Source organism: Tiliqua scincoides, chromosome 8 (genome assembly GCF_035046505.1).
Source record: "Tiliqua scincoides isolate rTilSci1 chromosome 8, rTilSci1.hap2, whole genome shotgun sequence".
Lineage (NCBI taxonomy): Eukaryota > Metazoa > Chordata > Lepidosauria > Squamata > Scincidae > Tiliqua > Tiliqua scincoides.
Window position 1 is genome coordinate 2,364,433 of NC_089828.1, and position 525,960 is coordinate 2,890,392.

General features: G+C 46.9%; 1 protein-coding gene, 1 non-coding gene and 5 pseudogenes across 6 annotated transcripts; 6 read left to right on the forward strand and 1 right to left on the reverse strand.

Moving 5' to 3' along the window:
• Nucleotides 1–56,135: 56,135 nt before the first annotated feature.
• On the reverse strand, nt 56,136–475,635 carry AGBL1 (AGBL carboxypeptidase 1). Of its 5 annotated transcripts, XR_010794779.1 has the most exons (24): nt 472,069–472,832; nt 448,927–448,990; nt 444,178–444,324; nt 442,159–442,290; nt 439,666–439,759; nt 403,240–403,277; nt 388,514–388,722; nt 383,506–383,671; nt 378,669–378,742; nt 377,596–377,712; nt 376,517–377,112; nt 374,591–374,674; nt 372,427–372,513; nt 371,365–371,513; nt 368,216–368,303; nt 356,035–356,179; nt 352,513–352,666; nt 312,941–313,121; nt 262,590–262,719; nt 256,055–256,186; nt 250,240–250,416; nt 187,878–188,041; nt 176,798–176,887; nt 176,379–176,610 (listed from the first exon to the last, which is right to left on the reverse strand). XR_010794779.1 is itself a non-coding variant. In XM_066634750.1 (23 exons), exons 1-23 carry the CDS (start codon nt 475,284–475,286, stop codon nt 61,236–61,238), a joined length of 3,327 nt encoding a protein of 1,108 aa, XP_066490847.1. In that variant the 5' UTR covers nt 475,287–475,635; the 3' UTR covers nt 56,136–61,235. The 5 variants fall into 5 exon arrangements, 4 of the variants coding, with proteins under 4 accessions (XP_066490847.1, XP_066490845.1, XP_066490844.1 ...); XM_066634750.1 differs by lacking the exons at nt 176,379–176,610; nt 176,798–176,887; nt 472,069–472,832 and adding exons at nt 56,136–61,383; nt 475,236–475,635; XM_066634748.1 differs by lacking the exons at nt 176,379–176,610; nt 176,798–176,887 and adding an exon at nt 56,136–61,377 and having other exon boundaries at nt 472,069–472,831.
• On the forward strand, nt 238,840–238,959 carry LOC136659769 (5S ribosomal RNA; annotated as a pseudogene).
• LOC136659674 (5S ribosomal RNA) lies at nt 343,789–343,907 on the forward strand (annotated as a pseudogene).
• LOC136659587 (U6 spliceosomal RNA) lies at nt 396,633–396,739 on the forward strand. Its single transcript, XR_010794856.1, has one exon. It is a non-coding gene; the product is annotated as a U6 spliceosomal RNA (small nuclear RNA).
• On the forward strand, nt 452,950–453,072 carry LOC136659792 (5S ribosomal RNA; annotated as a pseudogene).
• Nucleotides 475,636–513,840: 38,205 nt separating the features above from the next.
• LOC136659529 (5S ribosomal RNA) lies at nt 513,841–513,958 on the forward strand (annotated as a pseudogene).
• Nucleotides 513,959–523,648: 9,690 nt separating this feature from the next.
• LOC136659733 (5S ribosomal RNA) lies at nt 523,649–523,768 on the forward strand (annotated as a pseudogene).
• The last annotated feature ends 2,192 nt before the right edge of the window (nt 523,769–525,960 follow it).

Consider the following 525,960-nt stretch of genomic DNA (forward strand, 5'->3'; position numbering starts at 1 on the left):
AAGCAGCATTGACTTAGAACGCCAAAGCCAACATACTCAAATGTAAAAATATTGCATTTGGACCACTTCTAATTTTGATTTAAGGACTTTCCCAAGACTTGTGGGGAGGGGCGGGGGATGAGGATGTATCGTTACCAAACACCATGAGTTCACTGTAATATTGGCCAAGAGCATCATACTGGGACAAAAAAAAAAAAAGGGATTTGGTTGACTACCTGCCAATACATCTGGCAAAGTTGCTCATTATATATCTTGTAGGAAGACATTATAAATGCTAGACAACAATCTAGTCAACACTGGAGCAATAGATTTTATTTGGCACGTCATAAATCCACAAGAAAAAAAAATATCAGTCTGCGTTCCTTGCCCAAAGATACAATCCAATTTGTTTAACCTGGACATCAAAGCAGTCTTTGGAGGAGATTTCTGTGTTTCTCAAGCCATCACTCACCGGCCCTTTTCTCACTTAACTCACCCAAGTGAGATGGTGAGCTCCGATAACCCTTCAGTTTGCAGGATTGCCAAAGGTTGGAGAAACAATCAGATCCTCCCAGGACAGTGTCACTCCTGGAGACGGGCTGCCAAATTAGGGCTTGAAGCTTGAAAGCAAAACTAAAAGCAGAGGCGGATCTTGCTTCTTTCATTGTTACCAGCAGGAACATGCTGGCCAATGCAGTACATCTATGGTTCTCAACCTGGGGTACGTGCACCCCCAGGGGTGCCTGTCAGGACCTTGAGGGGTACAAAAAAATGAATGGAACAGTGGCAGAAAAAGGTAGCTCAGAATGTTTTGTGGGGCTGGCAATGCAGGAAGGAAGGCGGCTAGCTAACTGCAAAAGCCCCACCAACTGCTAGTTTATGGTCAACAAATTGTGTATTGTCAGATATGGACCAGTAGTTGAAAACATATAAATTTGACATAACAGCAATTATATTAATAACCAACATTCTGCAATTGATGGAAATGGGATGCCAAAAAGTTGGGAACCACTGCAATAGATGACCAAATACCCTTTCCCCCTTCCCTTTTCATTTAAACTAGGAATAGTCAACTGGAGCCTGCAGGGTCTAATCCAGACCTTCTGAAACTTCTGATCTGGTCCTAAATGTAATATTTAAGTTCAATGACTCTCTTGACCACTTTGGGGCGGCCACTTAGAGAAATTTAAGGATCTCAGCTTCAGCCCCATCAGCTCCTGACACCCTTATTTAGGGACAAAAATATAACATATGGCTTCCCAATGCAGAGATTTAATTCAGGTTGTCCATCACCACTACTCTATTCTCTTCCATGCTTCCTCTTCCACTCTGTTCTTGCTTTTGAAATCCAGAGAGTGGGGAAAGTAGCAGCAGAGACTGGCAGACCACCAGATAAAGAGAGGGTCATTTGGTGCCTTGTCTAGGAAGTCACAGGTTGACCCTGGCCCAAAAGACATATGGGCTGATGAATTCAAAGCAGTAAGAAGGGGCTGACTTAGGAGAAGGACCATTGGAGCTGGAGGGCTTCATCTCATCACGTTCGAGCAGAACAAAAAAGCCATAGGATTTGGCAGTCACCCTGAAGAGCTTGGCTGCTGCTACACAACCTTCTGCTGCTACAGAGAGGAGGTCTCTCTCACACACACTCCCATTGTACATATTCTAGGGAAAACAGACACCAGATCAAAAGGGTCTGCTTAAAGATAGTACATATGTCAGCTCCAGGGGATTTCAAATATTTATACTCTGCTACATTTTACATCTTTATGGGTTCTAGGAATGCTGTGTTTGGAATCTTACAGTAACAGTCACTGTCTGACAAGATTCCTGGTCTTGTAAAGTTAACAGCAGCAGAATTTCAATCCAAATGTCCGCACTGTCCTTTAGAACATGTGTTTCTTTCCTCTCCCCTGCATACAGAAGGGGAGGAATAATTCTCACTCTGAATTGGGATTTAGAAGAAACCAGCCTTGGCCATGACATCTGATTCCACCAAATCTGCTTATTCCAGCCACACTTTTAGAATAAGCCTGGATCAGAATCCAAATCTGAAATGCATGATCTCTGAACCAGCTCATGATTTACTTGGGTAGCAGGATTCCTCTACCCTTAATAGATCTGTGCCCTTTCTGTCCATTGTGATCATTTTTTCACATTGACTATTAAAAACATTGCCAAGCCTAATGTTGTTCAACTTTAGATCCAGCTTTGGATCCAAAAGAGATAAAAGAGATTCTTAATAAGAGATAAAAGAGATTTGGATAAAAGAGATTCTTAATAAGATTAGCAACATTTCGGAGGGGGGGCAATGTTATGTTACAGGACATAGGACATTCCTATGTTACAGGAAGACGAAGATATTCTTCACTCTTCTGTGTAATTTATATATCAAGCCTTCTGCTTTCCAGCTGATTAACAACATGAGTGAATTAATATTTCAAGAACGCACTGGGGAGCCATTCACGAGGCAATCTGAACTTTGCAGAATTGACTTTGGCAGTGTGGAACCTTGGTTTGATGTGTCTCAAGAATGGCTCTCTTATGGGTGCGCAATCTAGAGAAGGAGATGCACATCTATATCTATGCATACTGCTTGCAGCCTAGAGTTTTCGGCTCATAATTATTTCAGTGGGTGTCAACTTCCATTAGATCTGATTCTGGCCATGTTAGGTCTATTCCCTTCTCCTTCACCACTTACTACCTTTCACAAAATAGCAATTAAAACTGACATGGGGTTTTTTATAGTGTTGAAAACTTTGGTGGTGCAGATGGTTCTTTCTTAGCTTGATGTTGACGTCATCAATTACTGACGTTTTAATTATTTACCTGCCAAGGAGATAACATTAGCAACAGGGTTGTTCTCAAACAAGGTCAACAAAGTCTTGCCGGTACAACTCCCTGCATGATGGAAGTCATGGCTGAGAAAACTCTTTAATTCGGTCCATCTAGAGCAGTGTTTCTCAAACTGTGGGTCGGGACCCACCGTGAGCCAATTTCAGGTGGATCCCCGTTCATTTCAATATTTTATTTCTAATAGATTGGACTTGATGCTACCACGGGATGTTACTGCATCTGGGGAAATGTTACAGACCTGTACTTTTAAACAAGCTACTATATTCTTTTAACCATGATAGTCAATGGGACTTACTCCTGGGTAAGTGTGAGTGGGATTGCAGCCTAGGATTGTGAAAAAAATTTTCCTGCTTGATGAGGTCACATCCGGTCATGACATCTACTTCTGGTGGGTCCTGACAGATTCTCACTAAAAAGTGGGTCCCGGTGCTAAATGTGTGAGAACCACTGATCTAGAGAACAATGCATGCTGGGTAGGAAGCATCTGCTTCGATCAATCACACAGGCATTAACTCATCATATTGATGATTTAAGCTGCACTTGCAACTTAAGGAGCATCTTAAACAGCACTGAGCAGCATCTTCTGCCCCTTGCACTTGGGCTTCCGGGTCCTGAACTTGGTCTCAAGAATCTTGAACTGGGAGCATAAACAAAGAGCAGGTTTGGACCCAGGTACAGCCAGCTACAGCCCCAATCTGGCCCTGACACCTGTTCTGCTCTCAGCTGTTTGTGAGGTATTTGTTCCAGTGTCTACAGGGTGTTAGAACTTACCTTGCTGCCAGTTCAGGAAGCAGTCAAAGAAAACCTCACACCCCAACCAGCTAAATGCTTTTGTTCACATCAAAAAGCACCATGCCTCTTTCTGTGCAAAGCCTTGCTCAAAGGGCTCGGATGAGAGATACTCTGGGTAGACTAACACATTCAGTACATGTTAGACTTTCAAGATGGCAATTTGAAATGAAACAGATGGCATCGTGTACATTCCAGCAACGTACTGGTCACGTCCTGCCCTGGGGGAAAAATATTGTCATTGTCACACATAATATGTGCACATTTCTTTCCATATGCTACATGCTGGAGGAATTTTTGAAACACCTGAAAGTACAGCAAAGTCGGCAATGTTTAAATTATATTGCAGAATGTTGTATATTATTATTTAAAGGGGGAACATGCCGCGGGAAATCCATGGAGGCCTTGAACATTCCTCTAATTTAAAATAAATAGTAAGAAGATAACAGCCCAAATCTAACATGAGCTGGAACATGCAGGCCAAGTGGCCTGTACTGTATGCAGCGCAGGTTAGAAGGTGGCTGGAGGGCAACTTGAGGTCTTCTGAGGCATGGGGAGGCCATGTGTGGCCTGCCAGAGCCTTCTGACAGGCACATCTAAGAACATAAGAAGAGCCCCACTGGATCAGGCCAAACGCCCATCTAGTCCAGCTTCCTGTATCTCATAGTGGCCCACCAAATACCACAGGGAGCACACAAGACACAACCTGCGTCCTGGTGCCCTCCCCTGCATCTGGCATTCTGAGGTAGCCTACTTCTAAAATCAGGAGCTTGCACATACCTACCATGACTTGTAACTCGTGACGGACTTTTTCTCCAGAAATTTGTCCAATCCCCTCTTAAAGGCATTTAGGTGAGATGCCATCACTACCTCCTGTGGCAAGGAGTTCCACAGACTAATTACACACTGGGTAAAGAAATATTTTCTTTTGTCCGTCCTAACTCTCCCAACACTCAATTTTAGTGGATATCCCCTGGTTCTAGTGTCATGTGAGAATGAAAAGAGCATCTCTCTATTCACTCTAGTGAAAAACTGGGAAGTGCCTTTCAGAAGGCTCCAGCAGGCCTTCTGATGCACCTGGAGGCTGTGTGATACCTCCTGTACCTACCTCTAACCAGAAGACACTTCAGGTTGCAGCTGCAGGTGCTCTGGGGGTTATGCCCCCCCCTGCAGATTTGATTATCCATGGATATCAGCATCAACAGTGGGTACAGGGACAGATCCCCATGATACTAAGGCTTGACTGTATAAGATTTTGCTGAACGTATCACTGTTATATAGCTTCTTTTTTTGTTTTTTAAAGGCAGGATGGGTCCATGGGTGGAAAAGATCCACCTTTAAATAAAAGATGAAAGAAAGAAAGTCATTTTGCAATCTTGAGCATAAGCTCCCCACTTTGGAAAAATGAAAGGTTGCTCCTCCGTCTTTCTATTTGTCTTCGGTAGTCCTGGAATCATCTGCTTTCATGAAAAAAGACCCCCAGGAGACCCAGGCAGGCTTATGAGGATTGACAGCAGGTGAAATACCAGATGGGAAAATGTTGAATAATAAATGAGCCTATATTTTAAAATCTGATGGAGGAAAATATTAAATGTTAATAGGGATAACAGAGATTCGGCTCCCCAGCTTTCCCCCACCGGAACCTCTGCCTCTGTTCGCATTTTGGGTTTTTATCACATCAGGTCTTGGTGGAAAGCAGCATCTCAAAAATGTTTGCTAAGAGAAAGAGCAGATTGATGTCATCCAGCTTTGGAAGTAGAGGGTGGATTGTGGTTTTGAAGATAAAATTTAATTTTTTTTTTAACAATCTGAGCCAAAATCCCTTTGCAGCTCAGCTCATAAATAAACGTGGGCCATTAGGAATGGCCCTGCCTCTTTCCCTGAAATTTGTCTTTAAGCAGGGTGACCAGATGCCCTCTTTTTCCAGGACATGTCCTCTTTTTCAGGGCACAATCCTAACCAGGTCCTAACTCAGAAGTCTTCTTTTGTTCACTGGGGCTTACTCTCAGGAAAGTGTGGTTAGGATTGCAGCCTTAGCCTCTTTTTTAGTCTTCTTTTTTAGTGTCCTGGAACAGAACTTAGTCCTCCTTTTCCCGGTGATCAGGCTCCTGCAGGCAGCACATAACCTTCTTGCAATTAATAAATTGTATGTAATTATATGTAATATAATTTTAAATTCAATAAGTAATATAGTGTTTAAATTAACCGCATGAAATCAATATACGAGTGTTTTTAGCTTTTACGTATTTTGTCATGTCCTACATTTTGGAGTGCCTTGTCCTCTTTTGCAGTTACAACATCTGGTCACCCTGCTTGAAGGAGAAGCAATGGGTTGGTGGTGGTGGGGGGGAGCATATCCTCAACCCCTAATTAAAATTTAAAATTTAATATATAAAATTTAACAAGATGTTAGTGTTGCAAAGATTCCTGGGAACGTTCATTTCTTGGTTTTTGTGAACATCTATAATAAGCCCTGCAAACTGGCATTCCCAGAATTCTTTATGATGGGAACTTCCTATTTCAGGCTTAACAGGGTAGCTTTTTGAACACCCAAATCTAGATTACTGCTGCTCTAAAGTATGTTTTGAGGAAAGGGGGCCCCCAAGGCAGGGGAGAAAGAAGAACTAGCTGCCAGGAAGGCTGGAAACTGGGGAGTTGGACAAGCATTTGGAAGGGACCATTCTTTTTGGAACTACAGAAAACATTCCAAGTTTTCCCAAAAATTATCGTTTGAAGCAGCCCGATCTGCAAGAATTGTCATGCAGAGCCCTTCAAGGAACCTTACCGCCTGCTGACATTTGCAACACAGACAGCTATTAAATGCAGTGTCTGTGGTACAAAATTTCCCTCTCATTCATCATGTTCCACCAGAGACAGCTCTATGCAAATATGTAGTGCCTGGTGGCCCTCAAAGAGGAGAACAGAATTCATTCCAAATGTGTTGTTTTGAAAGAAGACAAGATTCCCCTCCCCTCCGCACACATGCATAAGAAGAGACCGGCTGAATCTGACCAAAGGCCCATCTAGTCCAGCTTCCTGTATCTCACAGTGGCCCACCATATATCTCTGGGAGTACACAAGACAGCAAGAGACCTGCATCCTGGTGCCTGATGCCCTTGAATCTGGCATTCTGAGGTAGCCTGCTTCTAAAATCAGGAGGTTGCTCATACCCATTATGGCTTGTAATCGCTGATGAACTTTTCCTCCAGAAATTTGTCCAATCCCCTTTTAATGGCATCCAGGCCAGATGCCATCACCGCATCCTGTGGCAAGGAGTTCCACAAACTAATTACAAAGTGGGTAAAGATTCTTTTGTTTGTCCTAATTCTCCCAATGCTCAGTTTTCGTGGATGTCCCCATGTTCTGGTGTTGTGTGAGAGGGAAAAGAACATCCTCCGATCCACTTTATATGTATGCGTGCACTTTGGAGATAGGAAGGGCCCAGTCAGGAACCAAAGAGCACCATCCGACGGGCAAGCACTCCCTGACAGCACATCTATGCAACTGGTTGTCACCAGGAAATACAGTCTGATGTCATCACTGAAGGACTGTTCGTATTCCAGACGGCAGTCTCCCACTTACAGGATGAAATTGTTTGCAGTTTAAACATTGCCAGTCAAGGACATTAATTGCTGTGGGTTAAATTAAATGAGATGGCACAAGTACTGAGTCTCCAGGCCTACAGGAAACTACCCTCCTTCCTTCATAATGATAATAATAATAATGAAAAGAACCCTTGTTGGGACAGATTAATCGGCAACGATCCAAGTTCAAACCGGGTTCAAATTCTAAAATGTTCCAGTCAGCTCTGGGTATTGCAGACACCGCGCTGACATTTGCAAAAGCATCCTCTGGGTTTCGGTGCATTTTAAACTGCTGTCGGTGTGTATAAAGCATGCATGTGGCATCTCAGCTCATTCTCCTTCTCCAGGCCAAATGGAGATGAGGTCTTGCACATCTTTCAGGTAGTGCAGTCTGAAACAAAAGCCTGAAACCCTGAGAAAGGCCAGAAGCCATCTTAGCTTCCCGAACACGGCATACATCTGAAGTCAGAAACTTGGATCATTTCATTTACTACATTGAATGAGTTCAGCTCTCCAGGGTTTCAGATAGGGATCTTTTCCCATACTATGGATTGAAGCATGGATTGAATCCATTACGGGTTACAAGCCATGATGTGCATGTACAACCTCCTGCTTTTAGAAATGGGCTATGTCAGAATGCCAGATGCAAGGGAGGGCTCCAGGATGAGGTCTCTTGTTATCTGGTGTGCTCCCTGGGGCATTTGGTGGGCCACTGTGAGATACAGGAAGCTGGACTAGATGGGCCTATGGCCTGATCCAGTGGGGCTGTTCTGATGTTCTTATCTTCTACATGCTGTACCAGTGAGGTACAGCCGCATCTGTTGGTTCTGTTGGTTCTGTGCAAAACACATGCTAGTTGGGGTGTATGATGTCCTAAAATCCAGAGGTTGGTCCAGCCAGACTCTCCTTTCCCAGGTTCAGAGGGTAGTCAAGGAGAGCCAGGCCATAATATATGTTGAAAAGAATAAGAACACAACCTCAGAAGCATTGTTGGGCCAGCACAAGTAAGGCATTTTTACACCAGCATGGGAGTTGGGAGACCAAAACTAGTCCCATTGCACTGGTGGAAAGGTGAGTCGAGTCAGGCCAGCATGGGGGTTGGGGGTTGGGGGAGGGCATAGTGGGGGTGTTATGGGGCAGGGAATGGGTTTTAAAAGGGAATTGGACAGGCTTGCCCTAGAACCTGCCCCAATGAATTTCTGTTGCTGTTCAGGAATCCCCAGGCTGACCGGGAGGGGGGTTAGGATCCAGCCTAAGTGCTGAATCATGGTCCTGCCCCCTACCAGACCCAGTCATCCCCCACTGGCCTGCCTGCTGCCCACCCTCCTGCCTGCCCCATATTGCATTGGCAACCTTCAGTCTCGAAAGACTCTGGTATCGCGCTCTGAAAGGTGGTTCTGGCACAGCGTCTAGTGTGGCTGAAAAGGCCAATCCGGGAGTGACAATCCCTTCCACACCGGGAGCAAGTGTAGTCTGTTCCTGGTCTGTCTCCCTGCTATGGGCCTTCCTTCTTTGCCTCTTTGCCTCAGACTGTTGGCAAAGTGTCTCTGAGCTATATTCCAGAGAAAATGTAGTCACCGAAGAAGCACTGAACAACATTGAGTGCCTGCCTGTGCTGGAAGAGCTTGACAGTGAACCAACCCTAGAAGAACTTCACGTGGCCCTGGACTCCCTTGCCTTTGGCAAGGCACCTGGAAAAGACAGCATCCCTGCTGAAGTCCTAAAATGCTGCAAAGAGATCATCGTCACTGAGCTGCATGAAATCCTCTGTCTCTGCTGGAGAGAAGGTGGAGTACCTCAAGACATGAGGGATGCAAACATCATCACGCTGTACAAGAACAAAGGTGACAGGGATGACTGCAACAACTACCGCGGCATCTCTCTCCTTAGCGTTGTAGGAAAGCTGTTTGCCCGAGTTGTACTAAAGAGGCTCCAGGTACTTGCAGAGAGCGTCTATCCAGAATCGCAGTGTGGATTCCGAGCCAACAGGTCCACCACTGATATGGTATTCTCCCTTAGACAACTGCAGGAGAAATGCAGGGAACAACGACAGCCACTCTTTATAGCCTTCATAGATCTCACAAAGGCTTTCGACCTGGTCAGCAGAGACGGCCTCTTCAAGATTCTCCCCAAGATTGGATGTCCACCCAGGCTCCTCAGCATCATCAGATCTTTCCACAAGGACATGAAGTGCACTGTTGTCTTCGATGGCTCCACATCAGACCCTTTTGACATCCGAAGCGGAGTGAAGCAGGGCTGTGTTCTTGCACCAACCTTGTTTGGGATTTTCTTCGCTGTCCTGCTGAAGCAGGCCTTTGGAACTGCAACAGAAGGCATCTATCTCCGGACCAGATCAGACGGAAAGCTCTTCAACCTCTCCACACTGAGAGCAAAATCCAAAGTCCAGCTGAAATGTCTGCGTGACTTCCTCTTTGCCGACGATGCAGCTGTCACTACCCACTCTGCCAAAGATCTCCAGCAGCTCATGGATCGTTTTAGCAAGGCCTGCCAAGATTTTGGACTGACAATCAGCCTGAAGAAAACACAGGTCATGGTTCAGGATGTGGACTCACCTCCCTGCATTACAATCTCTGAGCATGAACTGGAGGTTGTCCATGACTTTGTGTACCTTGGCTCAACGATCTCCGACACTCTTTCTCTCAATACCGAGCTAAACAAGCGCATCGGTAAAGCAGCTACCACGTTTTCCAGACTCACAAAGAGAGTCTGGTCCAACAAGAAGCTGACGGAACATACCAAGATCCAGGTCTACAGAGCTTGCGTCCTGAGTACACTTCTGTACTGCAGCGAGTCATGGACTCTTCGCTCACAACAGGAGAGGAAACTGAGCGCTTTCCACATGCGCTGCCTCCGACGCATCCTCGGCATCACCTGGCAGGACAAAGTTCCAAACAACACAGTCCTGGAACGTGCTGGAATCCCTAGCATGTATTCACTGCTGAAACAGAGACGCCTGCATTGGCTTGGTCATGTCGTGAGAATGGATGATGGCCGGATCCCAAAGGATCTCCTCTATGGAGAACTCGTGCAAGGAAAGCGCCCTACTGGTAGACCACAGCTGCGATACAAGGACATCTGCAAGAGGGATCTGAAGGCCTTAGCGATGGACCTCAACAAGTGGGAAACCCTGGCCTCTGAGCGGCCCGCTTGGAGGCAGGCTGTGCAGCATGGCCTTTCCCAGTTTGAAGAGACACTTGGCCAACAGACTGAGGCTAAGAGGCAAAGAAGGAAGGCCCGTAGCCAGGGAGACAGACCAGGGACAGACTGCACTTGCTCCCAGTGTGGAAGGGATTGTCACTCCCGGATTGGCCTTTTCAGCCACACTAGACGCTGTGCCAGAACCACCTTTCAGAGCGCGATACCAGAGTCTTTCGAGACTGAAGGTTGCCAATACAATATGGGGCAGGCAGGAGGGTGGGCAGCAGGCAGGCCAGTGGGGGATGACTGGGTCTGGTAGGGGGCAGGACCATGATTCAGCACTTAGGCTGGATCCTAACCCCCCTCCCGGTCAGCCTGGGGATTCCTGAACAGCAACAGAAATTCATTGGGGCAGGTTCTAGGGCAAGCCTGTCCAATTCCCTTTCCACCAGTGAAATCCAAAGTGCATTGCCATTTCTGGGGGTTATGTTCCCACTCCCAAAGCAGTTTAAGACAGGATTTGGCCCCCGGACAGTAGTTTGGAGACTCCTTCCATAACCTGTTCTAGGCACAGCTAATAGGGAATAACAAATGAGAGTCTGCAGCTCTCAGGCTTTACTAACAAGACAGACAGGTCAGCTGATTCACCTGAACTCCAGGCCTCACTGAGTGGGCAGACAGGAAAATTGTGAAAACTCATGTACTACTCATAATTAAAATGATTTTCCAAAATGCCAACTGCTACATCTTGATTACCTGAGATGTTCACAAACCTCACATTTGCTGTGGCATAGAGGCGGTAGAAAGAGAAAGAGGTTGATGAGTATGGCCATCAGATCTGTTGGGAGAAAGCAGTGGCTTAACCGTGCAAGCTGTTGCACAGTTAACTCTGCCACCAGTGTGCAACAGTGAATCAAATCGGTGTTCAAGTAATTATAATGTGATAATAATTGGGGTCTGTGCTGTGACAATCACAAATTCAAGCATGCAACACCAGTGTGCGAAAGACTGAAGGGGGGAAAAAATCCAGCAAACGTAAAGGAACATGTTTTTGCACAGAAGTGAGCACTGTTTTCCACGGGGAGTTCTTTCATTCCCTTCCTGTGAGATATGCCAGGCCATAGCTCAGTAGCAGAGCACATGCTTTGCGTGCAAAAGACCTCCAGCTGAATCTCCAGCTAAAGGATCTCAAGTGGCAGAAGTGGGAAAGGTCTCAGCCTGAGACGTGGGAGAGCCAGCACCAATCAGAGCGAACAGCGCTGGGCCAGTGCGCTGACTCCCTGTGTATTGCCTTTGGGTGACCTTGCAGTCTCCTGTCTGAACACTTGCAAGAAGAGGGTCAAGCCACATGCAACACTAGAAGCATGATCAGAAACACTGGGTCTTTTAAAATTTTACATTAGCAACACCAGAAAGTGTGGTGGGGGGCTGATCTGAGTCAGATCTCTGTCGCACACAAAGAGAAGGTGTATCTTGCACTTTCCCCTTAGACCAGGGTAACATAACAGCACCTGTTCAACCTGCCCACCCCACCTCCCCATTGCTACTGCACCTTGCTTGAGGACTTGAAAAGGAGGAAGGGAGGCAAGCAATTTTCAGTGGACTAGGAGACCATTTCAATCTGTGGCTTTTATGTCAACCTAGTTTCAGTGGAGTATTTCTAATTACGACATTTTTGCTGTTGTATGATATGAATTTTGGTGAAATTTCCTATGAAATAATTAAGAGGATAGAGTGAAACAGGAAATGGAGGAGAGGGGAGTGGTGGAGAGGCACTCTAGGCCAACACTCTCTTCTCTTCCACTTCCTCTTCAGCTCCATCAGATCTCATCAGCATTTTCAAATTCAGCATGCTAGGAGGAGGAGCACCAGGTAACTGGCTGCGTCAGCAGCTGGCCTGCACAGTGGGACAGGGCAGTATTTGGCAGTCCACATCAGATGCTGGAAGATCTTGAACCGTTTTTGCACAATGGACGGCAAATGTCATAGGGTGGAGGGCAGGGGCCCAGGCTATAAGAATGGAGGTGTTCCTAGAATGTTTCCTATTTTCATCTGTGCTTTCAGATGTTGGCATGTATTACAACAGAAGCAGAGTGAGAGACAGTAGGCAAATCAGTGGCATAGCTAAGGGGGTGCAGGGGATAGCCGTTGTACTGGGCATCAAACTTTAGGGGGGCAACAAGCTGAGCTTGACACTAGTGACCAAAATTGTGAAAATCTTGATATGAATGAATAATACCATCATGTTATATATCATTTGAAAGGTAATTTAATGGAGAGTGCAATGAAACAAACGGCACTGGAATATCTGTTTTCTATCAAAAGTTATGGCCAATTAACCAGCAAATGAAAACACAACTGCCTTGTGGAACAAAAAGTGGATTTGCTTAACTCCAAACTGACCTATGAGATGGTTTGTTCTGAGTGCCAATGAGATGTTATTATGATACAGCATGGAACCAATAATGTTTTATTTATTTACTTGTAATTAAATTTGATTTTGTCGTGCGGGGGGGCTACAAAATCTTCTTGGTTGCAGATAGTTGCCTTAGCTGTGCCACGAACTGGGAGGAGGCAGCAGAGCAACTGGGTGGTGAGCTGCTGGGGGGAGGAGGTGGGTTCCTCCCAATTTTCACTTTTTAAAAAATCTGGGTGTGATGTCATTTCCAGTCGTGACATCACTTCTGGGGCAACATTTTGAGCTTGGCACATGGCTACACGATCATTAGCTACGCCACTGAGGCAAATGATATCCAGTGAATTCTTCTTAAAGGACCAACATCATGCTATTTCTGTACTGTACTCAATTGGTCCCAGAAGCCTTGGGATTCCAGGAACGAAGTTCTCTGATACCGAAACACCAAGCAGCACCATTGAAATGGGCATGAGATAATTACCGGCCACATATTTCTCATGGTTCAACCACCAAACAATCTGATAGATATCTTGCTTGAGACTCCCTAAAACCGTAATGTACTGGAGTGCTGTTAATAATTATTTGGCATTAATTTGTCATGCAGTCATTATCCTATTAAATCTAAATTAAACCCTTCATTCGCACACTTCAGTTAAAGTGTGAACATAACAATTAAAGACAAAAAAAAGGAGGGGGGGGGGAAGGATAATTTCTCTCAGTGCTTCCAATCAAAAGATCAGGTTTTTTGTCAAGGTTTTCTGAGAAGAGAAGGAGTGTAGGGGTGGAAGCAATTAATTGTATTTATATGTTAAGAAAAAGAACTTAAAGCCTTACGCAGTCAGTAAAATAGAAGGGTGTGTGACAAAGACAAGGGAAAGAGGAGTTGTTTGGGGGCATTCACATGTCTAGAGATGAAAATGACACAGTACAGGGAGAATTAAGGGGTGTCTCCATTTCTAAGGAAGAGATGCAAATGGAGTGTATGAGATAATCATGCTCTTGCTCCAATTGGAACCATGCACACATCCATGCACACAGCCCTAACTAGGGTGGAGCCTGAGTGGCACATGCCCCAAGCACTAAGCCAGGGGGGCACATGACTGTCCCCTCAGGCTCCTTCCTCGTTACAGATGAGGCATTGACTTCCACAGGAGAAGGAATGGAGGGCGTGAAGCCACTGCAGCAAGTGCCCCTACTCTGGGAGAACCCGGACATCACTTCCGTGGGTGCTGGGGCAATAGCTTATGCCTCTGTCCATGGCATCAAGTCATGCTTGTCAGGAGCATCCCAAGAAGCTTGAAGGGCCCACTGCTGACCTTGGAGACCACTTTGTTCAATGGTGGGGAAAGGACTCTTAGTTGAGAGAGTTGCTCCGTTGTTGTCTCCTGTCTCCCAAACTGTCTGTCATGGAAGAGCCCACCATGATCCTCAAGGGGACCATGTGCTTTGTCAGTGTGGATAATGGTGTGGGTTAGGCTTGGGCTTTTAAATTAGATAAGAACACTTCAGATACAGCTTTGACCAATTGCTAGATATGCAACTGTGGGTGCAGTCCTAACCAACTTTCCAGCACTGAGGTCAGGGCGATGCAGCTCTGAGGTAAGGGAACAAACATTCCTTTACCTTGAGGAGGCCTCTGTGACTGCCCCCCAACTGCAGGATGCAGCACATGCCCCATTGGCACAGCTATGTCAGTACTAGAAAGTTGGTTAGGATTTGGGCCTGTGTTTTCTGGAGAGTTCGACAGTTGGTCCATCTAGCTAAGTATGGTGTAAATTGACTGGCCACTGCACTCCAGGGTTTTGGGGGTGGGGGTTGCCCGGGACCTTCTGGGTGCTGAGTTTGTGCTCTGCCACTGAACAATAGTCCCATTGTTTTCAACCCATTCCCTGTCTTGCACTTTCACTCCGGGGTGTTGGGGGGAGGCAACGTGTATCCTACGCATTTTGCTTCCATTCTCTCAAAACATAGCAATAAGAAGAAGAATCTTAAGAGTGGTTTGGTCTCCGGCAGTGGCAGGCTCCATTCAGTACAAGGAGCCATGGAAAGGTCTTCTATGGCTGGAGGCAAAATGTCTCCCTAACCTTTTTTTTCCAAGCCAGAGCATGGCACGTACCTCAAAGCACGCTGGTTGACAAACTGCCTAAGGACCTCTGTAAACTATGTTGCTGTTTTGTGACCTCTTTGAGACTACAAGGCCAGTTTGGCATATTGCAGCAGAGGACCCATTTGTTTTAACTGCTTCATGTCTCATGTAAGAAGAAGCAGATGCAGTGGTGTACCCAGAGGGGGGCAGCAGCTGCGCTGGAGGGGAGAGGCTGGGGAGTTTGAGGTTGGGTGGGATGCTGAATAGCTCATTAGCAGCAAAGTGTATTGATCGATTCAAAATATCGATATGCCTCTTTTTGGTTCCAACAAAGGACTCAACAAGCTGGTTCATGACAAGCATAAAAATACCACCAAACCCAAGGCAAGCGAATCAATAAAAACTTGTCAGTAAAACAAACTATAAGAAAATAAAGGAGCAGGAGGGAAAGAGGACGTGTCACTGAAGCAACGAAAGGTCTGATGGAACAAAAAGTTTTCACTTCCCTTTTCAAAACTGCCTTCTGGGGAGGGACTTCCAATGTCAGCCGCCACTGAGGAAGCCCTGTTCTACATCCCCCACATCCCCACAGCCAACCACATCCTAGCCAACCGGGTTTCAGTTCAGGAGAGAACATGATCAAATGATAAAGACAGTGTGCCGGCAGGCTCATGTGGCAAAAGGTGGCAAGAAACCCAGAATCCAAACCAGGTAGGAGAAACCTTAAGGTCCTTCTTCTAAAGAGCTTGAGAGTTACAGCCTCTCTCCATGGCCTGTAACTCCAGGCTTGGAATGTGGCAACTCTCTGGGAGCAATATCCGTAGTTACCTACATTCTCTCCTGTTCCCTCCAACTTCCTGGCAGGACAAAGTTCCAAACAACACAGTCCTGGAACGTGCTGGAATCCCTAGCATGTATGCACTACTGAAACAGAGATGCCTGCATTGGCTCGGTCATGTCGTGAGAATGGATGATGGCCGGATCCCAAAGGATCTCCTCTATGGAGAACTCATGCAAGGAAAGCGCCCTGCAGGTAGACCACAGCTGCGATACAAGGACATCTGCAAGAGGGATCTGAAGGCCTTAGGAGTGGACCTCAGCAAGTGGGAAACCCTGGCCTCTGAGTGGCCCGCTTGGAGGCAGGCTATGCAACATGGCCTTTCCCAGTTTGAAGAGACACTTGACCAACAGTCTGAGGCAAAGAGGCAAAGAAGGAAGGCCCATAGCCAGGGAGACAGACCAGGGACAGACTGCACTTGCTCCCGGTGTGGAAGGGATTGTCACTCCCGAATCGGCCTTTTCAGCCACACTAGACGCTGTTCCAGAACCACCTTTCAGAGCACGATACCAGAGTCTTTCGAGACTGAAGGTTGCCAATTACTGTTCCCTCCAACTTCCGAAGACCTGTGACCCCAGCAGAAGCCTCCAAATAGCAGGAAATCAAGGCTATACAAATCAAGAGGCTAATAAAGTGACAGATTCCCCCAAACCCCCTATAAGCCCACATTTCGTATGCCGGATCACGACTCGCGTGCGTTTAGCTCAGCGCTGCCTGCAGTCCCGTGGCTAGAAAGGCCGCTGTGATTATATTTGCGGAGTGGAAGCACATGCGAGGAAAGCTATGTGTAGAGAGGCGATATAAATGGTATCGGTTTTGAGAACAGTAGCGATAATGAGAAAGTAGACAGGAAATTATTACCCCCTCCCCCCAAAAAAAAGAAATCCCTGACCGCATGAGAACACTGGAGCAGCGAGAGAAGGAGGATTAGAATGGGAAATAAGACTAATTTAGATAGCTAATTATTATCAAATAGGTTTTGCGCCAACCCCCAAAGCAACCTGCCTGCCATTAGAAGGGCACCCTGTGGTTCTGCTCAAGAAAGAGGGATTAACAGACTTTGCTCGGAACACAGAGGCAGCAGCGAAAGGAATTGCACTGCCCTTTAGCACTAATGATCTCCCTGCAGTCAGATGCTTTTCTCATCATCAGTCCTTTTGTATTGCTCTGAACCCAAATTGGAAAACAATAGCGGTATGTTCCCCTCACTTATTCTATTTAGACACTTTACAAAAACTTCCTAACCTGGATTAGAGTTGCCTTCTTTTATCCTGGGAAATTCTGGGCCATCTTCACTTTGCGATTCCAACCAATCAGGGATCCTGCAACAAATACAATTTCTCAGGGCCCTGTAGCCAATCAGATTTGGCTGTAGGTCACACAGGGCAACAACACGGTTAGACGTGTCATTGAAATATCGTCTATATCAAAGTTCACATCGTGTGGCTTACAATATTGTGGGATTTCTCGCCCCCTCCCCCAAAAAATGTAAGCATGAAGCTCTCATAAGAACATAAGAACAGCCCCACTGGATCATAAGAATAGCCCCACTGGCCCATCTAGTCCAGCTTCCTGTATCTCACAGCGGCCCACCAAATGCCCCAGGGAGCACACCAGATAACAAGAGACCTGCAAGGCTTCCTGGGAATTGTAGTTAAGAACATAAGAACAGCCCCACTGGATCAGGCCATAGGCCCATCTAGTCCAGCTTCCTGTATCTCACAGCAGCCCACCAGATACCCCAGGGAGCACACCAGATAACAAGAGACCTGCATCCTGGTGCCCTCCCTTGTATCTGGCATTCTGATGTAACCCATTTCTAAAATCAGGGGACGTAATCTTTCATGAAGGTGTCATAACCATTACACTCCAGCTTGGACTGCCTGGACGCCTTTGCACTGACTCAAAGAACAGCTTTCATTTGTCTCTCACACGTGGTTGCTTTCTGGTCTTGTTTACGGGGCAGCCAGCATGCGAATTGAACTGCATCTCTCTCCAGGGGGTCCACTCCACTCCTTGGCAAATTGCAAGCAGGAGGAGAAAGGCTGAAAGATTTTTTCTCGACTTTCAGTATCCCATGGAGAGTACGGGGTTATTTGCTGCCATGGTTCTGAACCGACAGCTGATAAAATTTCTATTATGGCACTTCAATAATTGGACCAAAGTTGGACGCTCTCTATCACCCACCTTTTTCAACCACTTACTATGAGCTTTTTCCAGTCGCTAGAAGATTTTTCCCTCTTTGTCTCTGTCTCGCTCTGTCATCTTGCCTGTAAACTTCTAGGTCAACCGCAGGTCAGAAACTGATGAAGATGAAATGAGCAGATGAGACCTTGCTGGCTTTGGTCTTAGCAGATGGTTGCTGGATAAATGGGATTAAAATACTTTAATTCGTCACCTCTAGAGTATTGCTGTTCTCTCTGCCAGGAACTCTCGGTGGAGGTATTACTGCTATTATGACTGCTTGGTTAGTCATCTTCTGCGTCTCTCTTTTCCATGTCATCTCCTGTTGTTTGTTTAACGAAGAAGTAGGCCAATGCTGGTGTGAACTGGCTCTCATAAATTCTCCCATGAAAATGCTAGTGGAATATCCACCAGAGATTTTCTGAATATTTTCCAGTTTTGTTTTTTTTCCTCCCTGCCCATTCTCCAAGAGGATAGCAGTAGCAGATCAGATCTGGCCACAGGCAGTCATGCCCGAGTCGCTTCCATCCTGGTCCACTGGCGTCCCAGTATACAGTCTGAGGACACGGAACAGCTACTGAAGCTAAGTAGGTTTTGTTCTGATCAGTGACTGGAAGGGAAACAGCTTGAGAACCCTATGTAAACTGCCTTGAGTTCCATATTGGCACCTATGGAGGTTGGGGCGGGGTGGCAGCAAGAAACAGGGCCTTCTCGGACGTGGCACAAACCCTATGGAACTTCCTGCCTCTTGATTTAGGAACTGCTCCTTCCTTATAGACCATCCAGTGGGGCCTGAAGACATTTCTTTTTAGACAAGCCTTTTGACTTTTCAACTTTTTCCAAATGAGGACATCTGGCTTTTATGGGTTGGTCCCTTTTATAAGGTATTCATTACTGCCCTTGCATTTTTATTGTAGTGATGTTCTTGTTGTAGTTTGTTTTTAGGTCATTTTAATGTTTTATAAATTATTATATTGTAATTTCTAATTGTGTTTTTATTCTTTTTGTACTTTTCTTTGAATTGTTCTAAGCTGCCTTGGGTGCCCTTAGGCTTCCAAACTATGAGCTGTGGCTCCCCCAAGGAGCCACGGAAACCAGACAGCCACAGGATCCTCATGAAAAACCTGCTACCCTAAACAATTTATAGCAGGGGTGTCCAAAGTTTTTGGCAGGAGGGCCACATCAGCTCTCTGACACTGTGTCGGGGGCCGGGGGAAAAAAGGAATTAATTTACATTTAAAATTTGAATAGATTTGCATAAGTTTACATAAATGAATATATTAAAGATGAACTTATATGAATGAATGAAGGTCTTGCAATAGCTCAAGGCCTATAAAAGGCCTTGCACAAAGCAAGGCCAGCCTTTCCTTCACTGCCACTGCTGCATCACAGATGTGAAACAGCAAGTAGTGGAGGGAGCCCTCGTCCCACAGCTCACATGAGAGGTCAAACAGTCGCCCTCACACTGAGAGAAGTTGCGTTGGACCAGTGCGGGCTTCAACAAATCTCCAGAGGGCCAGAGGCTCATTGCAGACTGGGGACTCCCTGAGGGCTGCATTGAGAGGCCTTGAGGGCCACAAGTGGCCCCCAGGCCGGGGTTTGGGCACCCCTGATTTATAGGATTGTAACTCTAATGGGGAGCCCCAGCCAATGCCCCTGTAGGTCAAGGGAGCCACTAGTTGACAAAGTTTGGGAATAACTGCCTTAAAGTGAGAAAGGCAGGATAAAAATATGGTGAATATGAATATGGTGAATATGAATGAATGAAAAATGAATCAATCAATATGAAAGAAAAGTAGGAATCAAGCAGCTAAATACATCATGTGATCCAGGTGGGGTTACCTGTCAAGACAGTGTAGAAACTTCAGTTGTTCAAGAATGCTTACTGGTGATGGTACACTGAAGCTATTACGTTTATGTAACTCTTTGTCTTATCTGCTGGAACTCAAGGCAATGTATACAAGGTTCCCAAGCACTTTATAGCATCTGTACTGGTTACCAGTTTGTTTCTAGGCTCAATTTAAAGTGTTGGTTTGGAACTTCAAAGCATTTTAATGGCCTGGGGCCGGAATATCTGAAGAATCACTCCTATCCATATGAATGCCAAACTCTTGAGCTAATCTACTAAGGGCCAAATCCTATCCAATTTTCCAGCACCGGTGCAGCTGCAATGCACCCCCAAGGTAAGGCAACAAGTATTCCCATACCTTAAGGAGACCTCTGTGATTGCCTCCCCATTGCAGGATGCAGTGCATGCCCCGTTGACATGGCTTGGACAACAGGATAGGATTGGACTCTAAGGCCCTGCTCTGGGCTACATCACCATCTAAGGTGCAGTGGGTGGAAGGGCACCAGTCACATACAAGAGTCTCCTGCTCTGCATGAAATTACACATCAAATGATATATAACATGATAGTATTATTCAAAAATATCAAGATTTTTTTAAAAATTGGCTAGTAGTGGTTTCACCCACCCCCCACCCGGTGCGGCCCACACCCCCTTAGCAACACCACTGCCACCCGTCACTAACCCTAGGCACTGCATCACACTGCCACTCTGCTGCAAGAACAGCTGGCTACCCAAACTCACCTTTCAGTGTTTCTAGGTTGACTAGTCATCGCCAATGAGCCTGAAACTGGTACAATGCTGAAGCCTGAGCTGCTTCTCTTTGCAAATGGAAAGCTTGAAATAATTCTTGAAATTATATTCTCTAATAGCGATAATAGAGAAACAGGACATATATATATATATATATATATATATATATATATATATATATATATATATATATATATATATATATATATATATTTTCTAAAAAAATATGTTGCAGTGACACAGGGGCATGGAAAGATAATTGGTTAATAGAAAAGAGCCATCCCTAGTTGAAACTCCATTGGCTTGCCCCAGAATGCACTTAATCTTTGCATTATTAAAGCTCTTACGAAGAGGGAGAAAAATAGTCTCAAGTGCTTATTATTGTGCAGGCTATTAATAAGCATGGTGGGAGTCAAGATGCTTTGCCTTGAAAACAAGTCTGGAGCTTGGGCTTAGACAGACGTGGGAAAATGTGGACGTCTCATAAGGGTGGGATTGGATGTCGTATTTTTGACACTTGAATCTATTCCATGAAGAGAAAAACGCACACTCAGGGCTGTATGTGCTCTGACCTACAAAAAATACAGACATCCTGGGTACCCAGAGGAACATGCAACATGCATATGGAACAGCCTTCTGATTCTGACTACTGGTCTATCTAGGGGAGCATTTTTCAACATACCACTCACCGTGTACCTCTTTGCGTATGTTGGCCCATCACATATACCACTGGAAGTAACTGGCAATGGTGTCTTTGCAAGTTATGTCCAGGTTGGCCTGCAACCAACTGGCCTGCAAGACTGGGACATGCTGCAACAAACACTGATAAGAGGCTCAGAGAGGGTGGGGGCGTTTCTCTGGTGCACAAAAACAGCATTGCTCGAACTCGGCCCACCAATCTGAAATTCCTACCATTGTTCAGTGCATCGTGTCCTGATCTTGCTGCTGTCTGGGGCATGGAGCGCATACTTCCGGACACCATCTTGCATACCGTTAGTGAAACATGTACCAATGGTTGAGAAACACTGAACTAGGCTCAGAATTGCCTACACTAGCTCCCCAGGATTTCAGACAGGAGCTTTTATAGATAGGAAAGGCCAACAGGAACGGAACTTGGCATCTTCTGAATATGTTTTACTACTGAGCTGAATGTGTTTTACTACTGAGTCTAGTCCCAAACCATGGTTCTTTAGAGATCAGGTCTTTTTCTTGGAGGTCTTCAAGACAGGTTCTTGGAGATGTCAGAGAAGGAATCTGAGACCTTCTGCATGCAAAGCAAATTCTCTCCAAATGAGCTACGACCCCTCTCCTGTGTAGTGGTTGGAATGTTGAACTTGGAGCAGTGAAGCTTAGTTCAAATGCCTTCTCATCCAGGAAGCTTGTTAGGTATCCAGTAGCCCATCACCCCTGACACTGACAAAGCAATCCGAACTGAACTCTAAGCTGGCTCAGGCCTCCCTGCGCCGGCTCTGAGTGTCATAAATGTGCCATAAGACATGTTTGCGCCTACTTGAGAGCCAGCAGCGTAGGCACCAAGAAATGTGGCAGGCTGCCAGCACTGGATCCATTCCTCACTCCTGCCGGCACAGGTGAGTTCATGCTGGGTGGTTCGAGAAGGTAGTGGGAGGGCATGTTGGAGGTGGCATTTTGGGGAAGAGGAAGGATGAAACAGAAGGTTGAATGGGCCTGGGAGGGGGTGGGATCGGTGGGGGTCTCCTTCACTATATCCTAACCCGCATCCCCAGCCTGGGCAGCCCTACATGGACTTCCTACATTTGCACCAGCTGAATGCCTGGCACGGATCCAAGAAGCCCCATAGGGGTGGCTGAAGCTTTACCTGGGATAAGGGGAAAAAAATCCCCTTACCCGAGATAACCTTCAGCCACCTCCTAAGCTGCATAGGATTCAGTGCAGGTCATGTGGCCTGGCTTTTCTTTTCATGTGCCCAAAGCTATGTTTTGAACGTGGCAGAAAAGGTAAGGCGTCCAAGATACGGTGTCACCGACACAAATGCTTCCCATATATCTCAAACAGCAAGGAAAGCAGCTCGACTCTGAAAGATTTCATAAGAGACTGACTCCTTCTTCCCCCCTTCCCGATACTGCCACATATATTAAACGTAGGTGTGCAATGCATTTTATGCCGTGTACATTATTTCAAATATATAGAGAAACTTTCCACCAACCAATCCTGGTTTATGGGATGTGCTCGCTGGATTAATGCGCTTGGTAAGAGACTCAAGGATGACAGATTTGTGGTGAAAGTCCTGGAGGTGACTGTGCTTAAGTCTAGATAACATCCTCAGATGCCTTTGTAGCACATCATTTTTCTTTTTGCTTTGCTACGTCTGGTAGCCAATTGATGCATTATTTGTTTGTTTATTTAGGATTCCCCGTCTTTTCGTAGTGGAATGAAAAACAAAATCACTATTTTATTTCCTGGCAAGAACATAACCTCAGACCAAACCTCCATCTAGTACAGCATCCTGCATCCCACAGCAGAGGCGTAACTAGAAGTCCTGGCTTCTGGGGCAGTGACATCACAACATCACATGACATTTTGATGTCATTTCCAGGGACTCCCCAGAAGAGGAGGTGCTTACAGCTTCACGTCCCCCCTCTGTGTAGCGCCCAGGGCAAGTGCCCCTCAGGCTGTATCCTAGTTATTCCTCTGCCCAGAGGTCTCAACTTGGGACCCAAGAAGAGCATTGAAGGCTGTTGCATCCCAGCAAGTGAGTAGACTGATCATGGAAGCAGAGGCTTTCCCCAAGGTAACAGTATGAGTATCCTTTACCTTGAGGAAGCCTCTGGGGCTACACCCCCCTCCCCGTTGGCACAGCTGCAAAGGTAGAGGTGGGATTTAATTAGAATTGGGACGTTAATTCTCGTTACCACTTAATTGCTGCCCCCTCCCCCAAACTGAAGTAGGACCTGGGCATTTATAGTCACACGCTTCTGAGATCTTAGAGGCCACATGATTTGCACTGGCTTTGGAATTCTTGCAGTGCAAATGATTCAGTTAAATGCCAAACCAGAAATTCTATTGCATGTAGTGCTTAGCTTATCATGACTGTGTTTGTAAAACACTCAGTTCATAGATTGTCCTGGATCTGTGGCAGACAGATCAGCAGCAGTCAGCAGCAGGACACCATTAGATGACCCAGTGGCACAGAGGGAGTAGCATGGTGGACTCCAAGTGCCCAGGCTAAAGAAGAACTGAAGATCTGAGAGCTGTATTCAAGTTAGGAACATAGTGTTGACACCTTCTCTCAAGGACATGGAAGGTCCTGGTCCTCCAGGCAGGAGGTCTGGTCTAGAGGGTAGAGCCTCCGTTAGCCCGAAGATAACATCAGAAGGTCGCCAGTTCGAGGACACCGGCAGCTCCCTGAACGGCTGAGAATGGCGAGACCTTGAAGCTCAGCTGAGAGATTCCACCTGCTCTTGGTGTGAGCAAGAAGCGTCTTGGCTGCCCTCCATGTGAGAGATGGAGCTACTTGCCAGCCTGCGTGGGAGAACTGGAGGCCAGAAGTGAGACCAAGCCAGGAAGATCCATTCTGAAATGTTGTTGGTTCTTGAAAGAGAGAACCTCCACGATTGTAAAAATCCCCTTGAGGGATTTAGAAACGCCTGCCTATGTAAACTGCATTGAATAAAGTCAGAGGAGTAATCCAATGACCAGAAAGGCGGTATATAAATACCTAGTTGTTTAATATTATTATTATTATTATTATTATTATTATTATTATTATTATTATTATTATTATTATTATTATTATTATTATTGGCTCCCGGTGTGGAAGGGATTGTCACTCCCGGATTGGCCTTTTCAGCCACACTAGACGCTGTGCCAGAACCACCTTTCAGAGCGCGATACCATAGTCTTTCGAGACTGAAGGTTGCCAATATTATTATTATTCTAGACCTTGGTGATCCTGGCCTTGCACAAACTGCCTACAGTTTCCTATTCTAACCCGCAGCAGCCTGGTGGGGCCAAGACAGGGAACCCACCTTGAGGACTGACCTTCTCCACTGCCAGAGCTGGGTTTCTGCCCCAAAGCTTGCAAACCAAGCTGTGTTTCTCACACCACCTAGGAAGCACTTTGACCACCACCTCAGAAATTTGACCACCAGAGTATGCATTTGGACACTGACCAGGCCCTACGGAGGCCAGCTTTAAAGTGGTGGAGCCCATGGGAAGTGGGCTGTTTTGGGACACTCCCTCAAGAGACCCCTGACACAGAGTGATCCAGGCGCCACAGAGAAGCCATGTTGTTTCTGTGCCCGATACTAGGTTTTTAGTATGATCCAATTGTGAAGAATGTTTGTAACCCAATTGGAGATCCTTTTGGGACTATAAACAAGGACATTTTGTAAATGGATAAGCGAATGCTGCTGCCCTGAACCTCCACCTCAGGACGAGATACAAAGCCATGATAAACATGGAAGAGAAACCTCCTCTTCGTCTTCGAACGCCGGTTCTGCAACCTTGCCGGGTTTTTCCTCGAGACATGACATGTTTCTCAACAGCTCTGCTGCAGTGTTGGCTGGCAACAGCACGTTAAACTGTTTGTTAGGAATGGCATGGGAGGCTTGCACGAATTCTCCCCCAGGAGATAAGGAACCCACAGCAATATCAGCAGGAAAAAAAATACCAACAGTGAGCAGCCCAGACAGCCGGGGTAATGAATGCAAACCATGTTAAAGGAGCTGCCAAGGCTGAAGCACAACCAAACATAAGAGCATTTTCATTGTTCATGTAAGAAATAAATGATGGCACTCGGAATGGAGATCAAGATTCCCGTTTACGCTCCCTGTAGCTCTTTTTCATCCAAGGCAGAGTCAAAGTGACACATTTGCCTTTTGTGTTGAATGCAAGTGTGTGTTTCAGGGGTAGGGGGCTCTTCTTGCTCTCCCATCAATGGTCCTGTCATGTCGGCTGCTGAAGAAGCTGCATTTCCCCCATCCCAAAGGGTCAGAAAGGTGTCGAAGGGATCTATGGCAGACATTACCCCAGATCCAAAGGAAGAACCAGAAGACAAGGACAAAAACCTAATCTTTATTCAAGTCTTTATTCCAGAACCAGAACCAGGGGACAGCCACTAAAACTGAGTGTTGGGAGAGTTAGGACAGAGAAAAGACAATATTTCTTTACTCAGTGTGTAGTTAGTCTGTGGAACCCCTTGCCACAGGATGCGGTGATGGCCTCTGGCCTAGATGCCTTTAATAGGGGCTTGGACAAATTTCAGGAGGAAAAATCCATCACAGGTTACAAGCCATGATGTGTACGTGCAACCTCCTGATTTTAGAAATGGGCTATGTCAGATGCAAGGGAGGGCACCAGAGTGAGGTCTCTTGTTGTTTGGTGTGCTCCCTGGGGCATTTGGTGGGGCACTGTGAGATACAGAAAGATGGACTAGATGGGGCTATGACCTGATCCAGTGTGGCTGCTCTTATGTTCTTATGAACATGGGGCAGCCAGTCACTATTTCTCTGCTTCACCTACCTCACAAGGTTGTTGTGAGGAAAAAAGAAGGGAAGGAATCATGAACACAGCCCTGAGTTCCTTCGAGGAAGGGTGGCATAAAAAATGTGAAAATAATAAATAATAATAGTTTGTTTCTTAAGAATAACTGCATTTATTAGAAAGCACTGCAGGAAGGAGGAGGGTTAAGAGAAGCTAATGATGTACAAGGGTAAAACAGTTGACAATTTAGAATTCCACTTGTTGTCATTTATATAATGCTGATAAGATACTGAAACATTGGATTTGTTCTGGTTTAGAGGAAGAAAAAATGGGCTTATGCTACAAGAAGAATCAGGGAAATGGATTTGCTAGCAAACGCACAATCCTTTTCAAAGGGGCAAATATTTACCATTTAATGATCACCCGTCTGGGGCAGAGCAAAAGCGCTTGGCTGCGAAGGAACAAAGCCGTTTTAATTTGGTTCTTAGTCACATCCTTTTCTTGAGCTGATAAAACAAAAAATGCATAAAGAAAAAGGTCTAATTGGGTAAACCAATCTCCGTGATTCAGCTATCAAGACAATAACACTTTTGAAAAGACTCTTCTCTATTGATTAAAATTAATAATAGTGACATAACAGCAACGGCTTATGCTCATAGAGTTCAGGGTGTTTTATAAAGAATGAGAAGAGAGCAGGGCCGGCCCAAGACCCCCTGATGCCCGATTCCAAATGCCCCTATGATGTGCCAACCTCTGCTTCTCCCACTCACTAATGTTGCTCAACACTCTTATCCCCTCCCCCTCTATTCCCTTCTTTTTCCAGTCTGGGGAGTGGAAAGAGGAGCTGTGGAGACCAGTAGGTAGATAAAGATGGGTACTCCCCCCCCAATCTTCTGCCTGAGGCAATTGTCTCAGTTGGCCTCATGGATGGACTGACTCTCCAAAAGAGATTCCTATCTCTATGGGCTCCCAAGACACAAGAGGAATAGCAAAAGAAGGGAATGGTTAGGGAGGCAAGAAGACTTGAGGCAGGGTACATAGGTGAAGAGTATGTGGTTATTTCAGTGGAATATAATTAGGGATAGAAACGAGCAGGTGGCATCAAAGCCTTCATGGAAGAGCTGGGCTTTGCTGAGGAATTGGAAGGGAGGAAAAGAAGCTGCATGGCAGAGGCATTCTGCAATGCCGTGCCAATAATCAGTGTTTGGAATATGGGCAGCCCACTCCTATGCCAGCTAGCGCCGGCGGAACGGGCATGTGTGCTGTCGCAAACATGCCGTAAAGCAGCATGTGGCAGCAGAGAGGTCTGCAACACTGGTGGCAAGGTCTGTGTCAGCCTGTCGCTATCACTCAGAGCAGAGCAGGTAGGCTCTTGGCTGGGTGACGGGGGGCAGGGGGATGGCAGTACAGGGGGAGGCATTATGGGGTGTTGGAAGAGCAGAGAGGGGACCGGGCAGGCTTGGGAAGCAATAGTGAGAGAGGCCACAGCTACCATTACATACTACCCCTCCCGGACACCCCTCTCACAAACCCAAAAGCCTGAGACGGGGCAGCCTGGTTTTGCTGCAGTGATATTGCCGGCGTGGATCCAAGTAGCCCCATAAAGGCTTCTGGGGGCTTTCCCTGGGGTAAAGGGATGAATATTGTCCTTCCCTGGGGAGACTGCCAGCTACCTCTATTCCCATGCTGGATGCAACAGAGGTTACACCGGCCCCGCTGGATCACAGGCCAGAACTGGGCCGTAAGGGTCTTATTGAGCAAACTCTCTTGGCTCAATTTGGAATTGGCTCAGCAAGCTAAATTATTTCCATGCACCACCACCCCCCTGCCCTAAATCTGGTTACAAAATGTAGAAGCCAGATTGCAATTGCATCTTCCTCTCCCCCAGGCCCCCAAATCAAGTTAAGTAGGGAAAGATATGCAATGTTTTGGAGTAGCAGAACCAACTACTCAAGACAACTCACCCCTCCACCTGGTGACAGGGGAAATTCTACTTCTCCAGCTTGTTTCAGTGAATTTCTTAATGCAGGGAACACGAAGTCAGATACTTCTTTTTGACTTGCCTCTGATCACCCGTATCTTATTTTCCCTCTCTGTACTTTGTCCAGTTGCCTTTCCATCAACTTTTTCCTATATTTTAAAAGAATCCTGCCTGCCTTGTCGAGACAAGCCCTAAGTGCTACTACTTGCTTGCTTCCCACTGCTCCGCTTGCACCAGTGTTATCGGTGCTCTCTGAAGCACGACACACAGAGAATCTACACTGCATTCTCTCCACCAACCCAGAGCGCTTACAGGCTTAGACTTGACTTGCTTCAACAGTCAAACTGGATCAATTTCTTACAGACCTTTGGTCACCTTGTCAGAGAGTTTCCTCACATTTAATGTTATGTCTCTGTTGGGTATTCCATGTTATTCCCCAGCCATCCCTGAGTTTATGTGCTCCACGACCTAAACCTTTAGTGATAGGTGATGACCAATTTATTGCACAGCCCAGCCAACTTTGAGGCAGTCCATTTGCTTGGTAAAGGTGTGTAACCAGGAGAAGCTGCCCTTGCACCATTATCAGAAAAATACAGTACGGGTACTCCCCACATCCATGGATCTGGTATTCACTGATTCAATTATCCACTGTTCTCCATGGTCCCCTGTGCCCCCAATTTTTCTTTTGGGCCCCTTTTGGAGTACAAAGCTTTTTTTTTGGTCCCCTTTTGGGGTATGAAGTCTTTGGGGGGTGTCCCATTCCCTTCTGTATTGGATCATAGTTTCATAGAACCCTAGGATCAAAATTTCAACAAATGATGACATATAAAACTGTGTAGGCTTACACAAAATTTGAATGCTAGTCTTCACACAATATACGCAAACATTTTCTGAGATTCTAGGAAATTTCTAGCTCCCCTTCTCCTCTACTTTCCATACTCCTTGGCCCCCTTTTTGACCCTGGGCCCTGCACTCCTTTCTCATGGGCCCTGTGAGATCAGAAAATGTAAGATTCCAGGAAATTTTGGGGTCCCCTCCTTTGGCTCCTGGCCCCCCTTTTGATCCTAGGCCTGGTTACAATTTATCCCCAGCACCCCTTCTCATGGGTCCTGTTACCACCTCCTCCCAACTCCTGTCTGCCCCTCTGCCTGCCCTGATCCACCCATGATCCTTCCCTGATCTACCCCCTCTGCCCTCTTATGGGTTTCTAACCTGTGCAGGGCCTCTGCGACTTTGCAGCCTGCCCCCTGAAGAATGGCAGAACAACTGCTCTGGCCTTATGAGATCCACCAGCACAAGGCCCAGGTAGGATTGGGCCCCAAATCACACAAGAAAAAAATAGAGCTGACACAGCAGCAAGTGAAGAAATAGCCGCAAATAAGACCATGAAGATTCTCAAACCTTTCTGTCCCTCCTCTGACCCACATATCAAAATCAGAGCACCCCAGACACAGTTCTGCAGACCACATTACACTTGCATTTTCCAGTATTAGCTCCATATTATTATTATTATTATTATTATTATTATTATTATTATTATTATTATTAACAGTACTTATATACTGCTTTTCAACAAGAGTTCACAAAGCGATTTACAGAGAGAATCAAATAGCTAATGGCTCCCTGTCCCAAAAGGGCTCACAATCTAAAAAGATGTGAAATAACACCAGCAGACAACCACTGGAAAGACACTGCTGGGGTGAGGAGGGCCAGTTACTCTCCTCCTGCTAAATAAAAGAAGAGCGCCCACTTGAAAAAGTGCCTCTGATCCAGTTAGCAAGGGCTCCGTGTAGTGAGAGTAGGACTTTATGAAGCATCTCTTTGAATAAGCCTGCTTTGCTTGTGACAGGCCACACTCAATGCCACCCTCCAGTCACGGCCGCAGGCAGTCCAGGGGCTCGATGCACCTCCTGTTTTTGCTGCCTGCTTGGGACTGCAGAAAGAAGGAGGCTGTCGGGCACCTGGGAAGCCAGAATCCAAGGCTGGTGTGCCGCATTCAGTTTGATGAGCTACAACAGGGGTGCTCAAACTTTCAACTTTAGGGATGCTGGACCTTTAACAAGTGTATAGAAGAGAGAATTGCAGCAGGTGCAACTTGTCATCCCACAGATGACAAGCTGCACCTGCTGAAATTCTCTCTTCTATACACTTGTTAAAGGTCCAGCATCCCTAAAGTTGAAAGTCTGAGCACCCCTGAGCTACAAGATATGCATGCTTGCGCAGAACCAAATGTTTACATGTGGGTATTGACCCTCTCCCCACTCTGTGCTGTGCCATCTCTGTGCTCTTGCAAACTGTCATTTCATTCACGACTCAGAGACTTCTTTCTTTGAACTCTGTGCGTTGAGCTCAGTCTTCTATTGGGCTCAGGTAATTAGCGCTCTGATTATCTCTTTGCACCACTCATCAGCATTGGTGCAATTTCACATTATCAGGCTCCTCTCCAACAAATGCTGGGCCCGGCCAGTTACTCCTCTGAGGCTGGTTCACGAAAGGAGTGGGCGAGTGTTGGCACGTTCCCCTTGCCAGGTGTGCCTTCCTTTTCTTCCCAACCTCTCCTTAATGCTCATCGGCACATAGGAGATAATGAACCGTCTGAACGGGAGGAGATTCCCTTGCCTTATCTTTCCAAACCGGGGAAGGAAGCCTCGATGGCCATTCCTTTTGCTACTCCCATTCTCAATTTTTCCGTTCTGAGCATGGATCATTATAATTAAAAGGCAAACAAATGGACAACAGCCCAAACAAGCCAAGAAGAGCCAGATAAAATATTCAATAATATAATTATTATTATAATCTTAATATCTTAATAAGAAAAGAAAAACACCAAAACCCTATGAGCAACTATATTACCTAAAATTAAGCAATTTTGCTCCAACGGAAAGGGGGAATTAAAAGATGGATTTTGAATGCAAAATGGCAACAAAGGCTTCATGATCAATTAACAAACAAAAAAGGCCGTTATCTGTGGTTATCCTTGTAGAAAGAAGTGCCCTAAAGAGAGATCGTTAAGTAGGAGGCGGGAGGGAGAGGTAAGCAAACAAATCAACAAGGCTGGGAGAAGAGGACGGAATGACTGGCAAGAGTGAGAGACTTTAGGGAACACAGAACTCTAATTAGAGAAGTCGGCCATGCATTTGGTTATCGGTCCCCCAACGGTGAATGGAGATAAGGCAAAGGACTATATGTCCTTCTGGTACAGCGTATGACCAAACTGCATCTGATTAGGCCACAGAACAATCAGGTAAACTCAGAGGAAGGTAAGTCAGTTCTCTGTAGCAAATTTGCATATCTGCAAGGGGCAGAATTGCCCGCTGCCTTATGTTTGCTGTGATGCTGTTCTTGGTTATCTGTGATCTAACCCATCTGCAGCCTTCCAAAGGTCTCTGCGGCTTCCTGAAGGCTGCAGAGATGTTCAAAATGGCATCCATAGACCAGTTTGAAAAGAGTGGTGGCAGACCAGTGAGGGATGCGGAGGAGGTGGTGGAGGTGGAACTTTGAGCACTGAATCAAGCCTGAGGTAGGTGTATGGCTAGTTGGTGTACCTGCACAGGGTCAGTGCTAGCTGGTGTGCTTCTGTTGTCCCACAGTGATCATCCCACAGCCAGGAGGGTCCTGGCATGATCTCCTTTTGCATTCACAGAAGGAACTGAGATTACGGCCCATTATGTGCAAGCTACTTTCAGCACCAGTAAGGCGCATAACAAAGGTTAATCTGTAGCCCACATACTTTCTCTTTTGGATAGCCTCTCTGCTGTATTTTCGTTATGTACTCCTAGACACAGAGAGAGAAATGTTTTGAGCACCGACAAATTGGAAAGAACTCAAAGAAGAGCATCAAGAATGAGTTACAGATGCCGAGGAGGATGACTTATGAAGAAAGATTAAAATAACTAAATACGCCAAGCTTGGCAGGAAAATGATGGAGGGTAGAGGGATGATAAACGTCTCCAGTTATCTCAAAGGTGTTATGCGCCAAGAACGTAAAATGCTATGGTGAAGAAATAAGTAGCTAGGCGGTGGAAACGAGAAAGGTGGTGGTGGTGGGGAAGAAACACGTTAAAGTAAGAAGAAAATTCAGCCTGACAATGAAATACACTTTCTGGAATAGTCTCCCACAGGGAGCGGGCAGAGCTGCCATTGGTAGGGATGCTGAAGGCAAGATAGCAGGTCATGAAATTAGCTGCACTCTGTTATCAGGGATTCAGCAGCACATATTCAGGCAGTAGTATGTCCAGCCGGGGTTGCATGTTTATGTTTGTTGTCTCTATTAACATAATGACCATGCCCTCTCCAGTCCATCCATTGTGCCCACCTTTGCCCCCTGCAGCCTATAAGCCAGCCATTTTCAAATGGTGTGCCGCGGCACACACCACAAAAGGTCCGCAGGTGTTCTGTGGGAGCACAGCTGTTGAAAACCACTGAGAAGCTCTTCTGGGTTCTGCGGCTCTGTTTCTAGGGTGTCTATAATAACAAACTGTCCCTCTGCCAGCAGAGTGAGAGGAACAGACAATTAATTACTACGGAGAATTGCCCTAGAAATAGCTGCAGTAGCCAGAAGAGTCTCCTGGAAGCTGAACGTGACATTCCAAGAGGTGAAGACCACAGAGAAGACCTAAGTGTGGAGAAAATGTTGAAAATCACTGTTATTAGCTCTTTGTGTGTAGCGTAACCATTGGGTGAGGGGATGCATTAGGCCTAGAATGGCCTAAAATCCCCCCCCCCCATTTTATGGCCCCATTTGCTGGTTGCAAATGTGTTGGAGAGTTTCAGGATTTCAGGGTAGGATTAAATTTGCAGGGAGGTGCAAAATGGTTGTCTCCCCCCCCCAAGCCCATATCAGAGCCACACCTCAACATCCTGCATTGTTGTTCTGAAAGCTTTAGAGGAATACAGCAGCCACCAATGAGCAGATGTTGGTTGGCCTCTAGTGTCCGTGCTGAATTTCACCCTCTCCCAAAAACAGTGAGTTTCAGGTTCAAACCCCCAATTAGATTCAAATTCCCAATTTAATCCCTGGAATTCAACCCAAAAGTGATTGCTGGGGACTTTTTTTTTTGGCTCAGACTCGTCCACCATCAAGCATATCTCCATAGTCCTATCTTCTGCCGCTGCTGTTTTTGCCACGTCCCGAATCCCGTCAGCATGAACATCTCACTCTATCATACCCAATAATGCCTTCTTGGATGAAACCCCAGGGGAGGAAGTCCCCCTAATAAAATGGCCCATTAACCCGAGTTGAGAACAGCAGTGACATTCGTTTGTCAGCCAGATTTCCATCTGGGGCCCACTGACTAATAAACAGGTTGTTAACTTCGGGTAACAACTAATTTCTCAAAGATCCACAGTTAACGCTCAGGCCTCCAGACACAGCAGCTGGGTGGCTGGCTTTCCCATTAGGAGCTGAGCTGAACCGAGTCCACTGTCGAAGGGAGAGGAGGTGGTGCTGAGCCGGGAGAAGCATTTTTGGTGTGATTAAGGGGAAAAGCTGTTCCTCTTCTGCCCTATTAAAATGCATTTCATGCTGCTTTCATGAGAGACAATTATGCTGGTTTGAATATGCATGGAACTGAAGTGGCAGGGGTGATTCACACTTGCCTGTGCTGTTTCCAGTTTGCCCCCCCCTCCCCAAATGGGCCTTTTTCTACCAGCTTTTTAATTTTTCTTTCTGCCAGTGGCAGGGGAGTAACTGTTGGGGAAGGGAAGAGCTTCATCACCTGTTTGAGGCTTCCTGGAGGCAGCTGGGGGGGGGGGGCGCTGTGGGAAACAGGATGCTGGACTTAATGGATCTTTGGCCTGATCCAGCAGGACTTTTCGTGCATAGGCAATCAAGGTGAATCTTGGGTCATTCATTAGTTGCCCCTGAACTCTTTTTACAAGGGTTGGTAGTTTTATGACCTTACCAGGCCCTGACGCAGCAGCCTCAAGTTTCTAGATGCTCCCAGCCGTGTATCAGGGCTAGTGGTGCCTGGGGCAAGGTGATGCAGGGATGCGCCAACCTGACCCACCTACATCATCATGTCGCCCCCATGCCTGTGCAGTACACTGCCCTCTGGAAATGGCTCCGTTTCGGAACCAAACTGACACTCGGGAGGGAGGGTGGACTCAACACTGAGGCACGAGCACCGCCCCATTGAGAAGCCAGGAACCACAAGGAGTGCTGCAGATGGGGGGGCATGCAGTGGTGCCACTCACTACCCTGTAAGTCTGTGCCTTGCACACCCCCCAAGTGACACCAAGAGCAGATGTGCTGGCATGCCACACCCTAGATACACCCCTGGCTGCCCCCCACATGGCACCCCAATGCTGCTAGATAGTGTTGGCAACCTTCAGTCTCGAAAGACTATGGTATCGCGCTCTGAAAGGTGGTTCTGGAACAGCGTCTAGTGTGGCTGAAAAGGCCGATTTGGGAGTGACAATCCCTTCCACACCGGGAGCAAGTGCAGTCTGTCCCTGGTCTGTCTCCCTGGCTGTGGGCCTTCCTTCTTTGCCTCTTAGCCTCAGACTGTTGGCCAAGTGTCTCTTCAAACTGGGAAAGGCCATGCTGCACAGCCTGCCTCCAAGCGGGCCGCTCAGAGGCCAGGGTTTCCCACCTGTTGAGGTCCACTCCTAAGGCCTTCAGATCCCTCTTGCAGATGTCCTTGTATCGCAGCTGTGGTCTACCTGTAGGGCGCTTTCCTTGCACGAGTTCTCCATAGAGGAGATCCTTTGGGATCCGGCCATGATCCATTCTCACGACATGACTGAGCCAACGCAGGCGTCTCTGTTTCAGCAGTGCATACATGCTAGGGATTCCAGCACTAGTGATGCTGCTGGAAGCCTGCAGCTAAATAATGGGCTGGCTAGTTCTTGTCAATACGGAAAGTCCAACCCCTTCCATATTTTTGATCCTTGTTATTTTTTATCCTTGCTGTCGTCATCACCCCCCCCCCCCATAAAACTGTTGCCAGGTCACCAGGCTCCATCGACAATAGTAGGTGTCTTATTTTTAGGGCTGCAGTGATGCCCCATCTACAAATTTGCCACCCCATTTGCAGAACGGGGAAGAGGATAGCCATTCATTCATTTTTCAAGGGAGCCCATTTTTTCCCCAGGAAGCTTAGGGGCTGACAGACTGTCAACAAGAGCCTTTTCTTCACATTGTTCCGTGAAAGCTTTTGCTTTATTTTATTTTTTTTTAAGCCAGGGAGTTCTTCTCTGTGGCCACTTTTTGACGGCTGCCATGTTTTAAATGGAGAATAGATGTTGGAATGATGGTTCGTCATGATGTGGTTTCATCCTAGGGGCTGTTAGGGTGGGGGGAAATGGCAATCACCACACAGCTACCACCAAGTGACAGTTGCACCATGAGATTGCTGACAGCCCATTATAGAATCACATTATGTAAAGAGTCTGGGTTATGCTAAAGATAACCCATATTTCCAGGAGATGTTCTTTCTTTCAAAACTTGACAGCTCCATGGAATATAATCATGTCGCTTCATTTTTTTTAGACCTCCCCCATAGAACCCTACAGAATCTGCTGATTCTGGGCAAAATCACGCTAAGCTAATATTATCCCCATTATCCCCCCATGTGGCAATTTGTCTTTTCAAATAAACTAGAAGTGAAACCCTCCCTAGTCCCTTAAAAGTGTAAAGCCTCTTTGAGAAAATGCAGAGTAGCAGGTGTGGAAGTCATGATTTATTACAGACAGCTCCTTATTTTCTAGTAACAAAAAAATTCCTGTTTTGGGGTTTCTCGCGGTGTGTGCTAACCAAACTTTTTCGAATTCCATAAAAGTTGGTTAGACTGAGCTTGCAAAAACAACAGAGGAGAAGGCACCAAAAGGAGAGATAGATAGATAGATAGATAGATAGATAGATAGAGAGAGAGAGAGAGAGAGAGAGAGAGAGAGAGAGAGAGAGAATGACTTAAATCACCTATGGGGACATATATTGATCAACTGCCACCAGCCCTGTTGAGAAATAGTTCTCACACACACTGAACTGTTTTATCCTAGCTAGATCCAAAATGGTTTTTTAGGATATCCAAAACAGTGTTTCAGATATCTGAGTCCCACATCCTTCAAAGCTTAAAAGCAGGACCGGCTCATCTCTGAGGCCAACTGAAACCGTCTCCTCAGGCAGCAGACTGGTGGGGCAAGTATCTGTGTCCACCTACTGTCCTCTACTGCTTCTCCTCCTTCTATTCCCTGAACTGGAGAAGGAAGAGGTTAACAGAGAGGAAGTGTGTGAGTGTGTGTGTGTGTGTGGGGGGGGGGAGTGCTGGACTAGAGCACTGGGGAGTAGGAGGATCAGAAACTGGGGCTATGGGGGCAGCATTTGGAACACTAGTTCAAGCATCAGGAGGCCTTGCACTAGTCCTCCTTAGACGCTCAGGAGAGCACCATTTTATCATCACAACACCATTTTATCCACCATTTGATCATTACAACGACGCCAGTGAGGTGGATTAGTGGTTGGTGCAAGGTCAGTCCCGGAGCTTTAGGGATGAGTGGAGGTTTGAACCTTAAGCCCAGTACTGTAACTCTCAAGGGCCAATGGCAAATATTCTCCTGCTTGGACTGAAGCCTGTTTTAGCCCAAGTGCTGTCACCCCGAGTGCTAATCACTCTGCAGAATTTCATGCTGTTTTCTGTCTCTAAGTTGCGTCGCCAGAGGCGTGGCAAGTACTGCAGGTGCCGCAATGCGCCATGTAAGCTCGTCATTGGAGCCATTCCAGGCAGCAATGGCAATGCGCAGGCGCTCATGAGCAGTCGCTGCTCAGCATGTTGCCATTGCTGCCTTTAATGGCTCTGATCGCGAGTGGGAGGACCTCTGGGTGAGTGGGAGGGCCACATTGCATGTTGTGTCACCAGCTCCCTCCCCTGGCTAACCCCCCCTCTCTCTTCCCCCCCCCCCCAAAAAAAAATAAAATAAAATTCCTTCCTTGAAGCTCAACTTTTCAGCAAAAGAGGCAACAGGACACCTGCCCCTCTAGGGAACTCATCAAACGGTGACAGAAATCACCGCTCCATTGTCAGTGGCATTGCCCGACTCCCAACATAGACTGCCACATTCTCCTCCCCTGCGCTAAGAGCAAAGGTGAGCTCAGCAGCCAACTGTTTCCACATCCCTTTTCAGAAGGCGGCCTTTTGTGAGCGTGGTATTAGGAGAGGATTTAAAATCCCATCGCCGCAGAAAGGAAATAAACGTTGCCGTGAGGTGCCCTTTAGGAGCGATTTGACCAGCAGGAGTTGAAAACATCACCCAGAAACGCTGCGTACAGCTATAATCCCATTTGCTTTCATTTTTTATTGCCACTAACATGGTGAACCTTATGAGCAATGTGGGGAGGGGGGGTGATATGCAAGGCAGTGCATGATGGGAAGAATGAGTCCAAATTTCCTTGCCTGAAGTTCTGATGTAGGAACCGGAGGGATATGGAGAACAAATGCAGCTCACCCCACCCAGAATGAACAGATGGCAAAACCCCAAAAGAGGTCAAGGTGCCCCAAAATGTAGGACATCCAAGAAAAACATACGACGTGACCAAAGCTAAAAACACTCGTATATTGATTTCATGTGGTTAATTTAAACACTACATTATTATTAAATTTAAAACCATATTGCAAATAATTAATTACAAGAAGGTTATGAGCTACCTGCTCCCAGGAAAAAGGAGGACATTTAAACTCTTTTCCAGGACACAAGGTTAAAAAGAGGTTAAAAAAGAGTCAGCATGGCTTCTGTAAGGGTAACTCTTGCCTCAAGAACCTTAAAGAATTCTTTGAAAAGGTCAACAGGTCAACAGCCATGTGGATGTGGGAGAACCCATGGACATTATATATCTGGACTTTCAGAAGGCGTTCGACACGGTCCCTCACCAAAGGCTACTGAAAAAACTTCACAGTCAGGGAATTAAGAGGACAGGTCCTCTCGTGGATTGAGAACTGGTTGAAGGCCAGGAAGCAGAGAGTGGGTGTCAATGGGCAATTTTCACAATGGAGAGAAGTGAAAAGCGGTGTGCCCCAAGGATCTGTCCTGGGACTGGTGCCTTTCAAGCTCTTCATAAATGACCTGGAGACGGGTGAGCAGTGAGGTGGCAAAGTTTGCAGATGACACCAAACTTTTCCAAGTGGTGAAGACCAGAAGTGATTGTGAGGAGCTCCAGAAGGATCTCTCCGGACTGGGAGAATGGGCAACAAAATGGCAGATGCGCTTCAATGTCAGTAAGTGTAAAGTCATGCACATTGGGGTAAAAAATCAAAACTTTAGATATAGGCTGATGGGTTCTGAGCTGTCTGTGACAGATCAGGAGAGAGATCTTGGGGTGGTGGTGGACAGGTCGATGAAAGTGTCGACTCAATGTGCGGCGGCAGTGAAGAAGGCCAATTCTATGCTAGGGATCATTAGAAAAGGTATTGAGAACAAAACGGCTAATATTATAATGCCGTTGCACAAATCAATGGTAAGGCCACACCTGGAGTATTGTGTCGCCGCATCTCAAAAAAGACATAGTGGAAATGGAAAAGGTACAAAAGAGAGCGACTAAGATGATTACGGGGCTGGGGCACCTTCCTTATGAGGAAAGGCTACGGCGTTTGGGCCTCTTCAGCCTAGAAAAGAGACGCCTGAGGGGGGACATGATTGAGACATACAAAATTATGCAGGGGATGGACAGAGTGGATAGGGAGATGCTCTTTACGCTCTCACATAACACCAGAACCAGGGGACATCCACTCAAATTGAGTGTTGGGAGAGTTAGAACAGGCAAAAGAAAATATTTCTTTACTCAGCGTGTGGTTGGTCTGTGGAACTCCTTGCCACAGGATGTGGTGATGGCCTTTAAAAGGGGACGCCTTTAAAAGGGGATTGGACAAGTTTCTGGAGGAAAAATCCATTACGGGGTATAAGCCATGATGTGTATGTGCAACCTCCTGATTTTAGAAATGGGCTATGTATCAGAGTGCCAGATGCAAGGGAGGGCACCAGGATGAGGTCTCTTATTATCAGGTGTGCTCCCTGGGGCATTTGGTGGGCCGCTGTGAGATCCAGGAAGCTGGACTAGATGGGCTTATGGCCTGATCCAGTGGGGCTGTTCTGATGTTCTTAACTACAATTCCCAGGAAGCCTTGCAGGTCTCTTGTTATCTGGTGTGCTCCCTGGGGCATTTGGTGGGCCGCTGTGAGATCCAGGAAGCTGGACTAGATGGGCTTATGGCCTGATCCAGTGGGGCTGTTCTGATGTTCTTAACTACAATTCCCAGGAAGCCTTGCAGGTCTCTTGTTATCTGGTGTGCTCCCTGGGGCATTTGGTGGGCTGCTGTGAGATACAGGAAGCTGGACTAGATGGGCTTATGGCCTGATCCAGTGGGGCTGTTCTTATGTTCTTATGTTATGTTCTCGGATGTGCCCTGGAAAAAGAGGACGTCTTGTCACCCTGACCCCACCTCGTAAAAGAAATTTATTTCAGCATATAAGTCCTGCTTTTCATTTAAAGTCCACAAAGTGGCTTATGCAACAAAGAAGATACCTTCACAATTAAAACTATTTAAGCAGACAAAACACAATTTAAACAACTCTTATTTAAAAAAAAGATCACATTTACAACAGAAATGTGGCTAAGTCAAAGGTAAGGTTAGTTTTGCCATAAAAGGTAGAAGAAAATTAAACCTCTGTGTAAATCTGTTAAATCAATAAATATGGTCAAAGGGAAGTCAGTTTACTCTCCCTAAGGAGGGAAGTATAGAGGTGTGTTACCACCACTGAGAAGGCCTTGTCCTTTGTTGCTGCCAATCAAATTTTCCTAATTCAGGGGGGGGAGGGGAGGGTCAAACTTATTTCATATAGTGGACCGAATAGCATTCATTGTACCTGCTGAGGGTCAGAAGTGATGTCATTAAACAGGAAGTGACATCATTAAGCAGATGATGATGAGATACAAGCACTTTTTGTTCTTGCATAGAAAGACTGCTGGCACTGCTGGCCTCCTTGGCGTTCCGGCAGAGATTGCCGGCAGGGCTTTCCCCTGACAGCCGGCAACAGGGACGTTGCTGCCAGCTGATTGTCTGTCTGTCTGTCTGTCTGTCTGTCTGTCAGGGGGGTGGGACGGAAGAGTTCCAACTCCATAGCTGCAAATGACAGAAGAGAAAATGTGCAAATCTTGATCATATTGTCAAGATATGGGAGAACCCAATTATCATGCTGGCAGAGCCCAATCATCACAGGAGCTGCCCTTTCAGCAGTGTTGCTTCTGCTACAGTGTCACTTTGCTGTTCAGTACCTGAGAGGTGGTCTGCAAAGTGACACCTCGGTAGAAGTGGCACTGCTGAAAGGGCAGCCGGCATGATGATTGGGTTCTCCCAGCACCCTCAGCAGCGTCTCCCACTCCTCCTGCCCTGTAGTGGTCCTGAACCCACTTCCTGGGTTACTGACCTCAACTCCTTTTCAAAGAGACAGGAGGAAAGACTGGATTGGGGGGGGGGTGCTCAGTGCCTTCATAACGAACAACCAACAACCAACATGGGTTATCAATAATTCCCCACTTTATTAACAATAATATAATCCCCCCACATTCATAACCTATAAAAAGGCCATTTAGACAAATACCAGACAAGCATATTAACATTCACAGGTTTCAAACCATTCTCTTAGCTATGGCAATGATGATGCTTCTTCCTCTTTTCCCCTTTTCTTTATACTCCAACTAATCAACTACCCACACCCCTCCCTTCAATAATCCCAGCCTTACACCAGCTGAGCATAATAACCACAACTTCACAAACCCAGTCAAGATCTTAAAGGGCCAGTACATTACATGCCTCCTTCGTCCTCTCACTCCAAGACCCTCGGCAGAAGTGGCACTGCTGAAAGGGCAGTTCTGGGAGAGCCAAATTACCATGGGGGAGGGCAGGCAGATAGAACTTTTGAGGGCCACATCCAGCCCACAGGCCTTATGGTTGACAGCCCTGTCCTAAATGCTGGACTAGAGAGTAGGGCCTCCACACGGGCTTTAAGGGTGGGCAGGTTTATAAGACATCAAGCAGTCTTGCAGGTCGGGCTTGATTCTTTCTTGCCTTCCTGGTCAGTTAACACTGTAGAGAGGAAGCCTCTTGCACAGCACTAAGCTGGGATAGGGTCATGTGATCAGACCAGCATGCCCCCCCAAGCTTCCCTGGCAGACTTGCTCTCTGCTTTGATCAGCAAAGAGGCTTAGCTTGTAGCTGTTTGTTGCGCCAGCCTTTCTCTTGCCGCCACTGTGCCTAAATCAGTATTTATTCATGCTGCTCCTGCTACAGTTTTTCTGCCAATTATTTAGTGACAGCAGCAAGATGGACACATTTGTTTATTCATCCGGCCCGCTCAGGGATTCTATACCTTCACAACCACATCCAGCGTGGAAACTGCTGCACGTGTTGGTTTGCCACTGAAGGTCCCTTCTGTGCCAAGGCAGTCATAATGCTTAGGATAGAGGTGGATTAACTTGTTGCATGCCACTGCAGGAACTCAAAATGCAAGTCAAAGGGTTCACTGTAGATTTCAGTTGGTGTGGGTGAGATAGATAGATAGATAGATAGATAGATAGATAGATAGATAGATAGATAGATAGATAGATAGATAGATGAGTCAATGGTCTGTAGATTCATAATGAATCTACAAATGTAAATGCCAGTCAGGCCTTTCTGGCTTCTGAAAATTAACCAACAACAACAACAAAATCACAGATCTTTCAAAGATGTTGAACAGGGCAGATAATTGGGTAACAGCGGACAAAGTTGATGAGCCAAAAAAAAATACTTAAAGGCGCATAGCCTGCAGGCCTCATTAAGGACAACAAAAAAGTGGTGTCCTTACAAGTTAATTAAAGGTAATTACTTCTTTTTTTGAAAAGGTACTACAGAGCAGCAGTCTCAGAAGCAGACCTGCAGAAAAACTCCTATTCACAAAGGGTTTTCAGCCTGCTTTCATTAGGCTAACTAACTTTCCAACTGAGCCTATTCAAAAGGTACCTTTTGCCACCAAAACAAATTTGGTGTGATGTGAAATTTTGAGGTACATTTTGAGGGAAATAACATTGCTATATCAGTGGGTTTGTATGTGATTTGTATACAACCCACAGGAAATATTCATGCAGGTTCTGAGTCAGGCTGTGCTATAGGTCATATAGGTGAGATGTATAAAATTATGCAGGGGATGGATAGAGTGGAGAGAGGGATGCTCTTTTCTTTCTGTTATGACACCAAAACCAGAAGACACCTGTGAGATACAGGAAGCTGGACGAGATGGGCCTTTGGCTTGATCCAGTGGGGCTCTTCTTACGTTCTTATGTCTATTTCCTTCTTCACATATGCCCTTCTGCGGGACTGAATCTGGAGACCAAGATAAGGTAAAACTCAAAGAAGTGGGTGAAATTGATAATGTTTGGGACAATTTTCCAAGAGTAAAATTTCAAGCTCGATTTAAAATTGTGCTGCTTGGAAGAAATCTCAGAATTTTGGGGATGAAAAGCAATTTTCGTAAGATGGGGGACAGAGGTATTTCGGTGTGGTAGATTGTGTATGCCCACATCACCAGCTCTCTTGGGCTCATTTTGTCACTTGTGTTGTGGACTGAGTGCCCCCACATCACTAAGCACAGAAGGCATTTTTAAAAACACAGAGGGCTTTTGTATGTTTAAATTGTTGTTTACACTGCTTTGTCAAGACATGAGCATCACACCTTTCCATTCAACACCCAAGGCAGCTCGTAACAGAACTAGTACAAAGATCTAAAGTTAACACAGTATTAAACCAGTTACAAAGGGAGCAGATATATAACTTCTTCAAGGAAGAAGAAGAAGTAACTTCTTTACTCAGCATGTGGTTGGTCTGTGGAACTCCTTGCCACAGGATGTGGTGATGGCATCTGGCCTGCACACCTTTAAAAGGGGATTAGACAAATTTCTGGAGGAAAAATCCATTACAGGTTACAAGCAATGGTGTGTATGTGCAACCTCTTGATTTTAATGATATTGGTATTGGCAACCTTCAGTCTCGAAGCAAGTGCAGTCTGTCCCTGGTCTGTCTCCCTGGCTATGGGCCTTCCTTCTTTGCCTCTTTGCCTCAGACTGCTGGCAAAGTGTCTCTTCAAACTGGGAAAGGCCATGCTGCACAGCCTGCCTCCAAGCGGACTGCTCAGAGGCCAGTGTTTCCCACTTGTTGAGTTCCATCCCTAAGGCCTTCAGATCCCTCTTGCAGATGTCCTTGTATCGCAGCTGTGGTCTACCTGTAGGGCGCTTTCCTTGCACAAGTTCTCCATAGAGCAGATCCTCTGGGATCCGGCCATCATCCATACTCACGACATGACCGACCCAACGCAGGCGTCTCTGTTTCAGCAGTGCATACATGCTAGGGATTCCAGCACGTTCCAGGACTGTGTTGTTAGGAACTTTGTCCTGCCAGGTGATGCCGAGAATGCGTCGGAGGCAGCGCATGTGGAAAGCATTCAGTTTCCTCTCCTGTTGTGAGCGGAGAGTCCATGACTCGCTGCAGTACAGAAGTGTACTCAGGACAAAAGCTCTGTAGACCTGGATCTTGGTATGTTCTGTCAGCTTCTTGTTGGACCAGACTCTCTTTGTGAGTCTGGAAAATGTGGTAGCTGTTTTACCGATGCGTTTGTTTAGCTCAGTATCGAGAGAAAGAGTGTCGGAGATCGTTGAGCCAAGGTACACAAAGTCATGGACAACCTCCAGTTCATGCGCAGAGATTGTAATGCAGGGAGGTGATTTTAATGGGCTATGTCAGAATACCAGATGCAGGCGAGGGCACCAGGATGCAGGTCTCTTGTTATCTAGTGTGCTCCCTGGGGCATTTGGTGGGCCGCTGTGAGATACAGGAAGCTGGACTAGATGGGCCTATGGCCTGATCCAGTGGGGCTGTTCTTATATTCTTAAGGACTTGTGATATACCATTTTTCCTTTCCCTTATTTTATCTTCATGACAACCCTGATGAGATAGCTAACAGCCTGATCCTGTTCAGACACTGCACCAACGTCAGTTCCTGAATTACCACTCTGACAGTGCAATCCTATGCATGTCTTTTCAGAAGTAAGCTCACAGAGTTCAATGGGACTTACTTTCCGGTCAGTGTGCATAGGACTGCAGCCTGAGTCATTCTTATCCATCCTTTCATCAATCAGGACATTCTGCCTTAAAGACACTGAGGATTCATGCAAGACATGGATCCATCAGAAGCCCTTTCTCCTTGGAGATGACAAAGACATCTTTGCCTCTGCCATCATTGGAGATGGCAAGACTCCGACATCCTTCAGGTTTCTCCATTTGAGCACAAAGGGTTGTGTTGCTTGGAACCAAATGGAACAGAATCAGAACAAGGGTGGCATCACAGCAAAGAAAGGTGAAGTCTTTTATCTCTCTCCCTTTGTGAAATGTACTGCCTGTTCGCTGTTCGCTGCTCTTTGTACAATGGTGTGAGGTTGCTAAGCAACTGTTCTAGTGGTCCTCCAGCAGGCGGCCCGTTAACTACTTCACAACAATGGGGCTGACGGAGACAAGTGCTGGCTAATAGGAAGCACAACAGCTTCATTTGGGTTGCTTTCCTTCTCTGCCCTCCAGTTGGAGAGGGCACTGTTTTGATCCTTCAGATTAAATTCCAGGCCCCCATTATTCTCCAACAATGCCCTTGAAACATGCCGTAAAAGAGGTGTGCTGTGATTTCATTCTCCAGGGGTGACTGGGTTTCATTATTTAGCTCTCCACAGGAGCCTGTCTGAATCACTGGACAAGAGAGTAGGGTTTGAGAGTAGGGTATGAGAATATGAAGGCTTGGCTCTATTGATTTTAAAACATTTTATCCCACCTTCCCTCTCTGAACAAGGGGTTCCCAAGATGGATTAAAGCTCAGTAAAAAAAGACAAGAGATAAAATATAATGTAAAAAATTCTAAAGACAAAAATCTCCAGCAGGCATCACCAGCTAAAGTATACCGAAACAGGAAAAGCAAGATGTAACAGTGTTCGGCTACCACTGGAAGGCAGGAGTGAAGGAGCCCATCTCAGCTCAAGCAGGAGGGAGTTCCACAGGGGTGGTGCCACCACAGAGCAGGTCCTGTCTCACATCCCTGCCATCCAAACCAGTAGATCTTGGTGGGTAGACCAACACATATGGGAGGGGGTTCTACACGCACCCTTATCCCAAGTCAAATAGAGCTTTAAAGACTGTCACTAGAACTTTTCTGTACAGCATTGGTCTGGGACCATTGCAGAAAACTCCAGGTTCAATTCCCACCACCTGTGAGTTATGGATGGAAAAGACCCATCTCTGAAATCCTGGAGAGATCCGGCCAATCAGTGGACACAATACAGATCTGGATGGACCAATGATTGGACCCACTTTAAGGCAGCTTTATAGGCTGCCTTAAACCTTTTTCTTAACTATGTTTTTAAACTACTCGTATATTTTTCAACTAACAGGAAGTGACATCGCTCGCATTGCTCACATGCTGCTATTTCAATTCATTAACAAATGACAACATGGTGTTGAGTCATTGACAAATCATTAGAACTCAAATGTATGGAGGCCGCCATGTTTAACAGCCTTGAGCTTGAAGGAAGCGTGGCGAGCATGCTAGAAGTTGAAAAACATATGGAACTAGAGCTGGGTAGGGCTGGTCAAGAAACCCATGAATGCTGAGAGCCACTGCTGGTCAGCATAGCTTGTATTGAGCCAGATGGAACGATGGTCTGACCAATGGCGTCACTAGAGGGGTGCGGGGGGTGCAGACCACACTGGATGACGAGCACAGGGGGGTGACACCACTACTCACCAAAATTTTTAAAATCTTGATATTTTTGAATAATACCATCATGTTATATATCATTTGATATGTAATTTCATGCAGAATGCAGTGAATCAAATGGAGTTGCAATATCTCTATTCTGTCAAGTTATAGCCTAAAAAACAGCAGGGTGAGGCAATGGTAGATCACCAACCCCACCATGGCATGAGAGAAGGTCCATCGTGGGGATGATGTGCTAGCCTCCCGCATCGGGTGACACAAACCTTAGTGAAGCCACTGGCCCTGCGACCTCCAGATAGGGCTGGCCAAGAAACCCATGAAGTCTGAGAGCTACTGCTGGTCAGTGTAGCTTATATAGAGCTAGGTGGAACTCTGGTTTGACTCAGCTGAAGGCAGCTACATAAATGAAGGCCTCGTAGCAGAGCAGTCTGGCAGCTGCTTTGCAAGCAGAAGATTCAGTGGCGTAGCTAGAGGGGGTGCAAAGCACTACGTTTTGCAGGGAGCCTCACCTCAGTGTGCAAGCGGCCCCTCCCCTTCAGAGCCATGCCAGGCAGTGGGAGCAAAACGGAGGCATTCACCTCCGAATGGCTCCAAACGGAAGGGGCCACTTGCCCATTGGGGTGAGGCTCCCTGCAAATCTTAGTGCTTTGCACCCCCTCTAGCTACGCCACTGAGAAGATCCCATGTTTGTGGCATTTTCAGGTAGGTCTGGGAAAGCTCCAGTTTTTGCAGGCAATACCGGGCAAGGCGGATGCGTGGGCTGGCTCGGTGGAAGGGAGTTTCATTTGTCATATATAGACTGTCCCTGAGTCAACCAGCACCCATTAGAGGAGGCAGCCAGAGATTTCTAAGCATGACTTAGCTGGCAATTAGAGGGAGCCAACAATAGCACACGAAAAAGCAGGGCTGTTATGACTCAATTTGTTTTAGAAACCAGGCACCCCCCCCTTTTTTTTTTCCCCTGCAGAGCCACAAGGCTTAACATTTAAATGTGCCTTTTAATGCCATTGTTCATTTTCCTCCTCACTGCTGCCGCTGCCCATGTGACAGCCAGGTTAGAAGGCTCCCGGAGTTCAAAGCGTTCTCTCCACATCAGTGAATTTAGAAAGTACAAAGATGCTCTTGAGGTACAGAAAAGGGTGAGGCAGCCAACTGGCGCTAAAGCCATCGGTTCACTTCGGTCTCCAGGAGGCTGTTGGTATTTGATCTGGCTCTAGCCAAACCTTTTGAACTCTTTGCTCTGAATCAAAGGTCCAAAGCCATCTATAGGACGGGGTGAAACCTTTGGAAAGGAGGACACCTAATAGAATGATGCACAGGGCTGTGTGTATGTGCAGTGACACAGGAGCAAAGGCATGTACGTCTTGGAAAAGCGACCAAAAATTTAAGGAGCTCCAAAATCTAGGGGTGTCAGACTGTTTATGGTAACCACCAACCACGATCATGTGACTTTTTCCCTATTGCTTTTGAGATTGATATTTCAACATGGATTGCTAGACTTCAATTCTTTGGATTTGTTTGTCATTGCAAACCATCTTGGGCAGTGATTTTCAACCTTTTTCATCTCATGGCACACTAGCAAGGCACTAAAATGATCAAGGCACACCATCGGGTTTTTTTTGACAATTGACAAGGCACAATGTGAGCCAATGGTGGGGGGGGGGGCTCACATCTCCCAATGGCCCTACTAATAAATGACCCTCTCCCAAATTCCCATGGCACACCTGGGGACCATTTGTGGCACACCAATGTGCCACGGCACAGTGATTGATAATGGCTGATCTTGGGAGACAGAGGGCGCAATCCTAACCAACTTTCCAGCACTGACATAGCTGTGTCAATGTAAAGTGCACTGCATCCTGCAGTGAGGAGGCAGTCAAGGGGGCCTCCTCAAGCTAAAGGCATGTTTGTAACCTTTCCATGGGGCTGCATTGCAGCTAGGGCAGTGCTGGAAAGTTGGTTAGGATTGCACCCAGAATGACTCATAGGCAGCCAATACATACGATAGATAGATAGATAGATAGATAGATAGATAGATAGATAGATAGATAGATAGATAGATAGATAGATAGATAGATAGATAGATAGATAGATAGATAGATAGATAGATAGAATGCAGAATAACAGCCCAAAGCTGTCTAACCGCTCCCCATATAGCTACACCACTAAACAGCGGCAGACCTAGCACTGGCCAAACAGGGCAAATACCCCGGGCTCTGAGCCCATCTGACTCTAGGACCGCGCAGGAAGCCTTACCCCCGACATGATCGGAAATTGTAGTGGTTTTCCAGAAGTACAGTTTAAGACCTCAGGGAAGCCTCAAAATGCTTCCCAAGTCAGTCCTGGAATCGTGCAAGGCTTTGTCGTGCTCAGTGAGTATGGGGGGCAGCATTGCGCGGAGGGGGGTGGCATCATGGACCTTTGCCCCGGGGCGTATTGAGGGCAGGTCGGTCACAGCCACTGAATCGTGAACTGCATCCAGGAGGAAATCCTGGAGGTCTTTTCTAGGGAAGGGAGTATTTGCTCCCTCCCCTGGGGGAAAGCCCTCACTGCCCCGTTAGGTCTTCTCAGACTTTTCCTCACAGTTTTTCTGGCACAGGTCTGAGCGGACCCAGGTAGGCAGATCAAGGCCGTAAAAGGGAATAGTATATTGGTATTTCTGCTGCTGTCAATACTGCTTCTCCATCCCAGTCCTGCCCCATTCCTCCCCCCACTTCCACCCTTCCACCCACTGCCCTCCCCCTGCACCAACTTGAATTGTGGGGTCCAGTACCCCTGGAAAAGTGGGCAAACATTAATAATGCTTTGCTTTTAGTCTTTTACACATCTCCATGCTCTGTCTGTTCCTTAGCTTTAAAACCCATTTTTGCCCAACCCACATGTGTACACATTTGGTTCTTGTTGCGTACATGCAACATTGGGCAGAAATGGCTTACAGCCCAATCCTATCCACGCTTTCCTGGGAGTAAGCCCCATTGACTCTAATGGGGTTTACTTCTGAGTAGACATGCATAGAATTGGGCTGTGAATGAGATCAATTCTCATGACCCCACCCCTTTGTACAATTTTATAAACTGCAGTGACTACTCTGAGTGCGCTGGGGTTATTTTACTCCAAATGTGTTGACTAGAAATTGCAATGAACTTGTGTCCAGTTGGTTTCATTTTCATATGTAAAAAAAAAAATTTAAAAAGCACTATTATTGACTCCATTATTTCTGCTGCTGTTTTACTAATGTAATGTCAAAGAGAAATACTGAATGAGTCATTGGATGTATACTTACGGTATTTTATGATTATTATTTTTTTTTGGGGGGGTACCTTGCTCAGAGTGACCCACACAGGTTGTTAATGGTTTGCTTTGGGGTACATTTGATTCCCAACACTCCTTGTTAAACAAACTGCAGGATTCTTGGTGGAAAATGTGGATTATTTGGATGTAGATTTATGATTTTATTTTCCTGAAGAATACTCAGAGCCCTGATTACAGAGAGTCATATTCTAGAATTAAATCCCAAGCTGCAAAATCATTGTTTAGATTTTCTAGATCCTGTAGCCAGCCTGATTCTTTCTGTTAGATTCTATCCCTGGTGTTTTCTTATTCTCTTTCCCTCCCTCCTTTTCTCTTCTTATCTGTAAAGCTACAAATGGGGGGGGAGGAGAGACAGAAAAAGCAGCAGCTTCAACATGAACCGAAATAAACCATAGATCTTCCAGAATTTATCTGAGAATGTGAACCTCTAGAGGGGAACCTGAAGCCCTGAGATCATCAGCGATATAGACTTTTAACAGCACACCAGGTATTTCACACCAGTGTAACTGAAAGGGGGAAAAAATGCAGTTCTGCTTCTTTGGATTTGAGATTTATTGCACAACTGATGAAAGAGTTCTCCCGCTGAACCAGGTCTGGGAATAGGGAGGGCATAGACCAGACCTCTGGTTTTTATTTAAAATATGTTTATATATGGCTTTTCCAAACAAAAACTGCACAAAGTAGTTCACAACCAACTTATGAAGCAATGGTCAGTAAGGGCCCTGCCCCCATTGCAACCCAGGGTGCAGATCCACGACATGCTGTCCTGTCCCCCGTATCATGCAAACCCCCCCCCCCCAGGATACTTACCGAAACTCATGATGCTTGCCACCACTCAAAAAACCTTTGGAGGCTTCTCACATGACATCAAACAATATCTCCAGTTTCCTGAAATGGGGACTAGCAGCTCATCCATGAATTTGTTTCACTTCCTTTTAAAGTCAACTAAACTTGTGGCCATCACCACACCCCAGGGGTGACAATTATGTAGATGAATTATGTACTGCCTACCAGTATGCGTCGGTTACCCATGGGCATACATTCCACGAAGCCTGTCATTAACCAATGGTGTCGTTAATTGAACAGATATGCACATTGGGGCAAAAAATCAAAACTTCACATATAGGCTGATGGGTTCTGAGCTGTCTGTGACAGACAAGAACATAAGAACAGCCCCACTGGATCAGGCCATAGGCCCATCTAGTCCAGCTTCCTGTATTCCACAGTGGCCCACCAAATGCCCCAGGGAGCACACCAGATAACAAGAGACCTCATCCTGGTGCCCTCCCTTGCATCTGGCATTCTGAAATAACCCATTTCTAAAATCAGGAGGTTGTGCATACACATCATGGCCTGTACCCCATATTGGATTTTTCCTCCAGAAACTTGTCCAATCCACTTTTAAAGGCATCCAGGCCAGACGCCATCACCACATCCTGTGGCAAGGAGTTCCACAGACCAACCACACGCTGAATAAAGAAATATTTTCTTTTGTCTGTCCTAACCCACCCAACACTCAATTTTAGTGGATGTCCCCTGGTTCTGGTATTATGTGAGAGTGTAAAGAGCATCTCCCTATCCACTCTGTCCATCCCCTGCATAATTTTGTATGTCTCAATCATGTCCCCCCTCAGGCGTCTCTTTTCTAGGCTGAAGAGGCCCAAATGCCGTAGCCTTTCCTCATAAGGAAGGTGCCCCAGCCCCGTAATCATCTTAGTCGCTCTCTTTTGCACCTTTTCCATTTCCACTATGTCTTTTTTGAGATGCAGCGACCAGAACTGGACACAGTACTCCAGGTGTGGCCTTACCATAGATTTGTACAACGGCATTATAATACTAGCCGTTTTGTTCTCAATACCCTTCCTAATGATCCCAAGCATAGAATTGGCCTTCTTCACTGCCGCCGCACATTGGGTCGACACTTTCATCGACCTGTCCACCACCACCCCAAGATCTCTCTCCTGATCTGTCACAGACAGCTCAGAACCCATCAGCCTATATCTAAAGTTTTGATTTTTTGCCCCAATGTGCATGACTTTACACTTACTGACATTGAAGCGCATCTGCCATTTTGCTGCCCATTCTGCCAGTCTGGAGAGATCCTTCTGGAGCTCCTCACAATCACTTCTGGTCTTCACCACACGGAAAAGTTTGGTGTCGTCTGCAAACTTTGCCACCTCACTGCTCAACCCTGTCTCCAGGTCATTTATGAAGAGGTTGAAAAGCACCGGTCCCAGGACAGATCCTTGGGGCACACCGCTTTTCACCTCTCTCCATTGTGAGAATTGCCCATTGACACCCACTCTCTGCTTCCTGGCCTCCAACCAGTTCTCGAGGAGGCCTGATCAATCAGATCAGGAGAGAGATCTTGGGGTGGTGGTGGACAGGTCGATGAAAGTGTCAACCCAGTGTGCGGCGGCAGTAAAGAAGGCCAATTCTATGCTTGGGATCATTAGAAAAGGTATTGAGAACAAAATGGCTAGTAACAAAAAGACGGGTTACAAGCCATGATGTGTATGTGCAACCTCCTGATTTTAGAAATGGGTTATGTCAGAATGCCAGATGCAAGGGAGGGCACCAGAATGAGTTCTCTTGTTATCTGGTGTGCTCCCTGGGGCATTTGGTGGGCTGCTGTGAGATGCAGGAAGCTGGACTGGATGGGTCTATGGCCTGATCCAGTGGGGCTGTTCTTATGTTCTTATATTTATGAACCTGGGAGCCTCCTCCTCACCAAGAGCGCTCCAAAACCACCCCTCAACTGCCCGCACACCTGAAAAGCTGCTCTCAGTTCTCAACTTGCTGACTGCTCCACTGTGCACCCTACAGGATTGGCTGCTCCCCCAGTCAGAAATAGCCCCAACAGGCATGCCACAGGGTCAACTGATGGGCCAGCAACAAGCCAGAACATGGCCGGCTCCAGAGTGCTATTGATGGGCTCCAGAGAGGTTCTCGGGCTGGCAAACTACTGACCACTGATGGACCATCATAAATGTGGTTCATTGCTAGTTGGAACATTGGTAAGCCATACACACCTGTACTTCCTTTGGTCTGCCCTGAATTTCCTGTTGCTCAGTTTCATTGGAAGGATGACCCTAGTTCCCGGGTCAAGTGTAATGAGAGAATGAGAATTCTCTTTCTCTCCACTAAGTATGGTGTCATAAATCTCTCTCATGTCCTCATCCCCCAAGTTCCTTCTTTGCTAAATTAAGAAACCCCAAATGTGTTAGCCTCGCAAGGCAGTCTCCTTACTTCACCCGAACTTCAAGAGGAGCAAAGTCTGGGACCAGTGAGGGATATGCATGAAAAAGGCTCTCTGCTGGTTAATGCCTCTCTTACCTGTCCTGCCTGCTAAAGCAATGACCTTTTCCATCTTTAAAAAACTCTGGCTGATGAGAGACTGACACAAGAAGAACTGACTTTTAAAAATTATACTTTGCTATTAAGCTGAAGCACAAAACCATCTCACAGACAGTTAACGGAGTCAATATGCACCGTTAAATTGATGAGCGACCCATCTACTCTGTCTTTAAATGGAACAGCTCCGCAGTTCCTTGCACGGGAGTCATTCCCCCCCCCCCCCGTCGCTGCCGCCTGCCGCACCTTTCATCTGAAATTCTGAAAGCATCAATTTGCACCCATGAAATTAGGAATGTCCCCACGCACCAGGCAGGGAGCACCGCACGGCAAAGCAAGGGAGGAACTTGTCTCAGGGATGCTGTATAGTCATTCAGAGCCCTGTAGGCAGCTCTTTTGGCAGCTAGATGATGGGAAGAGGTGATATCCTCATTGTCACTTCTAAATAATCTACTGTTCTGTCTCTGTCACTCTCTAATACAGTCACACACTCACACTCCATCTACCTTCGGCAGTATGTTCCTCTGAGATTAATATGCACCCAAACAGAGTACCTGGGGTTAAACTAGACATGACATGAGATGTCTATTTTTCAAACTTTGTTGTTCAAAAAACTGCAGAGGGAACTGTGGGGTGGGCCAACCCCAGTTCTTTCCCAGCAAAGCTTTTCTGCCCCAGACATCAGTGCACAGGTGGTAAGAAGATGTTGTGACTACCTTATTTCTCTGCATCTGGTGTCTGGCGACAGGAGTATCTGACTCACACTCATAAGTCCTTCCTCAACCCTGTAGTCATCAAGAGACAAAAATGTGCATGTGTGAACCAGCACTTTGGTTTTGGGTTTTTTTTGTTTATTACGGTTTTATCTCACATTCGTCATGGAACGCAGGGTGACATACACAGGAATCCCAAATGGTCTAGTTCAGTGTTTCTCAAACTGTGGGTTGGGGCCCACTAGGTGGGTCCCCATTCATTTCAATATTTTATTTTTAATATATATTAGACTTAATGCTACCATGATATATGACTGCATTTGGGGAAATGTTATAGACCTGTACTTTTGACAAACTACTATGTATATTCTTTTAACAATGATAGTAAAGGAAACTTACTCCTGGGTAAGTGTGGGTAGGATTGTAGCCTAGGATAGTTAAAAATTTTCCTGCTGGATGGTGTCACTTCCAGTCATGACATCACTTCCAGTGGGTCCCGACAGATTCTCATTCTGTCCCAGTGGGTCCCGGTGATAAATGTGTGAGAACCACTGGTCTAGTTAGTACCTAGGATATGATCAGCTCTAGACCCTGCCAAGTGGCTGCATTTAAAGGGCCTTTAAATCATGCCCAGGGTCTACACTGAAGGACTCAAACTGTGGCTTTGAGAGCAGTGCAGAATGGACAGCATCTTCAGGTGCAGCTTCTCCAGCACCTTGAGAATAGACACTGTGCCTACCAGAATTCTACTCCTCCCCCTTAATGACAGAAGGCAGAAGGATCTCAATTCTGCAGGGTGGGTAGCCACCCTGGTGCAGAGGAGAAACGTCCCATTTCACAGGAAAAAGTGTCCCAGCAGAATTCCACATGCAAACAGATAAACAAGCCTGGAGTTAATCTCAAATTGTTTTGCACTCTGTTTTATTAAAGTCAATGCATTTCCGTTGCTCGAGTTCTGCTTAATTACCATGACTCAGGGAGAATGTTAATGTCTTGAGATGCTAAGGAGGACCAGCGGCTGAGGCCCTCTCCTGACCTCTAGAGGCCAGACGGGTGAAGGAGCGCCCGTCTGCATTCTGCTCAAAGGCTGGGGCTGTGCACAAAAGAGAGGATGAGTATGGGGGGAATTCTCTGGATGCCATTTCCTGCCATTCCCCACCTGTAAAGTGACTCAGTGGAGCAGAGGACAGAGATCCTCTGCGTTCTACAGTTGCGTAAAAAAGGCAAGTGCTGCCCATGCCTTCTTGCTATGGGCATAGCCGCCCTGGATCCCTTTGGGGAGAAGGGCGGGATATAAATAAAGTTTATTATTTTTTTATCCTTCCGGTGCTTCTTTGCCAGGTACGAAGGGTAACCTGTGTCTCTGGCTGATTCAGCAGCATCTGTGACAACAGGAATGGTGCGCAACAGTAGCATAGCTAGAGGGGGTGCAAGCCAACAATTGACCTGCCATAGACGAGACGAGGCAAAAGCCCCAGGCGCTGGCCACGAGGAGCCTGTGGAAGCCTCTCTGAGGTTCCTGACGGGGGCGGAAACTGTGCTTCCGGTTTTCCGGAAGGTTTTCCCAACGAAGGTGGAGGTCGCGCGAGGCTCTGTGAGTGGGGGGGGCAGCTTTTCAAGTGAGGGGGGCGGCAACAGCCTGTGGGGGGGTACCATTGCAGAGCTTTGCCCCGGGTGTGGGGCTGGGGAGGTCCACTGCTGTGCAAGCACTAAGTTTTGCAGGGAGCCTCACCATGCAGTACAAGCGGCCCCTCTCCGTCCCCTTCGGAGTCATCCTGGGCCACTAGAGCAAAACAGAGGCGCATGCACTAAAGTGTAAGCATAGGGTTTGCAGGGAGCTTCAGTGCACTGTGCAACTGGCCCCTCCCCTTTGGAGCCGTTCCAGGCCAATTGAGCAAAATGGAGGCATACGCACTAAAGTGTAAGCATAAGTTTTGTTGGATCCTCACCACGCCATAGAAGCAACCCCTCCCCCTTTGGAGCCATTCTGGGACGCTAGAGCAAAATGGAGGCCGGTGCCTCTGTCTTGCTCTAGCGGTCCTGAATGGCTCCAAAGGGGAGGGGGAGGGGCTGCTTGCACGGCATGGTAAGGTTCCTTGCAAAACTTAGTGCTTTACACCCCCTCTAGCTATGCTACTGGTCAGCCATAGACCATGTTGCAGGAAGCCAAGCCTTTTGAAAATCTTCCATATTTCAGGGTAGAGCATAAGAACATTGAAAAACAATGGCAGTGTCAGTGTATAACAACCCTATCCCCCCCCCCCACTACTAAACTAGGGGTGTGTGAAATACATACACCAGCATCTCCAAAACAGGATGGCTGGAGCCTGGGAAAGGTCTTAGGAGACCACCGTCCATCAGACGAAGTAACCTTTAGCCAGGTGGACCAACAATCTGATTCAATATCTGTTCCCTGGTGAAGTCCAACCTGACTTTGAGCTTCAGTGTGGGTGAAATTTGATAGAAAAGCTGACCAATTTTTCAGGCTAGAAATAGCACACTTGGGGAAGCAGAAATATTGTCCTCAAAATGTAGTCAGAATTGATCCTGTGAAATGTCATTGTTTCAATGGAACATTTTCACATAGCTACTGACTCTTTCTCCTTCCTATATACTGGGCTGACTCAAGACCTCCTGATGCCTGAGGCATCCCCCACCTACCTGAAACCTCTGCTCTCCAATGTTCTAGCTCAGCATTCCCCTCCCCTCTACATTTCCTCTTTGACTCTATCTCCCTCCTCTTTTTCCAATCCAGGGAGTGAAAGGAGAAGGAGGAGCAAGAAGGCACACAAAGAAGAGACACCCCCCCCCCCCCACACACACACCCCATCCCAATCTGCTGAAGATGCGACAGCTTCAGTTGGCCTCATGGATGAGCCCTGTTAGGTCGCATGTCTAATTCCTGCCTATCCGGGATCATGCAATGATCAGGATGATGTCACCTTGCAATGCAGCCAATCAGATTCTGGCAATGTGACGATGTCATTGTCAGTGAGGGCAAACTGAGTTAATTTGGAGAGTGTGGGCAAGAGAAAGGGGAGGCACATATTTGAAAAATACACCTTTTAATAAATCAATACATATGAAGAACATAAGAACAGCCCCACTGGATCAGGCCATAGGCCCATCTAGTCCAGCTTCCTATATCTCACAGCGGCCCACCAAATGCCCCAGGGAGCACACCAGATCACAAGAGACCTGCAAGGCTTCCTGGGAATTGTAGTTAAGAACATAAGAACAGCCCCACTGGATCAGGCCATAGGCCCATCTAGTCCAGCTTCCTGTATCTCACAGCGGCCCACCAAATGCCCCAGGGAGCACACCAGATAGCAAGAGACCTGCATCCTGGTGTCCTCCCTTGCATCTGGCATTCTGACATAGCCCATTTCTAAAATCAGGAGGTTGCACATACACATCACGGCTTCTAACCCGTAATGGATTTTTCCTCCAGAAACTTGTCCAATCCCCTTTTAAAGGCATCCAGGCCAGATGCCGTCACCACATCCTGCATCAAGGAGTTCCACAGACCGACCACACGCTGAGTAAAGAAATATTTTCTTTTGTCTGTCCTAACCCTCCCAATGCTCAATTTTAATGGATGTCCCCTGGTTGTTTCAAGCCATGCCAGCAAGCCATAAAGAAAAAGAGGTAGAGTATTTTTGACACTGCCAAAATATGACCCCCAAATGGTATACATTTGACACAGTTTTGCTGAGCATGATAATCGCTTTTCAGCAAATGTGCAGTGACTGAGCATAAACGTAATCCAGGCTTGGTGAAAAAACTGCATAGTAATGAATAGCCCTCCCCCCCCCCAACTGAACTTCTCTCCCATTTTGCTGCTGTGCAAGAAATCTGCCTGACAAGAAAGATTATATAATAAATGACACTTTAACGTCTCCTATTATATACCGTGCAGGGCTCAAAGATCTTCCTTTGACCTGAGAAACATCAGAAGGCCACAAGGCATGGCCGCTGCCTATGGAACTGCTGGACTGTCACATACTTTGCACATCTTTTTTATTATTTTATTACATTTTCATGACACAGAGGGGGGAAAAGTCAATTCCATTTACTGCAAACCCTGGAGGAGGGATGGAGTCCTCTTTGGTGAATTCTAAAATATGACAGCAAAGGCCAAGGACTGCGAAACTACTAATGCTTTCCTGAGTATCACCTCAAGGATGATTCTTTTAATGGATGGAGGTTTACTATAACGGACTAACATTCATGTCTGTCACCTGTTTGAAATAGGGTCCTGCCTCGGAAATATCACCTGTTGCACGTAAACCTGTCTGGCTTCCTCTGAAGAGGAAGTTGCTCAGATGGTAGTAACTTTGAAATTTGCTTCAATTTTCACTTTGTGCAACATTCTGGTGTGCATCCCATATTGGAAACCCCCTGACAAATGGCACCTGTCTTGCTGAAGCTCATGTAGTTTTCCTTGAGTGTACTCAGAAGTTTTTCTCTTGGGAGGAACCCAGAAATTCCTTTTTTTTTCCTGAAAAATTGGTGTGTTTTGCAGAACTTGCTAGTTGGTTTCTGGCCCCAGTTCAAGATATTTGTTCTTACTTTTAAATCCTTAAATGGTTTGTGTCCGGATTTTCTACACGCATATAACTGCCTTGCCCTGCCCTGCCCAACATTTGAAATCTGATGAGACCCTAGGACTAGATTTTCCTTTTATGGGGGGCAGATGGGGAGGTTAGCCTAGTCTTCACTGGGAGTGGGGCTTTTCTGCCACAGCCAAGCCTGAGGAAGGGGGATGGGAGGGCAAAATCCTCAGGACCCAGGCTTTCAGGGGGCTTGGGCCATGACAAAATACCGTATTTTTCGCTCCATAAGATGCACTTTTTCCCCCAAAAAAGTAGGGGGAAAAGTGTGTGCGTCTTATGGAGCGAATACTGCAAAAAAGAGTGCATGTTGGGGACCTTAATGAAGGGGGGATCTTCATGCCAGTTTATGATCCCATTCACCCTAATAAGGGGGGGATGGTTCAAATGTTATTCTGTTATAGTTTATTAAATATTTTATTACACTATTTGGTTCAGAATATTTTTTTTCCTGTTCTCCTCCTAAAAATAGGTGCGTCTTATGGTCAGGTGCGTCTTATGGAGCGAAAAATACGGTAAATATACAGTACAAAGCAAGTTTAGGAAGGGGGCCTAATCATGCATCTTACCACAGGCCCAATGCCAACTCTCAGCCCCAATGCTACTTAATGCTCTTCCAACACAGGTACGTCCAGCCTCCCCTTTGGTGGTCAAGTCAAAATGCTCACGTTTCAAAAGGCCTTTGTAACTTGACTGTGGTCCTGCCTTCCCCGAGACTGATTCCTGTAATGCTGATTTCTTGTTACTTTGGTGGTGCTTTTATTTTTTTTTTTTTTAAGTTTGGTTTATTGCATCATTCCGCTGGTGTTTACAGTTGAGTTTAACTCCGTTAAACCGCTATATTTTTCATGAATAATGGTCTATAAATATTTTTAAAGTAATAATAAAGAGCGCAAGGCTTACATTACATTAGCCAGAGTCGGCGGGGGGGGGGGGGGAGAAAATCACAGGGTGGTTTGCTCTACATGTTACACTCTAAGAACATAAGAGGAGCCCTGCTGGATCAGGCCAAGGGCCCATCTAGTCCAGCTTCCTGTATCTCACAGCAGCCCAGCAAATGCCCCAGGGAGCATACAAGACAACAGACACAACCTGCATCCTGGTGCCCTCCCCTGCATCTGGCAATCAGAGGCAGCTTACCTCTAAGACCAAGAGCTTACACATACCTACTATGACTTGTAACCCGTGATGAACTTTTCCTCCAGAAATTTGTCCAATCCCCTCTTAAAGGCACCCAGGCAAGTTGCCATCACTACTTCCTGTGGCAAGGAGTTCCACAAACCAATTACATGCTGGGTAAGGAAATATTAGCTTCCTTCTGCCCTAACTCTCCTAACACTCAACTTTCATGGATGTCCCCTGATTCTGGTGTTATGCGAGAGGGAAAAGAGCATCTCTCTATCCACTCTGTCCATCCCCTGCATGATTTTGTATGTCTCGATCATGACCCCCCTCAGGCGCCTCTATTCCATATACTGTGCAGGGCCCAAAGATCTTTCTTTGACCTGGGAAACATCAGAAGGCCACAAGGCACAGCGGGTGCCTGTGAGAATCTATGTGAAGTTAACACTCTCTGTGGAAGAGGCACTCCGTGCCGGTGCAATCTTAGGTCCGATCGCGCCACAGGCCTCTGGGAAGCACATCTGGAAGTCCCTTTGAATTTCATTCACTATCAGATGGAGTGCAGGCCCCCTGAGAAATACCATGGGTTGTTCTTAAAATTCCCGTAACTTTGCATGAAATTTCTACAGACAATTCACCCGCCAAATTAACCTCGGGCAACACTGATTGGCTGGCAGCCCTGTGGTGGTTTGTTTCCTGCCTTGCCAATGATTAAGGTTTGGATTCCAAACAATCAATAACATGCCCGTGACCAAATGTCTGAGCATTGGACGTGCAACACGCCTCCCGCAAGAGTCTGATAACAAAGTACAGAAACACTTCAAGAGGCAACTCTCGTTTCTCACTCAGGCGATCTGCCAAGGCAAGAACATGTCGCAATGTGAAGCTGTGGCTTAGAATCCTCCGACAGCTTAAATAATAGCCTTATGTCTGATTTAAGAATGATTCACTCGCAGCGGCAGCAGAGCTGCAGGAGGTATGGCGCAGTAAGTACCAGGGACGTGCGGTGTGGGGGCAGCAGGTGAGGTAGAACTGCCCCATCATAGTCCGTGGAAAAGCACCACAGCCACCCCACTCGCTTACAGCGAGAAAGCAGGTGTAAGGAGAGCTTCTTTGGGAGCCAGCAGGCAGGGCAACTGTGTGCTTTTCTATGGACAATGATGGGACAGTTTTGCCTCACCTGCGACCTCCGCATTGCATGTCCCTGGTAAGTTCCCCGCACCGCACCACATGTCCCCCTCACCGCACGTCCCCAGGCACCACAAGGAGTTATGAAAGTGGTCCTTCAAACTCACCTTCAGAGCCATTTTGGGCAGTGATGGCAGTGAAGGGGTGCTTGTGTGTTACCATCACTGCCCAGAATGGGCTCCGATGGCGAGTGGGAGGGGCTGCATACATGGCACATGACTGCACCATCAGTAGCTACGCCACTGACTCTTGGGATCTTGATTGGGCCCAACCTCACAGGGAGTGGCACATGTTTGCCAGGCCAGGGAACCTACAGCCTCAAGACAACCTGTTCATCATTTACCCCATGTGTCAGAATTCAAACCTGTGGATGCTCTGAGCCTGAGGGATTCTGGGAAGGGATTCAGTTTGGCAGCTTTGGCCAAAGGGGGGGGGCATTCATGGAACAAGCCCCACTAGCAAGGTATCATCTAGCCTCAACAGCATTTGGCCAAAGGGGAGTTCGGTGATTCTCCCTGTCCTTCTTAAAAGCTTCCAGGTGTCAGGGTTGCTTGCTGGTTTGAGCCATTTGGGAGCTGGACTCTGCTACTGACTCCCCTGGCTGGTCTGATCCCTTGCGGCCCTTCACCCTGACCTCACATTTCCCAGCTTGACTAGAACTGGGTCCAACAGCACATTGTTTTGCTGCTTTAGGTAAGAATCACAAGTGGGCCAGAGGAAAAATGATGGCCATGCTGGCTACTTGCAAGAGGTACTTCATAAGCCAATTACCCATAATCACCCACAAAATCATAGCCAGGAGAAAAATTTTAAAAAGGGAGAAAACCAAGGGCAATCAAGCAGAAAATATTGCGCAAGAATAGAGAGAAAGGGGTCTCTTCATTGCAAGGCATCACTCCCTCCTTTGATGGAATCTTCTCCTTTAGATAGCAATATAAACACCAAAGAAAGTCTGGGTTTTGGGGGGTGGGAAATGCAACTGGGGCAACACGCCTGGGATTGGAGCTGTCACCAGCAAAGAAGCAGACACCAGCAATGACCCCGTTGGCTTCCTGCTTGGGAATTCAGAAGTCACGGGACTGAGCTCAGTTCTGTTGAAGACCCCGAGGGGTGTGGACAGCAGCAGGCGAGACTCACGACCAGCGGCTGGCTGGAGATGTAAAAGTCCTTCGTGAGTCTGGGGGCCACACGCCTGCCCTGTGTTGACCTCTGCTTTTCCCTGCCCTCATTCGAGGCTGGAGGGACACTCCTGGATTTCTTTGTCCAACTCGGTGAAATCTCCTTCCTGCTCAGAGCAGCTGTCAGTGTTATAATCGACTTCATCCCCGTGGGGAAGCTCGTCATCTGTCTCGAGGCTGCTGTTGCTACTGCTCCTACCAGAAGCAGGAGAGAGAGAGAGAGAGAGAGAGAGAGAGAGAGAGAGAGAGAGAGAGTTGAATAGTGGCAGTAGAAAGAGGGTTTCTGAACAGAAGATGAGGTCTTGAGAACAGGAGCACACACGGTGGCTTATTCCAGACTCGGTGGGAAAGCCATAGGTGGCCAAAGTTTAAATTTGAAAGCTTTTATTCCTCCCACAAACCTGAAGACCAATAAGGGCCTGATCCTATCCAACTTTCCAGCAGCAACACAGCTCCACTGCAGCCCCGAGGTAAGGGAACAGACATTGCCTTAACTTGAGGAGGCCTCTGTAACTGCCCTCCCCTCCCCCACTGCAGGATGCAGAACACATCCCATTGGCACTGCTGCATCAGTGCTGGAAAGTTGAACAGGATTAGGACCTAACTTATATTATCAAAGGTATGTGTTATGGGGGGGGGGGAGAGACACAGACAGAGACAGAGAAAGAGAGGTAGGAGCTATATCATGGGCAGTTCAAATAAAAAATCTGGTTAGCTCATCAGTACATATGGAGCAGTGGTGTCACTAGGGTTTACGTCACCTGGGGCAGGAGGCCAGTGGGTCACCCCCATGATGGACCTCCTCCCATGCAGTGGGCGGGGCAACGCCCCAGGCAGTGGGCATAGTGATGTACCATTGCCCCACCCCCGCTGGTTTCTTGGCTAGAACATTTGAGAGAACAGATATTTCAATGTGGTTTGTTTCATTGCATTCTGCATGAACATAAGAACATAAGAACAGCCCCACTGGATCAGGCCATAGGCCCATCTAGTCCAGCTTCCTGTATCTCACAGCGGCCCACCAAATGCCCCAGGGAGCACACCAGATAACAAGAGACCTCGTCCTGGTGCTCTCCCCTACATCTGGCATTCTGACTTAACCCATTCCTAAAATCAGGAGGTTGCGCATACACATCATGGCTTGTACCCCATAATGGATTTTTCCTCCAGAAACTCGTCCAATCCCCTTTTAAAGGCGTCTAGGCTAGACGCCAGCACCACATCCTGTGGCAAGGAGTTCCACAGACTGACCACGCGCTGAGTAAAGAAATATTTTCTTTTGTCTGTCCTAACCCGCCCAACACTCAATTTTAGTGGATGTCCCCTGGTTCTGGTATTATGCGAGAGTGTAAAGAGCATCTCCCTATCCACTCTGTCCATCCCCTGCATAATTTTGTATGTCTCAATCATGTCCCCCCTCAAGCGTCTCTTTTCTAGGCTGAAGAGGCCCAAACGCCGTAGCCTTTCCTCATAAGGAAGGTGCCCCAGCCCCGTAATCAGCTTAGTCGCTCTCTTTTGCACCTTTTCCATTTCCACTATGTCTTTTTTGAGATGCGGCGACCAGAACTGGACACAATACTCCAGGTGTGGCCTTACCATCGATTTGTACAACGGCATTATAATATTAGCCGTTTTGTTCTCAATACCCTTCCTAATGATCCCAAGCATAGAATTGGCCTTCTTCACTGCCGCCGCACATTGGGTCGACACTTTCATCGACCTGTCCACCACCACCCCAAGATCTCTCTCCTGATCTGTCACAGACAGCTCAGAACCCATCAGCCTATATCTAAAGTTTTGATTTTTTGCCCCAATGTGCATGACTTTACACTTACTGACATTGAAGCGCATCTGCCATTTTGCTGCCCATTCTGCCAGTCTGGAGAGATCCTTCTGGAGCTCCTCACAATCACTTCTGGTCTTTACCACTCGGAAAAGTTTGGTGTCGTCTGCAAACTTAGCCACTTCACTGCTCAACCCTGTCTCCAGGTCATTTATGAAGAGGTTGAAAAGCACCGGTCCCAGGACAGATCCTTGGGGCACACCGCTTTTCACCTCTCTCCATTGTGAAAATTGCCCATTGACACCCACTCTCTGCTTCCTGGCCTCCAACCAGTTCCTGGCCTCCAACCAGTTCTCAATCCACGAGAGGACCTGTCCTCTAATTCCCTGACTGTGGAGTTTTTTCAGTAGCCTTTGGTGAGGGACCGTGTCAAATGCCTTCTGAAAGTCCAGATATATAATGTCCACGGGTTCTCCCGCATCCACATGCCTGTTGAAATTACATCCACATGAAATTACACATCAAATGATATATAACATAGTGGTCTTATTCAAAAGTACCAAGATTTTAAATTTTTTTTTGCCAGTAGTTGTGTCAGTCCCCCCATGGGTGTCACGTAGTGTGGCCCACCCCCCACCCCCAGCGATGCCACGGATACAGAGACAAGTCTAATCCCTGCAGTGCCGTGCCACAGGATACTAAATGACTGGCTGGTCTTCCAGATGCTTTCCTCTTTGTCAAATGCCATTGTTCATTTAGATTTTTATCTCAGCCAGACTGCTTTCCTCCATGCCACTGACTGAGCATGTGGGAGGAGACACATGAAAAGAGGGCTAGCTCAGGGGTTCCCAAATGTCTTACCTCGGCAGCCCAGTGATGGATCTGGGGCCCACCAATGCCAGGACACTGGTGGTCGACCCGGAGATTGCTTCTGGGCCACATGTTTTCCCAGCATCCTTGGCAACATCAACACACTTTGGGAAATGCAGTGCTATGTGGCCAAGGATGTGGAGAGTGTGCACATGCAATCCGGAAGTGACCTCCAGACTGTCCACCATTTTCCCCTGCATTGTCCTGACCTCAGTGGGCCCATGACCCACCAAAAATTGAGTCATGACCTACCTGGGAAATGCTGATCTAACTTGTTGGCATCCTTCAGTCTCGGAAGACTATGGTATCGTGCTCTGAATGGTGGTTCTGGAACAGAGTGTCCTCTCCAGTGCGCGAAGCCTGGGTAAAGTAGGTATGGAGGATAGGCTGTCACCCATGCAGCAAATCCCCCCTCTCCACATCGCTGAAATGGTCCAATGGAAAGGCAGAGGCCAATACGGTTGGTTCCAGCGGCATCGCAGGAGTTGCCAGAACGTGACTGTGTTCAGCCATGAACTGCCTCAGGGACTCCGGCTCTGGATTTTGCCTCGAGGTTGACTCCTGAAGCCTTTTCCATAACTGGATGTAGCCACAAGGCAGTAGAGGTTTGGGATCAGAGTTTTCCTTCTCTCAGATGAGCTGCCTTCCCAGGCTGAGGAGTCCCATCTACCCGGTGGCTGTTTAGTCGCCTCTTAGGACAAGTGCAGCCAAACTGAGGGCCTATTCTTATCCCCAGCTCCCAGGGGATTGATCTAACTAGTTTCTGCCTTTCCAGCATTAGGTCTTTGGGGCAGCTTACAACCTTCTTTGGAACAAATTGAATGCAGCCTCACCAGAGGCAGGTTTCCACATGTAGACCCTTCACCCCAGGACAAAGGAAATAGACTCCCTCACCCTACACCTGATGCCCACTCATGATCTGATGGTCTCAGGAGTAGTAAAAGAGCAAGCCCTCCTTGGACGCATCCACCTGCCCAACTTCAGGAGCACAGCAGATTGCAACCTACAGGAGGGCAGGGCAGTTCTTGCTACGCGGTTCTTCCTCCTGCCTATAGTGTACTCTGTGGGAGTCCTACCCTCACCTGAACTTCAGGAGAATCTCCCCAAGCTGCAAGCCAAAGTTAATAAGCACTCAGTTATTAATCCAGGTCTCTGAGGTGATATGAGCAAAGGAGGGAGCATGTGCAGTTGAAATGCTCAATCCAGGCAAGCAGGCACACACAGGTTGATTGGCCTGTTCACCCAAAGCCCATTGTCCCATAACCTCCATCTCATGCAGTCTATGGGAGTCTCAGCAGCAATTTGCAACTTTATGATGTGATAAATACAATTCCTTTGTTTTGATTTTTAATTTGCATATTTATTGAGAGATGAGTTGATCTTAATTAGTTCTGCTTTGTATGTGTGTGTACTTATTTGTTTATTTGCTTCTGTTCTTGAAAGGCTGCTTTGTGTGTGCAGGAATTGCAAGTTCTTGCTGACATACCGAAAACAAGAGACAAGACAGACCCATAGGGGGTTTCATTTATTCTGATGTCAATTTGTTTTAAAAGGTGCTCCCTTTTTTATGTTAAATGCTGGTGTAAACATTCCATTCAGGGTGTGTGCTTAGCCTCTGATGCGATTTGCCCATATGAATTAGAGGGGGGAAAGCTTATATGTACCCCCACATCAAAAAAATACAACACTGTGGGGCAATGGGTCCCAAACCTTTAGCACCGGGACCCACATTTTAGAACAACAATATGTCGGGACCCGCCGGAAGTGATGTCATTAACCTGAAAGTGATGTCATGGCCAGAAGTGACATCATCCATTTAAGCTTCAAACCTAAGCTGGAATCAGCCAAAGTTCCCATTACACAGCATGCTTGTGCTGTTATTTTGCATAGCTCAGAATGCAAACATCAGAAGGCAGATTTGGATCCTTCTCCAACCACTTAGCCCTCCCCCCTTTTTAGTATCTTCCCACCTATTCAGGGCAAAGTGCCAGGCCTCTCTCCCACTGGGAGCCTGCAGTGTCCAGCAGTTCTGCACCCTATATTTCCAGCTCTGTATTTTCAATGGTGGCTGAGCTAGGTACTACATGACCCACCTGAAATTGGTTCATGACCCACCAGGTGGATCCCGAACCATTGTTTGAGACTGCTGTAGTGTACAACCTCACCAGATACACATTTATTATCCAAATATGTTTGGATTTCTGCACCCAGTTCTACACCTTACTGGGGGCTTTGTCCCTTCATTACCCAGCACACAATCTCTTCTGTCTCTGGATCTTGTGCGAGGGATTTCTCAACCAAACTGACAATTTAGTTCCTTCACAGAATCTGCATAGCTTTCTTTCTTTCTTTCTTTCTTTCTTTCTTTCTTTCTTTCTTTCTTTCTTTCTTTCTTTCTTTCTTTCTTTCTTTCTTTCTCTGCTGATGGCTTTCCCTAGATGAGTTATAATACGCATGAAATTCCATGACATCACAGTAATCCATCCAATGGCTGCTCCTCTCAGAAGCAGGGCAGGCACAGCCCACTGACATACATTCCCAGCCTAGGATTGAGGCAAAGCTTTGCCCAGTGTACTAGTTTACTGTCCGCCATGCAGCTTTTAATGGAACAATTAAGAGCTCTCCCCCGATTCTGTTTGCTATGATTACCCAATGACAAACCTCTTTTTCGAATTCCCATTTTTCCCTCATTCTGTTCAGCTGTAATTCATCATTAGGACTTGTACTAATTAGTTTTTCACGAGTTCCAAGGGTAATTGCAGCCTGTAATGTTCATAATTGATTTAGCCAGATTAAAAAAATGGACGCCTGATGGAGGCCAGTGGAGTTCTATCACGTATAAGTGAAAGGAAGCCATGCCAGACACTTGATCTGGGTTAGCTAGATGGGGAATGCAATTGTCCAGGGAACCAGGAGGGCTATTTTCTGATCACAGGAAGCATTGGGAGGGAGGAAGGGGCACACACATCTCGACAAGTAGCCCACCCCATTGCTAGGAAGTTACTAGATGGAAGTGCAGTTTACACATATCCAGAGTGTTTCTCTTTGCTGACATAAGAACATAAGAACATAAGAACAGCCCCACTGGATCAGGCCATAGGCCCATCTAGTCCAGCTTCCTGTATCTCACAGCGGCCCACCAAATGCCCCAGGGAGCACACCAGATAACAAGAGACCTCATTCTGGTGCCCTCCCCTACATCTGGCATTCTGACTTAACCCATTCCTAAAATCAGGAGGTTGCGCATACACATCATGGCTTGTACCCCATAATGGATTTTTCCTCCAGAAACTCGTCCAATCCCCTTTTAAAGGCGTCTAGGCTAGACGCCAGCACCACATCCTGTGGCAAGGAGTTCCACAGACCGACCACGCGCTGAGTAAAGAAATATTTTCTTTTGTCTGTCCTAACCCGCCCAACACTCAATTTTAGTGGATGTCCCCTGGTTCTGGTATTATGTGAGAGTGTAAAGAGCATCTCCCTATCCACTCTGTCCATCCCCTGCATAATTTTGTATGTCTCAATCATGTCCCCCCTCAAGCGTCTCTTTTCTAGGCTGAAGAGGCCCAAACGCCGTAGCCTTTCCTCATAAGGAAGGTGCCCCAGCCCCATAATCATCTTAGTCGCTCTCTTTTGCACCTTTTCCATTTCCACTATGTCTTTTTTGAGATGCGGCGACCAGAACTGGACACAATACTCCAGGTGTGGCCTTACCATCGATTTGTACAACGGCATTATAATACTAACCGTTTTGTTCTCAATACCCTTCCTAATGATCCCAAGCATAGAATTGGCCTTCTTCACTGCTGCCGCACATTGGGTCGACACTTTCATCGATCTGTCCACCACCACCCCAAGATCTCTCTCCTGATCTGTCACAGACAGCTCAGAACCCATCAGCCTATATCTAAAGTTTTGATTTTTTGCCCCAATGTGCATGACTTTACACTTACTGACATTGAAGCGCATCTGCCATTTTGCTGCCCATTCTGCCAGTCTGGAGAGATCCTTCTGGAGCTCCTCACAATCACTTCTGGTCTTTACCACTCGGAAAAGTTTGGTGTCGTCTGCAAACTTAGCCACTTCACTGCTCAACCCTGTCTCCAGGTCATTTATGAAGAGGTTGAAAAGCACCGGTCCCAGGACAGATCCTTGGGGCACACCGCTTTTCACCTCTCTCCATTGTGAAAATTGCCCATTGACACCCACTCTCTGCTTCCTGGCCTCCAACCAGTTCTCAATCCAGGAGAGGACCTGTCCTCTAATTCCCTGACTGTGGAGTTTTTTTCAGTAGCCTTTGGTGAGGGACCGTGTCAAACGCCTTCTGAAAGTCCAGATATATAATGTCCATGGGTTCTCCCGCATCCACATGCCTGTTGACCTTTTCAAAGAACTCTATAAGGTTCGTGAGGCAAGACTTACCCTTACAGAAGCCATGCATACAGAAGACATCAAACAACAGGCCCTTCTTATCCATGGGCTTGACATCTATGGATACGAGCATCCATGGGTGCTGTGTCCCAGCTTAGAGGGCCTCCCAGACGTGACCAGAAGTAGCTTCTGGTCATGTCCAGGAGGTGTTCTGAAGCCAGGGAAGGCCTCAGCCTCAGAAGGCTTCTCAAACGTGACCGGAAGTCATGGGCACAAACTGAAGTGACTTCCAGTCATGTCTGGGAGCTGAATCGGAGGCCCAAGGAGCCCCATTGTGCGGGCTGCAGGCTATCACCAGCTCCGGAATGGACTGGAAGTGCAATTGTGCACCGGGCTGCCTTAATGGATCACTTCACACTTGTGGAATTCAGTATCCATGGGGAGGGTGGAACGGTGGCTCTGGTGGCCACCAATCCCCTGCAGATACCGAGAGACTACAGTATATAGCCCAGTATAGTTAGTAGTTAGCCCAGGAGCTTCTTTTTATTTAGGATGGGAGCTTTAATGAGATATATGCCATTATTTCTCTTCCAGAAATTAGTAAGTGCTCCACTCGCCCTTCCAAAATCAATCATTGTGCCCTTTCCCCCCTTCTTTGCCCCTAATATGTGTGTGTGTGTTTTCTGATGATCTCCCTTCTCCTGGGCTAAACTTTGTTGGTTTGTTGATGGAAAACTTTTTGCCACCCTGTTCAACTATAAGGTCTGTAGAAAATGCAATGCCAATCATATTGATCATGTACTCATATTTGACAACTGTTGCTGCCTGGCAGTACACCCTAGAAGGAGATCTTTTCCACGGTTTCACCATAAGCCACTACTTCTGCCAGGAATAGCAGGAACACCAGAGCGCCAGGGAGAAGCTTTAACACCACGTCCTTCCAGCATCTCTTTTAACAGCCCTCAAGATCTTTGGGTGCCCGAGGCAGGTGTCAAATGCTTTGTTTTTTTCCAGTCTGCTGCTGCCAGTCAAATAGGCTGCAGAAGCTCCTTGCATCTGGCAGGTCTTCACTGGTTTGAGTTGCTGGAAGAGTGAAAGCTTTGTGTACTACTGTCAGTAAAATGTGGAAGACAGAGAACAGACGAGGGGAGGAAAGAGTGCAACAGAAACAGAGTAAAGGTAGACTGAAGATAAAAAAAACAGTAAACACAGAGGAACTGAGAAGCGGGGAGCGCTTTGGGGTAAACAAAGAAAAGGGTGACATTGGTCTCAGAGAGACCTGTGGGTTGGGGAGAAAGATGAGAGTGCAGATTAATCTGTGGATAAACAGAAGAGCAGGATGCAATTGAAACAGGACAGTGGAGATCTGAGATAATGCAGAGAGAGAGAGAGAGAGAGAGAGAGAGAGAGAGAGAGAGAGAGAGAGAACTAATGTGCTACAGAATGCAGAGAAAGAAAAGAGAGGGCTATGGAGCCCACAGAGAAAAAATGAGGTTGGTACACTGGTTAGAGTGTCAGAGTAGAATTGATGAGACCTGAGTTCAAAGCTGCCACCTCCCCAGCCTATGATGAAGCTCTCTGATGACTTTGGTCTAATCACTAGTCTCAATCTAGCCTACCTCATAAGGTTGTTGTGAGGATTAAAGAGAGGAGGGCAGCCACACTGCCTGAGTTTGATGGAGGAAAGAGTGAGATCAATTAATGGAATAAATTCATCAAAAAGGGACTGCTGAATTAACTACAGGCAGCTCCCTATACCCGCAGATTCCATATCCGCTGTTTCAATTATCCGTGGGTAAGCCATGGATAACCGCTCCCCCCACGCACAATAACACTGTTAAAAAAGTTACCGAGGATGAAGTGTATCTTGCTTTAACAGATCACTGTGAGCATTTAAGCTTACGGCATGACAAAATCAGGCTGGTGGCAGCCGGATATTTGATTAAACCAGTGCTAACACTAAACTGGAAATGGTTAACTTCCACTTCCTGTTTAGCGCTATTGCTAGTTTAATCAAGTATTCAGGTTGCTGGCAGCCTGTTCACATTTCACCGTAAGCTTAAATGCTTATAGGGATCTGGTATAGCAAGATTCACTTCACCCCCTGTAAGTTTTTTAATGATGTTAATGCAAGGGGGGCACTATTGGAACAGGTGTCCCGCATACCCATGATTTCTGTATCCACATGGGGGGGGGGGTGTCTGTGGAATGGATTCCCTGTGGATAAGGGGGGCATGCCTAAGGAAAATAGTATTTTAGCACACACCCCCCCCAAAAAAAGTTGCAGTTGGACCGTAAATGATTGGAAAAGCAAGGCACATAGTTCAACTGCTATATCTAATTTATTTGATGTGTTGTAAATGAGGAACTAACTTTTTTCCCCACATGTTCTGGGAAGGCAGTGTTGTTAAAATAAAAATGTGAATATATTATTAACCAAAAACGGAGATTGCTGGGGAATGAGTTGAAAAGAAAACACTGAATTAAAAATGGAGGAAAGGGAGAAATAAATGTGTTTCCACAGTTTCCATAGCAATGCAGCCCCCTTGAGTTAATCCAAATGGAAAAGTGGCCCTCCAAGTGATTTAAGCTAGGCACCCCAGTTGATGAGTCACGGTCTGGGATAAGTGCAGAGCAGCATCCGTAACCCAAAGAAGACTCTGCCTCTAGATTTCATGGCACATGCTTTCATACACTAGGGCAGCAATGTAATTGGAGCCTTTTCTTTCCAACGGGGAAGAATGAGCAACAGCGCAATGAAGAGCGGCACAGAAGCTCGCTTTCCTCTCTCTCTCTCTCTCTCTCTCTGCTTTGTGGCTGCCTTGCATCTGTTCCAGTCCATTTGTTTTATTAATCCTTGCTTGGCCTAAAGCAGTCAAAGGGATGGAACAAGATGCACTGTTAGCATTGGGCTGAAACAGAGAGGGTTCCTTTTTCTTTTCCCCCATAAGGACAAAAATTAACGGTTGTGTGTGTGAGATTGAACCCGGAGCCGCTGGCCTCTCTCCAGCTCTCCTTGGCTCCTCTGGGTTTAAAAACCTGCTCAGAGGCAAGAGGGCAGAACGTGACGATGTCTTGCTCTGCTGTGTTAGCATGCTCGCCGCAGCTTCCCTTCCCTGGTGATGGCAGCTTCCATTTGGTTTCTGCAAGAGGAGTGGCAACACTGCAAAACCGTAACAGTGACCAGAAAGACCAGGATCACTTTGTCCCACTCTTCCATCCCATTCAGCTTTCCAAGCAAGGATTCTCAATGGAATAATTGCAGCTCAGCCTTGCTCAAAAGTGTTTTATCCAGCCCTTCCAGATGGCACAAACTGGTATCTTAAAAAACTCTTCTGGATGAATGGTGCACAATTAACATGGACCTACTCCCTTAATCTGCAGTCTGGCAACCAAACCTGAAATTGAACATTGATCTCATCACATTGCAAATCCCTAATTCTTTGTAAGTCATTCATATTATCCTCATCCATTATGTCAGAATTTGGAGTTGTGCAAATATATTTATATCAGCCAAACTTGGCAGCCTTTTCTCTGTTGCCCAGTTATGGCAAAGGAAAAAGGTTGGAATGTTCCAAAGTTTCAGACTCTTAAACAGTTTTAAAACAGTTGGAAAAACATTCTATTTTTTTTTTTTTTAAGCAACAGCTTAAAAGTCAAACCTTTAAAAGGGAGCTGGCTACAATTTGCTGCTTGTCACTGTGAAATCTTAGAACCAATTTCTCATTAACGAACTTCTGTCTATCTGAAAACTTTGATGGCACACCTTATGTCATTTGTTGTTTGTATAATAGCGGGGGGGGGGAAGAGAGAATGTTTTGTTTCATAGGAAAGCTCTGAGTAATTAGCTGGTTTTTGCCAAATGGATACCCCTCACATACACGGCTCCAACAAAGAGTCAGCAAGAGTCAATTTCTAGGGCTTCTGGTGGCATCACTGGTTGGGCCTGCTTGGGCACCTGGCAGGAGATCAGAAGATGTAAGATCCCAGGAAAATTCTGGCCTTCCTCCTTTGGCTCCTGGGCCCCCTGGGAACAATTTATCCCCTGCAGCCCCCCTCTCATGGGCCCTGCCTCTCTCTTTCCCCACTCCTTCATCCGTTCCCTCCTAGCTTGCTGCCATAGCTATGCTAGATGCCAGAGCAGGGGTGGAGAGAGAGAGAGAGAGAGAGAGAGAGAGCCTCTTGTGGCAAGAGTTGTGGCAGCAGCTGTATGTGGTGCTGCTGAACAGCTGTGATGGGCTATTCAACTGAGGGAGAGGAAATTCCTTGGCTAATTTGAAGTTGATTTTAGGTGAACCTGTGGCAGGCGGGAGGGACCAGCTCATTGCTCAAAAGAGTCACTGCAATCATGCAGCTTCCTTGATTTCAAAGCAGAACATCAGCAAAAGGCAGGAGAGACAGTCAGAAAAAAAAAGTGGCAGTCCCCGGGAGTCATCAAAGCTCCTGTGCTTCTTCTAAAATTAATTTCAACCAGCTTTGCTAATGTGCCTTACATTTCTAGGAGTTCTGTGCTCTGCTTCACAAGGGACCTCAGAGTTCTGATTAGCATGAGAGGCATGGATCACAACTCAGCTTGGTAGGGCTAAAAGGATCTTCTCCCTTTGCTTGTTTGACCCAGCATACTTCAACACAACTTGCAACTCAAGCTTGGAGCAGCCATGCACTATGATCTACCAGATACTAGCAGATCCCTCTGTTGGCACCTCAGGCAGGTAACAGAAAAGGACCCAGGCACAAGACCCCCCTGACTCACTTGAATTAGACACACCCCTTTATCTTCCCATGCAAATGTTCAGATTTCCCCTGAGAAATGTACGTCACATGTCATTTTTTTGAAATGTTCATGCCCACAGAAAGCAGGCTTCAGTACGCTCTGGTGGGCCATCATAAGAAAACCGTGCACAATAGCAATTTAGAATGCTCAAAGCAAGAGTGTTTTAATCTTCGCCTTCTGCATGGCATCACACAGAGACAATTCTTCTACACAAGAACCATTGACAGGGGAATTGTGATAATTTTTTTTACTCCAAAGTCAGATCTATGAGTACGGGTTCATTTACTTCCTGTGTATTACTTTTTCAGTTGGATGAATCTCTGCTCTTAGTGTTCTTTGCCCCCTGCTGTTTCAGAGAGATTACAATGCTTTCTCAATGCTCAATGCTTTCTCAATACAATGCTGGAGGTTGTCCATGACTTTGTGTACATTGTCTCAACGATCTCCGACACTCTTTCTCTCGATACCGAGCTAAACAAGCACATCGGTAAAGCAGCTACAACGTTTTCCAGACTCACAAAGAGAGTCTGGTCCAACAAGAAGCTGACGGAACATACCAAGATCCAGGTCTACAGAGCTTGCGTCCTGAGTACACTTCTGTACTGCAGCGAGTCATGGACTCTTCGCTCACAACAGGAGAGGAAACTGAACGCTTTCCACATGCGCTGCCTCCGACGCATTCTCGGCCTCACCTGGCAAGACAAAGTTCCAAACAACACAGTCCTCGAACGTGCTGGAATCCCTAGCATGTATGCACTGCTGAAACAGAGACGCTTGCGTTGGCTCGGTCATGTTGTGAGAATGGATGATGGCCGGATCCCAAAGGATCTCCTCTATGGAGAACTTGTGCAAGGAAAGTGCCCTACAGGTAGACCACAGCTGCGATACAAGGACATCTGCAAGAGGGATCTGAAGGCCTTAGGAGTGGACCTCAACAAGTGGGAAACCCTGGCCTCTGAGCGGCCTGCTTGGAGGCAGGCTGTGCAGCATGGCCTCTCCCAGTTTGAAGAGACACTTGGCCAACAGTCTGAGGCTAAGAGGCAAAGAAGGAAGGCCCATAGCCAGGGAGACAGACCAGGGACAGACTGCACTTGCTCCTAGTGTGGAAGGGATTGTCATTCCCGAATTGGCCTTTTCAGCCACACTAGATGCTGTTCCAGAACCACCTTTCAGAGCGCGATACCATAGTCTTTCGAGACTGAAGGTTGCCAACAACAATGCTTTCTCAGTGACAAGGACTAGAAACTTGTCCTTTTTAAAAATGAAACCTGAGATTCTCAGGAAGCAAAATTCCAGGCGTTTTCTGTGCACTCAAAGAAAATACAAAGCTGCCCTGTCTTGAGCCCGGCAGCTGGTCAACCTAGTGCAAAATTGATATCAGGGACTGATAGCAACCCTGTAAAGTTTCAGAAGAAGTCTTTCCTAACTGTGCCTGGAAATGAAGCCAGAAAGTGCTGTACCACTGAGCTACAGCCTGTGCATTTGATTGCAATCTGAGCAAATTGAAATTTAATAATACAATGTTTATTACCACTTTTCAACACATATTATAATACCCCTAGCTATACAAATCTATGATATGGATTAGTGCTTATCATTGCACCTCACTGGAAAAAGAGAGAGGGTAACCAAAGTGATCTGAGATCTGGAGCACCTTTTTTAAGGCTTTAACATTTGGGTTTTTTTAGTGTGGGGAAAAAAGATATTGGGGGGGGGGACATGACTGAGATGTATAAAATTATGCATGCTGTGGAGAGACTGAGTAGAGAAAAGTCTCTCTGTCTCTGTCTCTCTCACTCTCACTCACTCACACACACCGCCGCCGCCGCCACCACTTTAGAACCAGAGGTCATCCAAGCAGCTCTCTAGGTTTCAGAAGGATTGTTCCCAGTCCTAATCTCGAGATGACAGGAATGGACCTTCATGGGCAAGGCACGGTCTCTGCCCCTGCTATCCAAGCCTGAGATCTGTCTTCCTGGCAGCTCAAATCCTATGCAATCTAATACTGAGTCTAAAAAGCAGACCCTGCTGTGGAAAAGATGATTTAATGGGATAGGCCTAAGAAAAGTTACCTGTCGGTATTGTGGATGGCAGGATAAATGCTGCTGCCATCCTTCTGACATGTGGTTTATTCCCCACCTCTAAAGCAGCGGTTCATATACCTCCAGTGTATTACTTTTTCACCTGGACAGCTACTTGATCTTAGAGGGTTTTGCTACCTGCTGCTCAGAGATGTATGAAGTTTTCAAACAAAGTTTCAGGCTTAAGTTAACACCTGAAATATAGATTTCTCCAGTCGCCCTGGCAGTGTTGCTTGATAGGTTGCTTTGTGAGATAAGCTGATAACCCACCTGGCCCAAGAGATGCTTCCTTTTGCTTGATAACTGAACCAACTATATCAGGGCATCATTAAATCTGACACTGCGTATCTGCGGAGTGACCTTGCAGTGAAAGAAAAAGCCTTTCGTAAACCTGGGAAGAGTCCACTGCTATCTGATTTTGTTTCAAAGCCAGGGATATCCTCTGTTCTTCCATCAAAGAAAGCCCAGATCTAGATATTTATTCCCTGTCCACAAGTCACCCCTGAGCAGGTGCCCTTGGCTAAGACCGCAAGACAGAGAGAGAAGAACTCACATGCCACAAACGTGAAATTTGTCTTCTGAAGTGGACCACTAGGGTTGCTGGTATGCTACAATTAGGGAAGTGGTCGTAGCACATGATTCACAGCGCAATCCTATCTTGCGCTGGAACAGGCAGGCCAGGGGGCCTGTGCTGTACCCAGTGCAAGATCAGGGCCCAAAGTGGCTCAGCTGGAGGTAAGGGGAAACTCTTCCCTTTACCCCTGGGTAAGCCACTACAGCCCCAATGGCTCTCCTCAGACTTGTGCCACCTCCAGAGGTGGCATAAGTCAGAGGAGAGCAGAGCGGCTTGAAGTCGCTCTGCACTGCGCAGGGACAGGGGCTAGGATTCTGCATAAGAGCAAGGTTCCAGCCCCACCTCCCACCCTCCCCCTGCCTTCCCCCTGCGCCAGAACGTCTCCCTCCTGCCCAACCAAGATGGCAGTACTTGAGGGAGCTGGTAAGAAGAGGCCACTGGGAACATTCTGCAGCACCCCAGTGAGTTCAGTAGGACTATTATTTAGGACCAGTCTCATATATAAATAACCTGTTTGTGCTTGTTTATGACAGTGAGGAAAGTATTTGGAGCTTTTTTAAATGTAGAGAGAATGGTAAAGAAGGGGGAAATGTATTTTATCTATTGCATTTTCACTGTGTTTGGAGCTGCCTTGGGCATCTTAGTTTTAAAGAGGAAAGGCAGGATATACATATTTTAAATAAGTAAATAAAACATGCTAGAGATGTATACAACTGTGAGTAAAGCAATAAGAAGAGCCTGCTGGATAAGACTTAAGGTCCATCTAGTCCAGCATCCAGTTTTCCACAGTAGGCAATCAGATGTTTTCCAGGAAACCCAGAATGGTTTGAAGAAATGAATAGATCATTTTCTTTTTCCAAATCTTTCTTATAACCTCGGATTTCAAGGCCACCCAGTGAAGCTGTCAATTGTCACTTTCAGGATAGACAAGACCACATTTCTTTGCACAAATGTGTAATTAATTTATAAGATTCTTTACCACAATATGTGGTAACAGCTTTTCTTAAGCCAAAAATAAAAAAAAAAATAAAAAAAATAAAAATCCATGGAGGATCACTAATGGTTATTAACCCTTTTAAATAAAAAGGATATTCATATGTATAATCACGCAGACCCCAAAATACCAACCAGACATCTCTAAGCTGTTACTCAATTTACCAACCTAAAGCAAAATTCAAGTCACGTTTGACTTCTCTAAGAACTCAGGTAAAGGCATTTTGTGTTTTTTTTAATAGATATGGTTGGCTAAATTTGGGGGTGGAGGAAGTATTGTACATCTTGTATATGTATTGTACATATTGTATATCCAGAAGGCATAGCTCTGGGTAGCCAGAGTTTGGACAATTGAGGGATGAGAGTCCTTCTGTTGGAGCCCCCTTCTGAAAACACTATATCTTCTCTCCATGCTTTCTTCTCCATGTGGATACCCCATTATGGAGGATGCAGGCAGATCAGTGGGATCAAGTGCACAGAGGGGGAAACCTAGTAACACATGCAGAACATATCTCATCACATATTGCTTCCCACACAACCCAAGGACCAAGGCCAGCAAGACCTAACATTGTTGCTCCTGAGCAACCTTGGCCTATCCCAACATTTCTTCATGATGACTTTGATCTAGCTGGGATTCGCCACACCCGGCAACTCAGGGTTTAGCCAATACCAAGCATGTGCAATAGACACATTATCTGTGGGCACAAGTTGGGCATTGCTCTCTTTAAAATCAAAGCTATTAATAGCATTGGGAAATGTCTCTTGAGAAAAGACACTCATAGCATGTCAGAACCTTCTAGACCAGCTCTCACCAAACTATGGCCCATGGGCTGGATCTGATGTTTGGCGAGAGCCCTTCCCCCCATTCCGCTGCCTTGTTTTCTACTTGATTGGGGCACAGGGCTGCTCTGGGCAGTTGCATCTGCCTGGACACCCTGCTGCAAAGCCTGCTGGGGCATTGGGCAATAGACACGACTGCCCGAGCAGGGGTGTCAAACATAAGGCCGGGGGGGGGCCAGATGTGGTGCGTTGAAGCTTTTTATCCAGCACTCAAGCTCTCAGCTGCTGAGCAGTGCTAAGGTGCGCATGGCTAAAAGCGTGGCCTGGATGATAATTGGTTTCTTCCACGTCTTGAAATATGATCAAGGTTTGCATATTTTCTCCTGCAAATGAGAATTTGCAGCTAGTGAGTTCCTAAGTGAGAAAAAAAGTGCTAATTTCTGATTATGGCCTGTTTACTGACTTCACTTCCTGACTCATGACATCTCCTCTGACCCTCAGCAGGGCAGGGCCTAGGAGGGGGGGGGTAAAGGGGGTAATTTGCCCAGGGTCAGAAAGGGGGCCCAGGAGCCAAAGGAGGGGGCCCAGAAAGTTCCTGGGACCGGACATTTTCCTATCTCACCGGAACTCGCTGCCAGTGCATAATGCTGGGGCACAACCACATGCATGCAATGAGTGTTAACTGTTGCTACAAGAGCCCAGGAAAGCATCCATGACCTTCCTTGTTGGCAACCTCCAGTCTCGAAAGACTCTGGTATCGCGCTCTGAATGGTGGTTCTGGAACAGCGTCTAGTGTGGCTGAAAAGGCTGATTCGGGAGTGACAATCCCTTCCACACCGGGAGCAAGTGCAGTCTGTCCCTGGTCTGTCTCCCTGGCTATGGGCCTTCCTTCTTTGCCTCAGACTGTTGGCCAAGTGTCTCTTCAAACTGGGAAAGGCCATGCTGCACAGCCTGCCTCCAAGCGGGCCGCTCCTTAACACAGTGTCAAATCTAGGAGGAAACTGGCCTGCTACATTAGCTCTTTGGCTTGTGATACCATAGCCATGAAGTATAGAAGCTCAGGGACCCCAGCTATGGAGCTACAGTGGCTGCAGAAGTTCATTTTGATCCATTCGAGTGTGAATCTAAATACAATGATGCTAATTTTCTGCAATCTATTTTCTATATTTCAAAAATTTTAGAGAGACTTGGGAGTGTGTTTGGCTTTTCCTATTACTTTTTCTAGCTGCCAATGCCACATGGTTGGGCAGACCTGGACTCTGTATCAAGAAGCCTAGTAGACCTGAGCTCCAAAGACTATTGTGGCTGTCAGCACTTTCTCCTACCCTATTTTGCCCACCCTCCCCTCCCGTTCTGCCTGCCCCACTGCCCCCCTTCCCCTTTGGGAAGGGGCCCAGAAGAAACTTTGTACCCCCTGCTAAAATTCCTCTCATAGACCCTGCAGCAGGCATCAAGAATGCTAGCTGGTTCGCTGTATGGAACGAGTTTGACACTCCTGGCCCAGAGTAACCCTGTGCCCGGATTGAGTGGAAATCAAAGCAGTAGCGTGGAGGAACTGGTTGGGACAGGGAGGGCTTTTTCAAAACGCAGTGATCTCCAGTTTGGAGACCTCTGTTCTAGATGAAACATCAGATGCTTAAAAAAAAAAGAATACACTTGGAGGAGGAAGGGGGAAGGAGGAGAAGGAAAGAACCTTTCTAATTTAACCTGAAGTTATTTTAATGACTTGCTCAGTATGTGGTGCTTAGATATCCACTAGAGACGTTTTCAACCTTCTGCAAATTCAAGGTAGTTTGTTGGCACCAACTTGGGTTTCTTCACCGTAACACGAGATGTCATTACCAAGTTTCATATTCAATTTACTATTGGAATCAATTAAATAGAGAGGTACATAATTTCTTCAGAGCTGTTTGGAAACTGGGCACCCCAGAGATGGCTGAACAGGGGGCTGAAATATCAGGGTACGCAAACCTGTTCCTTGGTTAACATTTTGTTCAGATGGAATGATTTATTAAACATATAGTTTAAGATAATGCCTTTCTAAAGAAGAAGGGAAATTGAAGGGCTCATGACTTCAGACTCCTTTGAAGGTTTAATTATGCTAAGAGTGGTCGCTGGAGGAGATACAGCAAGGTTAATGCGCTTTTCCTTTCATCTTCTGAAGTTCCATGATGTGACTGATGTGCAGGTCACAAATGGAATGAACCACAGATGCCCATCCTTTAGCCTGCCAAGAGGTCTTTGATAGACTTCACAGATTTTTCTTGATGTTACTGCAACTGGCTGTGAGCCTACCTTGCTCCAGAGAACTCATAGCTCTTGACACCATGAGTCTGTACAAACGTTGGGTCACTGACTACATCCAGAGAGTATGAATCAAGAAAGACTTGGATGTTTTGAGACACGCATGTCTGTTCAACAAACTCAACATACTGGCCAACGAGAATATTACCAGGGACTCTTAGTTATTAAGGTGTAGGACGGAAGCATGAAATAGCATAAATTTTTAAACCTAGTCAAAAATCTGAACCTGAAATGCCAAGTTGAGAGTTTAAGAGTCATTTATTTAATCTTGAGTCTTGCTCATGCATACTTAAGATGATATTTCTTAGTAAGATCACATCAAATTAAGGTTATCATTGTTTTTAGAACCACAAATCCAGTGACATCATTTTTTGACCGAGGTGTCTAGTATTTAGAGATGTTTCATCTGGTTGAATTTTCTCTTTTTGGGGGAGAGGGCAGTTTGTATTTTCTTGGTTGTCTTCTTTGTGGCTCTCCTTGAACCATCCAAGAACAAAAGATTTGCCCTGCTTGATCAAGGCTGACTGTTCATCTAGCCTAGGACTCTGTGTGCAGCACCAGCTAGTAGAATACTTCTGAGAAGTTCACAAGCAGGACATGAAGGCAAGAACCCTTCCCCATTCCGCACCCCAGCAGAATGGTATTGCATGCTGCCTCTGAACATGGAAGGTCTACTGAGGTATGGTGGCCAGTTGACTGTTCTCTCTTTTGCAAGAACAGTAGACTGGCTGCTGCTCCATCAGCCCAAGCCTTATGCTGCTGGATTGCAAGATGTCCCGAAAGTGTAAGTCCCAGATAGGATTGGGCTGCCAGACTCAACTAATGCCATCTAAGCCAGAGGCCAGCAGCACCCCTTGTGGCAATGAATTTCATAGTTAATGATACATTGGGTTCATTCATTCATTCGTCTGTCTTTAACTGACTGCCTACCAGAGTCACTGAGTGATTCCAGGCTCTAGGATGATGACAGAGGAATTACTTTCCCTCAATGAGCCATGGTGACTGGGCAAAGAGGCATGTTTTCAGGTGGACCTATTCTTAGATTTAGCAGAGGGACTAGCATTGTCCTTCACCCAGCACAGTGTCTTTTCTAGTGGCTGTTTGTAGGTGGTCTTCTGCATCTTTTTAGATCATGAGCCCTTTTGGGACAGGGAACCATTTAGTAATTTGATCTTGTCTGTAAACTGCTTTGTGAGCTTTTTTGTTGTTGTTGAAAAGCAGTACACAAATATTCTTAATAAATAATCATTAATGGTAATAACAATAAGTCCATAATTGTGCAAACCAGAATGTCCCATCCTTAGGACGTCATTAGGATGTCCTGTCTTAGGAGACCTTTATAAACAAAAGACTCTTCTTCTCCTCGCTGATGTGTTAGCCATTCCTTTTAGGTGGTGGTTCCCAAATTTCTTCGACTAACAGCTCTTTTGACCTACTGGGCCATTGGCTGGGGTTTCCCATTGGGGTTATAATCCTATATATCAGTGTTTCTCAAACTGTGGGTCGGGACCCACTAGGTGGATCATGAGCCAATTTCAGATGGGTCCCCATTCATTTCAACATTTTATTTTTAATATATTAGACTTGATGCTACCATGGGATGTGACTGCATTTGGGGATATGTTTCAGACCTGTACTTTTAACAAGCTACTGTGTATATTCTTTCAACAATGATAGTCAATGGGACTTACTCCTGGGTAAGTGTGGGTAGGGTTGTATCCTTGGATTGTTAAAAACATTTCTGTTTGATCATGTCCCTTCTGGTCATGACATCACTTCCGGTGGGTTCTGACAGATTTTGATTCTAAAAAGTGGGTCCCAGTGCTAAATGTGAGAACCACTGCTATATATTGTCTAGGGCGGTGGGTTTTTGGCAAGGATTCCATGGTTTCCCTGGCTGGTTCCTGTGGCTCTCTAGGGAGTCACGGCTCACAGTTTGGCAACCACTTCTTTTAGGGAAAATGCACCACCCCACAACCTTCCTGTTTGCCCTTTTCTGTACATGATTGACCTTCTGACTTACAGAACCTTTTCTTACCCCTTCCTTGGTGTCACGGTGTCTATCTGGAGAAGGCATGATACATCTAGATGTATCAGTGTACCGTTCCCTTTCAACACGCTACAAGCCAACTGGGCAATGAAAGCGGGCTGTTTTCAAGAGCATGGCTCTTCACGCCTGCTGTACGTGTCTTACAGATTCACTCGTACTTAGCAAGGGGCATCGTGCAACAGGCTTTCATTTTTTCCCCCTGAGAAGTAATGCATGTCATCCTCGTGACGCCGTCAGTGAGGAATCCATCAGGCCTGAAGAGCTGGTAACCTGCTGATAAATGGCTGTTTTCCCTGCTCCAGCTAACTTCTCTTAAATGTTTAACAGCACGATTAAACACAGGCCTATTGGCTGCTTGGTTATTTTTTTTCCCCTTTTCGATGAGGCACTGATGGTGTTCCTTGGAAATATGTGAGTGTTTGCCAAATATTCATAAATGGCAGGAAGAGTGGAAGGATCCATCTTCAGTATTTATTTATAGGATTTCTCTATCAACAGCATCTATCTCGGCACTGCTGACTGCAATGTAAGCTGAGGCTTTATCCATTTTCCCGTCGCTTCTATCTGTCTGGCAAGACCCTTCTCCCTGGAGCATCTATTCGCAGCATTTGCCTGTCTACCGAATCATCTTCGGTTTCCCAGCACTATCCATCTCTTTAATACTATCTATATATCCACACAATGTAACTTGTACATCTGTCCAAGAGTGTTTACTGTATCTTTCCGGTGCGATCTCTTTATCTCGTCTCGCAATCTCTCTGTTACATCCCAACTCAGCGGCGCAGCTGGGGATTCTGGGACTCTGGTCTTCCTTTTGTTCTTTGAGCGGAGATGGTTACCTCCTGAAGCTGCCAATTAATGTAGGTACTTTACAGGAAAGGTGAGCTGTGAGGAGTGAACTCTGAGAAGGCACAGATGCCGTAGGGTTCCAATCTCGGTTCCCAGCCTCGCCACTACTGCCTACTGTATACAACCTATTAGTGAATACGAAGGACAGTGGGAGAAAAATGCACTAATGAATGAAGCAAATTTGTCTCTAAAGGTGTCAAAAGGGTTGAAGGTCCATGAAACAAGCTTTGTGGAAGTTACTGATGCAGGAAGAGAATTTGAGAATGGGCAGAGAAGCTTGTAGTGGAACCTAAAATGACAAAGATGTGGTGCCCTTGCACCAAACAGCTGGGTGGAGGAATTAGCAAGCCCCCAAGATTATTTTATAGATTATAGTATTTTTTATACTATCTTTCTTGAAGACTCGTAGACTTGAGTCTCACAGACTCCAGGTGGTTTACATGGCTTGGAAAGAAAATGGGGTTTATGGTCAGCCTGCCTATGTAAACCAACTTGAGGGCCCCTTCATATCCAGCTTTCCAGCGCTGATGCAGCTAGGCCAATGGGGTGTATGCTTAATCCAGTGGTGGTGGGGAGTAGTCATCAAGGCCTCCCCAAGATAAGGGAATGTTATTCCCTTGTAGACCTGAGTCTCGTAGACTCAGGTCCCAATCCTATCCAACTTGCCAGCACTAATGCAGCCACAATGCAGCCCCAAGGTAAGGGAATGTGTGTTCTCTTAACTCAAGGCTACGTTGTGGCTGCATTGATACTGGAAAGTTGGATAGGACTGGGTCCTGAGTCTATGAGACTCAAGACTACAAGAAAGGCAGGATATAAATAATGCAACAAACAAATACAATAGGAACACCCCACAAAGAGATCACACAGTGCAACTCCATGATGGATATGTGCAACCTTCTGATTTTAGTAGTAGGCTACCTCAGAATGCCAGACGCAAGGGCATCAGGCACCAGGATGCAGGTCTCTTATTATCTTGTGTGCTACCAGTCCCGGAGGCATAAGAACATAAGAACATAAGAACAGCCCCACTGGATCAGGCCATAGGCCCATCTAGTCCAGCTTCCTGTATCTCACAGCGGCCCACCAAATGCCCCAGGGAGCACACCAGATAACAAGAGACCTCATCCTGTTGCCCTCCCCTGCATCTGGCATTCTGACATAACGCATTTCTAAAATCAGGAGGTTCCGCATACACATCATGGCTTGTAACCCATAATGGATTTTTCCTCCAGAAACTTGTCCAATCCCTTTTTAAAGGCATCTAGGCTAGACGCCAGCACCACATCCTGTGGCAAGGAGTTCCACAGACCGACCACACGCTGAGTAAAGAAATATTTTCTTCTGTCTGTCCTAACCCGCCCAACACTCAATTTTAGTGGATGTCCCCTGGTTCTGGTATTATGCGAAAGTGTAAAGAGCATCTCCCTATCCACTCTGTCCATTCCCTGCATAATTTTGTATGTCTCAATCATGTCCCCCCTCAAGCGTCTCTTTTCTAGGCTGAAGAGGCCCAAACGCTGTAGCCTTTCCTCATAAAGAAGGTGCCCCAGCCCCGTAATCATCTTAGTCGCTCTCTTTTGCACCTTTTCCATTTCCACTATGTCTTTTTTGAGATGCGGCGACCAGAACTGGACACAGTACTCCAGGTGTGGCCTTACCATCGATTTGTACAACGGTATTATAATATTAGCCGTTTTGTTCTCAATACCCTTCCTAATGATCCCAAGCATAGAACTGGCCTTCTTCACTGCCGCCGCACATTGGGTCGACACTTTCATCGACCTGTCCACCACCACCCCAAGATCTCTCTCCTGATCTGTCACAGACAGCTCAGAACCCATCAGCCTATATCTAAAGTTTTGATTTTTTGCCCCAATGTGCATGACTTTACACTTACTGACATTGAAGCGCATCTGCCATTTTGCTGCCCATTCTGCCAGTCTGGAGAGATCCTTCTGGAGCTCCTCACAATCACTTCTGGTCTTTACCACTCGGAAAAGTTTGGTGTCGTCTGCAAACTTTGCCATCTCACTGCTCAACCCTGTCTCCAGGTCATTTCTGAAGAGGTTGAAAAGCACCGGTCCCAGGACAGATCCTTGGGGCACACCGCTTTTCACCTCTCTCCATTGTGAAAATTGCCCATTGACACCCACTCTCTGCTTCCTGGCCTCCAACCAGTTCTCAATCCATGAGAGGACCTGTCCTCTAATTCCCTGACTGTGGAGTTTTTTCAGTAGCCTTTGGTGAGGGACCGTGTCATACGCCTTCTGAAAGTCCAGATATATAATGTCCACGGGTTCTCCCGCATCCACATGCCTGTTGCCCTTTTCAAAGAATTCTATAAGGTTCGTGAGGCAAGACTTACCCTTACAGAAGCCATGCTGACTCTCCCTCAGCAAGGCCTGTTCGTCTATGTGTTTTGAGATCCTATCTTTGATGAGGCATTCCACCATCTTACCCGGTATGGATGTTAGGCTGACCGGCCTATAGTTTCCCGGGTCCCCCCTCTTTCCCTTTTTAAAAATAGGCGTGACATTTGCTATCCTCCAATCTTCTGGCACCGTGGCCATTTTGAGGGACAAGTTGCATACCTTAGTCACGAGATCAGCAACTTCATTCTTCAATGAGGCAGGCATCTGGTGGGCCACTGTGAGATACAGGAAGCTGGACTAGAGAGACCTTGGCCTGATCCAGCAGTGCTCTATATTTAAGCCATTTCTGCCCAACGTTGCATATACGCAACATGGATCAAATGTGTACACCTGTGGGCTGGGGCAGAAATTGGTTAACTCATCTCTTTGGATGGTGCCATATATAGCTTAGACCCCAATCCTATTCTGGCCTTGTGCTGTGGGAACTAGCATCCTGGCACCACAAGGTCCATTACGGCAGCACAAAACCTGGATATTGGTGGCACCAGCACTAGATCTTATCCCCTCTTTCCCAAGCTGCCTCACTCCTTTTCTCTCCTCAGACATATGCCAGCAAAATGGCTACCATAGGTCCAAGGAGATCTACAGGTGATTGGGCAGCGTACTGGGGAGTAAGTATAAAATATTCTTCACCTCCTGCTATCTATTCAGTCCCCACCATCATTGGATGCAGGATGTGGTCTACCGGCGCTGCTACATCAGTGCCAATGTCGGGGGATAGGATTGGGCAGTTACTCAGCACCAACAATTTGGATTACAAGTTTGACATCGGTAGTCAACTTTATTCCCAATATCCCATTTTGAACTAATAAGGATCCATTCTTGTCAGCCTCTCCAGGATGGTAGCAAGGTGGGCAGGTCCAGATCTGGGTTTTCACCATTGCCAAGAAAAAAAAAGACTCAGACCTCATCCACCATTGCTGCAGCATTGACTCTTCCAGGATACCCCAAACCTTTCAAAGATGGAGCCAGCTCTTCCTTCTTCTGCAGTGCTTCTTGTTTGTTTTCAGCTTTGCTAGGGGATAAATTTGCATTGGGGGGGGGGGTACAGAGGAAGCAGAAGGAATTGGTGGTAACCATGTCTGATAAGGCAGTGATTAAATCAAGGTTTCACTCTAATTACACTGCATTTAAATAAACGGAGTCTAGTAAGTAATTGTAATTAAACCACAATTAAACGTGTATTTATATCACTATTTCCTCCACTGCACAGCTGTTTGGATGTACCTCCTGTTGCTGTCATTTACCTGCCTAAACCTCTCTAATCTAGTAAAGTGCCCGCAAAATGGGAAAGGATCCTTTACAAGACGTGGTGGGGTTAGGACAAGGATAGAGGGATACCCTGGTGACTTGTACCAGAGGCTGAACCAAAGGCACATATACCTGGGTATTTTTTAATGCAAAGACCAGAGAAGTGAGGCAGACTTTTCTTCAGCTACTTTAGGACTCCAGAATTTGAGGATAGTGCAGTTTTCTTTACCTAGTGTGGTAATGGTCAGAGGGTTGGATCTGGGGGTCAAAATGACTCCAAAACAATTGGGTGTCTCATCAAAGTGCTAGTGTTGTTTAATGGATAAAATAAAAATGTATTTAGGTGTTACTTCAGTCACCTGCTCTGGATTCCACATCAACTATGACTTCCATGTAAATGATCATGTGATGGGTTTGATGCCATCAATTATTTAGCATAGAAAAATACTGAGCAAAGGACAATGGTGCAGGCAGTGTTTATGACACTGAGGGCCCAACTTTCCAGTGCCACAATGCAATCCCAAAGTAAGGGAACAAACATTCCCTTATTTTGAGGAGGCCTCCATGACTGTCCCCCACCACAAGGTGCAGTGTGTACCCTGTTGGCAAGCTGCATTGGCACTGGAAAGTTGGATAGGATTGGGTCCTAAATGGTACTAAGGGGCCACACGGCAAATTGCATAGAGAGAGGACAGGCAGCTGGGAGACTGAGATCTCCTGGTAGATCTCAGGGTGATGTGCAGTAGTAGATCAATGAACCTTTCTGACTCCCAACAGTTTAATGCTAGTGAGTACAATTGCAATTCTATGGAGAACTCGTGCAAGGAAAGCGCCCTACAGGTAGACCACAGCTGCGATACAAGGACATCTGCAAGAGGGATCTGAAGGCCTTAGGAGTGGACCTCAACAGGTGGGAAACCCTGGCCTCTGAGCGGTCCGTGGTCCGTTGGAGGCAGGCTGTGCAACATGGCCTTTCCCAGTTTGAAGAGACACTTGGCCAACAGTCTGAGGCAAAGAGGCAAAGAAGGAAGGCCCATAGCCAGGGAGACAGACCAGGGGCAGACTGCACTTGCTCCCAGTGTGGAAGGGATTGTCACTCCCGAATTGGCCTTTTCAGCCACACTAGACGCTGTTCCAGAACCACCATTCAGAGCGCGATACCAGAGTCTTTCCAGACCAAAGGTTGCCAACAACAACAATTGCAATTTAAAATCCCTGTTCTGGCTGGCCTTGTGCTCCTCACATTTCTTTCAGCCTCCTGTGTTCCTCACTCGTCAAGCAGGCACATTAATTGGTTGCCTTTGATCAGGTCTCTGCATTGCTGACCAGTTGTAGAGCTTTGTGGTTGAGTCCCTGATCCATACAAGGTAGACTCGTATTTGTGTAAGCAGGACATCCACATCCCAGGGGGCACAGTAACCATCCCCCTGACTCACCATGTTGCACCTGGCCCCACCTTCTCACTAATGTTTTGTCCCCAGCTCTAGCTGGAGAACTGCATGATTCTAACAAACACAAAGTAGATTTGACAAGCTTGAAGTCTGCACACCTCCAGGGAAAGGGTGCACTTTAACAAAAGGCATGTGCTCGTAAGGACCAATGAAGGGTTGTGCAATTGAAATGGACGCAGTCAACATTTTGAGAAAGCTGCACAATGACTCAGAGCCCAGGCCAAGGCATACCTACTCAGAAGTAAGTCCTATTATAGTCAATGGGGCTTACTCCCAGGTAAGTGTGGATAGGATTGCAGCCTCAGTCCTTAGCAAAGAAAAAAAAAGCTTAAAAGAAACTGTTCAGCTTTATTTTAACATTTGGGCCATTTGGTAGCCATACAGGTGGGTCCTTTAGAGATTTGACTCAGTGGGGGTGCCGGAGGGCCCCACCTGACCTCCTGGATGCGGTCTTCCTATCACGCTTGTGGCTTCTCTGGGCCGCAGAACATCTCCAGACATGATCGGAAGTTGCTTCCGGTTGTGTCTGGAGATCCTATTGGACCCCACCTGCAGATACCATTATCCACGGGTTTTGGTATCCGTGGGTGATCCCCTGTGGATACCAAGATCCAACTCCATATAAGTTACACTAAACAAGAAATCTGTCCATGACTGTCCCCCACCACAAGGTGCAGTGTGTACCCTGTTGGCAAGCTGCATTGGCACTGGAAAGTTGGATAGGATTGGGTCCTAAATGGTACTAAGGGGCCACACGGCAAATTGCATAGAGAGAGGACAGGCAGCTGGGAGACTGAGATCTCCTGGTAGATCTCAGGGTGATGTGCAGTAGTAGATCAATGAACCTTTCTGACTCCCAACAGTTTAATGCTAGTGAGTACAATTGCAATTCTATGGAGAACTCGTGCAAGGAAAGCGCCCTACAGGTAGACCACAGCTGCGATACAAGGACATCTGCAAGAGGGATCTGAAGGCCTTAGGAGTGGACCTCAACAGGTGGGAAACCCTGGCCTCTGAGCGGTCCGTGGTCCGTTGGAGGCAGGCTGTGCAACATGGCCTTTCCCAGTTTGAAGAGACACTTGGCCAACAGTCTGAGGCAAAGAGGCAAAGAAGGAAGGCCCATAGCCAGGGAGACAGACCAGGGGCAGACTGCACTTGCTCCCAGTGTGGAAGGGATTGTCACTCCCGAATTGGCCTTTTCAGCCACACTAGACGCTGTTCCAGAACCACCATTCAGAGCGCGATACCAGAGTCTTTCCAGACCAAAGGTTGCCAACAACAACAATTGCAATTTAAAATCCCTGTTCTGGCTGGCCTTGTGCTCCTCACATTTCTTTCAGCCTCCTGTGTTCCTCACTCGTCAAGCAGGCACATTAATTGGTTGCCTTTGATCAGGTCTCTGCATTGCTGACCAGTTGTAGAGCTTTGTGGTTGAGTCCCTGATCCATACAAGGTAGACTCGTATTTGTGTAAGCAGGACATCCACATCCCAGGGGGCACAGTAACCATCCCCCTGACTCACCATGTTGCACCTGGCCCCACCTTCTCACTAATGTTTTGTCCCCAGCTCTAGCTGGAGAACTGCATGATTCTAACAAACACAAAGTAGATTTGACAAGCTTGAAGTCTGCACACCTCCAGGGAAAGGGTGCACTTTAACAAAAGGCATGTGCTCGTAAGGACCAATGAAGGGTTGTGCAATTGAAATGGACGCAGTCAACATTTTGAGAAAGCTGCACAATGACTCAGAGCCCAGGCCAAGGCATACCTACTCAGAAGTAAGTCCTATTATAGTCAATGGGGCTTACTCCCAGGTAAGTGTGGATAGGATTGCAGCCTCAGTCCTTAGCAAAGAAAAAAAAAGCTTAAAAGAAACTGTTCAGCTTTATTTTAACATTTGGGCCATTTGGTAGCCATACAGGTGGGTCCTTTAGAGATTTGACTCAGTGGGGGTGCCGGAGGGCCCCACCTGACCTCCTGGATGCGGTCTTCCTATCACGCTTGTGGCTTCTCTGGGCCGCAGAACATCTCCAGACATGATCGGAAGTTGCTTCCGGTTGTGTCTGGAGATCCTATTGGACCCCACCTGCAGATACCATTATCCACGGGTTTTGGTATCCGTGGGTGATCCCCTGTGGATACCAAGATCCAACTCCATATAAGTTACACTAAACAAGAAATCTGTCATTCCCAGTTCTAACTAGCAATAACCAGAAGCTGTGGGCAGTGTTTGAGGTTTCTAGGACTACCTAGTAAGAACTAGAAACTACTGTGCTTCTTGGGGAAGAAAAAAAAGAACATTGTTAAAATACTGAACCAGTTACCACTACACTACCAATAGCTGGAACTCAAAGAAGAGGATAAAATGAAGAAAGTATAAAGTGGAGGAAATACAATAGGGAGAGTACTGAAAACTAAAGACTTGTATTTTAAATCCTTGAAGGCAAAACTCAGGAGCATTCAGAACGTATATTTATTTCTGCATGAAGTGCTGCTGTGACATTTAGAACAACACAACAGTTTTTTTTTCTTTTTGCACAAGCACATCTTTGAAGAACAGTATTTTGTAATGGGGTATCTGATAAATCCTTGGTGTGACCCAATAGTGGTCTGTGTTGATGCAAGGGAGGGCACCAGTATGAGGTCTCTTGTTATCAGGTGTGCTCCCTGGGGCATTTGGTGGGCTGCTCTGAGATACGGGAAGCTGGACTAGATGGGCCTATGGCCTGATCCAGTGGGGCTGTTCTTATGTTCTTAACTACAATTCCCAGGAAGCCTTGCAGGTCTCTTGTTATCTGGTGTGCTCCCTGGGGCATTTGGTGGGCCGCTGTGAGATACGGGAAGCTGGACTAGATGGGCCCATGGCCTGATCCAGTGGGGCTGTTCTTATGTTCTTAACTACAATTCCCAGGAAGCCTTGCAGGTCTCTTGTTATCTGGTGTGCTCCCTGGGGCATTTGGTGGGCCGCTGTGAGATACAGGAAGCTGGACTAGATGGGCCTATGGCCTGATCCAGTGGGACTGTTCTTATGTTCTTAACTACAATTCCCAGGAGGCCTTGCAGGTCTCTTGTTGTCTGGTGTGCTCCCTGGGGCATTTGATGGGCCGCTGTGAGATACGGGAAGCTGGACTAGATGGGCCCATGGCCTGATCCAGTGGGGCTGTTCTTATGTTCTTAACTACAATTCCCAGGAAGCCTTGCAGGTCTCTTGTTATCTGGTGTGCTCCCTGGGGCATTTGGTGGGCCGCTGTGAGATACGGGAAGCTGGACTAGATGGGCCAATGGCCTGATCCAGTGGGGCTGTTCTTATGTTCTTAACTACAATTCCCAGGAAGCCTTGCAGGTCTCTTGTTATCTGGTGTGCTCCCTGGGGCATTTGGTGGGCCGCTGTGAGATACGGGAAGCTGGACTAGATGGGCCCATGGCCTGATCCAGTGGGGCTGTTCTTATGTTCTTAACTACAATTCCCAGGAAGACTTGCAGGTCTCTTGTTATCTGGTGTGCTCCCTGGGGCATTTGGTGGGCCGCTGTGAGATACGGGAAGCTGGACTAGATGGGCCTATGGCCTGATCCAGTGGGACTGTTCTTATGTTCTTAACTACAATTCCCAGGAGGCCTTGCAGGTCTCTTGTTGTCTGGTGTGCTCCCTGGGGCATTTGATGGGCCGCTGTGAGATACGGGAAGCTGGACTAGATGGGCCCATGGCCTGATCCAGTGGGGCTGTTCTTATGTTCTTAACTACAATTCCCAGGAAGACTTGCAGGTCTCTTGTTATCTGGTGTGCTCCCTGGGGCATTTGGTGGGCCGCTGTGAGATACGGGAAGCTGGACTAGATGGGCCTATGGCCTGATCCAGTGGGACTGTTCTTATGTTCTTATGCACATCAAAATGGTTCAATGTAGTAAAAATGGTAGTTCCTAGTTATCTGGTGTGCTCCCCGGGGCATTTGGTGCGCCGCTGTGAGATACGGGAAGCTGGACTAGATGGGCCCATGGCCTGATCCAGTGGGGCTGTTCTTATGTTCTTATGCACATCAAAATGGTTCAATGTAGTAAAAATGGTAGTTCCTAGTTCTTGCTTTAGTAGCCTCGGACGCCACCTGGAACGTCTATTTGTTTACTAGAAGGTATATGCTAGAACCAGTTCATACTGGTTCATGGCCCAATCCTATCTAGACCTTCTACTGATGGAACTCAAGTGGAATAAGGGCATCAGCATGACTGACTGGAGACTGTGTGCATGTCTCAGTGCTGGTGCCAGTAAGGTGGCAGTGGAGGTGGGACATAGGATGGAGAGGATCAGGGCAGGAATGCGGGCCAGCCAGGAGTATGCTGGGGGAGAACAGGGGGCAGATATCAGTAGCAGCAGCGCCACTGGTATCCTATGCTCCTGTCCTTACCTCAGCGTGCCCCCTTGGGCCCACCTGGACTTGTGCCAGCCAAAGAGATGGTGCGGATCTGAGTAGGATTATTGGGGACCATTTTGTGGAGGAGTAGGTAAGCAAAAAAATTATTTTACTTACCTCTCCATCATGCCATGGTCCCCAGCCAGCTCACAGCTTGCAAAGGAGTCTGACTATTTGCCACATATGTGACAGGCTGGCCGAGGACACACACACACACAGTGCAGTCCTTTCTCTGTTTTGGTGGAGATGACTGGTTCATTGCCAACTGTGGCATCACGGTCTCTGAACTGAGCGTCTGAATCAGTGGATCAATGTTAAGATTGCAAAGAGCAATTACACTGCAGATCACTGGGTACAGATGTTCCCGATTACCTCATGCCTGGCGAACACGAGAGAAGTCAGGACATGTTCTGATGGGCAGGTTTTGTAAAGTCTGTAAACAGAAAACATTTTGCCATTCACAGCAGCAGCACTAAACTCCTCTACAAGTTCATTTCAAGATTTGTCTTGCAGTGACGTTACTAGGGCAGTGAGGGGGTGCAGGCCACGCTGGGTGAAGCTCACAGGAGGGGGGGTGACAACTAGCCAAATTTTTTAAAATCTTGGTGTTTTTGAATAATGCCATCATGTTATATATCATTTGATGTGGAATTTCATGTGGAATTCAATGAAACAAACTGTGTTGAAATATCTCTATTCTATCAAATGTTATAGCAAAAAAAACAGTGAGGGTGGGGCAATGGTGCATCACCACGCCCACCACCCAGGTCACTGCCCCACCCACTGCATGGGAGGAGGCTCATCATGGGGATGACACGCTAGCCTCCCGCACCAGGTGACACAAACCCTAGAGGTGCCACAGTCGCCTTGATTTGGTGACGCAAACCCTACAGAAGAACAGCCCTGCTGGATCAGGCCATAGGCCCATCTAGTCCAGCTTCCTGCATCTCACAGCGGCCCACCAAATGCCTCAGGGAGCACACAAGAGAGCAAGAGACCTGCATCCTGGTGCCCTCCCTTGAACCCTAGTGATGCTGCAGTCGCCTTGCATTGTCAGTAAGGCAGACCTGAAATTTTGTCCCCATTTTTCACCATGCCATTCATGGACAGCAAAATGGAGAGGGGGAAGTTTGGGAGGGTTTTTTTTTTAGAGCAGGTGGATTCAAATTTGACGGACAGCAGCAGTGCGACTCCATACTGCTGGTGACTGCTATTGCCCCCACCCCTGCACCAGATGTCCCACAGGAGGATGCAACATCATTACCCCTGACCCCCCAAATAAGTCGCCAGGCCGAGGTTTCTTGGATTGAACTAGGGTCACTTTATTAACAACAACAACACAAACAGCAGCAGGGCTAGATGGGGCCAGGGGGCTAGCCCCCCAGTGTGCGGGGGCCTAAAATTGGGGGAAACGGACCTAGCCGTCTACCTCCCCCGGGGCTCAAGGGCGAACCAACTGACTCGGGCTGCCACCAGTCGATCAACTGGGTATAGCCTGTCTACGTCACCCCCCAAAGGGGGCAGGGGAGCCGGCCAGCTGGCTTCCTGGGCAAACCATGCAAGCGTAGCCAGACCAGTCAGGGGGGTTTGCCAGCCTACCTCTTCGAGCCGGCTAGGCATCATGTGGGTGGTTCTGGCTCGCCCCCCTTAACCTTGCTGCCCTGGATGGACACCGGGTTGCCCTACCTACCCCGCCCCGCTCGCATCATGCCAAGTGACCGAGGAAAGAGAACCTATCAAAACCACACCTCCCAACACAGCAGTCTGGGGTAGGCGAAAAAACCGACACCTACGGCCAATCAAGGTGCCAGCAAAAAATTCCTACCCGGCCCTGCGAGAGCGACCAGCTAATCTCAGACTGTGCAAAGGGAGGGCGGGTGGGGTTGCTGCTGCACCCCTGAGGGAGCTCCTGCGGGTGGGAATCGCCTGCGTGAGCTCAGCCCCCACCGCGCCAAACTGCGCGGACCAATGGGAGCCTGCCTCCTCAGCCTGCCCGCACGAGGTGGGGCGGGGCAATGGCCGATAGCGTGCACAGCGCTAATGGTCTTTCCATAGTATTTCTTATGATCAGGAAAAGATGCTGGCTAGCAGCCGCTGGGAGGAAGCCCATAGCCGTTGTTGCAAGAACAGGCAGTGGTAACAGTAGAAGGCAAAGGGACGCAGAATCATGTTTGTCGTTCACCTCCCCAAAATTTATCCAAGCGCTGTCCTTGAAGAGCTTCTGCATAATTAGAAATTGTGGGCTTGTCAACCTTGGGAGAATTAGGATAAACAAAAGGAAATATTTCTTTATCCATCAAGTAATTAATCTGTGGAACTCCTTGCTACAGGATGTGGTAATGGCACCTGGCCTAGATGGCTTTAAAAGGGAATTGGACAGATTTGTAGAGGAAAAGTTCATCACAGTTCACAAGCCATGATGGGGATATGCAACCTCCTGGTTTTAAAAGTAGGCTACCTCTGAATGCCAGGTGCAAGGGAATTGCGCTAGGATGCAGGTCTCTTGTTGTCTGGTGTGCTCCCTGGGGCATCTGTTGGGCTGCTGTGAGACACAGGAAGCTGGACTAGATGGGCCTTTGTCTCTTCTTGTGTTCTTATGTTTCATCCTCATATTTTTGCATGTGTTCCAGTATGTCACATTTAGTAGCAAAATAGAACTGTCTTGAGAATTGGGAGTTTGCTAAGCAACAAACATCCCACCAAACCCTAAGCAGCCTCAGGCTTTTGCAAGCCTCTTTGAGCATGAGGGCAGGCGTGCGGCCTGACCTGTCACAGACGCAAGTCTCTTCTGGCTGCACCTCTGTGGGCAGGGTACATCAAAGTGATCCTGTCACCGTGCAGCTCTCCAGCACTTCGCAAGCAGCCTGTTGCCCTCGGGCTGCAATTTGACTGTACTGCAAGAAAGCATGTGTTATCTCTGTAAGCCCTGAGCAAAGGATGGAAGGGGGGAGAGAAAAGCAGGAATTTTGCTTAATTCTAACTCACTCCAGAACTCTGGCAGCTTTGCACATGACTCACATGTGCTCACCAGGGTCGGCCACTGGAATTTTTTAGGACTCAGCCAAAGGCTCTCCATGGATTCTCCAATGTGGGGGGAACAGAGGTGTGTGAAACCACCACTACCCTCCCTAGCTCACCTTATTTCATGTGTTAGTTTGGCCCTGAGGCACTGGGTGGAAGGGAAGTTTCCACTGGGGTGTTGCCTGCCTATCCTCAAATTGGCACATAAAGCAACCCTGAAGCCAGGAGGGTCAGATGGTAGACATGAATGTGGCCCACACACAACATGAGAAGTAATAATAATAATAATAACAGTATTTATATACCGCTTTTCAACTAAATGTTCACAAAGCGGTTTACAGAGAATAATCAAATAACTAAATGGCTCCATGTCCCAAAAGGGCTCACAATCTAAAAAGATGCAAAAAGAATACCAGCAGACAGCCACTAAAACAGACACTGCTGGGGTGAGGTGGGCCAGTTACTCTCCCCCTGCTAAAAAAAAGGAGCACCCACTTGAAAAAGTGCCTCTTACCCAATTAGCAGGGATTGTATAGTGATAATTCACATTTGGAAAGACTGAGAAATTGAATGAAAGTTTCCAGGCTGGCAAAAAAAAACACCCATAAAGTTGACTTTTGGCCTTGCTTGGGGGGGGGGCATTGTGAGTTTGTAGAACTTGGGAAAATGACATCCAATCCTGTGCCACCCTACTGCCAACATTGCAGACTCAGCACCAGCGGTGGGTGTGGCAAACGTGCCTTGAGGTTTGCTTGTGCCACCTGATGAGTAGGCAGCACCAGCAGGGAGGCTTGTGCCACTCCGTTGATGCTATGGCAGGAGCCCTGATCAGGAGGTAAGCATCAAGCAGCGCGGGGCTTGGGGAGGGTGGAGGGGGGGCTTGGGGAGGCATTCTGGGTGGAGAGAGGGCAGAGAGAGGGAGGAAGGGGGTGGAATGGCCTGAGAGGGAGCTGGAACCAGCAGAGTGTTCCTCTGGCTGGCCTGCTAAAAGCGAGCAGAAAGTGCATTGTCAATCTCCTTGCTCCTTGTGCAGTTTCTTCAGATGTGGATATGCAGGATGTCTGGCTGGACTTGCAGGGACCATGCAAATGAAGGAGCTCTCTAACTGAACCCATGCACATACGCGCCAGAGAACACTGCCGTGAAAAAGCCCTGCACTTCCTCATTTGAAGAAACTATGCAAGGAGCAACATAAGCAGGTATTGACTTTTTTTTTTTAGTTGTGAAGAGGCCTGAGACCTGAGGCAGCATCAGGCAGAGTTCTGGCTTGTGCCACCCCTGCCTAATCCTCACTACCTGATACACAAAATCCTCCTAAAATAGTGGCTGGAATTGTACCATACCAGAGTTGGCACTGAAATGTCACCCAGACGCATATTTGAAAGTCCAGTTGAGGCTTCTTCCCAAAAAAAAAAAGACACCTGAGGATTTGCAAGCAAAACCAAATCATTCTGATGTGAGTGTAATTTCTTATAGGGGATTTACGCATCTCTGGAAACCCAGATTTGATGGCCTCAGAGGCTGCAGAGGATAGAATGTGAAGAATTCCCCTTTAATACATAGCTCTGTATAATGATGCTTGGTCATTGCCTACTTCTAGATATAGATGGCAATAAGTTTAAAAAAAAAAAACTGTAACAATTACAAAAAGTTGCAGTTTGGGATCTCCATTAACTGACAAGGCAGATCTCACAAGATCAGGTTGGTGGCTATCATATCCCAAGAAGGAGATTGAGGGCCCAATCCTATCCAATTTTCCAGCCCGGATGCAGCCACAATGCAGCCTCAGGGTAAGGGAACAAATGTTCCCATACCTTAAGGAGACCTCTGTGACTGCTGTGGGCAAGATGCAGTGCGTGTCCCATTAGCACAGTTGCACCGGCACTGGAAAATTGGATAGGATTGGGCTCTCAGAGCCCTGCTTTGTTGTTTTGTGTTAATACCCGACCAGGACCAGGCTAAGACAAGCTATTTGTGCAGAAAACAGAACAAGGAGGTGAATGAATGAGAAAATAAAGGGTACTTTGCCCAGTCTAGATGTTATCACTGGATCTTAAGACTTGATCAGGTTTTATGGGTTGTGGCATTAGTCAAGGCAGGGAGGTTTTTTCAGGAAAAAATAAAAGAAGGAATAATAACAATACAGGCCAACACACATTTTACTGAATTAAAAGTTAGACCTCTTCCTGGGTATATTTGGGGTGCTGATTCCAAAATTGGCATTGGTTTTGCCCTATCACATCTAGTTTCGGAGACACAACATAGCCTCATTACTGAATGGTTCCAGCATCTCGCTCCTGAGGAAGCTGCTTGAGCCATTCACTAAAGAGGCTATGCTGCCTCTCTGACATGAGACCTGATAGGGTAAAACTGATGCCATTTCTTAAATCAGTGCTCCAAATTCATATAAAACCACCATAAATTTTGAAAACAACAACAATTTTTCTGACCTGTGAATTCCTGAAACCTGTGTAATTCTTCATATTGTGCAGCAAATCGAGCAAAACAAGGTGGTCATTGCACTGTTCATAGAAGAATGAGACATTTTGCAAAATGCGTTGTGGCTAAGAAAATCACAAAAGTGAGGCTGACTAATTAAAAATGTTGAATGTGTATAGAGAGATGAGCAAGAGCATCACGTCCATTGGCCTCACCCCGGCTCTGCATTCAGCATAACCTATGAGAGCGCCAACATGTTCCTCTTGTGTTTCCTGCCATAAGAACATAAGAACATAAGAACAGCCCCACTGGATCAGGCCATAGGCCCATCTAGTCCAGCTTCCTGTATCTCACAGCGGCCCACCAAATGCCCCAGGGAGCACACCAGATAACAAGAGACCTCGTCCTGGTGCTCTCCCCTACATCTGGCATTCTGACTTAACCCATTCCTAAAATCAGGAGGTTGCGCATACACATCATGGCTTGTACCCCATAATGGATTTTTCCTCCAGAAACTCGTCCAATCCCCTTTTAAAGGCGTCTAGGCTAGACGCCAGCACCACATCCTGTGGCAAGGAGTTCCACAGACTGACCACGCGCTGAGTAAAGAAATATTTTCTTTTGTCTGTCCTAACCCGCCCAACACTCAATTTTAGTGGATGTCCCCTGGTTCTGGTATTATGTGAGAGTGTAAAGAGCATCTCCCTATCCACTCTGTCCATCCCCTGCATAATTTTGTATGTCTCAATCATGTCCCCCCTCAAGCGTCTCTTTTCTAGGCTGAAGAGGCCCAAACGCCGTAGCCTTTCCTCATAAGGAAGGTGCCCCAGCCCCGTAATCAGCTTAGTCGCTCTCTTTTGCACCTTCTCCATTTCCACTATGTCTTTTTTGAGATGCGGCGACCAGAACTGGACACAATACTCCAGGTGTGGCCTTACCATAGATTTGTACAACGGCATTATAATATTAGCCGTTTTGTTCTCAATACCCTTCCTAATGATCCCAAGCATAGAATTGGCCTTCTTCACTGCCGCCGCACATTGGGTCGACACTTTCATCGACCTGTCCACCACCACCCCAAGATCTCTCTCCTGATCTGTCACAGACAGCTCAGAACCCATCAGCCTATATCTAAAGTTTTGATTTTTTGCCCCAATGTGCATGACTTTACACTTACTGACATTGAAGCGCATCTGCCATTTTGCTGCCCATTCTGCCAGTCTGGAGAGATCCTTCTGGAGCTCCTCACAATCACTTCTGGTCTTTACCACTCGGAAAAGTTTGGTGTCGTCTGCAAACTTAGCCACTTCACTGCTCAACCCTGTCTCCAGGTCATTTATGAAGAGGTTGAAAAGCACCGGTCCCAGGACAGATCCTTGGGGCACACCGCTTTTCACCTCTCTCCATTGTGAAAATTGCCCATTGACACCCACTCTCTGCTTCCTGGCCTCCAACCAGTTCTCAATCCACGAGAGGACCTGTCCTCTAATTCCCTGACTGTGGAGTTTTTTCAGTAGCCTTTGGTGAGGGACCGTGTCAAATGCCTTCTGAAAGTCCAGATATATAATGTCCACGGGTTCTCCCGCATCCACATGCCTGTTGACCTTTTCAAAGAATTCTATAAGGTTCGTGAGGCAAGACTTACCCTTACAGAAGCCATGCTGACTCTCCCTCAGCAAGGCCTGTTCGTCTATGTGTTTTGAGATCCTATCTTTGATGAGGCATTCCACCATCTTACCCGGTATGGATGTTAGGCTGACCGGCCTATAGTTTCCCGGGTCCCCCCTCTTTCCCTTTTTAAAAATAGGCGTGACATTTGCTATCCTCCAATCTTCTGGTACCGTGGCTGTTTTGAGGGACAAGTTGCATACCTTAGTCAAGAGATCTGCAACTTCATTCTTCAATTCCTTAATAACCCTTGGGTGTATGCCATCAGGGCCTGGTGACTTATTGATCTTTAATTTATCAATGAGGTCTGAAACATCTTCTCTTTTAACCTCTATCTGACTTAACTCCTCGGTCAGGAGGGGCCGTTCGGGCAGCGGTATCTGCCCGAGGTCTTCTGCCGTGAAGACAGATGCAAAGAACTCATTTAATTTCTCTGCCATCTCTAAGTCTCCTTTTATCTCCCCTTTCCCTCCCTCACCATCCAGAGGGCCAACCGCTTCTCTGGCGGGTTTCCTGCTTCTAACATATTTGAAGAAGCTTTTATTATTCCCCTTAATGTTGCTGGCCATGCGTTCCTCATAGTCTCGCTTGGCCTCCCCTATCACCTTCTTACATTTCTTTTGCCACAGTTTATGTTCCTTTTTATTCTCTTCATTAGGGCAAGACTTCCATTTACGGAAGGAAGCTTCCTTGCCCTTCACAGCCTCTCTAACTTGGCTGGTTAGCCATGCGGGCACTCTCCTGGATTTAGTGGAACCCTTCTTTCTTTATCAAGGGGCTTGTTTGTGCATGCCCTCCCCAGCAGTATTGTCCAGGCACCTAGGAGAATGAGGCTGAGATGTGCACTTCAATGCGCATCTGGTGGGAAGATTTTCAAAACTCAACACCAGCATCTCCCCAAAGGGCAGAGTAGGGCACAGGGTTTTGCCAGCAGCAGGTGCCAAGACAGGGCCTGGTAAATAGGGAGCAGATGGGATGAAGCACACTGCCCAGGGCTTGGTGCTGATTTTCCCAACTGAGCGCTCAGTACTGCTAGCAAAAGGCACATAGAGCTCATATGTGTCCATAATGACTTGCTGTCAGGGAGATGCATGGTATCCTTTCAGCCACTGAGCACAAACAGATGAGGGTGACGCTGGTATTTCTCCAGTCCCTTAATTAGAGCTTTGACAGGGGAGGAAAGCAGAAGCATGCAAGTTTTTCATCATGGCTAATGGGAGGGGAAAGTTCATCTGTATTCAGACTTCCTGCTCTGGAAGCCTTGCACATCTGCCTCCTTTCTTTTTGTCTTCCCCATTCCAGCAGTTGCTTCTGTCTGTTCATTTCCTTGCACTACAACCAGTGGGATCAATGGGTGTGTGTGTGGGGGGAGGGTATGAACTGCACCAGGTGACATGCATAGCAGGGGTGACACCACTACTGGCCAAACTTTTTTACATCTTGGTATTTTCAAATAATGTCATTGTTATATATCATTCAATGCATAATTTCATGCAGAATGCAAATAAAACAAACCACGTTGAAATACCTCTATTCTATCAAAAGTTATAGTCAAAACACCAACAGGGGTGTGAGATGGTGCATCACCATAGCCACCACCTGGGGCCCCGCCCACTGAATGGGAGGAGGTCCATCATGGGGGCAGAGAAAACAATAGCAGAAAGGAACGGGGGGGGGGGAGAAATATGCTGGGGGGAATCTGCTTGCTACAATTTTGGAAACTGCTATTCTGGTGGTTGAGGCTGTTGGTGAAACCATTAGCATATTGCTGTTGTCTCTGAAAGTAACATAAGAACTGAACAAAAGTGGTCATCATTTTCACAATCCCTTGTTCTGCCCCCCCCCCCCCCACTGCAGTCTTGACTTGTCCAGCCCATTTTTATCTGCTCACAATAATTACAATCCATTCCTTCCTCATTTTCCTGCAGGTGTAGACCAGATCATGAAGGGACAACTGGTGGAGCAGAAGAGGACACAGACTTCTTAGTCCAAGCACACTGTGAGGCTTGGATAGGAAGAGCAAGAATTGTGTTACATGAGGATGGCAACTTCAGCAGGAAAAAGAAAGTGTGTGGAGGAGATCTGATCCATCTCCTTCCCACACGGTGCCCATAGGTGGTGGCACTTTTAATCTATCTTTGAAATAAATCAGGTAAAACATGTTATAGTCAAACAGAACATTTGATACTTCGCAGTTGGCCAGCTCTATTCACTTTTTACTTTCCTCTTTATTACCAGAACATTCTTTCTTAAAAGTTTCCTCTGTGTGGCTCATGGCTCCCTGCCTCCTTCAGGGTTTAGAGTTAGGCTAACCGCATAAAAGCCCTGCTGGATCAGACCATGGGGCTCTCTGTCCCAGCTTTGTGCTTACCATAGTGGCCAGTCAGATGACCCAGGGAAGCCCAAAAACAGGGCTTCAAGCCAAGAGTCCTCCTCTGCTGGTGGCTCCCAGCATCTTGTTTTCTGCTTCCAATCATGAAGGTTCCATTTATCTATCATAGCTCAGAATGATGGCTGTTCATAAGCTTTCCCAGAGTTGCACAAACATCTCCATGCTCAACTTGGATAATCGTGTGTGATTCGAGGAAGAATCACATCTATTTGTTCTTCTGGTATCATATCCGGCCAAAGTTACCCAAAATTCTTCAGACTGTGTTGCAGGTGTATTATATCACATAGCCAGTTGGAGTGTGGAAATGGGTGTGAGGAACACCATGTCATCATGAATGTAATAGGAAACACACCTATTGTGGGGAGGGGCTTTGTGAGTGTGCTATAACAATTTTTAGTTTCTTTTGGTGTGTAACAGGAGTCCTTCTGTCATCACCTCACTGCCTTTTATGCCTTGTGCACATGAGAATCTCGAGCAGACAAGAAGTTGGGTGTGAAGTCAGCATAGTTCCGGTTGAAGCAGGCAGCAGGACAGAAAGGAGACAGAGTTGGTGCAGGGTGATAGCGGCAGGACACGAGGCAAGTACTTGAGTAAGAAGACAACCCCCCTTCTCTCCAGAGCAGGTGCAAAACCAGCAAAACAATTCTGCACGTGCTCCAAACCAAACCTGAACATGCTCATAAGAACATAAGAAGAGCCCTGCTGGATCAGGTCAAAGGCCCATCTAGTCCAGCTTCCTGTATCTCACAGTGGCCCACCAAATGCCCCAGGGAGCACACAAGACAACAGGCACAGTCTGCATCCCGGTGCCCTCCCCTGATTCCCAGTGCCCTCCCCTGTGCTCAAATGGATCTGAGCTCTACTTCCAAGTAGAAGAGGGACAGTCTGGCTCAGACTGCATTAAAGGAATATACGAGCTTGAGGGAAGTCTGACAATCAAACACCAATTCTGCAATCCTCAAAACGCTTCGAAGTGTACCTTCCACAAATTTGTCTAACCCAGTGGTTCTCAAAATTTTCAGCACCAGGACCCACTTTTTAAAACAACACTCTGTCAGGACCCACCTAGGTTTACCAGACTTTTAGAAAAGACCTAGAAAGAAACAATATTTATTTATTTATTTATTTGTAATAATAACCAGAAAAAAACTCTCAGACATTTATTGCTCTATATTTACATGTGCTCGCAAACTTCAGGAGCTTAGCCCCTTGCAGGGCAGTTAGCAGCTATCTTGTAAATTGCAGGTGCTGAGCTCTTCTTAGGGTAGTTAGCAGCTGATTATTTGATTATTGAATAGTCTCAGGGCTTGCGGCCATCAGTTGTCTGATCTTTCCATCGCTTTTTGGCAACCCACCAAAAATCAGGTTGTGACCCTCCAGTCGAATCTCTTTTTCTAAACTCCTCTAGGCAAGCCTAGTTTCCCAAGTTTCCCAAGCATACATTTCTTAGGCATTGTGCAATGAAGTGCTGCCTTTGGCCTGAATCTACTGCTAGTCAATTTCACTGGGGTTGCCCCTGAGTTGCCACTTTCCTCCCGGTTCTCTCTATTTCACATGGCAGACAAATACCCAACAGTTACACTTTCCCCTACATGCAGAAGCAAGGATGGAGAGAAATGCTTCTATTGAATTTCTGGTGCTCTCATCAAGCAATGCACATAGACCAGCAGTAGTTGTTTGTATGCACGCATGTGGGGAGGGGCAGCGCACCCCATTTCTCTACTCAGTCTCTGCTCTGTGTCATTTAGAGAAACGTTTGTCCTCTATTGATGATTCATTTTGCAGTAACAATTCTATGGAAGACAAAGTAGAAGGTTTTAGTGCTCCACACCATTTGTCAGATACCATGGGACACTTCGTCACTGGGAAGTGCTTTCATTCCCACTCCACCATCCCCCTTTTCCCTTCCACCCTATGCCCGGTGCCAGCCCTGCAGCCTGACCCCTCAATGCCTGCAAATCACTTTAAGTGGGGGAGAGCTGAGCTTTGTGGTTGCATTCGAGGCATTTTTGTTTAAGCCGCTCGTGCTGTTCCAACATCTGTCACCCCCTCCACAACCGTACAATCAAACTGTCAGAGCTGAGTGAAGTTTTGCTGATCCAATCTGCTCCTTCTGCAGTTCCTTGTCAAAAACATCAGGATGTGGGGGATACAGTTCTGTGCTCTTTAAACAACCCGGCTGTATTTTTTCCCTTTAGGGAAGCTGTGATTGTTTGGTTGCTTTTGTTAAGATTGCAGAGAGCACTCTTTCTCTTGCAAAACATGCACAACTGGGGCTGCTATCATTAGGACATGCTACACATCCCTGATTCAGGCACTCTCACCCGAATCTTGCTTTTAAACGTCTTGTTTATTCCCTTCTTGATCTTGTAATGCTTGTCTGGAGCACAGGAATACGTAGAAGCCCTACTTGTTTGATAACACAATTGGAATATATTTCAAGGACTCCAGGTAATTTAAACAAGTGAATGACAGCGGGAGTAGGGAATGGGGTGAAAGGAGACAGTCTTTCCTTAAACATCTACAGGATTTTACTTTGTTTCTTGGTCACCAAATAAATGTTAGCTTCTGGATCCATCCTCACTCTAGAGAAGCTTTATGGCTCCGCCTGGTCAACCATAAGACATTGTTGGACCATACTGTTGACCCACGTCAGTGTTCTCCAACCTTGATGTCGGGACCCCAATAGGGTGACAAAGCCTAAATTATGGGGTTGTGGCAACTTATGGGAATTAAAAAAGGCTGGAGATCACAGGACTAGAGCACCACCTAAAGGGGGGAAGCCTCTAGTATACCCATTCAGGTATCAGGAGATGATGTCCTAGTCCTGCTCAGGATCCTAGCAACTAAGACCTAAAATGGCTTTCACTAGTGCCAGGCTTCATGGCAACTTTTTCTGCTCTCTAATAAGAATATTTGGTTATAGTGAACAATGCTGGGAAGGCATTACGGGGGCAAGGAGTGGGTGGTGACAGGGGAATGGAGTGAGCAGATAAGGTCCTGGGAAGGGTGCAGGATCTACGTTGGGTCCCCAGTTGCTTGCTTGATTTATTTATTTGGGTTGTGGTATGAAAAGACCACTGACCTACATGAACTGAGAATAGTTTTAGAGCACACTCAGTGCTCCCTTGTGTTTGCACTCCTCTTGGGTAGATCAGCAGTGGTTGGCAAACCAACTTTCAGGGAAACTTTCCTGCCATTACTGATGGACGCCTTAAGATAAGACCCCTTCTTCACTTCCAAGGATTTCCCTAGAACACATTGATAAGCACTGATCAAAACCATACCTGGTGAAAATTGATGGAAAATTGATGAAAACCACCATGGAAAAAAGCCTAAGAGATACAAGCAGCCAAATCCTATCCCCTCCCTTGGTCCTGATGCAGCCCCACTGAGAGAGTGTATGCTGCATTCAGCTGTGTGGGGGGGGGGGGAGCAATGACAGCCAGCAAGAGGTAAGTACAATTTTTTTTTCTTATTTCCCCAATAGGTTGCCTGTTCATCTATGGGACTCCTCAAAAATCTGCCCACCATTAGATGTTGCAGTAGTGCAACATTTGAAAATTGCTGTCAGTTGGATCCATACATCCTTATCACCAGATCATTGCCCCTGACCTCACCTGCTGACAGCTTCATGGTAAGGACCCACACAATGGACTCTGGCCTGTGTGGTTGTGAGACATTAAAGATCAGAGCAGCCACGTAAACATGGGAAACATCAAAAGAACAGCATTGATTCAGTCTAATTGGAGCTGAGGTATGTTGTCAGAAGCCCTTGGGATGAGAACTGGCTATGAGAGTGACTGCCCCATGTGGTGGGTTACCAGGCTGCCTTCCAGAATTCCTTTAAGAGTGATAAGATTCTAAGGTCAGAACTACCTTAGAATCCTTACCTCATGTCAGAACCTAAAGGGGAAGATCTATAACATCTTGTTGGGGGTGGAATCTTTCCTGGGCAACAGCTGTTTCCTGACTCAACTTCCTATTGGTTCTACAGCTCCTAGTTCTCTGCTCTGCCTATGGCCAGCCTTAGGGCAATTTGACCAATTTGGCCAAAATGGGCCCTGCACTTGGAGGGGCTCTGCACTGGAGCAATGAGTAGAGTGCTCACAGCTGGCATTTCACTCCGTAGCTGACAGCCTAGCATGGAATCTTCCATACCAAGGCATCACAAGGAGAGTGAGTGAGTGGAGCATTGCCACTGGACAGCCCTCTTGCCTGCCCACCCTGGGTCTGATGGGCTTAAAATTGGCCCCCCTGCAAGCAGTTGGTGATGATGCCCCGCAAAATTGTTTTGCATTAGATCCTGCAGCTCCTAAGGAGCTCTAGTTCTGCCCGTAGCTCAACTCTGAAAATAGGTTTGCTAAAAGGAGGGGAGGACCTGTTGTGAGTTGGTCAACTTTGGAGGACCTCACGCTCTACCGCAATTCCATAATTAACATTCCTTTTTTCAGGAACTGCCTACTCAGGGTGCCCAACGGACATACACAACCTCTCTTCGTACCAGCTTTTTTTATGAAGTGCTACAAAACCCAGGTGCCTTCACCATTCCCGAGGGGCTCCTTCACCTGCATTGAATTGAAAACCCCATTGCAGTCCTGCTGTTTGAGGAGAGAAACCCTTTAACTACGGTTGGAAAAAGTGTGAACAAAATCAAAGTCAGGCACGGAGCGGGAAGAACCCAGTCAGAGCGAGCGATTATGTGAACATGCTCTTCATTAGCAATAAAAAGGGCTCAGCTATGATTAAAACACACACACACACAAAACTCACACAGCTAACTACTACCATCAAGACACCGAAATGGAGGTGAGCGGCAGTTCCTTTTCAAAGACCCACCACCTAACTGACATCCCCTACATCTTTGTATCTGAATGAATTAAGAGGAGAAATGATTCCGTTTATGCTCCGTTAACAGCTGCATGTATTTTTAATCAATTTAGTCAGTGTGTCGCATCTTTTTCCCTTTTCTCCCCAGTGATCTTTAATAGGATCTTACACTGCCTTCTCTTAAAAGGAGGAACCTGAACCTTGCGGTGTAAAGCTCAGCGATGCCCCACTTCTCCACTGGCCCCACGGTTTATGTGGTTCATCTTCATCAAGGCTTCTAATTATAGTCCAACACCAATGGAACGTGTCCCCAAAATGCTCCCATGCCCTTTGCCTTGGCCAACAACAAAAAAAAATTCCCGCAGAGATGTAAATCCAAGCTTTGCAATGCTTTGATTCATTTAAAAGGGCTAAAATAACAGAACAGGGACCTATAAGAAGCTGTGTTAACATATTATTTTTTTCAATACTCTCCATCTCTGTTCCTGCCCCGAGAGAACTGTACCAAGGGCAAATTTTAGTAAATCTGACCCTGCCTTTCTCCATCAAGCATCCCAGCTGACCTCTGGGGTGAGGCATTCAAGGGGCCCAGCAAATCCCAGCTATAATATGAATCCCAAAGTTCACCCCTTTTTTCAGAGTCTGTTTTCCTTTCATCTTGGCCAACCAAGGATCATTGAATCCTGGTTAAAGATCTCATTTTTCAGCTCCGGGAGAAGGAAGAAAATGTCAACTGCCATTCTTTCATTTATACAACAGATGAAATCTAAGTCCAGGACAAAGAGGTAACCTGGTACTGCAGAAAGCTGGAGAACTTGACCAAAAAATGTCATTTTCTACCTGATTTTTCTGCTTGTATTCTGATTTTTATAAGCAAAATATGGGGTGTGGGGAGGAAAGTATCTCTACTATTTACAGCCCAATACCTTACATGTGGCTGCTGCTGATATATTTGGATTTCTATGGGAGGAAGATAGCCTGACTTCTAATCAGCACCCATCAGTGTGGTCTGTTTTCTGTTTTTCGGACACACAATTCTCTTGTTGCTTGCTACAGCCCGGAGTTGACACTAGCTTTTTTGCCTTAAAAATCTGAAATTGGAATAAAATTGGAGTGTTTATGTTCCAATCAAAATCTGAGAGCCTATAACCAAATGACACTGCTGAAGAATTTTTGAGAGGCAAAAGTTGCAACAAAACTAGCAAGATATATTGGATGACTGTGAATTCCTCCATTGCCCTACTCGCGTCCTATCCCCTTCTCTGTCTTCCTCCTTCACCTTTTATCCTGATACTGACAAGCAATTAATACCATTGGAGCTCAGTTGTGTGTGCAATACACCCTGAGTATCTTTGGATCTCCTCCTATTATACACTTACCTCTTCAATAAAGGGTGTATATATAGCTTCGTTCCTCTCATCATTATTAAGTGCCAATCCATTGTGGTGTGTCATGACCAATTACACTGAGGTCCCTGCACACAGTCAGATCCCCATGCACACATATTACGCATTTCCCAGAGCATGTTCAGTAACATCAGGATCACATAGGAAGAGGCAGGTCTTTTGCCACTTGGGGATTCAGTAGTTATAAACTACGCTCTGAGTTACGCTTGGAAATGGACAGTTAGGCAGGGAGATGGAGGTAAGGCAAGATTCACCTGCTCCAAGAACTGGTCCTGATAAGCGGTCTAGACCAGAGTTTTTCAACCAGTGGTTCTCATGCCACCAGTCATACCTGAGGTGGTGTCCAGTGGTATACGTGGGCAGTGGCGTCACTAGGGTTTGTGTCACACAGTGTGGGGGGCCTGTTCTTCACCTCTGATGGACCTCTTCCTATGCAGTGGGCATGGCAATGACCCAAGGGGTGGGAGTGGTGATGAACCACCATCGCGCCCCAGCTTGTTTTGGGGCTATAACTTTTGTTTGAACAGAGATATTTCAACACAGTTTTTTTATTGCATTCTGCATGAGCATCAAATGATACATAACATGATGATATTGTTCAAAAACACCAAGATTTTAAAAATGTTGGCCAGTAGTGGTGTCACCTCCCCCCCCCCACCCGGGGACATCACCCAGTGCAGCCCACACCCCCTATACCACCTACCAAGCCCACTGCATGTGGGACTACCACCATGTGGCAGCAATACCAGCAATGCAACACAAGGAACAGTGGTAGGAGACTGCAGGCGGAGCTCCAATGTGCATTATTTATAAGCTCAAAAAGGCCTCCCATCCACCCTCTTACCAGTGATTGTTGCATTGCACCTGGCCCCCCAATACAGAAGTAACTGGCGATGACATCATCACCAGTTACTTCCAATGGTACTTCCAAGAGGTGGACCATGCAAAGCGGTAGACAAACATTGAGAAATGCTGGTCTACGTTGAACTAGCAGCAGTTTCCAGATGATGTTCAAATGCAATCCAGCATCTTCCACAGCTCCCTTATGACTTGCATTCTGTGTGAGCCCACACAGTGTATCCCCTTTAACTGCTGCACCGGAGCCCTGCTGCGTTTTCAGATGGAAGGCAATAACGTCAGGTGTCACTGCTGGACTTCTGAGAACGCAGAGCTCCGAGAGCTTGGCTTCCTAGGGCTTTGAGTTGTGTGGCTAAGCCCTCTTGCAGCCTAAAGGGAACACATTGGTTTCCGTACATTAAAACCAAACCAAACACCTCCTGCTTCTGTAAATACAAAAGGCGCATTCTGGAAATATAAATAGTGGAAATGGATTCCAATATCATCTCTTCCAGTACATATTTCTGGTAATATGGAACACCCAAACTGGCAGAGAAATTTGGATGAGAATTTCAGCAGACTCCTGCAAACCTATCAGGTAAGCTTTCCATGCCCCAACATAGTACTGGAAGCCAACGAATGGAACCTGGGAATGGCGTATGCCTCGACAACTTGGTTCAGAGCATATGTTGGCACTAACCCCAAATCACAAAGGAGCAATGGAGGCATCTTATAAGCAATTGTGGGTGGCCAGTAGCTGACCGTTTGGACCTGGGAACGAAACAGCAGCTGCAGCAATGGATGGAATGCACAGCCCCACATGTTCTGTGAACATCTGGATCACTCGCTACTCACTGCCAAAATTGACTTTCCTTTTGCTGTCTGTTGTAAAATGGTATCCAAATGTGGCAGATAAGCAAGGTATTAAATACCTGTTAAATTATTTTCAGAGCGCTTCTGTCCTATGGGAATTCAGCGATTCAATCTCAAATGAGACACCCGTCATGTTCATGACTGCACACAAGGAATTGTAGCAGGAATGGGGAAGCGCAATATGGTACAAGCGCAAGACTTTTGTGTCAGGACCTGGGAGTTCAAAAATTATCATCAGATACAGGGCCACACATTATCAAGTCACTATTAAAAGAGGTTTAGACAAATTCACAAAGGATACATCTTGTCAATGGCTACTAGTGATGATGGCTATGTGCTATATTCTATGCGTGGCGTTGCGAGGGGTACAGGGGGTGTGGGCTGCACTGAGTGACGCACTTGTGGAAGGGTGACACCAAAATTGTGAAATCTTGGTATTTTGAAGAATATCAGCATGTTATGTATCATTCAATGTGTAATTCAGTGCTGAAGCCAATGAAACAAACCGCGTCAAAATTTCTCGATGCTATCAAAAGTTATAGTAAAAAAAACCCAAGAAGGGCGGGGCGATGGAGCATCATCACGCATTGCCCCGCCCACTGCATGGGAGAAGGTCCATCATGGGGGTGAAGCACTGAGCTTCCGCACCAGGTGATGCGAACCCTAGTGTGGCCACCGGTTAGAACCAGTTTCAACTGGGTACACAGTGAAGAGACAGGATATGAGGACATGCATTTTGTCTACTTATTTTGGGGTGATGGAAAGAGGAGATCAGGTAGGAAAGGGAAATTAGATCTGAGTTGGACAATTAGCCCCCCAAGTCCCCAGTGGCTAAATGAGATCTTTAAGAAAAAAATAAACCAGGAATTCCTTGAGGTCAAGCCAATTCAATTAGTTTCCACAGAATAACTGTCAAGACACCAGTACTAGGTGGAATAATGACCTGATTAAATCTGGTAATTGCAATTCAATGGGGGAAACCATTCATCACTGAGACGGCAACAATCCCCCTGTTCAAGAGCGCAGTGTGCGCTACCAATGGAAAGATGCAACTTGGTCCTTCAGGGAAAATTACGTTCCAGTTCTATACACATTTACTCAGAAGTAAGTCCTGCTATGTATCATGGGGCATGCTCCCTTGAACATGTGCATACAGTGCTATCTGGACCCTGAGCTGCTGGAACTCGTGCTCCAATAGTGCAAAGCCCTTCACCATGGAGAGAAATCTGAGCCGCCACTGCACACTTCCCAGTCACTGACGCAAATGGCTAGAGGCAGGGGGTGTGTCCCAGCGGCAACACAAAATCCCACCAGTGCCAGTAAGTTGGGGTCAGGGGTGGAGAGGGGGAGAACATAAGAACATAAGAACAGCCCCACTGGATCAGGCCAGAGGCCCATCTAGTCCAGCTTCCTGGATCTCACAGTGGCCCACCAAATGCCCCAGAGAGCACACCAGATAACAAGAGACCTCATCCTGGTGCCCTCCCTTGCATCTGGCATTCTGACATAGCCCTTTTCTAAAATCAGGAGGTTGTGCATAGACATCATGGCTTGTAACCCGTAATGGAGTTTTCCTCCAGAAACTTGTCCAATCCCCTTTTAAAGGCGTCCAGGCCAGATGCCATCACCACATCCTGTGGCAAGGAGTTCCACAGACCAAACACACACTGAGTAAAGAAATATTTTCTTTTGTCTGTTCTAACTCTCCCAACACTCAATTTTAGTGAATGTCCCCTGGTTCTGATGTTATGTGAGAGTGTAAAGAGCATCTCTCTATCCACTCTGTCCATCCCCTGCATAATTTTGTATGTCTCAATCATGTCCCCCCTCAGGCATCCCTTTTCTAGGCTGAACGCCGTAGCCTTTCCTCATAAGGAAGGTGCCTCTGCCCAGTAATTATCTTAGTCGCTCTCTTTTGTACCTTTTCCATTTCCACTATGTCCTTTTTGAGATGTGGCGACCAGAACTGGACACAATACTCCAGGTGTGGCCTTACCACAGATTTGTACAAAGGCATTATAATATTAGCCATTTTGTTCTCAATACCTTTTCTAATGATCCCAAGCATAGAATTGGCCTTCTTCACTGCCGCCGCACATTGGGTCGACACTTTCATCGACCTGTCCACCACCACCCCTAGATCTCTCTCCTGATCTGTCACAGACAGCTCAGAACCCATTAACCTATATGTGAAGTTTTGATTTGTTGCCCAAATGGGCATGACTTTACACTTACTTACATTGAAACTCATCTGCCATTTTGCTGCCCATTCTGCCAGTCTGGAGAGATCCTTCTGGAGCGCCTCACAATCACTTCTGGTCCTCACCACTCGGAAAATTTTGGTGTCATCTGCAAACTTTGCCACCTCACTGCTCACCCCTGTCTCCAGGTCATTTATGAAGAGGTTGAAAAGCACCGGTCCCAGGACAGATCCTTGGGGCACACCGCTTTTCACCTCTCTCCACTGTGAAAATTGCCCATTGACACCCACTCTCTGTTTCCTGGCCTTCAACCAGTTCTCAATCCACTAGAGGACCTGTCCTCTAATTCCCTGACTGTGGAGTTTTTTCAGTAGCCTTTGGTGAGGGACCATGTCGAACACCTTCTGAAAGGTTCAGAGGCATTCCAGGGTGGGCAGTGGGCAGGGAGAGGGCAGGAGGGAGTGAATCTCAGTGGGAGTCATTTGCACGAGGATCCTATCCCCGACTTTTTGACCCATGTTTTTCTTTTTGGTCCATTTTTAGGCCCCTTTCTCTCCTCTGACTTTTGTCAGCTTCAGAGCTGGTATGGATTTGAGGAGACCCATAGACCATCAGGAAGCCTACCCAGAGATAAGTAAAAATGTTTTTATGTACCTCTGGTTGGTCTTCTGGTACCTCCCTACCATTGGATGCGGCACATACTCCATCCGCGTGACTGCATCGTCGGCAATGGTGGAGAATAGGATTGGGCTCTTCGTTTCACCAGACCAATTATCCACAGGAATATTTGGGATGAAATAGGGGAGGAAGATTCAACCCCACTGTTTACAGATAACAATAGGGATTTCTTTCCTCCTATTGCCAGCTGTTGAGAAGCTGCCCTGAAGACATACCAGCAGAAATCTGCTAATTCAGTGATTCCCAGACTTTTTAGAGGTCACAGAGGCTGCTGCCTGATTTATAAATGCCAAGGGGTCTGGTCGTAATGGAGATTGGGCAACTGTGCTCCCCCTTCCCAAGTAGCAGCTTGTTTAACCCTTGATACACATAGCCTAATCTGCCCTGTCAGTTTCACAGACCACCAAATATTGGGTCATGTCATGACCCACTGATGGGTCCTGGAACCACAGTATGAGAACCACTGGTCCTTTTTGAATACTCATAGCATTTATATAGAGCTTCTGCGGTCTACAATATGCTCTCCACAGGTATTGTGATAGAATGGACTTTACCTCTTCAAACAGCAGGTGGTATAAAAACAGCAGCAGGTGTAAATAAGATACCATTTTTAAATACTCCTTTACACTACATCAAGTACATCAAGCAGTGAGCTGGACTACCACATTTCTCCATGGTGAACTTGTCTTTGATTTGCAGTAATTTTCTTTCCTTCTTTTTAATTTTCACAAGGGAGTATTCAAAAGTGGCACCTTACCTCTACGGCAGGGGTGTCCAAACTTTTTGGCAGGAGGGCCACATCATCTCTTTGACACTGTGTCAGAGGCCGGGGGAAAAAAAGAATTGGTTTACATTTCAAATTTGAATAAATTTACATAAATGAATATATTAGAGATGGAACTTATATGAATGCACGAAGGTCTTGCAATACCTCAAGGCCTATAAAAGGTCTTGCACAAAGCAAGGCCAGCCTTTCCTTTGTTGCTGCTGCTGCATCACAGATGTGAAACAGCAAGCAGTGGAGGAAGCCCTCATCCCACAGCTCATCCAAGAGGTCGAACAGTCACCAACACACTGAGAGCAGTTGCGTCAGGCCAGCATGGGGTCCAGCAAGTCTCCGGAGAGCCAGAAGCACAATGGAGACTGGGGGCTCCCCGTGGGCTGGATTGGGAGTCCCCGAGGCTGCATGTGGCCCCCGAGCCAGGTTTTGGGCACCCCTGCTCTATGGCAGGGGTCTCCAAACCCTGGCCCGGGGGCCAGATGCGGCCCACAGAGAGCCTCGGGCCCACGGCCAGCCTCTGATCCCCTCAGAGCCTCTGGCCAAGTTGACCAAACACAACTGGAGTTGTGCTTATGGGGTGGGGGAATGGGGGTCCATTTAAGTTGGGCTGTGTTGGTGCTTGGATAAATTCTGTGCATTTGACCCCCATTCATTCATTCATTTATTCATGCATCTAAGTCCCATCTCTAATGTATTTATTTAAATTTTATAGTTAATTTTTTTTTGGGGGGGGGGGTCCTCAACACTGTGCCAGATATTTGACGCAGCCCTTCGGTCGAAAAGTTTATAGACCCCTGCTCTATGGTATGAAGTGGTAGAGTTGATTCTATCACCTCAGGGCTGTACCACATCTTTGTGCTGCAAGGGTAGACCAGGCCTTAATCAAGTCTCACAAGTTGAATGTGCAACCTCAAAACATAATCAGTTCCCACAATCAATCAGGTGCCAGTCATCACCCATGTTGAGAAATCATGTGATGAGCGGGTTTGCTGTAGGCTTTACCATATAGAACGGGGGCCCTTCCTCAATGAATAGCACCTGCTTGCATGAAGAAGGTCTGAGGCTCAATTCTTGGCATCTCCAAGTAGAGCTGGGAGGGTATCTCTCAGAAACCCTGGTCAGCCTAAACCATGCTGGGCCAATGACAGTTTCATGGAAGGTACATTTATTTCATGCCTATTCACAATTGTACAAAGGAAGCAGGCCATTTTTGGAGGAAAAAAATGGGGAGGAACATTCATTCTTCTCAATAGCAGAGCAATCATTTGTGAATGCTACATCTGGGGCTTCTTAAGAGAACAAATGCAACAGGAGACCAATGTGCGCTTCATTTCGCTGCTGGTTGACTTCAGATTTCTTGACTTGGATTTTATTTTTTTTTAAATTAGTCTTAATACTGAAAGAAAAAAGGAAAGAAATATCACCTCCACAAGATCCTGCTTTAGATGTGGGAGACTAGAAGCCAGTGGCATAGCTAGAGAGGGTGCCAAGAACTAAGTCTTGAAGGGAGCCTCACTGTAGCATGCAAGGCCCCCCTCCCCCTCCTCTTCGGAGCCATTCCAGGCAATGGGAGCAAAATGTAGGTGTAGGGGAGGGGCCCCTTGCACACTTAGTGCTTTGCACCCCCTCTTGCTATGCCACTGCTCAAAGCCATTGCTACAGGTACTCTCTCTCTCTCTCTCTCTCTCTCTCTCTCTCTCTGCACAAACTAAGCAAAAAACAACTTACTGCAGGGCTTAGAGCCACTGATTTTTGTACTTCTGAAACACACATTTGAACTCTTATGAGACTCACAGAGCAACATTGCCAAATCTCCTGCCAAAGCTCCAAATTCCATCTCCAAATCTCCAAATTATTCAAGATGGAATAAGCCCAATACTGAATTAATGCAGTGTTTTCATGGGTTCCTTTTTACTTTTGTCTTAAAAAAAAAAATCTTCAGCATTCCATCTGTGGTTACCAATTCTTGGTTCTTTTGGGTGCAATTGCTTATGTTTGTCTTTATTTTTTTGCACTCTCATGATCTTCAGGGAAGTCTGCCAGCCAAAACATGACTTCTGCACTGGGGAGAGAAAAAAAATTCAACCTCGTAGAAAGGGCAAACAGAAATGGAGACTGACAAGGGCAAAGAAATGCGACTCAAGAGACAGAGAGATCTGGCGACCCCAGGACCTGGGTGGGGAGGGGGGGCATTGCAGAGGATCAAAAGATGCACCAGAGGGGAGATTCTTACTTGAAACAGGGAAAGTTCAAAATTATTCCTTTTTTTCAGGATTATATATATACTCAAGTGATGAGCCTGCAAAATGTCCCCAGTGATTCTTGAAACAGTGCGTAATTAGAAACTTTATGAAAATGGGACATGGGATCATTGTGAGGAAATTTGCCACCTGCTGTGTTGGAGACTAGCCACAGACAGAAAGAGCTAGGGGGCAGAAAACTGCAAGGGGGGAGGAGCGTTACATGCATGGAATGCACTTGTTTTATAGTGTAGCACATCTGCTGATCAGCATGGGAGAAAGAGTTTAAATCTTTCCAAATGGGTAGGCTTTGTAGCTGTTGTAACAGACTAGTTTACATGTTCTATATGCCTGTCACAATGCCCCCTTACCACCTTGTTGTTGGCAACCTTCAGTCTCGAAAGACTCTGGTATTGCGCTCTGAAAGGTGGTTCTGGAACAGCGTCTAGTGTGGCTGAAAAGGCTGATTCGGGAGTGACAATCCCTTCCACACTGGGAGCAAGTGCAGTCTGTCCCCTGGTCTGTCTCCCTGGCTATGGGCCTTCCTTCTTTGCCTCTTAGCCTCAGACTGTTGGCCAAGTGTCTCTTCAAACTGGGAAAGGCCATGCTGCACAGCCTGCCTCCAAGCAGGCTGCTCAGAGGCCAGGGTTTCCCACTTGTTGAGGTCCACTCCTAAGGCCTTCAGATCCCTCTTGCAGATGTCCTTGTATCGCAGATGTGGTCTACCTGTAGGGCGCTTTCCTTGCACAAGTTCTCCATAGAGGAGATCCTTTGGGATCCGGCCATCATCCATTCTCACAACATGACCGAGCCAATGCAGGCGTCTCTGTTTCAGCAGTGCATACATGCTAGGGATTCCAGCACGTTCCAGGACTGTGTTGTTAGGAACTTTGTCCTGCCAGGTGATGCCGAGAATGCGTTGGAGGCAGCGCATGTGGAAAGCGTTCAGTTTCCTCTCCTGTTGTGAGCGGAGAGTCCATGACTCGCTGCAGTACAGAAGTGTACTCAGGACGCAAGCTCTGTAGACCTGGATCTTGGTATGTTCCGTCAGCTTCTTGTTGGACCAGACTCTCTTTGTGAGTCTGGAAAACGTGGTAGCTGCTTTACCGACGCGTTTGTTTAGCTCGGTATCGAGAGAAAGAGTGTCGATCGTTGAGCCAAGGTACACAAAGTCATGGACAACCTCGGCTTCTTGTTGGACCAGACCACCACCGAATCATCATGTGTGAATAGGGCAGTGAAATTGGTAGGCTTGTTGCAAATGCATACAGAGATCAGAAACAGCAACTAGAGTTCTTGCAAAAATTTCACCTGAAGTAAAGTTTTGAAGAACATTCCTCCACAGGCAAAACATCTAGGGAATGTTTACAGGAAGGACAACTTTTATTCTTCCATACATCTCTTCATTGTTACAGCGTCCCACCTCAAATGTCATTCAAAGTTAATTTGGAGGTACTGCCTCCTCATGTGAAATGCCTTAGAGCAGTGGTTCTCAAACATTTAGCAATAGGACCCCCTTTTTAAAATGAGAATCTGTCAGGACCCACCGGAAGTGATCGGAAGTGACATCATCAAGCAGGAAAATTTTTAACAATCCTAGGCTGCAATCCTACCCACACTCGCCCAGGGGTAAGTCCCATTTACTATCATTGTTAAAAGAATATACATAGTAGCTAAAAGTACAGGCCTGTACTTGTTAAAAGTACAGGCCTGTAACATTTCCCCAAATGCAGTCACATCCCATGGTAGCATCAAATCAAATATATTAAAAATAAAATATTGAAATGAATGGGGACCCACCTGAAATTGGGTCCTGACCCACAGTTTGAGAAACACTGCCTTAGGGGCTTCTGAAGGAAGTCAAGAGTTTTGGTCAGATCAACTTGTTTTCTCAAAGGAGTATCACACATAGTAGTCATATCGTAGCCACAAAGCTCTTAGAGAGAACTCCCAGCCAACAACTTAGATCTCAAGGAACTTTATTCCTGTTGAGATTTCTCTCATGGCTTTTCCAAGTCAGGTACTCTTCCGGCTAGTAAACCTTTCCCCAAACTACATTGCCGCAACTTTTCCATTCTCTGCTTCAAGCTATTGGTCTTTGTCTTACCAAATTTTCAGGTTGTAAATAAAGCTCTTCTTTATTTGTGCTGCTACCTGGAAAAGGTTTATAGGCATTGATCATATCCCCACTGAGTCCTCTCTTTCTTGCAGTTCATAAATTTCACTCCCTTGGCTTGTTCCTCCTCACTCTGCTTTTCTTATCCCCCCCACAGGCACAGATGGATATATTTTTTTCTGCACCTTTTAGAAACTGTGAGGACCAGAACATATAAATACAAATCCAAGTGTTGCAAGTAAAATGGTAAAGTTGCTGTATCAATAGAATGATGGCAATATACACCAGTTTCAGGACTACGCCAGGATACATCAAATTATGTATTTTTTAATATAGTGTGCCAAAAATTTGAAGCAGTCTTTGAAGGCATATAAATCTCATGCTGATGTTGTTTTAAAAAACTCTGCCAGACTAAACTTATCCTCTTGCGGAAAATAAATACAGAGCCAAAATCAAGGACCTGGGAGGAATGAATGTCCATCTCCCCACTGGAATGTGTGTCTAACAGAGGTTACATTAATTATCATCATGTACTGATGCTGCAAATTTAGCCTTGCAAAAAAGGGTAAGGACATATCATCCATGGTGATTGCTTTACCTGCCAAAAATTCCACAATAGACCCTCCAGCATCTCAAAGGAGGCTGGGAAAGACTCTTGTCTGAAAGCTTGGAGAGTTTTTACCAACCAGTCAACAATGCTAAAGAAGATGGACAATATTTTTACTCAGTAAAAAAAGGTTCAAAAGATGAATAACTGGTGAAGTGCCAGACAAAATTGGCTCTTATTAAGGGAAGGCCTGATAGATCAATGAAAACGGTGATTGCCACCTGAAAATGGGTGGCAAAACTGGGTGGCCATTTTGGCTCTCCCCCAATTTGTTGTTGACTTCTTCTTAGCTGGTGTACAATTCTATCTGCCAGCTAACTCTTGTGACACTTAATATCTGAGTACTTCAGGGATGAAATTCCAAAGTATTTAGCATTTGACGTTGTCTGACAGCTGGCAACCATGAGATTTTATAATTGATCACTAATCCTATGCTGTTTTATAATTGATGTCTGTCACAACAATCATGAGAAGCTACAACATGTGCAAATGTCTTACATTTTGGGTTAAAAAAAATTCAAGAGGTTGAACTACTCAACTAATGTTGAGTATTTGTGACATACATTTTAGCTCCAGTGACCTCAGGTAGCACCATGGCTCGATCAGGCTGTGTGAATGGAGGGCAGTGAAGCTCTGAGGATTTCTCAAGAACCTTTCAAGAGAGTCAAGAAATGGCTACCACTTGACTGGTCTGAATTGGCTTGAGCCAAAAAACTTGGCTCATTTTTTCCCCCCCGTTTTAAAAGGCACTCAGTGGAGTTAAATCCTTTGCTCTCATCTAGAATGTTTACAGGATTTATTTCTACAGACTAGAGAACTATTTAATCTCCAAAGGAGATAAAGTTTAATTCTTTCTCAGATTTAATAACATCCACAAGCTGCTGAGTGTATGTTGAGTTATACATCTTTAGGATAAACCGATTCAACTTCTCAGATGGTTTGTGCATTGTCTGCGAAGGGTAGTGTTCAACTGCAGACAGAAGAAGTCAACTTACACATGAGGAGTACAGTCTCAGAGACTGGCACTCACAAAGGATCACAGTCCTGACAGAAGCACAGCCAAATTAGAGATATGCTAAAACTCACAGAAAGCTCACTACTCTTATTGGCTTCGTAAGCCAACTTTGGCATGGGAAAGGCGGTATATACATATTTATAATAAAGTAAAATGATGATGATGATGATGATGGTGATGGTGATGATGAAGATGATGAGTCATAGAATCATAGTATGAGAAGAAAATGGCTTCGTGTGCCAAAAAGGCTCATAGCCTTAAAAGTGAACCAAGGGAGACACCAGCAACAGTCACTGGGTGGGATACTTTTCTGGAATGGATGGGGAAAGCTGCTGTGAAGGAAGAGACCACTTCACCCCTTGAAAGTCTCCATATCATTAAGATGTAATTTAACAGGATATGGAACATCTGTCGCTGCTCTTATACTGAAACTTTTGAACCATTTAGCTCAGTTGTATCAACCACGATTGGCAGCGGTTCTCAAATTGAAGTGGGCAAGTCAACATGGGACTGAGGAAGAAGAGGCCCTCGTCATACAGAGACCCAGGAACAGGAAGAGAGGCAAGATGATGTGGTTGATTTTTGAAAATTGACTTTCATTTCCCATCCCTTCATAACAGCTTGTAGCCGTCTGGCCCTCTGTGCATTCTGTCTCCCAAGTTTTCAGAGTGAGGCTTTTCCCAGACCTACTTGGGGATCTCGGGAATTGAACCTGAGACCCTCTGCATTACAAAGCATGTGTTCTCCACGGTCCTGCAGCCCCTCCAACCTCAAACTGGGTGTTTGTAGTCCAATAGTCCAAATACATTACAAATACATTAATCACCTGGTCTCTGAAGGGGAACGGATTCATTAGGAATCCTTCACTGTTCTCTTTAAAGTGAAATAAAAATCTGAATGTTGTGCTGAGTACTGTTCATGCACAATATCTTGCTGTTAAGAATTTGTATTCTGTTTTTGCTTTCAGCCTTCACAGGCAACTAATATATATTTAATTAACAGAGGATTTTTTTTTTTTTTTGTTCCAGCCAGGCACTGATGATAACAAGAGCCCTAGTGCAGGCCATCGTGTGTCTTTGATCTTCTCACTTCCTTGCTTCTAAACCTTCTCCTTACAGCAATTTTGACCCAGAGAGAAACTTAAAAGCTTTGCCACTATCTTTCCTGGAAGAAAGAAATGAGCTTTGAAGCTAAGAAACGGTCAGCACGTGGGTCATCTGGAGAAGAATTAAACTGAAGAAGATAGATACAGTACCTCGTTTTCAAGCGACAGACTCTGGGCCAGCCAAGACATGACTTTAATCACATCCTTGGTTCTGGCATGGTTGTTTATTTCCCCCTTAATAGCATGGGCCTAATCTGGATCATGACCAGCTGTGGAAGAGGCTTTACCAGCCCAATCCTAGGGCTTCAGCACCAGCGTTATGCCCGCATCATCAGTGCTGGACGTCACAAACATGCCGTAAAGCACGTTTGCAGCACCCTTGGAGTAAGCTGCACCGGTGGGGAGGCCTGCACCACCCCATCAGTGCCACTAAAGCCCTGGCTGCGAAAAGATGAGCACCGGGCAATGTGGGGACATGAGAAGGGTGGCAGGAGGGTGGAAGGGGAAGAGGGACCAGCCTGGGTGGGGGGATCAGACTGGTGAAGGATCCAATGCCCCGTGTTGGGTTGAGAAGCCCAACACAGGGCTCCTCAGGTCTGCACCAGTGATTTAGCTGGTGTAAACTCAAGAAGCCCCATTGTGGAGGCTGGGGCATCACTCAGGGTAAGGGGACAAATGTCTCCTCCCGCTGAGGAGAACTTTGGAGGCTTCCCTGGCACAGCAGGATACAGCAGCAGCTATTTCGGCACCGCTGTAGCCCATGGTGCCAGGAAGCATCGGATTGGGCTGTAAGTCTACCCCCCACCCCAGTCATGAAATTCCAGTTTTAAATCATGATTGTCACACTTTTTATTATTTCTAACCCCACCTTTCAGGGGGAGCCAGCAGCTCGCAATGCATAAGGCTTGAGCATACTCATTAGAAAACTGGACAATAATATATTATTCTGCACCTTGAGACTCACCTCCCCTTTTTTTACTAAGCCAACTTCCTGCCTGTGGTGACCCTGGTCACTGAGAATCAAAATGGTGAAAAAAGTAGGTAGAACACTGAGAATCAAGTCCATTCCTATTTTCACAATCCTTTTCCTGGCTTCTGAGGTTCAGTTTGTTTCTTGATCAATCTGGGGTTTAGTGGATGGCTGGGGACATAAGAACATAAGAACAGCCCCACTGGATCAGGCCATAGGCCCATCTAGTCCAGCTTCCTGTATCTCACAGCGGCCCACCAACAAGTTTCTGTTCTTCATACTTAACCAATATCCCTTGTTGGATAAGTGGAGAATATGTTGGGAAGCGCATTACAAGTGCACCAGGATTTGCCTCTCAGAGCACATAATTCTCCTCCTCGACAGCTGCTGAGAGGCAGCTCCTTCCTTGGCAACCACTGCCCATCCTGGATTTGCTCGTCATGTGCTGAGGCCGTCAAGCGCACGCTTTCCCATGCGCCCCGACAGCAGCATGACTATGCTCAAATGCTCAAGCAGTTCCCAGGATCGTCGGTGCTGCCAAAAACAGTGAGTGTTCCAATTTACTTTCTGGCCCGCAGAATAATCAGATCAGTGATGAGGGATTACATTGTGAATAACCATAATCTGGTCCTTTTAACGAGACCTTCATCTGCATATACTGCCAGTTAGCCGGCATATCATAAGAGGATAATGACTTGGGTAGCTTTTAGCTTCTATACCGAAGCTTTATCTTTCTTTAGATCTCCAAAAGCAGACATGTTTTCCATCGTGCCGTTCATCTGAATATATCAAAGTACTTTGCAGACATAAATTATAATTAATTACTAGCTGGAGCATGTGAATAATTCACAAGCCGCAAGGAACTGAGAAGTTTTTCCCTATTTGCCCAATGTTTGCCCTTTCCCTCTTGCTTGTCCGCTTCTGTTCTTTTGTTTGTTCTTCTACGTAGTCCTGTTATGGCATGCTGCTCTATCAATTGTCATTGGCGTGCCTTTTCCTTGGAAGCTGGGAAGTAAAGATGAGGAGCAGTGGTGTAGCTAATGATCGTGTAGCCCGGTGCCAAGCTCAAAATGATGCCCTGGAAGTGACGTCACACCCGGGCTTTTAAAAAAGTGACAATGAGGGGGAAATCCACCTCTTCCCTGGAGCAGCTGGTCACCCACTTGCTCTGCCGTCTCCCCCCAGGTTGGCCCCATATTAACATCTTAGTTCCCATATTGACACCTTATTGGCTCTTGGAACAATCAGTCACATTGGTCAGTTCTGAGTTAAGAAAATTCAGTTTTTGTTACATAATGTAGTTGTGTTTTTAATTTCTGGTTATTTGGTTATAACTTTTGATAGAATAGAGATATTTTGATGTGGTTTATTTCATTGCGTTCTGCGTCAAATTCCACATCAAATAGTATATAACATAAAGGCATTATTCAAAAGAACAAGGTTTCACGATTTCGGCCACTAGTATCAAAATCAGGTTGTTGCCCCCCTAAAGCTTATTGCCTAGTGCAATTGTTACTCCCTGCACCCCCTTAGCTATGCCACTGATGAAGAGGTGTGACTAGGGGTGTATGTTGATCATCAGATGAATGAGAGTGTCTATGTTTGTTTGGTTCATCTGTGATGGGAACCTTGGGCTGGGTATTACTTGGCATACGCTAAAGTGCCCAATCCTATTCAACGTTTTCAGTGCCAATGCAGCCCCAAGATAAGGGCACAAATGTCCCTTTACCTTGAAGAGGCCTCTGTGACTGCCCCCCCCCCTTAGAAAACAGCATGCACCCTCTTGGCATAGTTGCATCAGTGCTGGAAACTTGGATAGAATTGGGCTCTAAGAGCTCAATCCAAAGCGCTCGCTGGGCCGGTGCAAGTCTGTTGCGCCAATACAGAAGGGTTTCATACTTGCCGTAAGGCAAGTCTGCGATGACTTAGGAGTCAGGGAGGCTGGTGTGAGAAAACGCACTGGCCTCCCCATGCCAGCTGGTGAAAGGTAAGGTTGTGCCAGCGTGGGAGGTGGTTGGGGAGGGTGGGGTGAGGGAGGGTGGAGGGCAGGCTGGTGGGTGAACCAAGCCCAGGAGGGGGGTGGGTGGGTGGAACTGGCCTCTTGCACTTGAGCCATACCCTAATCTCCCTCCAAAGCAGCCCAGTTTTGCACCTCCTCCCAGTGTTACACTGGGCTGCTCGGATCTGCACCAGATATTTAGCTGATGCAGATTTGAGTAGCCCCATTGAGGTGACAGCTATGTAACACAGGGTAAGGGGAAAAAAATCCCCTTGCCCCCATTTGCCTCCTACTCTGTGCTGGATACGGCACAGGCCAGTTGGCCTGCCTATTCCAGCGCAGGATCGGATGGGGCTGTAAGTCTTATACATGTATTTCCTTATGAGAGGATAGGAGGATGCAACACAGCACCCTCACAGTGGAGGGCAACAGGGCAAAACAGAATGGGGGACGGCTACACTCTGCTACTACTTTGCTGGCCAACAGCAGGGATACTCATGGAATTAGTTAAGGGAGGAGGGACTGTGGAGTTGGACCAAACAACCACCCCAATTTCTTGATTGCATCCACAGGATGAAAATGAGGAGTTCAGCTATTTTCGTGGATTGGGATAAAAGTCATGGTGCTCCAGCCAGTTGGTGACACCATTTTTCCTCCACTTTCATCAGATGCTTTGCCTAAGGAGGAAGCCCAGTTTTCACTTTAGGCAAACTTTCCAAGGTAGGGCACCAGGGAGGGCACTGTTTGCAAGGGAGGGCACCAGGATGCAGGGCTCTTGCTATCAGGTGTGCTCCCTGGGGCATTTGGTGGGCCGCTGTGAGATACAGGAAGCTGGACTAGATGGGCCTATGGCCTGATCCAGCGGGGCTCTTCTTATGCGCTGTGACAAGGGAGGGCACCAGGATGCAGGTCTCTTGTGGTCTTGGGTGTTCCCTGGGGCATCTGGTGGGCCACTGTGAGATACAGGAAGCTGGACTAGATGGGCCTATGGCCTGATCCAGTGGGGCTGTTCTTATGTTCTTAACTACAATTCCCAGGAGGCCTTGCAGGTCTCTTGTTATCTGCTGTGCTCCCTGGGGCATTTGGTGGGCCACTGTGAGATACAGGAAGCTGGACTAGATGGGCCTATGGCCAGATCCAGTGGGGCCGTTCTGATGTTCTTATGGTTTGTTCTTAATTTAATCCTTGCCTTAACTGCAGATTGCCATTGGTTGCTCAGGATGCTGATTTTCAGCTCTCCAGCGTTTCTCAAGGCTCTGCTCCTTAAAGAAAATCTGAAATTCACAGTCAAGTGTCCTCACCAGATTTATAACAATCACTCATTAGAAGAAAAGAAAGCAGCAACTGATGGCACCAAGCTCTGGGGAGAGGGAGACAGAGATTCCCCCCCCCCCTTCTGGGCCAGTTGCTGCTCTGATCAGATGGAAGACTCAACTCATAATCAGAGACATAACAGCCAAATGGAAGGATCAATTGGGAGCTATCAGCAATTAGTTCCGTTGTTATTGGCTGTTGCATTCGAGAGAGAGAAAATTGAAGTGGGCAAGTGCAACATGCGGCTGAGGAACAAGAGGCCCTTGTCGTACAGAGACCCAGGAATGGGAGGAGAGAGGCAGGATGATGCTGTTGATTTTTGAAAATTGCCTTTCACTTCCCATCCCGTCATAACAGCTTGTAGCCATCTGGTCCTCTGTGCATTCTGTCTCCCAAGACCATTATAGAACCATCTGGTTTGTGGAAAAAGCCAGGTGGCAACAGTAGACTTGCACATCTAGATTGATAAACGGAGTGTGAGGAACAGGGAAAGCTAGTGGGAGCAGGAGAATCTCAAGTGTGGTGGGTATGGGTTGGCCAATGGCATGTTTCACACTCTAGGGCAGTGTCCTTAGAATTAGCTTTTTCAGGATCTGGCAAAGCCATTGATGCTAAATTGTATAGACAAGGATAAGCTGGATAATTTGGGGTCAACAAAAGTCATTATGGTAAATTTCTTCTGTTCTTGTGGCTGATTCAGAACTATCCAGCAGGTGATAAGAACATAAGAACATAAGAACAGCCCCACTGGATCAGGCCATAGGCCCATCTAGTCCAGCTTCCTGTATCTCACAGCAGCCCACCAAATGCCCCAGGGAGCACACCAGATAACAAGAGACCTCATCCTGGTGCCCTCCCTTGCATCTGGCATTCTGACATAGCCCATTTCTAGAATCAGGAGGTTGCACATACACATCATGGCTTGTACCCCATAATGGATTTTTCCTCCAGAAACTTGTCCAATCCCCTTTTTAAGGCGTCCAGGCCAGATGCCGTCACCACATCCTGTAGCAAGGAGTTCCACAGACCAACCACATGCTGAGTAAAGAAATATTTTCTCTTGTCTGTTCTAACTCTCCCAATACTCAATTTTAGTGGCTGTCCCCTGGTTGTGGTATTATGTGAGAGTGTAAAGAGCATCTCCCTATCCACTCTGTCCATCCCCTGCATAATTTTGTATGTTTCAATCATGTTCCCCCCTCAGGCGCCTCTTTTCTAGGCTGAAGAGGCCCAAACGCCGTAGCCTTTCCTCGTAAGGATGGTGCCCCAGCCCCGTAATCATCTTAGTCGCTCTCTTTTGCACCTTTTCCATTTCCACTATGTCTTTTTTGAGATGTGGCGACCAGAACTGGACGCAATACTCCAGGTGTGGCCTTACCATAGATTTGTACAACGGCATTATAATATTAGCCGTTTTGTTCTCAATACCTTTCCTAATCTAAAATCAGCAGGAGATAAATCAGCAGGAGAGGACAGCTAAGGTCCGATGCCCTCTTTTTCTGTCACTGCCATCTTTATTTACTTCAGGTCAAAAAGCTCCCAAAATGTGCAGCCTGTTTTTGGTCATAGGTTCAAATGTGCCATGCAAGCAAGGTGCTCATGATGTTTCCCAAGAAACCAAAGCAGGACCAGGCTTCTCTCAAGCCAGCCAGTTGTGGGACAGGGTGATTGCTTTGGCAAACCAAAGTTGTGGCCTTCCTTGAGGCCTGTGGGATGACACCTCATGCTATCAGCCCTCTTCAAATGTCACAAGACTGGTCTGGGCCATGTTCCCCAGGCAGGAGCCCAGTGCCACATTCACGTGTCAGCACGAACGCAAATAAACAGTGAGTCAGGTAATAACAGGCCTGTCAGGATTTAAAAATATAATTGCTTACCTAATACCTTTGAGAACTGTACCACCATGGGATGAGGGGAAGCATTAAAGAAATCTGATCCCCCAGCTACAGTCTGAAGCAGTCCAGAATTTTGCTCCCTCAGTCTATCACCTTATTCTGCCTGCAGATCCGGTTTAAGTAAATGTGCATTAGTCATAACTATTGAAAGAACAGTAGCATATGGAGGATAAGAGATGGAGAGATGATTCTAAATTTACTACTTGTTTACACATACCTGACTACAAGACACTCACAGGACTCAACAGGTGTGAAGGTCATAGAGATATGGATTTATTTCCAGCACTTCTGCCCTGCATTCTCCCCAAATAAGCACACAAGCCTTTTGAACTTAAAGGGTCACTTTTCTGAAAACACATAATAAACCGCAGCAGGGCAACTAATAGGCAAAGTCCCCCAGACGTGTGGGTCCTAAACGGGGGAAATGGCTCTAGCTGTCTGCCTCCCCCAGGTGATCCGGATGATCAACAGGTGTACCACCCGAATCAAAACTAAAGTCAGTCAGAGACTGCCTAAGCCTATCATGGCCAACCTCGAAGGGTCCAGACAGCATGATTGCACTGGCTCCCTCAGGCCATGCCTCAAAGTAGACTTTGCTGGATCCAGTCGGGGTTCAGCCAACCAGCTCCACTGAGCCAGGAAAGCAATGTGCGAGTGGCTGTGGCTGGTCTCCTGACCATGGTGCCTGAGGATGGACACCAAATAGTCATGCCTTCCTACCGACCCACACTCTGCCTGCCTGTAGAGTGACTGAAAGGAAAGAGGACTTAAGAGGGGGAACCACCATTTGCAACAGTCTGGGGTAAGCAGAAACAAACAAACAAAACTGCCACCCAAGGGCCAATTGAGCGGACAGCAAAAAATTCCTACCAGACCTTAAACAAGCGATCAGCTCATCTCAGACTGAATGACGTGTGGGTGGGTGGCGGATCACCAGCCGGGTCCCAACTGGAAAGGCTAAACAAGTGTGTGCCTTGAAAGTGTGCTCACCCTGCCCCCTGGCTGAGCGACCCTCCAGTGGATGGCTCCCCAAAGCCCTGCCCCAGCATCCTGAAAAGGGTGGGGCAAAGGGTGAGGATGTGCAAGGGCACATCATCATCATCATCAAAGAAATAAAACTAAAGAGTAATAAATACAAAAGAGTTGATAGCAACCGGAGCACCTTCTCAGCAGGAGGCCTTTGTGGAGTGGGAAGTGTGGCTGACACACCCCTTTGGGAAGGGCTTATTCCATAACCTCCAATCAATCACAGGAAAGGCCCTTATCGAGGATATCCACAATTCACAGGTTGAGGGCACATGTAGAGGGGACCAACAGTAGCATAGCTTAGCCAACTGGGTCCAAAGGCACGACAATGCCCCCTCTGTGTCATTGCGTCACCTCTGTACACCTGCACTGTCACTCCCTTCCCACACATGTGTGGCCCTGGCCCTGAAAACAGCTGCATTTGGAGCCATACAGGAACAAGGGAGGGCAGGGGTCACCTCCAGTAGGAGGGGTCACCTCCCCCAGCAGTGATGGTGAAAAACTGCCACTCTGCCACAGGGGGACACTGTACCCCCCCCCGACCCCAGCTTATCTATGCCACTGATTGTGTTGCAGAATGAAAGGAACAGCTGGGCTTAGAAGGTGACCTCTGAGATAGTGTGGCTGCCAAGCTCTGAAGGATGGGTGTCTCTTGAAGCGAGAGGTTGGGAAACACCAGACTGGAGAAGGTTCACTTGCCTTCTAGAAAAAGCATTTGGCATCCCATGAAAATTCACAGGTGTTTTGACATGGGAGGAACCCGGAAGTTCACTGCCAAGAGTCCCTCTTCTCAAAATGTTGAGAATACTATTCATGCTACATGAAACTAAGCCTGATTAGTGCCTGCATGGATGACCACCTGGGAAGCCACTAGGTGTTCTATGATAGAAGAGCAGTGGAATATGAATGAAGAATTAGGCTTTGAAGAAGTGGCGAGGAAAGGAACGGGCTCTTTCTTTTTAAAAAGCCATGCATGGGATTCTCTAAGACCGCACTCTTCACCCTTGATGGGCTGTGCGTGCATTCTGCCTGCAGAGCCAACTTCTAAAAAAAATAAGGTGGGAAAGAGGCTGCTTGAAGGGAATGATAATCAGATAACCAGGGAAGGTGCAGTGCCAGCAACAGCACAAGGTGAGCATAGCTTTGTGCCCCAACCTCCTGCAACCTTATAAGAGGGGCTGTAGTGGAGGAAAGAGCACCTGCTTTGCACGTAAAGGGCTCCGGGAAGAGCATTTATAAATTCCTATCTGAAACCCTGGAAAGCTGCTGCCTGCCTGTGTCAGCAAAACTGAGCCAGACTGACCAACGGCCTGACTCAGTAAAAGGCAGCATCAGTGGCGTAGCTAGAGAGGGTGAAAAGCACTAAGTTTTGCAGGGAGCCTCACCTCAGCGTGCAAGCAGCCTCACTCCCTCCGCTTCAGAGCCATGCATATGCTCCCCCTGCCCAGAATAGATCCCTGCACAGCTTACACGCTGTGGTGAGGCTCCCTGCAAAACTTAGTGCTTTGTACCCCCTCTGGCTATGCCACTGTGAAGCATCCTGCATCTCCACCCCCTGGTGATTTTTTTTGTTTGTCCTTCACCTTCAACACAATCTGGAAAACAAAAGCACCTTGACAATCTGAACATTTCACATTTCTTAAGGAAGAAAGAAAAAAAGAAAGAAAACAAGAAAGAAAGGAAAACCCCAAGAGCCTTGTAATAAGAACCGACTTTTAAAATACGGCTTTCACTCTTTGCTGTATCCCAGATGCTTAGTGCTGTTGGTATTATCTGTTACCTTGAGGCAAGATTGCTTCGAGTTTTGGAATGCATTAGAGTTCATTTGAGACTTGGGGATCATCCTACAGGACAGAATAAAGACGAATGCTAAAGAGGAGGAGAAGGAGGACGTTATATCAAAGACAAAGATGGGTTATCGCTTTCCTTCATGCTTATGCACATATGCTGTCTTCCTCAGTCATAGACCTGTCTTTATTTATTTTATGTTTCACATTTTTGTACTGCCCTTCCTCCAAGCAGCTCAAGGTGGTGTCCATGGTTCCTGCTCCTTTTTTGTGCTTACAATAGCCCTGTGAGGAAGGTGAGGCTGAGAGAGATAGTCCAAGGTCACTAGGAAGCTTCATGGCTGAGTGGGGATTTGATATATGGGCAATTCCCTTGCAAAGGTGCTGGATACCAGATTCAGGAGTTTCCTAGGAGGAACGCAATGGGAGGATAAGGAACAGGTTGAGACCCATGATCATCTCCTGCGTGTCCTGCATGTCTGAGGTGCTGGGGAAAGGAAGACAGGAAGGCCTCCAAAGATATCAGGTCCACTTTAGTCCTGCACCTCCTCAAACCGCAGGGTCAGGAGCCCCTCCACACTGTCTCTCAGCCTAACATACCTTGCAGGGTTGTTGTGAGGATGAAAGGAGGGGTGCCACGCATGCCATCCTGAGTTCCTTGGAGAGCAACCTGATAAGAGCAGGATCAACATACACCCCCATTGCTGTGGGGAGGGTGCCACTGAAATCAGCACTTTGGAGGGAAATGAGACCTCCTGACAAATTGGGAAGGGGGGGTGGAAATGAGGTTGTGTGGCGGGAGAAGTAAATACACGATGAAAGCAACTCTTTGGGACTCAGCCTTCCAAGCTATAGTTGGCAACCTTCAGTCTCGAAAGACTCTGGTATCACACTCTGAATGGTGGTTCTGGCACAGCGCCTAGTGTGGCTGACAATCCCTTCCACACTGGGAGCAAGTGCAGTCTTTCCCTGGTCTGTCTCCCTGGCTATGGGCCTTCCTTCTTTGCCTCTTAGCCTCAGACTGTTGGCCAAGTGTCTCTTCAAACTGGGAAAGGCCATGCTGCACAGCCTGCCTCCAAGCGGGCCGCTCAGAGGCCAGGGTTTCCCACTTGTTGAGGTCCACTCCTAAGGCCTTCAGATCGCTCTTGCAGATGTCCTTGTATCGCAGCTGTGGTCTACCTGTAGGGCGCTTTCCTTGCCTTCCAAGCACCATCAAGGAAACGTGCAAGCAGATTTTCTGTGCATGAACACTGCTATGTGGAATGAGGTCATGGAAGGCTGGTTTCTCCACAGTTCTCACAGCAATGCAGGAACCCAATCTGGCCAGTTTCTCTCTTGAACCTGTCACCAACTCAGGTGGTTCTGTCTTTCCTCTGGCAAACCCCCTCCCCTGCTCCTAAACCACAACCACATAATACACAAAAGATTGTCTTCTGGTGTGGGAAAGACATGGCTGCCCCTTGCGAAGCGCTGTTCCGAGGCCTGGAGTCTAGACAGCTGCCTAGGGTGCCCTCGAGATAAGGCTGGCGTGGCGAAAGAGAGCCTGTAGGTCTTGGCTTTACTCAGCTGGAGATGTTTGGCTTCACAGCCCATGAATGATTTCACGGAGTTCAGGAAAGCACAACTGGAGATTTCCCTGTCCAGATAATAGCACCCGAGGGGATCATTTAGGGCAGTTTCATTAGCAAATCTACATAACCTCAGAGTACTTTGGCTGATTCCAGCTTGGTGTCTTTTTTTCCCCAGGAAAGGTTTCCTGCAAGCCTCTCAGTTGAGTCAGCTGGCTCTTGTCCACCTTCTCCCCACTGATTGCATCCACAGTCTGGGCGCTGCAAGTCAATGATAATTCATGTTGTGGCACACAGTTCTATGGGACTAGTGTGAGTTTAATCTTAGTGCCAGAGGATTTGCATAAACCTATAGCCATCAACCATACGGTCTGTCGAGTCATCTTAGAGAGCCCGTGTGGTGTAGTGTTTAGCATACTGGCGTCCAACTGTCTCAGTGAAGCCACGATGCTCACCCTTAGCTAGTTCATCACCTTTAGCCTAGCCTAACTCTCAGGCCTGTTGTGAGGATGGCAACGGCGGGGAGGGAAGAACCATGTATGCCCCCTTGAGCTACTTGGAGGAAGGGCAGGACATAAGAAAGAAGAGCCATGACTGCAAGAAGCAGCAGGGACTAGTCACGGACCCGTCAAGAGTAGAACCACCTAATCCCTCTAGATCATGGGTGTCCAAAGTTTTTGGCAGGAGGGCCACATCATCTCTCTGACACTGTGTTGGGGGCCGGGGGGAAAAATAATTAATTTATTTTATTTATTTTTATTTATTCACATTTTTATACCGCCCTTCCTCCAAAGAGCTCAGGGCGGTTTACACAGCTGCTCCTCCCCTCCTTCTTGTCCTCACAACAACCTTGTGAGGTAGGTGAGGCTGAGAGAAAGTGACTGGCCCAATGTCACCCAGGAAGCTTTGTGGCTGAGGGGAGATTTGAACCTGGGTCATCCAGGTCTAAGTCCACCTCCCAAACCACTACACCACCCTGGCTTTCACAACCCTAATTTACATTTAAACCCTAATTTACATTTAAAATTTGAATAAATTTACATAAGTTTACATAAATTGATATATTAAAGATGAACTTATATGAATGAATGAAGGTCTTGCAATAGCTCAAGACCTATAAAAGGCCTTGCACAAAGCAAGGCTGGCCTTTCTTTTGCTGCCACTAGTGCATCACAGATGTGAAACAACAAGCAGTGGAGGGAGCCCTCATCCCACAGGTCACGCAAGAGGTCAAACAGTTGCCCTCACGCTGAGAGCAGTTGTGTCAGGCCAGTGCGGGCTCCAACAAATCTCCGGAGGGCCAGAGGCTCATTGGAGACTGGGGGCTCCATGAGGGCCGCATTGAGAGTCCTTGAGGGCTGCAAGTGGCCCCAGGGCTGGGGTTTGGGCACCCCTGCTCTAGATCAGTGACTCAACCAGTGTAAAGCAGCATGTTTGTGTTCCATGAAAGATCAACAGGAGGGCTGCAGGAGTTCTACGTGGACTCCCCTCCTGGTTCTGTGGCTCTGTTTCTAGGATAAATGACTGTAGTAACGAACTGTCTGTCCCTCTTCCTCCTCCAGCAGAGCTGGAGAGCTAGGTAGCATGCTGGGGTGTGATGTGGTGCAGCTTGCTCAGTGATGCAGGTCTAGGGCCAGTGCACCCTAGAAGCAGCTTTCTGCCCCAATTGCCTCACAGCTTCCTAGTCATGGTGGGCCCAAGACCCACCACAGGCAACAAAGTGGGTCATGAAGACAAGACATTTGGGAACTCCTGAGTTAGAGAGATTAGGGCCATCAGGTATGACAGGCAGTGGAGGGGACAAAGAATGCCCCTCTCTCCACAATCCTGAAACTGCCTTCCCACACACCTGCCAGTAGAATCCGGGGCCACAAGCTCACTTGTCAAAAACAGCAAATGGAAGGAAAAACTGAAAATGTATCAGCTTAGAATCAAGGTTCACATGACTGAATACTCCTTCAGGAAAACATCTCTGCACCTAGAAAGCTAGCACATCAAGGGGAATGGTTCTAGACACTTGGTATGGTGCAGATTTCACATGCAAACTCTCATCTGCAGCCTGAAGCAGTACATTAAAAAAAAGGTTAGTTGCTTCTTGCAGGGAAGCTAAAGCTCCGTGCTGGGGTGATGGCCACATCCCCCAATACTGTTCCAAGTGCAGCATTTTACTTTGAATGTAAGATACTGGCTTCTTTGAAAGCTGAACTATCTATCTCAGTATTTATCTGTTCTGAGTCAGCTCACTAGGGTTTAAGACAAGGTTAAAGACAAGTCCTCCCTGGAGATGGCAAGGATTGGATCTAGGACATTCTGCAGGGGGCCTAGTACCAAGCAACAGAGTCAAGACTTCTCCAATAAGACTGAAGTACAGGCACTCTCTCATACAGGTGAAAGTACTCGTAAAAGCTGCCTTGGACATTTACTTTGGCATGGGAAAAAGGGGATAGAAATTTTTCAAATAAATAAAAATAAAAGGCTGACAAGGACAACCCTGAGTGGGAGAGGAGAGCTAAATCTTGACCCCATGAGAATCAAACCAGCTTTCACCTGCCTAGTCTTTTCTTCTGTGTCTCGGTCACGCCTGAGTGTGACGGAATGGAGAGAGCTGGTTTTGACATCCGGTTACATGACATGGCAGCTTCAAGAGCAGCACTGTTCTGAAACTCCGTCGACAGGCAGTTTCTGAACGCTAGAGCTGAGAAGAAAACCAGCATCGATCAGGCATGTATTTCATGCTGCACCCTAAAATAATCCCTCTCTATAGAAATGTCAAGGATGCATGGAACCAGTCAGCAGTTTGAGGCAAGATCAATTGAGTCCAAGCTTCACTGCTCATTCTGAAAATCCTCTATCTGGGTGCCCCTGTTTGCTTCAAGCGGTCAGTGCTTCCGGGGTTAATCTGTTAAATCCAAGAGGTTCAAGGGAAACCCTGGCAGGCTTGCAATTCTCTTTGCCTCCCATCTTTTTTTGTGTCTTGAAGGGTAAACAAGAGTAACCTAGATACAAGTTGCAGATCAACCCTGCTCAACTCCCAAGATTTCAGGTTCAAAGGCAATGCCTAGCTTTCCAGCCCAGCCTTCCACAAGGTTTTGTTTTATATCTGGAACACCTGGTTGCAAACCAGATACGCAGCAAATTACGTGTGTGTGTGTGTGTGTGTGTGTGTGTGTGTGTGTCCGTCCGTCCTACACCTGCTATGATTAAACTATGCTTAAGATTTCTTTGGACTTCCAGAAATTCAGATTATTCAATGGAAACAACACCTGCTTATTATGAAGTAAAGTCTTAATCCTTCGATGCTCATAAAAGTACCTTCAGTTAAGGGGGAGTGTCCTACCCCAAGAGCACTTTTTTCTGGCAAAAACTCAGAATTACTGACTTTACTACATTGTCCTTTTAAGATATTGTTACTGGCCACTTGGTGTATGATACTGCAATCAATCAATCAATCAATCAATAGGATTTCCATGAGTCAAAAGCTGGGTGCTCTTCCTCAGTTGTGTTTCTCAGGACAACTTATGCGTCTTTTATATGCATGTATCTGCTGTCTCCCAGCCAAACAACTTTGTGATTCCATCGCCAGCAGCCCATGAATCTCTTCCGGCACAAGAGCCCAATAAAATCAACCCTAGTGAAGGGCACAAATTTTGCTCAGAGAGGTCACAGCTTCAGAGAAAAAGTTTGCATTGCCGTTACATTGCTCTGCTCTATTACTGAGTAACTCACTCTCGGTCAGCCACCGCTGCTCCACCCAGGAGAGCATGCAGGCTCTCCTCTTAACTCACCCGTTGGTCTTATTCAGGTGCAGGTGGGGGTTGGAGACTGATTTGGGCTTTATCAGTCTTTGCGCACCTTGGTCGGTGGGAAGGCTGATCTTTATTTTAGCAAACCATTTAGAGGCAGGCGCGGGGAGAAATGGTGACATTTTCCACTAGCATCTCAGCTGGAGAGAATATTTTCTGGACTGCCTGGATAAAGCACTGCACAGTGTCGCTGTGGATTCGGGAACAGTTCGGCCATGCTGTTCTCAGTGGAGAGGAAAGAATGCTTGACTCTCTGTCCCTCATTATGCTATCCAAAGTAGCTACCCCTTCAGGTGCTTCCCAATGTTTTAAGCTGCTTCCATATTGAATATGCCATGTTGATCTTTGGCTCAGACCAGGGGAATTCACATTTTTTACATAGGCAAGTCATCGCAGTGTACACCTTATAGACTCCTGTCTCTTCCCCTGTCTCTTCTTCCCATTCTGCACCTGACTCTTTCCCCAGACTCCACCAAGTCTGCTCATCCCTGAAATAACCAGTAAAGTACAAGCCTCTCTGTAGAGCAGGGGTGGCCAACCTTTCAATTTTAGGGTTCCTGGACCCATATTGTGGGTAGCACAATTCTAGTAATTGTGTAGAAGAGGGAATTTCAGCGGCTGCAGCTTCTCATCTGCACCTGCTGAAATTCCCTCTTCTAGACAATTTTTAAAGGACCAGGAGCAGTAAAATTGAAAGGTTGGCCCCTCTCCTGTAGGGTATAATGCCCTGATACAGAGCACAATGCGGATAATACTAACTGTGGCAGACAGCGCACATATCCTAGGTTGGAATGTTTTAAAAAACTCTAAATATATACATCATGACTGGGATCACAGGAGTCCTGTGGAGGCAGAACTGAGAAAGGATCTAACGGGATTACTTGAAGGTATGCATACTTTGAAAAGAGGAGAAATAAAAGTAACTTCATATGGAGGGCATTGGAAGAAGGGAGTGAAAGGGGACATCAAGGAGAAACTTTCTCCTTGTAGAGACGTCGAAAGCCTGAGAGTCACACAGAAATTAGACAATATCACCACAATCTCTATGGGACACAGCTGTTTTCCTACATTTCTGGTTAATTATGCAAACTATTGAAGAAGCGTAACCCAGTTTCAAAACAGATTTTTTTTTTTTTTTAAGAAGAGATAGAACTGAAGACAAAATAATTTTGTGAATCCAAGCTGGAGCTCATTTCATTGTCATCAGTAGGACCAGGGGAGATGGTGTACCACAGCACTTGTTATGTGCAGGAAAGATGTCCCCAATGCCCTTAACTGATCAAATGTTTTGCCGCTGCCCTTCAGAGGAAGGAAACTGTTCCTGGGCAGGATTTCAAGAGAGACTAATATTTATTGCAATCAGCTCCATGGCTCCCTGGTCATTGAACTCACAGCTTGAGCAAATGAGATTTGTGTTGGAGGTTGACATCCTCCAACCATCTGCTTGAGGATGAGGTCAGAAGGCTCCCACCTCAGTCTGTGAGGACACCCCCTCCACAAGAAAGCTCTCTTGCCTTTTCAAAACTCTCTTTGTTCCTCTCACATTTCCTAATGTCTTGTCCAAATAGGATCCTCCAAAAACTGGCTCAAAAACTCATCAGTTCAGAGATGTGCACAAGCAACCCAAGACATTCTGTGCTAATCAAAATCATGTCTTTTATTTCCTTAGACATTTCACTCCCAAATGTGACTCAGCATTTTTCCTTCTTAGAGCAGTTTGGTGACTATTTCATACCTCCACTGTGGTTTTTCTGACTTATGAAGATGACCATATTATTGAAAAGGTTAGTTCACTGCATGAATGAGAGATGAAAGGCAAGAATGAGATTATGTGTCAGGAGCAGGATTTGAATACAGACCACCTCTTCACACCCGCACCCTGAAGAATGTCATTCTTGCAACTCATTCAAAAAATAATAATTAATGTGACATCCCTGAAATAGTAATTTACCAGGAACAAATACCAGAAAATAAGGGTATGGATGTAAACAAACAAACAAAAAAATGTTCATTTTCTAGCACCATTTCTTTCCTTACATCTCCGTACTGAGTATGTCTCAGTACTTTGCTGATACCTGAGCAAATCCTTTGTCATTCATTTCAGGAGCCATTCAGAGGGTCCCAATTAATTTTGGAATCCCCATTTCTTTTCATTTTCTGAATTTAAAATGTTATATTTGCTGTCGTCTTTGCTGCTGCTGTGTTTGGGGAAGGAACGCAACTTTGTGCCTCACAGCTCAATGCTATCCACACTTTCCTGGGAGTAAGCCCCATTGACTCTAATGGGACTTACCTCTGAGTAGACATGGCTAAGATTGGACTATCAAACAGGTACCATAGGTTACAAAAAAAAAAAAAAAATGAACCCCATTCCTCCATTCAATATCATGTTTGTTTTGGAATGCAGGAACACCACCCTGAATGGCTCTCATTCAATTTGGCCTCCATGCATTCTGTAAATGCATGTCTCCCTACTTGAAAACACAATATATAGTGAGAGTTGAGACTATCCCATGTCCTTCCTATATGCCTGTCCTTCCTATCAACCAGTTCCAATTTCTTTATTCTTTATGGAGGGTGGCCTGCAAAATCTGTTGCAAAGCTGAAACTCCTTCACCTTTAAGTGGGGGCATCCAATCTCCCTTTTGTGTCCATAGGAACCGAGAGGCCTGTGGCAGTCCACATTCTATTTTGGCATTTAGTGCAAGACCAAAACAAGGGAGATCCTTCTTCCCCTGTGGCCAAAAACCCTGCAGACCAGGGAACCTTGTAGTCACAGCTGATAAAAGCATGGGGCACGTGAGCTCCCAAAAACCTTTCGGCTTTGTGGACCTTCTCAGTTCACTGAGCACAAAAACGTCGGAGACCCAGCATGCAGACACAATCCACTCCATCTTTCTCTTGCTGACTTGACAAGCAAGACGCAGCTCCTGAAAGTGGAATTTCTGTGTTTGGGGCCCTGTAACTGCCTTTGCAGCAGATCTGTTTACAAAAGGCAAACTGTTTACCAGTTGAGGATCTTTGATTATGGAGGCTAGAAACCCTGAAGGGGCAGAAGCATGTCAGGTTCTCTTCTCCTTAAAAGCACTTCTTGTTTTCTGTCCAGGGAGCAGCCAACGTTCATTTAGAAGACACTCCTGTCTGCAGCTGTCACAGGCAGGAATAGTCACAGTCAGGGCTTTTTTTGTAATGGAACGCACGGGAACGGCGTTCCGGCACCTTTCCCCCCCCTCCTGGCCCCCACCTTTCCCCCTCCTCCTGGCCCCCACCTTTTTCCCCCCACCTCCTGGCCCCCACCTTTTTTCCCCTCCCTGCGCCACCCAGCACTGCTGGCTAAGGAGGGATTTGAACCTCCATCCTTGTGCTCCACAGCCCAGCACTCTCTCCTTTGGGCTATAGGAAAGCCTAGAGTTACAGTGTTCAGAACTAATACATAAGGTCCTGAGCCCAGCTGGTGGCCATCAGCGCCTCAAGTATTAGTTCCAAACACTTTGAGCCTAAGACTTCCAATGGCTCAGTTACTAAAGTGCTGGTCTGTGGAGCCAGAGGTTGGGGGTTCAAATCCCCGTAAGGAATAATTTTTTTTCAGGTGGGGAGGTAAATAAATAAATAAATAAAAGATTACACTTGTTAATCTTAAACTTGTTCTTGTAAGTGGGTTCCTGCACCTTTATTTTTTTTACAAGAAAAGCACTGCCCCTGCCTCACCGCACTCAGCTCTCGCCTGAGCCCAGCCAGCCTTTCCTCTCCCCGCGCTCTGTTTCCCCACGCTCAGCTACCAAGCCGGTGAGGGCGTGGGGACATGTGCTGAGGAGGAGGAGGAGGACGATGAGGGACAGCAAGCCAGGGAGACGGGTTGCAGCACCCAGGTACTGGCTTGGCAGAGGAGGGGGGGAAGGAAGCTGGCTGGTGCAGCCCCTGCACCTGAGACAGCCTAGGCATGTCTACTGAGAAGTAAGTCCCCTTGTGTTCAGTGGGGCTTACTCCCAGGAAAATGTGGATGGGATTGCAGCCCAAGCCTATGCAGGTCTACTCAGAAGCAAGTAATTCATTCATTTTTATAGTTATTAATATAAGGCTTGGCTGATCTAAATTAATTAAGCAAAAATTATTACTAATAATTTAGTAGCTTTGTAATGTCATCAACAGGAGATTTAGGTTTTTAACTATAAATGGGGAAGCTTAAGTGTCCTGGCTGCATTAGAACAACACTTAGGAAATATGTATTCCTCTGTGCAGTAGGTCAGATCATTGTTGTCTATTAATTTTTGGTTTTTTTAGACTATATTTAATAATCACTATTATTATAATGGGGAATGGGGACATAGTACACAGGGGAAAGGGGGGAACCACAAAAGATGGGTTAATGAATTGATTAAGTTATGAAGTTATGAATCAAAAATCATGTGGTCACACACCCTCTGTTGGTTCAAGATGAGTTGTAAAATAGATTATATTCCGGTATTATATAATTTATCTATTTTACAATTCATCTTTTGTGTTTATTCTTCTGCTCCCCCCTTGTGTGCTTATATTGCGCATTCATTGTTATCTGATCACATATTTCTCTTTTTTTTTTTTTGCACCAATCATGTTTCAATGTCTTGAGCCAGTAGAGGGTATGTGACCACATGATTTTTGATCCATAACTTGTTTATTAATCAATTAATTAACCCATCTTTTGTGCCCCCTCTCCCCTGTGTGCCAATTGATTTGGGTTCAAACAAATCTGTAGAGTGATGTAATGTAATCATTTTTTATATTTTGCCTTCATCAATTATTTTAACCAATATTTATTGGAGCCACACCGAACTGCTACACAAGAGCATCACTTCTCAGGGCCCTGGGCTGGGCCATTGCACTGTCAGAATCCTGGTTTAAATTATTTTCTGAGTGGCACATTTCCAGGGAAGCGAAGAAAGAATAAGAAGTTAGTGTCTGAATGTCAAACTGCCTAGTCAAGTCTTACCTAGTGTAACGTCCATGGCGGGCGGAGACCCCGCCCCTTGGTGTGCGACCGAGCGAGGGGAGCTTACCCTGTCGAGGCAAGTCGTTCGTCGGCGGAAAGAAGGAGGCAGACACGGCTGTTTTGCACAGACGGTTTAATCGCGTCAAACTCTTGACATTCATGGGGCCTGTTACGTCACAGGCCCCGTCGCCTTACACAGACTCGTGGCGTCGGCGCACAATAGGCTCTTTACCTGCTCCTTCCCGACCCCTTGAGGTTTCAGGCAGAGCTCTCCGGCTGGTGCCTGTCGGCCAGGGGTATGGGTTCCAGAGGGCTGCAGTGCTGTTGCCTGGGGTCAGCTTAGCTGTCCTTAGGAGGGCCCCCTGTACCTCCCGGCTTGCCCCTTGATCAGCTGGCCTCCAATGGAGGTAGTTGGTACCGGGTCCTTGGTTCTGCAACCTCACCTCTCCTGCTGTCACTAGGATCGGGGAGTTCCCAGTCCCCGGCCCCTCTCTCCAGGGCTGAGGTAAGCAAAGTTCCCTTCAGGGCCTGGGTCGTCGACATAAGGCTGGGGTGACTACCCCCTCTGGCCTTCCCTTCGACCCTGCTCCCAACTGGAGAGGAGTGACCTCTCTCTAGGCTGTCCAGTCTCTTTATGAAGCCAGCCTTGGGCTGGGCCAGCCCCACCCCTTCTGCCCAAGTGGCTGCTCCCAGGAGGCACTAGGTCCTACTCCCAGGGAGGTGTCTTGCCTGGGACCCCAGTCCTGACGGTGCTTAGGTCTTGCTCCCGAGGAGGCCCCTACCCTTGAGGAGACCCCTGCTCCTGAGGAATTCCAGGCCACCTGGGCTGGGCCTAGGTGACACCTAGTCAAGCAGAAAAAAGGGTTATGAACACTGGAAGCTGTCTTATACTGGTTCAGACATTGGTCCATCCAGTACAGGTCGGTCCTCCCTATCCATGGGTTCAGAACCCTTGGACTTGACTCAGTGCAGGTTAGGAGGGCCTAACTGTACCTTCGGACATGGCTGGAAGTGTCTTCTGGTTGTGTCAGGAGGGAGGGGTTCTGAGGTGGGGGGAAGCACTTCCAGTCAGGTTCAGAGGTCCTATGATGGCCGCAAACTTCATAGGGTTTTGGTATCTGCAGGGATCCAGGAACAGATCCTCTTTGGATACCAAAGGCCAACTATATTTTCATCACTGACTGGCAGCTGCACTTCAGGTATTCAGGCAAGAATCTTTCTCAGCCTTATTAGGAATTGATCTGGGACCTTCTGCATGCCAAACCAGCCACTGCACTATAGTTCCTCCCTGGATGATTGATGACTCAAATGGCTGCCATTTGCCCTTATTCTTAGCTATATATCTCATCCCTTTGTCTACAAGAGAGACACTCTCTTGGATGCTGATTGCCAACTGGTCGCGCAAGAGATAGAGCTAGGCCTGATGGGAGAGAAGCCACGGGCTCAAAGGAAGAATTCTAGAATCAGAGGAAAAGCCCATGAAATTCCTCGAAATTGACAGAATAAATCCCTCTTCCCAACTGATACAGCAAATGGCATTTTTGACACCATATTCGCATCCATTTGCAAAAAGTCCACACACAAAAATGTCAAAGGTCCCTGCAATAATTACCTATATAGTAGCTGCATCTGACAGGCTGAATAACCCCTAAAGCTGCAATTTGAAAAATTTCGTATGGTGCAACTCCAATTACCTGAATGCGGCAAATCCAAATTGCCTGAACATACATGGTCAGAAAGTCTAAAATTGCAGTATATCCCTCATGTAAACCTAGGTCAGTGATGCACACTCTGTAAACGAAACTCATTTTGCTCCAAATACCTGTTCAAATAAATAAAAAAATGTCCTATAGACCAATCAGAGATTGGACTGTCCTACTCTTCATCCCCAACTGCCTATGGAAACTGTAGTGCTATGTAGGGTTGAGAAGTTATAAGACACAAAATTGCTCTGAAATTAATTTGAAGTAACAGGATTAGATCCCTAAACTGCTCCTGGATTGCCTGGCCCAAGTAACACTAAGGTGCTCAGGCTAGATCGGTTTCAGCTGGACCTGGAATTGTGATGGCCAGTGAGCCGATGTGACATGGATCCACCAGACACTCAAAACTCTGGGCTACAAATCCAGGCCTTGACAAGCAATTCTAGGCCAATAGGAGCTGCATCAAAAGTTCAGATCAGCGTTCCTGTCCATTAAATGCGACTATTTTGGATAGATATCAGTAGAGTCTTGGGGAGTCTTGGGGAGACTGCAATTTAATATTGTGATGTGTATACATTTCAGATATAAACTACATACTACTGCATACTAGTACTGTCACTTTTATAACACATCATGGCTAGTTTGGTCCCACGGCTAACCTCAAGTGGAACAGACTTGCATGCAGTTCTGGGGAACAACCACTAAGGTCACTTCTCCACAACTGCTGCAACATGTTGCATAGATTATGTGCATAAGGAGGTTTCTTTCTAGTAAGCTTATGGATCCTGCAAAGACATTGGAGGCCCCTAAGGCATATAGGACTCTTGTTCTGTAGAACTTTATTGACAAAACCAGCATCTTGAATTGGACCTTAAAAATGATCAGTTCATGGAGACTATGAAGCAGTGGTGCAAAGGAACTATGCTCTAACCACACTCTAACCATGCTATGCACCAGCATTTAAGTGAAATCCTCTAGGACTGGGTCCTATGTACGAGTATCAACATTAGATTCAATATTAACTGTAGAGTAAAGTAAGGATTGTGTGTTCATGAAGTTACTTTCTATAGAATGAGGCTGTTGGTCCAAGTAGCTCAGTGATTTTCAACCTTTTGCATCTCACAGCACAAAGTACTGGAAAGGTGCTAAAACTGTCAAGGCACAACTGTCCAAATTCCCACGGCACACCTGCAGATCACAGTGGTTGAAAATGGCTGATCCAGCTCAATACTATCTATGGAGCTGACTGGTAGTAACTCTCCAAAGTTTCAGATGGGGGTCTCTGCCAGCCCAAACTGGAAGTACTGAGATTGAACTTGGAACTTTCTGTATGTTTTCTCCCACTGAACTACAATCCTCCCTAACCTGTTTCAAGCAGTTTAGAAAACTGTCTGATACAGAGGGACCACTGTTGCCGCTTCCTAATGTCCGTGCATTCTTGTGGAATCCTGTCTCACTGTTTTGCATACATTTTGCCACTGAGGTGAAAAACCTTTCTCTGATTCCCAACCTGCATTTAGATGACAACAGCAGATTGCACTCAGAGGGTAGCCTGGGATTTATGAAGCCATCTGTGAAGTTGTTGGGCTATTCCTTTCCAAATTGTAACAACAGCACGTGAGTCTTTGGCTCTGAGGAGGAAGGTCTTTCCATATGATCAGGTACATGTTTATCCTCCTACCGGAAGATTTCTGTTGCTGAGATAAAGGGGAATGTATAGAGGCAGATACTATAGGTGTTCACCTTACCCACATTTGTGTTGACATTCTTCATGCTCCATCTGTCCACATTTATGAGAGATGGTCGTTGTTTTCTGGTACCTGTTCCCATGAAACATGATCTCTGTACGCATATTGTTGAAATATTGGTGTCCAGGGACACCATTCATCAACCATGTGGGTGCTACCCTGGGTGGCCGGTTGACAGGTGAGTGCAGGCAGGGGAACTGTCCCAGTAAACTACTTGTGACTTGTGAGAGAGGCAGGCACAATGACTTTGTTGCCCAGGCAGTTCCTTTGAAAATGACAGCACATGCCTAAGTGTGCCTACTCAGAAGTAAGCCCCATTGTTTTCCATGGGGCTTATTCTCAGGAAAATGTGCCTGAGTTGTCATTGTTTACCACCACTCTACAGGCATTGCAACTGAAATGGGCCTTGGTAGGACAGCCATTTCAGAACTGCTAGAATGGAGTGACTTTCCAGAGGTAACACTGGCCAAATTTGGTCACTTGAGATCTGCTTCAGAGGGCCTCCTCTTTTGTCATTACTTTCAGAAGTGGAGTGATGTGAAATAGGATCTCCTTGGTGGTGGCAACCAGTGGTGGAATCCTGCCCCCTGGGGTAGCTACCTTGCCTTGATTGTACTATCCTTTTAGCAACAATAATTCTATTCTCCAGTGATTTCAATGGATGATTTTCCAGCTTTCATTCTGTAGCTCTTATTGTTTTGATTGCTGTGCTTTCTGCTGTTTGATGGTTACTATTTTATTGTTTTAATTAAGGCTTGCCTGAAATGCTCCTTCTAACTTGCATGGCCTGCTTTGCTGTGCATGACTGCAAGCCTTCATGAGAATAAACCTCTTGCTACTTAACATCCTGTTGTTTCTTAAAGGAAGATGCTGGCATTTCCCCATTCCAGAAAGAAAAAATCTACAGCATGACACAGCATTGTTCTGAAGGGGACATTTGGCAAAATATTTCCAAAAGAAGCTGGACAATCTTGCCCCCCTGCCCCTGTCAGCAAAATAAACAAGATAGATTTACCCCTTCTACCACCCTCAAACATTTTCCCAAAATGTGGTCAGAAGTCCTTGTTGGGGAACTGAAAGTTAAACATTCCTCTAGAACTGAACATAAGAAGAACATCAGAACAGCCCCACTTGATCAGGCCAAAGGCCCATCTAATCCAACTTCCTGTATCTCACAGTGGCCCACCAGATGCCTCAGGAAGCACACAAGACAACAAGAGACCTGCATCCTGGTGCCCTCCCTTGCATCTGGCATTGTGAGTTAGCCTACTTCTAAAATCAGGAGGTGGTACATACCCATCATGGCTTATAACCCGTAATGGACTTTTCCTCCAGAAATGTGACCAATCCCTTTTCAAAGGCATCTCGGCCAGATGCCATCACCACATCCTGTGGCAAAGGGTTCCACAGACTAATCACATGCTGGGTAAAGAAATATTTTCTTTTGTTTCTCCCAACTTTTCCAACACTCAATTTTAGTGGATGTCTCCTGGTTCTGGTATTGTGTGAGAAGGAAAAGAACATCCCTCTATTCACTCTGTTCATCCCCTGAATAATTTTATATGTAATCTGTCTTGAAAGTGTGGTCAAAAGACAGAGCAGACTCTGTTAGGGAAGAAATTTTGCTTAACCCAAGGTTGGGTTTGCATGAAGCAAACCTTACTCCAGGGGATAACCTCTTTGCTGAGCACACTTTTGTTGCAAAGAGAAGGTATAAAAGAGAGAAGTGACAGGGCAGAGGAAGAGGTGGATTCTACATCCTCCAGAAGTGCTTTGTTAAAGGTGGTGGGTGTTTCTCTCTCTTTCTACAGTTAGAAGTCATTGAAGAATGTTAATGGACTAGTGGCCAAGATGCAGTTGGGAATGACGGATGAACCGCAGTAAAATGAGTGTGTTTGCAGCTAATGATTTGTTACAAGTGCTGATTAAACACCATCCTTCCATCTCTTGCCATCTAATTCTACTCTCTGCTGATTTATGGGCAAACCCCCCCCCCAGCACTCCATGCCTGTAGTTTTATTAGCCGACTGCAATTTAGCAGACCAACTGGCTCTTCTCTCTGTGTCTCATTTTCTACTAATGAAGGGGGGAAGGTGGAAAAAAAATATTAATTGAATGCTTTTTAGATTTGCATTTGTTCTCCTAAAATTTGTATTTTTTTTTTTTAAATGAGGTTTAACTTTAAAACTTCTACAGGTATTGGCGAAGGAGAGTTCATGGAAGCTGTCAATTGAGATCTTGCAGGATGATGTGCTTGCTATGACAGCAAAAGGGAGTCTGTCTTTGCAGGCGTGGAAGACTATCCCACATTTGTCCTGCGAATGGGAATTGTCTGAATTGATTCCCTTTCCCACTAGAATTGCACATTTTTCATGCCACTGTTTCAGGTACATGGAAACAGCTTGAATTTTTTTCCTGCAGGCATTGATCTCTTTTTGGAGGTCCCCTGAATGGTGTGGAAATGCACCATTGGTAGAATATGGGTTAGTTTGCACCTGGAGCCCCCCTTCAAGAGGCGCCCAGGGCAGATATCCCCACTTCCTACACCCTAGATATGCCACTGCATCCAGTCCCTTCAACATGGCATATGCCAACACTGCCAATGAGATATGATTCTGTGGAAACATTTTGCTTGTCTGCTCCTTTGTCTCCCCGTAAGACAAATATACAAATAATGCAATTTCCCCCAGCCGTCACTGTGAAATGGAGAGCTTTTGAAACAGTCTCCAATTACAGAGCCTGGCTATCCCCCTCATTCTCTCCAGCTCTGAGTAAAATGAAATCTCAATGAGGAGGAGGAGGGAGAGTTAGTTGAACCACAACCACCACAACAACAACAACTGTCTTCAGTCAGTGCCTGATTTCTCACACATGTTGCAAGGATCTGTTAAACCCATTAGCGACTCTGAAACGAAAAAGTCACCTTGAAATAAATGGCTGCACAGTGTCTGGCCAATTACAATGTTTTCTCTGTATGGAGTCAGCATCTATTAAACGTTTGGGTCTGCTAATGGTGTGTTAATGGAGGAACAATCAGACAGGTCTCTCTCCACCACCAAAGAGGTCCCTGACTCATATCAGAGCACTGGAAGGGATATCACTAGGGTGTAGGCAAAGCTCCTATCTCTGCATTGCATTCCTGAGCTTTTTATGCTGGTCTCCAAGGTAGGAGACTTGCCTTGTGTGAGGGGTGGCAACAGCTACCTGGTGGTCTATTTCCACAGGTCTCTGCATGCAAGTATGAAGATCTGGCTTCCCCCATTGGAAACAACCAGAGGTAATTCTAAAAGTTGGTATTCATTCTGAATTTGGACAGGAAACAAATCTTGAATGCAAAATGGTTTCTCCTGAACTCTGTTCCCTTGAAGATCTTGTTCTTACTGACAACAGCTGAGACCGTTTCTGGACCGTAACACTTCAGACTGCAGTCGTACATGTGTGAATGTTCAGTCAAGGTGAATGTTCCTCCTTGTAGAAAACAACTAAGGAGGTGAGCTAGAAATTGCCTCCTTGAGAACTAGTTTTCTCTGTACAATCTCTTTTGTTTTATGGAGGAACATTCATTTCTGGGAGCTTCCACCTGCAGACTGAAGTGGGATAGTCCAGTAACAGGTTTGACTTTTTTTTCAGTTAAATAATAATAATAAACTTTATTTGTACCCCGCCCTTCTCCCTAAAAGGGACCCAGTTAGCAAGAACTAGGCTGGCCAAAGAACCTTCAAAAAGTGCCAAGCGAAAGTTAATTTCAGGGTTTCCCCTACAGTAAAACAGCCAAGAATTTCCAAGGAGAGCCAAACCATTATCTCCAACAGCTTGCAGAATGGGAGCACTCTGTAGCTGTGTGCACAGCAAGTCTTTTGCACGCAGAAGGGCTCAGGTTCCATCACCGGCAGCAGCTCCCGAGGGTCCTGGAGAAGACTCAGGCCCTGAAAAGTTGTTGCCAGTTACCAGAGGCAACTCAGATGCTCTGGATGATGGACCGGCAATGTGGCTTGGTGTCAGGCACTTCCTATGCACATGAAATTCCTCAGGGAGTTTCTGAACATCTCTCGGTCTAAGACGATGTGCCATTTGACACCTAGATATAAACTTTCTTAATGGAATTTCCTTCACCTCCCTCTTTGGAAACCTTTCGGCAGGGCCTTAAGACTTTTTTTTAATTCAAAGAGGCTTTAACTGCTGACATGTTGGGCTGGCACTTCTTTAATGAATGTGTTTTAAATTGGTGATCCACTGGGATCTGATTTGTTTTATCGTTTCAATTGTTTTAGGTTTTAATGTTTTAATATTGTTTTAATCTTTGAATGTATTGTGTGCTCCTTTTATGTGGTAAACTGCCTTGGGTGTTCCGTTGGGTGGTAGAAAGACAGGCTAAAAATTCATTTAACAACAACAACAGAATGCAAAAGCCAGTTGCTTAGCTAAGGAAGGAGCGGGGGGATACGTCACCCCAGGGACCCTGCTTGAGGGGGTGTCTTAGAGGCCTCTGAAAGGTACCTCTGGCTTTTGGAGGCTTCTAAGACATACCCTCAAGGCATGGTACCTTTTGAAGGCCTCTAAGATGTTGTATGGGAAGGGTGTTAAACTTTTTTGGAGGTGTTATGGGGATATGAGCGATGTTAAAAAATTTTGTGCCTATGGGTGCAGGTGCTTTAGCTATACCACTGGCAAAAGCTCCAGTGTTTGCACTGCCATCATAATAACACTTAGCACTTATGGTATATAAAGTTTAAAGTCCATCACATTCATCATCTTGTCTTCCTTACAGCCAGCATGTAAGCTGGGCCAGCATTACTTCAGATTGGGGGGGGGGGATTAATGTTGAGAAGGCTTTCCCAAAGACCGGGGTGGTCCCAAGTGAACCAGGGGTGAATCCACTGTTTGTGTTTTGGAGAAGGCCATGAGCACTACCTTAACTCCAGAGTCCAGGTCAACCAGGTGGGTCGACCTGGGCTCCTGGTTGAACTGGCCTCTCTGGCCAAGATTTTCTGGGCAGGTAGACCCACCTGGACTTGGATCAATCAGCTGGGTAGACCTGGGCTCCTATTTTGACTGCCCTCTGGAGCTGCCTCTTCCAGGCAGATAAGCCTGGGTTCCTGACCAGACTCTGAGCTGAGATCTGCCTGCCAGGTAGACCTGGGCTCCCATTCTGATTGCCCTCTAGAGCCACTTCTGCCAAGCTGGTAGACCTGAGCTCTGGCTGGGCATGATCTCACTGCTGACACCCTTTCCAGTGGGCATTTCCCTGACACCCAAGTTCGCTCCTCATCCTGGAAGGCACCCTTCTCCACTGGCATGACAGTTTGGGGGGGGGGGCACACACCCATTGCCCTCCCCCTGAATTTGCCTCTGTAGTGAACTCATAGTACAGGAAAGATCTGTTCCAAGGATTCACCCCAAAGATTCCTCTTAGAGTGCAATTCTATGCAAGTCGGAAGTAAGTCCCACTGAGTTCAATGTTTACATGTCAATGTCTATATGATTGCAGCCTTAGCCACTGCTCCACACTAGCTCAAGGTTCTCCCTCAGGTGAGTGCACATGGCTCCTCCAGCCCCCCCCCCCAAATGACTCCAGTTTTACCCAGTGAACTTGTGCCTTATTAGAGCTCATTTCAAAGGCACATCAGCTTTGCGCCGCCACTCCTTCATGCGGCACACAGACCGTCAAAGCCAGCCCTCGCTAGACTGTCGGAATGTAAAAGAGACACCACGGGGAGGCAGAGATTACAAACATTGATTGAACTGAAATCAAATACCATAGGCCCTGTGTAAACCATGGACTAGATTTATAGTTACAGTAACTGCATCATTACACCTAAGCATTGAGGACACCACGTGCAAGACTGCTGGCTCAATAAGAAATATTGATCGACAACTTTGCCGACACCTGTGATCTCAATGAATACCAGACGTGCCGTATTTCAGAGTGAGCGTTTTGCTCATGTTTGCAATCCACTGAGCTTATCTGTGCACGGAAATGTGTATGATGAAGACTTGGCTTGGAGATCTCACAGCAGAGTCTCACGGGCATGTGATGCAGCTCCCTTGTCAAAGCTAGGCAGGTCTGCGTCTGTCCAATGTCCTGATAGGAGTTCCTCCAGGGGACTTCACGTATGCTACCCTGAGTTTCATGATGGCGCAGGGTGGGGAGGGGGGAAATGCTGTGACTACTTCAGTGAGTGCTGGAGCTACCACAATGTCTAGAGTGAGCAACGGAAGAGGGGCACCACCTGATATTGGGTCCATTTAATGGTTCCCTAAGCTCAGGGGTTCCAAAAGTGTGTGTCACAATGCGTTAGGGCAATGTTTCTCAATCTGTGGGTCAGAATCCACTAGGTGGGGTCACAGGCCTATTTCAGGTGGGCCCCCATTCAGTATTTTATTATTAATATGTTAGGCTTGATGCTACCATGGCATGTGACTGCATTTGGGGAAATGTTACACATCTGTACTTTTAACAGGCTACTATGTATATGCTCACAACAATGATAGTAAATGGGACTTACTCCTGGGTAAGTGTGGGTAGGATTGCAGCTTAGGATTGTTAAACATTTTCCTGTTTGATGATAGCACTTCTGGTCATGACATCACTTCTGGTGGGTCCTGATAGATTCTCCTTCTAAAAAGTGGGTCCCGGTGCTAAATGTTTGAGAAACACTGCCTTAGGGCATTGCAGCACACTCATGGGGTATTGTGGGATTTCCCTGGTTCCCCCCCTACCTGTTTCCCTGAGTGTTGCCATCTTAGATCTTGCAAAACTTGAATCGTTACACCATGAATTACATCTTAAATCTCACATCTTGAATCTTTATCATTAGAATCTTGAATCATTAGAAAAGGTATTGAGAACAAAAATGGCTAATATTATAATGCTGTTGTACAAATCGATGGTAAGGCCACTCCTGGAGTATTGTGTCCAGTTCTGGTCACCGCATCTCAAAAAGGACATAGTGGAAATGGAAAAGGTGCAAAAGAGAGCGACTAAGATTATTATGGGGCTGGGGCACCTTCCTTACGAGGAAAGGCTACGGCATTTGGGCCTATTCAGCCTAGAAAAGAGACGCCTGAGGGGGGACATGATTGAGACATACAAAATTATGCAGGGGATGGACAGAGTGGATAGGGAGATGCTCTTTACGCTCTCACATAACACCAGGACCAGGGAACATCCGCTAAAATTGAGTGTTGGGAGAGTTAGAACAGACAAAAGAAAATATTTCTTTACTCAGTGTGTGGTTGGTCTGTGGAACTCCTTGCCACAGGATGTGGTGACAGCGTCTGGCCTGGACACCTTTAAGAGGGGATTGGACAAGTTTCTGGAGGAAAAATCCATTACGGGTTACAAGCCATGATGTGCATGTACAACCTTTTGATTTTAGAAATGGGCTATGTCAGAATGCCAGATGCAAGGGAGGACACCAGGATGAGGTCTCTTGTTATCTGGTGTGCTCCCTGGGGCATTTGGTGGGCTGCTGTGAGATACAGGAAGCTGGACTAGATGGGCCTATGGCCTGATCCAGTGGGGCTGTTCTTATGTACTTATGTTTTTACATCTTGACTCTCATTACATCTTGAATCTCACAAAATCTCATGAGATCCAGGATGGTGTTGTCCAAATCCCATGAGATTTTCTAAGATCCAAGATGGGTGGTGCCCAAATCTCACAAGATTTGGGTGCCATCATCTTGAATCTCACAAAATCTCATACAAGATTTAGGACCACCATCTTGGATCCTGTGAGATTTTGCTTGGGAACAACTGCCTTAGCCAATGATTGTCCAGACTGAGGCAGTAGTTCTCCAGGATTTCAGAAAGCCATTGCCTCTCCCTATATGGAGATGCCAGGGATTGAAACTCATGTCTATGCTCTCATCAGACTACATCTCCATCTCCAATCATCCTCTGTTTTGGAGCCTTCAAAGCTTGGTTGCTGTTGGTAATCAAAATAAAAACCCTTGGCTTGCCCTGGGTGACCCTTTTTATGTTCTTTATTTATATTTGTCAGGTCTATTCATTTGTGTTTATAACAACTCTGCCACTGATGATTTTTCTCCTCTATTTTGTTTTAAAGGAAAGAAAAGATGTAGCCTTGACTCTTCTTTCCTATTTTCTTTCCTATTTTATTCACAATTGTCCAGGGAAGTCTTTTGAAAAATTGGCACCTAAAGTTTAAAGCGAGATTCATAGAGTAGAAGACATGTTTGCCCAGAAGGTCACTCAGATGGACAGGGCCCTCTGCTGGTCAGTCGTGGCTGGAACAGGAGACCTGGGTATGCGGTGCTAGAGATGAAGATCAGATTGCCCAGTGTCTCGACTAATGTACTTCCTAGCTAGAACTTGAGACGTGTATAAGTCTCAGGATCAGGACAGTAATGCTGTGAGTGAAGCAGCAGTTTGGAGTTGCATCACACCTGACCAGTGGAGTCATTAGGGGGTGTGGGCCACACCAGGTGACGTGCACAGAGGGGGTGACGCTACTACTGGTCAAAAAATTTTAAATCTTGGTATTTCTGAATAATACAATCAAGTTATATATCATTCGATATGTAATTTCATGCAGAATACAATGAGACGAACCATGTCAAAATATCTCTATTCTATCAAAAGTTATCGCCAATAAACTGGGGGCAGGGTGATGGTACATCACCATGGCATTGCGCCACCCACTGCATGGAAGGAGGTTCATCACAGGGATGTCACGAACCAGTTGATGCAAACCCCAGTGACACCACTGACCCTGACTTCTAGGGTCTGCTACAGCATGTGCTTCAAGACTGACATTCACATGCTTTCTTATATATGTGACTGAGGGACCATTGATCATTGGCAATGGAGTACCCACCTTCTGGATTGGAGCAAGGATAAAAAACGTTGTTACTGAATTAAATGAAGTTTATTGGGAGGAGGATGACAACACATTATTTGCATTAACAGAAAAAGGGGAAAGCATGTGAAAAGTCAAATGTTGTTGAAATGGATTCAACAAACTCATGTCACTCTGGAGACTAAGAGAAGGAGGAAAATAGTGTCTCCAGAGGAAATTAGTAAGGGGATGCTAACTCTGTGACCCAGACCTATGTCTGCAGAACGCTGATTTCATGGGATTCCAAGTCTCGTATTTGTAAAGAAAATGCAAGCCCAAGGCTAGTGGGAGAGGGATAGAGGACCCTACAGAGGTCATGGAGAAACCAACAGAGCTGGAGAAACTGACCAAGCCTTGAAGACATAGCTGCGAATTGACATGGCAATTACAACTAAAATAGTGATGTTGGCTCTCAGATGAGCTATCTGCTAACCTAAATTCACAGTTCGGGAAGCTTCCAAGCTCTTGATTGAATTAGCTTGGTCAGAAATCTGCCTAATCAGAAGGATTATTTGGCCAGAAAGGCTCTCTTTTGTTTTGTTTGCCTCTGGGGTTGGGCCAGGCATTAGCAGAAAGCTGGCTTGCTGGCTGCGCAGGTCTCAGCCAAATCTCCGGTCCTGCTGGGGCAGACATATCTAAACACAACTTCTGGACTTCTGGCCATTTTGTTTACTTCCAACATAGAGCCAGCCTGGCCTCAAAATTGAGGTTTCTGGGCAATAGATCACTGCTGGCCTTGTATCCAGTGGTGATCCATTCATGTCCCAACCCTCTACTGGCATGAGGACTGGGGCATCTAGGGACAAGAATATAATAGCATTGGACAGATCCCGGCTATGGCAACAGTTGTCAACTGCATATCTGAACTGCTAATATAAGATATTCCAAAATCAAGTGAGAAATAGTCGTGTACAAGAACCTGTCTACAAGATAACCAGAATGGAGCTCCGCTGAATTATTGCAGAAGCAAAGATTGAACTGAATCCAAAGGTTTCTGCTCAGATGAAACGTCCACAAAATTTTGATGGAAGGGGCAAGTTTTGACTAGAGGAGATTTCTCAAGGGATCCATAAACCTTGACTGTCACCAAGGCTGTCACCTCCAAGGGTGTCACATCAATCTAGAAAACATCTATGCTTGGAGCCGATGAGAGTTACGATCAAATTTGGCCCAACCTGGAATTCAAAGTGACTTGGACACTTCCTGTTTGGGTGAAAGAGCTGAGAGATTTCTGGTGATTTTCAGAAGGTTTCTGGGCAACTCTCTCCCCCTGGTTTGTGAGACCCATCGCCAAGGTCACTCTTGCCTTGGTCTCTGAGCTGAACAAGACCTCCTTCCTGACATTAAAGATTGATGTCCTTGTACTCTGCAATTATTTTCTGACCCAGACTCCCTAAGAAAAGTCCCTTGATTTAACTATGCTGCGGTGATGATCCTCTCCCTGTGCCATGACCGCGAAGGTCAGGAGAAGGGAAATATTTCTGCCAACTCTGAGAGCACATTGGCTGCCAGCACTTCTTAATTTGCTGCCACTGTCAGAACACGAAGGAGCAGGGTCAGGAACAGAATATATAAGAATCCTTCTGAGACTGCTGAAAAGAGTCATGCTCTCTATAGTATACTATTGATGACTGCAGACCTCTTGCAGAGAATCGGTACCACAGCCCTATAGCTATATGACATAGGGTTTATATGGCACACCACCCACAGTGACTGGAGGAGGCATATCTCCCCAGTCCTGTGCTGGGATGAAGCACGAGGCAGACATCTGCAGCAGCATGCAGACTCAGAGGTCAGTGTACAGTGGGCCCTTGGTATCCATGGGGGATTGGTTCCATGACCCCCTGTGGATACCAAAATCTGTGGATAATTAATCTGCAAGGGGGCAGGGTCAAAGAGCTGCAGGGACTCACCTGGAGGTGCATCTTCAAAAGGTCTCCTGGATGTGACCTAGAAGTCATTTCCAGTTCACTACTGTGACTTCCAGTCACATCCAGGAGGTCCTCTGAGGTCGGGGAGTGGGAAGGCTTGTGGAGCGGGCCCCAGGCCTTCCCTGACCTCAGAACACCTCCCAGATGTGCCTGGAGGTCATGAACCAGAAGTGTGTTCTGGTCATCTCCAGGAGGCCCTCTGAAGCCACCCTGAGCTGCAGACTCAGCATCCGCAGATACTCAAATCTGTGAATACAAGACCATGGATAAGGAGGGCCCAGTGTAGTTTTAAAGATGATCACCATCCCTTCCCTACAGCATTTTGCTCAACAACAGCTCCACCCTCCCTTTCTTCCTGCAGTGGTGCAATGTAACATTGACCAAGAACCTTCTATAGTTGAGAGGAAATTGGGAAGGGAATTCTCTCCAATTGCCTGAAGTGACACGTTTTTCGCCTACTCCACACTGTTGGTGTGATTAGAGTGAAAGCATTTTCTTTGTCTGTGTTTTCCATTAGTCACTGTAATAAAAATTTCAAATTCCCACCTATTCCCCCCCCCCCCAATTTGGAATGTTCCTGGCAACCCAAAGGTTCACTGTTGACCTGCGCAGGAGGCCTTCTTCTGCCTGGGCTTCCTATCTATGGGTGGTGGCAACAAAGGCTTCCTTTGGGTTTGGGAGCTCGGTGATGCTGCTCAGATAGGTGTGGCACCTGTTTTGCCTGTTCCAGTCACAACCAGCAGGGTCACTGTGGCAGGAAAGGAATTTTAGGGTAGGTGATGCTGAGGTGGGAGCACCATCATAATGGGTTGCTGGCTACCAACCTCTCGCAGCCAACAGTGTAGAAAGCTCCTCAGAAATGTCTTCCTGAACCACCTTTGGTTTCCATTCAAAAACATTCCAGGTGTTTTTTTTTTTCAGGACATAGGAAGCTGGCTTCTATTGAGTCAAACCCTTGGTCCATCTAGCCCATCCTTGTCTACACTACCTGGTAGCACCTCTCCAGGATTTCATACAAGGATCTTCTCTAGCCCTACCTGGAGATGCTGTTAGGGATTGACCTGGGACTGTACACCAAGCAGGGGCTCTCTCACTAAGCTGTGACCCTATTTCTCCCTAGCAGCCTGTCTCTCCTCTAAAGAGCCCTGAACTTTGCTCCAAATGTCACTCTTGAAAAAATGGTGGTGCCAACTCTAGTCAAAAAGTAACTCATTAAACTAGGTGCAGCTTCAGGCCATGGCATCTCCGCTTGAAACTACAACAGTTGGACACAGACTCATTTCATGGGGCACATCCTGACTACAATGTAATTACAATCGAGAACAATTTATTCTTCTCTTCTCATTTGGAAATGGATTGTCCTGATGACTGACACAAAGCCACTGCTGTGCTCTACCCCAGATGCCTTCCATTCCGAGCAGCAAACCAGCCATGTCTCTTTGTATGGCCATGAATAAAGCCCTTGGGGTCCTTTGGGATGAAAGGAGCTATATAAATCTCAGTTATGGCTATTATTGCTTTTCCCTGCATTTATCCACAGAATAAATGGCCAGGTAAGTTGATTTTCAGGTTGCTTTTCATTATTTGTTGAACAAAGCTACCTGGAAGTGCTGGGCTATTACTTACCCCCAAATTTAATTTGGTGACTAATAGACTCTGGCATCTTGTGAAGGCAAGACTTTATAATCAACATTAAGGAGAGATGTATTTACAAGGTAAGGGCCAGGGGATATTGATGGGCACACTGGAGTAGCACAAACTTTTACGCTGGGTGGGGGGTATTGCAAGGTCATTGGAGCTCACCTGAATTCATGGATGTTTTCTGCATTTGCCCTACATGAACATTAGCTGGGCTCAGTACTCACTCATAAGAAGAATGTTTTGTGTGGTCCAACACCCCAAAGTGTCACCATTTTGGCTGCATCAGTGGCCAGCCAAATGCTCCTGGCAAGCTCACAAACAGGGCAGGAAGAGAATCTTTCTCTCCTGTTTGATGTCCCTGCTGGTGGTACTCAGAGATACACTGTCCCTGAACATTGAATTGGAGGAATTGCATCCAAAAGGCACCAGGGACTTTTGACGGGGAGGAATCGTTTCAAAACAATGGAATGGGGAGGAATTTGTGGATTTAAAGGACACACCCCAAGCTTCTGGATACATTCGCTCCAAGAATGAATTATCCCACAGCAGAGAAATCAGTTAGCGCAAGACCAATATGGTTTTAGGTGTTCATAGTTCACTTTCCAGAATCACAGTGATTGAAAGAGGGAGGACAGGAAGCCCCAATTAGCAGATTTCATTCAACTGACATGTGACTTGCTGGCATCTCAGAACTGTCAATCACACTGTCCCATGCCTGCTTTTCCTCTCCTCCCCCTAACCCAGTGGTCCCCAAACTGTGAGGCGTAACTCCAAAGGGATACTCACAGGGATGTCATGGGATGTCCCAGCATCCTATTCCTGGGCAAACTAGTGCAAGAGCTCATTAGCAAAGTGTGTGTTGCCACACAACCTTGTGTGATCCAAGATGGTGGTGCCTGGGAAGAGAATCTCGTGGAAAGAAGGGAGGGGTGACATTGGTAAGTTTCGAACCACTGCCCTAACTGCTTGAAAGTTGCCATTCACATACAGAAGAGAGGGTTGCAAGCAGCTTTCCTTTTGCTTGGAGTGCTTCAGAGGGGCCTCGCTAGGGCTCTCTCCAAAGCAGAACTCTGGTACAGTCCCTGGATGGGATCAGATTACTAGGTCATCAACATGGGGTTCTGCCAGACCGTGAATAGTCATCCTTTCCCATTAGTTTTATATCTGCTTCAGGCTAGTGTTGGCCTTGGAATTGGATACTTGAGGGCAAGTTCTGACTGCAGATATCACTGAGATGTTTATTTCTCAGCTTGGGAAAATTATCCTTTGGGTTCAGAATGCTCACCTCAAATACAAGGCAAGCTTTCTGACTTCCACGTGATACTCTTACTTGGAATTTAAGCTGAACTGGAAAGAAGTCCATTCATTCCCTGCTCACTTAGCCTCTGACACTTGAGGCTTCTAAGTAGACCCTGAGAAATGCAGTTTTCACGAGGACAATTTTAATGCTTGGTGGGTGGATGGAGCAGGGTAGGGGGGCAGCTTGGAAATCAGTTCGGATTAGCTCAGCAAATAGCTTGAGTAATTCAGAGCCAACACAAATAACTATCTCTAATTTTTACTTTTTAATTTGCACACATGTTCAAACACCCTGCTTACAAAACATGCATGCCTTGGACCAACTGAGGACTGAGCGTGGGTGGTTTAAATTGCTGCCACTGGAACCTGGCTTGATTCTGCTATTCACATTCCATTTTCTCTCATTCATTTTGTATAATAGAATTGATTCATGGGCCATTAATGATGTCACTAAATTTGTTTAGCTTTGTACCCATGTGACATCATCACGTGACAAACCTAGGACAAAGATGGAAGCACCAGCCAGGGCAAACAGAATTCAGAGTGGAAAATAGATTTGCAGAGTCTCTGTCTTTTCCAGGAGAAATTTCCCCTCCTATTGAAATGGCTCATTTCAACCCAATTATTTCAAGTGGAGAATAACTGGCAGAGTCCCAGGTTAAATCTGGAAGTATCTCCAAGATGTATACAGCCCAGATTGAGGTTTATATATGTCCATTTCCTGAATGCTGGTCCACTTATTTTTCATGGCTCCCTTGCTAGGTTCATGAGCAATCCCAAAATGTCCTGCATGTTCTCCAGAAATTAAAGATTAATCACCTGGATACTGCAGAGGGCAACTTGGGAGTATCATTGTAGGAAGTTCTCTGTATGAACACTGAACGCTAAAGCAGATTTATCTTGCTATTAGTCCCTCATTAGCTTTATGCATTCCTAGAGACACTATAAGCCTGAAATTATAGTTTATAATCTCATGTGCACACTGGTTTTTCCCTTCCACTCGAGGAAAAGTCTGGGAAATTACTCATTCCCCAGAAAGCACCAGGTATGTTTGCATGGTCTTTGAAACTATTTTGTACCGCACTGAAACTTGAAAGGATACAGCCAACTCTGGTTGGCTGACTTCTACTGTGTAGGAACAGGCATTTGCATCTCCAGGTATTGTGTATGGGTGGAGCTGGACTGGTTCAGGATACTATAAATCTGCTCCCTAGACAAGCCACTCAACTATGCTACAACAAGTGGGGATGTAGCTCTCAGTGGTGCATGTCAAAGATCCAAGGTTCAATCCCTACCACCCCAAAAGTACAGCTAAAAATGTGACTGGAGAGCTCTGGCCAACCAGTGTAGAGACAGTACTGAGCTAGGTGATGCCATTGTTTGATTTGGTGTGTATATTACTGGCAACCTTCAGTCTCGAAAGACTATGGTATTGCGCACTGAAAGGTGGTTCTGGCACAGCGTCTAGTGTGGCTGAAAAGGCCGATTCGGGAGTGACAATCCCTTCCACACCGGGAGCAAGTGCAGTCTGTCCCTGGTCTGTCTCCCTGGCTATGGGCCTTCCTTCTTTGCCTCAGACTGTTGGCCAAGTGTCTCTTCAAACTGGGAAAGGCCATGCTGCACAGCCTGCCTCCAGGCGGGCCACTCAGAGGCCAGGGAATAATTTGGTGTGTACAAAAGATAAAACACCTGAATAAAAGTATTAAAATGGCTAAAAATTGACAACGATGGAAGAGCAGATTTAAATGTAAAACAGCTATAGCGTGACATGAAAGTAGCAGCAAGAATAAAATAGGGGCCTCTAGAAAGTTCCTTCCTCCTCAAAAATCCTGCAAAACAAATAGGCCTTTAAACCTTGTGGAAGCCTTGTAACCAGGGGGCATGTCTTCTGGTAAGTGTTTCCAGAGACAGGGTGCCACAACCAAGAAGGCTGTGTGTCTTGCCACCATTGCCTTTGCAGACGGCAGTGGTCTCCTATGAAAGGCCCTCTCTGATGATCTGATGCTGATGTTGAGATGGACCAATGGTTTGACTCCATGTTGGACATGCTTATCAAGGTCCAGAAAACCGTAATGAATATTATCACCACTTTATGATGATGGGTAAAAGCCAAGATGGTTATCATAGCCTTTGCTATGAGGTTTATCTGATTTGTGGGGCAGTGGGGAAGTAATGGATAAAGGGCCCAATCCTATACAACTTTCCAGCACTGATGGAGCCTCGATGCAGCCCCAAGATAATGCAAAAAAATGTTCCCTTACTTTGAGGAGACCTCCATGACTGCCCTCACACCACAGGATGCAGCACACACCCCCATTGGCATGGCTGCATTGGTGCTGGAACGCTGGATAGGATAGGGCCCTAAATGAGCCAGCAATTGTAAATGAGAACTAACAAGCTAAGAACATCATAGAGTCTCTTGGAGACACCCAAGAACAAAGCACCGGCACCAGCTCGACCTGATTCTCTCCAGACGCTCCAGCCTTCCCAGCATCAAGATCACACGCAGTTATCACGGTGCTGCCTGCGACACTGACCACTCCCTGGTGTGCAGCAGAGTGAAACTGCAAGCAAAGAGACTGTATCACACGAAAAAGGAAGGAAGACCTTGCATTGATACCAGCAAGATCCGGGATCAGAGAAAAGTGGAGGAATTTGCACAAGCGCTTGAGGAATCTCTTCCAGGCCCGGCCGACGCAAACGCATCCAACAGATGGGAACATTTCAAGAATACCGTTTACAACACCGCCTTGTCCATATTCGGCAAGAGGACCAACAAGACAGCAGACTGGTTTGAAGCCCACTCTGAGGAGCTGACACCAGTCATTGAGGAAAAGAGGAGAGCTCAAGCAGCATACAAGGCCTGTCCCAGTGAGCGCAACCTGCAGGTCCTCCGAGCTGCTCGCAGCAAAGTCCAGCAGGCTGCCAGGAGATGTGCTAATGACTACTGGCTCCAGCTCTGTTCCCAGATACAGATAGCAGCTGACACCGGTAACATCAAGGGGATGTATGATGGTATCAAGCAGGCCCTATGTCCAACACAGAAGAAAATTGCCCTTCTGAAGTCTGCAGCAGGTGAGGTCATCCAGGAGCGGGTGCAGCAGATGGAACGCTGGGTGCAGCACTACTCTGAGCTATATTCCAGAGACAATGTAGTCACCGAAGAAGCGCTGAACAACATTGAGTGTCTGCCTGTGTTGGAGGAGCTTGACAGTGAACCAACCCTAGAAGAACTTCATGTGGCCCTGGACTCCCTTGCCTTTGGCAAGGCACCTGGAAAAGACAGCATCCCTGCTGAAGTCCTAAAGTGCTGCAAAGAGATCATCGTCACTGAGCTGCATGAAATCCTGTCTCTGCTGGAGATAAGGTGGAGTACCTCAAGACATGAGGGATGCAAACATCATCACGCTGTACAAGAACAAAGGTGACAGGGGTGACTGCAACAACTACTGTGGCATCTCTCTCCTTAGCGTTGTAGGAAAGTTGTTTGCCCGAGTTGTACTAAAGAGGCTCCAGGTACTTGCAGAGAGCGTCTATCCAGAATCGCAGTGTGGTTTCTGAGCCAACAGGTCCACCACTGATATGGTATTCTCCCTTAGACAACTGCAGGAGAAATACAGGGAACAACGACAGCCACTCTTTATAGCCTTCATAGATCTCACGAAGGCTTTCGACCTGGTCAGCAGGGACGGCCTCTTCAAGATTCTCCCCAAGATCGGATGTCCACCCAGGCTCCTCAGCATCATCAGATCCTTCCACAAGGACATGAAGGACACTGTTGTCTTTGATGGCTCCACATCAGACCCCTTTGACATCCGAAGTGGCGTGAAGCAGGGCTGTGTTCTTGCACCAACCTTGTTTGGGATTTTCTTCGCTGTCATGCTGAAGCAGGCCTTTGGAACTGCAACAGAAGGCATCTATCTCCGGACCAGATCAGACGGAAAGCTCTTCAACCTCTCCAGACTGAGAGCAAAGTCCAAAGTCCAGCTGAAATGTCTGTGTGACTTCCTCTTTGCCGACGATGCAGCTGTCACTACCCACTCTGCCAAAGATCTCCAGCAGCTCATGGATCGTTTTAGCAAGGCCTGCCAAGATTTTGGACTGACGATCAGCTTAAAGAAAACACAGGTCATGGTTCAGGATGTGGACTCACCTCCCTGCATTACAATCTCTGCGCATGAACTGGAGGTTGTCCATGACTTTGTGTACCTTGGCTCAACGATCTCCGACACTCTTTCTCTCGATACCGAGCTAAACAAACGCGTCGGTAAAGCAGCTACCACGTTTTCCAGACTCACAAAGAGTCTGGTCCAACAAGAAGCTGACAGAACATACCAAGATCCAGGTCTACAGACCTTGTGTCCTGAGTACACTTCTGTACTGCAGCGAGTCATGGACTCTCCGCTCACAACAGGAGAGGAAACTGAACGCTTTCCACATGCGCTGCCTCCGACGCATTCTCGGCATCACCTGGCAGGACAAAGTTCCTAACAACAGAGTCCTGGAACGTGCTGGAATCCCTAGCATGTATGCACTGCTGAAACAGAGACGCCTGTGTTGGCTCGGTCATGTCGTGAGAATGGATGATGGCTGGATCCCAAAGGATCTCCTCTATGGAGAACTCGTGCAAGGAAAGCGCCCTACAGGTAGACCACAGCTGCGATACAAGGACATCTGCAAGAGGGATCTGAAGGCCTTAGGAATGGACCTCAACAAGTGGGAAACCCTGGCCTCTGAGCAGCCTGCTTGGAGGCAGGCTGTGCAGCATGGCCTTTTCCAGTTTGAAGAGACACTTGGCCAACAGTCTGAGGCTAAGAGGCAAAGAAGGAAGGCCCATAGGCAGGGAGACAGACCAGGGACAGACTGCACTTGCTCCCAGTGTGGAAGGGATTGTCACTCCTGAATTGGCCTTTTCAGCCCCACTAGACGCTGTGCCAGAACCACCTTTCAGAGCGCGATACCATAGTCTTTCGAGACTGAAGGTTGCCAATATTATATTATATATTGGTGCTGGAACGTTAGATAGGATTGGGCCCTAAATGAGCCAGCAATTGTAAATGAGAACTAACAAGCTAAGAACATCAGAAGAGCCTCACTGGTTCAGGCCAAAGGCCCATCTTGTACAGCTTCCTGTATCTCACAGTGGCCCACCAGTTGCCTCAAAGAACACACAGGACAACAAGAGACTTGCATCCTGTTGCCACTCCACTCCCTTGCATCTGACTTTCTGAGTTAGCCTACTTTTAAAACCAGGAGGTTGTACATACCCATCACAGTTAACTTGTGATGGATTTTTCCTCCAGAAATTTGTCCTTTGAAAGGCATCTGGGCCAGGCACTATCAGCAGGTCATGTGGCAAGGAGTTGTACAGATTAATTACACACTGGGTAAGTAAGTAAGTAAGTAAGTAAGTAAGTAAATAAATAAATAAATAAATAAAGTTAAGACAAAACCTTTGATGATGTAACTATGTCTTATGGTCAAAACCATAAGGTTAAGGAGGTGAACCTGACATGGGGTGCTGTTTTTTTGATGCCATATTCATATGGATCACATAGTGTGCTTCTACCCCTAAGATCCCCCTAAGATACCCCTAAGATACCCCTAGCTCTGGGGTCCCCACCATCTCCATCCTACAGCAGAGAGTTCAGTTGCTGTCCATATATTGATTTCACATCTAGCATTACTGTTTGACAGGTTCATGAATTATTTTCCCTACCCCTTTTTGAAATTCACTTTCCAAGCTATAGATCTCTCCTCAAAGCAAACGGGAGCTGACTCTATCAAACATCCGGGGGAGAAGGGTTTTTTTTAAGAGTCTTATCTGGACTAACCAGCTTGGGAACATGGATGGTATCAGAAGCCTGTAAACCACCCCTTTAACTGTGGCACTAAATTCTGCGAGTATCCAACCCCTCTTTGTCATAGAGGTGACTAGAAACCTTTGAACAACAAAATGTCAAAGAGATATATATCCCTCCACTTTATGGGCTTGGATCAGAGAGACTCAGTGGAACTTGTTTGAACTTTTCCCTGCACATACCTGTCACATTGGGAAATCCAAATGGGTTAGAGTTAGACCAGACTGTGAGTACAAGTTACTCACAGGTTTTTGTAAACATTTCAGAAGTCTAAAAATGCCTCCCCTTTTCAGTGATTTTTCTGCACTCCTGGCAAAGAGAACTGTCTGTTCATTTACATGACTACTGTCTGGATAGCTCTTGCTTGCCTGCAGTCATGCTATCCTGAAGCCAGCTCAGACTGGTGATGTAACATTGTGATGTTGTCTTACTCACAGTGTGATTCCTAATTGGGAGGGATTATAGTGTCAATGAAAGATCAAGAACAGGGGTCTCTAAACTATTCAGCCTAAGGGCCACATCAAATATCCGGTATGATGTTGAGGGCCGGGAAAAAAAATTAATTATAAAATTTAAGTAGATACATTAGAGATGAAACTTAGATGAATGAATAAATGAATGAATGCGCTCAAATGTCCAGGATTTCTCCAATCACCAACACAGTCCAACTTAAATGGACCCCCATTCCCCCACCCTACAAGCACAGCTCCAGTTGTGTTTGGTCAACTGGGCCAGAGGCTCTCAAGAGATCAGAGGCTGGCCGCGGGCCAGATAGAGGCTCGCCACGGGCCGCATCTGGCCCCCGTGCCAGGGTTTGGAGACCCCTGGTGAAGAAAATCAAGCCAGGTTGGTGGGAAACAGCACCAAACAAAAGCAGAATGATTTTTATAATGTTTTATGCTGGCCTCTGTTTTATTCTTTATGATTTTTACCTTTTTAATCTTCATAAGATTATTGAAACCCTGTTGTTGGGGGAAAGGGGTGGGGTGTAAATCTTTCAAATAAATAATAAATGAATCAATTCACACAATTTCTGTGCTTTTCATACATTTGTACCCCACAAAAATTACTAGTTTCCACTCCGAAACCATTGAGAATGTTCAGCGCCACTCTCCCCAGTGCATTACCTAGTTATAGAGAAGGCAGGTAGAGCCTGCCATTTCACCCAGATGCATACTGCATCCACCCAGATTCAGTCTTCTGTACAATTATGAAAGGTATAGGAGTGCTATAAGTTCTTATTTCATCTTTTCATCTGACATGCAATGACCTCCTCCAGCAAATTTTTTCGTCTTCCTCCAAATCAGCTTGCAAAAGAACTAAGAACCTGCAAAGACCTCTGCTTTGTTGAGAGAGCCTGTTCCTATACAAACTGTGCCGCTTCTCTTGCCAGGGCGCTGGGCACTTGTGGAGAAGTCTGAATTAGTTCACTTCTTACCATGTATATTCATAGCACAATCCTATGCATGTCTACTCAGAAGGAAGTCCCATTGTGTTCAGTGGTGCTTGCTCCTAGGAAAGCATGTTTAGGATTACAGTCTTAGGGCCCAATTCTGAGCCTTGCGTGCTGGCTCACCACCAGCAAACCTTACCGCAGGCCCAGCGCCGGAATTAGCCTGGTATGAGCCTGTGCTGGGCCAGCTCCAGTGCTGGGCCCGTGATCAGCCACCCAGCGGCTTGCCTGAACCACTGAGCAGCAGAGAGGTGAGTGGGTGTGTGGGGGGTGTGGGGGATGCATGGAGGGGGCATTCCGGGGCAGGGGGGTGGCCCGACATGGGACTCCTTGATTCTATGTCTGTCCATTGCAGAACTACTTCCCTTACCCAGGAGCCACTGGCTGGTGTGTAAGATGCTGTAGCAAATTGGGCTCCCCGTTGCTTATACCCTTTTGAATTCATCCTTGTATCCATAAAAGGGATTTTTGAAAGAAATCTGGCTTTTGAAAGAAAGAAAGAAAGAAAGAAAGAAAGAAAGAAAGAAAGAAAGAAAGAAAGAAAGAAAGAAAGAAAGAAAGAAAGAAAGAAAGAAAGTTTGATTTTATAAATATTTAAGCCCTGCATCTGCTGACAGCTTTCTCACTTCTGCTCTATGGACCTTCAGCTTTGCCTCTCTTTGCATAACTGCCATGCATTTTCCCTTTGAACATGTTGATCTACCTAAGATCTGTGAAGAAAGTATTTTGCAATGGAGGCCTCGTCTAATTCAAAGCCCAAGGTACAATGGCCTCCTTTCACAGCGAGTTCCATGTCAATAAGATCAGAGTGAGAGGGAAATGCGAAGCTAAAGGAGTCCTCTGTGAGAGAGCTGTCTGGCTTGACTGCAGGCCCCCTTTCATAGGTTGCTTCCTGTTTTGATGGCTTTGTTATCCTGCCTTTCTGAGCAAAACTCTCCTTTCCAGCCAAGCCACTGAGAATGGCAACAATGCAGGAAATGGAGGCTTTTCTTTACCTTGTGTCCATTCTCATTACTTAATGCAGCCAATAGAACTTGGGAGCACTAAAGGACTGGCAAAGTTGAAGGACCAACAGGAAGTGCTTGTGATGTATGACCAAGTGGGGTATTCAATGTTTCATTCATTCCACTCCTTGCTTGGAAAGAGCATCTTCTCTGTGGTCCTTTCAAGGACAATGCCACCTCATGGATCACATGGTTTAGAGAGGGGGATTCCAACCAGGGCAGGCCTAGCTGTCCTTAACTGCTGCAAATGATATAGTTAGCAAGGCAATCCCACCCTCTCATAAGACAGTATGAGAAAAAAAGGAGTCAGCTTTAGAAGGAAGATGGAGACCTCAGTTCTGCACCAGAGAAATGGCAGCACAAGCTTCATTGGAGGCTCAGCGCTGGACTGTGTGTGTGTGGGAGAGGGGGGTTAATTCATACCTCTTATTGTTTTGCTCAAGTACAGGCATCCCCCCATATCTGCAGATCTGGTACCCACGGTTCTCCCCTGGTTCCATGACAGTCAGGCAGGCAGCCTGCATGCTAGAGGGACACAGCCAGAATATTAACAGGAAGCAAGAACTGTCCTGTTTCCTGTTAACATTTGGTTAGTCTCCTCCATGTAGCATGCAGGCCTCCAGCCTGAATGTTGCATTCCTCAGTTAAGCAAGAATTTGTTCCTCTGGTAACAGTGGCGTCACTAGGGTTCGCGTCAGCCGGTGCGGGATGCCAGCACGTCACCCCCTCATGCGGTGGGTGGGGCAAAACCCCAGGTGGTGGGCATGGTGATGTACCATCACTCCGCCCCACACTGGTCTTTGGGCTGTACCTTTTGATCAAACAAAGATAGAACACATTCTGCATGAAATTATGCATTGATTGATATGATGGTATTATTCCTCCAAACTGTGATTTTAGTGATTTTGGTCCCTAGTGATCTCTCTCTCTCTCTCTCTCTCTCTCTCTCTCTCTCTCTCTCTCACACACACACACACACACACACACACACACACACACACACACACACACACACAAACACCCAGGTATCAACTTAATAACACCTTATTGCAGCAGTTCTCAAACTTTGAGCGCTGGGATCCACTTTTTAGAATGACAATCTGTCCAAGACTCACCAGAAGTGATGTCATGGTAGAAGTGTCATCATCAGGCAAATTAAAATAAATAAGTAAAAATAATTAAAGTAAAACAAATACTTAAACAAGCAGAAGCCAGCCCTGCTTCACCAAGTGAATTTCCTCTGTAGCCTGCCTGCAATAACACCCCCCCTCCAAAACCAGTAAGATTTTCAGCCCTACCCAGTTGTCAGTTCAATTTAAGAACTTCTGTTTAAACCAGATCACTGTCAGGTTTTGCAAGTCTCAAAAAGGTTCACCTTATCAGCTGAAGCCTCTGTTTTGATACTTTTTAGTGGGGGGGGGGGCTGCTTTCTGGAGCACTTGTTGAACTCCAGTTCCATCAGATCAGGACCATTCTGGTAGCCTTGCACTCTCCTTCACATGATCTTTCACACCAGCCAAGGCACGTTTGCTTACTCATGAGTAAACGCGACCGTGAGGCTTAGTATCGTTTTCCATAGGGCTCAATACATTCATCTGCTTGGAGGCAGGGACTTCCTTCTCAGATGTTTTTGGGGGCTGCATTCATTGGATCAGGACCACTCTGGTGTCACTGGATTCCTCTCAGCCTGCCCTTTCCGACGGACTAAGGCAAGTTCACCTACTCATGAGTAAACACGTGATACGGCTCACTTTCACTTTCCATAGGGATCCATTTATTTATTGTTTTCCAGTTTTTGGCCATAACTTTTGATATAAAGGAGATATTTCACTCTGGTTCTTTGCATTGCATTCCGCTCGAAATTCTGCATCCAACGGTATATAATATGATGGAGTTACTCCTAACCACTGTGATTTTAGCGTGTCACCCCCCTGTGCGCGTCACCCTATGCGGCCCGCACTCCCTGCACCCCCTAGTGACACCACTGTCTGTTAAGAAAGAAAATGCATGCTTCCACTGCTAGTAAAGCAAAACAAAAGTAATAGGCACAGAGTGTTGTACTTTACACAGAGTTTCCCCCCATATCTTCTGTTTTCGTATTCGTGGGGTGGCCTGGAATTGAACCCCCACAAATACAGGTGGATACCTGTAGTGTTAAATAAAGTACATCCAGACTGGAAGGTCTCTCTATGGTCCACAAGATGAGGACCAAGCCAAAAGTTCTCAGGCAAATTAAGGAATGCACAGTTGGCCTTTTTGGGGAACCTTGTTGCCACTGTCACCAGTTTTGCAAAAGTGTCACCTGATCACCTTGGTAAACATAACTTTTACCCAGAATGCTCCAGTGAAGACCATTATGGACCCAATCCTATCCAAATTTCCAGTACCGGTGCAATCACAATGCAACCTTGTGATAAGGGAACAAATGTTTCCATACTTTGTGGAGGTCTCTGTGACTGCCCCACAGGCCCCATTAGCACGGCTGCATGGACACTGGAAAATTGGATAGAATTGGGCCCTATGCCATTCAGCATTGTTCACAGAGGGCATGCTAGTGGGGGACGGGAAGGCAGCTATTGGAAGGACTGCACATTGAGTTGCCCATCTCACTTCCATTCCCCCCCCCCAATGAAAAATATGCCCCCCTTTCCCCAGGGTTCCAGGACATAGTCTGAAGTTACATGATACAGTCAATTCGGTGGTGTTAAGCAGGTCTTGGTCTGGTCAGTGCCTTGGCTGGCATCTGAGAACAGCCCAAATCCAGGGGTAACGCTCACCTCCAGTGATGTCTCTTACTAGTTGTAAAATGTGTCTATTTAAAAAAACAAAAACAAAACAAAAAAACCAGAAATGTACATCTTGCTCATTTTGACACAACCAAGGTGGATAACAGTCTAAAACCACCAAAACATTTAAAGAATCCATAAACGTGCACAGTGTAAAACAGCAGCAGATAAACGGACCACAAAAAGGGTCTTTGCTTCATCATAGGGAGAACTGAGAATGAATGATGTCTTCTGCCTTGTTCAGTTTATGAGCTGCATACAACCCAAGTCTGTTTTTCTTGAAAAATGTTCTGAGGCCAGGAAAGTTTATTATCTTGGATTGGGGGGAGGGGGAGCTGGAAATCATAATTGAGATTTCTGCTTCAGTGCTACAAACACTGTTCCGCCCTCATTTGCATGGTTTCAAAAAAAACAAAACCTCCATCCATGGCTTGTCGCGAACACTTGCTTGTTCATAGAACGTGGCTGGAATCCACCCCTTTCTATCTATCCTAACTGCTAAGATCTGGGTCCATAATGGATGCTTTATAGAACACACAAAAACTCTGCCTTACAATCAGTCAGGCCAAAGGTCCTTCTAGCCCAGGACAGCCTACACTGAATGGACGCCTTTAAAAGGGGATTGGACAAGTTTCTGGAGGAAAAATCCATTAGAGGGTACAAGCCATGATGTGTATGTGCAACCTCCTGATTTTAGAAATGGGTTATGTCAGAATGCCAGATGCAAGGGAGGGCACCAGGATGCAGGTCTCTTGTTATCTGGTGTGCTCCCTGGGGCATTTGGTGGGCCGCTGTGAGATACAGGAAGCTGGACTAGATGGGCCTTTGCCCTGATCCAGTGGGGCTGTTCTTATGTTCTTATGGCAGTAGCTCCTCCAAATTTCAATTAAAAGCAATCTTTAATAACAAAAAAAGAAAACTGGAAGTGCCAATAATTAAACCCAGCACCCTGAGCACACAGGACATTTTTTAGAATTTATTTCTATTTTTCTGGCCTCCTGTGTGCTGCCTTTCCACCTCCTAAGAGACCTGCAAGGTGGCTCATATTTGGTTAAAAACACAGTTCATGTAGTTGAGTTTAAAAACCGCAGCAGGCAGTGGAGGTGATGGTGGGTCCTGACTTACTGGCTTTCCTTCTTCTCAAGCTCTACCACTGTACTATGGTCTCTTCTTCATGGTTCCTTCCCCATTGAATCGACTGATTCAAGAGACATTGTATGAGGTATACACTTGTATTCAGGGTCTAAGCAGGAGGAGAGATAGTGATATCCTGGACACCCAATCAAACCCTCAGGTTGCATATGTCCACTTCGTCCCCTACCCACCCTATCATTGCAGATGTCTCTAGCTTCAGTGACAAGCCACATTCAAGATCGGTTTGTCTCTGGTCTTTGTGGTCAGATGACTTTGTGACAGATGGGATGCCCCTTCAGGATCCATTGGTCTTGAACCAGAAAAGCATCAACTTGCATGCCTTATGGTCAGCACTGAGCGAGACCACTAGATGAGATGCAAAGTTCCTGCTGAAATTTGAGTCACACAGAATCCCCAAGGGAGTTGGGGACTATGCCTCAGACCAAGCTTTTGAGGATTTTAAGCTGTTCTGAATAGGATAAGACCAGCAAATATTCCCGGGGGAATCTGCACCTCCCTAAGTAGATAGTCTGTACCGTGCCCAAACCTTACTTTCCATAAAAAATAACATGTGGAACAACTGGGGGTTATCAAGCCTACAGAGACTTTTCCTCCCTCTTTCATAATACAACAGTCTGAGGTTATCTAGTGAAACGAACTGGCAGTAGGTTCAAGTCAAACAGAAGGACAAAAATCTAGTCCTTTAGATAGATCATAATAAAGTTAGGCAGTTCCACTGTCCCAAGATGAAGCGATGGCCAAATGGGGTTAGGCCTGCATTTCCCAAACTGTGGGTCGCAACACGATGCTCAAATGTCATGCCGCAGAGCATTCCTGGGAGCCTCCAAAGGCTGCTTCTGGGTCATGCTGGGCCAGCGACCCACTCCATTGGCCTCCCCAGGCCTCAGAATGCCTTGAGGAAGCAACCAGAAGTGAGTTCCAGTTTGCACCTGCTAAAAGGAAAACTGCAAGATTTGAGGTCAGTTTCATAAAGAGACTAGCTAGAAGAAAAGTCCCTTTGATTGTTTAAAAAACTGAACAAATCCAGCCGACATCCAGCAAGGGAATGTTTACCGTCTCCGGTTTGATGTTAGCTGTGCATTAAGGGCTCTGGTAAAAGTCCAGCAGAACTCAGCGTAATAACCAGGAGCCTATAAAGATCACTGGCACTCCTTGAGATTTGCCTCTGCTTATCTGTGGATGTCAGTTAATATCACCTACATTATTTTTTGCCCTAATCTCTTCCTTTGAGCAGAAGGTGGGGAAGACTTGGATTTCTCGGATATAAACAGAGCAGGGGAAGAACCAGCTGGTTCCCCCCTTTTTACAAGGACATGAAACAGAGAAGAGCCAAGAGGTGGTACGAAGAAGGCGAAAAGGTTCTGGAGTAAGAAGCATCCTTTTATTTTATTTTTTCCCCAAGAACCGAGTTGCCCAGCAACACTTTGAGGTGAATTTGGAGGTTCCAATTAGGAAAAATGTCCAAAGAATTTTGAAGGGAGCTAAATATTGCTGCACAAAATCAGTGGCATTTCTTCACCGCTAAGGTCATGTCTACATGTGCAATCGCATTAGGTGGTAGAAGGCCAAGGTGCTGGGATGGGCTGTGCCACTTCAGGTAGGAGAGAGCATATTTGAACATCCCTTTCTGCCAAAACTCCTTCCAAATAGCAAACTGACGCATCAGGGACAAAAGTTCTGCTGGTCTTAGCCCTCTCTCAAATGTTCTGATTTTCTACTTACAGGGAGTTTATATAGAGGGGCATTGAAAAATGAGATTTCCCCCTGTGCTATTTAAGTGGTACAGCCCATTCTACCATCTCAGCATGCCAGCACTTCATTCTTATCTACATAGGTAGACCCAGCCTGAATTTCACCTAAAGCAAACCTCAAGGAAGAATGGGAGGTCCCTACTTAGTCAAAAAATCAGAGGAATTTTGAAAGAAGCCAAAAGATACAGTAGAAGACTAGTAAAGTTTTTTAATTTTTCTGCACATCACTAGTACCCAAATAATTGTCAAGGCCAGTGAGCAGCTGTTTCAAGCATCCTTAGAGGAGGATTTTCCCACCCTCCTTAGAACTGGTTTCTGCCAGTGGCATAGCTAGAGGGGGTGAAAAGTGCTAAGTTTTGCAGCATACAAGTGGCCCCTCCCTCTCCCCTTTGGAGCCATTCCAGGGGGTGGGAACAAAACAGAGGCAGTCGTTGGCTCCATTCATCAGAACGGCTCTGAAGGGGAAGAGCCGCTTGCACACTGGGGTGAAGCTCCCTGCAAAACTTAGTGCTTTACACCCCCTCTAGCTATGCCACTGGCTCCTGCATTCCCTGTCTTGAATTTATTCTTTGCTTTGGTGACTCAGTGGCCTTACAATCACGCCGGCAACATCCCTGAAGGGTCTACAGAATGATATCCCAGAAAACTATTTGCCCGTCTTCCCGCTAATCTCTACCTCCCCTTTGGTAGAGAAGCTCTCAGGCTGCAATACATCTCCCACATTATGATTCAACTTCAACATGTGCTTTGCCCCAAGAAAGATACGAAACATGATTAGATACAAATGTGTGATGAGGATTAAAAAAAACACAAAGCGCAACCTGGGCTATGAAGGAGAGGAAACAAAAAGGACTGAAATCTGCTTTTGGCGTGACAGTCTTTTCATCTGTCACATTCCTGGGCTCTGTTTAAAACCCGTGGAAGTAGATGGAAATGTTTCACACTGGTTTCAACAGGCTGATGAAAAATGCTTCTTAATATTCACTCAGGCCTGTGTTTGAAACCACACCACCTTTTCATTTTTACTTTTTGAATCATTGGCAGTTGGAGCATCTTAGAGATGTTTAGAAGGCAAGAGCTCTAAAGAGCTCTAAAGCTCTAAATGTCTGGCAGGAATTAGATGGCAAGAGTTTAGAAGGACCTCGCACCATGCAAACCATGCCATAAGCCCATAAAATTGAATAGTCTGCCAAAATTTGCTTACTCCCTCCTCATACTGACTGGACCAAACTGGGCAGGTGAAGCAGAGGTAGAGGAGAAGGCCAGTGGAAGGAGAAAGGCTGGCCAATGTCCAGGATGGGGTGAAGCGATGATGCTGCAACACCCCCCCCATGTCATTGTACCACCCCCTGGCTTTCAGAGGGGCTCTGATTTGGAGCCATGTGGAGTCTAAGACAGGTGGGAGAACCATTCTTCACTGTGTTCACCACTCTGAGTACTTGGGCAGTGAGCACAGAGCACCCCCCCCCACACACACACACACACAGAACCTGGAAAAGCCCTAGAGCCCCATGGGGGGCCACCAGCTACCCTTCTCAAGCTACGCCACTAGATTGGAACACAGGGGTGATGACAATGGCAAGGATAGTAATGCTTCATTCAGGATGGCAGAGGCAAAGGCCCTGCCACCTTTGGGTCCAGCTCCACCCAATCCCAATCTATTGCTACCCGTCCCACTTCTAATTCTTCAAAGATAAGCAGAGGAGCACCAGTCAATCTGCTTGGTTTCTCAAGTGTCAAAAGAGTTTTTTGCACAGTTGTTTCTTCCTCGAATACGGCAAGGCTTCTTCAACGTATTAGCCCTCCTGTCCATGAGCATAAGCATACTGGGGATAGATGTGACCCAAAGGCTTTTGAAACTTTGGAAGGTTAATCAGCCTGAAGATTTTGGAGGTCAGGAGGTTCTGAGCGATGATGATAAGCAGCCTGGCGAACACTTGACTTTGCTCCAACAACGCAGAAAATCCAATATCTCACATCGTCCTAAGTGGCTGAGGGCACGGCTCAAAACATTTTCAGAGCAAAGCTTGATTGCCTTCATGCTGGGATCTATTGAAAAGCAAGAGGAGGCTGGAGAGCAGGGAGTCTTTTTCTTATACATGTGATCTTGTTTCCATGAGCATTCATCAAGAGTTTTGTTAGTTCATTAACAAGCCATTACTTTTGGAAAAAAATATACACATACAATAAAGAAACTGACTGAGACGCTTGCTGAGTCTTTCCATTGGTGGTTTGCTGTGGCTCAGAACCTACTACAGCTCAAGAATTTGCTCAGCAATTCTTGGGCAGAAATGGCTCCGGCCTCTGGAACCCCTGGAAAGGTCTGGATCACAAGCTAGCAATCCATTGACATGAGATGCCAGATCACAACCTGGACAGGGTGCTAAACAGCCATGGGTCTCTGCTTGGTGGGGGCTCAGCTGGTTCACCCATCGCTCCCCAAGAGTACCAGGACGGACTGCCCCCACTTGCTATGCTCCTGTCCTGTTGGCAACCTTCAGTCTCAAAAGACTATGGTATCGCACTCTGAATGGTGGTTCTGGAACAGCGTCTAGTGTGGCTGAAAAGGCCGATTTGGGAGTGACAATCCCTTCCACACCGGGAGCAAGTGCAGTCTGTCCCTGGTCTGTCTCCCTGGCTATGGGCCTTCCTTCTTTGCCTCTTAGCCTCAGACTGTTGGCAAAGTGTCTCTTCAAACTGGGAAAGGCCATGCTGCACAGCCTGCCTCCAAGCAGGCCGCTCAGAGGCCAGGGTTTCCCACTTGTTGAGGTCCACTCCTAAGGCCTTCAGATCCCTCTTGCAGATGTCCTTGTATCGCAGCTGTGGTCTACCTGTAGGGCACTTTCCTTGCACGAGTTCACCATAGAGGAGATCCTTTGGGATCTGGCCATCATCCATTCTCACGACATGGCCAAGCCAATGCAGGCGTCTCTGTTTCAGCAGTGCATACATGCTAGGGATTGCTATGCTACTGGTGAAGATAAAAGGGGGGGATTCTGCCTGTACACTGTCCTGAGCCCCTTTGGAGAAGGGAGGACACAAAGTGACACATGGATACATTCATGCGATATTGGGTAACAGCAGCCAATATGTTGAGGAGTGGCATAGTGGAGCAGTCTATCAGAGAATCTGGCATTTCACCAGAATACTCTCAAAGAGATTTAATGTAGCACAGTAGCTACAAGACAGAGTTATAAATCAGATCTTCCCTGGTTCAAGTGTTGCCTCTACCATGGAGGGGCTTATGGAAGCCCCTCTGTCTTAGCTTCCAAGCTCTAATTGAGAATTATAATATATATTATTTGACAGGCTGTTGTAAGGATTATATACAGGCAATGAGTATGAATGCTCTTGAAACCACCATACAAACCCTAAATGGTCTCATGTCGTTCCAGCCCACTGGGTGGAACTGCCCTGCCCCGGTTCTGACTATAGTCCTCTCTGGGAGTTGCTGTTCCTGAAATCAAAAGTTGGCAACACTAGAGGAGACAATGCTCTGGAAATTCTCCTTCTGAACTTTGGGACTACCTAATTTATGAGTTAAATCCTGGTCTTTTTTCCTCTTCTTTGAACCCATTTCATGATTAATTTAGTTCCACTGAATTTCCTTTACTGGCTGCGGAGCAGAAACACATTTCCTAGCCTATTAATCTGCACTCTGGACCCATTTAGAGAGGGCTAAATGAGGAAGAAACCATTTGAACACTTTGTTCGGAAACCAGGACACTTCTGGAATTGTAAAGCCGTCAAGGCCCTGGAAAGGGCTATAAAAATCATCAAGTCGAAAGCAGGGAGCAGGAGGGCTGGGCAGCCACAGATGCTGCATTATGTTCCAGAATTTCTTGCGAGCAACAGAAACAATCAAAAACAAAAAAAGAGAAGATCTTTGTGCATTTTATGCACATGGCAATGGGAGATTTTTGTGTCTGTGGCTGGAGGTTCTGCCATCCTTGAGCTTCATCACAGAACAGAAGGAAAGTCTTGACTAGTCCAGCATCCCACAGTGGCCCAGCAGCTGCCTGGGGGAAGCTCAGAAGCTGGTGAGAAGGCCATCCTTCCCTCCAGCTGTAGCTTCCATGTGGAAGAAAAGTGGAGTACAAAGGTGAATCGGGACCAATCCTAACCAACTTTCCAGCACTGATACAGCCACAATGCACCCCCAAGGTAAAGGAACAGATGTTCTGTTACCTTGATGAGACCTCCGTGACTGCCCCTCATGCAGGATGCAGCACATCACCTATTAGCATGGCTGCATCAATGGTGGAAAACTGGATACAACCAGGCCCTAATATATTACTTCCCATAGGCATATCCTTGAAAGCAGCCACAGTATTCTCTTTCCTTAAAATCCTTTCAGTTTTCTGGCCAGACAGAGACATCGGAATTCAGTTCAAAAGTCTGTTTGGCAGGAATTAGATGGCAACTCTTATCTCTACCGTTGGATACTCAGGACACTTAAAAAAAATAACATGAAATTTGAGACATGCAGCGCTCTTAAACTCAGAAATGTACAAATGTATGTGCTAGGACTGAGGCGAAATGCCAGCCTTAATTTTGCCACCTTGCTTCACAAATGGTGAACAAGACTGGGTGCCCTAGCATGAAGGCTGAGGCCTTTGCGTGCATGCTGGCACAGTGGAGAACATCTGCCAGAGCATGGCCTCACTGGGCCATGCAGGGGAGGGGGAAGTGTGGGGAGGGAGTGGAACAGGGTAGATATAGCAATGATGGGGGCAGGGTGGGTTGATTGGGCCTACCAGGTGGCAGAATTGGTGGTGTTGGCAAGCACTGTATCTTACCCCCCCCTTCCAGGTCTGATCTGCTGACATGGGTGCATGCGAACTTGCGCCAGCCATATGGCATGTGGCATGTGCAGGTCCAAACAGATCCCTTGCATGGGCTGGGGCTTTACGTGGGGCAAAGGGGCACATGTCCCCTTACCTCAGGGAGACCTCCTGCTTGCTAAGTTCCCCTGTGGGGTGAAGCATAGCCCATAGTGGCCCCATAGCATTGGTGCAGGGGAATTGCATTGAATTGGGCAGAAAATCTGATCTCAAAAGAGATTCTCTCTCTTAGGCTATCAGGACTCTCCCCTGCTAGCTATGCATTTGACAGTACTCAGCTCCACTAAGTAGTGCCATTTGTTTGTGTGCCCGCCTTTTCCAGTGTATACATCTCTTGGGATCAAAGAAGACAGAAGTTACATCTCCTCACTTGCTTCAGGCATAGGCCCCCCACCCACTCTGAGGGAAGTAATTTAATTTCAAAAAAAAAAAAAAAAAAACCATACCCCCCCCCCCCCACACACACACACGAATTCCAAAAAGCTGCAAGAGCCTTTGGTGTAATATCTACGGTAGGAGACCATTGTGAGAGATCAGCATCACAGAGCCTGGTACCGTCAAGGACATTTTTAATGATGGACCAAGGACAGAGCTGGCTGGCTGTTTATGAGATGAGTTGTTTAAACAGCTTTGAGTGACAGTCTCAGCATGCAAAAGCAGCATCTCATACAGACAACAGTCGTGGAAGGCAGGTGTGAAGATGCAAAGAAGAAAGCTTGTACCGATACTCTTCAACTTCTGAAGACTCGCAGTCTAACTTCAGCGACAGTTCGAAACATGGAAACCACTTTTAGCTTTTTTGGAAGCAGACACGGCTCTCTTCTTGTTCATCTCTCTAGGGTGACCAGATGCAAGAGAGACTGGCAGGGCGCCTGTAGTCATGGCACAGAAAATGACATTTTGGTAGATGCAGCTGTTGTGACATCATTAAAACAGCTGCGACAAAAACTTAACCATCAGGCATGTTTTTTGCACAGAGGTGGAAAAACGAACAAAGCAGGGGTCAAGGTGAAGTTCTCGAGGGAGGGAGGCAGGCAGGGGGTTTCATGATCTGAGTACCCTCTCACACATACCAGGTGAGCCTCAGTTCTTGGTGGGGTGCAGAGAATGGGCTCTCCAGCAGAACTGAACCTATTCGGACAGGTTCATCTGGGAGAAAAAGCTTCTATCAAAAGTCTTGGAGGTTCGTCTTCTGCTGCATCTGGTCATCCTCTTTTTCCCTTTTGAAAAGAAGGCTCCACATAAACATAAATGAGGGCCATGTGAACTACTTTAGATTGGGTTGGGACTCATGTGTGGATCCTCCTAACCCACCAACTGACCAGTGCTGGAACTTCAAAAACAAAACCTTTCCCATCCCTCACTGGCAATGCACAAAACTGCATCCAACTGTGTAGCTGAAGGAAGAGTCAAATAATGTGTTGGAATCAATACATTTTCCCCTATTGCCCTTATGCCATCCCTGAGGGTCAAATTAGACAAGATGGTTACCGCCTGCTTAGCAGTTGCATTCCTTGTCGCTTTTTGGCAGCCACACTGGAGCCTGATTCCATAAGTCACAAAGGGAGGCTGTCTTATACGATATCAGGCATTGATCCAACTAGCTCAGTAATGGTACAAATGGAATTTCCTTCTGAGAAAGCCTGGTGGGGGCCCCACATGATTGGGACTGTAGCAAAATAATTAGAGCCCTCCTCCCTCACAGTTCCAATCCAGATCAGATTCCAATCTAGTGGTTATTTACCACAACAGTTCAGCACACATTTAACACATCTTCTGTTTTAATGCTGAGCTCCTAAACCTCCACTACTGCTTCCTTCAAAGCCTTCTTTAAAACTCACTTTGCGTATGAAGCCGTAATGAAATGTTTCCGGGGGTTTAGTCCAGGGGTTCTTAACCTGTGAGGTCTGCATCCCCCACATGCAGTGGTGGGTGGGTGGGTGGGTGAAGAATGTCTAGAGGGTCTGGGAGCATCTGTGAGATGCTCCCAGAAACATTTTACCTTGATATACATTTTGTTTTACTAGACAAGGACAAAGTAAAAAAAAAAAAAATTGAATTTGTCAATTTTGTCAACAAAAGTCAATAACGTATTTTCTTTTTGACCACAACATTTACTGTTTTCAGCTTTTCATCTCCATTTACATTCTAAAACAGCAACATTCTCTCTCTCTCTCTCTCTCTCTCTCTCTCTCTCTCTCTCTCTGTGTGTGTGTGTGTGTGTGTGTGTGTGTGTGTGTGTGAGAGAGAGAGAGAGAGAGAGAGAGAGAGAGAGAGAGAGAGAGAGAGAGAGAGAATGCTGATCATGCAATGTAAGCAGCGGATTGGGACTTTGTTTGGCCCAACCAGGAACACGATTCTCCTCCCCTGAAAAAGGATTGGAGGGGGGGAGCTGGGAGCTGGGCAGGCCCAGAGGGTTCTTAAGGCAGCAGTGCCCAGCCCTCTTCCTCCTTTGCACGTGGGCACGGTGCTGACCTGACCTGACTCTCCTTTGCACGTGGGCACAGTGCTGACCTGACCCCAGCCACCTAGAACTTAGGACCAGGGCAACTTCTGAGGAGGCCTCTCCTGCACTGGATCTCACATGCCAGCGTGTTTGGTCTGTAAGGTGGGGATGGGCTCTGCCCAAGGAAGGATCAGGTGCAGTCCAGGCACACTTTCCTGGGAGTAAGCCCCGTTGAGCGCAGGGGACTTGCTTCTGAGTAGACGTGCCTGGAGGGTGCGCTCAGTCCCTGGACCCATGAGTGGACAGACAGACAGACAGACAGGCAGGCAGGCAGGCAGGCAGTTGAATGCAAGAATGATATGCTTTTGGCTTTACCAAAAACTGCTCCGTGGATTAGCACTCACTCACCATGATGGGAAGTGGCTTCTGTCTTAATTCTTGGAGACTGGGCTGTTGTAAAGTGTTCCCACCTTGAGCAACACGATCCCAGCCTTGCTTGTTATTATTTCAGCACCTGTTGGGCTAGATAGCAGCGAGCACCTCGATTCCATGCCCACAGTGCCAGCATTCTATTAACAAATTGCAGTGGACCTTCAGAGCCAGGGTCTAGGTGTTTTATTATGCAAATTGAGCCGGCAATCAGGACTGAGTAAAATAACACGTCCTACTCTTCCTTTCTACAAAATGAAGCGAAAGACAGGCGCACGGAGTCCGCAGCACCAAAGCTGTTATTCGCTGCCTGTCCTCGGTTCTAAAGAGCCACTTCATGGCTGTTCCACACATTATGGTTGTTAGGCGTACATCTAAGATTGTTTTGAAGTGCACACCCACAAAGGCAAAGCAACAAACAATGCTTTGCAAAAGTGTGCGGTACACAGGTGCAGTCATCAGAGAACTGGTTAGGGATGCTCTGCGATTTCTCCTTACCCGAATTTCTCCCCAGAGAACCTGCACTTCCTTATGAAGTGGAACGGATGCATTAGGAATCCTAATTGTTCCATTTTTAATTGCCAGCTGAGGCACTGCTGGGCAGGATCCATTTTGCACAGTACTGGTGGTGGTAAGTGCAAGTCCACATCAGTTGGACAACAGGGAAGAAATTCTTGGTGGTAAGGGCCTTTTCCTGTCATTATTCTTTTTCAAGTACCCCTAAAGGTCCTGGCAAGTTCCCCTAGGGATACATGTTCCCCAGGTTGGGAACCACTCTAGGCAAATTTCCACAGGCAGGGGGCTGAACTAGATGGTCTTGTGCGTCCCTTCCAACTCTATGATTCTATGACTAGAACATCATGTGCTTAAAACTCAAGGGACACTGGCCAGTTGCCTGCCAATAACCAGCAGTAAGCAGCTTTCTCAAAGCTGCCCCTAGTTTCCACCCCATTGCACTTTGTCTGCCCCCCTAAATCCACATCCTTCAGTGAGGATGAAACAATATGCGTGTTTTGGGTTAAACCTCGCCATCCCTCCAGCAGGCAGTGCCACCGATGGCGGGAGATTGACTGGCACTCCGTCTGCGGTTTGATCAGGCGCTCAGAGGTCAGGCTACTCCTAGGCTACTTCATAATCAAAAGCTACCCGTCAGATAATACATTTCTGCTGAAACCACGGGGCCTGGTTATTTGCAGCCCCCCGCTTACAGATCATTTCAATAACCTCGGTGAATTACATTAAACCATTGACAAGATGGCAGGACTTTTGAAGTCTCCAGCTTTGATGTCTTCTGCTTCTGTTTCCCCACTGCCCCTGCCCCCCACCCCTTCCTCAGATTTATTAGATGCTATTTGATAAATTAATTACCTTGGCGACAGCACAGACAATTTGAACCCCGCCTGGCACTCGAAGGCTTGGTCTGGCTTTTGATAACTATCTCAGGGGCCATGCAGCTCCTAGGCTATTTCGTAATAAAAAAAATGTCAATTGGATAATACGAAAATGAGCAAACAGAGGAAGGCAGAGACGGCTCGGGAAAGCATTAATGAAAAGCTGCTGAATTAAAATGGCCCACCTGTGGACGCCAACACAGAGTCCATCTGAATACCAAACATATTCATTACTGTCAGCACTGCTTGACTGAACTTCTAAAGAATACAGTGGGCCTGAGCTTGTGTAATCTGAAGGAAAGAATAGCACTGCCAGGAATATTGAGAAGAGCACAAATACAGATGGTAAAGGAAGGAAGGGGTTCCACAGTTTGAGGAACTCTTTAATTGATGGGGTTGCACGGACTCATCAACAAGAATATAAACCCATGGACCAATACCAGGAGAAACATCTGAGAATTTTTAGCCACATCAGTTTCCATGAGACAAGTGAAATTTCTCAAGGGTTTTCTACACACTCTTAAAAACAGGAGCAAAAAAATTCATCCGTCGTATTGGTACACTCTTTTGAGCCAGTCACCATGTCTTCTAAATTTTTTCCTAACCAGAAGATGCTAGAGCAGGGGTAAGCAAACTTTCGGCTTTAGGGATCCTGGACCTTTAACAGTTATGTAGGAGAGAGAATTTCAGCAGGTGAGATGATAAGCTGCACCTGCTGAAATTCCCTCCTCTATACAATTGTTAAAGGTTCACGAAACCTAATGTTGAAACTTTGCCCACCCCCGTGCTAGAGTGTTGGAAGGAATTCACAGATAGATCCACAAGCCTGGATTTTGGCACAAGCTTTTCTTGGAATTCCAGGACACTGAGATGGATTCCACCCTGGTTTATGGCTGAGTGGGTTCTTGGAACAGCATAATCATGAGTAAACTGAGAACTACAGTACCCATAAGTCAGTGTGACACTGACTAAATTACATGCACCTGAGGCATCCAGGAAAGCTGTGTGAGCTGTAATGCACATGACATTCAGGATAGAGACATTGTAAGCATTTTGCCAGGGGAGCTCAAAATATTGAACTGCCCTGCTTGCAGTGGCGTAGCCGGGGGGCGGTGGCATAGCTGGAGGGGGGCAGAGCAGCGTGGCTGGCAAGTGGCTCCTCCCTTCGGAGCCATTCCCAGCAGGGGGGGCTCCGAAGGGAGGGGCCGCTTGCCCGCCGCACTACTCCGCCCCCGTCCAGCTATGCCACCACCTGCTTGAGTACAGAACTGAGCTGAACTCAAATGGAAACACAGAATTTTGAACCTCTGCTAGCAAATTGGCCACATGCAAAGGTTTAAATGACAAAGAACCTTTGTGAAATTTGCAAGCTGCAGATGTTCGCAGGAGTTTGACCCTTCGTGGTCCATTCAAGTTTTCAGTGAGAGACTGAGCTGGTGATTGAGCAAAGGCTAGGACAATTGTGGATGTTCACTTGAAATAGGTACAAAATGTTGATGTCAAGCACTGGCATGCTGATGTATCCCTACTTCAGGCATAGCTGACCGGCAGCAGGAAAAAGAGCCTATTTTTCTTCCCCAGAATAATCTGTCTCCAAATGCCCCATAAATCAGTGGTTCTCACACATTTAGCTCCGCTTTTTAGAATGAGAATCTGTGGGGACCCACCAGAAGTGATGTCATGACTGGAAGTGACATCATCAAGCTGGAACATTTTTCACAATCCTAGGCTGCAATCCTACCCACACTTACCCAGGAGTAAATTCCATTTACTGTCATTGTTCAAAGAATATACATAGTAGCTTGTTAAAAGTACAGGTCTGTAACATTTCCCCAAAGCAGTCACATACCATGGGAGCATCAAGTCTAATATATTAAAAATAAAATACTGAAATGAATGGGGACACACCTGAAATTTGCTCACGGCCCACTTAGTGGGTCCCGACCCACAGTTTGAGAAACACTGCCATAAATCCAAGCCAAACTCAGCAAAAGAGCATCATCTTGGGAACAAAATGGCTTTATAGTCTCTGAAGTGCATGCAAAAACTCAGTGGAAGAAGAGCAGAAAAAGGAGAGGACAAATTTAAAAAGCCAAGCTCAGACAGGAAAAAGGGACTTTGTTTCTCTAGCACCTGCTGCAAGAGAGGAAGCAATCAGAATTGCCATCCCCTCATTGGTCATGACAAACGCGAAGTAACTCGGGGACTGTTGACTAGAACCTAATCGTTTTTCCAGCAAATGAGGCATGAAAGCTATTGTCAAAAACATGATGTCCGGAGTACATGTTGGTACTTTATCTTCCCAGCAGAAAGGATTCTTGAAGGTGTGAGGTGATTGCGGGGAGTGGGGAGAGTCTGCAAACGAAACAGAGAAGACTTGGGAATTATAGTATCTTTAAGGCAACGTCGTGCCAAAGATGAGCTAAGAAACCCCACCATCACACACTTCACAACCACGTTCATGGGGTGTGAAAAAGGGCACTCCACTTGGAAATTTTTGGAGAGTCACAAACAGCAGGGCAGTATTCACCCCCCTTAGTGGCAGCACAGGCTGCACTTTCCACTCCTACTGTGCACTCCTTACCCAACGTAGTAAGAGCAGTTGCCTGCCCTCACTTTGATTTGGCTTCAGATGTCATCACATAGCCAAATCTCGTTGGGTAGGCGGCCTTGTCATGGAGCCAAATCAGAGTGATCACCAAAAACGTTGCCCTTCATCTCATTTGACTTCATGACAGTTCAACACAGTCAATGTGTCTTGGTTTCAGAATGAGAGAGAGAGAGAGAGAGAGAGAGAGAGAGAGAGAGAGAGAGAGAATGGCAGCCAGCAGGAATAGGCAAGGTTGTCACTGACACCAGAAGAATGAAACCATAGCAAAAAGATGAAAACCATGAGCATGGGTTCTTTTCATGAAACCTTAAATCATCCCACCCAACAGCCCCCCCCTTAAGCCAAAAAACCAAGTTGTGAATGTTCTGGCAAACCCAATGATATGCCCATCAGGGAAGAGATATTAGGAGAAGGTCCAATTCAAGGTGGATCCAGCACCTAACCTCTGGTGTCCAACCCACTCCCAATTCCATTAGTTGTCCAACTTCGAAATAAGGATCTACACTGATGATAACGGCACCAGGGGCCAGTGTCAGGAGTTGGCATGGCTGGGTGGCTTCTGAGGCCCACACCTCTGCAAGTGGCCCACCATCATCTGGTCACCGCATCTCAAAACAGACATAGTGGAAACAGAAAAGGTGCAAAAGAGAGCGACTAAGATGATTACTGGGCTGGGGCACCTTCCTTATGAGGAAAGGCTACGGCGTTTGGGCCTCTTCAGCCTCGAAAAGAGACGCCTGAGGGGGGACATGATTGAGACATACAAAATTATGCAGGGGATGGACAGAGTGGATAGGGAGATGCTCTTTACACTCTCACATAACACCAGAACCAGGGGACATCCACTCAAATTGAGTGTTGGGCGGGTTAGGACAGGCAAGAGAAAATATTTCTTTACTCAGCATGTGGTCGGTATGTGGAACTCCTTGCCACAGGATGTGGTGCTGGCGTCTAGCCTAGACACCTTTAAAAGGGGATTGGACAAGTTTCTGGAGGAAAAATCCATTATGGGGTACAAGCCATGATGTGTATGCGCAACCTCCTGATTTTAGAAATGGGCTAGGCAAGAAGGCCAGATGCAAGGGAGGGGACCAGGATGAGGTCTCTTGTTATCTGGTGTGCTCCCTGGGGCATTTGGTGGGCCACTGTGAGATACAGGATGCTGGACTAGATGGGCCTATGGCCTGATCCAGTGGGGCTGTTCTTATGTTCTTAACTACAATTCCCAGGAAGCCTTGCAGGTCTCTTGTTATCTGGTGTGCTCCCTGGGGCATTTGGTGGGCTGCTGTGAGATTCAGGAAGCTGGACTAGATGGGCCTATGGCCTGATCCAGTGGGGCTGTTCTTATGTTCTTATCAAAAGCCCCCTAGCCTCTGCTGTTGCTCTTCCTGACCACTGCCCTCTGCTTGCTTTCCTACCCTTCCTCTCTGGCCATAGGGGAGGAATGATAGCTGAGGAGGAGGAGGAGAAGGAGGAAGACCTTCCCATGAATGCTCACTCATTTGCCTAACAGCTCACTCCCTGGCAAGTGTGAAGGCATTGATGGTCTGGAGAAGCAACAGATGGCAACAGTGACCGCAATGAGAAGGAGGTCCAGAGAGAATGTTCTTTCCAAGGACCCTCTGACCATGGAACTTGTCCTGCGATCACCACCATACTGATAATCCAACTTGCAGTTCCCCACACACTTTTGTTCTGACAAAGGATCATTTACTGTCTAGCATGAACGTGGCCATATTGCTGATGTGATTAAACCCAAAATTTCACTCAGTGCTTTCCTGCCAGGTTCTCTGCACTGCTGTTGCCCTTTCAAAATGTACTGACTTCAGCCTCTGCTCAGGTGCGTGCAAGTACGGAAAGCTGTGCTGTCAGCCTCAGATTCTCTTCTGTAGGGGGAGAGAGAGAGAGAGAGAACCTGGCGCCGACGTGGAGCTGAAACAGCTTGGAAGGCTGGATTAAAGGGCATGTATACAGATCAGCCCTGACAGGTGGAATCAGCTGCTGTCAGGGGACATGTTCACCTGGAAAGATGCTGCTGACTCTATCGGATACCACAGCAAAAAGACATGCACGTAGGAGCGACACCAGACAGGGAATGAACAGAGATGGAGATGGAGGCTGAAAATATTTAAGGTGTGGGTAGACCAGGGGCGGCCAACCTGTGGCGCACATACCACTAGTGGCACACCAACACTTTCTGAGTGGCATGCACAAAGTTGCTATACATTAAAAAAAAACATTTAGATCATAACAAAGAAAGCACCACAACAGTTTCATTTGCTTGATGTCTTTGCTACTCTTCACATAACACGCCCTCCGGTTTCTAACACTGTAGTGGGCTCACTCAGGATGGCCACACCTATTCTGCTTGATTTGCTCTGGCTAGGAAGGGCGAGAAAAGAATAATGCAGAGGGGAGAAAGTCAATAGGGCTGGCGCTAGTGAGCTGCATTCTGCTAACTGGTGGGTCACCCAAGATGGCCTGGGACAGGCTGCAGAAGGCAGCGGGGGCTGACTGGGGCAGCACAGATATGACCAATGAGATCTTGTGGGCTGTGTCTGACTTGTTGGCTTCACACATTGTGCAGGCCTGTAATTTAAGTGACTCTCTTATACCACATTCAGGGAAGGGGGGCACAGCCCTGTGGTAGAGCGCATGTTTTGTCTGCAGGAGTACTCAGGTTGAATCCCTGACATCTCAAATCTCAAAAAGCAAGGCCAGAAAATATTTTCACCCACCTAAGACCTTGGAGAGCGACTGCCAGTCCAAGAAGACAATACCTGGCTTGACAGACCCATGGCTCGGTCATATCACTACATCTGGCAGTGTATCTTTTCAGGATCCTGTCGCAGTGATCAACATAGACTGCTGTTCCATCTGCTTTTCTTTAACAAACCTATAAACTCAATGCCAACTCGACCGAACAATTGTCACAAAGACTCACAATGCAAAGCACAGCCGTAAAACCATTTGATACACTTTAACAAGCCTGAACAGCTTCATAAAAAAAGATGAATCTTACATTTCTTCCATAAAGTCCACTCTGTACCTGTTCTTCATCAAATTACGTACACAGCCATACTAAGAAAGGGGTGGATGTTGTTGGAGTGAGGTGCCAGCCCCCATAACCAGAGTAGCTGGTCAGCATCTTTTTCCCCAGGCTTCTCTTCTTTGACACCTTCTCTGCCTCTATACTGGCACCGAAGGGCCTAGGGGCACCCCACAAAGGGACTGGGTTTGGCCCAGCGACATCTAGCTGCTGACCCTTATTGACTGAACTGTGGAAACACAGTTACATAATATTGGATTTTTGAGCACACTTTTTCCCATGTGGTCTAAAAAAAATATCTATACATTTTCCGTCTGTTATTTCAGCACATCTTGTTCTCTTCCCAAATCTTCTCACCACCACCCCCCATGCAAGAAAACGAGAGCCAATGAAAAATAAAGTTAAGCCAACAAAGGACTAGGAATTGCTGAATGTTCGTGAGATTCTGTTCCAGGCTGAGATAGAAGCTTGTGATGTTGAAGGACTTAATTCTACCCTTAATTCTGGTGCCTTTTCTCTCTGAACTGGTTAGACACCCCCCCTCCCCACTGTAAGCAAGAACTATCTGCCGCATTTAATTTCCCCGCTTGGCCAGGTGTTTGGAATTTTCCTTCTTTATCTCAGAGTTATTTTAACTCAAAAGCATCAGCAGCTTCAGGTTTGAAGTCAGGCTTGATTTATGCCTGGAATTTGTCCGTCTGGCCAGGCTTGAACGGTTGCCTTTAATGACACACCGATGGCTTGTCGGGCGGGATGTCCGTGACACAGTTGGTGTTTGGAACACACAATAATTGCTTCATTTATACGCTCACATGTACAAGTGAGCATGACTAATCTAAAGAAATGTCTCTATCTTTAAGGTTCTCCTCCCCCCCCATCCTTCCTCCCACCACAAACATTAAAAATGATGAACAAGACTGTAAATACGGTCTCCAGCATCAAGAACAGGTGGTGCTAATGGCTGTGAAAGCTTCCCTGAAGGGAGAAAATGGAAACCTACCATAAATTATGGGGCTTTTCTGCTACTTAACAAAAAAAAACAAAAAACAAAACCACACACCTTGTGTCCTGTCTTGAGAAGTAATTCAGCTGAACCACAAGTTATCCTACAAAAACTTCATTGTGAACTTTGGGAGACCAAGGACACAAAATCTGACCCAAAGCAACCCTCAGCCACCTTTTCTCACCACGATCAATTCTTCTATCCTGGGAATGCTCTTTCTGCTGATTCATCCACTATTAGATTGGCCAGGTCATTTTTTTTTTTTTTCTTATACACACACAGAGGCATAAATTCACTCATGTATGCACCACCTGGACACCATAGAGCTCTCCATAATTCCACTGCATAATGGAACAGAGATGCCCCAAAGGCGCATCAAGTACAAAGAACCTCCGCTTCCCTGGAATCCTGCACTCAGGGAGATTCCACTTCAATCATGACAATGGGATAATGTATGTAGGACTATTGTACCATAAATCCTTTTACGCCCTAACGTAATAATGACAACAACAATCACCATCACCACCAGGAAATCAAGGGGAAACAATTGGAAAAGATCACAAAATATAAAGAACTGGAAATTGAATTACAGTGACTTTGGGGACAGGAAGAAACCACTACCCCTATTGCCACTGGTTCACCTAGGCGCAAACCCCAAGGCCCTTAAGAAATACCTGACCAATATAGGTATACACAAGATGACCGTTGGACAACCATGATGAGCTGCAGTGCTAGGAACATCAAACATTACCAAGCAAAACCTGTTCTTAAACTGTTGGGTAGAGATTGAACCGGTGAGCAACCAAAAACCCTGGTCCAAATATCTGGTGGGGCTGTGACTCCACTGATAATAATAAATATCTCTATTACCAACTTCAGAGAGAGAAGTCTTGTTCATGAACCAACTCACTTTACGATTGGAACAACCAGTGGCGTAGCCAGAGGCGGTGCAGAGCGCTATGTTTTTCAGGGAGGCTCACCGCAGTGTGCAAGTGTGCTCCCACCGCCTGGAATGGCTCCGAAGGGGAGGGGCTGCTTGCACACCACGGTCAGGATCCCTGCAAAACTTAGTGCTTTGCACCTCCTCTAGCTACGCACTGGAAACAACATCAAATCAATTGTACCACACAGAGAAAAGGTAAAGGTCCATTGCCTTAAAAAAAAGAAAAAGAAAGAAAGCACTTTTTCCAGCAAATGATTTGAGTCTGACCTTTGTGCCCGGAGATCAGCAATCTCCTCCTCCAGGTCCAGCAGTGCTGCTGCCTTTGCCATCACTTTCTTGCTGCAGGGCAAGGATTTGAGCTGCAGGATGAGGAGTCCGAGGCAGAACTTGGCTCCCATCTCCTCCAGTTCCCAAGTTCCGAGTTGCAGGCCCTGCAATCAACAAGAGGAAAACAACCAGTTCTTAAGAAGAGAGTTGGAGGGTGCCAAATTAGGACTAGGAGATCCAAGTGCCACAATTGCATGGCAGCCAGTCTTAGCAACACAGGAAACTGCAATCATTGGCTCCTCAAGCTCATTACTGTCAACAGTTCTCCCAGGTTTCAGACAGGAAGCTTTCCCAGCTCTGCCTAGAGATGGAACCTGCATGTCACACATGTGCTCTCTACCATGGAGTCGTAGCCCCTCCAGTGTGCAGGCTTCCTACCTGGTCAGAGGCAAAAGCAAGGGCCAATGCCAGTGAGTGTAGAGCCAGAGTCCCACTGGCAGTTGGCTAGCAGTGCATAAACACTGCTGGAATTACAGGGGTACCAGAAAGGTGTGATGAAAGGCCTTTCATGATGGCCCATTTTATCTGCTATCTTCAGAAGGTGGCAGGATTTAGCCTTGTGATTCGGCTAGGATTGGGGGGAGAGAGGGGAGAGAGTTTGTGGATTTCATTAACATCCCCTTAATCCCCCCCCCCCCCAGTAATTCAAGCAGGGTGCTTAACCTTTGTTCTTGTTTAGGTTCTCCCTTGTTCTTACAGCACAATCCTATGTATGTCCATTGTGGGCTAACTCCCAGGAATTGCAGCCTTAGTAAATCCATCAGTCACTCCATAAGCCCACGTACAGCTCAGTGGTGCTGCTAGTGCAGGGACCACCCAGGATGGGTGTCACTCCCCTGTGCCGCGTGACACTCCCCTGTACTCACTGAAAACAATGCACGGCACCTGGAGTGCACCACCACCAGAGTGCTTCGGGGGGGGGGGGAATTTTGCAGGTGTTTGAAGCCTGGGGGGCAGAGGATTCATCTGGTGTCAAACACAGCACAGGCTTCTGCTTGGTGAGGGCTTGGGTGGCACACCCGTCATCTCTCACAGCATGTTACCCAGGGCGGACTGCCCCCCCCCACTTGCTACACTACTGATGCAGTTCCTTCTTTTTTCTTTTGAGAAAACTACATGTCCCTTAAGGCACCAAGGAGGCATACTCCCCCATCAATGCTGGAGAAGGGAGACATGAAAAGGGGCGACAGTTCAATGAAGGCATGACATGAACTGTTGGAAGTTTGTTGAATCATTTCCTGCAGAACTCAAGAGGGCTGAAACTGTCCGGTCACCTAAGACCTTCAACCTGCCCTCTTTGTGATTCTTGCAGGGGTTTGACTCTCCCTCCTTCCTGCCCTTTCCCCACATTCTCTCCATTTTGCTCCCATCACCTGGAATGACTCCAAGGGGAGGGGCCCCCTGTATGCAGCAGTGAGGTTCCCTCCAAGACTTAGTTCTTTGCACCCCCTCTAGCTATGCCACTGGAGGAGGGGGAGTTGCTTCTTTGGTGACAGTCTCAAATCTGTAGAAAAGTTACACTTTGATCTGAAGCAAATATACACAGAGGCAAATTCCCCAGCTGAAGCTGGATCTGTCTAAACCAGGAAAAAAAGCTTGTTGGAGAACCAACATGCCAAGCTATACTCAATCACCCCAACAGATCATGGCTTGGATTCACCCACTGACGCAGCACTGACCCTAGTCAAGGGACTGTTTGGTTTCTCCTCCATCCATGCTGAACACAGACTTCCGAACACAATGCTCAGGCTGTGAATGAGACAGCCACAGGGTCTTCATCTGCTCTCTGCAGGACGCGGGCCCTTCTCCATTATTTCCGATGGGAGCTGCTGCATCCCAGGTGGTGGGAATAGTTTCTGGCTCTGCACGGACGGAAGTGTGAAAGTGCCCGTAAACCCTCCGCTGCTTTGGCCCTCGCTGACCCCCACCAACACACGCTGGGAAGGCTTCACGCGGAGGGCAGCAGTAATCTCAGTGCCTAGCAGCTCACCTGCTATCAAACCATCTGACCCCTTCGCACGAGCCCCTCCCTGATCTGCCAGCTCGTTGACATCCACTCCCCACTGCGTTACTGCCCACGAGGGTTTCCTTAGTAACAGCGATGAGTCTCTGCCCAAGGGGCAAGAGCTGCTTCCCAACATGGCTGAAAGGGGATTCTTACTAACTAGCGAAATACCCATCTTTATCACAGGCAAAGACACACCAAGGGGCCCTGGATATTGCAGTGGCACCTGACAGCAGTGTCAGTCTGGGGAAGTGGGCATGTTTTGCTTGCCTCGGCCTGCCACTGTGTCACAGGCTGCGACTCACCTACTTGATCACATGGAATTTAAACAAAACCACAAAGGATTGTTAGGGATGAAGATGTGTTTGTGTCACCCGATGTGAGATCTCATTGCGTCACCCTCATGATGGAACACCTCCCCTACCAGATCATACAGAATGAATTACAATATGATCCACACGGCCTGAATGCAGTGGTTTCACTAGGGTTAGAGTCACCCCCATTAACTTTATTAATTCATTTGTTTGTTTGTTAACATCCAACAAATCAGTAACCAACAAACAAACAAACAAACAAACAAAACCAATGGCCAGCATGGTGACATTCATGCAACTGAATATGAGTTCTAGAAATGAGGGCTGCATACTGGCTCCTTGCTGTGTCATACTAACACTTCATTGGCTCTCAGAACAATCAGTGTCACTGGTCAGTTCTGAGTTCAGAAAATCCACTTTTTGTTACATAAGGCAGTTGCGTTTTTCTTGTGGAAACAAAAAACCAGTGGACGGGGCAATAGTGCATCACCACACTTACCACCCGGGGCACTGCCCCGCCCACTGCATGGGAGGAGGTCCTCCACGGGGGTGATGCGCTGGCCTCCCTCGTAGGGTGATGCAAACCCTAGCGCTGCCACTGTGTCCCTTTTCTCTCCTGCAAAATGTCGGTGCCTCCAGGTGCTCTTCAGTGTCTGTTTGCAAAAGAGACCAGACAGCCCCGCAGCCAGTTTAGGCCACGTTACAGGCAGCAGCAGACACTCACTGGTTCTGAGTCCCTCCGCCTGCTTCCCCTGTTTGCTCTCTGCGGCATTCCAGGCGGTTCCTATTAGTATGCTGCCTGAGATCTCACTGATGAAATTAGTGGGGAAGACTGTCAATTTATTTATACCCAGCCTCGGGGCATTACCACTGTGCATGTGTACCGCGATTGTGATGCGCAGAGCATCCACCGTGCATGCATGTTATAAGCTGACAGGTAGAAAAAAGTAGTAGATGCAAAGCCACTCTCCCCAGAGGGAACTCTGGGCTGATCCTGCTGACCAGCAGAGGTCAATTTCTCATAACTGGGAGAGTTTGCTCTCTCTCTCTCTCTCTCGCTCTCTCTCTCAAACAAGCAACCTTTCAGTTCATCAATGAATTTTGGACTCTGCATTTTGCTGCCTGCATTCCTTTAACACACAGTCTCCACACCACTCTCCCTCCTTGTAGCCCAGCCCTGCTCAGTGATGTTTCTGCTGTCCAGGGCAATATCCAAAGGCTTAATTATTAATGTATTTCTGTCGAGTTCTTCAGATCCTCGGGAGGGCAGTTCGTCTAATAATGGAAGAGTTTGTTTGTGAACATGTCGAAACCAAATATTAGACCTTCCTTGGTAATTATTTGAGCAGTTCCTGTTTCTCAGCTCCTGTTTAAGTAATGACTTTCTGCTGGCCCTGAACTCCCCACCAAGGGCTTCCCCCTCCCTTTTTCCCCTTCTGCAATACATGTGCATTGCAAAATTTATCCCTGTTCTAATTTGTTTGTTCTTGGTTTCACTAGCTCACAGTCTCTTCCTTGGCACCTGCAGTTCCATCATCTTACACATCACCTTTTCTCCATCCCTCCCTTGGCGGTTTCCATGACATTGACATTGTAAGCTCCTTCGGGCAGAGATGTCACTCTTGAAAGCTTGGCATGCATGGACTGTGTTAAATTCATAAGAGTCACCTTTCAACATACCCAGACAAGACGGAGGGAATTTAAAAAAAAAAATAAAATAGAATGGTCTGATCTTGCTAAGTTAAAATGTCCAATCTAGTCTCTATTTGATGTGAATTGAGTGTGTTGAAAAGAAATCCTCCAGCCAAGGGCTTCCAGCTGTCAGTTTGTCAAAGTGATAGGCATCCTTGATTGAAACAGCTAAGCAGAGGAGGAGCAATTATAAATTGGCATTTCTCAGGAATATTATGGGGTTTCATTATGATGATTATTGTGTCTCTGCTCTTAGCTTGTGAGTGTTTGTTCAGGTTTCTTAATATCCCCAAATCGTGCCCTTGGGAATCGTAAAACCACAGGAAGGGCATCAGCAGTGCCTTGCATTGATGAAATTGATTGGTATTTTGGGGGGCTACAGTGACCCAGGCAACCAGGCCTTGCAAGGGATCCTGAGCGGGAGCACTCAAGAGATTTGCTCTGTCTCATTGTAGGGAATATTGGTCTTGTTTACCTCTCCCACCTTCAGTGCTTTTTCCTCTTTCTTTAGCATGCAGAGAGCAAGATACTAGTGTAAGGCTGCAATCCTATACACACTTTTCCTGGGAGTAAGTTCCACTGAGCACAATGGAACTTACTTCCAAATAGAAAGGCATAGGATTGCACTGTATGTGAGAATAGGGCTGCAATCCTATACACCAGTGTTTCTCAAACTGTGATTCGGGACCCACTAAGTTTGTTGTGAGCCTCCAGCTCAGCCAGCACTGAAAATCCAGAGCTGAACGTACAGGTGCAAAGCTGCTGGGCAGGGCAGGCTCCCAGTGGCAGAGAGGCCTGGGGCTGTGCCATGAAGAGGTGGGATGATGAAATGCTGGAAGGGAGGGGGGCTGTGCGGTTGGAGAAGGATCAAAATCTGTTCTCTGCTTTGACTTCCGAGCTAGAATGTTTGAATTCCGAGCTGTGCAAAATAACAATATGAGCACACTGTGTAATGGGGCCTTTGCTTGATTGTGGTTTAAGTTTGAAGGCTAAATTGATGACATCACTCTTGGTTATGACATCACTTCCAGGTTAATGACATCACTTCTGGTGGGTCCTGGTGCTAAAACGATTGCTTTAACGGTGCTAAAACAGTCATTCTAAAAAGTGGGTCCTGGTGCTAAAACGTTTGAGAACCTCTGCACACACTTGCCTGACAGTAAATCCCATTGAAATATATGGAGCTTACTTCTGAGTAGACATGCACAGGAGTATGTTGTAGGCTGCAGTCCCAGGCACATTTATTTGGAAGTAAATCCCCTTGAACATAGTGGGACGTACTTCCATGTAAACATGCTAAGGATTGGGTTGTCTGCCTTGCATTTTGAAGTATCCCCAAAAGCTAACTAGACATCTCCTGATAGGAAGACTGGAGTCAGCCCACCTTGTTGGCATCCTTCAGTCTCGGAAGACTATGGTATCGCGCTATGAATGGTGGTTCTGGAACAGAGTGTCCTCTCCAGTGCGCGAAGCCTGGGTAAAGTAGGTATGGAGGATAGGCTGTTACCCATGCAGCAAATCCCCCCTCTCCACATCGCTGAAATGGTCCAATGGAAAGGCAGAGGCCAATATGGTTGGTTCCAGCGGCGTTGCAGGAGTTGCCAGAACGTGACTGTGTTCAGCCATGAACTGCCTCAGGGACTCCGGCTCCGGATTTTGCCTCGAGGTTGACTCCTGAAGCCTTTTCCATAACTGGATGTAGCCACAAGGCAGTGGAGGTTTGGGATCAGAGTTTTCCTTCTCTCAGATGAGCTGCCTTCCCAGGCTGACGAGTCCTATCAACCCGGTGGCTGTTTAGTCGCCTCTTACGACAAGTACAGCCAAACTGAGGGCCTATTCTTATCCCCAGCCCCCAGGGCCTATTCTTATCCCCAGTCAGCCCACCAAAGACCCACAAACCATTTACCTCTCTGCACATACAAAACAGTCAGCCAATCTAAACCTTCCATGCAGTGCAATCCTAAACACGCCGACTCAGAAATACTTCCCATACATTCAATGGGATTTACTCCCTAGTAGTGCATACATGCTAGGGATTCCAGCATGTTCCAGGACTGTGTTGTTAGGAACTTTGTCCTGCCAGGTGATGCCGAGAATGCGCCGGAGGCAGCGCATGTGGAAAGCGTTCAGTTTCCTCTCCTGCTGTGAGCGGAGAGTCCATGACTCGCTGCAGTACAGAAGTGTACTGAGGATGCAAGCTCTGTAGACCTGGATCTTGGTATGTTCCGTCAGCTTCTTGTTGGACCAGACTCTCTTTGTGAGTCTGGAAAACGTGGTAGCTGCTTTACCGATGCATTTGTTTAGCTCAGTATCAAGAGGAAGAGTGTTGGAGATCGTTGAGCCAAGGTACACAAAGTCATGGACAACCTTCACAGTCCTGGAACATGCTGGAATCCCTAGCATGTATGCACTGCTGAAACAGAGACGCCTGCGTTGGCTCGGTCATGTCGCGAGAATGGATGATTGCCGGATCCCAAAGGATCTCCTCTATGGAGAACTCGTGCAAGGAAAGCGCCCTACAGGTAGACCACAGCTGCGATACAAGGACATCTGCAAGAGGGATCTGAAGGCCTTAGGAGTGGACATCAACAAGTGGGAAACCCTGGCCTCTGAGCGGTCCACTTGGAGGCAGGCTGTGCAGCTTGGCTTTTCCCAGTTTGAAGAGACACTAGGCCAACAGTCTGAGGCTAAGAGGCAAAGAAGGAAGGCCCATAGCCAGGGAGACAGACCAGGGACAGACTGCACTTGCTCCCGGTGTGGAAGGGATTGTCACTCCCGGATTGGCCTTTTCAGCCACACTAGACGCTGTGCCAGAACCACCTTTCAGAGCGCGATACCAGAGTCTTTCGAGACTGAAGGTTGCCAATATACTCCCTAGTATGTAAGTTTAGTATTGCAGGCTTAATTACTCAGTGTAATTACTCCACCACTTCCAGTGATACTTCATTGCACTTGGTTTCTTAATTATACGATGCTGGATAGCTGGCAGTTAGTAGATTGAATCCCTGCAGAGTTATTGCCAGTTTGGTAATACCAAACCCTCCAACAACACACAGATAACAATAGGGGAGTGCTTGTCACACCCCTTTACCCTACCCACGGCTCCCCCAATATAAACAGCTAAAGCATCACCGACAACTGCTACATCTTCTCTTCATTTATTCTGCAGTTGTCTGCCCCACATTGATTTAAAAACCAAGAGGATGATGATCCTTTTGATTCAGAGCTGCACCAATTTTTCTACTGTCAGCATTTTGGCTGAGTTGGGGGAGTATTTTCCCAAGTCAGAAATGGCCCCATAAAACCTGTGAAAATACTGGCTGCTTTCAGGAGAGTCAGGAGGGCTTATTGGTGGTAGTGGTGAGTGTTCTCTTGCTTTAAACGTGAAGAACAACCAGTTTGGAATGCAGAGGCATATGGGGTGGAAGCACTAGTTCTTCGCTTGGTGACCAGCTACAGCTGGGCATGGTCTTCAGTCCTGGAGTGTAGCAGGACATCATGCACTCACCACTGGTAAACCTCTCAAACACACCCACCAAAAATCTGGCTACTTTCATGGCCACCTCATGAAACTCCAGAGCCACTCCCGCCCTTTTTTACCTGCTATTTTCAGGGGTAGCAGAAATGGGGGGATGCCTTCGGTTCAGCCCTTTTTGGAAAAAAAAAAAGTGCAAGAGAAACATGATTGCCCAACAACGTGAATGGCAGGCTGTGCTTCAGTGTTCATGCATGGGCACGATCAAGATGTACCTATAGTTTCTAGATCCAAATTCTAGATCTAGATTCTAGAGATCCAGGCAGATACGGACTCCAAGGAATAGCTCCACCAACTTGTACTAGTCAAATGTTACCAAGGCAATAGAGCCAGGATTGCGTAGTCAGTGGTTTGAGAGTTAAACTTTAAACCTGTAAGAGGCAAGTTCAGATCTCTGCTCAGGGACAACCCCTGGGTCCCTTTTGACACCCGTGCTCAGGTTACAACCGTATAAAAAAACTACCCAGCAAACCTTGTTCCTCTGGCCATTGGCACAGGCCACAGTGAGCGTCCTCTCACTTCTGCAGTTTCTAGGCAGTTGGAATAGGGCCAGCAAGCTCCCTGCAGCTGCTCGTTCTTTCAGGGCCAAGATGGCCTTCCCCTTGCCATGGCCCTCTTTCTGGGATGGCAAACTGCCAGCGACCCTTGTTCTTCTGACTGGTTGCCCCTTCCCAGAACATCCTCCCCCTCTCTTCTACAGTCCCAGGGCAACTAGGATTGGTATAACCATTCCCAGGGAATGCAAATAGAGTGATGAGATCCCTTGTTCATATAAAGGACAGTGGAGAGGAATGTAGAGGATACACATGCTCTCAGTTCAGTTCAGTAAGACCTTTATTGGCATAAAATACAGAGAAAGAACAAAACAAAAGAAAAATATACAAAGACAACACAACATAAACATCAGTCTTCTCCTCACACACTGCCCAGAGTCCCAGGGCTCTACCTGGCTATTAACCCAGATAAAAAGGAAGCAACATTATCCAGGGTCTCAGAATCAGGTGTGGAAAGGAGAGACTGAAGCATGATTGAATCCTCCCAGCCCTGCATCCTAGCTAACAACGGGCCTAGATATTTCTTGCGTGACGCATCATGTAGCGGGCAGTGGGAAAAGGTATGCATTAGAGTCTCAATGCAATCCCTACCACACTTGCATTTCTTCTCTTAGGGAATACCACTGAACCTGCCCATTAACAAGGCTGATGGAAGAGCATTACATCTTGCCAGTGTGAAAGCTCTCTGAGCGTGCGCGCACACCAGGTGGTAAAAGAAGGAGGCCGGTTTCCCAAAACCGACTGGAATATGGAGATGGAGTGGAGTACACATGCTCTCTAGCATGTGATCTTTCCTATCAGCTGCCTTAAAAGGCATCAGATGCTCATTTTGCACAACTCATGCCCCCCACTGAGATTTGTACAGAAGTGTCAGCAGGACCATCGGCAGGCGCACGGTGTCCCCGACTGCTTTCTTCCTCCTTTTTGTTAAAACAGTGACATTTTCAAGTGAAATATCAGAGGCCCAGGAGAAGCCGCTCGCATGTCGCTTATGTTCTTATGTTCCTTCTTTGAAGGGACCAAATCCACGAAGAGCAAGTAAGGAGTCAGAAGCGCCACGAACCATTTTGCATGCCAAACGTTTCAGCCTTTGCCTGTGGCCGCTGCTCAACATTCGACAGAATAAACACTTGAAAAAGATCTTTCGGGGCGTTTGCTTCTTTGCCCCTCTTGCTCTGCCTTTCTGTGCAAGAAATATAATGTGACGCAACGCCCTCTGCCAGTAGTGTAGCTGGCCCCTCTGGTAACGGGAGCCGTGGCGCTTAATGTCCCCCCACAAGTGCCTGACCCAGAAGTAATTGATGTAATTATATCATCACCAGTTACTTCTGGGTTTCGAGCACTCATGAGTGGCTCATCCTACAGTTGCAAAGAGCCTTTTGACACCCCTTGAGGCATGGTACCCAGGGCCCTGTACACCCCAACCCACTCTTAGCTACACCACTGTTCTCTGCAGAGTGATTGTGCAGGATTACCCACAAGGCCTTTTGTTGCACAAAAGGGGCTGACATCATTACAGAGCTGCTCCTGTTTTAGAGTCCTCAGGAGGGCCCACTTATGCTCTCGTAGACCACCTGTGCGCAGGGCCAGCCCAAAACTTCCCAGTGCCCTTTCAGCAGCACAATGTCATGCCAAATGCTTTGCCCCCCCTTATCCTTAGAGTTGAAAGGGATCTTGGAGGCCATCTAATCGAAACCCCTGCTGAGTGCAGTCTAACCCATTGCTTTCCTCTCTTCCACACTTCCTTTTTGAATTCAAGTATAGGAGGACATGGGTGGGTGGAGGTGAAGGAGTAGATGGAGGCGAATGGCAAGCGCACACACATCCACCAATCCACTACCTGAAGCAACCGCCTCAACTGGCCACACAGGTGGGCCAGCCTCTGTGCCCAAAACCTTTGTGATGGTGGTGGCGTGATTCTCTTGAGGCCCACCCATCTAGAAGGGGTCCTATGAAGGCTGTTTTCCAAGAGCCACTGTAACCTGGAGCAAGTGCTGGTACTAGACTCCAAATCCTTGCGCAGATTAAATTTACAGCACAAAAGCACAATGAATGAAAACAGCAAGGTAAACAAGGAGAATATGATTTCCACTCCATGTCTCTGTAATCTGCTAAGATACACTCTGAAACAGGCTAGGGAAGGAGAATGAGAGGGTACCATTGTGTTCTCCCAGGAGACCTTTAGGGAATGTTCCTGGCTTGAGCAGAATACAGCGCTTGGTGGATCTGCAGGAAACTAGATTTTATTTTTTAAAAAATAACACTACAAAGCAGAATTCTATCTGGTAAGGAAAAGCAAGGGATTTCTCTCCCCCTTGCCTCACCCACGCACAAGGCTGGTGCTTGATTTGCTCTCATGCAGTGACTGGTACCAGGAATCTGACTGGTACCTTTTAATTGGGCCGTACTGGGGTTCCTCGTTCCTCATCCTCCCGCATGTCCTTGTATTCTAGTGCTGACAGACTCAGACAAATTACGAAGTAAAGACCTGAGTTCTGACAACAGGTTTCAGGAGTAAAAGAATAGTGCGTAGAAAGGATCCATAAGGCCCTGGGCCAGAATCCAGACTTTACTGGGTTCTCGGCACAATCCTGTCCTGCTGCTGTGTCACTGGAATACAGGTTCCTGTGATGCAGCTCCCGTGAGCTGCTATAATCAGGTAACAGCAGCCACTGCAGGAGTCCCAGAACAAGTAAGCCGGCACAGGGGGTGGGCACTGGGTTGGGGTGGGTGGAACGAGGTAGGGAGGGAGAGGAAAGGGGTGGGAGCAGGGATGAGGGTGTGTTGAGGGTGAGAAAGGGCAGGTGCTCCACTGGTATCCTAGGTCTTGGTCCACCTACCTGGGTCTACTTGAATTCGCACCAGCAAAGTCGCTGGTGCAAATCTGAATAGACCCACTTGGGGCAGCAGAGGTGTGTCACGATGTAAGAGAACAAATGTTCCCACCAAAAGTCGAATCAAAACTGTGGGTCCCGACCCACCATTTGGGAACCACTGATCTAATTTCCACCTACTGCTGCTGTATCCGTAGCTCTACTCAAGGGCATCTCTTGTTGATGTACAGGTGATAGACAGGTGTTCAAGGTGTGTGTTCCCTCCTCCAATTCTCTTCATGGTGACTTGATGAACAACAAGTGAAACAAGGCATGACAGCAGGCAATATTTACTGGGCAGGAGCAGCAGTGCTTGAGCATTGCAATTAATCAAGACAGCTACATAAGCCAACTTCAGCCAGCCTAATAGCTACATCACTGATGATGACTTTCACCCAATGGTCACTCCAGTAATATGCAATGTCAGAGTCACATCCTCCCTTCCTCCTTCTATACCACCAATCTCTTGCTCCCTCTCTTTCCCAAAGGTAAAAGAAATGCTGCATGAAACAATTGTGAATATCATTAGTCTTGTCCAATAGTTCTCAAACTGTGGGTCGAGGACCCACCATTGGGTCATGACCCAGTTTTTGGTGGTTCATGAAACGGACAGGGCAGATTAGGCTAGGAGCATCAAGGGTTAAACAAGTTGCTATGGTGGGGGGGTACTCCTGCCCAATCTCCATTATAACCACACGCTTTGGCACATACAAATCAAGCAGCAGTCTCCAGGGCCTCTAAAATGCTTAAGAACCACTGGTCTAGTCAGTATCTTGAATGTTTCTCCTTGGGAGGGACCCTGAACTTTGCTTTGAGTTTCACTTTTTTGACATTTTGGTGTCAACCATTTTTAAGAGTAGACCAAAGTCAACCTGATGGTAGAAACTTGGTTTTTTGGTGGCCAACTCACAAATAGATATGGAGTAAAAATACGTTTCTAAATGCAGAGCACACCCAGCCTCTCACATAGTTAATTGTAGGATATGGCATCAGGCCTAATTTGAGTGAGGTTTGGTAAAAGGTTCCCCTCCCCTGCCAAAGTGGAGGGGGGGGGAAGCCAGATACCTGAATTGGACCTTACTAGATTTGCTACATCTGTACCTAAAATGAAATCTGAGTGATTTCAGGAGGCCTGGTCTAGAGGGTTGAGCCTCCGTTTGCCTGAAGATAACATCTGCAGGTCGCCAGTTCAAGGCCAACGGCACCGTGCGACCTTGAAGCAGCTGACAAGCTGAGCCAAGCTATTCCATCTGCTCTGAGCGTGGGAGGATGGAGGCCAGAATGTTGCGACCAGGTCAGAAAGAAACATCTGAATGTTGTGGTTTCTTGAAAGATAAAACCTTCTTTCAAATTGCAAAAATTCCTACGGGGATTTAATTAGCCTGCCTATGTAAACCGCCTTGAATAAAGTCCGAGGAGAAATCTGAGGACCAAGAAAGGCGGTATAGAAATACCTGTATTATTATTCATCTGCAGGAACTTAATGGGAAACAAAATTCCCCAAGGTGAGGGTCCAACACTTTTAAGTAACAAGGGGAGCAAGAAGCCACTTAAAACAAGGATGATAAAGTATTTTTCAGGCTTCTTTTCTTTTGTCCTACTCTGTGAAAGTCACAGATCATCATCATCATCATCATCATCATCATCATCATCATCATCATCATCATCATCCATTCAGAAAAGTGAGCCTGGAAGGAAATTTCAAGGAAGGAAATTTCAAGGAAACATCAGCAGCTTTTCTCAGGAAGCCAAATGGTTTCACATTCTGCACATTCCAGGCATCACCACCCAGCCCTTTCGGGCTGCCTCTTGGAGTTGGGAGGCCATTCCTACATTCGTTGACTGCTGTGTTATGCTCATTTTACACAATCTTGCCTGCCACACAACTGACAGGTCTCTGGAAAGCTTTAAGCCCTGCTCCTGTGGTGATGGACAGAATGAAAGCCATTTCTGTTTCCCTGACTTGGATAAGCTGGTGAACGGAACTGCCAGGACATTAGTGGCATTGTATGGATAGGTGGCAGGATAAAGGAACAGGATTTCAATCATGTGTCGCCGTCATCAGTCCACCGATGCATTTGCTCAGATGGAACGACCCAGACGTCACGAAGAACATGACAATCTAATAACCACTGCAGATATCCCCCCCCCCCCCCAATAAAAGAGAAGCAAAACAGAAAGCCTTGAGCAAAATTTGTACTTCTTTCCTCAAGGCTTCTGGATGAAATGAAAGAATGTGATTAAATTAATCAAAACACACATTGTGGTTCAGTACCTACAGCTAAGCTGGCACTGTTCAATATTTTGAGCACAAATTTCAGGACGTTATGTATGAAATCCTTGTAGTCTCTCCCCCCTCCCGCCACTCGTATGCATCAAATTAAGAAACAACATCAGTTTAAAAAAAAAAACCAACTGAATGATGTTAATAAATATGGCACTAGGGGGCAAACTAGCAATGGAAATTCACGCCTCTAGTCAACAGAAGGCATCTATCTCCGGACCAGATCAGACGGAAAGCTCTTCAACCTCTCCAGACTGAGAGCAAAATCCAAAGTCCAGCTGAAATGTCTGCGTGACTTCCTCTTTGCCGACGATGCAGCTGTCACTACCCACTCTGCCAAAGATCTCCAGCAGCTCATGGATCGTTTTAGCAAGGCCTGCCAAGATTTTGGACTGACAATCAGCCTGAAGAAAACACAGGTCATGGTTCAGGATGTGGACTCACCTCCCTGCATTACAATCTCTGAGCATGAACTGGAGGTTGTCCATGACTTTGTGTACCTTGGCTCAACGATCTCCGACACTCATTCTCTCGATGCCGAGCTAAACAGGCGCATCGGTAAAGCAGCTACCACGTTTTCCAGACTCACAAAGAGAGTCTGGTACAACAAGAAGCTGACGGAACATACCAAGATCCAGGTCTACAGAGCTTGCGTCCTGAGTACACTTCTGTACTGCAGCGAGTCATGGACTCTTCGCCCACAACAGGAGAGGAAACTGAGCGCTTTCCACATGCGCTGCCTCCGACGCATCCTCGGCATCACCTGGCAGGACAAAGTTCCAAACAACACAGTCCTGGAACGTGCTGGAATCCCTAGCATGTATTCACTGCTGAAACAGAGACGCCTGCGTTGGCTTGGTCATGTCGTGAGAATGGATGATGGCCGGATCCCAAAGGATCTCCTCTATGGAGAACTCGTGCAAGGAAAGCGCCCTACAGGTAGACCACAGCTGCGATACAAGGACATCTGCAAGAGGGATCTGAAGGCCTTAGGGATGGACCTCAACAAGTGGGAAACCCTGGCCTCTGAGCGGCCCGCTTGGAGGCAGGCTGTGCAGCATGGCCTTTCCCAGTTTGAAGAGACACTTTGCCAACAGTCTGAGGCTAAGAGGCAAAGAAGGAAGGCCCATAGCCAGGGAGACAGACCAGGGACAGACTGCACTTGCTCCCGGTGTGGAAGGGATTGTCACTCCCGGATTGGCCTTTTCAGCCACACTAGACGCTGTGCCAGAACCACCTTTCAGAGCGCGATACCATAGTCTTTCGAGACTGAAGGTTGCCAATACAAAGTCAACATAACATCTTGGGCTCTTTTATGGAAGACCTGTCTCTGTTTATCTCATGTGTGAACAAAGGGTCTTGGTGCTCTGAGCGAGGTCTCCAAATCTCATGCCCGTCACATTGCTCGAGGCTGTATTTTGCCTGTACTGAATCGTGAGGTCTACCTCACATAGACAACAGATGGGGTGATGCTGCTGTTCCTGGGCTGCATGATTCTAGACTGCATGTGGGAGTGGGGGGACTGCACCATGGAATGTTACCTTATGGGAAAAGAAAGAATCCCTGCATAAACAAAAGTAGATAATCCAGCAGAATGGAAGTAGGGAGCCCAACCCAATATAGCACTGACACGGTGGGACTGAAAGGCCCATGCTGTACACAGCTCTGCAAATGGGCAGGTGAGAGGTCTCCATGGGGCAAGGGAACATTTGTTCCCTTACCCTGTGTAGTGCCTCAGCCTGCTCAATGGGGCTACTCAGATCTGCACCAAGCTGGTGCAGAACCAAGTAGCCCCTTGTAACACTGGCAGACCCAGGACAGGGGTTAGGATGCAGCAGAGGTCTTTTCTGCCATCCTCTCCTGGGGCTGGGCCCCCCATTCTTCCCTCCCTCACCCAGAAACACCCCCTTCCACCTTCATACCATCCTCTCGCCGTACTTCCCCCATCCCTCCGTTGCTCCATTTACCTTCGCTGGTGGCTGTCAGGCCGGATGCAGCACCAACGGGATGACTCAGGACTTCCCGTCGCTGCTGCTTACTCACTGGGGGCCAAAAAGTGTTTTCCAGAATTTTTATGACACCCAGTGCCTGCATTCACAGCCCATAGGACTGGGCTGTAACTCTTTTCTTCCTGACATATAATTTTATATGTAGAGCAGGAGTCAGTTTTGTTGTTGCTTTAATAGGAGGAGCATTTGATCATACAATCCCCCAGTTGCCATCTAAAGCGACACATTCCAGCATCAAGTCCTTCTCGTATACTGCTTCTTGTGTACTGCTTGTATAACACAGACCCACAGTCTTATCAGGTAAAATTCTGGCAGCTCAATTCTACAGATGTATGGTTTCATAGACCAATCCCTCCACCACCACCACCACCAACAACCCTCAACCCCCGAAATAAACTGTTCTCTGTGATATCCTGTACCACAGGATATCCAAATTGTGTTCTGGTATACTTTCTGCAATGGGTAGAAGAACATATGGAGAACGTTCCATAGAAAGTACAAAAACGAATGCTAGGGCTAGTACCATGGCTAGCCCTAGAACACGGCAACATTATGCAGTGTAAGTATGAAATCTAGGACCATGGGGTTAAATCTCAGGGATTCTGATACTTCCAAAGGAGATAATATTGATGTAGTGAACATAAGAAAAGCACTGCTGGATCAGGCAATATACATGACTGCTAAGTATACTTCAAAACCAGTGGTGAGACACTTGGTCAAAAGTTTTTTTGAAAGTTCAAGACTACAGTATCGAGTGGCTCACCACCATCCATGCCTGTTGACACTCAAAGAACTCTAGATCAATGTTTCTCAACCAGAGGTATTGGTACCAGTGAAGAAGGTCAATTCTATGCTTGGGATCATTAGAAAAGGTATTGAGAACAAAACAGCTAATATTATAATAGTAGTAGTAGTTGGCAACCTTCAGTCTCAAAAGACTATGGTATCGCGCTCTGAAAGGTGGTTCTGGAATATTATAATGCTGTTGTACAAATTGATGGTAAGGCCACACCTGGTGTATTGCATCAATTTCTGGTCGCCACATCTCAAAAAAGACATAGTGGAAATGGAAAAGGTGCAAAAGAGAGCGACTAAGATGATTGCTGGGCTGGGGCACCTTCCTTATGAGGAGAGGCTATGGCGTTTGGGCCTCTTCAGCCTAGAAAAGAGGTGCCTCAGGGGGGACATGATTGAGACATACAAAATTATGCAGGGGATGGACAGAGTGGATAGAGAGATGCTCTTTACACTCTCACATAACACCAGAACCAGGGGACATTCACTAAAATTGAGTGTTGGGAGGGTTAGAACAGACAAAAGAAAATATTTCTTTACTCAGCGTGTGGTTGGACTGTGGAACTCCTTGCCACAGGATGTGGTGATGGCATCTGGCCTGGATGCCTTTAAAAGGGGATTAGACAAGTTTCTGGAGGAAAAATCCATTACTGGTTACAAGCCATGATGTGTATATGCAACCTCCTGATTTTAGAAATGGGCTATGTCAGATGCAAGGGAGGGCACCAGGATGCAGGTCTCTTGTTATCTGGTGTGCTCTCTGGGGCATTTGGTGGGCCGCTGTGAGATACAGGAAGCTGGACTAGATGGGCCTATGGCCTGATCCAGTGGGGCTGTTCTTGTGTTCTTACTTGAGTTGGTATCTGGTAGTACTTGCAGGACCCCTGGATCCCTGCCCCGGCAAGACCAGGTATGGGACACAACCAAACAGTAGTAGTTGGCTTGGCTCAGTGGGCAGAGCTCCAAAGTATGCTTTTCCATGCTTGGAAAAGCCCCCCACCCAGTCCACCACATACCTCTTACTTGTGTTTGTCATGTTGCATCTGGCCTCCCAACTCAGAAATAACTGGCAAGGATGTCATCGCTAGTTACTTCCAGTGGTACTTCGAATAGGTGGACCATGTGAAGTGGTACAGCAGAGGACAAACCTTGAGGAACCCTGTTCTAGATGACTAGTGAGGTAGAACTTACCTTTGCCAGAAGCCGTGCTGATTTTGCTTGGCTGGCTCATTCTTCAATATGCTTAATAATTTTATCTTTAGTTATGCTTTCCAACAGTTTACTTGGAACAGACATTAAGCTGACTGCCCCATTATTTTCCAGATCTCCCATGGATCATTTTATAAATATTGTGGTTACATTGGCTATCTTCTAGTTTTCTGGGACAGATGCTGAGTTAAAGGACAACTAACAGATTTTTGTTTGAAGCTCAGCACCACCATGTGTGAGCTCCATAAGAACTCTTGGGTGGGTACCATCTGCACCTGGTGATGATCTGCTAGTTTTGAATTTGTCAATGTAGTCTATTGCAATGGCCAATGGAGGTTAATCAAACAGGGAAGAGCCTGTGAAGATCAGTGATTTCTCATAAACATCAGGTCAAGCTTTAATCAGTCTAATGAGGCAATTGGAATTTCCACAGCAATGAAGACACAGGAGGTTTCCAGAGAGCACCGGGAGCAATGGTGCTTATCATGCACCTGGGTGACTTTTAGTCACTGCTCACAAGACACACCAACTTGGACTTCATGTGCAGTTTTCTCTGCAAGCCTCACCCCTGACTTTCATCTCATACTAAAGTCACTGTTGTGTCCTCAGCAGAATCCTGGACTTGGACTGGGAAGATACAGGTTCAATTGATGTCCAACCATCACCATCTCTGAGACCAATCAACTTCATAAGGGTAACAGAATGAAAAGAGAAAACTCATGTGTGCAACAACCTTAACTCCTTAGACGAAAGGCTGCGGTGCAAAAATGACAGACAAACATTGATTAGAGTTGCACCTTGAATTAAGAGTCACCTGAGTTGAGATTCTGAAATGAATTTGGAAGTACCTGCTCAGCATAAACAGCATGTAATTAGTCTGTGGAACTCCTTGTCACATGATGCAATGATGGAAAGAGTGAATGTTCTCTTCCCTCTCAAACAAGATTGGAACCAGGGGACACTCACTAAAGTTGAGTGTTGGGAGAGTTAAAACAGAACAAAAAATAATAATTCTTTACCTAGCAAGTGATTAGGCTGTGGAACTCCTTGCCACAAGATGTGATGATGGCACCTGGCCTCGATGCCTTTAAAGGGGATTAGATAGATTTCTGGAAGAAACCCATCACAGGTTAGAAGCCATGAAGGGTACATGCAACCTCCTGGTTTTAGAAGTAGGCTACCTCAGAATGCCAGGTGCAAGGGGGTGGCAAAAGGATGCAGGTCTCTTGTTGTCTTGGGTGCTCCCTGAGGCATCTGGTGGGCCACTGTGAGATACGGGATGGGCCTTTGGCCTGACCCAGCAGGGCTCTTACGTTCTTATGGATCCTGAAAGGTAACAGGGCTGAAAGAGGAGTGGCAACAGCAAGCACCCCAGCTATGCCAGGACCACTAAACTACAGCATACCTTGCAGATATAACAGGCTGGCAGGTTGGCAACCTTTAGTCTCGAAAGACTATGGTAGAAGCCTACAGCACCCAGTATTCCCAGGTGGTCTCCCATCCAAGTACTAACCAGGCCTGACCCTGCTTAGCTTCCAAGATCAGACAAGATCGGGAGATAGTGTTCAGTATAGGGAGATGGCTGGCAACCTTCAGTCTCGAAAGACTATGGTAGAAGCCTACAGCACCCAGTATTCCCAGGCGGTCTCCCATCCAAGTACTAACCAGGCCTGACCCTGCTTAGCTTCCAAGATCAGACAAGATCGGGAGATAGTGTTCAGTATAGGGAGATGGCTGGCAACCTTCAGTCTCGAAAGACTATGGTAGAAGCCTACAGCACCCAGTATTCCCAGGCAGTCTCCCATCCAAGTACTAACCAGGCCTGACCCTGCTTAGCTTCCGAGATCATGGTATAAGCCTACAGCACCCAGTATTCCCAGGCGATCTCCCATCCAAGTACTAACCAGTCCTGACCCTGCTTAGCTTCCGAGATCATGGTATAAGCCTACAGCACCCAGTATTCCCAGGCGTCTCCCATCCAAGTACTAACCAGGCCTGACCCTGCTTAGCTTCCGAGATCATGGTATAAGCCTACAACACCCGGTATTCCCAGGCGGTCTCCCATCCAAGTACTAACCAGTCCTGACCCTGCTTAGCTTCCGAGATCATGGTATAAGCCTACAGCACCCGGTATTCCCAGGCGGTCTCCCATCCAAGTACTAACCAGTCCTGACCCTGCTTAGCTTCCGAGATCATGGTATAAGCCTACAGCACCCGGTATTCCCAGGCGGTCTCCCATCCAAGCACTAACCAGGCCTGACCCTGCTTAGCTTCCGAGATCATGGTATAAGCCTACAGCACCCGATATTCCCAGGCGGTCTCCCATCCAAGTACTAACCAGGCCTGATCCTGCTTAGCTTCCGAGAGATCAGATGAGATTGGGCATGTGCAGGGTAACGAGCCAGCACAACACAGATAATTTCTAGCCCTGTATGCAAATCCTTATGTTCAGAGGAAAAAGGAAGAGGAGCCACTAGGGAGATGGGGGAAAAATCTAGTAACATTACAGAACTGTGGTTTCTTGCAAATATCCACAAACGAATAATGTTCAAAAAAGACCAAAAGACCACATTAGCTGCTATTAGGAGGAGTCTTGTCTACAGAGAGTTGAGGGAGAGGAGGAAAAATGAAGCTTGTCCCCAGCCCCCTGTGTGACACTTGCCCACATTGTTACTGCATTAGAGCTGCTCTCGGATAGCACAGGGGTGATTTACGTTACCCCTTTTTCCACAGATAGACTCCAGCTTCCAAGTTACTGTTAATGAACTGCAGTGGCGCTGCCAGCCTTTGATCTCTTTGCTCAGAAGTCCAGAACTCACGTGCATAGTCACCTTACATCACGCCCACACTCCAGTTCCAGGTGTTTTGTTCTTAGTGCTGATTTATGCTTCATTTTCTAAAATGCTTTTTATGGGATTGGGATCCCTCTAACCACAAATGACCGCAAAACATGCATGGTCTATTATTGTTAGAGATCCAGTGTGGAGTAGTTGGTCTGTTGCCAGTCTGATGGGCCACACTGCCAGTCTGCAAGGGTAAGTCTTGCCTCACAAACCTTTTAGAATTCTTTGAAAAGGTCAACAGGCATGTGGATGTGGGAGAACCCATGGACATTATATATCTGGACCTTTCAGAAGGCGTTCGACACGGTCCCTCACCAAAGGCTACTGAAAAAACTCCACAGTCAGGGAATTAGAGGGCAGGTCCTCTCCTAGATTGAGACCTGGTTGAAGACCAGGAAACAGAGAGTGGGTGTCAATGGGCAATTTTCACAATGGAGAGAGGTGAAAAGCGGTGTGCCCCAAGGATTTGTCCTGGGACCGGTGCTTTTCAACCTCTTCATAAATGACCTGGAGACAGGGGTGAGCAGTGAGGTGGCAAAGTTTGCAGATGACACCAAACTTTTCCAAGTGGTGAAGACTAGAAGTGATTGTGAGGAGCTCCAGAAGGATCTCTCCAAACTGGCAGAATGGGTAGCAAAATGGCAGATGCGTTTCAATGTAAGTAAGTGTAAAGTCATGCACATTGGGGCAAAAAATCAAAACTTTAGATATAGGCTGATGGGTTCTGAGCTGTCTGTGACAGATCAGGAGAGAGATCTTGGGGTGGTGGTGGACAGGTCGATGAAAGTGTCGACTCAATGTGCGGTGGCAGTGAAGAAGGCTAATTCTATGCTTGTGATAATTAGGAAAGGTATTGAGAACAAAACGGCTAATATTATAATGTTGTTGTACAAATCTATGGTAAGGCCACACCTGGAGTATTGTGTCCAGTTCTGGTTGCCGCATCTCAAAAAGACATAGTGGAAATGGAAAAGATGCAAAAGAGAGCAACTAAGATGATTACGGGGCTGGGGCACCTTCCTTATGAGGAAAGGCTACGGTGTTTGGGCCTCTTCAGCCTAGAAAAGAGATGCCTGAGGGGGGACATGATTGAGACATACAAAATTATGCAGGGGATGGACAGAGTGGATAGGGAGATGCTCTTTACACTCTCACATAACACCAGAACCAGGGGACATCCACTAAAATGGAGTGTTGGGAGAGTTAGAACAGACAAAAGAAAATATTTCTTTACTCAGCGTGTGGTCGGTCTGTGGAACTCCTTGCCACAGGATGTGGTGATGGCATCTGGCCTGGATGCCTTTAAAAGGGGATTGGACAAGTTTCTGGAGGAAAATCCATTACGGGTTACAAACCATGATGTGTATGTGCAACCTCCTGATTTCAGAAATGGGCTATGTCAGATGCAAGGGAGGGCACCAGGATGAGGTCTCTTGTTATCAGGTGTGCTCCCTGGGGCATTTGGTGGGCCGCTGTGAGATCCAGGAAGCTGGACTAGATGGGCCTATGGCCTGATCCAGTGGGGCTGTGCTTATGTTCTTAACTACAATTCCCAGGAAGCCTTGCAGGTCTCTTGTTATCTGGTGTGCTCCCTGGGGCATTTGGTGGGCCGCTGTGAGATGCAGGAAGCTGGACTAGATGGGCTTTGGCCTGAGCCAGTGGGGCTGTTCTTATGTTCTTCTGTTAGTCAGTTGGCCTCTGACTTCTAGTACAGAATTTGATGGTCCATGTTTTTGCTTTTCCCCATTTTTTTCTCCAATCAACCTTCTCTGGATTTGACAAAATAATAGCCTGATCCTACAGGCCCTAGCACCAGCGCTGTAGCTGCAGTGCTGTAAGTGCAGTGCACTTGTGACACCCTGGAAGTAAATGGCGCTGGCAGGGAGGCCTGTGCCACCCCATCGACACCACAGATGAAGCCCCAGCTGCCAGAGCATGGGTAAAGCACCAAGCGATGAGAGGGCACAGGGAGGGTGGCAGGAGGGCATGGGGGAGGCGTTCCTTGGCAGGGGGCGGGTGGAGAAGAGTGGAACGGTGGAAGGACAGACGCAGAAGGGGAGAGGGACCAGTGGAGGCCTCCTCTACTGTATCCTATCCCGTGTTGAGCTCAGAAGCCTGACATGGGGTTTCTCAAGTCTGTGCCAGAGACTCAATCACTAGCGCAGCCTCAAGAAGCCTCATTGAGAAGTCTAGGGCTTTACTTGGGGTTGGGGGATAAATATCACAGACCCCTCCTAAAGGTAAAGGAGCATTTGTTCTTTTATTTTTGGGCTACAATGAGGTTGCAGCAGCTCTGGAAAGTTGGATAGGATAGGGCTTAAACTCACTGAGTGGTGGGTAAGTCATGCCAAGTGAGGGCAATGGCAAGTGAGGGCAACACAGGGGAGCAAAGGGAGGTGTGCTGTTAGCACTGCCAAAAATCTCGAGTAGTTTGGATTCAGCCCTAATTCTAAGGCTGCTGATATGAAATGACATTGGAAAACAAAGACCTGCTAAGATGCAAAGCTGTAAAAATGTACGAACACGTTCAAAACATTCACACACATGACACATGGAGTGGCAGTCTTTAGATGCAAACATTCTGTGTGAGCCTGGTACTCCTGCCTTTATTAGCCCAACACAAATTAGGACTGCTAATTAGAGATACGACAGGAGGGTAATATCCTCCTGCCTCGTGCTAATCGCTCCCCTTTTGGAAGCGAATTGATTACGCCCAATCACAATCAAATGCCATGTTTGCCAGCCCCCAATAAATCCTGACACGATGGCACAACAAGATTGTTTTGCTAATTCCTGGGCATTTGCTTCGCCATTAACGTGGATTTATTCAGCAAGTCGCCGGGAAAATGGCACCATAAAAAATTGACTAAATGGAGAGTGAAAAACCAAACCCTTTGGACGTGGAACCAAGCATGTCTCTTGGCCAGTCTCAATCAGGCTCAGAACAAACAGCAATCAGCCATGTTCTCTCTCTTTGAGAACATGCATTAAGATATTTGGCAGGGGGGATCTGTCCTCTTCTCCAAGAGCTGGTACATTGTAGGTGCTAGAGGCCATTTCACACATTACAGGGCAGCAAACCCAGGTTAGCTAGCATGTCACAGCTGAATAAGGTGCTGCAACCAGGCCTGGCTTCAGAGGAGTGCACCTGTAGGGTATAATTGTGCTTCCAAAACCACATTTGTTTCATTCACTGTGTGGCACTGGTACATGGACACTTTTAAAACAAAAACCATTGGGTCTGCATCTAAATATAATACCCATTTCCTGATGTATTAATTAAAATATTTATTTAAAACCCTTCCGGCTTTTTGCTATGCCGCAGAAACATGGGCCGACAGCAAGACCGTAGTTACTGCCATGCAAACCACCCACTGGGCACTTGAAAGATGCCTCCTTGGGACAAACCACTGAAAGCAATGGCAACATGGTCTCAGAAGTCAAGACCTCCGGCAAGAATTCAAGATCCGCGACCCGCTCAAGTACATGGCTTCTACAAAGCACAGATGGGCAGGACACGTCATCCGCCGAACAGACAACCAATAGAGCACCAGAATCACCCACTGGATCCCATACCATGTCAAAAGAACCTGCGGTCAACCGGCTACTCACTGGTCAGATACCTTTTCCAGGTCATTTAAACAACAGGGATTGCTGCATTGGACAACAGTCGGACTAAACCAAAAAATATGGAGCGCATATGGGCCACATTGGAAAGACTACCAAAGAGGATGGACCATCAATGTATGTACGTATATATCCAACCAGTGTCATCACTACAACGGGCAGACTACACCAGGTGACACCAGTGGGGGGGGGGGTGACACCAAAAGCACTGAAGCTCAGATCTACCTGCCCAGTAGACCTGACCATGCTATCAGACTTCTCCTCCATAAGCCTAGGTCTATTGGGCTTCCCGAGGCAGAGCCCAGGTCTATTCAGTAGACCTTGCCTCCTGGTCAGCCTGACCATCTTTTGTTCCTGGTTCATCTTTTGTTCTCCACCAGGCTAGTTCCAGACAACAGGAGGGTGCGAGATGACCAACTGGGCAGATTCAGCATATCCAAAGCTCTGGGGGTGGACACAGTCCATGGGAGTGACACCATGAGTTACTGCACTGGATGATACCAATCTTAGTGATATCACTGTATCACAGCTGCAATACAAGGACATCTGCAAGAGGGATCTGAAGGCCTTAGGAGTGGACCTCAACAAGTGGGAAACCTTGGCCTCTGAGCGGCCCGCTTGGAGGCAGGCTGTGCAGCATGGCCTTTCCCAGTTTGAAGAGACACTTGGCCAACAGTCTGAGGCAAAGAGGCAAAGAAGGAAGGCCCGTAGCCAGGGAGACAGACCAGGGACAGACTGCACTTGTTCCCGGTGTGGAAGGGATTGCCACTCCCGAATCGGCCTTTTCAGCCACACTAGACGCTGTTCCAGAACCACCATTCAGAGTGCAATACCAGAGTCTTTCGAGACTGAAGGTTGCCAACAAACCTTTCCCTCTCTGATAGGTTCCTCAAAGGGCCTAAGAGGTCATTCATGAAAACATTACAATGAAATAATACAGCATTTATAAAAACAGCAACCATATACCAGCAGAGCAATAGACGCGATACAAGGAGGAGTGCCCTGGCCGTCTCAAGACCAAACTAGATCTGACTTCAAAAATGTGTGAATGTGTCACTGCTCTTTCTTTTTGTCTTTTTCCTGGGTTGGATTTGGACCAGGACTAATTGTCCTCATCCTGTATGGCAAACTCAAAAGCAACAATTAGGAACAAAGCTCAGTGTTGTCAACGGCAACTAGCAGTGGCTCTCCAGAATTTCACACCGGGAAAGCCCAGCCCTACCTGGAGATGTAGTAGATTGAACCTGGGCCCTTCAACATGCCAAACATGGATTTTCAATGGAGCTACAGCCCCATTCCCTATTCCCAAACTTACCAGTACCCCACACAACCTCTACTTCCCAGCTCAGATTGATGCCACAGTCCAAGATGGCTGTGCCCAAATCTCACATGATCCACATGGTGGTGGTATCCAAGTTCCATCTTGGATCTTGCATGATCCAAGATGGTGGTGCCTGGGGCAGCCAGTAGGAGGCGCCACCACGAACACTGCCCTGTGAGTGTGCTACAGCACCCTAAGGTGCCACGGAGCAGTTTGGGAACCACTGCCCTATTCCGTAGTACAGTTCTCTTAAAAACGGACGTCCTTCTCTAGGCCTACATGGAAAACTGACATGCAGGGTACCCCGAAAGCTGTGCCATTCCCCCCTCCTTCTCTCGTGCAAACACACACTCACGCTACAGCACACGTGAAGAGAAAGACGTGCACAAAGATGTGAGCGGCACTCTGGTGAAGCACAGTACAGTCAGTATCTTCTCTCTAATTACTTGCAAATGGAAAAGAGCCGAAAAGGACATATTTCCCCCCTAGCTCTGCATTTGCTAAAAGGTCACGGTGGAAGTGTGAATTTTTTTTCTACTGAAAAGCGATATCAGGGGCTAATCAGATCTGAACTTCATCATTAACTGCACGCTCTTCCTTTGCTATTCTCGTTTTAAAAACTGTCTCTCTGTTCCTTCCGCTCTCGGGGGCAAAGACTTCCTGAACTCCCAGAGAAGCAGGCCTCCAAAATATGCGAGGCCTCGGGGTCGGAGCCAGAGTTCCAAGGTTTTAGCCTTATTTACTGGGACTAAAAGGCAAGAAGTCAAACCGCAGGGTTCAAAGCCAAGTGAGGAGGCTGCTTTCCATTGGTAAATCCCCAGCCTTCTCCTACATTCCGATGTCGAGATGGTGGCTTTGCTGCAGCACATTCTCCCATTCACTGCATCTCTCGTTCTCTTTCTGTTGATGGGAGTGAGTTGGGGTCTCAATGGAAGCGGGGCCAGCCCCTGCCTCTGCTGCTTCCCCTCCTTCTCCCAGACCCTGGGTTGGGAAAGGAAGAAGACAGGCAGGAAAAGGAGGTGTGGAAGAGGCAAGTCATAACAGATGAACCGAGATGAAACCCATGCCATGGTCCAGCCATCTCAACAACAAGTGAAGGCTGGGTACCACTCTGGTCTGTTTTCCCTCCTTCTGTGAACTATGCCATCGTTGGTCCCTGCTGCCCCCTGCTGGTGAAACATATAATTCTGGTTTGTTCTTTGACAGCCCACTGCTGTTTGAAGCCTCCCTTCTGGGGCTAATGGGAGTCTGGGGGGCACAATTATTGTCAGGACAGCACAGGGGAGATTCCATATTCCATCATGCAGGCAGTTCCTGACCTGGCACTTACACTTCAAAAAATTATGTCTCCGGACCAAACTATTTTTTTTAAAAAAACATGACATGTATTTTGACTCTGAGAGCTCACCTTGTGCCCATCTGACCCCTTCTATTCCCTCCTCCTGCCTTTTCCAATTCTGCCCCCACCTGCCTTTCCATTCCTCCCCTTTTGCCCTATTTGCTGATCTCTCAGGCTCGGAGCTCTGGCCACGACCTTTATCCAAAAGCACACAGAACATTTGCTTGTGAGAAAGATCCCACCAGGGAGCTCCCAGATTGCTCCCGTTTAATGCGCAGGGAGACTGTGATGCAGGGGGCACTTTCAAATGAGCAATCCCCGTCACGTGCACTCCCAGGATGTCCTGCCAGTTGAGAGGACTGTACCATATGTGCACTTTTGGATCTGCCTTTGCTCCCACCTGGAGGAATGAGAGGCATTTCAAATCAATAACCACTAAGAGCCCTTCAATCTCACGCTGTCAGCTCTGTCCTCCTGCGCTTGTGGCAACTTGCATGCTGACTACAGATGGGAGGGCATCAGTATGCGCGGGAGGTTGGACAGACACCACGTTAGCATGCCAGCTAGATAACTGCGACAGAACCAAGCAGAAATACTCTGGAGTTTAGTGCCAGCGTTGTGAAGAGTAGCACTGAACTGAGCATTTCCCCCAAGTGTGGCTTTTCCTATCCCAGACCTGGGAGAGGGGGCAGCCGCTGGAGTTTCACCTTCTGTGCAACACTGAAAGGCAGAGAAGCCCTCTCAAAATCCGGATCCATCATTTCCAAGCCCAACCCTTGAGTCTGCCTGCGTGAAGGAACCATCTTTGCGTTCTGTGCAAAGTACCATGCACCCAGATGGTACATAATGATAATCAATCATTGGCATCAAGAGGTGTCCATGCACAGGGAACACACACAAGGCAAGGAACATAAGAACATGAGAACATAAGAACAGCCCCACTGGATCAGGCCATAGGCCCATCTAGTCCAGCTTCCTGTATCTCACAGCGGCCCACCAAATGCCCCAGGGAGCACACCAGATAACAAGAGACCTCGTCCTGGTGCTCTCCCCTACATCTGGCATTCTGACTTAACCCATTCCTAAAATCAGGAGGTTGCGCATACACATCATGGCTTGTACCCCATAATGGATTTTTCCTCCAGAAACTCGTCCAATCCCCTTTTAAAGGCGTCTAGGCTAGACGCCAGCACCACATCCTGTGGCAAGGAGTTCCACAGACCGACCACGCGCTGAGTAAAGAAATATTTTCTTTTGTCTGTCCTAACCCGCCCAACACTCAATTTTAGTGGATGTCCCCTGGTTCTGGTATTATGTGAGAGTGTAAAGAGCATCTCCCTATCTACTCTGTCCATCCCCTGCATAATTTTGTATGTCTCAATCATGTCCCCCCTCAAGCGTCTCTTTTCTAGGCTGAAGAGGCCCAAACGCTGTAGCCTTTCCTCATAAGGAAGGTGCCCCAGCCCCGTAATCAGCTTAGTCGCTCTCTTTTGCACCTTTTCCATTTCCACTATGTCTTTTTTGAGATGCGGCGACCAGAACTGGACACAATACTCCAGGTGTGGCCTTACCATCGATTTGTACAACGGCATTATAATATTAGCCGTTTTGTTCTCAATACCCTTCCTAATGATCCCAAGCATAGAATTGGCCTTCTTCACTGCCGCCGCACATTGGGTCGACACTTTCATCGACCTGTCCACCACCACCCCAAGATCTCTCTCCTGATCTGTCACAGACAGCTCAGAACCCATCAGCCTATATCTAAAGTTTTGATTTTTTGCCCCAATGTGCATGACTTTACACTTACTGACATTGAAGCGCATCTGCCATTTTGCTGCCCATTCTGCCAGTCTGGAGAGATCCTTCTGGAGCTCCTCACAATCACTTCTGGTCTTCACCACTCGGAAAAGTTTGGTGTCGTCTGCAAACTTAGCCACTTCACTGCTCAACCCTGTCTCCAGGTCATTTATGAAGAGGTTGAAAAGCACCGGTCCCAGGACAGATCCTTGGGGCACACCGCTTTTCACCTCTCTCCATTGTGAAAATTGCCCATTGACACCCACTCTCTGCTTCCTGGCCTCCAACCAGTTCTCAATCCACGAGAGGACCTGTCCTCTAATTCCCTGACTGTGGAGTTTTTTCAGTAGCCTTTGGTGAGGGACCGTGTCAAACGCCTTCTGAAAGTCCAGATATATAATGTCCACGGGTTCTCCCGCATCCACATGCCTGTTGACCTTTTCAAAGAATTCTATAAGGTTTGTGAGGCAAGACTTACCCTTACAGAAGCCATGCTGACTCTCCCTCAGCAAGGCCTGTTCATCTATGTGTTTTGAGATCCTATCTTTGATGAGGCATTCCACCATCTTACCCGGTATGGATGTTAGGCTGACCGGCCTATAGTTTCCCGGGTCCCCCCTCTTTCCCTTTTTGAAAATAGGCGTGACATTCGCTATCCTCCAATCTTCTGGTACTGTGGCTGTTTTGAGGGACAAGTTGCATACCTTAGTCAAGAGATCTGCAACTTCATTCTTCAATTCTTTAATAACCCTTGGGTGTATGCCATCAGGGCCCGGTGACTTATTGATCTTTAATTTATCAATGAGGTCTGAAACATCTTCTCTTTTAACCTCTATCTGACTTAACTCCTCGGTTAGGAGGGGCCGTTCAGGCAGCGGTATCTGCCCGAGGTCTTCTGCCGTGAAGACAGATGCAAAGAACTCATTTAATTTCTCTGCCATCTCTAAGTCTCCTTTTATCTCCCCTTTCCCTCCCTCACCATCCAGAGGGCCAACCGCTTCTCTGGCGGGTTTCCTGCTTCTAACATATTTGAAGAAGCTTTTATTATTCCCCTTAATGTTGCTGGCCATGCGTTCCTCATAGTCTCGCTTGGCCTCCCCTATCACCTTCTTACATTTCTTTTGCCACAGTTTATGTTCCTTTTTATTCTCTTCATCAGGGCAAGACTTCCATTTACGGAAGGAAGCTTCCTTGCCCTTCACAGCCTCTCTAACTTGGCTGGTTAGCCATGCGGGCACTCTCCTGGATTTAGTGGATCCCTTCTTTCTTTGCGGTATACACCTCTGCTGGGCCTCTATTACTGTTGTTTTAAGCAGCCTCCATGCACTCTGGAGAGACTGGACTCTTTTTACCCTCCCTTTCAACCTCCTTCTAACCAGCCTCCTCATTTGAGGGAAGTCCGCCCGTCGGAAGTCAAGGGTTTTTGTTAGAGATTTGCCTGGTATTCTTCCCCCAACGTGCACGTCAAAACGGATCGCAGCATGATCACTGTTCCCCAATGGCTCAGTAACGTTTACATCTCTAACCAGGTCCTGCGTACCGCACAAAAAGGGGCACAGCCTGCTTACATCTGCAGAGGGACAAGAAGCTATGAAGCCAGTGTGCTCACAAGCCAAAAGGGACCCCAAACCTCACTCTTCCAGTCCTCCACCAGCAATGACTGTCCAGCAGGAAACCTGTTTCCTGGGACTAGGTTTACCTGGACTCCATCACTTTTGCTTCAAATAGTATAGTGGGGGTTCTGCAGTTGCTTTCTGCACAAACAGCAATGCAAATTGGAGCCTTGCCATTGTTACTTCCAATACCCAGACTGCCCTGCAGCACACTTGGCTATTCCATGAATGGGTGAGATGCCCAATGCTGATCCACCACACTTTGTGGAGTCACCTGCTTCCCTCGCCTTTTCAACACACCTCCTGCCACTCCATTCTGTCGGGTTCATGCCTTTCAGCCATGAATGAAGTTAATCACCTCAACGTCGCTTATGATCCAAAAGAAAGGTTTGGTACCCCAAGCAGAATTGTTTCAGTACTGCAGGTCGTTTTGCTTCTTGCTGGAGCAATCTTGGCTCATGTCATTCACATACAGCGGGCTCTCGGTATCCATTCCAGGGCCGCCTGTGGATACCCAAACCACAGGTAATTAAATCTGTGGGTGAGCTCATCGCAGCACTGCAATAATGTACCTGGGGGTAGTTCCTGGCCCTCCAGAGGTCCCAAGTGGCCTCCTTAAAAGGCCTCTTGGAAGCATCCAGAAGATCCTCTGAGGCCCTCCAGCTGCAAGCTCTGCATCCATGGATGCTCAAATTCACAGAAGGCAAGCCCATGGATAAGGAGAACCCACTGTATTTACCTTGCTTTGTAGAGTTGCCAAATGGCCATGTGGAGAATGCTCCTGACCCCTTCATCCCCAACTGAATAGGGAGGCAGAGGCGTCTTTTCCTGACAACCTCCTTCAGCCCTCTCATCCTCCCCATCAACTGTGCAGTGCACCTAGCTATAGCAGCTTGGTGACAAAAGAACCTATCTGAAGGTTCTTTTGAGCTGTTGTAACAATAGTGCACCATTTATGCAGCCCTTCCTGAGCATGCAAAGCACTTGATACGTACTCAGTGTGCTAAGCACTTCGTAAGTCCATCATTATCTTGATGCTGCCCTTGTGCAAAGTGAGTATTAGGCCACCCAAACTGCAGCTGAGACCAAGATCGACTGGCTTGCCCAAGGCTATCAAGTGAGTTTGTGGCTCAGGCTAAGAAAGTTCTGATTCACAGCTCAGTCTTTCAGCCACTATACTATACTCGTTCCAGCACGATGGCCTCTAGACGTCTTTCCAATCTCCACCCGGCTTGGCTTGGGGTGAAGAAGTGACCTTTCAGCCAGGCTCTTGCAGCTACTCTGCTCTCAAGTCCTCTGCATTTCATTTCCGCCCCTCTGAGCCAAAGAAAATGGCCATTTTTAAAGGTCATCAGGAAATCAGTGTCCAGCTGTCAGCTCAGAAATGCATATGGCTGTCAAGCTGCCGGGGACATCAGCTGAGGATTTTGATGACCAAGAGCAAGCAACTCTGCTGACTGTGTCAGTCAGATACACACATAGATGCAAGGCCATTACAGGCATACTGTGACAATTAAGCATTATAATTCTTATTTCAGAGCATAAAAAGAGTTCTGCTGGACCAGACCAAAGATTTATCTATTGATCCAAGGAAATACTGTTGGATCAGGCTCAAGGCCCAGCTAGTCCAGCATCCTTTTTTTCCCAACCAGATTCCTTAGGGATCCTCACAAGCAGGGCATGAAGGCAACAACCCTCCCTTTCCATTTGAATGCCAGTTGTTGGGGACGATGACAGAGATAGACTGCTCCTGAACAGGAAGTCCAACATAGCCACTGTAACTAATAGCCAGTGATAGACCTCTCTTCCACCACAAAGGTGTCTACTCCCCTTTTTCAGCTATCATCTTATCTCCTGGCAACAAATGTCGTAAATTAAGTGCTGCATGGAGTTCTTTCTTTTGCTTGTACCAAATCCTTCTGATGTAGAAGAGGACAGTAGCTCAGAGAAAGGGGTACAGCCATGGCAGGGGGGTGTCCAAATTCATTGGCTCAATATCAAGGCAAAGGCCCAACACCTCCGCAGCTAATGCTGTTGGCCTTTCTGACCTGAAAAGAGCCTCCTCTGGGTTCGAGTCCTGCCACTTGAGATAAAATTCATGATATTTAAGAGAAGTGGATGATTTGAGAAGGAATCCTCTTAGGACGCCGTAGGCTTGGTTGATGAGTTTTCATGGAAAATCTGGCTGCAATCTTTTGTATGATTTTATAGTAGAACAAAGAAATGTAGTTTGAGATTTCCGCATTTGCCACACAACCTGTAATATCTTTATGTTTTAATTTTTTTGTTTGCATTTATGTTTAATAAAATAAAAAGAACTTTAAAAAAAAAAGGAAAATCTGGCTGCAATATTGAACCAAAGCAGCATATCTGAGGCTGCAATCCTAAACACTTTCCCGGGAATAAGTCCCACTCAACACAATGGGACTTACTTCTGAGTAGACATACAAAGGATTGTGCTCTGAATGGTCAGTAATGTTCCAACCGATTTTATTTTTTCTGAATGATGCTAACAAGGCAGTAACTTATAAAACAGCCTTATTTGCAATGAGTGTGACTAAGACTGGATCTCCAGTTGTGAGCAGCAAGCTAACAGACTGCAGTGGAAACTATGCTGACTGATAGCTTTAACATGTTTTTGATGTACCCGTGGACTACATTACTGTGAATTTGCCTGACTATATTGTAAAGCAATTTTCTTGTTGTGCAATGAAGTAATATTGATTGATCAATTGCCTTTTGAACTTCAGCATGTCGCATTGATGCTGCCGTATCTGCTCAAATTTCAGAGTGAGATATAAGCTTGGGCTATTTTCATTCCCATGTCTTTTAGCTCGCAGCTGCCTCCCGCTATGGCTTTTGTGGTTTTACGGTCAGACAAACTGCCATTCTCATTCATGCAAAGTCACATGGACTCATAGGTTTTGTAGTCTTGTATAAATAACGGAGCACTTCCAAGTGAATGCTTAGCAAATCTGGTAAAAGCAACACACACACACACACACACACACAGAGAGAGAGAGAGAGAGAGAGAGAGAGAGAGAGAGAGAGAGAGAGATTTCATCTTAGGCAGAAATTGGTGGCAATACATGTAGATTCTCAAGGGCTAACATAAAATAAGGTCTGCAAATGATGGCAACTTCGGGCTCTGCAATATTCAGCCCAGAATAAGATGAATGCAAAGGAACCACAATTAAGAAAGGACAAAGGATCAGAGAAGCAACACACAAAGGAGCTTGTTGCATCAAGAGAGTTCCAGATCCTCTTTTTCTTTTCTTTTTTTAAACTCCTCTCCTTCCTACCACTGCTTTTATGTTGAACTAGCACTTCAAAACAAATGTTCACCTCCTTTCAGTTCTCGTTTATCTTGCAAGATGAAATCACTTTCTGTAACCTCCCCAGTTTCCCTTCCGAACCAGATGAAGTCTTGCTGGCGACAGCTTACTGAATGTCAGTCTTTTTTTGTATGTTTTTATTTTTTATTTTAATAAAAATAGGGGGCGGAAGAAAAAAAAACCCTCCACTGAAATGTAAATTGACTTTCTGATTAGATTGGTTAAAAAAAGATAATACAAGCCTGGCAGAAAATGTTCTCTCCAATCAGACTGAGTTTCATGAGACTTTCACCCCCTGCTGTGCATGAGTGTATCTCTGTCTCTGAGTCACTGGCAATGTGTCTGTCACCTCCAAAAATCCTTTTCTTGTTTCATTTTTCTGCTCTTCTTTTTTTTAAAAGAGCGACAGCGTGGATTATGGGAAGAGTCTACCGGATGGAGACTCAGCCGAGCTGGTATTCCGTCACCAGCATTGCCACTGCATATTTTTAGCCCCTCTCAGAAAACTCCATGATCATCAACACTCTCTGCCCCAGTTTTTGCACTTCTTAAACTGGGACGATGATCTGAAAACTCCTCACCCCCAGCAAATCCTCACTGGTGTCTCTAAAAAAAGGGCATTCAATAAAACGGATAGGTTCTCATAGATTCTCCCTTCATTTTGCTACTTCCTGTTCAATTATCAGGACAATGCCATACTTTCTGCTAAATTTTCAGAGAGCCACTTCTGTCAGACTAAATATAGATCTTGAACCATGGAAGGGACCCTCCGGTTGCAAACTGCATTAACTTGAGGGAAGGCTTCCAGTTCCCGTAGCTGGGGTGGGGCTAAACAGTCTCCAGGCACAGAGTAACACACTGTGTAAGTGGCTCCTCTCACTTGCCATCAGAGCCATTCCAGGCAGTGACAGCAATGCTCTTACATCCGTCTCTCATAGGCCCTGGTGAGATAAGAAAATATGAGATCCCGGGAAATTTTCAGGCCCCCTCCTCTGGCACCTGTGGCCACTTTCTGATCCTGGCCCAGATACACTTTACCCCCTGCACTCCCCTCTCATGGGCCCTGTGCGCATCCAATTGCATCACAATCAGGGTCCCAGGGGATGGATAATTCATCCGGTGAAAAGGTGATGAATTGTTCAACAATCCTGCAAGTGGAAGGCATGAGGGGCAGACGGGCCTGTTGAAAACTCTTGAAGCTGATCGGAGATTAATCTTGGCAATGGTGATGGTCTACAAAGAAGACATGGACCTTGTTGTGGGGTGAGTGGATCGTAGAAGGCCCTCCCACCAACTGAATCCCAAGTAGCTCCACTGTTTTGTTTTCTGGCTAAATGACTTCAAAGGGCAAGGAGAAAAACACAGGTTGTGTTTTTTTTTTTGCCTTGTCAGGTGTATGGGGGAAGACTACTGATGCCAGAGGCCATGTTCATTCTGCCTTATCAGAAGCCTTTGCTCTCCAGCAGGATCACCCCAGCTGGTTTAATTAACAGGAAGATTCATGGGGTGGGAAAACCAGCCTCTTTGTAATAGCCTCCAGGCACAAAATAACCAGTTCTATATAAAAGGCAAGGGACAGACTACAGGGAGATAATCGCCATTCCAAACATGGGATGTTTTGACACCTCCCATCCAACACAGTAGAATCTGAGCATTGTTGAAACCTTTCGACTTCATCCCTATTTATTTTTCAAGGTTACATAAAAAAGTAAACATAATGTTCTACCAAGGGGCCATTCTATATGGATGCTTCTCCCCCCTTCCCGCGCCCAACTTTTGGAGTTCTGGATATTGTTTTCAAAGTGGAAAGATCTTCTACAATTCTGTTCTTTACCTTCAAATCTTGTACAGAGCATTCAGGATGAGCTGATTGTGACAGCTTTCAGATGCTTCAATTCATTTGTGTTTTCTCCACAAGCACACACTACCAACACACACAAGCATGTTGATAAAACACTGCAAAAAAGCAATCTTGGTGCGATCATACAGATCTCTGCACAGCCATCTCCACACGCCGTTGCAGGGTCTTTTGTGACAGCCAAACAATCATTTCGCTGTTGCGAACAGCCTACAGGACTGAGCTACAAGTCAATAACTGAGGGTCCAGTCCTATCCAACTTTCCAGCACTGGTGCAGCTGCAATGTAGTCCAAAGGTAAAGGAACAAATGTTCTCATACCTTGAGGAGGCCTCTGTGACTCTCCCCCCGCTGCAGGATGAACATGTCCCATTGGTACAGCTGCACCAGCCCTGGAAAATTGGAGAGGATTGACCCTGAAATGAAAAAGTAGACATGCACCATTGGTAGAAAAAAGAAACGGATTTTGCTGTTAAAAATACTGAGGCTGTACCCCTAGGGGTGCCAAAAATGTCTGAGAGTTGTCCCGGGAAGTTCTGAGTCCAAAAGACCATGAAATCTCCAGCTCTTCACCTCGTACACGTTTGCAAATTGGTTTACCTTCATATTGTTTTAATCTATTGCTTGTTATGCAGTGTTATGATGGCCTATGGCCGAAACAAATAAAACCAAACTGAACTGAGCTAAAAGTTGCAAATGATCACATGAAAATGAGATTTTTTTTTTCTTCTTCCTGGAAAGGGCTATGGAAAAAGATGAATGTTGACATTTCTCAAGGCTGGGGTTGCCAAATTGCACCTCAGGCATCAAATTCTTGACCCTAGGACAAGAATACTTGCATTCTAGCATCACCAAAGGATGCACGCCCTAAATAGCCTGACATTAGCAACACTGGAACACCCCATAGTCTACAAATATCGTGGAAAGGTTATATGTGTAGCCCAATGCATGCGTCCAAAGTAATTCCATCTGCACTTGAAAGCTGCCCCAATGTTCAACCAAAAACAGACTGACCAAGAGTTAGAACATTTAAAAGGTCACTAGAAAAGTGGGGTGCAGGATAATCTAAAGAGAAAGGACCAAGAACAAGCAGGCTTACAAAATGGCTTGGAAGTGCCCAGCTGCAGATTTTAGCACCCTTAGAAGCAGGTGATTAAGGGGAAATCTTAAAGTCAAAATGAAATGTCTTATCTGTTTATCTGACTGATTCTTCACAGTACTTACTTAGGGCCAGGGAGCTGGATGGATCCAGCCAAACACAGATTCTCTCTGAGAAAGCCGGATTGGAACACACTCAGGTATCCTTTGGCTTGACCTTAAGCCCTCGAAGACTGATGAGCTTGTTGCCCCATCTTCTTGAACAATTTATGACCACCTGGGCACTCCTACCTGCTCTCTGACCCCAGTCAGGTTGTCTAGAGTGCCCAGTGGGCTGACTTATCTCTGCAGGTAGACTAGTTAGGACTGTTGTTCGACAGAGGCCAGCCATAGTAGATGGGGCTTCCACCAAATGTTGGTCACACAGCCTGTCTGCAATGACATCTCTAAGTATTTCGGGGATGCAGATGGAGGCAAACCCAAAAATAACCAGCTATGTAAGACCAGAATCTGGTTGTTGTTCAGGAAATGACCCAGGAAGCATTTATAGAGAAGTCACACCAAAGGGATGCATTAGGCTGCTTGGTTGGGTGGGACTGTTAGCACATGAGAAGATAATGTGAGCCCTTTTGGGACAGGGAGCCATTTTGTTATTTGATTTTTCTCTGTAAACCGCTTTGTGAACTTTTAGTTGAAAAGCAGTATATAAATACTGTTAATAAATAATAATAAATAAATAATAATGCAACGGTTCTTTCCTCTTTCTTCCTGCAGTCCCAAGTGGGTCACCACAAGGGGTCTCCCAGTTCCCCAGTTGGCATCCTTCAGTCTCGGAAGACTATGGTGTCACGCTCTGAATGGTGGTTCTGGAACAGAGTGTCCTCTCCAGTGCGCGAAGACTGGGTAAAGTAGGTATGGAGGATAGGCTGTTCCCCATGCAGCAAATCCCCCCTCTCCACGTCGCTGAAATGGTCCAATGGAAAGGCAGAGGCCAATACGGTTGGTTCCAGCGGCGTCGCAGGAGTTGCCAGAACGTGACTGTGTTCAGCCATGAACTGCCTCAGGGACTCCGGCTCCAGATTTTGCCTCGAGGTTGACTCCTGAAGCCTTTTCCATAACTGGTTGTAGCCACAAGGCAGTGGAGGTTTGGGATCAGAGTTTTCCTTCTCTCAGATGAGCTGCCTTCCCAGGCCGACGAGTCCCATCTACCCGGTGGCTGTTTAGTCGCCTCTTACGACAAGTACAGCCAAACTGAGGGCCTATTCTTATCCCCAGCCCCCAGGGGTTCACAAGGGGTAGCAGACAGTGAATTCTATGTCTTCCAGTTGTAATTCTAGGGGAAATAAGTGTGCATGACCTGATCACTGCATTTAAGAGATCCTGCTGTTCTGATCTCCCATTCATTCATATGTTCCTTTGACTGTTTTTTTAGCTATTGTTGCCCTTCCACTGCTCATCTTTCAAGGGAACCAAAACAAATAAAGTTAGAACACGCTCGTAACTGAATCCAGCATTGCCCTCAAAATACAAGGGTAGCCTGGACCTCTTCCGTACTGTAAAAGCCACTCGATCATTTGACAAATTGGAAGCAGCATAGTGGCTGTAGTTGTCCAATTACTTGCTTCAGGATGCAGTGGGCTGGGGGAGGGGGGGGGAGGTAGGGCCCGGAGGGATATTTCCCTCTAGTGTGAAGAAAGCAGCACACAAACGAGGAGGTGGATTTATGGATGCTTCACCCAATCTGATACTGCAGAGGTAACGGAGTCAGCTGGCTGACTGCACCCGCCTAGCGTCCTGAAGCAGCCCCACAAACCCGACAAAGCAAAGAGGAGCAACATCGGCACTTCTGAGCAAACAACCAAACCCCAGCATGAAAGAAATCCTTTGAAACATTCCGCTGCACCTCGGAAAGCCGTGCTGAACGGAGGCGTAGGCTGGCAGGCTTGGCTTTCGTTGCCTCCCCAGCCTTATTTCCAATGCCTGAGGAGTTCATGATTAGACTATGAGCTTCATCAAAGGGCAATTTTCAACTGCCAAATAGATTTGTACAATAAATCCACACGGGGCCAGATTAACGAGCGAGAGAGACATCAGAAATCAAAAAGGCGAGCTGCTGTAATTCCACAGTAAACCTGAAAGGATGATGGAGGAATGATATTTAGGTACTTTAAAAAAAAGACACCATCAACACCATGCAATTCATATTTCCCTGGCTCTCCTTTTCTTAAGCTCCTGCTTCTTTCCCTGCTGGCATGGAGGTCCCTCATCTGGATCCCAGTCAAATAAAGCTAATGGTGATGTAGAACAGGGGTAGGCAGAAGGAAGGCTGGGATCTACTGGTAAATTTTGCAGCCAGTTTGTAGGAGATCCACAAAGGGGTTCCCGCTTCCTCAGATGAGGCTATCCATTGCAAGTCTGTATGAGACACTGCTGCAGCCTTCATTTCTCCCAGATCAACCTCTGCTGGGACCAGTGAAGAGTGCAGTATCTCAGCACCAGTGGTATAACTAGAGGGGGGGCAAAGCACTAAGTTTTGCGGGGAATCTCACTGCAGCATGCAAGCATCCCTACCCCCTCCACCTCAGAGATTTTCTGGGCAGGGGGGAGGATGCCTGGAAAGGCTCTGAAGGGGAGGGGGCCGCTTGCATGCTGCGATGAGGCTTCCTGCAAAACCAAGTGCTTTGTACCCCCCCTAGCTACACCACTGTCTCAGCACCAGCTGGGACTGGAGCATTCAATGACTTTGACACCACAGAGCAATCAGCAGTGGTTGTCTCTGCAAGATACTGTTCTGGCCTTACCTCGTTCCACTCTAGAGAACAATGACTCACACCGAGACTCCAGGGGATGGGTGTGTAATTCTTACTTTTACATGCTGAAACATGCTGAAAAGTTTGGGGGGCATAAGACTACTAGAGTGTGCTTCCAATTTCAAATCCAGGAAAGGTGTATCCCCCCTTGTGTATCTGTTCCACGCTTGAGGGAGCCATACCCATTAAAGAGAGGAAAGTCTCAATATTTTGTCACTGGTACTGCCACGGGGACATGGAGGTGTCCTCATCTGCTCCAACCACTCCTCTTCGCTCCTCCCCACATTTGGTAATGCAGGGAGGGGAGCCACACCTGTTGCCCCCACCCCATGTTGCTGCAAGATTCACTGGCCACAGCCCCCCGTGCTAAAGAAAGGGGGCTGTACCTGTGTATGCCACACTGGTATGGACCCCAATCATCCAACAGTCCTGTCCTATATGGTGGATGCTTTTACAGTGCCTTTCTCAAGAGTGGTCAGCATGGAACCATTAGGATGTTGTCCCATTCCACTCCTCCCCAAATCTACTAAACACTGCAAGGATTTCATGGGAAGAGGGGTTGGAGACAGTTAACGGGGACACTCCATCTCTGTTGCTAGCCAGTTTCTTACTTAAGAGCCCGCCTGACCTCAAAATCCCCCCCAGCGGTACCGCTAAAGAGCAGAAAACACCCAGCCACGTTCTTGTCAGATCGGCTTTCTCATCTGCACCTACAAAAAATGAGCCTGCAAGCGAGAAGTCTGTTGTTCTCTCCTCCCCCTGCTAAAGCCAGCAGTCATGCTAGTGAGGCATCAGCCTCTTGTGTTGTCAAATGGTGTTGTGTCAACATCCGAATGAATATATCGATACTGGCACTGCAGCAGTGGCACTTAGGGTTACAGGAGACCTGCCCGAACAGCTATCCCATTTCATGTCCACCCTGATATGGAAATGGAAAGGATCTGATGCATCCCACAAGCATTTTCATTTCCAGACGGAATTGCATGTTAACTCATGACAAGGGGTTAGGAAGGAAGACAAGGATGAGGAAGAGAAGCCAGTGAGGTTCCACTACCACCTTTTCTTCCGCAATGGTTTCCCACTGTTTGGTTAAATGTAAGCGAGTCTAAAAGCTTTGTCAGCGGAAAGGCAGGGTACAAACTCTTCAAAGAAACATAACTTACAGCAATATGATGATGTCACAGACTATATAAGTTACAGGAGGGAGAGAGAGAGAGAGAGAGAGAGAGAGAGAGAGAGAGAGAGAGAGAGAGAGAGAGAGAGAGAGCTCAAAATGGGGATGCCATTTTCAGTGGCAGCTTGTGTCATATAAGACGAGCAGTTTCAACCTCAAAAAAGGGCAAATTAGACCCCTGGATTCTGATATCTGAGGGATGATTTGACGCCAGCCTCCAAGGAGTGTGGATGTCCCAGATGCATATCATTTATATATATATATATATTATATATATATATATATATATATATATATATATATATATATATATTAATGTGTTGGAGGAAGGGGGTAATGGAGTTTTCAGGGTCAAAATTAACATTCTTGAGGTCTCCAAATGAAACCACTTGTGCCTGCAAAGACTTTGGTGGAATCCTGCAATGAGATCAAATATCAGTTGCAAAGGCAGTCCTCGAATCTGCCCAGCTGGTTATTTGATTTATGTTGGGTTTTGGATTTCTTCAAATTTCCAGCTCAGATGAACTTCGGATTTACTCTGAGAAATTGTTTAAGCCTCCTCCCTTCTCCCGTATTGGTTTCTTTCACCTTTATTAAACATAGATCTTGGCATCAACAAACTCCTCTGTGTCGGGAAATGGTCACAGCTAAAGGAACCAACTTTATGTACTTCCAATCCACTTTTGAGGTGCCACCTGATTTAGAGACTTCTTCCAAGGCTATCACTGAGGTGTTCTTTTCTGATGCCAACACGTTGCTTTGATGTTCCGGGGCGGGGGGGGGGGGATAAGTCAATGATCACATAATTTGGGCAAGGAAAGGAGGCTCCAAGATCAGTGGAAGATCCATTGGTGCTATTCCAGTCGCATTCATTCAAAAAAAAGGATGTGCTCTGAGCAGTGATTTTCAAACCTTTTAGCACCAGGATCCACATTTTAGAATGACAGTCTATCAGGACTCACTGGAAGTGATGTCATTAACCTGGAAGTGATGTCATGGCTGGAAATGACATCATCAAGCAGGAATATTTTTAGCACTCTCCATACAACAAAATTAAATCAAATTAAATAAGTAAATTAAAAGTTTAAAATAAGTATAAGTTTATATATATATATACTGATTTACAGTTTGGCTGTACTTGTCGTAAGAGGCGACTAAACAGCCACCGGGTAGATGGGACTCGTCAGCCTGGGAAGGAAGCTCATCTGAGAGAAGGAAAACTCTGATCCCAAACCTCCACTGCCTTGTGGCTACATCCAGTTATGGAAAAGGCTTCAGGAGTCAACCTCGAGGCAAAATCCGGAGCCGGAGTCCCTGAGGCAGTTTGTGGCTGAACACAGTCACATTCTGGCAATTCCTGCGATGCCGCTGGAACCAACCGTATTGGCCTTTGCCTTTCCATTGGACCATTTCAGCAATGTGGAGAGGGGGGATTTGCTGCATGGGTAACAGCTTATCCTCCATACCTACTTTACCCAGGCTTCGCGCACTGGAGAGGACGCTCTGTTCCAGAACCACCATTCAGAGTGTGACACCATAGTCTTCCGAGACTGAAGGATGCTAATAACAAATATATATATATATATATATATATATATATATATATATATATATATATATATATATATATATATATATATATATATAATAAAGAAGAACCCTCCTAACCCTCCCAAGCAGTCACGAATTTGTTTAAAAAAAAATTCCCCAAAGGCTGCAATCCTACCCACACTTAACCGGGAGTAAGCCCCATTGACTATCATTGTTAAAATGGCAGTACCTGTTAGTAAAAGTACAGATCTGTAACATTTTCCCTAACACAATATATTACAAATGAAATGCACATTGAAATGACATGGAACCCACCTGAAAGTGGCTCACAACCTACCCAATGGGTCCCAAGCCACAGTTGGAGAAAACTGGCTGACTTAGAGAAAGCCTTTTCCTACCCTTCCATTCCAAAAGAGGCCATCGTGTCCCCGAGGTCAGGTTTTTGCTGTCCAGTTGATTGCAAAGTGCAGCATCATTATTCATTAATGACTGAGGACCAAATCCTAGCCAACTTTCCAGCCCTGGTGTAGCTGTGCCAATGGGGTGTGTGCTGCACCCTGTGGTGGGAGGGTAGTTATGGAGGCCTTCAAAAGATAAGGGGACATCTATTCCTTTACCACAGGGCTGCATTGCAGCTGCACCAGCATTGGAAAGCTGGACAGGATTGGGCCCTGAAAGGGGAGAAAATGTTTGTATGAGGAACAGCAGAAATACAAGAATTCAGACATTGTTCCCAACAAAGAAAAAAATAATCACAGACCTGCAAAAACTGTTCCCATACAGTAGAAAGGAGGGTATAGTTTCATTGTACACAATCCCAGCCAAGAGTGATGGACCTAAAAAAGACTAGATGTCTCCCACCTCCATTGATTCAGGTCTCTCCTGATTTCATCCTTGCCACATTTTTTTTTACTGTGCTCTAATTTAACCATATGGTGTGGGGCTTATTCTCCTGTTACAAGGCTGGGAGATGCCCAAGAACATGTCAACAGCAGAGAGGAAAGAACTGATTTAAGATGTGCCATTCCTATGAAAGGGGGAGTGACGCCTTTTGCTAAGGGACCAGCAGAAACAGAGGTCCTAAGATTCCACTTGGAGAGAACTTTGAAGTTGCTTCCAAAAGCCAAGCTGTCTTTACAATCTGCGGCGTCTGAAGCTGTTTCTCCTCTTTTTGTAATGTTTTTCTGTTACGTAAGGTGGCCTGAGATGATACAGCATCCACAACTCTTCCAGGCTCTGATTCAAAACCCAATTTGCAGACCCAATAAGTGAATCAAGGCACACGAAGGTCAAGCATTGATGTAACACGGAACGGTTTTATCTCAGAAGCTGCAGCTCTCCATGCATGGTCTTGCCCCCCATTATCGCATTGTCCTCATATATACACCTAGTGCATCCCTGCCTGGGTCCTTTGGGGCCCAATCCTAACCAATTTTCCTGCACCAATGCAGCCGCAATGCAGCCCCAAGGAAAGGGGTCCTTGGACTTCTAAACCACCAAGCCTATTTGCACTTGCCTGAGAGTAAATGTGACTGAACACAGTGGAACATACTTCAGAGTAAACATTTATAAGATTGTGCTTTCCCAGTCTCTCTCTCTCAGATGCTCCAAGTTCTCCTAGGTTCTTAATAGCTCCACCCATTCTCCCTTGCTACTCCCAAAGCTTGGGAAGGATCCCAGTACATCTGCATGATGCCATCTTGCTCCCTTTTCCCTAGAAATCCTTCCTGAAGTACTAATCATAAAGCCTATGACTTAACCCAGGGGTTCTCAAAGTGCGCGTCACGATGCCTTGGGGCAGAGGTGGTTGTCTGTGAGATGACAAACTGCGCCTGCTGAATTTTCCTCTTCTACACAATTGCTAAAGCTCCAGGAGCCCTAAGGTTGAAAAGGTGGCCACCCTTGCCTTAGGGTGTCACGCCACACTCACAGGGCACTGTGGGATGTCCCCGGTGGTCCCTCCTACCCAGTTCCTCCAGGCTCCACCACGTTGGAAATAATGAAATCTCATGAGATTCGGGCACCACCACCTTGGATCTCATGAGATTTCACCAGATCTAAGATAGCAGCATCCAGCTGAGATGGGAAGGAGAGACTGAAGGGGACTTGGTAAATTTGGGAAGCACTCGTTTAACCCCTTAGTCCTTGCTCCCAATTGAAATGAGACACAAGTAGGTGCAACCACATTTGCTCTCATTCACCCCTTGCTTCTCCTTCCATGGTCATGCTGCAATTTGTCAAAACAAGAATAGTTTTCCCCTCACCACCCCATTACATCCTCCCCATTTTACATTGTATCTGGATATGAAATTGACTTACGTGCACAATGCCAGATCACTAATGCAACATGGGGGGAAAAATGCTCACAGCCTCTTTCCAGAGTACGGAAGTGGTACGATGTCAGCACTAATTCTTGTTGCGACCTTCTTGCCCATTCTTGGAGTGTCTTGAGATGGAAGGCTTCCTGCACTTCTCTCCCAAGCTACAGGTCTAAATTCACTCCGAATGCAATTTTGAATAAAACTAGGTATTACATTGTGGTTCAGGCATCCCAGAGGAAATAAACAAAGCAATACAAAATAAACCTAGGTGAATTCTCTTCTAATACAGCTGTAGTTTCAAATATATCTCCCTAACCTTGATTAAATCAGCACTAGCAATCTCTCCTTTTGTTTACATGCATATTGGAAGTTTGGATAATTTTTAAGCATGTTACATATTGCTACTGAGATTATTTAACAGTGCTGCTGCCTGGAGGTCAAAAGCTATTACAAAATTAATACGACTGATTCTACATATATCAACATGGTGATTTGGATATGCAACCTGCAACTAAGTAAAGCTTCAATCCCCCCAAAACAACTTTCTCCGCATCTCACCGCATCTCAAAAATGTGGTCACCACATCTCAAAACAGACATAGTGGAAATGGAAAAGGTGCAAAAGAGAACGACTAAGATGATTACGGGGCTGGGGCACCTTCCTTACGAGGAAAGGCTACGGCGTTTGGGCTTCTTCAGCCTAGAAAAGAGGCGCCTGAGGGGGGACATGATTGAGACATACAAAATTATGCAGGGGATGGACAGAGTGGATAGGGAGATGCTCTTTACACTCCCACATAACACCAGAACCAGGGGACATCCACTAAAATGGAGTGTTGGGAGAGTTAGAACAGACAAAAGAAAATATTACTTTACTCAGCATGTGGTTGGTCTGTGGAACTCTTTGCCACAGGATGTGGTGACAGCGTCTGGCCTGGGCGCCTTTAAAACGGGATTGGACAAGTTTCTGGAGGAAAAATCCATTACGGGGTACAAGCCATGATGTGTATGCACAACCTCCTGATTTTAGAAATGGGCTCTGTCAGAATGCCAATACAAGGGAGGGCACCAGGATGAGGTCTCTTGTTGCCTTGTGTGCTCCCTGGGGCATTTGTGGGCCGCTGTGAGATCCAGGAAGCTGGACTAGATGGGCCTATGGCCTGATCCAGTGGGGCTGTTCTTATGTTCTTATGTTCTTAACTTTCATCACATACTTGAAATGTTTAGACTGTACACTCCTTGGGAACAGAGTCTTCTCTACTCTTTACCTATAGAAGCCTGCTCCTATGCTCAGGCTTCTCTTATGGCAGCATGCTCAGAAGAGGCTGTATCATTAATAAATAACAATGGGTACCTTATGAAGATGCTGACCATCTTCAGCATGTCTCACATTTTGTAGTGTGAAATTTTTCACACCTTAAGCCAAACAACATGTCATGCTGGAGCTCTGGGCCTGGAGCTCCAATCTCAAATGTTCTCCTGTAACAGCATCAATGGGTGCAGCAAATGACCTCTGTGGGTATTGTGATAAGGAGAAAACAACATGAGGATGTGTCATCACAGAGCTCCAACAGGTAAGTAAGAGTTTGACCCTTACTTCTGAAGCTCATTGTTGAGTATATTTTTAAAAAAAAATGTGCATTTTTATCCCACCATTCACCCAAAGGATGAAAATCTGTCTAACCTATGGTCTAGTACATAGCTCTCCAAACCCTATCTGTGGGCCAGATCCAGCGCACTTTCTTTCCCCTCCTCTGCATGAACAGCATTTACTGTTCCACGGGGGAGCCGTCCTTCCCTGCCTCCGATCTCCCCAAACTGAGCTCCAGCCTGTCACTTCTGGGTTCCATTGCCCCAGCAGCCACTGCACCTGGGATTTTGGGCAGGTGTGGCAGGCCGGAGCTCGGTTTGGGGGAGACCGGAGGCAGGGAAGGATGGCTCCCCGATGGAACGGTAAGCACGGCTGCTCTGGGGACGCCTTTCCCATTGCGCAGAGGCCTCCAGTTTGGAGACTGCTGGCCTAGTATAATAATTAAAAAAAAACATTAAAAACAATTTCCAATAAAAGCAATAATGAAAGCAAAATTATAATTAGAGACAGATTAAAACCAGCAGCAGGTCAACACCAAAGAACAAATCTGTTTCAGAGTCCTAAAACTTGCTGAAACAATGGAGTCTTAAGTGCCTTTTTAGAGGCAGAGAAAGAGGGGGTTTCCTGAACTCTCCCCCCCCCCGGCAAGCAGCCTGAAGGCACATGTGGCAACATGGATGCTTTGGATGTGATTGGTGCCTGAATGGGAGACCGTCTGGTCTATAATAAAAAAAGGAGAGATATGTGCAATAAACAACATGATGCTTTTTAGGGGTTCCTTCCTTGCTTTCATCTCATGGCAGCTTGTTTTGTGTAAAGTTACAGATGCTGACAGTTTAAGAACAGGAATCTCAGGATAGCCAATTGTGTCCCCCCAAAAAACCCTCTGGGAGAACATCTGTCCAAACTTGGTCTCCTCACTTCTTGTCTCTCTTCTGGAGAGTGACTGTGTGGCTGGTGTTACTCGGATGAGAAGTTTTTGTGATGGAAATGCTCGTCTATTTAGAATGTCATTCCTGGATGCTTTGAAGTCTTACTTGCCATTTCAGAGGCCCGTCAGTGAAGCCTCAGAAGAAACCTGAGAGTTATCATTCTGCTTTATGCTGCCATATTCAGCAACAGTTGCGCTCTGGGACACTGTCACATCTCCATATTCCGCTCCAGATTGATGAGAAGAATCAGATCTGTTAGATTCCCTGATTCAGAAACTCTTCACTGGGCAGTGGAGACTCTCTTTCCATCCTCCCAGAGGCTCTTTTCAAAGAGAAATCCATAATATCAGTAAAATCCACTTCAAAAGAGGCCAGCAAAAGATCTGTAAACATTTTTAAACTTGTTGCCATTGCTCCCTGTTGCTTTAGAGCAGGGGTCTCCAAACTTTTCGGCCGAAGGGCCACATCAAATATCCGGCATGGTGTCAAGGGCCGGGGGAAAAAATGAAATATAAAATTTAAATAAATACATTAGAGATGGAACTTAGATGAATGAATGAAATGAATGAATGAATGGGCTCAAATGTCCAGGATTTCTCCAAGCACCAACACAGCCCAAGAAATAAAGCACACACACTTTATTTCCTATTCCCCCACCCCACAAGCACAACCCTGGTCGTGTTTGGTCAACTGGGCCAGAGGCTCTCAGGGGATCAGAGACTGGCCGCGGGCCGGATAGAGGCTCTCCATGGGCCACATCTGGCCCCCGGGCCAGGGTTTAGAGATCTCTGTTCCAGGCAATGGAATGGGGTGCCACAGGAAAGCGAAAGGAAAGTGACTTTTTGCCTCCCAGTGATGGAGGGACGTTGTACCATAGAAACTTTTTGATTGGATGGAGATGAACTACAATGGAGCAAGAATCTATCTTCTCTCCAACATGTGGTCTAATCTTGGGAAGGGCCTCTCATTCAGAGGCAAAACAGACGATGATCCCATGAGCAATCCCTGGAATCTCCAGATTAGAACCTCAGATAACATCAAACCTCAGCCTCTCAAACATATGTTCCAGATTGGCTTCTGCTGTTGTCATCCTTGGTCCCAAGACAGCAAGCCTTGAGATCCTATCTTCCCTTGCCTCCCAGCACTTCCAGGGTCGTTTCCCTCACAACAGTCTCTTGCTCAGTGGCACTGCTTTTGCAGGGGGTGAGGGCCACACTGGATGGTGGCACCAGGGGGTGGCACCAGGGGGTGGCACCACTACTAGCCAAAAAATTTTAAATCTTAGTATTTTGGAATAATATCATTGCTCTAAATCATTTGATGTACAATTTCATGCAGAATGCAGTGAAACAAACCACATTGAAATATCTCTATTCTACCAAAAGTTATAGCAAAATAACCAGGGGTGCGTTGCCACACCCACTGCCCGGGGCATTGCCCGTCTACTGCCTGGGAGGAGGTCCATCATGGGGGTGACATGCTGGCCACCCACATCAGGTGACACAAACCCTAGTAATGCCACGGCTCATGCTATTTGGGTCTAAATGAAAGCCAGGCTATCCACATCCCAGAATCTGTCATTCTTCACCCCAGCTCTGTCTCCTTCCAGTCAGTAGATTAGCAAATGGAGGGCGGACAGGGGTGGTATGCCCCAGATACCACACCAGAGGGTAATGTAAGGGGGTACCATGTAAGGCCCAGAGAAAATGGCGGCTCTCCCTCTTGATGTTTCCACAGCTTCCCAATTGGGAAGCCGCTGAGGCACTAGGAAATGGCAGCTGCCACCACTTAATATTTTGGCAGCTTCCTGATTGGGAGGTTACCAAACACTGAGAGGATGGCCGAGCCCAAGTCCACCCGACTGGGCCCAGAGTGCCAACTGTTTCCAGCATGTGATTTGTGGTGGGACCGCTGCAGAGCTCAGAGTGCAGGGCAGCAGCTACTTCAAGCTGTGGCTCGCAAGTCAGAAATAAATGGAGGTGACGTGAACATGCATTCTCGGCATCACCTGGCAGGACAAAGTTCCTAACAACACAGTCCTGGAATGTGCTGGAATCCCTAGCATGTATGCACTGCTGAAACAGAGATGCCTGCGTTGGCTCGGTCATGTCGTGAGAATGGATGATGGCCGGATCCCAAAGGATCTCCTCTATGGAGAACTCGTGCAAGGAAAGCGCCCTACAGGTAGACCACAGCTGCGATACAAGGACATCTGCAAGAGGGATCTGAACGCCTTAGGAGTGGACCTCAACAGGTGGGAAACCCTGGCCTCTGAGCGGCCTGCTCGGAGGCAGGCTGTGCAGCATGGTCTTTCCCAGTTTGAAGAGACACTTGGCCAACAGTCTGAGGCAAAGAGGCAAAGAAGGAAGGCCCTTAGCCAGGGAGACAGACCAGGGACAGACTGCACTTGCTCCCGGTGTGGAAGCGATTGTCACTCCCAGATTGGCCTTTTCAGCCACACTAGACGCTGTTCCAGAACCACCTTTCAGAGTGTGATACCAGAGTCTTTCGAGACTGAAGGTTGCCAACAGACATGAACATGCCATTACGTCACACTCCATTCACTTCCATGTCCACACACTTGGAGGGGGTGAAACCATGAGTCATTGCCCTGGGTGGAAGTAAGGATACCACTCTTCTGGCCTCCCTGTTCTAAGGAGCCACTGAAGTCCTCTTGACCAGTTGGTTGAGGTCAGGAGACCCAAATAACACAGAAGGACGGGTTAAACTTGGGCAGGGCCAGCCCATCCATGAGGCCAACTGAAGCAGATTGGTGGTGGGCATTCATTTCTGTACTTGTTTCCACTGCTCCTCTTTTTCCTTCTGCTCCCTGGATTGGAAAAGGGACAGAGAGGAAGGGGAAGTGTGACGGGAAGGAGAGTGCTGAGCGAAAACACTGGAGAGTGGGAGTAGCAGAAGCCGGAACATAATTGAATGAGGGGCAGCATTTGGCATGGGCGCTCATGTGTCAGGCAATTTTGGGTTGGTCCTGGATGTGTACCATCCCAGCAGGTGACCTGTTTTGTATGCCTTTTGTCCCTTATCTTTGTCGAACCTTTGGGATTAGGGCTTTTTTTTCACTCAGCCAGAGTGGATAATAAATGAGATCAAAAGAAAAAAAATCAGTCGTAGAAATGGATACACAGATGCTGAATACAATGGCATACCCAAGCTGGAAAGGCCAGGAAGACTTCAGCCTAGAAAAGAGGCGTCTGAGGGTGGACATGATTGAGACATACAAAATTATGCAGGGGAGCGGATAGAGAGATGCTCTTTTCCCTCTCACACAATACCAGAACCAGGGGACATCCACTAAAGCTGAGTGTTGGGAGAGTTAGAACAGACTAAAGAAAACATTTCTTTAACCAGCGTGTAATTAGTCTGTGGAACTCCTTGCCACAAGAAGTAGTGATGGCGTTTTGCCTGGATGCCTTTAAGAGGGGACTGGACAACTTTCTGGAGGAAAAGTTCATCATGGTTTACAAGTCATGGTAGGTATGTGCAAGGTAGAGGTAGGCTGCCTCTGATTGCCAGATGCAGGGGAGGGCACCAGGACACAGGTTATGTCTGTTGTCTAGTGGGTTCCCTGAAGCATTTGGTGGGCCACTGTGTAATACAGGAAGCTGGACTAGATGGGCCTTTGGCCTGATCCAGTGGGGCTCTTCTGATGTTCTTAAGACTTGTCCAAATCTCAAAAAACCAACCACGAGAGAAGCTACCACTCTGCCATTGATCTTAAGGTGCCTGCCTTCTTCTGCAAAAACAGTGCCGGGGGGGGCAGAAACAGACAAAGAAAGAAAAGAGAAGATTTGTTGCCATAATAATAATTGAATGCAGATGACGGATGGTTGACCTTGATCATCTTACTATGCCTTTAGTCTTTATATAGGTGATAAAGAGTTGGTCTTCCTGTACTTCCTAATAGGTTTCTTTCCTATTGTTTTGCCATCATCAGGCAAAGGGAGGGAGAGAGAACAGTCTGCCCCCACTGAATCACTTCTTTCAGAGGAGAGACACTTTGCTGTATGACTCAATTGGACAGTCAGGAGCAAACATGGGGGGAGAGAAGAAGATTTGGCGAGGTTTTGGGTTTTTTTATCCCTTTCTTCTTCCTTCGGCAGAATAAAACCTTGCGTGAGATCAATAGCTTCTTTGGTTTTATGTTTCTGTTCCTTAAGGGTGGCTGGCTTATTGCATTTCCATTGATCACACACACGCAGGGCAGCTTGGCGGAGATCTGCCAAGTGCTCCTATTTAATTCTCTGCAATTTGAAGCAGAATGACTTTGAAATGAGGTTGGGGGGGTCAGTGGAGGGGAATGAGGGGATACTCTTTATTCTTATTAGAATATTGCAGGGTGTCAAACTCTGTCTTCCTTTACACCATCAGCACCAGCCCCCTGGTACTGCAACTGTTGGCAACTTAACAGCAACTGTTACCCTGTGTATGCCCAATCTTGTCTGATCTTGGAAGCTAAGCAGGGTCAGGCCTGGTTAGTACTTGGATGGGAGACCGCCAGGGAATACCGGGTGCTGTAGGCTTAGACCATAGTCTTTCGAGACTGAAGGTTGTCAACCACCAGCCCCCCCCCCCCCAACAGAAGGATCCAAAATTGTTACTCATAGATAGTTTCAGATTAAAGGAACGTTGTCTAAGAGCCAGACTACACAAGCGGCTGAAACATTGGCTCGGTCATGTTGTGAGAATGGATGATGGCCGGATCCCAAAGGATCTCCTCTATGGAGAACTCGTGCAAGGAAAGCGCCCTACAGGTAGACCACAGCTGCGATACAAGGACATCTGCAAGAGGGATCTGAAGGCCTTAGGAGTGGACCTCAACAGGTGGGAAACCCTGGCCTCTGAGTGGCCCGCTTGGAGGCAGGCTGTGCAGCATGGCCTCTCCCAGTTTGAAGAGACACTTGGCCAACAGTCTGAGGCTAAGAGGCAAAGAAGGAAGGCCCATAGGCAGGGAGACAGACCAGGGACGGACTGCACTTGCTCCCGGTGTGGAAGGGATTGTCACTCCCGAATCGGCCTTTTCAGCCACACTAGACGCTGTTCCAGAACCACCTTTCAGAGCGCGATACCAGAGTCTTTCGAGACTGAAGGTTGCCAGCGACGACGAACGACACAAGCGGCAGCCTCATGTGATTTATCTGCTGGTGAAGCCTGTCCACATCAGTCTGTAGGTAGGGGGATCACTATCAGGATGCAATCCTATATCAAAAGATTTGAAATAGGAATGCTTGGAATCTGGCATTCAGTGAGAGGCTACCTCGAAAACCTAAGAAGAGCCCTGCTGGATCTGGCCCAGGGCCCATCTAGTCCAGCTTCTTCTATCTCACAGTGGCCCACAGATGTCTCAGGGAGCACAACAAGACCACAAGATACTTGCATCTGGCTGCCACCTTCCTACAGTTAGTGTTCTATTTACACTCACACACCCCAGTATTGCAACTGGGTTGAACTTGTGCTACTTTATTAAATGCAGTGAACAATTTTTAATGCATAAAACCTAATGAACATACCTTCCCTCCCTCCCCAGTCTGGGGTAGGCAAAAAAACTACCACTCACAGCCAATTTCAATGAGAGAAAAATTCCTACCTGGCCCTCATAGTGAACGACCAGTTAATCTCAGATGGTAAACACCCATCATGTCTTGTAACTTGTGATAGAATTTTCCTCCAGAAATCTGTCCAATCCTGTTTTAAAGGCTTCTAGGCTGGATGCCATCACCACATCCTGTGGCAAGGAGTTCCACAGACTAATTACATGCTGGGTAAAGAAATACTCTCTTTTGTCTGTTTGTCTCCCAACGCTCAATTTTAGTGGATGCCCCCTGGCTCTGGTGTTGTGTGACAGGGAAAAGAGCATCCCTCTATCCGTTCTATTGAAACTGAAGGCTGCATATGGTCTTTCTATAATCTTTGCACTTTCTATGCAAAAGTGATTTTATTGCTTTACTATGAACAGTATCAGTAACTTCCTTTTGACCCCAAGCACGCATTAAACTATGAGTAGTTTAATAGGGAGTTACTGATGCAGTTGCATAGTTTTGCACAGTTTTGTTTCCACTACATAATATAGTTCCTCGTCTAGAATTGCATGTTTGTATTGCTCAGTGCTTGATGAGATAATACCCGAGACGTCTCCCTGCTGTAATTTTTTCCTTTGTTTTCGTTGTGCTTTTTTTGTGTTTGTTGATCCTTCTATCCATAATTTAAAAGTGTGTTTTGATTCTTTAGGAAAAAAAAGTTTTTAAAAAAAAATTAAAAACACAACAAATGGAACAGAGATAGAGGAAGAAATCCAGAGCAAAGAAAATTAATCAGATTAAATGCATGTTGAAAAAGCAGGACTATCGAGGTTGGTGGGTGGCATCGGAGGAGGTTAAATGAACCTATTATGGAATGGGTGTCTGGGTGTCAAAACAGAGAAGCCCCTGTCATGCATGAATTATATGTAAAACAAATAATGAAATATGCGGGAGAACCTACCTAGTTGACCTCCATCAGTTTAGTTTGTTCCAGTTTTGTGTTGTTGTTTTTTTAAATTGCAGCAAGTCATGGACTCTTCGCTCACAACAGGAGAGGAAACTGAATGCTTTCCACATGCGCTGCCTCCAATGCATACTCGGCATCACCTGGCAGGACAAAGTTCCAAACAACACAGTCCTGAAACGTGCTGGAATCCCTAGCATGTATGCACTGCTGAAACTGCTGAAACATGACCGTTGGCTCGGTCATGTCGTGAGAATGGATGATGGCTGGATCCCAAAGGATCTCCTCTATGGAGAACTCGTGCAAGGAAAGCGCCCTACAGGTAGACCACAGCTGCGATACAAGGACATCTGCAAGAGGGATCTGAAGGCCTTAGGAGTGGACCTCAACAGGTGGGAAACCCTGGCGTCTGAGCGGCCCGCTTGGAGGCAGGCTGTGCAGCATGGCCTTTCCCAGTTTGAAGAGACACTTGGCCAACAGTCGGAGGCTAAGAGGCAAAGAAGGAAGGCCCTTAGCCAGGGAGACAGACCAGGGATAGACTGCACTTGCTCCCAGTGTAGAAGGGATTGTCACTCCCGAATTGGCCTTTTCAGCCACACTAGACGCTGTTCCAGAACCACCATTCAGAGCGCGATACCATAGTCTTTCAAGACTGAAGGTTGCCAACATGAATGGATTTATTTATTATGTGTTTTATTTCTCAAAAAATATTTTTAGTTGCCTTGTTCTTGAACTCACTGAATGGACTGTACCACCCACCAAGGACATCATAGTTAGAGGGCATGCACTCATGTAGCCAAATGGCATAGACTGGGAAACGGTCGAATGTCATAACTGGGCCATGCTCTTATGGACATAAAAAAACTTGCCTTCTACCGAGTCAGGCCCTTGGTTCATCTGTCTCAGTATTGTCTACATCAACTGGCCATGGCTGTGCAGATAGATGGATTGTCCCCACTGTCCATGAAGATGTCAAGGACTGAGCCTGGGATGTTTTACATGAAGATCATGTGCTCTGCCACTAAGATGTGGTGTCTTTGCTTCAGTGGCACCTGACTTATCACCTGGAGTGAGGGTTCTCCAACCTGCCTCAGCCTGAAGAAGCATCAGCGACCTAAATACCTGACCCAGTCTCCGGAAGCTCAACATGACATAGGCCACAAGGTCTCCAGTTCCAGAGGTGAAAATCAATTTGCTTTCCAAAAGATTCATTCAGTAGTTGGATTGGGGAGAAAAGTAATGACAAAGTAACACCATCGCATTTGTGAAATACATGCAAAGGTATCTCACTGCGGGCGCAATCCTAACCATCTATTTAGCACTGGCATAGCTATGCCAGTGGGGCATTTGCTGCATCCTGCAGTTGGCGGGCAGTCATGGAGGCCTTCTCAAGGTAAGGCAATGTTTGTTCCCTTACCATGGACTTGCATTGCCCTTATGTCAGTGCTGGAAAGTTGGTTAGGATTGTGGCCACCTTCTCTAAGTACCTATCAATCAATCAATCAATCAATCAACAGTATTTATATACCGCTTTTCAACTAAAAGTTCACAAAGCGGTTTACAGAGAAAAATCAAATAACTAAATGGCTCCCTGTCCCAAAAGGGCTCACAATCTAAAAAGATACAAATGAATACCAGCAGACAGCCACTAGAACAGACACTGCTGGGGTGAGGTGGGCCAGTTACTCTCCCCCTGCTAAAAAAAGGAGCACCCACTTGAAAAAGTGCCTCTTACCCAATTAGCAGGGGTCCAATCAACTCAGGTACTACACTACAAACCCAAAGGAGAAGGAACGTCTGTGGATTATCTACTTCCTTTGCCCCCTTCCCTGCCATAAAATTGGGTCTTTTGCTAATGTGTATAATTCACCACCATTTTGGCCCCCAGCCAGACCTCTACTCTGCCAGGTATTGTATCTTGAAAGCCCTGATTCCTATTGGATCAACCTCACTGTCAATAAATAGACTGAGGCTTTGGGGCTCAATACTTCTCTGGTAGTGATTTATTTTCAGCAAAACAGCAATAGTTTTAAGCCAGTCGGGTTCTTCATAAGCTCAGTCTTTGGATTTGAAGCAGTACATGGGCAACCTGCATCTAAACAGCTGTTGTGAAGAAGGCAAATTGGCAGTTCAAATCATCCAGACTGAAACAATGTCCATGGTCCCATCCCTCCCTCCCAAAATCTCCAGCCACAAAGAGAGCTAAAGTCTTCTGTAATGATGTTCACACCATTGGGAGTTTAAGCACAAACAAAAGACCTTGTAAAATAAGATCAAAAGTTCATCTAATCAGGCATCTGCTTTCCCACAGCAGCTAATGACATATTTCCACAAAGCCCACAAGGAGAGGCTTTCCCTGGTCGTCTGTCCATCAATGGCTGGTTATAAAATTACAATGACATGTCCATGCTGGACGTCACGCAATGATTTCACCATGCCTCTGAACATAGATGTTCAGTTTAACTATCAAGTGTTAATAGCAATCAATGGATCTGCCAAACCTTTTTAGTTTGTCTGTCCACCCAACATCTCTTCAACTACATTGCCAGCACAGGTAGGAGAAGGACTAGCAGAAAGCTGAGCTGGAGGACTATTTGTACAGAACTGAATCCACCAAATGCCCATTCCCCCTAGGAAGGGTGCAAGGAACAGCACCACTTCCTATACAGAAGCATGAAACATCAGTAGCTACAACTCAAATTCTACACGCCTCCGAGGCCTTGACTTGCACATCACAGTAAGGAATGGGGCAAGAACCACCAAAAGCTTGGAAGCAAAGGGTGGAGAATGAATGGAAGTGAGCAAGCTACAGCATAGCTGCTTTCTGGAAACACAACTTGCGGCTGTTCTGCTCCTGACTGGGACCCCACAGAAGTACTGGTGAGACTTGGCTGGAGGCCAGGCTAATGCAAGAGATCAGGACCCTGGCCAGCTCCCCGTGGAGCAAGGGTCTGCAGCAGGCTTCAAGGCAAGTCAATAATAATAATAACTCGGTATTTGTATACCGCCTTTCTGGTCATCAGATTACTCCTCTGACTTTATTCAAGGTGGTTTACATAGGCAGGCGTTTCTAAATCCCTCAAGGGGGTTTTTACAATCGTGGAGGTTCTCTCTTTCAAGAACCAACAACATTTCAGAATGGATCTTCCTGGTTTGGTCTCACTTCTGGCCTTCAGTTCTCCCACGCAGGCTGACAAGCAGCTCCATCTCTCACATGGAGGGCAGCCAAGACGCTTCTTGCTCACACCAAGAGCAGGTGGAATCACTCAGCTGAGCTTCAAGGTCTCGCCATTCTCAGCCGTTCAGGGAGCTGCCGGTGTCCTCGAACTGGCGACCTTCTGATGTTATCTTCGGGCTAACGGAGGCTCTACCCTCTAGACCAGAACTCCTGCCGCAACTGTTACATCAAGTTACAGCAGCAATTCAGGGTGTTGATCTATCCATTATGGAGGGGGGGGGGTTCAAGAATGAGTATTTAGTGACCATGATCAGTGTGTTGTCTAGTGGTCCACTCCGCTGAGGAAGCTGATGCAATTGAAAGGGGCTGTGCCCTATTCCTCAAGACATCAACTCTGGTGAGGGGGGTGTGTGTGTGGTGGGGGGGGTGTCCTGCTGCTCCTGGTTGTAGGCTGGCAGCTGCAATGGAGAGAGTTCTGTGATGGGGGCACAGGGGAGGGGTAGAGTGACCATTTCATGTGAAGCAGATGCCAGAAGAACTGGCTCCTGGGGATCCCCTCTACTGTGGGTCTCTGGCAAAGTGGGTATTTCTGGGACCTTTATCCAAGGCATATTTCCTACCTCAAGTCTTCTCCATCTCTTAGCATAACCCTATCCAACCCAATCCCCCACACCAATGCAGTGATTGCCAGCATGGGGTGCACTGAATCCTGGGGGGGGGGGAGTTGGAAGGCTGGAGGTCACCTCGAACCAAGGAGATATTTGTTCCCTTGCCCCAGGGTAAGTCCCAATGGGACTACTTGGACCTACGTGAACTAGATAACTACTCAAGTCCAAGTGGATGTGTGTTAGTGGATTGGCCCCAGGAGGGGGGAGATAGTATGCATGGCTGCTGCCAATCCCACTGCCTCCCAGACCTAATCCACCCATCCTGCCCACATCACCATCCTCCTCCCACCCTGTGCTGCCTCCAAGCTGCTCAGCATGGATCTTACCTGTTCCAGCTGATCCGGCATGCACAGACTAGCACTGGCCATTGCACCAAGGCCAGCAACTGCTTTATGGCACTTGTGTGATGTCTCGCACCAGTGCAGCCTGCACACTGCGGAGGACCGGGCTGTCTGAGACCTCAGGGTTCAAATCTGGAGCCATCACAATTAAGGCCATGCAGACACAGAATTGTCACTCGTCACACAGGACAACAGGGAAAGGTTCCACAGAACAAAAGAAAGTCCTCCTAGAAGACTTGCAGGGATCTCCTTCTTTACAAGGCAAAGGAAAATGGGGACAGATGCGAGGGGCCCAAGGGATGGTGAGCAACAATATAGGCAAATAAACGGGGGGAGGAAACATCTGGGAAGGAACTTTCTCATCTTGTCAGGGACAGCCCATCTTCACAGCCACATTTCCACAGCCATTTCCTCCATTTGCTGGGCATTTTACTCGCAAGTTATACAGCATTAAAATATCAATTATTGCAAGGTAATAGCTTTATGTTCTCTTCTGTTGCTCCAACATAAATGTCAGCGTTAAGAAATGATATTTCATTTTGGGACTAACAAATCAGGAACTTGGTGTACGGGGGAGAAATGATTGGAGCTGCTTGAAAGCTGCCTGAGCTGGCAAAACTGCAAACATATTTCCACCCTTACAATGGACGAGGAAAAAATACACCCCTGGGCATGTTTTAAGTGTCCTCCATCTTTAGGATAAATGGTAATGCTAAACAATCCCCCCAAAAAGAGCGCAGGAAAAAATGAAAAGATGACCTTACAATAATAACCTCATGATCCAACTGGGACTCAGCTTCCCAACATACTGAAATCATTTGCAATATGTTCAGAGTGGAAATTTCTGTACTGCTTTATAGCTCATCTGCTTCCATATGGACCACTGAAGAAAGAGGGGTTGTTTTTTTAATCTTCTCCCTTGACAATGTCTCAAGTACACAATTGCGGAAGCACCTCTTCCTTACTGCCTAGGGGTGTGCCATCAGGGAGTGACTGAAGCTCGGTGGGAGAGTAGCTGCTTTCAATGCAGAGGGTCCAGGTCCAACCCCCAGCAGCATCTCCAAATGAGGCTGAGAAAGACCCTGGACTGAAACTTTGGAGAGTTGCTGCCACCCAGTGTAGACCGGTGGCTCCCAAATTTTTTTGACTGGCGGCTCCCTTCACCTACTAGGCCATTGGCGATTGGCTCCCCATTAGGGTTACAGTCCTATACATTGTATAGGGTGATAGACTTTTTACGAGGATTCTGCGGCTCCCCTGGATGCTGCTCTGACATGGGGCTTTACTGCACACAGCTAAATAGCCCACACAGAGTCAAGTACATAAGAACATAGGAACAGCCCCACTGGATGAGGCCAGAGGCCCATCTAGTCCAGCTTCCTGTATCTCACAGCGGCCCACCAAATGCCCCAGGGAGCACACCAGATCACAAGAGACCTGCAAGGCTTCCTGGGAATTGTAGTTAAGAACATAAGAACAGCCCCACTGGATCAGGCCAAGGCCCATCTAGTCCAGCTTCCTGTATCTCACAGTGGTCCACCAAATGCCCCAGGGAGCACACCTGATAACAAGAGACCTGCATCCTGGTGCCCTCCCCTGCATCTGGCATTCTGACATAGCCCACATAGCCAAAAGTAGCCCCATTGCAGGGTCTGTTCCCTTACCTGGGGGAAGGGGATGAATGTCTCCTTCCCCTGAGGAGCCGCTAGCAGCTGCCTGGTGTCTTTTGGATACAGTGGCAGCCATTTTGGTGCCGCTGCTCCGCTGGGTGTCAGACAGCTCAGGACTGGGCTGTTAGCTCTCAGTCTTCCATCTCTCTGGGAAGCAAGCTTTCACAGCATCTGTTACATATCCCACAGGTGTTTCTTTGGAAGTGTCTCTCCCTTTCCTTAGATGTGGGGTGCCTTGAGGATGTCATTCTGGACAGAAAGCGCAAAGCCAATTGCCTCCCTAATATTATCTTTATATCACTACTCCATTTCCTGTCCCACAGGGTTGTCCTGGAGTTTGTTTTTTTTTTCTTTTTGTCATCTACGAACAGCTGCTCTGCTCTCCCTCTCTATGCTTCACTGATGCATGGAGGGATGGCTCTATGGAGTTTGTAATGAGCTTCGAGATCCCTGGCTCTGATCATAAACTTGATTGCTAAATAATAATTCATCTATTGGTCTGCTGCGTCAGATGAGCATTCATAGCGCTAAATGAAGGAATAAGGGAGGTGTTTCTCCGCATTCCTCCCTCCAAAGAACCCCAGGCAACCTATCAAGATTTCCCATATCACAAAACAAAGAGGCTCAGGCCAACTGTGTTTCAGGAGATGAAACCACATCAGTGGTATCTTTTCAAGTCAATCCCTGAAGGACCATAGCCAGGGTGACCACTGTGCATCACACCATGTTCCTCTTGAAAGGAACAGGTCAGCAGTTTTGAAAATACCATGGAAATGAAATGGGAAACAGTCACTCTTGTTCAAAAGGAAGATTGCCCTTTTTTTTTTTAAATGGAGGAAATGAGGTTGATGACTCCGATGACCCTAACTCTTGGACCAACCATTAGTTTTGCTGGTGGCTGCTGGGAGAACATAGAAACTGCCTTTCTGGATCAGACCCCAAAATCCACCCAGTTCAGCATCCCATTTACCGCAGTAGCAAACAGATGCTGTCCAAGAAGTCTACAAGCAGGACATGGAGGCAGCAGTCCGTCCCCCCCAAAGCTGTTGCCTGTCAGGAACAGACATTCAGAGGTATAGTGCCTCTGAATATGGAGGCTCTATATTGCTATTGGCAGACTTGTTCATTGATAGAGAGGACAGTGAGATGGACCAAGGATCTTTGCTGGGGTTTCTTATTTATACCTCGTAACTACAGTGATGAGTTACCAGGAGAGGAAACTGAACGCTTTCCACATGCGCTGCCTCCGACGCATTCTCGGCATCACCTGGCAGGACAAAGTTCCTAACAACACAGTCCTGGAACATGCTGGAATCCCTAGCATGTATGCACTGCTGAAACAGAGACGCCTGCGTTGGCTCGGTCATGTCGTGAGAATGGATGATGGCTGGATCCCAAAGGATCTCCTCTATGGAGAACTCGTGCAAGGAAAGCGCCCTACAGGTAGACCACAGCTGCGATACAAGGACATCTGCAAGAGGGATCTGAAGGCCTTAGGAGTGGACCTCAACAGGAGGGAAACCCTGGCCTCTGAGCGGCCCACTTGGAAGCAGGCTGTGCAGCATGGCCTTTCCCAGTTTGAAGAGACACTTGGCCAACAGTCTGAGGCTAAGAGGCAAAGAAGGAAGGCCCACAGCCAGGGAGACAGACCAGGGACAGACTGCACTTGCTCCCGGTGTGGAAGGGATTGTCACTCCCAGATTGGCCTTTTCAGTCACACTAGATGCTGTGCCAGAACCACCTTTCAGAGCGCGATACCAGTCCTTCGAGACTGAAGGTTGCCAATACAATACAGTGATGAGGCATTATCAACACAGGTCATCCTTTAAAAAAAAATGCAAAGCAACGTGGCCTGTGTGTTTGGCATGCATACTATACCAAAAAAGACCTCCCCCCCCCCGCCAGATGCATCGTCCCATTCCCTTGTAGTGAATTTGAAGGAACTATTCTGGGGGAGCGTGGGGACTTTGTGGACAGCATTTGGGGGAGGGGTTCACCACTACAAGAGGCAGCTGCAGCAGTTTTTTAAAATTTATTTTGTCAGATTTAAGAAGTAGAAAGAGATACAGCCTGCGAGACCTGCTCTCCGCCTAAACCCAAAACTTCCAGCACTTGAACTCAGATTTCAATGTGCGCATTTAAAAGTTCATTAGGTACCCACCCTTTCAATTAAACACAATGCATAAGGGAATCAGGAATCCAGTTGAACATACCGGATTCCCTCATTCCGAGTATGACTGAAGGCCCATGAATTAAGCAGGAATCAAACATGACCCCCCCCCCCCCCGGGAAACCATATGTAACCCACTCTGAGCTCTTTGAAAGAAAAGCAAGCAAGGGGCATGTCAAATTAATACATGGAACAAATGCACAACAACTGTCAGGCACAAGAATAGTCTCCAGATCAGGAGTCAGCAACCCCACTTTGCATTTATGAAAGCCACACTCAATTTCTACTAGAGAGAAGAAACTTTATGTTGAAGCCCATGTAATTTAATAAGCAGAATGAGCAGGGTATATTTGCAAGGACTAATGTTTGCCCTTCTGAAGGTTGAAGATTTGATTTTAATTAAATTACAAGTGCTTCTTGTTAATATAAGCAATGAAACATTTATTCTTTGGACCCAATTCTTTTTTTCGCCCCCTTCATGCAAGATTCATGCCCAAGACTTGGAGGAAGGAAAAAAAAAAAAAAAAACAAGCAAGCCTTCCCCAGAGTTGGGCCCTACCATTAAGAAGGGTGAGGTGTCCTGTCTGGAGCACAAGTATTTGAAGTAGCATCAAAGCCCAGCCAAGTGTCAGTTTATGGAGATTGTGATTCTACTGCTGTTACCACCACCAAAGGCAGCACTGGAATTCTTGCTTCGGAAATCAAAACGACTTGGACAGTCTCTGATCTTCTCTCTTTGATCGTCAATATGGGATACACAATGGGTTGAACCAAAATAGGGAACACAACCCTTTCCTCCCCCCCCAGTGACTTTTCAAGGAAAGAGCATGAAAATGTTAAAAAAGGAGAAGAGAGAAAAGAGCCACACATAGGAAGAGAGGAAATATTGGCCCAGTTAATTCAGCAATCAGGAGGGTATATTTCCTCATTCCACACCATTCAGACCAAGGGATACAGGAGAGCTTTATCTGCCCTCAATAGTACTGTAGTACAGTCACCGCAATGCAATATGACTCCAAGGAAAAGCCTAAATTCCCCTAGATGCAAGGAGTGAGGCCAGGTCCATGCATTCTCTATGCATGGAACATGGCAACTAACACACAGGGCCAAGTCAGACAATAAAATGTCATCTGAACTCACCCGGCGTTAGGATACACTGAAGATCAAGCCACATGAGACTTATATACAAGCAGATATACATAAGGTTGCTCTGTAAGTGTTGAAAGTGCCATCACGACGACACAGATGATCTCTCATTCCAAGAAATGAGCATGGTGAAAGAAGGCTGCCTACCTTGTACAGGCCATGGCTGCAACCACAGTAGGTGCTCTCCATGGTGTAGCTTCTCAACACTCCCATTTCACGCCACACCACAACCCTTGCAGTGGAGTCCCGGGACTTCTCTATTAGGAAGCTGCAGCTGCTCATGAGAAACGCCGGGGCCACTTTATCGAGGATCTTTGGAAGCGTCTGCAATGCACAAAAATGCAACCAAGATACCTTAATCAATGTACATAAATTTGCCTTTTTATCCTACTCATGTTATGTTCAATGCACAAATAATTGAGGAACAGCATACACTTGATTGTTGGGGTAGGGGTTTGGGAGTTGAACTGCGACCTAGAAGATCCAGGTTAAAATCCCTTCTCAGCCACGAAGCTACTATGGTGACTTTGCACCAGTTACTATCTCTCAGTCTCATCTACCTCACAGGGTTGTTGTGAGGTGAAAAGGAGGGAAGGAACTATGTACACCACCCTGAGTTCAATGGAGGAAGGGCACTATAAAATAAATATGAAAAATAAATATGCTGAACACAGTAAATGCCTTTGCCAGCTCTACTATCTTTCAAATACCTTCCCCCTGGTTTTTACCAGGGCTTAACTACAACAATGGAAGGACTCAGATGGAAAAGGACTCTGGGAGGAAAAGAGTTCTGATTATTCGTAGCAATGAAGAGGATGGACAGTTGATTCAGGCTAGACAAAGAATTGACTTCATAGTCGTTGGTTGTTTATCAAATTTGCTACAAGATGTGGCAAAGCCAGCCAGCTTCCTGGCTTTTCAAGGTGATGGGACAAATTCAGCCTGTCATTGGATATGGACCATGACGGTTAATGAAGCCTACAAGCTCAGAATTTTTCTGAATACCAGTTGGTGGGAATTCACAGCTAGAGAGGACTGTCACCTCAAAGCATCTGGCTGACCTCTGTGGGAAAGGGATGCTAGGGACCTTTGGTTTGATCAGGAAGGCCTCTTCTCTTCTGACATTTTCAGGAGTAAGATACTGCTTCATATAGTTTTATAACGCTGGCTATTCCAACTTGAATGGGAATTGTAACTAGATTTTGTTGTGTGGGAATTGTAACTAGATCCAATACTTGAGGCTTGTGAGCAATTGCAAAGTTGTGACTTTGCTTGTGACTCAAGCAAAGTACTAGACTTTATATACTAAATACTGTTCAGAACATAACTGGTACAGTATCAGTTACAGGAGTATTTAAGAACTTCTATACACCTTATGGTTTTACCTGAGCAAACAGCGCCACCTATGGTTGCAAAAGTGAACACCAACCTTCTCTTGAGAATAAGTTGAATTCTGCTTATTGGTGTTTCACAGTTTCATCCACACAGTTTCATCCACTTGTCATTTCCAGACTAGAGTTATTTACTGACTGATGTTCAAAGATTGTACTTCACAGCTTAGAGGAGAGCTGTATGGATCTGGGGACTGTACCATTTTAAATCTGCATCAGCGGGCAGTGTTAAAAATATATGTTTAAAAATCTAAACTGGTCTTTCTTGGGCCTTTCATAGAAAAACCTTCCAAGGCAACTATCAATAAAAATCTAGAAATTCAGCAACAAGCATGACCTTAAAATAATTAAATAGTAGAGCGTGGCAGTAGTAATATTTAAAAGAGTAAATAAAATCATTTGTTGAAAGCTCAAAGGAAGAAAACTGTCTTTGTCTGATGTGAAAACGCTTAAAGTATGTGTCGGCCAAGTGTCTCAGGGGACTGTGTTCCACAAACTGGGGTGGCACCACCACCAAAAGGATCCTGTCTCCAATTCCCACCTGACTTGACTCTCTCACTCACTCACTCACACACTCACACACACACACCTCACTCTGCCTGCCTGCCTGTCTGAGGGAGAGAGAGAGAGAGAGAGAGAAAGAGAGTGGGGGGAGATGCTGTGTGGACCTGCTTACACTTAAGCTGCCGCCACCATGGGAACCAAGTCAGGTGGGAATTGAAGACATGACCTTTCTGGTGGCGGTGCCAACCTATTTTATGGAATACTGTCCCGAGACACTTGGCAGACACTTGGCCTACTCTCTCTCTCTCTCTCTGGGTGACCAGATACAATGGACAGAGTGCTTACAGGTGCAGCTTTTTAAACCTTTCCATGTTGAGCTGCACCTGCCAAAATTCCTTCTTCTATACAGTGGTTAAAGGTGTAGGTAGGTCCTCCTTGCTCAAGGCTGTCTACATGACACCAGGGCCTAGGAGAGGGGGGTAAAGGGGGTAATTTGTACCCAGGCCCAGGATCAGAAAGAGGGCCCAGGAGCCAAAGGAGGGGGCCCAGAAATGTCCTGGGGTCTTCCATTTCCCAATCTCACCCAGACTCACTGCTCATGTGGGATGCTGGGGGTATTACCGTGGGCACATGGTGTCGACTACTGCCAGGAGCCATACACACCAGGCCCAGAAAGGCAGACTTTCCTTAACAGAGTCACATCTGGGGGGAAACTGACCTGCTACAGTAGCTTTTCAGTTTGTGGATCTGCAACCATGAAGGAGTGTATAGGAGCTCAGGGACACAGCTGACCGACTGCAGCTATTACAGATGTTGGTTTTGGTGTACACAGGACACTTTCCATTCTAGTGTGAGCCTAAATACAATGATATTAATCTCCTGCAATGATTTTCTATATAGGAAAGATTTTAGAGAGAATGAGGAGTGTGTTTGGCTTTCGGTATTACTGTATCTAGCTGCCAACACTGGGCAGGCAGACCTGAGCTCTGCATTGGGAAGACTGGTAGACCTGGGCTCCAAACACTATTTTGGCTGTTGCCACTTTCCCCTTGCCTGTTTTGCCCCCATTCTGTCCACCCCTACATTGCCATCCCCTCCACTCTGTTTCACACCCTCCCTCCTTGGGAAGGGGCCATTTGTACCCCCTGATAAAATTCCTCTCAGAGGCCCTGCATGACACATATTCAACTCTCCAGGGCTACCCTGAGGTCTATCTAGCCAGAGGTGTCAGGGATTGATCCTGAGACCCTGGGCTTGCAAAGCATGCTCTCTCCCATTGAGCTTCAGCCCCTTCCTTACTCTCAAGAAAAGGGGACTGAAATGAAATAAGGTCACAAATATAGTGTCCCTTTTGCCTGCAATGTACCTCAAAGAGGCAAGTAGTTTGTTCACACATTCTGCTTCCAGAACAATAACCCAGGCAAATCAGATGTGAACCAGCTTTTGGTCTACCTATGTATTTAGCTCTTTGTGTAGTCAAGGAAGCACATCCAAAGGATGCTCTAAGGTAGTTCACTGTCCACCTTTCTCTTTAGTGACATTCAGACACCTGTACAGGAGTGGCATCAGCGCCTGGAAGGATTGGACCCAGTCTGAATCTTTGTGGAAGCCTGAGGATACTCAGCTTATATTTGCCCAGTACAACATGGGCATGATGATGAAAAGAAAAGAAAAAAAACAAATCTATGCAGATCCCCCAATTTAATTTAGCTCCTTAAGACAATAGAAATTGTCTTCATAATCAACCGTTTACAAAATTTAATTTAATAGAAAGGGCTGGTAGGTAAGTGGAACATAAATGTGTGTGGAGCTCATCTGTAAACATGAGTAAATTCGAATTTAATATTCTGTTTGTTCTAACAGTGTTTCCTGGGTCTCAAGCTAATGGTTCTTACCCCTCTGCTTATTCTCTCATTAATTATCTTTTAATTGTACATTTCCAGAAACAAACGACAAAAAGATCCTTTTGTAACAATGTGCCAAAATATGGTTGTAGAGGAGAAGGAAATTCTCTCTCTCTCTCTCTCTCTCTCTCTCTCTCTCTCTCTCTCTCTCTCTCTCTCTCTGTGCTTTGGCACTCTCATTTGTTTTATGGTGCTGCAATGTGGCAATGGCAGAAGAATCTTGCTGCTCAGATATGTACCTGCTATTTAACTGCCCCTTGGGGCAGGCTGGGGTGTTATTCAGCATAAAGAGAAGGATATCCCCTTACCCCAAGGAGACCTCCTGCCTGCTCCAAAGCCATGCTGGATGCAGCGGAGGCCATGTGGCACCGCTGCACCAGTGCAGTTTAGGACTGGGCTGCTCATAGCCCTTGCCAGGGTTATGGCTGTGGGTTATGGCTATTTGAAAGGCTGTGGGACACATCAGTTAGGAAAGAGTCTTTGCAATGTGCAGGTGTTGGTGTTGCTTCTGGCTCCTCCATTGCCAATTCAGGACACATCTCAACTGCTTGAAGTAAGTCTTTTAACTCTCTCTCTCTCTGAGCTTGTCAGTTCTCCCTGGTTTTCCAAAATGCATCCTGAGCAAAGCCCCTGAAGATATGTTGACAACACCCTTCCCTCTCCACTGTAACCCACACACCACCTCTTGGGAGAAAAAAAAGAGATCAAGTTAAGAAAGGTCAGCGAGATCCTGTCTCTCTGTGTGAGTTTCAGCTTTCAGTGGATGGCATTTTGAGATAACCTAAGGGAAGGCTTTTTTCTTTATGAAAGATGCAGCTGTCCCTCATCAATGGGAAGTGGAACAACAACACAGACAGTTACACTTCATCTACCACACAAAAAGATCTGAATAACTCAAAACATTTGTGTTGGTCTCTCTACATGCAGTAGAATGACATAGTAGTGTATACTGTACACCTCTCTCTCTCTTTCCCTCATACCCTATCAACAACCATTAGCCATGGTAGCTAGATGGACAAACAATGGAAGACAGCTATGGTTTTCATGCCCCGCTTGTGAGCTTCCTGAAATCTGCCTGGCTGTTTTGGAAATCAAAACAGATGCAGAACTAGGTGAACCTTTGAACTTATCCAGTTGGGTGCTCCTTAAGTTCTGAAGTAGTCTGACCCTTCTATAAATACACAACTCTTGGTTGAATTAAGGGACCCACCCGAATTTAGGAGAGGAGTACTGAACAAAAAGTACCTATCTCATTTGTTCCTTCTCACATCGTTCATTCCTTCAAGCAGCTCGTGAGGTTTAAACTCGCAACAACCCTGTGATTTAGGTTAAGCTAAGACACCAGCTTTGTTCGTATCTTCCCAATGAGTTTCATGTCTGTTTTGCCAAATTCCCAGTCCAAGCTTTGCCGAGAGAACCTATGCCCACTTCAAGCTAATTAGCTCCCTGAGCTCCCCAACAATGGCCCTAGTTTGCCCTGCAAAACTGCTGGACCCCACCGCCAGGGTAGCTTGCCTGTTCAACCTGCAGAGGTCCTCCTTCCTCCCCTCTCCTGCCAGCAGCTTCTCCAGCCACTACAGCAACATCTTGGTCCTCAGCAGGTCTTGGGCATGGCAGCCACACCCCAATCCAGTATCTCCAGCAGTTCTCAGAAACCTATTCATCCATCTGTCAGTTAGTCCATTGGTCAGTCAACAGGTCCAGTAGTCCATCAGTCCAGTAAGTTTAGCTAGCTAGTATTCATTCTTTCTTTCCCTCCCTACCTTCTCCAAGCTTTCCTCCTTCAACTCCCCACACCCTTTTCCATCTTGCAGGTGCTGCTTTCAACCCTGAGGGCCTTCTTGCCTCCAAGTGGCTGCAGTTGTGCAGCAAATTCACTGCAGTCTAAGGCCCTGGTGTTAACCCCATGCTTGCCTGCCAGAACAAGGGGTGACTGTTGACACCACACGCTATCTCCTCCAGGGATCTTGTGCATTTCCATTACAATGGCTGAGTGATGCTTTGAACATGCATCTCCCTACTGCAATATATCACAGATTAGAACATACTTTTCAGTGCATGCAGATCACTGAGCTGAACTGAACAACAGAACCCTAATTGAAAACTATCCTGGCCAAGGCAAATTCACACCCAATAATCTATGCAATAAGGTGTATGCCTTACCCTGTAACCAACATCCTCAGTGACAATGGTTGTGTCAACATTGTGTCCTGCCTGCCACAGGGTCTCCTTGATGCTACACCCGTACAGGAAGACGTTTTTCCTCTGCGAATGGCCATGGTAGTCGCAAAACACCTGGGAACAAGAAAGAAGAAAAATGTTGTTGTCTCACAGGAGTGAGCTGACTAGTTACTGAGAACCTACCACCTGTACATGGGGAGACCTGTTCGAAGAGCCAGAAAGAGCCAAACACCTGGTCACCTATGGAGAATAAATCAGCACTCTCCCTATGAAAGCAGACGTGATTCTACTTGGGACTGTTGGCATGCCACAAATGATGGGTGTGGGTATTTATGTGGGTTCGTTCTCAGAGAGCTGGAGTGGCACAGGGGCAAGCGATGGAGTCTGGAAGTCGAGAGTTTGAATCTTATCTTTGCCATGAGCTGGCTTGGTGGCCTTAGTCCAGCAATTTTCAACTGCTGTGTGGCACTTTGGGGTGCCTCAAAAGGTCCACGGGTGTGCTGAAAAGCTCTTTGGTGGCTTCTGCAGCAACTATCTGTAGTAACAAATTGTCCATACCTCTTCCTCTGCTGGCTCTGCCTCGAGGCTCTGCCTTTACCTCGAGGAGACCTCCAGCAACTTTGCCTGCGCAGGATTCAGCAGTGGCTATCTGGCAGCACTGCACTGTGGTGTGGGCAGTGTGATTAGGACTGGGCTATAAGCATGCTGAGAATTCTCCACTACAAAACCCCAGAAGTCCCCTTCACATAACTAGTCCAGTGAGGCATCAGAGTCAGCCCAGAGTCAGCAAGGACCCACACCATCAGAGGGCTGATTCGGCAAGGTCTATTCCTGTATCCCCTGGTTCTGTTGCCTAGAGTGGTGTGAATCACCTAAGAGACTCATGCTGTCTCTGCAGCCCACACTCCATCCACAAACAGGGGCATCCCAGAGTTCCCTGTGTCCTTGGGGAGCCTCTAGAGAAAGCCCGCATTGATTGGTGGAGAGGGCAAAGGAGCTGCTTGTCATTTGCTGGGGGGGGGGGACAGGGGCCACTGGAAAGCCCAATGCACCAATGCAGGACTTTGTCCCAGGTCCACCAGCAACCTGGCATTGTTACTCCAGTGCAATTTTGCAGTGTAGATAATCTCAGAGGACAAATTCAGAATTACCTACTGTACAATGCCAGGGTAATTCAAACGCTGCTTTTTTCCCTTCCAAACTGTTCACATTTTTCTTGCACGAACAGAAACCTGCACTTTATGGAGCAATTAAGCACCACTTGGGTTTTTCTTTAAATTCAAAGCTTGGACCACGCAATTTGCCGGAGCGCATAAGCAGGCAATTACGCGAACAGCTCTCGTACACTGTTATTTTGCTGCACACATCTCTGCAAAAGAAAGAACAGTGCATGACCTAGCTGCTTGGCAAGCTGTAGTGCTCCCCCACACCTAATCTGCCTGTCTAATCCGTCTGCCTGCCTTCCGCTGCGGTGCGCATAGGTGACGGCTGTTTTCCCTACGTGGCCAAATTTAGATTGCCTTTATAAGCAGTTATTGACTCTGATCAGAGTGAAAAATCAGGGTTTATTGACGCAAGAGGCAAATATTGAGCCAGCTTTTGAAGAATAATCAATCCTCCTGTTTGCTGAGATGGGAAGTCAATACCCATCGGTGCTACATAACTTCTCCACATCTTCACTATGGCATTGGGAAAACTCTAATTTGCAAACAAAGTGTTTCCAAAGAGATCAGTTGTCTATTTTTAAGCTAATGGCCCCTCCCCAAAGGGACAGGAAGGGCTGCAGGGAAGAAGGCAGCACTGGGTCCCCAGAGTTGTTTCCCTTTAATCCAGGAGCTTTCGGGGTGTAAGGAATGCAAAGAGTCAACAGAGACAGATTGCCACATGGATGTGAGCTTTCACTGTGACTTTATCTGGACAGTGATCTTCCCCAATTGTGAACTACCAGATCAAAAAATCTGGAAGAGAGGTGGGGGGGGCGGGGAATAAACAACTCAGAGGGCATAAGCACCAGCAACCAAACCAGGAGGAGATACAGCTCATTGTGGGGACACCCTGCTTTCCACATAGAAGGTCTGAAAATTAATCCCTGGCATTCTCAGGGACACCTTGGAAAGACCCTTTTCTGAAAAGGGGTCTTTCCAAAGTGTTCCTTTCCCTTCCTTGTAATGCCAGGTCTGTCAAAGTAGACAACGGTTACCTAGATGGTCACTGCAGAAAGCAGCTTCATGTATTCTCTTAACAGACCTAAGGACTGCTAAATGGCATCTCCAGGTTCAGAGTCTCATTCCTCCACCGGAGAAGAATTCCTTCAAATATTGAATACCAGTACCAAATATTATCACTGAATGTGACGGGATAAATAATGGGAGACAGCTGTTACTATCATGCCCTACTTATGAGTTCTCAGGGGTATCAGGCTCAGTGGTGTACCCATGGGGGGGCAAAGAGTGCAAATGCTCCAGGCACCAGGCAGCTGGGCCCTTGGGGGACAGCACTGAAACCTGCTAGCCCTGCCACTGGTTTTTTGAATGGTTGGGAACTACACAGTCAGTGGCTGCAGCCACTGTCATAGTTCTGCGCCAATATGAAGGCCACCCTCCTCTCCTTCTTTAAAGGGGAAGAGAGGAGGGAAGCCCTCATATCAGTGGGGAACTGCTCCTAGAATGTTTCAGGAGGTGGGTCACACTTCCAGAAGGTGGGCGGGCTTGCCTCCTAGGCATCACTTCCACTGGTGGGGAACAGCTCCTATGGAGCTTTTTGCAATGCTTAGCAGCAGCGTGAAAGGCTCCATTGCAGCCTGGGCCACCTCCTCCCTCCCCCCTTTATCTTCAGAAGGGGAAAAGGAGGAGGTGTCACAGCAGCAATTACAGTGATGGTGATATCACCACAATCACTTCTGGGTCAGGGGAAGCAAAGAAGAAAACCCCCAGGACTGCCACTGATCAGGCTGGCCACACATGTGTTAGAAACAGATTGTTGAACTAGACAGACCCAGTGGCTTGATCCAGGAAGGAAATTATTTGTTTCATACAACAGCGTTGTCTACCTTAAAAGCTCAAGAACAGGCACTATTGCCAATTAAATAAGCCCAGAGCATGAATCTTAGCTTTGAGGCATGCATATCTTCTCTGGGTTGCTCTGCAGCTTGTGCAACCATCTGAAGTGTGCTCAGTTACATAGCAATGGTCCCATTGGAAGAGCCAAGCTTATCATTAAAGGAAGTGGCAAAAAACTTTCCTCCAAGCGGCTGACTACATCCCACCATAGCTTGGTTTAACTGACCATATTTAATAAAAGAAAAAAAAAAATCCCTCCTCCTGTGAGAGAAAGAGAGAGAGAGAGAGAGAGAGAGAGAGAGAGAGAGAGAGAGAGAGAGAGAGAGAGAGAGCTCAACCGATATCTATTACCTGCCAATTGAGTATACTAATAAATGAAAGGCACATACACATTATCCATCTAAAATATCACTTTACACATTAGGGAAAGATCTGGGAAAGCTCAGTATGCCAGACAGCTGGGCTGCTTAAGCTTCTTCAATTTTGCCTCCTAGAGATTAGCACAGATGAATCCTAAACGATAGGGCAGTTATTGGCCTGCTGAGAGATATGGTCCCACTTGCTAGTAGGGGATTATCAGATGGGAGGGTGTTATGGGACATGCTGCAGAATTTATTGTCTTCCCATTAAAGGTAGCTGGGCTATTGGCGATGGGGAAATGTTTGCTGCCTTATGGATGGTTCTGTTCCACAAACATGACCTTGGCACAGCCAAGAGAGTCAGTGGCTCCTCGGCTGAGAGACCAGAGTTGTCACAAACCAGGAAGTCCTTGGGACTATTCAGAATTTGATCCTGAGGAACTTGATCATATTGTACATTTTCAAAAAGCACATATGCTTCTAACATAAGCTAAACAACATTTCCCTTAGTTGTCATATGTTCCGACTACCCCTGTGTACTAGGGGAATCCCTTGTTCTATGGTATGTGTCCCTGGTAAAACACGGTTGCCATTTTATCTCAATTTTTGCCTTTTGGGAAGGTGGGAACAGATGCTCACTAGGGTAACACTGTGAAAACCTGTAACACAAAGCTAATTTCAGAGTTCCTCCCAAGCAGAATCAGCACATTTTCAAGGGATGCCAGTTCAGTTTCCTCGATTCACTGTGCTGAAGCTTTGACACAAGGAAAACAACTCCAATTCCATCTCCTAAGGGAGGCCACAATAAACCTCAGCCTATATATGATTTTTTTTTTTCCCCTGCTGGGGCTGGTACACTGGGAATTCAATCAATAGATTGCAAGCCATCAATTCTTATCTGCTTTTGAATGTATAGGAAGACAAGTGATACAGACATGCCCGAAATAAACTTATAAACTACAGAGGTAAGAGGAAGGCACAGATGGTCATCCTTTTGAGAAACTGCCATCAATTAAATGCCTGCTCTGTTAGCTTCCTGCTTCCCTTTCCTCCTTCCATGCTGTTCTTCCTTCTCTTCTCTGAAGAAAAATGGCTGCTCCCATGTCACTGAGACAAACATGGCTAAAGTACTTCAGTAGAAATCATTCGGCTATCAGTGATGTTGACTCTGCAAGCTCTTACAACAGAGGCGCAAGCGAGGCTTTGAGCTTGTATAAACTAAAATCAATGAACTCTTCAAAGGCAGTGAAAATTCAGTTCTCCAACCACCTGTCATGTTCTGGAGACCAAGAAAGAGTGAGACGAAAGGATCAATAGGCAAGTCTCAAGTCAGGCTGGCTGATGGCTTGCACGGAACCTTGGTCGACTGGACTTGTCTCTCCAGGTTCTGCTGGAGTCTCAGTAAGAAGCACCAGCAAAGCCAAAAGTAGGCTCATCTCCCTTCATGATACCTGTATATTTTTGGGCCATTTATGGGCCTTTTATGAGCCATTTATGGGCAGGAGGTCTGGTCTAGAGGGTAGAGCCTCCATTTGCCTGAAGATAACATCCGAAGGTCGCCAGTTCGAGGCCACCGGCACCGTGCGACCTTGGAGCAGCTGACAGGCTGAGCCGAGTTATTCCATCTGCTCTGAGCGTGGGAGGATGGAGGCCAGAATGTTGCGACCAGATCAAGAAAGAAACATCTGAATGTTGTGGTTCTTGAAAGATAGAACATTCTTTCAAATTGTAAAAATCCCCATGGGAATTTAATAAGCCTGCCTATGTAAACCGCCTTGAATAAAGTCTTGAATAAAGACCAAGAAAGGCAGTATATAAATACCTGTATTATTATTATTATTATTATTATTATTATTATTATTATTATTCTCCACTTTTACTGCAGGGTATGTGGTTAGGTTTTAGCCTGCCCCACACCTGCAAGAGCATGATATGGTGACGTTCTGATGGCGCACCTCCAACTCTACATAAATGGTCACACTTTTGACTATTCCCCATATAGAAAGCTCCCTGAACCCAGTAAAGAGAGAATTTTTTTTTTTTAGGCTAACCTTAGGAACATAGTCTGACCCCAATGTACCAACTTGCAGGGAGTCTGTTTACTTGAAGGAACATTACAGAACGGTATCTTCCCCCCCCCCAACAGAATGAAGTGGCACAATTCAGAATTGATCCACCTCCGTCTTATAACTTCATTCTACTGCACGTTTAAAGCAGACCTTTGTCAAAGATACTTTGGCCTCAATTTCACTGTTCTCTTCACAGATGTGGTAAAGCCGTGCCTGGGCTGCACAATTTAACATTGCTGATGGGGGGGGGGCAATGACATGATCAAATGTTCCATCACATCTGCAAAAAATCTCCTCCACAGATGAAACTGGCCTAATCTAGCCATCTCCCTGGCACACCAGCTTTCTGTGAGCATTTGGTTGTGTGGGTCCCCACCTAAACTGTTAACTGGTGGCGCATAGACTGCAATGGGATCATGAAGCATCGGTTGTAGGGTCACAGCAACTTACGGGAATGAACAAGCTTGAAGACTACTAGTCTAGAGCACCACCAGATAAAGGGGCAGGCATCAGGTGTACCCCTTCAGGGACTAGGAGCTGCTGTGTCTGTCCTGCTCAGGTTCTTAGCAATTGTGCTAAATAGCTTTTGCTAGTGCCAGGCTTCATGGTAACTTTTTCCTGCAATCTCGAAGAAAAATATTTTGTTATACTGAACAGTGCTGGGAGGGTGTAATGGGGCAGGGAGGGGGCAGAGACATGGCTGAGGGAGGGTGGATAGGATCCTGGGAGGGGCAGCAGGATTGCTAGTGGGTCTACAGTCTCATTACTAATTTATTGGTTGGGGTTGTGGTACAAAAAAGGTTGAATACCATTGGCCTCGACAATTGATGGAAGGTTAGGCTTTTGCCCATCCTTCCTGAAGAAGGAAAGGCTTTGGTTGTTGCCTAACAGCCCCGTCCAGTCCTCAACTCCCTGCCTCCTCGAGTTCTTCATTCGAGTTCAAGAAGACAATGGGGGGAAAATGTCCACCAGGTCCCACAAAACAGTACGTTATTTAAACAACAAGACAGATCAAACTAGAGGGACTCACCGCTGGCGCTCGGTTGAGGCTTCGGAGGTAGTAAAGGAGGCCCTTGGTGTGGTATATGGTGGGCTGGAGGGTAGGGCTGGGTTTCAGCCACTGTCGGTTCAAGTCGTCCCCACTTAATGAGCACCGTTGGCTGGAAGAAGAGGAGAAGAAGCAGAAAAACACTTAGCATTATTGGGGGGATGGTCTTATTTTACAGCATGAGCAATAACCACTGCTTTAGAAATGGGCTATGATTTTAGAAATGGGCTATGTCAGAATGCCAATGCAAGGGACGGCACCAGGATGCAGGTCTCTTGTTATCTGGTGTGCTCCCTGGGGCATTTGGTGGGCCGCTGTGAGATACAGGAAGATGGACCAGATGGGCCTATGGCCTGATCCAGTGGGGCTCTTCTTAGGTTCTTAACTACAATTCCCAGGAGGCCTTGCAGGTCTTCTTGTTGTCTGGTGTGCTCCCTGGGGCATTTGGTGGGCCACTGTGAGATACAGGAAGCTGGACCAGATGGGCCTATGGCCTGATCCAGTGGGGCTGTTCTTATGTTTAAAATAGTCATTTAAAAAAACCCTTTGCTTACATTTGTACCTAAGAGCTGGAATGCTCAAAATGGCTGCCTCAGAAATCCCACTTTAAATGGCTCCCCATCAGCAGTACAGCTGAGCTGGGGGGCTGTTCGTGGAACCTGCCCCCAGGCTCAATCTGGACAGAGGCATAAAGCCATCATCACAATCCTATCAGCACCAACCGGAAGTCAGCCCCACTGAACTCAGCGGGGCTTAGTACACATTCTACATGATTAGGATCGTGCTGTAAGCCTCTCCCATTGAAATCAATGGAACTTTAAAGAATTAACTTTGGATGAGTGATGCCCATTAAGTTAGAGGAAGGGCTACATAGTAGTGGTCAAGGACCTGCTTTGCTTACACATGGTCCTATGTAGCACTGGGAATTACCCTGCATGAAACCCTGGAGACTCACTGTCAGTCAGTGCTAAATATTGTAGAGCAGTGGTTCCCAAACTTACCAGCGTCATGCCTCCCCCCCCCCACCACCACAGGCTCTTCTTCCCAGCTCAGCCAGGTGCCACCATCTTGGACCACGCGAAATATCACACAGTCCAAGATAGTGGCACCCAAATCTCACAAGATCTTGTGTGATCCAAGATGGTGGCACCCAGGAGGGCTGGTAGGAGAGGACATCCTGTGATGTCCCTGCGCCACGGCGACCCAGGGGGCCGACACAAGCTTTGGGAACCTCTGGCTTGAATCAGTGCCTCACTTAGTAGAAGGTCATATGCTCACTTTTGTGAATGGTTGTGAACTTCCAGAGGGATGTGACTGTTCTTGGAAACAGGACCCTGGGCTAGCTGGACCTCAGATTGCTCCAGCAAGACCCCTTCTTGTGCACCTGCGATTGATTCAGCTATCCTTCTAGCTTGATATGGTCAAGCCCAAGATGACAGTACCTTTCTAGGATCTCAACAAGAGCTATCCCAGCCTTTCTACCTGCTGTCCTTTCACAGAAGCATCCAAGGACTGAACTTAGAGCCTCTAACATAACAGCTATGTAAACGACTGCAGAATTCTATCGCCCTTGTGCACAGCCAGAAGAGTCTCTGCAGCTAATAAACTCAAGTCATTGTCTATTTTTCCCCCCCAAATATTAATGGTATGTACCAAGTTACAGACTTTTATAGATTGCCAGGAGTATTGAGGATTTTATCTCTCACTCTGCATAAAGCAATTTATTACATACTTTCCAGTTTGCTTTGTTGATATAACAATGCCTCAATTTAAAAAGATTTTTTTTTAAACAGGGGAACCACGTTTCAGATGTCTTACAGCATCACAAGCACCACTACAGCTTTGTTCCTTTCTCTTGAATTTCCTCCTTGACCCTGTAATTTTTGTTTCCATTCCCCCCTACCGCAGATTGCAAATGCATTCACTGTTTCCCGTACTCAGCAAGTCACTAACTCCTAATCACTAACTCTTCGTGCGAGATCTGTTAATGAAGAATGGGATGATTTTGCCCAGTTAGTTCCCATCCCATCTTGACTCAGACATGCCAGTGGTGACCAGTCCTTTGTTAAGTGTAGCATGTGAAGGAGAAAGTGTGGCATTCTGTCACTCTGGTATTGACTAAGGGCCCAATCCCATTCAACTTTCCAGCACTGGTGTAGCCACAATGCAGCCCCATGGTAAGAGAACACATGTTCCCATACTTTGAGAAGGCCCCAGTGACTACCCCTCCAACGCAAGATGCAGTGCGCACCCCACTGGCACAACTGCACCAGCACTGGAAAATTGGATAGGATTGGGCCCCTAAGAGAGATGACCCAGAGAGACTAAGAGAGATGAATAAGAGAGATGATGCAATCCCCCACCACAAGAAGTATAATGAGGATGGGCGGGCTCTTGTAGTTGGAGGCTAGTGAAATAAGGCAAAGGAGGGATTGCTCCTAGCTGCTTCCCTGGACAGATGTCAGCCACAGTTTATTCCCAGAAGTCCCCTGGTATGTTTTCTTTTTCTTTTTCTTTTTCCTCCAGAAGTCTCCAGGGCTGCACAGAATAGTCCTGCTCTTAGATGTTACTTTCCTAGGACCTGGAGCAAGGCCTCATTGGCAGATCTTAAACCCTGGGTGGCTGTTTTAAGAGAAGATGCAATACTGGCTTAGGGGGAGAAGGTGCAATAATGAACTGAGAGAGAGAGAGAGAGAGAGAGAGAGAGAGAGAGAGAGAGAGAGAGAGAGAGAGAGAGAGATCTAAGGTGTCTCTAAGTCACAATCCTGTCCAGTAGACTACGGACCTTCTAACCAGAGAGAGGAGGAGGCAGAAAGAAAGAAAGAAAGAAAGAAAGAAAGAAAGAAAGAAAGAAAGAAAGAAAGAAAGAAAGAAAGAAAGAAATGCTAGCAGAGAAAGGGAAAAAAGATAAATATGGAGCAAAAGAAAGAAACAAAGCAAATTCAGATGCAGAGGTAGATAAGAAAGAAGGAAGAAAGGAGACATAATATAGGAAGCAAGAGAATGAACATGAGAGAATCAGAGACAAAGAGAGCAGGAGGCAGTCGCAAGCCGCTTCTTGGGGAGAATCCTGCTGCAGCCGAGAGATAAAAATGATTCCAAAATCTTCTGCCCATTAGAGATAACTAGAAAGACAGGGCCCATCACATCGAGTGAGTGATGTTAGGACCGATAATAATAGCACCTGGGGCAGCGCCAGCTATAAAAATCTAAAGGGACACATTGCCTTTGATAGCTGGAGAGCAGCTCTGCAATTCACTGTGCATGGCAATAAGAGCGAGGAGGCAGCAGCGGTGCTGGGCAAGAATATCTATAAAGGGGAAGAAATGCAAGCACACACCAGGATGCCTTTGGAGCAGCATGGGGGCAGAATCAATGCGATGTGCAGCTAAATGGTTCCTGCCAAGGCGGGGGGGGGAGGAAAGGAACATGAGTTCTTTGTGTGCGCACATGATGCCTGCGTTTTTGTCTCGCATTTAGAGTCAGGCTGCATTTCAAAGGGTGTTTTCTGCTACGGCCATGTTCTTCAACCTATGGGTCGAGACCCCCAAAGCTTCATTTGTGGGGTTGCAGCGCCTTACAGGAGCAAAAATGGCCAGCTTGCATGGCTTCTTCACAAGAATCATGACAGCAGTGGAGGAGAGAGCCCTTTTCCCAGTCTCCCCATCCCATGAGACTTTGCACACAACCTCATTGATGGCCGTGCGTGGGAGAGGTGGGGCTGGCCTTATGAAAGCGGACTGACCCTGCACCCCTGACATTGGGTGCACACAATCGGGGGGATCTGCAGACCTTTCTTCAGATCAGGGGAGGGGCAGGGGTGGGCGAATAGAGTCCCAGGATGGAGGTAGAATTGACAGTGAGTCCCCTGTCTGTCTGTCTGTCTGTCTGTCTGTCTGTCTGTCTGTTTAGGTTAATGGTGCGAAAAACATTGAAGACCACTGTCCTATGGTGAGGGTTTTTCAAGGTCAGGATATCCAGAACATCCTAGGGTTCTTTGGCGTCACTGGGGTTCCTTAACCAGACAATCAGGAATGGTGAATGAACTTCCTAGAGCCAGTGGTGTAGCTAAGGGGCAAGGGGGGGTTCAATGCCCCAGGTACCATGCCTAGAGTGATTGCTTGCCTATTATTACTGTTTTTTCCGCTGCCATATGTTGCTGCAAGGGAGGGTATATAGGGTGTGTTCTAGGCCGTGTTCTCTCAATTTATGTCGTGCAACCAGCATGTCCACCAAGCGCTTGGGGCTGTAGCTCTGTGACAAGAATACCCCCTTTGCATGCAGAAGTGCCAGGGTTCAAAGCCTGGCATCTTCAGCAAGGGCTGGGAAAAATGGATGTAAATTAACTTGACGCCCTAGAATGCTCCCCCAGAATCCTCTGAAAGGTACGAGGGTTCCATGACATAATAGCAGGGGCTTCTAGGCAGAGAGGTGGGTGCAGAAAATGCAGCCCCTTCAAGACAGAAAATGTGAAATAGGGGTGAGCCAATGCTTCCCCCCCTCTGCCGGACTCACAAAGGCAAACATGTGTATATATGTGAAATAACCACCCTTCTGTAAACTGGAAACCCTATTTCAGACACTAAGGGCAGGTGGCAGGAAAAGGCAGCAAACAGCCAGCTTAAAAAAAAAATATATATATAAGCTTTATCACCCCTTTCACTCCAGCACCCATCCCCACAATCAAGTCAAAATGTCTCCCCTAGTTTGAAAACCACTCTCCTCTGAAAGAAGGAATGATACCATTTGTAGGTTTATATGGATTTTAACTCAAGCAATAGCCCACATATTATTAAGCCCTACACATTGTACTTAGCAGTGCCACCTTAATATAACGTAATACAAATTTGGTGGCTCTTCCTCAGGCAATGTATCTGAAGAATTTTTAAAAGAATGTCATGCCTTGAAAGTCCCTAGCAGTTTGAAACCTACTTTAAGGATTACTTTATTGATTCCATGTATGATCTCCTGCACACTTCCTTCTACCTTTGGGGTCCTGCCCCAAGCCTCCCAGATCTCACACTGACTGAGGTTCAGCAGGTAGACACAAAGAATGGAGCATGGTCTTTTTTGTTTTGGCACCGATGCTAGTACAGCCCCTTAATTATACATCTTCTAGTGCCAGGTTTCTCTCTGGTCTTCCCAAGAACAAAGCAAAGGTCTTCCACTCCACATTCTAAACAGGGTGGCTTTTGTGAATACCTGCCAATAGGCTTGGCTATAGCCCCACCCTTTTACTTCTCGAATTGTTTATTGTTTCTACTTTTAAAGTATCTTTGTCTCCTGCTAACTCAGAGTGGAGGCTGCCTTCCCAGGTTGGTTTGCCATGTCATGAAGCACGACACCTCTTTGGTATGAGCCAAAGGCTGGTTCTAGATTTTGGTGGGGGCTCCACTGCTCTCCATGCTCTGTTCTACTACCTGGGCCTTCAGTGGTTTCTCAAGTATGCTAATTCCTGACACCAGATCTGCATAGGCCCAAAGTCATGACCAGCCAGTTTTACTAGGCTGCTACACAGGTTTGGGGCTAGATCTCAGGTGAGATTATGCCTGAGGACATTCCAAGTGCATTCCTGCACTGAGATTTCCACCAACTTTAACATCCCCCCCCCCACAAGAAATGGGCAGAATATCACAATGTTGAGAAAAAATGTGAATATGGTTCTGCAATAACCACCCTTCTGTAAACTGGAAGCCCTATTTCATACACTAAGGGCCCTATAACCAAGGTAAATTGAGAATCTGATTTAGCAGGCTACTTTCCTGTTGAAAGGAGGATGTGGAATGCTACTGGGTTCCCCTCATGATGATAGTCATTGTGACAGGCAAGCTGATCAGTGGTGCCAGTTCCACTCCGCAGATCTTTGTGCCTTCCGCACATAAAAATCCAGAGAGGATACATAAATGTGAATTATTTTATGCTTAACGTGATTTAAAGCCGAAATATTTTTTCAATCTCAGAACGGCAGAGCGCACTCCTGCTAGGTAGTTGGGCGTGTTCTGGGAAGCAGAAGAGCAGAGTGGAAAATGATTCAAGCTTTTTATGCCCCAAGAAAAGAGAAGGATGAGACCCTCCTCAGGGATTTTTTTAATGACTCTTGCAAAAAGGGGCTCTAAGTTTCAATTGCTAAGATGTAAAAGACAGATGTTCAAGCTTTAACTGATCTGATCAGTAGGATTAGTCATCTAGTGAAATTGTTGATTAAAAAAAAAGATACAGATAAGTATTTATCAATGGCTAATTTATTTATTTGTTTTTCACATTTGTATACCGACCTTCTTCCAAAGAGCTCAGGGCGGTGTACAGAGCTGCTCCCCTCCTTTTGTCCTTACAACAACCCAGTGAGGTAAGTGAGGCCGAGAGAAAGTGACTGGCCCAAGGTCACCCAGGAAGCTCATGGCTGAGGGGGGATTTGAACCTGGATCTTCAAGGTCTAAGTCCACCTCCCTAACTCTACACCACCCTGGCTCTCAAATATCCACTATTTTAAAAATTGAAAAACCCACCTTTTAATTAACACGTTTCAAAGCAATGTACACAATACTATGTTTAAACTACATGCAACAAATTTAAGAAGTACGGCTGAACTGAAATTCCCCCTCATTTCTGCTGACCCTGGCATTCACTTAGGGCAAAACAGTGGGGATATTTAGTGTTTGGAGGAATGGGGTACAAAATTAGCGTACTCTATGTAGTCCCAACCCTAAGTCTATTCAATTTTCCTTACCTGTATTTGTAATAAATAAATAAAACATTATATTAAAAAAAGGAAACAAAATTAGCGTACTAAGTTCACCATTTGCAGCCACAGAGCTGTTACTTTCCCCACAATCTGACCTCCAAGTAAAACTACTACGTCATCATGAAGCATTCTTCCAAAGGGTTATGGAGAAAAAATGGTGACACCTACTGGTTGCCTCCACTTTCCCCATAATTGTTCTTGGAATTATGCATCATGGTGACAATTGTGCTGTCTGGAGAGGGGTCCAGTAGAAAAAATGGTCACTGCCATTAAGATCTGCTGCTACGGTTCTGAAACTGGCAGAATTGGCAAAATAAGCTAATCCCTGGGTTGTTTTGCTCCACCTCTTGTGCCAAACTTCCTCCAGATGTGAAACCAACACAGTTCTTGGATAAGAACTTCCAGATTGACCCTAAGTCAGTGCAGGATAGGACAGCAGGAAAATTGATTACTCAACTCAAAACCTTCTTGAAATGATGACGTCTAGACATGCCTTCAAAAAAACAGCAGAGAGGACCTATGAAGCTCTAGAGGTCAGCATTCCAAATCAGGGGGGCCATGTTGAAAAAGGCCCTGCTTCTTGAGGAGACTGATCTGTTCTGCAGGTGTAACTGAAAACAGGACCCCATAACTTCCAAGGCTGCAGCTAGAGGTCAGTACCCTTGGAAAACTGCTGAGAGCATCTGAGTCTTCAAAGAACCCAACTGCCAATCCCTGAGGTGTCTCTCAGGCAAGTGGGTCACCCTGCTAGCACTTCTTCTAGTTGGGCTCATCTGCAGACAGGACCCCAGGAGGCTTTCCCCCAGGGGTCTCTGTGCATTCAAAGAGGGCACTGAAGGAGAGTTCCCATTTGCAGATGGAACCGCCTGAAGGAGAGGAGATGGCCCAGTCTTCTCTTCCTCCCCCCTTCCACAAACAAGAATCTCCCAAAGTAGGGGAGACACAACAGACTTTAGAGATACTGCTCCACACTTTGCCAAGGCTCCCAATTTTCCCATCCCATTCACAGGCAATGAAAAAGGGGGGGGGCACTTTTGCAAATGTTACAGGGCAGTGGGCACAGACCATGGCTTCCTGATAGCAGCAGCACTTTAGCTGCCCAATAACCATGTTTGAGTGTCATTCTCAGGAGGCATTCTGGGGGAAAAATATTGGGCCTTCCTTTCTAGCCCTTGATCAGAGAGTGAACATTATGCACTGCTGCCAGAAGAATCACTACCAGGGATGCATTGAAAAAGGATGAGTGACAGAATTAAACACATCCATCTCACTCCCCCACCCACCCACTACCACCACCACCACCCCCCCCAAAAAAAAAATCAAACTGAAAGTTCTTACTGGAGAAATTATGGCTTAGCTCCAGTTCAAATTCACTTACATATACCCAATTAAAAAGAAATTAACTATACCCTATTAAAAGAAAGATCAACTCAGAATGTCTTAATTAGTTGACAAGCCCAGTAAAACGCACTGCAGTTTTTCAAGACCATAATGAGAGACTGTATGTATCATTCTGTAATGTTATTCATATATTCCGGGTCATGGCTGTATAAAATTGAAGCATCTTCTCATTTCTCAGAAAAAGCATCTCCCTACCCGAAGTGATGGCCTCCTTTTCAGCTCCTTCTGGAAGTCATCAGTTCTGAGCCTGGGTTAGCCAAAGGGCTTCCAGGAGCATGACACCCAAGAGATTCCTCTCCCTGATTGTCTCCAGGAGAGATAGGTGATGCTGCCATTTTGCCAAAAGATTACAGGGCTCCAGTGGATGGCCAGCACATAACGAGATGCAGCTGAAAAGCCACAGGGCAACAAGCAGACTTTTTTTTGTGAATGAAGCCCTCCCAGTCTGCTTTGCTGTGCCTTCTTTGTCCAGGCACAGTTTCCAATCCCCTTCTTTTCTGGGTGAAGGCAACATGCATGATTAATCTGCGTAAATAATCAGGGCAAAAAGCCACCAGCTGGCTAGTCCATGAAGCATCCATGAAACTAATAGACCGAGAAGGTGTAGCTGCACAGACATAATCCAGGAGCCTCAGAGAAGGTTTAAGGAAGTGGCCAGGTCCAAAAGAATTCTGAGAAAGAGGAGTCACACCTCAGCGTCTTCACGCAATGGTGTGCTTGTGAGCGCAAGGTTTTATGTTAGGCGCTTGGCACCAGATTTGTCCCATGGAGCCCCCTGATTCTTTGAGCCAAGAGAATTGTAGGCTGCTCTGTGGATGTGAATGCCCCAGTTGAAACTGTTTCTTGTTCCCACCTCTGACTGCAGCCTTGATAGCATAAGGAGGAAGGAACCAGTGTTTGAATTACAAGATTGTGGTTCAGGTCCCACACCACCCAACACCACTGGAAGAAGTGCCAGTCTCCTGTGCATAAGGAGGCGATGGGAAGAGTCACCAGGTGAATTGGTTTTCTCCACTTGTATTCAGAAATTGTACAGATCCGTTAAATTAGAATCTGAGCCAGAGAAGAAGAATTCAAGACCACAATGCGCTCTCTCTCTCTCTATCTCTCTCTCTCTCTCTCTCTGAGGGTACACAGTTATCACTTCCAGAACTGATATTCCCAATCCAGATGTATGACTTTGGCAGCATCACTAGGGTTGGGCCTGATGGGTGGGTGGTGGGAGGAGAAGATTGCAAAACCGAACCAACCAAGAACACATTGCCCCCTTGATTCTGTCCATTCCATTCAGTCCCTTTTCCTGAGACCCCTGAGATGGAGGTGGAAGTCCTAGAATTTCAGATAAACTCTCTTGTTCCATATCCTTATCCACCAGGTGCCAACCCCTAAATTCCCACACATTGCCCCAATTTACTAGGTACCATGTGCCACCAGGCCCCATTCTGAGTTATTTTATTTTATGTATTTAAATATTTTTTAACCCTGTCTTTCTACCACACATTGGGGTGCCCAAGGCGACTTATAACAATAGAATCAATACAAAGGATTAAAACAACACTAAAACATTAAAACATAAGACAATTAATGATTAAAACAAAAAGACAGATCAGACCTTGATGAATCAAGCTAAAATTGCATTCATTAAAAAAGTGCCAGCCTCTCCTGTCAGCAATTAAATTCTTACTTAAAGAAGTCCTAAGGCCCTTACAAGTTACAAGTGCCACAAGTGAGGAGCCATCACTAAGAAGGCCCTGTTTCTAGTTGCCATCCCCCTCACCTCTGCGGTGGTGGCACAGTCAGAAAGGCCCTCTCAGGTAGTCCCTCAAATATCCTGGTGCCAAACTGTATAGGACTAGTCAAGACTAGCACTTTGAATTGGGTCTAGAAATGAACGGTCAGCCAGTGTAGTGGCTGACGCAGCAGCCTGACTGAGTCAAACCGACATGCCCCAATAACCACATGGGCAGCTGCGTCCTGCACTACTTGCAGTTTCTGAACTATCTTTAGAGGTAGCCCTGTGTAGAGTTATCAGGTCCATAGCTGGCACCAATATATAACCCCATACGCCCTGCATTTTTAGACAGCAGTTCCCACTACTCTTTTCTCATCTGTATTTCAACAAGCCTGCACACACCTCAGAGCGTATAGAGCTGAGTGACATTTGTGCCATCTGGCTGCCAACCAGCCTAATGATACCACTGAAGGTCTTCCTGCTTACGGGGGGGGGGGGGGGGGAGAGATCAAGGTGGCAAAGTTTGTGCCTTCTCCATTCCGACTCCCACTAATGAAGCCACAGTGCATAATGCTCCTCATGGGCAAACGAAGCATCACTTTGTCAGCTCTCCCTTTGCTTCTTGATAGATTGAACACACAGCCACTAATTAGAGGAAAGAGCTTTTGGTGTTTCACTCTCTGTGTCTGACTGATTTTAGTCATACCAGATGATCCTTTCTTCTTAAGACAGATGATTTGGAGAGCATGCTCCTTTCACTCAGTGAATGTGCGTTGCTGCAGTGTTTCCTCAGCTGTCATTGTAAGGAGTTTTGTCCTGACATTTATACTAGTTATAGTGGGTCTCCATGTGTGCCAGTCCTACAGAGGTCTACAGCGAGTACAGTACGTGGAGTGGGTAACAATTGCAAAGGGTACATTTCCTGCAGCCTCATCAGCTAGGTCTGATGTGGTGAGCCATAAGACATTCAAAAAAACTTTGGCAAAATCCCAGTTGCATTCCTGGCTCTTGCACCACCTGGGGCCAGGAATGCAAATGCTGCCCCCCCCGCCTGACCCGGATGTAATCTGGGTCTGTAATCTGTAAAGTGGATAGGGAGATGCTCTTTACACTCTCACGTAACACCAGAACCAGGGGACATCCACTAAAATTGAGTGTTGGGAGAGTTAGAATAGACAAAAGAAAATATTTCTTTACTCAGCATGTGGTTGGTCTGTGGAACTCTTTGCCACAGGATGTGGTGATGGCGACTGGCCTGGACACCTTTAAAAGGGAATTGGACAAGTTTCTGGAGGAAAAATCCATTATGGGGTACAAGCCATGATGCGTATGCGCAACCTCCTGATTTTAGAAATGGGCTATGTCAGAATGCCAGATGCAAGGGAGGGCACCAGGATGAGGTCTCTTGTTATTTGGTGTGCTCCCTGGGGCATTTGGTGGGCCGCTGTGAGATACAGGAAGCTGGACTAGATGGGCCTGTGGCCTGATCCAGTGGGGCTGTTCTTATGTTCTTAACTACAATTCCCAGGAGGCCTTGCAGGTCTTCTTATTGTCTGGTGTGCTCCCTGGGGCACTTGGTGGGCCGCTGTGAGATACAGGAAGCTGGACTAGATGGGCCTATGGCCTGATCCAGTGGGGCTATTCTTATGTTCTTAATCTCAGTGATACAATTACTTCACGAAAGAAGGCAACAGCTCTGAGTGCCACCCACATCTTTCGCTCTGAAATACAAGCCATTATCTGGTGTGCTCTCTGGGGCATTTGGTGGGCCGCTGTGAGATACAGGAAACTGGACTAGATGGGCCTATGGCCTGATCCAGTGGGGCTGTTCTTATGTTCTTAACTACAATTCCCAGGAAGCCTTGCAGGTCTCTTGTTATCTGGTGTGCTCCCTGGGGCATTTGGTGGGCCGCTGTGAGATACAGGAAACTGGACTAGATGGCCTATGGCCTCATCCAGTGGGGCTGTTCTTATGTTCTTAAGCCAAAAAAAGCGGGCACCTCTGCATGGCTCACCTTTTTCTGCTTTGCTTTCAAAGCGGAAGAAGCAGGAGGCCACTAAGACCTTTGGAAAACAAAGTATGGAGCGGTGGCTCAGAGCACTGCCCACTCCTTTTGCTTTGAAAAAACACATGCACACCACTGAGCAGTGGATGGTCGCATGGCAGCACCCCACATGTGTGCCACCCGGGTTATCTTGTCCCCCCTGACCATCCCCAGGTATGCCAGTTCAAAATCCAAAGCTAATCTGAGCATGTAAGAATTGCCATATAGGATTAGGCCAAAGATTCATCCAGACCAGCAGCCTTTTTCCAAAAGCAGCAAAGTGGATTCCAACCCATCAGCAGTTATGAAGGAAAACAGCCACATCTGCTGTGTGCACTTAGCAAATGGTATCAAAAGGATGCTGACTGCATAGAGCTCTCATGTAGGCACAGATCACCAGTAGGGCTGGTGAAGAAGAAAAACTCACATGTTACCTGGACACTGGCCAAATATTCAACAACAATTTATGGAGGAGAATTACTGAGGCAGGGAGGCTCACTGATTCACGCACAAGGACGGACAGATTTGTGTCTCCCTTCTGTGCAAACTCTGCATGGTTTTCTTTAATTTCCATTCTGCTCTCTTCCATTAAATAAATAAATAAATAAATAAATAAATAAATAAATAAATAAATATTTTACACATTTTTAAAGCATTTCTTACCCAAACAGCTGATGCAATAATACAGTAAAAAGCACACAATAAAAAAAAATGTCTACACAAAAATCTGGAATGCATGGAATTCGGGAACAGCTCCAGGGTGGATGGAGGGGGGGAAGAGTCAGTGTAAATTTTGGCAAGGGAGGAAATAGGTAACAGACCAATCATGTATGCAGTTTGTTCAGTTGTGCAGTTTGTGTAGTTGTGTAGTTGTGTAGTTGTGCAGTCTGCCACTATCATAAAGATATACAAACTTCTCCCGAGGACAAAAGAACCTCTAGTCTTACAAGAATCCTTTCAGCTTCAAAATTCCTCAAAATGTTCTGCCCAAACAGAAGTTTGCTTCAAATATCACTAGAAGTCAACTCTGTCAGGAATCTAGCAATGTGTGGAGAGACAATTCCCCCAACATGCAAACATTCACACACAAACACACACACACACACACACACACACAGAGAGAGAGAGAGAGAGAGAGAGAGAGAGAGAGAGAGAGAGAGAGAGAGAGAGAGAGAGAGACTTCTTATCTTATTCCAGTACTTTGCTAGGAGACAAGAGCTGAGTTGCTCTTTATGTGACATTTCCGTGCAACTCTATCCAGTAAGTTATCTCCCTTGGTACTGGTGCTGAAAGGTGACTCGGTTCCCCCCAGTGAGGAATGCACCAAGATGGAACATGATTTACAGCAGAGATGGCCACCAACTGACATGCAAGAACAGACACTGCACTTCTCCCCGAAAGTAAATTATAGCTCTGTCAAGGCAGCATTAGCTGAAATATGCTGAGTGAACAATGAAGTGGGCCTTTTGCCAGCTCAGCTTCCTGCTCCAAGCAAGAAGGGATACTGCAAAAGGGGCGGCAACCCTCGTGCTCTGCTCTGACCACAACCAATATTCGCATTATTTGAGCAGCTCAACAGGCAGCGTATGTCAGTGATACTGAAAATCCGAGCTGTCCATTTGCAATTTGAAAATTACCTGGTTGTTGGGTGGAACGAGGGGCGGTACGGCTCAATGGGCAAAGCATGGTGAGTTTTCATACATGAGAGGCAGAACCCTGACAGCTTGGTGGCCTATTGGAGATGGCCACTCAGAACCAAATGAGAAGCTGCAAGGAAAGGCCTTGTCTGTTAGCACCTGCCCAGTTCAATGAGAAGGTTCTTAAGGAGCCTGGTATGTAGGCAAACTTCAGTCTCGAAAGACTCTGGTATCACACTCTGAATGGTGGTTCTGGCACAGCGCCTAGTGTGGCTGAAAAGGCCGATTCGGGAGTGACAATCCCTTCCACACCGGGAGCAAGTGCAGTCTGTCCCTGGTCTGTCTCCCTGGCTATGGGCCTTCCTTCTTTGCCTCTTTGCTTCAGACTGCTGGCCAAGTGTCTCTTCAAACTGGGAAAGGCCATGCTGCACAGCCTGCCTCCAAGCGGGCCGCTCAGAGGCCAGGGTTTCCCACCTGTTGAGGTCCATCCCTAAGGCCTTCAGATCCCTCTTGCAGATGTCCTTGTATTGCAGCTGTGGTCTACCTGTAGGGCGCTTTCCCTGCACGAGTTCTCCATAGAGGAGATCCTTTGGGATCCGGCCATCATCCATTCTCACAACATGACCGAGCCAACGCAGGCTGATATCAAATGAGGTGTTTCCAGACAGCCCCACTTGGCCTGTGTGTTTTTTCCCTGGCCATAGAAGTTCGACCAAAGCAAAATCTAACCTTGGCCAAGCTACTGACTAAGAGAGAATGCTGGGAAAAGGAAAACCTTGTCACTCCAGATGCTCACCACCGTAACCTAAACATATGTGCCTTTCAGTGACTTGCTCCAAAGGAATGAGGAGGTGCCTCTTGCAGCCTGAGTTCATGCTTGGGGGGGAGCATCTTAAACCAATCAAAGAAAGGTCATTGCTCTTTTTCTTCTCCAGACCAATTCCCAAAGCCATCCCTGCAAGTGTCTCTTGTTGGGCTCCAGTAATCCATCTCTGCCCCAATCTTTTGTTTCAGCAAAGTCCTAACCATTCCGCGTTTTGTTCCGGCAGGTATAACTGGCCACCATAAACCCCCAATCTTTGCACTTGGCCAGCTCCTCACCTGGATACAACTTGGCATCCAGCTGCTTTGTACTTAAGAACAACCGTTGGTCGTCACCAATTCTTACTCTTCTCCCTTGACTTAAGTACCTAGGAGACACTCTTTGCCCCATTCCCCCCAATCAACCAGTTCATTCACCAGTTGCTCTAGGGCCACCTAGACTGCCAGCCAGGATCTTTTCTTTTGGACCCTATCAGCTCTTTGCTGAGACTTCCAATAACTCAGCATCTAGCCCCATTGCAGCCTTAGAGACCTGGCTCAGAGCCTCCAACACAGCAGATTAAGGGTAGGTATATTTGGCCTCCATTTTCTTCCTGTCTTCACCTTTGTCCCATCAAATGTATGGTACATCTTTCTGAACCATTATTGCTGTCTCTCTCCCCGTTCAGATAAGTCTATATTTTTCCAGTTTGGCCAAGAGCCCAGAGATCTGCCTCTTGACTGCATTGAATTCAGTCTGCTTCACATATCCAACAAGGACTGTGAGGTCCTTTTGATTTCACTTGCACTCCATTTTACACTTGGCTGTACTCCTCTCTCACGCAGAGAAGTGAAGGACCAGTTATGATTGCCGGACGTCCGGAAGCAAATTTCCCCACTGCAAGAATATTAGTCTGTGTGCCAGAATATTAGTCAGACAATTTGTGGAATCCCCTTCTTCATTATAGCAAGCCAACTCTTCCTGTTACTCCACACATTTCCATTGGTCTGATCCATCTGTCTCCTGTTTTTTCTAGAGCCTACTGATCTCAACTCACTGAGAAATCTGCCACAGCTCATACGAGCTGCATCACAGGAACAGTGTCACCGCAATCATTTCTCCCACAGCATTCTTCCCTTTCTCTTACAGCCCAATCCTATCTTGAGCCGGAACAGCCAGTGGCCTGCACTGCATCCAGTGCAGGTTTGGGGCTGTCTGAGGTTTGGCCAGAGGCAAGGAGAAACTTCCCCCTTACCCCGGGAAGAGTTGCAGCCGCCCCAATGGGTCAACTTGGATCTGCACCATCTAAAGAGGTGGCGCAAATCCGAACAGCCCGCGACTGCCCCGGGCTGCCTGGGAATGGGGCTAGGATTCGGAATAAGTGCCAGATCCTGGCCCCACCTCCCACTCCCCCACCCGCCGCTGGAACATCTACTGCCCCGCCTCCCTCCATCCCAAAATGAATCCGTCTCACCTCCTCTCTGCACTCCGCACAGCCACTCATTCCCCTGCGCCGGCTGAGCTCAGCCAGCGCAAACTCACCCTGCCCATGCCGGCACAGAGATACAGCACATGTCCATGCACCAGCCGATCTCCCCTTATGTCAGCGCAAAAGTGCTCCATAGCACTTTTGCAATGACGGTGAGATAGAGCAAAGGGACTTGTGCCAGCCATCTGCTGGGCTGGATTGCACCCTTAGTCTCCAGAATGACATCGTGGTACTACAGTCCAATCCTAACCCCCACCAATTTACGCAATGCAACCACACCACAGAGGTGCTCGCTGCCAGCTATAGTGGGGAAGCAATCATAAAGTCTCCTCCGGGTAGGCCTCTGATGCCCTATGGTCTCCTTGAACCTTTGGCAGCTCAAGTGGTAGAGCATGTCCCTGTTTCAATCCCTGGTATCTCCAGATCAGTGGTGTCACAAGGGTTTGTGTCACCTGGTGCAGGAGGCCAGCACGTCACTCATATGATGGACCTCCTCCCATGCAGTGGGCGGGGCAACGACCCAGGTAGTGGGCACAGTGATGCACCATTGTCCCACACAGCTGTTTTTTTTGGCTATAACTTTTGAGAGAATAGAGATACAGGGTGACCCCAAAAAACAGAACCCACAAATCTTTGAATAAAACTGTTAATTTTAATTTTTCTTCTTTTTTCTTTCAGGGTATACAAGTCGACTTTGTGCATGAAATATTGGAACAATAATCTTCCCCAACATGTCTTGGTCAACCAAGGAAAAGACATTTTGAAATTTACTGGACCTTTGTAGGATTTAATAAAATTTTTATGGGTTCTGTTGTTTTTTTTTGGGTCACCCTGTATTTCAACACGGTTTGTTTCATTGCATTCTGCATGAAGTTATGCATCAATTGATATATAACATGATGGTGTTATTTGAAAATACAAAGATTTTAAAAATATTGGCCATTAGTGGTGTCATTCCCCCCTTGTGAGCGTCACCCGGTGTCGCCTACACCACCACCCCCGTACCTCCCTAGCAATGCCACTGCTCCACATAGGGCAGAAAAAGACTCCTGTCTGAAACCCAGGAGAGCTGCTGCCAGTCTGTGTTGACAATACTAAGATGGATTGGCCACTGGCCTGTCTCAGCAAAAGGGATGCTCCTATATCAATGGATATGTGCTAAAGCAACATGGCCACAATCCAAAGCAGAGTTAAATCAATGAGCTTCAGTATGCTTATCAGTAGGATCGCCATCCACAAAATCCCAATACTAACTCCCTGCAAGAGAAGTGGTCCTCTGAAAAGGGCCCATTAGGGACCCTCCTACCACACCGACAAGTGGAGAGCTCAAAATACCAGAATGATTGATGTAGTCGAGACAAGAAGAGGCAGCAAAGAGGAGGAACCTCAAGAGATGCAGGCAGCATTTGGTAGATTTTCTAAGGTACTTATTCCTTGGCTTTCCTCCTCCTAATAAACACTGCTACAGTATGCTCCATACTCTGGTTGAATGCTAATTTCCCGACTGCAGGAGCAGGGAAGGAAAGAAAGAAAAGAAAAGAAATAAGACAGCAAATTGAACATATGTAATTGTTGTTCATCCACGCACAGTTTCTCCGGGTGCTTCACAGTGGTAAAGCTAAACGAAGCATTCGATGCACATTTATTAAACTAAAGTATCTGCGGGAGAAACCCCAACGGGCCTCCTTGAGTTCCCTGCAGCAAACATTCGTAAAATAAATAAATCAGTAGATGAGAAAGTTCATTTCACCCTGAATCAGAAAGTTGCTAAGTTTTTGCTTTCAAATCCAGTGCTTCTTGCCCTGGCTGTTACCTGGGTGGGCAGGGTTGGAGCTGGAGTAGGTGCAACCACATCACAATGGTGGCAGGAGAACTAGATTGAAACCTGGATGTCCCGGGGTGAGGTCAGAGCAGTGCATGGCAAGGCAGAGGCAGAGCCAAGATGAAGCTACTGGGTGATGTTTGGTTCCTGGCTGTTTCTGGTGGGTTATGGGTGTAATGTGAGAGCCAGCATGATGCTGCCACGGTCAGCATACCAGAAATGATCAGGGACGCCTAGGGTGTGCTGCTCAATGCATAGGCACAGTGCAGATTGTTTTTTCCTCATCAGCTGGTAACCCCACTCCCTACTTCTGGTTTCCCTATTGGTTCGGTACCACTAGAGAAAAAGGTCTGATTAGCTTAACCCATTTTTGCCAGGCCCAGAGGTGTACACATTTGGTCCCAGTTGCGTATATACAACATTCAGCAGAAACAGCTTAAGGAAGGTTTCTCAAAGTGAGCACTGACAGGCCTGAGGACATCACAGCACACTCATAGGGGTACCACGAGATGGCCCTGTTCCCCCAGGCGCCACCGTCTTGGATCTCACAAAATCTCTCCAGATTCGAGTACTGCCATCTTGCATCTCAGGAGTTTGTGAGATTCAAGATGGCAGTGCCTGGCTGAGCTGAGAAGAAGAGCCTGTGGTGGGAACCACCGGTTTAAGGGATGATAAGTCACAAAACTCCATCCCAAGCTTTTGCTTTGGTGCAGGCTAAGGCTTCCTTCCTTGAAATGCCTCCCTGGAGTAAGTCCCAGTAATCACTGTAGGGCTTACTTTGGACTAGACACAGACAGGAAGATTTTTCCACTGGTGGTTGTGCTGACCATCATTCCTGAGGCACCATGCCACAGTTGCAAACCAGGCACTGCAGTTAGGAAACGTGGAGGCTGGCTATTTTGTCCTTTCAATACACAGGCATGATCCATCTCGGGCTGCGGCAGGCTACAGCTGCTCTGCCATCAAACTCCGGCTACCGCTTAGCAAAACACCAAGATTAACACCACACATAAATGCAAACGACATGTGCGTGTTGACGTGATCATGCTGGCTAACAAGAACAGACTGTAGCATTGAGTCAAAGGGACAATGCTTCTGAACATAAGAAGACCCCACTGGATCAGACCAAAGGCCCATCTAGTCCAGTTTCCTGTATATCACAGTGGCCCACCAGAGGCCTCAGGAAGCACACAAGACAGCCTGCATCCTGGTGCCCTCCCTTGCATCTGGCATTCTGAGGTAGCCTACTTCTAAAATCAGGAGGGTGCACATACCCATCATGGCTTGTAACATGTCGATTGACTTTTCCTCCAGAAATGTGTCCAATCCTCTTCTAAAGGCATCTAGGCTAGATGCCAACACCACTTCCTGTGGCAAGGAGTTCCACAGACTAAACACACGCTGGGAAAGAAATATTTTCTTTTGTCTGTCCTAACTCTCCCAACACTAAATTTTAGTGGGTGTCTCCTGGTTTTGGTGGTGTGTGAGAGGGAAAAGAGCATCCCTCTCTCCACTGTATCTCCCCTGCATAATTTTGTATGTATCAGTCACGTCTCCCTCACTCTTCTGCACCTTTTCCTTAAAATAAAGTTTATTTATTATTTTCCAAAGGGGCAATGTTTCTTAAAGGAGAAAGAAACCATCAAACAAATGAGTAGGTAAACGTAGGTGTTAATTAATACATAATAAACTTATTCATTAACACATAATGTCTATTAATTAATAGAAATGTTTATTAGCCATCATTCCAGTGCTCGGGGTGACGAACGGAGAGTGAGTCATAAAACACTTTAGCATTTGCCCCTTTCCCTTCTAGGCATAATTCAGAGCGATGGTTATAAAATCTTACCAAAAATGTCCATTGAATTTGATAGCGCTGAGGAAGAAAGGTATGGCGCATTCAACTCTTCCCCATACTAATTAATCAAGCCCTTGTTAATTTATGGAAATTTTTTGCCAGCAGATGCGGCACAGGCCGGCATGGCTTCAAAAGGAGATGAGAGCAATTCATGGAGGTGGAGATGCCCTTCACTGTCTACTAGCCAGGATAGTTGTGCTTCCTCCAGGTTCAGGGGCAGTATGCTCCTGTATGGCAGCTGCCCTCAGACAATGGGAGTAGACAGGTGTGCCTTCATCTCCTGCTTGTGGTCTGTCACCAACCTATCCCCCAACCAGTTCGTCATAGTTTCTCTCAAAATTCTTTGGAAGTTTTGTCCAAGCAAGTCTCTCCATTTTCTGTACAAGTCTTCCCTAAAGCACCGTCCTGTGACAGCTCAACCTTGTAAAATTCAGATGGATCACAGGTGGAAACTGGATTTCAAACAGATTCGCATCAAGAGTTGTACATTAAACACATTTAAATCCCAGAGAAGCTCAACAAATCATTTCTGCATTTTCTTCTAGGTTTAGAAAACTGCCATAAACAGAGACAAGGTAGTCCCTTTGTTGCTTTTGTAGCAACAGACAAGGACAATGACCCCTGTGGAAGAAGAGAGAAATTTAATTTCCCCACCTGGTCATACTGGCTCCTTGGACCCTGATTTTTTGCCCTTCTGCTATACCCTGTGTTCATTGTTTGATCTGTCCTGGTCAGCTTTAGTAAACAGAATTATTATTATTATTTTTTGTCATCTAAACATCTCCAGTTTCAACCACTGGGGTTTCCAGACCCCAGTCTGTGTCCTGCAGCATATTATATTGGCGCATCAAGACCCTGGGATTTGTTCTGTCCTTGGTGCATTATGCTGGGTGGGATGACCTTCCAGGTCCTTCTAGCCTTACAGCTGCATGATTTAATTGGGCTCTGGAAGTGTTTCCTCAGATATTTTTTGGAACTCTGCCCATTGAACTTGGCAGTGATGGGCTTCCTGAAGTTCTGTCTCTAACCACTGATTGATATGCATGAGTCTCTCTCTCTCTCTCTCTCTCTCTCCAGTGCTTCTGAGCATGGTAGCCTCTCCATCCCCACTTCTTCTTGCTTGAAGTGATGCAAAGAATGGCTCTTCTTGTTGCACAGTTTAAAGTTGGTAGACGCAAACAACATCAAGGGCCAGAGGCCAAACCCAGTCCCAGAGATTGACACTAGGCTGGAGCTCGAGCTTGGGCCTGGGCCTGCCAACTAGGAGACCCCAGAGACCTGATAACAGAGACTCCAGATTAGAGACCCCCTGAGCCAGAACCTTCCACGGAGCCAGCCCCATCAACACTCAGTATGGTCCCCTGAGCCTGTCAGGAAGAATGTAAGGAAGTGAAGAAAGTATGCAAGCTCTAGACCAGAAGGTTGCTCCTTCAAATCTCTCATCTCTCCAGGCATGGAGGCCAATCCTAGGAGGGGCAATTGAGCCTGGAGGTATTTAAGACTTCATTGCAACTCTGGCCCTTTCCAGATCAAGGTGCTCCCTTGGAGTTGTCCAGAGTACTACGATCCTGGCCTTGCAAGCTCCCTTTTGGAGGTCAGGACAATTGCGTATGCTATATCAAGATTCTTATTGTGTGTGTGTTTAAAAAGCAGGAGCACACATGCAGGTTGATGAAACCCCACACCAAAAGAATCCCAATGCAATGACATGTATCGTCACACTGAGATACAAGTAGCTTTGGTGCATTGTTTTATCAATGCACACAAATATACTGGCCACACAAGAGAGGCCAAAAGATACACATGAACAAAATAGCCTGAAAGCTTTGGCACACTATGCAGGCTTTACTTCCGGAATGAGTTGAAAAATTCTTGTAGCTCCACCAGAATCAAAGGAGAGTAGGACACAGGGCAGAACAAAACCACAGAAGGATAGAACATTCGATTGTAGAATCTCTCTCTTTCTTAAGGCCTGAACATCTTTTTTTGTTCCCGTTTTCTGCATGAGTGAAGTGGTGAATATTTTCCTGTATCTTGATACCAGTTTGGTAGTTCTGGGGGAGGAGGGGAGATGAAATTGCTCCAGGACAGTTGTTGTCAAACCTTTAAGCACAAAGACCCACTTTTTAGAATGACAATCTGTGGGGACCCACCAAAAGCAATATTAATCTGAAAGTGATGTCATAGCTGGAAACAACATCATCAACAACATCATCATATTTTTAACATGATAAATAAATTATCTCCGTAAATAAGTAAATTAAAATTTTACAATAAGTGTAAGTTTAAAAATATATTTAAAATAAAGAAGAATCCTCCGAACCCTCCTAAGCAGTTGCTGATCTGTTTTTTTTTTTTTGTTTTTTTTAAATTCCTCACACAGCCCAAAGGTTGCAATCCTATCTATGCTGACCTGGGAGTAAGCCCCATTAACTATCATTGTTAAAAGAATATACGTACATAGTAGCCTGTTAAAAGTACAGCTCTGTAACATTTCCCCCAATGCAGTCACATCCCATGGGAGCATCAAGTCTAATATATTAAAAGCTAAGTACACATTGCAGTGAATGGGGACCCACCGGCTCGCAACCCACCTAGTGGGTCCTGACCCACAGTTTGAAAACACTGTCCCAGGGGATAGATCCAGACTTCAGGCCTCTGGTTGGCCATCCCTGCTCTAAATAATCAGCAGTATATATAGCACATGGGGGCCTTTAAATGGTGTCCTCATTTTTTTTTTTTTTTTACTGTGCACCTTTTACTGTGACTGAATAGACATTAATAAATATTAAGAAATGAAAGTCCATTGTGTGGAAACATTGGGGACATTTATGGCAAGCAGCAGAATTCAAAAATCTTTCTGGAGCTTTCCACAGACCAGTGAAGCATTCACGGCAGGATTCCAACAATGATTATAAAGCACCCAATCTGTCTCTCCCCCCCCCCCAACCACACACACGTACTGCACTTTATCAATGAGCTTTGAGGAAAGGAAAGCCATGCAATCTAACCCCCCCCCCCACACACATTCCCCATTCTAAAGAACTGATCATTCTTCTTCCCTTTTAAATCCTCCCTGCCCTTGTCTGCTTGGTGCAAGGCGCTCTTAATACTATAATTACTGAATTATTAGCTCAAAAAAGGAATTTACAAAACCCTGCTCATTATTTCTTGATGATGGAGAGAACGTGCCATGGAAATGAAAGCTACTGCTTGGAAGATATAAACCTGAGAACCTTATTAATGGGCTTTCGGCTCGCTTTAGATGTGAGCATTGCCTGAGCCACAACAACAAAAAAAGGATACTCCGAGTGTTGTTAATGAGAACGTTTAGCAGTCTATTATTCGGCATAAAACAGCAAGCTCCAAATAACCAGCAGGAAGGTCCTATATATATTGCAGAAGCCTGAGCCAAGGGGGGGGGGGGGGAACCACAGCCTGCACAAGCTACTGTCAGGGATGAATGCAAAAAAGAATAATTAAGGGGGGGGGGGAGGTGTGACATTGACATTATCCATGAAGCAGCAGCAAGTCACCCCCACTAGGGTACTGGGCAAATATTACAGTCTATGCTGCGATTAACTATCTCCTTTGCCTCCTCAGCTAGAACGGAGGAGAGTCATATCTATGGAGAGATAGACCAACTTTGGGGCTGATTCAGTAGGGCTCTTGCTAAGAGAGTGCAGACAGCAGCAGGTGACACCCTCGGGGTGGGGGTGACACCACTACTGACAATAATGTGAAAATCTTGATATTTTCGAATAATACCATTGTGTTATATATCATTTGATGCGTAATTTAATGCAGAATGCAGCAAAACAAACAGCATTGAAAATTCTGTATTCAATCAAAAGTTAGGGCCCAATAACCAGCAAAGGAAAACACAACTGCCTTATGTAACAAAAAGTGGATTTCTTTAACTCAAAACCGACCAATGAGATTGATTGCTCAGAGTCAATGAGGTGTTATTATGACACAGCAGGGAACCAATCAGGTATTAGTATGAGCCAGCTCTCATTTCCATGTATCAGAGATAATACTAGAACTCTTATTCAGTTTGAGTGAGTGTCATCAAGTTGGCCACTGTTTTTGGGTTGATCACTGACTTGAGTGACCTGTCCTGTCATATATTCAAATAAATAAATAAATAAATAAATAAATAAATAAATAAATAAAGCCAATGGGCATTACATCAACCCCAGTAACGCATTTAGGTTGTGTGTATGATATTAAAATTTATTCTGTATGGCCTGGTACGGGAGGAGGTCCATCATGGGAATGACGCAGTGAGCTCTTCCACAGAGTGACAGAAACCCTAGTGATGCTTTTTGCTCCTCTGAAACTCTTATGAGCCTCGCTGAGTTTGGAGGTCCACATAGCTGCAACCTTGAAGGGTCTCCTAAAACCCTGGCTGTCCATTTAAGAGGCCACAGCACCTGAGACCAACAAGTCAAATGCTCCCCTCCATCAGCACCCCACACACATGTACGAACATACATTGGAAACAATGCACAGGGACGTTCTCCTAAACAAGCTTGTTTAAAATGAATGGGAGCCCAGCAAGAGCACTTAATGTGTAATTCCTGTCGCATTTTTATGCCACCCCTTCTGCAAGGAGTTCCAAAGATGATGATGCTGTTGTTGTCAGTGGCATAGCTAGCAGGGGTGGGCGCAGTCCACCCCGGGTGCCACCCTCGGGGAAGTGACACCACTAGCAACCAAAAATGCTAAAACCACATTTGTTAGAAATAATACTATCACGTTATATACCATATGATGTGCAATTTACATCAGAATGCAATGAAACAAACCAGAGTGAAATATCTCCATTCTGTCAAAAGGTATGGCTAAAAAACCAGAAAACAAAAATGCAACTGTCATATGTAACAAAAAAACTATTTCTTTAATTCAAAATGGACCAATGAGACTGGTTGTTCAAAGAGCCAATGAGATGCTATTATGACACAGCATGGATCCAGCAGTGTTTGTGTCTGGGGGTGGCATGAACACCACCTAACTCCAGAGCTCAGGTCAACCATGAAGGTAGACCTGGGCTCCTGGTTGAACGTTGATCTTTGTGGCCAAGGTTTGCTGGCCAGGTAGACTTGGACTTCCTTTTGGGTAGACTTGGCCTCCTATTTTGACTGGTGCCCAATTTCACTCCCCATCCTGGCGGGCACTTTTGCCTGCTGACAAATTAATTTTGTCATATGGGGCAAAACTTTATTGTTGTAGTCATCCTCACAACAACCCTGTACAATAGGTTAGGCTGAGATGCAGAGACTTCCCAAAGACCACCCTGGAGCTTCATGGCAAATTCTGCCTTAGAACCCAAGTCTTTCTGTTCCATCCCAATTCTCTATCTGCTGTGCAACACTGATGTCTCCTTGGTATGTACACAGAACATTGATCTGTGCTCACCTGTCCTCCCACTGGCCTTGATTGAAATGTTCCCCCCTCATCTTCTCCAGTTCCCTTTTGCAGAGCAATTGTGGCTTCCTGAATACCTTTCCTCACTCTCTGTCTCTCTGTATTCATCCAGGCCCCCTTATCCACAACCTGGGTCTGTAGGCGTGAGTGAAACTGGCTGCTTTGATTAGACTGGAAGGCTGATAATATTCTAGTCTTCCCACACCTGATCTCCCAATGAGGGGTCAGTGATGGGGGTCAACAGCTGAAATAAGAGTCTTGTCGCACGAAGGAGGAGCAGGAGCTGCATTTTCAAATCAACCGCAACAGAACAGGGTGGGGACAGGGAAGGGATGTTGGACACTCTCTGAATGGATGTCACTCTGTGTTCAGGGGATGTCACGTTGCTGGAAGAAAAAAGATTGACAGCCTTGCAGTTGGGGAGGTCTCTGTTCTTCTGGCAAATAGATGTCGCTTGGCAGTTTTTAACCAGAGGATGGCTATGCTGTGTCAGAACACAAGTCTACCTACAGCAATGTTTTGCTTCCCACTGCTGTCAGTCATGAGTTCCAAGAGAGAGGCGGAAAGCGGCACAAATAGCAAAGGCCATTAGTTTGCTTATCTATTCATTTAAAACAGTGATACCCTTCCCCTCAGGACCAAATCCTCCCAAGTCAGCTAAGAAAAGGAGGATCATATGAGAAGATACATGCAATCTCAATAACAAATGATGCAACACCAGCAGCTAATGCCAGTTAAAACCAGTCAGTCAACAGGGAGAAAATGGGCTTTGTAGTCCAATTAAAAGCAAAAAAGATCAGGGTTTCCTGAACACCCCAGACACAGAAGTTCCAAACTTGCAGTTCCACCACCCAAAAAAAGCTCTGTCCCTACTAAATGCATTTTGATCCCACTTTTTTGAGGATCACACACAACCGGTCCATCCATGGTTGTGATCCACAACCGGTCCACAACCTGTTGTGGGCTGCATCAGTGGCAGATTGCCAGTTAGCCAGGGCCACAGCAGATTTCAGGTAGCTTTCACTCTGTTGCTGCCCCCACTTCCTTCCAGCCTGCCACCAATATAAGCTGCCGTTATCTGTGTCCTAGTCGCTTGAGTGAGAAGCAGTTCATTCCCTTCCAGACCAAGCTCCATGTGCACCACCGTGAAACCCAGAAATGCAGAACTTTCCAGTTCATCGATAGGGACAGCGCAACTTCCCGATTTCACAGCAGGCCATGAAGAGTACCGTAAAAGTTTTTTGTTCTGCAGTGCAAAGGTGGTGAACCTGAGGCTGCATCGGGTGGTGTTCCAGGTCACTCCACCCCTATGGATACAGTGTAGCGTAAATTGGGTTTCCCGGGCCTTCTCACCCAGGCATTGACCAGACCCACCCCTGTTTAGTGGCAGCACAGGGACTTCTTGAGATGCTCTCTGACCATGCTGTGAGGCCACTAGTTATAGCTGTTTATGGCAGTATGAATACATTTTTTGGCCTTCGACAATCCTGTGATTTTCATAGAATATTCCACAGTCCTAGTCAATGCATGGTTAGCAGCCTTGAATGAGGCATGTGTTGCTAGTTTATACTGGCTGCAAGTGGGGGAGTGAATGTTGAGACCAGGCTCGTGCATGGACAAAACTAGCAGCTCTAGGAGAAGGCTAGGACAGAATCATAGAGTCGGAATGACCTACAAGGTCATCTAGTCTGACCCCTGTCTGTAGCAGGAAATCCTCTTACAACATCTCCAGCCAGTGTCTGCTGAGACTCTGTTTGAAGGTCTCCAGTGAGAGAGAATCCACCACTGGATTTTAAGCTATTTTAGATGTTTATGAAGCTGTTATATGTACTGCACAACATTTTATTTATCGTTAGCCTCATGTTACAAGGTGTGCTGCTATGGCTGCTTTTCAAAAGAGGAGAGGTTCGTACCCATAATCAGCATCTGAACAATGCTTGTAACATGAGCACTTGTGTATTCTCCGCACTGCCTGGGTAGGTGGTCCTCTCCTTTGTTATACGCTCCCCACTCACCACTCATCGCAGCGGTGTAGAGGAAGCCAGCATGATGGATCACAGGAGTCCCATGACATATTGTGTCATTTATCAAGCAACTGCCTCCATCCTGCTAACAGGGGCTTCTCCATATGTCAATGTCGGCTCCCGTACCACCACAATGCATCAAAGAGAAATGCTGGAATATGAAGCACGGCCGTTCTTTGGGCTGGCTGGCCTCGTCACAGATCTGTACATACGTCAAGTCGGTTCCTTTGTTTGTCTTTATGCTTATTTATTTTATTGGAGAGCACCCGGGGAGATGCTCAGATGCTTGTAGTGTCATTAAACAAAGTCATCACATGAAGACAGGAGATGGATTAAATCAACAAAAGGTCATGGGATTCTTGGAAGAGGCAGAGAAGCAAAAAACAAAAAACAAAACCCAAAAGCTGTACTTGGGGACCATGCAAATATTTGTGATTGTACCATTCCCAGAGTAAAACTTTCTGTGGCAGAAAAGGATCCTGAACTAGCAGCTGGTGTGTGAACATTGGTGTTCAGTCTGCAAAGCACAGCACAAATTTAGGGCCAGATAGGTGTGCCATGAAAGGTCATGAATTGAACCATTTCCCCCTGCATCATGCCCTTGATCCAAATCCCCCCCTAAGCTGCAATTAGCCATGAACGGAAAACACGTGGTCCCAATGCAAGTTTTCCATTACCTGCCCAACAGCAGCTATAGCAGCTCTGGATCAGAAGCACTGGCCTGCAGGCCAGATCCAGCCCACGACCTAAAGTGATCCAGCCCACGTGGAGCTCGGCTTGAGAAGTAAAGCCTGCTACCCAATTTGCCACACACCAGACACAGAATGGCAGAGCCACCTGCCCAAATCTGCAAGCATTCCCTGAATGGGGCATGACAAATTGGGCAGGATGCTTGGTCTCCCGTGCTGAGTTCAGCACAGTTGATTTCCGGAGCTTGGCAACCTGGACGTCTGGCCTCTTTGCCCAGAAAGGTTGCTGACCCCAAAGAGAATCATTGGGCATCCCTTCTCAATGGTTCAGTGAGGAACCCTGAAAGTAGTTTACAAATTCCACTGCTTCAGGATGTCACTGGAGACAGACTGGGAATACCGGGCGCTGTAGGCTTATACCATAGTCTTTCGAGACTGAAGGTTGCCAACCATCTCCCTATACTGAACACTATCTCCCGATCTTGTCAGCTAAGCAGGGTCAGGCCTGGTTAGTACTTGGATGGGAGACTGCCTGGGAATACTGGGTGCTGTAGGCTTATACCATAGTCTTTCGAGACTGAAGGTTGCCAACCAGGATGTCATTGCTGAACCCTGATGATGATGATGTAAAAACAAAACAAAAAATTCAAATGGTTTTCCAAGTTCAACAAATGATTTTGGAAACATATGGACCAGTCAGTCAAAATGAAGTATTTCAAAAATGTTTGTCGTGGAAGTGGTTGAAGTTTAATCTTTAACCTTATTTAATCCACCTCACTATTTAATCCACCTGAAATCAGCAGATCTCAAATGTGCCTTTCTTTGCTTGAACCTGCCTTGTCCTTTGTTATTTCACTGCATGCTTACAATACTCAAAATAGGGAGTACTCCTATTCCATAAATATGTAGCACGGCCGCAAAAGGAAAAATGGGCAGTTTGTGCCTGGAAAAATGAGTCAATAAACTTTTATTAGGCCAATTCTTAATGCTTCTATTAATATGAGGAAACTTAAAATTAATTTCTTCCTAGGCAAAGAATTATAGACCAAACCCTGCAGCTCGGTGGCACCAGGGCAAGTAAACCCTGAGCCTAGATAAAATCCCTGGCTCTTTTATGTTGAGATCAAATGCTTTCCTTTGTACAGGATGCCCCCTGCAGGAGCTCTCTGTCCGAGGGACGATACAAACGATTCAGAACCCAGTTAAATTTTTACATTTTGATTCTGACAATTCACAAGACGTTGACATCAAATGCTGCACAGTAATTGTATTCAACTCACACATACTAAGTTCAGTGCAACTATTGTACCAGTATAGCAGGCCATAGAAGGACCTATAAACAACTACAGTTGAACCTCATTATCTGAAAGGGGGCTCCACTCCTAGACTCTCCCTGCAGATACCAAAACCTGCAGATAACTGAATCTGTAGGTGGGGGGGGGGGGATCAGAAGATCACCAAACACAACCACAAGTGCCTTCTAGTTGTGTCAGGAGATGTTCTGAGACCTGGAGAGGCTGTGTGCGACCTTCCTGGGCCTCAGAAATCCTCCCACATGCAACCAGAAAGTGCTTCCAGTTGTGTCCAGGAGGTCAGGTGAGGCCTTCCAGCATGGGTTTCGCATCTGTGCTGTGTCAAATCTGCAGGTGTCAAACCCATGGAAAAAGAGGCCCCAGCATACTTATGGCTGTGGCACCAAACATACAATAAATTGCAACAAATTTTCAGAATTGATTAGTGCTGCAGGGGGTGTGAGGCCCCCACACATTTTCTCCTTTCCAAAAGCAGGACAGTCAAAGGGTCCTCCCACCCCCCCTCCCATCAGTAACTTTGGCCACTGAAAAGAGACGTTAAAAACGAACACCATGTGGATTTTCTTATTATTTGCTCAAGTACATCTAACCTTCTATCCAAACTTTGGTTCACACATTTCTGAGATAAACTTCCAACTCACAAACTATCGCATGGTTCAGGTTACTGCACAAGTATCACAAGCTATTGTAAAGAATGTGAAAATAGGTTGTTGGCAACCTTCAGTCTCGAAAGACTCTGGTATTGCGCTCTGAATGGTGGTTCTGGAACAGCGTCTAGTGTGGCTGAAAAGGCCAATTCAGGAGTGACAATCCCTTCCACACTGGGAGCAAGTGCAGGCTGTCCCTGGTCTGTCTCCCTGGCTGTGGGCCTTCCTTCTTTGCCTCTTTGCCTCAGTCTGTTGGTGTCGATCCGCTTGTCGGTTTTCACCCTAAACCCCATGCACCCCGTGAGGTTAACGGACCGTGGCGAGGCAACACCTTACTGGCTGGGGACTGTCCAGCTTAAGGCGGGCGGTAGCTGCCCAATGAGATGCAATGATCTCTCCCACCGTCGGAAGCAGCCCCTGGCGTCACGCTCTATGCTAATCGAGCGAAGACTTATAACCAGTAAACTGCTGCTTCCCGTGTTGTGCCGACGCCGTATGGCGAAGTTGGAGTGTCCTGTGAAAATAATGTAATAATTTTAGGGTATACTTTATTTATCCTACTTGGGGGGGGGGGTGTGAATGTCTTCTTTCCAGACTAACCCAGCCAGACATATGTTCTTATGTTCTTATATGTCCTGAATTCCATGGGTGCCAAATCTGGGATGCTGAAATCGTAAGGAAGTACAAAACATTTTACAACCCCCTGCCAATGAGTGAGCCAGTCAGCCCCCAGGCATTTTGATATGAACATCAGAAACTGCCTTCTACTGAGCTCCAAGCAGTCTATGCTGAACGACAGCAGCTCACCAGGGATTCAGACAAAGGTCCTTTTCTTGTCATGCCTGGACATGCTATGATCTGAACCTGAGACCGCCTGCACCGGCAAGGCAGGTGCTCTACCATGGAGCTACAATACTATCCTCTTTAATAAAACACCACACACAAATGGATCTTGAGACGACTATGTGTAGGATCACATCAAGGCTGCTCTTTTTCCCCAGCGTTGTTTTTTATCCATGTGTTTATGCGCATCAGAAACATAGAGGAGGGGGAAAAGATGCAAATCAGCCAAAAGAAGTGCAAGTTTCAGGAAACTGTCAGCACAGAAAAGTGGGAAATGAATCCCGATCACCCAATTAAAGAGGTGGTCGGAGTTTGTTTGGCCTGGCCTGGACACGAGAGTCCAGCCCTTCCCCAAGGGGGAGGTGAAGGGGGCTGGGGCTGGCAGCCACTGCGGACCTTTTAAAAGGGGGCTTTTTAAAAGGGGGCACTTTCCTGGGAGTAAGCCCCGGGAATGGCAGGGGGACTTGCTCCAAGCAGACATGCTTGGAGTGTGCGCTCAGTCCCTGGCCTGGTGGGCGGAGGGGGCAGGCTGCGCCTTCTAGCTCAGAGCCAGGACTCCCTGCTGGCCTTGCCGGGGTCTCCAGCACACGTGGCACTCCTGCTGCTGCTTCCTGGGAGGGTGCCCACAAGAGTTGCTGGAGAGGGGCGCGGTGATCGCAGGGCTGCTCCAGGGTTCCCACCTGGCTGCAATCCTAGACACACTTTCCTGAGAGTAAGCCCCATAGTCTATAATGGGCCTTGATTCTGGGGAGGCAGGCAGAGCCTTGGACTCTGGCCGCAATCCTACACACACTTTCTTGAGAGTAAGCCCCATAGTCTATAATGGGCCTTGCTTCCGAGGAGGCAGGCAGAGCCTTGGACTCTGGCTGCAATCCTAGACACACTTGCCTGAGAGTAAGCCCCATAGTCTATAATGGGCCTTGATTCTGGGGAGGCAGGCAGAGCCTTGGACTCTGGCTGCAATCCTACACACACTTTCTTGAGAGTAAGCCCCATAGTCTATAATGGGCCTTGATTCTGGGGAGGCAAGCAGAGCCTTGGACTCTGGCCGCAATCCTGGACACACTTTCCTGAGAGTAAGCCCCATAGTCTATAAAGGGCCTTGCTTCTGGGGAGACAGGAGACAGTCGGAGCCTGCCAAAGCCATTGCGGACTTTGGCCGCAATCCTAGCCACGCTTTCCTGTGAGTAAGCTCCATGGACTATAAGGGGCCTTGCTTCCAGATCATAGGGCTGCAATTCTCGCCCCACTTTCCAAGGAGTAAGCTCCTTGGGCTATAAGGGGGCTTGATTCTGAACAGGCACACAGAGACTTGGTCAAGGAGGCACCTGACCTCCTCCTTGTTAATACTTCATCAGTTTGGAGGATATTTAGAGGCATATGGGGAGCCCCTGGCCATCTCCGATTGCTTACAGCAAGCACTCCATCTATGGGGGAGCCGCTTTGAAAGCTGCCTGGCCAGGCTTCAGCACCCAAGGAATGGGGCAGAATGGATGGGGCATTTAATATGAGAGTATAGCATTTAATATTATGTTTTCCCTGGGCATCAGCAGGGCATTTAGTAACTCACTTGGTGGGCATGCTGCCCTTGCTCCTTGAGAGAGGAGATATGTGTGCTGCCCCCTATGCCTTTAAGGGAAGAGTGGCGTTCTATTACCAACCTGCTTAACAGGCATGCTACCCCTTCTCCTGAGGTGAGGGTGACAATCTGTTACCAGGCTGCCTAATGGGTGTGCTTACCCGACTTCTGTGGGGTGATGGTGTTCTGTCAACAATGTGCGTACCAGGAGTACTGCCCCTACTCCTTTCAGAGAAGGGGGGTGTTCTGGTGCAGACCCACTTAGTGGGCATAATGCCACTAGGCCTTTGGAAGAGGGGAGGAGGTTTCTGTTAACAACCCGCGTAGCCGTTTCTCCTTAGAGAGGGGTGATGTTTCGTTACCAGCCCACTTAATGGGTGCACTGTCCCGGCTCCTGGGGGAGGGGCAATGTTTGGATACAACCCCCTTTACGGATTTGTGGCCCCTTCTTCTTCGAGAGGGGGGCGTTCTATTAGCAACCGTTTAATGGGTGCTCTGCTCCCGCCTGGGAAAGGGGTAATGTTCTGTTACCAGCTTGCTTGTCAGGATTGACAACACACTGGCAGGTATGCTGCCCCTGTGCCTTGAGAGAAGGGTGAGGTTACCAACCCACTTAATGATGAGCGGTCCCTCCTCCAGCGGGGGAGGGGTGAGGTTATGTCAGCAAAGTTGCTACCAACCTGCTTAACAGGCAGTGTTACCAACCACTTTAATGGACGTGCTATCCCTGCTTAAGTGGGAAAGGTGGGATGTGCTGTCAACAACCTGCTAACAGGTACGCAGCCCTTATTCCATCATAGAGAGGGGTGATGCCGCTAACTCACTTAACAGGTAGACGGTCCCTGCTCTGGTGAGGGAGGGGCGAAGTTTGGGTGACAACCTGCTTAGCTACCCCTACTCCTTTAAGAGAGGGGTGAGGTTTTCCAACCTGCTGGACAGGGGGGTTGCTGCTGTGCCCAGTTGAGGCACTGCAGGAGTACGAGTGGGAGCCCTGTTCCAGCACGCGGACGGCTCCCCGCTGACTTTATCCCAGTCTAGGGTGGTCTTTTCACATGCCCCCATAGCCCTGGAGTTGCAGCCAAAGGAGTATAGCTTTCATTCCAGGTAGATCCTTGGCGTTCTACAGCTTATAGACGCTACATTCGGATCTTTTATAGGCAGGCTCCTTCATTGGCACCCCCCTTTTATGGTGGGGGCACTGCAACGGGCAGAGGTTGTGGCAGTAACTTATCTTTCTTCTTCTGCAGGATGTGGTGAGAAGCTGGTTCATGAACTGTCTGTGGCCAGTCCATGGTAGTTTGGGCCCGCAAGTGGGCAGCCATGAGGCATTTTGGAACGCAGCTCGGGCACGGCCCTGCCATGCAAGTTGGCTGACTGGCCAAGCAGGGGGTGCGGTGGGGCCAGCTGCTACCCGCAATGGCGGAGTAATTGATGGAGAACTTGTCGTCTGACATATTGGTGACCCACCTGTGCAAAATGATCTGTGTGGGATGTCCGGGGCTGCCGCTCAGGCCCAGAGCAGGCAAGGAGCTCGCCACCCTTCAGGGTTGGCTGCCCGGCATCACGATGGTCTGGTTGGACTCCTACAGCAGCGGGTGTGGCATGGTGCCAGCCACTGTGCAGAGGTGGAGAGGATGAGGTGGAAAGTTGCCAAAGAGATTGGCCAGTTTGTGGTATGGACCGGTGGACGGGTCATTGTGCATCCAGCCATTGCCTTCTCAGTGCCTGCTCTCTACAGAGGAGATGGCTGCACTTGTCTGAGCAGAGGGCGGACATCTTTCTGAGAGACCTGCAGGATGGCCTTAAGGCGCTTCTCCCCCTGGTTGGGAGCGGGGGGGTCAAGCACTAGGCTGACCCCTCCTTGTGGCAGGTGGTGCGGGTTAGGAGGCATGAATGGGACTTTTGGCATGCACCTTCAGGCGGCATAGGCAGGGCGGAACCCTATTTCAGATCTCAGGGGCTTGGCGGCACGAGGACGTAGACGGGGCCCTGGCCGGGACCGTGGGGCACACCTCAGAGGCTCAGCGGCTCGAGGTGGCGCAGTCTGCGGTCCGGCTGCCTTCCCCTTAAGGGATAGACATGGATGAGACGCACCGTCCCAGCAGCGGGGCGCGACTCAGAGTCGGGTGCATGCCCGCCTGGGGGCAGAGGTTTCTGGTACCGCCCAGAGGTCCCTCCCCGCACCACAGGGGCTTTTGCTGCCTCGGATGCTGCAGGTCTCAGCCTCTGCTTCTCTTGGTAACATGAAATAAAGTTGCCCTTTCTCCCATACCTGTTGTCTCGAGTGTTCATTGGACAGTGCGGAAACAAAAAAGCAGAATTCTTAATGCTCTTGGAAAATCAGACTAGATAACTGAGAACTCCAATGTCCAAGAGGATTGGATGAGGAGAGTTTCAGAAGCATTCCTTATCCCCTCCATTCCTCTCCCACACTATCCTCATGGCTGCTCTACCTCAGGAAATAAAGGCAAAACTGCCCAGTGGTAAGAGAGGCAGCTGCATAGGTGATGTGTCTTGAACACTAAAGTGTGCTAATGCAGCGTTTCTCAAACTGTGGGTCGGGACCCAGGAGGTGGGTCACGTAGCACCTAGCTCAGCCACCACTGAAAGTCCAGAGCTGAAAATACAGAGTTGGTGGGAAGATGGGAGGCCGGAAAGGGGGGAGGGCTGTGTGCTTGGAGAAGGATCCAAGTCGATGTTCTGCTTTGATTTCCAAGCTGGAATGTTTGAATTCCAAGCTATGCAAGGCAACAGCACAAGCGCACTGTGTATTGGGACCTTTGGCTGATCGTGGCTTAGGTTTGAAACCTAAGTTGATGATGTCACTTCTAGCCATGATATCACTTTCAGGTTAATGACATCACTTCTAGTCAGTCCCGACACACTGTCGTTCTAAAAAGTGGGTCCCAGTGCTAAAAAGTTTGCAAACCACTGTGCTAATGCCTTCGGTGAGGCTTGTGTGGCATTTGCCCATAGGTTTGGCCACTTCTCTGAAACCATCTCTTACCTGTCTGCCAAACTTTTAAAAAAAAAATCTAAATGATACACTCAAGTCTCCTTAGCAATGTTTTTTTTTTTTTCTTTCAGCTTGACAAACACACTCAGAGCTTGCAAGTTTCAACTTAATATTTTAGCTAAATCAAACTCCCTGTAATGTAAATCACATTCCTTGTATTCAACTTTTGGTAGTCATAAGAAATGATTGCTCCAATTCCCTCACATAACAGCCCCATTATAGAGCTGAAAACAGTCATCATCTCCTTCCTCAATCTCCTGCTCTCCAAACTTTAAAAACCCATCCAGTCCCTTGTTCTCTCTGCTGTTGCCAGCAAAAACCTTTCATTACCTGCCTCTGCACCCTCTCCTATTTTTATATCATTTTTTAAAATGTGCAACAGACTTTCAAACTGAATAGCAGACTTTTTTTTCTGATGTTTGTAGTGGAAATGCACAAGATCCCTCAAGGAGATGGGGTGTGGGGTCAACAGTGGCTCCTTACCCAGACAGATCCGGGAAGCATGGGGTTAAAGCCTAGGCTAGTGCGCCTCTTGAGAGGGTGCACCTCTTGTGGCCTTGTGTCCACCTTGTGGCCTCTTGTGGCTGCAGCTGTTCAAGAGGCCACAAGGTCTTCAAGGATAAAAGCAGCACCTGGAGGAAAGGTTGACTGACTGGACGGATGGACAGACAGACGAATGAACGAGCAAATGAACAGACGGATGGACACTGCTGAATGATGGAGAGCTGGGGGGGGGTGCTGCTGTACCTAGAGGAGCTGCTGCTTGGAGTACTGGGGGGAGAGACCCTGCAGCCCACAAGCAAACTACTTACTGGTCACCTTCCACTTGGTGCAGGAGTTCAGCAGTAGCTTTGTATGCCGCTAGAGCTAGCCATGTTCCAGCCAGGGAGACTAATGAACTTGAAGTGGGCATAAGTTCTCTAGACCAAGTTTGGAAAGGGAGTTTGGCAAAACAATGTCCATTCATAGTCCATGTTAAGGTTGTTTCATATTGTAACCTTCTCTCCCCTTCCCCAACTGACAGCATAAATTACAAACCAGCAGAAGCCTAGTCTCTGAGACCATGGTTTCCCAGAGATCCATATGCAGGTTTATATAAACCACAGAGATGAATGGTCTCTGCTCTGTCTCCTTCAAACATTCAGCTGCAACAATGCAAGATGCAACTTTACTTGCAATACAGACATTTGACTGCTGGAAGAATCAGTCATGTTGGTATCAATACTCACCGCTTTGCGGATGATGCACTGATCATCAACTGGGGTCCTGCTCAAGTAATTTTAACATTAGGAATACAATAAGCTTCACAATCAATTTACAATACTTTATAAAGCTTTACCACAATCGATTACAAGCATGGCCTTCTAAGTGGTGACCCTGTGAAATGCCCTTTCTTTGAAGGGTCATATGATCCCTATACTGTACTCTTCTTACAGGCATTGATTTTGGTAGGAGAAGGGGCTTACGTGAAGCATGGAACTATAGCAGGGGTGTCAAAATCATTTCATACAGAGCGCCGAAGTTCATGGTGCCTGCTGAGGGCGGGGAGTGACATCATGAAGCATAAAATGAAGTCATTGAGCAGATGATGGCCAGAGATAAGCACTTTGTTCTCACATTTAGACTCATTAGCTGCAAATGACCAAAGAGAACATGTGCAAATCTTGTTCATAATTTCAGGAGAGCCCAATTATCATGCTGGGAGAACCCAACTATAACAGAGGCTAGAGAAATTGCTTCCCCGAGCCTTATGTTGGTGGCGTAGCTGGCAGGAGGGAGCCGCACTCAGCCTGGCAGGGAGGTGGGCGAGCGGCCCCTTCCTTCGGAGCCATTCCTGGTGGGGGGGGTCAAAACAGAGCCGTATGGCTCCAGCTACACCACCGCCTTATGTTTGACACCCCTGAGAAAGAAGGTAATTTTGGAGCTTTGGGTTGTTTTCTGGTGCCGTTTTTGCCCAGATCCTCATATTTTAGCATGCTTATTTTCTTGTATATTGGTTTTTGTGGCATGCCTTACTGTATTGCCTTGGCAAAAAAAAAAAAAAAAGCTGTAGCATAAAGGTAAATAAAATAACATCTGAATGGCACTATTTGGGGAGCGATCAGTCTCCGGCAATCTCTTCCAAATCCCAGTTTGCACATACACAGCCCACTTGTATCAGGGAGGCAAACAGCCTACGAAGTAATGAACTCTGAACCAACGTGTTCAGAGATTAAAAACACTCTTTTAAAAGAGAGTATTTCTCTTTCTCTCTGGGTTGACTCTCAGGAACAAGACCTGTCAATCCATCTGCAACCGATGCAAAAAAATGAAGCCCGAAGGCCATAAAATAAAGGAACAAAAACTAAGTGGGCATGTGCACCCCTTGGAGCTCACTGCCGTTCCCTTTTCTTAATTTAAAGGGCCATATACTGGGGTTGGAATGCGTCAAAGCAGTAAATTCGCATTCTTAAGATCAGTTTGCAAAGTTCAAACTACCTGACACAGACCTGACTTTACAAGAAATATTAGGTGAAACTCTTCCCTCCGTGGAGAAGAAACATGGCAAATGACCACCAGAGCCCTGGAGCTAAAACACCAGTCTCAAAGACGGAATAGATGCAGTAGCGTAGCTAGAGGAGGTGCAGAGTTTTGCAGGGAGTCATACCATGCAAGTGGCTCGCCTCACCTTCAAAGCCACTTCAGGTCACTACAGAAAAACAGAGTTTTGCTCTACCAGCCTGGAAAAGTTCCAGAGGGGAGGGGAGGGGGGCACTTGCATGACGCAAGTTGCCTAGTGAGCAACAGTTGCTGGCCACCAGTTTCTTCCCAGAAGCCCCCTGGAATCACACTACACCATAACACACCATTGTTCCACTGGGGTTTCTGGGAAACAAATGGCGGGCCCCACTGTCAGCCCAAATCTGTCTCAGGCTTCTTGCAGATCAAGAATTCCCCAAAACACAAAAGGACCAGCAGAGCTGCAGAAAGACCTGGCCAAAGGCAGCCAGTGTGACGGTGCAGTCAGTACTGGTCTAATGAAAGTCACCCAGAGGTCTACCACTACAACCTAACCAGCCTTTTGCTTGTTCTTGTTGCAGAAGGCCATTGGGTGGCCCAGTGCAAGGCAGCATTGTATGTCTGAACCCCCCTCCTACAATCAAAACTCAACTGCCTGATCCCGTGAATATGGATGGCGTATGAGCAAACAACCCACATTCAGCGTGCTAACAACTGGCTGTGCTGAAAAAGCCTTTCAAAAGCCCAGCTGGAATTTTGGAAGGCACGTTTCTTTTTTCTGTATTACTCAGGTTTTGAAAACCACCAGCTTCTGCCCCTGGCCCCAGGGAGCCCCTGCTGTTGCCTTCACTCTTCTAGAGTGTTATTTATTCTGTGCTTTATCTGCCGGAGCTGCCTTGCCGCATGAAGTATGAGCCAGGTTCATTTAGCGCCACTGCTTCCTCCGTGGTAAATGCGCCCCCATACATCTTGGCTCCCTAGAAAATGCGCTCGCTCCGCTATTTACAGCTTTTCCCAGCTGCCCCTCCTTTCCGCGTTGCTTCCGCTTTCCCCTTCCCTGCTCAGCAAACCCCAGAATGGCCACAGAGATAAATAAAAAGCATAAGTCTTCCCCAACCATTGTTATTTTCGGTTTGCTGGCACCTCTGCTGTTTGTGTTGTTGCCCCTGTGCAGTAATATATATAATAACAAGGAAAACAAATCTTATTACTGAAGTAATTACAATAAATAAAAAAAACCGAGAGGGAAGCTGCAGAAAGGCGCCGTTGGGGAGAGATTGCAGCCGGGTTTTTAAAAATGTAATTTACGTAGGATGTGCTTTGCGCCGCTCTGTAGATACTCCAGTGGCGCTGGACAGGCGGGGAGAGGGACGGCAGCTAATTAGTGGCCAGGTGTCGCAGTCCTGGTAACACAACCACTCCTGATTTCCCGGCATCCCTGGGCCTTTGTAACTGGCTGCTTTGCCATCTGTGGGAGTCTCAAGACCAGCCACTCATCACCAGCTGCTGTTATTGTGCTAGGCCGCCCTGCACTCTGAGCTGGTTTCCTGAAGTACTCGGGGGGCCTTCGGCACATCCCATTGATTCCCTTTCCTCACTATGCATCACAGGCTTTCGTGCAAGCTAGCTCCATCCATTGTGGACTTCCCCCATGCCACTCATGGCACAATGGACCTACCTTGCTGAACTGAACCACTGCTGTGGTTGCAGCCGTTCCTATTTTTGCACACAACAGCGATCTGGGTTTTGTCAATACAGTCACTCTGCTCTCTTTAAGCCAGGGGATTTGTGGCTTTGACATCTAGCTACACCCATGACACATGCCCTTTCAATTGTTCCTAACAATCATGAGTCTGTGTGCTTGAGAGTGCTGGCTAGAATGATGTGTTCTCCTGAGGACTAGTAACATGTGGTGTTAAACAGTTCCCTCCTCTAGGGAATCCCATTTATGGGAAGCTGCTGAAAGGAGAAGTGACAAAGGGCCAAATCTTATCCAAGTTTCCAGCACTGGAGCAGCCAAGCTCACAGGGCATACACTGCCATTCTGTGGTAAGGGGGGCAGTCAAGGAGGCCTCTTCCAAGTAAGAGTTGTTCTCTTTCCTCAGGGATGCATTGTGGCTGCACTGGCACTGGAAAGTTGGATATTGGTTGGCAACCTTCAGTCTCAAAAGACTATGGTATAAACCTACAGCACCCAGTATTCCCAGGCGGTCTCCCATCCAAGTACTAGCCTGACCCTGCTATTGGGCCCAAAGGATTGGGCACTCCAACATGCATTCAGATCCATCCTGCACATGCCTCTGGATCACAGACAGCTGAAGGCTTCAGAGGCAGCCCAATCCAACCTGCCCCTTGAAATGGCACCCAGTCTATCCCCCCCCCCCCACGATTGTGTTGCCCAGGACAGCCAATATTTATCAATGAGATATTTTGAGCAAGGAGCAAAATAGCCACAAACTCTTATGAACACCAGACATTTCTCCATTTTTGCAAAGGGATCCAGATTGACCTCGGCAAGTGGAGAATTCAGGCTGTGATCCGATGCACCTTTACCTAGGGATGGGCTCCACTGAACATAGTGGGACTTAGACATGTAGAGCAGTGGTTCTCAATCTTTTTAGAGACCATGGAGGCTGCTGCCTGGTTTATCGATGCCAAGGGGTATGGCTCTAATGGTGATTGGGCAGCAGTGCTCTTCCTCCACATAGCAGCTTGTTTAACCCTCGATGGACATAGCCTCAACTGCTCTGTCAGTTTCACGAACCACCAAAAACTGGGGTCATGACCTTCTGGTGGGTCCTGGACCCACAGTTTGAGAACCACTGATGTAGAGGATTGCACTGCCAAGAACCAATTCCAAATTAAAACAATTGGAATTAAACCAATTCCAAATTAAAAGTCTCGGGTATATGTTTTTTTCCTGGGTTCCCAGCATCCTCTACTCCCATTCATTTCCAACAGAAGAGGAGCAGAGAAGGGGGTCTGCAAAGGATGGTCTTTGTACATAAAGAAAATGGAGGACAGGGGCATGCCTATGTGTTTGCTTAGCTCCCCACACATGCCCCATGGGAGGGGTACACAAGCATGCACCTTATACAAGCATGTGTTTTACCACGACAGTTCCCATGTGTTTGTGTGTCCGCATACAACCCTTTGCCTCTTTGTCAGCCTAACCACTTATCAGTGCTCTCCCTATCTGCCTGTTGTGTAGCTACACCCAGAATTTCTGAATGGGAGACAGGAACAGGATGCACAGGGGGTGCTCCGCTGAGAGTACACGCAGTTCTCCTGCAACTCCAGGCATGATCAATGATCCTGCAGCTCTTAATCATTTATAATTTAATACTTCTGGGAAGAGGGTAAAAAAAAAATTCAATCAAACACAGGCACAGTTGGCAAGCAGTGGGAATTAGCATTTGGCAGTGTTCATTATTGCTGTTTATGGTGATATAAATTAGGATTTTTTACTGATGCAATTAATAACCCTAAATTTAGGGATCATAAATAACAATATTTATCTAGAACTGCAGTATCTGGGGAAGACGAGCCAAGAGCTCCAAATACCCGGGCTCTTTGAGTGTGCATGACTGGTGCCTGTGTGTTAGCACTGTTTGCGGGAGTGCAAGACAAATGGATGCGTCATGCCAAGCGCTGGCCCAAACATTTCTCGGGGTATAAGTAGAAGAATCTGCATCGGCAAAAAAACCACGAGTCACCGTGAAGGAAAGTGTTTGCAGCTCTGTCACTGCTGCGCATGGGTTCATGTGTAAATTGGACTGAATGTGCATGCGGAGTCTGCATCTTTTTTATTACCAAAATTCATTTTCCCCACTCTCTCTCTCTGTAATAGAATTTCCCTTTACAGTCCCTGGTTCAGGAGTTTTCATTCTAAACATTTACCAAGACGGAGGCTACACGAGCGATGCCAGACCGAAAGCTGGCTGCTTTTCCCCATTATAACCCATCAGCAATTTTGAGGAAATATTTACGAGCTTACTTGAAGCCACAGACATGCAAGATGATCGCCGTGTGCTGTTATTTTTTTTTCTAGGTGACCATTACTCTCTCAGCCTTTACAAGAGGAAGGGGGGAGGCAAGATTTCTTGGGTGATGCAGGCCACCCTCCTGAATTGCCCTCCTCCCTCTGCCTCAGAAGGCAAACTCCCTTGAGTCCCCCTCAGTTGCAATCTGAGGCTTACCTAGCAACTGGGTGGGATCACAGGCAACCTGTGATGGGAGGTTGTGCTTCTGGAGGAAAAATCCATTACGGGGTACAAGCCATGATGTGTATGCGCAACCTCCTGATTTTAGAAATGGGCTATGTCAGAATGCCAGATGCAAGGGTGGGCACCAGGATGAGGTCTCTTGTTATCTGGTGTGCTTCCTGGGGCATTTGGTGGGCCGCTGTGAGATACAGGAAGCTGGACTAGATGGGCCTATGGCCTGATCCAGTGGGGCTGTTCTTATGTTCTTAACTACAATTCCCAGGAAGCCTTGCAGGTCTCTTGTTATCTGGTGTGCTCCCTGGGGCATTTGGTGGGCCGCTGTGAGATACAGGAAGCTGGACTAGATGGGCCTATGGCCTGATCCAGTGGGGCTGTTCTTATGTTCTTAACTACAATTCCCAGGAAGCCTTGCAGGTCTCTTGTTATCTGGTGTGCTCCCTGGGGCATTTGGTGGGCCGCTGTGAGATAGAGGAAGCTGGACTAGATGGGCCTGTGGCCTGATCCAGTGGGGCTATTCTTATGTTCTTAACTACAATTCCCAGGAAGCCTTGCAGGTCTCTTGTTATCTGGTGTGCTCCCTGGGGCATTTGGTGGGCCGCTGTGAGATACAGGAAGCTGGACTAGATGGGCCTATGGCCTGATCCAGTGGGGCTGTTCTTATGTTCCCACAAGACAAGTAGTTCACCCCCTTCCATTGCTGGTCCCTGAAGTGCTTTTCTTCATTATCATCAATCAAGACATACCAGATCCATTCCCTGAGGCTCACTTCTGCTTAGGAGGGCAGCACTGAAGTGACATGATTCTTCTTTCAGAAATCTAACTTGTGGAGCAAAATGGGCTCTCCCCAGATATGCAGTTTACCCCCCCTCCTGTTCCCCCATGCAGAGGTGCAATTTGGGCAGAGCTTGAGGGGCACGTGTCCTGAGCATCATACCGGGGGAGCACATGACTGCCCTCAAACTCCACTGTCACCTCCAGCTCAGGTTCTTCCCAGAGCGTGGGGTGCTACTGGCTTTGTATACCCCATTCCTTTTTCCCATGGAAGTCCCCAGCCTCCAGAGGAGGAGGAACAGAGTATGGAACGTGGCTACAACAACCTCCCCTTCCTCTGGGGAGAACCCAGAAGTGACATCACGATTTCACATGATGTTGTGACATTGTGACATCATTGTTCCGGGTGTCAGGGCAGTTTGTTACGGCCCTGCCCCATGTCTTTTGTTTGTTTGTTTGGTATTGCCATGGAGTGGGACTTGCTTCTGAGTCAACATTCACACAGTCAGTCTTCCCTGCTGTCTTTGGCTCCAGCTTCTCAGCATTACCTGGAAAGAGACAGGAAACAGCTACAGGCAGCTTGGCAACTGCTCTAGTTAAAACCCCTTGGACAAGTATTTACCTTGGACCTCCTCATTCATCCCACTACTTCCTTGCCAGGCTCTGCTCTGACCTTCCTTTCTGTGTCCTGAATCTTTTCTGATCTGCCTGCCCATTCCCTGCCTTATCAGTCTTTCTACACCTGCCCCCCCCCCCAACTTTACATCTCGGAACAACCACCCACACACTGGCTTCTTCTCTCCTACATCGGATGCATCATGTTCTCCATTAATGCTCTCCAAAACAAGTAAGACGCATGAGTTGTGCAGCAGAAGTGCAAACGGCTGAACTGGACAACTGATTGCACCATTACATTACCTCTTGTTTTGGTTGGGGTTTGTGTTTTTTCCTCCACAGATCTGATAATATTCTCCAGTTTCTTCAAGACATGCACCTAAGCTGCAATTGTGTGCTGTTTTTGTGCTTCTAAAGTGGAGAATCATGGCTATCTGTGGCATCCCGACAATAAATCAAAGGGAACGATGAGCTAGAGGGGAGGATTCCCACCTGAGACACAAACTGCAGGAGTGTAACCTCATTATTACCATGTACCCACATAGAATAACATTTCCTGCTCATCACCTTCAGGTCTGATTAGCAAACGCAAAACACCCCAGCCCTGTTCATCTCAGAACTTCTTAAGCCTCCTGGAGCATGATCAGACGAGGTCCTGGTGGGATAAGAGCCCTCCTCCCTTGGGCAGTGATATGCCAGGAGGTGACCGGGATGCTGGCAGGAGCCCTTTCTACATCTTCATGGCTTCCCTCTCTGACCAAGGAGGAAGGCGCTCATAGTGGCAGACCAAGGCACTTCAAAGCAATGCAGAATAAAAGTCCCTCTTAAATCAAGAAAGATGCTGAGATAAGTAGGCAGAAGTGGCATCAATAGCATAACTAAAAAGAAGGAGGTTAGATTTATAGGGGGAGATGCAAAATCACTTGGCTCGATATAAAGTCAGATCCGAATGGGAATGCTCAGAATAATCATCTTGTTCAAAACGGTCCTGGCTGCCTTCTTTATGAGCTTTCAAAAGGAGAGCTACTAATTTACACACCAACCTAAAAGGCAGTGAATCGGAAAGCCGAGTTCATGCGACATGGAAGGCTCTGATGTACAAGGCACTTAGGAATGAGAGCTGAGTGGAAACGCTCACATTTCTTTCCCAAACATCTTCCGTGGTGCTGACCGCATTGCCTCTTCTCGGTGATATTTTGGTACACCTCACCGAAAGGTTCGCTTGTTGGTTTCAATCACTTCATTTTCAGTGATGTCATTATCTAGCTTTAATTGGTCTAGATGTGAGCCGATGACAGCACTCTGTTTATTGCTTGATCCCTGATTGGTTGGGACTGCCCTTGAGACATATACCAGGAACACATGCCTCTAGAGACCCACTCAGAGTAGACTACACTGAATATGAACACTGCTTCATCTGTGGACTGTAGACACACAGATTAATTATTCTTGAAAATATTGAGGAATTTAACATTCCTCTTGTGGGGGTTACATGATCTTGCAGTGACAGTTTCAAGACTGCTAAAGAGAGGTGCGTCAAACATTCTCCTGTTTGATATCACATGGTGAAGTGGTTGCTCATGGAACGTGCACCTGATTTATCTGCATGCAGAAGACCCCACATTCAGTTTCTGGTATCTCCAGTCTGGGCTGGGAAAGACTCCTATCTGAACCCCTGGAGAGCCATTGTGAGTCAGTGTGGACAATACAGATCGAGATGGACCAATGGTCTTCCTCAGCATAAGGTCGTATGATATGTTCTTGTTCCCACATGAGCCAGGGCCAGCCAAGAGGTCTTCATCTGGAGGTTTTGTCCACTTTAGCTGTGATTCTTGCAGAAAAGTGGTTGGGTCCGACACTTTGGGTCCCTCTCTGTTAGTTCCGGCTTCTGTTTGGCTCTGTCATTTTATTTTATTCACAGTGCAATCCTATTGAGGTGTTCTGCCAGTGAAGCGGTCTGCAACAATGAGAGTTGTACCAGGCGACGGGAGGGTGGATCAGAGGTGGGGAGGAGGCATATCTGGGCAGGGCTTGGGATCGGCAGAACAGACCTCTACCTAATCCTATCCTCCCTCCTGAACCCGAATGTCCCAAACAGGGCTGCTTGGACTTGAGCCTGCTATTTAGATGCTAGTTAGGATTGGGTTGTCATTGTTTTTAATATGTAATTTGATTTTAAATTTGTGAACTGTGTTGAAGCTCTTTTTGTGGTTCAAAAAAACAGGAAGCAATTAAAGTACTTACAAAGGAATAATTGACAAACTGTTCCTTTTGGGAACTTGGCCACTGGCTAGCCTTCACCAAGCTACATCTGTAGACCCTACATCTCCTCTGTGAAAAGGGAATAATGATATATGTTATTTCATAGGCAGCATTTCCACTATGCTGGTGGCCACATGGCCACACAACTCTTAACCGGGCTGCATGCAACTTGGAGCCCAGTTGAGCCCACTTCGGTGATGATGCAATGCCATCATTGCCAAATGCCAAAGAACACTGCACAGCTGTGGCAGATTTTGGCACGCTGGTGCCCATTTTGAAGGGGGCAGTGCTCACAGGTCCACTGCCAGGAGGACACCATCAAGTTGATGAACAAGTTTTAAAAGTGCTATAAATAAGGTCAAGTCACAAAGCCAAGAATTGACTTTTTTCCTCTTCAAGAACCATCACCGCAAAAGAGTCACCCAGAGAGAGCATGAAAAGCTCTAAGCCACTGTCTACTGGAGACTTTTATGAAGTGCCACGATAATGGAAAGAGAGAAAGGCAAAAAATGTTTACTGGCCCTCTGTTTCCCATAGGTCTGTGAGATAGGTATGTGTGCCTTATATTTGATAACTAGCTGGGGGGGGAAGTAGCCATTATTCTATTCTATAGGATCCCAGGATGCGTTCCCTTAAACCTGCCATTGCAGCGACACAGAATGAAAGGAGAAGCAAACTGCTGTTCAGAGTTTGGAAAACAAAGCGTTTGAGAAAACCTTCCCAGGCAAACCTTTGCCCCCGATTCAAAGTGAATTTGCCTGTCTCTTCTTAAAATGTCTCTTAAAAATGTCTTCTTCCTTTTTGTTGCATGTCAGTTCGCTGGTTTGGGACTGGCAGGACCCGAGCCACAATGATGGCAGGCAGGTCAAAAGAACGCAAGGAGATGCTGTTGGTGCAGGAGTCCCCCATCTCCTCTCAGCACACTCTTTCTCAAGCAGCTTGGCAGGGGCAGGAAAATTGTCTTATCAACCCATTTTAAAGAGCTGCAAAAGCATGTTTGTTTCCAGGCAGAGTTGTATAGATTCACAAGCATTGCTTGGGATAACTGTTTCAATGCCCTACTGGAAAAAAAAAAAATCATTGGCCTACCTCTCCGGGTTGTTGTAAGGGCGGCTGACATAATGGATGCCCCATACTTTTCCGTTTTAGGGCTAAGCCAAAATGCCCTCCACAGTTTCACCATCCCTTTCATAGGCAGCAAAACTGGTGGGGAAGGGCTTTTCCATTCTTGGAGAAAAATGCAAGCCTCACTGTTGGTAGCACTTCTCGTCTTGTCTGGGGACCACAATTAGGGTATCCAGTCCCCTCCCCCAAATACACTGTTTCTCCTGATTTTTGCTTTTTTGTCTCAGGCAGCAGAGGTTAATCTCAGGTAATTTTTGTGCTACCACTAGACTCCATCCTTTACTGCTGGAATCTGCCCCTATACCAGATTCCTCCCACACCCCATTTTTCAAGAGTTGGCTGTTTTGGGACCTCACCAAATCCCACCTTATGACATCACCAGACCCCGTCTCGGAAATTTCAGCTTTTTAAATGCATCTGACCTGACAACCTAACCACTGTTTTCCTCCCACAATTTCCCTTGGAATGTCCCACCCTTGTCAAAAAGGTTTAGATTTTCCAAGTTTTCCCCATGAAATTTTGGAAGCCGTGTGATCCTAATTACATTTACTCAGATGTAAGCCACATGGAGTTTAATGGGGCATACTCCCAAGCAATTATGCATAGCATTTCAACCTAAAATCAGATTCAAAAGTAGACTGATCAAGATACTCATGAATGGGCCAATTAAAAAAAAAATGTGTATTTCTTTTTTTGACTGGATATTATTCCAGCTTTCCCCCCTTGAAAAGCTTTTCAGTACTGATGTTGTCACTGTAAATGATAGGCCTCTCTTGACTCAAGCAGTATGTTTTAAGATAATTTGCTAAACAACAAATGATTTTTTCTGTGTTAATCAGTCAAGAGGAACTGTTGTCTTCATTAAATGCACTCCCAATGTCACTTGTACTAAACTGCTATAATATTTATGTTAATTGGCTAACTAACTGATTAATTGGTTAAAAGGTAGGCAGTCAATTTACCCCAAAAGCATCAATCAGTGAACAGCCTTCCTTACTAAACACAAAGGTGGAGAAGTATCATACTTCATTGGCATCCTGCAGTCTCGGAAGACTATGGTATCGCGCTCTGGAACAGCGTCGAGTGTGGCTGAAAAGGCCAATTCGGGAGTGACAATCCCTTCCACACTGGGAGCAAATGTAGCCTGTCCCTGGTGTGTCTCCCTGGCTACGGGCCTTCCTTCTTTGCCTCTGCCCAAGTGTCTCTTCAAACTGGAAGAGGCCATGCTGCACAGCCTGCCTCCAAGCGGGACACTCAGAAGTCAAGGTTTCCCAACTGTTGAGGTCCAAGAAGTATCATATTGATAACTGAAATGGCATAGTGAGGGTGGGGCAATAAACTGTTCTGGGGTGCAGCTGGACAGGGGTACAAAATTGACTTTAAATGTCATGTGAGATCAGCAGCTTGTCTTGTTCCTAGCATGGTAGAAGGTAAGGTTGATTATCTGAGGAAGATTCTCAACCAGATGTAAAGCTCTGGCTGCTTCAGACAGTTTCAAAGGGAAACAAAAGCATACAGTTGAATTTAGTAATCAGAAGCACTCAGATATTGCTCTGGCAAGGATCTGGAGCTTACTGAAGATCTTTAGGTGTGTGCCAGCTACTTAGGGAGGTTGGCTCCACTACTTCCCTCCATAAAGCCTTAAATCTTAAATGGCCCTCACCCAACTGTTAAAGGGCTGATTGTGATGGTGCGGGGTGGGGTGGGGGTGTTAGCTATTGTAGAGGGCCCTCAAGGGTGTCCTCGGGATCTATGGAGAAAAGTAGAGAACATGCAATAGTCAGAATGGGAGGTGGGTCTAGCTCCTGGGGTTTCCATCATAAAAGGAATTCAGGCAGGCTGGAAAAGACTGGAGCCTGCTCTGAAGGAATTTGCCTTACTCAGTCTCTTTTCCCCTGGGCCCTCTCCCTTGTCCTTGAACTGAGAGGAATCCAGTCCTAGAATCATGGTGCAAATATTTAAATAAAACTGAAGGTCACATTTTGGTTTCAGTATGGAAAAACTGGATAGGTTTCTGAGGCAGTCATTGAAAGGTGAGATTTCAGCTTGTTCAGAGGCTTAGTGAGGGCAGGCAAACCAGGCAGGGCAGCAACCTGGCTCTATGCCTACAGCCCATCTCTGTATGCAAGCCACTGAATGTTCCTGCTAAAGTAGAGAATCAGAGATGCATGATTCTGGCCAGCTGCTGTTGATTTGAAATTACCCATTTGTTTGTTTATGCATTTGCTCAACAGCTGAGCCATCTATCCAAATGAGAAGAACTTAAAATTTCAGCAGCAGTACCCGTCAAATCTCCTAACTGTGGTTAACCAATTCTAGGTGAGGCTAAGAAAGGAGCAATCAGACAGAGCAAGACCAGTCATACCAGATAATAGCAATTTGACCTACTATTGCTAAAGTGATGGAAGCCTGAAACTTCTGCCAACCTACTCCAAACACCCCAAAGATCTACCAGTAGATTCTGATCTACTGTCTGCCTGCTCCTGGCATGGAGCAGGTCAGCTGACAATCCTTGGCCCTTATATAGGTTTCAAGGTCAGGCTTCCTTGCTTGCTGGTTTGAACAATGATCTGTTCCAGTGGCCTGCAGATGACCTGTGCCTCTGCCTTGGCTTTGCGAGTGTATGATGCGTAACACCAGTGTATGATGCTGCTCAGTCAGATATCCATTTAGGACCAAGAGTCAGTCATTCTTTGTCCACCCAGCAAACTGAACGGTATTCCCAGATTGTAAAATACAGATTTCTTGGTGGAGATGGGTGCAGAGAAGGCATTGAAAGCTAAACAAGTTCAACTGCTAGGCTGATGTCCTAGCTGCTGGTCTGGAACGCACTGTTCTGGCTGCCTCTCTGTACCTTCAATGGTATAGCTCTTGCTCTTGCTGTCTCTAGTCCCTTTTGGGTTTTGTTTCCCATCTCTTTCCTTCCTCTTGGACTCTTCCCAACATAGAATCCCTACCTCTCAAGCCTCTGTCTCCCGATATCCACTGTGGCATGCAACCTTGTCTCTCTCTCTCTATCTGCTATGTGAATCATATTCCCCAGACTCTCCTCTTTCAGGTTTCCCCTCAACTGTTCATAGCCCCATCTGCAAGGCTTTGCTCTCAGCCATTCCGTTTCCAACACAACCAGTCCATTGATTTTCAGTCCTCTGTGACTGGGCCTTCTTCTGAACATTCTCTGACATCATATAAACACAGCCAATGACTGTCAGGGCTTATGAACAAGTCACATTCCCCTTTCAGCCAGATACATCAAATCAGCTCAAAATAAAGCTTGATTAGGGATAGCCAGTGATGTTTTATTTTGGAACATAATAGACTCCGTGTTATTAAGAACGCTCCCTTATTTCCAAGTGTCATTGCTCTACCAAAATTCACAACTTTCATCAGCATATTTCAGTGTGGCAACCTCACTGCCCTCAAGGGGCATTAAGGAATTCTGCGTCTGTGGATTATGCACATTCTGTACTTTTATGGAGCAAAATATATTTATGTGTGTACCTTGCTTTGCTATGTATTATCACACGAGCTGTTCAGGTTGCAACTACAAGGAAATAACAGCAGGGGACATTATTAAATAAATAATAATTAAATTAAACAATAGCACAAGTGTGGTACCTGGAGGGAAAATAGGAATTTTAGCAGAAGAGAGTGGAATGGAAATCAGAGGCACTGAACAACATTTGGATAGAAGAGAAGCACAGTTATTTTGTCCATCTCTTCTGCCTTCCAATAACTGTGAATCTGTTCACAGTACAGTACTCACTTTCCATTGATGACTCCATCTGGATTCAGCATGGGGACGATCTTGAAGATAAAGCACTGCCTCAGGAGGTCTGCAATGGGGTCGCTGCTCAGGAGGAACTCCAGGGTCCCCTTCATTACCCAGCTGGCATTGCTTTCCCCAGGGTGGACCCGCGCCATCAGCACCACATAAGGACGCTCACCTAAAAATACACACCTGTTTTATTATAATACTCACACACAACCTCAGGACTGTTTGCTAGATGCATTGGCAAGCCATTCATTAACCAATATTTCCAGGGAGTTCACCCATTCTGAAAAGCCCAGTGGCTGGAGGCAGTGGTGTCACCAGGGTTTGCAGCACCCGGTGTGGGAGGCCAGCATGATGCTCCCATGATAGACCTCCTCCCATGTGGTAGGCGAGGCAACGCCCCAGGTGGTGGGCATGATGATGCACCATTGCCCCACCCCGCTGGTTTTTTTGGCTATGGATAGAAAAGAGATATTTCAAAGCAGTTTGTTTCATTGCATTACTCATGCAAGCACACATCAAACGATATATAAAATTATGGCATTGTTTGAAAATACCAAGATTTTGAAAATTTTGGCTAGTAGTGTTCTCACCCCTCTGAGTACGTCGCCCAGTGAGGCCTGCACCTTCCACACACCACTAGAGATGCCACTGCGTGAAGGTGGCTTTGCCTACTCCAGTTCAGCACTACCTGCTGGCCACTAGGGGGCAGTGTACTGTCCAGGAGGCAGGTGACCTGGAGGCTACCTGGCTTATGCCTTCACTTTATGCTCTCTCTCTCTCTCTCTCTCTCTCTCTCTCTCTCTCTCTCTCTCTCGTTGTCTCCTGTCTCTCCCAAAGTCAGGCACATTGGGGCAAAAAATCAAAACTTCACATAAAGGCTGATGGATTCTGAGCTGTCTGTGACAGATCAGGAGAGAGATCTTGGGGTGGTGGTGGACAGGGCGATGAAAGTGTCGACCCAATGTGCGGTGGCAGTGAAGAAGGCCAATTCTATGCTTGGGATCATTAGGAAGGGTATTGAGAACAAAACGGCTAGTATTATAATGCCGTTGTACAAATCTATGGCAAGGCCACACCTGGAGTATTGTGTCCAGTTCTGGTCGCCGCATCTCAAAAAAGACATAGTGGAAATGGAAAAGGTGCAAAAGAGAGCGACTAAGCTGATTACGGGGCTGGGGCACCTTGCTTATGAGGAAAGGCTACAGCGTTTGAGCCTCTTCAGCCTAGAAAGGAGACGCCTGAGGGGGGACATGATTGAGACATGCAAAATTATGCAGGGGATGGACAGAGTGGATAGGGAGATGCTCTTTACACTCTCACATAACACCAGAACCAGGGGACATCCACTAAAATTGAGTGTTGGGAGAGTAACAGACAAAATAAAATATTTCTTTATTCAGCATGTTGTTGGTCTGTGGAACTCCTTGCCACAGGATGTGGTGATGGCGTCTGGCATACACGCCTTTAAAAGGGATTGGACAAGTTTCTGGAAGAAAAACCCATTACGGGTTACAAGCTATGATTTGTATGTACAACCTCCTGATTTTAGAAATGGGCTATGCCAGATGCAAGGGAGGGCACCAGGATGAGGTCTCTTGTTATCTGGTGTGCTCCCTGGGGCATTTGGTGGGCCGCTGTGAGATACAGGAAGCTGGACTAGATGGGCCTATGGCCTGATCCAGTGGGGCTGTTCTTATGTTTTTATGTTGATCTCGTGATGTGCAAGGCCCCTCTCCATGAGCTCTGGCCATGCCAAGAGATCTCACGCACCCATGCAAAGGGAATAGTTTAAGGATTCCCTGTTCCACATCTAGGACCTTAACTATCAACAGAGATGTACATGCTTTTGAACCATCAGTAAAGTTTTTTTTTTTTCTTTGAAACCCTTTTACTGCCCCTGTGTCTTTTTGATTGTAAGCAGCGAACTAGCAGGGGTTGATGGGGAACAACCAAGAGAAGGATCACCTGCTATATAACTCTGCTTAATATGTACCCATAGACCTCTTGTTCCCAACCACCCTGACAGAAAGCAAACCTGATCGGCAGTGGCACCCCACCAAAGATACACCAGGCAAAACTGGCAGCAGCATGGTTGCCTGGGCAATGAAGTTACAGATTTCTGGAGGAAAAGTCTTTCACAGGTCACAAACCGTGATGGGTATGTGCAGCCTCCTGGTTTTAGAAGTAGGAGGTCAGGTGCAAGGGAGTGCAGCAGGACGCAGGTCTCTTGTTGTCTTGTGTGCTCCCTGAGGCATGGGTAGGCCAGATGTGAGATACAGGAAGTTGGACTACATGAGCCTTTGGCCTGGAAAAGCTCTTCTTATTTTCTTATGTTCTTATGAAATACAATATATGCTACTAAGGGCACAGTCCTAACCCCTTATGTCAGTGCTTTCCAGCATTGACATAAGGGCAGTGCAGCTCGGAAGTAAGGCAACAAATATTCCCTTACTTTGAGGAGGCCTCCGTGAGTGACACCCAACTGCAGGGTACAGCACACATCCCATTGGCACCGCTATGCCAGTGCTGGAAAGCACTGACATAAGGGGTTAGGACTGCACCCTAAGTGAACTCTCAATTTAACAGTCTATTGGGGGAGGAAGGAACATCCATTAGTGCTGAAAGTCTATTAAATCCAATTGCATTGAAGTGAATGGAGATGTTCATGTGTAAAAAATATAGGATGAGTTGTTAGCGGAGCAGAAAAAGTCAGTTGTTTCTGAACTCTGTTAAATTGAAGGTTCCGTATTTAACACTGGGGCAGGGCACATGCTGGAAGGAGGCTCCTTAAGACTGGCTGATTGAACCAGAGCTTTAGTGCCATCCCCTACTAAGAAAGTACTGTGCTCTGCCCCTTATTGACTGCCTGATTTTAAACACTATTACTCAAGGCTGCATGCTTCATTTCAGGGTCTCTCGGGTTCAGGTAACGAAGACTCCTAAACAGCCATTTCTGAATCCAAGTCCCTTTCAAATCTTGTCAGTAAAGCAGGAAGGAGAATGAAAAATCTTCCTGAAAATGATGAGTGTTGACAGGCTTGATCCCTTTCTGTCAGCCAACCTGACAATTATATAATTTGGTGTGACGCTCAATGAAGAGACCGTTTCCATTCTGCAGAAAACCGCCACTGATGGCACCAGGCTGGTTCTGAGATGGCTTTGTCAGGTTACTTCTGAAAGAGGCAGGGATGTGCTGGAGCCACAGCACTGAATCTCAAATCCCGAGTCTTCACCCCCTTGACTTGAGTCACCCATGAGTCATAATGGTGGCCCTTGCAACTCATCCAGAGTTTGAGTCTGAGTCTTTTTGAAAAGAGAGTCAAGTCATGGAAGCGGTAAAAAAACCCCAAAAAACCAAGCAAGCACACACACAAAACAGAGTCTCAAGCACACACAAAAGCAAGTCTTGACTCAAGTCTATTTGAGTCTTTTCATTTTTAGGGTAAACCCCCCCCCCGAGTCCCACATGTGACTCGAGTCTGTATGAGTCACAAAAAACTCAAGTTTTCATGACCTGAGTCCGAGTCATCTGAGCTGCGGTCCATCCCTGGAAATGGGGAAAGCAACATTCAGTGACTTGATAGGAAAAGTTCAGATATGTCCCAAGGAAGGACAGAGGAAGAATACCCCATCTGGAATAGTATGTCCAGTCCTTGGCATCATGTTTTTAGAAGGAAGTAGACAAACTGGAAGTGGTTCAGAGGGGAGTATTGAAGATGGTCAAGGATCTGGAAAACATGGACTGTGAGGAAAGGTGAAACAAACTGGGCATGTTTGGCTAGCAAAGAGAAGACTGAATGCAATCTTCAGATACCCAAAGGGAAGTAACATAGAAGAGACATGAGATCTTCTACCTCAGAGGAAAGGGCTAGATCTAATAAGATGCAGTTACAAGAGTACAGATAACAGTTGAGCATCAAGAAAACCTTCTTTAGGGTAGCAGCAACTCAATAACATAGCTAATTATCTAGGGAGTGTTGGTCTCTCCTCAGCTAGAGGTCTTCTAGTACGTAGAAGTTGGATTTCCAACTAATAGGGGTACTCTAGTTCTGGATTTCCTGCACTGAACAAGGGGTTGGGCTAGGTGGTCTACAAAGCCCCTCCTCCAACAGTTCAGATTCTCTGAACTGACTATTGATGTTGGCCTTTTGAGGATGCCGTTAAATGTTTCTTTACAAGAGTTTATAGAACTCTTTACGTTCCAGTTCCTGCACTGGACACTGAGATGCCATGGTATTTGATGCACTAGTGGAGCTCTGTCAAGAACAGATTGTAAGACAATCACATTATTATCTAGCATACCTTCAACCAAAACACGCTTTTCCTTTTATAACTGTGCAGTGCGGGCTACCAGAAAGGTGAAAACATACAGTGTACTAAGTCCTCAAGTTATGTCCAGGTTCCATTCTGGAAGTTTGTCGGAACAGCCAGCTCTTACCAGCTCAGTGCTCTCACATCTGTGCAAAACACCAGAATAGACGAACTGGCCAGCCCAAAAGTGTTGACGTGGCCATCCGTAAGGCAGATGTTTGTAACTCAGGGATCCAGTATATACAGCAGATGGAGTACTTGTAATGGAGGAACAACCTAGAAGGTAAACCTTGGTATGAGAGTACTAGCACAAGGTTAGACATGCCTACTCAGAAGTAAATCCTATTCAGTTCAATGCATGCCCTCATAAGCATGCACAGGATTCCAGCCTAGGGCAGTTGCACACTTCTAAGCACACGTACCTGGGAATAATCCTGATTGACTATAATGGGAATTACTTCTGGGTAGACAAGAATAGGATTGTGCTGTCAGTGGCAGACCTCCCATTCATTTGATGGGGCGAATGCCCCAGTGCAGAGCCTCACACAGTTTCTGGACCCCATGGAAGCCTCTCTGAGACTCCCGACGGGGTTGGAAACTGTGCTTCTGATTTTCCAGAAGCACAGTTTAAAGCATCGAGGAACCTTCAGGAGACTTCCCCGATGCATCCTGGCGTCCGCGAGGCACCATGCACTCCAGGTAAGTGGAGGGGGGGAGATTTGCATGTGGGGGGTGGTGGCATCCTGTGTGGGGGCGCCATCGCAGACCTTTGCCCCAGGATGCGGGGCTGGGGAGTTCTACCACTCTGTGCTGCTAGATTGGATAAGAATAGGCCCTCAGTTTGGCTGTACTTGTCGTAAGAGGTGACTAAACAGCCACTGGGTAGATGGGACTTGTTAGCCTGGGAAGGCAGCTCATCTGAGAGAAGGAAAACTCTGACCCCAAACCTCCACTGCCTTGTGGCTACAACCAGTTATGGAAAAGGCTTCAGGAGTCAACCTCGAGGCAAAATCCGGAGCCGGAGTCCCTGAGGCAGTTCATGGCTGAACACAGTCACGTTCTGGCAACTCCTGCGACGCAGCTGGAACCAAAAGCTGGCTTCTGCCTTTCCTTTGGACCATTTCAGCGACGTGGAGAGGGGGGATTTGCTGCATGGGAAACAGTCTATCCTCTATATCTGCTTTACCCAGGCTTTGCACACTGGAGAGGACACTGTGTTCCAGAACCACCATTCAGAGCGCGATACCATAGTCTTCCGAGACTGAAGGATGCCAAGAACACTGTCTCTAAGTTAATCGGTGATAAGTTGGAGAGTATGCACTCAAAATGAGTCGCTGGTCTGGCTGTGCCTTCTCAGTGGTAGGATTTGCCCAAGGAGGCTGACCAGTACCTGGCAGTACACAACTGATTAGCTACTTTTGGTGGGTGACAAGCTGCAAAGGCCTGAGCTGTCGGCAGCCCAATCTCCATCAGGCAGCCTGCTCCAAGCACCAGAAACATCTATTCTTTGCAATGATATTGAGTGACATGTTTCCTATTTCCTACGAATTTCATTGGCGGCTTCCATTCCCTCTCCCCATCTCTCTTTTGTTCCACCATTGCCATGATTTAGGGCCGTTCTGAGGACTCATTGTGGAGTGAAACTTATAGTACTGTGCAGTTGTGGCTGGCAATTGGACTCCAGAGGGCACCTAATGGACAACTGTAAATAGCACAAAGCCCATACTCTCTCCCCCAACCCCAACTGATAACTACAATTCTTATGTCTTCATCACCTGCAGGAAATGCAGCATGTTAATTACATGGCCCTATTTTGTTCATGGAGGCCAGAGGTGGACACTGGCTGAAGAAATGATTATGTCTCCTCTGATTCAGTCGTGGTCTGTACAGAGTGTCTCCATGATGTGATACATCAAAGGGCTGTGGGGTGAAAAACCCTCCTGAGGCAAGGCACTGTGGGGGCCACCCAGAAGCCACAGTCCCTGCACTAGCTCTTGTTGCCGCAGCTCTAGTCTCTATACAGGGAGAGATGAGCGCTGAGGCAGGTGAGAGCTCAGCCTCCCCTCTGATCCTGCAACTACTCAGAAAATGGGTGGAGCATGCAGGCACTCACAGGGGAGGCCAGGGCTACTTCCCTTGGAGTATGACAGGTGAGGCTCAGCCATCCCTGCCTCCCCCTGTACAACCTTGCCTGAAATTCAATTCAAATGTCAGTTTTCCAAAATGTCAGTGCCACGCTACAGTGGTGCTGCATAGATGTATAATGACTTTGCGTATTACACGGTAGAAGTAGGTTCATACAAGAGCCACTGTCTGTTCATCCCTAGTGCCCCGAAATCAAGTGATGCACGGCCATGTGTAAACAGCCCCTCAGGCTGGATCATGCTCAGTACTCAAAACCTCAAGCAAAAGGACAGGCCTGTTGATGAGAGCCGGCCACGCTGCAGCCCAGTAATTCATGGGTGCCGACACAAACTCCTGGCTCCCGTCCAGCTGCCTTGTGAAATATATGCAAGTTGCACAAGGTTTCCTAATGGGCAAAGGCGCTTCAAGGCTGTCCTCGAAGGCCAGCTCTTTAAAAGCATTAGGTGACTGCTCTGAGCGGAGCCCTTATTGGATTCTGGGGAAACTGCCAGAGAGCTCAGGTTAGCTATTTATCTCTGCAGAAACCTCATGTGGCACATAACCTTCTCTGGGAATGTAAATAATAAAAAGGGGGGGGGAAGCACAGACGCCTTTTTCCGCTACATAAAGTCTCATCCAACACATCACATCTTGTTACACTGCATTATGTTCTGACATGCCCAGAATATAACACAGGACCATGAGCAGATGCCAGCCAAGAAGAGTGGAAGGAGGAGGGGTGCCTGCCTGTCTCTGTCTTTCCTGGCACAGGTCCTAAAAACAGGCAGAAATTCAACAGGTAACTTTTTCAATGTTATGCTTTATGCTAATAAAGGCAATAAAGACTGCTAATGAGGCAATGTGGGGTGCCTTTTCAAAGCATTTCTGCCCAACATAGCAGATACACAACAGGGATCAAATGTGTATACCTGTGGGCCAGGCAAAAATGGGTTAATGTTCATGTGTTACATATGTGTCCTTTTTCATCTCATGGCACACTTACAAGGGGCTAAAACTGTCAAGGCACACCATCGGTTTTTTGACAAGATAAGGCACACTGCATTGACAATGGGGGGGGGGCTCACATCTCCCAATGACCCAATGACTGGACGTGGTGGTTGAAAATTGCTGAGCTAAACACTCTTCATGTTCAAAAGGAAGGACACCTCATAAGAACATAAGAACATAAGAACAGCCCCACTGGAACAGGCCATAGGCCCACCTAGTCCAGCTTCCTGTATCTCACAGCGGCCCACCAAATGCCCCAGGGAGCACACCAGATAACAAGAGACCTGCAAGGCTTCCTGGGAATTGTAGTTAAGAACATAAGAACAGCCCCACTGGATCAGGCCATAGGCCCATCTAGTCCAGCTTCCTGCATCTCACAGCGGCCCACCAAATGCCCCAGGGAGCACACCAGATAACAAGAGACCTGCAAGGCCTCCTGGGAATTGTAGTTAAGAATATAAGAACACCCCACTGGATCAGGCCATAGGCCCATCTAGTCCAGCTTCCTGCATCTCACAGCGGCCCACCAAATGCCCCAGGGAGCACACCAGATCACAAGAGACCTGCAAGGCTTCCTGGGAATTGTAGTTAAGAACATAAGAACAGCCCCACTGGATCAGGCCATAGGCCCATCTAGTCCAGCTTCCTGAATCTCACAGCGGCCCACCAAATGCCCCAGGGAGCGCACCAGATCACAAGAGACCTGCAAGGCTTCCTGGGAATTGTAGTTAAGAATATAAGAACAGCCCCACTGGATCAGGCCATAGGCCCATCTAGTCCAGCTTCCTGCATCTCACAGCGGCCCACCAAATGCCCCAGGGAGCACACCAGATCACAAGAGACCTGCAAGGCCTCCTGCGAATTGTAGTTAAGAATATAAGAACAGCCCCACTGGATCAGGCCATAGGCCCATCTAGTCCAGCTTCCTGCATCTCACAGCGGCCCACCAAATGCCCCAGGGAGCACACCAGATCACAAGAGACCTGCAAGGCTTCCTGGGAATTGTAGTTAAGAACATAAGAACAGCCCCACTGGATCAGGCCATAGGCCCATCTAGTCCAGCTTCCTGAATCTCACAGCGGCCCACCAAATGCCTCAGGGAGCGCACCAGATAACAAGAGACCTGCAAGGCTTCCTGGGAATTGTAGTTAAGAACATAAGAACAGCCCCACTGGATCAGGCCATAGGCCCATCTAGTCCAGCTTCCTGCATCTCACAGCGGCCCACCAAATGCCCCAGGGAGCACACCAGATCACAAGAGACCTGCAAGGCTTCCTGGGAATTGTAGTTAAGAACATAAGAACAGCCCCACTGGATCAGGCCATAGGCCCATCTAGTCCAGCTTCCTGAATCTCACAGCGGCCCACCAAATGCCCCAGGGAGCGCACCAGATAACAAGAGACCTGCAAGGCTTCCTGGGAATTGTAGTTAAGAACATAAGAACAGCCCCACTGGATCAGGCCATAGGCCCATCTAGTCCAGCTTCCTGAATCTCACAGAGGCCCACCAAATGCCCCAGGGAGCGCACCAGATAACAAGAGACCTGCAAGGCCTCCTGGGAATTGTAGTTAAGAATATAAGAACAGCCCCACTGGAGCAGGCCATAGGCCCACCTAGTCCAGCTTCCTGTATCTCACAGCGGCCCACCAAATGCCCCAGGGAGCACACCAGATAACAAGAGACCTGCAAGGCTTCCTGGGAATTGTAGTTAAGAACATAAGAACAGCCCCACTGGATCAGGCCATAGGCCCATCTAGTCCAGCTTCCTGAATCTCACAGCGGCCCACCAAATGCCCCAGGGAGCGCACCAGATAACAAGAGACCTGCAAGGCCTCCTGGGAATTGTAGTTAAGAACATAAGAACAGCCCCACTGGATCAGGCCATAGGCCCATCTAGTCCAGCTTCCTGTATCTCACAGCGGCCCACCAAATGCCCCAGGGAGCACACCAGATAACAAGAGACCTCATCCTGGTGCCCTCCCCTGCATCTGGCCTTCTGACATAACCCATTTCTAAAATCAGGAGGTTGCGCATACACATCATGGCTTGTACCCCATAATGGATTTTTCCTCCAGAAACTTGTCCAATCCCCTTTTAAAGGCATCCAGGCCAGACGCCATCACCACATCCTGTGGCAAGGAGTTCCACAGACCGACCACACGCTGAGTAAAGAAATATTTTCTTTTGTCTGTCCTAACCCGCCCAACACTCAATTTTAGTGAATGTCCCCTGGTTCTGGTGTTATGTGAGAGTGTAAAGAGCATCTCCCTATCCACTCTGTCCATCCCCTGCATAATTTTGTATGTCTCAATCATGTCCCCCCTCAGGCGTCTCTTTTCTAGGCTGAAGAGGCCCAAACGCCGTAGCCTTTCCTCATAAGGAAGGTGCCCCAGCCCCGTAATCATCTTAGTCGCTCTCTTTTGCACCTTTTCCATTTCCACTATGTCTTTTTTGAGATGCGGCGACCAGAACTGGACACAATACTCCAGGTGTGGCCTTACCATAGATTTGTACAACGGCATTATAATACTAACCGTTTTGTTCTCAATACCCTTCCTAATGATCCCAAGCATAGAATTGGCCTTCTTCACTGCTGCCGCACATTGGGTCGACACTTTCATCGACCTGTCCACCACCACCCCAAGATCTCTCTCCTGATCTGTCACAGACAGCTCAGAACCCATCAGCCTATATCTAAAGTTTTGATTTTTTGCCCCAATGTGCATGACTTTACACTTACTGACATTGAAGCGCATCTGCCATTTTGCTGCCCATTCTGCCAGTCTGGAGAGATCCTTCTGGAGCTCCTCACCATCACTTCTGGTCTTTACCACTCGGAAAAGTTTGGTGTCGTCTGCAAACTTAGCCACTTCACTGCTCAACCCTGTCTCCAGGTCATTTATGAAGAGGTTGAAAAGCACCGGTCCCAGGACAGATCCTTGGGGCACACCGCTTTTCACCTCTCTCCATTGTGAAAATTGCCCATTGACACCCACTCTCTGCTTCCTGGCCTCCAACCAGTTCTCAATCCACGAGAGGACCTGTCCTCTAATTCCCTGACTGTGGAGTTTTTTCAGTAGCCTTTGGTGAGGGACTGTGTCAAACGCCTTCTGAAAGTCCAGATATATAATGTCCACGGGTTCTCCCGCATCCACATGCCTGTTGACCTTTTCAAAGAATTCTATAAGAATTCTATAACCTCCAAAAGATGTGTAGAAGTAGCACCTCCCCCCCCCCTCGAGGAATGGCCATCATGTTCATTGTTGCTGAGACACCAGGCAGGCTACTGTTAAAAGCCAAAAGCTGGAGGTGTTAGCCGAAACCCAGCTGATAAGCGGGCATGCCAGTACAGACTGTTATTACATGAAGTGCTTCCACCTTGATGGACCATCCCCACAAATGCCCATTCCCACGGCCTGGAACTGGACCCTCCGGAGGCGAGGAGAGCTCCGGTTTTCAACCAAAAAAAGGAAGTGACATTTTTCAGCCAAAAAGGACGTTTTAAGGCGAGGACATCGGCCTGTGGCCTCTGTGGGGTTCAGAAGCCCCCCCCCCCAAAGGCAAGAGAGGCGCAGCCTCCAGAGGGTAGGGGGGCATGGAGGACAGCCACCCGTACCTGCGGATACGTGAAACCACGGATACAGGATCCACGGATACAGGGGCCACTGTAATAACATGTGGATATTTTGCTTTGCCCAATTCCACTTTGTTATGACTTGGAAGTTGCTAGCTGGCCAAAGCCCCTTCGAATGAGGCAGGCTGGAAAGTGAGCTATAAGGTTGCAACCCTAGATGCATTTTCCTGGGCTGAAATCCAAAACACGCTTTCCTGGGAGGAAGTCCAACTGAACACAATGAGGCTTATTTCTGGGTCGACACAATAGAGCCCATAGGAATGGGCTCTATTAAACTCAGTGGGAGTTACTTCCAAGTAAGCATGCAAAAGACTGCATCAGAAATAGATCACCCCCATAACTCTCTTTTGAGGTATCTCAGCCAGAATCTTGGGGAGAAAAGGCAACAGGATCTCAACACCCAGCAGCACTGCTGAGACTGACAGTAGAGGATTACTCTCGGCAGTACTCCTCCATCTTCTCCTCCCCCCCCCCCCAATTGCAATGCTGTTGTCATTTCCTAACACTGATGCCATCCCAGTAAATTCAGGCAGTGTTAGATTGGAGTCAGAGGGCAGGAATATCCATCACACACAGTTGCCATGATATCTACTTCAAAGCCTGAATTTGTTCGGAAGCAAGAAGCAATTTGGAGCGCTCTTAGGCATTTCACATCTCTCTCTGACCCTCCTGTGGTATGTTTTGAAATCGGAGCCTGGCCTGGGTGAGCCGTACAGATTGTTCAGCGGAACTGAGGAGTACGCTTGAGAGCACATTTGCTGTGGTGGGGAGGCAGGGAGGCGATCCCTCTGTTTGGGATGAACCAATCAAATGGTGTTAGCACCCATTTACACAGGGTCTGAGCAACAGATTGCAAGGTGGTGGAGGGGGGGGGATAATGCCTCAGAATAATTCCCTCCTTCCCACCATCACCAGCCAGAGGAGCAATCTGAAGACCCTGAGGATGAAAAAGGCTGGATTCTGGAACTATCAAGGAAAGCAGTCAAGACTTCCATGGAGAAGGAGGAACCCCCGAGGACAAGGAGACCACTGCCCTTAGTTATTCTTTTGATTCTTCTTAGGGTGCAAACCTAACTTGCACTGGAAGTAGGCAGGCCAGCAGCCGTGCAATGCATCCAGCACAAGTTTGGGGCCAAAAGCAGGGCAGCCCAAGGCAAGGGGAAAACTTTCACTTTACCCCATGTCGCATTACAGTGGCCTCAATGAATCTACTCTGATCTGTGCCACCTGACAAGGTGGCGCAGATCCGAGCAGCCTGGAGCTGTGTCGTGCTGCCCAGGAACGGGGTCAGAATCCAGCATAACTGCAGGACCCTGGCCCCGCCTCTTGCTCCCTGCCTGCCTGCCCCCAGGAATGCCCACTGCCTACCCTCCCCACCCAGAAATACTTCTCTCCTGCCTCCTCCCCATCCTCCTCATGCCCCCCAGAGACCCCTGTATCAGCCAAGCTCAGCCAACGCAACTCACCCTTTCCCCAGGGCCTGCGTTAGCACAGAGAGGCTGCGCTGGCCTATCTCCCCTTTGAGTGGCGCAAAGGTACTTTATGGCACTTTTGCAACACTCCCAGGCCAGTGCAAGGGACTTGTGTCAACCCAAGTTCAGGTCTGGATTGGGCCCTTTGGGTGCAATCCTAACTTGCGCTAGAACAGGCAAGCCAGGAGGCTTGTGCTGTATCCAGCGCAGGATTGTAGCCAGCAGCGGCTTAGCCAAGGCAAGGGGAAACATTTCCCCTTACCCCTGGGTAAGGGCTGCTGGCCACAATGGGTCTCCTCGGACTTGGTGGCGCAAGTCCGAGGAGAGTGGAATGGCTTAAAGTCGCTCCATTCTCCCTGGGAACAGGGGGTTGGGATCCAGCATAACTGCTGGATCCCAGCCCCGCCTCCCACTCCCCACCAGCCCGCCCCTGGGGCCGCCCATTGCCCTCCCTCCCTCATCCGAGCCAACGCAAGGAGCTGGGGGGAAGCTGGTGTGGAGGCTTCTGTCAGCCTCCGCAGGCCGGCGCTTCTTGGAGCGCCAGCCTGGCTTCCTCCCGAGGAGGTGCAAATGTGCTTTACGGCATGTTTGCGACCCTCCCAGGCCGGCCCAAGGGACTTGGGTCAGCATAGGGCACAGTTAGGATTGCGCCTTATTAATGCAGAGATTCTCAAATGTTTTAGCACCCACTTTTGACAATCTGTTGGGGCCCACCAGAAGTGATGTCATTAACCTGAAAGTCATGTCATGGCCGAATGTGACATCATCCATTTAGGCTTCAAACCTAAGCTGTGATCAACCCGAGTTCCCATTACACAGCACGCTCCTGCTCTCATTTTGCATAGCTTGGAATTCAAACATTCCAGTTCAGAAGCCAAAGCAGAATGCAGATCTGGATCCTTCTCCAACCACACAGCCCTCCCCCCTTCCCAGCACCCTATCTTCCCACCTATTCAGAGCAAAGCACCAGGCCTCTCTCACACTTGGAGCCTGCCCTGCCCAGCAGCTCTGTACTTGTATTTTCAGCTCTGTCTTTTCAATGGTGGCTGAGCTATGCGACCCACCTGAAATTGGCTCACGACCCACCTAGTGTGTCCCCGCAGCGTGAGAAACACTAGATTAATGTTCTGGAGGAGGCAGCAGGGAAGCATCTTGGCACACCCTACTTGCACTGCAGGGCTACTTAAGCTTCCAGCGGGCTCAAAACTGGTGGACCTCCATCCTCTTAGTTTGAGTTTGCTCTCTGGCATGACTGTGCAGCTAACTTGATAGCAAATGAAGTAGGTGCTGTTTGTTAATGGATCTATACCTCTTCCTCACCTAGTCACCTAGTCAGAGCCTAGTCCAAGCTGCCTGTCCTCAGTTCCCTTCAGGTTCAGAAAGGAATAGAGGCATGCGCAGCATCACTGCAGTGACATATAATCAATCCACAGCCTCTGGATTGCCTAGACCCAGGGTAGGTCCAAGAAGCCAGGACTGCACCGCTTCTTGATTCACAGAGTAGAAGCTTCTGCCTGCTGTACTCCTACTTGCTCAGTTCCAGCAACTGATCTTCGGGACCCAGGACTAAAAAGCAAAACCTCCCAGCCCAGATGCATTTATAGGCACTAATGACCCTGGACCATGCAACCTTCCCCAAGAACAGGAACTACTGACACGGGCTGTCCCTGCTCACACCACCTGTGCCCTTCAAAAAGGAGGTGGATGAACATGAGAATAATGCTGCCTCATCTAAGTCCTGCTTTGAGCAGAGCAGCCGAGGTATTCCATGAAGGAGCTCTAGGATTTCAAAGACTGTGACTTTACAGCGTGCCAAGTGTATCTGCCAGTAGACCTACCAGCCCTATAACTAGCCAGTAACAGATTGAGTTGCAATGCATCTGCTGTGCACGGAGTGTGTGGCTCTCTGTCCCCACCTAGTGGTCCGACATGAAACTTTCAGTGGCACTCAGTTTGTGAGCATCTGTTTCATTCGCATAAAGCAATCCAATTTGAGAATGTTAAAAAGTGCAGAATCCCAGACTTGGTGGTGGTGTGCTGTTGCGGGGGGGGGGGGGGAGAGAGAACCCATCAGACAAATCCCTCTGAGTGGACCTGCACTTACGTCTTGGGGATCAATCAGGCCATTTTGGATGAACTATGTTTTCTTTTCATCCTTCCTGTCTACGCCTTTGATATTTGAGATGGACACTGGAAAGCAAGAGCTTGTCCAAAACGCTCTAGGGACTGAGAACATGAAAAACTCAAAAGAGAAAGATTCACAAAATATGGATGCCATTGAAGGAGAACAGGCTATCACAGGTGGGCAGAAAAGCAAACCCTTTGGGAAACACTAGAGATCGTAATAGGAAAAAACGCTAAGATATACTGTTCCATCACACTTGCCCCGATTCTTCTTAATTCTATTGATGTCACAATGCCTATCAAAGACCAAGAGTTAATATCTTATGCAGCTCCAACAGCACAAATAGTCTGCTCCTAATATTGGCGTCAAACTGAGCTCCTCCATTCAAGGGAAAGGCTAGATAAATGATGGGTATACTCAGATAGGCTGAAAATCACCAGCTATATATGTGTTAAAGAAAAACAGAGATGAGTTGTTTTTTGTTGTTTTTTTTTAAACAAAACAAAACCTGAACCTTGTTTATCAGTTTTGGTAATAACTCAATGCAATTTGATGTGCTTGCTGCTTTCATTTATTATGTATCTTGTCGCTCTAGACCGCTGTCCATCCCCCAAGGAATAGATGGGGAGGCTGTCTGCATCCCTTTCTCTTCATGTAAGGCAAAGCAGAAAAAGAGTCATGTTATTGGAGGGAAGCAACTTAAGGACAGAGACAGACAATAGGGCTGCAAGATTGTATTGCACATCCCGACTGCAAGAACCCCTTCTGTAGTTGGTCTGTGGAACTCCTTGCCACAGGATGAGGCGATGGCATCGGGCCTCGATGCCTTTAAAAGGGGATTGGACAAATTTCTGGAGGAAAATACATCACGGGTTACAAGCCATGATGTATATGTGCAACCTCCTGATTTTAGAAATGGGCTACATCAGATGCAAGGGAGGGCACCAGGATGCAGGTCTCTTGTTGTCTGGTGTGCTCCCTGGGGCATTTAGTGGGCAGCTGTGAGATACAGGAGGCTGGACTAGATGGGCCTATGGCCTGATCCAGTGGGGCTGTTCTTATGTTCTTCCCACTCAGGATAACAGTCTTAGGCTAGCTGGCCACCTTTCGAGAGCCAAGTTGGAATTTTTTGTTCCCAGTGGCGTAGCTAGAGAGGGTGCAAAGCTCTGAGTTCTTCAGGAAGCCTCACAGTGGCATGCAAGCGGCCTCTCCCCTTCCCCTTCAGAGCCATTCCAGGCCAGGGGAGCAAAAAGGAAGCATTCTCTTCCATTTTGCTCTCCCACCCGGAATGGCTTTGAAGGGGAGGGGATGAGGCCGCTTGCACGCTGTGGTGAAGCTCCCTGCAAAACTTAGTGCTTTGCACCCCCTCTGGCTATGCCACTGTTTGTTCCTCCTCAAATGGGCTTCATGTTGAGAGGCTTTCAACTCATACACATGCTGATTTCTTGGGAAAGCCGCCCTGACTACTTGTTGGGCATGCAGGGGCTCCTTGACCAACAATCTTGCTTTTGAGCCTGGCCAATTGATTATGTTGTATTATATTGGCAACCTTCAGTCTTGAAAGACTATGGTATCGCGCTCTGAAAAGTGGTTCTGGCACAGCGTCTAGTGTGGCTGAAAAGGCCAATCCGGGAGTGACAATCCCTTCCACACCGGGAGCAAGTGCAGTCTGTCCCTGGTCTGTCTCCCTGGCTATGGGCCTTCCTTCTTTGCCTCTTTGCCTCAGACTGCTGGCAAAGTGTCTCTTCAAACTGGGAAAGGCCATGCTGCACAGCCTGCCTCCAAGCGGGCCGCTCAGAGGCCAGGGTTTCCCACCTATTGAGGTCAACTCCTAAGGCCTTCAGATCCCTCTTGCAGATGTCCTTGTATCGCAGCTGTGGTCTACCTGTAGGGCGCTTTCCTTGCACAAGTTCTCCATAGAGGAGATCCTTTGGGATCCGGCCATCATCTATTCTCATGACATGACCGAGCCAACACAGGCGTCTCTGTTTCAGCAGTGCATACATGCTAGGGATTCCAGCACGTTCCAGGACTGTGTTGTTAGGAACTTTGTCCTGCCAGGTGATGCCGAGAATGCGTCGGAGGCAGCGCATGTGGAAAGCGTTCAGTTTCCTCTCCTGTTGTGAGCGGAGAGTCCATGACTCGCTGCAGTACAGAAGTGTACTCAGGACGCAAGCTCTGTAGACCTGGATCTTGGTATGTTCTGTCAGCTTCTTGTTGGACCAGACTCTCTTTGTGAGTCTGGAAAACGTGGTAGCTGCTTTACCGATGCGTTTGTTTAGCTCAGTATCGAGAGAAAGAGTGTCGGAAATCGTTGAGCCAAAGTACACAAAGTCATGGACAACCTCCAGTTCATGCGCAGAGATTGTAATGCAGGGAGGTGAGTCCACATCCTGAACCATGACCTGTGTTTTCTTAAGGCTGATCGTCAGTCCAAAATCTTGGCAGCCCTTGCTAAAACGATCCATGAGCTGCTGGAGATCTTTGGCAGAGTGGGTAGTGACAGCTGCATCGTCGGCAAAGAGGAAGTCACGAAGACATTTCAGCTGGACTTTGGACTTTGCTCTCAGTCTGGAGAGGTTGAAGAGCTTTCCATCTGATCTGGTCCGGAGATAGATGCCTTCTGTTGCAGTTCCAAAGGCCTGCTTCAGCAGGACAGCGAAGAAAATCCCAAACAAGGTTGGTGCAAGAACACAGCCCTGCTTCACACCGCTTCGGATGTCAAAGGATGTGAAGTTAAAATGAATAAGTACAGGTTGAGTCTCATTATTCGAGAGGGTTCTGTTCTCAGAACTCACATGAATGGCAAAAATCGAACTAATGCAAATCAATTAAAAAAAACACAGTCCCTTTGCTCAGGTGTTTTAAAAACAGCCTTGCAGACCTTTGTGATGTTAAGATAGAGTCATTAAGAGTCATCCAACAAACAGTCTCTCTCCAGGCCCTTAGAAAGAATTATCTTTCTTTCACTGTTCAGGGAGACGGGAGGGGGTCACTTGGAGAGAGAATGATTGATGAATTGTCAGCTGGCTGCCCTCTCTCTAACTATTGTAAAGGACTGTTTAATTTAAAGGGCCCTTCTCATCATGTTAAGATAAAAATCTCTACAACAGTAAGAAAAGCATTTTTAAAGGGGTGCATTTTTCCCCTTCTCCAGGGATCAGCACATTCATTCTCATTTGCAGCGGCCATTCATGTTGAGTCAAATCCGTGTGTGAGGGGTGCCCCTAAAAGGGGGATCTCAGGGCATCATCTGGCGGGGTGCCGAGGTTCGGCTGGATGGTCTCATGGGACCCCTGGGTGGGGTGTCCACCTCCCTGGGATTCCTTGCAGGGGAAGCCTCAGACCAAGCCAAGGGGAAGGGGGTTCACGACACCCTTGTCCTCCTCCCTGGAGGCAGGACCTGAGGCCCTTGGTCTTCAGGCAGGGGCTCCAGCCTCCTGCCTTCCCTCTCCAGAACTACCTGTCATCACAGGCCTCCCTGCTTTTATCCTCCCCAGCCACACCCTCGGCTCCTCCCCTTCCTCCCTCTCTAGTCTTAAAGGGGCCCTGACCCTGGCCTGCTTCCCTCCTCTTTGGTGGTTATTGGTGACCCGGCCCTGCTCACTGCTCCGGTTCGGAGAGCCCTAGGGGGAGGGTCTCTCCCACCCAGCTGCCCTACGTCTTTCCTGGTCAGCTGGAGAAGTGGTGGTGGCTCTATGGCCAGGCAGTCCTGCCCCTGGCCTGCAGCCAGGTAAGGCAGGGATCGGACAAGGGCTCGACCCCTGACACCGTGTATTAAAAATCCACTTGATTATAGCCCAATCCTAATAGGGCCTTATCCTGCTGGAACCAGCATACCACTTCTGCAAAGTGCAATACGCCATTGTGAGCAGCTGAGTCCACATGCCAGCACACTGTCCATATCCCCCAGTGCCAGTAAGTAAGTGAGGGGAAGGGGGAAGGAAAGAAACAAGGTGGAGATAAGGGAGGGGGCAGATCAAGGTGAGGAAGAGGGTGGTATGGGCAGCAGCTGCACTGCAGACATCCTACCCTCCTTCCTAGCCTCGATCTGCCTTCCCAGGTCTACTCGGACTTGCACCAGCTATAGAGCCGGTGCATGTCCAGTTAGGCCCGTTCAGGTGGTGAGCTTACTGCTGGGCAATGGAACAAACATTCTTTTACTTGGAAGAGAACTTCAGGACCTGAAACTCCCCCGCAGGATACAGCAGGCGAGCTTGAATTTGAACGCCTTTTGACTTCACTGTTCATAATTTTCCCTGTTGGTGCTGCCGGGGGAGGGACGACTACCCCCAGGGCAACCAATACTGGGGGGTCACAAGAGGTTGCCGCTGGAGCCAACCTCCCTCCAGCCTGGCAAGGGGTCCGGCAGCCTCGGAGATAGGCAGGGGGAGGGGGTTCCATCACCTACTGGTCCTCCTCCCTCCCAGCAGACTTGTTCAGCTACAGTGGCTGGCCAGCACCCTACCTGCTAGCCAGCCTCTTCCAGACTGCCCTCAGCACCAGTTAAGCCTGGGGTTATATGGAGCATCCCAGCCCTCTTGCTCCACGCCTTCCTCCCAGCCGAACAGCAGCAGCCCAGGCCGACAGCCTCCCACTTCCCTGATTCTGTGAGCACTTGCCATTTCTGCCAGGTGCCTGGTCACAGCACAGCAGCTCTACTCCCCTTGTTTCGGACCAGTTGCCTACCCAGACTCCTCCCTTGATTGCAGGGTGATCGGCCCACCTGCAATCAAGGAGTTTGGGGCAGGGTGCCTGCATCCTTGAGGGAAGTCGCAGCAGAACCAGTGGCCCCACCACCTGGTGCGCCATCACCCAGCCATCTACATTCCTCGGGCAGGCAGACCACAGGGGCAAGCAGGCTTTGGGCCCGGCATGCCCTCCTTAGGGCCAGCCCTGCTGGCAAGGCAGGGAGGCCCTGCATCTCTGTAACTGCCGCCATGGGAAAGCCCACTGGCCGGGAGCTTGTCTGTGTCAGGCACGCCAGATGACTGGAGCCCTGGGCCAGATCTCAGACATTCCCTATGCCCATTTATAGGACTATCTACCAATGCAGGGTAACACTTGACGACACACAAAGCAATAGACTCTGTGCTCCCAAAGCAATTAATCTCTGACAGCTAGAAGACTCCTTTGCCAAGACTAGAATATATCTTTTATCTGACCAACTTACTGTAGGTTGATTATGATGGTTGACTTGTTCTGTGTCCTTTTTGGAACTGGTTTTTTGTTTTTTTTTGAAGATACTAAATTTTCTTGATTGGCTTGTAGGAGAGGCCAAGACCCAACCTGGCAGTTTTGCCATCCTTATTGTTTTTTGGGGGGTTGGAAATTACACAAAGGCATCTGCTTCGGTCTGGCAGCTTGGCACAGCATAAGGAAACAAGCGAACACTAAATCCTACCTCCTGCTGGCCGGAAAGCCGTTTGTATCCACGCAGTGCTATTTCTGTAATCCCTTTTTTCATATTTATGTCAGCGAACGATCAGAAATGCTTTTACAAGAAGCATTGCTGATTTAAATAAAAGTGTACCCTTGTAAATCATATTGTCATAACAGAATGGATGGATCTCACCCTCTGCAAAGCTCATTTATTTCCCTTCTTTGCCCCCAAGAAAGCTTTTTATCCCAGCACTCTACTCATGAGGTTCATGACTTCTATCCTGCCACAGACTGCAAGCTGCTTAAAAAAAAAAGTGTAATTGAAGTGACAGGGCGAAGAACCAATAAAATGCCAAATACATTTCTGTGTCTACAGTCCTCATGAAACGCAATTACATTTTATGATCTTGCTTATCTCAAAGAATCACAGAACGTTAAATGTGGAAGGATCTTAGAGGTCATCTAATCCAACGCTCTTCTCAAGGTAGGTAACTGTACAGCACCCCCTTGCAGGTGGCATTCCAGTCTTCATCACCTGCTCCTTTGGATCTGGTTTAAATGCAGCTCCAGAATGATTTTTGCGGTGGGTCAGAAGAGTAGAACGGTTTGGAATGGGAGTCTGGGAGGGACAGGAGGGCTGCCAATTTGAGAGACAAATGGCAAGAAGAAACCTACAAGGCAGTGCACAGGCTGCACTCCCAGAAACGAGATTTCATCTTCCTAAGAATCCATGTTCATTTTTAAACGTTTCCAAGCCTGACGGCTGTGCGGATATGCTTGGAAATGTGTCGGCAAAGGCTTTGAAATCTCAAAAGCATGAGAACATCTAGAATAAAATCTCCAGTCTTTGGAAACAGGAGCTTCTGAACCCACCAATGCCTCCTTGGCCTTTCCTATAACTAGCTAAAGGAGAACAGATTCTGCAAAGAAAGAAATTCTGCTCAGGTTCCCGTAATTATAAAGCCACAGAATCCAGTTTTCTTTGGGATAGAATTTGGACTGGAGTTCAGTTCTATAGGTTCATTACAACAAATATGAATATGTAAATAGGAGGTCCAGGAATATTGGCCTCCTTGGAATCTAACAGATAAAGGGCGCAATTCTAACCCCTTATGTCAGTGCTTTCCCGCACTGGCATAGCAGTGCCAATGGGACGTGTGCTGCATCCTGCAGTTGGGTGTCACTCACAGAGACCTCCTCAAAGTAAAGGATCGTTTGTTCCCTTACCTCGGAGCTGCATTGCCCTTATGCCAGTGCTGGAGAGCACTGACATAAAGGGTAAGGATTGCGCCCAAAAAGGAGTTTCTGTTCCACGGCTTGAAGGTTTAGGAGGCAGGCAATAACATGGTGATATCCACTTAATTAATTTGCAATTATTCTTAATAATAACAATAAAAGATATTGTATGCCGACATCTTACCAGTTCATAAACTCCTCAGTAAAGTTCATACTGGAGAGGAGACACTGTGGTTCCACTGATAATAACCATAATTCATTTCCAATCTGATTTTCTGCCCTGGCTGGCTCCCAAAGCAACTCCTAATGGCAGTCAATGTGATAAGCCAGGTTCTAGAACAGGGGTGGCAAACTCATTTTATATGCTGGGTCAAACAGTACTCATAGGTGCCTGCTGAAGGCCAGAATGACATCATTAAGCAGGACATGATGTCATTAAGCAGATATTGGCCCAAAATAATGCACTTTCTTCTCTCGTAGGAACTCATTAGTTGCAAATGGCAGGAGAGAAAATGTGCAAAGCTTGATCATATTTTCAAGAAATGGGAGAGTCCAATTGAGGCTGCCCTTTCAGCAGTGCTACTTCTGTTGAGGTATCACTTCACAGCTCAGCAGCTGAGAGGTGCCCTGTGAAGTGATGCCTTGGCAGAAGCAGCGCTACCGAAAGAGCAGCCCACATGATAATTGCACCTCAGCAGCATCCCCCTCTCTCAGCCCTCTAAGTCAGCTCCTTTCCCCATTCCCCATGTGAGGCCTCCTTCCTTTGCTCCTTCCCAGAGCCTCAGCAGAAGCAGCGCTGCTGAAAGGGCAGAGCTGGGAGAACCAAACTGCCATATGGACCAAGTAAAGAACTTCTGTGGGTTGTATCCACCCTACAGGCCTTGTGTTTGACACCCCTTTTCTAGAATCCTCCTCCCAGAGGAAGTGGGTAGAAGGGGCTGCAGATGGACTCAGGGGCTGGCTCATGGCAAAGGCGCCATTGCAGGGTCTTCAGGTCACTGGTAGTTTTTGCATTATTAAAGGTCCACAGTTCTCATGCATCCCCAAGGGCAAGACCGCTTGTTGTTTGCCCCCAGCTTCAGGTATTCAGAGACACACTACCTGTCTGTATGGAGTCCTCCTTAAATGCCCAGCTATACGGAAAGTGCATGTGCTTAGTGCTTCAACATCTCCTTTGTTATAGCATCTGGATCAGTCCTCTTTTAGATTAGGACCGGGGTGTGGTGGAGGGGGGGGGGCTTTTAGGCTTTGTCTCCCCCATGCAGGGCTGTCACACACTACCCTGGCACCCAGAGCAGTGATGTCACAATGCCATGTGACGTCATGATGTCACTTCCAGGTTCTCCCCAGAGGAGGAGGTGATTGCTATACCAGCTTTGTGTGCTCCATTCTTCCTCCTGTGGAGCATCCCAGTCAACACTGTGAACAACAACCCCTCCTCCAGAGAGAACCTGGAAATGACTACCTTGCACCGCTTGGGAGGAGGGAGTACTTGCTGTGGCGGCTCCCCATGCTCCATTCCTTCTCCTATTAAGGCTCCCTCTGGTACGCAAAGCTGCCAGCACCTCCTCTGTACCTAGGGTGTAGCCTGGAGGGGCAGTCATGTGCCCCTGTTTGGGGCAAGTGCCCCTCAGGCTCTGCCCTAGTTACAGCTCTGCCCCCACAGCCCTAAAAAGGCTTCAATAGTCTTTGAAAAGGCTTCAACACTTGCCTATGGAAGCTTTTTTCTCTTCAACAAAATAGCAGCCATGTGAGGGACGGCGGTCTTCATCTGAGGCAAAGTGGGGGGGGGCACCTCCTTATGCACTAGTTCTCAGGGGGCTCCAATAGGTATCCTTTTGGTACTGAGAGGAAACAAACACAGAACCTATAGTTTGGTCCTCGGTTATCATGCATAGCATTTGAACATATGGAAAATGAAGCTTCCAGAGCCCTTTCTGTCGTCTGAAAAAGCGTTGCTGACTCTCCAGGAGTCGGTTTCATTGTTCGGTGTTATTGTGCCTTCTGTTCTTTTTCTGCTTCGACAGAGCTGTGAGCAAAGAAGGACCCTGGCATCAGGGAGCCGTGACAGGCAAGACATGACCTGATGTGTGAAACAGAGCTAAGCGGCTCAGGCTGCCAAGGGCCGGGATTTGCACAAAGGCATTCGCAGGCAGTCTTCATCTCCGGCCTGACAAAATGCACTTTCCCCAGCTCAGCTTCAAAATGTCTCCCTTAGTCATGTCCTGCTTGACCTTGCAGCAACACTGGTTGACTCACTGCGATCGCTCCCCCCAGAAGCACAGCTACAGGGGAGGAATCACGGTAAGTATTGCATGTGCTGCAATGCGCCATGTAAGTGGCACTTGCCGTTGCTGCCCAGAACGGCTCCAGTGGCTTGGGGGCGGGGCACTTACATGGTGCATTGAGGTACCTGCAATACCTACTGCTACGTTACTCCCCACCCCCCAACATCAGGACTCTTGGCCAAGTAAGGAGCAGGTTTTGTTCCTGTTGAAGCGAAGGATGTGACTTCAGAGCTGGCCCCCAGACCTGATCATCTCACTTTAGCCTCAGGTCCAGGTCTCACTGAGGCAGTAAATTAAGGGTGGGGTCACCACTTTGATCTGAAAGTGGGAAAGTCATGTGACTGCAGCTTCTCCCACGCACACGCAAAAACAATCTCTAGAAGAAGACTTCCATGTCAGAATAGTATGAGAGAGGATGTTGCTCCAATAGTGCAATCCTATACATGTCTACTCTGAAGTTCAATGAGACTTACAGCCCAATCCTATCCCCTGCCAAGCTACAGCATTCAACCTCACCAACAGAACATGTGCTAAATGCTTTGGCGGAGGAGGAAATTGGACAGCCTGCAGTAGGTAAGGTCTAGAGGGTAGAGCCTCCGTCTGCCTGAAGATAACATCCACAAGGTCACCAGTTTGAGGCCACCAGCACCGTGCGACCTTGGAGCAGCTGATAAGCTGAAGCCGAGTTATTCCATCTGCTCTGAGCGTGGGAGGATGGAGGCCAGAATGTGAAACCAGATCAGAGTGAAACACCTTGAATGTAGTCATTCTTGAAAGAAAGAACCTTCTTTGAAATTGTAAAAATCCCTATTTAATAGGGATTTAATAAAGCCTGCCTATGTAAACCGCCTTGAATAAAGTCTTGAATAAAGACCAAGAAAGGCAGTATATAAATACCTGTTATTATTATTATTAGGTAAGAAAAAATACCTCCTGGTAGGGTGACCGACCATCTGTGGGTCTCCTCGGACCTGCACCAGCCATTTTGCTGGCATGAGTCTGAGGAGAGCTAGGACGTTGGGTTGCAAAATGGGGGATAGGGTTCAGTGAAAATCACTGTTGCCTGATCGATTCCCTCCTGCCCTCAACACGGCTCTAGTTCCTCCCCCTCCCTGCCCAGTTACTCCCCCTGTCCTCCCCACCACGAATTGCCCCCCACTCCAGTCTACCAGTCGTGCTGCCATCTGGGGGCAGTGGGATGCTGTTGGGTTGGGCCATTGCACACTTTTCTGAGAGCAGCTACTTCGAGCTTCAAAGCTAATAACCAGCACTATGCTTTGAGCTCTGAAAAGGACAGGCAGTCCTTACAACAAAAGCACCATTGCAGAAACACACTGTTGAAAACAAAGGGGTGCGTACCCCTGGAACAAGGGTTAAATCTGCCCTCCGGCCCTGTTGACCCCAGCCATTAAGGATTAGCCATGCTCCTGTCAACAGAACCCCGTTCTGACTTCCATTTCCTGGCCACATCAAAATGCAACACCATGCTGGGTAGGTCAGAAAGTTGGGTAGGAAAGTGGGGATGTGGCTTTTTCTATCTTTAGAAAAAGATATTTCAATAGACGTTGAACCGGACCTCTGTCTAGCCCAGATTCCCCTTCCACAGCAGCCTGTTAAGCGAATTCAGTGAAGGGAAAAGCGGGGAGGGGGGGGAAGCCTTGTAAAAAGAATTATGCAGCCTCGAGGAAATTACATTTTCCCCCTACAACTAAGTAGCATGACAATTGCAACTGATAGAGCAAATTAAATTCTAAATGCACTAGTGATTTGATAGATATTGTTTTGCAAGTGCTATGGAGAAAGTTCGGCTGTTGAAAAAGGGAGTTAAGATCCAGAATGAGCCCTGTCAGTTCTGAAACTCAAACCAATTATGCAGAGTTCATTAGCATAAATTTAGGGATGGGGATGGACGGAACAGAACTGAAAGAAAAGCAAAGGATCCTGATCACCTAACTACATATTTAAGCACCGTCTTTGGTGAACTACAAATCGTTCAATCCCAAATTTTGTTTCCACCCTTGACAAAGCACCCCATGCTACTCCAGAAATCTTTTCCTCTTAATCTAAAGAAGCTCTTCACCATGGGGTAATGTATTGTATGTAGCCTGTTATTCAGATGTCTCAGCCTACTCATGAACCTCACCAAAAGTCACACCACTAGCCTCTATTGTTAACCATGAGTTGCCAAATGGGGGCATTACAGTCTCCAGGGCCAGCCTGAGAGCAATTTGACAAATTGGGCCAAATTGGGCCCCGTGCCTGGAGGGGTCCCACACTGGGGCAGTTAGTGGAGCTTCCGCAGTTGACACCATGCTCTGTAGCTAAAGCTGAGGCATGGAGTCTTCCATGGTGAGGCATTGCAAGGAGAGCATAGAGAGCAGACCATTGCCACTAGACAACCTTCCCTCCTGCCAGCCCTGGGTCCAATTGATTTGAAATTTCCCCCAGAAGTGTCGCTAGAGCGATGCAGGGGATGTGAGGGGCACGGGCCGCACCAGGTGACACGCACGGGGGGGGGGGGGTGATGTGCACTAGTGATCAAAATTGCTAAAATTGCGGTTTGTAGGAATAATACATCACATTATATACCATTCAATGCACAATTTACAGTAGAATGCAATAAAAAACAGCGTGAAATATCTCCACTATAAAAAGTTATGCCCCCCCAAAAAGAAAACAAAAATGCAACTTTCTTATGTGACTAAAAAGTACATTTCCTTAATTCAAAATGCACTCATGAGACTGATTGTTTGAAGAGTCATGAGATATTATTATGACACAGCATGGAACCAATAAGATGTTAGTAAGGTGACACTCTGGGGGGGGGGGTGACACCACTAGTGACCAAAATAGCTAAAATAGCGGTTTGTAGGAACAATATCATCATGTTATATACCATTCAATGTGTAATTTACAGCAGAATGCAATGAAAAAAACCACACTGAAATATCTGTGTTCTATCAAAAGGTATAGCCAAAAAACCAGCGTGGCGGGGCAACGGTACATCACCACACCCACCACCCAGGTCATTGCCCCACCCACTGCATGGGAGGAAGTCCATCATGGTGATGATGCCCTAGTAATGCCACTGATTCCCCTCCCCCCCGGAAACTGTTGGTAGTGATGCCACTGCTAGGTGCCTCACTGCCACTGCTCATTCTGGTGAGTAAGGGGGCTCTGTGGGGGTGAGTAAGGGGGCTCTGTGCATTGGGCCTCACAGCTCCTAAGGCCAGACCTGCCAGTCTCAATACATAAATTCCACCCATTCCTTAAAAGAGTGATAACCTGTGGTCTGCATATTTCTGCTGGCCAGTTCAGGGACTTTCTAGTTGTGGGTGTCATAGGAACAACCTTGATGTGTCCAATCAAGGGCTCTCTAATCTCTGGCATTGGGTATACTCCCAGGTATACTGCCCCTGAACACAGAGGTTCTACTTAGTTATCCTATCTGAACAGCCATTGCGGAAAACAGGATGTTGGATCTGATGAACGTTCGTTCTGGTCCAGTAGGGCTCTTCTTATATTCTAACTCTGAATTGCCTGGTTGACTTGCAGGGCATAATTTGCTCCAGTAACAAAGACACCAATATCTAAATCCAGCTTCCACTGTTTTACGATTCATCTGGCATGAATGTTTTTGTTGTCTCAGGAAGGATTAGGTGGGAAGGAAAAAGGAGAATCCTGTAACCGCTATTAGTGGTGGCAAAAAAAGCAGAGCCATTATTTGGTTATTAGGAAAAAATGGCTGAGCATCCCATTCATTTTCCTCCCTTGTCTATTCACCCTGTGTGCATGTTCCAATAATACTACAAAAGGAATGTAATAATGCTGTGGTGAGTGATGAATATCCAGGCTTTTTTTTTTTTTTTTTCCAGGTGAGAAGTGCTTTATTGTGACTAGAATAAAAAGAGACAGAAAGCACTCATTCTCAGACAGACACTTTTGAGGCTGCTCCGGGGATAAGTTGCATGAAGATTGCTGCTGGGGAAAAAATGTTCCAGACCAAAGGAAAAGCTGATAACATATGCACCCATTAAGGTTATCAAGTTCCCACTACGCTTTTGCTGAAAACTATATTCAGACTGAATATTGAGGCTGCTGCTCGGGCAAAATCCCTGAGGAACTCTACAGGGAGCTTGAAGAATGACCATAAGAACATAAGAAAGACCACCTTTACAATGGACCTGTATGGTAGGCTAGTGTGACTGTGCACATTTTTTATCTTGACCTTTTTTTGAAGGTGTTCAGGTAGGCATACATGGTTCTCTCAATTTACCACAACCCTGTGAGGTAGGTTAGGCTGAGAGACTCTGACGGGCCCAAGATCACTCCCTGAGCTTCGTGGTTGAGTGACAACATGAACCCAGGTCTCCCTAGTTGTAGTTCAACAACAATCCTGTGGCAAGGAGTTCCACAGACCAACCACATGCTGAAGGAAAGATGCTGAGAGCAAGAAGAATCCATTCCCAGAAAGAGCCATAACTAGGGTGAAGCCTGAGGGGCACCTGCTCCAGGCACTCCACCAAGCGGGATGTATGACTGCCCCAGGCTCTGCCCTAGTTATGGAGGTGGTGCTGGTGGTTTCGTATGCCTGGCCTCCTTAGGAGGAGTGGGGCACTCAAAGCTGCCAGCACCTCCTCCAAGGAGAACCCAGAAGTGCTCCACAAGGCAGTCACTTCCAGGTTCTCCCTGGAAGACAAAGCACTGTCGGCTTTGCATGTCCCACTCCTTCTCCTCTGGAGGCTCCCTGCCTCTATGGAGAAGGAACAGGGCACACAAAACAACTGCAACAAGTGCTCCATCCTCTGGGAAGAACCCGTTGTGACATCACTGTCCCCAGGTCCCAAGGCAGTGACATTATGTTGTCACTGCCCCGGGCAGCAGGGCAGTCTGCCACAGTTCTGCTTTCAGTATCCTCTTAGTGGTGCACACTAGCTACACTAGTAAGGGTAGGCAGCAGTGGAATCTGACTCCAGCTTGGGTGACAGACTGACTTGGGTCATTCTTGCCTTAGCCCTTTTCAAGACTTGTGCCTGGAAGGGGTGGACTCCATTTCCTGAACACTTGCCCAAGACACTGGGGGGAAAAAAACTGGTAATTTTCATTTTAGGTTACTAATTACCCAAATTCATTGCAGATTTTTATGAACATGTACCAACTCCGCAGGTCACCAGATTGAGAGAAAAACTGTATTTAGGATCACGGTCAACAAAGTTTGGGAAACTCAACGCTAAAAAAATACCCTCTTCCGATAAGACTCTCTCCTGGCACAGAAAGACTCTCATAAGTCCTGCTAGAAGGCCTCGCTGTCTCCTTTACAGACGACCACATCTGACCTTTTCAAGTACGCCCCTCCAGCACCGAGAGAGTGACTGGAATTTACTACCGAACCTGGGGGAACTGAACGCTTGGTGAAATATAGTTTTTTTTTTTAGTCTGTGTCACAGTCGGAGCCTGAGAGAAGAGGTCTAGCAGTAGCTCAAGGCACTCTTTTGCCATTTAGAAGGGTGGAGAAGGAGTCCACTGCCTCCTGAGTGCCGTATTTCATCGCTCTACCAGACAAACATTGGTGATTGGAAACACAGCATGTGCAGGCTATTTGAAGGCATCTCTGCCAGGGAAAGGAGATGGATTCCCACCCACTCCGAGAAGCAGGCTAGCAAATCATCGCTCAGCACCAGACAGGCCGCAGTGCAGCCTGGGTATCCTTCTCCCTAATAGCGGACTTAGGAGGTTGAGTGCCTACCAGTGCAGGTGTGACACAGCGGAACCAAACTCAAGTCAAGCTGGAGTGATTTTTGTGGGTTTGGTTTTGTTTTGATCATGCTGTCGTACCACGACCCCCAAGGGGCAGTGCCAGTTGGCAGACAGGTGTGGGTTTTGGTCCAGCGCCACTGAGTCAATAAGCAACACTAGATGTGGAAGGTTCAGAGCAGTGTTTCTCAAACTGTGGGTCGGGACCCACTAGGTGGGTCGCAAGCCAATTTCAGGTGGATCCCCATTCATTTCAATATTTTATTTTTAATATATTAGACTTGATGCTACCATGGCATGTGACTGCATTTGGGGAAATGTTACAGACCTGTTCTTTTAACAGGTTATTGCGTATATGATAGCAAATGGAACCTGCTCCTGGGTAAGTGTGGGTAGGATTGCAGCCTAGGATTATTAAAACTATTCCTGCCCGATGATGTCACTTATATAGTCATGACATCACTTCCGGTGGGTCCTGACAATTCTCATTCTAAAAAGAGGGTCCCAGTGCTAAATGTGTGAGAACTATTGGTTCAGAGGATTCTTTTATTAAGTATTGCATGCAAGCAGATCCCAGGAGACAAGCTGAAATCTGGGGACCTTGGCTGGCTGATGTGGTCCATATTTATACGCTTCACACAAAGAGTTAGGTGGGGAAAACAGAAGACTTCTTGGTATTTTTCCTACTCAAACCTTGTCACCTTTTGGCCTCTCCCTATTCATTGTGACATTCGGCTTGCGGTTTTTTGCTAACTTTTTCATTTAATTTTAGCACCTTTGCAAAGCTTTGCAGACTTTCTTGTCAGCAAGTGTCTGGTTGTGGTTAACTAAACTTTGTCAAGCGGTCAGCAAGAAGCAGTCAGTTAGTGTCACGAGCTTTCCTCTAAAATACACACTCTTTCTCTCGCAACCCTCCCCCCCTTCATTGTACAGGAATCGTAACTCCTTGTAGCTTTCACAGATCTGGCTTTACCTGCTTATGGGGGGGGGATCCTTTGAAGCAGGAAAATGGACGTCAATGCACTTCCACAGATTTTCAGGGACTGTCTTCAGGAGACACCCCCCCCCCCAAAAAAAAAAAAAGAATAGTTCTGTGAAATCAGCATGATCTTCGGGAGACATTGGTAGGGCTTATGAGGATGGCAGTAGATTATATCTTTTAACTAGAAAAAGCTGCTTCCTGTGAGGGTGGCGGCAATAGCAGTGAACACTCCTCTTGTCTTTCTGGCTGCTGGTTCCTGTGGAGTGCCATTTTCTCTCCCAGAGTAATGCCCCAGTTCACACTGGAAGAGAAAACAATGCTTACAAGAGGAGCATTCAGAACTGCTGGCAGCAACTTTTCCCAGTTAAAAGACAGAACCCTCCACTGGGGGGAGAGGAATCAGTTCTAAAATAAGGTGGTGATTTCTACTTAATAAGGAGCCTCCCTAGGTATGGAGAAGTCGATCAGTCTCTCTGTGTCTGTTTAAAGCAGCTCCCTGAGCTTCCAGGACCTATGGAATGCTCCGGGCTCTGTTACCCTGCACATGCCCAATCTCGTCTGATCTTGGAAGCTAAGCAGGGTCAGGCCTGGTTAGTACTTGGATGGGAGACCACCTGGGAATACTGAGTGCTGTAGGCTTATACCATAGTCTTTTGAGACTGAAGGTTGCCAACCAACCATTTTGAGCAAAAGTGTCAGCTGGTTAAAACAGGCACCTGAACAACACAGGCACGTGTGTGGATTAAAATGGGGGGGGGGCAGTGGGACAGAGGGAATTAGCCCACTCAAGCCTTTTAACAGCTTATATAGTACACCTCTTACACTTCTCAGAACGGCCATCACCTTCTTGTTTATAGCCAGCTTCCAAAATGGCCCTCAAGCAGTGTGTAGCAAAGCAGGAGAAGGCCTCAAGGATATGGGGCAGAGGTGTCCTTTTCCTTTTCCCTCCTTCTGGAACACCCTGCAAGTCCTGCGTTCACAACAAGATCCTTGTTCTAAGGAACAACGTGACATAGGAAAGACTAGAACGGGGTGTCCAAACTTTTTGGCAGGAGGGCCACATCATCTCACATCATCGTACCAGCTGCGACCTTACTTGGATCGTGCAGACCTGGCCACGGTGATCCATGCCACGGTGACATCGAGGTTAGATTACTGTAACTATGTGGGGCTGCCCCTGAAGACGGTTCAGAAACTACAATTAGTACAGAATGCGGCGGCCCGTGTGGTCACCGGAGCCAGGCGGTTTGACTCTGTTAGCCCGCTTCTCCGGGGGGCTACATTGGCTGCCCATTCGTTTCCGGGCCCAATTCAAGGTGCTGGTTTTGACCTTTAAAGCCCTATACTACTCTGGGCCAGGATATCTTAGAGACCGCCTACTCCCATACAATCCGGCTCGTCCTCTCAGGTCATCAGAGAAGGCCTTTTTGCAAGTGCCACCACCCAAGGAGGTCCAAGGGGCGGCTGCAAGAAATAGGGCCTTCTCGGTAGTGGCACCAACATTATGGAACTCCCTTCCCCTTGACTTGAGAATGGCTCCCTCTCTTGAGAGCTTTCGGCGAGGCCTGAAAACACTGTTGTTTAAACAAGCCTTCTGATTTCTGGCCTTCTTAACTTTTTTATACATCTTTTAGTTTTACAGGCTTGATTCCTCGGTGATCTGCTCTTTTACTCTTTTAATCTGACTACTGTTTTTATGGCCCTGTAGTGTGTTTTTAAATGTTTTTATCTGCTTGTATTAATGTTTTTAAAATCTATTGTTTTTTTTAATATGTTGTTAGCCGCCCTGGGTCCCGTTAGGGAGAAGGGCGGGATAAAAATAAAGTTTTATTATTATTATTATTATTATTATTATTATTATTATTAATCTCTCTGACACAGCGTCGGGGGCCGAATTTATTTACATTTCAAATTTGAATAAATTTGCATAAATGAATATATTAGAGATGGAACTTGTATGAATGAATGAAGGTCTTGCAGTAGCTCAAGGCCTATAAAAATCCTTGCACAAAGCAAGGTTAGCCTTTCCTTCTCTGCCACTGCTACATCACAGATGTGAAACAGCAAGCAGTGGAGAGAACCCTTGTCCCACAGCTCATGCGAGAGGTCAAACAGTCACTTCACACTGAGAGCAGTTGTGTCAGGCCAGCGTGAGCTCCAGTAAGTCTCCGGAGGGCCAGATGCTCATTGGAGACTGGGGGCTCCCCGCGGACCAGAGTGTGAGTCCCTGAGGGCCGCAATTGGCCCTCGGGGCCGGGGTTTGGGTACCCCTGGACTAGAAGAAGGATAGGTTGGACACTTGGCCATCATGACACTCTCTTTGAATGTCACTTTTCAAAACTTGAGCACCAGCCCAAGGTGACCGCTGTGACTTTCCCCCTCGTTTCAGATTCCAGCTGAGGAGGGCAGGCTCCTTTGGGACAGAACCTCTCCAACAAGCCTGTAATCTAATTAAGTTCCTGTTTGGCTATCAGATACTGAATCTGTTCCTCAGAAAACTTATTGCAGGGGGGAGGAAGCACAAGCCCTTCGTAACTAACATGCAGCCAAGCCCCTCACGTGGGAAACAGACATAGTTATAATAACTCGGGAATCAATAATTCATAAACTATAATGCATTATTAATCTATTATTGAGGCCTGAATTACATTTAATGAGATTAAGCTGATTGGAGAGCTAAGCTGTTTGAATCATCCTGATTTAATCAATGTGCTTAATTAAACTGTGTACATTTTTCCACACGTTCATTAGTTCACAGCACCCGTCAACTGTAGCCATTTCTTGCCATTCTCCACTCCAAGCTCTTCTTTTGCTGTTTTCTTTAGGGACAGTTCTGAAAGGAAACAGCCCCCACTTTTGGAAAGAAGGAATCCCCAACAGTGGCAGCTCGCAAAAGTTCTGCCAGATTCCCTCGCTGAGTTCCACTGCAGGAGACCTGCCCCACGTGCTTGGTCTGAGAGTATCATGAGATGATGCTGATGGAGGCATCAGAGCTGTTAGCATGGCCTCACGTTTACACCATAAGAATATACAGAGGTCCCCACTGGATAAGAACATAAGAAGTACCCTGCTCGACCGAGCCAAAGGACCATCTAGTCCAGCTTCCTGTGTCTCACAGTGGCCCACCAGATGTCGCAGGGAGCATACAAAACCACAAGAGACCTGATTCCTGGTGCCTTCCCTTGCATCTGGCATTCTGAGGCAGCCCACTTCTCAAATCAGGAGGTTGCACAGACCCATCACGGCTTGTAACCTGTGATGGACTTTTCCTCCAGAAATCTGTCCAATCACTTTTTATGGGCATCTAGGCAAAATGGGACCTTGCTTGGGCTGTGATTGCACAGTGGGCCCTCTATGTCTACAAGGGATCTGTTTCAGGACTCCCTGAAGATACCCAATTCTGTGGATAATCAAATCTGTGCAGAGGGCCTCATAGAACCTCACAGACACAACCAGTAGTACCTCCCAGACATGACCAGAAGGCAGTTCCAGTCACATCCAGGAAGTCCAGTGAGGAGGCACCTGCTAGCTCAGCATCCATGGATAATGAAATCACTGGATGCTGAGCCCATGGACAAGAAAAAGATCTGCTTCAGGGCAGCAAAATGCCCTCTCTCTAGTTTAACATGATTGACCCTCACTGGTCACAATTCAGGGTTTGAGAGAAGGGTCATTCCCACCCCTACCTGCAGATGCTGACGACTGGATCTGGGAAAGGCTGCATGCAAGGCAGGGGCTGAACCGCTGAGCTGCACTCCTCTATTTATGAGCACGGGAATAGTGGCATAGCTAGAGGGGGTGCAAAGCACTAAGTTTTACAGGGAGCCTCACTGCAGCATGCAAGGGGCTTCTCCCTCTTCCCTTCAGAGCCATTCCAGGTGGTGGGAGCAAAACAAAGATGTATGCCTGGAATGGCTCCAAAGGGGAGGGGAAGGGACCCCTGCACACTACAGTGAGGCTCCCTGCAAAACTTAGTGCTTTGCACCCCCTCTAGCTATGCCACTGGTATAGGAAGCTTCCTTTGGCTGAATCAGACCATCAGTAATTGAACCTGAACCCTTCTGCATAGAAAGCCTGGGCAAATGAGGACAATGGAATTGAGTAAGCAAACATGCTTTGCATGAAGAGGCAAGCGGGGGGTGGGGGGAGGAGATAGAGGTGACAAGGGAGCAGACTGGCAGCAGGGCCAAAAATGTAGATAAGAACATGATGAGTCATTTTGGCTCAGAGCTCTCCTTGGACCCCACAGACTCCCACTGCATCCACTTCACTGTCTTTGCTTAACTTGGGCATTAAGTGCCTGGCTCCGTGACAGTTTAATTTCTCCCATCGGTGCCGTTACTAAGCTGTAAGCTGCAGTTTGAACATCACACACAATCAAGCGTTACACTCATCACCGCAGAGTTGGTCCCAGGCAGAATCCTGATTACGACTGACAATGCAAGAGCCGGTCACAGCATCTTGCTTAACATCCAGACTGCAGAATGAAGGAGCAGGCATGGCAGTGGGGCTGTGAGACAAGGTAGCATCGTTGGAAGAGGAGTTTGAGAGATGAGAGGCTCAATGAATTGTATGAGGTTTCTCTTCTCAGTAACACTCTTCTGAGGACAGAGCGACATTTTAATAAGCAGTTTCGTATAGCTTGACTAGCCGATTCCTATCTCCAGAATTAGAAAAGGGCCGGGGTGTTGGGATGTATAAAACATTCAGGCCTCAATATAGTCATGCATAGAAGATGAACACTGGGATGGCTCTCTAGTCCTCGTTCTCCTGTGTTCTGCTACTGATGAGTAATAAGCAATTATTGTTGGAGCCAGGGGAGAATTGCAACAAGCTCAAGAGGAGCTGTTACAGAAATGTCACCGGGTCGTCTCTAAGACACTGGCGGGCGCAGTCTGGGGAACCTGGCAGTAGGGCCAAGAATTTGCTGAGGTGCCACTCCTTGACAGCACAACCCTATGCATATCTACTCAGAAGTAAGTCCCACTGAGTTCAGTTGGACTTACTTCCAGGTAAGTTTGTATAGCAGTGGTTTCCAACCTGGGGGTCGTGATTCCCCCAGGTATGGTGTTTGAATCATCCTTTTCCCCTTAAGGGGGGTGGCAACCTGGCAGAGACATGTAGGTTGACAGTGTCTGTCATTTCTGAGTTCTCCCCACTGCCACCCACTACAGGAAGATAAGAAAGGGGTTTTTACAGGGCTTCTTACTTACCCACATTCTTTCAGATGTTCAACAGAGGCAGCAGGAAGAACCTGGAAGTGACAGGCACCCTCACTTACAGGTCCTCTGTCAGGTCCCAATCCTGTCTTAAAGGGACAGGAGATTTGGAACCAATGGTGTAGAGGATTGTTGCCTAAGAAACTGTGAGCCTGATTCTTGTTGATCCACAGTGGCAACCTAATAATGAATGGCAGGGTTACTGCAGCTTGTGAACTTTGACAGATCAGGGGAGCTGAAAGGGGCTCTGCTGGCCTTACATAACTATGGCCAAAGGACTGAGCCACAGTATACTACTGCTGCAGCCTCACCACTGCTTTCCCGCTGAACTCTCGCCTTCCAGAACCCTTGTGACCTGACTGTCTGAACTGAGGTATATCACCTGCCTCTTTGCAGTTTTGGTTGCTGTGTTTGGTCCTTGACCTCTTGTTTGATTTGACTATATCACCAACTTCTGGTCCGTGGTCCGTCAGAAGACTGGCAACCAGTATTCTGCATGGATCCCCAAACTGAACTCCAATGGGGAGGAGGTTTGACTTCGCAGGCCCCTGGCAACACCATAGAAATGGGGCATGCATTTGAGGTGCTTGTGCCACAGAAATTTCAGAACTTCTTCAAGTTCAATATATGAATGGCATTATTTAAACATTAGCACACAGCTATAACGTCGTTTGAGAAGAAACAATTTTAGATACATCAGAATCTAAAACAGAAGCACATCAATAGAAATGCTTGTTTTAAAATGATGCACAGGATTTAAATATCTTCAAAAGCGAGTACAATCATAATTTTCACTCTTTATCCCCAGTTTACAGAATCAACACTGATGGAGAAAATTTGATTTTTTTTTTTTTTTGCTTTGATTATTGTGTCAGTTTGTTTGTAGTTGCCTTAAGTTATGGTCTTTCTTCCTTGAAAAACTGAACAGCAGATTTTTAATAAATAGGATTGTCGTCATGTTTCATACTGCAAAAAAAAAATTATTTTAACAAAGTTTATGCTGAATAAAATAGATGAGTCAAATTTTGCAAGTTGCTATTCTAGGACAGGCTTTAGGACATTTTATGACTTGCCCCTTTCTGTCCCTCACCATCCTTGCCAACAAGAGTAATTTACCCCACCAGGATCCCATAATCCTCCCACTGACTCTCTTTGTTTCTGAAATGCACAAAAGAGCATACTGCTTTATTAAACCATGGACAAATGAACCAGGTACTGAGCTTTGTGAAACAAGCAACATTGTACATGCCCTGGAAGAAAACAGCACTCTCCTAGAACAGTGTTTCTGAACCTGTGCTATGGGTACCACCAGTGGTACTTGAGGTGGTATCCGGTAGTACTCATGGGATCCCTGAACACCTGCCACCCAGCAGTAAGACCAGGAACATGACTCAACAAACAGCAGTGGGAGGCTCCAAAGCATGCTTTTCCATGCTCAAAAAAACCCTCCAGCCCACCCTGAGCCTCTTACTGGTGTCTGTCATGTTGCATCTGGCCTCCCAACCCAGAAGTAACTGGCAATGATGTCATCGCCAGTTACTTCTGGTGGTAATTCAGATAGGTGGACCACGTGAAGTGGTACAACGGAGGAAAAAGGTTGAGAAACACTGTTCTAGAAGAGAAGTTGAAAAAGAAGTAAAATCCCAAAAAAAGTCAGCTTTCCTTGGAAACCAGCATGGCTCAAAGCCCAACTAAAGTCACTGAGAATCAAAACTCTGTCCACAGTTCTTCTTCACGCTTCTGTGGGCTCAGACTTGACATCCCTGCCCAAACCATAGCTCATATGCACACTGGTTGCAGTGTAAGTTTCTCCCAGGGAGCCAAGCACTCCTGGGCCTGTGTCATCAAGGCCTCAAATGGCTGTGTTAATTGTGTTCTCTCAAAGCTGGGCCATCTGCCCATCTGGAAAGGTGACAAAGCGGGCTCCTTAAGCCAGCGTCCCTGTCCGTGGCACTAGAGAAGTTGTCAAAACAGAGCCAGAGGAACCAAACTATAGATGTTGATCAAAACAATGCCAAGGAATCAAGGATGGGAGGGGGGGAAAGGAATGCATCTCAGTGCAACTCCCCAAAGCTACAATTAACCCAGCTGCTTCAATGAAAGAAATACGTGCATTATTCTTTCAGCCATGCCCGCAGGCAGGCCTGCAGCCCACAACATGGCACTGTCTCTTTATGCCAATCCACCTAATAAAACAAATGGATCCTTCACAACAGCCCTGTTGTGATCATTACCCCAGGGCATGTGGTACCTTCACAAAGAAGCAGGTACCAGCTAATCTTTCCCTGCAACAACCATCACATAAGCTATTTCAAGTCATACTGCTCAGCGAAGTTTAAATGAGTTTATATTGCAGCTCTCAGGTCATGGTTCAGGATGTGGACTCACCTCCCTGCATTACAATCTCTGCGCATGAACTGGAGGTTGTCCATGACTTTGTGTACCTTGGCTCAACGATCTCTGACACTCTTTCTCTCGATACCAAGCTAAACAAACACATCGGTAAAGCAGCTACCACGTTTTCCAGACTCACAAAGAGAGTCTGGTCCAACAAGAAGCTGACGGAACATACCAAGATCCAGGTCTACAGAGCTTGCGTCCTGAGTACACTTCTGTACTGCAGCGAGTCATGGACTCTTCACTCACAACAGGAGAGGAAACTGAATGCTTTCCACATGCGCTGCCTCCAACGTATTCTCGGCATCACCTGGCAGAACAAAGTTCCAAACAACACAGTCCTGGAATGTGCTGGAATCCCTAGCATGTATGCACTACTGAAACAGAGACGCCTGCGTTGGCTCGGTCATGTCGTGAGAATGGATGATGGCTGGATCCCAAAGGATCTCCTCTATGGAGAACTCGTGCAAGGAAAGCGCCCTACGGGTAGACCACAGCTGCGATACAAGGACATCTGCAAGAGGGATCTGAAGGCCTTAGGAGTGGACCTCAACAAGTGGGAAACCCTGGCCTCTGAGCGGCCCGCTTGGAGGCAGGCTGTGCAACATGGCCTTTCCCAATTTGAAGAGACACTTGGCCAACAGTCTGAGGCTAAGAGGCAAAGAAGGAAGGCTCATAGCCAGGGAGACAGGCCAGGGACAGACTGCACTTGCTCCCAGTGTGGAAGGGATTGTCACTCCCGAATCGGCCTTTTCAGCCATACTAGACGCTGTTCCAGAACCACCTTTCAGAGCGCGATATCATAGTCTTTCGAGACTGAAGGTTGCCAACTAACGCAGTCTAGTGTTGTTTTGCATCCTTTTCTCTGATGGCATGACTCAGCCTCCCTCGCGGCGCAACCCCACTTATAGAATATTCTCCCCAAGGAAACTCACCCTTTCTCCTTTCAACCCCAAATGAAAATCATTTTACTTGCCCTAGCCTTTTCAACTCTATCCTGTTAAAACAGTCTTTTGTATTGTTTCATACTGGTGAGGTTGCTTGAATGAATTTTTGTGTGTTCCATGTTTATTCTAGCAGTTTGTAAGCCATCCTTCAGAGGGTTTTTATCCTCAAGGGAAATATAATAAAGACATAAAAATTTCATGCGATCTAGAAACCTGACATGCACCACCCTCTATGTGGAAAGCACACAGCGCTGAATGGGATGGCAAGAAGTGGGGAAAGCATCAGGAGAGCGAAGACAATGCTTCCTGAATTAGTTACCAGTCAATCAAGATCACCCAATGAACAGGATGAGGTCGCTATTCCATTCAACCAATCAGCAGTGTCTGTATGATGCTGATAAAGTGAGATAATAGAATTCTAAGGCCAGGCAGAACTCTCTTGGGGTGCCACAACTGAAAAGGTCCTTTTTTGGGTTCCCACCTATTGTACATATGGTAGTGGAAGGACCTGAAACAGGAACTTTGAACTGGAAGATAATTCTGAGTAAGGCAGGGGGTGGTTCTTGAAATATTCTGGCCCCAGGTCATTTGAGCCACACACATCGTTACTCGCTTCAAGTCTTCCAGACAGAATGGCAAACATAAAGAAACAAACAAGCTCAGAAAGTACCAGCGACTTACAGAACTCTTCCCAGTCATCGCTGCTTTCTGTCTCAGGCATGGCCGTGATCGTGAGCAGAGGGCAAGCGTTCCCCCCCAGAGTCCGGCACAGGGTCTGCCTCCGAAAGTAGATTTTCTTTGTGTTCCTGGTTTGTTCCAGGATGTCAAGATGAGCCTGGAAGGGGGGGAAAAGGATCATAATGATATAAGTAGAGTACAGCTGGATCAAACCAAAAGCTCAAACCCCCAACTGAGCCTGTAATTCAGTGACACAGCACATGCTTGACACGGTTAGTCCAAGGTTCAATCTCTCTCCTCCTAGCAGAGGGTGACCAGGCGCCCTCTTTTTCCAGGACATGTCCTCTTTTTTAGCCTCGTGTTCTGGAAAAGAACTTAAATGTCCTCCTTTTCCCTGTGAGCGGGCCCCTGGAGGCAGTGCATAGCCTTCGTGTAATTAATAAATTATACGTAATAAACTACATGCAATATAGTTTTAAATTTAATAATAAGCAATATAGTGTTTAATTTAATCAATATGAGTGTTTTTAGCTTTTATTTAGTCCTGTCCTACCTTTTTTCTAGGCTGTCTACGTTTTGGGATGCCTCTTTTTTTTATTTTGACATCTGGTCACCCTGTCCTAGCAGGACTGTGAAAGAGTCCCTGAAGAGTTGGCAACACTGGACCAACTGCTCTGACCCAGTATAGAACAGCTTCATGAGTCCATATACATCCAGGTACCAGAATTTTTAAAGTCAAAAGTTGGCACTCTACTATAGTTCTATATAAGAACATAAGAACAGCACACTGGATCAGGCCATAGGCCCATCTAGTCCAGCTTCCTGTATCTCACAGCGGCCCACCAAATGCCCCAGGGAGCACACCAGATAACAGGAGACCTGCATCCTGGTGCCCTCCCTTGCATCTGACATAGCCCATTTCTATATGAAGCTACATGAGCTGTGTATCTATTCACAGCTATTTTTTATTTACCATCCTGAAGCAAATACAACTATTCATTACTCAAAGCAACAACAGCATTGACTCCTGCCCCTTTGCACGGTCTCCGTTCAGCATTCATAGATGTGCCATAAATACATCTGCAGTTATTAAATGTACATTAGATTATGATCAGTGTTTCCAAGCCACTGTTTCCATACGGGATTTTATCATCTTTTCAAATGCATTGTACAGGTAATTGAGCCCTTGGGTTGCTAAATCACTTTGAATTCATTACTGGTTGGGAAGAAGGGGAGAAAAAAAAAAAACACTCCACATTTTGCATGGACATATGCTGGAAAATAAAAGCTAATGATGTGCAATCATGAGCAGAATTTTGTTCCTTATCCAGTCTACAGAAATGGAACTGTTTTCCTGTGACAGAAAGTTAGAAGCCCTGGCAGAAAGTTCTGAGTTATTTTAGCTGACCTGGTCAAAGTCATTGCTGAAAAAATGTCCAGAGTAATCATGATTTTGTCCATGTTGGAAAATGAGTGCCTCACTATACCTTCGTAATGCACACAGGAGAGACACCTTCTGTATTGGCAACCTTCAGTCTCGAAAGACTATGGTATCGCGCTCTGAATGGTGGTTCTGGCACAGCGTCTAGTGTGGCTGAAAAGGCCAATCCGGGAGTGACAATCCCTTCCACACCGGGAGCAAGTGCAGTCTGTCCCTGGTCTGTCTCCCTGACTATGGGCCTTCCTTCTTTGCCTCTTAGCCTCAGACTGTTGGCAAAGTGTCTCTTCAAACTGGGAAAGGCCATGCTGCACAGCCTGCCTCCAAGCGGGCCGCTCAGAGGCCAGGGTTTCCCACTTGTTGAGGTCCATCCCTAAGGCCTTCAGATCCCTCTTGCAGATGTCCTTGTATCGCAGCTGTGGTCTGCCTGTAGGGCGCTTTCCTTGCACGAGTTCTCCATAGAGATCCTTTGGGATCCGGCCATCATCCATTCTCACGACATGACCAAGCCAACGCAGGCGTCTCTGTTTCAGCAGTGAATACATGCTAGGGATTCCAGCACGTTCCAGGACTGTGTTGTTTGGAACTTTGTCCTGCCAGGTGATGCCGAGGATGCGTCGGAGGCAGCGCATGTGGAAAGCGCTCAGTTTCCTCTCCTGTTGTGAGTGAAGAGTCCATGACTCGCTGCAGTACAGAAGTGTACTCAGGACGCAAGCTCTGTAGACCTGGATCTTGGTATGTTCCGTCAGCTTCTTGTTGGACCAGACTCTCTTTGTGAGTCTGGAAAACGTGGTAGCTGCTTTACCGATGCGCTTGTTTAGCTCGGTATCGAGAGAATGAGTGTCGGAGATCGTTGAGCCAAGGTACACAAAGTCATGGACAACCTCCAGTTCATGCTCAGAGATTGTAATGCAGGGAGGTGAGTCCACATCCTGAACCATGACCTGTGAAGAGACACCTTCAATTCATGCTAAATGTAGTGCTTTCTAAGGCTGAGCTGAAACTATGCATCATTTTTCAGAAGCATTTTCCACAGTAGTGAAAACCACCTCTTTCCCTTACCTTCTTTTCTTTTTTCTTTTTAAGAAGGTTTGCTCATAAGAACATAAGAGCCCTGCTGGATCAAGTCAAGAGCTGATAAGGGCTCATAATTACACACTGGGTAAAGAAAGATGTCCTTTTGGCTGTTCTCACTCTTCTGTCAGTCAATTTGAATGGATGACTCTAAAGTGGATGTTAAGCAGTGCCTGTGAAAATGTTTGCACCTTCCTTAGCATCAGTCTATCTTGCTCTCCTCTTCTCTCAGAGGGCTTCCTTCGCCCTCAAGTGATGTTATCATATAGTCGGTGGCCAGCTAGGCTGGCCTCTGAACAACCCTCCCAGCCCTGATGGATTGACTATGTAGAATAGAGACTTTCTTCATTCAATGAGCTAACTCAACTGGCTGGCGACCAGGCTGGCTCCACTAGCTCTGCACCAGCTTCCCGATCCTGCACATTGGGCCTTCACAGCCAAGTGGCATAGCTAAGGAAGTTCAGGGGGGGACATTGCTCCAGGTACCACACCTTGAGAGGTGTCTTAGAGCCCTCCAAAAGGCATTTCCAGTTTTTGCCATGAGGTTCACCCCCTCAAGGTGTGGTACCCAGTGCATCAAAAGGTACCCAGTGCCCCTCCTAGACCACAGAAGGCTTCCTGGAGGTCTCCAAAAGGCACTTCCAGGTCTCACCTTTCAGAGGCCTCTAAGATATTGTATGGGGGGGGGGTGTTAAAAATTTGGGGGAATGAAAAATTTTTGCACCCTTGGGTGCCAGAAGCCTTAGCTATGCCACTGTCACAGTCCTGTCCCCCAAGCCAGCCCCAATCAGGCAGCAGCAGTGGGCTACTGGATGAGCAGTGACAACAACTCTCTCTCCCACTTCAGAGAAGGAAAGAACAGAATCAGCTGGAACCACTGCAGAAGTCTTCAGTGGTGATTCCTCCCTCTCCTGCAGGAAAGGGAACCTTCACATTCATATCATGATAAAAACAACTTTGACCCAATTGACTGCGCCCACTCACTCCAAACCCATCAGGAAAACCAGTTTTACCATCATGGCGGAGTAGGTGTAAGGGTAGTGGTAGGCCAGGTAGCAGACATCTTCTTTGTGTGGGAAAACAACACTGAAGGAAAGGGTGTAGCAGGATTTGCCTTGAGCACCTTTGGCAGCCTCAGCAAAGGGCCGGTAGTGGTTTCTGGTAGAAGAGGAAAGGAGAGAGATGAAGTCACATTTTTGTACCATCTTTTGGAACCAAAGCAAGAAAGCCTTTATGGTTAATCTCTTCAATTCCAAATGCAATCCATATTCCACACGCAAGACAATCACTGTCATTTCAAAAGTGAGCTTCTGAAACTGACTTAGGACTGTCACTTCCGGACCTGGTCATATAGAAACACTTTTAAGAACAAATATGCCCTCCCAGGTTTTGATAGGCAGGCAGGTGCACAGCAGGGTTCCAAGGTCAGCTTTCAGGTAGATTCAAAGTGAAATTGGAGAAAAGCAACGTGTTTTAACACCATTTCTTGTGGTTGCACAACTGCTGTAGGGGCTAATCAGGTACAACAGCAAAGAGGGCCCATGTCCCTTAAATAAGAGCAGAGCCAAGTTAATTTCAGAAGCAGCACTAGTTAAAGTATTTCTTTTACACACAGCTGAATCATAATTTATAACCAGACTGAACACCATCACAAAAGGTCTTTATTAATCAGGGTTGTTGTTTTGCTCCCACGTCACTTGGAATTGCAAGGGAACCTTTATCACCAATCGTGAAATGTCACTATGCTTGTCTTGAAAACTTTTAAACTAGCTAGTTCTTCAAGGTTCTTCAGGAGGCCTATCCTTTGAACTGGATTATTATTATTTTTTTCTGACTCCCCTCAGTTCTCTTTCTTTTAAAAACTCAGGTTATCACAAAATGGAACATTTGTGGTCAATTCAAGTTCGGATCTTGGGGGTGACACCAACCCTAGTGACACCAATGCATTTAGGCTTGTGTGTATGACATTGTAGTTTATTCTGCATGGTCTGGTATGGAAGGAGATCCATCATGGGGATGACGCAGTGAGCTCTCGCATCACGTGACGCAAATCCGGAAGTGAATCACAGGCCCAGCACAACCCAGAAACCACTTCCGGTAGCCCAGAAGATTGAGAACCACTGACCAACTTTAAAGCAAAGCAATGTTAAATGAAACAACTGTGAGGACTTGCTGTACAGGAATGTTTAGCCCTGTTCTCCTTCCATACATTCAATGAAGTAGTGGCAGTGAGGGGTGGGACTACACTGGGTGGTCCTGCCCCATAATCAATGTGTTGCCACTAACCCCACCTACTGCCCCCATAGATTAGAAACAGCGTAACGCAAGACCCTCTGCGTGTACAAATGTACAGCCCAGAATGTCCATTTCTCTCCAACCTGCTGCATCCAGTAATTTAAGACCAGTATTTTTTTCCCTGATTTGTACAAACTACAGATCTTAAGTTCAGCTTTTTCCTTCCATGTCCCTGCATGGTCTTTTGCGATGTATTTTTTTAAGTGCCCGCTTAAAGGCGGGTGGGAAAAGTTCCCCTCACAGCTGAAATGATGAGCCAATTCACGCTTTTCAGAGATTCTGTATCCTGGCAAATTGCACCCACAAGTACATTTCAGACAATAATTTTCCTCACCTCGCACCAATTATGCCATGGCTGAACCATCCTGTTTTGAAGGGCCAAGTGGCACTCCCCCCTCTCCATTTTTGACAAATGCTATCATCATTGTTGCATTAAAATGCAAAATACAAGAAGAGACCAAAAGAAGAGGCTATTTCAGCTGCTGAAATGTGTACAATCTTTTTATTTCCCTGGCATTATTGGGTGGGTGGGTGTTTTTTTCCTCTCAAGGGGTGGTGGTAAAGCTGCAAAATAATTATTCTTGTAAAATCCTATGGAATAATCCTCTCTCCTGTGTGCGAGACACCAAGGAACAATCTGTGACTTTACGCAAAATAATAAAAAGATGGAAGGTTTGGAGTCGCCAAAAAGACCTCTGAGAGCTATGTCCCTTAACCTGGAATCCATGCCCCAAGTTCCAATAGTTTCAGCGCTGGCCTTGTTGACTTACTGTGGTGACAAAATATCACTCTGCACATGTTCAGAGGCTTCCCTTAATATATATTAGGGGGGAAAAAACTCATTATGATGAGCCTATTGAAAACTAAAGAAAAACTCATTATGATGGGCCTATGGCCTGATCCAGTGGGGCTGTTCTTATGTTCTTATTATGAGAGCATATCTTGTGGGAATTGTCTATTGTCTGTGCATGATGGAGCACAATAAGGGGCTTTCTTTTTTTCACAGTGTGCCAGGGAGCAGAAGTAGACTCGTCATCCTGCCCGGGGAGAATATCCAAGACGGGTTTCAATTCAGCTAAAGGTAGCTATGACTAAAGCTTCAAGACTCTGGGCTCTTGAACACAAAGGGACTTACTTCTGAGTAAAAATGCATAGACTTGTGCTGCATGTCCCATTGATAGAGGTGAGTAAAAACAGTTCTATCTTTTCACATATTTTGGTGTTTTCCAAAGTTAGAAGTGCAGAAAGCCGTCTTGTGTGTTTAAATTCCAAGGGTGCATTATTATTATTATTATTATTATTATTATTATTATTAATTTTTTAAATTTATTTTATAAATTATTTATGTTTATAAATTATATAATTATAAATTATAATCACTTTAAAAGTGTACTAGGTAGATGATATAGGTGGTCACCAGATGCTCTCACTTTGCCACAAAGGGCTTTGTGATGCTGGAGCATGCCAGCAGCGCACACCCCAGCAATCCAAACCCCAGATAGGACTGGGCTGTTAATCACACTGGCCTCATTGTTTAAGGTTGGTTTCCTTGTTTCCCATTGTTTAAGGTTTCATTATTGGCTGTCATTCACGACAAAGAATGCACCCAGGAGTTATTTGATTTTTGTCTTGTGTATGAAGAAAAGCAATTGTTAACTGTTGGCAACCTTCAGTCTCGAAAGACTCTGGTATCGCGCTCTGAATGGTGGTTCTGGAACAGCGTCTAGTGTGGCTGAAAAGGCCAATTCGGGAGTGACAATCCCTTCCACACTGGGAGCAAGTGCAGTCTGTCCCTGGTCTGTCTCCCTGGCTGTGGGCCTTCCTTCTTTGCCTCTGAGCCTCAGACTGTTGGCCAAGTGTCTCTTCAAGCTGGGAAAGGCCATGCTGCACAGCCTGCCTCCAAGCGGGCCGCTCAGACGCCAGGGTTTCCCACCTGTTGAGGTCCACTCCTGAGGCCTTCAGATCCCTCTTGCAGATGTCCTTGTATCGCAGCTGTGGTCTACCTGTAGGGCGCTTTCCTTGCACGAGTTCTCCATAGAGGAGATCCTTTGGGATCCGGCCATCATCCATTCTCACGACATGACCGAGCCAACGCAGGCGTCTCTGTTTCAGCAGTGCATACATGTTGTGGCTATTATTCTGTAGGCACGTGTGTGCATGCAAATGATTGCAAGGTGGAGAGGGATGACTCTACCTGGATCCCATTGCCATCGGCAGCAATTTAGCTATTTGAAGAGAATTTACTTCCTCGTGCTAAAGTGCTTACAGCTCCAATTGGACCTCTTGGGTCTCCAAGTGTAGAAAAATGCCTGCTCCCATCCATAGGCTCTGTGAATTAGGAACCGTCATTTTTCAGTGAAATGTGCTCAGAAAGCTGCAGACTGATCTGTCAATGGTATTGACATTTGCGTAATTTTCTCCAGGATTACAATGATATGCTTAGGGCGGCGTGGATGGCAGTGAGAGTGCCAGGTTGCTGGAGAACCGGAGGCCCGGTCCTGCGCCAGCCCTTCCCCCACATACTGAGCCTATAGATGGTATGTTAGGTTCAAGGCTCAGCCTAATCAGGTGGGCCCTTGGCCAATGCCCTACCTGGACAACCCCTGGCCAACCCCTGATCTAGACAAGATTATTTTTCATAGAATCAGAGTTGGAAGTGCACTAAAAGGTCATCTAGTCCAACCCCCTGCCTGTAGCAGGAAACTCTCCTAGAACATCTCCAGCAGGTGCTTGTCGAGCCTCTACTTGAAGATTTCCAGTGAGGGAGAATCATCACCTTCCTTGGCAATCTGTTCTGCCACCAAACCACCCTTACTGTTTGAGACATACAAAATTATGCAGGGGATGGACAAAGTGGATAGGGAGAAGCTCTTTACACTCTCACATAATACCAGAACCAGGGGACATCCGCTCAAATTGAGTGTTGGGAGAGTTAGAACAGAGAAAATAAAATATTTCTTTACTCAGCGTGTGGTTGGTCTGTGGAACTCCTTGCTACAGGATGTGGTGATGGCATCTGGCCTGGGCGCCTTTAAAAGGGGATTGGACAAGTTTCTGGAGGAAAAATCCATTACGGGGTACAAGCCATGATGTGCATGTGCAACCTCCTGATTATAGAAATGGGATATGTCAGAATGCCAGATGCAAGGGAGGGCACCAGGATGAGGTCTCTTGTTATCTGGGGTGCTCCCTGGGGCATTTGGTGGGCCGCTGTGAGATGCAGGAAGCTGGACTAGATGGGCCTATGGCCTGATCAGTGGGGCTGTTCTTATGTTCTTAACTACAATTCCAAGGAGGCCTTGCAGGTCTCTTGTTATCTGGTGTGCTCCTTGGGGCATTTGGTGGGCTGCTGTGAGATACAGGAAGCTGGACTAGATGGGCCTATGGCCTGATCCAGTGGGGCTGTTCTTATGTTCTTAACTACAATTCCCAGAAAGCCTTGCAGGTCTCTTGTTATCTGGTGTGCTCCTTGGGGCATTTGGTGGGCTGCTGTGAGATACAGGAAGCTGGACTAGATGGGCCAGTGGGGCTATTCTTATGATCCAGTGGGGCTGTTCTTATGTTCTTATGTACTGTCAAGAATTTTTTCCTGATATCCAATCAGAATCTCTTCCCTTGCTGTTTCCACCCATTGGATTTAGTTCTACTTTCAGAGGCAGCTGAGAACAAAATTGTCCCTTCTTCTATATAATGTCCCTTCAGGTATTTCAGGAGCGCTATCATATCCCCTTCTCTTCTCCAGGCTGAACTTATCAAGTGCCCTCAACCTTTCCTCGGAGGGCTTGTTCTCCAGCCCTCTAATCATCCTTGTTGCAAAATGGCAGATGCGCTTCAATGTCAGTAAGTGTAAAGTCATGCACATTGGGGCAAAAAATCAAAACTTTAGATATAGGCTGATGGGTTCTGAGCTGTCTGTGACAGATCAGGAGAGAGATCTTGGGGTGGTGGTGGAAAGGTCGATGAAAGTGTCGACCCAATGTGCGGCGGCAGTGAAGAAGGCCAATTCTATGCTTGGGATCATTAGGAAGGGTATTGAGAACAAAACGGCTAGTATTATAATGCCGTTGTACAAATCTATGGTAAGGCCACACCTGGAGTATTGTGTCCAGTTCTGGTCGCCGCATCTCAAAAAGACATAGTGGAAATGGAAAAGGTGCAAAAGAGAGCGACTAAGATGATTACGGGGCTGGGGCACCTTCCTTATGAGGAAAGGCTACGGCGTTTGGGCCTCTTCAGCCTAGAAAAGAGACGCTTGAGGGGGGACATGATTGAGACATACAAAATTATGCAGGGGATGGACAGAGTGGATAGGGAGATGCTCTTTACACTCTCACATAATACCAGAACCAGGGGACATCCACTAAAATTGAGTGTTGGGCGGGTTAGGACAGACAAAAGAAAATATTTCTTTACTCAGCGCGTGGTCGGTCTGTGGAACTCCTTGCCACAGGATGTGGTGCTGGCGTCTAGCCTAGACGCCTTTAAAAGGGGATTGGACGAGTTTCTGGAGGAAAAATCCATTATGGGGTACAAGCCATGATGTGTATGCGCAACCTCCTGATTTTAGGAATGGGTTAAGTCAGAATGCCAGATGTAGGGGAGAGCACCAGGATGAGGTCTCTTGTTATCTGGTGTGCTCCCTGGGGCATTTGGTGGGCCGCTGTGAGATACAGGAAGCTGGACTAGATGGGCCTATGGCCTGATCCAGTGGGGCTGTTCTTATGTTCTTATGTTCTTATGTTGCTCTCCTCTGAACCTGCTCCAGTTTGGCTGCCTCTTTCTTAAAGTGGTGCCCAGAGCTGGACACAAAGTGCAGTTTAACCAATGCAGAGTAAAGTGGGAACTTTTCAACACAACTATTTGAGGTGGATCAGGCAGAGAGAGAGAGAGCGAGAGAGAGAGAGAGAGAGAGAGAGAGAGAGAGGGTGTCCAAAAATCACCCAGGGAACTTAACATATGACTGGCAATTTGAACTCAGTTCTCTTCCATCTAAGGTCAACACGGTAATCGTGAAGCTCAACAGAATCACAGCCCAGTATTTCATACCTAACACGTCCTGTGCTTGAAGATAAGTATCATTGAGTTCATTGAAAATTACTTCCATCCCTAAAACATTCCCTAAGCACAACATCCTTTGCAAAGCCAAAGGGGAGGGGGAACCAAGTGGTTAGAGAGAGAGTATATTAATTCAATTATCAATGCTATTAGCTATTAGCATGCAGACTCTCTTCACTTTGCTTTTGAGTCACTTTATAACAGTCAAATCCTAAAACCAGTCATTTCCCTTCAAATGCTCAGTGCAGCTTTGAATTCCCTTCAAATCCCAGCACAGCTGGCACCGTTGGTTAATTAATAATCACCATAATTATTATGGTTGCTATCATCATCACTTACTGCGCACATTGTTTTTCATGTCCGTAGTGCTTTACAAACACCGCTGAATTATTCTGCAAAAGTGCCTTCCTTTGGCTGAATTCTCTAGATCCAAAGGCAAGGCTCCTGTCATTATCCAGCATTCACAGGTAGTAAATGAAGAGTCAGGCTACATTTCACACAGGCTTTCCATCACTGAAACTCCCAGCAGTCTGTTGGGCAGTGGTTTGAGTTCAGTCAGTGAGTGGGTCAAAAGGGACAAGGTTAACATAAGAACATAAGAACAGCCCCAGTGGATCAGGCCATAGGCCCATCTAGTCCAGCTTCCTGTATCTCACAGCGGCCCACCAAATGCCCCAGGGAGCACACCAGATAACAAGAGACCTGCAAGGCCTCCTGGGAATTGTAGTTTAAGAACATAAGAACAGCCCCACTGGATCAGGCCACAGGCCCATCTAGTCCAGCTTCCTGGATCTCACAGCGGCCCACCAAATGCCCCAGGGAGCACACCAGATAACAAGAGACCTGCAAGGCCTCCTGGGAATTGTAGTTTAAGAACATAAGAACAGCCCCTCTGGATCAGGCCAAAGGCCAATCTAGTCCAGCTTCCTGCATCTCACAGCAACCCAGCACATGCCCCAGGGAGCACCCCAGATAACAAGAGACCTCATCCTGGTGCCCTCCCTTGTCATCCTGGTGCCCTCACTTGTCATCCTGGTGCCCTCTCTTGGGGAGGGCCAACCCCATAACACCTGGGAGAGATATTGTTCCAGGGGGTTCAATCTATTTTATTTTTCACATTTTTATACTGCCCATCCTCAAAGGAGCTCAGGGTGGTATACATGGTTCCTTCCCTCCTTTTGTCCTCACAATAACCTTGTGAGGTAGGTGAGGCTAAGAGATAGTGACTAGCCCAATGTCATGGCTGAACCGGGATTTGAACCTGGATCTTTCAGGTCTAAGTCCAACTGTGAAACTACTACACCATCCTGGCAATCCAGGAAAAGCATTGGGATTGGCCCGTCCATGAGGTCAACTGAGGCAGCAGTCTCAGGCAGAAGATTGGTGGGGAGCTCACACCCCCATCTCTCTTCACTGCTCTTCTTTCTCTCACTCTCAGTACTGGAAAAGGAAGAGGAAGCCAGAGCAGCCTCTTCCACTCCATTCCCCTCTTCCTTTCCCAGTCCAGGAGTGGGAGGGGAAGAGGCTGGGACATCACCAAGTAGAGAGGGGCAGTATATGGCAAACTGCCCAGGAGGTCTTGGGCCACGCCTGAAAAATACTACCATCACCCCTTAGTGCTGCAGGGGGCATATATATAGATATGCTATGGCCTGGTGGCACTGCACCTGCTTCTCATGCAGAAGCTCCAGGTTCAATCTCCAATGGCATCTGCAAGTAGGACTGGGAAAAGAGCTCAGCCTGAAACCCTGGAGAGACACTGACAGTCAGCACTGACATTGCTAAGCTAGATGGACCAATGGGGTGACTCAGCATGTTTCCAATGTCATAATAAATGCAGGAGACAACATGTCTGATTTGAGAAGGGCCACAGTCCAATGGCAGATCTCCTGTCTTGCATGCAGAAGCTCCAGTCATTCCCTGGCAACTCCAGGTAGGACTGAGAAAGGCCTTTCTTGGAAACACTGCAGAGCTGTTGCCAGTCAGTGCTGAATGGAGCACTGGACTCAGTGGACCAAGCGTATGACACTATTCTTCTATTCTTGAAAACAAAGGAAGAAGCTGGAGGAGATGGTGGTAGATTGTGACCTTCTGTGCTATGAATACAAGACCTCCTGTGAATAGCATCTCTCTCTCTCTCTCTCTCTCTCTCTCTCTCTCTCTCTCTCATTCTTGTGTCACCAAGGACACTGAATAGCCAGGAAGCAGAAAAATAATAATAAACTAAATAATGACTACATTTGTAGTGATCTGGACAGAATTTCAACTGACCTACAAAGGAAAATTTCAGCATCCAATTACTAAGCCCTTGAGCCATCCAGCTCAGGTGGGGTTAGACAATGATCTGGAAACAGACTGTGGAACGCAATACGCGGACGTGTCATTGCACTCCTCTGGCCTCACCGCTGTTCTTCCCTGAATAATCAGCTGAAAAGGAACATTATTGCTCTGTGTGTAATAAATGTAAACAGTTGCCAAGATACTGAGCAGCGAATTAGATCATTTTGGAGTGGCTGATGCTGCTATTGCAACTACGTGACTTTTTTTTTTGTCTCAAGCAAATGTATTACTGACACTTCGTGGGCAGGTAATAAAATGGAGCGACAGTATCCATGAGACTCCTTATGAGAGAAGCGCTTCTAATCATTTCCATAGCGCACGAGGGAGAGGTCAGGGAAGGTGATGGTGGAGCTGTGGGCGGCCACATCCGTCTTCACGAGTGAGCCATTCCTGCTTCTCCACACCCAAGAAGATGAATGGAATGGGAAATCAGACAGGATGTCTAAACAGACACAGTTGCCTACAGTTCACTTTCCACACTGCTTCGATTCAGAGAAGTAACTCCGAGACTGTGAGAAGCAAAAAAGGGATGGCACTGAAATCTTGGAAAAGTGGCAGATTTTTGAGGGAAGATGAATGAGTTTTTATGAGACAAAAGACTTGACAATGACTCCGTGCACATCCTGGAGGGCACAGTTTGACAAATTCAATACATGGATTAAATAATTAAAGGTAGAGACTAGCCATGATGCTCCACCTCAGATTTCAAGCATCTAGTCCTCATTTTGTCAACTCGTCAGTCTTTGGCATGGGTGGACTTCTTTGCGGTCTCCCCCATCTTATATCTCATATCCCTTTGGGGCAGGGAGCTTCAAGTCTTCTTCTGGACAAATGCCAAGGACACTTATGGTGCATGTGGCACAGAATCAGTAAAATGCCAAAGACATTTATGGTGCATATGGCACAAAACCAGTGTCCCCAGTCCTAGCTAATTTCCTGAGCAGGCTTCAAGTTGGTTGCTCCTTCAGCTGTTCATAACAATAATAGTAATCATTTATATATATAGATTATTTCAAGAATCCTTACGGCAACCCTTAGGGAGGTTGGTAACATTACACACACACACACACACACATGCAGTTGGTTCCATTAAGGCCACTTAGTGAGTTCCTTGCAGGAGTGAGATATGGTAAAGTTCAGAACTCAAGTCTTTAAAGCCACTTTGCTCTGATAGGGCATCCTAGACCTCCTTCCTCAGCTCTTTGTGCCATTCTAAAATTGAGGATCATCACCTGGGGATGTGGTGATGTCCTCACACTATGTGGACTGGACGACCTGCTCCCCAAATGGAAGATCCATTAAAATGAGAGATTTAAGATATCTAACTCATCAAAGTTTGGATGACAAATGAAGAATTCTGCTACTGCAGACACTTCCTCTCAAGTGGGACACTCTGATTAACCAAAGAAATGTTATGATGCGTGAACCTGCAAAAAAAACAGCCGATTAGAGGAAACAGACATTTGGGCAACTGTGATGCTAGATAAATTTATGGATGGATAGGAATCAGATGATGGAGATCAAACGATGTCTTCCCAAAGCACATTAATCCAGCATGCTACATATTCAGGAGGGGATAAAAATAAGCCAGTCCTATCCTATCATCTGCAGCCTATCCCTCTCCAGATTATGATTAAGAACTTAATTGCACTTTCACAGTTTAATCGCACCAGTCAGCTGCTATTTAATCACTGCACAATAACGGCCTTGTTAATGACATTAGGGGCCATTATGACCGTAATCAGCCTTTAAGCCTTGCATGGCTTACAGCTGCTTGTGCCGAGTCTGCCAGCATTTGGCAAGCTTGCTCATGCTGGGAGAAGCCAGAGGTAAAAGAGCCATGCATGTTTTTTTTAAAAAAAGGGGGGGGGGAGAGATGACCTCATTGACTGGGGTGCTAACAGGCTCAAAAAAAGAGAGATGAGGTCTGGTATGGTGCAATGGGCACTCTTCTTAATGACAAGTTGCCAGCAAGGACACTTGAGATGCATACTATGTACTTAATCTCACAAAGAGTAAAAACAAGACAAAACAAAATATGCATTGGAATGGACTATAAAACAGCATGGCCCTATCAATGTCAGAAGTAAGCCTCATTGTTCAATGGGGCTAACTCTCAGCAAAGTGTGTATAAGATTGCATCCTTATTCTATTATCCGCTGCAGGCTAAATTCAGTGAGAGCAAATTGCTTTGAAGCATAGCCTTTATCAGAGCTTATGGTTCAAGTTTTAAGAGTATATGGGGGGATCTAGAGTCATAGTTTTTAGAGGGGGGTGGAACTTGAAGAGGGGCCAAAACTCACCCCCACTACATTTCCTCCTCAGTAACTGGCAGTTGCTATTTCCCCCCGAAGACCCTAGAACATAGAAGCCCCTAGAACAGCCACCTTGGGTGCCCTTCGGGGAGAAAGGTGGATTACAAATCTAATAAATAAATAAGTAAATAGTGTCACACTGATTGGCACTTCTAGTGGAAATGATGGCTACCAAGAGAGGCTGTCATTTTGTTCTAAGAATCATCACTGGATCAATGCCATATCACAATGTAGCATAAATCTGGGAACTTTGGGAGGAAAAAATGCTATGGGGGGTACAGAGAGAGAGAGAGAGAGAGAGAGAGGAGCAAGCAGAATAGAGTGAAAAAGAATAAGGGCTGGCGAGGGAAAAACGACATGTTATATTGGAGCACCATGTTTGGAACTCTCCATGCAATTTTCTTCTTGTAAAAACAACCAAAGCAAACCAAAGGGGGGAGGGGTCCCAACCCTTTCCCTCCCCTTTCCCTCCCTGAGCCATAAATTGCTCTCTCCTAACTCTGAAGTTGTGGAGGGGAAAACTTACAAACACAAAAGTTTTTCCCCTTAGGGTTTAATGCAGCTGTTCCGAAACTGTGGGTCCAGCTCCCGCTAGTGGGGCATGACCCAATTTTTGTGGTTTGTGAAACTGACAGGGCAGATTAGGTATGTGCATCAAGGTAACTGCTACTTGGGGGGGAGCACTGCTGCCCAATCACCATTGCAGCCACACCCCCTGGCATTTATAAATCAGGCAGCAGCCTCTAGGGCCTCTAAAATGTTTGGGAAGCAGGGGACTAATCTTCAGGGAAGGTTGATTTAAGTCAGTGCAGTGATGTGAGATGAGTCACGTGGACCCCTCCCTCCCATGCGATGGTCCTCATCCACATTGGGAGCTCCGCAGCTGCCTTACAAGAATAAAAGTACACAGATAGTTTCAGCCACAGAGCTGCAGTCTAAGATGGGAATGTAAGGAAATGTTAAAAGATGGCATTTCGTAGAACACTTGATGTCCCTTGAAGCGCAGAAGAAAAGACTGGCTGCTTATCTCCCATGGTGTTTTTCCCCCCCTAAGCTCTGTCATTTTCATGTACATGAGGATGAAATAGGTGTTGTCAGCAGCTGAGAGTTAATGGGGTGACTGATTAGCACAGAGGAGGTAGGAAAGCCCAAACAACACGCTGGAAGGGGTGGGGGGGTGTGCACTTACTTGTAGTAACAGATATCATAGCCCACCCGAATCCAGTGAGGTCTGCCCTGGAGAGCTTCCTTCACTGAATACATGACCGGCTGCATGCCTACACAAAACAAAGGCAGTTCGAAAAGGCGACATCACTTCCTCTGCGGTGCGACAGGAACGCAACACCAAATACTTTGCTAGACAGATGTGACTTTTTTGTTGTTCAGTGGGACATGCAACCTCACTGCGCTTCCATCTAAATGCACCTCTTTCTCCCCAGGTTCTTGGAAGAGGCTGGGGAAGGGGCGTAACATTCTGCAAGACTGAAACAGAGGGTGGTTGGGTGCACCTCACTAATTTGGCTGGCCTTCTATGATGTCACCAAGAAATCTCTTAACACTTTCCTCAATCCTTGGAGCACATGTGCAGTTTTACATCCCCCATTGATAGGATGACATATTAAAAGTTAAAAGCCTGTACAGTGTACTGAAAAATAGAAGACATGGACAGCCCAGCTGAAACATTGAGAGAGGGGTAAACCTGACGGCTGAACCAACGCTTAATTTGCCAGTATTTACATCTGTCCTTTCAGTGGTAAGGCCAAGAGGAAGATGAAATTGCCCCATGGTTGAGAGGAGCATGTTGTGAGCTCAAAACAAAGATAAGGTTCAAGGACACCTGTACACTCACAACATACAGAGAGACAGGACAGTTGCCAGGATTGGTTTTCACTTTTCTTGGCATTCCTTATATGTTTCAATTATTTTTTAAAAAAAAACTTTTGTCAAGGAAATATGGGAGCTATAAGAACCCGCTCAAGAAAACCACATCACAACGACCACACCAGAGAAGGCATCAGTGAAAGGGGGTCCCCTTAGTGTACATTTTTGCTGCTACCTCTCAAAGCACTCCCTCCACCCCAAGGCCAGTAGCTGATGGCTGCCACTGCAGGAATGCACCACGCCAAGGCACCATAGGAGAGCACTGTTACTCCCTCTAGGCAAGGACACCTTTCCACCCACTTTTTCTTCCTCCATCACTGAAATACCCTCATTAATATAATATCAATCAGATAAATATTATCAATAAAACATGAGTATCGCTTTCACATCAGGTATACAATGAAAATCAAAAATAGAATGAGAAGGACTGGGGGAAAAATAGCTAGATGACTGTAGAAACCCGGAAGACTGAATTGGGAGAAAAATTTTGCAGGTCTCTGTGCTTTCAGACTTTTTGCCTCCATCTACCATATTTTCAAAAGTTATTACAGCACTCAACAAGAGGACTAAACAAAAAGAAAATGGAATGCTCACATTCTAAGAAAAGGCTACAGCCCATGTACAAGTTCAATGTCACAACAGGGCAAGGAGCTACACAAGATCCCTGGTAGCAACAGTAACTCAAATTGAATTGATACGGAACACCCATTTCAAGTCTGGTGATACTATGAAGAAGGTGGCAACCAATGTTGCTGACCTCAATCAGACAGTACACACATACATTCCTGAAACTCTTGAAAACTTGTATCTGGATGTATCTCTTGGTGGAAAAAAAATCATCTTGTGTTGTGCAATGTCTTTCTGTGGCATTTCATCACACCATATGCCACTCATCACCTGATGCTGTGGTTGCCAGTGCTAAACGTATGAATGTGTACAGGGAGCTATGACAGAATGTGTGTACAATATGTAATTAGCTTGTAATTAGAACAGCATGTAAATAGCCTGTGGAACCCCTTGTTACAGGATGTGGTGATGGCATCTTGCCTACATGCCTTTAGAAGGGAATTTGAAAAATTTCTGGAGGAAAAGTCCATCAAAGAATACAAGCCATGACAGGTATGTGCAACCTTGTGGTTTTAGAAATAGGCAACCTCAGAATGTCAGGTGCAAGGAAGGGTGCCAGGATGCAGACCTCCTGTCATCTTGTGTGCCCTTGAGGCATCTGGTGGGCCACTGTGAGATATGGGAAGCTGGACTAGATGGGCCTTTGGCCTGATCCAGCAGGGCTCTTCTTCTGTTCTTTTGTATCTGTGTGTCTTCATTCTGTCAAACATTTTTTTTTCCCTTTGACTCACTCCCCTATTTTTCCACACATATCAATATTTGGTACTATAGTGTGCAATTATACAACAATGAGTGAACCAATCAAAGCTTCAGCCCTCACCCCAAGGTATCCAAAACCCTGCAGTGCCAACAACTGAGAACATTAATTTCTAAAATACAGGATTATTGGAAGTATTTGAAAAACAGTGAATGTGGTGGAATTATCCACAGAGAAAATGTTCTGTCAATAACCTTCCTTTACTGGGAGTAGCAATAGGTGATGCATATAGATATAAAGATACAATTAACTAGTCAGAGTAAAGTAAGGAAAATCTATCCTACAATAAGTGCAACAACTGCTATGATCAGCTATTCTGTTTCTGCTCCATATGGAGAAGTATGGACCAACTTCATCCAGTTGAAGGGTCTGAGATTCCCCAATCTCCAAAAGGACACTGCCATAGAATATGTCAGAATTTCGATACTGATTGGTGTGGTCTAGAGCTTCACCACTTCATAATAGGGCTGGAGGAAATCATCTGATCTCCTTCCTTCTGGTCCCCTGTGGCCAACCAAGAAGTCAATGAGGTCTAGCCTACCATGTTCATGCTTATAAGTCTGCTACAAACATCTAACTTTCTGATCTTTTACATTTGGAGCACTTCTGATGTAGGACAGTACTCAAAACAGGAGATCCCCTACTTGCATTTGAAAGTAGTACAGTCCCATTGTAAGGGTTGCACCAGATGCTTTTCATTATGAAAAGTGGGGAGTGGGAATAACATTGTTCTGTAAAAACTGGTGTTTGCATAGGGAACTTCCTGCAACCCTTTATTTAACTGCTGTAAGAAGGAGGAGCTATGGCTTAGGGGTAGACCATCTGCTTTGCAAGCAGAAGATCTGTTTCAGTTCCTGGCTGCATCTCCAGGAAGGGATGGGACAAGACTCCCCCCTGGAGAGCAAAGGAAGGAAGGAGAAGGAACAAACCCCCGAACACCACAAGTTCAAGCCTCTTCAGTTACATAGATCAGACACTTCAGGGTTAAACCACTTGCTTTCCTAAAATCAGAGGACTGAACATGTCCAGGATGGGAACCTGTTCTCCCCACACACATCACAATAGGCTCTTACCAAAGTTGAACTGGCTGTTGGGCTTCTCACAGTTGATGATGTTGAAACAATAGGGGGCGACTGTCTTCATGCCGCTGACTTCAAAGTAGAACCATTGATGGTGTTGGGAGCTGTTGACGTCAGCATTGAGGATCAAGTCATACTCAAACCTGGACAGCAAGCCACAGCAGTGGAATGTTAGGATTTAGAAATGTGCAAAACAAAGATTCATTTTTCATTTTATTTGTTTTTCTGCTAGTTCATTTTGTTATTGATTAATTTTTTTTTTCTCATCTTGTCATTTTAATTTGGTTTTGAGGGGAACTGTTGCATCTCACCTAGATATGCCCAGGTTAGCACTGGAATGAGTTCACACATGCATTGAAAATGTGCAGGACCCATCTCACACAGTTCAGTCCAAAATCTCAGAGTGGGGAACCTTCAGCCACATCTGCTTCAGAATCCTGGCCCACATCTGCATATGACCCCTATGCTACTATTGCAAGCTGCTAATATTGGTAAGCATAGCATCGGAAATTGGTCAGGATGAGTTACAAGCAGGGGACCCACAACAACAGAGACCCCCATTGCCAAGGGCAGCAGTAGTGCTCAAAGTGCCATCGGGGACAGGGCAGGGACATCACTGAGGGCCAGTGCAGAACTTTGCACCAGGGCCCCTAGCCATTCGGCATTGGCAGTGAGTACTGCAGTTTATGCTTTGTGCCTTTAAGTGCCAGGTGCTGTTCATTTTCATCTTTCTGTCTTTCTCAAAAATGGATGATATTTGCTGATGGTAAATTAGTGATCCTGGGAAGTTAATTTTCTGCTCTTTTGGTAGAACATTTAAGTAATATGTTTTTAAAGTATCACTTTATAATGTGCACTGTAGAGTTAATCATCATTGTTCATATCAAGCTATTATGTTCAAAGGAACAAACTATACATAGATTTTTCCCACCCTCCTGAAAACAGGTGTAGGAGTCTATTTATTATGTGAAAAAGGTGGTATTACATAGTGACTGTTCTTCATGCCACATTTCTTTCGGCTCGCCCAGCCTTCCTGGGGATGATGTTACTACTTACTCCCGTATTTGAATGGCCTTGCGGAGGTTCCCGGATTCAAATCTGGAGAAGAACTTCAGACAGTCTGGAGCACCAGAGCTTAAGGAGCTGAAACAAGATGCAGTAGGGTTCTTGAAAGGTTCTGTAGCATGGAGGAGAAGCAGCTACTCCAGTGACTCATTAGGGAAATAAATACAAGGCATTTGGGAACTGCAGAAATGCAGCTAGCTAACAAATGAGTCAGTCCCCCATAGGATGACTGCAAAATTCATGCTCTCCTTCCTCCTCCTCCAGTTTCAACACAGTTGGAAGCAGGAGAAAAGATTCCCCAAGGCTCACATACTTGATTTATGGAATTCAATGCCATAAAATGGTGGTGACGGCCCCTAGATTTGACAGCTTTAAAATGGGTTTAGACAAATTAATGGAGGAAGAGAAGTCTACTTATGCTTGAGAGTCAGGATGGTGTAGTGGTTCCAGCATTGGGCTTAAGACCTGGAAGATCCAGGTTCAAATCCCTGCTCCGCTATGAAATTGAGTGACCTGGGTGACCTTGGACCAGTCACTATCTCTCAGCCCAGTGGCATAGCTGGGGAGGGGAGGTAAAACAAAAAGTACTGCAAGCACCGCAATGCAGTATGTAAGCAACCTCTCCCACTCGCTGTCAGAGACATTCCAGGCAGTGATTGCAATGTACGAGTGCTCATTGAATCAAATGGCAAATCCTGCATATTGCTATCACTGCCCAGAAGGGATCCAATGGCAAGTAGGAGGGGCCACTTACATGGTGCATTGCAGCACCTGCAATACTTGCTGTTCTGCCCTCCTCTTGCTCCACTACTGTCTCTGTCTAACCTATCTCACAGGGTTGTTGTGAAAACAAAAAAAGGACGAAAAGAACCATGTGCACCACCCTGAACTCCTTGAAGGAAGGGTGGTATAAAAACGTGGAAAAATAAATAAATAAAACCTCCATTTTCAGAGGAAGTATACCACTAAATACCAACTGAACATAAGAAAGCTGTCTTACAGTGAGTCCCTTGGTCCGGCTAGTTCAATCTTGTAACAGCTGCTCTCCAGGGTTTCAGGCAGGACTCTTTGCCAGCCCACCCTGGCAATGCCAGAGACCAAATTTGGGATCATTTGCATGTGAGGGGTGCAACATGGGGGGGGGAATATGGCCCTCATATTTTCCCTGCAATTTCCTGTAACAGCCTTTTAAATCAAGCATGGCTTCTTGTGTTTATTTGTGTGCAAACCTCGATCGGAAAAAACACACAGAGAGGAATTTGTGACAGTTGTCCCACCATTGGGAAACTCATCTCCATGGAGATATGCCAAGGCTTAAGTTCAAGGATTTGCCACAAGTGCTGAAAGACCTTTTTCATTTGGGCTGGCTTTCAGCATCTCGGAGTGGGGGCTGTTGATAAAAATATCAGTGCTAACGTGTTACATTTCATTTGATTTCCCACTGGCCATCCTATTTTACATGGATTGTTGCACGCCTCAAGGCTTTGGGATGAAGGAGGTTCCAATGCCCCGTCACATTGCCATGTATACTCCAGAATACTCCATGAATACTCCAGAGATTACTTTCATCTATTTCTCCCTGGATGTTGCAGTACAAAAATGCTCATTCTTACAACACCAAATGCATCTGGAATCCTCCATTTTATTGTTCACATATCCAAATTTAATGCACAAAAGCATTGTGCATGTAAAGCTTACCAGTTTCCAGTTCCATCACACCATTCATTTCATACATTGCTGAAGCACACGTGTGCATTGATAAAACACTGCAGCAAAGCAATCTTTAACCAATTGTATGCATGACTACATTTTGATGAGACTGTATGCATGTCTATACCAAGATGCTTTCAGTGTGGTGTGTTACCAAGGTGCAAGAGAACAGACAAGCATCCATAAAGCCCTTCACATAAAGAATTTTGATGTGATGTGTATGATCACATCTAGATTACTTTTTTGTGGTGTTTTATCAATCCATACTTATGCACTGAAGATGCAGGGAGAGGGAAGATGTAAATGAACTAAAGGAATTGGAGACTGCAGCCATGATACAGTACATGGTCCAACTCCAGGACAGAAATCAGAAATTCTCCTAGTTAAATAATGGAACTGAGGACATTCGCTCCTCACTTTCTGGAACTAGAAGAAAGATACTGACCTTGGGCAATCTGAGTCAAAGACAACTTGATCTATTTTATCCCTAGGCTGGATGAGACGACGCACATCTTCAAATATTTTGGCCCTGTGAAGACAAAAATAAGACTTGAACACATGCAGCAGTTGTGGGTGGTAGAACACTGAGGTGGTAGAAAGGACTGTACCACTTTGGGCTGCATGAGGGAGGAGAATTACTTCTGACCACTCCCCCACATGAAGAAAAGCTCCCTGCAAATATAAAAAGTTGTACAGCAAGGAAATAGATTTAAAACTCATTCTTTTGTCTGCTTTCTCTGTTATCCCACACGCATGTGAGTGCACGCAGGCTTGAATGCACTACAGATGCCCAGTACATTTATTTCAGCAGGAAAATTAATCTGAAGTTCATCTTCTAAACTGTTTTGAAATTGCTTGTGAAGATAGACAATTCCAGTGCACAGACAGGTAGTTTCACTTAAAAGGGGGGAAGGTAGGAGATGCTTGTGAGGTTATAATTCAACCTCATCAAAATGGCACTCCAGTTCACTTGAAAAGAAACATGTTTTTTTTATTAATTTTTATCTCCCCCATTCTTCAAGAAACTGAGTGCGGCACACATGTTTATCACCACTCCCTGTCGCAAGCACACTTTTATTCTAACAACCCTCAGAGAGAGAGAGAGAGAGAGAGAGAGAGAGAGAAAGAAAGAAAATATTTATTTACTCAGCGTGTGGTCGGTTTGTGGAACTCCTTGCCACAGGATGTGGTGATGGCGTCTGGCCTAGACGCCTTTAAAAGGGGATTGGACAAGTTTCTGGAGGAAAAATCCATTATGGGGTACAAGCCATGATGTGTATGCGCAACCTCCTGATTTTAGAAATGGGCTATGTCAGAATGCCAGATGCAAGGGAGGGCACCAGGATGAGGTCTAGTGTTATCTGGTGTGCTCCCTGGGGCATTTGATGGGGCTGCTGTGAGATACAGGAAGCTGGACTAGATGGGCCTTTGGCCTGATCCAGTGGGGCTGTTCTTAGGTTCTTATGAGAGAGACTGGCCCAAAATGTTGCATTTCTAAGCAGGGATTTGAACCTATGTCTTCTAGGTCACAGTCCCACACTCTAGCCACTGCTAAAGGCCTTGCATTTTGCACCTCCTCCAGCATAACCTGGGCTCTGGAGTCACACGCAGCTCACATCCTTATGCATTCAAGACAATTCTGAATGGTTGCTCCCATCAACATCTACTGTTGAAACAGGACCAATAGCTCCCAATTGGGCCCCACACCTTAGGGCCTCCTGTGCTAGGGTCATTTATATTAAAATGTGTTTAGAACAGTGATTCCTGAACTATGGGTTGGGATCTACTCATGTGGCATAACCTGATTTTTGGTGGGTCACCAAAGGGTGAGGGAAAGATCAGACAACTAATAGCCTCAAGCCCTGAAGCTATTCAAAAATCAGCTGCTAATTACACTGTAAAGAGTTCAGCTCCTGCAGTTTGCTAGCATGTGAAAATATAGGAAGGTAAATGTTTGTGGGTCATTCTTTCTGGTTATTAATACTAATAAATAAAAGAAATATTAGTTCTTTCTAGATTTATTTCTTTAAAAGTTGGGTATTCCTCGGTGGGTCCCGACAGAGTGTTGTTTTAAAGAGTGGGTCCTGGTGCTAAAAAGTTTGGGAACCACTGGCTTAGATTCATTTGGTTCATTAACTCACATGCACTTTTTAAGCACACATTTTGATTGCTTTCCATTCTACCATAGAGATGTCAAGTCTATAGTAAGTTTTATTTATATCTCTTCTACAGACCTTGGCTATGAACCTGGGGCCCTTCATAAAATGTTTCGAATTGTGCCTCACAGCTCCTAAGGCCAGCCCTGTGTTGAAGTACACAGAAAATGGAGCCCAAACTCACACCTACTGTTCTGGTAAAAGAAGAGACTTACTTTTGGATTCCATATCTCCTTGGCTGTAGAGACTGGCTATAAGGAGGAGGTTGATGGCCCCAGAAATCTGGGAATGCCAACACTCTGTAGCCTGGTATGGACCTTGTGCAGCCAGCCCTTGACATGTAGAACCAAGGGTTATGGAAAGAAATATTCCCCGGGTGTCTCTCGAGAAGCTTTCTCACCACCTCAGAAGACTCCACTGTCTTTGGGCGATGAGGCCTGCAGGAATTCATGCGCTGAACATAGGGAGTTCTTCTGTCATGGGATGCCTCTTTGGGAAGTGGGTGCAGCCAGCTTCTATGGGCTGGGTCTGAGCCTTGAGCTTCATTGGAGGAATCCACCAAGGGCTCTAATTCCTCCTGAGTCACTTTTCCAGTTTTTTGCGACGGTTTCTCTTTCCTCACCCAGCTCTGCAGTGGACCCCGGAAAGCTCTCCTTGGTATTTTTCCAACTGTGGTAACTTGGTCCTTCTCTTTGCATTTTTGCTCATTCTTTGGAGAAGCAGTACTTGGAATGACATGGAAGCAGGAACATGTCAGGGTCCCAGGGATGTCCTCAGAACTCAGATCATCTTCCAGCTCAGGCTCCGACTCCTGTATACAGTATAGAAAAGACACAAACTCATGGGGCTCTTTTCATAAAGTTCTCTGTTTGAAATTTGTTGATTAATAAGCTATTGAGCTGGTGACAGAAACAAGTTTCTATCTAATGAAACAAAATGTCAATACACAACCCAATTTTTTAAAAAAATGGTACCCATTTGCCAATCAAAGGAGTGGGGGGACGGACGTAAATCCATTTCTTTTTCCAATGCTACCAATTTATGTAATTCTGCATCTACAACAGCTTAATCACTCTTTTACAGGGTGCATTACCACTTGTGCATAGACACTAGTTCCAGTGTCCGGCCATGAACAATCCTAGCAGTCATCAACAAATTTAATAATGTGACTGATTTCACAGAAGCTGACCTTTCCATAGTAACAACAATAAGTTGTGATCTATGCAACCTGGCTCCTTGTATAAAGCCCTTTTTTTAGGATTAATAGATAAGTCGGGGCCCCAAATAGTCTCACCAGAGAGTTCCAGTGTAGTTCTGGACAGAAGGCCTTGTATTGGGCAAGTTCCGATTCTGGCCGGTCAAGTTCTGGTTTCGACATGAGTTTGTCAATGTCGGTCTCTAAGTCATCATCCTTTCAAAATAAGAGCAAGACAGGAAATTGAAGAAGGAAGGAAATTGCGTAAGAAGCCATCCCTTACATTGTCACCACCCCACAGTTTGGCTGAAACTTGCTCTGAAAGACTATTCCAAATTTCAAAGCAAAATCCAGAATCTCAGCCATCTCAGAGATGCCATTAGGGAAGGAGAAATGAATGTGTGCTCTCCTACAGTTCTCTGTAAGAATCGCAGGTGGCAGATGCCTGCTGTCTTAGAATGTGTTTGCGTACATCAGCCATTTTCAATCATTGTGCTATGGCACATTGGTGTGCCGTGAGTGGTCCACAGGTGTACCACAGGAGTTTGGGGGAAGGTAATTTATTAGTTGGTTCAGTGGGGGAAGTGAGCACCCCACCAGCAGCATGGTGTGCCTTGTCAATTGTAAAAAAGCTGATGGTGTGCCTTGACAATTTCAGTGCCTTGTCAGTGTGCCATGAGATGAAAGAGATTGAAAATCACTGGCGTACATCCTTCTATGCTTCTAATTAGCTTCTAGATTTTTTCCTGTGGATCCATCTTTGTTTCATTCTTATCCATGTGGGGATAAGGAAGCTCCTCTCTTCTCTGAAAAAAGTTCTCAAGCATTAATGCGTTAGGAGTGGATAACAGATGAGAAGTTGCACCTGCTGAAATTCCCTCTTCCAGACATCTCTCAAAGGCAGTGGTGTAGCTAATGAACCTGGCATCTCGGTTCAAATAAGATTCTGGTGCTCTCCCAAAGAGGCCCCACCCTGTTGCTGGAGGCTTTAAACATGGATTTCTGATTCCTTGTTTAAAGACTCCAGGAGTGCCCCCCACCAGCAGTGTGGAGCCCTGGGCAATTCCCTCTGACCCTATTAGCAATGCCACGGCTCAAAATACTATCCTCCTCTATCTAGACACTTTACAAATGGTGGATTGGTGGGGAAAAGTGTCCGAAAACATATTTACTTCCTCCTTATTTTCCACCTCCTCATTTTCTGAGTCCTTCTCAATTTCCTCTTCGCCATCCTCTTCACGATCATCTGGAAAAAGTTACATAGAAATAAGCAATTGGTTAATCAAAGCATGACCTAACCTGTCACTGCAAAGTCTATCCTGGGGGCAGCTGAGTCTGCTGAATTTCAGCATGTCGTGCAATGGTTCCAGGGGCACGTGATCCCTGCCAGGAAAAAACTGGTTTCTTTCAAACCTGCCTTCTAGTGTTTGAAACTATACAAGCAAATCCAACCTGAGAGAAGCAACCTGAGGAAATCAATGTTCCAGACAATGAGGTCACCAGGACAAGGGGCAAGATTGAACCTGGTCCGGATTTGAGGGGGTCCTCAGCAAGGCACTCTTCAGTGGGTTCACTCCTCTGTGGGTGGACCTCACTAAGATTCCTGCTGGAGGGGGGAGAGCTTCCCTAAGTGGCAGAAGTGAATCTTTTTGGCTCTTCTTGACAGCTCTTGGTTGGCAGCCATCTTTCCGCCCCTGACATCATTCCACAACACAGTGGGACATAAGCTGCAATCCTGAGAATGCTGACGGCCAAACTACATGTGAGATTTAAAGCATTATTTAGCCCCAACAGGCTAAATTGCATCAGGAACCCCATGGATTGGGGGTAATGTTTGTGGCAGCGTGTGTGTTCCTGCTACATTTCAAATCCGGATCAGGCCACCATATGAATCTCATTTCCGTGGTAAAAAGCAGCTGTACAGGAATGAGTTCTGGAATGGGGCTATGCCAGGGGAGCAAGATTTAAGCCTCCTAACCCACCTGCTACAGCACCAAAGCACAGAAGGCTCCAATAAGGCTCCTATTGGCTAATGAAATCCTGTTTAAACTGATCCCTGGGGGAAGGCCAACAGGAGCCGAGGGGCATCCGGTTCGGGACTCCTCATCCCTATGGGATGAGGATGGGGAGGTTAGAGAACAACAAGACAAAGGCAGAGTAGGAGAAGAAATTGGGAAAGGTAGCGTGATGGGATGTGATAGACGGTTTGGCACACTGAGAGGATGCGGGGACAAAGGAGTGAATAAGCAGCCCATCCTAGGGCATTCCGTGTACAAATGCTTTTATGCGAATGCCCGAAGTCTACGAGCAAAGGTGGGAGAACTGGAATGTCTGGTGACAAGGGAAAACATTGACATAGTGGGCATAACGGAAACCTGGTGGAATGCGGAGAATCAGTGGGATACCGCAATCCCGGGCTATAAACTCTACAGGAGGGACAGGCAGGGGCGTATTGGAGGTGGGGTGGCCCTTTATGTTAAGGAAGGGATAGAATCCAGCAAAGTAGAGATTGAAGGTGGGTCCGACTCCACTGTAGAATCTCTGTGGGTTAAATTACCAGGCTTGTGCAGCGATGTAATTCTGGGGGCGTGCTATCGTCCTCCAGACCAGAAATCGGATGGGGACCTTGAAATGAGGAAACAGATCAGGGAGGTGACAAGGAGGGACAGTGTTGTAATCATGGGGGACTTCAATTATCCTCATATTGACTGGGTCAATTTGTGTTCTGGTCACGATAAGGAAACTGGATTTCTTGACGTGCTAAATGACTGTGGCTTAGAGCAGCTAGTCACGGAGCCCACCAGAGGACAGGTGACTCTGGATTTAATATTGTGCGGTATGCAGGACCTGGTTAGAGATGTAAATGTTACTGAGCCATTGGGGAACAGTGATCATGCTGCGATCCGTTTTGACATGCACGTTGGGGGAAAAATACCAGGCAAATCTCTAACAAAAACCCTTGATTTCCGACGGGCAGACTTCCCCCAGATGAGGAGGCTGGTTAGAAGGAGGTTGAAAGGGAGGGTAAAAAGAGTCCAATCTCTACAGAGTGCATGGAGGCTGCTTAAAACAACAGTAACAGAGGCCCAGCAGAGGTGTATAACACAAAGAAAGAAGGGTTCCACTAAATCCAGGAGGGTGCCCGCATGGCTAACCAGCCAAGTTAGAGAGGCTGTGAAGGGCAAGGAAGCTTCCTTCCGTAAATGGAAGTCTTGCCCTAATGAGGAGAATAAAAAGGAACATAAACTGTGGCAAAAGAAATGTAGGAAGGTGATACGGGAGGTCAAGCGAGACTATGAGGAACGCATGGCCAGCAACATTAAGGGGAATAATAAAAGTTTCTTCAAATATGTTAGAAGCAGGAAACCCACCAGAGAAGCGGTTGGCCCTCTGGATGGTGAGGGAGGGAAAGGGGAGATAAAAGGAGACTTAGAGATGGCAGAGAAATTAAATGAGTTCTTTGCATCTGTCTTCACGGCAGAAGACCTCGGGCAGATACCGCTGCCCGAATGGCCCCTCCTGACCGAGGAGTTAAGTCAGATAGAGGTTAAAAGAGAAGATGTTTCAGACCTCATTGATAAATTAAAGATCAATAAGTCACCAGGCCCTGATGGCATCCACCCAAGAGTTATTAAGGAATTGAAGAATGAAGTTGCAGATCTCTTGACTAAGGTATGCAACTTGTCCCTCAAAACGGCCACAGTGCCAGAAGATTGGAGGATAGCAAATAATAATAATATAATAATATACAGTATTTATATACCGCCTTTCTTGGTCTTTATTCAAGACTTTATTCAAGGCGGTTTACACAGGCAGGCTTATTAAATCCACGCAGGGATTTTTACAAATTGAAAGAAGGTTCTCTCTTTCAAGAACCACCACATTCAAGATGTTACGCTCCGATCTGGTTTAACATTCTGGCCTCCATCCTCCCACGCTCCGAGCAGATGGAACAGCTCAGCTGCAGCTTGCCAGCTGCTTCAAGGTCGCACGGTGCCGGTGGCCTCGAACTGCCGACCTTGTGGATGTTAATCTTCAGGCAAATGGAGGCTCTACCCTCTAGACCAGACCTCCTGCCCACGCCTATTTTTAAAAAGGGAAAGAGGGGGGACCCGGGAAACTATAGGCCGGTCAGCCTAACATCCATACCGGGTAAGATGGTGGAATGCCTCATCAAAGATAGGATCTCAAAACACATAGATGAACAGGCCTTGCTGAGGGAGAGTCAGCATGGCTTCTGTAAGGGTAAGTCTTGCCTCACAAACCTTTTAGAATTCTTTGAAAAGGTCAACAGGCATGTGGATGCGGGAGAACCCATGGACATTATATATCTGGACTTTCAGAAGGTGTTTGACACGGTCCCTCACCAAAGGCTACTGAAAAAACTCCACAGTCAGGGAATTAGAGGACAGGTCCTCTCGTGGATTGAGAACTGGTTGAAGGCCAGGAAGCAGAGAGTGGGTGTCAATGGGCAATTTTCACAATGGAGAGAAGTGAAAAGCGGTGTGCCCCAAGGATCTGTCCTGGGACCGGTGCTTTTCAACCTCTTCATAAATGACCTGGAGACAGGGTTGAGCAGTGAAGTGGCTAAGTTTGCAGACGACACCAAACTTTTCCGAGTGGTGAAGACCAGAAGTGATTGTGAGGAGCTCCAGAAGGATCTCTCCAGACTGGCAGAATGGGCAGCAAAATGGCAGATGCGCTTCAGTGTCAGTAAGTGTAAAGTCATGCACATTGGGGCAAAAAATCAAAACTTTAGATATAGGCTGATGGGTTCTGAGCTGTCTGTGACAGATCAGGAGAGAGATCTTGGGGTGGTGGTGGACAGGTCGATGAAAGTGTCGACCCAATGTGCGGCGGCAGTGAAGAAGGCCAATTCTATGCTTGGGATCATTAGGAAGGGTATTGAGAACAAAACGGCTAGTATTATAATGCCGTTGTACAAATCGATGGTAAGGCCACACCTGGAGTATTGTGTCCAGTTCTGGTCGCCACATCTCAAAAAAGACATAGTGGAAATGGAAAAGGTGCAAAAGAGAGCGACTAAGATGATTACGGGGCTGGGACACCTTCCTTATGAGGAAAGGCTACGGCGTTTGGGCCACTTCAACCTAGAAAAGAGACGCCTGAGGGGGGACATGATTGAGACATACAAAATTATGCAGGGGATGGACAGAGTGGATAGGGAGATGCTCTTTACACTCCCACATAATACCAGAACCAGGGGACATCCACTAAAATTGAGTGTTGGGCGGGTTAGGACAGACAAAAGAAAATATTTCTTTACTCAGCGTGTGGTCGGTCTGTGGAACTCCTTGCCACAGGATGTGGTGCTGGCGTCTAGCCTAGACGCCTTTAAAAGGGGATTGGACAAGTTTCTGGAGGAAAAATCCATTACGGGGTACAAGCCATGATGTGTATGCGCAACCTCCTGATTTTAGAAATGGGTTATGTCAGAATGCCAGATGCAAGGGAGGGCACCAGGATGAGGTCTCTTGTTATCAGGTGTGCTCCCTGGGGCATTTGGTGGGCCGCTGTGAGATACAGGAAGCTGGACTAGATGGGCCTATGGCCTGATCCAGTGGGGCTGTTCTTATGTTTGTATGTTCTTATGTTTGTGTCTACTCGGAAGTAACTCCTGTTGAGTTCAATGAGACTTGTTCCTGTGTAAGTTGTATAGGATTACAGTCTTATAGCCCAATACTACCTAAATTCCCATGCAACAGTTCAGTGATGCTGGAGCAGATTCCACCATATCCTGAGGGGGGAGGGGATTTTTGGCTGCTGGGGGTTTCCTTGAGATAAGCCCCAGCAGCGACAATGGGTCAACCTGGACCTGCACCAGTGATATCATATTGATCTTCGTTGATGGGGCAGGCAGATCAGGACCAAGCAAGTGTCAGGATTCAGCATGCACCGCCACCATTCAACCTGCCTCCCTTCTGGGCCTAACCCGACTTCCTCCCCACCCTTGTCACTGCCCTATTCCAACACAGTGTAGCAATTTACCTTCAGGCCTGGGAGGTAGAGGTTGTGTTCTGGTGCTTCCAGGAATGGAGAAGGAGTAGGAGCTGCTAAGAGTAGCTGAAGGAAGAGGCATTTTTGGATAGGTTTTTCTCAGGATCTGAGTCACTGTGTTTACTATTGGATCCAAACTCTTGCTCCTCAGGCAGTCCTAGTACCAACAAAGAAGAGCATTGAAGCAGTTTATCCGCTTACAGTGATCCCACAAGCTTCCTTGCCCCTTGGCCACACACCAAGGACTGTACTGCACAATTCTAGGCATGGTCACTCAAAAGTAGATTGAACCAAGAATGGTGTAGGCTCTTTGCCTCTCACAGTTGAATTCTAGGCATTCCAGGAATAAGTCCCATTGTATTCAGTGGGGCTTACTCTCAGGAAGCATGCGTAGAATTGCATCCTCCGTGAATTAATATAAGATTATTTGGGGGGGGGGGTTGTTACTGATGTTTTCCCCCACACTGGTAAAACACCACACAAAAGGAATATTGTTTTGAGTATTTTTGCAGTGTTTCATCAATGCACACAAGTGCCCCGACACTTGGGTAAAACTCAGCACAATAATCTTGATGCAGCAGTGCCTATAATCGCGTCAAGTTTGCTCCTTTTTTGGAATGCAACATCAATGCGCTCATGCGAACAAGTAGGGTGGAGGGGGGAAGCTGTGAAGGAACTGGAAGCTGCCGTAAACTGTTGACGCACAGTGCTCTGTGCCCACAATCAGTTAGGAAAAAATACAAGTGAGAATTCCTAATTCAGGAACCCCAAACTCCAAAATGTGGGGAGATTTGTATGGGGAGAATTTCAGAATCTTCTTTTCAAGGAAGTTGTCAGTGAAACACATTCCAACATTCCCTTGCAGACATTCCTTGCAACATTTCCTTAAGAGTCCACTCCAGGGAACCAGGAGTCATCCACCTGTATGGCAAAGGCAGGATTCTCAAATGATTTTAAAAATCTGCAGCCTTCCTTCATCTTACAGGTACTGCCGCTGAAGCTCACATACTACAGACTCCAGGGAGGGACAAGCAGAATGGCAAAGCTATCCAATTTCTTCATCTTTAAGCCATGTGATGCCTAACTAAATAAGAATGCAATTGGTTTTTCATCCCCAATAAAGCCTTTTAATCCCTCCTAAATCTAAACAAAGGATGCCTAACTCAAGTGGCACAAGAGGACTGACCCTCTACTTATCAGCCGATATTAAAAGCCAGTTCCCAGGACTTTTGTCACACCCTTAAAATTCACACCACAAAAGGGGTCCTAGGAGGTGAGATACAAATGAAAGGCTGGGGCTATGCAGATCAACTTTATTTCTGTTCTCCATGGCTCCTTTTGAGTTCTATGGGACAAAGGCCACAGTCAGGGATATGGTTGAAGGTGAGAATCTAATCCATGTTCCAGACAATGAAGTCATCAGGAGCAGGGAAAAGATTAGGCCTGACAAGGGTCTGGTCCAGATTGGAGAGGGTCCTCATCAAGGTGCCCTCCAGTGGGCTCACTTCTCTATGGGTGAACCTCCCTAAGACTCCTGGGGTGGGGCTTCCCCAAGTGACAGAAGTGGGTCTCTTTGGCTCCTCTTGGTGGCTGCTGGCTGGCAGCCATCATTTTCACTCCAATTCCCCAGTTGGCATCATTCCACAACACAATGAGACATACGTATGGCCTTCACTGGTGGCTATGCCCTTTTCCCACAATGCCCTGGGATAATGCTACACTGGGAGCATGGTGGGGGAGATGCCAGCAAAATGGTAGAGGCGCCCATCCTCTCCAGGTAGCTCAAGGGCAGGTGTCAGTGGAAAGCCCAGCAAGGGTATGGGGATCCCAACAGTTGTTGAGCTGGTACTGGCCCCAATGTTAGAGGTGTTCCTGGATGCACCCCTTTCCATTCTCTACATCAGTGATTTTCAACCTTTTTTCATCTCATGGCACACTGACAAGGCATTAAAATTGTCAGTGCACACCTTCAGTTTTGTGACCATTGACAAAGCACCCCATGCTGCTGGTAGGGGGATCAAATCCCTCAATTGCCCTACTAATAAATGACCCTCCCACAAGTCCCACCTGCAGGCCATCTGGACACACCAATATGCTGTGGTACAGCAGTTGAAAAATCACTGCTGTACCTGAATGGCTGGCATTCATGGTGGGGGGTGTGTGTGTGATGACAATAAAAAATGGAGGGGTGGTGAGAAATTCACCCCACTAAAAGGGGGTGACCTAGTCTCTGTTGGAAGGGTTCTCCCCCTGGGAAATTAACGTGTCCCTGAAAACAATCACTAAACCCCAATGACTGGCTAATCCCATATTTGGGGGGGGGGAGTGTAAAGGGTGAGGAATATGGAGAGATTCCTGTAACAGGATTGCTAAACATCCTCAGGCAGGTTGCAAATGAGGAGGGGAAGGGGTGGGAGAGAGACAGAGGCTCCCTGCATGCCAACTCCAGCTGTTCTCTTCTTCCCTCCTATATGATTGAAGGACATTATAAGATTCAGTAAGATTTTGCAGGTGTCCTGTAGGGAGGCTGAAGGAGTCGGCTAATAAACCTGACAAGCTTACATGAGTCAGACACGGGAATCTTTGCACATATTTTTTTCCACTCTTCCTCTTGGGGAAAAGGAGAATTCCAATTGTGAGCCCTCGGGCTTTCAACAGGCATGTTTGATGGTGGTGTGGCAGTTTAAGAAAACAGAGTTGTTAATGTGCTTCTAGAGAGTTGGCGTGGTGTGCTGATTAGAGTGTTGGGTGAGGTCTTGGGTGACCTGGGTTCAAATCCCTGCTGAGCCACAAAACTAGAATAGGCTCTGCCTCTTAATCTACCCTCACAGGATTGGTGTGAGAAGAAGAGTGGAGAATTTTGCCTGGACTCTTGCAGGAAATGTGGAGTAATAATAAATGTGAGCAATAATAAATTTAAACTGTAGAATGATCTTGGCTACTACAGACCAGCTGCTACTGGCTCAGAGAAGCAGCATTTCAGATTTCAGTAGAGGTGAAAGGATTTCAATAAGTGGGGTGGCAATATTTTCAACAAGGTGTGAAAGCCTGTTGTGGTATATACTCAGGACCAATTGCTAAAAATCAGTGCCCTTTAAGACCCCTCTGGAATTAATGCATGAAGCAGCTACATAAGGGCAGGAGGTCTGGTCTAGAGGGTTGAGCCTCCGTTTGCCTGAAGATAACATCCGAAGGCTGCCAGTTCGAGGCCACCAGCACCGTGTGACCTTGAAGCAGCTGACAAGCTGCGCCGAGTTATTCCATCTGCTCTGAGCGTGGGAGGATGGAGGCCAGGATGGAGGCCATATCAGAACGAAACATCTGAAGTTGTAGCTCTTGAAAGATAGAGACTTCTTTCAATTGTAAAAATCCCTACGGGGATTTAAATTAGCCTGCCTACGTAAACCACCTTGAATAAAGTGTGAGGAGAAATCTGAGGACCTAGAAAGGCGGTATATAAATTACCTGTATTATTATTATTATTATTATTATTATTATTTATAAGTCACTGGCTTATGGAACTCATTGCCACAGGATGGGGTAATGGCCAATAGCTTCACTATTTTTACAAATTCATTGAGAAGGAGAGATTTATAAATGACTATCCCAGTGCAATCCGATGCATGTCTTACTCAGAAGTAAGTCCCGTTGTGTTCAATGGTTCTTACACTCAGGGAAGTACGTATATGATTCCAGCCTCAGTTGCGGTTGTTATGTGTGATCTCCATGTTCCAAGGCAGTATACCTCAGAACACCTGCCAATTTCATGTTCTGTTTACGGACATTCCTGAAGCATGTGGTTGAAGAAACAGGATCTGGTTTGGTGTGATCCAGCAGGGATCTTCTTATCTTCTTAATCCTTGTTGGAGTAAGTGTACTTGAGGCTGTTCATTAGACCAATAGTAATGCTATCAACAGCACAGTCAAAGAGAGCCAGGATTATAGTGGCTTGCAGTTGGACTTAGACCAGGAAGATCCAGGTTCACGGCCCTGCTGAGCCATGAAGCTTCAGGAGCTTTAGGGCCAGTCACTAACTCTCAGCCTCAGCTACCTCACAGAGTCATCGTGAGGACAAAAGGTGGGAAAGAATCATATATACCACCCTGAGCTCCTTGGAGCAGTGGCATCACTAGGGTTTGCACCACCTGATGCGGGAGGCTAGCATGTCACCCCTATGATGGACCTCCTCCCATACAGTGGGTGGGGCAACGCCCCAGGCGTGGACATGGTCATATACCATCACACCACCCCCGCTGGTTTTTTGGCTGTAACTTTTGATAGAATAGAGATACCTCAGCGCGGTTTCTTTCATTGCATTCTGCATGAAATTACACATTGATTGATATATAACACGATGGTATTATTCAAAAATACCAAGATTTTAAGAATTTTGGTGAGTAGTCACATACACCCCCATGCATATCACCTGCTGTGGCCCACAGTCCCCACACACCCCTAGAGATGCCACTGCCTTGGAGGAAGGGCAATATAACAATGTGAAAAATAGTTATCAACCCACTTTTCTTTTACTTTCTTTGTTTGTTTTGAAGCAAAGTGATTTATGTCTTTGGTGTGGGGATATGGGATCCAGTCCTCTTGAATTAGGAACATAACATAAGAACATAAGAACAGCCCCACTGGATCAGGCCATAGGCCCATCTAGTCCAGCTTCCTGTATCTCACAGTGGCCCACCAAATGCCCCAGGGAGCACACCAGATAACAAGAGACCTCATCCTGGTGCCCTCCCTTGCATCTGGCATCTGACATAACCCATTTCTAAAATCAGGAGGTGGCGCATACACATCATGGCTTGTACCCCGTAATGGATTTTTCCTCCAGAAACTTGTCCAATCCCCTTTTAAAGGCATCCAGGCCAGTCGCCATCACCACATCCTGTGGCAAAGAGTTCCACAGACCATTCCACAGACCAATAATTGTTTACAAAAAAAATTATTTGGTTGTGTCGAAGATCAGGGGACCGAGCATGACTTTGGTTACCTGAGCTGTCTTGAAGAGAGCCTCTATGCCACGAGAAAGCAGGAAACATTCCCTGCCGGACCGCACATTGGTGATATGCTTGAGGCACAGCAAGAGACCCCTCCGGATGGGGATGTAACTGTCAGAGGTGTCGTGGCGATGCCAGTCGTCGTACAGCCGGAGCAGTTGACCCACACGGCCCCGGTTCACGGCTCGCCGGCTGTTAGACTCTGAAAGCAAAGGGCAAAGAGAAACTTACCAGCTGTTTGGCAAAATTTCTCCATGTGGACACGCTTTGATAATCACACATACAAACATACATTCTCATTCACGTCTGCCCAGCTTGCAGGCTTCTTGGCAGTCTGCCGCGTGCTGGACTAGAGGGACCATTGGTTCTGATGGTTTTATCTGCAGCACCGTGGCTAAGAAATTGGACTGCAAAACAGACCCCTCTTCCAGTGCTGTAGGAGATACACCCCCTGTCAGCCTCGGCTCCCCAGAAGCAACATGGAGACAACAATACTGACCTTACAGGGTTGTCAAAAGGATTGCACCAGGATAACACATGAAATGTGCTTTGCGCGCTCAAAGATGCTGAAAGTTCTTCTGCTTGGTGCAACGGCAGCTCGATCTGAAATGCTGAAACTGCCTGAGACCATCTTGGGTCTGCTACCTCTGCACTCCAAAAAACTAAAACCCAAACATTCTCCATGCGCCTCTTGCACTGCTGTGAAACCCGGAAGTCCTGCATTTCCGGGGTTCACAGCAGTGCAAGAGGAGCAAGGTAAGGAGGAGGATGGCCTGCTGTGGCTTGAGCAAGTGAGAAGCGGATCACTGAGGCTTACAACAGCAGCAGGTTGGAGGGAGGCGGCAGTAGCAGGCTCCAGGTGAAAGGCATCCCAGATCCACTCCCCCCCCCTTAGGTCCCTTGCAAACTGCTGTTGATGCAGCCCACACCAGGTGGCCTCACGGATGGACAGGCAGTGGTTCCAAGCTGCCAACAATGGAGAAAATGCAAAACCCATTGGAGAAGTTCACTTTTCAGTTTTCACAGGCAATGCGTTGCCAAAGCACATTTGTCTGCTTCTGTATTGGCTTCCTTCCTGCATCCCTCTTTCAACTGGTCATTATCATCCAAGTCAGATGTCTGAAGCCAGAAGGACAGCCAAAGCACAAGAGAAGCATGCACTCCGTAAAGCCAGAGCTGCAAATGCTGCAACAGTGGTGCCTACACATGTCTGCCCCACACGTGGCAGAACATTCCGTGCCCGCATCGGCCTTATTAGTCACCTGCGGACACACCGTGGACAGTCCACAACCCGTTAGACATCAAGGTCTTCTTCGAAAACGATGGACGAACATCATCATCATCCAAGTACCCAGTTAGTTTTGGCACCCATTTTGCTTGTGGTTTGAGTGCATCAAAGATTTTTGCAGTCACAAATCTGTGCAATTACCTAGTCGTTCCTTCGCACATGAATCCTGGTCAAGATCAGGCTGCATCCATGCGGTTGTTATATGAAAACTGACACAAATGGAGGACAAATGTTGAGAACCACCAATGCAGAGTGCGGTGATGTCAAAATTGAATGAACATGCAGTTGTTTTGAGAAAAGCGACATAGATTTTACTATGTCCACCTTGAATGGAATTGCAGATTCTTTCTGAATTCCGCCTTCCTTTTGTCTCAACAGCAGGCACCACCAACGCACTTTAGCCTTCAGCACCCCAGGTGGCTCACGCGGTCCCACATCGACCAATGAGGCGGTGCCTGGCGATGGAAGCGCACTCGCATGCTGAGGGTCTTTTTCTGAAAAGGTCAGCCTCATCGGACGCTCTCAGGGACCGAGTCAGAGGCCAGCAAGCTCAGCTGCTTGCAAGACAATCATCAGAAGCTATTTGTGGCTTGTTGGGACTGCATGTGGAAGACTATTGGACTCCGAGCCTTTCTGGAATTATCAAATTAACCCACTGGTACAGGGATAAGATTGACACCAGCTCCATTTGTTAAAGGAGGCCCTGCTTCAAAGAGGATCAATGCATGTAAGAACATAAGAACATCCCCACTGGATCAGGCCATAGGCCCATCTAGTCCAGCTTCCTGTATCTCACAGTGGCCCACCAAATGCCCCAGGGAGCACACAAGACAACAAGAGACCTGCATCCCTATGTGTTTCTCTATGTGTTTTTGTCTATATGCCCTCCCTATGTGTTGCAGAGATCCACCACTAAATGCAGGGCTTTTGTAGATGCAGCCCCACAGCTGTGCCCCACAGTCCTGTCCTATTGCAGAATTATTCCTTCTCGCTTTCGTTTAGAAAGGCTTTCCAAACCAGACCTGGAGGATCAATCCATGTATGGATTTTTCTTTGACTGGCTGTTTTTTCTATCTAAACAAAAATAGTGCTATTTTATCCTAGTTCTATTATTATTTTATTCAACGGTTGCTTTTATACCGGTTGTTAGTCTGATCAGCCAGGGGCAGCTCAAAAGTGAGGTGATGGTTGTGGCTCACATTGAATGGGGAGCTGCAGGGAGTTGCGAAAAGACCACAGTCAGCTTTAAGCCAATTGGACCAAGGGAGGCTCTGCAGTAGGGTAAAAAATGAAAAATAAAATCAATATTTTCACTAAATCATTTCCCAGGTACTCTGCACAGTTTGTTTACTTGTAGCACTACATGCCTGCAATTTTATTTTAAAATGTGCTTATATCCATCTGATCCATTAACTCACACACACTTTTTAAGCGCACATTTTGATTGCTTCCTGTTCTACCACAGAGATATCAAGTCTATGATCATTCTTATTTGTATCTCTGAGTTTCTACAGGCCTTAGCTGTGAGTTTGGGGTCCTGCAAAACATGTTTTCAATTGGGTCCCACAGCTCCAAAGGCCAGCCCTGAAAAAAAGACTCGTGTACTTCTAATCCTGAGTCCACTGTCGCCTCCCTACAGCCTGCCACAGGCAGAACTACTCTCTGATCCTTCTGATTTGCTAAAAGTAAGCTAAAAGCAAGTGGGAAGCAAATTGGAAGGAAGGAAGCCTGCCACCTACCACCTTCCCTTTCTCCTTCTTCACAGTCTGGCTGCCTCCATTCCTTCTGCTCAGTGGCACCTTCTTCAAGGGCGCTCCTTCAACATCGGTGACAGCCAGACTGAGAAGCCACAAGAGCCTCCTTCTCTGGGAGAACCTGGAAGTGAGATTGTGACATGACATCCAGGTTCTCCCAGAGGAAGAGGTGTTTGTGGTGATGCCTTTCTGGTCTGGCTGCCACCCCCAGTTACATAAGAACATAAGAACAGCCCCACTGGATCAGGCCATAGGCCCGTCTAATCCAGCTTCCTGTATCTCACAGCGGCCCACCAAATGCCCCAGGGAGCACACCAGATAACAAGAGACCTCATCCTGGTGCCCTCCCTTGCATCTGGCATCTGACATAACCCATTTCTAAAATCAGGAGGTTGCGCATACACATCATGGCTTGTACCCCATAATGGATTTTTCCTCCAGAAACTTGTCCAATCCCCTTTTAAAGGCGTCTAGGCTAGACGCCAGCACCACATCCTGTGGCAAGGAGTTCCACAAACCAACCACATGCTGAGTAAAGAAATATTTTCTTTTGTCTGTCCTAACTCGCCCAACACTCAACTTTAGTGGATGTCCCCTGGTTCTGGTATTATGTGAGAGTGTAAAGAGCATCTCCCTATCCACTCTGTCCATCCCCTGCATAATTTCCTTCTCCTGTAGAGGCTCCTGCTTGAAGGCAGCATCTCTTCAAGTGGCAGAATGGGAGACAGCAGCCAGACCAAGAAGTCACCACCACCACTACCATCAGTGCCGCCTCCTCCAGGAGAACATGAAAGTGACATCAAACTGTCACATGACATTGTGGCATACACAACTGGATGCCACCCCTGGCTCTGAGTACCAAGCAAGGAAGCAAAGGCCAGGCTTTGTCAGCCCAGAGGTTTCATACCACCTGCTGATCACAGAGGCCAATGATTCATGCTCGTCCCCTCTTCTTGTACTTGTCAAAAGCTCTGAAGCTTGAGCATCCAAAGTCCCAGGTAGCTTCCCAAGCCTAATCCCTGACTTCATGAAGTGCCTGTTTGGACATTTAAATCCCTGACTACATTCTGAGTTGTAGGGCATTTTAAAGGCAGTCGAGACAAGGAGACAAGTTATCCCACTCATCTCAACCTGAGGGGGGCCCAAAGTGCCTGCAGGAGTGCTTAAGAAGGTGGTTGCACCAGATTCCTTGCTTGATTTGTTTTTTGGGTCTCTTCCATCAGGAGCTTGCACTGATGCTCAAGACAAAGCCAAATATGGCTAAGGGAGCTCAGTGGTTGGAGCTCCCAGCATCTTTCTCTTTTGCAGAAAGCAGGTGATTTTTGCAAGGACCTTGATCTGGACTATGGAGATGGAGGAAGGGTATTTTACCCAGTCCTTTTCCATTGTCCAGCTTAAAAATGGCCTGAGATTGACCTCTGTTGTCTATACACCTGAGACAGGAGAAAAAAACTGGAGAAAACAGGGTCATTTGGGTACAAGTTGCAAGCCCACCCCCAGAATAGCTTACAGACTGGAAAAATGTACAGGCAGAGATCTGGGAACAGGTCTACATCATCCCACATGATTTTTTTTTTTGCCTGCTTTCCAAGCTGCATCCCACATGGAACTGCATCCAAAGCTATCATTTTATCATAATGACTACTTAGGCAGTGCTACGTGTCTAAGCTGGCATACACGGTTTCCTGGAAAGGAGAACTGCTGTTATTGAAAAGAATTGAAGACAACAGTTTAAGCGAGGGAGAACGTGTTGTTGTGATTGAATATGTCAATTGTTATTTGGCTGACATTTCCACTCTGACGTCTTGCCATTTCTTACCATCCTGATTCTGACACGCTGAGCTCCTGCTGTGATGTTGAGGTGTCACTGTGATTCCCCTTGGGGGAAACAAGAAAACCATTCTGTCTTCAGATGGTTTGACTCCTACTGGTTCAGGTTCCTCCTCTTGTCATCTCCAGCTCTGCCTTCCCAGACAGCTGCGCAGAAGAATCTGGTTGGTGAAGGAGAAGATCCTCCGGAGTGCACAAGCGGTCCCCAAACCCGAAATCCAAAATGAGTGTGGATGAGAATGAAATGGCAAAATCCAGCAGCCAGACATGCGGTAGCACCATCAGAGATCACATCCCTGATAGCTTATGGTTTATCTCAGCAGGAGCATTTGGACGTACACCAGGCTGTCCCTCTGTTAGCCCTGGTGGCTCTTTTTTCTGTAGCACAGTGATTCTCAGCCTTTTTCATTTCTCGGCACACTGAAGTCACCAAAATTTTCAGGGCACATCATCGGTTTTTGACAATTGACAAGGTGTGCCATTCTGCCAGTGGGGGGCTCACCCCCATGGCTCTACTAATACGCAAATTACACTCCCCCCAAATCCCACTGCGCACCTGCAGACCATTTGCAGCACAGCAGCACAGTGGTTGAAAATAGCTGCTGTGGCACATGTTAACATTTCTTCACTATATACATATCATGTCCAATTATGACCCTAAAGACCAAGAGATTACAGCAGCGAAGAATCACACGGATAAATGCCTTGCGCTAACTGAAAAGAAGCTTTTTACATGGGGCTGGGTGGTGGGTGAGGGGATTGGTAAATACATCAGTTCCTGATCCAGTAGCAGGGAGCTGGTGTTATGTTAAGAACATAAGAACAGCCCCACTGGATCAGGCCATAGGCCCATCTAGTCCAGCTTCCTGTTTCTCACAGCAGTCCACCAAATGCCCCAGGGAGCACACCAGATAACAAGAGACCTGCATCCTGGTGCCCTCCCTTGCATCTGGCATTCTGACATAGCCCATTTCTAAAATCAGGAGGTTGCACATACACATAATGGCTTGTAACCTGTAATGGATTTTTCCTCCAGAAACCTGTCCAAGGGCAGCTAAGAGAATGAGCTGTGACTCAGAACATCCCAAGTCAAATCTGTCATGAGCTTACCATGTGGCCCTATGGAAGACCCTCCCTCTCAGTTATAATATTAGGGTAATAACACAACTGACACTGCTGTGGAATGGATCTTGACACCAAGATTGTACATGTGAAGCATATTCAGTGCAACAGCACGGCATTATTAAGAAGAGCCCTGCCCACTCAAAACACGGCATGTGATTGCTGGACGGCTTTCCGTCCCACACCTCCCTGATTGTTGCTTCTGCTGTGGGAACGGGACAGGAGATTGCTGGAACTGGCCTCTTTAAACTACTTGCGGCTATTTCCCCCCCCCCCTCAAACAAGCAGTGCCATTGCTTCCCTCTTCAAGAAACCAGTGCCAGCAGCAAATGCCTCCGAGATCAGCTCCAGCCCATTAATTTCCTTTAAAAGGTGCACAAGTGTGTAATGCTGGGGTATGCTGATAGTCAGCAGTGACAAATATGACCAACATTAGATTAAAATAACTAGCCGATAAACAAATTACTCCCTAAAAATAAATATTGTATTACGAGCTTCAGGAAGCTGGCATAGTTACAGTAAGAGTGCCATCATGTGGAACCAGATGAACACAAACTGGAAGGGAAGAGAGGATTGGAGCCTCTTGGAGAGGGTGGGGGGGAGGGAAGGCAAGCAACAAACACTCTGTGAGTTCAACAGCACTTGGAATGAGTCAGACGTCAGACACGACTTTTTAAATTGCAGTCATTCCTTTATTTTTGAGTCTATATATTTGATGTGCAATATGATCCTGGGCATATTTGTTCAAAAATATGTCCCACTCAGAAACAAATGCCCCTTCACCCGGCGAGCGAGCATAGGAACGAAGATCAGTTTGCTTAATTTATCCCCGTCACAATATAAAAACAGCAAAATACCTCTAAAAATAGTTTAAATATTCACGTGCCAGACTAAAACACAGTCAGCTGCGCAATGAGCGGCATCAATATTGAATGGCAGGCTTACAAATGTATACAAAAATGATATTCAGTTGAGCTGACCAAAAGGCTGGCCAGTCTTCCTAACATGTTACTTATAAAGCGTGCATGGGGTTATGGGCTGGAGAAAAGAGATATGACCACGTGGTACAACTCTTGCTAGACTGTTGGCCCAGTCGTGCAGGCTGCTTATGCTGCCAAAACAAAACTTCGGGCAGTATAAACAACTTTATGGCTGTCACCAATGTGATGGCAGTGGCATAGCTATAGGGGGTGCAAAGCACCAAGTTTTACAGAGAGCCTCACCACGGCATGCAATTGCCCCTCACTCTCCCTTTTGGAGCCATTCCAGGTGGTGGGTGCAAAACAGAGACATACACCTCTGTTTTGCACCCACGCCCAGAATGGCTCCAAAGGGGAGGGGGAGAGGCTGCTTGCAGGCCACAATGAGGCTCCCTGCAAAACCTGGTGCCTATGCCACTGTGTGACAGCACCAGTGAATGTGGACTATGCCACTTCAAGTGGTCAGAGGCCAAGTCAGTGCAACAATGGACAGCAAATGCCCACCTCCAATGGTCAGACCGTGCAGAAGTGGGGTGAAGGTGAAGGGCAGGGTGGAGGGTGGATTGGGCCCAGGAAAAATGTGGGTTCAGTGCCTATGCGCCCGCTGAATCCTAGCCCCCTTCCCGGGCTTGATCCGTCTTCACCAGTCAATGATATCACTGGTGCAGGTCCAAGCTGACCCATGGTGGTAGCAGGGGCTTCCCCTAAGGAGGCCTCAACTTCAAAACAGAACCCAGAAGGATTTTTCAGCTACTGTGCTCCACTCTCTCGCAGTACACCTGTGGACCTTTCACAGCACACCAATGTGCCGCAACACACCTGTTGAAAATTGCTGTGTACTCAGTACTGTGTACTCAGATTAGAGGCATTTTTGCAGGGTCTGAAGTGGAGGCTTTCCCAAAATTTTAACTGAGAACTTTTCAGTCAACAGTCAACAAAACCTTTATTAGGCATAAACATTTGGTAGGTGAGGACTCTGTACAGAAATCGTAGAGAGAGTATAAACCTAAGTACTGTAGTACACAAATATATGTATATGTGCACACCTATGTGTACACACAGATACATTACATTTTACAAACAAACATGAATTATTTAAAAGACAGAAACAATCAGTTACTCTGTGGATCTTGCCAGAATGCTCGCTTCGGCAGCACATATACTAAAATTGGAATGATACAGAGAAGATTAGCATGGCCCCTGCGCAAGGATGACACGCAAATTCGTGAAGCGTTCCTGAGAACTTTTGCCAAGGATTGAACTTGGGTCATTCCCTTCACAAAACATGCGCTCTCCAAGTGAAGGAAGGGCCTCCCCCACCAATTCCACTTTGGTATTTGTGTCCAACAAAGACACTTGGATACGTTTCTCTCCTCTCGGCTTCCTTTTGGTCTTTCCTTATTTTTGTCAAGCCTCAAAGCACAGAAGCTAATATTGACTTGCCTTCTGGGTCAAGAACGGCAATGTCAGGCCTTGCTTCTGACAATTGGTTGGCAGTGGGGGAAAAAAATGCCGCAGCAGGTCTGGCAGTGGGGGGAGACACACTTCTGGAATGTTCTGCCACACAGGCAGTTATCCCAGCAGCAGGTGCGCCAATGTCACATCAACACTACTGGAGGCCGCGCAATATTCACCGGGCCACGCTAGCCCTTTGTTCCGTTCTGATTGCTTCCCATCTGAACTTGGAATTTCTGTTTGGTCCCTGCTGGCTTCTGTGGTGGTTCAACTAAGCCTGGCACTGAATGGAAGTGGAAATAATGACAAACGCTTTTTCTGTTGTGGGGCCTGATGGAAGCCACTCAACTTGAGGGTGATACTATTCAGAGCCAGGCATGCAGAGGTCATTCTGTGCCCAGCAATTGGAATGAGAGAAAGCAAAACAAGGATGAAACACCAAAAGGGGGGTGGAGAGGGGGAAAAATGCTCCAATGGTCTCTGTTGACCAAGAATAGTCCCTATTTCCCGGTAAATTCTAGTGGCTGCTTTATCTTTTGCAGAGAGGGGGGCATCTGGGGGACACCTTTTAAAACTCTACAGGAGTTGCCATTCTTTCACACACACACCCCAGCTTTACAGCACTTTCACGACACTCTTCGACCGGCGCAAGGGACTTGCACTGGCCAAGGGCGCCCTCAGGATTGCGCCCTCAAACATTCATCTCCCTATATTTCAACAAGCTTGCAAACTGCAGGAGATCAGCTCTTTGCAGAGCAGTTAGCTTCTATCTGCTCTTGGAATAGCCTCAGAGCTTGAGGCAATTTGTTCTTTCCATCCCCCATGTTTTCATTGGAGGCTCAGCAGGACCCACCAGAAATCAGGTCCCAACCAACAAAGTGAGTACCGACCCACAGTTTGAGAAACACTGGTCTAGTCTCACTGGCAGCAACTCTGGTCCAAGCAAGAGGCTTTGCTGTAGTCTTTCCTGCCTAGGGTCCTTGCCAACTGCAAGGATGCCTGGACTGAACCTGGAACCTTCTGCAGGAGTGCTAGACAGCCCCTTTTCTTAGATCTTCACCCGGCATGCTCCAATTTCAGTTTCAGGTTGAAATTAACCATTTCACTAGGGCAAGATGCTTCCCTTCCAAATAAAACCATGAACCCACAGATCCATCAAAGTTAAGCACACTTAAATCCATTGACTTCAACAGGGGACCAAAACACATTCTTCATCTCTCCCAATGAAATATAGGGGGTTCACTTCAGCTGGCTTAGATTCTTAGATGGTGCAAATATCCTTTTTTTCCCCATTCAGTTGTGTCATTGCTTAAGTTTTCCCTGGCCACTGCTACTTCTTCATCTTACCTGGATTAGCCACATGGGTGACACCATGCAGTGTCACACCGTGCAATGAATAAGGTGATGTCACAATGCAGCACAGTCAATCAGATCTGGCCACATGATGAGATCCCTGAAGGGAAGCAGGGCAACTTAAAGTGGTGCAAAAGAATAAGGGCATAAACCTAACCTGTGCCAATACAGCCAGGCCACAGTGGCCTGCGTTGTATCCAGTGCAGATTGAGAGGCTTCTGGAGGTCATCTTGAGGTAAGGAGATATTTTTCCCCTTACCCCATGTCAAGCCCCAGCCTGCCCTATGGGGTTACTTGGATCTCTGCCCGCAATTTAGGTGACACAAATCCAAGCTGCCTGTGTAAGGCCGCCAGGCCTGGGAGTAGGGGTTAGGATACGAGCGCCGCCAATTCCGCACCCTTCCCAGGCCTAATCCCCTGTTCCACTCTCTCTCGCCCAGGAATACCTCTCTCCTCACCCCTGGATCACCCTCCCACCACTTCTGTAATTAGTCTGTGGAACTCCTTGCCACAGGATGTGGTGATGGCTTCTGGCCTAGATGCCTTTAAAAGGGGATTGGACTGATTTCTGGAGGAAAAATCCATCACTGGTTACAAGCCTGTATGTGCAACATCCTGGTTTTAGAAGTAGGCTCTCTCAGAACTCCAGGTGCAAGGGAGTGGCAACAAGGGTCTCTTATTGTCTTGTGTGCTCCCTGAGGCATCTGGTGGGCCACTGTGAGATACAGGAAGCAGGACTAGGTGGGCTTTCGGCCTGATCCAGCAGAGCTCATCTTATGTTTCTATCTTCCCCACCTCCCTGTGCTTCCTGGTACAAACCTATGGTCCTTGGCCAGCACAGGGACTGGATCTGACTTGGGCAACTCGCAAGTTGGCGCAAATGTGGTCAAATGCCTGTGCTGTCTCAAGTACAGGTTTGAATCGGGCTGACCTTTTCTAGTTTTGCAAGGATTGCTGGAAAGGGGAGACCGTCTGTGGCAGTGTTCATGAAAAAGTATCATCCCCTTGGCCCAGCTCGACCACTCAGACTTCTTTGAACTGGAACTCCTATAAGAATCCAGCAAAAGAAAGACTTACACTGCATGCTGTGATTTCTCTTTTTCCACCCCCGTCCTCTGGTTTGTGAATCAGACCTTTTCTAAGCTCTAATTCTGCCTTGGAAAAAGTGAAGGTTAGTTCCCGACTCAGTGGCTTGATCACCTCCCTTATTAAGATTTAGCGTTTGAATCAGGAGGTGTTTCCTTGTAGCAATAATTTGACCTTTAAGTCTGGACACCAAGGTTAATGCCAGAGTATTATTTGCAAACTGAGAACTTGAAGTGCCGCTTCCGAAAGCTTCAATTTTTCGCAAATGCATTCATTCCTCATGCTCGTGAATGGGGGGGGGGGTGTGATTGGGACAGTGGGGAGGGAGGGAAGGGAAGGGGAGGCGATCATGGGTGAGAGAGGGAAAGGACAATATGGCACTGTGATTTATTGTCGGGAAGATTTCTGCAATGCTGGAGCACTCTTTCTTAATCAAAGCTTTATTAAATTCTGGTAATAAAAGGCTAAGTGTTTTTAGATGGGAGAGAAGCATAATAGGATACTATAACATTCGCTTCAAGAACATTCATTCCGAGCTTGCGTGCGCTCCTGCAAGAGGCCTTTCCTTCTGTGAGATGCCTGAAGACTGGGTGCAGACTGTCACTGCCCACTGTGAACAAAGGCTGATATCAAAGTCGAGGATCGTCCATGAGGCTGACTGAGGCTGCAATCCTATGCACACTTTCCTGGGAGTAAGCCCCACTGAATTCAATGGGGCTTACTTCCGAGTAGACATGCATAGGATCGGGCTGTGAGTCAGTTGCCTCAGGTAGCAGACTTCAAAACCGTGTAAGTTGCCTCAGTTTAGCCCCATCTCTTCCTCCGTCCCCCGGATAAGAAAAGGAAGAAGGGTGAAAGGCAGAAGAGGAAGTATGGAGAAGAGAGTGATGGGTTATATCAGCCATTTTCAACCCATGTGCCGTGGCACACTGGTGTGCCGTGAATGGTCTGCAGGTTTGCCGCAAGAGTTTGGGGAGGGTCATTTATTAGTAGAGCCGCTGGGGAATGTGAGCCCCCCACCAACAGCACGGTGTGCCTTGTCAATAATCAAAAAACTGATGGTGTGCCTTGACAATTTTAGCACCTTGTCAGTGTGCCACAAGACAAAAAAGGTTGAAAATCACTGGGGCATATTGTCCCTTTTCTCACCGCCACACTTCCTTTCCTGTTTCAGTCCCTTCTTTGTTTTCCAACCCAGGGTGCAGGAAGAGGCACAGCCCTCTCTTCTAGGCCCTGATGGCAGAGACAGGGGTCGGTGCACTGCCTGGCAAGGGGTGTTGCATTTGATGCATTTGCCACAAAAGAAGATGCATGCTGTCTCAAGGGCCAAAAGAACTTGCACTATCCCTGGCTGCCATTCAGGTCTGCAGCTGGCTTTAAGACACACATGGCGGTTCTCCATGGAATACAAGGAGCTGCCCCTCCCCTAGAAAGACCTGCAGGTGTCTCCTCAGGGAATGTGCTGAACCTCCCTGAGAAACATCATTGATTTAATTGAACCTTGCATGACTCCCCTTGACAATTCTCTGATGTCTCTCCTTAGAAAAAACTCTGATATCAGACTTTTCCCAAATGTTGGGGCTGTCCAAAATATCAGGAATGTGCAGAAGCCCCCCTGAGAAACCTCATTTAACTCACTCAGGTCCCAATCCTAACGCCCTCAGTGCCAGTGCTCCTTGGTCAGTTCCAACTCCAGCCATTGACAAAGTGCCATAAAGCACTTTTGTGCCAGCGCTGAGGACACAGCGCTGGTGGTGAGCTCAACACCCATTGGTGCTGGGCTTCCACACCTGGAGCAGCGTTAAGCGTCTCTGCCAGCCTAAACAGGGGGGAAGGAGGAGGAGGGGAGGATCGGGCCCAGGAGGGGGGTGGGGATGGTGGCAGACTCTGCCACCGTATCCTGCGCTCTCTCCTGAGTTGAGAAACCCAGCACAGTTCTTCTTGGTTCTGTGCCCACTCAGTAGTGGGCGCAGATCCAAGGAGACCCATTGGGTCTGCAGCGCTGTTACCCAGGGTAAGGGAGCAAATGCTGTCTTATCTGGAGGGTTCTCAGAAGCTGCCCAGGTGGGCTGACAGTTTGGCTCAGTAAATACAAGGCAGTGTCCCACATTCAGGAGTCCTTAAAAGCAACAATTTTCACCATTTCTCATTTCAGGGCACACTGGCAAGGTGCTAAACTGATCAAGGCACACTACCAGTTTCTGGACAATTGACAAGGCACACCATGCTGCTGGGGGGCGGGGCTTACATTCCCCAAAGGCCCTACTAATAAATGACTCTCTCTCCCAAACTCCTGCAGCGCAACATGGCACATTGGTTGAAAACTGCAGTCATAAGAACATAAGAAGAGCCTTGTTGGATCAGGCCAGAGACCCATTCAGTCCAGCTTCCTGTATCTCACAGCGGCCCACCAGATGACTCAGGGAGCACAAAAGACCACAAGGAACCTACACCCTGGTGCCACTCCCTTGCATCTGGCATTCTGAGGTTTTGTTGTTGGCATCCTTCTCGGAAGACTATGGTATCGCGCTCTGAATGGTGGTTCTGGAACAGTGTCCTCTCCAGTGTGCAAAGCCTGGGTAAGGTAGATATGGAGGACAGACTGTTACCCATGCAGCAAGTTCCCCCTCTCCACGTCACTGAAATGGTCCAATGGAAAGGCAGAGGCCAATACGGTTGGTTCCAGCAGCGTCGCAGGAGTTGCCAGAACGTGACTGTGTTCAGCCATGAACTGCCTCAGGGACTCTGGCTCTGGATTTTGCCTCGAGGTTGACTCCTGAAGCCTTTTCCATAACTGGATGTAGCCACAAGGCAGTGGAGGTTTGGGATCAGAGTTTTCCTTCTCTCAGATGAGCTGCCTTCCCAGGCTAATGAGTCCCATCTACCCAGTAGATAGGTAGATTCTAGATTAGGTAGATAGGTAGATTCTGAGGTAGCCTACTTCTAAAATCAAGAGGCTGAATATCCCCATCATGGCTTGCAACCTGTGATGGACTTTCTTCTAGAAATCTGTCCAATCCCTTTTTAAAGACATCCAGGCCAGATGCCATCACCACATCCAGTGGCAAGGAGTTCCACAGACTAATTAGCACTGAGTAATGAAATATTTTCTTTTGTCTGTTCTTAAGGTGTCAGTCTTGGGCAGGAGGTCTGGTCTAGAGGGTAGAGCCTCCATTTGCCTGAAGATAACATCCGCAGGTCGCCAGTTCGAGGCCACCGGCACTGTGAATGGTGAGACCTTGAAGCAGCTGACAAGCCCAGCTGAGTTATTCCACCTGCTCTTTGCTGTGAGCGAAGAAGCATCTTGGCTGCCCTCCATGTGAGAGATGAAGGAGCTGCTTGTCAGCTTACGTGGGAGGAAACTGGAGGCCAGAATGTGATACCAGATCAGAAAGATCCATCTGAAATGTTGTGGTTCTTGAAAGACAGAACCTTTCAATTGTAAAAATCCCTACGGGGATTTAGAACATCCTGCCTTTGTAAACCGCCTTGAATAAAGTCTGAGGAGAAATCTGATGATCAAGAAAGGCGATATATAAATACCTGTATCATTATCATAACCTGCATCTTGTAGTTTGGGGAAAGGGCAGGCAGTAAGAAAAGGGCCTTTTCTTACTGTAAGCAATACACTTTGAGATGAACTAAACAAGGCAAGATGTGACCCCAGAATCATCAGCACCCTTCTATCTTGAGACAGTATTAATCCTCTACGCCCTGTTGCAGAGAAGTGGCACTGATTGGGAGAAATGCAGGAAGGCAAAGAGAGACCTCTTTGGGGAATGGGCATATACCCTCCCTCCGCAGACAGCACAGAAAAGGTAAAAAACCAGTAAGAAGGTAAAAAAGCTTACTTGATTTCAACAAAGCCGCCAGAGCTTCCACCGCTGCCCTGGGGAAAGAAAAAAAAAGGGAGGAAAATATCATTTTTTCCCGCCCCATAATTTCTGTAACCTTTGGCTTCATCATCAGTACTGCAGTTCCCCAGCGACTGCAAGAAGAGAGAAGAGCCCTGCAGAAAATCATCACTGTTCTATCATCATTTTACACTAGCTGGGAACGTCTGGCCCTTGGCATTTGTCTCTATTACACAATTCTCCCCCCTCCCCAGCTGTGTATTAATATTATACTGATCTATACCGACCAGGCAGTACAGGCAGATATCCAGCATCTCATGAGAAATCAGGAAGCCCTTGATTCTGGACAGGATTCTCTTTTGCAGCTGGACCAATCCTGGCATGGGTTTTTGCCAATGTCCTGCATGTTTGAAGCTGCCTAATACCATTGGTCCATTTAGGTAAATACTTGTCTACACAGACCGGCGGCAGCAGCTTTCCCTGGCTGGGCAGGGTTGCTTTTTCTCAGCAAAATGCCAGAGACCAGTAGTTCTCAAACTTTTTAGCACCAGGGCCCACTTTGTCAAATGAAAATATGTCAGGACCCACAGGAGGAGTGTCATTAACCTGAAAGTGATGTCATGGCCAGAAGTGACGTCACCATTTAGGCTTCAAACCTAAGCCGCAATTCATCAGGTCCGATTGCACAGTGTGCTTATGCTGTTATTTTGCGTAGCTCCGAATTCAAACATTCCAGCTGGGAAGTTAAAGCAGAAGATCTGGATCCTTGTCCAACCACACAGCCCTCCCCTCTTTCCAGCATCCCATCTTCCCATCTATTCAGGGCAAGAACCATGACTCTCTCCCACTGGGAACCTCCCCTGCCTAGCAGCTCTAGGTCCTGTATTTTCAGCTCTATTTTCAATGGCAGCTGAGCTAGGCACGACGTGACCCACCCTAGTGGGTCCTGGCCCATCATTTGAGAAATGCTGCTGTAGACCTTCTACATACAAAGTATGCCCCTGCCACAGAGCTGTGGCTCTTCTGCTACCTTGAGATGCATTTAACCGGAGATGCTGGGGTTGAATTTAGGACTGTCTCTATGCAAAGTGGATGCTGTGAGTCCTTGCTTAGGGAGATGAAGCTGCAACCAACAGGCAGTGAAATCGTATTCAGTGCTGGAGCAGCAGAACTGCACATTGTATCCAGCAGGCCAGAGGCCTCCTTGAGGTTCAAGAAGCCCCATGTAGGGCTTTCAGGCCAGGGACAGGGGTTAGAATATGGCAGAGGCCTCCTCTACTGACCCTGTCCCCCTCCCAGGCCTGAACCACCTCCCTCCTCGCCCTCCCCCTGCCCCAAAACACCTCATAGGATGTCACTTCTGGGCAACTCATCCAGATTCTGCAGCTCTGTTTCTAGAGCAACTGTCTGGAGTAACGAATTGTCCGTCCCTCTTTCTCCACCGGCTCTGCCCTAGAAACAGAACCACAGAACCCAAAAGCTTTTTTTCCCCACCCATTTTCAATTGCTGTGTGCTCCAAACTCCCACAGCACACCTGCGCAACCTTACGTGGCATATCAATGTGCCATGGCACACCAGTTGAAAATCACTGCCCTGCTACAACAAAGGTGAAGCGTGTGTAGCTGAAACAAGGCCCAAACCTATCCAACTTTCCAGCACTGGCGCAGCCTCAATGCAACCCCAAGGTAAGGGGACAAATGTTCCCATACCTTGAGGAGGCCTCTGTGACTGCCTGCCCAACACAGGAAGCAGTGCATACCCCATAAGAACAGCCGCACTGGATCAGGCCATAGGCCCATCTAGTCCAGCTTCCTATATCTCACAGCGGCCCACCAAATGCCCCAGCGAGCACACCAGAAAACAAGAAACCTGCATCCTGGTGCCCTCCCTTGCATCTGACGTAGCCCATTTCTGAAATCAGGAGGTTGCACATACCCATTATGGCTTGTAACCTGTAATGGATTTTTGCTCCAGAAACTTGTCCAACCCCCCCTTTTAAAGGCATCCAGGCCAGATACCAGCACCACATCCTGTGGCAAGGAGTTCCACAGACCAACCACACGTTGAGTAAAGAAATATTTTCTTTTGTCTGCCCTAACTCTCCCAACACTCAATTTTAGCGGATGTCCCATAGACGCAGCAGCACTGGCACCTCTAAAGTTGGATGGGCCTGGGCCCACAAGCACTTACTCTTCCCTGATTGCCCCTGCTTCCATCCCCCTTCCCAGTCATTGGTCACAAAAGTCTGGTGGAAGGAGGTCCGGTCAGAGGAATGGCTGAGCAAGGTCCAAATGCTATTAGTGGGCCAGGCAGGCAAACAGCTCCGATAACACTAAGGCATTTAAAGTGGCTGTCATTAGGAATCTCTCACACAGCCTATTGTTTTGGAGCAAAATGCCATTCGGCAACACTGGTACTGCAGAGTCTGAGCAGTCCAGGCACATCTCGTCTTGGCATCTTCGGCGCCTGCCGTGCCCGCTGCTTTGTTACGCGGTAATCTCTTTATAAACAAAGCCTGAGATAAATCACATTCACTTCCACGCCGAGCCAATTACCAAGCTGCAGTTGGAAGTAAATATTTTACTGTCACTCAACCCGGTGTTTGTGGTCCGTCCTCCCAGCAGCCGAGCAGAGGCGAGATGCTGGAGCAGGCTCCCTTCGGTCCTCGCGGTTCCAAACCTGGCCACCTTCCTGGTCTGTAAGGCTTTCAAGAAAATAAATCCGCCAGAGCCCAGCAACAGCCAGGCAAACAAACCGCTACTTGCACATAACCGCCGGCTGGGCTGGTGCCGCGGCACTAACGGTCGGCTGATTGAAAAGCAGGGTTGTTATCATAGGCACTGCAGAAGAGAACTAGGCAGCCGTCAGGTGGTGGCTGAGTGGTGGTCGCTGAGATACCACCAGTTTTGTGTATCATAAGAACATAAACATAAGAACAGCCCCACTGGATCAGGCCATAGACCCATCCAGTCCAGCTTCCTGTATCTCACAGCGGCCCACCAAATGCCCCAGGGAGCACACCAGATAACAAGAGACCTCATCCTGGTGCCCTCCCTTGCATCTGGCATTCTGACATAACCCATTTCTAAAATCAGGAGGTTGCGCATACACATCATGGCTTGTACCCCGTAATGGATTTTTCCTCCAGAAACTTGTCCAATCCCCTTTTAACGGCATCCAGGCCAGATGCCGTCACCACATCCTGTGGCAAGGAGTTCCACAGACCAAAATGCCACCTGCTGCAAGGACCATTAATAGGCTGTGCCAGGCTGGATGCAGGAGTGTTCTTTTGTTCCCCATGCCTTGTTGCAAGTGCACCTGTAACCCCTTGCCCAAGAAATGCATTAAAAACGGAATATACATAGTATCCAGGGTTACTTGCCCAACCCAGGGAGCAGCCCACTCAATGGGCACAGGGTCAGATACAGGCCAGGAGAGGCTGGGAGGGCCTCTGTGGAGCGGAGCATGGTACATCGGCCTGTTGACCAGAGCGCACCTGTACACACTGTAGCATACCAGCAGCGGTAAGCTGTAGCAAGTAGCTGCAGGAGTCTTCCCACAACAGAAGGGGAGGCTTAGGACCCAGAGGGTCCGCCAAACAGAAGGGGAAGAACCGGGAAGGGGAGCCACCATCTAGGGGTATGTAAGGAGAGTGCCAGGCATGCAAGAGGGATGGCAGAGGGCTAAAGGGGGGGGGGCACCAGAACCTGAAACTGAAAAAGGCCCTGTGGCTGAGGAATAGGGTGTTGTCAACCCCCTTCCCTGTCTCTGCTCAGAAGAGATAAGCCAAGTGGATGTGGCCTCACATAGGCTGCTGCCCTATACAGGTGGGGACTCTGGTGATGGGCAGGAGCCCAAGGTCCCCCCTCCTTTAGGGACCCGGACATGTGGCAACAGGTCTATAGGAAGGGGGGTTGTAGGGAAGGGCCAACAGTTCTCAGGTGGAGAGGGGGACAGAATATTCAGGAAGAATTTGAGGTTGGTGCAAAGGGGAAGCAAAAAGATCCTGACTTGGTGTTGGTTTACCTTTTTTGTGGCTTCTAGTTTCTCTATGACTGTCCTTCCAACAGCTAGTGACTGCAGGCTGCCCTTCCCCCCACCCGACTGTCCCCTGGGAATGACACCATGTGCTGTGTATCACCACGTATGGGGGCGAGGGGCATTCTGGAAATAAAGGCAACCTTCTTCCAGCGGAAGGCCACCACCCCAATAAGCACTTGCTTTTCCCCACTTCATTCCATTTCACTACCTGGGGGCTCTCCGGCCCATGGGCCGGATCCCAACACCCTGCATAACCCCTCCACTATATGTGCACTCACTGTTCCGTGGGGGAGCCCCATGGTTGTGGTACCGCTCTCCCCCAAACTGTGCCCCAGTCTGTTGTATCTGCCCGGAAATCTGGGGGGAATGACTGCCAGGGCGACGGACCTCGGAAGTGACAAGTTGGGGCTCAGTTCAGGAGAGAGCAGCATTGTTCACATCGGGGAAGCCTTTCCTTGCACACTTTTGAACATTGGCAAAATGCCCACCACCTCCATAAAAGGCAAAAAAGAAGGACCCTTTGGTTTAAGAATGACAAATTTTTTATTGTCAGTCTTGTATATATGCCTGATCCAAACATTCAGCTTACCACACTCTAGTGCAGTGGTTGCCACTGTTATTCTACCCACAACGCAAATGACCTATTTGGTCCCCACTTCTTGTGATGTCACCTCCAGCTTCCAGAAGACTTGTCCAGGTTCTGGGGCTCTGTTCCTAGGGCAACTGTCTGTAGTAATGAATTGTCTGTCCCTCTTTCTTTGTCAGCACAGTCAATTTGTTACTACAAGCAGTTGCCCTAGAAACAAAGCCACAGAACCCGGAATAGTTTTTCAGCTACTTTCAGCCGCTGCGCTCTAAACTCCTAGGGCACACTGGTTGAAAATCACTGCTGTAGTATGACCAAGAAATAGAACTCCAGAACGGAGCAATGTACTTAGGAAGGCTCCCAGTCACAGGAAGGAATGTGACTGTATAGTGTATACACAGTGCGGATTCCGAGCCAACAGGTCCACCACTGATATGGTATTCTCCCTTAGACAACTGCAGGAGAAATGCAGGGAACAACGACAGCCACTCTTTATAGCCTTCATAGATCTCACGAAGGCTTTCGACCTGGTCAGCAGGGACAGCCTCTTCAAGATTCTCCCCAAGATTGGATGTCCACCCAGGCTCCTCAGCATCATCATATCTTTCCTCAAGGACATGAAAGGCACTGTTGTCTTTGATGGCTCCACATCAGACCCCTTTGACATCCGAAGCGGAGTGAAGCAGGGCTATGTTCTCGCGCCAACCTTGTTTGGGATTTTCTTCGCTGTCCTGCTGAAGCAGGCCTTTGGAACTGCAACAGAAGGCATCTATCTCCGGACCAGATCAGACGGAAAGCTCTTCAACCTCTCCAGACTGAGAGCAAAGTCCAAAGTTCAGCTGAAATGTCTGCGTGACTTTCTCTTTGCCGATGATGCAGCTGTCACTACCCACTCTGCCAAAGATCTCCAGCAGCTCATGGATCGTTTTAGCAAGGCCTGCCAAGATTTTGGACTGACGTTCAGCCTTAAGAAAACACAGGTCATGGTTCAGGATGTGGACTCACCTCCCTGCATTACAATCTCTGAGCATGAACTGGAGGTTGTCCATGACTTTGTGTACCTTGGCTCAACGATCTCCGACACTCTTTCTCTCGATACCGAGCTAAACAAATGCATCGGTAAAGCAGCTACCACGTTTTCCAGACTCACAAAGAGAGTCTGGTCCAACAAGAAGCTGACGGAACATACCAAGATCCAAGTCTACAGAGCTTGTGTCCTGAGTACACTTCTGTACTGCAGTGAGTCATGGACTCTTCGCTCACAACAGGAGAGGAAACTGAACGCATTCCACATGCGCTGCCTCCGACGCATCCTCGGCATCACCTGGCAGGACAAAGTTCCAAACAACACAGTCCTGGAACGAGCTGGAATCCCTAGCATGTATGCACTGCTGAAACAGAGACGCCTGCGTTGGCTCGGTCATGTTGTGAGAATGGATGATGGCCAGATCCCAAAGGATCTCCTCTATGGAGAACTCGTGCAAGGAAAGCGCCCTACAGGTAGACCACAGCTGCGATACAAGGACATCTGCAAGAGGGATCTGAAGGCCTTAGGAGTGGACCTCAACAGGTGGGAAACCCTGGCCTCTGAGCAGCCCGCTTGGAGGCAGGCTGTGCAGCATGGCCTTTCCCAGTTTGAAGAGACACTTGGCCAACAGTCTGAGGCAAAGAGGCAAAGAAGGAAGGCCCACAGCCAGGGAGACAGACCAGGGACAGACTGCACTTGCTCCCAGTGTGGAAGGGATTGTCACTCCCGAATTGGCCTTTTCAGCCACACTAGACGCTGTGCCAGAACCATCATCCAGAGCGCGATACCATAGTCTTCCAAGGCTGAAGGTTGCCAACAACAGTGTATACACAACTTCTGTGTATAGTTGTGCACACATTGATTCCACTCAAGTATGCAAGCCACCATGCATGGATTTCCTCTCTGTGCATGTTCCTTCATTCTGCACGTGTCACGAGAAGAGTCAAGATGTAAACCTTAGGATTAGAGCTACTGGCAACCCTAGTTGGGAAGGGATTGGCCCCTCTGGTGCTACAGCTCTGGGAAAATAGCCGGAGTAGTAGAGTGGTACAGGAGCAGAGGTGGGGGACATTGACTGATGAACCTGGCACTGCTACAGAGGAAGAAAGCAAGCAAGACAGAGAGAGATGTGTGTGTTAACATGGTCACCATGTACCACCATATGGCAACGCGATGGTCACGGGAGAGAGGTGGAGGGATAACTGATAACAAACCGTGTTGGGAGGAGAGAGGCCGTGGACTGAAGCACAAGGAAAATGAAGCCAAGAGCATATGCTGTGGCAAAAATCTTGACAAAGTGCCCAGTGCAAAGCTTGAGAGTTGATGTAGGAATGAGGGAAAGCACAAAGGGACACCTGCATTTAAAAGTCATTTCAAAAGAGCTCTCAAAAGGAGCTCTGTAACCAATGGTCAGGGTAGTTTTTTAACCAGTTCTTTTTTTTTTTTACCAGAAGTTAAACAAAAGAAGTTGAAAGTTATAACTTTCAAAAGTTATAGCCAAAAAACCAGTGGGGCAGCAGGACAATGGTGCATCACCACCCCCACCGCCCCACCCACTGCATGGGAGGAGATCCATCATGGGGGTGACGCACTGGCCTCCCGAACCAGGTGACACAAACCCTGGTGACGCTACTGGCGCCAATGGAACACACGTTCCATTGGCAGTGTCTACAGCAAAGCAGCTGTAACATGCTTTGCAGCAGCACGAGAGTGCAGGGGAGGGGAGGCCATCGCCTTCCTGTATGTGCCAGCAGGCATCAGGAGGTCTGCCAGAGAAGGTAAGCCCAGACCAGGAGGTGGAACGGGGGGGGGGGGAAGACAGGGCAGGGGATGGGCAGATCAGGCCTGGTAGGGGGGAGAGTTAGGCAGCATCGGTGCCCGCTGAATCCAACCCCCAAACCTGCAAAGGTCAATGCAGACTTGTGCCAGCAATATAAGAACATAAGAACATAAGAACAGCCCCACTGGATCAGGCCATAGGCCCATCTAGTCCAGCTTCCTGTATCTCACAGCGGCCCCCCAAATGCCCCAGGGAGCACACCAGATAACAAGAGACCTGCAAGGCCTCCTGGGAATTGTAGTTTAAGAACATAAGAACAGCCCCACTGGATCAGGGCATAGGCCCATCTAGTCCAGCTTCCTGTATCTCACAGCGGCCCACCAAATGCCCCAGGGAGCACACCTGATAACAAGGGACCTGCAAGGCTTCCTGGGAATTGTAGTTAAGAACATCAGAACAGCCCCACTGGATCAGGCCATAGGCCCATCTAGTCCAGCTTCCTGTATCTCACAGCGGCCCACCAAATGCCCCAGGGAGCACACCAGATCACAAGAGACCTGCAAGGCCTCCTGGGAATTGTAGTTTAAGAACATAAGAACAGCCCCACTGGATCAGGGCATAGGCCCATCTAGTCCAGCTTCCTGTATCTCACAGCGGCCCACCAAATGCCCCAGGGAGCACACCTGATAACAAGGGACCTGCAAGGCTTCCTGGGAATTGTAGTTAAGAACATCAGAACAGCCCCACTGGATCAGGCCATAGGCCCATCTAGTCCAGCTTCCTGTATCTCACAGCGGCCCACCAAATGCCCCAGGGAGCACACCAGATCACAAGAGACCTCATCCTGGTGCCCTCCCTTGCATCTGGCATTCTGACCTAGCCCATTTCTAAAATCAGGAGGTTGTGCATACACCTCATGGCTTGTACCCCATAATGGATTTTTCCTCCAGAAACTTGTCCAATCCCCTTTTAAAGGCGTCCAGGCCAGATGCCGTCACCACATCCTGTGGCAAGGAGTTCCACAGACCAACCACACACTGAGTAAATAAATAATTTCTTTTGTCTGTCCTAACCCGCCCAACACTCAATTTTAGTGGCTGTCCCCTGGTTCTGGTGTTACGTGAGAGTGTAAAGAGCATCTCCCTATCCACTCTGTCCATCCCCTGCATAATTTTGTATGCCTCAATCATGTCCCCCCTCAGGCGTCTCTTTTCTAGGCTGAAGAGGCCCAAACGCTGTAGCCTTTCCTCATAAGGAAGGTGCCCCAGCCCAGCAATCATCTTAGTCGCTCTCTTTTGCACCTTTTCCATTTCCACTATGTCTTTTTTGAGATGTGTGTAGGTCCCACTATATTGTGGGACTGTGGGGCGTGCCCTGGAGCAAGGGAACCCCCATTGTGACTGTGGGGCTTACCCCGGAGCAAGGGAACAAATCTTCCCTTACCCCAAGGGAGACCTCCATCAGCCAAAACTCCCCTGTGGGATGCACCGGAGGTTGCAAGTTCACTGCTGCATTGCCACTCAGGGTTTCGGTAGGCAGGGAATTGAACCAGTTGTACCCAGTTAGTCCCACACCTAAGGAGGCTCCACATTAGGGTAAAAATAAAAACAAAATTAATATTTTTGCTAAATCATTTCACAGTCACTAAAACCAGCAGTTTTCTAGCTATTTATTTTTCAAAGCTAATCTACACACTTTGTTTACTTGTAGGCTTACTTGCAGGCAACTTGATATTAAAATGCGCTTAGATCCATTTGGTCCATTAACTCACATGCACTTTTTAAGCACACGTTTTGATTGCTTTCCATTCTACCATAGAGATATAAAGTCTATAATAAATTTTATTTACATGTTTACAATTCTACAGACCTTGGCTATGGACCTGGGCCCCACAGCTCCTAAGACCAGTCCTATCAGTAGGACTGGGCTCTTAGGGCACAATCCTATCCTGTGCTGGAACAGGCAAGCCAGGAGTCTTGAGCTGCCTCCAGTTCAGGATAGTGGCCATAAGCAGCTCAGCCAGCGGCAAGGGGAAACTTTTCCCCTTACCCCTGGGTAAGGGCCGCTGGCCTCTATGGGTCTCCTTGGACTTGCACCACCTCTTGAGGTGGCACAAGTCTGAGGAGAGCGGAGCGGCTTGGAGCTGCTCCGTTCTCCCCGGGAATTTAGAAATGGGCTCTGTCAGATGCAAGGGAGGGCACCAGGATGAGGTCTCTTGTTATCAGGTGTGCTCCCTGGGGCAATTGGTGGGCTGCTGTGGGATACAGGAAGCTGGACTGGATGGGCCTATGGCCTGATCCAGTGGGGCTGTTCTTATGAATGGGGGTTGGGATCCGGCATAACTGCCAGACCTCAGCCCCGCCTCCTGCTCCCTGCCCGCCTACCCCAGGGGAGCCTACTGCCTGCCCTCCCCTCGCCCAGGAACACCTCCCTCCCGCCTCCTCCCCATCTCTCCCCCACCTACCTTTTCTCCTTGCGTTGGCCCAGCTGAGCCAACACAAGACTCAAGGAGGAAGCCGGCATGGAGGCTTCCATCAGCCTCCGCAGGCCAACACTTCTTGGAGCACCAGCCTGGCTTCCTCTCAAGGAGGTGCAAACGTGGCTTACGGCACAACCCTCCTGGGTCAGCACAAGAGACTTGCGTCAGCCCAAGGGCGCTTTTGGATTGCACCCTTAGTCAATCAGTAGTTGTCAGTGTTAATCTCAGATTAATGAGCTACAGATCAAGAGCCCATTTGTTTATTTTTGATTAGGGCTTCCTGTTTATTATTACAATAGAGAATGGAAAATGTAGCTTTTACATTGCATAGTCTCTTAGAACCAAAATACCCATTCCACAGAATGGGCTGGCAGTCTGACAGGACAGAATTCTAGAGTGTACCACTTCAGCCTAGCAGTGTGTGGGACAATTCAGATGCTCTACTACTCAGAAAAAAAAAGTAAATCACCATGCCGGGGAGAATGTTTAGCATAGTTCTCACCCTGATGTGCTAGTTCACCATGTGTAGACAGTACTTTATGTAGGGAAGCATTCAAAAATATGATCCTTGCCTCACCCATACATTTCAGGGTGACCAGACGTCCTCTTTTTTCCAGGACATAACCTCTTTTTTTAGCCTCATGTTCTGGAAAAGAACTTAAAAGTACTCCTTTTCCCTGTGAGCAAGCAGCACAGAGCCTTCTTGTAATTAATAAATTACATGTAGGAAAGCATAGGTAATATACTGCAGGCACCCGCCTATAAGTCGACCCCACAGATAAGTCGAGAGCAGATTTTGAGCCAACAATCATGGAATTTTGTACGACCCCCGGATAAGTCAGGGGTTAAACTTAGGGGGTGTCTGACTATAGTTTTGTCTGATTTTACCCGAGGCCAGATCCTGAAAAATAACCTACCACTAATTGTTACCTAAGAACTGTAGTCTCTGATTTATTAAAAACATAGTAAAAGATCAAAAGATACACTTTTATTCTTTTTAAAATTCTGGTCTTCACCACCTTTTTGTAAACACTATCAGAGTAAATGCACTGTAAACTACATACCAGTAAAACAGTGGTTCCCAACCTGGTATTCATGTACTCCCAGCGACACTCAACAGGACCTTAAGGGGTAATTGAAAAAGAATGAAATAATGGCAGAAAAAGGCAGGTCGTGCTCCAGAATGCCTTGCAAGGCAGGAAGGGAGGTAGCTAGTTGGCTGTGAAAGCCCCACCAATAGCTAGTTTTGGGTCATCAATTCATCTATGAACCAGTGATTGAAAACCAGCACAGTAAAAAAGCTGAAACATAATATGAAAAGTGATCAATCACCCAGAATTTCTCAGCACACTTCTGGTACAAAGGCAGTTCTTCAAACAGATGAAAAGAAAAAAAAAATGTGATGCATACATGAAGTCTGGGTTTTCATAGGGGGGAGATGAGGGCTTGTACTATTAATTAAAAACATTTTGCTAATATGAAGGGTACATTTTAAGGAAATGGGTTGCCAAGGGATATGCAAGTGAAAAAGGTTGGGAACCACTGCAGGAGGGAGATCCATGAATCAAATCCACCTTTAAGGTGGACATGAGGAGAACCATGAATCAAAGACACCTCTAAGGTGTCTCGTGTGTTAAGCCAGAAGCTCTACATACAACATACAACCCGTAACACATAACTGAGAGTGTGCAATTCAATTCACAGCAGAGAGATGAGATATTTGCAAACCCTTTTTACTCAGAAGTAGACCCACTGCTTTCCATGGGTGTTATTCTTAAGTAATGGTGCACTGAATTGTAGCCTGGGAAGGAGGGTCCCATCCTGGTGTTTCAAAAAACAGGCCTGCTTTGCAAGCATTTGCCAAGCAGAACCAGGCTGCAGCAGGAGGAAGGAGAATAGAAGGTTAACTTTGGCTGGAATGTCCCTGGAAAGAAACTAGAGCAACTAAGGAGGTGCCTGCCTGCCGCCTGAGAAAGCAAACTGTTCAGAGTTGAAAGTCTCTGCCCTCCGACTGACCCGGAGATCTGGCAAAGTGATAATTGGAGCTTAATTACTTGGCAAAAATTTCACATATATCTATGGTAGTTTTAAATTTAATAAGTAATATAGTGTTTAAATTAACCACATGAAATCAATATACAACTGGTTTTTGGCTTTTATTTTGTCATGTCCTACATTTTTCTTAAATGTCCTACATTTTGGGATGCAGTCTTTTGCAGTTACGACATCTGGTCACCCTGCATACACATGCACCCACAGTCTGAAATGGCACAGCCTAGAATTCCACCACCTCATCCTACATCATGTGTTGATTGGAGACCACATTTCTTCAGTGGGTAGGGTCAGACGTAATGCCAAATACTAGTTTGGCACTGTGTGAATGAGTCTTGGATTTAAGCACTACCTTGTCCCCTTTCGTGTGCTGATTCTGCCCCTTTCAAATTAGCAGTACAATGAGCCCTCCATAACTTTGATAAGGATTTGGATTTGAATATCTGCAGATGCCAAGCCAAGCTGGAGGGCCTCAGAAGGCCTTCCAGGTGCTTCTGAAAGGCGGTCTTGGTTTGCCTGCACAGGCCCTCCCACAGATTTGATTATCCATGGAATTAGGTATCTGCAGGGGGGGGGGTGTTCTGGAACAGGGTCCACTATATTTTAAAACTAGAAGTAAAATAGCATGCCGCCCTGGGTCCCTTTGGGGAGAACGGCGGGATAGAAATAAAGTTTTATTATTATTATTATTATTATTATTATTATTATTATTATTATGCAAGGGGGAGGGCAGAGCATGTGAGCACAGGTTTCCTTATGTACCCCCCCCCCCAGAGCATGGTTTGCCAGTATGCTGTACTGTCACATCTGAGCCAACATCTCTGAAAAAAAGCACTTGTGATCTGGTGGTATGCAGATTAATTTACATTTAATTGACTAGTTCATCAATTTGTGGGCTTACAGGTGGATGACTGCTTCACTGAAAATAAAACAGGCTGGCAGCCCTGCTCAAAGGCACAGTCATCTGATACATCATCTGCATTTTTTCATAGGAAAACTTATTTTAACAAAAACCTACAATGAAATGAGTGGCTCAGTCATGGATGGTGTTTTATAATCAAAAAGAGCAAGGGAAGGGAAAACCTGCAGAGCTGCTCTCTGAAACAACAAAAGGCCTCAGAAGTGCCTCCGAACCAGCAGGTTTGGACAGCAAACAAGCAAACAGATTGACAAATGCTTCCTGCAAATTCAATATGCACAAACTAGGAACAGCAGCAGGAGAAATTATCCACAGTTTTTTGTGCCAAATGAAAGGCTGGATAATCTAACAAGACTGGACAAGCACAGTGATGGTGGTGATCAGAAAATAACAATCTTTTCTTTTATGTCCCCCGTCTCTGAGTGCTTCAGACATCACCAAATTCCTGCACAAAGAGCACCTTTGCGTAGGATTTACTGAGCGGGGGGCTCCAAGTGATTGATACAACTGTTCACAAAGCTTATGCAGGTGTGTATGAGGGATGGATGGGGGGGGGGAGTGATCCAGAGTTCTCAGAAACTATGGTTCTGTTCTGAAAATTTTCACCTATAACCTCATATGCAAAAGAGACTGTGGGCTTTGGCATGCTGAAGGCCAAGGCTCAAGCGTTGGTCCAGAACCTGGAAGACCCCCTCACGCAAGTCGCTGCTTCCTGAGTAGAGGATGGAGACCAAGGTGGAGCTCGACAATTGTGGTTATTCTTGAATTTGTCTACCAGGAACAACTTCCAGGACTCCCTGTCTCCCCCCCCCCCAACAGCATTGCAGAGAGCGCTTGATAACCACATATTTGGATAGGAAGCTAGCTGTGACTACACAATTATGCCCTCTATACATGCTCATAGGCACTTTGGTCGTAGTTATGACTGCCAATGTTCCACAATGGAGCAGTGGAAAATTGGACAGGGAGGGGCTGAGCCTTAGGAAGTTCTGCTGGCCCAATCTGACCCCTGCATTCATTCATCCACTGATCAAAATGCACAGCAAAGCACCATTTTTCATTCTGCTTCTACCTCTGGGTCCAAAGATGCTGTTTAGCAGTGCCTGTAACATCAATCAGAGCAGGACTGCACTGTCACTATGGTAGATAACACCAGAATGCAGGGAGTCTGTAAAGTTCAGTCCAAAATGTGACATCTCTCCCACCTACTCTGGTTGTTTCAAGCCTCATCTGTACACGAAGCCAAATGAGGTGAAAGAATTCTTGGGTGGTAAAATGGGTTGCAGGTAGAGGGGTCCCATTTTTGATGATCCCTTCAAGGTCTGTCTCTGCCACTAGAGAACCAGCACAGCAGGGAGAGGGCGAGAGCTCCAGTCTGCTAGATTTCTGCTTGTGTCAGGTACTCCCTTTCCCTCTTGCAGCCCAGACCCCCTGTGCCTCCTGTCACTTAGGACAGGTATCAGATCGCTCCCTTCTCTGTCCAGCCTTTCCCCCTGCACCCTTCCCTTGAACACTTCCACTAATCACAGCCCAAGCACCTACCGAGCCTCCTCTCAAGGGTTGCTTTCCCTGCAAAAGCAAGCTCAGCTCCCTGCAACTAGCCACAGCTTAGCCCAATTGGGTTGACTTTCCCCCCACCTTTGAACCAGAAGGGCAGCTGTGCCATGGCAACCTAGCCTTGCAATGATGCAGACTTCATCCCACCAGATGCAATATGTAACCTTGGCCTTTGGTCCACAAGCCCCCTCTATCTTCTGTGACTGGTGTGCAGCCTGCTGGATGACATGTTGACTGCCTCTCTCTCTCTCTCTCTCTCTCTCTCTCTCTCTCTCATTTGGCATGCTGTAAGTGAACTGGAGTCTCAGGCACCTTGGTCAATCTTTTACCAATTCAAGGGGATGCCAAGAGATTAGCCCCAGGCCTCCAGCACACAATTCCCCTTAACTGAACTCTGAGAGCAAGGAAGATCCTTGCTTACTATTCTTTTCTCAAAGGCTTGGGAGAGACCAGCTCCCCCATCACAAGAGAGGGAACTATTTCCACAGCCCACCAAGGGGCTCACTCTTTGCCTGAAGACCTGGTTCATGCTACAAAGTTGGAGACTCAGCCAGTTGTGTGCCTACTATAGACCTGCCTGGGGCAAGTGCCCCAGGCGCCGGCTGCTGGGACCCCACGGGACGGGGGCAGAAACTGTGCTTCGGGTTTGCCAGAAGCACAGTTTATAGCACCAGGGAACCTCACAGAGGTTTCCCCGGCATGGGAGGAGGTCGCGCAAGGCTCCGTGAACCTCTGGTGAGTAGGGGGTGGATTTCTGCCTGGGGAGGCGGCAATAGCCTGCGGGAAGTGCCATCGGGACCTTTGCTGCAGTGGACAGGGCTGCAGTGGTCGGTGGCTGGACTCGGTGGCTGGACTCAGTGAAGTCTCACCCCTTCTCCGGTGAAGTCTCACCCCTTCTCTGTGGCTGGACTTGTGGCTAGACTCAGTGAAGTCTCACCCCTTCTCCTGCTATCTCATGATCTCTGGTTCTTTGTACCATGTTCCTTCTAAGAAATCCCCCAATCAGTGACGTCACTACGGCTTGCGTCACCCGGTGTGGGAGACCAGAATGTCACCCCCATGATGGACCTCCTTCCATGCAGTGGGCATAGCAACGCCCCAAGTGGTGGGCACGGTGATGTACCATTGCCCTGCCGCTGCTGGTTTCTTGGCTATAACTTTTGATATAATAGAGATATTTCAACGTGGCTTGTTTCATTGCATTCTGCATGAAATTACGCATTGAATGATATATAACATGGTGGTATAATTCAAAAATACCAAGATTTTAAAAATTTCAGTGAGTAGTGTGTCACCCCCCCCATGCACGTCACCTGGTGTGGCCTGCCCACCCCTGCACCCCCCTAGTGATGCCTCTGGTGTAATGAGTCATTTCACTTACTCTAGATTTTCGGCATGTATGCATATTACACGCATCTTAGAGCACACTGGTAACACACGCATGGTGTCAGAAGTGGTACTGTCCATTTTTCCGCCTTATTCCACTTCTTATGTAGACCAGGCCCTAACAGCTAGATAGGTGCAAATCCACCTATTATTTTTAATAAGTAGTCTTTTGTCTGCGTGTACTTCCATTCATTGCCAAAGAATGAATAATTTGGGGTGTTACAAAACTATTTGATGATTCTTAAAAATAATACTTTTGTTTCATCATGAACTGCCATCCTTTTGAACAATGAACCATGAAGTATGCAATTTTTTGTCATTAAATAGTCAAGTTAACTATACAAATTACAGCCCTTTTCATCCGTTTACATCACTGCAATTATTTTTTAAAGCACACTTTCATGAAGGCCCAGTTACTCATCTCTGCATAAGCCTTGACTTCTCCAAGCCTGCCTAAGTGAAACAAGGCCCAAGTATATCAGATTATCTACAGTGCTAGAAATGCATCTTAATGTACTTGGTCTGAGGCTTTGTGTTTTCTCTGGCACAGAGATGGGGAGGGGTTTAACTTTAAACCTCATGCCATGCTACTGTGCTATAATCAGGGCTGCGTATGCATTTGATGAGAGCTCAGTCGCATCTCCATGTTCCTTTTCAAAGCAAATTTCTAACCCTTAGGAACAGTGGAGCAAAATCATTTGGAAAAGTGCAGTCCTATTGAAATCTCACAATTTGGGAGGCTGCCTGTCCTAAACTGGATTTGAAGCAGTCACTGGATGAGGAGGCATTGATGTCTTGCTTAGCTCTTTGCCCCACTCCTTGTTAGAAGATGATGATAACTAATTGTTCATGATAACTACACCAACGTGGATGAGAAAGATTGGTATGCAATTCAAGCTGCAGAGCTTTTTGCTTCTCTTGTCTCAGAATTGGGGTTGCTGACATGGAAGGGGAAGATCCCCTTTTCCCAGTTGTCCACATATTTTTATCACCACATTCACCACGGCAATTGTGCCGCTACCATCGGGCCAGCAAGTTGAGACCTCCCTTTCCTCTGAACCTTGATGCCTTTAAAAGGGGACTGGACAGATTTCTGCAGTAAGGGAACCATAGTACATACTTGGCAAGACTGTTGTAAGGACCACAGGTGGTTCTCTGTGAAGAACTTTGCACACTCAAAAGCCCAGGAAGTACGAGTAGTAACCGGCAAATTCTCATAAGTCCGAAAACCGGCTAAGCAAAATCTGTTCCTTGTCCTTACTTACAAACAATGAAGCTACCTGATCTTAAGTCAGACATTTTGACTTAAGATAAAGTCAAGTAATTGACCTACCAGGACACAGGGTGTCCACTCTAATTCCAGGGCCTCAGACAGAGGTCTTTTCCAGCCCTACTACCCAAGATAGTTTCTTTTTTAAAAACTGGAGCTGCTAGGGATTGAATCAGGAACATTCTGCTTAAAAAGCACATGCTCCACCCCTGTGTAAAGCCCCCCCACCCCCCAAACTTAAAAGTACCCTCTCTTCCCTTTCCAGTCCATCAGGAGCTGCAATGCCCAGCTCTGGCAATAAGGTCCTCTAGAGAAAATGCCAGAATCCCACACCACTTGTTTGAGGTCACTAAACCCTTTCCACCCTAAAAGCCTCTGCATCCCCATTGCTTATCAGGCACTTTTGGAGATGAAAGATACTGCCTTCAAAAGAGAACCCAATACAGCGTGTTCTCGTACTGTAGCGATGTACGGCAGATAAACGCCCCGCTTATTTTTTTTTTACTTATCTACAAGCAGATAAAATATAGCAAAACTAATTTGAAAACATCAAATGATTGGGGAGGGCTGAAGCTGAACACACTCAGAGGTGCAAAGAGCCGCTTTGGCTATGATAAGGGGAAATTGGAGTACAATTTTTGTTTCCCAGCCTTTGCCATGGAGAGTAAATGTATGTCACTGGGGGGAGGAGTTGATGGGAGAGGGCAAAACGCCAGATCGGATGAGTTCCCTAGGCTCAGGTTGGAGCCGCTCAGCATGGCAGAAGTGCAGGCATCCCAAAGGGGTTGCTGGTCTGGCACTGGTGATCAGCATCAAAGTTGTGCAAGGGGACAAAAAATGGACGTTGAGCCATTTCTTTGCATTATTAAAAAAACTCATTTGCTTAGTTAGGAATTTGTGAAAATCACATTCATTGCACATTCATTACTATGTCGTTTGTTATCATAGCTTCCTTCAGTTTTCATCTCCCTTTGTTTCAAAGAGAGGGTTCATTGCCAACAGGAGCTACTGGGCTGATTCACCCTTTCCCAATGGAAGAAGCACCCAAAGGCAACGGGAAAACCAGAGCGCTTTAAGCATCATCGGTGCTTTTAGCACTTTAAGCAACATCAGTGCTGACTAAATAAAACTAAGCAAAGTCAAGCAGAGAGTCTGCTGTCCAGAACCATGGTGAGGGCATCAGAAGAGAGCTGCAACGGGAAAAGGTAGAGTATTGGAGTAATGGGGAAAGGGGGCCCACAAACACCCTGTTGCTTGATGGCCCACAAAAACCAGCAACCAGCTTTGGAAACCGAGGAGCAGAAGTCATTGGCCAGAAGCTGACTCTGTATGGGCCCTGCCTCTGATGAAGATCTACAGGCAGGGAGGCATTAGAAAGTTGAGCCTTTACCTGTTTTTGTTTAGAAGATTTTCAGAGGAAGTGCAATCATAGGAGGTACAGTTCTGTAGGGAGACCTGAGCTATGCGGTCCCCTTCCAGCGTATCCCCGCCCTGTCTCAGTTCTCTACCCACCCAGCCACCCATAGATTTCTATTTATTCAGAGAACCATGCCCTCTGCTTAATGACTCTACAGGTTGGAGATTAAGCATGGGTGCCCTATAAGCAGTACATCTCCAGAAGTGCTAGTGTTCCAACCAGAAGTGTAATGCACTGTCTTGGTGCCTGGGGTAGTTATATTACAACATCATGTAACTGCAATGTTATTTCCAGATTTTCCCTGAAGGAGGGTGTACTTGCTGCAGTGGCTTCTTGGCCCCCATTCATTCCCCTGTGGAGACCCCCCTTCAAAGGGGAACAGGAGGCACAAAGCCACCAGCACCTCCTCTATAACTAGGGCCAGGCCTGAGGGGGCAGTCATGCAACCCCCTTGGCTTAGTGCCTGAGGCAGGTGCCCCTCAGGCTCCACCCTAGTTATGCCTCTGGTTCCAACCCCTTCATAAGAACATAAGAACAGCCCCACTGGATCAGGCCATAGGCCCATCTAGTCCAGCTTCCTGTATCTCACAGTGGCCCACCAAATGCCCCAGGGAGCACACCAGATAACAGGAGACATGCCTCCTGGTGCCCTCCCTTGCATCTGGCATTCTGATATAGTCCATTTCTAAAATCAGGAGGTTGCGCATACACATAATGGCTTGTAACACTTAATGGGTTTTTCCATAGCCCCATCTAGTCCAGCTTCCTGTATCTCACAGCGGCCCACCAAATGCCCCAGGGAGCACACCAGATAACAGGAGACATGCCTCCTGGTGCCCTCCCTTGCATCTGGCATTCTGATATAGTCCATTTCTAAAATCAGGAGGTTGCGCATACACATAATGGCTTGTAACACTTAATGGGTTTTTCCATAGGCCCATCTAGTCCAGCTTCCTGTATCTCACAGCGGCCCACCAAATGCCCCAGGGAGCACACCAGATAACAGGAGACCTCATTCTGGTGCCTTCCCTTGCATCTGGCATTCTGACATAGCCCATTTCTAAAATCAGGAGGTTGCACATACACATCATGGCTTGTAACACTTAATGGGTTTTTCCATAGGCCCATCTAGTCCAGCTTCCTGTATCTCACAGCGGCCCACCAAATGCCCCAGGGAGCACACCAGATAACAAGAGACCTCATCCTGGTGCCCTCCCTTGCATCTGGCATTCTGACATAGCCCATTTCTAAAATCAGGAGGTTGCGCACACATCATGGCTTGTACCCGTAATGGATTTTTCCTCCAGAAACTTGTCCAATCCCCTTTTAAAGGCATCCAGGCCAGATTTAATTTGCTTAAATTTGCACCTGCTTAATTTTTGTAGCAGTGCCAGGAAAAGAAAAGTTGGCAACTTTCAGAAGCAGAGGCGCTCAGCTCAAGAAAGCCATCAGTCCAGTGGCGTAGCTAGAGGGGGTGCAAAGCACCAAATTCCGCAGGCACCTGAATGCGCCGTGCAAGCATTCGGGGTCTTATCCTCTCTCACAGGTCTCATAAGCCAGCCACCTGCCCACTTTGGTTCCAACCAAAATACATGGCAAAGCAATTGCTTGCGTCCACCCATTGATCCGTAAGTGGATTCTCCCTCACTGGAGATCTTCAAGTAGAGACTTGACAAGCACCTGCCGAGAAGCTCTAGGAGGATTTCCTGCTACATGACCTTTTAGGTCCCTCCCAACTCTAGGATTCTATGTGTTGAATCAGCAGGAGCATTCATGGACAGAAGCTGTTGCTTCCTTCCTAGTCAGCACCTCAAGGTGCTGGTCTTCTTCCCCAGCAAGATTGCAAGCTGTCCTTGGAGCCGGGCCAGAGGCAACGCAACTCCCAGCTTTGTTTTTAGAATTGTGCCTTGACACTGCTGCCTCAGATAACAAGCCATGAGCCCTGAGTGATGCGAAGGCTACTGACAAGTTTATCATGTTATGAACCTGCACATTGTCCCTGTCGCCATTCTTCCATACTTTACTAGACTCATCATACTTGGGAAGGGGCCTGGAAATGACAAGGATTCCAGGGGAGAGGAGATAAACTGGGGAAGGAAACCTTATTTGGAGCCTTGAGTACAGGTCATTAGAGCCTCGGGGTGCTTACTTTCTAGTTTAAACAACACTAACAACCCCCACTCCACTCCGGGTGGGCCGAGTCAGAACCAAGCAGCTCAGGCAAAGCCTGGCAGAGTCTGATGGCATCAGGATTTTTCAGGCCCCCAATATTGAGTAGTTGAGGGCCAACCACACTTTATATTAAATGAGTCAAGGGGCTCCCTTAAGACTGGAAAATCCTCCTTTTGTAACAGAAAGCAGGAACAGGTACTAGGAAATGGGGCTGGGGAAAAGGGATAGCTGATGACTTGCCCATTCACTCTGCCAACTTTCCTTCTGCTTCAGTCTTGTCCACTTAGCCTTGTTCTTCCTTTGGTCTGCTCCCTCCTGCACATCTCAGCCCTCATGTCCCAAGTCTCACCCTGCAATGCTGTTTCCCAAGGACCATGTATCTTCTGTGCAACCTCCAGGGCTCAGCAAATGGGGATACACTAAGAGAATACACTAAGGCCAGGAACAGAGCTTAGAAAAGGCCTCAGGAAATTCCTGCCTTGTCATAAAAAGGGAGTCCTAGGAGCTGGTGCTGCCAGCATCTGTTTTGCCAAAGTTGTACTCCCACCATCTGATTCCAAGAACTCCCCCTCCTTGGAACCTTCTGGAGTGCTTGAGGACACCCTGCCACTATCATACTACAGCCAGGAGAAGAAATTCCTCAGCCCTGCCTGAGAAATATGGCATGGTCCCTTTAAGCTACAACTCCTTTCCTCAGAGGGGGAGAAACTGGAGACAACACACACACTGCAGAACTGTTAGTTGCTAGAGCAACATCCATAACTGTTGCTCTGAATTGTCTTGAATTCAGCTAGCCTCTAATATGTGTCCCACTGGAACCTAACCAGAGTTCTCATCTCCTGTTTTTGATTTGCCAGCTGGTCAAGACTGGCCATTACTTCTATGGGATACCAGCTGGAAACAGGGCTTGTCCCTCTCTAGGATCTACACAGTCAACATCTAAAACCTTCTTCTTGCCCCCTCCGCTCTGCAGCATCGGCACATTTCAAGCCATTACTGCCAAAAGCTCCATTCCAAGATGGCAAAACCTCTGGCGATATAGAATAGCCCAACACATGCCAAATAACTCTCAAAAAGCTTTTGTTTCAAAGATACAGAATTATGAGACATATAAAATCATGCATGGGATGGATAGAGTGATGGAAGGGTGCTCTTTTCCCTCTTGCGCAAGACCAGAACCACAAAAATTGAGTGTTGGGAGAGTTAGAACAAGGAAAAGAAAAATATTTCTTTCCCCAGCATGTAGTTAATCTGTGAAACTCCTTGCCGCAGGACGAGGCGATGGCATCTGACCTAGAAGCCTTGAAAAAGGGATTCAATAGATTTCTGGAGGAAAAGTCCATCAGAGGTTACAAGCCATGATGGATATTTGCAACCTCCTGGTTTTAGAGGCAGGCTATCCCTGAATGCCAAGTGCAAGGGAATGGCAACAGGATGCATATATCTTGTTGTCTTGTGAGCTCCCTGAGGTATCTAGTGGGCCATCATGAGATACAGGAAGCTGGACTATGTAGTGGTTATCTACACAGGTGCTAGCCTTAGCCTTAGTATGTTGATAATGAAGCAAAGCACACTTTGCACATGCGCAAGAGCAAATCCGGCGCAGCCTTGGTGACATGCTAGGTCTGAAGCTTTGTAGCCTGTCAACAAGGCGATGTTATAGAGAATTATATCTAGGAATGTGATTGTGGTTAAGCTAGAAGGTTACAGCCAGTGTGAGTCTCATCATCCTCTTGGAAATTTCCCTATTATGCAGACTATTGACTCATGGTTTAGTATTGTAAACAAGATCAGAGAATGGAAAACCCCAGCCTGTTGTGAATTGTATGAGAAGGAATAAAAGGCAGAAAAGGCTGAATCCCACAAGCTTTTCTTCTGCATCTGGCCTTCCTTCTGCATCTCGCTATTATACTTGTCTGTTGTATTCATTGCTCTAACGCTTTGCTGCCTCGAGATCTAACTTTCAAACCCTCAGAGTGCTTCTGCTTTTAGCACTCTCCCATCAGGCCTCAAGATATAGTCTTGTGTGTCTCCCACCAAGCACCAAGGCCCTCAAAAGCCTTGGGTGCTCCCCAGAGCAGCATTTTGCACTGCTACAGGACTAGATGGGTTTTTGGCCTGATCCAGTGGGGTTCTTCTTATGTTCTTAGGTACAGTAATGACATATATGAGAAATAAAAGGTGATCCTGTCTCAGATGGGATTGTTGGGACAATCAAACTCACCTGACAATACTAACAGCCACATAGGAAACCTCCTTCCTGGACAATTATCAGCAGCAATAAGTAATCAGGCTGCTCAAGAGTGTCCATGATGGGTGGGCACCCCCCCTTTGTCTCAATGACACATAGGAAAGGAGCCAGGCAGGACGTAAAGCAAGCATGGTATGAACTCTGGAGAATCCCTCTCTCTGCACAAGGTCTGGGCAGTTGCCAAAGCTCCATTATGAAGAGTAGTGAGAAGTTGTTTGGCTGATTAGGGATGTGGGGGAACAAAACTTTTCCTTTCCAGTTCTGCCTCTTTGCTTTGTTTGGTGCCCCGATTCATTTTGTCGACTTGTTTCAACGACTGGCTTCCTTTTGCACCCAATCAGAGTGCTTGCTTCATTTCAATATTGATTTCTTTTGGAATGGTTTCCCAATGACTTTAATTTCAACTCCTCCTAAGTTCTTTATTAATTTGATGGGGGAGAAATTGACAGCTTAGGAAGAGCGGAAAGAGGAGGAATGTATTGACTGAAAGAAGGCACCAAAAGGTCCTGGAAAAGTTCCATGCACCATGGAAAGCATCTTACCCAAGACTTATTAGACACTGGCAAATTTTCTTAGTTGCCTCCCACTGAATGGAAGGGAAAAGGACAGGAGGCTCCAATCAGCAACTTTCATTCTGGTGCCATGTGCCTCCCTGAATTGTCAATCACATTAACCCTTGCCTCACTTCTCCTTCTTCCCCCAACTGCTTGTGTGCCATCTTGCCACTGGCAAAAAAGACTCCAGGCACTTAGAAACAGGCAAACAAAAGAAGGGGGGAGAAAAGCCAAGACAAGCAGCCACTCATCCAACACACTGTTTCAGTTCCAAGTGGTCCAGAGACAGCACACTTTGTATAGAGCTTCCTCGTTAATGACTCTGAAGTGGGGTGATGTTTGGAGTGTGATTCTTTCTGATTCAAATACAGAATTGCTGACATCTTACTTTTAACCACTGTAAGGTGCCAGGGGCCTGGGGCCCCACACTACCTGTGTCTCTAGGACCTCTGACAAGCAGGTGGAGCTGCTGCCAAATGTTTATTACCCAACAGCACCAGCACTGCAGATGTCGGAGGGCACCATGCACTTTCATACCAAGAAAAATTAGGTGACCCAAAGAGCCACCAAGGTCCTGTTTGGCCCCTGCACTGATTACTTTGTCTGTCCAAACTTACTGATCCACTAGTCTGCCTTTTGGCCTGTATCCTGTTCACTTCCTCTGGCACCTATACCCAGAGTCAGAGAACTCGCTGCTCAGACCTCCTCACTTCATCTGTGGGATAAGGCATACAAAAGAGAAGGTAAAGTTTTCCCCGCTGCATTTGTGCTCTCAGACCTCTTCCTTGACCTTATCATTGACAAAGACAGCAGGACAGAAGTCAGCAGGATCTTATGCCCTGGCTCTGTTGCTGTGCTCTGAGGTCCACCCAGATGGGCAGACATTGAGAGCATTCAAAGGACACCTGCTGTTCTCTCCCACTGGATTAATGCCAGTGGGAGCCATAGGAGGATGTGCTTCACCTTGAAGCACATGCTGTCTCTTAAACATAAGAAGAGCCTTGCTGAATCCCATCTTGTCCAATATCCTGCTTCCCACAGTGATCAACCAATGCCTCAAGGAAGCCTGCAAGCAACAATCACTCCCTGTCATTCTTCCTCCATGAATATCTTTTAGTTGCACTCTGAATAGGGAGGCACTATTTAGCCATGGTGAATGGCCATTGATCATCCTCTCCCCTTCCATGAATCTCTCCACTCCCTTTTGCCAAACACCAAAGCTACTGGCCATCACCATCTCTTGCAGCAGTCAATTCCGTAAATCAGTCCTGCCTTGAATAATTGACTTGCAGCCTCAGAGGCTTCTGCGTGTTCAGTGGCGTAGCTAGAGGGGGTACAAAGTACTAAGTTTGCAGGGAGCCTCACTGCAACATACAAGTGGCCCCCTCCCCTTTGGAGCCATTCCAGGCAGGAGGAGCGCGAAACAAAAGTGTATGCTCCAAATAGCTCTGAAGGGAAGGGGTAGGGGTCGCTTGCATGCTGAGGTGTGGCTCCCTGCAAAACTTAGTTCTCTGCACCCCCTCTAGCTATGCCACTGTCTGGCAGGGCAAGCCTTAGGAGGTAGGGGGCTCAACTGGAAACCTTTTTTGTGGGGGGCCCAGGTTCACAGCCCGGGTTTGTCAAATGTTTCTATGGTCAAATACAAAGATATCCAAATGTGCGCTTAAAAACTGTATGTGAGAGTAAAGGGACCATTTTAATCTAAAATTGCATACAGTGAGCACTCTTCATCCACAGGTCCAGAACCCATGAATTTGACTTACTACAGGTTCTAAATCTGCAGCTGGAGGGCCTCCCCAAACCTCCGGGAAGCAACCAGAAGTACCTTCCACTCATGTCCAAGAGGTGTTCCTGAGTCATGCAGAGGGCACACATGATCTCCGGGTGCCTCAGAACATGTCCCAGAGGCTTCCGAGACACACTTCTGGTTTTACAATCAGATGGCATTTCTAGTCATATCCAGAGTTCCTCTAAGGGACCCCCCCCCATAGATCTAGTTATCTGTGGGTCCAGTGTTTGTGGATACCATCCCACCTATACATGTAAGCCTCAAGTAAACCATCAAAGTAAACTATTACCTAAAAGTAAATAGTTACAAACCTACAACGTGATGTCAGATGCATGTGGTGTTGTGTGTACAGGACAAGACTATAGTAGGTTATCCTAGCACAGGGGTGTCCAAACATTTTGGCAGCAGGGCCACATCATCTCTCTGACACTGTGTCAGGGGCCGGGGAAAAAAGAATTAATTTACAATTTACAATTTGAATAAATTTACATAAATGAATATATTAGAGATGGAACTTATATGAATGAATGAAGGTCTTGCGGTAGCTCAAGGCCGATAAAAGGCCTTGCACAAAGCAAGGCCAGTCTTTCCTTCGCTGCCACTGCTGCATCACAGACGTGAAACAGCACATCACAGAGGTGAAACAGCAAGTAGTGGAGGGAGCCCTTGTCCCACAAGCTCAGGGGAGAAGTCAAACAGTCGTCCTCTTGCTGACAGCAGTTGCGTCGGGCCAGCACCGGCTCCAACAAGTCACTGGAGGGCCAGAGGCTCATTAGAGACTGGAGGCTCCCAGAGGGCCTGACTGAGAGACCCCGAGGGCTGCAAGTGGCCCCCCGGGCCGGGGTTTGAGCACCCCTGTCCTGGCACAAGGGGCCCTTAGGCATGGGGCCCAGTGGAAGCAATTGGTCAAATGGGTTTAAAGTTGGCCCTGAACCCTGCATCCTGCTCTGCTCACACTGTCTGATCAGCTGGTGAATTTTCTTTAAGAGAAAAAAATATATATATTAAGCTGGAAGTAAATTCCCTTTTTCTTCTTTGAAAGCACACACACACACCTCTCTCTCTCTCTCTCTCTCTCTCTCTCTCTCACACTCACTCACTCACAGAGCATTCTAAGGCCCTGCTGAGAGGTGTTCCCTTCCTAAGCATCCACCCACAGATGGCGCCAGGCACTTCTCCCCGCATTACCTTGGCACCTGCCATCTGGGAGCAGTGGTTCTTTACAGCAATTTCTCCCCACCTCATTGACTCTCCATCTCTTTTCCAAGCCTCATCCAAAAGCATCTCTTTCCCTCCCGTGACTTAGCTTTTTAATTTTCCAATTTCTCTCCGCTTCTGCTGTCTCGCTGCCAATAACATATAATTCGACAGCGTAACCGTATTTACTCCGGGAAGTGTTTCTGGAATGGCGTCTCTCTATGAAATCGGGCTTTATTGCTTGTTACAGCTCGAGCAGGTTGTTGTAGGAAGGAAATGATACAGACTGTAAAAGTAGATATGCAGGAAGAAATGGCAAAATGGAGGCACCACATCTGCAGAGCTCATTTGTTCTATCAAAAATGTCCCATTGCATAGAAAACAAATGTGGTGTTTTATTTACTTATCCCGCTGATGTAACCTCCCTATGCACAGTGTCACCTGAATATAAAGTGAGCTTAATAACTACCTAGTACAGAAAAAGAATTTTTTTTTCTCCTTTAGCACTAGTACACAGTGGTGTAGCTAGAGGGGGTGCAAGGCACTAAGGTTTGCAGGCCCCTGCCTCTGTTTGACTCAGTTCTGCTCCCACTGGCCGGAATGGCTCCAAAGGGGAGAGAGAGAGAGGCCGCTTGCACAGTGCATTCAGGTGTTCAAATGATACAGGACCAAAGGGATTCAGGGCACAATCCAAACCAGGTCTACTCAGAAGTAAGTCCTATTTTGTTCAATGGGGCTTACTCTAAGGAAAGTGTGGTTAGGACTGCAGCCTTAGCCCCTAACCTTGTGTGCCCCCTCCCCTGGTTTTCAGAAGGTTACAAGGAGGACATGATTTGGCCAAGACAGGGAGGGAATCAGAGGGTGGGGCTTGGGATTTCACTAAGGGACCCCCACCTGTTGGAGTTGGTACAACTCTGCCTGCTTCCAAGAGGTGGCAGGATACCATGCATTGAAAGGGTTAAGTGATGGCCCAGTGACACAACACTTTACCTGTCCCTTTTTGGATGACCTATGTGGGGGTGTGGCCCAGACCCTATATGACCTTCCCTTCCTCCGCCACGTCTTTCTTCTTCCTCGCTGACCACTGACCCTTCGGGATGTCGCGCAGCAGGGCTCTGCTGGCGACACCATCTTGACCGCATGGCGCACGCAGAATGAGGCAGCTTTACGGCCTTGTTGTCTATTGAGTTTAGTGTACCTCTGAACTTATTCAGATGCTGTAACCACATGCTTCTATGGAACTGTGAGTAAATGAATCTCCTTTGAAACTTCAACCAGCCATTGTTGTCTGTCTTTATTGATTAGCAGTCAGCCGGGTGTGGGAGGCTCCCTGGGTTGATTCCCAGCAAGAGGGGGGGTCTGCTGCTGAAGCTACTCTGCTTCCCCCCCAAAGGAGGAAACCAGTCTCAGCAAATTCCTCCAACACCACCTTTCCCCCATAATATGATAATTGACTGCCACTTTTAATAGTAAAATATGAAGTGACCTTCTGCAAAATTGATCCATTTAAGTCAGTATAATGATACCTCCTGCCCCACAGCTTCATTACAGCATTCTTTGTCCCGAGTGCCATTTTTACAGTATTACAAAAGAGAGACAGGTGAACTTCCAAAAAACTGTTCAAATGTTTGGTGCACAAAAGTACAGCTGTCTGTGCTGGACTTTCAGGCAACAGAAGAGCAGTCTATTCTGGCTTGCACAATTGCTTGCTACCAAGAAAAGCTCCCTGCATTACAATCTCTGCGCATGACTTTGTGTACCTTGGCTCAACTATCTCCGACACTCTTTCTCTCGATACCAAGCTAAACAAGCGCATCGGTAAAGCAGCTACCACGTTTTCCAGACTCACAAAGAGAGTCTCGTCCAACAAGAAGCTGACGGAACATACCAAGATCCAGGGGTACAGAGCTTGCATCCTGAGTACACTTCTGTACTGCAGCGAGTCATGGACTCTTCGCTCACAACAGGAGAGGAAACCGAACGCATTCCACGTGCGCTGCCTCCGATGCATCCTTGGCATCACCTGGCAGGACAAAGTTCCTAACAACACAGTCCTGGAATGAGCTGGAATCCCTAGCAGGTATGCACTGCTGAAACAGAGACACCTGCGTTGGGTCGGTCATGTCATGAGAATGGATGATGGGCGGATCCCAAAGGATCTCCTCTATGGAGAACTCGTGCAAGGAAAGTGCCCTACAAGTAGACCACAGCTGCGATACAAGGACATCTGCAAGAGGGATCTGAGGGCCTTAGGAGTGGACCTCAACAAGGGGGGAACCCTGGCCTCTGAGCGACCCGCTTGGAGGCAGGCTGTGCAGCATGGCCTTTCCCAGTTTGAAGAGACACTTGGCCAACAGTCTGAGGCAAAGAGGCAAAGAAGGAAGGCCCACAGCCAGGGAGACAGACCAGGGACAGACTGCACTTGCTCCCAGTGTGGAAGGGATTGTCACTCCCGAATCGGCCTTTTCAGCCACACTAGACGCTGTTCCAGAACCACCATTCAGAGCACGATACCATAGTCTTTCGAGACTGAAGGTTGCCAACAACAAACAACAAAAGAAAAGCTCTAGGAATTGAAACTATGGGCATAGCATGGTGATGTACCCCAGATGCCTTCTTCAACAAGATGTCTGTGTGGTTCCCAAGAATGTGTCACCACCTGGTTCAACCTCCTGGCAAGAGCTCCTCCCATCATCTTCCAGCACTGCCATGTAGGGGGAGTGACAGCAGCCTACCCTAATGCCTACTAGCGAGTACATTACTGTGAATGCATCTATATTAGACTAGTACATTGACTAGAGAAGACTTCTATTCACACACGCGCCTTCTCGCTCAATAAAGTCTTTCCCCTTGGTTTATTTAGTGGGATGTTCTGCTCTCAAACCCTGCATGCATATTTGTGGAGACCTAGCATGAAACACAGATTTCTGAGCCTTTCTGGGTTTTCAGTTCAGGGTCAAGGGAGCTGCACAGTAACTTCCAAGTAAGTGGCCATTAACTAACGACAAATTCTTGACCACATTCCAGCAGAAATGGGCATTCCTGTCCAAGAAAACACCCAAGCAGCTCAGCACAATTAATGAGAAATCAACCACTAACAAGGGGAAAACAAGGTTGATTTGCCTCCCGCTTCTCCTCTGAAATGGTTGCCAGATAAACATATGCAGAAAATGCTGTCCACAGCCGCTTCCTCAAAACAGACCCTGTTTTGCGCCGAGTTCATTTTTTGTGCTGGAATTGTGGGCTGGCAGGGACATAGTCTCATATTCTCTTTTCACTTTCCTTCCTGGTGCACCCTGCCCTTAGTTCAAATGGCTCCCTGACCTCTGAAAACTTCAGCAAATAATTGTGGCTTTTTAGGAGATTAGACGAGCCCTGCTGGATCCTGTGAAATGTCCATCAAGGCCAGCATCCTGTCTCCTATAGTGGCCAACAAGATGCCTCTGAGAAGTCCATAAGCAGGAGACAAAGGCCATCATCCTCACCCACTGCTGCTCTTCAGCTGCAGGTTTTTCAAGGATGACTGCCTCTGAACATGGAGGTTCCACGCAGCCATCACTGTGGTTCATAGACCTTCACCCTGAGTGTATTTAATCTCACTTTAAAACCAACTAAGCTTATAGCAAGACCACTGTGTGAAGATATACTGTCTTTTGCCTGGCCTGGATCTCCGTTTCACTGGATGACCCCAAACTCTGTTTGGATACAAGGAGAAAAACTTGCCTCTCCACTTTCTCGACAACAATGCATAATTTTATAAGCCTCTATAATATTAATTATAACTTATAAAAACTTGCCTCTCCTATTAATTCTGCTCTTCCTCTTTGTTTTGCTTCAAGAACCGCCAAAGTCCTAATAAATAGAATTGGAGGTTAAGTAGGCGTGATAACCACTTATTCCCATCGCAAATTACCATATAACCTCAAATGCTAAGCAGAACCCATCAAATATCAGAAGACCTTCTGACAAGATTGGCACTTCCTTGAAAGATGGCTGTTGGTGGGGTTGAGACGTAAGTGGCCATGAATCACACAACCTCAGGGGGTTTCAGAAAAGGCTGTGCATATCTGATTCAAGGTAGCAGTGTATGGAAGCTGCATTTCTGACAGAGAATAATGAGCTACTTGGCCTGCATCCCAAACAAGGTCAACTGGGGCAGGGGTGAACCTTCCTGTAAATAACCCAGGACTTGACAGTGAGTAAATAAATAGCACTGGGTATCTTGTTACTACAAGCTAGCTGGCTTAGTAAATAGCTCTTGTCCTGGTGATAGACAGGGCTGACTACAGGAGTGACCTTGGCATAACTAGGCAAAGGCAGGTGCTGTCCATGGGATGGGATAAAGAACTAGCAGTAGGTGTGTGCTGTCTGTTATTCATTCTTGGCAGCTAACCATGTAGCCTGGGGTCATGTCCACCTTCTTGCGAAGAAACTGACTGTTCTCTCCTCCCAGCAGGAGGGAAAATATTGTCAGTATGCAGCTGCTACTGAAATGAAAACTTGAAGAAGTTTGTCAAGAAGAGGAAAGCATGAGGCATGGCGTGTGACAATACTTGTTACAAACCAGGGAGACACCGGCTGTCTAACAGGCATAACACCAAACCATAGTTATGTTTCACTTTATGCCAGTTTGCAAACCATGGTTTCAGAGGGGCTGCCAAACCAGAATATCAAGCCATGATTTGAAGCTGGTTCACAACCCTTGGTTTGTATACTAATTGTGACTCGCTGTGATGTCTGAATTCTCAAACCATCAACAAGCCAGAGTCAGTACAATTACCCTACGTGAAGAGGTGGCTGCATTGTGAAGACGGAAGTGAACTTATGAAGCTGAGTGCTGAGTAAATGGGAAGCATGGTTTAACACCTCTAAACCATGGTTTACCTATTGTATATTTGGAAGTTGAAACCATGGTGTGGATTCTTAACTATGGTTAGCACAAACCAAGGTTTGGTGTGATGTTTGAATTGAGTCACTGATAGTGGATAGAGTACTGGACATGCTCAGTACATTACAAAAATCAAGGACACAGACCCAAATCATACCATAGGTATATTGTCACATTTGGGCCAATAGCCAAAAATATACCCAATGTAGAAAATATGTGAGGAATCTGCTAATTCAGCAGTTTTCAGACTCTCCGGGTTTCAAACTCTAAGTTCTTGTGGAGGTGGGGGGGAAGGCAGTGGGGGCAGCAGGAGGTAGGGGCGCAATCCCCAGGATCACACCACTTAGGGGGCTTCAGGGGCTTGGCTGTACTTACCAGAGCCTCCTGCAGCCTGCCAGGGGTGTGGGGTGCCCTGTGCAAGCGTCTGCAGGGCTCCCGGATGCTTCAAAAGTGAAAGTGGAGCAATTGCGCTCCACTTCCGGTTTAGTGGAGGTGGGGCGCGATCGCTCCACTTTCACTTCTAAAGCATCGGGGAGCCCTGCAGAGAGTCGCTCAGGGCTCCCCGCACCCCCGGGAGGCTGCAGGAGGCTCTGGTAAGTACAGCCAAGCCCCTGCAGCCCCGAGTTGCTACAGCACTCAGGAGATAACAACTGCAAGATTTTGCGCTAATGAAGTTTGCAACCAAAGTGGCCGTTCTTCCCCAACAGTCCCTTTCTGGAAGGGCTCAAAGCAGCGAGGCATGCTCTGTAATCTCCCAGCCATACTGCTGCATGTCTGATTCCCACTATATCTGCCTCTCCAGAGCCATGAAGTGCCTCCGCTCTGGTTCAGTGCTATTCTAATCATGGACAGCAATCCAGCAGGAAGGACAGAGGGAGGGCAAGCTAGATTTGCTTACTCAGTTAAGTGTAGCAAGAACCCATCAATCATGATTCTCAATAGCTGCACTCTCTGAGGCCGTGCACCTTGGAAGTCAATTCATCCCTAGGCCCACTGCTTTGTAGAATCTGCCCTGCCTCACACCTCCCGATGATACCAGCTCTTGAAAAACACAACCCGTACGTTCATAGGATACATTTGGTGCTTAAGACACAAGCAAGCACAGTTTCATGTACTTCTGCAGCATAAGCCAGAGGTTCACAGTGGGATGCAGTGCAGCACTATCTTATGGTGCCCCCAACTGTGGTGAGATAAGCATATCACCCACTGACAGACCTATCCTACACATTGTGGTCCATAGGGCTTACTCTCATTGGTTTGCACTTGATGCTACGAGCTCCTTCCTCCTGCGTTACATGCAGAGCTGCCTTACTGAGTCAGACCATTTGTCCATCAAGCCCATTATTATGTACACTGATTGCACAGGCCAACACACATTTTGCTTCCTTAAACGTTATACCAATTCCTGGGTATATTTGGGGCGCCAATTCCAAAAATGGCATCCGTCTTGCCCTATCGTGTCTAGTTTTGGAGACACACCATAACCTCTTTAGTGAATGCTTCAAGCAGCTTCCTCATGAGGAAGTCTACACCGTGGCTCACACGGCATGATGTGAGGTTGCAACCTGAGCAGGGCTCATCTTTGGAGCTACAGGGAAAGACAGCGAAAAGATGTGCAGGATTATATCAAGAACTCAGTGTTAAGGCAATAACATAATTGGATTGGATCCAAGCCCCCTCTAGCGCAGGCTTTGAAAGGTTGCCATTCACTCCCCCCCCCCCACCAAATGCGGCTTTGCAACCCCATTGGAGTTACAACCCACAGGTTGAAGAATACTGGTATAATCATCATATGGCATCGTATGAATCTACGTGTAAATAAGACTGGCATCAAAATGCCCCAAAACTGAGATTTGAAGCAGGGCTTGTCCCAAAGAGAAACACCTGCAAATTTTCTAAAGAAGTCAAATCTTTGGGGGGCTTCGGTACATCCCTGCACAGAAGTAGAATTTATCCTAACTATCTTGGCTGCAGTGTATGTTATAACCCAGAGTTGGAAAACTCACAGGGTTCCTTCAATGGAAGACGGGCAGCCAAAAGTTTGGGAGGTGGGTATGATGACTAAGCAGGGGCCACTGTATAAAAAAGCGAGAAAGAGCCTTCATAAAACTCTGGCAGCATTTTCTAGAATTGCAAAAAAAAATGAAGGGAAAGACAGGATGGATGTGGAAATGAACTGCTCATTAGTGTAAAGTCATAATGAGACAGATCTCAGGGCCAGAGATAAATTACAGGAATAGATTTTGACAAAGGCAATACTGTATATGAATTGAAAGTACATATGATTGCACTAATGGGTAGTATTAAAATCTAAAGTTACGTCAAATCCTTTCACAGGAAACTTTGAAAAATCGCAGAAGAATACCTACTTGTTTCATCTAATTGTTTCTTGGACAATTTCCTGCATTGATCTTTTATTTTTATCTCTTGATTGACAGTCACTTTAACATGCTGTTATAGGTGTCAGAACCAGGTTTTGGATACATTGTATGTAACTGAAGTAAGATTCCCCTTCTGAGTGAGACGGATGGCAAGATTTTATCATAGGATCTATTTTATCATAGATTTTATCATAGGAAGGTGCCAGAGCAAATTACCTGGAGGAGATAGATCCATCTCTTTCACCATCAGTAGGCCAACCCTGGCCTAGGGGAAGGTACCTGTCTTTTCCAAGTACCAGACACAGAATGGCTAATACAGGAAGCTGCCTTGCGGATGCACTGCCTGAACTTCAAGGGTCAGACAGACCCATGCATATTTTTAAGTGCATTCACTGTCTTGTCCCCCCTGCCAAGACTTGAAGCTGCCCAGGGTCTCTAGCGTGAAGCTAAAATTAGCTGTGCAGCTGTCTGCTCCAGTCCTGTCCTTCCTGAGCCAGTTCTCAGGGCAAGATTTACAAGTCATACACGCCATATACATGAGAAAGACCACGTGTTTTCAGATCTTTGAGCTATGCCTGCATATCTCACTACCTCTGCTGACACTGTTTTGACAGGTCGGGAAGCTAGAAGAGAGACCTGCAAGCAGAACTCTCAGGTCTGAAAAAGGAGGACATGCACAAGACGTGGGGGTGGTGGTGCAAATATCTTTATGAAACCCTGATGCTATAAAGAGACAGGTCCCCAGTGCTTAGCATTTTAAAACATGGTTTGATGCTTTTCTGTCAGAACCAAGACATAATGTTCGCCTCCAATTTCACAGCAGGTGATAAAAATGAGGGGCATTTTAGCAATTTTTTGTGAGACATTTTTTTGTGAGCAAATTTTTGTGAGAAAAATGGGGTGATTCAATAGTGCTTCACTGGGTGACTCACAGATGCCATTTTAATTTCCCATAAGCCCCCAGAAACCATAGCATCATTTTCAGGGATCCCATGGGAAATTAAGTGGTGGCTGCCAGCTGGTGAAAAGTGCACCACCTCAAAATATGTGTTGGGAGGGGGGAAAAAGGAGAGCTGGGAGGACAGCTCCCCCCCCCCACTTTTGTCTCCCACCCAAAATTTCTCAGTAGAGAACTTTTGGCTCAGCCTTCCCATAAACGACAATCAATGTGGTCTAAAGATTATCCATAGGAACATCACAACAACCATAAAAGAGATCAGACGGCAGGCTGGACAAAAGAGCACAAAAATAAAACAGCTGTTAAATAATTCCAACAGCCAGAAAGTCGGAAATCATGCAGGCAACAGCAAGGACAATGGCGGAAAGCCGCAAAGCACTAGTGCTCTGCAGTCCCTTCTGAAATAAGTGCCTCTTAACTTGCCTTCTTAATACTACTAATGATGGATCCAGGTGGGTCTCCTTTGGGAAGGAGTTCCACAAGGTAGGCACTGGGGCTCCATCTTATGTAGGCACATCCTGCAGTTTGGATAGTGGGAGAGTATCGAGGAGGGTCTCAGAAGATGATCCTTGGATCTGGGTAAGCTCATATGAATGGAGGTTCTGAAGATATGCTAGCCCCTGATCATTTAAGGTAGGGGTCTCCAAACTATGGCCCAAGGGCCACATCTAGCCTGCCACAAAATTTTATCCAGCCCATAGTAATTTTTTTATCAGCGCACCGATTATGTATTTCTCTGTTAAAGCGTTTTTTCTTCGTAATTGTCACATTTTGTTCTGAATCATATCATGCCGATTACAAAAAAAGATCCAAGCAAAACTTATTCATTCGTTTAAATTTCACTCATTCATTTAAAAAACTGATTGTTTTTGGCCTGCAAAAAATGTGTAAAATATATAATGTGGCCCTCGTACAGAAAAATTTGGTGATTCCTAAATTTTAGGGAATGCCATGTCAAGAGATGTGTTTTCCCTAATTAGGAAGTCCTTACTCCCAGATAGCACCAGCTGTGTTACGGTGGCGTACTGCTTGGTTTGAGTGGAAAAATACATGTCTGGTCCCCAAACCTAGAGAGTGTAGGGGCCCCTAAGGATACATTTGTCTAGGCAAAAGTAGGAATCGTGTTGCAAACTCTGCGATCCACATTAGTCCCCAGGTCACCCCATTGGCTGGAACATACGAAGGATGAACTAGAGTTGCAAGTGCATGTGGTCTGCACGGGTCAACTTCACACTGGATGAACATCCCACAAAACAAGTCAAGGGAAAAAAGCCATAACTTCCTAAGAAGGCCTTTGACAATAGATTCTGTTCACAAGCACTGTACAGTCCCTGGGTTGTCTGTTGCTCTTTGTCTAAGGAATTCAGCCTCTCCATGCATCTTGTTTACTCAACTGACTTTTTGCAAGGTTATATACAGCTCTCTGGCAGGGCTCCTAACACAGGCCTGCAGCAGGGTTTCTCCAACACTAATGGAAGAGAGGAATGAGACTGGAGGTTGGATTGTCCTTAAGGCATACTGCACAGTTAATTCAGAGTGACTGACCACAGTACACCAATTCTCATGTCATTGCTTTTAGACACACATTAGTACCTGAATTTAATTTGGATCAAGGTCTGAATTTAAAGACAGTGTTCACCCCAGACCTAGGCAGCCAACTTGTATACTGCACTGTGATTCTCACAAGGCCAGGGAAAGAGCAAATGAATACCACCTACCTTGTTGTTCTGGTGTGCTTCTTGGTGTAGGGTGTGATGATTTCAAAAAGCAGTTCTATTGCTCCATTGATTCCCAAAATGGTGCCTACGGTCACTGTGTGAATGAAAGGCAAAAGCAGTTAGGCTTGGACCAGAGATCATGTTTCCAGAATTATACAGAAAAGAAGGGCATTCGAGACCATTAGTAAACTTTTCAACTCTCTGCTGAAGCTTCTCTGACCATCTTACAATCAAAGGAAATAGCCAGGATGGTGCACTGGTTCAGGAGTCGGACTTAGACCTGGAAGATCCAGGTTCAAATCCCTGATCAGCTATGAAGCATTCTGGGTGACCTTGCATCAGTCACTCTTTCTCTCAGTCTCACCTACCTCACAGGGTTGTTGGGAGAACTAAAGGAGGAGAGGAACCATGTACACCACTTTCAGTACCTTGGAGGAAAAGCAGCATTAAAATGTGAAAAATAAATATTTCTTAAACATTTAAGAGAATAAGGCTGCAATCCTAATCACACTTTCCTGAGAGTAAGCCCCATTGAACAAAATAGGTCTGACTTCTTAGACCTGTTTAGGATTGTGCCCCAAGGGGAACTGTACTGGTTCCTTCATCCCCTCCACTCTACCTTGCTCTATCACCTAATTCTGCTGCATAAAGGAGGCATGAGGGAAGGCCCTGAATGCACATAAATACAAGTAAATGCAGGACCCTGTAATTTAAATTGAAGTTGCATTTCAACTGCCCTCTCCGTTACAGTCACCCTTTCAAATAATGCTTATCTCAAAGAGAAGGACTGGGACTTGAATGGCTGGCTGGCTGCCCAGGAAAAACCATAGTGTGAAAACACCAGTTGGGTTCTTCTGTGTACATGGGAAACCCTATGGGGCCAGCAGCCAGGGGCACTAAATCTTCACAGGGAAGATTTAGAATGTTAAGCATGTTCACCCGCTCAAATGCTGATGGCCCAGTTAAAATTCCCCAAGGGGGAAGAAGCCATGAGGTTAGAGGAGGTCAAGAAGACAGTCTGGGCAGATGGGCAAAGAGGAATGAACTGGAATGTGAATGTCAGTTCAAAGGGTAGATGGGGGACGTGATGAAAAGGGAAGGTTGCCATAATATAGCGAACCCTCCTGATGACTACAAGCCTGTGCTTGAAAAAGCCTTGAGATGTTAAGGGCAATGATATGCTAATACCAGGACTCTGAATCCTATGAGACCTCTCCTGAACCAGAGCTGGAATCAATATTTGAAAAAAGTGAATTATGGCTCCCAAGTTGCAGAGTTCCTCTCAAGGATAAACTTCTGGAAGCAAGCCAAATGAGTTTCTATCAGTCACATCAAGAAGAAACCCACCCTGGTTACAGAACCTTCTTCCTCACCTCTAAGACCTCACAAACCACTGCAATGACAGGCCTGTGCAGCCATTCAGATCCAACAATGTAGTGCTATTTAGGCAGCCTGAGATCTCTCTTCCCCTTGGTTTCCTTGGGAGGAGGAAACAAACCATGCAATGTACTCTGAATCTGGACCCTGAGAAGATCCCAGAAGATGCAGAGCCATCTGGGCTGTGCTAAACCATTGGCCCTTAGTTGCTCAGTATAGGTGCAGCAGCTCCGTGGGGAAGCTTTTCACCCAGTCTCTCAGACCCAGCTTAAGCTTCTCATTTTCAGTCAGACAGCTCCCCAGATACTTCAGCCCTCTTCCTCCATATTTGCTCCTGCCACTTGGGAACTCACACACCATTGAAGGTTGACCCAAAAAAAGGCAGGTCTACAAACCAGGCCGTTTTCTACATCCCCAGCATGTCACTGCCACTGACAGGCCAGGCTGGAGCTGCAATTTGAGTAGTTTTAAATCTGCCCTGCTAAGGAATGTAACACACCCTGAAACTCTTGGGATTTTACCAGAATTGAGGGTTTGTTTTTTCCCCCCAGCTATCATCATGTCAGGTTGAAAAAGTTGGGGGAGAGAACCTTCATTGGGGTTCCATGAGTTGCTGTAGAAGACGTTCCCACACACCACCCCTTAGAACTCCTGTAGAGCCCTAGCTTTCCTTTGCCAGGCCACAGTCCCTTGCTTCGTTGAAGCCAATGCCCCTGCATCTGACCTCATCATAGCACCTCCTTCCCTTCCTTAATAGGGCTCAGATCACACTACTCTCAGACCTTAAAACTTATGAAGAGCTCTACTAGATCACAGATCAAAGAACCATGTAGGCCAGCATCCTGTAGCCCACAGCAGCCAACCTGAACAGGTAGCAAGTGAATATCACAAGCATGGTTGCATTCTTCATTGTAGATTCAGATTGTTTGAAGATGAAATGTTAAACCACTGAGTGTTTGCCATTTACATTCATAAATCTTAATAGAGATCATTAGGGGAAAAAAGTTGTCTCCAGACCTGGTATTAGTCTCTAGTATAATGGCAGTGTAAAGGAAAAGTATCCACGTGTAGAGAGAGCATTCATTCCTGCTCTTTCCAAACAGGTCACATACTCACCACTAGAGGAGTAAACCTGCAGTGCCCAAAGACAGTGGGTGAGATTCTGTTTGTGACTTAGATTTTTCCTTGCCAAGCTGAGGGTCACATCAATTGCCTCCAGTTTTTGTGCTTTCAGCCCAAATTTCTTATCTGAAAAACAGCAGAGATGGAAGGAAACAAATAATTAACAGGCCAATCCTTCCTAAATCCTTGCACAGTGACTCTGATGCCGCTATAGCTATATCCCACAGGAATTTTTGAGTGCTGGAGGTCTCCTTGGGGTAAAGGGACATTTGTCCTCTTGCCCCAAGGTAAGTCCTAGCAGCTATTATAGGTCAACTTGGACCTGCACAAGTCCACATTGACCCATGCAGGCGGAACAGGTCCAGGAAAGGGGTTGGGAGTCTGCATGTACCATCACCTCCCAGGCCTGTTCCACTCTCCTCAATGCCCAATCACAGCCCCAGACTGAACTCCTCAACCAGTGGCATCACTAGGGGGTACAGACCACATGGAATGATGCACTCGGGGGGCACCACTGTTGGCCAAAACTGGGAAAATTTTTGCATTTTCAAATAATACCATCATGTTATAAATCATCTGACGCATAATTTAATGCAAAATGCAATGAAACAAACCACACTGAAATATTTGATTTCTATCAAACATTATAGCCAAATATCCCCAAAAAGAAAACACAACTGCCTTCTGTAACGAAAACTGAATTTCCGTAAGTCATTTCTGCCCATTGTTGCGTATACACGACAGGGACTAAACGTGTAGACCTATGGACTAGGCAAAAATGGGTTAACTCAAAACTGACCAATGAGACCGATTGTTTGGAGAGCCAATGAGATTTTATTATGACACAGCAGGGAACAAATAAGATGTGTGTATGAGTCAGCTCTCATGTCCATGTATCCATGCCAAGCATTGGCAAGGAGTTCCACAGACCGACCACACGCTGAGTAAAGAAATATTTTCTTTTGTCTGTCCTAACCTGCCCAACACTCAATTTTAGTGGATGTCCCCTGGTTCTGCTGTTATGTGAGAGTGTAAAGAGCATCTCCCTATCCACTCTGTCCATTCCCTGCATAATTTTGTATGTCTCAATCATGCCCCCCCTCAGGTGTCTCTTTTCTAGGCTGAAGAGGCCCAAACGACATAGCCTTTCCTCATAAGGAAGGTGCCCCAGCCCCGTAATCATCTTAGTCGCTCTCTTTTGCATCTTTTCCATTTCCACTATGTCTTTTTTGAGATGCGGCGACCAGAACTGGACACAATACTCCAGGTGTGGCCTTACCATCGATTTGTACAAAGGCATTATAATATTAGCTGTTTTGTTCTCCGGAGGAGGTCCACTATGGGGTGATGCAATGATTTCTTGCCCCGGATGACACAAACCCTGGTGAAACTGCTGCCCTCAACAATACTAGTATTGTATTAACTGCTGAACACACATTAAATACAACATGCAAACAAGTGTATGCATATCCAGATGAACAACAACCATACATAGACTGTACTTGCATCAGAGGCAGATCCAAGGGGGGGTCATAGGTGTGTGCCCCCCCCACTGTCTGCCAGCAGGCAAGGGTGCCCGCCGGGCTGGGGAGCAAAATGGGGCACAGGGAGCACCCACTGGGTATGCACCAGTGAGATTAGCTGGAGTGGGAGCCCAGGTTTACCCAGGTGGTAGACCTGGGCTCCAAGGCCAGATGGGAGCCCAGTTCTAGCCAGCCATTGGACCTTGGCTCCAAGTTCAGGTGAAAGCCCAGGTCTACCCACCCAGCAAACCTTGGCCACAGAGGCTATCAAGTTCAAGCTGGAGCCAAGGTCTACCCACTTAGTTGACCTGGACTCTGAAGCTGGTAGTGTTCATGCTCCCCCCCTCCAAAAAAAAACACAAACATGGGATTCGTCCCTGACTTCCACTGAACATAGTGTGTGAATAGGGCTGTAGACACATCAGGGAGCACAGCTCGGCACCACTGATGCAGACACACAACATGCACATAGAAGGCCAAGGCGCAATACCTTTTTGACCAATTTTGGCTAGGAGGTAAAACAAGGGCAGGAGAATGTCATAGTCCAGCACAGGCATATGTGCCATGTTCACCAGAGCCTGCAAGAGTGCTTCACTGCCGCCTTTGCTGATCATGTAGTGCACTCGCCTGTCTGTCCCTAGGTAGAAGCAAATGAGAGGTCAGTTAATGAGGACTTTTCAAACGTGCATGAACATCCTCGGGTCCTTCACTGTGAACAGTTCCTTCGCTTGAACAATTCAAGCTGCTTTATGCAACAGGTTGTTTTCATTTCAAACTGGGCAAATGCAATCTATGCGCAGGATAAAGGTGTGACTGCAAATGCCCGAGTCACACAGATTTTAAAAAGTGGTATTTTTCATACACTGCAAAATTAACATATAGAAGTCACTGCCGCATGATGCAAGATTAATGGCCCAACCTTGCAAATATCTGGGCCGTGCCCAGATGGAACGCACGTTCTGTCAGTGGGCCCAATCCTATCCAATTTTCCAGTGCCGGTGTAGCCATGCCAAAGGGGCATGCCCTGCATCCTGTGGTGGGGAGGCAGTCTCAGAGGCCTCCTCAAGGTATGGGAACATTTGTTCCCTTACCTCCGGGCTGCACTGAGGCTGCAATGTTGGATCAAATTGGGTCCAGTCTCAGTTCAAGGCCTGGGCAGCTAGTGCAGCAGCTGCAGCAATGATGTCCAGGTTGGCGCTGCCAGTGAAAATGGCTGTCAGTCCCATGTGTGCACCAATGGAGAGCCCAGTCCCCGTTGGGAGCACTCTTTTTTAAAAATTTTTTTAATTTTTCCAGAAACAAAAACAACAAATGCACATAACACATAATACCATACATAAACACAGTATTAGAGGGTGCAAGACATCACAGTGTTGGCAACCTTCAGTCTCGAAAGACTATGGTATCGCGCTCTGAAAGGTGGTGCTGGAACAGCATCTAGTGTGGCTGAAAAGGCCAATTCGGGAGTGACAATCCCTTCCACACCGGGAGCAAGTGCAGTCTGTCCCTGGCCTGCCTCCCTGGCTATGGGCCTTCCTTCTTTGCCTCTTTGCCTCAGACTGCTGGCCAAGTGTCTCTTCAAACTGGGAAAGGCCATGCTGCACAGCCTGCCTCCAAGCGGGCCGCTCAGAGGCCAGGGTTTCCCACCTGTTGAGGTCCACTCCTAAGGCCTTCAGATCCCTCTTGCAGATGTCCTTGTATCGCAGCTGTGGTCTACCTGTAGGGCGCTTTCCTTGCACGAGTTCTCCATAGAGGAGATCCTTTGGGATCCAGCCATCATTCATTCTCACGACATGACCCAGCCAACGCAGGTGTCTCTGTTTCAGCAGTGCATACATGCTAGGGATTCCAGCATGTTCCAGGACTGTGTTGTTTGGAACTTTGTCCTGCCAGGTGTTGCCGAGAATGTGTAGGAGGCAGCGCATGTGGAAAGCGTTCGGTTTCCTCTCCTGTTGTGAACGAAGAGTCCATGACTCGCTGCAGTACAGAAGTGTACTCAGGATGCAAGCTCTGTAGACCTGGATCTTGGTATGTTCTGTCAGCTTCTTGTTGGACTGACAAGAAGCTGACGGTGCAAGACATCATATCTCACTATAACTAATAAATCATTACATATTTCCTAATCCAATTCCTCTTCTATGTTAGCCTCTTAATATCATTTATCATTTATCTATCATATATATATATATATATATATATATATATATATATATATATATATATATATATATATATATATATATATATATGATCTCATTGGGATCTTTGTGTCTTGCCAGTATCTAACATATAAAATCCTCACAACAATTAATATCATAATCCAATATCTAACAACTTTTAATATCCTAATAATTACATATATCATTTATCTATCTATAACATCCAGAATTAATATATCCTCAGGACTAAATACATAAACATATACATCCAAAACAATATCACCTAAAATTAATTCTAACTCTTTAAAATTATCCTCTAAAATTCTAAAATCTATTAATATCAAGTTAACTAAAATTTTTATGCATATTACATATCACCTATAAAACTTATATAAATTCTCATTGACATCTAATAAGCTTTAATTTCTAACATACAAAATTAGCACATTACTGTCTTTCTTTTTATCTATTCCCTTTTCTCCAACCTAAATAACCACTGGTCTGCCAAATCTCTTCTCCTCTCTAGACTTTAACTTTCCATCTTTTTTTTCTAATAAATTTCACATGAATTCCTCTTAACAGGTCACAGTTTAATGTACTCGCCCTTCTTGCTAAATCGACATCTTGATGAGTCATCTCCTTCACTTGATCATTCCAATCTGTGTCAGCTGGTTGAAGTATTTCTTCTTCCTTCACTTCATCAATCCAATCCGCATCAATTAGTCGAAGTATTTCTTCTCCTTTCTGGTCTGGTGACTTTTGAGTCTTTATCTTCCAAGCTATCTCCATTAACATTGTCTGTTCCAATTTGTTGTTTTGTCCTGTCTCCAGTGTTTTGGATTTATCTTCCATTTCTTTGCTCTTTTGTTGATCCTCTCCTGTTTGTTGCATATTAAACTCATTTGTCCGTTGAATTAAAATTTCCAGACTAATTTGGATTTGTAAATATCGATTTGCTTGTTGCTTTCCCATCTCCAGTACTTTTTCCATGATCCTTTGTTTTTTCTCATGTGATTTGGATATAACATCTTTGAGTTGCACACTAAGATCATCTAGTTCTGTAGTTAACGCATCCAAACTAGCTTGAACCTGCAGATATTGATTTGTTTGTTGCTGTCCCATCGCCACTAATTTCTCTATATTGTCTCGTTTTGTCTGCTTCCATTCCTTCCCTTTCGGTTCCTCTTGTGTTAGTTTTCCCAAGCTGGACTCCGGGGCAGAAGAGCTCCCAACTTTCCCTCACAAAGGAGCACTCTTGTCTGCTGCTGCCACCTGTTCCCCACTATCTCTTTGTAAGCCTCCCCATTGGGCCCTGGTAGGCTTACCAGGTGACAGTAGTGAGCAGGAAGCAGCAGACAGGAAGCATCTTCAAGCCTTACAAGGCAGTGGTGGGAGCCACAGTGGTCATGGACCCTTACTGATTCAGGGATTGGCCAGGCATGGGCAAGGGTCCTTGGGCCATGGGCTGGGGTCAGTGGCATCACTAGGGGGTACGGGACGCACCAGGTGATGAGCATGGGAGGGTGACACCACTCCTGGCCAAAAATTTTAATATCTGGTTACTTTCAAATACCATAATGTTAAATATTCCAACAAGAAGCTGACGGAACATACCAAGATCCAGGTCTACAGAGCTTGCGTCCTGAGTACACTTCTGTACTACAGCGAGTCATGGACTCTTCGCTCACAACAGGAGAGGAAACTGAGCGCTTTCCACATGCGCTGCCTCCGACGCAGCCTCGGCATCACCTGGCAGGACAAAGTTCCAAACAACACAGTTCTGGAACGTGCTGGAATCCCTAGCATGTATTCACTGCTGAAACAGAGACGCCTGCGTTGGCTTGGTCATGTCGTGAGAATGGATGATGGCCGGATCCCAAAGGATCTCCTCTATGGAGAACTCGTGCAAGGAAAGCGCCCTACAGGTAGACCACAGCTGCGATACAAGGACATCTGCAAGAGGGATCTGAAGGCCTTAGGGATGGACCTCAACAAGTGGGAAACCCTGGCCTCTGAGCGGCCCGCTTGGAGGCAGGCTGTGCAGCATGGCCTTTCCCAGTTTGAAGAGACACTTTGCCAAAAGTCTGAGGCTAAGAGGCAAAGAAGGAAGGCCCATAGCCAGGGAGACAGACCAGGGACAGACTGCACTTGCTCCCGGTGTGGAAGGGATTGTCACTCCCGGATTGGCCTTTTCAGCCACACTAGACGCTGTGCCAGAACCACCTTTCAGAGCGCGATACCATAGTCTTTCGAGACTGAAGGTTGCCAATACAATGTTAAATAATCCCCTGGGGGCTGGGGATAAGAATAGGCCCTCAGTTTGGCTGTACTTGTTGTAAGAGGCGACTAAACAGCCACTGGGTAGATGGGACTCGTTAGCCTGGGAAGGCAGCTCATCTGAGAGAAGGAAAACTCTGATCCCAAACCTCCACTGCCTTGTGGCTACATCCAGTTATGGAAAAGGCTTCAGGGGTCAACCTCGAGGCAAAATCCGGAGCCAGAGTCCCTGAGGCAGTTCGTGGCTGAACACAGTCACGTTCTGGCAACTCCTGCGACGCCGCTGGAACCAACCATATTGGCCTCTGCCTTTCCATTGGACCATTTCAGCGACATGGAGAGGGGGGATTTGCTGCATGGGTAACAGTCTATCCTCCATATCTACTCTACCCAGGCTTAGCGCACTGGAGCGGACACTCTGTTCCAGAACCACTTTTCAGAGCGCAAAACAATAGTCTTACCAGACTGAAGGATGCCAACAAAGAATGTTAAATATCAATCAATGTGTAATTTTATGAAGAAAGCAATGAAACAAACCATGTTGAAATATCTCTATCGAAAGTTATTTGATCAAAAGTCATGGCCAAAAAACCAGCAGGGTGGGGCAATGGTGCATCACTACGCCCATTGCCTGGGTGTTATCCCACCCACTGCATGGGAGGAGTTCCATCATAGGGGTGATACAACTGCTTCCTGCACAGGAGGACACAACCTTAGTGACCCCACTGGTTGGAGCCAATGCCCACACATCAGGCCCCACCAGTGGAGCCACACCTGTATGAAAGTTTCTGTTTCCTACTTACCAACAGAAAGAAGGCCTGTGAGAATGCTCAGGATATTCAGGATCACATCCTTGTCCCAGGAACTCTGCAATACAAAGACAGTTGGTTAAACAGTACATGTTAGCACTGAATGCTCTCGAAAGAGCAGAACATAGAGGTGAGTACTGAGAATGGGAGTCATTAAAAGACATAGTAAAAATAGATTAGAAGATTTATCTTTCTTGATGGTCAACGAAGTGGGATATAGAATGAATGGATGGATGGATGGATGGATGGATGGATGGATGGATGGATGGATCACAAACGCAAGATGAAGTTTTCAAATCTAGTGTTTGGCAGATCCTATATGGGGCCAGTTTGAGTCCTTCATTCACACCTCTGGGTCACATACTTGAGTCTGGAATGAACCACTCTGCAACTCTGGAAAAAAATACTGTGTGTCATCACTGTTTGTGTTAATGGTTTAGGCCACACACAATCCAATCAGCTAAAACAAACAACCCAGAGTAATAAGAACATAAATCAATGCGGAGTTTCTGGCTGAAATCTAAGCATGAAATCCATCCACCTCCAGAGAAAAAGGATACAGCATCACTCCCAGGTCTAGGAACTGCCCAGTCAATGACATGCCATCTCTAGTGGTTGCTTTTACCAGGAACGGCAGCTTGTAAATCCTTAAAATGAACATATGTTCTGACCTCACTCCCTTAGGCAACTGATTCTGTTGCCAACTCAAACTGCTGAGAGAAATGTCAGTTCTTTTTTACCCCCATCAGCCTGAATCTCAGAGATGAAGGGCTTTGGGAAAAGAACAACAGAAGGTTAAGGGCTGGCTTGGAATGAAGGTGCTCCTTCATGCGCATGATTTTAGTGGGTAGAAAGCGGAACACTGTGGCTGGCATTCAGAGTGGGCTGGAGGGAGTCGACAGTAGACTCAGGGTGAAGAGCACCCTGAATCTGCCATGCTCTTGCCCCCAGCAAACAGCCACTGATGCAACCAATATCATCTTGTCTCATGGATGGGACCACCCCTCGCTGACAATCTGAAATGGAAGAGTCCAACCAACTCATCAGAACGCTGCCACCTCATTCCTGCCTGTATGTTCTGATAAATGTATAGAACATACCTTAATCAGCCAACCACTCAAGAGCTCTTCACTCTTCTCAAGGTTTTTTCCTACTTCCATTGAATTTTAGAATGATTTTTACATTCACAAGCCACCTAGAGATTTGGGGGGGGGGGAATGGGGAGGGCTAGTAAAAGCAAAATAAAATATAACTCAACTGAACCTTCCTCCAAGGCTGTTGGAAGAATGGATGGATAAATACTTTGTACAGGGAGAAGATAAGAAAAAAGATGAGAAGGGGAAATATTAGTAGATCAGAATGATGACACAATTTCTTTACCGGGTGTGTAATTAACCGATAGAACTCCTTGCCGCAGGATGTGCTGATGGCACCTAGCCTAGATGCCTTTGAAAGGGAACTGGACAGATTTCTGGAGGAAAAGTCCATCACAGGTTACAAGCCATGATGGGTGTGTGCAACTTCCTGGTTTTAGAAATCAAATCAAAATGCCAGATCCAAGGAAGTGGCAATAGGATGCAGGTATCTAGTCTTGAGTGCTCTCACAGAGGCATCTGGAGGGCCACTGTGAGCTATAGGAAACTGGACTAGATGGCCCTTTGGCCTGATCCAGCAGGGCCCTTATTATGTCCTTATGACAGTAAATGCATCATTTTTTATTGATATGTTCCATACAAAGTCTAGGATGGGAAAGGCACATGTTACACACAATAACTTGCTTGCAAACCCTGTGTTTGTATCACACGTCCACTAACACAAAGGAAGAAACTGCCAAGAGGGTGAGGATGTGCGACTCTTTCCCTACTGGCTGGTCCTCCTCTGCTAATGCTTGCAAGGTTGTATTTCAGCTAATTTTTTTCATCTTAGAACAGAAGCCAGAAGTAAGTCCAACTGGCAGGAAGACAACTTTGGTTGGGAGAAGGTTTTGCAAGAAATACAAGTGCTCTCCCCTACTTCTGCTCATCCTTCATGAAATCCCCTCCCCATCAACATGCCGATACGACTGTTGCCCTCACAAACAAGGCGAAGGTTTCTGAGTACTCCCTAAAACCCAGAGGTTTGCAGTGGTTTGAAACATGCAAAGAAAAGAGAATCAAAGGAGGCACAAAAAGCCCCCAAATATTTTGCTTCCAGGTTAGACTTAGGGTTAATGAGACACCAGCTGGGTTGCCTGCCAGGTCAGAATGTACTTCTTGTTTCAATGTTTTTACAGCCCAGATTTTGAATTGACTTTGTCACTCCCTTTGTGGAAAAGAGGTGGACAGGCTGGAGACAGAGAAAGGAAGAAAAATGAGAACATACAGAACCACAGAGAGAAAGGGAAGGCTGCAATAAAGCAGTATGATCTAGAGCAAGCTTATACTGAAAGTAAGCCCTATTAAGGTCAGTGGTCCTTACAAGAAGATATTATGCAGTTATTTATTATGAGGCCCTCTTGTTCATGTTGATTTCAGACTGTTTATTGAACTGCTATTTTGTTTCGTGAAATGGATTCTCTGGTTGAACCAAACTGTTTTCAAGTAATGCTTATGAATTGATTTCTTGCAGTGTTGAAATTACTCTGTATGATTTATTAAATTGGGTTTTTTTCCCCTTTTTTAAATACAATTATGTGATCTTATTGTATGAATTTTTTCTTCCTGTTACCCTCTTTGGGACTTCCTTGAGGAAGAAAAGCAGGTGACAAATAGGAAAGGTAATATAATATTTTTTTTTAATATAATGCTGTGATATTATTGTATTAATTGTTTATTCCTGATTGCCTCTTTAGGGCTTCCTGAAAGACAGAAATGAAAAGCAATGCATGTTATCTTGGCAAAGGAGGCTTTAGAATCACATTTGCCAAGGTAATGGGAAGTTCCAGCCCGAGTTCTTCAGAACTTTCCATTCTGATTGAAAAAGTCAGTGCTGACCAGGGTCAAGCTTTATGAGGAAGAGAAGAGGAGGAGTAGAAACTTAAAAGGAATATAGCTTAAGAAAGCAATGCATGACTTCAGCCTGCTGGCAAGGGCTGGGACAAATGGCTGGGTTCAGCAAATCTGAGAATCCATGGCTTCAGGCAAACACTGGAAGCTGCTCCTTCTTTCACCTCCTTCTACATAATTCCCTGAGCAGTTTGTGCTCAATTTAAATGCACATGGCAGATCAGAGCACACAATGTCAAGGCAGCATTGCCTGCACCAGAACTGGAGGAATGAAAGGCAAGAATCAGGCAGAGCTGCGTTATTCAGCACCAAGGACAGTGACACTATATCCTCCCTAAAGAATCACACAACAGCACACTAGCTGCCCCATGCCAAGTCAAGCCAGCAGACGCATGCTTTGGAAACATGTGCTTGCTTTCCTCTACATGTCAACATGTCACTCCTCCAGTAGCTGCTTAGCAATCCACATCATATTCTCCAGGTGCAACTGTCATGACGAAATCACATGCCGCATATCAGCCACAGTGACTTATTCATGTGTCTGTGCCATTCACACATTACTGGGGAGGTGGAATTTCTGATTGGCCTCCCGACTTTTGTTTTTAAAAAAAAACTGCTTGTAGTAAGCTATCACATAAAAGAAAGTCCAATATATTCTCTTCTTTCTGTCTTACAACATACAGCAGAGGTTCCCAAACTTTTTAGCACCGAGACCCACTTTTTAAAATGACACTCTATCAGGACCCACCCAGGTTTAAGAGACTGTAAAAGCAAAGGAGATCTAGAAAAAAAATAATATTTTTATTTGTTTACAGAAAAAAGACGCTCATTTATCTCCCGGTATGTACACATGCTTGTATACTGCAGGAGCTGAGCTATTGACAGGGCAAATAGCAGCTACCTTACAAACTGAAGGAGCTGAGTTCTTTGCAGGGCAATTAACAAATATCTGATTTTCGAATAGCCTCATAGCTTGAGGCAATTAGTTATCTGATCTTTCCATCACACTGTTTTCATTGGAGGCTCTGTGGGACCCTAGGTGTCACACTGTTACCCTGCACATGCCCTATCTCGTCTGATCTTGGAAGCTAAGCAGGGTCAGGCCTGGTTAGTACTTGGATGGGAGACCACCTTGGAATACCGGGTGCTGTAGGCTTACACCATAGTCTTTCGAGACTGAAGGTTGCCAACCTGTGGGACCCACCAGAAATTGGGTCCCAACCCACCAGTGGGTTCCAACCCACAGTTTGGGAACCACTGGCATACCGGGAGCTTTTTATGGCCCCCAACTCACATACAATCCAGAATTCTATCATCTCAGCCACCTCATTCTGCATAAAGCGAACAATAGTTCTTAGATGGTTTTTTTAAAGCCATCATAGAAAGCATGTTGGAATACATGAAATCCTGGAATACAGGTCCATCAAGGATTGTTTGTTAGCTATAGTAGACCCTCCATAGGTAAACATGAAATGTGGGGCTACACACAGAAGAAGCTACATCTCTTCAGACCCTACTTGTGGGCTTTCTGGAGGCTTCTAGAAGGCTGCAATTGGAAATAAATATTGCATTAGATGGCCTATGGTCTGCTCAAGGAAGGGTTTTCTTTATCCTAATGCTAGCCTACAGTTGCAGTAAAGTAGCCATCTTGCAGCTACTCATTCCTTCACACATTTTAAAGCTTCACACTAATATTTTTTCTAGTAAAATCATCATCATAAACAGGGTTCCAGAACACCTGGAGGAACCCACAGCAATGGAGTTGAAAGGTGTGCCACCCCAGGCACACCTGCCAGGGCTTCCCCCCAGCCTCTCCAAACACAAGTATAGCTGTGTTCCGGTCATGCCTGGAGGATGATCTGAGACAGTCTCCCCAGATCTCAGAAGGCCTTCTAAGACCTTAAAACATCATTTATGGTCCCCCTGAAAAACCAGAAGTGACCTTTTAAGGCCTCTGGGAGGGAAAGAGTGACTTTTTAGGTCCTCTGAGGTCCAGGGAGGCTGCCTTAGATCACCCTCTAGACACAACTAGAGAACAACTCCAGTTGTGTCCATAGGGGCGAGAGAGGGGGACAGAACCCTGGTGGCAGGGCAACATTGCTCTCCCTCATAAGAGTGTCACCCAGGGTCCTGTGACCCCATGCCCCCCTCAGCTATGCTACTGGGAACCCATTACCTGTCATTTTCAGGCCCTTTCAGACAAATTCCAAATGCATGGCTGCCAGGGAGAATGGACAGCAGGTGCATGGAATGAACTTGGGACCTTATGCATGCAAAGTAGGTGTTCTACTGCTAAGTTACAAACTGGCTCTAAGCTACATAGGACTGCGTGTGAGCAGACCCGGGACACGTTTGCAGGTGCAGGGTGCAAACCTGTTATCTGGTGTGCTCCCTGGGGCATTTGGTGGGCCGCTGTGAGATACAGGAAGCTGGACTGGATGGGCCTATGGCCTGATCCAGTGGGGCTGTTCTTATGTTCTTAACTACAATTCCCAGGAAGCCTTGCAGGTCTCTTGTTATCTGGGGTGCTCCCTGGGGCATTTGGTGGGCCGCTGTGAGATACAGGAAGCTGGACTAGATGGGCCTATGGCCTGATCCAGTGGGGCTGTTCTTATGTTCTTATGTGCAGCATGAAATGAGTGCTGCTGCAGCTTTAGTGATTGGCTGGCAGTATGAAGCCTCGGGGTCGACCAGACCTAGTATAAATTCCATGAACCTGACCTTTTGCCTTTACCTGATCGAAAGAGCTGCATTTTGCTTATCACACTACAGCTTCCTGCACCTCCTGCAACCCAAGCCACCAATTTCAAAGGCCCCTCAGCTGGAGACCCTCTGGATATAGATTTGGGCCTGGGGTCCCTGTCTTAGCCTGACAATTCCATTGACAAAGTGACAGCACCTCAGACAAAAGCCTCTCTGAATTGTGCGGAGGTTGAACCCATGACACGGTAGAACTGAAAACAATCTCATCACAGGATCTGCTCTCCTGCCAAATGTTTGAAAACCACTTATAAAATTTAATAGGGAATTCTGTTCTCCTGGACCCTCCTAGAACAGATTTGTAAAGGAAATCTGTTCACATATAAATTGAGCTTATCTCCTTTCATTTTTCAGTTTTCCCATTTCTTGACACTAATTCCACTTCTCAAGTTTTAAATGCAAATGCGGATATTTACCAAAATTTTGAACATTCCCTGAAAGGTGCACCCGTCACAGAGAATTAACATGTACAGATGTATATCATAAACCACTTTTCCCTCCCAAAATTGAACTGCTTGAAGTGTCTAACACAGCCATTTTCAACCACTGTGCCATGGCACACTGGTGTGCAATGGATGGTCTGCAGGTGTGCCATGGGAGCTTGGGGGAGGGTTATTTGTTAGTAGGACCACTGCAGGATGTGCGCCCCTGCTGTCAATGTAGTGTGTCTTGTCATTAGTCAAAAAAATGATGGTGTGCCTTGGCAATTTTAGTGCCTTATCAGTGTGCCATGAGATGAGAAAGGTTGAAAATCACTGGTCTAACATAATCATTAACAAAACAATATGTTGACCCAACTTTAAAAGAAACACCCAATGGTTACAACAGAACAACTTATAAAACTGAAAGGAGAACAAAGTGGCGGAACTCAGCAAATTTCACACTCAAGCTTCCCAGAACAAAAATCTCAAAGCAATGTCTGAACGCTGACAAAGGGAGCTGAATTAGTTTCCTGTGGCGGAAAGTTCCACACACTGGGTGCCACCGCAACAAAGGCCCGAAAGGAAACAGGCAGTCTCTCTCCCTTCTACCCACCCTTTAGATTGGCAAGCCTATTTAGGTGTCAGCAAAAGGAGGTCAGATCAACGCAATGGAGCCTATTTAAAGGTGGTGAAAAGAAGCCCCGGGGGCCTCAATTCAGACATATTAAATAACAGGGTTAATCCTCCAAGAAAAGTGTCCACAGCTGAAGAGGATCATGTAACCCTTAAAGTGTATATTGTGCATCTAAGGGGGTATATTTTTCCAGAAGAGGGTATGTGATTGACAAGCTCTGTAATCCTTAAATCTTGACATATGTAGGACCATTTCACACATTACTAAATGTCCATGGAGGACTCTACCCAGGTCCCCTGCTGAGATCCAGTCACATGTACCAAAAGTGACCTGTACAAGGCTTTAGGGGGCATATAGTGACAAGCAGCAACTTTCCACAAGGGTGTAAGTGTAGCAAACTAGCACACCCAAGATTTACCACCCCTCTTGCATGTACCTGGGTCCCTTTGGGGAGAAGGGTGGGGTATAAATAAAGTTTATTATTATTATTATTATTATTATTATTATTACCACAGTTGGAAGACTCATTTGGGGAATGTTTAGGGTAGGGGTCAAAAAAGAGGACTTACCAGCAGCTTTGAATGCAATCTTCTCAGTGGCTGCTGGCTAAGATCAACCATTTTGCACACCCCCTCCCCCCAGCAATCCCATTGAAATTATCATCATCATGTAACTTTAATCCGAGAGAAGATGGGAACAATCCACAGGTAGCTGTCAGGAGAAGAGCCATCATTGCAGAAGAGAAGGTGGTAAAAAGAGGTAGACTAGACTGAAAGGGGGCAATTACATAACCCCTTTCTGTCCTCTGACACCACACACCCCAAATTCAGGCTGAAAGTTCTCAGTTGTTCATGTATAATGCAACAGTGGGTGCAAAATCATCACCTATGATGATCTGCATGTGGGATTTGTGTGCTTTTCCAGTAGGGAAGTAGCTTTCATACCCTGTCCCAAATGTTCTAAATCTAAAGCAAATTTGCAGTGGTGAGCAAAATGAAACATTAGCTGTGGAGGAGTTACCACTTCTGAGCAGTTGAATCCCTACATCATTGGTAATGTTTGAGAATGCAGGTAGCTGAGAGATTGCACTCTTGGTACAGCATAATATCCAGTCGACCAAACACTTTGTAGCCTGGGAAAGGGGGGTGGGGGTTAAAGAAGTCCTCCTGTCTCTCTCACAATTTACAAGTTAGAAGAACCTGAGAGCCAAACTACGCATTACACTAATGCAGCAGTTCTCAGACTTCTCAAGAGTAAGTGTCCCAGGGTCAGGGTGACCAGACACAATGGAGGACACAATGGTTGGCAACCTTCAGTCTCGAAAGACTATGGTATAAGCCTACAGCACCCAGTATTCCCAGGTGGTCTCCCATCCAAGTACTAACCAGGACTGACCCTGCTTAGCTTCCGAGATCAGACGAGATTGGGCATGTGCAGGGTAACCTTTTAACCATTGTATGGAAGAAGGAATTTTGGCAGGTGCAGCTCAACAAGGAAGGGTTTTCAAAGCTGCACCTGCCAAAATTCCTTCTTCCATACAATGGTTAAAGGTACAGGCTTTGTGTCCTCCATTGTGTCTGGTCACCCTGCCCAGGGTAAGTCTTGGCAGGGAAGGGGCGAAGGCAGTGACATGTTTACCCAGGATCATACCACTGCCAGGGGGATTTACTTCCAGGGCAATGCAGTGGTCTCCAGGAGGGGCAGGGAGTCCTGCAGAGCCCTCAGCAGGGCTCCCCAAGTATTAGAATAATAAAAATAAGTGATCGGAAACCACTTCATCAAAACACCAGATACTAGTGATTTTCGCTCCAGGTGCCATTTACATAGGAAAAATCAACATCTGTAATTAGGACAGATGTACAATGGCTTGGCATTGCTTTTTATATCATGTTTATCTTTTGTTGTAGACCACTGTCAGCCCAAGGCAGGCTGGCTGGCCTGCACTGAATCCAGTGCAGGGTCAGGGCTGGCTGTGGCACAACTCAGAGTAAGGAGAATCAATTCCCATTACCCCATGTTGTAGGGCAGCTGCCCCAATGGGACTACTCAAATTGTGTGCCACCAAAATCGTGTGTGTGCGCGTGTAATGAGGAAGATCCTTGGAAGGAGAGGCAATGCTAGGAGCCAGATTGGATGCTTCTGGGGTCTGAAAAAAGGCAGTCACGGATTCTGCCACTCATAGATCTGTGGCAAGCAAGCACAGGACAGCTTCAGCCACAGTGCTATGGAGGGCACACGCGATTATGTGTCTGCCAAATAAGACCCTTTGTTCTGCCACAGATCACTTCAAATAAGAGGCTGAGCGGCCTCCGACTTGCTGACTCCCTTTTTAGAACCGTAATTGCTTTCTCCATTGTTCTTGCTGTGGAGTGTGTGCATGGTGTGCTTGCCTGTGTGTGTGTTTTTTTTAAAAAAAGACATTTGAACAAATCAATGCCTTTTGTACGTTCCTCCCGATACCTCCTGAATTGCTTTGTGTGGCTTCCCTCCCCTGGCTCCTAATGCATTTCTAATCACGCAATTATTTTATTATGCAGAACTTGTCATAAAACACATTATTGTGTAACCTTAAAAAGGGACTTTCATCAAATTGGAGTATTGAGAGAATCATGGAAATCCAAAAGGAATCAAAACACCAGATATTTTGCATGTGGCTTTTTTTGACTTTATCCCATTAATGTTTTTCACGTTCCTTCAAAAATGAGAAACCTAATTTTCTCTCCGGGGTAACCTTTTATTTCATAATAGGTTGCTTATAAGATACTTTGCTTTTAAATTTATTCTCATCATTCATTCCTTTCTCTTTTTAGTTAATGTATTTTTGCATCTTTACAAGGGAATGCTTTTTTCATTCAGGCTGTTCTTCTGTCATTCCACTTCTTTGGTATACTGTTAAACTGGTTTTTAAAAGTATGATTTAAGGTCCTTTTCACAACAACGGTTAGGTGTGTAGATCAGTCCCAGTTTGACTCTTCATTAGCATAGCTTTAATTCATTGTTTTAAAGTGAAATCTCTTGAAAAGAGCACAGATTAACCTTGCATGTGTCAACTGTTCCACTTACAATTCAGTCTTAGTCCATTGTAGTGCCTGAATCTTCTAAGAAAGGGAGACATCAGGCTCCTGGTATCTCTAACTACAGCCAAGTGCAAAAGCAGGGCTGGACCATCTATGAGGCTAAGGGTCCAATTCTGTCCAACTTTCCAGCATTGATGCAGTCACAGTTTAGCCCAAGGTAAGGGAACAAATGTTCCCTTATCTTGAGGAGGTCTCTGTGATTGCCCCCCCCCCAATACAGGATGCAGCGGACACCCCATTGGCATGGTTGAATCAGCTCTGGAAAGTTGGATAGAATTTGGGCCTGAGAATTTCATCTCTGGCAGCAATGGGAGGGTACCCACCTCTGTCTGACCACACATATCCACTACTCCTCTTTCTCCTTCTCCCAGTCTCTGGATTGGAAAAGGAAGAAGAGAAGAGAAGATGGTGGTGAGCTAGAGTGTCTCCAATGCGATCTCTTGTGCTCTAGCCCACTACTCTCATCTTTTATTCCTCTTCCTCTCCTCCTTTTCCAGTCTAGGGAATGGGAGGAGCAAAGGCTGGCACATCACCAGGTAAAGGAGGCAATGTTTGGCATGCCACCTCTGGCACCAGAAGGTCTTGTGCCAGCGCTAGCAAAAGAATGACTCTTCACCGGTGAAATGTAGTGGCTCAAGAGGTCAAGTGATGGGCCAAACGCATCCACTCAGTCAGTACAAAGCCCAAGATGCCCAAGGCACTGGTGCGACAGCCGCTGTGATGGCTTGCTGACCAGGGCTGCCAGTGCACACGGAGGCCCCAGGAACATGACAATGAAGTGCCCCAGGCATATGGCAATGGAGTGCAAGAAAAGTGACATTTGAAGGAAATTTCAGGGCTCATGCCGAGGAGAAACATCTGAGAATTTTCAAAGGAAGCCAAATGATTTTCTATAAAGCAAATGACATTTCTCAGGGGTCTCTGTACATCCCTTCAAGGAATGATGAGGTTTACAAAGAAACATTCAACATTATACTTCCTTTCTAACTGCTACATAAAGTGCTACAGTCCTAAGAATCAGCCACCTTTCTTGACACCAAGGGCCTTAGAACAGGAGTGTTGATGATGAACGCAGGCAGTCTCCTTTTGGGATTCACAAGAAGGCACTGCAATGGTCTCTTTCCCATTAAACTCCTTCTCCTGCCTATGCTTGAAATTAAAGAGCTTTGGGGTCCAATCCAATCCTATTTCCAGCGCCAGTGCTGCCGTGCCAATGAGATGTGCACCGCATCCTGTGGGGGGGGGGCACAGTCACAGAGGCCTCCTTACAGTAAGGGAACATTTGTTCCCTTAACTTGGGGCTGCATTGCAGTTGCACCAACACTGGAAAATTTGGACAGGATTGGGCCCTTAACAGCTCCAATCACCAGTCCAATAACATGAGGGATTCATCATACTCCAGCTGTCCCTGTGAAACATCATTTTTACTTAGGTAAAGAGACCCAGCAGCAGAAGTGAAGTGGAAATAGGCTTAGAAAATAGTTTAGGAGCAGAAGGTGAGCAGAGATTGCCCTAGGCAGGGCATGAGCTAAGTCACCTGGTTGGCAACCTTCAGTCTCGAAAGATTATGATATAAGCCTACAGCACCCAGTATTCCCAAGCGGTCTCCCATCCAAATACTAACCAGGCCTGACCCTGCTTAGCTTCCAAGATCAGGCATGTGCAAGGTAACAGATCCCTGATTAACTCACTTGAACTTTGCCTCTTCCTCTTAGCTCTCCTGTCTCTTTCCTATGTGTCAGTCAGTCAAAGTTTAATTGTGGTAACCATAGGTCATTACAATAAAAGAACAATAAATTACAATATGTCCATAGACTAAAAAAGAGGAACAATTATGAACATCATACAAGTAAAATAAACTAGTAAAAGGAAAAAACATGAAAAAACCACAGTATCAAAAGCCATTTGTAAAGGCTTACAGCTTAACTCAGAGTTGACTGAAATAAAACCAAATCTGACTTCATAGAAGTAAAATAAACCCTGGTGGAATCAGGTCTATAGAATAAATGTGGAATGCAGGAAGAGTCACTTTCCTATGTGGAATGCAGGGAGAGTCGCAATAACTCTGCCGCTTATCAGGCCAGTCTGCATGACCACCAGAAGCACGTAGCAAAGCTTTTCCTAAATGGTAGGTGTCACTTTAGGCTGCAATGATGGAGGGGGGGAGAGTGACTGCTGGCTGGAATGCCCCCCTGCACATACAAAAGCCCTCCTCCCTGGGCATAGAAACCAGAATATCAAGGAGAAGGCCTTCCTAGTTTTCTACATCTAAGGAGTGCTAGATGAGAGAGCATTTAGAAGCACAGCATCCCACCTGTCTTCCAGGGCTGCTGAGAGCTGGCATTGGGACCGGGGCAAGTTCCAGTCGGATCTCCCTTTCTAAATACATTGGAGTAATAGAAGTGCACTGAAAGTGGATTAAAGATGTAGTGGAAGCGCAGCCTGAACAAGCTGGCAGCCCAATCCTGACATGTGCTGGTTCCGGCTGGCCGAGCAGCCTATGCTGTATAGAGCTCAGTTTGGGCTAAGGGAATATTTTACCCCAAGCAATGTCCCAGACAACCCTATGGCACTACTCCGATCTGTGCTAGCACAAATCTGAGCAGCCTGTGTGAGGTTGATCAGGCCAGGGACAGGGGATAGTATTCAGTCTGCACTGCCAGGGCTGATCCTGCCCCCCTCCTGGGCCTGATCTGCCTCCCGGACTGCCCTCCCCCACAAAAAAATACCCCCTTCCTGACTCCATGCCACCCAACCACCACCCTCTCTCACCCCCCCATGCCAGTCTGCCTTGGCATCGCTTATTTACACGCTCCAGGTCCAGATCCGGCATGGGGAGGCCAACCCCATTCTCGCACCCACCTACCCAGCTCAAAAGTAGTCACGAATGTGCTTTATGGCACATCTGCGACATTCTTGGACCAGAGACATTCTTGGATTGCACTCTGAGGTACCCACATTTATTTTGCAATAAATTTGTTTTGTACAATACACAGGCGTGGCCCCGTATCCAAAGGTGTTCCATTCCAGAAAGCCCCACAGATACTGAATCCACGGGTACAAGGATACGCCTACCCCCACCCTCCAGAAGTGAGGGGTGCTCCACTCGCCACCTCCAGAGGGTCCTCTGAGCCCAGCAGAGTCTGCAAAAATCCATCCACAGCCTCTACCAGGCCCAGACTGAGCCTTAGAGGCAAAAAAGAAGTCACTTTTTTCATAAAACCAGCAGTGATGTTTTTAATGCCTTATAAGGCATTAGGAGACTTGGGGAAGCCTTCAGGGAACAGAGCTCCCCTCACCTCCAGAGGGGGTGCACACAGGGGGGCTGCAGAGCCAATCCACATATAAGTCAATCCACAGATACAGGACCTGCAGATACAGCCCCCCCCCATAGTTCAGGCTCCTGTCCCATCAAATCCATTCTCTAGAGCAGTGATTTTCAATCTTTTTCATCTCATGGCACACTGACAAGGCACTAAAATGGTCAAGGCACACCACCAGGTTTCTGACAATTGACAAGGCACACCATGCTGCCAGTGGAGGCTCACATCTCCCATTGGCCTTATTAAGAACATAAGAACAGCCCCACTATAAATGACTTTCCCCCAAATTCCTGTGGCACACCTGTGGACCACTCGTGCCACACCAGTGTGCCATAGCACAGTGGTTGAAGGCTGCTCTAGAGGGCTTGTGTCCACTGTAGGTTAATTAGCCTTTCCCCAGCAATGGCCCCAGTTCTGCAGAAAGTACCATTGGACTCCACCACCAGGGTAGCTTGCCTGTTTGAACTGCAGAGGTTCTCCTTCCTCCCTGCCCCAGTCAGTAGTTTCTCCAGCCCCAGCAGCAACTTGGTTCTCAGTAGCTCCTGGGCATGGCTGCCGCATGGCAGCTACACACCAGCATCCTTTCCAGCACGCTTCTTTCCTCCAAACTCCTTCCTTCCAGCCTCTCCAAATGCCTTCACCTTCCTCCAGGTGCTGCTTTTCTCCCTGATGACCCTATTGCCTTTAAGTGGCTGCAGCTGTGCTGCACACTCACTGCATTCTAAGGCCTTGGTGCTAACCCTATGCTTCCCAGACCTGCCAGAGCAAGGGACCACTGTTGACCCCGCACCCTATTTCCTCAAGGGATCTTGCACACTTTCACTACAGCCCCCTGAAAATCCAGCCCTTAGGATTTTGCTCTCCCTAATCCCCCCCCCCAACTTCCCTTTTCCTCAGACCCGCTGCCTTCTGACAGTGCCCAAACTGTGAGTTACTGTGTAACTACCTGATCCTTTCAAGCTATCTCCGGTTTAAGATGCTGTCAGATGCGCAATCCCAGGTGTTTCTGGGTTGGATTCAGATTGAATGAGTAGGAAGCAATTGCCATATGTTTGGCAAACAGATCTCAAACTGCTCAGGCAAAACTCTTTCTGAAGGATGTTGAACTCAAATTTTAGTGTGCAGGAAGAATTCAGGGGGGCATGTCAACTTGTGGAAATACCAGGAATATCCTAAGGAATTCGTTAAAGTGGTGGTCGACTGCTGATGGCTTACTCATGATGGAAGCAGCAAGAGTGGAGCTCTTGGTGGTCGCCAGCTCCCACAATCCACCTTGTTCCCCCCCCCCCCCCGCAGAATGCCATGAGAATGACATCATGTCATGGTGTTGCCAAAGAGGCTTCAGGGGGAATGGTGAGTCCCTCGCTGGCTGAATTTCTCAGCCCCCGGCAAGCTTAGCAAAGCCCCTTCACATTTGTGTTGCCTGTAAATGCGGCTGAGAAAACAAGGGCACCTGTTCATCCCTAGGATTTGGAGAGCTGTCTCAGACTATTAGACACCAATATCCATGAAGGAGAATTTTGGAGAACAACTGTGGCTCAACTTTGGATAAAAAGTGCCCACTGATCCCCCCACCCTCCCCCAATACAGCCCTCTGTGGCATGCGGGATGGCCTTTAGTCTATGGCTGGGAGTCTTGTTTGACAGCCCACCACATCCTCTGTGTGGACAGGTGTACATAGCCTCTCTATGAGGCAAGGCCCTGGGATGAGACGTTATTGGCATCCAAGCAGGACAAATGCAGCCTAGGGGCGCGGAGGCGGGCAAGCTCCATGGATCTTAACAGAGGCTTTCAGCAGCAACAGCTCAAGTTGTTTTATTGTTCTAATTCTTGGAAGGAGAGAATTGTGTTCCCTTCTCCATGTTTTCTGTTCCTCAGTGCCGTTGCTTTTCCAGGTGTAGACGGTCAGTGTGGTGTAGTAGAGGTTAGCGTGTTGAACTGGGATGGGGGAGTCCTGAGTTCAAATCCTGACCAGTCATGAAGCCCCCTGGGTGGCCAGTCGCTCTCGGACTCACCTGCCAGCCCTGCCCTGCTCTTGCTCCTCACTACCTAGTGTTCAGTCGCAGCCTGCTACCCATCAGTTTGGCAACCAGGCTCATTAACTGTGGCCAGATTTATCCTCCATGAATTTGCTTTATCCCTTTAAAGTCATCTGAACAAGTGGTGTGCATCACTACATCTTGTGGCTAGGAATCCCACAGGTTCATTTGGCAATGTATTTGCTGATCATTATTCTAAGGCCAGTCAATGTCACTGCTCTCTCAAGAGAGAATAATATAGACCTTTATCATGGTTTATTATTACCCGTATGTTTATTATATGCTTTAGATAAAAGTTTGTGCTCAACATTGCCGATAGCCATCTTCTCATTAAAAAAAATCAATAAATTCTGCTGTTCCAGTCAATAGTCTGTTCTGTTTGTTGGGTTGAGTTGCCCCAGGATTTTAGAGCAGTAGATGCCCTGCGGGTTGGGTGCCATGCCTAGCTTGACTCTTCAGAATCTCTGCTTTGATGTGGTCCTTTGAAGTTCTCTAGGTAACCAAATTCCTCGCAAGGAGCTTCAAAGCTAAAGTCACACCATTTCGGTTCTGACAAAGCAGTGATGAGTTACCCTTCCATTTTCTGGAACTGGGAACTTCACAGTAGTTCTTTAGGGGACTAACAGCATGTTTTTCGTTTGTTTGTTTTTGGCAACCTTCAGTCTCGAAAGACTCTGGTATCGCGCACTGAAAGGTGGTTCTGGAACAGTGTCTAGTGTGGCTGAAAAGGCCGATTCGGGAGTGACAATCCCTTCCACACTGGGAGCAAGTGCAGTCTGTCCCTGGTCTGTCTCCCTGGCTGTGGGCCTTCCTTCTTTGCCTCTTAGCCTCAGACTGTTGGCCAAGTGTCTCTTCAAACTGGGAAAGGCCATGCTGCACAGCCTGCTTCCAAGTGGGCCGCTCAGAGGCCAGGGTTTCCCTCCTGTTGAGGTCCACTCCTAAGGCCTTCAGATCCCTCTTGCAGATGTCCTTGTATCGCAGCTGTGGTCTACCTGTAGGGCGCTTTCCTTGCACGAGTTCTCCATAGAGGAGCTCCTTTGGGATCCGGCCATCATCCATTCTCAGCATGGATCCATTTAACAGCATGACAGCAAAAATAAGTAGTGAAGCCTTTCCTGGACTTTACCATTTTGATTTGTGAATGGGGGGAGGAGAAGGGATGTTCCATGTTTGAATGAGAAACAACCTCTTTATGGGCCTGATCCTATGGGCCCACATAGCACAGTAGCCCAGTGCCAGTGCTCAGTGTTGTAAATTTATCATAAAGCATGTAGAGAGAGCAGAGAGCGCCAGTGCTGGTCCAACACCAGTTGGCGCTGGGCCTCTGTGCCAGGGGGTGGACGATGCATGGCCGCCAGGTGTGGCCAGCCAAACTACTGCTGGGCAGTAGTGCAGCTTTTGGGGTGTGGGGAGGCATTCCACGGCAGGGGGAGGGTGGGATGCAGGAGTGGGACCTGCTGAATCCTATAGCGTGCATTGGGCTGCAGACAGTGGGCTTCTCCTGTCTGCACTGGCCAAATAGCTGGCACAGACGAAAGTAGCCCCTTTGTGGAGCTTGGGGTTTCCTCAGGGGAAGGGGTTGAAATTCCTCTTCTCCGGTGGAGATCTCTGGCGGCTTCCTGGCTCCCACAGAATACAGCGGTCACCATATTAGTGCTGCTGTTCCTCCAGGCACCGGGAAGCATAGGACTGGGTTGCACCTGTAGAAAACTTGGGGAGAAGGGTTCAAATTAGCCTTGTCTCCGAGATGCTGATTTTCAAAGGGGGATGTTTGCTGTGGAGAAACACTTCGATCTATAATGCATCCTGCATCCAAAAAAGAGCTCATCCCAGAGATGTTTGGAGCCAAGCATCCAAATATGCTTGGCTCCCATTGAAAATTCTCAGATTCAGATTCTCAGATGTTTAATCTTGGGAGGAACCCTGAAATTTGCACTGAATGACAGTGTGTTGGTTGCACCCAACATTTCTAACAACCTTCAAGCCAGTGGCAGAAGGAGAGCATGGAAAGCGCACCCAGTGCTGCGTCAGGAATTCACTCTGTTCCAAAAGTGGTTTTCCTTTTGGCAAAGAAGAAATCACCTTTTGAGAACTACAAACGGCTTTGACGTATGCAGTAAGAGGTGCAGTTTTGGGGGTGTGAACATGGTAAATGCAATAAGTACACGCAAAATTTGCATTAAAAAAAGAAATAAAATTATTTTAACTAATAAAACAAACTAACACCAATTTCACTTCTCTAGGTGTTTGTCTCCTGGTCCAATTTTCTTTCCAAACAAATTACAGAGGCCTCTCCAGGACCTCTGAAGGCCAGAAAGATCCAAAAGGCATCATGGGTTCATTCGTCTTATTGGTGCAGAACCAGTTTCCACAGCTAGATGGCTTCAGCTTGCATTTTTTTCAGAAGACACAATTCTCATAGCTTCATTATCCAACCACGAGAAGGTGAGGTGTTGGCCATTGTAAGCAAACACACAAGCTGTGGTTGTACAATAAAAGATTGCTCCTACCACTTTGTGCTAAAAAGAATTCTGGGCTGGCCAGGTAAAATTGCATATTAATGCATGCTATTGATGATGCATCCCTCTCACATAACACTTGAATTGAGTGTTGGGAGAGTTAGGACAGACAAAAGAAAATATTTCTTTTCCCAACATGTAATTAGTCTGTGGAACTCCTTGCCACAAGAGGTGGTGATAGCATCTCGCCTGGATACCTTTAAGAGAGGATTGGGCAAATTTCTGGAGGAAAAGTCCATCACGGGTTACAAGTCATAATAGGTATATGCAAGCTTCTGGTTTTAGAGGTAGGTTACCTCAGAATGCCAGATGCAGGGTGGACACCAGGACACAGGTTGTGCCTTACTGTCTTTAGTGCTCCCTGAAGCCTTTGATGGGCCACTGTGAGATACAGGAAGCTGGACTAGAGGAACCTTTGGCCTGATCCAGTGCGGCTCTTATGTTCTTAGCTATATCACCTTCCTAGTGTATGTATACTGTGTCTGAACACTTCAACTGCAAGTAATTTTTAAAAAAATAATAACTTGGAATAAAAAGACGTAACACCACTTTTTACCTTTTTCCATTTTTTTTATTAGTGAAAAAAATTAGTGAAAAAAAACACCATTTTCAAACACCTCTATCTGACTAGTTTTCTCTCCTGTTGTGAGCGAAGAGTCCATGACTCGCTGCAGTACAGAATGCGCTGCCTCCGACGCATCCTCGGCATCACCTGGCAGGACAAAGTTCCAAACAACACAGTCCTGGAACGTGCTGGAATCCCTAGCATGTACGCACTGCTGAAACAGAGACGCCTGCGTTGGCTTGGTCATGTCGTGAGAATGGATGATGGCTGGATCCCAAAGGATCTCCTCTATGGAGAACTCGTGCAAGGAAAGCGCCCTACAGGTAGACCACAGCTGCGATACAAGGACATCTGCAAGAGGGATCTGAAGGCCTTAGGGATGGACCTCAACAAGTGGGAAACCCTGGCCTCTGAGCGGCCCGCTTGGAGGCAGGCTGTGCAGCATGGCCTTTCCCAGTTTGAAGAGACACTTTGCCAACAGTCTGAGGCTAAGAGGCAAAGAAGGAAGGCCCATAGCCAGGGAGACAGACCAGGGACAGACTGCACTTGCTCCCGGTGTGGAAGGGATTGTCACTCCCGGATTGGCCTTTTCAGCCACACTAGACGCTGTGCCAGAACCACCTTTCAGAGCGCGATACCATAGTCTTTCGAGACTGAAGGTTGCCAATACAAATATCTGACTAGTACACAATCTTCCAAGGTACAAATGTCCTAGTACCATTTTTGGACAGGAGATAGGTGCCTGAGATGGAAAAGCAGCATCTCCTTCAGAGAGATGGTGGTATTCAACTAGTTAATAGAGCTTGCATTCAACATTAATCTACATTCTTGGATACAACCAGAAATCTCTCTACAACTGATTCAAGCGTGTGAAGAGGCAACAAAACTCCTGTGTTCCAGCCAACCATCATTCCACGTGTGGTTTTGTCTTCCTCGGGGCTGGTGTGCTGCTACCATTGAGACTTGAGTGTTGATAGTTAGATGGTAAAATGCCTTGCCTTTGAACCTTTGAAGGTTGCCCTTACTGAGCATGTGAGGAGAGCGGCAAACAGCAAGCCTCTTCTGGTAGCTGAACTACGGTATTCATTCCTAGCAATTCACTGGAAAAGCCTCATGCATAAACATGGATCGATGAGGAGGGAAAGCCACAACTTTTCTGTACAGTCTCAAGTTTCTAGTCCATATGTGTCTAGGTTGTTCAGGCCCTTGTGGATATCATACTGACACTTGCAGAATCCGCTGCAAAACCAAAACCGTTTTCCCAGTGCTCTCACACTGCCTTCTCATCCTGAGGCCTTCTGGGGCTGTATCTTCAAGGAGCAGTAAACCCTAGGTAATGTATGGGCCCAGTTTCAGTTTTCTGGGTCATGTGGACATGTGCCAATGATTTTGATAACCCTGTAAGCCAGCCAGTTCCAAATATCTTTATATATCTGGGTCTACACTATATCAATGTGTAGGCTTTGTCAGCTATCCATGGGACAACAATAGACCTCAGTTTGACAATCTGTCATCAGCAAACTAACTGCAGGAGGGAAAAAGGAGGAGAGGGTTTCATGTTGCCGAACGGAGGCTCTTGTGTCTGTTTGCTGCTCAGCACCAGTCTTGCGCAGACAGGAATGTGCTCATCCGAACAGGTTTTCCATCGACACCTGATTTTCACCTCTTTCCTCTTGAATTGTGGCTTGTTGTCAACCTTGCCATCCAGCACACTGGGACAGAAGCCAAGCGGAAAACTGACAGTTGTCCCAGAGCGGTGCCAACTCTGAACAAGCACAATCGACAACCAGAGGTTATGGCCTTGGGAGACACGCACACCATTTCTGAGTGCCGGAACTCAATCCAAGGGGTTCAGCACAGCTGGCATACATTGTCAATGAATAAGCCTGCTAATCAGGCACCCTGAGTTAAGCACATGCCCTTTGGAAAGAGGTAGGAGGCAGTGCTCAGATTGGCACGGAGCAGCATATCCTTAGTGACTGTTTATAGAGGGCTACAAGGGATGCAGGCATTGTATAGTGATAAATGTGGGAGGACAAGTGCTTGTCATGATGACCCTGTAGTTTATAGGCATGATCCAGACTTATCCTTGGTCCAGTTCATAATCCCCTGGTGTCCGGGCAGTGCATAGTCACAGGAGGGTTGGTGTGGTAAGTACTGCAAGGACCACAATGTGCCAAGTAAGTGGCCCCTCCAACTCACTGTCGCAACCATTCTGGGCAGCGATAGCAACACAAAAGCACTCCTGCCGTAAGTTCCTGCAGTACTTACCAAGCCACACCTCATGTAGCTACGTCACTGCATCTGGGGGCAATTTGCTCAGTTTGCTCAGTTTGCTTCCTACTGCTGCTTCTTTCCAATTCTGGTTCAAAGGCAATACCTTCTATTGATGACATCACTGCTTCTGCTGTTGGCTAAATCCTTTCGATACATTCCCCTTCAGCTACAGCCCTGGAGCCATATGGGGTGGGATTAAGGTTGGAGCTTTCAATCTCCTTTAAGGGCCTCTCTACCTTCCCCCCCCCCATTATTGAATGTCGGTAGGTAGAAAAACTGGTCAGATGACCCTTCTGCCAACTGTATCTGTATTCCTCTTATGATAAAATGGGGGGGGGGGGTTGTTTGTTTGTTTGTTGTTTTTGCTTTAAATTGTTTTTAATCTAACAGCCTGAAATGAATGACTCTAAGAGAAAAGGCAGAAACAAGTGGAGGCTAATTCTCCTTTTGAAACAATGAACCAGTACATACTATCAATGGAATAAAGTGACAAAGCTCTTTCTGTATTGTCTCCTTATAGCTGAAATTGGTGGGAATTGTATCTTCAATCCTTCCCCTAAAGCAGGGGTGTCCAAACTTTTTGGCAGGAGGGCCACAGCATCTCTCTGACACTGTGTTGGGGGCCGAGGGAAAAAAGTATTAATTTACATTTAAAATTTGAATAATTTTATCTGGGTCCCTTTTTGGGAGAAGGGCGGGATAAAAATAAAGTTTTATTATTATTATTATTATTATTATTATTATTATTATTAAATGAATTTATTAGAGATGCAACTTGTATGAATGAATGAAGGTCTTGCAATAGCTCAAGGCCTATAAAAGGCCTTGCACAAAGTAAGGCCAGCCTTTCCTTCACTGCCACTGCTGCATCACAGACATGAAACAGCAAGTACTGGAGGGAGCTTTCGTCCCACAGCTCAGGTGAGAGGTTAAATAGTCATCCTCATGCTGAGAGCACTTGCATTGGGCCAGGATGGGTTCCAGCAAGTCTCCGGAGGGCCAGAGGCTCATTGGAGACTGAGGACTCCCTGAGGGCCTGATCGGGAGCCCTTGAGGGCCGCAAGTGGCCCCCGGGCCGGGGTTTGGGCACCCCTGCCCTAAAGGAAAAACTTCCCCAGACCAACGGGGGGGGGGGAATATTCTACCTACAGAAATGTCTATGAGCAGTGGCATCACCAGGGTTTGGGTCACCTGATGTGGGAGGCTAGCATGAAACTCCAATGATGGACCTCCTCCCATGCACCATTGTCCCACCCCGTTGGTTTTTTGGCTATAACTTTTGATAGAATAGAGATATTTCAACACAGCTTATTCATTGCATTTTGCATGAAATCACACATTGAATGATATATAACATGATAGTATCATTCAAAAACACCAAGATTTTTAAAATTTTGACCAGGAGTGGTGTCTCTCTCTCACACACACACACACACACACACACACACACACACACACACACCCCGTGCATCTCCCACTGTGGCAACACCACTACCTAAGAGTGAGATTAAATTGAATGCTTTTCTCTAGAATTCTGATTTTCTACATACAAGGAGTTTTTGAGGATGAACCTTGACAGCTTAAAGTGTTGCATGCCAGGATAGGCTTTGCTACTTGATTCTGCTGAGAATAAGCTGAGTGTTAGATTGGCAGTACAGCTGCCAGCATAGTTTGCTGGACTCAGGCCCAGAAGTCAGCTTTGGGGGATTAATAATGCTCACCTCAGGAGGAGAGGTGAGCATTAGAAGTCTCCAAATTCTGACTGCTCTGTGGTTGGCTGGGGGGCAAAGGGGCTAAATGTGGAGTGGCTTGGAAGGTAATTGCCAGAAATTAGGAGATCAGAAAATAGGGACTATCCCTGGTAAATAGGACTGTGTCTATTACCTGGGAGTAAGCAGCCTTGAACAGAATGGGATTTACTTCTGAGAAACATGCCCAGAATTGTGCTGGTTGAAACATACAGCCATGCTCACCAGCGACTCAATTAAGGGCTCAATCCTGTCCAACTTTCCATTGCCAACGAAGGCAGAGAGCAGGTGGTGCGTGAGCTTGGAGCAGCACTTTTGAATGGGGAGATGCTTCTTTTACTTAGGGAAGAGGACAGTGGCTAGATGGGATCTGTTCAGCAGCACATCCAGAGATGCCTATTGGCAGGAGATTGTTGTGTACAGGGATGAAGAAAGGTGACAGCATCAGAGGCAGCAGTTTTCAGGTGTTGCCTAGCAAATATTTGGAACTCCTTTTGTGATTGGACAATCTTTGCAGCTCTGCTTTCTTAGCGATGTGATGGAAATGGAAACGCCAACTTACAAGTTATTCTGAGGAGAGGGGAGAAAGATCAGGCCCTCAGTGGGTTTCACACTTTTAAACCAACAAATGCAAGGGGATACTTTATGACAATCAAAAATAATGCACACATCAACTTAGTACACATCAGCTAACTTTAGCAACTTCAGTAACTATCCACGCAATCCAAACACCCCCCCCCCAGCTAGCACAAGTCCCTTGTGCCACCTCCCAGCTGTCACGAACGTACCATAAAGCGTGTTCGCAATGACAGGAGTGTAGGATAGGCCAACGCACAAAGGTGCGCTGGCCTTGCAGAACTGGCCCCGTACCCGGAGGCAGTAGGTTTGTGCCAGCCCAGGCAGACCAGCACTAGGGGTGGGAGAGGCATTTTGGGGCAGGGGAAGGGCGACCCAAGGGGTGGATCAGACCTGGGAAGGGCATGCTGGACCCCAATCCCCATCCTCAGCTTGAGCGGCATAACTTGGGCTGCTCGAATTTGCGCCCGTGAAATCACAGGCACAGGTCCAAGTAGCCCCATAGGGCTGCCTGAGGCGTTCCTTGGGGTAAGGGGAAGGAAATCTCCTTACTCCGAATTGCACTCCAGCCTGCACCAAACCTGCACTGGATACAGTGCAGGCCAGTCGGCCTGCCAGTTCCAGCGTAGGTTAAGCTTGTGCCCTGTGTTTGCAACAGAAGACCAGAGATTCAATTCATGTGCATAAATATTCCACCAAAGTTATTCAGACGCAATCGCTACAGCAGAATGTAAGGAAAGCCCTGCTGAATTGGCCAAAGGGGTTCCATCTAGCCCAGCATTTTGTTTCCCACAGGGATCCACCAGCTGCCTCTGGGAAGCCCACGTTCAGGAGACAAAGTGATGCTTCTCTCCTACCATTGTTCCCCTGCAGGTAGTATTTGAATCTAAATTACGAATGAAGCCATAGGTAGTACATCACCATCGTGACTAGTAGCTACTGAAAGACCTGTCCTCCACAAGACTCTCTCTCTCTCTCTCTCTCTCTCTCTCTCTCTCTCTCTCTCTCTCTCTCTGTGTGCCATTTTCCTTCTGGTACCCAAGAAGTCTAAACCAACCTGAACTCAAACCCAAAATTGGTTCCATAGGAGGGGGTGTTTTTCAAGGACCCCAAACTGAACCCCAATCCTAAACTCTCTTGGTTGCCTTGAATTTTAACTACTAAACCCCTAAAACATGAAAAGTGGTAACCATTCCAAATGGTGACCATTACCCGGTAGCATAGTGATGGGGGGGCAGCACAGTCCAGGTGCTCACTGAACCAAACAATGTCTTCTGCAGGTTGCCGGTGCTCAGGGCCTAGGAGAGGGGGGTAAAGTGGGTAATTTGCACCCGGGCCCAGGGTCAAAAGGGGGGCCCAGGAGCCAAAGGAGGGGGCCCAGAAATTTCCTAGGATCTGACATTTTCCCATCTATTCAGACTTGTTGCCCATACGGAATGCTGGGGACACTACCATGATTGGGGATACTACTGATGCCACATGGGTGGGTAGACCTGGGCTCCAAAGACTTTTCCAGCTGTCTCTACCCTCCCCTCACCCTGCTTCACCCTTCCCTGCCCCTATTCTGCCCCCCATCACCACCCTCCCCCGCTATTTCACCCCTCCCCCTGTGCAAAGGGGCCTAAAAGAAAACTTTGAACCCCCTGAAAACATTCCTCTCAGAGACCCTGCCAGTGCGGCCCAGAATGGATCTAACAGTGAGTGGGAGGTGCCGCTTAAATGGCACATTGTGGCTTACTTACAATGCCACCCCCCGTAGCTTCTCTACCGCCATTACCAAGTGTTTAGTTCAACCAACTCAAAAGTAAGTGGGCCGGCTTACAATTATATGATTCATCTCCTATTTTCCTCATTTGTTTTTGCTTGAGAAAAGCTGACCTTAAGACGTTCAAAGACAGCTTTTAAAATAATGAGTGTTTTCTCAAGTCTAATAGTGATCATGGGGTTCATTGTTTGCAAGGTGTATAGCGTCACCTTGCAAACAAAAGAGTTTGATATTCTTCTGCATGAATTGCCTCCCAGCGGGTTTCAGAACCTCTTCAAAGTCACCTCCATTTGATGACAAACTCAGGTCCGATGTCTATTTAACAGTGTGGCCAGTGGCATTGCTAGGGGAGTGCAGGGGTGCGGTCGCACTGGGTGATGCGCACGGGGGGGTGACACCACTACTTGCCAAAATTTTTAAATCTTGGTTTTTTCGAATAATACCATCATGTTATATATCAATCGATGTGTAATTTCATGCGGAATGCAATGAAATAGACGGTTTTGAAGTACCTCTATTCTATCAAACGTTATAGCCAAAAAGCCAGTAGAGGCAGAGCAGTGGTGCATCACCATGCCCATCACTTGGGCTGTTGCCTCACCCACTGCATGGGAGGAGGTCCATCATGGGGGTGACACGCTGTCCTCCCATACCAGGCAACCGAAACCCTAGTGATGCCACTGAGTGTGATTACAATTTAAAGCATCTTCCTATGCGGTAAAAGAAAAGCATGAAGGCCACAAGACCCCTGGAGCACCATTCTGTGAGACAGCAGCATGCAAATAAATTGGATGACTGACTGAGCCTAAGTGAACACACCTAAGGACAGCAGAAATTCCTTCAGAATAGCCATGCATAGGAACAGGCTGCAGGAATGCCAAACCAAAAGTGATAACCAAGGAATTTATTTTCTTTTTGGGCTCGGGAAACTGGAGATGTCCAAACCAGTGGCATAGCTGGAGGGGGTACAAAGCACTAGTCTTGCAGGTGCCTGAACGTGCTGTGCAAGTAGCCCCTCCCCTTCGGCTCCAAAGAGGAGGGGGACCACTTGCGCAGAGCATTCAGCCGCCTGCAAGACTTACTGCTTTGCACCCTCTCTAGCTATGCCACTGCTCCAAACTTGATACAGACTGAAAACAACTGGGATTGATCCAAGACAAATCAGTGCAACACTTATATGCAGCAGTTTCAAGTGTTTGCCATACATTATCTCTGTGAACCATACAACAGCCCTGTAAAGTAGGTCAAGCATTATCCCCATTTACTGAGCAGGGAACTGGGAGTAATAGGGTCTCGCCTAAGCTGTAACCCTATGCGCTCTTACCTGGAAGTAAGTCCCATTGAACTCAGTGAGACCTACTTCTGAGTAGACATGCATAGGATTGCGCTGTTGGTGAGGCTGTGGCAGAGATGACACTGGGTTCAGGAACTTGGCTCCGTGCAAGCCGCGTCCCTGAGAGTACACACTGCACAATGTCCCAAGCTGGTGCAACTAAAAATCAAAGCAAGACTTTCCAAGCCTTGTTGAAGGAAGGAAGGAAGGAAGGAAGGAAGGAAGGAAGGAAGGAAGGTCAGCCAACAGGGGGTCTCGCCAATAGTTCAAAATACTCTTACCTGGAGAGTAGTGAGTAGGACCCGCAAGCCACTAGCTTCTTCCTCAGCCATGCCCACTGCCCCCCTTTCTAAGTAGAAGACTACACCACTGCACTAGTGAGTGTTGGCAACACTGCTCTGCTATCGTCCCAATTAAGAGAGCAAGACGCAAAACCCAGCCCAAGAGAGAGAAAGAATCAAAGCAATGCAGCTCTGGAGCTCCACATGCAAGAGAGAGAGAGAGACGTACAGCCCCCCGACCCACCCCCAGCCTCTCGTCCCTTTGGAGTACACTGTGACGGAGAGATTAATTCCTATATAAAGAATCCTGAGGATTAAGCAAAGCACTCTGTGAAAGGTCTGGGTGCCTGGTGCACAGCCGGAGGCGTGCAGGGTGGCAGCGGGAGGAAGAGCGGAAAGTGAGACCCTGCTCAAATCCAGCCAGGCAAACACAGAGGAGGAGGAGGGGAGGGCAGCCGGCAGCCTGGCCGCTTGACAGACATTCTCAGCTGACCAGCTGATGGGTTCCAAAGGGCCTTCCGAGGCCGCTCAACTCTGCCTTTCCTCTCTTGTCCTCACTAAACTGGAGACACGGCCAAAGGAACACGGCCTTCAGCACTGCGGTGGTGACAAGTCGTGCAAGGCCCAGCTGCACTGCTGCTTAGAAGGAATCTCCGCAAGTGCTCTGAGTTTGTAAATTTGCTCCTGAGCAGGGCCTTGGCTTTCTTGTTTCAGCACAGCCAAAATGTAACCCAATTCAACATGCACAAAACCAGGTCACAGATCAAGGCAATAAAGTTACGACGCGTGTTCCAGAACTCCGTGGATCTGCCCAAATGGTCATGGCTAAGCACTGGAAAAAGCCATGAGTACCCCCCTTTCAGGAACGAGTGATCAAGGTTTTAGACATAGCTACATTCATGAATAACACAGGTCTATACATATTTCATTGCCTCTTCTTGGGTACATTTGGGGTGTTGAATCCCAAAATGGCATCAGTTTTGCTGATCAACTCTAGTTTTGGGGGTATGGCATAGCCACCTCATAGGTTGATTCAAGCAGTTTCCTTAAGAGGAAGTGGACACCACAGCTTCCTCATGAGGCATATGAGGTGGCTATGCTGTACCCCCAAAACTAGAGCTGATCAGGAAAACCGAAGCAATTTTGGGATTCAGCACCCCTCCCAAAAAATCCAAAATTCATTTAAACATCCTTGGCAATTAAACAAATGTTTGTTTTGTAGGCCTGTGTGGTTTATGAAGGAGCCAAGGTCTTAGTCCTCCCATTTTGTTGGTTGGTAAGTGGGTTCCATTCACGGAGTTCTGGAACACGCGTCGTAACTTTATTGCCTTGATCTGTGACCTGGTTTTGTGCATGTTGAATTGGGTTACATTTTGGCTGTGCTGAAACAAGAAAGCCAAGGCCCTGCTCAGGAGCAAATTTACAAACTCAGAGCACTTGCGGAGATTCCTTCTAAGCAGCAGTGCAGCTGGGCCTTGCACGACTGGGCCTTTGAAGGAGAACGAACAGGGGACACAAAGCCACCAGCACCTCCTTTGTAACTAGGGCAGAACCTGAGGGTCAGTCATGCCCCCCCGCTTGGCGTAGTACCTGGAGCAGGTGCCACTCAAGTTCCACCTGAGTTATGTCTCTGCCTCCATGACCCTCTCAGTTAGTACCAAACCCCAAGAAAATTATGCCACAAAGCAACCATTGCAAAACCCATAACTGTCAGGTTTTATTTGGACTGAAATGAACAGGTTTTAAAACCTGGATGCAATTCATCCGATGCCTGGGTGTGTGGAGGAGGAGTTTGATAAATAATCTGGATCAGGTATGACACTGGCTAAGAGCTGGGCAGAGTCAAGAGGATTTTTGACTGAGCTGTCAGCTGAGAAGGATGGAACCTTTCATTTCACTGAAATTCTACTTTGAGTACTTACATGCCTTCCCAGCAGGGGGAGCAAAAGGGAGACATTCTGTTTTGCTCCGCCCACCCAGGATGCGCTGAAGGGAAGTGGGCGGGACTCCTTGCACACTGTGGTGAGGCTCCCTGAAAAACTTAGTGATCTGCACCCCCTCTAGTTATGCCACTGCTTGCCACCAAAGCTCCTTGAGTGCAGCACCTGAAAGAGTGGGACTTCTGGTTTCTTTAAGGAACAGGCACAAATGTAAGGGGGGGGGGCAGGTAGAAAAGACAGTTCTTTATCTGCATCAAACATATTCCAATCTAAAGTTAGAGCACCAAGAGGAGGGAGAATATGCTGCTTGCGCTCCATGGAAGAGGGTGATATTCTGCAGTTGGGCACTCCAAATTCTGTGGCCTGCGTAAACCATGTGCTTTGTGGCAAATTGGCAGCCAATTTCCATTTATGGGTTTTGCAATGGTTGCTTTGTGGCATAATTTTCTTGGGGTTTGGTACTAACTGAGAGGGTCATGGAGGCAGAGACATAACTCGGGTGGAACTTGAGTGGCACCTGCTCCAGGTACTACGCCAAGCGGGGGGGGCATGACTGACCCTCCGATTCTGCCCTAGTTACAGAGGAGGTGCTGGTGGCTTTGTGTCCCCTGTTCGTTCTCCTTCAAAGGAGAACCTCCCCAGGAGAAGGGACAGGAGCGTGAAGCTGCTGCAGCCAGCATTCCTTCCTCCAGGGACAACCCAGAAGCAGTCACTCTGGGTTCTCCCCAGAGGAGGCACTGGTGGCTTTGCACCTCTGTAGGAGAAGGAACATGGAGCACAAACCACCCTGCTCCTGGGAGGACCCAGAAGTGAAGTCACAGTGTCACACGATGGCATGACGTCACTGCCCAGTCAGCAGGCCAGTCAGTTATGCCTCTGCATGGAGGGTATCTGGAGCCCTCCCCACCCATGGTTAACCTCCTTCACCCATGGTTAACCTCTCCCTCTAGTGAGATTTGGAGACTTCAGTGGGCTATACACCACGACCGGTGGACTCTTCTGCATTCCACACCATTTCCATACTACCTCGATCAGTAAACACTGCTGATAACTTTTTTTTTTAAATGTCCTGCGGGTTATTTCTCTCCACCTTTGTTCTCAGCTTTGTTCTGCAATCTTTTGTTCTGAGAGCACCCAAGTGACTTACATCCAAGCCTGGATATGTAAGAGGCACGATCAATGCCTTATTTTCTTTTTCCTTGCTTCAGACAATTAGGCTTGACGAATAAGCTTCGGAAGATTACAGGGCACTTAGAAAAATAAAAACCAAAACTGATCCTATAAAAAGAACTCCTCAGGGCAGAGGCCGCTCTCCCTTTTTGTCTTTTTGCTTTTGTTTCTTTGAAAAACTCCAGTGTCCAGTGATGGTATGGTGCATGTCTGTTCAGGTGACTTTCCAGATTTCTGTGACCAAAGGGATCTGTCTGTCCCGTCCTCCTGAGTTGCTCCAATGACATAGATGTGAGAGTTGGGGTGTAATCCTACCCAATTTTCCAGCACCGAGGAAAGGGCAATGCAACTCCGAGGTAAGGGAACAAACATTGCCTTACCTTGAGGAGGCCTCCATGACTGCCCCCTAACTGCTAGACGCAGCACATGCCCCACTGTCACAGCTATACCAGTGCTAGAAATTTGCTTAGGATTGCGTCCTTAATGTCAGAAAGCTGAAAAGGAAGTAAGTGTCATAGAATCTGCTTGGAAAACCTACACCAGGAAGACAGTGGGGAACATAATGCACAATTAAGCTAACTGTGCATCCCGACATCACAGTGACGCAGACCTGCACTGCTGCCTCTGCTCGAGACTGAAAAGACTGATAAACACACTGCCACTGGCACTGAGGGCCCAACCTGGGCAATCTCTGATGCCAGCCCTAACTGTTGATATTCTATTCTCATATCCACTTTTGCAAATTGGCAGTGCAAACCTATGCATGTCTGCTCAGAAGGAAGCCCTACTAAGCTAAGAGGAACTTACACTGGCTACACTGGCTGCCGGTTCTGTTTCGGGCCCAATTCAAGGTGCTAGTTTTGACTTTTAAAGCCCTTTACGGCTCAGGTCCGGGGTATTTGAGGGACCGCCTCCGTCCTTACAATCCTGCCCGTGCTCTTAGATCATCTGGGGGGGGGGCCCTTTTGACTGTGCTGCCACTAAGTGATGTGAGAGGGGCGGTGGCCAGGAAGAGGGCCTTCTCAGTGGTGACCCCTGAACTGTGGAATACCCTCCCCTTAGAACTGAGAACTGCTCCCTCGTTGCTAATGTTTCGGCATGGACTGAAGACCTTTTTATTTCAAAAAGCTTTTAATTGTTGACAGGCTGGCTGGCATTCTTGCTTTTTATATGAAAATCTACGGGGTTTGTTTGTTTTTAGATTTTTTAATTATTGTAAATTGTTTTTAATTGTTTTTCATGTTGCACTTTTAAATTGTAAGCCACCTTGTGTGCCCATTGGGCAAAAAGGCAGGGTATAAATTAATATAATAATAATAATAATAATAATAATAATAATAATAATAATAATAATAATAATAATAATAAACTCCCAAGTGCATGTGTGTATAAGACTGAAATTGAACATGGAAGAGTTTTTAAAAACTGCAACAGCCAAAATTTTCTCTTCTATACAATGGTTCAAGGTATTGGATGGTTTAAGGTCTTAAACACCCCCCTCCCCCCCCCAAAAAAAATTGCATTGGATGCATCCTGCAAGAATCAGACTTGGAGAACTTAACACAGCTGTCAGTTGCCTCCAAGGGCCAGTCTTAGAGGCTTTGTCTTGCCCTGAAAAGACGTTTATGAGATAACCAAGGGAGAATTGAGAGAGATGATGAGTGGCGGCAAAGAAGGGGGAGGAAAGCCTTTGAAAGCATGTTTTATAAGTCCTGCTAGCACTCAGCGTGCTGCCATGATTAATCCGTTGACAAAAAATGATTTGGGAGCTAATTAAAGGCAGCTTAAAGGAGCTGTTTTGCCTGTTCCTTGGATAATTGTACCTGTCGGCAAAGCTGGGTGAAACTATCAATTTCTGCGGTGTTAATTTTCAAAAAAAAGATATGGGACTTGGTCTTGTATGGGAACAGACCACAAGCCCCATTTGCCTACAGTGTGGCTGTTTGGACAGACCAAAACTAGTAGCACTCATTCCAATTCACTTGTTGTCATCACCAGTGCCTTTCAAAATACCTAGCAACCCTTCTGTTTTCTAAACATTTCACCATTCCCCTGCTTAAGGCTGAATTACTCATGGGTGTACATCACTTGAAACATCATCACTTGATGGCTGGTCAGGGCCAGATCAGAAGGTACTTTCTCCAATCATCTCCCTATATGTGATGGGGAGCAAGAGGGAGTCAGCTTTTCCACTCACCTTGGTGCACATGCCTTGCCTCTGATGTCATCAGACTCCCGCGGAGGGTTATAATTGGGTATGGGTGGCATAGTTAAGGGGGTGCAGGGGGCAGCAGTTGCACTGGGCAACAAACTTTAAAGGGGGCGACAAGCTGAGCTTGACACTAGTGGCCAAAATTGTGAAAACCTTGGTATGTATGAACAATACCATCATGTTATATATTATTGGAAAGGTAATTTAATGCAGAATGCAATGAAACAAGCCACATTGGAATATCTGTATTCTATCAAAAGTTATGACCAATTAACCAGAAAATGAAAACACAACTGCCTTATGGAACAAAAAGTGGATTTGCTTAACTCAAAGCTGACCCTTGAGATTGATCGTTCTGCGAGCCAATGAGATGTTGTTGTGATACAGCATGTGAACCAATAAGGTGTTAATATGAGTCAACTCTCATTTCCATGTATCATAATATATGCGTAAGCTAACTGTGTAAAAAAGCACTTTTTCAAGTGGTATTCCTCTTATATTTAGTAGGGAAAGAATAATTGTCCCTCTTCACTCTAGCAAAGTGTCTCTAACCAATAAGGGCCACACTTTTTATTTATTTACTTAATTAATTAAATTTGATTTTGTCTTGGGGGTTGGGATTACAAAATCTTCTTTGTCCCCAGGTAGCAGATAGATGCCTTACAGCCCAATCCTATCCACCCTTTCCTGGGAGTAAGCCTCACTGACTCTAAAGGGACTTATTTCTAAGTAGAAGTGCATAGGATTGGGCTCTTAGCATCTATGACTGGGGGGAAGTGGCAGAGCAATTAGGTGGCAAAAAAAAATCACCATCACATTTAACGCTGTTGGCTGTGGCAATGCGATGGTGACTTTTTTGCCATTTATGTCATGAGACTATATCTGATGTGATGATGTCATGGATCACCATTGCCACAAAGGAACTGGGCACACGAGGGCACGGTCAGCGAGGACTGAAAAGGAGGAAGATTGTGCTGAGAAGCAGCAGTTGCCCAAGAAACAAAAGGGCACCAAATCGCATCAGGAACAAGCAAAATGAACTGACAATGTGAAAATGTTCTCAACTCGGTACAACGCTATACTTTCAGATTTTGCAAATCTAAATTAGAAATATTATTAACAGTATTTATATACCATTTTTCAACAAAATGTTCACAAAGTCGTTTACAGAGAAAAATCAAACAACGAATGGCTCCCTGCCCCAAAAGGGCTCACAATCTAAAAAGATGTGAAAGAACACCAGCAGGCAGCCACTAGAACAGACACTGCTGGGGTGAGGATATCTCACCTGGGTGGGGTGGGCATGTCTGGTGTGCTCCCTGGGGCATTTGGTGGGCCACTGTGAGATACAGGAAGCTGGACTAGATGGGCCTCTGGCCTGATCCAGCGGGGCTGTTCTTATGTTCTTAACTACAATTCCCAGGAAGCCTTGCAGGTCTCTTGTTATCTGGTGTGCTCCCTGGGCATTTGGTGGGCCGCTGTGAGATACAGGAAGCTGGACTAGATGGGCCTCTGGCCTGATCCAGCGGGGCTGTTCTTATGTTCTTAACTACAATTCCCAGGAAGCCTTGCAGGTCTCTTGTTATCTGGTGTGCTCCCTGGGGCATTTGGTGGGCCGCTGTGAGATACAGGAAGCTGGACTAGATGGGCCTCTGGCCTGATCCAGTGGGGCTGTTCTTATGTTCTTAACTACAATTCCCAGGAAGCCTTGCAGGTCTCTTGTTATCTGGTGTGCTCCCTGGGCATTTGGTGGGCCGCTGTGAGATACAGGAAGCTGGACTAGATGGGCCTCTGGCCTGATCCAGCGGGGCTGTTCTTATGTTCTTAACTACAATTCCCAGGAAGCCTTGCAGGTCTCTTGTTATCTGGTGTGCTCCCTGGGGCATTTGGTGGGCCGCTGTGAGATACAGGAAGCTGGACTAGATGGGCCTCTGGCCTGATCCAGTGGGGCTGTTCTTATGTTCTTAACTACAATTCCCAGGAAGCCTTGCAGGTCTCTTGTTATCTGTTGTGCTCCCTGGGGCATTTGGTGGGCCGCTGTGAGATACAGGAAGCTGGACTAGATGGGCCTCTGGCCTGATCCAGTGGGGCTGTTCTTATGTTCTTAACTACAATTCCCAGGAAGCCTTGCAGGTCTCTTGTTATCTGGTGTGCTCCCTGGGCATTTGGTGGGCCGCTGTGAGATACAGGAAGCTGGACTAGATGGGCCTCTGGCCTGATCCAGCGGGGCTGTTCTTATGTTCTTAACTACAATTCCCAGGAAGCCTTGCAGGTCTCTTGTTATCTGGTGTGCTCCCTGGGGCATTTGGTGGGCCGCTGTGAGATACAGGAAGCTGGACTCGATGGGCCTCTGGCCTGATCCAGTGGGGCTGTTCTTATGTTCTTAACTACAATTCCCAGGAAGCCTTGCAGGTCTCTTGTTATCTGGTGTGCTCCCTGGGCATTTGGTGGGCCGCTGTGAGATACAGGAAGCTGGACTAGATGGGCCTCTGGCCTGATCCAGCGGGGCTGTTCTTATGTTCTTAACTACAATTCCCAGGAAGCCTTGCAGGTCTCTTGTTATCTGGTGTGCTCCCTGGGGCATTTGGTGGGCCGCTGTGAGATACAGGAAGCTGGACTAGATGGGCCTCTGGCCTGATCCAGTGGGGCTGTTCTTATGTTCTTAACTACAATTCCCAGGAAGCCTTGCAGGTCTCTTGTTATCTGGTGTGCTCCCTGGGCATTTGGTGGGCCGCTGTGAGATACAGGAAGCTGGACTAGATGGGCCTCTGGCCTGATCCAGTGGGGCTGTTCTTATGTTCTTAACTACAATTCCCAGGAAGCCTTGCAGGTCTCTTGTTATCTGGTGTGCTCCCTGGGGCATTTGGTGGGCCGCTGTGAGATACAGGAAGCTGGACTCGATGGGCCTGTGGCCTGATCCAGTGGGGCTGTTCTTATGTTCTTAAACTACAACTCCCAGGAGGCCTTGCAGCTCTCTTGTTATCTGGTGTGCTCCCTGGGGCATTTGGTGGGCCGCTGTGAGATACAGGAAGCTGGACTAGATGGGCCTCTGTCCTGATCCAGTGGGGCTGTTCTTAGGTTCTTATGAGGAGGGCCAGTTACTCTCCCCCTGCTAAATAAAAGAGGAGCACCCACTTGAAAAAGTGCCTCTTACCCAATTAGCAAGGGTAATATAAAGAAATATTCAATGCAACCCTAGTATTGTGAGTGAGGTGATGTTGGGAGAAAGCACCACCTGAATGTTTGCTGTGCCACGGCCATTTTCACATGCAAAGCATCCAAAAGTAATGAACCCACGTCTGCAAAGCACCCTGATCCTGGATTCCACATGCTGTGAGTGATGCTGGTGGAACCAGAAGGGCTCTTGTGTTCATGTCCACACATCACCAGGGATGGGCAACTCGACCTGTAAGACTCAGACTTAAGTTGCCAAACATATGGTTTCCTTGGCTCCTGGGGACTCAAGTCACACGGGTTTTGAAACCAGAAGTGACTCAGGACTTGGGAGTTTTTTCTTGGGAAGAAGTGGAGACTCGGAAATTCACCCGCTGCTTCCGTCCCCTCACTCACTTGTGCTGCCTGTTCCCTCCCATCTTGCCAAGCTGGGATGCCTTCTCCCTCCATATAGATCCATCCATGCTCAGTGGTCCATCTGAGGGTAGATTGGGAGTCGTGAAAGGGGTTGGGTGGATTCGTCACTAAAGCTCATAAGGAACTGATCGGTGATTTCTGTACTGCTGCACTCACTTGAACAACGGAACTCTTGTTTACAGGTGGGATGGGGACATCAGGAGAGTGAGAATCCAACACATGCACACAGACTCCACCAGCAGTTCCATTTTCTCTGCATACCTGACTTGTTTATGGAAAAAACTCTGACTCAAGTCAGAGTCCCAAAAAGACTCTGGCCAAGTCCCGAAGGCCACCCATTAAGTCGAAACACTTGTGCAAAGGGGATGGTGACTCAGAAATTGACTCAAGTCTCGCTGCAGTGGATCAGTACCTCCTTGGACATCATTGAGTCATCCCCCAGTAGAAAGCCCCTCTCTAAAGAGGCCCATACCAACTGGAAAACAGCTCAGCTAGACTGAATTTTTGCAGACGATTACTCCCATCATTCCGCAGGTAAGCAATAATTTTTGGAACCCTCCTTGGAATAGGAATTCAAAAATAACCTGGGGGAAAACAACAGAGGCTGTTGATGAAGCTCTGATCTCCCACAGAAATTGGTAGATAAGTTTCATCCCACAACTGTGTCTCCAATAACTGGGCCCTTGTCACCGACGGTTTCCAGAAGGCTGTGTTGATTTCAAATAACCATCTTCTACCGAGACCAAATTATTCTCCTTCAGCTGTGATAGTTTTCACTCCACTCTCATTCACATCCCATTTAGGAGGCACTCATCCTGCTTTTTTGCAAAGCAACACACACCAGCACGACCGTGAGCATGCAATTTGGGACAGAAACATATTTTGGTCGCTTCTCTACGGGTGCCTTTCTCCAAATAGGTCTCTTGCGATGCCAATGACAACACTGTGTGCCTCCAGGTGGGATCTCATCTATGTGGGTTGCCAAATTTGTTGGTTAGGGGTGAAAACACTTGCGATGAGAAACCAACCATCACATAACATTCCATAACATTCCAAATATGTTTGTTTTTAAGACAAGTTCGCACAAGGTTCCTTACAAAAAGAGCAGTGGCTACTCTTTGTTGAAAACATTGTAGTAGTTATTCTTAGCTGTAGAGACCGCAAGTGCTCTTAAACTGTTTCCTGGCAACATTTTCTCAAATGCGCCTTGAGCTCTCCCATGAATCTTGGCCCTTCTCAAATATCTTTGTCTCACCCGATGGAATCTGAATCGTGCACCCACTCTCAATCTGCCTATATCCAGTGGCCAGGTTACATGGAGCTCCCATTCTTAAAGCCAATGTAGACAGGATATGGAAGTTCTGTGATTCAAACTCCCCAGATGTTTTCCTGCCTCAAAAGACAGCTACAGGCCAGGGACATGCCATGATGTTCTGTGCTGGTGAGCCACAGAATGTTATGGATCCCAGTGACCATAAGTGATGTAATATTTCTTCACAGAAGCCAGGAGGGAGTGTGGAGAAGTGCCTCATCCTCAGGGAGAATGTCATGACATACTCCTCGAGAGCGGGGCCTTGCCAAGTCTCTCTCTGGGAGAGGCTTGGCAAGGCCCCGCACTCATGCACCTTCAAAGGGCGGCTTTTTAAAGCCTGTAGAGGCAGCCTCTGCGGGCTGCAGAAAGGCTCCCAGAAGTGACCAGAGAACATCATTCTATGACCGCATCTCCCTGCTGCATTGCCAAGGCCGCTTCCAGATTCTCCTAGAGGAGGAGGAAGCCTCCTCCTTCGCACTTCCTGAAGCCACTGTGCTGAGCCAAAAGAGGCCATGGTGGTCTGGCAACTGCCTCTTCCCCTGGATGCTTTCATTGAGCCTCTGGGGGAGGAGGTGGGGTGCCATGGTCAAATTGTGAAGCTGCCGAATGTGAAGAAGTAAGCATAGTGGTGAGCACAGCTGCTGCTGCTGCTGCCTCTCCTGCCATCATCTTGGTTGGCCTCATGTGACACCCCTTCTGCCCTGGCACCTGGGGTGGATTCCCCCCCCCCACTTGCTTCACCACTTGGCTACAGGACTATGTCATTTCGATAAGGAGCCTGGGACCGATGAAGTGGGCAAGCTCCTTGCCTCCATGCCACAACCCTAATCCCTTCCTGAGGCTGTTATTAACCTTAATAGGAAAACAATGTGTGCCCGTATGTCCTTTCATGAGTAGCAGCAAGAGGATGGGGAGGATTTAAGCAGCCACAGAGCTGCTTTTTAAATGATATTTTTATTCCATGTTTTTTTCCAAGGAGAGAAACTTTGTAGATTGGCCATAGCTCTGTTGCAAAGCCCCTGTTTTTCATGCAGAAGGTCCCACATTCAATTTCTGGCAGCATCCCCAAGTAGGGCTGGCAAAAACTCCCATCTTAAACCCTGGGCAGCTGCTGCCAGCCAGGGAAGGCAACTCTAACAGTGCAGTTCTAGGCATGTAGATTCAGAAGTCAGTACTGTTCCATGGGGCTTACTCACAGGTACGTGTGCACGGGATAGCAGCTTAAGCTAGATGGAGTAATGTTCTGGCTTGGTTTCAACCCACCTCCCCCCCCCCCAATCTGAAAATACACAGCTTATGTCTGAGACAAACTGATTTTGATCTTCTCACCCCACCAGCCCCAAAACTATTATTTACTTGCAACGACAGCTCTGAAGGTGCAGAAAGGACCCACAGATGGAACAGAACCACCTTCTGCTGAAGACTTTTGGGGCACCATCTGCATTGATTTCGACAAGGTGATCTACAAGGTCTGAAGCCCCAGAAACCCCCCAGTGGGGGACCAATGGCCACTCTCCACTGAGCAGAAGATCTTTTCTGTCAATCCTGCTCTTGTCAGCAAGGCTTTTGCTGGAGGATTTCTGGGTGGGTTGTGTCCTGACAATATATTTTATTGCCTTCTTTGTCCCAAAGGATCCAGTCTGGTTATAGCAGTTTTTAAATTAAATAGATGAATCCATATCCCTTGAAGGTCTCACAAGCGGAGTAGAACTGATTAAAAGCTTGCGGGGGAACAAAAGAAAGGACTGGAATCTCTCTTCTTCCACAGATCATAAATTAAGAGTCCTCAATGTGGATTTTCAATGAAATGATTTTTATCTTTTGTCCTCAGCTTGCCAGTCATTGCCTTTCCATGCTCAAATTTTTAATGGTCAAATACATTTTGTGAGAGTATGGGTTACTGCAATGGAGTTCTGAGCAAGACCTGAGTTTCCACTGGTACTGGAAAGTAGTAGCAGTAGTTGGCAACCTTCAGTCTCTAAAGACTATGGTATCGCGCTCTGAATGGTGGTTCTGGAACAGCGTCTAGTGTGGCTGAAAATGCCAATTCGGGAGTGACAATCCCTTCCACACCGGGAGCAAGTGTAGTGTGTCCCTGGTCTGTCTCCCTGGCTATGGGCCTTCCTTCTTTGCCTCTTTGCCTCAGCCTGTTGGCCAAGTGTCTCTTCAAACTGGGAAAGGCCATGCTGCACAGCCTGCCTCCAAGCGGGCCGCTCAGAGGCCAGAGTTTCCCACTTGTTGAGGTCCACTCCTAAGCCTTCAGATCCCTCTTGCAGATGTCCTTGTATCGCAGCTGTGGTCTACCTGTAGGGCGCTTTCCTTGCACGAGTTCTCCATAGAGGAGATCCTTTGGGATCCGGCCATCATCCATTCTCACAACATGACCGAGCCAACGCAGGTGTCTCTGTTTCAGCAGTGCATACATGCTAGGGATTCCAGCTCGTTCCAGGACTGTGTTGTTTGGAACTTTGTCCTGCCAGGTGATGCCGAGGATGCGTTGGAGGCAGCGCATGTGGAAAGCGCTCCGTTTCCTCTCCTGTTGTGAGCGAAGAGTCCATGACTCCCTGCAGTACAGAAGTGTACTCAGGACGCAAGCTCTGTAGACCTGGATCTTGGTATGTTCCGTCAGGTTCTTGTTGGACCAGACTCTCTTTGTGAGTCTGGAAAACGTGGTAGCTGCTTTACCGTTGCGTCTGTTTAGCTCGGTATCGAGAGAAAATGTCGGAGATCGTTGAGCCAAGGTACACAAAGTCATGGACAACCTCCAGTTCATGCACAGAGATTGTGATGCAGGGAGGTGAGTCCACATAAGTACCTTGGTTTTAGAGACAGGCTGCCTCTGATTGCCAGATGCAGGAGAGGGCACTGGGACACAGATTGCGTCTGTTGTCTTGTGTGCTCCCTGGGGCATTTGGTGGGCCACTGTGAGATACAGGAAGTTGGACTAGATGGCCCTTTGGCCTGATCCAACGTGGCACTTCTTATGTTCACAACCTAAAACACAAAGTGCTCTTGCCTTAAAACAATAGTGGACCTTTCTTTCTGATACCATGATGAACAGAATGATAGACCTGAGCCAGTGTTACAATGCATTCTGCCCTTGTTGACATGGTAGTGGATAAATGGCTAGTTGTCACTGCCTAGGTGCCGGGACCACCGTGGGACCTCCCATCCCTCCCTCTTCCTCCTGAAGCCGAGGCATGAGAGAATTTGTTTTTAATGCAAAGACACAACTACCTGCAAATGTGCTCCTTTATGTTGTTTTGTTGAGCATTCGTAACCCTATTAAATGTTCCTGACATACAAATTGTACCTTGGCTACTATTCAGGTGGATATATAGTCAGTGCCCCAGAGAACAACAAAGGCAAGCAAACGTGCCCAGGTATAAATAGCTCTCCAGGTGCCCAGTAAATGCTGGTGCAAATCAGGAAGAAAAAAAAAATGGGGGGTGAGAATGGAGCCCATAATCATTTTACGACTACATTTACTTTTATGAACACATTTTTCCTGCACTCTCCTAGTCAGATTCAAGTATTGATCTTCCCCGTATTGTTAACTCATAACTCATATTTGAAGACATAAAAGTTTAAGGGGGACCATAAAGAAAAAACAGATGGCTTCGACAGGTCTCCTCTAACAATGGGAAGTGGGAAGCATAAATCTCGCCAGGTTTGGAGAGAAAAATTATGCATGTCGAGATTAATTCCTGGCTGTGTCAATTTCTTAGGACATCTATAACTTTGAAGTCATCGCTCCTGGTTGGAGGAGAGGTGACATAAAGCTAAGAAGAGGTGAGTCGTGGGACCTATAAGTAACTGGCAAAAAGCGACCAGTGGAGTTTCCCCCATCCATCATTGCCAAGACGTACAAGCCTATCTGTGCGCAGTTGGCTTTGCTCACAATTATCCCTGGCTATGGCAAGGGGTTGTAATTCAGTTGTAGAGTACATCCTTTGCATACAGGATACATGCATACATTTATTAGTAGAGCTGCTGGGAGATGTGAGCCCCCCCCCGCCCCCACCAACAGCATGGTGTGCCTTGTCAATTATCAAAAAACTGATGGTGTGCCTTGACAATTTTAGCACCTTGTCAGTGTGCCACAAAACAAAAAAGGTTGAAAATCACTGGTCTATAGTAACAAATTTTCTGTCCCTCTTCCTCTGCCAGCAAAGGAAAAAATTTGTTGCTACAACCAGTTGCCCCAGAAACAGAGCCGCGGAACTTGGAAGAATCTCCCAGAAGTTGGAACTGACATCACAACAGGCGAAAACCAGAGAGAAGACCAGAGAGGTCTTCTAAGTGCCCTGAGAAGAACAACATTGAAATTTGCTGCTCTTGGGGGTCATAATGGAGGCACATGGGAAAGAGTGGTCTCGATATACTGAGCTACAACCAATTGGAGCTTTGTAGACTAGGAATCAGGCACATTCAATCATGCCCAGAAGAGAATACGGAGTCCCTGCAGATGATGTGTTGGTACAGGAATTTGATAGTTCGTTGTAGTTGGGAAAAGTTCAATTTATTTCAGAGAAATCATCTCTGAAAATGCAAACTATGTTTTTAGAGTTTCCTGTGAACTAGGAAGCACTCTGAAACATGCCCTGCAGCCTAACATGCAGATTGCCTCCAGCCTTCTTCCACAAGCTCTGTTGTTTCCTCTCTAGCAACATTTAGACGGTAAACTCATCGGAGAAAGCCTCTGTCTTTCTGCTTGTTACCCTTTGAAGTAGCTTGCGCACTAATGGCTCATTGTTGTTCTGGAAGAAAGGAATGGCAAGCAATCAGCAGACAAATTATCTCCCAGGTAGACTTGTTTACATGCTCAGGAATCCCAGAGGTTGTGTCGGAGGATACTTAGCAGGAAGCCATCGCCTTGTCTACATGCCCAAGGCATTCTCAGAATGTTTTCTAGGAATTCCAGGCATGTTACAAAATGCTGCAGTCAAAGCAGTGACAGAAGCCTCAATCAGCCACTGCACTGTGGGGGGGAATGCAGCGCAGGCTGGGGAAAAAGGGGGTTCGACATGGCCGCTTTGCAGGAGCAAAGCCTCTTCGACAATTGCCCCTGTACATGCAAACATGAGTTTAAAAGTAAGAATCCCTCCCAAGCACAGCATAGGGAAGGATGGATGGAGGATTTGGGGGCGAAACTGTGATTGTTTGCTACTGCCCTCTGCTGGACAAAACCACAAGCAGAGTGACATTTCAATTGGGGATCCTTTTATGGCAAAGAACAATTTATCATGGTATTAAATGTCAAGTCGCCCCCTAGGAGCATGAAAATCTTTCAGGAAAAAAAAAAAGTTCCATTCCATTCACTGGAGATTTGCAGGCTTCATCAAGCCTGCTCCTGTCCTTTCAACAACAACCAGAGATGCCAAAATTAAGACGTTCCCACCATCCCAGTGTTGGGATATCTGTCCTATAAAACCCAAGGCTCAGAGCGTATTTATCACTCTGAGCAAGTTGTCACAGATTCCTTGGGCTGCCCTGTCTCCCCTGGAATGTGACCCTAGGTTCAGCTCTCTGGCGACTGAATTTTTGCGTGTCTGTATGCTGTTGAATGCAGCATGCAGACACGCAAAGATGTATGCAGTGGCATAGCTAAGGGGGAGGAGGAGAAGAGTACATTGCCCCAGGTACCACGCCTTGAGGGGGTGTCTTAGATGCCTCCGAAAGGCACCCCTGTTCTCAGAAGTCTCAGAAGGCAGTGCCTTTTGGAGGTCTCTAAGATATTGTATGACGGGTGTTAAAATGGAGGGGGTGTTATGAGGGTTATGCCGGGGGTGATAAAAATTTTTAGTGCCACAGGGTACCTTATGCCTTCGCTACACCACCTGAAGGTTTGCAAGGAGAGCCCAATAATTTTTTTTTAAGCACCCCTAACCCAGATTGGGGTTGACCTTCACAGAAGTTGCTCTATCCTTCATCCTTAGAAGAACTTCATTAGAAATGTATTTAGAGCATCTGAGTCACAGCTGATCCCTCCATGCCCTCCCTGTCTGGGAGGGAAGTCTATGCTTGGAAGCCAGGCTCTCTGGGATTCTGCTGCCTTGTATTTACACAATGACTGTATTAATTTTATTCCCTCTGACAGCTGTTTTAGACCATTTCACTCTCGGTTGGAAGCATGATCAAGCCTGAAATGCGAGCCGTAAATAGCAAGCCAAGTTGCACAGTAAACTCTGATTTAATGTGTAGCATGTTTTATTAATGTTGCAACATTTATTGTGTATTTTAAGTCATCATTGATTTTTATTAAAACAGATGCTTTTATTGCAGGCGCTAAAATAAAATACTGTGTTTCCTTTCCCCCCTCCCCCCTCCCTTTCTTGCTGTGGATTCCAGTTAATTTTTTGAATGTGCTTATGAAGGCTGGAGCCAGGTCTTTCATGCTTCACCTGACCTCAGTGCTTGTTGGCATGGTCCCTAACGGGCTGGTAGATTCTCCAGCTGATTCGCTGTAGATCAGTGGGGTTTCTGACTCCCCATGGTTTCATGATAGCAGCATCCAAAAAAATGTTTTAAAATTCTAAGTGGGACTCCTGGACTGAAGAAAGTGGGGAAGGGGACGCCAGGAGTGAAGCCCTCTGCTTGCAACTCTGGTGCTAAAAACACGTGCCTGGACTCAGCGGGTGATCAGAGGTTCCTTTTCTCTTCATTCTATGCATGTTGGCTTCCCTAAAGTTTTGTACCTGGCTTCAGTTGGCAGACCTTGGAGGTCCAGCAAGAAACAAAGTCAATCCCCCCCCCCTAAACTTGAAGTCTGCCCTAAAGGATGGTAACTGGGGGCAGGAGGTGGAAGGAGGCTGTGCAACTGATTCTTTCACCAACGTGCCAAGTTTCAGGCCATGGGTGCTACTGAGCTCTGCCTAAAATGTGCCAAATTTTGAGAGGGGTCCACTGCACAATAAAGATGCTTCAGAACTGGGGGAGCAGCTGTCTCAGAGTCTGCTTTCATCAAGTCCAGCTTATGTTTGTTCAGGATGTGGTGCATTATCCCCATAACCTTATGTCTACAACAGCCATGAGGCAGGGCACTTAGAGTTCATCTGAGGCCCACAGTACATAAGAACATAAGAATGGCCCCACTGGATCAGGTCATAGGCCCATCTAGTCCAGCTTCCTGTATCTCACAGCGGCCCACCAAATGCCCCAGGGAACACATCAGCCTGGACATGTGCTTTGGGATGATGGGGGAGCTTGTTATTTGCCTTTCTGCCAGATCTAGGCCAACAAGAGCCACCTCTGATGGCAGCAAAGATGGAGAGCAACGGTGGCCATTCCAACCACCTCCGAGCCAAGGTGGCACTCCAGGATAGCTATTGTGTACAGAGGCGACTAAACAGCCACCGGGTAGATGGGACTCCTCAGCCTGGGAAGGCAGCTCATCTGAGAGAAGGAAAACTCTGATCCCAAACCTCCACTGCCTTGTGGCTACATCCTTTCCATTGGACCATTTCAGCGACATGGAGAGGGGGGATTTGCTGCATGGGTAACAGCCTATCCTCCATACCTACTTTACCCAGGCTTTGCGCACTGGAGAGGACACTGTTCCAGAACCACCATTCAGAGCGTGACACCATAGTCCTCCGAGACTGAAGGATGCCAACAACAGAGGGGGGAATTTGTTGGTTCGTGCTAGTGAAAGATTTACTTGAGGAAAGCAATGGAGGCAGGACAATGTGGTGGGATCCATAACGAAATGAGGGAGGGTCTCAAACCTTGTGTGGCTCTGCAGTTATCCACCATGTTATCAGATGATCGGTCCTTTGCATGGGGCATGACTGCGGAATAAAAGAAGTGATTTGCGCCGAGAAGAGAGTTCCGAACAGGCCAGCATGATTTTGCATTAAGCCTGGCAGGTGGACAGGCCTCCTACGTGAACGATCCATTACTGCCCAAATGCTCCCTGCGGACATCACTTCTTCTCTGAAACGTACCTGCTCTGCAAATCAGCGGAGAGCTCTTCACTGGCTGGGCAAAGTGATTGCATTTTGCGTGAGGGTAATTTCTTCCATCGCTGACAAACATGCCCCAGCCAGCGGACGATGCCCTTCTCTGAGCCTTAAGATTCTCTCATTAGCCCTGGCAATCAGGTCCCCAAACAATGCAATCAGTCACCTATATTTGAGCTGCTGGGGTATTCTTGGGAAGCATTTCCAAATGAAACAAGAATCCCATCTCTGCCCTGTCCTTTCACAGAAGCCTGAGGCATAGTTCAGTACATGTTGGCAACCTTCAGTCTCAAAAGTCTATGGTATCACGCTCTGAATGGTGGTTCTGGAACAGCGTCTAGTGTGGCTGAAAAGGCCGATTCGGGAGTGACAATCCCTTCCACACCGGGAGCAAGTGCAGTCTGTCCCTGGTCTGTCTCCCTGGCTGTGGGCCTTCCTTCTTTGCCTCTTTGCCTCAGCCTGTTGGCCAAGTGTCTCTTCAAACTGGGAAAGGCCATGCTGCACAGCCTGCCTCCAAGCAGGCTGCTCAGAGGCCAGGGTTTCCCACCTGTTGAGGTCCACTCCTAAGGCCTTCAGATCCCTCTTGCAGATGTCCTTGTATTGCAGCTGTGGTCTACCTGTAGGGCGCTTTCCTTGCACGAGTTCTCCATAGAGAAGATCCTTTGGGATCCGGCCATCATCCATTCTCACGACATGACCGAGCCAACGCAGGCGTCTCTGTTTCAGCAGTGAATACATGCTAGGGATTCCAGCACGTTCCAGGACTGTGTTGTTTGGAACTTTGTCCTGCCAGGTGATGCCGAGAATGCGTCGGAGGCAGCACATGTGGAAAGCACTCAGTTTCCTCTCCTGTTGTGAGTGAAGAGTCCATGTAGCAGGGTAGCCTTTTGTCCATCACTTATATCCATACCGGGAAATTTGTCACTAGCTAAATCATTATGTGTCAAGTACCCGTGAAAGGCACAGGGGCAGGCAAGAAAAAAAAAAGTGACAACCCTATTTATCATCCTTTTCTCCTAGTCCATCACTAGTCACCTAACTTTGGGAAGTGATATAGGATATAATAAACCTTACACATTTGCCTTTTTGGCATGACAGGCTGTTATATTCTTAAAGGAGACCCTGGTATGACAAGGGTTAACAACCGCACTTGGTGATTGTAGCCATGTCCTTATTTTTCACATTTTTATACCATCTTTCCTCCAAGGATCTCAGGGTGGTTTTCATGGTTCCCTCCCTCCTTTTGTCTTCACAATAACCCTGTGAGGTAGGTTAGGCTGAGAGATAGTGACTGGCCCAAGGTCACCTAGGAAGTTTCATGGATGAGCAGGGGTTTGAACTTGGATCTTCCAGTCCCAAGTCCAACTCCCAAACCACTACACCAGCCTAACAGCTTTAACTGCAGTTTTGCTGTCAAACATGAGCAGGTGAAAAGTTTATTCCCTTGCTATGCAAAGCTTCACTGCTCACTGACTTTGGCAGATCAAAATTGCTGTAAAAACACAAGAGCAGGTCAGGTCATTTTTTCTGGGCACTTGGCAATTCAAAATGCAGCTCTGAGTGGAGATGGAGGAAAGAGTTGCCAGTTCTTTTTCCATGAGGATATTTTTATACCCCTTTTCCTCCGAGGGGCTTGGGGTGGCATACATGATTCACCAAACCCTATTTAATCTTCACGACAACCCTGTGAAGTACGTGAGGCTGAGAGAGAATGACTGGCCTGAGGCTACACGACTGCATGGGGACTGAATTTCAGGTTGCCCATTCAATGTCCTAACTCAGCAGTTTCCAACTGGTGCACTGTGGCACACAGGTGTGCCGCAAAAGGTCCACAGGTGTGTCACGGGAGTTTGGAGCACTGAAAATGGCTGAGAAATGTAGGTGGATGAGGGAAAGGCAGGCAGTTTGTTACTACAGAAATAGAAATAGAGCCGCTGAACCTGGAAGTGTCTCCCAGAATCCGGAAGTGGCATCACAAAAGACCATAGAGAAGACCATAGAGGTCAATGTGCTGCGAGACAAAAAAATGTTGAAAATCTCTGCACTCACTGCCCTGCCACACCCACCTGGTCTTGTTCAGTTTCCATTGATATCATGGAGTGACCGCTTTGGGATCCATTGACACACGTGCTGTTGCTCGTCTTCCAGTTTCCATTCCTCTGTTCCTCAAAGAAAGCATCTCTACCCTGTGCCACAGACCTGAAACCAGGTGCTCCTTGTCATCAGAGCAATCGAGGCAAGATTGCGCAAGACAGTCACTCCCTGGTTCTCCCTGGAGGAGGAGGAGCCAGTGGCCCCACATCCCCTGTTCCTTCTCCTATGGAGGCTCCTTTTGGGAAGCTACCAGTGCTTCCTCCTCCAGAGGGAACCAGGAAGTGACTGTCGTGTGGATTACACCTCGCCCCCATAGTGTCTGGGGCAGGTGCCCCTCAGGCTCCGCTCTAGTTATGCCTCGGGTTAGGTGTTCTAGTCTCAGAACTCCCACTTTGCTTCTAGTTTGGCCTGATGTCATGATGCCATGTGACAGCATGATGTCATGCAACATCATGATGTCACTGCCCCAGGCACTGGGGCTTCTCATGCCTCTGCTCCTAACACTGCCTGCTTCTTTTCTTTTTTCTTTTTTTTTAAAAAAAGGCAACCATGGAGAAGGGTTTAACCTTCTGCCTCTGCACCAATTCCCTGGATTAAATCCTCCCTCTACCATGCAGGGGAAGTTGTCTGGGCACAATTTGCCCTGATACAAATAGCCATGAGAGCTGATGAGAGCTGAGTGTTGGGAGAGTTAGAACAGACAAAAGAAAATATTTCTTTACTCAGTGTGTGGTTGGTCTGTGGAACTCCTTGCCACAGGATGTGGTGATCGCGTCTGGCCTGGGCGCCTTTAAAAGGGGATTGGACAAGTTTCTGGAGGAAAAATCCATTACGGGGTACAAGCCATGATGTGCATGTACAACCTCCTGATTTTAGAAATGGGCTATGTCAGAATGCTAGATGCAAGGGAGGGCACCAGGATGCAGGTCTCTTGTTATCTGGTGTGCTCCTTGGGGCATTTGGTGGGACGCTGTGAAATATAGGAATCTGGACTAGATGTGCCTATGGCCTGATCCAGTGGGGCTGTTCTTATGTTCTTATGATGGGAGGGACTTTGCACTGGGAAAATGGCATGCAGGAGACAGGTTTAAAACTCCTGCCATGCCCCTGGTCCAAACTGGGCATGAGCTCTAATTATGACTCCCACTGGGAGTTGCCTTATACCCAGGCAGGTCTTGGTCCCTCTAGCTTAGTCATCTCTACTGTAACAACAGCTTTCCCTGTTTTCAGAGAGGAACCCTGCTCTGTCCTAGCCGGTGGTAGCAAGGCTTGAAACAGGAACCCACAGCATGCAGATCAAAGGGTGTGCTACACAGCAACAGACTATTCCCAAGCTCATTGAGTTGCTCAGGTGTCTCAAATAAAGTTGGTGATTTCAGCTTCAACTGTCCTTCCTCTAGAGAAGAAGAGATTAATATTTTGCAGACCTTTGACACGGGCCCCTCTATCCTTTGCATTCCCCAAACTGGCTTCTAGAACTGCACCACTCCGGGGACCAAAAGCAATAAAGTCAGTTCGCCAGAAGTAGGCTTACAACAGCTTTTTATTTAATAGCAGACCCAGTGGTTTCTGCTTCCCTGGGTAGCCTGGTTGTTGCTGACCTGGAATCAAATTCAGATAACGCAAATCTCATCTCAAGTCATGTCAGCAACGGATCAACTTTATAGTAACAAATCAATCCAAGTAGGACAGAGTAGTTTTCACAATTCACAGAGTTCTTAAACTGGTTTAATTATGTTTGTGTTTAATTTCCCTTCTCTCTCTCTTTTTTTTTTTTTAAATCTATTTTAGTATTCAGAGTTTAGTACATTTGTTGTTCGATCTCTTCTCAAGGACGAACCAGAGGTGACCTCAGGGTATCTGTGCTTAAGAAGATGAATGGACACAAATTTCTTTTACGAGAAGAAAACAACATTGGAAGAGCTCCGAGAACTGGTTCAAACATGCATGATATCTTACACATGTGAATTGGCTGTTTCAGATTTAACACAGCCTGAACTTTTGAAGTGCACAAGTTACCAGTAATTAAATATAGAAAACAAGTGACATCTATGTATGTGTGAATCTGACATTCCTCATGACAGATGCCTGCTATAATTCGTAACACTATATTTATGTGACCTCATTTCTTCACTGTTAGATAAATTCCCCAAGCAGAGCATAAAGGCAAGACAAGAAAACATTTTTTTTAAACTATAGGCAAACAAAAAAAAAAAAGTTGTGCATTAAATGCATCACCAGGTCTTTTTATTGACCTATTGACCATTCACTATCTGTCGGTATATTTTAACAGTGTGTTGTGCTTTTTCTCCCAGTGTGACTGTCGCACGAGCTGTGTTGTCCAACCTCAGAATGAGAATGGCAGGGTAACAAGGTTATAATGTAAAGCAGTAAGCAATTAGCTGACAGATTTACCTCTCTATCTTAAAAGCATTTTTATTGCTTAATCAATCTTAAGCAATTTATAAACAAGGCTTGGGTTTTATAGAGAGGCATAAATCTCCCAGAGATGCTTCCCCCAGATTGAGCGGGAGGATGCATGTGTAAAAATCCAAGCTCCCAAGCAACATTTTTTATTGATTAAAAATCAAAGAACAATATCTCCAAGGGCTCCCCCCCCAAAAAAAAACCTCTCAGAATAAAAAAAAAAAAATTCCAAAAGGAGAAGAAATTAGAAACGATCATAATTTCATAGACCACACCTAAGTGTATTAAACTATAGACATTTGAAACTCAATTTTTGGTATCATGTTGTAGTTACTGGGTCTGTTTCTGGTTTGTATTTTGAGTAATGCTTGAGAGCTGAAAAACTGAGATTGAGTTTCAGATAGCAAAGCAGCCTTGTAATAAAAGGGCCATTATCTATGCTACAAGCATATATCAATTTAATGCTGGGCTAGTCCTAATGGATTTTCCCCTAAGCATCCTGGGAATTGTAGTTTGGGCAAGAGCACTGAGACTCCTTTCTCAGGGGTTGCTATCCATCTTAACACAGAACCACCACTCTCTAGGGTTTTCCTGGGATGTGGGGCTCATAATTAAACCAGTTCATCGCATAGATATGCCCTGATTTTGACATCGTAACAATGCTTTGAATTCTTGGCTGACATCTCTTTTTCATAGCCTCTGCTAAACGGATGCCAACGGCACAGTTAGTTATTCTTACCCTCCTAAAACTGCACAAACCAAGAAACTGACCCAACAATGCCAGCCATGACCAGTTTACCCTGAACCTGTATATAACATAGGTTGTCACAAGGGCTGGTTGTCTGTCATGTGCTGAGAACACTGCTGTAGTTATAACATAAGTCAGGCCAGGCTGGATAATGAGGTTCATCATAAGTCAAAAGAAAGTCACATTGGAAAAACTACTCCGTTGCTGCTTGTTATGCCTGTATCTCTTTCTCAAAACCACTGTTCAATAACTCCCTTTAATCCAGTCTCCAAACTCCCTTTCCTTTCAGTTTATAATAATAATAATAATAATAATAATAATAATAATAATAATAATAATAATAATAATAATAATACAGGTATTTCTATACCACCTTTCTTGGTCCTCAGATTTCTCCTCAGACTTTATTCAAGGTGGTTTACATAGGCAGCCAATTTAAATCCCCGTAGGGATTTTTACAATTTGAAAGAAGGTTTCTATCTTTCAAGAAACCACAACATTCAGATGTTTCTTTCTTGATCTGGTAGCACATTCTGGCCTTCATAAGGGCTATTCACACATGAATAACCTTCACAAGGTTATTCCTTAAGGTTAACCTTATGAAGATTATGTTTAACCTTCATAAGGGCTATTCACACATGATGTTGACAAGGTACCCAGACCATTGATTTGTGCTTGTGCAAACACTTGTGCGTGCTGCTGGATGTGCATTGAGTATAAACTTTTGCAGGGATCTAGTTCCCAAATTCACATTTAAAATGAACCCATGTACTGTCCTTTACACAAAACCATGTGCACATATGGACTCCTGCACATGCATACAACATCATGTGTGAAAAGTCCTAAGGAGTCCCACATCACAGAGGAAAGAACTGTGCATATTCTTCCCTTGTTTCTTATATACCATGCGTTCCTTCTTCCAATCCTACTCCACTGCATTGCCTCCTTTGTTGAAATTTAGATTGTAAGCTTCTCTGGGTAGGATACTTCCCATTCCATTAACAATCCAAACTTGGGCCAGCCCAGAGAACTGGTGTAGCCTCCTCTGGGTGCCACGGGCCAACCAGGGACCAGACAGCAACAAAGAGGTAAGCAAAAAAAGTATCTACTCCATGGCTGCGTGTTCCCCAACGAGCCTACTCTGATCTACGCCAGCTCTTTGCCTGGAATAAATCTATGAATACTTAGATTTATCTTAGAATAAATCTAAGTAGGCCCAAGGGGGCATGTTGAGCCTGGGCATCCTACACTGAGGGCACAGGATATTAATATTTGTGATACTGTCTGGATATTGCCACTGTTATCCACCTGCATTCGACATGCCCTCTAGCCCTGCCCCAATCCCCTCCCCCAGAATGCTCCCTCCACCAACCTACTTACTCCAGTGAGGGTTCTGCACTCCATTGGTGTGCATGTGGGGACTCCATCCATTTGTGATGGTGGTTCTGGTGCATGTCCCATCACAGCGGTTCAGGCCTTGTGCTGATAGAGTGCAAGTCCCATCAACCCAAGGCCTGGATAGAATGGGACCATGAGTTACTCTGTTAAATTCCTGTATCAGTGGTTATCTAGAAATGGTTTTATGGATAATAATGGAACCGAAGGCTGCATTTTTTGAGTTAGGGGGAATTAAACAGTCCATGAAAGCATCTGTTCTAGCTGTCAAAAGAAAATACAACTTCATTATAGCGCATAGCGTACACTATTTATCCTTCCCCAAGGCTCCCAGTTTCTCTTGCATTAAGTCCTTCGCTGGGGCATCTTTTCAATTAATCACCTATCAGCCAAACATCTGTCAATCAACAGCCAAGCAACAAACTGTGCATATGTTTATCAGGGCTTGAACAATTCCAGGTGCCTGCTCACCTGGATATCTGAAAACAGGGGCAACATTTAGGTTTGCGGGCAGAGAAGGATTCTGAATGAGATTTAAAAGTCTGTTTCTATGTATACCCTGGAATAAATTGCACCCTGCACATGCCCAATCTTGTCTGATCTTGGAAGCTAAGCAGCGTCAGGCCTGGTTAGTACTTGGATGGGAGACCATCTGGGAATACCAGGTGCTGTAGGCTTATACCATAGTCTTTCGAGACTGAAGGTTGCCAACCAAATTGCCATATAGCATTTTATTTAAAAATCACTTGGGCTGCAATCGCCCTTTCCTAGAAGAAAGTCTCATTGAAGTTAATGGAACTTACTTCTGAGTAGACAAGCTTAGGATTGGGCTCTGACTGTGGTTGTGAGTAGTATACCTTGTGATTATTATTGTTATGTCATCAAACACATGAAACAGTAACTTGCACACCTTTTTTCAAGGAAGTGATATGTGCCTTTGGCTTGCACCCCTAGAAGACACACCCATTTTATTATCAGATGGGATAGCTGTTCTGTGTGCTTAAATTGGCTATCAAGATACATACAGGGTGGGTCAAAAGCACCCAATTGTCCTTCTTGCTTCCTACCTATTCAGCCTGTATACTCTGCACACTGTATACTTAAAACCTGTATACCCTGTGCACAGAATACACATACCCACATTTACGATGTGCAAACAACCTCTCACACCATGTGTGTATACACAATACCAGTCATGGATTTCTAAGCTTACAAATGAAAGAGATCCAACAAGCACTCCAAACGTCTCCACTACCATCCTCAGAAGGAAGCTGACCATCCCTGCAACTTCCATCAGTGTGTACTACAGAGATCCAAGACCCCGATATCGAAACTCCTCTTCCCCGCTTCTTGTTATATTATGTACTTCAGTTCTTAAGTAAAAACCTTTGAGAGACCCGGAGGGAATATTCAGATATATACTAGGGCAAATTAAGATAAAGAGGTACGTATAGATTAAGATGTAGATAAGCAGATACAAATTCCGATATAGAGATATACCAGGGTGCCACTGAGCCTTTGGGCCATTATGTGTGGAATGAGCTATGTTCCATGCAGTGGCGGCACACGAGCTCCCCACATTTAAAGTCCTAATAAGAACAAATGTATATTCACACAGTTCACTGATTTAACAGCTCTTAGCATTTTTGATGAATAGCCCATTATATTTTCAATTCCTAGACTTTTTTTACGGGAGGAAAAGAAATAACAAAAGAAAGAAAGTCACCGGCTTATACCTTGTGAGTATGCTGGATGAAACTGCAATACCTTCTGCCCCCTGACTCAGCAGCAGGATATGAACATAAGAACATAAGAAGAGCCCCAGTGGATCCAGCTAAAGGCCCATTTAGTTCAGCTTCCTGTGTCTCACAGTGGCCCACCAAATGCCACAGGGAGCACACAAGACAACAGACGCAATCTGTGTCCCAGTGCCCTCTCCTGCATCACAGGGGTCCTGGAATTGCTCCCCTGTGGATACCAAGGGCCCAGGCCCTGAGGATTTTGCCTCCATGCCCCCATCCAGGTCTGCACAAATGAGGTTGCCTTGTACTCAGGATCATTGGTTTGCCTGTGTTAGCATGGTCTATACCAGGGGTGCCCAAACCCCGGCCCTGGGGCTACTTGCAGCTCTCAAGGACTCCCAGTGCAGCCCTCAAGGACACCCCAGTCTCCAGGGAGCCTCTGGCCCTCTAGAAATTTGCTGGAGCCTGCACTGGCCCAATGCAACTGCTCTCAGAGTGAGGGCGACTGTTTGACCTCTTGTGTTAGCTGTGGGATGAGGGCTCCCTCCACCGCTTGCTATTTCACATCTGTGATGCAGCAGCAGCAGCAGCAGCAAAGAAAAGGCCAGCCTTGCTTTGTGCAAGGCCTTGAACTATTGCAAGACCTTCATTCATTTGTATTAAGTTCCACCTCTAGTATATTAATTTATGCAAACTTATGTAAACTTATTCAAATTTTAAATGCAAATTAATTCTTTTTTTCTCCAGCCCCCGACACAGTGTCAGAGAGATGATGTGGCCCTTCTACCAAAAAATTTGGAAACCCCTGGTCTATACCAGCAATTTTCAACCAGTATGCCACAACACAGCAAGCGTTTGGGGAAGGGTCATTTATTAGTAGAGCCATTGGGGGATGTGAGCCTCCCACTAGCAGCATGGTGTGCCTTGTCAATGGTCAAAAAACTGATAATGTGCCCTGACAAGTTTATTGCCAGTGTGCCATGAGATGAAAAAGATTGAAAATTGCTGGTCTATAACGCTGGTTGGTGGTGGTTGTCTATAGGGTGGCAGTCTATCCCAGCCCCATTTGAAAAGGCCAGGGATTGAACCTGGGACCTCCTGCATACAAAGCTGGTACTCCGTCACCCAGCCATGGAAGGGCTCCAAAGTACAAAAGAATGGGAGAATACATGACTTGCCTATGTAATCAAGCCTGAATGAATGCACTATCTAGGATTAAAAGAAGGAAAGATGGTAAACTAATCTATAATGGGAGAAAATGGGTTGTCATTTATTGAATTAATTGTTGGATAAAAGCAAAGGACCAATCAATAGATATTTTATGCCTGTTTTCTTTATTATAACTGAACTATTAACATCAATGCACAGCAAATATTCCTTCTGGATCCAATAACAAGATATGGCAGTACTGTACTTCTTCACTCTTTCATATGCTTTATATACATCCTGTTGTTTTTTGTTTTTTTAATCAATTAAAATAAACAACCAACTTTTTGCACAAAAATGTCCATTACCATTAACTTAATGCAGTAGTTTTCTGTCTGTGTTCAGAGGAGAAGCTTGGGGTTCCTCGGAATCTTTTTCAGCAAAGGTTTCTAATAAGAATAGTAACAGGACCAGCATCGGGTGGTTGGCATCGTTGGGCAGAAATCCTGGTTCTCAGTAGGGCCTAATCTCGGAGACCACCTCTGTGCCCATTTGTGTGGTGGTGGCTGATTTTCTCGCAGGAAGGTGGATCAGGACCACGGAAAGCCCTCTATTGAAGGCTTTTGAAAACAGGAGCCAGCCCAGGTTAATAACAGACAAGCATCCCTGAAAGACAAACACTTAAGGCAGAAGCAAACTGTTGGTTCCAAAGATAGTTGAGCAGACACAGTTTAACCTAAACCTTGCCCAGACTGAAACAGGTTGGACTCTGGAGCTGTCAGAAACCTTTTGGATGCTTGGGTCACCTGATCTTTGCTGGGCTAGAAGCTGCAGTACCACTCCTGGCCAGCTGTTGTGGGGGCACTGCAGCACAACTGAGATTGTTCCAGCGATTCCCTCTGCTCATAAGCTGCTGTGATAGTCCAGGGAGTAAGGACCTGAAGCCCCACTAATTAAGTCTCTGATTGGAGACCTTATGCTGTCTTCTTCTGCCGTAGCTATAGGAAACTGGTGGGCATGTAGTAGCTTGTGCTCTTTGCTCAGGCAGTTCAACAAAGAGGTCTGACTGGAAGGGGCAGAAGTGACCATAGGTTCCCCCCCCCCCCAAAAAAAAAAACAAAAAAAAAACTGCAGCATCTTCTACAGTGTCCAGAGTTTCTGCGGTGGGTAAGTTCACCGAGAGGAAAAATTCCCCCAATGTATAACACCACTTACCCACTGGAATCAGATTGTCAACTTGGTTTTTCCACACGGCTATATTCATCCTTTCCTAAGTCCTGAGGACAGGTGCAAAAGTTTGCTTAAGCCCTTCTGCCCCTCCTTGTGTTCATGCTGAGGGATGAGAATGTAGTGTGCAGAAAAATATGTGCTTGTCGGTGAAGATGAGAAGCTGAGACCCAAGCCAAATTGAGTTGGGCGCTTCCATCAAAGGGCCGCTCAGTCTGGCAAACGAAAGCATCACCCAAGGCCTTGGCAATAATATGTCCTCACATTAGCACTTCCGTTAAGGGCTGGTCTGCACAAGGAGTGATTTCTCGATCTCTCTCTCCCCCCCCCCCCATTTCCCACCACTCAAGTGTAAAAATAGAAAAGTCAAGTCAGGAAGAGCCTCCACTTTGCACCCAGAGGATCCCAGTTCCAATCTGTGAAATATCTTGTCTAGTTAAAGGACCCGGTAGAGATGGATGTGCAGAGACCCTCTGAGAAATTTCACTTGATGTATAGAAGCTTGTTTGACATCTCTGGAATATTCTCAGAAGTTTCTCGTGGGAGGAACCCAGAAATTCACACTGAATTTCAGTTTGTGTGAAATTTCAGTGCCAATCTTACCCTGCCCAAAAGCTTTGAGAACTCCTGATAGGCAGAAAAAAACAATATTGGGCAAGACTGAGCAATTATCTGATTTGGTATCACAGCATTCAACTTATGGGGTGTATCTAGAATTCCAAGGTTTTTAAAATTTATTCAAACATAAAACTTCATGATTCACTTTCCCTCTCAGTGTGAAAGATCAACTGAGAGGGCCGTCCTGCATGCGCTGTTCAGCAGCAAAAGATGAGAGACTCTTTTCTGCAGTGGCACTCAGGATATGAAACTCCTTGCTCCTGGATGCAAGCTTGGCTCCATTACTTCCTCTCCAGAAGTCCGGTTCAGACATCTTACACCCTGCACCATAGCAGCTGTTCTCAGGCAGAGACTGCTATTGGCCTTCTCTTTGCTGCACAATAGCACCACTCCAATGATGGTCAGAGAGGGTATTGCAGCTGATCCACTCAACTAGATTAGGTGATATGAGGAACTACTAGGGCCCCAATTGACTTTGTTTAACTGTTACTTCAAGATATGTTCCTCAGCCCAAGCAGCTGCACATCATAAGTAGTCACACAGGCTGTCACTGAACATTGCCTTCTGTGAGACAGATGCACCACAGCGGACAGACGTATAACTAGGGTGGAACCTGGAGGCTTTACACCTCCCATGCCTTCTCCAGTGGAGGCTCTCTGAAGGAGCCTCCACAGGAGAAGGAAAGAGGGCACAAAGCTACCAGCACCTTCTCCTCCAGGGAGAACCAAGAAGTGACATTACAATGTCATGTGACATCATTGCCCCAGGCGCTGGGGCTTTTCATTATACCTCTGATGGCGGGACAGGGGACTAAGTTGACTTCCTTCTCCCCTGAAGATCTCAGTCACTAAAACTCAACCTTGCTCCAACCTCCTAATCTTGGAGTCACTTTCTTGATCACAATCCAGTGTGGCAGGATGTTGGGAGAGCGGTGTCTAGGAAAGGATCCCAAGATGGCAATCTCGCTTTCCTCCTGTTCAGTGCCCTATCCAGGCACAAGGGTCATTTGGTGTACTAACCCGAAGGGCACAACAACCCATCTGGTGTGATTCTCTGCCCGCCTTCAGTTCCATCTAAGGACACCTAACATTTTCCTTGACATTTCACGGTTGGCAACTGTGACCCACACGCTAAACATAGGCCGAAACAAGTCATCACATGCTGGTGGGTGTGAGTTCTGTGACTCAGCTGACCGGAGGATGGGAAGTTTCCTTTTGCAAATCTCTGGTAATACCCAAGTTCTTTTCTTTTTCTGTTCCCTTTCTCCTTCTTTTATGGGTCAACCTGCCCTCTGTGCTCTCTTTTGCTTGCCTAACAACTGAACAAAGTACTACTTTAGGGAAGCATTTGTCTTGAAATGATGCAAACACTCAAGAAGCTCAAGCCTTTTGCAAGTGGTTGCAGCAGCATAGCTAGAGGAGCTGCAAAGCACTAAGTTTTGCAGGTGCCTCACCGCGCCATGCAAGTAGCTCCTTGGCTCCCTTGGAGCAGTTCTGGGCCACTAGAGCCAAACGAAGGCAAATGCCACAAGGCATTCTGGGGTGCTACCCAGATGCAATCAGAGGGGAAGCTGCCACATTTCTGGTTTCAGCTCAGACAGGCAGGCCAGGTGCCGCAGCAGGCGAAGTTGGCAGCAGCAGGGATGTGGCGAGTGTGGTGCTTGGGGCTTCTGCCCCCCTGCCTCCACCCCAGGTCAAACACTGCTCCAGGTCATTTGGGGATCCCACTTTCTGCACCAAATTCTGGTGCAAACTCTTCACTCCCTGTCTCCGAATCACTCCCTCAGAGGCCCATGAGGCTACAGGCGTTGGCCACCCAACTCCATGCACCAGAGACTGTTGACCTTCTGCGTCCACCTTGACTCCAACTCCCTCCTTGGTGCCTGCTTGAGAAAACTGAAAACCGAGGGTATTCTCTTCAGTGCTACAACTTCAGGGCAGGCTGCTTACAATTCAGGAGCCATATCTGTAAATGTCTTTCTCCTTCAATCTGCCGCTCATTAAGTGACAGGATCTAATCTTAGCTCCGGTCCCCCACATCCAAGAGGCAAACACAAATCCTCCCTGAGATGATCAAAATAGCTATTTTATTTAGCTTTATTCTTTGGCAACCCTTGGGCTGATTTGCATACGAAAGTGGATATTAGGGGGGGAAGAAAAGTCACGCATGCAAATTTGACATTCAGATGTCAGTTCCCTCCATAAATAAGGTCAACTATGATGAGGACACATGTTACACCGCCAATTATAGGTCTCTTAATGTCTAAATAATGCTAATGCCTAGCATCTGCCTTCAGCCCATAGCTCACAGGAAAGGAGGGGGTAGAAAGACATTTATCAGCCATGGCTCAGCCTCTGCCACTCTTATCCTCTGAACTCGCAGTAGAACTTATATCTGCCATAGGCCATCATTGGAAGTCTCACTTTGCCACTCATTGAAGGGGCAGCCATGATGTCACGGAACTTTCACAAGCATCTTAACTGCTCAGGATGAGATGTAGATTCTTTCCAAATTAACAGGAGCAGCGAAGGGCAAATTCCCCTTCAGCTCAGCTTGGAAAGCGTTTCGCCAAATTCCCTTTCCAAACTCAGTCTAGAGAACTTATGCCCACTTTAAGCTAATTAGTTCCCCTCTGCTCAAAAAAGCACCACTGGACCCCACTACCAGGGTAGCTCACCTGTTCAACCTGCAGAGTTCCTCTTTCCTCCACTCTCACCGGCAGCTTCTCCAGCTGCTTCTGCAGTACCTTGGTTCTCAGCAGCTCCTGGGCATGGCAGCCACACACCAGTCTCCAGCATCTCCAGTAGTCTCCACGTCTCCATTCATTGAGTCCATCAGTCAGTCCATTTAGTCAGCCCACCCTCTTTCCTCCAAGCAACTTTCTTCTGTTCTCTCAACCTCTCCAATTTCCTTCCAGTCTCTCCAACCTCCTTCCTTCTACACCCACACCCTTTCACTACTTCAGGTGCTGTTTTTATCCCTGTAATGACCTGGCGGCCACTAGTGGCTGCAGCTGTGTGGCACACCCATTACTATCTAAGGCCCGGGTGTTAACCCCGTGCTTGCCTGCTAGAACAAGGGGCCGCTGTTGATACCACACCGTATCTCCTCGAGGGATCTTGCACATTTCCATTGCAGAAAGCTAAGCTATTTTCCTGAAAAGTTAGGAAAATAACTTTTCTGGGAGGGCACCAGGATGAGGGCACTTGTTATCTGGTGTGCTCCCTGGGGCATTTGGTTGGCCGCTGTGAGATACAGGAAGCTGGACTAGATGGGCCTATGGCCTGATCCAGTGGGGCTGTTCTTATGTTCTTAACTACAATTCCCAGGAAGCCTTGCAGGTCTCTTGTTATCTGGTGTGCTCCCTGGGGCATTTGGTGGGCCGCTGTGAGATACAGGAAGCTGGACTAGATGGGCCTATGGCCTGATCCAGTGGGGCTGTTCTTATGTTCTTATGTTCTTAAATGAAGTTCTCTTTTTTCCAGCCCAGTTTCAAATTCTGAAATTCCATTGGGCTGTTGAAGATGTCATTGAGAGCATGACAGGGTCTAACTACTTCTCCCCCAACACTCCAATGAATCCCTAACCCTGTCCTCCCTCACCACATTTCCCTTCCCCCCCAAACACACCTGATTCTACACCTCCTCTACATGAGGCCTCCTTCCTCCCCTCTGTGATATCTACATTGCGACAATGACAAAGTCCCAGATCCTAAGGAGTTTGAGAAACATAATTCTCTATGGTGCGATGGATTCAGGGACCATGAAAATTATGTTTCCCTTGGTCCTGGGGTGCTGTCATTGCTACATTTGAGAGACCAGTGATTTTCAACTGGTGTGCCACCGCACATTGGTGTGCTGTGAAAGGTCCACGGGTATGCCACGGGGGTTTGGAGCACAGCAGATCCCACAGCATTCTTCCAGGTTCTGAGGCTCTTTTTCTAGGGGCCAATCCTAAAATCATCCAGCACCGGTGCTGAGCCCTAGCGCTGATGCTGGGCACTGGAAACATGCAATAAAGCACATTTACAGCACTTGGCAAGCAAGCAGTGCTGGCACTGGGACCACACCAATCAGGCACTGGGCAAGAGGAGGACGCATGGCCACCAAGGGGTAAGCAAGGCCACCAGGCATCAGTGCTGCCTCTGTCATTCTATTACACATCAAATGATATATAGCATGAGGATATTATTCAAAAGTACCAAGATTTTAACCATTTTGGCCAGTAGTGGTGTCACCTCCCCCTCATGCATGTCACCTGGTGCAGCCCCCGCACCTCCCGAGCAATGCCCCTGAAGCAACATCTCTGTTTCCAAACAAGACACCAGCTGCAACTGCTGGGGCCTCGTCTTCTCCAACCATTGCCAAGAACATTAATGACAGGCGACATTGTATCTCACAAGCTTTCCTGTGCCACGGATGTCTGGGGCGGTCATCTGCCGGAGCTCGGTGACAGTTCCAACATCTCACCTCCTGCTATATTTATGCAGTCAAATAGCTCCTTGCTGCATGCCTCCTGTTACATAACCATGGGAGAAGGAGTTAATTGATGTCTCCCTCTTGCTGTCTCTTGTCTGACGGATGGATCAAGTGCCTGTGGTGTTGTGCAGTGCAGGAAGTGGCAAGGTGACACTCTGACCCCTGCTGCCAAACACCTTCAGGGTTGGTGGAGGTATGTGTGTGTGTGGGGGGGGGGGAGTTACTTGCACGGTAAAGCTTCCACTACTGCCCCAGTAAATCATAGCCCAACCTCTTTTTTATTGCAGTTTTGTTAGCATACTCCTCTTTGCCTTCTGGGTGGTAACTTCTTGGGCACAGCGACATTCAAGAGTTAACATTCACCTACCCAAGAACTTCACTTTACTTCAGAAGCCCTTCCCTCTGCTCCGTCCTCCACAGGTGTGTAGCAGATGGATACTAGAGACACGGCCTTTTAGGTTGTGGCACTCAGAAGATGGAATGGTATACTAACAGGGTTCTGAGGACCAGAACTGAATGGCATGGGGAAGGACAGGCTGGTGGGCTAGATTCCAGAGCAGCTGAATACAGGGATGAGTCAAGAGTCTGCTCAGCTCCTTCTCCCATGGTTGAGTTCCCCAGATTGGGGAGCCAAATAGAGAAGATATGGGACCAGCAGGGACTCTATGGGGTTCCATGGTCACCTGAATCTACTTGATCTGGCTGCCGCTGTCAAAGACAGGTGCTGTGATGCCGAATGTCTCAGGTTAGTCTATTCCATCCGCTGGGATACCTGGGGTAGGGTCAGGAGGGCAAATTCCCCAGGGTGCCAGTTGGTGGTAGGATGCCATGACCCCACCCACCCTTTTCAGGTGGGGGATTTGTTTGTTTCTTCAGGCCATTTTACCAGGCCTTAGAAGGCCTTCAGAGACCGCCTGAAGACTTAAAAACATCACTTCCAATTTTTGGTGAAACCAGAAATGTTGTTTTTAGGCCTTCCGGAGGCCTTCAGAAGACCTACTGGGGGTGAGGAGACCACATGTGGCCTCTCTGGCCCTCAGAAGAAGGTCACTTCTGGTTTTCTCCAAAAACCAGGAGTGGTGATTTTAGGGTGCGGGCAGCATTTAGCGGTCCTGGCCCCAGGTGGCACAGGGGTCAGGATCACATCATTTGTACGGCGTCTCAGTGGCGCAAGGAGTAAGACTCCTGGATGTTATTGTCCAGCCCACTGTCAAATCAACGGGGACATTAGCCCGTGGAACTCCCACAGTCCGTAACAGAGCAAGTCGTCATTTGCCAACAGTTTCTTAGGCACTTTTCATCAACTCTCCAAAAGTTGGAACTGCAAAAGTCTTTGCATGGGGTCCCGAAGGCCTGGCTGCCTCCCCCTCAGAGCCACCCACGCAGCTCCCTTTAAAAACGCTTTAACCCCCAGATGCCAATGACTCCAGCCCGAACAATGGAAGTTGGCGCGAGGCGTTGTGTGCGAGATGAAAATCTCTCTCCCGCCTCTCACCTTTATTCCCGCGGCTTCCCTCTTGCGAAGAATCTGCCGGCACAAAAGGAGCCATTAACAGTATTTCCATCTCTGCCTCTCTCTTTCTTTATTACATTTATCACCAGTAATGGAGGAAGCCAGTCACTCATACCGTACAAAATGGCCTCATTCAGCCCGGCTCCTCTGCACACAATAAGTGCAGCTATTGCTTCGACAGTCGCCGTATTTTTGTGCGCCAGGTGCCGGGCGCCGCCGAGGCGCAGTTACTGTATTGATTTGAGGTGGCATTAAGCCCCATGCTTAAGATGGTTTATGTTTTTTAATTTGCAATTAAATAAAGCGACAGCTCTCCCTCCGAACGGCTGACGGCTGTTTGGACGCCGGCGATGGGATGATGGAATGAACTTTTTATTCGACTTCATAAAACCCATTTCTTCCCTAACTCTGAAGAATGGTGCTGCTTAAGCGGGTGTCGGAGAGGTTTCTAACCTCTTGGAAAGAGAATGCCTCTGCTCCAATCTGTTCGAAAATGAGAGAAGCAAGGGAGCTTCAGGACTATAAGGAAGGACGTGGAGAGACCAAGACGGCCCTATTGATAAGAGTGATGGGTGCAATATCTTCCATTTCTATAGCCCTTTTCATACTGAAGGATTCAAAAGTGCTCCACTCATTTGAGGAATCTGTTCCTCTGCTCTGTTCCACTTATATCCAACCACCTTGGGGATGGGAATACAGGCAGCTCAATAGAACACACAACACACACCTTCCGGGGGGGGGTATATCACAAAGATCTGGCAGCTGAATTCAATCAAATGACCTTTCCATGACAGCTTATTGTTGAGCGAGATGTTTAATGTAAGTTAGGCACAAAGAAACTCCTGGAGTAATTTAAGTGCGTATGGAGAAAATAATAGAAAAGTAAGGATGCTTTTTGTCCTTGGGGATATGCATTATTCTCATAACATGCTGAAGTGAGTTGAGCTGAAATTGGAGACAGAGAAGGCTGTGCCCAGATGTTTTCTGGTTTCTATTCAGCGGGGATGTGCTCGAGGCACGGAGCCCGAGTCCCGAGTCGAGTCCCAAGTCAGCAACCCCACGACTTAACTCACAAGTCATAACACGTGGCCATCATGACTTGACCTGTGAGAAATTTTGAGTCGTTTTGAGTTGAGTCACTGGTCATTTTGAGAAATAAGTCGAGTTGAGAAGGACAGAAAAAAAGACTTAAGTCTTTCTTCCTCCCCTCAAATCCCCTTCCCGCCTCCTGGAATCTACCCTCCCACCACATCTGCTGCCGTCCTTCAGAATCCCTGCTTTTGGATCACTGACAAGGTCTTCGGTGTGATGCGGAATCAGTGAAAAAAGTAAACAAGAGGACACGCACACCCCAAAAAAGAGTCAGTAGCCAAGTCATTTCTAGTCCTGACTCATTTTGAGAGTCACTGGCCCCGAGTCGCAAGTCAAGTCAGGGTCTGTGACGTCCATGACTCAAGTCATCAAAAACGGGTGCGACTCAAGTCATCCTGAGTCGAGTGCCCATCCCTGCTATTCAGGTCCAAATCTCACAAGATTTGAGCATCACCATCTTGGATCTCACAAGATCTCATGCGATTTGGGTGGCGCTATCTTGGGTCTCATGAGATTTCACAAGATCCAAGATGGTTATTGCCCAGCTGAGCCAGCAAGAATGACCTGTGGGGGCATTATGATCCAGGTAGGTTTGGGGACTACTGGTTTAAACCCTCTTTTTGCCCTCTGCAGTTCCAGTCTGGATTAGGCCCTGCATAAGTGCTATTTCACACAGAAGAAACAAGCATGGCTCTCCACAACACATGCTTTGTTTGCTCCACTGACCCTCAATTGCCCTCAGTGACCATCATGACATAGCTAGCTTCCATTGGTTACATGTGGGTGACATCATTTCATCCAGTCATTGAAACAAATGCATGTAAGTCAGGGCAGAGTCTTCACCATGATGTCTCCCCTGCCCCTCACCTGGATGTATCCATTTCTTCATGCTCAACATCTGTGAAGGGCTTTACGCCAAGTCTAGATGAAACAGAAACACTGCCAGTTCGCTCTATGTGGCACAGCCCCAAGACTCAGTGGCACATATGCAGCGTGCAATGTCTCTCAGTTCCAGGGATTCTATCTCTTCTCAGTATGGGAAGCATGTGCTGTGAACATTATGGCATCTCCAGAAACGGCACACCATGTCACTCTCAACTCGGGGTGTTCTACAGGACTGCCAAAAGTTCCACAGATTCTATGCTTCCCCATACATCATCCCCAACTAGATTCTCACGTCCGTCTATTGTCCCATGTGAACTCTGTGTTTATTCTTGCATGGCATCTGCCAATGGAGCTCGTGTTTCTTGGGTCACCATGTATAGGCCACCAGAATAAAATCTTTCACTTAGCAGGGCCAAAATTGCACATTACATTAAATGCGTAACTTGACCCCATGTGCTTGTTTCTTTCTAATCAAGATTCATACTAATATGTTTCCATAATGCGTCGTTTAAATGACCTTTTTTGGTTTTTATATGGCATGTAGTGGGGCAAGGAGGAATCTGGATTAGGATGGAAGTGAGGAAAGGTGTTAAACTCCCCTCCCATAAGCCTCCCCCCCCCTGCACACACACACACTATTTTGGTTAGAAAAAAGCAAACACACAGGGCCAAAGTATGCATTTAACACAATGTATACAGGTGTGCTCACCGCATACCGTATAGGTCTCTCTTCCTCTCCACCCTCCCGCATAGCACCAGAACTGCCTTCTGCTTGTGAGGAAGCCACTGTGCCCTCTCCTCCTCCTCCCGAAACCCCTCTCACCCTTGCCTGCCTGCTCAAAGTTGTGCAGAGCCCTCCCTCCCCCGAATGCAACAGCAAGTATTCACAGATAGCAAGGTCACAGATAACGATAGTAGTTCAGTCTCTGCTTGGCCCTGGAACTAACTTGGAGAACTTGCACAATTCACTCTCAGATTAGCCTACCCCACAGGGATGTTGTGAAGGCAAAATAGGATAATGTTGTGTGCCTTTCTGCTCCTTTGGGGGAAGGAGAATTATGATGATTTACCCTGCACATTCCCAATCTCATCTGATCTTGGAAGCTAAGCAGGGTCAGGCCTGGTTAGTACTTGGATGGGAGACCGCCTGGGAATACTGGGTGCTGTAGGCTTATACCATGATCTTGGAAGCTAAGCAGGGTCAGGTCTGGTTAGTACTTGGATGGGAGACCGCCTGGGAATACTGGGTGCTGTAGGCTTATACCATGATCTTGGAAGCTAAGCAGGGTCAGGTCTGGTTAGTACTTGGATGGGAGACCGCCTGGGAATACTGGGTGCTGTAGGCTTATACCATGATCTTGGAAGCTAAGCAGGGTCAGGTCTGGTTAGTACTTGGATGGGAGACCGCCTGGGAATACCTGGTGCTGTAGGCTTATACCATGATCTTGGAAGCTAAGCAGGGTCAGGTCTGGTTAGTACTTGGATGGGAGACCGCCTGGGAATACTGGGTGCTGTAGGCTTATACCATGATCTCGGAAGCTAAGCAGAGTCAGGCCTGGTTAGTACTTGGATGGGAAACCGCCTGGGAATACCTGGTGCTGTAGGCTTATACCATGATCTTGGAAGCTAAGCAGGGTCAGGTCTGGTTAGTACTTGGATGGGAGACCGCCTGGGAATACCTGGTGCTGTAGGCTTATACCATGATCTCGGAAGCTAAGCAGAGTCAGGCCTGGTTAGTACTTGGATGGGAGACCGCCTGGGAATACCTGGTGCTGTAGGCTTATACCATGATCTCGGAAGCTAAGCAGGGTCAGGTCTGGTTAGTACTTGGATGGGAGACCGCCTGGGAATACCTGGTGCTGTAGGCTTATACCATGATCTCGGAAGCTAAGCAGAGTCAGGCCTGGTTAGTACTTGGATGGGAGACCGCCTGGGAATACCTGGTGCTGTAGGCTTATACCATGATCTTGGAAGCTAAGCAGGGTCAGGTCTGGTTAGTACTTGGATGGGAGACCGCCTGGGAATACCTGGTGCTGTAGGCTTATACCATGATCTCGGAAGCTAAGCAGAGTCAGGCCTGGTTAGTACTTGGATGGGAGACCGCCTGGGAATACTGGGTGCTGTAGGCTTATACCATGATCTCGGAAGCTAAGCAGAGTCAGGCCTGGTTAGTACTTGGATGGGAGACCGCCTGGGAATACCTGGTGCTGTAGGCTTATACCATGATCTTGGAAGCTAAGCAGGATCAGGTCTGGTTAGTATTTTGTTTTGAGTTTAGGAATTTGGTGGTTTGGGATTCAGATCATTCATTGAAAAAGACTTCCTGAATCACTCTTTGGGTTTGGATTTGGTTCCGCTCAGGGCCTATTATGAATTTACACCTTAATGGAATTTCTCCTGCTATTAAGTTCTGATGCTCTTGCTCTTAATTTAGGAACCATTTTTTTTTGGCGTCAAAGCTTTCACCCTCTGACACCCAAAAGAGCAGATCCATCCAAACAACAGAGCTTCCCATTCCATTCCCTCCCAGGTCAAGCCCCTCCAATTTCCATAATCCTTGGGGATTCATGTCCACCACTCTCCTGAAGTGACACTTCAGCTCCCAAATCTCTCTTCCTTTCATACTATTTAAATACTTCAGACAATGCAATGAGGTGATCTCCTGGGGACGTTTAACATAAGGCTTAACAAAGGCAGAGAAAAGAAAATTCTGTTTCACATCAGGGTAGGCCAGAAAGGGTTTCTTTGTTTGCTTTTGAATCACCTCTTTGAGGACGGGGATTATTCAAGGTTAAAACCAGCATTTAAGCACTTGTTTTCACAATGGGTTGCTAGGTTGCAAGCTGGGAAACTGTTCTGCACCTTTATCATTCCTGTTGCAGTGTAGGGGAAAAACACAATCCCTTCCTTCCCCAGGGTCTATCATGTCACCCATCCACCTTCCTGTCTGCAGGACAGCATACACAGAATCATAGAGTTGCAAGGGACCTACAAGGTCATCTAGTCCAACCCCCTCCCCATAGCAGGAGATTCTCCTAGAGCATCTCCAGCAGGTGCCTCTCGAGCCCCTGCTTGAAGATTTCCAGTGAGGGTGAATCCACCACCTTCCACTGGCAGTCTGTTCCACTGCCAAATTGACCACCATCAAGAATTATCGTCCTGATATCCAGCCAGCTCTCCTCTCTTGCACTTTTACTCATTGGATCTAGTTCTAGTACATGGAATCCTGCTTGAGGCAAAAGGAAGGAAAGAGAGCAGACAACAGGACTGGGGAGGAATTTCCAAACCCACACCCAGACAGGCATTCACATTACACACACACACACACACACACACACACACACACACACACACACCCGGAACAGGGCTACAAGCAGTTACCAATGATAGTGGAGCAGAAGCAGGGAAATTCGTGGTGTGATCAGGAGGTGTAGCTCAGTGGTGTTCCAGGCTAAAACCCCAACCATCACCCGTCCAGCTGGCAAGCACACACTTGTGCTCCAACTTCTTCCTGACTAGGCAAGCCATTGGAGTGCATGTACCTTAATGACGACATGAAGCTGCGTGGCGTCATGACGTCACGGCATTGCCATGGGTGCCAAAAGCTTTGGGTGTACCTCTGATCACATGCCCTCACACCAGGTCCTGTGTCTCATTCCACTTCCAGCCTCCAGTACAAGACAGAGCTTCCTGCATTCAAAAGTGTGATTTCTGCACCATCCCCGAGCCATTAAGCGGACTCCACTGTTGTTTTCCTCCGTTTCAGAGGATTAGGCCTCCAGGTATACTCATTTTTTTTCTTGCATGTTTTAAAAAAAAAAAAATAGCAGTACTGAGTTTCAAACCTAACCTTGATTGGACTCTAATACATTTTTGTTACATGCCGTGGCCACTGAAGCTCCCAGCTGTATGCCCCAGAGGCAGGCTGCTTTCTGAGGCTATCAAAGTGCTCCTAATCCCAGGTGATGCAATTACCCACTTAGGTTGTCGCAAGGCCTTGTGGGTTGCAAAGCGCATTGTCGAGCTCCACCAGCATCGCTGCCCCCAATAGCGAGGGACCAAAGAGCTGGGAATCCTTCTTTCCTGGTTCCGGTTAATAAACACTCAGGAAGGCTCCCCGCATCCCAGCCAGCCAGAGTATTTACTTGTCCGCTATACAGGTGGTGTCCACTTGCTTTATCAGGTGGCTCAGCGAGTGTCTCCATCCGGGGAGCTGAGCTGCAGGAGAAATAGCCAAGTTTCACTGTCTAGAGAAATTCAGGTGATTGGGGAATGTTTAGTCAGAGTGTCTGAAAAATACAGATAAAACCAACAAGCTGCTCACTGTTACCTGGGGGTGGCGGGGAGGGGTGGCTGGATCTTGTCCTGTGGAGACCTACGAGTACATCTTCTCCTCTCCAGCTGATGCCCAACTACAAGCACATTTCTGTCTGTTTTCTCATTGACACGGTATATATTTGTTTACATCACTCTTATCCAACTCTACCTCCCAGGAGTTCAGGCCAGAATACTGGAAGATGAGATCAAGTTTACATCTCAGTACTACTCAGCTGGGCAGGTTCTGTCTGTATGCTTTTCCTTTTGTCTCCCAAATACTGGGGGTCCTATTTTTCCGCAGGTTTAGGACCCGAGGATTTCACTCAGTGCGGGTCCAGACCTGCATCTGGAGGGCCTCACAGTACTGGATGCGATTAGAAGTGCCTTCCAGTTACATGCAGGAGAACTGTGAAGTGCAGGGAGGCTGCTTGTGACTTCCCCACTCTTCAAAAACCCTACCAGAGGCTTCTGAAAGGCACTTCTGTTTTGGGGGGGCTGGGGCCATTCCGTGGATTTAAATATCTGTGTTTTTCGGTATCTGCAGGGATTTGGGATTTGGGAATGGATCCCCCGCAGGTACGAAGGGTCCACTGTAAAAGAGTTAGCTAGTCTTGCTTTTTAAATCAAAGCTGGAATTCAGGGCGGAGTCTGAAATTTCTCTTATGGGGTAGGATCCCACAGCACACCAGTCCGCCCACCCCACAGCTACAGCCCTGCCTCTGGGCTGATTTAGGGCCCAGTCTTATTAGCCCACAGTACCAGCACTGAGCTTCCACGCAAATGTGCAGTAAGGCATGTCTGCAGCACCTGGAGAGGAGGGGCTGCCGGTGTTGAGCCTCAGCCCCACATGGAGGGCTGGCTGACACTCCTTCAGTGCCGCCTGGCAATGTTTTCAGGGCGGGAAGGAGGCAGGGAGTGGGCAACATCAGTAGGGGAGGACGAGGTGGGGAGGAACTGGCCTGGATGGGGAGTGGGACTGGCTGATCCCTGCCCCGCCACATCTAATCCTCCATGTTCAGCGGCAAAGCCTGACGCAGAGGCTCTCAAGTCCGACTGGGGCTTTTCCTGGGGGAAAGCAACAAAGGTCCCCTTCCCACGAGCAGCCCTCCAGTGGCCCCAGAAGTACGACTGGATGCAGGGGTAGCCATACTGGCACCGCAGCACCCGGTGGAGCCACTGGGGATAGGATGAGGCTGCCCAGCCCCTATGGGCCACTTACTGGTTTCCTGTTTCTCATATAGAGACCTCGTTGATGTCCCTTCTCTCATTTTCTCCAAATACCTCATCAGAACCCACCAAGGGCATTTTGCATTGAAGCTTAAGAACATGCACAGGAAATAACTTCATCTTCCCTTGTTTACCTTGCCCCCATTTCTTTCCCTTTCCTCTGCTGTCTTCTGTCTGTTTTCTAGATTGTAAGCCCCTTGGGGCAGGGACCTCTCCCCTCAAACTTTGTTAAGCGCCATGCACATGAATGTGCTATGAAACCAATGAATATTATTCTTATTACTAATGCGAAGTATAATTAGAGGCATGTGTTTGAGAGGATAATCCACAAGTGAAATTTTGGCCTTCCGCTGGTAACCAGATGAAAAGGCACCCTTCCTCTTCACAATCCACAGTTTTAGCCAGTGTTACATACAAAGCAAACCTTTTGTCCTATCGCTTTTCCAAAGTGATGGTGAAGCTTAGTAAAGAACTTAGTAAAGAACAAAGGAAAACCTTGCCCAGGAGGCACATTTTCTCTTTCTTTCTTTCCTATTTTTTTCTGCCTTAAATTGCTTCTTTTTTATTACTATTATTAGATTTTGGAATATGTGCACTACAACAAGAACATTTCGTTCAAGTAAAACAGTAGTTAGCATTCAAACAGGCCGTAAACCACCCTACAACCTTCCCATTTGGCGTAAGATTTAATCAACATCCCAGCGTAGCCATCCGGCAGATTCTATGAATATGAAACCGAATTGTTGTTGTCAAGGGAGGATTTTTTGCAGAGCATTTAAGGAGTCATCATTACCCATCAAAAGCAGCCGAAAAAGATCCCTTTATTCATGTGCTAAGGAGCAGTTGAAGTCAGACCAAATACCTCTCCTGAGAAACCGTGTTCACCAACCCATCTTCACACAATACAGAGCAAAAAGATGAGAACAGGAAGGCATTTCAAAGTACTATCTTTCATTGGGGTACTGGGGCATTTGGAAAAGACCATCTTCTCAGGCTACAAAGCTTGAGCTGGCTCCATCAGTTGACCAACCAGAAGGGCGCCAGAAGTACCACAAAGGGCCAGAAGGGGAAAGGACACAGAGAGAAAGAGCAGACCAGTGGGAGACAGACAGGAAGCAGGATGCATTACCCTGCACAACCAACAATTTCCCCCAGACAGATAAAATACACTCGGACCTTGGTATCTGCAGGGGATTCATTCCCGGACCCCTTGCAGATACCAACACAAATCCACTGATTCAGTCCATAGGACCTCTGGAGGCGACCAGAGATGTTCTCTGGTCCGCCTCCAGATGTGTTCTGAAACCCATAGAGGCTGCGTGCCCCCGAAGGCGTTTTAAAGGCACTTCCAGTTTTTAGCAAAAACCCATTAAACTGTTCTGGAGGGCTTTCTCGAGACTGAGTGGTCTCGTGTGGACTCTGCTGGCTTCAGAAAAGTTCACGGATGTGACCAGAGAGCATCTCAGGTCCAGCCTCCATTGTTGGTCTGGAACCCACATTTAGTTAAAACTGCAGGTCCCAAACCTGTGTATAAGGAGATAAGATCTGTACAGAGTTCTTGTCTTCTTGTTGGCATCCTTCAGTCTCGGAAGACCATGGTGTCACGCTCTGAATGGTGGTTCTGGAACAGAGTGTCCTCTCCAGTGCGCGAAGCCTGGGTAAAGTAGGTATGGAGAATAGGCTGTTACCCATGCAGCAAATCACCCCTCTCCACGTCGCTGAAATGGTTCAATGGAAAGGCAGAAGCCAATACGGTTGGTTCCAGCGACGTCGCAGGAGTTGCCAGAACGTGACTGTGTTCAGCCATGAACTGCCTCAGGGACTCCAGCTCTGTATTTTGCCTTGAGGTTGACTCCTGAAGCCTTTTCCATAACTGGATGTAGCCACAAGGCAGTGGAGGTTTGGGATCAGAGTTTTCCTTCTCTCAGATGAGCTGCCTTCCCAGGCTAATGAGTCCCATCTACCCGGTGGCTGTTCAGTCACCTCTTACGACAAGTACAGCCAAACTGAGGGTCTATTCTTATCCCCAGCCCTCAGGGGAACAGAGGGAACAGGGGAACAGAGTTCTTACGTCCCTCCAAATAGAAGCGGCACCTCTTTCTATTGGACGTATCCCTCTCATGAGAAAGTTTTCATGTGTCCTACCAAGCCTGCAATTCTCGTTGAACACAGCAGGGTTTACTTCTGAGTACACATGTAGAGACAAGCACTCTTTTTAAAATATTTATCTGGAATAATTTTTTGATTCCATTTTTTTCTAATGCTTATGCATTTGATGAAATGAGCTTGATTTTGCAGGCTCATAAGTCCTAAACTTAGTAAGACAGACTTCTGAGTGGACATGCATAGGAGGTCTCCTCTGGGTAAGAGAACAATCATTCCCTTAGCTGGGGGGCAAGCCTCTGTGATGCATGGGGGGGGGCTGTACTAGCTAAATAGGTGGACAACACGGTGGGATCAGGTCTGGGAAGAGGGTTGGGATTTGGCAGCTACCAAACCTGCCTCCTTCCAGGACCTGATCCACCCATCCCTTGCCTCTTCCTACCCCCTCCCTGCCTGGTTTTGACCCCACCCTGCCTGTTCGGCCCTCCCCCACACCCTCCCACCTGTCCCATTAATTAACCTGCTCTGGCAAGTTGTGGCAGAGCTGACAATGTGGGACAATGTTCTAGAAGGCAGAACTTCTAGAACACTTTTTACACCTGGCACTGACTGCTTTATGGCAGTCAGCGCCAGCAAAAGAGGAGTGTCCCTGGTGGGTGGTTTTTAAGGATTGGGCCACTAATGTGGCATAGCTGTGAGTAGTGTTATGACAAGTTCATACCCTTAAATTTACCACTGCTATTGAAATGGATCACAGACCAATAGGGATGGTTCTTAATGGGTAGGACAGGAAGATAATTCCTGTTGGCAAAGGATGTTTTGGCTTGAGCATGCCACTGTGCAAAAGAAAATATGAGATCTGAAACAGAGGCCCAGGTTTCCTTTTAAGCTATCTTACACTTCCTTTAATAGCTTCCAAAGGCACATATAGGCAAACATATTTACATGTCATCAATCAATCAATGTAATGGGCTTCAAAAGCAGGTGACTAATCAGTAAAAACAGCTCGCTGTCAGCCCTAATCTAACCACCATTGGTTAGAAGTCTGTGGACTCTGCAAACAAAAATACAACAACAGGATCACACCAGGGCACAGGGAGCGAAAACCGAACTTTCACTGGCAACGGAGTGTGGCAAAACGAATCCATTTTGACCATCCCTTTCAGTGGAAAAAAGAGTCTTGTGCAATTGGGTTTTGTACTATCAAGTGTTAAGCTGGTATACTTCAATCAACAGGAAGTGGTCACAGGGTGTCAATGGAGAGCCACCTGCAGGTGAATATTTCATTGAACCAAAATGGAACCTCCAGGGTCAGAGGCGCTAAACCTTTGAGTGCCAGGTGCTGGGGTGCAAGCAGAGCAGGAAGGCTGTTGCCCTCGTAGCCCCTGCTTTTGGGCATTCTGGGGGCATCTGGTTGGCTTTTATCTGATCCAGTGGGCTGTTCTCATTTCTCTCCAGGTCCTGGAATAGACACAACCCCTGTCACTCAGATTGCTTCTCGCTAGCCCTTAAAAGAGACATTTTTTTAAATCATGCGTGAATATTTTAAATTTTAAAACCTTGCAGAATACATAAAGGCAATCCTTGACAGGGCCAGCTCAAGTCCTCCAAGCATCTGAGGTAGCAGGCAGAATGCTGCCTACTCTTACCTCTGCTCCTCTGACCTCCTGGATTGGAGAGCTCAGGAGGAACTGAGGAAGGGAGAGAGGAAAGTGGTGGGCTAGAGCATCAGAGATGGAGCCAGAGATGCTGCAGCTCATTGTTCTCCTTCCCTCCACATGTCCTCCTCTGCTCTCCCACTACCCTCTGTCTTTTCCAGTTAAGAGAGTGGGGTGAGGAGCATTGGAAGCAAGCAGGCAGAGGGGCATAGGCTCCCCAATCTTCTACCTGAGACAAGTGCCTCAGTTGGCCTCCTGGATGAGCCAACTCTCATGTTGATACTGGGCTCTACATATCTTAGCTGTAACCCTCCCCAAAGGAACTCAACAATGAGACAGAAATAATTATTTCTTTTTGGGACGGAGGGGGACAAATATTTCTAGATGGGAAAGTTGGAGCATGTGACAATGATCTTTGGTGTACATATATCCCAGGTCCATTAACAGTGTCTCTGGCAGCCATGCTTTTATGCATGTGATTGTGTCATTTACACAGGTTCTTCCACCACTTCATCTCCAAGATAATTCACTTTTCAGAGGAATAAACAAGCCACGAGAACACTCCGGAGTTGCTTGGCTACTCATCTCATTCATAGCCATCCATTTCCACCCACTCCCTGCTGGTTCCAATTGTATCGGGTCTATTCCTGCCAGTTTTGCTGTGATGACAGCTTTAATAATTGATATGGACGTGCTTAATATGCTCACTTGCTAGAATGGGGCGGGGAGATTGGATTTCCTCACCTCCGAGGGGAGAAGGCATCTAAATGAGAAGATGCTCTGTCAGGTTCTTTAGCAGGGCAAGAGATCCTTTTTTTAGAAGTCCAGTGAAAGTTCACCTCCAGGGGGAAATCCAGGATTGCTTTGCAGCCTTGAAGGAGGATGGGATGTGGATGGGAAAGGTTAAAAGTACGGCCTCCAGTATGGGCCTCTTTGCACATTCTGTTTTTCACACAGACACGAAAATTAGTTGGTTTGTGCCCTTTTTTAAAGGATACACTTAAAATTGTAGCATGTAAATGCAGCAAACAATGGCTTGAAAAGATGTGCATTTTTCCCACGTCTGTCCCTTTCATCCTCCAATGAGCTCGCAGCAGTGGCATAGCTAGAGGGGGTGCAAAGCACTAAATTTTGCACACACCTGAACGTGTCGTGCAAGCTGCCCCTCTCTGGAGCCATTCTGGGCAGTGGGAGCAAAACGGAGGCAGAGCACCTTAGTTTTGCTTCCACCATCTGGAACCGTTCTGAAGGGGAGGGGAGGGGTCCCTTGCATGGCGAATTCAGGTGCCTGCAAAACTTTGTGCTTTGCACCCCCTCTATCTACGCCACTGGCTCACAGTACCCGTTCCAACAGAACATTTTATTCTCACAGCATCCCTATAGGATAATGTGGGCTGAGAGGGACCCACTCAAGGTCGCCCATTGAGCTTCATCATCAAGCAAGAGATTTGAACTCAGGTCTCAGTCCATCGTGCTCTCCACTATGCCTCACCTGTTGCATGCTGAGTAGATGTGCCGATTAGACAGACATGCTGTTATCTGGTTGCTTCTCAGACAACCAGCAGCAACTGTTACCCTGCACATGCCCAGTCTCGTCTGATCTTGGAAGCTAAGCAGGGTCAGGCCTGGTTAATACTTGGATGGGAGACCGCCTGGGAATACTGGGTGCTGTAGGCTTATACCAGAGTCTTTCGAGACTGAAGGTTGCCAACCTGTCTCAGACAACCAACACTTCTGCAGAAAACACCTGCAGATGCAGCTCGGTCTACTCAGAGCAGCAGCAAGTTGGGCAAGATGAACTGCCGGATTTTAAGATGTGAACATTCACCCTGATTACAAAGCGCAGGAGAAAGTGCTTCAACCCCTACCCCACCCACAAACGCTACTTTTGCTCCGAATATTGATCTCTGGAGCTATTTGTAGTTTTGTGTTGATTTTTTGTTTTCTTTTCGATGTGGATCATGAATCGTGTATTTAAAGGATGAAGAATTCCCCTGCAATTTGTAGCTGCCCAGACGCGAAAGCATTTCTTAGTCATTCCAAATATGATGGAGGAGGAAGAGTCTATCTTTGAATGTTGATCTGACCCGAGAGATTCAGAATCATGAAAGCATATGGTGATGTGCATCATTATCATATTTTTAAAAAAATACTATATAGAAGCCATATTTTATACAGCTGGCAGTATAATAGCTATTGACATTGCACACCATCTCTTGCATTCCATTCTTCCCTGGCAGACAAAGTTAGTTTTGTAAGGATCCCTTTCAACAGAGTAACTGTGTAAGAGAAGGATTCCTTTGTCTTTGGGAGTTTAAAACAAAAACCATCTAAGCTTTTGAACTACTTCCTTCAACACTGATAAAGGTCTTTCATCTGACTCTGAGTGGCTCCATTTTAAGCTCGAAAGTCAGTCAGCTTTTCAAAGTGATCAAAAACTGAGTTGGCTGAAACAACTGCACATGTGCAAATAGTAGGAGACAGGAGGAAAGACGAAGCGGGGAGTGGAGTCACAAAGCTTGGCCAGCTCTCAAATCCTTTCCAGTCAAGGGAAGGTTGGGAAGCCATTTTGAGTGTTGAAAGGTGGAAGAAAGGCGTTCGAGATGCGACTAAAAGCCTGAATGGGTCAGTAGAATCGGTCATAACCTCAAACTTGCAGACGAGATTCCCATGGAGAGGGGAAGGAGCCAACTGGATGAAGACTGGCAAGGTCTCAGTGGTTCCCAAACTGTGGGTTGGGACCCACTGGTGGGTCGCGACCTGATTTTTGGTGGGTCGCCAAAGGGTGATGGAAAGATCTGATAACTAATTGCCTCAAACCCTGAAGTTATTCAAAAATCAGATCCTGTAGCTACTAATTACCCTGCAAATAGCTCAGCTCCTGCAATTTGCAAGCATGTGATAAATATTTGAGAGTCTTTTTTTAATTCAAAACCTGGGTTCAAATTCCTCCTCTGCAGTGAAGCTCTCTGGGTGATCTGGGGACAGACAAGATCTCTCACTCACCTTTCTTGGTTGCTATGGGGATCAAGGTTGGTAGGGAGAAACCAAGCCCACCACCCGGAGTTCCTTGGAGGAAGGTTTGCATCTGAATGCAAGAAATAAATAGTGGCTTGTGATGGCTCCTGCTGAGCTTAAATGCTGGTTGTGTGTCGCTGCTTATTCTTCTGGTGTTGTTGTTGTGTCTTTTAAGTGATGGTGTGAGGTGCTGTGGGAAGCTTATACCAGAAGGCAATATTTATATCAATTTAGTACGCAACAAGGATACAAAACAGAGCCAAGCCTGAAAAGTGGTTGTCGATAACGGACTGTACCAAGCACCACGTGGTTGCGGATTATGCACTGTACCAAGAAAATCAGAGGCCAGGTCCCTGCCCTGAGGAGACTACAGGCTAGAAAATCATCAAGCAGCAGAGGAGGGGGGTGGAGAAGGAGGAAGCTGCACATGCGGACAAGCGGTCTGAATTCTAAAGCAAGTTCAACCTTCAAAGTGTTCTCATTTCTGCTAGTCTCAGGGCCCAATCCCATCCGACTTTCCAGCACTAGTGCTGCCACGATGCAGCCCCAAGGTAAGGGAACACCTTGAGGAGACCTCAGTGACAGCTTCCTTACCACAGGATGCAGTGTACACCCCATCAGCACAGCTGCACCGGCACCAGGAAATTGGATAGTATTGGGCACACCGGCATGCCACAGTGGCGTAGCTAGAGGGGGTGCAAACCACTGAGTTCTACAGATAGCCCCACCAAGGCATGCAAGCCACTCCAGGTGGGGGAAGCAAAATGGAAGTGTATGGAACACTTAGTGCTTTGCACCCCCTCTAGCTACGCTACTGGAATGCCACAGAGTTAAGTTTGAGCAGATCTATA

Coding starts and splice junctions, on each gene's coding strand:
- AGBL1 (XM_066634747.1), bottom strand. CDS start 472,359: ATGGGGCTACTTGGACCTGTGCCTGTGATTTCACGGGCGCAAATTCGA. Junction 388,723..403,239: donor GGCGGCTTTGTTGAAATCAA/GTAAGCTTTTTT, acceptor CTTTGCTTTCAG/AGTCTAACAGCCGGCGAGCC. Junction 262,720..312,940: donor GATGGAGTCATCAATGGAAA/GTGAGTACTGTA, acceptor CTCTTCTTCCAG/CCAACGGTGCTCATTAAGTG.